The sequence below is a fragment of the Mustela putorius genome, unplaced genomic scaffold (genome assembly GCF_011764305.1).
Source record: "Mustela putorius furo isolate JIRA1106 unplaced genomic scaffold, ASM1176430v1.1 tig00003983_pilon_pilon_pilon, whole genome shotgun sequence".
In the NCBI taxonomy this organism is placed as follows: Eukaryota; Metazoa; Chordata; class Mammalia; order Carnivora; family Mustelidae; genus Mustela; species Mustela putorius.
The window spans coordinates 19,779,102-20,287,797 of NW_025422123.1; the positions used below are offsets into that span (position 1 = coordinate 19,779,102).

General features: G+C 38.9%; 2 protein-coding genes, 1 long non-coding RNA gene and 2 pseudogenes across 8 annotated transcripts; 2 read left to right on the forward strand and 3 right to left on the reverse strand.

Annotated features, from left to right (window-relative positions):
• Positions 1-1,060: 1,060 nt before the first annotated feature.
• On the forward strand, positions 1,061-132,317 carry LRRC1 (leucine rich repeat containing 1). Of its 4 annotated transcripts, XM_013045517.2 has the most exons (15): positions 1,061-1,512; positions 26,337-26,379; positions 50,783-50,900; positions 84,829-84,907; positions 88,494-88,583; positions 103,739-103,795; positions 104,072-104,135; positions 104,505-104,579; positions 106,443-106,587; positions 108,974-109,092; positions 110,642-110,725; positions 120,582-120,697; positions 127,177-127,349; positions 128,627-128,763; positions 130,609-132,317. In XM_013045517.2, the coding sequence occupies exons 1-15, from the start codon at positions 1,391-1,393 to the stop codon at positions 130,765-130,767; spliced, it is 1,581 nt and encodes a 526-aa protein (XP_012900971.1). In that variant the 5' UTR covers positions 1,061-1,390; the 3' UTR covers positions 130,768-132,317. The 4 variants fall into 4 exon arrangements, with proteins under 4 accessions (XP_012900971.1, XP_004771909.1, XP_012900973.1 ...); XM_004771852.3 differs by lacking the exon at positions 26,337-26,379 and having other exon boundaries at positions 1,062-1,512; XM_013045519.2 differs by lacking the exons at positions 1,061-1,512; positions 26,337-26,379 and adding an exon at positions 26,424-26,528.
• On the reverse strand, positions 40,467-40,575 carry LOC123389536 (annotated as a pseudogene).
• LOC106003701 lies at positions 111,632-130,647 on the reverse strand. The gene is made up of 7 exons (XR_006604109.1): positions 130,591-130,647; positions 129,846-129,991; positions 118,679-118,754; positions 117,379-117,673; positions 114,444-115,510; positions 112,172-112,472; positions 111,632-111,878 (listed from the first exon to the last, which is right to left on the reverse strand). It is a non-coding gene; the product is annotated as an uncharacterized LOC106003701 (long non-coding RNA).
• An 18,454-nt stretch (positions 132,318-150,771) lies between the features above and the next one.
• Positions 150,772-151,569, reverse strand: LOC123389507 (annotated as a pseudogene).
• A 79,658-nt stretch (positions 151,570-231,227) lies between these two features.
• On the forward strand, positions 231,228-482,262 carry LOC101687967 (muscular LMNA interacting protein). 3 transcript variants are annotated; one of them, XM_004771848.3, is made up of 14 exons: positions 231,228-231,416; positions 344,758-344,913; positions 347,903-348,295; positions 367,054-368,622; positions 380,432-380,503; positions 395,618-395,683; positions 395,767-395,850; positions 395,970-396,026; positions 408,400-408,444; positions 418,960-419,004; positions 430,610-430,738; positions 446,547-446,753; positions 472,159-472,212; positions 482,095-482,262. In XM_004771848.3, exons 1-14 carry the CDS (start codon positions 231,354-231,356, stop codon positions 482,098-482,100), a joined length of 2,946 nt encoding a protein of 981 aa, XP_004771905.1. In that variant the 5' UTR covers positions 231,228-231,353; the 3' UTR covers positions 482,101-482,262. The 3 variants fall into 3 exon arrangements, with proteins under 3 accessions (XP_004771905.1, XP_004771906.1, XP_004771907.1); XM_004771849.3 differs by lacking the exon at positions 344,758-344,913; XM_004771850.3 differs by lacking the exons at positions 344,758-344,913; positions 347,903-348,295.
• The last annotated feature ends 26,434 nt before the right edge of the window (positions 482,263-508,696 follow it).

Below are 508,696 nucleotides of genomic sequence, written 5' to 3' on the forward strand. Positions count from 1 at the left end.
GTCAGAGTAGGACCCAAAAGACAATCCATCGATGTGATTGACTTTGATCTGGTCGACAGTCCTTTGTAAAGGAGCCAGTTGGTTTTCTGGAAATAGGGAGAAGAGGTGTTCTGGGTTCTGGTCCTAGTCCGTGGGAATGAATCAGGGGCGACGGAATAAATGGTCGCTTATTATCCAGTAGTGAGCCTCCTGAGTCCTCCCCAGCTACTCCTCCTTGGGCTACCATCTCTCTTGGCAAGACACTGGGTGTTGGTGCAGAAACGCAAGATCTGGTTGGAGGAGGCTCCCTGCCCCCAGCCAATCTGCCCCACCTCCCCTCACTCCTCCCACCTCACTAGCCCAAAATAGTTGCCAGGGGCCAGTCAACATCTGGCCAGGTTAGAACCGGCTCAGGAACTCACCTTTGCGACCTCGTTTTTGCATTTGGACTCCTGATGGGGTGCACCCACGCCAATGAGAATCTTACAGATTCTAACTCCTATGCTTTTGGTGGTATGGGGAGAGGGACTTCCTCTGACTCAGTGTATAAACAATGATTCCTGAAGAGGTGCGCCCAGGTTACACAGCCTGCAGGCGGTGCCCGCGGACCAGAGGGCACGGTCGCGGCCCCGACGCGGAGCGGGGCTGAGGGCAGCCGGCTCACTTCTGAGGCTGCTGGTGGCCAGGGTACCTCAAAACCACACCGAATCTCGTAGCTTTGGGCGCCCAGGACGCGCAAGGTACGCTTCGGGGGCGGTCCTGCCTGACCCCGGAAGAGAAAGTTGTTTTGGGGAAGGGGAGCGAGGAGCCGAGAGCGAGTTAAGTAACTAAAAATCAAAGTTGTTCTGCTCCCCTCACGCCATCTCTCCTCTGCTTCATCTTTATCTCAAGCTCCATTGGAGTCAGCCTTCCTCGGAGGGCTGAGCGCTCCTCGAGTCCCAGCCTGAGTAGGGGTATATACCGTGCACCCGGCCCACAGGTTTCGACCCTCTCGGGCTCTGGGTCTCCAGGAAAACCCGGAGCGGAGCATCCCCCGGGCCGGGAAACGCCCTCGCGCGCGCCCACTGGCGCGCATGCTCAGTCGCGCGGCAGCCGCGAGTAGGAAGCTCCGCGAGGCAGTAGCGGCCGCGGCGGCGCGACTGGAGGGTGGGAGGAGACGCGCCCGCTGGCGGGCGGGGGCGCTGGGACGCGGCTGGGGCTCCCGCCCGAGGTTCCTGGGAGTGTTTGGGACCGCGAACCCCGGCGCGAGGAGCTAGCGAGCACGGGAGCCAACGAGTGCGGAGTGGACAGCGGGCGGAGCGGAGCCGCGGGACGGAGCGGGCTCAGAGCCCGAGTCTCCGCGACTCGGCTCGGGACCCGGCGGCGGGGGCGGCGATGTTCCACTGCATCCCCCTGTGGCGGTGCAACCGTCATGTGGAGACCATCGACAGGCGCCACTGCTCGCTGGTCTATGTCCCCGAGGAGATCTACCGCTACGCCCGCAGCCTGGAGGAGCTGCTGCTGGACGCCAACCAGCTCCGCGAGCTGCCAGAGGTGAGTGTCCGGCCTCACCTGCGCGCAGTCTTCGGGAGAACACCGACGAGCCTGGCCAGCCCTCTCCCCCTCTTTCCCTCTCCTCCCCACTCTACCCTCCTCCCACCTCCAGATCCGGGCCGCAGGTCCCACAGAACCACCACTACCTATATTCACCTGCTTCTTCCTCCCTTACTTCTCCCCAGCCCCACCGTTTGCATTAAAAGTTCCTTGTCGTTTTGTACAAAGTGAGCGACTTGCTGTTTTCCCAGTAGTCACTGGAGCTTGTGCGACTAGGGAAACGTTCTGGTCTGGTAAGTAGTTTAGATATACGTCAAAGTACTAACCGCTGGTCCCGATACCCGGGCAGGTGAGGAGCCAGGTGGCTCCTGCTGTTCCCGGGTGAAAGGACAGAGCGTGGCATCCACTCCCTGGGCAGTTTTCCCTGCGCTGCATTCCCCGATCACTGGATCACTGGCCAGGGAGCGCTTACCCGTTGGCTCCGACAGGTCCGGTGGAGGTGGGCAGCCCTCAGGAGAGTCGCACTATCTCGGCATTTTCCGAGGAATGTGCCCTGGGCCTTATCGCTGGTGGGCAGTGCTTGAAAGTGCTGTAGTTTGGCTGGCCGGTCTTGGCTCCGGGACCGGTCGAGAATTGGGGGTGGGTAGGAGGAGATCGGGTAGGAGGAGAGCTATGCCTTGGGAGCTGTGGGCAGGTGCCCGCTGCTGGGCCCCTGCCTGCGTAGACCTGTTGCGTGGAAGGGAGCCGCTGTGAATGTCAGCAGAGGCTGTGCCTGACGGGCCAGTCTTGCAGCCGCCTCTCCCGAAGCGGGTACCTTCAGCCTGCTGACTTACGTCCTTGCAGTGATGCGTTACCTCTTCGGAGTTGTTTACGTAAATCAGTCAGTCGGCTGAGGCCGAACTTGTTAAGGGACAGATGCTGATTGAGCTTTAATGGAGGGTCTGCGACTGCGAACTTTTAACCTTCGAACTTGCGCCGGGAATTTAACTTGAGTAAAGCTCCGAAGAGGAAGATATCGCAAATCCAAGGGTGTGCAGGAAGTCGGCGTGCAGTAATCCAAAGGTGTGCAGGAAGTAGGGAGACTAGACTGCTGGGAGTCAGGGGGAGGACCCGAGGCCTGGAGTTGGAACACAGATATCTTTCTTGTCCTTTAGTGATCATGAGGCCGAGGCACTGTCACAGAAACACTCGCTAGTCAAATGATCTGGCTTGTTAAAATGACCTGATACCTTCTTCGGCCCTGCCAGAGTGTTTTAAAAAGGAGAACAATGTGCTTTTTCTTAATATTTCAAGTATTATTCTTGGATTAACTTTTCCTTGGTTCATGTGGAATTGGATGGTTTGCTCTGTGTAATCATGCAGATTATCCTCACTAGGATCTTTTGCCCCCCCCCCCCCCCCCCCCCCCCCCCCCCCCCCCCCCCCCCCCCCCCCCCCCCCCCCCGCTTTATTTAGCTTAGAAGCTGAAAAGCCATCCAGTTCCCTCGGGCATTTATTATTTTGCAGGCATTTCCAAAAACATGGCTTTGTCTGGCCTTTAACTTCCTTAAATTTGACTTGAAAGTCATAAGCTCACTTGCTGCCTTAAGTTGTAAATAAGTTTTAGGCATTCCTATTGCCAGAGATACAGACTATATTATTTAATGCTTTTCAGTGTGTCAGAATGAAGTTATTAAAAGATTGAGTGAAAAGCTATTTAACTAGAAATGTTTTGGTGTTCCTTGTGGTATTTTTGTTTGTTTGTTTGTTTTAGTAGAATTGGAAGATTTCCTTTGACTGGGTTGGCTTTTCACTCTCTTCTGCAAAGTTTGTGGGTTTTCCTGTAATGTTGGGGAATTCAGCTTTGTAAGGGGAAATTATGGGTTTTGAAAGTGTTAGGTATCCTTACTGATCCTAACTGGAAACTTCTCAGAAGCTCAAAATAGTCTTATAGCACTCTATAGATACAGCAAATAAACATGCTTTTCAGAGACTAAAGGTGGTCTTGCTTATGGGTAATTACTGCTCTTAGAGCTCTGAAATTAGTTTTATGGTTTCTAGGTTGTTGAAAACCTGTTTCTTCATGACTTATTGTGTCTGGGTGCCTGGATTTGTATAAACCAGACAGGAACAACCACCTTGAAAGCTCAGATATTTCATTCAAAGGTACAGTCTGTCCTTGGGCTGTTATTTCACCTCTGAGATCTGTAGTGCTCATTAGCACTGCTTGCTGCTGTCCCTGCCCTCTCCTCCAACCCCTTTCTCTTTACCTGCCCCTTCACCAGGGGGCCTCTTTTTGCTGACAGACCCACAAGGTCCTTGTGGTGGTCATGCTGGCTATCTGTTCTTTTCCCTGTAATTTATTTGGAAGCACAGACAAGGGAGAAGACTGCACCCCCTACTCCAACAGCAAAGATACCCACACTATCCAGGCTTCAGAATGATGAAAAGGTTTGTAACCTCTGACTTGATCCGACTTCCTTGTTTTGCAAATTGAAACTCAGACCTGAAGTGACTTTTTCAAGGCTGTCCAGCTGGATAGTTGTCGTTCCCCTCTCCACGCCCCCCCCCCCCCCCCCCCGTTTTACACCTTTGGATACCTAGGAGGAACCTGGCGTATTCAGTTTCTCACATCCATTAAAACCTCAGTTATTTGACCCCTCCTGTTTTTCTTACATCATTAAGCCTGGCCTCTGCCAAACAGTTATTGACCTTTCATCATTTGTCGTTGGTGGGAATATAGAGATTAAAGAAGGTATGATTCTTAGGAGTTAGTCACAGCTTTGTGGGGAGACAGATGTGGTGAGTGTGGAGTGGAGGGGGCATCGCAGTTCGCTTGATGGTTACTTACCTAACCTAACCTTTTGCTGAATCTGCATCCCCATCCTCAACAGACTGACTACCTTGTGATAGCCTCTCAGTGCTGCTCTTCTGCAGGGAGGGCTTGGGAGATTAGCCTGACCCCAGATAGGTGATGGTCAGGATGGATGTTCCCATCCATCATCTCCTTCCCACTTCCTCCCAGCTAGATATCTGTGGCATGTGTGTTAACAGAGACAGTCTCTAAACTCCTTGAGATGCTAGTGTGTTTTTGCTCATCCTTAGGAGTGAGCACAGAGCCTGCCTGGCACCCAGTACGTCCTGCTCAGTAAACAGCTTTTATCTGTTGAATGAATTTAGACAAGTCAGATACAAATCTTCCTCCTTTGGTTCTTTCTTTTCCCTTGAGCATATCACTGCTCTGACATCTATCCTTTTCTAATATAGTCTGAGAACATTCAAGTTGGGAGTGATTTTTTTCCAGGGCTGTCTAGCTGGTTAAACACACAATCTCTGGCTGCTTCAAGCTGGAAAGCACTCCAGAAGTTAAAGGTCATGGATGTGGCGGAGCTGATTTGTCTTCTACAAGGTCCTCCGCCCCACTGTGTACCTCCTCAGTGTTTCTGACACCATCAGTTTTCCTTTCAAGGTGCATGGATTGTTGAATACCTTGGCATATGTGTGTTTTACTGTGCTCTCTCTGACTCCAATACAGAGCCTTGTCTAATGGGCAGCAAATATTTTGAATGAATGCTGTTGAGCCCAGGCAGCTTATAAAACTGAGCTTCATCTTGTTACCTGCTCTTTTTTTTTTTTTTAAAGATTTTATTTATTTATTTGACAGAGAGAGATCACAAGTAGGCGCAGAGACAGGCAGAGAGGGAGGAAGCAGGCTCCCCGCTGAGCAGAGAGCCCACTGTGGGGCTCGATCCCAGGACCCTGAGATCATGACCTGAGCCAAAGGCAGAGGCTTAACCCACTGAGCCACCCAGGTGCCTCTGTTACCTGCTCTTAATTAGAGTTCAGTTGGTCTTTTGATGATGGCCAGATGACATTATCTCAAATATCTACTCCCTCCCATTATTCTTTCTCATATCCTGCTTAATTTTTTCCCCAGCCCTTAGAGCACTATTACTACCTAACTCTAGACTATATGCTTGCTTAGTTGTTCTTTGTCTCCCCAACGAGAACGTCAGCTCCATGAGGACAGGGATGTTTTTGTTCATGGCTGAACCTTGGACAGAATCGGGTATATAGTGGGCACTCACATGCTTGTTGCATGGATGAGTCTTCCCATGTGATGTCATGGGTAGTCTCCCCCTATTTCTCAGCCATTGTGTTCCCTTCCCTAGAGTCTCACAGCTCCTGTACACGCATCTATTGAAAATAGTCATGGCATAAAGTCATTCTGAATTCAGTAGTCTTGTCTTACCAGTCTTCTCCATTTCTTCTATGCCAGGCACATTTGTCTTCTGTTTTTGAAATAATTTTTATACATTGTAAACATAATTTCTCACTATGACTTCAACATCTCCAACTGTGATCTCCAAGTGGAATAAGTCCCCTTTGTCTTAAATTTACCATGTTTCAATTTAGGTCTGTCTCCTGCAGTTCAATTTCTGATGGGTGGGACAGCCATTCTTCCTAGCCAACAAGTCTGTGGACCAAGGCTCTTTGGGCTTGTCTTGAAGGAGCAGAGACCAGGGGTGCTAGAATAAGATAGCTTAAATGCTGCTCCATCACTTGGACTCTTTCTTCAGGACTAGGTTTCCTCACTTACCATTTTAGTACCTGCTTTTTTAGGGTTATTTTGGGGACTAAAGAGAATGCATTCAGAGCACTTAACAGTCAAATATAAGATGTCTGTCTTTGTAGATACTATGGCAAGACCCTTTTTTAAAAAATAAAACAATGTGGGGCGCCTGGGTGGCTCAGTGGGTTAAAGCCTCTGCCTTCAGCTCGGGTCATGATCTTAGGGTCCTGGGATGGAGCCCCGCATCGGGCTCTCTGCTCAGCAGGGAGCTTGCTTCCTCCTCTCTCTCTGCCTGCCTCTCTGCCTACTTGTGATCTCTCTCTCTGTCAAATAAATAAATAAAAAATATTTTAAGAAAAACACACAAAAAAACAATGTTTCTTAACCTGGAATTGGAAAACATTTTCCTGGGAGTTTGTAAAGGATTTTTTTTTTTTAAAACCAGAATTAAAACTTTAATGTTCTCTTCAAAGATAATTTTAAAAAAATCATAGATTCCATATGTCTAGATTAAGTCACAAATGAGTAGAGCCATAAGGTCTTTAGTAGTGTCATAATCTGTGCTTGATTGAGCACTCCCTTAATTGTTTCTAGCCATAGGGGGAAAAGAACAGACGTGGGCTTATTGTAGAAATCATGTGCTTGTGTCAGGTGATCGCTGGAAGTTCCATGAACAAAGGTTTCATGGCTGTTTGTTAGAGAGGAGTGATGGGTAGCTGAAGGGGTCACAGAGCCCATGGTGGTGCAGGCTGACATGAACCTTCTCTGAGGTATTGCTGTACTGTTGTACGCAGCCATGTGAGGACTGCAGAATTGCATCATTGTCATCTGTCATGTTAGATTAATGTTGAGCTCTTTCTGGTTGGTTTTTGTCAGATTTTTACCTTGATTCACCTTCTAGTTTTGTTAGAGCTAAAGCATAGGGAGGACATACCTAGTTTTAAGTTTAGACATACTTAAATAACATTATCATAAACATAACTTAAGTCAAAGCTTAAGAAGAAGGGAGCCCAAGAGAGGGCTTCCCCCTAAAAGTGATGATCCACACATTTGTCAAGATAAGAAAGCTGTTTTCATTTCTCAGACACCTTGTTATACAGTTTAGTTCTTAATTGTTTGTGATTCTCTCTCTCTTTTTGTAAATAAAAGATTTTATTTGTTTGACAGAACGAGCACGCAGGCAGGAGAGCACAAGCAGGGGGTAGGGCAGAGGGAGTGGGAGAGGGAGAAGTGGACTCCCTGCTGAGCAGGAAGCCTTGGGTGGGGGGGTGCTCTATCCCAGGATCCTGCGATTATAACCTGAACTGAAGGCAGACCCTTAAGCGCTTAACAGACTTGAGCCATCCAGGAGCCCAATTGTTTGTGATTCTCTTCTGTGTTTGTTTAACTCCTTTAACTCCCCTTCTACCTCTCGCCTGCCTGCCCTCAATTCAACCCCGCCCCCTTTTGTAGGTAAGGACACTGAGACCTAGAGAAGTTGTAATTTGCCTTGGGTAAGTGGAGGGTAGACTTTTTCTGATTAAGAGACATTGAGTGAGTACCTGGTACCTATTAAGTAGAATAACATCAGTTACTGAGATTTCACTGAGCTCCAGACATTAGCTACGTAAGTTATTTCTCTTAAATTGAGTAACAACACACTTTAGCCATTATAATTTCAGGTTTTTTGCAAAGTTTTTTTTTTTTTTCCAGTTTTTTTTGCAAAGGCAGGAATTGAGACTTATTTAAGAAAATTATTTAAGAATCTTGTTTGGGGAAGTTGGTCAAGGTCAGGTCTGGAGCTGACATTGGACTCCCAACTCTGTGAGCATTTACCATCTGGGAGCCCACCTGGGAGCAAGGAGGCCTGGCACTGTGTGTCGAAGCTTAGGAGTGAGCCTGTACGGAAAGCTCTTGGCAACCTCGAGGAGTCTCACACTCTCTGAGGAGCTGAACGAAGGCTTTAGAGGTGGTGACATCCACGCTAGACTGGAAGGAAGAAAAAAGCCCGTCAGCTGTTGAGAAACCCCAGTCCTTTCCAGATGGCTAGAATGGGTGACACCTGAGTGGAAAGGAGTGGCTGGAGAGGAGCCTGGGGCCAGATCATGACAGGCTTTTGACAGTTTTGCGAAGGAGGTGTACCCTATCCTGTAGGTAGAGGAGGCCCATGGTCAGTGTGTAAGCAGAGATGCTGTACAGTTAGAGCTTTGTTTAGATAATTCCAGGGCAGAGTACAGAGTCAGGGAGACTAGTCAGGAGCCTGTTGTGCCAGAAAAATGATACGGCACCTGTGGGGATGAACAGGGGAGATGGCTTTGTTCACGATATTCACACTGGGCATTTCCTGCTCTTGTGTCCAATGTTCTTCCCACGGTGCTGCCTTCTAACAGTGTACTGAGTGGGGTACTTCATACTTTGTGAAACGCTAAGTAAGAAACATTTACCTCCACGTTTTTCTCAATTGTAGTGTGTGTCTGCATTCAGTTTGCAAATTACTTGCTAAGACATGGCAAGCATTGTATGTAGGCATTGGCTCAGGGGAAAGAAGAACAGCCAGATGTGCTCTGAATGGCAAGAGATTGTTATTTTTGGGTTTCAGATAAATGTGGTCATCGAGTTTATAAAAATGAACCCGCAGTAATGCTGGCAAGCCTGTGGGTTCCATTTTTCTGAGTAATATGAAGGCGTACAATGTGTGTTCTGTACCATGAATGTTAGTTTCATCATCTTCTGATGCTCTGAAAGACTAATACTTAGAGAATTATTATTATTTTTGAGTTACTTGGAAGTTACATGTCTTTTTTTTTTTTAATGGCTCAAATCTTTGAGGAGAAGTAAAACTATTTAATAAAACTTTTCTGGAATTGACAAAGTTGAGGCACACGGGTAAAATAGCAAAACAAGCTTGTTTCCACAGTTCCTCCTCCCCTCTTTCAGTGAAAAAGGGGGAACCTTGAACCTTCCTCCCAGCTTCCTAGTGTAGAATTTGTAATTTCTATACCATAATAAATAGGGTACTTGGGATTTTCTTAAAAAGGACTCTGTACCACCGACTTGACATTCAGGGGATAAAGCATAGTTGATATTTATACAGGAGGTTCAGAAATAGTAAGGTAAACATTTTTTAGCAATGATGACAAAAATCTCAACCATGATCTTGCTGTGCCATGGAACAAACAGGCATTAGATTCTTTTAGGTGAGGATCTAGTGACTGCTACAGGCTTTTGTCTTTGTTCACAGACGTCTTGGGAAAGTTTGCTTATTTTAGGACTCTACCCAGAACATAGGGCTAGAAATGTTTTCCTCTACTTCATCTGATAGTTATGAGGGATGATGAGATCATGGGCCAGATCTTCGTAAATGCATAGGAGAAACCTCTGGTTGTCCATTTACTTTCTCTTAGGTATTATTTAGTGGACAGGAATGGTAATTTACTATTGCATGTGGTATTTTGGAAGATCTAATGGTGTGTATGTGCGGCTAGTGTAAAATACTTTGAACTCTTAGAAGATGAAATGTTTAAAAAAAAAGAAAAAATATTTTTTTGCTCATTATTATTTTGAAGAGTTTTCTTATCTAGGCTGTAACTCTAGAGTCTAGAGAATTTGACACAGTTGGAAGAAATTTGGTATTTCAGTTTCCAAGAACCACAACGAATGGATTTGTCATGTAGTGGGTGGAAGGAGGTGTTACACCTAATTACAGCATGTTCCAGACTGATTCCTGGGTAGCGTGGCCAGATGAAGAGGACTGTGTCTGCCCTGGCCACTCTAGTCACCTTTCTTTCCACAATCTACACCCGCTTCTTGGGAAATCATCAGGAGGGGCTGTCGGCTGACTTGTGGTAGAAACTAGGAGCTCAAATCGGATGAGCATGTGCAAAGGCCAGAAAGTGGCTTCTAAACTGCTTAGTATGTGACGTGGGCACCAACTGCTTCACTTGATTTGGCAGATGCTGAGACCTCAGAGCTCATGCTGTTAGTGCAACTGGCCTGACTTTGGACCATGACGTGGCTTTGTTTTTATCTCATTAAAGGAGTAATATGGGTTGGATGCTTAAAAGAATTCAAAGAGAAAAAAGTGTATTTCCCTTGCTTTCTTTGAAGTGATGCCAGCCATTAGCAATTTTAGAATGTATTCTTACAGATCTTTTCTCTTCATATACCACCATATGTTTATTATTGTTATAATGAAGAACTCTTACTATATAAGTTGCTTTGCTGCCTGCTTTTTTACTTAAAGCTGTCTTGGACATATTCTCTATCAGTATGCTAGATGTATTTTAGCATTGATACTGGTGCTGTAGTATATTGGATATACCACAGTATATCACTGTTGGATATACCACAGTTGACTGGTTTAACTTTTCTCCTATTGCTGGACATTTAAATTGTTTCTAATTTTTTGCAGTGATGAACCATGCTGGATTAAATACTCTGGTATATATTACTTTGTACTGCTGTAAATGTTTCTTTAATAGTGGATTTTCTAGGAGCCTGGAGACTGGTTCTGTCATCTCTGCTTCCTTTATTTTTCGCTGTGACTCTTTACCTATAGGCTGGAAAAGCTCTCAGATGGGCTTTAGACAGTTAATCAGATATGTGTTCCAGGGATTTGAAAGACTGGCAGCTAAGTCTTTCCTTCAGATAGTTAACACTCTTTAGTTGGGGAGAAAAGTTTGGGATCATGGAATTCCTAATGTGGCTCAGAGTCACATGGATCAGTAAACCAAGAGTTGCTGTGGCCCCTTGCAGAAGGCTCACTGGGGCCCCTTGCAGAAGGCTCACTGGGGCATCAGGAAAGCAAGACTCTGGTTTTCACTGAAGGTAGGTTCAGATGGGCTGGGAAAGCTGGGCAGGTATTGCAGACAGGGAGCTTTTGTGAGGCGACACCAAATTGTGCCGTGGAGCAGAGACCCTCACTCTGGGTTGCCTTTGTTCTGTTTCTGGAGCAGGGGCCAAGATGATACAAAGCATGTTGGGGGACAGGAAGCATGGGTGCTGACTTGATGTGCTGACTGTGTGGATCAGCCTCTCCCAGAGGCTCAAAATTTTTCAGCCATTTCTCCTTCAAATCCTTTCTCAGTACTTAGCTGAGGGAGTGATCTTTCTAAAACAAAAATGTGACAAATGACTTCCTGCTGCAGTGGCTTCTCACACCTTCGGGATACAACCTGGCAATGTTTTGTTCTCTTATCTCCCATGTCTTTCCAGCATGAGCTCTCCAGCTTGTGTTTCAGCAAGAGTTAGCTGCCCTTGGTTACCAACATATCATGTCATGCTTCTGAGTCTTCATTTTTTATTACTCTGTGTACCGGGAGTTACTCTTTCTCTACTTCTTTTGCGTGGCTCATTGCTCTTCATCCTGTGGGATACAGTTAGGGAGGTAACATTCCTCTAGGAAGCCTTCCCTTCCCTCCTCTCTGGTCTCTGGGGACACCTGTGTCATTATTCATACCTCTTTGTAATTATTTCTGCCTCCCATCAAAGTGAGTTTCTTAAAGCTACACACTTTTTCTTCTTTGCACTCCTGCTACCTAACTGGGTGGTTGGCACAGAGCAGACATTTAATACATATTTGATTAGCATTCTTGGGGAAGTTTTCAGCCCTGTTGGGGAGTGGAATTAGAAGTGGCTTTGGATGAGACCTGTAGGTGAAAGCTTAATGATTATTACAAAAAGAGCTGGGCTTTCTGTAGTCTTTGCGTGGATGTTAGCATCATGATGGAGTGAGATCCGCATGGTCCTGATAGACCTGATTTTTTTCCCTTGTTCAATGGCCCTAGCATTGTGACCTTGGGCAAATCATCTAATCTTCTGAGCCTGGGTTTCCTTATCTGAGTGATGAAGGGATGGTGTCAGTGATGTTTAGGGTCCCTTTGAGGTCTAAGTTTGTGAAATTGTATGACTTGATGCTAATTTTATGAAATTTTATGACTTCATGCCATAGTGCTAACCTTAGGAGAGTGATCCCACAGTTGCGCACATACTCTGTGAGGTTGCCTAATGGGGTTTAGTAGAACCACAAGTCTAAGCTTAATAATTATAATCAAGGATTTGATGATAAGGAGAAGCTGTTCCAAATACCCGCCTGTGGTCCGCTGTTGATTTCCAGAACCAGTTAAGGGAAAAAGATCAGCAGACTTTTCTCTGGTTAAAACACAGCCCTAAAAAACAAAAACAACAACAACAAAAACCAACACAGCTTTCGATAGCCATACCCCCTTCAACATTACCCCACCCCTGACATGCCCACACTCTCCCCCATACTCACAGCCCCCCCCAGACCCACACCCTCTCCACAGACTCACCCCCCCACAGACTAACACCCCCTCACACCTTCTCCACAGACCCATGCTCTCCCACATACCCACACCCTCCCACATACTCACATGCCCTCACAGGTACCCCGCCCCCGCAGACCCACAGCCCCTGCACATAGGTACATGCCCATCCTATAGACCCATACTCCCCCCAACTTCCCCCACATGCTCTCACCTCCCTATCCCCACACACCAACAACTTTTGAACACTGAGATGTTCCTCCATGTCAGTTGCATTTCCCCAGCTTTTAGAAGTGAAGTAAAATGGGCAAAAGGCTGGGACTTTTTTGTCTATTTTTTATTATTATAATTATTTTTTTGATGTGGTTAGATACTTAATTTATCAGATATTTACTTAATATTTATTTTATTTTATTTTTTCAGTGTTCCAAGATTCATTGTTTATGCACCACACCCAGTGCTCCATGCAATACCTGCCCTCCTTAATACCCACCACCAGGCTCACCCATCCCCCACCCCACCCCCTCCGAAACCCTCAGTTTGTTTCTCAGAGTCCACAGTCTCTCACACTTCATCTCCCCTTCCAATTTACCCCAATTCACTTTTCCTTTCCTTCTCCTAATGTCCTCCGTGTTACTCCTTATGCTCCACAAATAAGTGAAACCATATGACAATTGACTTTCTCTGCTTATTTCACTCAGCATAATCTCCTCCAGTCCCATCCGTGTTGATACAAAAGTTGGCTATTCATCCTTTCTGATAGCTGTGTAATATTCCATTGTATATATGGACTATATCTTCTTTATCCATTCATCTGTTGAAGGGCATCTTTGGCTTCCTAGGCAGCTCCATTCAGGAATGGGCACTGGGGTGCATCTCTGCTGAATTCTGACACAGCCTCCCTTCTTCCGCTATCCATGGCCCAGATTTACTGAGTGTTGGTTGTGCTTTGGGCAGTGTTCTATCTAGAAAAATAGGTATCTTGCCTTATTCTTATAAGCTTCCATTCCCGGTAAGGGAGACAGCCAGTAAGTGGAAAAGTAAATAAGAATTTCAGATAAGGATAAAAACTGTAAAGAAAACCGAATAGGGAGCTGGAGGTAGGTAGGGAGCAATAGGAGGGAGGAGGTCTTTCTAAAGAGGTGATGTTTGTGTCGCTCAGTGAGGCAGCTGTGAATTTGCCAGAGGTCCTTGCATAGACTTGTGGAGGAGCTTGGCCATTTTATGGGCAGCAAGAGGGCCAGTGAGGCTGCAACACAGTATGACAAGTAGTAGGAAATCAAGGTGAACATGTTAGTGGGGTTCATGTATGTCAGGGCTCTGAGACCCTGTTGAGGAGTTCAGATGATGATGATGATGATGATGATGATTTTTGTCAGTTGAAGTATGGCACATCATAAAGCCATAGGATAGCTGACTTAGGCTATAGAAATATCCTTCTGTCTGCTGGTTAGAGACTGCAGGGAGGAAGAGTTCAGAGAAGTGGGGACACTGGGAGAGGAGGCTTTTTAATGAAAGGTTCTAGAGGACAGCTGACGGTGACTTGGATCAGGGTGGTAGCATGAGTAATGAGCTATATCTTGGGGGTCAAGTCAAGAAGATCTGCTGCTGTATTGGACTCAGGGTTTGGTTTTGTCACCTGGGGGGTGGCAGAGCCATTTACTGAGTTAGAGAGGACTGGGAATGGGAATATAGCAGCATGGGAACTAGGAACTGGTAAGTACTTCAGTTGGGACACGTCAGGAGTTTTTATGAGACCTAGAACTTAGGAGAGGAAGTCTGGGTAATGATAATTATAATAGAGATAGCAAACTTTTTTTTTTTTTTTTTTTTTTTTGAGCAGTGTGCCTTGAATTGTTCTAAATAACTTCCTCTGATTAACTCATTTAATTCTCATAACAAACATTACTTCATTTTACATAAATAGCATTATTTTGCTGTTGAGGACACTGGGACACAGATGAATTAGCTTGTTGAGGTCACACAGCCAGTAAGCAGCAGAGCGTGGGGTTAAGCAGATGCAGTCTGGTTCAAGAGCCATTACTCCTAACCACTATGTCTTCCTTCCTTAAGGTTAAGTATGGGTGACCATGTCATCTGCATGAAGAGCCACCTGATGGGCCAGGAGTTGTGTCTGTTCTGTGAAAGGGAACAGAGAGATACCCCTGATGCCTGAGTTATTTTTGCCTCGTTAAGAAAAAGAGAGCTGAGCTGAAATATCATTTTAAGAATCAGGTCACCAAAAATTAATATGCTCACTCAAGCATAATCTTTAAAAGAAGATCAGTGGCCCTCATTCTTTGGTGCTGGATTTCTCTCCTTCAGCAAGTAACTTATAGCTGCAGCCTTACAAACTCCTGAAGGAAAAGCACATCCATTTGGAAAACCTGTGGGTCTCACTGAACATAATGAACACTGGTTGTATCACATGGCAGCACCCTCACTAATTCTGGTCCTAATTATTCAGCTGTTATGCACTTGGTCTCTGTTTTCAAAGCATGATCTCAAATATTTGATTCGCTTATGAGGCAGTTCTTGGCCTTGACTCTAAAGGTTATTATCATCAAGAGGTTCTAATGTGCCTTTTGGCACTGCATATATTCCAGTACTGTTGGAAATGGATGCCGTTGAGATGAAGTTAACAGAAAATATGTGCTTTACAATAGACCTGCCTTGGTGCATGGCATGTTACAATTATTTACATACCTTGTTCTTGGTAACTTCATTCTAGAATGGCAAGAAGAGGTTTTTACGTATGCCTTGCATCTCTGCTGAGTGATTCACTGAGTTCTGTTGAGGCCAGGAGAAGAAAGAAGCTAATCCTATACCAAGTCTTCACCCTAACCCATCCCTGCCTCTCCTTAGTATCTAACCACTGAAAAAGAAAATCTGTATAATCTATATTATATAGAAAGATTATAGATCAAATTATATATTTAATCTATAACCTATATATGTAAAATCTGTAGTCTCTATATAAATATATAATCTGTGATATATATTTGAAATCTATAATATATATGTATAAAATTATATATGTATTTTTTGTAGGGTAAATGAAGTCGAGGGTTATTGCTGCTGAGGTGTAGTTTCTATAGCCTTTTTAAAATGTATGTATCTTAGTGTTTTATTGCAAGGTTCAGATGTAGATCCCAAGTAAATCTGGCTCAAGAGGAGCATCAGGGATCTTCTGTGGTTTCAGTTCCCTGGTGGTTTTTCCTGACAGAGGGTCTGTCCTGGAGAAATAGAGGAGTGTATCTGGAATACTCTTGGCTGCAAATAAGAAGCTTTGCAACCTAAAATGCCTTCAGTAGGCCTGTCGCCACCTCACCTATAAGCAAGCTCGGAGGAAGGTGCTGGTGGGGTTGCTTTAGCGGGGTGGTGGCATGGGGCACTGGTGTGCCTTCGGTGGGACCAACTGAGCCTCTATCCTGCCACAGCCCCTCATAGAGTGGCATCTCCAGGAGGGTCATCCATGGAGTCATGGGGCCTCCCCTTGTCTGTTGTTGTTTGTTTTTCCGCTCTAAGTGGGACTTAGGTAGGCAAGGATGGGCATAAGAGGTTTGGGGCTGGATGTGGGGTGTAGTGCCTGCCGCTGGAGGAAGGCAGGCGAGACAGACTGTATGAGCCTGGCTGACTGTTGCAGATACCCTCGTTTCCCGCCAGTGAGTAGTGGATCGTTGTTATGTCTCTCTCTGGTTTAACCCATGTCTTCTGCCAAAAACACAAGGACCATCTGTTCAGGAAAGGTCTCTAGTAGGAGAGATTTCTGTTTCAAAGTATTCTTGAAAAAAAGAAAAAAAAAAGCTCATACTTGTAGACATTTTTTCCCTAGATTTTATTCTCACTATGTGTGAAATTTCATGAGAGGAAAACAGAAGTAAATAGGATATTATAAAGGTTAAATTACCAAATACAAAGATTAAATTACCAAATTATTTTCTAAATTGTTAAATTCTAATGTATGTTTTAAGTACTTTCTGGTACTTTCTCTTATACATTTTAAGTGTTAAATTTCTGTGACTGCACGGTCTCAGGTTTTCCCGATCTCTGTGCCTTTGTCAGTGCTCTGCTCGGAATGCTCTTCTTCAGTGCTGATGCCACCACCTCCATGAAGTCTACCCAGCTCTACAGTCACATCTGCGTCTCCATGCTCCCCTGACCCTTTCTCAGTTCACTTCTCTCAGACTGTTTGTCAGGACTGGGCTTTGTTGTGCAACTGTATATTCCCCTCACCTTGTCATCAGGGACTGATTTTATGTGTCTCTGTCCCAGACATTTGGGAATTCAGTGCCTTATTCAAAAGAAATGCTCCAAAAATGTCTGTTGCATTGAAAAAAAAATGTTGTATTTTTTGTTGTTGTTGTTTTTATGGTGTAGTTTAGGTACATAAATCCTCAGGCATTTCTTATGTGTCTGACTGCTTCCTTCTAGTGCCTCTGTGTAGTGAGTTCTGAGGGGCTGACGGTGCCAGCGCCACAGCCTCGTCTGGGTTGGTCCGAGCTCAGCGTCTCCTGAGGATGTCTGGGCAGCCCCAGACTGCCTCTCGGGCCAGCGAGCCCATCCTCTGGCTGTCCACCTGAGAGTGAGGTGGTGGTGTGGGCTGAGTCAGCACGTCCTGTTGGCAGAGGGTCAACAGTAGCACAGAGAGATAACACATCATTAGTCATGTTGACAGAAGGAAGGTCCTCTCCCCCTTGCCTCTGAGTGGAGGTGTTAATGAGGAGCAAAATGGCCAAGAGGCAGGAAGTGTTTCTGAAGCTGTGGGCTGGGCTGCCCACACCCTGCACACACGGGATAACCTGCCCTCGCCTTGGGAGAGTGGAATGAAGCCTCAGCTGCAGTTTTGGGAAAGTGAGAGTAGCAGCTCTACACTGACTGCCCACAGTTTTCCAGCTGCACTTGCAGGCACTTACACAGAATTTGTTCCATCTTTAGGTTCAGCCTTATGTGGGGGACTTTTATTTTTTATTTTTTATTTTTAAAGATTTCATTTATTTATCAGAGAGGGGCGGGGGAGAGAGAGAGCACAGGCAGACAGAATGGCAGGCAGAGGCAGAGGGAGAAGCAGGCTCCCTGCTGAGCAAGGAGCCCGATGTGGGATTCGATCCCAAGACGCTGGGATCATGACCTGAGCCGAAGGCAGCCGCTTAACCAACTGAGCCACCCAGGCGTCCCTGTGGGGGACTTTTAAAAGGTCCATTTTACAGGTGAGAAAACCGAGTCAATGCCCAGGCCTAATGTCACTCATGTGGGAAATAACCTGATTGGGGTTAAACCCAGGTCTGCGAGACTCCAAAGGCTGATGTTCTTTGTGAGGTGTTACTTTGGCAGATCTGGTCAGGTAGTGGCCTTGAGATCTTCATGCAGCCGGCGTGGCACTGCCCACTGCGTTGTTAGGCTCCGGGGAGGCAAAAGTGAATGCCAGTCTCTGTTTGGTGTTGGGTTTTAGTGATGGCATCCAAGCAGATGGTGATGAAGGCCCAGTTTTAGAGCTGGTGGCTAAAGGTTCCTGGTGGTGGAGGGCTGGAGAGACAACACAGCCAAGTGCTGTGGGAAGTGCATGAGAAAGAGTGTCAGAGGGCAGGCAGCAGCCCCATCATGGCTGGCTCTGAATGCCAGGTGAGGGAGCTTGGCTGTTGTTTTGTTGTCACCAGAGTTTAAGCCCAGGGGTGTCTTGTCAGACTTGAAGCAGATTGTGGATGGCTTTGAGGGGAACAAGACTGGAGATTGGGAGAATACTTTGGAGGCAAATAGGCGACTTGGTGACTGACCACATTGGAAATGGAGAGTCTGGTGGTTGCAGGGGTCAAGTATAATAGGGTAACAGTTGAGTTTTCAGCTTCAGTGACTGTGTACCTCTTACTGGATTTGAGGAATGAGGGAAAGGAAGCATGTTGATAAATGAGAGAGTGAGTCTGGTGGTTTTTTTCCTCAGGGAAAGATGAGATAGGGCAGTGGCTAGGTGAGAGGTGGGGATTAAGCAGGGGGTGCCTGTGGGTGCTGGAAAGGGAGCTAATGAGCATTCCCTGGATTGGTGAGAATTTCTGGTGGTGCCAGCAGCCTTCATGATTTGTGTGTTTTTTGTTTTTTGTTTTCCTTCTAGCGTGCTCAACCATACCATTCCAGGATCAGAAAGGTAGATTGTTAGGTGGCAGGATAGGAGGGAATGAGGCCACTGATGTTTCTGATGGAAAAGATATTTGTGATGCTGCATAAGCAGAGAAAGAAGGGAATTTTTAAGCAAGAGGCTGATGGTCAGGAGAAAATAATGGAAATGAAGCCATGGGAGAGGTCATGGCCAGATCCGAAATACTGGAGTTGAATGTAGGGGAAAGGAAGCACCTCTGGGTGAGGTCAGGATTCCAGGGCGGGGACCCAGGAGAGGATGGTAATGTGCAGTGGGTGTGGAAGTCAGCGGGAGCTGCTAGGCTTGCTTGTTGGATGGGTCACCTCCATTAGGAGCCATGAGGCCAGACACCTGTGGCAGGCTCCTTTGGACAGTGTAGTCTCAGGAGGTCTAGCTGCAGACAGAGCTGTAGCAGAAGAGAGAACGTGCGGCATATGAGGACAGCCATTATCACTGTGGCCCAGGCTCAGCCTCAGCCCAGCCCTGTCACATGGGGATGCAGGCCTGTTGCGTATATGTGTGCGTGTGTGTGTGTGTGTGTGTGTGCAAGTGCACGCACATGCGCTGCTTCACTCAGTGCTTGCTTGCTATTTGTTTTTTGTTTTTGCCCTGAAAATCGGAATTTTTATGTGAGGTCTCCCAGTTTTTAGGTGGTGACATCTTATTCAACAGTTTTAAACATTCACTGTTTATCAGATGTACAGACTGGACTTGGGCTGTTTGTGCCCTCTGCTGTACAAACCCCTTGACATTCCTAGGACTGTGGCGGGAAGGAGGTGGGTGGGAGGTGTTTGTGAACTGAATCCCAGAGTCTAGGTAAATGCCTTACCTTCCTTTTTTCATTCCGTTTGTAGGATGGAGGTCTGAAAGATAAAGAACTAACTAGCTAATTAGTTTTTCAGTAGGAGCTAATAGGCGGTGATGGTAATCTGAAGCCTATGGCTCAAGTGAACTACAGATCCTGATAAAAAATCAGCTAGCTTCTTCCAAAAGTCCTGCATCCTTTATTCTGTTCACTATTCTTGAACTCCTTTCTTTCTTTTTAAAGATTCTTTCTTTTTTTAAAGATTTTATTTATTTATTTGACAGAGATCACAAGTAGGCAGAGAGGCAGGTGCTGGCGGGGTTGTTGGGGGGGGGGGAGCCGGCTCCCTGCTGAGCAGAGAGCCCAATGCCAGGGGTTTAATCCCAGCATCCTGAGATCATGACCAGAGCCATAGGCAGAGGCTTTAAACCACTGAGCCACCCAGGTGCCCTGAACTCCTTTCTTTCTTGATTCATACCTTCTCTTTTGCTTGTTCATGGCATTTTCTTTCCTGCCCTTTTTTTTTTTTTTTAAGATTTTATTTATTCATTTGACACAGAGAGAGAGATCACAAGCAGGCAGAGAGGCAGGCAGAGAGAGAAGGTGAAACAGGCTCCCCGCTGAGCAGAGAGCCTGATGTGGGGCTCGATCCCAGGACCCTGAGATCATGACCCGAGCTGAATGAAGGCAGAGGCTTTACCCACTGAGCCACCCAGGTGTCCTTCTTTCCTGCCCTTTTTTCTCTCATTTCTTCTTTCTGTATTTACTTCTCTATCTCCTCTTCAGTTTTTTACAGGGTTCAGGCCGAGTTAGTTGTTTAAAGTAATGGGTAGTTTTTGTTTTGTTTTATTTTGCTATTGATTCAGTAAAATTTTATATTTTCTTAATTTTTAAAATTTGTGAATTAATGAGTTGTGACTATAGACAGTGAAACTTAGGTATTTCACATCCAAATGCATGTTTTGCCCTTCAAATTAATCACTTCGTGGGTTTTACTCAAATTTCAAAGCACTGTTTGTCTGCAGACCACCTACATGTAACTTCAGCCATCACCTGTGTTTGCGGATCTTTGTCCCTTTGATGGTGCGGTTAGTGTTGGGACAGGGTAAGAACTGGGTTCTTGAATAAGAATAAGGTTATGGATTGGCCTGGGCAAGATCATAGCTCTGTGTGAAAGGGAAGTGTGACCGTGAAGTAAGGCTACTGTGTTGGCTGTGCTGCTCAGCTGTGTGTCCCTGGGGGTGGGGGTGAGAGGTGCACAGATGTGCCTTTCAGCCCAGCTTTAAAGACTTTGCTTCTAGATACATTGTATCTGTTAAATGGCTTAACAGTTAAAATTTCCCATTTCCAAAGACATTTAGTTAGTCTTTTGGAGATGAATGTACAATTTCTCTTGGCCTTCGAAATACTAAAATAGCCCTTGGGACCTGCATTATTGTCACTGTGGACCTGCTGAACTCTGGAAACTCTAGGTTAAGAACCACTGGGGAATGGGTTTCCTAAGTGATGATTTTTTTTTAAAAATTTTATTTTTAAGTAATTTTTAAGATTTTAGTTTTTATTTTTTTTAAAGATTTTATTTATTTATTTGTCAGAGAGAGTGAGCGAGAGCAAGCACAGGCAGACAGAGTGGCAGGCAGAGTCAGAGGGAGAAGCAGGCTCTCTGCGGAGCAAGGAGCCCGATGTGGGACTCGATCCCATGACGCTGGGATGATGACCTGAGCCGAAGGCAGCTGCTTAACCAACTGAGCCACCCAGGCGTCCCTTAAGATTTTATTTTTAAGTAATCTTTATACCCAATGTGGGGCTCGAATTTGCAACCTTGAAGTCAGGAGTTGCATGCCCTACTGACTGAGCCAGCCTAAGTGATGATTTTAAAGAGTGCAAACACACACATACACACAGCCTCTTGCTAAACTTCACTATCTGTTAAAGAACCAGGTTGCTTCTCACTGGCAAATCGCTTGCGGGGGCCCCACAGTGGCTCATTTAGAGTTGGTTCTTTATCAGAAGCAGCTAGGAGTTGTTTTTTTATTTTATTTTTAAAATATTTTATTTATTTATATGACAGAGAGAGAGAGACACAACAAGAAGGAACTTCTGTTGGTGGGTGGGAGCTGGAGAAGCAGGCTTCCCGCTGAGCAGAAAGCCCCATTTGGGGCTTGATCCCAGCACCCTGGGATCATGACCTGAGCCGAAGGCAGAGGCTTAACAACTGAGCCATCCAGCTGCCCCCAGGAGTTGTTTTAAAACATGGATGCTAGGGCTCTATCTCCAGAGATTTGGATTTATTACATCAGTGTGGGACCCCAGGAATCTGTAATGTTTGCAGGTGACCCAGGTGAATGATGTTGGGTGATCCTGTGTCCACAGAATGAGAAACGCTGGTGTAGTGGGCTTTGAGACTCAAGAGACTTAGTGTTACGTGATTTTGGAAAGATGGCAAAGTTACTTAACATCCGTGAGCCTCGGTTTTGTCATTGTTTGAGAATGAGAATGGTGATAGTACGAAGGGAGGGCATTATGAGGAGTGCACTTACAATACACAAAGCGCCCAGCTCTGTTGGGTATAAACCGTGTTAATTACCTGTTGTTGGAAATAAAGGATCCCTATCCCTACTCTGAAGTTGGCATATTTGTCAGTGGGAGTATATAACTAACCGCTGAGGATAAGGATCGCATTTTGTGCTTTCTCCTGTGTTCTAGAGTCCAGTATTCTGTGGGGCACATGGGTGATGGCAGCCCCTTTGTTCTGCTTCATGCTGCTGTTTTTGGCACAGCCTGTAATTCCAAGTTCATAACCTGAGATTTGCCTGTCTCTTGTTTTACACTGTACCTTAGGGCTTCTTCCTCCTATGTACTTGCGTGTACACACATATACCACCCCCTCCCCCAACATACACACACAGCTGAGAGTGTCCTCAGGAGCTGTTTCTGAGGCCTTGCTCAAGTCTCATCCTCTCCCCTCAGGTCACTGAAACATGGTGACGGTTGTCTGTAGACCTGCCCTGCCAAGGCACAGGGACTCTCCAGAAGATACATTTGGCCTGTGCTTGTTCCACATACAGGGAAATGAATGTGTCAGTTTTCAATGGACAAATCTAGGTTAAATTCCCTTTCTCCTGTGACCACAGGAACGTGAAGACGGGGTGCCCTGTGCACAGTCAGTGGTCCCCATGAAATGTTTCCTCTTGGCCAACATGATCTTGATCTTCCGGAAAGACAGGCAGGCCACTTTTTACAACATGTTTTATTTTTATTTGTTTTTAATGCTAGCACTGAAAAATAATGCCTTGGTTTTGGCCCATGGTGCTGTCAAAACAAAACACTTCCTGTATCCCGATCTAAGCAGGTTTAACAAGTACCTAAGCATGTTGCTGCTTTTCGTTTTCATCTCCCCTTTGTAACTTTTGAAGTGGAACAACTCTGCATTCTTTTCTTGCTAATCATTTAAAATTTTAATTGAAAGTTCTGCTTTTATAACGTGAGTTCTTTTGGCAAATGCATGAAGGTGTGTCTAATGTAATTCAAGTTTCGAAGCAGTTTTAAAGTAAAAGAGGCTTTAGTCTTCATTGCCTTTGACGCTGGGCTATTAGATATTTTTAGCATGCAAATTATGGTGAGCATGGTACCAAAGGGCACTTTTTTTTCTTGTTTGGTATGTTTCCTCATTCTTGGGATGGTAATTATATTCAGGATAATTTAGCCTTGGACTACAAAATAGATGTTAGGTCTGTGTTCTTATTATATGGTAATGCTTCTGTTTGATACCTAACCGAAGATATAGACTTGTTTTAGGAATTGATCCCCATGATATCTCTCCCTGCAGGTCCTTGAATCTTAAGAAAGGAAACATGTGGGGAAGGAGAAATCAGAGATGGAAATTCTAAGTTCCTTGTGACTATAGAAATCTGTGAAAAGCCTTTTTATGTTCGTTTTGAATTACCAAAATCAAAGTAATGCTAAACTTGTTAATGCTTTTGAATATAGCTTTACTACAGTAGGATATATAAATAGCATATTACAGTTCCTTATTCCCAAGGATAAGATTTTTAAATGCTTTCAAGATTTTAAATATTTTCCAGGATACTTTGTAAACTAAATCTTTTCTTTGTAAATAACCTCATGCAGACTAGAGGGAAGGAGAAGGGACACAATGACACCTCTTCTTTCCTATTCCTGCACTACTTCTTGTGAATGCTTTCTCATGTGCCGGGCAATCTGACACAGCCTGAGTGTCCTCTAAAAATCCAGCTGTCTTCCTTTTTAAAAACGTGGTAGCACATTAGTTAAGACAAAAAGAGATAGCCAGGATTTTAATTAATGCTTTAACTTTAAAGCTAAAAAAATTTCATTTGGGTTAACATTTTTGATACTGGCAATTGAATTTGGGGCGGGAGTGCCTTTTTTTTTCTGGCCCTGACTGTGGGAGTGATATTGATGCCCATTTTGAAACTGACAAATACAGAAACATTTAAAGAGGCAGAAGAAAAAAGTCTCTTGTAAACCAGAGGTGGTGATTGTCTAACACCTCAGTTGCATGCCAGTTCCTGGCTCCCGAGCAAACCTAAAGTCGTCTTTCACCCTGAGCATCTAAGCTGCCACCTGGGCATTGCAGATGCCGCTCACGGGTCTTTATCTTTCCTGGACTCGGAGCTCCTTGAGGGAAGGGGCTGTAATTTTTATGTCCCTAAAATGTAGAGTAACGTAGGTATTCCAAAAGGATCATTTAAACCAAATTCCATTTATTTTAACTTAACAACATTTAGTTGCATGGAGTCAATACTGTAAGGATAATGCTTATTTTCTTTGAAATGTCTACTAATATTTTAAAGAGCATTTTATATCTTGAACCTGTAATACAGGCACATGGTAAAATATTAAGCCAATGAAGAAAGTGTGTGTAGTGGATAGTGGGTATCCCTTCCCTTTTCCCTAGGCCTGTACTTCTCTTCAGACCAGAAAGCTGCTTTTCTATTATTTTGTATCTTTCCAGAGATAGTCGTGGATATACAAGCATTAATACAAGTGATCTTTTAAAAGGCTGCTTCTGGGATGTAGGGCAATGGTAGATATATGAGTGAAATAGCCCTTTTGGAAGCCATTTCAGCAATATCTTTTAAAATTGAAAAATCAAGCCCAGCAATTCCATGGCATTCTGTTTTAAAAATAGAAATACCAGTGTGTCAAGATATATATGGAAGGATTTTTATTAATGCATTCCTGTGGTGGCGAAAGAACAAACAAACAAAAAATGAACAGGGGGGTTGGGGAGGAAGGAAAAGCAAATAAAATGAATGCTGTCAGGGAAATGGTGGAATAAATCATGATGCAAATGTGCCATGAGTCTTGTACAATCCTTACAAAGATGAGGTAGAGCTTTATTCCTTAGTTGTCATGGAGGATCTTTCTCGATACATTGTTTTGTAAGAAAAGAAAGGTGTAGGTTGCTTTGCACAGTAACTCTTTTTAACAGAACAGTGATAAACTCTAAGTGACCATGTGTCTGCATGTTTATGTGTGATGTGATGAGCATGGAGAAAGAGAAGGGAGGAATCAGAAATACTTCCTAAATTGTTTCTTCCTTTTTGAACATGCCTTTGAATCTTTCCTGGTGGAGTCAGCATCGTGGTCATACAAGTGATTTGCCAGATTTACTTCCTTTCACTTCTAGGAAGTGGCAGTGGGTACTTTAGTCCTCACTTAATCCTATTTCATCAGTGTTCTTATGTTCTGAGGTCTGAGTCATCTGAGGCAGAGCATCAGAACTCACCTAGGGCAGCTAAAGGCTCTGTGCAGCACATGTGGGGTCTGAAGCCATCTGGGAGGACACAGACCCCTCCAGGGGCAGTGAGCAGCACCAGGGAGGACTCGCCAGCCAGCTGCACTGCTGGGCGGAGAGACTGGGGAAGAGGCAGCGGTGACCAGCTTGGGGAATGATCAGAGGCCAGGTTAAAGCCCTGGAAGATCAAAGGAAAGAATTGCTGAGAGCCATAGAAGACGGAGGCAGTTAAGAGTCAGATGGTGACTGGGGTGTTGTGCTGGAAAAATGAGTTAGGTGGAAGTGCTGAGATGATGAGGGTTAATAAGGCAAAAGCAGTTTGCAGAACCGATGTTCAGATAGCTTTTCCGGGTTTACGTCTCAGCACGCCCCTTTGTTGCCAGTCACGTTTATCTTCTTATCCTTCCCTGGATTTATGCTTCTGGCAGGAAGGAGTGGGAGGTGGATGTCATTCAGCAGGGCCTTGAAAAGTACTTGAAGAAATGGCGTCCCTGCCTTTTCTTCACAGAAGTGCCTGAATGATGACTGGAGTGGATATGAAGTAAGCTGTGGGGGAGAAGTCTAAATTGCTGTTAGCAGAATCGTCAATATTTTAGGCCTGGATTGGGAAGGTACTTTATCTGTTCATGTATCTGTAAAGGAGTGCAAACCCTCCACTGCGTGGGCCAAAGAAATGTCAAGTCAGATGGAAGGGTGAGGTCAGTGGGGGCTCTGTGTGTTTGAAGGAATGTAAGCCACTGTCCTCTCTGTCCTTGAGTCAGCCCTACCCACACTTCCATCTAGTCTCATACTCAAAAAAAAAAAAAAAAAATTTCCAGTCCATTTAATTTACCTGGTTATGCTTTTGTAGAGATGTTATTTTTTGCCAAAACTTTGTAGAATGTGATCCCCAGAGAAGATACACCAGCCCAGGGCAAAAAACTGTCACTTCTTTCAGTCTGGGCATAATATTTTTATGAATGTAGTCCTAAAGCATATAGATATGCATATGTAGCTATTGGATTCATAGTGAGCTTATAGTTTAGTTAGTGTGTATACCTTTGGTTATGCAACTCTTAGAATCAACGCTGAGCTTTCTAGGTAAAGCCATCCCCAAGTTTTGTTCATGCATGCTGATTTGGGGTCAGGTCTCCATCATTCTGTACAGAATTTTAGTCTCCTTGGATCCAGTTGTAAGACTGCTTTTCTCAGGGCTCAATTTAATCTTGTTAGATTAGCACATTGGCTCTATAACTGCCTTTAAAGAGATCCTCTTCCATCTGATTTTTATACAACTTACTGACTCGTTTCAGGAACCCTGAAAGTGGAATAAAAGTGCCATCAAATGGAAAGAAGGTAGGAGCTGGAGACGGAACTGAGATGTCTCTTCTGCTGTGTGCTAGTTTTGACCTTCAGCAGATCGTCAGCTTCCTTGAACTTCCATCCCTATCCTCTTCCCTTGGTATAAAATGGGAAAATCTTTGTCTCACAAGCTTTTTATGAGGGTAAGGTGAGTCCATGTGTATAAAGCATGTAGTGCAGTTTTGCACATAGTAGGCACTCTGCTGATGAGTATCAGTGTCTTAAATTCATTAGTTAAAACCTGGGTCATAGCCCTGTAGTCGGTCCAACAGGTAGCTAATGAGCCCATTAGTCAGCATGCTTTGGGTTGACTTTGATTGTTGAACCAGCCTTGAGTCCCTCCATTTTATCCTTTGGCATTTTGTCTAGGAAACCGTAAGAGGTGCATACGCAGACATTGGTGCATTCCAGATGTTCTGTTGAGGGACTTAGGAAATTATTCTGATATAATATGCAAAAAAAAAAAAAGGGCAAGACATTGAATTGTACATAGAGTACAATCACAGTTTGGTAAGAAGACAGTTTTAAAGTGAAACAGAAGTGAGTAGGGGAAAAGAACAAGGCAACGCACTAGAAGGTCAATGCTATTATTACATAGAAGGATCTCCTTCAGGCTCTGTTAACTTACTTGATCTTCCGGTGTCAGAGCTTATCTTCTGTCATTTAGAGAACACTTAAGAATCTGTCACTTGCACCACGCTTTCTTTGAACAATTGAAAGCAAGTTATTTTTTTTCTTTACTTTGTAATAGAGTTCACTGTTGAGCTTTCACTATGGAAAATCATTTGTGTTAATGCTGTGCCTCACTTGAATGCCCTGTAGATTCTCACATGCCTGCCTCAGACCCAAGAAACTCTCTAGCATTTGCTTTTTCTCTACAGGCAGAGGTGGATACAGCTCTCCTGGGCTCTAGCATGGGCACTTTGCTTTTGTGGGCCCCTTCCCCCATAAAATTATTATTGGTCATATTTTGTGTTTGTGATAGACAAATAAAATTCAGGCTGGATTCATTGTTACTTTATCCATTTTTTCCCTTTTCACCTTCAAAGACAATAAAGCGTTTTTGAGCACCCCTCCAAGTATCCTGGACTCTCAGCCCTATGCCTTCCCTGCCTAAAGGCTGAGTCACCCGACTCGCCTTTGTACCTGTCACTCGCAGACTCCATTGTACCTGTCACTGAGAGCTCCCACTGCTTTTTGAGGGGCACACAATTTATGATGGTGGTACTGTTCTGTTTTGTATCTCCTCTACTCTGAGAATATGGGATGGTCTTGGTAACTATCTGAGAAATAATCTCTTGCTTTTTCCTTTTTAATACATTCTCTTTACTCCTTCTCAGGTTATTGTGCCTTGGTAACCTTTCCCAGATTCTATGCAGATTCATGCCCTACTAAAGATGGCTGGAAAGGAGGTTTTTTTTCAGTTAACTGCTCTGGCCCATGTTATTAACACTGCATTGCAAGATTGACTTTGGAAACACGTCAAGGTTAATGCTCTGCTTTCTAATGCTAGGCTTTTTAAAAAATTTTAAAATATATATGGTATATATGATTGTTTCCTTCCCTCCTCTTTTGAATGGGGCCAATCAAAAGTGCTTAGGCTTTGTCAGTGATTATTTTGAAATAAATTTATTACAGGAAATATAATTACCGCACTTGTCATGAATTGAAATACCACTTTCTCTTTGTTCCTACCCCAGCTGTATATTTCTAGGTCCTGTAAGAATAGCTCATCCACTGTTAAAATGTCAGGTGGCCAGTAAAGAGTACAGATCCTTGACAAGAAGAACATAGCAATCGAGGGAAGAAAATTGCAGAGGAGTTGGGGAGGATACAGCAATAGCAAAGGCTCCGATGCCAGAGAGAGACCAAAGAATGTGGTTAAAACTTGCCTCTTGAGTGTTCAAACAGATGGGCAACACTAAAATAAAGGCCCATGAAAAGCTAGTGAAAGCTCACTCATTCAAGTACACCCTTGGAATGGAAGAGGTCAAGGCAAAATCAGGTGAGGCTTATTCTATCAGTCTTTCTGTAGTCCGGAATGTTGTTGGTATTTCCATTATTCTCCTAAGTAATGACTTTGAGCAGTGAAAGCATGTCTTCCTCGAGGTTGCCAGGGAGGGCAAGTTTTCAGTGCTTGTAGGGTGGCCAGGCTGATAGCCAGGTCCTACTAGATGCATGGACAGTGAAGCAGTTGGTTCACATTTTGATTGTGGTTCGCTCAGGATTACCAGACAAATGGCCTCCTCCCTGTGGCTGGCAAAGTATTGAGATCTCCTTGACTGTAACTGAATTCTCCTTCCATTTTTTCCATTCTGGGTCCTGGTACTATATGGTTCTTCATAATGCAACGGAACAATGGCTTCATGGGGAATACACTTCTCTGTGGTGTCTTGTTCTTGTAGACATTTAACCCACATGTATATTCCAGGGAGGTATGAACTCATTCCTATCTGTAGGGAAGGCTGAGCCCAGTTAGAGGGTGAGCCTTTTAGGTGCTAGAAGCGGTGTTTGAGCAAACCCTATTATATGATGTGTCCTTTGGCTCTTCCAGCTCAGCCATCACAAAGACACGAAAATAGATTGGATGCTAGAATGCATCTCCCAAGTTCAGACTTTTAAGGTTTCCTGAACTCTCCATCTTCCCTGATCCTCATTACGATCAGAGTTAAAGCAATGGTCATTTGTTCTCTGTCTGAGACATTTCGGCACTTCACTCAGAAATGTCTCTCCCACTCTCAATGTTCTCATCTAGGAGGCTTATTTTTAAAATTTAAAAATGGGGGGGGGGTGCGCCGGGGTGGCTCAGTGGGTTAAAGCCTCTGCCTTTCGACTCGGGTCATGATCCCAGGGTTCTGGGATCTAGCCCCGCATCTGGCTCTCTGCTCAGCAGGGAGCCTGCTTCCCTTACTCGCTCTCTGTCTGCCTCTCTGCCTACTTGTGATCTCTGTCTGTCAAATAAATAAAATCTTAAAAAAAAAATTTAAAAATAGGACAAGGGGCTTCTGTTAGCATAGAAAATATTATTAATAAGAATCAATTAAAATTCCATATTTAAAAATTCTTTATAACTCATAAGGAAGGATGCGAATCCTTCCATAAAGAATGTATCGCAGCATTTGTCCTCATGAAAAAGCCAAGTCAATGATGCTGTCTTGCCACACTCTTTTCTCCCTCCGTCCAGTATTCAAGGAAAGTAGTGCTGTTTTTTTGCTACCTGACTTCGTCAGTGTTTCCTCTTTTTCTCCAAGGGATGTGACATCATGTTCTGACATGAATTTTGGATGCTGTCTTCTGACCCCAGATAACCTGTAGATTGCTTTGCTGCTTCTTGCAAATACTGGACTTGGTACTAGGTAATTGTAGGCCAGAGTGCATATCACAAACTGTTATCTAAGAACCTTGGTGGATTTTGAGTGGGAGGAGGAGATTATGGTAGGGAAATAGTGATTGTAGAATCTTAGGGTCAGAAAGACACTTTCTAGATCAATTGTCCATCGGATTTATCAGTTTGCTTCATAAAACCATACAAAGTAGTCCTCTGGGCTGTGCCTACACTGAGGGTTCACTGTATTCTCAGGACCCTGTCACATTTTAGCTCAGTTTATAGAGGGACATTTTTCTGACTTAAGTTTCCTGCCCCTGGGCCATACCAAACAAGTCTCATCCTTTGATGATCGTGTGACAAGCCTTCGAATATTTAGAGGCCATTTGACATTCCCTGCAAATCTTCTCTCCTGACCCACTTTCAGCTCTTCACAGGTTGTGACCAACTCTTATCACTAGCTTTGCTGTTCTGGTGACTCTGTACTGAGCATGGTCTGGTATCCTGGCAAGTACTCACTTTTGCCTGGCAACCATACATGGAGAAGATGTGTGAAGTTTTCCTTACACTTTTGATTTGTGTGGTTTTTAGGAATGCTTCATGATAGTAGTAGCTTCCAAATCTTGAATATGTAATGGGGGAGGAATACACTTTGGTTGTAAAGTTTCATGGGTCTACACGGAGGAAGAAATGTTTGAAAAGTGACCAGGTTCTAAAATTTGGCTGCCTTGCCTTAAAAATATACTTATATAGGAGCCTGCTACTTTGGGCAGCTGGTTGGTCCTCTTAGGCCGTGGAATCTGGATGCCATGTTAGGCTCAACCTCTCTTATTCAGCGAACTCTCTCTACTGCTGCTGTTTTAAAAATTAACACTGGGAATTGGCAGACAAGTCTTTGGTGTGGAAAATAGGGAGTCTTATAAACATTATAGGTATGCTTTCTGTCCCTGGAGGTATAGAAACAGGGTAAGTTCATAGTGGCTTTAGAAACAAAGAATTTTTTTGCCAAATAGCATTAAAAGTTGTACTGAGTCAGCATTCAGAAATAGAGCAGCAGTGGGTGGGGAGATGGAAGACCTTTATGAAGAGGAAGGGAGCTGTGTTATTTGTTTATAAAAGCAGGTCTAGAATCGTGTTTCCAGAACTTGGCTGCTCAGTAGAATCACCTGGGGAACTTTATAAATGAAAGTGCATCAGCCCCAGTGCAGGCTCAGACTCTCTGAGGATGGAGTCTTGGAACCTGAGGCTTATGCTAAGAACTGGTTTGCTGGGGCAAGTGGGGGACAGGAGATAGCCCAGCTTTTAGGACCATAAACTGAATTGTCTTTAAGCTATTCTAAAAGTAGGACTTTTTATACTTTGTTGTTCTACTTTCTGGTTTCTTATGGTATATACTTTTTTATTGCCTATGTTTTTCCATTCTCCTTCTCTGGTTATTGCTGGCTTCTACCCCTTGGATTAACTTCCTGGCTAACATCCTGAAGGATGTTTCAGGCAGAGGAAGGGCATGATCACAGTTGCCTTTCTTCTCCTGGCTCATCTGTATGACTATTCTTTTTCATCTGGGGCTGCCTCTGCCGCCTGGTGACACTCTGCTGCATGTGCACACGTGTGCGTGTTCGGGTATAACCCCCACCCTCTCCCCCACAGGAGCTTCTTTGGCTAATTGCACCTTCCATCATGAAATTTTAATACCACAGATGTACTGTGAACCCAGACCATTGTCATAGGTAAGACTTTTAAAATTACCCCACCATTAATTGTCATCCTCTTGGGGACTCTATCATCCCTGTAATGAATGCATGGTTTAACCCTGACTCTACCTCAGGGAAGGCATACTTCGGTGATTCTAACCTGTAGCCAGGTTGGAGACCCAGTAGTCAAAGCTAGTGTTCCCAAAATTTACTTGATCAAAAGAGTTAACTGGGAGTGCTTGTTAAACTCTCAGATCCCCAAGCCCTTTATTCTGAAGATGGTGAATGACTAGGTCTGAGGTGGGACCTAGGAATCCATGCTTAATAAATGCCCCAGTAATTATTAAAATTTGGATGGTTTGGTTCTCTCCATTCTGACACAAAAGCCGCTCCTCCCTTCCCCCCTGTTTTCCTGACTCGAGGTTGTGGGTGTGGGGCTAGTGTTGCTTACAGAGCATAGATAGGCTCTAAGTATCCTGAATTAAGATGTAGCATTCATTTTCTAGTAAGTATTTTAATAAAAAAACAGCCAAAATAGTGTTAGGCCACTTCACGGACAACCTCAGGTCGAGTATTTATTGTGTAGCCGAGCTGTGGTAGGTGTTCCGAGGGGCATGGTGGTGTGTAATACCCCAAAGGCTTATTCACCTAGTGGAAGAGCACGGACAAAATGTTCTGAGGAATGGTTTGAATTTTGCCCGGGTGATAGGGTAGAAAAGCTTCCGAGAGGGTGTAGCATTTTAAGGCTGAGTAAGATGTTGATAGCCGGAAAAGGGTGTTTGGAACAGGGAAGGCTGATGCATAGCAGGTGAGTCACTGGGGCTAGAAGTGGGGTGCACGGGTCTGTGGGTGTGGCAGCTGACCTTAGAACGACCATGAGGGCAGTTGTGGGGCAGAAGGTAGATCGGACAGGACACTGGACTGGCAGCCAGAGAGGCTGCATGCAGGTGTGGCCTGAAGGGCCATGTTGCCTTTCTAAAGTTCAGTTCGTAATGACTGATTGCTCACTGGCTGGTTCTTTGGTGGCATGACACAGAAGAAGGCAGTTTATAAGTTGTCAAAACCTACAAAAACCTTGATGGTGGGTAATATAGAATATGCCCAGGTTAAGGGTTCTCTGAATAGAGATTAAGAAGGAGTTTGTACTCTGTTCTGGGACTAGTGGACAGCCCTTGGAAACTTTTGAGAAGACACATTTATACTGCTATGGGTCGAGTAGACTTCCAGGCTCACTTGAAAGCTTAATCATGGCAAGTAATGTTGTTTCTATGCATATGGGTGTGTGTTCCTAGCTTCCGTCTGTGACCTACAAATGAGTGTTTGGAACATAACCCAATTGAGAGTTGGAAGCTCTCGTTTAAAGGCCAACGAAAAGCAACATGGATAATTGGTGTCACCTGCTTTCCTTCCTTCCTTTTTCATAGTTAAAATCAAAGGCTGTTGGCACTGGAAAGGAAGCCCAGGGATCTAGTTGCAGGACCAGGACTGAAGGAATCCTGCCTCAGCGCAGCCCCCTGCAGTGCCGAACCAGGCAGGCTACCCCCCAGGAGAGCTGGTGAGCTGAGCTGTGGGCTGCCCAGAAGTCTCCGATGCACACAGCATCTTCCTCGTGATAGGGCGTCCCAGCCCTCCCTTCCCACCCTGTGTTCTGTTTGTGCCCAGGTCAGATCCACCTTGAGTCTTGACTTGCTTTGCACACTCTGAGCTTCCCCGAAATCCATACAGCCCTTTCTTGTTTCAGTTTACTTTTCTGCTTTATTTTGTTTTTAATGATTTGATTATGATGAATGATTTGATGAAACAGTTGTTTTGAATTTACTTGCTGTATTTGCATAGTAGCTTGAGTACTTGGTTGCATGTGGGTTACTGGACTTGCTGGCTAGTACTTACGGTCTCTTCTTGAGGCGCTTTAAGCTTTGGGCTCCAGCCACCTAGCCATCTCTTGATTTATTTGTATAATGACTTTTTGTTTGTGGTCCTTCTCTCCTTTCGAAAATGAAAGAAGTCTAAAAAGAAAGAAGTCTAAAAAAAGTCTTGTATTGGCATGATTCTTGTTCAGCATTGAGCTCCATCCTAACCATACACTCCAAAGGCAGCAGGACGTCTAATTGGATCTGAGTGTCTTAGATTTGAAGAGTCTCACTAACTTGGATATAGAGGAGGGTGTGTGAATGTGGTGGCCTAAGAGTAGTGGTAGCTTACATTTATTAAACATTTCTTGCATGCCAGGCACTGTTCTAAACGCTTAACCTGCATTCACTCATGTAATTATCCCTACAGTTCTGTGAGAGAGAGATTATAGCTTTTATTACCCCCTTTTACTGTTGAGGAAGCCGAGGCATGGATAGGCAAAGCAACTCATTTGAACTCACACAACCAACCAGTAAATCAGGGAATTGGGATTACAGACCTTGGATTCCACCGTGCTTCTTGGCCCTACTGTTTACAGTAGACAGGTGGACACACCTCTGTAAACTGAGTCCAGGGATGTAAACTCTCTGTGGTCCAGGTTCATTATTTGTGAAATTAAAGTGGTCGCCTGGCTCAGAGTTAAAGGAGTAAGTGACATTATGTATGTAGACTAGTACCTACCACTTTGGAAGCGTTTCTCATTATTTGAGAGCTGCTTTTGTAAAAAGTTGTGTTGGAAAGTTTTTGAAATTAGACTTGTCGAAGTCGGCTCTCATAATGTAGCATTTTAATTTTAAATTGCTTTAATCCATGCATAGGAGATATTCTTTCTTCAAAGAAGTCCTTGATGAGTCATTCCTCAGGATTGCCAGACTGTGGAAGGTGCTTTCCAGGGAGAAAAGGGGGCAGTGGTACCAGGTCAGGGCCAACCCCCATTGGTGCTGATGATATGGGATAGTGAGCCACAACACAGAAAAATGAATTATAGGTATCTGGATAGAAAGCTCGACTCAGCTGGGAACAGGAGGCGGGGCCAGTAGCACAGAAGTCTGGGAACCCAGAACTCCTCACGACATTGTATGGAGCCGGGTTCATGGAATTTTGTCTGGATGCTTGGAGCTGTTGGTTATTTCCTGGAGGTCTAGGAATGGAAGGAAAGCTGTTGTCCCTCATACTTTATTTTGGGATTCTTCATTTCCTTTAGGATTCCTACCTTTCCTTTTTTCTTGAATGTTTCTAAGCTGTTCTTGCTGATTTCATGTCACAAAGAGATTTCTGATTCTTGAGAACTCCTGAGGGGGTGATGTTCTGAATGAATAAGTGCTTGGTTTGTGGCCTTCATCCCAGGGAGCCAGCTGGTCATCCATACAAGCCCACTGACAGAAAGTTTTTAAAGAGCTTCGTCACAATGAAAGAACCGTGTCCTTAGATGGATGCTGTGGTTAGCAAATGGAGTGGTTCCTTGTGTGGCCTATAGGCCACCATGTAGCACTGTGGTACATTCCTTTGTGTGTGTGTGTGTGTGTGTGTGTGTGTGTGTTGAGGTGTATATCCTTACATTAAATGAGCACCAGGAATGTCAGGTTGGCCTCTTACTAAGTTTGCTGGTAAACAGTAAAAATAAAATTTAAAGAATCTCAGAAAGAGCAGCTTAAAGATGCAGCTCTGAGAGAGCTTTTCCTTTCCTCGCCACAAAGAAAGCAGACTTGTTAGGCTTTAGCATTTGATGAGGGGTAACTGCAGACCATGGGAGTTGAGCAGAATCAGTTGGACACTAATGGTTTCTCTTGTTCCTTAAACAGTAGGGCGATTCAGAAAGTTTTCAAAATTAGGCCTTGTGTTTGTGGTTCTTCATCTGGATTAATATTAGAATTTAATATTTAGTTCAGTTTGTGGGGTGAAAATGTAGCGATCAGCATGAGCTCTGTTTTGTTTTTGCATAACTGTTTGTGAGTTGCTAGGGAGTCTACTCTCAGTTTTTTCCATCTTGCTTTTCACAACTGTTTTGGTCAGCCAGTAGGAAACTGTGTGAATTTAGTGTGTGTGAGAAATTTAAATCAGAGAGGACTATTTTAACGATGCAAGGCTGCTCTTAGAAGAGCTATAAACACTTTGGAAGGCAAACGTGTCTAGGTAGAGGGACAGTCTTCGACTAAAATTACTTCATTACACAATTTTAATCTTAAAATATGATTCTAGAAACGCCAAAATGTATGTGGTAGCTCATATGTATCTAGAATATGTAGAAAATGTTTTAGGGCAATTAAAACCCTTCTCCACTATTAAATTGATCATCATGTTTCTAAATGCCCGAATCTGGTTAGGGCCTAACAGTGACCTCTTAGCCTATGCAGAGATCAAGTCACACATTTAAATTATTTGGAGTCCCATGAGACTTCAGTAGGTCTGCGTCTGGATGCTTGGGTTATTTGTTCTTTTAATGTTTGCTATATTTTATGGCTTGGTGATACACTCCCGCCTCTTTTGGAAAAGGACCCTGGCAATTCCTTGAAACTCACTCTCCCAAATAAATATAGTAACATCCTGATGGCTGCTGCAGGGCTCCCTCGTAAGCCATGCTGCAGTTGGTTGGAGATGGGTGCATGGCTGCAGGATGCCCAAATGCCGTATGTGCTAAGTGGTTAGTGAGACCCTTCCCCCAGCCCTTTAAGATCTCTCGATAAATAAGTACACACTAAAGTGCTGTTAAATGTTGCCTTAGAAGATTACGGTCCATTCTTGAATGATCACACTTTGGTAACTCAGATTAATTTTTGAAATACCATGTCAGTGACTGAATCCCTCCATTTCTTTCTTGCTGTCTGGAAAGATCAAATGTTCGCTGGGGAGGGTGTCCATTTAATGTTCAGGAGACAAGAAACAGTAAGTCACGGGCAGTTCAAGATCATCTCTGCTTCCAAGGTAAGGACGCATCGGTGTTGCCCATCTTTTTTCTTAGCTGAGCCTGGTACTTCAGAAGAACTGCTTGCCGATCCACATGTTGATGTATTTCCTGGGAAAATTCAGAAACAGTCTTCTCAACATTTCCCTGAATAATCCATAATCCATTCTTTTTTTTTTTTTTTTAAGATTTTATTTATTTACTTGACAGAGATCACAAGTAGGCAGAGAGGCAGGCAGAGAGAGAGGAGAAAGCAGGCTCCCTGCTGAGCATAGAGCACGATGTGGGGCTCGATCCCAGGACCCTGAGATCATGACCTGAGCCGAAGGCAGAGGCTTAACCCACTGAGCCACCCAGGCGCCCCTGAATAATCCATTCTTATGAATGGATTCATAGGAACCTTTCAAAGGAATCTGATTCATAGGAATTTTTGATTTTTTTTTTCATTTTTAAATTAATTTTTTATTTTTTATAAACATATATTTTTATCCCCAGGGGTACAGGTCTGTGAATCGCCAGGTTTACACACTTCACAGCACTCACCAAAGCACATACCCTCCCCAATGTCCATAATCCCACCCCCTTCTCCCAAACCCCCTCCCCCCAGCAACCCTCAGTTTGTTTTGTGAGATTAAGAGTCACTTATGGTTTGTCTCCCTCCCAATCCCATCTTGTTTCATTGATTCTTCTCCTACCCACTTAAGCCCCCATGTTGATTTTCTTATTGGTGTGGCGTGACTGACCATAAAACACCCTAGTTGACTTTTAAAAATTTAACCTGAAAGAACATAACATGTAGTTTATGACAAGAGGCATTTATCCTTTTGTAGCATTTTGTGCCTCATTTATTATGATTTTCATTTTTTCTCCCTTGTAGTTTAAGCCATTGGTTTTATGTCAGCTCCTTGATGTCCGTTGAGAGTAAGGACTACATCTTATTCGAACATCTTTTTCTGCATTTCAAAACTCTGTATCAGCTAGGCCCATTACGTATATATGTGGTGCTTATTAATGCTACTAGTGTGCATAAATTGTCTTGAATCCAAGATAGAACGTCCACTAAACACATTTTATTCCATTTGAGTCATGTAATGCTTTCCTGAGTACAATATATGAAAAATTCAACTTTATCGAATATCCTGTGCCAAAATATAAGGCCCATTTTAATAAAACTTAATTTAATATTTCTTTGACTTCTCTTGGAAGAACTGTTTTGGTATGTAAACTGATTTCAAGTTTTGCTTGAAGATACAGTTGGCTCAAGTTTGAAGGAAAAGCAACTCTTCAGATAAATAGAATCTTTGGCTTTCTCTGATACAAAACATCAAGACATAAGAATGATCATAAATCATGGAGTTTAAGTTCTTTTTTTCCCCAGAAGATATACCTTTTTAAAGTAATTTTTGCCCAGAAACCAATATTGCACTGTATGTTAAGTACCTAGAGTTTAAACTAAAAGAAAGAAGGGTTTTCCCTGAAATTCCTATTACATATAACCAAAATAGGAACTATACCATATATACAATTTTAAATTCTTTTTGATAACCCTAGAACACATGTATTTGTGTTATTCAATATTCCTCAGACACATGACTTACACATTTTTTATTGAAGTGTAATTAACATACAGTATTATAGTTTCAGGTATATAATGTACTGATTTGAGAGTTCTGTGCAATAGTTGGTGCTCACCATAGTTAGTGTAGTCACAATCTGTAACTGTACAACATTATTACTATATTATTGACTATTCCCTGTGCTGTACTTTTCATCCCTGTGACTTATTTAGTTTATAACTGGAAGTTTGTACCTCTTAATTCCATTTATCTCTTTTGCCCTGCCCCTGCCTACCTCCCGTCTGGCAACCACCAGCTTGTTCTCTGTATTTAGAAGTCTGGTGTTTTGTTGTTATTGTTTGGTTAGTTTTTTCGATTCCGCATATAAGTGAAGTCATATGGTGTTTGTCTTTCTCTGACTTACTTCACTTAGTACAATACCCTTTAGATCCACCCATGTTGTTGTAATGACAGAATCTTCCTTGTGGCTGAGAAATATTCCCATGTGTGTGTGTGTGTGTGTACCATGTCGTCTTTATCCACTCATCTACCAGTAGACGATCATGTTGCTTCCATACCTTGGCAATTGTAAATAATACTGTAATAAACAAACGTAGGGATACGTATATTTTTTCAAATTAATGTTCTCATTTTCTTTGGGTAAATACCCAGTAGTAGGATTGCTGCATCATATGGTATTTATATTTTTAATTTATTGAGGAACCTCCGTGCAGTGGCTGCAGCAATTTACAATCCAGTAGCAGTGCACATCCTTGCCAACACTTGTTGCTTCTTGTCTTCTTGATACTAGCCATCCTGACTGGTGTGGGGTGATATCTCATTGTGGTTTGGTGATCATTGATGTTGAGCATCTTGCCATGTGACTGTTGGCCACCTGGATGTCTTTTTTGGGAAAATTTGTCTATATGCAGGTCCTCTGTCCATTTTTCAATCATATTTTTTAGTGTTGAGTTGTATAAGTTCTTTATATGTTTTGGATATCAACCCTTTATCAGATACATTTTTGCAAACATCTTTTTCCATTCAATAGGTTGCCTTTTTGTTTTGTTGGTGATTTCCTTTGCTGTGCAGCAGCTTTTTATTTTGGTATAGTTCCAGTAGAGAAACAAGATTTTTAATGGTCATATAATAGTTTATTGCTTGAATCTACCATCCTATGTTTAATCCTTCCCCTGTAGCATTTCACGTTGATCCTTTTCCCCCACATTGTTATATTTGACCCTTCTCTGTGCTGTGCTGGTCCTGCTCAATCCAAGTCTTGTCAAGTCTCCATCTGTGCCATTGGCGTGTCCTTCCATGTCCTTGGCTTGTCCCCTCACTCACGTTCTCAGTAAAGTAGTGCTGCTCTAATTTATGCTACTTATAGTATATGTGCTGCTGAAGCACGCACCTAATTCATCTTCATCCCCCAGTATTTTCTCTTTAAACCCTTGCAAATACCTCTGCCAGCCTTATCTACTCTTCTGGTCATAGCATAATAAATAAGACATTCCTGGCTTCATGATTTTCAAGGTGATTCACACCTGAGCTATTTTAATTGTTGGGGGTGGGTATTTTGGTATTATGAATATCCTTAGGGCACTCATAACCTTTGTTAGGGTTCATTAATGGTTATAGCTTGATGATATATGAAAGCAGCTCAAAAACATGCAAACATGTTAACAAATGGGAGAACAAAAAATTATTGGTGGAGCCCAGAAGACAGAAAAATTGGAAAGAGAAATATTTTAAGCAAAGTAAATGTAAGCATCTTTATTGTAAATGCTCAAGTATACATCCTAGCACTCAGTGGGAAACTGATTTCCTTCTCTGAAATTTGATTTACCTGTGACCTTTAAGGGCCACGTAAGTATAACAGCCCACATTCTTCTCTTTGTTGTACAAAGAAAGGGTATCTGTGCTGCTGAATTGTGAACCAGTTAAAAAAAATTGTATTTTAAAACAGGAGACTTTTCTCCTGTGATATGTTTCATTTATTTGGACAAATAAGTGGGCAAGGAAATAGATTTCTTCCTGCTTTAGATTATAGAGGAAGTGGTTAGTTTTATTGAGGAGTTAAACCTTTATCTCATTTCATATTTAGTATCTGTGACCTGACCCATGTAATAGTGCTTGGATAGAAGCTTTCAATTTTGTGAATCGGTGTTTCAAATTCTTAAGTATTTGTGACTTTCTTTTGAATACCCTTGTAAGTTTATCTGAAAATGGTTAAAAAAAAAAGTTGCCGGTTGAATAGACAGTGTTGTTAGTCTTTTTGAATTTTACCAGGACTGTCCTGGAGCCCTGTGCCCCGAAACTGGACCAAGCCTTTTTTTCTTTCTATGCTCTTTTGCTATATCATATTATAAACTTGTTTCAGATTTCTGTCTCCTGCTTTCCATGTCTTTGTCAGTCTTTATCTGCAGTTACTTGCCCTGCCCATGATCCAAGAAGTGGATTCATTTTCTCATCTGTCCAGATTACTTTCTTTTTATGTCTCCTCTTTTGGCCCAGATCTCGTGGGCAGCAACACCACTTATGTGCTCTTACATGCTGCTTTCATTAGCGTGCTCTTTCCTTTCCCTTTCAGCTCATTCATCAAGATGAAATACAGCATTGGCGCAGTTTAACTCCTTACCCTTTTCCAAGCCTGAAAGCCCCTTTCCCCTGGCTTTGTTTTATTTAGCTAATGAAAATATAGTTTCCCCAAATGTTTTTTGTCAGTTACCTGCACATTTTAATTAGCAGTAATTGGGCCTCAGATGAACCTCATTGGCTGTGATACTGCCACTGCGCAAAGCTATGTGAGCATTTTATTTGCTCTATGTGAGCCTCCAATGTAATCGTGCTTTAGGATTTTCCTTAAAGAACGTTATTGACTAACAGTAGCAGCAGTGCTAGGGAAGCCGCTGAACAGGGTGGAAACCTCAGTTTTCTTATTTGTTAAGTGGAGATAAAAAACTTAGCTTCCTTGGTCCCTGTAGGGATTTGACTACATGAGGTATCCTGGTGCCCCTTGCTTAGTCTTTTATCACCAAAAGGGATTCCTTCTTCATTGATGTCTGCCAGTCCTGTGCATGGTAAAGATGTCCCATTTACAGTGCATGATACTGTGGTTTTTACTATATGCAGAGTTGTGCGGCCGTTACCACAATTAATTTTATAATGTCCTCATCACCCCATACTCATTAGTAGTCATTCTCTGTTTGGTAGGCAACCACTAATCTACTTTTTGTAATTTTATGCATTTTTAACCTCATGCTTGTTGTATTGTGTGCTAATAGGATTTTCATTTTTCTTAAGGTGCACTGAAGGTATTTTGAAATGCAATCTTATAATTTTTAGAACTAAAAAAAGCCCTTTAATCATTCTATGCTCCCCCCGCTTTTTTTAAACAAGGGAACAAAGTGATTCATCTGGGGACATTCCCATTCCATAGCTCTTTACCAAAACACAGACACACACCCACACACAGACACACAGACACACACACACAGTCTTGTTAATGCTTCTTTCATCAGTAGTTCTCCTTTTTGAGTGTCTGCTAGAACTCTTTCAAATTCAGATCCAAGATGTAAAATATGATTATTTGAACTCTCTGCTTCAGACAGCCAATCCTGTCACTATTCTGTGAATATCTCTTGGGTTTCTTCCTTTACCTATAACTTTCTCATGACTCAAAAATCTTGGCCAAAGTTTGTACAATATATTGTTCTATTTTCTGTTTAAATTTTCTTTAAACAGTTGTTACTCTGTGATCCAGCATAGAAGTTTCTAGGATAATCTATCCAGTTTTTATGTTTTTCTTTGACATCCCTGAGGCTCCTACTCATTTTATGGTAGACCATTTCATCTACCAGGTCTCCCATCATGCCTCTTTTCAGTGTGATTTTTACTGCTTCTTTCATCTGCCAGGACAGACTAATTCTCCAGCCCCCTGAATGTGGCTGAAATGACAGCATGCATATTTCAAGGCCCCAAGAGTCCTTGCAGTCTCTTCTTTTGCCACTTTTGAGTTCTGCTTGGAGAGCTTCATGTAGAGAAGCCACTGTATCATAAGGGAGAGGGCAGAGGCCATGTGGACAACAGAGGTGCTCTGGCTAACAATTGGTTCTAATTGCCAGACCATAAGAGTCAGGCCAGGGTGGATCTTCCAGCCTTTCTGACCTTCCAGCTGATGGTAACGGTTGCATGAGTGAGCTCAGATGAAAGCAGCAGAGGAACTGCCCAGCCAACCCACAGAATGTGAGAAATTTAAAAAAAAAAAAAAATGTCGTTTTAGAATTTGTGATGGTTTGTTATACAGCAGTAGTTAACTGGTACATGTAGGTACCAGCTTGGTGGCAAAATTGAGATGATTAAAGAATGTAATCCCTGTAAAGTCCTTAGCTTATGGCCAAGCACAGAGAGGCCCTTAACAGAGGCCAGTCGCTATATCATTTTGGCTGTAGCATGATGATTACTCCTGTTGCTTTTGGTCACTATGGTCATTTTCTTTCTCCTCTTCTCCAGGTATAATGTCACTCCTTTTCATTATCATTCACTGTGATGAACTAAAGAATTGGATGTCCTTGGTGCTAATTGTCTAGTATTTTCCTTCGTGATTAGTAAATAGTTTAAAGCTTTCAGAACTGTTCCTACTATGAAATAAAACAAATATATAGCAAAGTGCACAAGGTGTAAATGTAACTTAAAACAAATTATGGAATGAATTCTTGTAACTATCACTCAGGATGAGACATTTAACATTGCTTGGACTCCAAAAGTCCATTACGTGTTCTTCCTGGTCAGTCTTCTCCCTTATACCTACAGGTATACCACTACCACTACCCCAATTTCACAGAAATCACTTCTTGACTTTTCTTTATAGTTTTTACCACCTCTGTGTGCATTTCCGAACAAAGTAGTTTAGTTTTCAACTTTATATATATTGTGTATGTGTGTGTACACACACATACATGCTTTTTTTTTTTTGGTGAAAATTTCATTTGCTGAATATTATTTCTAAGACTCTTTCCTATAATGACTAACAGTAAAAAAGCTTTCATTTTGATTGCTATGTAGAATTTCATTTTAAGAATATACCTCTCTGGGGGCACCTGGGTTGCTCAGTGGGTTAAAGCCTCTGCTTTTGGCTCAGGTCATGAACCCAGCATCTTCAAGCCCCACATTGGGCTCTCCACTCTGTGGAGAGCCTGCTTCCCTCCCTTCTCTGCCTGCCTCCCTGCCTCTGTGATCTCTGTCTGTCAAAAAAAAAAAAAAAAAAAAAGAATATACTTTTCTGTTAAATCTAGTATTGATGAGTATTTGAGTTATTTATAGTTTTGGGCAGTTACAAATAATTCTGTCAAGCACATTCTTTGAGGTATTCTGAAATAACATATGTGAGAATTTTTTTTAAAAAAAGGTATATACCTAGGAATAGAATTTCTGGGTAATGAAGTTATAGTCACTTTTTTTTTATAAATTTCACAGAAAAGAACAAATGATATACAGTGGACCTTTGAACAACATGGTAATGGATTAGGGCTGCCGCCCCTCACCCCTGAGGACAGTCAGAAATCTGCATATAACTTTGGCTCCTCCAGAACTTAACTACTAATAGCCTACTGTTGACAGGAAGACTTACCTATAATATAAATAATATAATATAAATAACGTAAACTAGAGAAGATGTTAGGAAAATCATAAGAGAAAATACATTTATAGTACTATACCATATTTATTGAAAAATGCAGTTCACACCTGTGTTGTTTAAGGGTTACCTCTGTCCTGTAACAGGTGTTAATCTCTCTCAAGATTAGAACCTTTGGTTTACCATAGCTTTGCCAAAGTTGTCGTCCAAAAAGGTAGTTCAGGTCAAAGGGTACAAGAGTAAGAATGTGATGAGAGTTACGTAGAATGAAAAGGGGTGACCATTTAGTTGAAGCATTCGAATGCATCCAGAAGGGAAATCTGTGAGTCATTTTGGTGTCATTATAGCTGGAGTCAAACAATTTTTCAGGAGTTTAATAATATTCTTTATGCTATGGGTGAATCTGTAACAATGATTTGTGTTTTCTTTACTCTGAGGATAAGTTTGGGCAATAAGGGGATAATTGACTCATCCTTGACCATATATAGTAATTAAAAAGGACATAGCTCTTTTAGGACTGAGATCTCCTATGTCCCTTTCTTTTTTAAATTTCTATTTAAATTCAGTATAGTTAACATATAGTGTATTATACGTCACAGGGGTAGAATTTAGTGATTCATCAGTTGCATATAAACCCAGTACTCAGTACGTCAAGTACCCTCCTTAGTGCCCATCACCCAATTACCCTGTTCTCCCACCCGCCTCCCTTCTCATATGTTTCTAGAGTTAAGAGTCTCTCTCTGTTTTTATCTTATTTTATTTTTCCTTCCCTTCCCTGTTTTGTTTTGTTTCTGTTTTGTTTCTTAAATTCCACATACTAGTGAAATCATATGGTATTTGTCTTTCTCTGACTGATTTTGCTTAGCATAATACCCTCTAGTTCCATCCATGTCATTGCAAATGGCAAGATTTCATTCTTGATGGCTCATATTCCACTGTATTTCTCACACACACACACACACACACACACATCAACAGATGAATGGATAAAGAAATATATATGTATATATGTATCCATTTATCCATTCATCTTTATCCATTCATCTGTTGACAGACAGATCGGGCCTCTTTCCATATTTTGGCTCTTGCGAACATTGCTACTATAAACATTGGGGATGCAGGTGTCTCTTCGAATCACTGTGTTTGTATCCTCTGAGTAAATACCTGGTAGTGAAATTACTGGGCCATATGGTAATTCTATTTTTAACTTTTTGAGGAACCTCTATACTGTTTTCCAAAGTGACTGCACTAGCTTGCATTCCCACCAACAGTGTAGGGGGGTTCCCCTTTCTCCACATCTTTGCCAGCATCAGTTTTTTTCTGAGTTGTTAATTTTAGCCATTCTGACTGGTGTGAGATGGTGTCTCATTGTGGTTTTGATTTGTATTTCCCTGATGCCAAGGAATATGGAGCATTTTTTCATATGTCAGGTGGCTATTTGGAAATCTGTGGAGAAATGTCTGTTCATGTCTTCTGCCCATTTTTTGACTGGATTTTTGTTCTTTGGGCGTTGAGTTTGATAAGTTCTTTATGGATTTTGGATACTAACCCTTTATCTGGTATGTCATTTGCAAATATCCTTCTCCCATTCCATAGGTTGCATTTTAGTTTTATTAATTATTTCCTTTGTTGTGCAGAAACTTTATCTTGATGAATCCCAGTAGTTCATTTTTGCTTTTGTTTCCCTTGCCTTTGGAGACAGTGTCTAAGAAGAAGTTGCTGTGACCAAGGACATAGAGGTTGCTGCCTGTGTTCTCCTTGAAGATTTTGTTAGATTCATGTCTCACAATTAGAACTTTCATCCATTTTGAGTCTGTTTTTGTGTATGATGTAAGAAAGTGGTCCAGTTTCATTCTTCTTCATGTGGCTATCCAGTTTTCCCAGTACCATTTGTTGAAGAGACTATCTTTTTTTCTAGTGGATATCCTTTCCTGCATTTTCAAAGATTAGTTGATCATAGAGTTGAGGGTCCATTTCTGGGCTCTCTGTTTGGTTTCCATTGATCTATGTGTCTGTTTTTGTGCCAGCACCATACTGTCTTGATGACAGCTTTGTAATAGAGCTTAAAGTCTGGAATTGTGATGCCACCAGCTTTGGTTTTCTTTTATGACATTTCTTTGGCTATTCAGAATCTTTTCTGGTTTAATACACATTTCAGGATTATTTGTTCCAGCTCTAAAATAGCTGATGGTATTTTGATAGGGATTGCATTGATTGTATAGATTGTTTTGGGTAGCATAGACATTTTAACAGTATTTATTCTTCCAGTCATGAGCATGGAATGTTTTTCTGCTTCTTTATGTCTTCCTCAATTTCTTTCATGAATGTTTCTATACTTTTCTGAGTATAGATCCTTTACTAACCTCTTTGGTTAGATTTATTCCTAGGCATCTTGTGGTTTTTGGTGCAGCTGTAAATGGAATTGATTCTTAGATTTCTCTTTCTTCAGCTTCATTGTTAGTGTATAGAAATGCAGCTGACTTCTGTGCATTGATTTTATATCCTGCCATACTGCTGAATTCCTATATCAGTTCTAGCAATTTTTTTGGTGAGTCTTGGGTTTTCTACATACATTATCATGTCGCCTGTGAAGAGTAAAATTTTGACTTCTTTGCCAGTTTGGGTGCCTTTTATTTCTTTCTGTTGTCTGATTGCTGAGGCTAGAACTTCTTGTACTGTGTGGAACAACAATGGTGAGAGTGGACATCCTTTGTGTTCCTGACTTAGAAAAAGCTCTCTGTTTTTCACCATTGAGAATGATACTAGCTTTCATGTATTGCCTTTAGGATGTTGAGCTGTGTTCCCTCTAAACCTACTTTGTTGAGGGTTTTTATCAAGAATGGATGCTGTACCTTGTCACATACTTTTTCTGCATGTATTGAGAGGGTTTCTTATCCTTTCTTTTATTAATGTGATGTATGACATTGATTGATTTGTGAATGTTGAACCACCTCCGTAGCCCAGGAATACTCCTATGTCCCTTTGTAAGAAGAAGGAGGTCACCAACAGTCTACCAAAAGAGAGGGAAAAAGAATCTTGTCAGAAATGTGTACTGGGAAAAGGAAACGAGCTGTACAGCCAAATTAAAGACTCTGCATCTACTAAAAGCAAGGGTGGCTATAAGAAGGCTGTGGTGTGGCCTAACGAGCCAAGGCCGTTTGGGTTCCTTTGCTTGTAATTGTACTCAGTGTCCTCTAAAGTGGGCCAGTGTGCTGTAATCAAACATGGTATAGTTGAAGAATGGTGTCTGTGTATTGCGTCACATGATCGCTCTGCGCTGTGGCGCCCTGCCAAGACAGCTACGTGAATTGTTCTTCCTGTGCCCTGGCTAATGTCAAAGAGGAGGCAGAAGGGCTTAGATCTTGTTGGATTTTTTTTTTTTCACCCTATCTGAGGACATTGAAAACCTGAGGATTTCATAAAGTCTCAGAGGCATTGTGTCCGTCTTGTAAGAAAGTAGTTATAAAACATTTGGATGATGAATTAAGATCCCATCAGGGCAGTGAGGGAAAGACTTAGGAATTACTGTTTTCATTTTGGGAACCTGTCAGATAGGGTGTTTTATGTCTGGTATGTGCTTCCCAAGTTGAAGAAGGTAGTGTTTGTGACAGTCTCTTTGAGGGTGCTTTTAACATGCAGAACAAAACTTTAATTTGCCTGCTGTTATGATTTCTACTGGCTATGAGGATTTGTATGTTGTTGCCACAGTCGTAAAACGTACTTATTATTCCCTGCAGATCGAAGTACCTTAGTGACTTGATTTCTTGGATTATTTCTGAATGGTCCCTGAATGTATGGAATTGGTGATGGTTTTGTCCTGTTGCTATTATATCTTTCCTGGAAAATAAAGTGAGGTTTTCATGCTTGAGTAAACACATTGATGCATTATGAAACTGTCAGCTCTTTGAACAATTGGCATAAGCTCAATTATTCAAATATGTGACTCTTTTGAATGGCTTTTGTGTCAGCTAATGCTTTCATACAACCAGCATCAAGAAACTTCAATACCTTTCTTAAGAAATTAAATCTCAACTGTATGATTAAAGAAATCCAAGGGATTAGTCCTTTCATGGAGCACTTTCATTATCATATACAGCTAATTGGTAGCATTCGTTTTCTGAGATTCATCATTTTATTTAAAAATATCTTTCTTTTTTGTTAAAAAAGAATTTAAAGCTGTTTATGCATTTTCCTTATCACCTGAAATCACTTTTTTTCTTGTGTTTCCTTCCTGTCAATGTGCACACATGCTTTTTTACATAATGTACCTGCATTTTTGTCTTTTTAAAATCATATTTGCATTCTAAGTCTTTTTCAAGTTATGTGGTCTTCATAGTAATCCTTTTGTCACTTAGTCAGTATTGAATTATTTAATAACATGTTAATCATTTCCCTTCTTTGATATGTATGTTTTCAAGTTTTTCATTTTTGTTGATAATGCAAAGACATCTTGTGCATTATAGCTTGTTTTTCTTATTTTCAATTATATTACAAGAACAGATGTTTAAAGTATCATTAAAATGTCAGTGAACTTGAAAACTTATGTTCCATGTATTGTCTTACTGCTTCCCAACTGTTAGTGTCTTCTTTTTGATTATAGAAGTAAAAAGTCTCTTTTACCCCCAAAACTGACATTTATTAATTGTTAGCATTATTATTATTGTCAGAATTATTCATTTGGAGCAGCCTATAATCTTACAGAGACTTTTAACTTTGTAAATTCAATTTCTGTTTTTAGTGAAGTAATATATGCAAATCACTTTTTTTTTTTTTTAAATCCAATAAGCCTAGTGTGACAGGGAAGAAGAGTAGCCTCTTGTCTTCCCTGTCCCCACTCCAGTTTCTGGCTCTTGAGAACCCCCAGCTCTAAGCTGTTTCTACTGTTGTATGCCCCCACATTGCTAAGCTTGCTAATTTTAGTTTGATTTTTTTTCACTTTATAGTTATCTTTTAATTTCTTTCTATAGAAAATGAAACTTTAACACTTATGATTTCTTCTCCATCCTATCAATATTGATGTAACACCAATTTTGTTTTTATCAATATGTAGCTATTAAAACATTACAACTAAATATTTTTCATAATCGGGTCTTAAATTTATATTGTGATTATGTCTTCTCATACTTTATATTTTTCCTGAAATTAGTAACTCCTACCCTTTTTGCTTACTTTGCTTTTAATTTATCAATAAACAAATCTTGATACTTTCAAACACATCAGATAATCCCAAAGATGTGTGTTTTGCCCCCAATAATCTTTTCTCTGGGAGCCTCCCTGTTTGCAGTGTGGACTGGTCCCTCCCAGGGCCTGCTACTCAGCCAATATCTTGGAAGTCCCTTCACTGTTCTATCCTGGGAATTTCTTTTGTCTCTGTTTTGTTGATTCTCTGATTGCTGGGTATCAGATCCTCCTCCTTTGAGATTTATGCTCACATTTTATGGATTCCTGAGGGTGCAAGGAAGATACATAGTTTTAAAACCATGCATGTCTAAAAATGTCTTTATTTTGTCGTCGTTCTTGATTGATGGTTTTGTTGGGTATGTAATTTTAGGTTGGAAATAATGTTTTCTTGGAATTTTGAAGGCATTGCTCCAAGGCCTTCTAACTTTCAAGGCTGCTGTGGAGTCCAGCACCTTTCTGATTCTAGTTCTTCATTATGACTCCCCACCCGACTCCCTTGGTCTCTGGAAGCTTTTGGAATCTTCTTATTTCTGGTATTCTGAATTGTTATATTTCTTGGTATTCTTACATGTCTCTATCATTAATTTTATTGGCCATGTGGTGGACTTTTCCAAACCAGAAAATACATGTTTTGAAGTCCCCTGTGCTCTCTTTTTGGAATACCTGTTAGTTGGATGTCATACCTTGTGGACCGATCTCCTGTCTTTTTCTCTCCCATATCTCTGTCTTGTAGTCTTTTTATCCTACTTTCTGAGGTATTTTGTTAATTATGTTTTTCACCTCTTTTATTGGATTCTTTAGTACACTTTTAATGCTACAGTTGTTTTTTTTTTTTTTTTATTTCCAAAAGCTTATTACTTTGAAGCTTCCTTTGTATGGTATCATGTTGCTTCATTTTCTCTTATTTCTCTGACGGTGTTACTTACATTTTTTAGTTGATGAAGTCTTTTTTTTTTTTTTTTTTGCCTCCCACATCCTATTTCTTTCATATTTGAAGGGATATGGATACTCTCGTGCATGTTAGGGGCTTTCTTCAAGTGTCTAGAGAACCTTGGCTTTGATTAAATGAAATATCCAGACACTTGAAAGGGGCGGTGGGGGCGTGGAGATGGTTGGAAGCTCTGTGTGCATGCGTGAGGCTTACAACCTGGGACTTCTCTCTACTATAATTCACATCTACAGGGTCTGTTCTCATGCCTGGGAACGTGGCTGTGGGAAGAGGGTGGGATCTCACTGATCGGCTTTGATCAGTCCCCCTATTTTTAGTAGGAGGCCTCATCCCTGCCCTCAGCTGTCCTTCAGAGTCAAGTCTCCTAGAGAGGAAATTGCCACTCTCCTGCTTGGCTATGCAGGGTAGAGAAGAAGATGTGGGGACCCAACTGTTCTTTATATAAATTTTCAACCAGTTCTTCCTTCTTGGAGGTCACCTGGACCTAATTTCCTATTGACTTCTCACTTCACAGGCTTGAATTTCAGCTTTGTTTGGATTCTTTTTAGTTCCCATTTGTTCATCTGTTTTCTGGCTTCGAGGATTTTGAGGCATGTCTGGTGTACTTCTTGTCCCCTCTCATTTTTAATTGTCTTCATGCATTTATTTCATACTTTTATATTTTATTCATTTCTGTATTCTTTTAGTGTCATTTTAGTACACTTTTAAAAGGTATGGGGGAAAAGGCGTGTGCTCAGTGTGCCACGGTTAATGGAAGTGTACAGTGCAGGCTCTGCTTTAGATTGGTCAAAAACAAATTTTTTCCCTTTACATTTGTGGGATATTTATATATTTTCTGATTTACAGTAATTCCTATTAAAATGTCTTCTAAAAATATTTTCTAATTTTTACATTTGTTTATTTAATACTGCAGATTTATTATCTGTTTCTAGAAGTAGAAAATGTGACCACCCACTGGATAGTTTAAAGGAGTAATTACCATTCTCATTGAGGTACTTACTCATTTTTTAAAACTTATAATTGTCGATTGATAGGAAGTTGCAAAAATAGCACAGAGATGTCCTTTGTGCCCAGTTTATCCCAGTGATAGTATCTTTACATGACTTACAATATCAAAATCAGGAAATTGATATTGGTACAATCCTCACTAGTTTTTAAAAGACATTCTTTTACATTTCGTATTGGGCAGAAAGTTTACATTGCAAATATATATGAGACCCATGTGAAATTATTTTCTCTTTCAGCAATTTTTCCAGCTAGTCAAATTACGAAAGCTTGGACTTAGTGATAATGAAATTCAGCGGCTCCCTCCAGAAATAGCAAACTTCATGCAGCTGGTGGAACTTGATGTGTCTCGAAATGGTAAGGAAAAGATTTCACTTGAATTGTCCATTTGTCTCTCTTGGTGCTGGTCATGATTTTGAGTAAATATAGCCGGTAGAATGCTGTTAGACATGCTTTTTCTGATAGATATGGGAAAGCTATGTATAAATTTGGGGATGAAATTAATGGCATTATTGAATGGTTTAGTCAGCTTGTGGGGATTTACCAGAGGTATTTCATAACACAGTTTTTAGGTGATGATTTTCTCAAAGTAGGTTCAGTCTGATTCAGAGAGTTGGAGAGGGGACTGGTAGATAATATAACCCAACCACCTTGTTTTACTGAACATGACATTGAGAGCTGTTGGTGTGGTCGTTTGTCCAGTGCTCAGAGGCTGCTGCTGTGACGGGCAGCCATCATGGGGGAGTTCGGTTCCTCTGGCTGTGGCTCAGTGGCCTGGTACATGCCTGTGAGAATCTGTCTCCCTATAGTGAACAGAGCAGCTTGTTGTCCGGGCCTCTCTGTCAGTTTAATTATTTCTAATTGGGCCACTGTTGGTTCTGCCCACTTGAGTTTGTGTGGTGTATTTGTGAGTTTATTTTGATTTCCAGATTTCACGAGAATGAAGTGCTTCCTTTTATACTTGAACATTCTACTGGGTTTTTAGTTTGTTTAGCCTTTCACTTTTGAATAGGTACCCTGGTTTAACCTTGTGTATTATAGCCCCAACTGCACTCCTGAAGTAGACTGGTACCCCTGCCTGTCACGATAATTACACGATTAATTACTTTAAGTTAAAATGGAAGTTCCCAGTGGTCCTGTCTTTAGTGATGGAGTTCAGTTCTCACAAAGACTAGTATAATTTCCTCGGGATAGGCCCCACTGTGCTGTGAATTATTTATAGAAATGATGATCTTTTTCCTTCTCTCATATTACATACCTGTTTCATGTTTTGTTTTGCTTCCCTACAAAAATCTACAAGTTTCTTCTCAGTGAATCTCAGGTCTCGATCTTTCATACTTATGTCTTCCACAGAAACTGCAAGGCTTAGATGGGGATTTTTTTTTTTTTTTGGTGGGTCACTGTTCTAAGACAGCAGTGATAATCAATACTTGATAGAAAACGTGCTGAAGGAAAAATTATTTTACCTTCTACTTTTTTTTTAAGATTTTATTTATTTATTTGACAGACAGAGATCAAAAGTAGGCAGAGAGAGAGAGGAGAAAGCAGGCTCCCTTCTGAGCAGAGAGCCCAATGCGGGGCTCAATCCCAGGACCCTGGGATCATGACCTGAGCCAAAGGCAGAGGCTTTAACCCACTGAGCCACCCAGGTGCCCCACCTTCTACTTTTTTTTTTTTTTTGAAAGATTTTTATTTTATTTGAGAGAGAGAGAGCATGAAAGGAGAGAAGTCAGTGGGAGAAGGAGACTCCCTGCTGAGCAGGGAGCCTGATGTGGCACTTGATCCCGGGACTCCAGGATCATGACCTGAGCTGAAGGTAGTCGTCCAACCAACTGAGCCACCTAGGCACCCCCCCCCCACCTTCTACTTCTAAATTTCAGATGAAATTTCTGTCATCTACCAGATCCCGTTGGAATTGGAATTAGAAACGGTCTGTAGGCCAGGCTATATGTTCTTGACATAGGGTCTACTTTTATTTTTCTTGAGAATTATTTCTTAGTTTGAAGGTAATGGTAAAAGTAAAAAAAAAAATTTTTTTCAATGAAAAATAAATTCACTTATTTAGTGCATTTTGGAGTGGCTTATTTGGTTGCAGAGGGAGTGGCTTATTTGGTTGCAGAGGACCCAGATCTGCTTAGATAGAGGGTATTGATTTTAAGGATGAGGGTGGAGCTAACATTCCAGAAGCATTGGCCTGGAGCCAACATCTGACCACCTTTGGAGTTTCATGGCCTCTCTCTGTCTTGCAGTGTGTCTGCTTCTGCTTGTCTGTGCTCTGTTCTTCCTTCCTGGGTGATCTGCTCTCTTGAAACAGCCTCTCCAGGCCTAAATGGTTGTGGTCTCTTCCATGCACTTTTTGGCTTCTGCCCCTGCTGTGGCATCTCTTTGCCAGTGACATATTTCTAAGTGAGAAGTGGTTGACCCAGCTCATCTTTTTAAAAAAGTCAAATATAAACCATAAACTCCAGGTCCCTGGACAGCCTAAGAATCAACTGCAGCAGGACAGGGGAGACGAGTCCTGCAAAGCTTGGCCCCACCCCTCAGCACAGATGCGGCTTCCCTTACACCCAGAGTGTGGCATGGGACAGGCATCTGAGGCCAGAGTTGCCACTAAGGCTATCTTGTATCACATTTATCTAATGTATATATCATTGAAACTGCTCTCCCTTGTCTCAGCAATTATTTCCATCATAAAGAGTAGCTGGCTATTAATTTTGCAAGGAAGCAGTGATTTAGGAAAATGGTCACTGAAATCACACGATCTGAAGAAATAGAAGAGGATTTTGAAATTGGCATTAGAAGGGAAAATAAGCAGGGGTCCAGAAATCCTTGAGAAGGGGGAGAAGTACTGGCTTTAATTATTTGGGAGAGGAGACACGTAGAACATGAAGATGCCTAGTCTGACGTGACCGGGCCACTCCGTGGGAAGTCGGCATTGGCAGCTGCCCTGTTTACCAGTTCTCATATCAGCTGTTTCTTGCCGAACATTCTTAGTTACAAAGAAGACTTACATGCTTCTTCGCATGTGTCCCTTTATACATTCCTGCATGTTGATGAAAGAAATTAAATTTTCTCTGAAGTCAGTGTCAGGACACAAAATGTTTCCTTTCCTTCTGCAGGTGTTGAGAGTTTTGTGAAGAATCCTACAGGTCCTGTCACCTTCTTATCAGGTCCCTATTGGTTAGAGCTTTACTCTGGCTCAGAAGCATGGATGTGTGGTGTGTGGGTGATGTGTGTGATGTGTGTGGTGTGTGAGTTGTGTATATGGTGTGTGATGTGTTTTATGTGTGTGGTGTGTGAGTTGTGTATATGGTGTGTGATGTGTTTTATGTGTGTGGTGTGTGAGTTGTGTATATGGTGTGTATGTGGTGTATTGTGTTTATTGTATGCGTGGTGGGTGTGGTGTGTTTTGTGTATGTGTGGTGTGTGTGGACAGAGCAGAACAAGGTCATCATTTAGCTTAACCAACAGGAACATGGGTCTTGAGCTGTTTCCAGGTCAGACAAATCTCACTGTTCTATCTCATTATTATTTTTTTTTTGATAGATAAAATCACATTAATGTGAATTTCCTAGGCAACTGAGTGGGTAAATAAGAGTTGCAATGTCTGTAGCCTGTGAGGCATTGTGAAAACCCCTCGTTTGTGTGGATACAGGCATTTGTGAGGGTTTGGCTTTAATTCTAGAGGCCTGTGGGAGCCTCTCATTTTCTGTTGCTTGTGCTGAGGCTGCTCCTCCACGATCGAGAGGCTGTTCTATAGCCAGGGCTGTCTCTGTCATGGTAGGACCTTCACTGGCTTCCTCAATTCCTGATTTTCCAGAGAACAGTGCTTGGCTGTGGAGGTGGGAGGCAGGATATTAATACCAGACCACTCAAGTCATTGGATTAATGCTCATCAAACCTGAGCATGTGATGAATTACCATAGGATTTTGTTAAAATAATGGATTCTGATGCAGTAGGTCTGGAGAGGGGCTTGAGATTTTGCATTGCTAAGAAGTCCCCAGTGGCTGCCAACCCTGTTGATCCCTCTGAACATGCTAAGTAGCAAGATGTGAGCCATCACTACCCAAATTCATTACTAATGTTCCTTCAGCTGCTTCGTGTAGTTATGAGCATGACTTTGCTCAGCTTCCGGCAGCCCTGTACCTTCTCATGTGGAATCAGGATATTACTGGTTAATGGGTAAAATGCTGTTACCAACCCAAGCTCCAGTTGGCTTTCATTCCAGGAGAAATATTAGACCTGTCCTGGTGTTCCCTACCTCAAGTGAGGGAGAAAAGACAAGTTTTGTGTTTGTCTCCAGAAAAGTCTATAAATGAGGAGGAAAGAAGTTTTTATAGGCTCAAGTCCTATGCTAAGAAGAACTGCCAAGACTGCCAAACTCTGACTTTTGTGGCTTTGTTTTCTGCTATTTCAGGCACAAAGTCAAGGGGATTGTGTGTTGTATTAGAAAAGAGAACAGTGAGCTTAGGAAGAAAGAGAGCAGGGCTTGGAGCTTATATATGGGCTGTGGAGACTTGTTCTGGGGTAAAAGGAGAGAGGCTTGGGATGAGCATGGTTTTGCCTCCAAAATGGCTGTACATGCTTGGCAGGCAGGACTCTGGGTTGGAGCCCTGGCTTTGCTGCTCAGCACTGGGCCAACTATGGACAGGCCTCTCCTGCCAGGGTTGGGCCATATCCTGAGAAGGACTGGGGTAAGGCACCACTTCACATAAACCCTGGGGGAGGCGAGGAAAGTGACAGGTTTCTCCTGTTCTGACAGTGGATTACTTTTTTAATCAGGCAAATAGCTAAAATAAACTTGGAATAAAAGAAATGAGACATTTCCTATAAATACAGATTAAAAGCTGACTGGAGTGTAAAAAATTAATATCTGAATATGGTGTTAAAATGCCTAAAGAAACCTTACAGCCCCGAATTAAGGTCTGAAGCAGTTTTCTGTGGTAAAATGCAAACATTTTAATGCCTGGACTCTATGTATATATTCTCTGCTAACTGATTTTTAGCGGTTTGAGGGAAACGACCTCTGGATATGTAAGAAAAGGTATTACCCCATAGTATTATCTTGCTATCCAAGAATCTCAGGCAGACTTTGTTAATGTGTCATGCATCCTGCCTGAAGGGCTGGTAATTTGAATTTTATAGCCTATGCTGTAATTTGACTTACATCACAATACTGTATCATTATCCATTTAGTTCAGTTTTTCCCAAAGAACGAGGCATACACCACCGGTACTGCTAGAGCTGATTTTAAGTGGAGCCATAAAACCGCCATTTTTAATCTTGAGTCATGCTGAGAACGTTACCATTAAAATATATATATATATTCCTTTTGGTTTGCCTTTGGTGGAACTTAATGACACTATATTTATTGTTACTTTTATCTTCTATATTTGGGGGCAGCCATTTTTATTCATGTTAGTGACTTAAAGCAATTTGCTTCTTTAAAAATGAATCTCACTCAGATTTGAAGAGGACATTTAAAGAATGAGGTAACTGCTGAAGAACACAGGTGCTATACTGCTAGGGCCAGCATTGCGAAGGACAGGGCTTGCTGGTGTGGACAAACCCCACTGCTTACTTATGAGCATCTTATGCCAGAAAGCCCATGAATTTATTTCATGTATGGGGCAGATAGTACTGCATACAGGAAAACACAGTCAGAGACCGCATACCCTGGCTAAGTACTATGCAGACTTGAAGAAACTAAAGGATAGTTTTAGTTCAAGTCATCACAAGCATCAGGACGACACTTTAGAGTAAGTGGATGGACTGCCTGTCTACCAGCAGGGTCATTGTCCCCCAAAGTCTAAAGGTTAGACATTGATTAAATGCATGGGTTAGCGGTCCTCTGTCCAGCCACAAGATGCTGACCACTGTCTGTGGTCTGCGGCTGTGGGTTTGTTTAATGAAATCCAAAGCCAGTTTTTGAAGCCTACTGAAATGACCTTGTATAACATCAAGTCTTGGTGCTTCTGAGTATGTCCTGAAAAAAGCTCTTCCTGGCAAGCAGTAAGTCCAGTGTGCCTAAAAGTCTTCCTACTTAATTATGAACAGTTAGCCTTTTCTTTCTTTTTTTTTTTTTTTTTTTTTTTTTGTAGTAACTACATGTACCCACACCCCAAGTGTGGCAGAAGCCAGCTTGTACCCATGCAGACTTCAGACTTGCCACAGTCAAGCCATTGTTTTCTCGTTTCTCACAGCCTGATTCTGGCCCAAGTTTATCACTCTGTTTAGCACCCTGCTCTGGTGCCTGGGCTTAATATTACAGTAGGCGAGTTTTCTTGTCACCAGCACTGTTGAAGTCTTCCCATAAAGGAAAGCCCCATAGGCCACTCTGCCTTGTGTCTGGAGAGCAGGACACTTTCCAACCCAGAGCCTGCTGTCTCAGCTTTGCAAGACCTGCCACTTTTTATCATGAGAGCTTTCTCTGTCTTAGCTTGTACCTTCACTTTGGTTAAGAAGGGTTAATGGAGGAAAAAAAATTCCCTTTTCCTCATGTTTTAATTTCAGATAATAATAATAGCTATTATTTTTAAAGTAGAGATAGAAAGAAATTAGGCTTATGTGATATTTCTAATCATCTTAGCATGGTTCAAATAGGTTCCCCCCCACCCCCCACAACCAGGGAGCATTGTTGAAATGTGAGTATGTACAGAAACCATTTCAAATACTGAAAAAGTTGAAATAAGCTTTACATATAGGTCCCTCCCTGCTGGATGGTAAAGGAACATCCATGGTATTTTAGCAAATACAACTGAAAATCCATCCCAATTTAATTTACAAATTACTAAATCAGAAGGGAAATTCTTAGAACATTGTCTTTTGCTCAAAATGTTTTTGGAACTCTTTCAGAATTTGTAATGTATGATTTTGCATATCCTCAGACTAGTAGTTTTACTTTTTAGAGTGGATTAGTTTTTAAAAACAGCCAAACATTTTTTAATGCCAACTTAGGCAATCAGTGCCAACTTAGGCAATAAAGCAGGGCACTGATTATCATGGTACTCCACATCTGCTTCAGATAGCAATTTCAAAAGGGTTCCATAAAACTTTGATCAATGGAAACAGGTCTGAAAATCATGTATTAACTACCAAAGGGCAGGTACACCTTTAAATATGTTTTCTGTTATATCTGTTTTCAGAATACAAAGACACAGTTTAGAAGTTCATGACCGCTTATCTTCTAAGAATCCAGTATAGCTACACATTTTTTATTATTTCTCTTTTAGTATTAGCTGCCTTAAAAAAACAAAAGCAAAGCTAAGCTTGCTTTATATATTATATATATACCATTATGGAGATATGCTACACAGTGATTCCACAAGTGAAATAAAGTCTGAATATTATGTATTTTTATTTTCAGGTAATCTATAGAAGTTAAACCCTTGATACTATAGTTCCCTTTTGATGGCCATATTTGACACTTTTTGCATTTTTTTCTTAGCCATTCTCCCAAATATCTGAATCCTTTTTTCTGGCATCTAGAAGGGTCTCCCTAGGTTGCCTGTCTTGTACGTGCTTTGTCAGAATGTATAGAAGAGTAAACTGTGGTTATTTATTATGGCAATATAGCTTAATTCCCTATTACCAGAAAAGCTGCGACTTTTGTGAATAAGTTGTAGGTTTATATAACTTTCTCTCTTGCTTTTTTTTTTTTTTTTATTAGGTTTGCAGTAGAGATGGTAACCTTTGAATTTGAGAATAACACCTCTGAATATATTTTTTAGGTCAACAAGCTCTTCAGTTAGTTTGAGGATCTCTAAATTCTTTGTTCCTCCTTTGTTCCTGCTCACTTCGTTCATTCACTTGGTCTCTAAATGCTGTGCTCTGTGTTAGATGCCAAAATTTCCAAAACAATGGTGGATTTACATAGTGCCTAAATTAGGCAGAGTTAAAGAAGCAAAAATAATTGTTTAAAAAAAAATGGTTTCTCCTGAAATAAAACAAAACTCCAACATGTAGGATAACAGTTTCTGTTCATTTTTTAATTAGACAATTTATGTAGACATCACTTTGACAGTTTCCAGCTCTCAAAGTGATTGCAAGTGATCAGCCATATTGCTTCATTTTGATTTTGAGGTCACCTACTTTGTCATGTGAATCTGCCTTGAGCCAAGTGATGCTGAGCCTCTAGGCAGCTAAAGGCTGGATGGCATCTCTTTGTCAGGATGGTGACAGAGACATGCTGCCATGAATGCAAATGGTGCTCTGAGCTTATTAAGCTGGGAAAGGCACAAATTAGAAAGGGATGAAGGATCCAAGAAGGAGAAAGTGATTGAAGAGCAGTACCGAGAACTGCAGCTTGAGGATTATATATAGAAATGATTTGGTTTTTAAATTAGCCTTATAAGTGTTGAATAGATCTTTAACCTAACATATCTGCTCAAAGTTAATAATGAATTATGATTCTGAATTATTTTTCAGTTTGAAAAAGTCTTGGATGCTGGTCTCTTGTTTTTTTATACTTACAGTTATCAACTATAACCCAGAATAATAATAATTATCTTTTTATTTTAAGTAAAATTTATTGAGCACCTACTATATTTCCTACTATATTTGTGTAAGGCCCTTTGTCTTACTCTTCCATCCCTTAAGGAGGTAAATCTACAGGCCCAATAGACTTATATGAGGAATTGCACATAACAGCTATTATACTGTTACATAAATAAAGTGCTGGGGCTGTCAGAGCCTTGTCAGTAACTGTAACTGATTTGAAAGAAGCTTGAAGGGAGAATGGGGCTCTTGTGGTTTCAAGTTGAAATCAGATAGTCTTTTAAAATTCTTATATTTTAGTTGTAAATTTGGAGGGAGGTAATAATGAATTGATTCCTTAGCCTTGTGTCATTGTTGGAGACTTCTTCCAAATGTTTGTTATAAATTTACAGAGTCACCAGTATCATTAAAAATGCAAATATCTCAGTGCTTGCCTTTTAGATATTCACTGAAAATTATAAGATTTATCAAAAAATCAAAGAAGTGTACCCAGTGCTTAAGAACTGAAATTATATGAGTTGTCATGGGATTCTTTCTCTTCTTATTATATAGCTGACTATTACTGTGTTGTGAAGGATTTGTTCTGTCAGATGAAATGCCAAGCTCTGTGCAGTTATCAAGATAGACTGACTATTGATTTAAAGGGGGAAAAAAAAAAGGCAAAATCTCAAGTGCTCAACTTTATTACTGCTCAACTTATAGTCCAGTGGAGAGAGGGGTGGGCAGAGACTTAGGGAGGTCGGTAGTGAGAAGCTCTATACAATCAAGGATTTAGGCTGCTGCTTGTAATGCTACATCTTCACTCAACTAGTAGCCTCCAAGGTCCTCGTGGGAGGGGGAAAAGTTGGGGGATTGTACATGGGTAATTTTATGTTAAGGGTTTATGTAAAAACCTTTATTTGAAAGAGAGAGCACAAGTGCAGGTTGGGAGGGGCAGAGGGAAAGGGAGGGAGAATCCCCAGCGGAATCCCTGCCCAGTCTCAGGACCCTGAGATCGTAACCTGAGCCGAAACCAAGATCTGACTCTTAACCAACTGAGCCACCAGGTGCCCCTTCATGGGTAGTTTTTATGGGTCATGTCGAGAAGTGCTCTACGTCATTTCTGTCCATGTTCTCTTGGTCGATTTATGTCCCCAGCTTAACTGAAAGGAGCTGGGGAATGAAGTTAGATACCTGTATAGGAAGAGAAACCTCACATAAGCACTAGCATCATCTGCCACAACTGGCAAATAATTGAATGCTGGAATTGTATGATTTTTTATGTCACTGATCACATGCTGCCCTAGTAAACACATGCACACATACACAGGATCCTGTTGCACTATCCCAACCTCCCAGTGAGTGATCCATTTATAGGAAGTTTAGGTACATGCCCGTAGGAGGAAGAGGTAGCCTTTCTTCCCATATCTGCACCAAAATTTTTAAACTGAGGCATAGATGAAGATGATTGATAGCCACTGATCCTAATAATTAGCATAAAACCTATGCAAGCATGGAAGTATGTTTTTTAATTTAAATTTTTAGAAACAAATATAATTTGGAAATTAGAATTTTATATTTGAGGAATGTTTGAAGCATTTGCTCTAGGCAAAATTAAAGATTTTCAAGCCAGGAATCACCATCTCCAGTGAATTACTTAATATCTCTATGCCTCAGTTTCTTCATCTGTGAGATGGGAGACTGTAGTAGCCCTGACTTCATAGAGGTGCTGTCACGCTTAAAAGAGGCTGTGTATGTAAAGTGCTTGGAACCATGCCTTGTGCACGAGGAGCACTCAGTGTTAGATGCTGTAATTAATCCCATCATTGCCTTCATGTTGGGCCATGGGGATCTGAACTAGCACTGTGAGATTAAGAATGCAGGGCAGGGGTGAGGACACAGCAAGTTTGAAGGCTGGAGTGGTACAGGTGAGGGAGGTTCCTGCCCAGGGTGCCGTTTAGATGCTGGCTCCCATGGCCAGGCACTGTGCTACCTCTTCACACCTGTGTTTTGTCTCACGCATATGCTATCCTGTAAGATGCATAGAGGCACCTCAGGGTGAATGATGAGCAAACTGAGGCTTGAATAAAATGAGCTGTGCGCCAAATCAGACTCCTGCTTATGGTTGGGCTGAAGTAAGAAACCCAGAAGAGCGGCCCTGCTAATTATTTTGGGGGCATATTGAAGATGATCAAGGTAGGGCTATTCGTTTCATTCGATGTTACAGAAAGGATGTAGACAGTATTATGACTTGGTGCTCCCCAGATTTGGAGATTAAAATGGAAAAATGATTCGAAGACATTTAAACTCCTAGAAATGTACATAGTAAATGAATTCAGTACCTGTAGAAGTGGCCCACCTTAAGAGGTGCTTTGTAAATCTTCTTTGGCCAGAAATGGAACATCATCTACTGAAGCACGTGGGGCTTTTTCTCAATAAGATGCAATGTCACACTTCTAAGGTAATTGTGCCATTTTGGCAAAAGCTTGCAATCACAGAAGATTGGTGCCTTGCTAGAAGTGTAGAACAAGGAGAGCCAAAAACTAAGACTGGATAGGATTTTTACCTTTGAAAGGAAAGAGATTAGACAACAGGAATGTCCCTTGGAAGCAGCCCTCCATTATTAAGAGTTAATAATAGTGAATCACAAAGACACATTATTGGAAAACCAAGAGAACGGTGTGAATCTCTATTATCAGAATATATACTGGGTGCTAGTTCTATGCCAGCTAAGAGGCTGAACACTTCCTGTGCATCATGTAGTATCTCATTTAATCCTCAGATCAGCTCCAAGAAATATACTTGTATCTTCTCTTTACAGATGAGAAAATGGAGTCTCATTAGTAAGCCATAGGAATGTAATATTTGGCACAATTACTATTAGTAGTAACCTTGTACTACATATTTGAAAGTTGTTTAGAGTAGTAGATCCTAAAAATTCTCAAGACAAAAACAAAACAACTTGTGACTACATTTTCACCATGAGAGTTCTCATTGCGAGAAAAAAGACTTGTGATGGATGTTAACTAGACTTATTGTGGTGGTCATTTCACAATATGTACAAATACTGAATCATCACACTGCATACCTGAAACTTAGGTAAGGTTATACCTCAATTATACCTCGATCAAAACAAAGTGAGTCTTAGATAAAAACATTTTTTCTTGGGCACATGGCTAATGAATAGGGGAGCTGGTATTTGATCCCGGGCTTGTTGGACTCCAAAATCACAGTTCTGTCTCCTCAATATAAAAATTTTATATCCTACTACTGAGAAATAATCATCAATAATGTTTTTTAATGTATTTTATTTATCTTCTTTTTCCTTTCTTTTTTTTTTACCGGTTTTATAAAATTGAGATTATGCAGCATATGTATCTTACTTTTGTTCACTTATTCTCATTGTTGTTAAAGTGTAAAAGGCAGATAAAGTGTTTGAAAGGGCAGATTAATTAACTCCTACTTTCTTATATTTCTGGAGAAAAATATGAACAGATCTATAACTTTAACACAACAGGAAGCTATAGGTTTCAAAGGTAAGATTGGTGTTAGGTAAATAACTGATAGGACAGGGGAATTTCCAGACAGATGTGGTAAGTTCAGAGCCAAACAGAGTGAAGGAGGAGGTGAATAAGCAGTTTAGAAATTTCTACCTGATTTGGGATTTTTGTGTTGAAAGAAGTCAGGGAGGCACAGCTAGCCCCTACGGCCATACAGTTACAGAGGTACAGATGGAAGGAATGTGGGCAGAAGCAGACCAAGTCTACAGTGCTCACCTGCTTTTAAGGTATCGTGAAGCAATTAGTTCTCTATTTACCTAACTTATGCTTTGTTCATTAGGGTTTCTGGTGAGAAACCCTAAGAGAAACTCTTACACAGTAAGAGTTGCTATCTTGAAGTATTTAACTTATGTCGTTTCACTTTTGTTTGATGGTGTTGCGAGGTATTAAAGAATAGGCCTTCTTCCTTTCAGTGGGGCTGATGAATGGGGGGTCAGGATGAACAAGGGGGTCTGAGCAAATTAGTGGGAGGACTGAGCACCGATAACTTGACACATGTCCAAAGCAAAAGCAGTCTAGTTCTGGGAGGGAATCCTGAGTTGATGCCAGAGGGGCCAAGGAGACTGAGCCCTCGCAGCAGAGGCCTAAGCGAAGAGGGGGAGGCATCACACCGCTGGAGGGGACTGGGCAGGTCCCTGGCATCTGTCCTTTCCTTAGCTGGCTATTTGCATAGTGGCCTCTCTGTTTAAGACCGAGGAGCCACAGCATAGCAAGGGCCTGGGCCAGCTTGAAGTTGGCTGTAAGTTGAGTCAAATGCCATGGGCGTGTGCTTTAGCACAATTACAGGGAGCACCTTTGCATCCGGAAGTCATGACTTGCCCTGTACCTCCTCACACGCCTTTCAAAGCATCACTCTATTCAGGGCTTTGCACACTGGCAAATAGAACAAGTAGCTGTTGCTCTTCCTGTATATCGGGGTCCTTGCCTTTGACTGAACTGGTCCGCCTTCAGCTTTGATCCACTGGAGCATGGCAGAGAGACCTGCTCCCTATAGTTGCGTGGCATTTTCTGAGCAGATGCTTTGGTCTACAGCCCTTTCCTGCTGCCAATTGAATTTAATCTTATCTCCAAAATCCCTCTTTTCTGTGTTACCAACTCTTGTGACCTTTCTAAGAGATCCATATGGGAAGAGATAAGCTCAAAGAAATGTTCTAAATGAAGGCATCAGATTTCATTATGAAAAGCACAACAAAGCACTCTGAAGTCCTGGCTAGAATGTATGTTTCACTGAGATAAGGTAGGTGGGAGCAAGAACAAAGTTTTAGAATAAGTTTTAGTCACTTCCTGAATTTTTAACCAGCACCAGGTATGTAAGTTATGTGCCGGGAGCTAGAGATAGAAAGTCTGTTTAGTGATGGCTCTCAGGGGATTGAGGCCACAAGGGAGGAGGGACCAAGTCCATCTGTGATACCAGGACTATGTGGAGAATCTCAGAGGCTGCCTGAAGGAGTCTAGGGAGGGAGAGTCTTGATCATTCTGATCATTCCTGGGGAAGGGGATATTAAGGAGTCTTCTCCCTGGAATGGATGACTCTCAGGCTTTGAGGAACAAGTAACAGGTAGAGATAAATGACAGGAAGGATATTTCTGGGCAGATGAAATGGCACGAGTGTGTGTTTAAAGGTGTGAAATAGCCTGATGAATTTGGGAAATGCATGGCATTTGTGCATGGCAGTGAGATCTTGAAGATTCTGTGGAATGGCTGAGGAATGTTTCCTTGAGAGCAGTGGAGAACTGTGAAACTGTTTCTAGGAGGGGGGTGGTTCGCATCTCATCCTGTTACTAGCAGGGACATGAAGTTGGCGGAGGGCAGCCTGGATGCTGAAGGCCATGTTGGGGGTGGAAAGACCAGAGAGAGGAACAGGAGAAGAGGAGACGTCCGGTCAGGCGTATGGGTGACAAGTGGGAAGATTGCTTGATGTGGAGCAGTAGGGTGAGGGAGAGGTTAAGTCCTCGTTTCCCAGTGCAAAAGAAATGGGAAACATTGAAGAAAGCTCAGGCGTGGAGGGGAAAGATGAGTATGTCTGTGGGCATGTGGAAGGTGAAATGCTTTGGGATATCTAATTGGAGGTGTTCAGTAGGCAGCTGAGTATAAGAGTCTCACGCTCAGGGGAGAAATTTGAGCAGGAGGTAAAGGTTTGGGGGTCATTCATGTGTAGGTGATGGTTGAAGCTATAGGCATAAATGAGGTCATTCACGGAGAGGAGGAGAATACAGTGTTGCGGGGGAGATGAGCCTGCAGAATATTACTGTTACAGGGAAAGCAGAGGAAGAGGCCCCCTGCAAGATCCAGAGAAGGAACAGCAGAAGGGTTTGTCAGCACTGTTGACTGCTCTTGCAGAAAAGGCCCAGCAGGAGAATGGCGAGCTGAGTCATCACATTAAGTATCACAGAGGGCATTGAGCTTGTGGGATGGGGCTCAGGCTTGCAGGTTAATGGATGCAGTTGTTGTCGTAACTGAAGCACGGGCTGTAGAAAGACAGCCCCTTCGCAGGCCCCGTCATGAAAGGACTGAGGAGAAATGGGAGAGCTACAGGAGTCTCAAGGTGGAACCAAAGGCAGGGAAGCACATCCAGAAAGGCTACAGCATAAAATGGGGTGGAATAGTTTGGTAAACGTGGACTGAAAAGTTTCCATTGGTTTTGGCATCTGGGAGGTCATCTGTGACAACAAAAGCGATGTCAAAAGTGGTTTACAGCCCCTTTTGTTTGTTGTTTTATACTTTTCCCCAGACTCTGAGAGATCAGAGGAAGGCTTGAGAAACACCAACAATGACCATTTCCAGGAGGAAACAGCAGCAGTCACTGTTTCCTGCTGGATCTGCCAGTTCGAGGGGATGTGAGCCATCATGATGGTGCTATATGTCTTGGACAGCGAACCGTGATATAATTAAGGGAGGAATTTCATAACTCTCCAGAATGTGTACATGTTTGGGAATGAACTATGCAGGCTTTGCTGCTGCTGGAGAAGCAGACCCCAAGGGGAAAAGGTGGGGGTCACCAGCCACTGATTTTCTTCTTCTGGAGTTGGGTCCTTAGCTGGAGCTAGGACCAGAGTGGACTTTGGACATTTTAAGCGTGGTTATTCCCCATTGAGTATTAAAGACCACAGACAGAGTTCTCTCTGTCCAAGACCCTTTAATAATTGCATGTACCCCTGGTATTTCCAAGTTTACTTGTCCTTGCAATTAAAAAAAAAATTATAAAACTAGTATACGGTCATTATAAAAACTCAGTGGAGGCAAGTGAAGGAAAAGGCAGCAACCTGCCTGAAATTTCTACTTCCAGTCTCTTCCAGCCCTGGCTGAGACGCTGGTCATGGGCATCACACGATACTGGGCTGTGTTTCTGATACCTCTCTCAGTCGCTGGATGGTGGATCACAATGGGTCAAGACTGTGTCTCTCTCATTCACCGTCCTTTCTGCCACATAGGCAGCTTCTTAAATAAATGGGTAAAGGAACAAATGAATGAATAAATGAACAAATCAATGTTTCTAGCCGTTCGTAGTATTGCTTCCATGCCTTCTACTGTAATTTTCAGAGAGAAACTGGCTGAGAGGAAAGCACCTATTTTTGTCACCTTTTGATTTGTAGGAGCGCTTATTATAGGGATGGCCCTGTTTAACAAGGGACAGGGTTTGTAGTCCCTTCATCCAGCCTGGAGGGGCAGATTTCTACAATTATGTGCATAAAGTTAATCTATTCAGAACCTGGTAGATGACTGTCAGGGGTGACAAGCTTAGCACTTCCATGGAATTAGAAGGTGAGATATTTATAATGTGTTTTAGGTTCTTAAAAAGAAGTATGTCTGAACTTCTACACTGAGTTCAAACAGTTTGGAAGCCTTTACTGTGCCTCCCGTCTGTGTCAGGCAGTGGGGAACTATCACGTATACAGCAGTAGGAGGAATAATTCTGTCCAAGTGATGACAGGCCACAGTGTACCCCCAGAGATGTTCCGACAACATGGGCAAAACCATGTTTATAGGTTTAAAAGGGAAAATGAGAATGCCCTGCTGATCATCAGACCATAGAAGAAGGGGCTTATAGGAATGGTGAGAACAAGTATTCCTTCTGTCTAGAAATGTAGACTTCAGAGTACGTTCCTCATTCACTTGGAGCAGTGCTTCTCCAGGTGGACTTGACACTGCCTCTGTTAGAATCCTTGTTAAAATGGCATATTTCCACCCTACATAAGGACTGCACAATCAGAATTTCTGAGCAGGGTCCCTGGAGTTTGCATTTTAATCCCCAGGAAAACTCATGTAAATTTAAATTGGAGCTAGGAGACTAACAGAACTTAAACAGTTGCTGGTGGGGTCAAGATCCCAAACAGCATTTAGGTTAAATTGATGTCTTCACAATCTGACCTTTCTTACCTTCAATTAAATCCATAGAAAATGGCTTAAGTACAGGAAATGATTTTTGCCTAGTCCAAAAATCTAGTGTCTATTATAACAACTGGAATTACCCTTCAGTGAAAAAGCAAACATTTCCCCTTCTTTCTAACCCTTTTCATCCTAAACTTGGTTGGCGGCTGGGGGCCTGTGAGGCTTGCTTTGGGATATGAGAATAGAACCACACTTGCCATAATAGATCATATTCAGAGTGATGTTCCCCTGAAACACAGAGTATATTTTATACTGGGCCCTAGGACTGAATTTTCTATAATTCATGGAAACAGCATTGATTCTGCAAGGTTTTCTCAAAACACTGAGTTACGAGAAACCACTCACTGTAACTCTAAGAAAGAGCTCCAGAACATTTAGCAAGTGTTGGTGCCAGAAGAATTTGTATGCATTTCTCATGTGATGACTACTTTCAGGGGATAATACTAATTTTAATGTATACATTTTGATTCTTTTTAAGAAGTTAAATACATTATAAATAGCATATGTTTTCTTCTGTCAGTTGGCAATTAGTAATTTTTAAGCCATTAAGCTTTTTCTACAATATTTCTATGAATCATGTAAACATGTTTTTGAGCCCTTTTTAGAATACCTTTTGCACTCTGTTTTCTAGTTTAACCTCTTTTTTTAAAGGGCTACTTTTGGAAAGGTATGCTTGTAGTATAGGTAAAGAGATTTCTTAAAAATTCATTCTACTTAAATATAGGAAGGAGGCAATTCAAGTAGATTCAAGCAGTTCCCCTTTCCATCCACTCCCCATCTTCAACTGAACAACAAACCACTTTCCCTTGTTACGTGTTGTTTTATGTCCCATTTGAGGCAACCTAACACAGCCTTCGGCACACACAGCCTTTACATGTTGGCTCTGCTTCAGTCTAAGAGCAGAAATAGCTTTATTACAGAGGTAAATTATGGATGGGAGCCACAAGTAATTGTCAGATACACACTAAAATGACCAGGGCCTCATGGGTAGTGGTTCCTAACATGGCTGCATATTAGATTCAGCCCTTTTTAAAGTACTGCCCTAATCCCACCCCAGGTGGATTTATTGGAATCGCAAGTGATGATTGGCCCCAGGTGGTTCTGATACGCAGTCAGGACTGAGAACCAATTAAGTTAAATGCGTCCGTGTTTCTCAGGAGCAGCTTTAAGACTTTCTTTATCTGAATCTCCAGGAGTGTTGCATTAAAAAGGCAGATTCCTTCCCTGGACCCTGGACCTGGTGAAACAGTTGCTGGGAGGGGGGCCAGCCCTATCATTAAGTAAGTGCTCTCAGTGATTGCAGTGTACTCTGAAATTGAGGATCCCTAGGCTCTGGAGCACGCAGTGGTTTCAGTAGACCTAGGTTAGGGATGCACCTCGGAAAGAGCTGGTGACAGCCATTGAGAATCCGTGTTTTGGCTAGTTTATTTGGGCCACATGGCTTCTTGTCTTTCTGGAGAACTGCATTCACTCCTGGCCCTGCACCCTCTCTTCTATTCTGTTACCCAGAGTGATTTTAGGGTCTAAATGACTCATTGTAGCCTGTGGTTGAGTCTGTCAATTCACAAACACTGTACTTGGTGTGGGGGTGTGAGAAGAGAACACATTTAGTAGGATGCTTAATTTCGGTTGACAAGAGTCACAGATCCTCATGCAAAGATTAAGTATACTCAAAAAGGTAACATGAGACAGGGAAACAAGCTTATAGAATTCATGCAAAGGAAGGGTCTAACCACAGGCCCTGATTTGCACTTCAGGCGAGGGACTCTTGTCTGGGGAAGATGGAGGAGACTTGGGGCAAAGTTGAAGACTTAATTTTTTGGATCGAGAGCATTCATCTATTGGAAGACTTAGAATTTTCCTAGGGAATTTTGATGCATAAACACCAGTCATTTTAATTTTTTCCCTATTAAATGGGAATAATTAAATTAAACTGCAGTTTTGAATGAATGTGGAAGTAGGAGATGAATACAAATCCTGTTTTTTAGGTTTTGGTATTTAGTTGCTGTTACCAAGAGGTTTAAGTAGGCGCTATTCAGAATTTTGTTCTGGGAACAGGGTTACTCACCCAAATGCCAAACTGTCCACATGGTTTTTTTTTTTTTTTTTTTTTTTGCCCCTTTCCATTATTCTATATGAAACTTAACATTTACAATTCTGTAATTCTTCTTTGCCTTTTGGTTAATTTATTTTTATATTTGCAAATCGCAGTCTTGTGTCTCAAGACATATTTGTGTTTGCTTAGCCAGAACTCTGCAGGGGAGGAAAAGCTGAGGCGTAAAGGTTATTTCGGTAATTGTGGCTGGAATTAGGCAAAAACCTTTTGGGCTGGGAAAGTTTTTTGGCAGCAGAAGTTACCAAGACTCTAAAATAAAACTTTGACAAAGTTTTCCTCTGTGGGCCTTCCATGGCGCTCTCTGCACAGAGAGACCCGCGTCAGGCTTTCTGCTCCACGTTGTGCCTTTACAGGCATGGGGAAGGCTGCTCAGGCAGGAATTAGGCCTTGGTTTACAAGGCTGGCTGCCTCCTGGGCGAGTCTGTGGTGGTTGGAATAGTATGATAAATGGGATGATGCCTTTGAAAAAAATTTCCATTTAGCATTTTCTTCTCCCCCTGCACACCCAGAGGAACAGCTGTGGCAGCAAATGCAGACTTGATTCATGGATTCATATTTAGTCTTGTTTGACAATCCCAGATATTTTAGGCAGGATCGAGTCAGGCAAGCAGCGTTACAGCATTCAGAGTGTCTTAATCAGCCAGACTGTTTGGCACACAAGGACCTTGTTTTACCCAAGTAGTAAATAATTCTCAATGAAGCAATATGATGTACCAAGTGTGCCCAGAGTCACAGCATTCAGTATTTCACTACAGCTTGTCCGCATCCCTATCTGCACGCTTGTTCTGTTCTCCACTAGTTGTTTATAAGTTGCAGTGTTTGAATTTTGTGTCTGGCCAGATCTCCATTGATGGTTTTTTATACATAATAAGGATTCCATGGTAATAGGACCCTCCCATTTTTCTTTTTCTTTTTTTTTTTTTTTTAAAGATTTTATTTATATGACACAGAGAGATCACAAGTAGAGAGAGAGGAGGAAGCAGGCTCCCCGCCTAGCAGAGAGCCCGATACAGGACTCGATCCCAGGACCCTGAGATCGTGACCCCAGCTGAAGGCAGAGGCTTAACCCACTGAGCCACCCAGTAGCCCTTTCTTGTTTTTTCTTTTTTTGTTTTTTTCTAAGAATCGTTCATAGTATGATGACTTGTTTCTTCTTAAGACCATGGATCATGGGATTTTGTCATTTGCCTCTGCTATGGATAAGTGGCTCTCATCCATGTGTCGGCTCTCCATTTTGGAGCCTGCCTTCTCCCAGGCTCCTCCCTTCTCCTTTTCTCATAACCAGAGCTCTGAAATCCATACTCTCCAGGTCTCCTCTCCCTCCCTGTGCCGCCCTTCTTGTTGCCTTCTGGGCAAAGATGGGAATGTGCTTTCACAGCTTTCTCCCATTCTGTCTGCCTCCCTGTTCACCAATTTTCCAAACAACAAAAAAAATCGAACCCAAAAACATTAACTTGAACTTTTCCCTTGACCTTGGTATCTCCCTCAAGCTACAAAACCCTTTCCTCTCCTCCAGGCTTTTTGAAGGCATACTTTCCCAGGTTCTCAGTCTTATAGATTTTTAATGGGGCCTTACAATTTTTTTAAATGGGATTATGACACCAGGGTTGTTCTTTATTTTGATAAGGAAAATTATCAATGCCATTTTGTAAAAGACAGAGATTTCAGCCTTCCAGGCAGGATATAATTTCTGAAACAGAAGACAGCTGTCCTTTTAGATAAATTTGGCTTCATGATCAGAAAATCTTGTCACCTTCCACCCAATTGCCTTGTCTACTGATTAGGAATCCTGTGTCTCTTACTAGACTTGAGCCCCTACTGCTTTATACTCCCTTTCTCTTTTTCCACAGAAGCCAGTGGATAAAACTGGCCTCTCGGCCTCCGTTTTTTGACTTCCCCTCAAACCATGTTTCCTCTTGAAGGTCACAGCAAATTCCCAGTAGCCAAGTCCACCTCTTCTTTACCTGTTGATTGTCGCTTGGTGACACTCTTTGCTCTCTGACTTCTTGGCTGTGCCCCCATAGTTCTCTTCCCTCTGCCTGTTGGGTGGCCCCTGCCCCATAACAGGAGGTTCACATTTGCTTGCTTTCTCAGACTGTGCATCCACCCCTACCTGCATGTGAAATGCCTGTCAAATGGTATAGCTCAGAGTTGCAGGCTTGTGTTTCTACCTCCTCTTTCTCTCCATAGTCATTTCCCCAGGCATCTCTTATTTGGCCTGTTTGGAGTTGATCAGATCTGACTGATCTGACTGTCCCGCTCCTCAGTAGCTACCTCTCTGGCTTCCTCAGCCCCGAGGCAGATGAACTAGAATTTCAAAGCTCTGCTCTTCTACAATGGACAATCTAGTTAATGTTCCCAAGCCTGCTTCTGCATCTGTTAATCTCAGAATTAGTTGTCGGGGTTAGAGATGCTTCATGCAAAATGCCCTTTGCAGAACCTGATAAGTCATAGGCCCTAAGGATGGCGGCTCTTCCTCTTTGTCTAGCCCCATGGTACAGCCAGAATGGAACAGCCGGGATTGGAGGGGAGGAGTTCTTTTTCAGAGCTGTAACTGTCGCTTGTCCTTATCTTGAGTCTATCCTCAGCTTTTTCTCTGAGTGCCTGACTTTCCACTTGTGGCTGAGGTGGCAGTGATAATAACTGTTAGGTGATTAACTTCAAAAGAGGCTCCTCTGAGTACCAGGCCATTGGGTAGCAATTTTTGATCTTCATTGGAAGCAGCAGTATTGTGCTAGAAACTGTAAAGTGTCTGTATAACTGAAGGAGGGCTGCATGTATGTGTGTAAGTGTGCACACAGGCACCACCATGATGGCCAGCTGAGTTTGTCCGCTCAGCACTGACCAGGGTGAGCCATGGCCCTCATTTTCTTTCTTTCTTTCTTTCTTTTTTTTTTTTTTTAAGATTTATTTATTTGACAGAGAGAGATCACAAGTAGACAGAGAGACAGGCAGAGAGAGAGAGGGGGGTGGGAAGCAGGCTCCCTGCTGAGCAGAGAGCCCGATGCGGGGCTCGATCCCAGGACCCTGAGATCATGACCTGAGCCGAAGGCAGAGGCTTAACCCACTGAGCCACCCAGGCGCCCCCCTCGTTTTCTTTTTTAAAAATTTTTATTTTATTTAAATCCAGTTAATACCTTTAGGTCACGTCTTACATACTTTCCCTTTATAGACTAGAAATATAAATGTAATTAAACTCTGATGGGCAGTTGTTCATCCTTGAACAAGTCTTGAAGTGGATTATTGAATGTCGGTGCAGCGTTTAGGCAAGGTTAGCTGTCTCTGGTGTCCATGCGCACGCTGTGAATTGCTGTGTTCCTGTTAGGGTTGCCTCTGCCCAGTTTTTCTTTGCAGGGCAGTTCACAGGGTGACTTTCTTTGTGATGGCTCCGTCTGTTTATGCTGCATTATTTTTCCTTCGTCTCTGACTTGGTTTAACATCAGTGATGTGGTAATGAGGTACTGTCTTCAAATTTGTTAACAGTTCATGTAGTTACACCAATCTTTTTCTAAGATCGGTTACTAATAGGGGCACCTAGGTAGCTCAGTTGGTTTAAGTATCTGCCTTCAGCTCAGATCATAATCCCAGGGTCCTGGGATGGAGCCCTGTGTCTGGCTCCCTACTCAGTGGGCAGGCTCCTTCTCCCTCTGCCTCTGCCCCCCACTTGTGTTTGTTCTCTCTCTTTCAAATAAGTAAATAAAATCTTTAAAAAAAAGAAAAGAAAAAAAAACTTAAAAAAAAAGAAATTTAAAAAAAAGATTGGATACTAACAACCAAGACTTATTTAAACACCTATTTTTTGTCTTTTGATAGAAGTTCTTGACGACATTTTCCCCTTTAGTTTGAGTGTTGTGTTGGGTGTAAGAGGAAGGCAAGAAAACATTCGCCCCAGATCCCAGAAGTTGATATAAAAAGTGACCCACACTCAAAACCAGTCAGTGCTGTTTAAGGAGAATTGCCTTTTTCTCCCCTCTTTTAGTCTTTTCCATCTTTGTACTTTACCAAGTTATCCTGTATCTTACCTCATTGTACCTCTCAGTAGCCCTGGTTGTTGGATGAGGCAGATAATCTGAACACGCCCTTTGTGAGGGACCCAAGGCTCAAAGCAGTGGATGTTTACCTATGCTAAGTGAGGGTGCTGGCCCTGAGATCTCTCTTCTGATCCAGGCCCAGTGCAGTGAGTGAGGAAGTATTGTTGGACGCCCGCCTGTTAGACCTACACTGTGGTAAAGACGGGGGAGCCCCTGAGAGACCTTGTAGATCTGATCCCTGTGTTAGTGGAGGACACATCTAGGGGGAAGCACGGTATTGAGTAAATGTTTATCACTAATCACCTTTGAACAGAGTGCTTACAGAGAGAAGTATTGGGCGCTGTGGGAGGCCCAGTCTATCTGAGGGGATTCAAAGGTTTAATAGAAATTTCATGACACTGTATTGCACTCTTGTCAGTGGTATTGGTTAAATTCTTTCTCTTGCCTGGTGGGAGTTACATTAAGCAAGAAATAAAGAGGAGACATTTTACTGTTATCTTATTAATCAGATACTAGACTCAGCTTCAATACTGCGTCATAACCGAAAGTTAAGATTAACCATGCCACAGGATTAAATTTAAAGCTTCCTTGTTACTTCGATATTTTTTATTACATTATCTTGAAAATGGATTATTTGGTTTTGTTTAATTAATTTGTTTAATTCGGGAGAAGCAAAATGTTTGAAACTGTCCTAAACTGTCAGATGGGATGGTGCTCCCCATCCCCTCCTAACCCCCCCCCCGCCCCCTCCCCAGGCTCCCTTCAGTTGAGTGTCTGGAGATTCAGAGGCAGCACTCCCCTAGGCTTTCCGCAAGTAGCTCACGCCGGCAGCTATTGGCAGCAGGGCCCTTGGGTTGGATTTTGCGGTTTCTCCTGACCTCACACATTCTTTCTAGAGACAAGACAAGTTTATAGTGAGGAGCACAGGCTCTTGCAGGGAGAAGGCACACGTTCAAAGCCTGGCCCTCCTGCCTACTGGCCAGGCCCGTACCCCTGCCGTGCCTCTGTTCCTCATCCAGAAAATGGAGGCCATCTCTGTAGCCTTCCTAGTTATGGTGAAGACTTCCGGTAGTTAATTTGTGCAGAGTGGTGAGAAGCATGCATGATACTTTTTTAAGGGCTCAGTACAGGCTCCACAGCCGTGGCTGTTTTTTCAGTCACAAGTTTCACAAAGTGTCCTCAGAGTGTAGCACGGTTGGGTCCAGGGAAAGAGGCTGCCCCACACTTGGACCAAATCCAGGCCCCCAACCTTGCTAGCTAGCACCTTGTACTAATGAAGCTAACACAGCCACCTTGCTGATGCAACGAGTGGAGATGATTGCTTACAGAGCTCTTGCCCCACTTTCAAAAATAACTTTTTTCAACTTACCAACTTGCCACATAATAGGCCCAGAAGTTTAAAATGTTATTCTTTGCAATTTTTTAAAAAGAATTAAGGAGCGCCTGGGTGGTTCAGTGAGGTAAAGCCTCTGCCTTCAGCTCGGGTCATGGTCCCAGGGTCCTGGGATCCAGCCCCGCATCCAGCGCTCAGCGTCTAGCTCTTTGCTCAGTGGGGAGCCTACTTCCTCCTCTCTCTCTGCCTGCCTCTCTGCCTACTTGTGATCTTTGTCTGTCAAGTAAATAAATAAAATCTTAAAAAAAAAAGACGAATTAATCGGGGGGGGATGTCAGCATTTGATTTCTTTAAGCATTTCTAGGCTTCTTAAACTTCCTATGTCTAAATGCTGTCAACATGAATTAGATAACCCTAGAGAGTAGCCATAAAATACCTAAGACTTTTGTTTTGTGTAGTGTTTTTATGATGTTCTCCGTGGAGAGAACCTAGTATTCTCACTTACTAAAGTCACATAAGTTTTGAGCCCAGGAGGAAAAGAGATGCTATTTATATAAAATGAGAAATGCCAGTGAGTAATTGATTTATCCAGAAAGAACTTGTGCAATGTATGGGGGCTACCATCTATCGCCCTCGCCCCGCAAGGACGACAAGAACCCTGGTTCGGATGCATCTTCTCTCTCTTCTCTCTCTTTATTTCCGCAAGTCTACACACTTATATACGCTTACATGACCAATCAGCGAGCAGGGTACAGGAGGGAGCGAATTAGGCTGTGCACCTAAACCAACAGCTTCGCTAGCAACCAATGCTGTTTACTTCCTCTTTGAGCGTTCTGCTTAGTCTCACGAGGCAATCCTAACCTGGCAACTAGCCAGGCGCCATCTTTTTTTTTTTTTTTTTTTTGAAGATTTTATTTATTCATTTGACAGAGAGAAATCACAAGTAGTCGGAGAGGCAGGCAGAGAGAGAGAGAGGAGGAAGCAGGCTCCCCACTGAGCAGAGAGCCCCATGCGGGACTTGATCCCAGGACCCTGAGATCATGACCCGAGCCAAAGGCAGCGGCTTAACCCACTGAGCCACCCAGGCGCCATCTTTTAATGGCGGAGGCCGCCCTGGCCAGGGGCCTGCCTCCGACATCTCCCCCTTTTTTCTTTTATGGCAGGGATCGTGCCTGTCTTAGGTTGTCAGTGGCGGGGAATATCCTTACCCGTCATCAGACGGCAGATATCAATGATCTGCGTCCTGTCTTAGGTTGGTATATTTCCCCCACAAATCTTACCCGTCGTTGACTACCGATCCAGCATACTTAGCCACACTTGGGGGGAATGTCCCAGCCTCGATGGCTAACAAGGCCTGCACCATGGCTTGCTGTTGCCTATGTTGCTGTCGCCTCCAAATTTCCAGTTTCCTTACTAGCAGAATCAAGCCCACTACGAGGATTATCATCAGACCAATTACGCTAGCCCATTGTTTCGTAAAGGTTAGCACATCTTGCAATGTTTTGATTATCTCTGGGAGGGTTGCAAGCTCACCTCTGGTGTTATTTATTCTTGTTATGCCTAGTAGCAGGTTGCTGAGTGTAGTTTTGGAATTCTGCGGACTAATTCCCCCGCAAGTATTGGGAGCTGTCGGGACACATTCTGTAAGTCACTCATATTAGTATAGGCTATGGGAGTTACACAAATTGCCAGGAAGGGTACTATACATCCCAGTCCCAATAGGGCCCCCCATATGTCCACTTGTTCTTGAACCAAATCCACTCTCTGGTTGACTATCAGGATTCCTGCTTGCAGATGTGCACTGATCTGAGTCTATGTTTGAAGGGCAGCCGCCGTTCCTTCTGCAAGGTGTTCACAGCTTCCGCAGTGGGTATAGTTGTAGCAAGCGAGACTGCTGCTGCCATGGCAGCTGCTGTAGATATAGACAATGCTGTCACAACGGCGGCTGTGATACCAAAATCTCTCTTCTTTCTGGATAGCACCACCGGTAACTTGTCCTCTGGAATGGAAACTGGGATAGGAACATGGGTAGGGATACACATAATCACAGCCAGCTTGAAGGCCGTGACATTCCAGCACTGGGAAAGGTAGCAATTCTTAGTGCAATTCAACGTACCATTCAGCTCACTAGTATTTGTTACGAGGAAAAGGAATGGTGGCGAGACCCATATGGGAGTGGGCTGATAAGTAATATTATTGGGTCAAGACACATTAACTGTTGTCTCAAAGGTACTAGAGTCATTTTGTTTATAAGAACAGTTGAGGAATTTGCCACCATTTAACATGGACACTGCTGAGATTTCAGTACATGCTCCTAGCAAGTTACAGACCTGCCATGCATCAAAGGGAGAGGAGGGAATATGAGAGAAGAGTTAGTCAGTGGTAAAGGATATAGCCATGCTTTAACCACTGCTCACAGCTCTCTGGCTTGAGTCTGCCACAGGAGGTGTAGCATCCCCAGAGTTATCATCAGCATCTTCAGCATCATGACTGGTGTTTGGAGGCAAGGCTGCATGCACCAGCCACTCTGGGATCCAAATTGGAGCCTCCTTTTCCTGTGGAAAAACACATACAGACCCCCTACTCCATACTAACACTGGATCTGGTCCATTCCACTTTCCTGTGAGGATGTCCCTCCAAAGTACTAAAGGCTTAGGGGAAGCAGCAGCATCACTTGCATGTCTGTCTGCAGCTGATTTACCCGTTTTGTCCAACGTTAAAAAATTCAAAATAAAGAGAATGGTGTTGAGCTTATCTTTAGGGGACCTGAAGGTGTCCCCTATTCCCCCTTTTTGTTTATAAGGCTCATTTTTTATTGTAAGATGCGCACGCTCCACAACACCCTGTCCTTGTGGATTATAGGGTATTCCATGTATTAAGTGAATGTCAAGTTGTTGTAGGAAGGCTTTAAAGGGTTGTGAGGTGTAGCCTGGACCATTATCTGTCTTTAATTGGCATGGCTTTCCCCATGCGGTGAAAGTCTGTAGGCAATGGGTGATAACATCTCTGGATTTTTCCCCCCCCGTATGCACTGAGGCGAAAATTATTCCAGAGCAGGTACCTACAGAGCAGGTATCTTAACTTTCCAAATTCTGAAACATGTGTGACATCCCTATGCCATATATGATTAGGTAACAAACCCTTAGGATTAACCCTCAAGGACGGTGCAGGTAGTAAGATCACGCAATTTCTGCAGGCGACTACTCTGTCCTGTGCCTGTGCTTTTGTTATGTTAAATTTGAGGCGAAGAGTTAAAGCATCCTGTTTCTTCAAATCCTCCCCTAAGTGGTCCCATTGAGGTATGTTTAGCAAGCCTTCATCTAGGAACCATGGAGCCACCTTTTCCACTGTATTCAAAAAGGCCCGAGCAGTTTTTGCTTTTAGTGGAGTTCCATTGGCTTTCAGCAGGTCTTCTAAAGACCCTTCCAACTGCACTTTAGATACTTCAGATCCCACTATGAACACACAGACAACAGATGCGGACGTTAAAGACTCACCGCTAAATTCCGGCTCTAAGGCCGCCCCGCTTCTTATTGCAGACTTGTACAAGTTAATCCCGGCTCTAAGGCCGCCCCGCTTCTTATTGCAGACTTGTACAAGTTAATCCCGGCTCTAAGGCCGCCCCGCTTCTTATTGCGGTCTTGTACAAGTTTCCCACCACCTTTGTCGTGGTTTTACCCCGCTTACCTGCGGAATTCTCCCTTGCAAGGTTTTTCTATTTTTACTCCCCGCTTTACCGCAGAATTCCCACTTTTGAACGTGGCCTTTATTCCCCGCTTTACCGCGGAATTCCCACTTTTGAACGTGGCTAATGTCCCCGCTTACCTGCGGACCTTTACTCCCCGCTTTCCTGCGGATTACCTTGCAAGATTCCTTTATTTAGTTCCCGGGTGACAGCGCCATTTATCGCCCTCGCCCCGCAAGGACGACAAGAACCCTGGTTCGGATGCATCTTCTCTCTCTTCTCTCTCTTTATTTCCGCAAGTCTACACACTTATATACGCTTACATGACCAATCAGCAAGCAGGGTACAGGAGGTAGCGAATCAGGCTGTGCACCTAAACCAACAGCTTCGCTAGCAACCAATGCTGTTTACTTCCTCTTTGGGCGTTCTGCTTAGTCTCACGAGGCAATCCTAACCTGGCAACTAGCCAGGCGCCATCTTTTAATGGCGGAGGCCGCCCTGGCCAGGGGCCTGCCTACGACAACCATCAAAACAGACTGTCTGTGCACAGTCCTCCATGAAAGGAAATGCCCTGGACGTTTGTAAACTCAAGTGTGCTTAGCAGAAACCTGAGACATCCATCAGTCCAGTCTATCTCCATCACTAGAGGGGTCCCAAAATGGCAATAGCTTTTCAGGAAGGGTGTGGTCTACCATGAGGATTCTGGGCATGTAGGAAGAGAGCCCTCATTCCCCACTGAAGAATGTGGGCTAAGCCTCTGTATTTTGGGGGGCAGGAAAGTGAGGAAGGTAGAATCTCAGCTTGGTGTGTTACAAATGGATGTCCAGGAAAGAGTATGTCTTTTTAAATTACTATTTAACTGATTGTATCTGTGGTGAAAGCTGTAGTCTGTCTCGGAAGCCCTGGGGCTAATGGTGCCAGGATTGTTTTATGGTGGCGGTGAAGATATTTTGCACTGACAGAGGTTAGGGGTAATTTTCCATTTCCCGTATACAGACTGTAGTAACGGTCACATTGGTAAACTACAGATTCGCTATTTTTATTTTTTAAGTACGATTATATCTCACTAATTTGAGGCAATTCTGATTCAGAAATAATCATGGCTTAGAGTGGGTCCAAATTAAAGGTTATCTTAAGAAAGTTGTAGGGAAAAGGTTACTTAATTTTATAATCATTCATAGACATTTTGTAAATATCAAATTTTATGCTGTTATTCTTAGATTAGATGAGACAAAGCCAGTTTGAAATAATGAAAAATATGATTAAAATTTGTTTGTTTCACCTTATACAGAAGCTTGAACTATGGTGGTTGTTTGGAGGTAGAAGTTTTGGGGGTACATTCCTTAATGAGTAGATGAAAATCTCATTATTTTTAATATTTTTATGTAAATAGGTGTTCAGAAATTAATCATTACTGCTTCTCAGATAGTTAAAACAATGGCAAAAGCCCTCTAAATAGTCTCATCTCTATTAATAATGCTAATGTTATTCCTCAGATTATTTGGCATTGAATGGAAACCAGTGGTCCTCTCTACTGGTTTCCCTCAAATATTAATGAAAGAGATCAGACAGAGTGCCATGTGCTTTTATTCGTGCTACTCTGCTTTATCCTTGGGACATCCCTAAGCCAGAGGTGATTTCCCCTTTTTATAGAAGAGGAAACTCCTTGTCTAGCAAATTAATTGTAAATAGCTCAACCTGGCATTTGGTAGTCTGTTATCAAGAGCTTGCTTCAGCCTTCTCTTCACATACTCCATTATTGATATCCTGAAGTTTATACTGTACCTTCTGTCCCCAGGACTTACCCTCTCCTCACTGTATTCACTGTCCCATTCATGCCTGGGTTTCTCCTCCACTCTTATTTATTTGGTTCAAAATGTAAGTTTCCTTTGTCTAATTTTCTCTTTTCTCTGAACTTGTGTTGCACCAAAGGTATGATGTGCTGACATTAAAAAAAAAAAAAAGTCTGTTGATGACTCATTTTACAGTTAAGGAAACCAAGGCACAGGTAGGTTAAGTAGTTTGCACTTGGGCATGAAACTAGCAAATGCAGAAGACTGGTGCAGATTGCTTTTGTGGCTCTTTGGATTTGATGGAGGACAAATTGGATACAGGGCGAGACCGTTAAAGAGGATATTCCAGTCATCTAGATGATTGAGGTCTGAACTAACTTGATAACAGTAGGAGTGGACAGAAAAAGATGGCCAGGAACAATAATTAGAGAATATGAGAAGGATTTGGAAATTGAATGTAAGAATTGCATGGGGAAAGGATTCAAATTAGTTTTTTTTTTTTAAAAGATTTTATTTATTTATTTGACAGAGAGAAATCACAAGTAGATGGAGAGGCAGGCAGAGAGAGAGGGAAGCAGGCTCCCTGCTGAGCAGAGAGCCCGATGCGGGGCTCGATCCCAGGACCCTGAGATCATGACCTGAGCCGAAGGCAGCGGCTTAACCCACTGAATCACCCAGGCGCCCCTCAAATTAGTTTTTTAATGAGGTTAGTGCTCAGCCTAGGTTTCATTGAGAAGGTGGCATTTATGCATATTTTTTCATATTTTTGCTCTCAAACCTCCTGTTTGTCCTGAGCAAAACATTTAAGGATCAAAGGGGATTTCAGCTGAGAATAACCTAAAAGCTTTATATTCCATCTTGTCAAAGATCTGGGACTAAGCAGTGTTCCTACCAGTAGTAAAATGAATATAATACTAACCTTATGGGGAGAGTTCATGACTCAAATGAGAGAGCAACTGTTATAGGGGCTTAGTAACGTCAGCCTATTATTCATTTGGCACTTGTGTACTGCTTAAGCTCACTACTGTGTCAGCTTTAGGGAAGCAGCAACAGACAATACCCACAAGGTCTTTCTTTCCAATGAACACAGAATTTAATAAAGGTGATTGACTGCAAACAAAATCATTAAAACTGTCACAGCTCTCACAAAGGTGAAGCCTGAGAGTGGGTGAATCCAGTCTCATCTTGGGACCCATGGAAGGTGTCTATGAGTATATGACATTTTAGCTGGGTATTTAAGGACGAGAAGATGTTTTCTTCCTTGGTTTTTTTTTTTTTTAAGATTTTATTCATTTATCAGAGAGAGAGAGGGGGAGAGAGCAAGCACAGGCAGGCAGAATGGCAGGCAGAAGCAGAGGGAGAAGCAGGCTCCCTGTCGAGCAAGGAGCCCGATGTGGGACTCGATCCCAGGACGCTGGGATCATGACCTGAGCCGAAGGCAGCTCCCCAACCAACTGAGCCACCCAGGCATCCCACTTCCTTGGTTTTTTTATTCCAATACTTTTAGCAACCTAAAGCAAACCTGTACTCAGGACTCTTCAAACCACACCTTTGCTATCCTTATCTAAAGCTTCTATTTGCACAAGCAAATACATTCTCTTTCTTTAAGTTCAGAACGTGCATATGATAGAAGGAAATGGTCTTGAGAGTCAGGAGACCTGTGTTCTCTTTGCTGATCTGCTACTTCTCCTGTGTGTATGAGCAGGTTACCCTAAGGAGGGAATGCCTTCCTATGAAGTAGACCTCTTTGTCAGCTCTGCGTGGACTGAGTCCAGCTGTGCTGTTCTCTGGCACTTGCTTTTGTTACCCTCAGATCTCTAGATTCCAGACCAGCCCTGATGAGAGTTTCTCAGAGCCACTTTTCATGTGTTCCCCTGACAAACCCATCTTCCCAAGCCTCAGTGATGTTTCCAGTGCTCTGAAGAATATTAAAGATGATACCTAATGGACATACCTTTCCTCTTTCTGTTTCCTTGCCTTTTTTTTTTTTTTCCCCCTGTCTAGGATAGAGCAGCAAGTTGATGTAAAATGTGTACTTCTGTGTCCCACTTGACCTTCTTTGGCACTTGTGACATTCCTGGTATGATGCATACACCTCTTTCCTCAGTCTTATAAAGACCACTCACCAGGCCTGAAGCAGTGGCAGAAGAGGGACTGTCATGGAGTGCACAGGCCAGCCAGCACCTTTCAGACCAAAGCAGGCCACAGCATGTCACTGCCTCACTTCCTAGATAGCTGTGCTTGTTCTGTGATGGATTTGTGTGTGGTCATTCATGCTTAAGCACGATGGTGCTGTGATCTCAGCATGGAAGGCTCAGGCACTCAGTGGAATAGGCCTGTGATGATGAGGAAGTCATTTCATTTCTCTGAGCCTTACTGTCCCCTTTGTACAATGGAAGTTAAAATAATTTATATTGAGGTGAAATAAAGTAATACATCTAATAGACCCGCCTAGTATATTTGTACCTCAGGACCCCCAAATGTTTGGGTGTTTTAAAAATCCATTCCAGGGGCACCTGGGTGGGTCAGTGGGTTAAGCCTCTGCCTTTGGCTCCGGTCATGATCTCAGGGTCCTGGGATCAAGCCCCGCATCGGGCTCTCTGCTCAGCAGGGAGCCTTCTTCCCCCCCACCCTCTGCCTGCCTCTCTGCCCACTTGTGATCTCTGTCTGTCAACTAAATAAAGAAAATCTTTAAAAAAAAAAAAATCCATTCCAGACTTAAGTGTGTGTGGATGTGTGTGTATAGCTGTGATGTTTATGAAACTAGGGTCATGTTGTTTGTTCTTTACTACCTTATATGACCATGTAAGGCAGAGAGGAGTGTAACAAGAATGTTACCACAAACTTAAATGATTTTGGCTTTGAAGTTTGAACTAAAGGCGTTTATATAGCTTCTGATTACTTTGCGGTTGCTGGACCAGGGCATCCATTTCCCCCTTTATTTCTCTCTTCTCCGTGCCACTCCCACCTGAGAAATATTAGGTATGTTTTGACTCGGCTTGTACTTGTATAATTAGTAGAAGAAACAGCATGGGACCAGGAGAACCTTTTCTATTTAAGGTCTTCTTAATGTTAATATGTCCAAAATAAATGTTTCCTTGAAATTAAATGCTATAAAATAAATCTTTAAATTCCTAAAAGCTGTAACCCCAGGTTTTGTACCAAGAGAAAGAGAAATTTAACAATTTTGGTCATTTCAAAATCAAAATACTTAGTGATCAGCAAACATAGGGAAAAATATTCAGCCTCATTGGTAATAAAAGGAATATAAAACAAAATGTTGCCAGGCTATTTTTACCAATAATATTAGCAGGGTTTTTTGTTTGTTTGTTTTAAGAGTGAGAGCGGGGTAGGGAGAGGGCTAGAGAGAGGATGAGAGAGAATCTTAAGCAGGCTCCACGTCCAATGTGGAGCCCAATGCGGGACTTGATCTCACCACCCTGAGATCATGGCCTGAGCTGAACTCAAGAGTCAGACGCTTAACTGACTGAGCCACCCAGGTGCCCCAGTATTGGCAGTTTTTAAAAGTAAGAAAAAGAAAGGAGGAAGAGAAGTGTTGAATTAGGCACCTTGTACAGGCTGATGGAAGTATAAACAGTAAACTTGCCTTCCTCTAAGGCAGTTTAATAGTATTTACCAAAGACTGTAGACTTGCTAATGCCTTTGACACAGTAATTAAAATTCTGGGAGCTAGCCTAAGGAAATAATCAGAAATGGATATAAATATAATTATAACATCAGGAACTTGGAAACAACCTAAATGTCTAACAATGAGGGATTGATTAAATAAAATTTGAAAATATATGCAGTGGGTTTTCTGCCATTAAAAATGGCAAACTGGACAAATAAAGATGGAGAAAAGTTTGTAAAATGATGTACAGTTAAAAAAGCCCAAATCAGCATGAATCTGGTATTTTGAAATATAATCTTTTTATATACACTGTGTGTGTGTGCATGTGTGTGATGGCAGTGAAAAAAATACATCAAAGTAAATCATTATCTCCAGGCAATGGAAATGCTGTTGGTTTTTATTTTCTTCTTTGGACTTTTGTGTATTTTCCAAATTGTTGTGTTTATACCCAGAAGAAGAAAGCCCATAATTTAAAGATGCATACTCTGGAATACTGTGTACTGATATAACTATGTGAAAATATAAGAAAAACTAGCTTACTGGGAATTACGACAGAATGCCATCTGTGACTTCTGATAGGGTGATGGGACTTGGTGGTCCCATCCGCTTTTCTTGAGAACTAATTGACATTCATCACTATATAAGTTGAAGGTAGAGAGTATGACGGTCTGATTTACATATATCGTGAAATGATTACCACTCAGCTAACATCCATCATTTTATATAGATAAAAGGAAAAGAAAGAAAGGAAAAGAAATTTTCTCCCTTTGATGAGAACCCATAGCACTTCTCCTCTACCAATTTTCAAATATACTATAGAGCAGTGTTAGCTATTGTCATCATGTTGTATATTACATCCCTAGTACTTACCTGTCCTCTAACTGGAAGTTTGTACCATTGACCACCTTCATCCAATTTTCCCCCCTCTGGTAACCACAAATCTGATCTCTCCATGGGTTGTTTTTGGGTTTGTTTATAAGATTTCACATATAATTTGAGTCTATGTTATTTGTCTTTTTCTGACTTATTTCACTTGGTATAAGGTCCATTCATTGGCTCTTGCATAGTTTTTCTTTAATGTGCTTCTACTAAGAATATATCTTCTATTAGGAAAGCAAATATAAAATAAAGATAGAAAAATAGAAATCCATGCCTCATTTAGGTAGAGGTAGTACTTACTAGATATTCTCTTGTGACTTTTGTCCATCTTGAGGATGATGAAAAGTGGTAATGATGGTGGTAAATGATAGATGTTTTCTTTGCTCCTACAGATATTCCTGAAATTCCAGAAAGCATCTCATTCTGTAAAGCACTGCAGATAGCTGACTTCAGCGGAAACCCACTGACTAGGTAACCTTTCTGCTTGCTTTGCTGTCTGTAGTACTGAGGATACCCTTTTTGAGAACCAAACCATGAACACAACCTGGTCACCCATCGTGGGGGTACCTAGATGGATGGCTATCTTTATCAAAGATGATTGACCTTCCGGGAGCCTGGTTGGCTCAGTGGGTTAGGCCTCTGCCTTTGGCTCAGGTCATGATCTCAGGGTCTTGGGATCGAGTCCCGCATTGGGCTCTCTGCTCTGTGGGGAGCCTGCTTCCTCCTCTCTCTCTCTCTGCCTGCCTCTTTGCCTACTTGTGATCTCTCTCTGTCAAATAAATAAATAAAATCTTTAAAAAAAGGTTAATTGACTTTCACAGATACTTGTTTATAAATCACACTGCGCAGTGAAAGACACACATGTGCTATTGATGGAACATTGAACAGATAGATATTGGGTGAGGGGAGGCACCATGGAGTAGTATACAAAACAGGAGTGAGGACTACATTTCTGAAGCCATGTGAAGCACCGAAGTAGTTAATAAATACTCTATTGCTTATCTTGTGGGGGTAAGGCTGAGTTCTAAACTCCCAGAGAGCTTACCCTCTACTTATCCAAGAAGTCCTAATAAGGGATGTTTTTTCCACTCCAGTAATGAAGCATATTTACTGTCTCAACTTTCCTCCAACTCTCCCTCTAAAACAGACAAACAAAAACTCTGCTCATATCACTCATCACTGTTTCCTTACTTTAGCAATAACTGTGAGGATTTCTTGGGGTTATTCCTCCACATAGAGCCACCTGTCGCTGTTCTACTACTGCTTCTGATCTTGCTTCTTCTGGTATGACACAGCACCCTGCCTGGGCATAGCTGAGTGGCACTGTTATGAGCCCCTCCTCATGGCTGCTGGCTGAGTCATGAGGCCACTGATCACTGGCTTCCAGGTGCCTGTGTTGCCAGATTACCTGAATTGTTGTACACCTGGCAATGCAGAGGCAGTCCTCAGGAGAAGTTCTAGAGGTACCTCTAAGCCGGGTGGGTCCATGTCTATGATTTCTAGACTCTGTAAGAGCCTCAGAATAAATGTATTCTTCCCACTTCCCTCTGTTCTTCTTCTTCTTCTTCTTCTTTTTTTTTTTAATAGGAAAATTGAAATGAGGTTAAAATTTGAGCTACATATCATCCATTGCTTGGGTCTTTCTGGGTATGGAATACCAGGGAATGTCTATTTGGTGTTGTTTTCCCCATATCTGGTATTTTTAAGAAGTAAATATGTTTTTAAAAATATTTTTGATTTTCCTCTTTTGGATTTCAGTGACTATGTTACTAATAATATCTATTTTTATGAAAAGCAGTAAATTTAGTGAGCTCTAACTCATCACTGCCCTCAAGTCTTGTCTTTTTTCTTAACCATCCTCTATACAGTTGTCCCTGTTCTTCAGTCCTTTCTGTAGTCCCTGTCCCCGAGGAAAAGTCCTTGTTTCTCCAGGTGTTGGGCCGCCTCCCCTTTCCTGTGTCTGAACTTGGCCTGTGTTTCCACGTTCATTGCCCTTGGTTGCCTGTGTCAGACGTCACACTCGCTGTTATAAAGTGCTCATAGGTCATTTGTTTCACTCTCTGCTCTTTCTGCACTCCTGTAAGGTGTATATTCCGCATGACATTTCTTTGGGAAGCCTTTACTTACTCCCCAGAATCCCCTCTGGGGCTTCTGAGATGTTCAATGTGTACTTTTTTCATTAACACTTGGAACTTATATTTAAGTTTTTACCTTGACCAAGACTTCCCAATTAAACTGAGAAAGTTAACTTATATTCCTCTGTTGTTTATCATTTTACCTCCAGCTCTCCCTTAATTTCTGGAATGGAGTAAACTGAACTAAGCTATTTATCCTTAAGGCAGCGTGTAGGTTTAGGCAGCTGGGAAATACTCATTATGCTACCCTGGAGGTTTTTTTCCTTTTTTTTTTTTTAAGCCATTCAATTGCTTAATCCCCTTTTCTCCCTCTTTAGTTTTCCTTTTCTAATGCCTGCTGACACATGACTTTAGCATTATCTCAAAACTCCCTGGACCAGAACACACCCACATTGTAGGAGGCTTTACTCAGTTTTTATCCTGGCTTCACATTTGGGAGGTTTCTTAAAGCCTTTTTGATTTGGCAGGTGCACTCCTTTAAGAATTATGGCGACTTATCTGTGAGTGGAAAGGACCTGAAACATTATTGAGTTTGACCTACTTATTTTATGGCTGAAGAAACGAGGCTGAGAGGCTAAATGACCTTCTGAGATGATGTGGCCTCTGAGTGGTAGCTCAGTCTAGAATTCCCTTCTTTGAGCCCGATGTCTGTGCTTCCGCCTCACACTTACAGGTTCAGCCCTTAATGCTGACAGCCAGTTAAAAAAGGAAATTGGCCATTTAAAAAGACATTTTCTTTATATTGAAAATCATTTTAGCTAGTTTTATAAAATGATATGTACTTTAAGTAGAAACTCAGGTAAGCAGATGTAGTTGCATCTTCTTAAGTATAAATAAAAAATCTTACCTCTGTTATGCTATGGAAGAGGTTTCAACACCATTCCTGAGAATGTATCTCACTCATAATAATAAAATCCTAGAACTCTCATCTTACAGGGCTTGGATTTGCTTTTGAAGCTTAGAATTACCTATATTTTATGTTAAACAGTAACCTAGAATTTGCTTTTTAAAAAAAGGAACCTAGGAAAAGAAAAAAAAAATGAAAGATTTTAATGCAGAGGCTATCGCTAAAGCAAGAAGTTCTTCCTACCCCTCCTTCTCCCCCTCCAAAAAAAATGGGTCATGTGTTCTGTTGTCTATATCAGCAGATTTATGTATAAAGACCTTTGGCATTTTAGATTCAACAAGATCTTTTTAACTTTAGTTTTTTTTTCCTCCATAACTGGAGGTAACCATAGAAATATTAAAAGTGAGCTTTCTTTGCAAGTTTTTGAATATTTTTATTTTGAAACCTAACTCTTCAGTAGAATTTAAGGGAAGTATAAAAATTTCCTTTTGTGTAGAACATAGTGAAACATATAATAATCTCAAGTGACTGGCATCTTAAATCGAGTTAAAAGAAAAATATTAAGAAAGCAGCAATTGCTGTCAATTGATCACTTCTGAGTAATTCATAGCTTTGCCTTGGGTATTATAATCTACAGAACAAAAATTATTAAGCTGCTATGCTATGTTTTATTATAATCTTCTGGGCTAAACTTTCTCTTTATTTTCTGCTAATCAATCAAGTGTTTTCACTCATAGTCACTTTCCGCTTCAGCAGCTATTTACCTGTTTCTTTCTGCCACAGCATTTGTTCTCCTTTATTCTGAGAGCTTGCATATCTTTTCTAATTATTTCTGGATCCCCCCACCAAGCATTTATCATGCCTCTGTACTTCTAGGTAAATCAAGCCGTGGGTTTTTTTCCTTATCAGTGTCTTCTGTCTAGAAAGACAAGGCAAACATGCCTTTTATACTTTAGTTTATAGGAGGTTATTTCAGTTAACATATGGCAAAACTCATTGTATTTATGTCTAGTTTACACTGTACATGCACTTTTCTTTTTCAGTTAACAACATTTTGTTGTCATTGCTGTTTCAGATTGCCAGAAAGCTTTCCTGAATTACAGAATTTGACGTGTCTTTCTGTAAATGACATCTCACTGCAGTCCCTGCCTGAAAATATTGGCAAGTAAGTTTTTTGTGAGGTTTGTGTATGTCAGGGTGGAAGGGTGTTTATAGCATCCACTTCAGCCTCCTCTTTTACAGCTCTGATTTTTCTACTCAGAAAGCCTCTTATCCAGTCTCAAATCTCACCCTAAAGAAGGATTATAACCGGACTCCAGTGTTTTTTGCTTTCAGTTGCCCCTACATTTTAAGGGCCAAAAATGATAATGCTGCTTGTTACTACTGAAAAACCTAATTTGTTTGGACATGCTCTTCAAACTGTTGGATTCCAAAGTAGTTAACTTAAGCAAACAAGGTCACGCCGGTCGTATAGGCAGCTAATAAATTAGGTAGTGGTAGTGTTAGGAACTATGACTCTTGGCGATTTTATTGAAAACTTGGAGTGGGTACCACTGAACAGCGGCTGTGTCCACCAGTGTTTGTCCATACAGACCAGAGAATAGTGGGGGAGGGGGGACAGTGTGTTTGGAGAGCAGGTGTGGAACTGGGAGACTGATGGGTTGGGATGAGTACATTTCCATGTTCCTGGCTTAGAGGTCAGGGAGGACGGCTATGTCAAGAAATAAAAATGTTCTCTTACTCATTCCCTCAGATGAATTAATTATCTCAGCAGATCTTTTCTGTACCTCCAGGACATGCAGTGGGTTAAGTCAGGCTCATGATTCATGCCTTACCACTTAAACTAAAAGCCCAACCTGGCCGACCAAAGCTGGTGGACCAGTGTTCCCCAGGGTCATAAAAGATTTCCTTTGTGCTCACCTGTCCTGCCTGAGTCCTAAGGCAAAACAGAAATTTCGTTTTTGAGAACTGCAGTGTGTCTGACAGATGTCTGTTCTGCAAAGGGTCTCTCTCCAGAGGTCTGTGGAAGTAGCCTGTTTTTCACAGACAAGTTTGCCCTCCTCTCCCTCCTATGCAGGCAGAAGACAGCCGGCTGACCCCTGTTTCAGCCTGCAAGTTCATGCTTTTCTGAGATGCAAGCTGTTTAAACATTTGTCAGTAGACTTGCTGATGCAGATTTGTGTCCTTAATGTCTCAGGAGGGGAAGGAGACAGGAAGCCCCCAGTACACTCTGAGTTTATGGGATCTGTTGCAGAGGAAACAATAATGTCATACTGTGGATTTCATGACTTACCGCTTTTGCTGTGTCAAGATTGATGTATTTCTAATGAATATAGTAGTAGCCATTTAAATACCTAAACTGACTCCCCTTCCTCCTCAGGAATCTCTGGAATCTAATTCCCTTGATACTCTCCTTCCTTTTCCTTCTCAGCCTGCCACTGCCTGCTTGTTCACCCCTTCTGTCTCCCAGTTCATATCCTTTTTAATAAGCCTGAATGCTTTGAGAGAAAATATATTCTTATAGACAAAAGTACCCCTGTCACTCCCCACTGTATTGTTTTACTGGAAAGTGTTAATAATCATTTTAGAATAAATTACATATCCTTTGTTCCATCTTTTCTGTTAGTATATGTACTCTGTCAGTGTTTTTAGGATTTCTTGTTTATCTCCATTTTCTGTCAATAGTAAGGGTACTGTTGTGTTTTGTTTTGATTTTAGACTTAATCATCTTGTGTTACTATTATGGCCTTATGTATACTGATTGCATCTAAAACAAACTCTCACTTTGAATTTGTACCCTGTGGTGAATCATCACCCAGGAAATAAGAATACGAGGCAGATAAGTGAATCAACTATTTCCTATTAGGTCAATTTGTGAACATGAGAAAAGGGAAGTTTTCTGTTCCTGATTGTTATTATTTTTAATCAAAGAAGAGACTCCGTGATTTCTACCTGTTGGATTTAAGATTTATGCACGCTAAAGTAACAGCAAGTTTTCACTTAGTAGAAAAGAACAAAGAACAGACTCCTTAGAAAAGATTGGGCACTTCTGGCGTCCTAGACTGTGCTGAAAAGGACCTTGAAACAGTTGAAATGGCAAACTGTTGTGGAAATGCATAAGTATACTACATTTTTAAGCAAGTCAGTATTTGAAACTTATGGACTTACCTCATAAAAACAATTGTTCAGTTTCCCAGGGGATTCCCAAATGGTTTCTTGAGGAAATGGTTCTAGAGCACCGAACCAAATACTTAGTAACCAAACAACTACTCAGAGATAGTATGGTTTTATAATTCAGGCACAAACATTTGATATTCCAAAAAAATTTGGAAAGGACGACATCTGAATGAAGTGGACATCTGAATGATCAGAGTCACTGTTATCTTTGTAGATTCTGAAATGATAGTTTTTGTGTAAATTAATTTGGCTTATGGGTCAAATGCCCCAGCCCCCTCAGTGTTTGTCTTTTGAGCATCACTGAAAATGGGACCTCAGTTTCTCTTTTCAGCAACTAGCAAGTACTGGGCATGAACTGGGAAAGCTATGGATGTGTCAAGGACATAGGCCATCTCACGAGAGGCAGGAGCGTCCAGCCTGGAGAAGAGTGCGAGGCCTTTAGGGCAAGCCAACTGCCGTGCCTCAAAGCTGGGGCCACCAGTGAGCATCTGTCCCATAGTGTGTTTGGTTTGCCAATGGTCGGGCAACTGGAGGAGTGTTTGGGGGTTGATGGCAAATTTGGAACAGGAGCACACTCTTATGGTCTCTGCCCCGTGTTTCCCACTACTCCTAGCGCATAGCAACCTTTTCTTAGTGGCCCTGGTGATATCTAACTGGGGCAGTTATTAAATAGGTAACTCTAACCAACTTAAGTACTTCTGCCCTAACAACCTGGTAGCTATTTGAAAAAGCAATACCTATAAATGGAAAGAATAAATATTTTTATTTCATTTTTAAACATTGCCAAATATTTCTGCAGGATGTAGGTCCCTGCTGGGCACTGCCCAGCCTCTCACACCACCACCTCTTTTCCCGTTCTACACTGATTTTTCACCCGGTAGTTGCCTTTTGTCACTGAAAACCCAGCTTTGCGAAGATACAATGTCTTAGAAGGAATGTCACGCTGTCTAGTGTGGAAACCGAACGATCTGAGCTCGTGGTTCACGTAGCGGCTAAAAGATGTGGAGTCTTGCCGTGTCCCTCTCAAGTGTCAAGTATTCTGTGGTGTGCCTGTGAGCTGGCTGCTATTTCCCTGGGCACCCCAGTGCATGAGAGCCGAAATTGTTGCTCCACTGAATCCTGGAGTGCCCTTTTAGGAACACTGGGGAGCACAGAGCCCTGGCCTTCAGGGTGTGGGAGGGAACTGGCATCACACGGCGGTCGTGCTTTCCAGGGGTGCAGAGCACTACAGCTCACATCCTACACTCCATGGCCAGGTGCCAGCACTGTGGTTACTTTAATAACGCAAGTCTCTGGAAGAGTAGAGTCCTTCTAATACATCTCAATGAGACGAGGAATAATCACGAAAATCTTTTGAACCACACTGGAGCACACTGGTTCCCTCATGCAAAGTCACACATTTTTTCTTTTACTAAAAAGTTGTAATGTCCCCAATTTGCTGACCCTTTTCTGTGATGGCACATTAGTGTGGTACCTTGTCCTTCAAAGTAAAGGTGATGTTTAACAGTGAGTGAGATGCTAACTCGTCTTCAAAAGATTTTGTTTTTAAAATTCTTTTTTGTTAAAGATACAAAAACACAGCAACTTCTGATAAGTCTTCCTAAACAAGTGACTGATATCGGGGGGCGGGGACGATTTATCAGCAGAATTTCAATAAAGATCTTACCATAAGCAGAGGATACTTTTAAAAATTAGTATGACGATTTAATAAATGAAGGTGAGAATATGGTTCTTCTTGAAAGAGTCAGTGTAACTTGTGAAGAATTTTTTTCACCTAGCATAGCCATTACACCAAGCATTAAAATAATTTAGAACCAATAGTTTTGTCCCCAGACATAAAACAAAAAAATTGGCTACATAATACAGGGCTCTCACACTGACAGCACAAAAGATTTTTTATTCAAATTTTTAATAAAATATTTTTAAATGCTTTCTTTTTTACTTAAAGAACATTAAGTGAAAAGTACATCTGTGTACTTAAGTGTGTGAGGACCCCCATTCTGGAAGAGACTAGGAGTCAGTTAAGATGGATGGCGGTTCTTCAGTTCTTTTTCAGGTCCCTAGGGGTCGCAGTGAACTCTGCCACTGTGGAGAGTACGAAAGGTGCTCTGGTGGGTGGGCTTTGCTGATCCTTGTTTGTGCCAGGGCAGGCACAAATTTATTGATTATATTGATGTTGCATTTAATATTTGCCTGAAAAAAGTCTGCAGCAAATAATTTTCAAGTGAAGTGTGGAGACCACTGTTGCTGCTGCCCAGTACTACTTGTCTACTGCACCATGGAGCCTTTACCGTGATGTAGACCCAGCACGCTTTGCTCAAAGCCAGTGCAAGGCTTCAGAGCCTGTCATGACAATGAGCTTTAAAATTGTTTCCCTGTTTCCTGTCTTTACCAACTGGCCGAGGTTTGTCCTCACTAAATGATTGAAATTCTACCTCTTTTGTCAAGCCTTCTCCAACGATGGGAAGAGGTGATGTAGATCCTCAACGCACAGGTTCCCTGACCGATGCTTTACTACCCACACAGTGAGCGCATTAGTCTTTTATCTGTACATAGAGGTTTAGTGGTTCAGTGTTCAAGTGTTTGCACCTGGATCATATTGTACGCTGTAAGTGGGGGAGTCTTTGGTTGTTAAACTTTCTTTGTGTCTAGACCAACCCTGGTGTTGCTCTGACATAACGAATGAGTACCCGGGATCAGACGCACAGTGTTACCTCCTTCACTCTGCTATCTTCCAACCTGATGAGGCAACCCAGTTGGGTTCTTAAAGCTTTCTGAGGACCACATTGGCATGTTCCTATGCAGTCACTTTTCTGGCTTAATGCCATAGTGTTGATGAAAGAAGAAACTATGGAAAAAAAGAAACCTATCTCCATTGCTCTTAAAACCTTCTAATGAAGAATAATTGTTGTCCATTAATAATTGCTTAGTTTCCCTGATAAAAGGAGCCATTAGGGACAGATTTTAGTATATATTTTCAGGGTGGAAAAAAATCTCGCCAGAAGAACTGGTAAGCTTCTTTGCTTTAGGATTTTTTAGAGCAAGTAAGAGTAGGGGAAGGAGTGGAGGGGGAGAGTGGGTCTTGATCTCGGGACCCCGTTCGGAATCAAGAGTCGTACGTTTAACTGACCGAGCCACCCAGGCATCCCAAGCTTCTTCCTCTTAATATCAGTTCTGACATTTATCACATTTCCTTTTCTGCTTTTGTTACGAGACAAAAATGAGAAAGCTCATAGCTAATTTTGATGATCAGTGAGAGCAGCTATACCATGAGTTGCAGGAAACTGAGGAGTTGGAGGAGCTGTATTGCTGACATTTACAAGGGGGGGATGCTCTGTTAGGCACATATACAGCATCAGTACAGCAATACTACTCGTGGTTAGTGTTAACCATCCTGAGTTTCGTAAGCTTTGCCTGTGAAATGGGGATAGATAGTTCACCCAGATTTGTGTTGTTGGTGGCTGGAAGAGCTGGGGTTTTGAACTTACTTTGTTCCATGAAGAACCTGCACTTTCTATGTCATGAAGTTTTTTACATGTTTGCATTTTATAAAGACCTCTTTATATCCCTTTTAGAAAACCCTGGGGGTAAAATTAAGTAAATGACTACATATCACTGAAATTGCCAGTTATCATGGGAAGGCAACAGCCAAGAAGGGAAGCATTCCTTATGGTCTTCATAGAGTTCCCAGGCTTGGGTAGGCTTTAAGGACACTGGCTGAATAATACTGACTTTTCAGATAGGCCCTTGAAAAAAATGTTTGGTGAACAATGACTTTTTTGCTTTACTCTCACTAAAATGTCTTGGAGGATTCTACCGGTAAAGCCAGGAAGGATACTTTTGCTTTAAGGAGTTTTCAAATGTTGGTACAAAGTGTAAGTGAATTTGTCTTTCAAAAAACATGCTAATGAAATATTTTTCTTGAGATCAGTTTTATCAATTTCTACTCAAATCCCACACTGATTTTTTTTTTTTACTTTTCAAAAATGGGTTAGCCTGCAGATGAACATGATCTTATATAGAAAGTATCCACAAAAAGCTATTGGAGTTAGTTAATGAATTCAGCAAGATTACAGGATACAAGATTAAAATGTAAAAATCCGTTTTATTTCTATATGCTAGCACTGAGCAAACCAAAAATGAAATTAAGAAAACAGTTCCCTTTATGAAGCACCAAAAAGAATGAAATAGTTAGGAATAAATATAACAGAAGAAATGAAAGACACGTATATAGCAAAGTACAAAACATTGTTGAAAGAAGGTAAAAATGACCTAAATAAATGGAAAGACATTCAGTGTTTATGGATTAGGAGACTTAGTATGGTTATGATGGCAATACTACCCAAATAAATCTACTTATTCAACTCAATCCCCATCAGAATTCTAGTTGGCATTTTTTTTTGTTTTGCACTAATTGACATGTTGAGCCCCAAATTCAAATGGAGATATAAGAGACCCAGAATAGCCAAAACAGTCTTAAAGAAGATGTGCAATATTGGAGGATTGACACTTCCAGATTTCAAAACGTAACTAGCAAGGTTCAGTGATCAATATGTGTGGTACTGACAAAAAGATAGACACAGAGTTCACTGGAATAGAATTGGGAATTCAGAAATAAACCTTTGCCATTTATAGTTAACTGATTTTGACAGGAGTGCCAAACCAGTTCAGTGAGGAAGGATAGTTTTTTCAACAGATGCTGTTGGGACAACTGACTATCCATCCATATGCAAAAGAATGAAGTCCCACCCCCTACTTCACACCACATACAAAAATTAATTCTAAATGGAGCAAAGACTTAATTGTAAGAGCTAAAACTCTTATAAGAATATGGGTAAATCTTCATGACTTTGGATTAGACAGTGGTTTCTTAGATGTGACACCAAAAGCCCACACAACAAAAGAAAAAAATGGATAAATCTGGACTTTATCATAATTAAAGACTTTATGCATCAAAGTCCACTATGAAGAAAGTGAAAAGAAAATGTACAGGTGGCAGAAAATATTTGCAAATTATGTATCCGATAAGAGCCTTGTATCCATAATATATTGAGAATTCTTAAAACTCAACAGTGAAAGATAAATAACCCAATTAAAAAAAATAAAGATGGAGATTTGTCCAAAGAAGATAAATGACCAATAGTCACATAAAAAGATGCTCAACATCATTTTAGTTATCAGATAAAAGCAAATCAAAACCACAGTGAGATACCACTTTAGACCCACTAATTCTAATAAAAACCAATAATAACAAATGTTGGTGAAGATGTGTAGAGACTGAAACCCTCATCCACTGTTGGTGGGAATGTAAAGAGATGCATGCCCCACACTTGAAGGAGCAGGTCCCACTTCAAAAAGCTGGACATAGCTACCATATAACCCAGCAATTCCACTACCAAAGAGAATTTAAAGCATGCCTCACAAAAACTTGTACATGGATGTTCATAGCTGCTTTTATTCATAATAGCCAAAGGGTAGAAACAACTCACATTTCTATCAGTGATTAACTGATAACCAAAATGTGATATATTCATCTAATGAAATATTTAGCCAAAAAGGTATTGTTGGGATACCAATACATGCTACAACAGGATGAACATTAAAAACATGTTAAGTAAAAGAAGCCGATAGAAAAGGCCACATAGTATCTGATTCCATTCAAATGACATATACAGTATAGGCAAATGCATAGAGACAGAAATTAGATGAGTGGTTGCCAGTGCCTGGGGTAGGGAGTGAGGGAGGGTAAGTGTTGGGAGGGCAGAGCCGGGATAAGGAACAACCTCTGATGGATATGAAGTTTCTTTTTTTTTAATTAATTAATTTATCTGTATTAACATGTAATGTATTATTTGTTTCAGGGGTACAGGGCTGTGATTCATCAGTCTTACACAATTCATAGTGCTCACCATAGCACATACCCTCCCCTATGTCCATCACCCAGCCATCCCATCCCTCCCACCCCCCTCCAATCCAGCAACGCTCAGTTTGTTGCCTGAAATTAAGAATCTCTTATGGTTTGTCTCCCTCTCTGGTTTTGTCTTATTTCATTTTTTCCTCTCTTCCTCAATGATCTTTGCCTTGTTTCTCAAATTCCACATATCAGTGAGATCACATGATAATTGTCTTTCTTTGACTGACTTATTTTGCTCAGCAAAATACCCTCTAGTTCCATCCATGTCGTTGCAAATGGCTAGGTTTCATTTTTTTGGCTGCATAGTATCCCATTGTATATATATACACACCACATCTTTTTTATCCATTCATCTGTTGACGGCCATCTAGGTTCTTTCCATAGTTTGGCTTCTGTGGACATTGCTGCTATAAACATTCGGGTGCACATGCCCCTTCAGATTTCTACGTTTGTGTCTTTGGGGTAAATCCTACTAGTACAACTGTGTGGTGGTAAGCTAGCTCTATTTTCAACTTTATGAGGAATGTCCATGCTGTTTTCCAGAGTGGCTACACCAGCTTTCATTCCCACCAACAGTGTAGGAGGGTTCCTCTTTCTCCATATCCTCACCAGCATCTGTCATTTCCCTACTTGTTTATTTTAGCCATTCTGACTGGTGTGAGGTAGTGTCTTATCCAAATGGCCAACAGAAACCCGAAGTTTCTTTGTGGGTGATGACAGTTTTCTAGAATTAGGTAGTGGTGATGGATCTTTAGGCCAACTTTAAGCCTGGTGTCGCTGAAGGATGAGGTTGTATCTGGGAGGCTGACCTCTTTATTCTTGCAGGAAATGCTCTCTAACGTAGCCTCATGAGTAACACACTAAAGTCATTTCACATCAGTTACTCACCTGGTGACAAGGCGGTACACATAGCCAGAGCCTCCAAGACCTTCGGGCCACGAGGAGTGGGAGCAAGGTTGAGAGGTTGTAAGACTCCATTGGGAACTTGTAGAGAATTTTGAGAATCTTGGGAGCCTCTGTTTCCATCTGGGGGCATTTGTCTTTACTTTATGTATCTGTCTCCATGAAATTCCTTATCCTTGGCCTTTAAAGAAACATACCCTCAAAAAAAAAGAACAAAAAATAAGTTAGTCTAAATATATCCAAATATCTCTACTCTGTTTAGATTTGCTCCTCAAAAAATAGCATTCTTATAGGAGAAGGAATATATAACGGACTGGCATGGTGCCCAGAACGTAGCTATCAGTCACGAAATGGTTATTATCAGTAAACATTTAATTATGCCATTTGCTAATAAAAGTAGAGCAAGTACATAGGCCCTGGGTTTCCTGGCAGATGGAAATAGAGGGTGCAGGTCTGATTTTGTGTCTGCTACCCTTGGGAATGATGACCTTAATTTTAGTGGGCCTTACTAATAAGGCCTAGGGCCAAGCTGCTTACCTATATTATATTAGTGCATACTGCCTGAAAGGAATAAATCTTACTCCCCTACCCTCACCCCCCCCCTTTTTTTTAAAGTTTTTGAGAGAGACAGAGAACAAGAGAGGAAGAAGGTCAGAGGGAGACGGAGAAGCAGGATCCCCACTGAGCAGAGAGCCCGATGCAGGGCTCAATCCCAGGACCCTGAGATTATGACCTGAGCCAAAGGCAGAGGCTTAACCCACTGAGCCACCCAGGCATCCCCTACTCTTTTTTGAGGCCTAGGAATTTCTATAAAATGTTTGTTTCAAAAACAAAAATAAATATTTTTAGAAGTTTCTAGAGCAAAACCACCATAAAGAAATTTGTTACCATAGCTTTCTTAAATACTAATTTGGTATTTAAAAAGCAGAAATTTTATGTAAATTCTCCCTGTCCCTAATAATTGTGGTGTTTTCTCCCGTCAAATAATATTACCATGAATATTTATAGATTGTATATTTTAATGGTTTTATAGTGTACTACCATTTGTTTTCTTGTTCTATCTCAATTTATTTTATTCTTTAGTTTCTTAATGATTTTGGCTACCAAAATGGAAAAAAAAATCCAAGTGGATTAAAAGGGGATTTTTCAAGTATAGTGGAGAACAGATGTAAATTCTTTAAAGTAACCACTCATCCAGTCCCTGAAATAGAATCCTAAAAATACAGATGGCCTACATTCTGACTTACATTATAACTTTTGTCCCTGCTCTCATGAACTGTATAAAACATTAAGCATTAATGTGTTCAGAAGAAATGCTTTAATGTACTCTTTTTCTGTAAGAGCTCATTAAGTTGTTTGTGGTGGTTATTGTTGTTTTACCCCATTTGCTGGTAGAAATAGTGGAAAGGAGTTAGAGGAAGAAGAGAAAATCATGTTTTTGTAGGATGGGGATGAAATCACTCCAGCAGTATTGCATAGAAGTTTAATTCACCAAATATTAAAATTAAGGAGTAAAATAACTGTTAATGAGGGAATAGTTTAAAAAATTAAGGTGTATATAGAAGTGAGATACTATGCAGTTATTTAAAAAAAAAAGTACAGATATTTATAAATAAGAAATGAGACAAAAATCTGTGTGAGCAGGGATGCCTGGGAGGCTCAGTTAGTTAAGCGTCTGCCTTTGGCTCAGGATTCTGGGATTGAGTCCTGCATCAGGCTCCCTGCTCAGCTTCTCCCTCTGTCTGCCTCTCACTCCCCCTGGTTGTGTGCTCTCTCTCTCTCTGTCTCTCTCTCTCAGACAGATAAATAAATAAAATCTTTTAAAAAAATCAGAGCAAAGCAAAGTTCTAGATGTGTGTGGGATAAATTGCATGTGAAGACTGGGAAGATACTTGATTGTCTTTGCATGAAAGAGAACTCTGTATGAATACACAAGTAACTAACAAAAGAACGGGTGATTTTCAGTGAGAAGGGTCTCCGTGGTGGGAAACTGGGTAGATGAGGGAGGAAGGTGGAAGGAAACCTTACTACTGATTCTTATAAAGGGCTTACAACAATATCTATCATATAATAAGCTGCTGGTATCATTGCTAGTCGTCGAAGTGTTAAAAACCAGAAAACTTACTACTGATTCTTATAAAGGCTTACAACTATATCTATCATATAATAAGCTGCTGGTATCATTGCTAGTAGTCGAAGTGTTAAAAACCAGTAATTCTTATATTGCATCTCCAGTGTCTCATTTTCTCACATGTAAAATATTAGAAACACCTGGCATATTCTTTGGTCTCTATACTCTGATGTTTTAACTGAAGTGGCTGATAAAGACGTGTGGAGGCTGAGTCTCCTTGTTTCTCTTGGCCTAGGGATTAAGAGCCTGGTCTCAGAAGTGGACAGAACTGAGTCTGACTCCCCCAGTGCCGCATTTGCTGGAGCATATTTTTCTTCATTAGGTGCTATAAGGGAGGCAGAGGTGTTTGTGCTACATTGAATGTTCCCTTGATGGGAAGGCACTATCTTGATATCTGGATTGACGATGCATGCTGTATTCTGAAAGACTAAGGGAGATCATTTGTTCATTCATTTAGTTATTCCATTTTATATTAATTTCTCTGGTCTAAATCTGCATTCAGGCAGATCTCCTTTTATGTAAGCTGTTAGTAGAATATTTGGAGAGGGCTGGCAGGATTCTGTACTTGCTCTGGGACTGTGCAACTTGTATCTTTCTACAAGTTGGCCAGGGCCAGCAGCTCACTGTCTCTGGGAGCTGCACTTCAGGGAGTCTTCCGTAGCGGGGATGACTCCTATGATGTAGAGTGTCATGTAGCAGGACAGGCCCACTTAGAAGGTACCTGACTGCACAGGGCTGTGGTCTGTCTCAAGGAAATAAGGGGCAACACTGTCTTGACTTAATGGGAAAATGGAAAATGTAGTTTGCCCTAATTGCCATAGTAGATATGATTATCTTTATTTTAGGGTAGGTTGGGGTAGCACCTGAGCTGGGCAGTCCAGCAGCTACTTAGTGAGGGACAAGCCAGGAGTGGAGCCAGGGCCGGGCCCTACTCCCTGCGCCCTGCCCGACCCCATGTACTCTTCTCAGAGTAACATTTGGCCACTGGGTCCACACAGCCTGATGGAATGCTTGAGTTCCTTCATTTTAAATAGTTTAAAGTTAGGGGAAGTATTGCCTCAGAAAAGCTCTTATTTTAAATACTTTGTTTTAAATTAATTGTTGAATTTTGAAAAGTTACAAAAATCAGCTGTTTTTTTGTTGTTGTAACACCCATACATTCTCATTCCCCCAAGGCCTCCAAACAGTAGAAACTAAGAAGTTTTGGAATCAGAACTTTTTTGCTTAACAGGATATTCTGCTTACTTGGGTGTTAGCATGGTGGTGGTGGGAACCATGCGTTGACTGTAACAGGTCATTAGCAAGTTCTGCTAACTTGCAGAATGTTGGAAGTCTGCGGGCATTTTTGCAGTGTTTTTGCTCAAGCATTATTGCTTTTAGTAACTGTGGCCTGTGCCTTTTACCCTCAAGAGAAAATGTAAAGATAATTTAAAAATGTGTACCCTGTTTTTAAAATGACATAAACCTGTGTTTATGCTAGTGCTTGTGTCCTTGGTGCGGTTAAGAAGGTAAGACTGACATATTTGCCCCAGATTGATAGCTGCTTTTAAAATCGAAATTATTAAGAGAGTCCAGAGAATAGAGGGCCCCTGAGATGCCTCAAGGCGGTGTGGGGTGAGGGCAGGAGTTTTGGCTTCCCACCAGACTTGGATTGTGCTTTTGGCCCTTCCTAATGGAATTTACACAAAGCACCCCGTTCCTAATTGTGTCCTTGGCCTGTCATCACCCAGCTGGGTCGTTACTAATCAATAGTATGAGAGAGTGTGATGTGTGTGAGGAGCTGTATGCCATGCCAGAGAGAGTGGTCAGGTGGTCCAGGTCAGGCGGGAGGCCTCAGGACGATGCTCCGCATCAAGGCCTGCAGAAAGCTGCTTTTATTGTTATTTTATTTTATTTTATTTTTTAAGATTTTATTTATTTATTTGACAGAGAGATCACAAGTAGGCAGAGAGGCAGGCAGAGAGAGAGGAGGAAGCAGGCTTCCCGCTGAGCAGAGAGCCCGATGCGGGGCTCGATCCCAGAACCCTGGGATCATGACCTGAGCCGAAGGCAGAGGCTTAACCCACTGAGCCACCCTGGTGCCCCTATTTTATTTTATTTTTTAAAGATTTTGTTTATTTGTTAGAGAGAGAGAGCATGAGCAGGGAAGGGGAAGAGGCAGAGGGAGAAGCAGGCTCCTCTTTAAGCAGGGAACCCCATGCAGGACTCCTTTCCAGCACCCTGGGATCATGAATGACTGAGCCACCTAGGCACCCCAGGAAGACCACTTTTAAAGAGGGCATTCAGTGATGCCTGCCAGTAAGGTTTGTGAAGCAAGGACTTTTTCCTTCTTTTATTAGTGTGTGCCTTTCATGTGTCAAAATTGATGTGAAAGCAATGAATGTTGAACAGATAAAATTACAATTTCATCAGTGATTGTTAAAATACGAATGTGAAAATAGCTAAAGGTTACTACCTCCCCAGTGAAACTGGCCAGGGTTTACACCAAAGCTGAAAGCAAAGCAGTGCAGTGTTTACTTGTCACCCTCGTGTACAGGTTGCTTTTTGAAATAGACGCCAGGTAATTCCTTCTCACCTCCCTCTCCTTCCCATTCTTCTGTCTTCTGTATGAATGCATGACACACCCAAGGTAGAGCTACATTGCTGCAACTTTGGCCTTCCTTTTTTCTTAAGAATGTCAGCATTAAATTCATAATTGTTAGCAGGGATTTTGTTTTTTTAAAAAAATATGTTCTGAAGAGTTTTGTTTGCTTCTGCCTTAATTGTGAGAAGTATTGTTTTCTAAAATTGGAGGAGATGCAGAATTTGTACATTTCATCAAGTTAAGATACATTTTCCAGGAAACAGTCTTCACATGTGTATATATATTGTTTGTGCAAATCAGATTTACATTTTCTGATGTTATGAAACCAGCTTTGGTTCTGGCTTTTATGTTGGAAGGAGAATGGAAGATTAAGGCAGATTAGAGTGTTGGGATAATGTTTGACTCCTTGTGTTCTGTGTGCTTACATGGTAAAAATCCTCCAAATTTGAACATTACTGTGGTGATACAAGCAAAACCTTGAGTTTGGGATTGGTGCAGAGCTTAGTACAGCACCTGGTGGAGTAATAGATGAATCTGTTACCTTCCGAATCAGTAATGCGTGCCCGTGCTGACGTCCCCTGGGCATATGAGGTTTCTGGTGAGGCAGAGCCGCCACTGCATATGAAGCTTCCACCCAGATCATTAGTGTCCTGGGAAAACATCTGTCTCCTTTCATCGTGCTCCTGGTAGGCATGGATTACACCTGAGAGACAACAGAATCTGCAGAAAAGCATGCTACTGTAGTGTTCCATAGGAATGAAACAAACATTACCGCTCCCATTTATTGAATCGGTCTTGTGTTCTGGGCACCACGTGAGGTGTCCTTAATGCATTTAAATGGCCATTATTTCCATACTGTTGCTTCCAGGTACTCTGCGAATTTGTGGTCTTTTTTTTTTTTTTTTTTTAAGATTTTATGTGTTTTTGGGAGAGAGAGAGAGCGAGAGAGAGCCAGGGAACATGAGCAAGGAACAGGGGGGGACAGAGGCAGAGGGAGAAACAGAAGCCCCACTGAGCAGGGAGTCTGATGCAGGACTCCATCCCAGGACTCTGGGATCATGACCTGAGCCGAAGGCAGACACTTAACAACTGAGCCACCCAGGCATCCCTAGAATTTGTGATCTTAGGTATAGCATGTGGACCCTCTGGACTGAGATGCCTACTATCAAACATGGTTGGTCTCTCACTGGTGTTTGGAAGAAGAGCTGTGATCTTTGTGAGATTAAAGGCATTACTGTTTTTTATGGTACCTGCACATATTTGACATTCTAAAGTCTGGAAGCATACAGTTGGCTTCTATCTTGGTTCCAAGCAGTAGTTTGTCTTTAAGGACTACTGACTTATTTTCACATATCAACTGTACAAGTATTTAAATAAGGGTGCTTTACATTGATGATGCTTCTCTTTTTATTTTAATATTAAAACTGAGGAGGTAGATAGTATGTTGTTTTTAATGAGGATAGGGGTAGTGGTTATACATATTTTTCTCCTGGGAGGAAGTGATGAGGTTTTATTAAGAATTGCTATTTGTGGAGTATATTATGAAGGGGAGAATGGGAAGAAGAATCTCAGGAATTTTCCTTATATTTTTTTCCTCTTGTTCATTTCTAGTCTTTATAACCTGGCTTCCCTGGAACTGAGAGAGAATCTTCTTACATATCTTCCTGAGTGAGTCTCTGGGCAAAACAAGAGGGGATTTTGTACTACATGAATTTCTTCAAGTATTAAAAAAAAAATAAGTACTACAGTACTTTGTCAAAAAGAGATTCTGTGTCTTTTGGAAAGTTTGGGAGATGCCAGCCTTCCCTTAATAGTTTTTACTTGGTAATTCTTAGAACCATGCAGTTTGAATGTTTTTGGAAATGAATCCAAGTGAGGAATACCATGTTGCTCAGCATTTCTAAGTACTCTCTAAGAGTTCCTTCTTCTTCTTTATTTTAATAGTTCTCTTACCCAGCTGCGGAGACTAGAAGAACTTGATTTAGGAAACAATGAAATATATAATTTGGTAAGTCTGTATCGAAGAGATTTAGATTTAATTTTGTCCCTATGTGGTATTTTAGGGGAAATCTGTAGGGGTGTATTTTCACAGATATAGCTTGGCAACATGAGAGAATATGCTTCAGTTCATACATGTTAAGAATTATGATGTAGGGGTGGGGGGTGGTCAGGACTAGAGATGACGGGCATAAATGGAAATCACCAGCATTCTTGGAGAGCACTGGGAGTGCTTTTAGGATGGGGGACTTGTATTGGAAAAGTCCCAACAGACATCCTCTATAGTACCCATTTATTAACTGTTGAATTGGGATTCTTTCTTAGTGGAAGACTCAACATTGGAACTTTGTTACCATAGCATTGTTTTTTGTTGTTTTAGCCAGAATCAATTGGAGCTCTCTTACATCTAAAGGATCTCTGGTTGGATGGAAATCAGCTATCAGAATTACCTCAGGTAAGTGGTGATTTTACATTGTTTCCCCCAAATTATAAAACAACCACAGGCACCACTCATGTATTCCCTGCTACTATGTGAAATTTTCTATAATGGGGATCTTGAAACCAAAAACATTGGTTGAAAAAGCACATTTGGTAACATATATTAAGCATTCATCATGCTACATTGCCACAGAAAAATTGAAAGCCTCAACCCACAATTTCTAAAGATAGAAAATACATCCTTTAGTTGGTGAAGTCTGTATTTTATTTCATCCTTGCTCCCCATGTGGCTTACTTCAAGCCCAGCAACTTTGTAAATTGTGAGGACTCCTGAGTCTTAGATGGTGTCCATTTCTGACAGTCTGTGATGTGCCAAGTGCTTTGGGATGATTGTGACCACATTCTGTTCTGTAATAGTTGATGTAAAAGAAATGTTAAAAGCTTTTATGTCACGATTTTTGCAAATACTGCTTATGTTTTAGCTGTTTTGTCATAGTGTTAAGGTTTTTCCAACTCCTATCAAATGTGAGAACCGTGTTCCAAATGAATTAGAGTCTGCACAGACTTCTAGGTACATAGTCATCTCGTGGAGTCCTTTTGTAAGCAGACTTGCCTTCTGGTAAAGAAAGAAACATAAGCCAACAAACCCAGCAATTAAAAAAACAAGCGTTTTCCTCTTACTCAATTTTTCTCTAACTATTCCTGAATTTCATTCTTTGATATACCTTATAGCCAGTCTTTAAAGTCCGGGTGTATTTTCTGATGGCCTAGGTGCCCCTAGTTTAAAGCAGATCAGATGGTCAGGTGTCTGCTCAGTGGGCTGAAGCAGGTGTGATGGTGCCGTGTGCTGTAGGTGAGGAAGGCCGTGTTGATGCAGGAGGTCGAACTCCAGGACGAAGCACTCGTAGCATGTTTTGGATGTAGTTAAAGCTCTGAAAGTATGAGGACCTCACTCACAGCCAAGGGAAGGAAGGAGATAATTGCAGTCTCTTTCTGAGGTCTTGGCTGCATTTGGAGAAAGGAGACAGATTAGCAACTGATGTGGTGAAGGTCTGATTAATATCTAGGTTTCTCTAGGAAATTAGGAGAAATCCTGGTTGGGAGAATTCTCATTATTTTCGGAGTCACAGGATGGGGAATAAAATACCACGGGGTTATTAGGAAAGTAATACACCAGCTCTGGGGCATGATGGGAGAAGAGAGAGAGAGAGAGAAAGAGAGAGAGAGTGTATGTGTGTGTGTGTACAGATGGTTTCTTTCTTTTTTTTTTTTTAAAGATTTTATTTATTTATTTGACAGACAGAGATCACAAGTAGGCAGAGAGGCAGGCAGAGAGAGAGAGGAGGAAGCAGCCTCCCTGCCGAGCAGAGAGCCCGATGCAGGACTCAATCCCAGGACTCTGAGATCATGACCTGAGCCGAAGGCAGAGGATTAACCCACTGAGCCACCCAGGCGCCCTACAGATTGTTTCTTAACAGAAAATCTCAGGGTCACCCTGAAGTATGAGTTGCTTATTGAAGTGATTGATTCCAAAACCTGAGGAACTGGATTCGAGACTCCCTTTTTTAAAATTATGTAACCATAGAGTCATTTGTTCTCTTGGTGCCAGTCTCTTCATCTGTTACGTGAGAATGATTCCTTGCCTGCCTGAAGTTGGAGGGCTTGGCATCCCTCCCAGAGCCGTGTCTGTGATTTTTACAGCTTCCCGTTTTCATTGGAAAGGGGTCTGGAAATTTACTCCAGCCTTCTCATATAGATAAACTCTAAAGAAACATCCTCGGGACAACTTTGGGATTTGACTGTGAAAAATCACTGTAAGAAATTCCTCTGTACTGTGGCAGGTTGAAGCATGAATCTCTTTTTTGTGTCACTGATGTAGGAAATAGGAAATCTGAAGAACCTACTGTGCTTAGATGTCTCTGAAAATAGGTTGGAAAGACTTCCTGAAGAAATCAGTGGCCTGACTTCATTAACGGATTTAGTCATTTCCCAGAACTTACTAGAAGTGATTCCAGATGGCATCGGTAAGTACGGAAAGTAATTCCCTACTAAAGGTGCTGGCTGTTGTTTCAGGCCTTTGGAGATCACTCTGATCCTTTGGTCACCACCCTCAGAGGCTGGCGATGTGGCTCCTTTAGTCTCATTTATTTGTTCTTAAAGAAGGAATGCAGAGAACATTTAATGCACTTGAAGTTTCTTGATAGGCAAGTATTTCTGTCATCATGGTTCCGGTAGCAGTTATAGGTATGATTACTTCTAAGTGTTGACTCCTCTGTCTCTTCCGTATCTTGTCTCCATTGTTTTCAGTAGAGATTAGTCTGAATAATAGATAAGTTTCAGGCATGGGAACAGTCTCAAAAATAAAACTCTGAAATTTTTATGTGAGCATCCTAAGTAGTTAATGAGAAAGTGACTCTGACCTCACCACATGACCTAGGGAGGAATGGTGTGTTTGAGTTGATCCTTTTCTCATACGTCGAGAATAGTCTTTTCCTTTAGCCATTGTCTGTCATTTCCTTTAAAATCAGTTAGTTCAGACATTTCCTTTATCCTAAAGGCATTCAGTCCTGTGTGAGAAAATAAACTCCGAAGGTATAAACAGACGTGGACCGAGAGCTCCACCATTGCAAAGCCACTTAGAGGTTGTAAGATACTATGTTTAACCACATAGTTAACAAAGTGTTGCTGTCTTTGACCTTTGTTTAGCTTTTATTCAAAATATCAAAGCAGGTTTCTGAAGGATTTTCAGTAGCTGAAGAAGCTCTAGGACAGAGAACCACTTCCTTTCTGGTGTTTGGTCAAGATGAAAGCAGTATCTGATCATAACAACTGGGGAGGAACACAGACGTTGTCTTTTGGTTCGGCCTGGGTGGAAAATTGATGGGGATTTTGAGTCCAGGTAGAGATGGTCGGTGAGAATGATACTTGGTATCCAAAAACAGTTGTAGCAACTGGGGACATTTTGTTGCTAGGCATAGGAAGTAGGAAGTGTGAAATGGCTGACCTCAAGCATTTGAGAGGCCGTCCTATAGAAGAGAAGTCGATTTGTTACTGCATCTTCTAGTTCAGACAGCTATAGGGGAAGGATATAAATGAAATATTGGTTACAAATTAGTCTGGGCTGCTTAGTGAAGGGATGAGCTCCCTGTAAATTGAAGTGTTCAGGGAGAGGCGGCAACACCACTTGCCAGTAATACCATTTTGTTTTTGTTTTGTTTTGTTTTTAAGATTTTATTTATTCATTTGACAGGGAGAGATCACAAGTAGGCAGAGCAGCAGACAGAGAGAGAGGGGGAAGCAGGCTCCCCGCTGAGCAGAGAGCCCCCATGCGGGCTCAGTCCCAGGACCCTGAGATCATGACCTGAGCCGAAGGCAGAGGCTTAACCCACTGAGCCACCCGGGTGCCCTGCCAGTAATATTGTTAAGGAGACTCCTCGGTGGCACGGAGATCTTTCGATTCAATTCAGTGTGCCCTGCCCTGTGGAGAAGGCCTCTCCTGCCGGTGAGGACAGGTGGAAGCTCTCTGGAAACAGTGTTAGTAGGTTATTGACTATGCTAAACAAAGAACTTATGACTCTGTTAGTTCTCCTGCCCTGCTGTGTGAAAACACACAAAGCAAGTTAATTTTTTCAACATTTTTTCTTCAGCTTTACATTTCTTTTAAGATAGAAGCCATTTTCTGATTTTCCTGGGGACAGTGTCCCCATGCCAGCCTCTCTCAGTAGATATTGAAGGCTATCTGTTTTGTAGGATTATTCCTTGAATTATGGTTGAAAATGAGAATCCAAATGACTGGAGATTTTCTTCACTCAGTGGGGACATTGAGGAAGCTGTGCTCACCCCATTCCTGTTTTCCATGGCCTGCAGGCACCACCAGAAAATCTACCCTTTCTGCCCTGAGTGAAATACACTCAGTACTTCATGTGGCATTTCAAAGGTTTCGATTTTATTCTGTATCTCTAGAGCCATTCATTTCAGAAGTCTTCACCAAGCCACTTTCACTCCAGGTGATAAAATAAACCACACTTTATTTTTTGTTTTCAGTGAGGATGCTTCTTGGAGTAAGATGAAAGTCTCTCTCCTTTGTACATGAAACATTTCCTGTCCTTAAAGATCTGTCAAGAGCTAGTTATTTGTTTTTCTATAAAGTTTCTGGCTTTGATACAATTTTTTATGTAGTGACTTTTAAAATGATTTTTTTTCTGATTGCTAGCTGTTTTTGATGTTCCAATAAAACTAACTCTCCACCTTTAGTGATCTAAATGAGAAAGATGTGGTTTCATAATGTGAAAAGCTGGGTGAGGGGAAAAAAAAGTAACTATTTAAAACAAAAAGAACAGCAGATAAGAGATACCAAATAATGATTAGGAAGACAGTTGTAACTAATGAGCTGAAATAATGCTTTTACAGGAAAACTAAAGAAATTGTCGATCTTAAAGGTGGATCAGAACAGACTCACACAGCTGCCTGAAGCAGTTGGGGACTGTGAAAGCCTCACTGAATTAGTTCTTACAGAAAACCGGCTCCTGGTGAGTGTGGGGTGCACATTCAAATGGATATGTGTTGTGTGGTTTCTCTATCAGAAAGACTTATCAGGGTAGGTTCTACTTACTCATAATTGGGGTGGACTGTGTGGAAATTTTCTTATTTCTTATATCTAAAAAGGGACTTCAAAGCAAATGCAGGGCATAAAGACAACTGGCTTTTAACCTGCTTCAGTGAAGAGAATGGTAGTTAGGCTCCACTGACAGAGGTGTCCAGTGAGGGGTAGGGGTAAGCCCATCAGTGGTTGTGCTGATGCCTCCACCCTGATGTCCGAGGTCCACCGGGGGCAACCTTCCTAGGGTTCTTCGAGCAGATGGAAAGAGAGAGAAGGGGAGAAAGTGGTGTTTGGCTGAGAAAAGCCTTGGTGGGAATAGGGGCAGGGGAATGAGTACTCTTTGGGGGCTGAGCGTGGAACTGAGATCTTACCCCACCCTGGAAATTGGGGGTGGCAGTGGCTGCAAGTGTCCACTCTTGGGCTGGACTTCCCCATCCTCCCAAGGGCAAAGCTTTGGTGTCAGCCACCTGGTCGTGGTGCTGGGGGATCTGGATGAGCAGGATGACAGTGGATCTCTGTTGCTCCTCCCTTCCTGCTGCTTTCTCTGCTTTCCTCAGGCCCTCACTGATCACTGTATCCTCTCTTCCTCCTCTCTTCCTTGTCTTGTAGCAGCTATGTTTGCTTCAGCTTACATTCCTACCTTGCTCTTTCATTTTGTCACTCTGTTTCCTACCTTACTCTCCCTACTCCTTTTCCTCTTCTCTTTTCTTCTTTCTTTATAAAAACAATAAGCAAGGCTCTTTAGGTGGAAAGAGCAGAAAAATAGCACGAGTGGGTAGGACACAGAGCTGGTGCAGGAGCCAAGCCACATCTCTCCTCGGGCAGTGTGGGCATCCTCCTCTGGTCGGTATTGTGGAAGTACCCAAATCTTCTGATGCTAGTTTATGGTTTTAGGCTTACAGATATTTATCATTACAGAGGTAAACTAACATTCACGCCTGGCTTCTAGCAGAGTGTTGAAACTCTCCCCGCCACCAGAGTCCGACCTGGTTCCTAGAGTGCTTTGCGTACCCGACCCCCCCAGCCCTGCTTGCCTTGCTCCTGTTTCCATGCCACCTACCCTTCTGCCGGCTTCACAGCACCCCACTTTGGATTCCGGTTCTCCCAGCCCTTTGGCTTTTAGGTCATCCAAGCCATTCTCCCAGTGTGGTTCTCAAAAGTGCAGGCAATGAATGATGAATTTTGAGGTGCAAATTCTTACTTAGGTTGTACCTCTTTACTAGGTGTTTCTCTGTTTCCAGGCCCATGCCTTTGACTCCATTTCAGTGAAACATACTCTAGTTTTAACAAAAATATAGAATATTTAATTTTACATCTTCCAAGTGAGCTTTGACCTATCCGATATTCAGAAAGAACAATTATGTCTCTTAGTGGATGAGAGTATATTCTTTAAATCCCTGAAAGGATTTAATATCTGTTTTACTGTGAGTCATGTTAAAAAATGTATTAAATTAATAATTAAAATATTGTTTTAACAGACTTTACCTAAGAGCATTGGAAAACTTAAGAAGTTGAGCAACTTGAATGCAGACAGAAATAAATTAGTGTCTTTACCAAAAGAGGTATGTGCTTTAAAAAAACAATAATGATTATACAGAAATAATAGCACACAGGGGATCAAAGTGTCACACGTTTTAAAAGACTTAATGTGGTGCTTTTTAAATGTTTTGTACTCTCATTAGTGAGCATATAGATGGTTGGAGGAATTATATCAAAGAACCATCAGCAGTGACTTTAAAAAGGGTAGACGAGTCCAGATGACTATGAGCATTTGAGAAAGGTGAGTTGATAGGATTTGAAGTGGGAGATGGGAGATATTTGACATTTCTGGCTTTGCCATACAGAGAACCATCGAAAGCAATAGGTAACTTGGGGGTTTAGCAGACGAAGCGGATAACGTTGGGTCTAACTGAGTTTAATGTGAAATTAAACTGCTTCCTAAGCCAATGGAATTATAAAAGTGGGTCTTGATGCAACCCTTTTCTTGGACAGAGATTGATACCGAGCAGTGTTCATTTCCGGGAGAGAGCGAACGAACTCTTCACAAAGGCATTCACGTGGAGGGAGATGAATGGGAAGCTATAGCCAGATTCTTAGGATTTTTTTTTCTCTGTCAACGATCCAACCAAGAGAAGAGCCCGTCACCAGGCTTTGTGGGGACTAGTTGTACAGATGTAGAGGCACTTCAGTCCTGGCAAGGGAATTGCTGAAAACAAGGGGACCCAGAGCAGATGAAACAAAGACTCATGTGTGATATTTAACAAAAGGCTTACCTTCTATTTATAACTAGGGGAACCAGGAGATAGGTAGTTGATTTTTTTGTTAACCATTAGCCTGAAACTCAGTTCAGCTGCCTTTCTTATCCCCATCGAATGTCAGTGAGCCCCATCCCCTTTGTTAGGCCTCACATGAAAAGGTATGATATCGTGTGATGGGATCCCTGGCCAGGCTCAGTGTCCTTCCTTTCTCTGTTTTGACCCTTTCCAATGTTTCTCTTGGGATAATTTTATTTGTTTATTTTTTTATTATTTTGTTTTATTTTTCTTGGGATAATTTCAAATCTACCATCCCACCAGCCAGAACTTGCGGGTTCTTGTTTTCCTAGGGCCCTTCCCAGGGTGTCTGAGCTTTGCTTGGCTTCTCTTTCTCTCCCCTCATCATGACACTACACCCACCGTCTTCCAGTCTTCTGCCCGGGCAAGACAGCCAACATTCCTGAAAGGAAGCAAGGGAGGGTATTTATCATAAATGTGACCATATTCTGACCCACCCTTACTCTGAGCACTGGCACTTAAATAAAACTGTTCCCCACAGAAAGACTTCAGTACACCTCTGCTAAACTGGGACACAAGTAAGAGATTCTGCGAATCAGAACATTGTGGTTCTGGTCTCACAGTGATAAACCAAAACACAGGGCTGATATTCTGAATATTGATTTTATTCTTGTTGAATGGGTAGCAGACTGGACAGGTAGACACATGCACAGAGAAGTAGAAAAGATTTCTTACTTTTTTTCTAGACGCCACGTCCCGTACTCGGTGCTGTCGTGTTTGTTAACTCCATGAATCCTCACAACAGCTTTTGAGGTTGTAAGTGAGAGTTCCTCATTTTCCAGATGAAAAAGCAAAGGCTGGTGGAAAGCCTTCCTTAGCAGGCCTCACATAGCTAGCAGTTGGTAGAATGGGCTGCAGAGATGTGTCCCCCGACAGCCTGCTCACTATTGTTCCACAGGCCAAGGAAAGCATGTCCACTCAGGGCATACGGACACAGTCCAGCCTTTCCACATGTGGCCCTGAGGTAAGATAGGACCTTTAGATGGTAAAGAGAGGTCAGACAGTCTTTCGTTTGGACATGTTAGAAAATTAATACATTTCAGGAACATTTTCAAGGTTAGTGCTGAAGAGAGCACTTGGGAGTTGAATGTCCATCTCCCAGGAAGTTTCCCCACACAGTTGCCCATACCCCTCTTTCGATTCTCTTGCAAAGGAATACATCCTAAGCACAACGTTAACATTTTGTGTAAAATTACTGCCATCATGTTAGCATCTGTCCTCATGTGAGCATCTGCCCTCTTCACATTTTAAGAGAATGAAACTTGTATTCAGGCTTTGGAGGGATATACCCACCATGTGTTGTGTGTCTGTGTAAATTTATTAGAATGGCATTTCATGATGTGGGAAGTGGACATGGTATGAAAGTAGTTCTAGCTTTAATGCATTTTAGTTCGCTGTCACGTATTATCTGCTCTCCTTGAAATTGTGATTAGTTTTCTGGCATGTAGAGTCTGATAACTGAATAAAGTCTGTGCCCTTTCCTGTAGCTGGGAGAGGAAGCAGAGAGAGTTGAGGTTTTTAGGAACTGGCTCTCTTCTAGCATACCTTCATTGCTACTCATGCACATTCACCTCCCAGGTGTAGGAAAATGCACTGAGCCCATGCCCCTAATTCTGCTGTGGGTTACAGTGGTGAACCCGTAGAAACAGCTGCTGAGTGCTTGCCGTTGACCATCAGGGCTGAGCAGCTGGACCACTGCAGGCCACCTGACAGTGAAGTGTGTCATGTTGACAGCTGTGCCATGAGTCTCTGTGCAGTGCGTGAGTGTGGTAGGCCCCGTAACCACGTGCACGCGTGCATGTGTGTGCGTGTGTGTGGAATCGGGGAGCAGGGCTGGGCCTAGGGACTATGTGTGTGTGCACTTGCTCTGCCTCCAAGCTTGATACCATTTGATCATATCCTGTACTTTCCGTGATTAGATTCTGCACTTGCAAAACTCTACTACTCTCTCTTGAACAAGTGGCATGCATGACATATCTAAACCAAAGTGCTGACCGATTCAATATATATGCCCCCAAACCACAGTTGTATTAGTTGCGATTGGTCCTGTATGCCATGTAGTTCTACTTTTTGTCTTTCTTTAATTTGATACTAGTGTATATCATGTTTTAGAGCACGGCCCCTTAATCTCTGGCAACATTTATTTGTTTTTTTTGTTTGTTTCTCCCAAATGAGGGAAAATGTACTGTGTGGGTCACAATTATAGATTCTGTTTGTGTTTTGTGGTGTTATTTGTAGTAAACATTTGCAAATCAATGAATGTCTCTTGTTTTCTTAATTGTTAGCTGCTTGGAAATTTAGGAAAGTCGGGTAAACTTGTTATCTTGTAAGTATTGTTCAGACCATAGTTGCATCTCTAACTTCCATTTTGCTTCTTAAATGCATGAAGATTTCAAATCAACTGACTGCTTTGTGTGCTCCTCATTGTAAAATATTGGACATTTTTCTTTAAACACAGTTTTGTTTTTGTTTTCTTTTAAATGACCGCATGGCCTGGAACCTTATTTTGTTATGTGTTTGTCAGTTGTCAGATTTGTTCAGATTGTTCTCTCCCAAAAGAATGCTTTTCTGTGAATTACATTTTAAGTTATTCAGAAATTCCAAAAGGCATAACGTGGCAGCTCATCTGTCTTCACTGAACTCCAGTTTGTCAGCATAATTCTCTCTCTAATGGAAAGGCTAGATTTGCTTTATTTGCTACATGTGGCATGCTTCTGATTTTTCAAGCAACTTAATTGTGTCTTTTATTTCTCATCCTGTCGTGTAAGTGTGTATGCTTCTGGGGGAAAGAAGGCTCCCTAAAAAACACATGTTTTTGGTGGAGGGAAGAATTAAAAAGAGATCGTGTTGTGTGATGCGTGGACAGACAGGGAGTTGGTTTATATGTGATTGTGGGTATGAGGAAGGAGAGCCAGCAACTTCATAACATTCCCCAGCCAAATCTTACCTTTGAACAGTCTGCATCATTTAAAGAGTTTCTGGTTGGAAGAAATTGAGCATGTGTCCAAGTTTAGAGTCTAGTCTTTTGTCTCCATTAAGTCAAAATGAAAGTGATCTTGACTTCATCACACTTACGCAGTCAAAAGATAGGATTTACAGATCATTCATCAAATCCTGTTTTTGTTTTTAAACAGGCACTCTGTAAATGTTAATTACCCATAAGTATTTTGATTTTCAGAGAGAGAATTCGTTTTATGGATAGCTTTCTGTCTTATTACAGTTTAGTGTAAACTTCCATCATATTCTAAAATGGATTATTGCTAAAAGGGGTAAGGTAAAACCTAAAAATACAAGAATAAAACGTAGTTGGCCATCGGATTTCAAAATGGAGAAGGCATTTCCAAACTTGAAAGTGGAAAGAAGTCTTAAAAAAAATAAATAAATAAAAATTTAAAAAAAAACAGTTGATAGGTTTGTCTACGTGAAAATTAGATTTCTGATCTTCAAGAAGGTAGAGACACCCTGAGGGCCAGAGGACACTTAGAACATTACAGATTAAGGAGGTCTCGCTTCATTCTACTTGAAATACTTCCCAATGATGAAGAAAAAGAGGTTTCCACTGGAGAAAAGTACAAAAATTGAAGCAAAGAACCCATCACAATAAGCAATAAGTGATTCAGAGAAGAAAAAATAGAAATGATTATTGATGTGAAAAAATTTTAGCATCATCAGCATTCACAGAAATGTTAATGGAAACTTTTTGACCTATGAACTTGTCAAGATTAAAAAAAAATGATGCCAAATGTTGGCGAGGGTATGGGAAAATGCATAAATGATAGGGAAGTATAAATTATTACATCTTCTCTGCAAGGGAACACAGTAATATTGAAACCTTTGAAAGTATTCATACCCTTTGATTCTGTAATGCCACTTCTAGGGCTTTGTCCTAGGAACACAGTTGTGGTACACAGGAAAACCAGGCAAAAGGCTATTTCTCAAGTAGATGTAGGGGCAACTCACATGTGGCCGGCACTGTGCTTTCCTGCATATCCGTGTCTAATCTTCACAACAGTCCTGTGAGGTATAGGTAAGTCGTTATCAACATCCAAAAGACCCAGAAACCCAGACTCAGCTACAGTAACTCGACCAAGATTACACAAAATGGCAGAACTAGCAGCGTCTTATGTGGGAGATTTGTGATTTGTAAGACATCTGTAGAATGAAATAGTTATGTAGTCATTAATAGTCCTTTTAGAAACAGACTGATGTGGGAGGACACTCCTGATGTCATATCTAAACAGAAGTGCTGAAGATCATAGTGTTGCTCCTAATTTCATCAAAGTGTGTGTGTGTGTGTGTGTGCACATGTATAAAATTTATATGTAAAATATATATATCTATATATATGAAATCACAATATATATGAAATCACTATATATATATATATATATATATATATATATATATATGAAATCACAAATGCGTGGCAATAATACTGAAAGATTGTACTTTAGAATGTTAATACGATTATCCCTTTGGGGTAGGATTTGGTCTTGGTTTTTTTCCTTGTGCCTTTACATGTGCGTATTTATGGTTTTTATTTTCCAATCAACGTAACTTACTGTTTTATAATTAGAAATAAAAAATGCTGTAACTATTAGTGGATATTTTGATGTCAGTGGCCCAACAATTCAGGAATTCCCAAACCCACATGGTTTCCAAAATATTTATGAAATAGGAACATTTGAATAATATGCCACAGATGATGATGGGAAAAGCAAAAAAACAGTCTTTGGTTTCTAAAATTACTCACCATATTATTACAGCTCAAATTGTATTTTCACCAGATTTCGCTTATTGTTCATTTCCCTTTCTGCCAGTGAAATAAGGGTTTCATTCTGTTATACAGAATATTAAAAGGCCAATACTGAAGGAAAAATGAAAGTTTCTTCACACTTGGGGCAGGTGTTCAGAAAATGGAATATAGGTAGGCTATGATGACTAGTACAGGCTTTCTCTTTGGATCACTGACTGATTATTTCCTCTTGAATAATGTCACCTCCAGGCAATTAACATGTGGTACAGCTGACCCGACTAGGGGTTTGCTCAATGACCGGCAGGTCCCATCTCCTTCGGATGGGTTAAATCAGGTCCAAACAGTGAAGGAAGGTATCCTCTGGAATTAAGATACACAAACCAGCAAAACAAAGATTCTCAGCTACATTCTGTAGTTCTCCAAGTCCAACCCCTTGTATTCTGGGAAGGTACTATTATGTGGTTTTAGGAAGTATAAAAATATCAGCTTCCTACATAGATGGTAATAAGTTATTTAAATAGTGACTCCGCTTCCTAGAATTTCTAAATGATATAGGCATTTTATTCTGACGATCACTAAGGACCTGGTAAACTACCTCCTGGACCTGAGAGAGAAAGCAGAAACACACATGAGCCATATGTATCCTACAGTACTGTGATCAAACCGGTGCTTCACTAGCAGTAAAGTCACAGTGTATTTATCCCTGGTATTTAACACAGTGACATTTTGTCATTTTGTCACTGTGATGCCTTGCAAGGGAGAGATTTTTAAGAAGGTCAGGGATGTTCTGGGAGGAACTCATCAACCTCAGCACATTTCCAACAACACAGCAGACACACAAGTGTTGACTGATCCAGTCCTTTGGATCCAGGACTTTGACTTATTGAAAAGAGAATAACCATCATATTGGTTTGCCAGCCACATTTACTAGACCAGGTTCTATGATAGGTGCTAAATTGTGTTTGTGGTTTCATTTAATTGAATCCTATTGTTACTTTTGGTTAAAGTAACATAGTCAAACACACAAAACACAGGATTGAGCCTCAGGTCCAGCCCAGGTCTGTGTGATCCCAGAGTATCCATTCCAGGGCTCCATGTTCCCCTCTGATGTCTATGAAAACTGTACCTTTTGAATTATGGTTTTTACTGCTTAATAGTCTTTTCTCAAAGCCAAAGGCTTGTGCCATCCCTTCCTGGATGATTTGGAAAAAGGTCTCTGTTTGTGCAATGTTTTGCCTGGGACAGCGCGTGCATCTGAGGTGATGAAGGCGTCCCGGCACACTGGCAATAACACTCTCTCTTTGTGGGCATTGTTTCATTGTTTTCCGAAACCCTTCGACAATGGAGATCAGGAGGTCACTCTGCCTGCTGTGACAACCCAGAGTGCCTAGCAGGATCTTGAATACAATTGTTTTCCACTCCTTGAGGTCTCAAATGGATTTGAGATTACAATGGGAAAAGAAAAAGAAAAAATAAATAAATGAGATGTAAACACAGTAGATAGCTCACACACCCCATTGGGAACTCACATTATCCCCCTCCCAGAGTCTTAAGAGGTATTTACTTGTTCAGAACTTTTATTGCTTCAACAGCTATTAGAGCCCTCTCTAACCCATTTTAATGAGTTAATTTTTTAATAGGTAGTATATGTACATGATACAAATTGAAAATATTTACATGCTATAGTATTAGGGCCCCAAACAGATATCCAACAGGTGGCTGGAGCAGTGGACAGCTTCATGACAAAGTGCCCACAATTATGATGCAATCTCAGTTCTGTACACGCTCCAGTAGTTTATTTTGCCATTGTGAGGGTTGTCTATGTGCATAACTGCTTTGCCTCCCTGGAGTACAGATAAATCTTAGTGTGTTAAAGCCAGGCCAGGATGTTAAGGTTAAGGTGAGGTCCAGCCTCAGCCCCATGCTGACCTGGAAGACTCCCACATGGCACACAGACCCACCTCTGAACCCAGAGCCAGTGCATGGGGAGCAGGGTCACAGGGGATTCCCTCCATGAGGAACTTGGGGATTTCTTCCCATGAATAGATCTTTGTTGGGATCATCTCAGTTTATCAGAGAAAATCTAATCATATCTATCCTCTATCTTCATTCAGAGCTTAGATTCCTTCCCTAATATTCCTGGGCATCTGAGTAAAACTAATGATTCCCTTCCTCAAGAGGGAAGAATGCCAAGCCCCTTAAAGATCTTATTGTTCTTTTTCAGGGCACGATATTGGGGCCCTGCATTTATAAAACCTAAGAGAGCCCTTTCTAATGATTCTTAAAAGAGTTTTGTGGTTTTCATTTCTACACATAAAGGAGATATTCAAGTAGCAGCCCTTCACTAGTAAGTAAATAAACATAAGCATATAAACATACCTAAATGAGAAAAGTTGATGGGTGGGTAGGATGGGTACTGTACTTACCAAGCACTGTGGTTATATGGACATGTGCAAGTTAACTCAGTGAAACAATCTGTCAGAGGGTTTGTATAGACCATAACTGCAAATGAAACACAGAGCAGTATATCAGTGTGGACTGTGGGGTTTGGGGAAGACTTGATGGTGTAGAGGATGTTTAGCTACTTCTGGACAGTTGATAAGATTTAGAAGGACAGAAAAAGCATTTCTATAAGACACAGTGGAATCAAAATGTTATGTTTTAGAGGGTAGTGAATGCACCAGTTGGTGGGATGGGAAATGTGAACACTGAGAGATCATGGAGACAATCTAAAAGCCTTTCTACATATCTGGGTGTAACCCATTTTAGACAAATGTTAGTTCGTGTTTTCTTCCATGTTATTTTTCTTTTACATCCATTATGGTTAAATACTGTGTTTAAATACATGATCTCAAGTCTTTATATTAACTCTTAGGGGAAGACATAGTAAGATTGTTCATGAAGGTAATTATGTAGCAATTTCATAAGTATGCATTCTGCTTTTTTAAGGTATATACATGTATTAAACATATATATACATAGAAAAGGGTATAAGATGTACTCAGATATAATTGAAGATGCAATTCTTCTGCCTCTCCTCAAGTGGGAAGCTGTGGAGTATTTTTCCATGTGTCAGAGAGACATCAATAGGTTCCTTCATGAGCCTTTGCTTGCAATTGCTCTGGGTCAGGATAGTGAGTACAGGAAGAATGTAGTACTGTATGGAGTCCTGCAGAATGTTGTGTCTGAGATTGAGTTATTTTTCCACCCCTTTGGGTCAGCTTTCCTGACCGTAGAAACACTAGCCAGTTTGCTCAAGAGACTGATTCAGTTCTTTTGTGCTTATGTTCTTTTTTTGAAAACCAGGCTCATACAAAGCTCAATTATCTTTGAATCATTGACTTTAAAAATAAATAAAAAAATAGTAATCAAATTTGTTGTGGATGTAGATATTGATGTTTCTACAATATTAAGTTTACCAGATTAATATGTGTATTTACCACATTCAGGTTTTGCTAAAATATTGTTGATTTTGTGAAAGGGAAATGAATGACGTATTTACTAAATTAAGCTGTGAGTGACCAAAAGTAGTTAAAAGATGTATAATAGAAAATTAATGTACTGTATTGTCTATCCAGTATACTTTTATTCCTCCTTTTTTTTTTGTTTTGTTTTGTTTTTTGAAATGAACTGGGACATGGGGAACACTGGATTTAATATAATGGGCAGGTCTTCGAAGGGGTGTGTATGTATCATTGTTGGCCTTATTTTTGAAACTTAGAATTCTTAATATACCAAATAATATTTACTGAATATTACCTATATTGCCAAATAATATTTGTCTGGACCTGGGTAACTTAGTTAACATATTTAAAAAATACAGTTGCATTAGATAGCAACAGAAAATGACTTGCTTTTCAGAATGAGATTTTTTTGAACTGTACTATTTTCTTGATTTAATTTAGAACATATACATTTAATGCATTGCCAAGATTTTTATGAACTTACTGGACTACTTAGTGTTTTGTATGATTTAAATTAATCATAGTTGGTCTCAGTAAAACTTAAAATCATGTGTTATCATTTTTTGTGTCCTTTTCATGCCATTTGACAAACAAGATACTCCAGTCCCACCACCGTCTTTCACAAAAAACCTGGAAAAGGGGCGCCTGGGTGGCTCAGTGGGTTAAAGCCTCTGCCTTCGGCTCGGGTCAGATCCCAGGGTCCTGGGATCGAGCCCCACATCGGGCTCTCTGCTCCTCGAGGAGCCTGCTTCCTCCTCGGTCTCTCTCTGCCTGCCACTTGTGATTTCTCTCTCTCTGTCAAATAAATAAAACCTTTAAAAAAAAAAAACCTGGAAAAAAAGATGTATTTTCTTTCTCATTGTAGATTGGAGGGTGCTGCAGCCTCACTGTATTCTGTGTGCGTGACAACAGACTAACTCGGATACCTTCAGAGGTGTCGCAGGCCACAGAGCTTCATGTCCTGGATGTGGCAGGGAACAGGTAAGCATGTTCTGGTTTGCTTTTTTTGAGAAAAAGAACCAAATGTTCATTCTCCCCAACCTTTGTCATGTGTCTTTGCCATCTTGCCTTTGCTCCATCTTATAGAATATGTACCAATTAGTTGAATGACCAGGACCCAGAAAATTATTAATCTGAGAGCAGAAGTGATGGAGCTGGATGGAGTGGAAGAGGTCAGGGATGACCTGAGTGGGAGACACTTTGACATTTAAGTAGACTCTTCTGTAGAAATGCTTCCCAGAACAGCAGTACAGTGATGTAAGGGAAACAGTGCTGCCTGAGAACTGGAATACTTAGGTTTTACCTTAACTTTATAGTTTTTGTAAGTCATCGTGTGCCTCTGGGTTTCCTTATCTGAAGAATGAGCTTGAATGAGTTTGAACTGTATTTTAACCAGGGATCTTGATACACTCTGCTGGTGATTCTGAACCCCCTGAAATTGTAAACAAAATTGTATTCGGGGACACATTTCTGGCCAAAGGATCCCTGGCTAATGTCAGAATCACCAAGTAGTCATAATCAAAGTGAAGAGCTACCCAACTTGTATTCCCCAAGGTCACAGCAGTACCATTTTTCAAATTCTGCTTGAGAGGTCATGGTAGACCACTTCCTGGTTTTGGAATATGCCTTCTGTTCACCTGTGTAGAATATAGATTTGTTTCAGCCAGTCTGAACTAACTTTGTCACCTCAGATTGCATGTGCCCTTTCTTTGCCCCGAGCCTAGCCCAGCTGCTCCTTCTGCCTGAGACCCCCTTCTCTGATTCCCACTTCTGTTTTCATTTTCTCCAGGGAGCCTTCTTTGTATGGAGCCTGCTTCTTTGAATTACCCCTAGCATAGGACTCAGCACCATATGATAATTGCCAGCCTATGCGTGTGTGAATGTCTAAACCTAAAGTTGTATGATGTCAGATGTGGTATCTGTGCCACTGTGCCTTTTATCCCTGCACAGTGCCTGGTACATGATAGAACCTGGTAAATATTTGTCACCCAAATGAAAAGGTTAAAAATGTTAGTTTTGTAGAGTGAATAGGTGGCCACTGCAAAATGCCTGTATCACAGGCTGCATCACCAAAGGAATTTAAAAAAATGCTTTCGAGTGTTACATAGTTAGATAGGAGAAAAAGTGCCCAGCCAGGGGAAAATGATCAATGATTTTAAATGAGAGATAGCAACAGCAGTCGGAAGAGTGTTTGGGGGATGGTGTGCTAAGTGCTGATTAACTGGTCACTTAGGTCAGGCACAAGCCACCATTTCTCATTCTGGCCAATGGATTGTAGGTTGTGGTACTAATAAATAGCAGGACTCAGTGAACCTTGGGGGGGGCACCATTTTCAAGTGAAGGCTTTTAGGATATCTTGATAGATTCTTAAACCACTGACTGGTTACTAGAAACTCCGAATTAATTTGAGTTGAGTGTTGACTTTCTGCTGAATGGAGTCTTGCATGCAACATAAAGCTTGGGAAGGATTGTTCTTTCCTAATCTCCAGCAGTAGAAACTCAGTAACTCCCAACCTTCCCAGACTCTTGCCACACCTATGAGCATGAAATTGTATCCTTAATTCCTGAGCAGAAGATGGCTCTGATGCCTGAAAACTGTTTTTCACATGAGTGAAGGCTCTAATCTCTAGTTCTCAGAAGGGAAAGTTAAATTTTCATTATGCTTGGGCTAGGGTGGAGAAAACCCCATTAAAAAGTAGAGTTACATAGCTGTCATCTGAGTCAGTTTAATGTGTCACATGTATATACAGATTCATAACCAAATTTTAACCTATTAAAATATTTAATTACTACTTACTTAAAGTATTAGTATAGAAACTAATAAAAAAAGGCTACAATGTCAGCTTTTTAGCTTACAGAAATGTTACACCATGGGAGATCATACCACATACAGCAGAAGTTTTGCCTCTTCTCTCAAGCATATAAAAATAGCAAAGAACACAGACAGACTATATGTTAGTTTCCACAAATTTTCTTTGACAAATTTGATAGGGTAACTATAAAATGCCACTTGGAAACCAAATATCAAATCTTTTGGTACAGTAACAGAGAAAATGTCTTTTGTCATCAGCTACCCATGGACATGGAATCCATTTCCTTAATTCTTACTCTTTCCCATAGAACTATCCCCTTACACAATCTCTAGTATTTGAGAATCTTTGAGGAAGAGTAATACCAAATACTAGAAACGGTGGCTGTCAATGGGGAAATCGTTTGTACCTTTGCATTCTATAATCCCAAAAATTAAATTTAAAAATATTAAAGCATATTACTTCACAGCTGTTAGAGTGGATGTTATTAAAAAAAAACAACAACAACAACAACAACAACAAAAAAAAAAACAAAATAACAGCGTTAGCAAGGATGTGGAGACAAGGGAACCTTTGTTCCCTGCTGCTGGTGGGCATGTAAATTGGTATAGCCATTAGAGAAAACAGTATGGAGGTTCCTCAAAAAATTAAAAATTTAACTATCACATGCTGTAGCAATCCCACTTCTGGCATATAGCAAAATGAAAAGAAAACAGGATATTGAAAAGAGATCTGTGCTCCCTTGTTCACAGTAGCCAAGATATGGAAACAACCTAAACAACATCAGCTGATGAACAGATAAAGAAGATGTGGTATGATACATATAATGGAATATTATTTGGCCATAAGAAAGAAGAAAATCATTATTTATGACAATATAGATAGACCTTGAGGGCATTATGGTAAGTGAAATAAGTCACACAAAAAAAGACAATCATGTATGATCTTACATATGAAATCTAAAAAAGCCAAACTCCTAGAAATAGAGAGTAGAATGATGGTCACCATGGGCTAAGAGTAGGGGAGGTAGGGAGGTATTGATCAATGGGTACAAATTGCCAGTTACAAGATGAATAAGTTCTGGGGACCTAATGTATAGCATGGTGACTATACTTAATACTGCCTTATATCCTTGAAATTTGCTGAGAGAATAGATCTTTGAATGGGCTTGACACACATACATACGCACACACACACACATGCACGCACATGCATGAAAAGTGGTGATTATGTGACTGGTTGAAGATGTTAACTAACTCCACTGGGGTAGTCACTTGGAAATATATAAATGTATCAAATCATCTCGGGTGCACCTTAAAATTACACAATGTTACATGGCAATTATAACTCAGTAAAATGGAGAAAAACTATTAAAAGGCAAAATGCAACATAGCAGTGTACTTGTACTGTGGAATAGTAAGTAGTTAGAAGAGTGAGATAATTTCTCTGTGTAGTAACACAGGATGTCCATGGTACCAAGTAAGAATAGCTATTGGACATAACACAGCATTCTCATTTTTGTTTTTGCTTTTAAAACAACCTATCTATGTATTATAACAAAACATTAATAATAGTTCCCCTAGTGGCAGAGTGGAGGCCTGAGGTTACAGGGGGCTTTCCCTTTAGATATTTTGGTACTAGTTAAATTTTCCCACTGATATGTTTTCTCTACATATCTTTAAGCAGTTTTGAAAACTTACTGAGAACTAAAAATTCTGGTAGGAGGTAAAAGATGAAACATTCAGTTGTAAGAAGCATGCAACTATAGGTCAAGTCAGTAGGCCATGTGTAGTTGTTAAGTATATTTGACAGCACAATTGCTACAGTAGGAGGTGGAGATTAGTTGGTCAGGTTAGTTGGTCAGGGATTTAACTGGAAATGGGAGACATAGCTCATGGTATGATTATTCGTTTGCTTTAGTCCTTGTACCATTGATGTAAATAGTAACCACAGGCTTTTTATTTTGAGGGGATGTGGTCCTTAATAAAACAGGGAGATATGAGATGTGTACAAATAGGGCTGTGGTTTCTTGTGTTGAGTCTGCAGTATACAGAAGGTACCAGAGGTGTGTGCTCAGTTGGCAGCAGCCATGTTCAATCTGGCACTCTGATTCTTAACGGGGAAAATGGTGTTCCAGACAAGTCACTAATCTTATATGGCTTGGTTGAATATGATTATAAGATCTGTTGTTGTAAAGACTAGTAGTTTATTTTAACTTTTATCATATGATTTGCTATCCTTAGAAGCTGTTACTTATTATTGTTGCTCTGTTTAGCATTTTATTTAGTCCTTTGCTTTAGCACTTAGCTGCAAAGCCAGTTATTCTGAGAAGGTACAATGACCATATTTGAGTATTTGTGTTTTGTGCCAGTTTTCAAATCTCAAATCTCTATTTTTTCTTTATGCTCTTATGATTAAGAAATCTAGAGATATTGACTGTAAATTTCTTGTGTAAGACCCTGAAACTTCCAAAAGAATCATCCTTTTATTCAATAAATGAAAAAGAGTTTTAAGTACTTAAAGCTTTCACAGTGTGCTAGGATATTATTTTTAAAAAATCCCTGTCATCAGATCTGGCAAATACACGTCTATCTTTAACTTCCTTGCATTTGAGTAAATGTGTGATAGCCTTTGGGCAGAGGCAGGAATAATTTGTTGTATAAGCATGAGATTTCACTTTCTATCTCACTCAAAAACCCAACATCTCAGAATAGGAAGTGGAGCTGTAAAGGCCTGCTTCCTCAGATCCCTTGGGCATCCTTCATGGTATGAGCCGGTCACTGAACTCGGTAGATTCTGGGATTTAAAAATATGTATTTCTCACTGTTTGACCCTTATTAGCAAAGTACTAGAGTATACGATACACAGAGACTTCTCAAGGGCACTTTAGCTTATGCAGGTCTCATGGATGCATTAACTCTAGAACCTAACTCCCATGTAAGGTACAATTCCACTGACTCAGTACTGCACCCAATACATATGCGTGGGATGGGCCAACCTTTGCTGGACTAATTGTTAGGAAAAGAAAATATTGTGTCATCTCTATAACTAATATATTGGAAGTATGTTGTAAATGATATTAATTTGTTCTTTGGAAGTTTGTTAATAGTGCATTTGTTGTTAACACTCTCCATGTACTCTTTGATATAATTTTTACTTCATTTGTTAAAGTAACAACATTCTGTGCTTACATTTTATTTAGATTAGTTTAATAATATTGGAGTACAACTTCTCTTCATATCCCTACATAGAGTTCAAATTAATTTTCCTTAAGCCTGCCCATTCAGGGTGGCATCTATGTCTGATAATGCAGTATTGATTGATCTCTCGGTAAGTAAGATGTATATGTAGACCTCCCACATGTGTTAAACTGGAGACAGATGTCCAAGTTCATAAAAGAGCTCTAGCAATACCTGCTGCCATATGATTTCTTTACGGAGTTCATGGGCCAAGGATTTCTTAAAGAAAATGTGCCTTATCTTGTGGCTCACAGAATGCAGTCAGCTCATTCCTGTCCAGCTTGTAAAGTCACTGCTGAGATTATAATTTAATGCACATGGAGCCATCTTTAGAGTAAAAATACTTGATCAAATACAACCTTAGATTCATTAAACCTTAAATTCCTGGTATCTGCAGAGGTTTGGTTGTTTTCATAGTACATTAGTAGACTTGTATAAGGCATTGGTTTTTACTAAAGCAGTCTTTTCACCCCCAGCCGTTGTTAGCATTTTGAGCCAGATAATTCTTTGATGTGGCGGCTGTCCTAAGCATTATAGGATATTTAGCAATATCCCTGCCCTCTACCTACTAGATGCCAAGAGTACCACCCAGAAATGTCTACAGACATTGCCAGATGTCCCTGAGGCAGAAGCGTTCCTAGTTAAGAACCACCTCACTAAAGTAGTCTTTTGGTGAATGCAAATGTATGTGATTCCTGGTGCTGGTTTTTGCTAAATAGAGTTAACTGGGTACAGTCACTTTGTCAGACATGGGTGCAAACATTAATAAAGAATTAATCTTTAGATGTCACATTACAGTTTTTAAAGTGCTTTAATACATAGGATCTCACTTGAAACTGAAACAATGTGAAGTGGACATTATCCCATAGGAGTCTAGGGAAGTGGAAGTTTCTAGAAACTAGAAGATACAAGATTAAGATGGATACCTAAAATAATCTCCTTAGGCAAAGAAAATGCAGTGTAGGAAGAAAATGTTTTCATCTTTATTATAACTGCCACTTAAACTCTTCAGCACCCCAGGAATCTCCTTCCACTCTTCCTCATTTTTGCCAGGTGCTACTGAAAACAGGTCTTCGTCAGGGAGGCTGTTGCCATTGACTTAGTAAGAACTCCTGCTACTGCGTCCTTCCATGGTCACACTGGCTTTTTTTCTCTTTAAATCGAAACCTCCTAATGTTTTGCCCTGTGGCCAGAGGTGCTTATGAGAGAGAGGACAGCAGAAGCACTGTGACAAACTGAGTGTGCTCACAAAGAGTACACCGAGGGTTTTATTATAAACACAGTATCTTGTTCCATGTTGAATCCAATCCCAGGAGGTTCTTTGTAATGTTTTTATTTTCTTTCTGTATTGATAGGAATTGATGTAATTATAAAATCTGAGACCTTGATGTCTTCTTTTGCTTTAAATTAGGCTGTTACATCTGCCTTTATCCCTGACTGCCTTGAAGCTGAAGGCTTTGTGGTTGTCTGACAACCAGTCGCAGCCCCTACTCACGTTCCAGACGGACACAGACCACACCACAGGAGAGAAGATTTTGACCTGTGTCTTGCTTCCTCAGCTGCCTTCTGAACCTACTTGCCAAGGTGAAATTAAGAACAATACTCACATGGCTATGAGAATAAGTAGCAGCTAATACCTATCCATAAGACCTCTTACTCCCATGTGCGTCTGTAATTTGTCTAATGTGCCCCTAGAGCCAGCCTGGGTGAGGTCACTGTGGATGTCCTCTGGGAAGGTTCTTTCCTCAGTACCTTCAAAGAAAAAGTATCCCTCACACCTGCTTATCATATCTGAAATTTCTTAAACAGCCTTTTGTATTTGAATTATCGTTAAGACTGAAAACACAAGTACTCTTAAAAAAGTTGATAGAGTCCCTTAAAATCCAAACTGATGGTTTAGAGGATTAGTATTGAACACCACTGACAAACAGGTTTGTTTTTTTTTTTTTTTTAAAGATTTATTTATTTATTTATTTTACAGAGCTAGAGCAGGAGTGGGAGGGGCAAAGGGAGAAGGAGTGGGATCTCAAGCTAACTTCACACTGAGTGCGGAACCTGACTGGCACTTGATCTTACTACCCTGAAATCATGACCTGAAATGAAATGAGGAGTCAGTGTTTAACCGAATGAGCCACCCAGGTGCCCCCAATGACAAATAGTTTTTAAGCCAGTCTGTTATTTTAAGTCATTGCATCTTTGTTTTGGAAATTATGTGTGGTTTTAAAAAATATTCACACTAACATCAAATTGCCATTATTGGTTTTGATAAAAGAGAACTAGAGTGCACTGGGAAAATAGGAAGCCCCTAGGTGGAAAAGCCCCAAAGCAATTTTGCCAATCTCAACCTTGTTAGAGGAGCTTTTAAGACCCCAAGGGGAAGACAGCAGAAGTGTTACTAAGGAAAGTACTGTAGTCCAACAAGTACAACTATATCAGTGTCATGAGAAAGGTTTTTTGTTTTTTTGTTTTTTCTTTTTAAGTAGGCTCCATACTCAACATGGAGCCCAACGGGGGGCTTGAACTCAAAACCCTGAGATCAAAACCTGAGCTGAGATCGTGAGTTGGATGTTTAACTGACTGAGCCACCCAGGCACCCCCCTCACCACAATAAAGTTTTTAAAGTTAGCATATAGAAAAGAACTGTGAAAAAGGATTCTATAAATTATCATGATATTCTGTGATGAAATACTAAACATGAGTTTGGCAGATATTTTATATGATCTCAAATAGAATTATGCAACATTGAAAAAAAAGGGTAACCCTGTCCTAGATTCTTTTCTTTTTAATTTTTGAAATACTACATAGCAGTTACCAGTCACACAAACTCAAGTTCCCAGCTGATGTGGTGTTTGTCATGACAGAGAACCTGCCTCGCTGTGGGGCACTGGAGAGCTTGGTGAATGATGTCCCGGATGACGCCTGGAATGAGCGTGCAGTGAACAGAGTCAGTGCAATCCGATTTTTGGAAGATGAGAGAGATGAAGAAGACAATGAAACGGTATGGAAATGGAGATTGTTGGCCTCCCTGAAAATGCAAAATTTAAAAGCCTTCCAAGACCAATAGTGGCACCTAATAATGATTTATTTTAATTCCAAATTGTCTGTTCTCTGCTTAGCCTTCAGCATGTAAGAATTTTTTAGAAGACAAAATTAGGTATTTCTATGTACTGATTTACCAAATGTATATAAAGCAAATGGACCTTTTGGGATTTTTTTCTTGGAATAGCTTATACTCTTGTTCCTTATTTTTGATAGCATCCTTTCTCGCCTCCGGTGAACTGGGAATTTGCTCTGGGTTTTTTTCCCCCTTTATTATTATTATTATTATTATTTTAAGATTTTAATTATTTTTGCAAGAGAGAGAGACAGTGTATAAACACTAGGAGGGGCAGAGGGAGAAGCAGACTCCTCACTGAACAGGGAGCCCCAGGTGGGACTCAGTGCTGGGACCCTGGGATCATGACCTGAGCCCAAGGCAGATGCTTAACTAATTGAGCCACCCACGTGCCAGGAATCTGTTTTCTGTTTTTGTTGTTCTTGGTGAATGAAGTCTCCTCCCCACCACCATTTAGAAGTGTACAGCAATGACTCCATTCCCACTTCAGAGTGTTACTTGGCTTGCCTTCTATGGAGCTGTGCTTCTCTCTGTCCTTTATGTAATTAATCATTCTTCTCTTCACCCTCAGGCGAAGTGCTTGCGATCTTAGTTGGGTTTATTTACAAGTTTTCATTAAAAAAATCAGGAATAGATTTGAAGGTATTACTTAGCCTTACTCTATCCACACTTTAAAAATGTCTGTCGGCCAGCTGACATCTTCAGGAGTCTGTGACAACTCTTGAAATATTACTACAGGTTGACTTTGGCTTCTTAAACTCCTTGTGCTAATTGAGATTTTCATAAGCAGAGCTAAGAGGGAGTACCTACAGCCCCCAAAGCAAAGGGTGGCTTTTAAATGACTGCTGTGGTGTCTGTTATTCCGGCTGTCACCAAATGGGATTTTATGTTTACAGTAATGGAGCACAGAATGGGAATTAGGCACAACAAAGTGACTTCAGCAGAAAGGAGCCCTCAGTGCTTACCTGGTGGTTTGCTGGAGGATGAGGAATTCACCGGTTCCTTCGCTGTCTCAGTAGTGCTCTTGACTGTTGTGTCACCACACTTTAGGCTCCTCCTCCTGAAACTCCTTGGACAGGCCAGAAATGCTGTCTTAGGAGCCAGAGAGCACCTGATAGGTCAAATAAGAGGTTTTTTTAAAGATTGTCCCTTCCCGAACACTTCACTCCCAGCACTGTGGCCTTTACTAGAAAAATGTGAACTCTCTTTAGTAAATAAAAATAACACACACAGCGGCCAAGGAAAGAAGCTCTTCTCTCTCTCGCTTCCCTTTTCCTTCCACTCCCATGCCTCCATGTTGAAGGAAGCCAGATCCACTTCAGATAGTGATAGACCAGGCAATGACTGTAAGTTAGAATTTGTTTACCCCTTTATCTTCTTCTTTCTTCACACCCCACACCAACATCTTAAAAATCTTTGTTTCCTTGCCCTTCATGGAACTTAATTTTTATCTTACGCTAATCTTACATTTTACAGAGTATTCTTTTATTCTGAAGGTAACCCTTCTAGGTGGACCAGATAAGGTGCCCGTGGCACCTTCATCTCCCTGAACTGCCAGTGAGCAGCTGATAAGCAGCACGCGGGGCTCCCGAGGAGGCGCTTCCGCCCCCTCCGAGCGCCTGCATCCCGAGAAGGGAGGCTTTGTCCCCGAGTGCCCCCACCTTGAAGCTGCCTGTTGAAAGAGTAATGACATAAAACCCACACACTCACTCCCCTGCTTGTTTTCAGAGAACACTTCTGCGGCGAGCCACTCCACACCCAGGGGAGCTAAAGAACATGAAAAAGACAGTGGAGAATTTACGGAATGACATGAATGCTGCTAAAGGACTGGATTCAAACAAAAACGAGGTCAATCACGCCATTGACCGAGTGACCACTTCTGTATAGAACTTCACCTCCGAGTTTTACCTCCCGTGTCTTCCCCTGCTGTTGAGATCCTGTCTCCTCCTCAGGAGCCGCGCTTTGCCCTGGGGCTTCACCGGAACGTTGTGCGTGCCCGTCACAGCCCCGGAACGCGTGTGCGTGCACGTCACCGCGCCGGAACGTGGGCGCGTGCGCATCACGGCCCAGGCCGCACGGGGGGCTGCTGCTCTCCCCATGGAAGTGCCTTACTCCGGCTCCTCAGCCAGCCAGGGCACCGGTGCGCCCCCGATATGCCGCCTCTCCCCTGACTTCCAGTCATTTGTCATAAGTAGAATACACTACTGTAAACACCTGACCTTTGTTTCTGTCTTATGTTGGGGTAAGGGAGCGCAGGAAGGGAAATTTTGTTGATCCTCCTCCCTCCCATAAAGTGCTGGGACATTTTGAGCCCAAGTTCTCTTGGACCTACTGATGAGAGATAGTTTTATGTACGGCGCATAATTGATCCTTTTTTAAAAAACTTTTTGGCAGCTCAGATGGTGTAAATTTAAAATTTTTGTATAGGTATTTCGTAACAAAAAAATGTGTATTTCTTTTTTGTTCTTTTATCTTGGAAACGGTACATATTTTAGCATTTGTGCAGGAAAAAACAACAAAAAAAAAACCCAGTCCTAAAGTATTTGTTTTCATTTGTACCACCCACTTGTGCCTTACTGTATCCCGAATCATGTCAAACCAATTGTACATAGTGGCATCGTTGAGCAGTGAGATGAGACTAGGAGTGTGGTACTTTTAAAGCAGTGTTGGATTTTAATCAGTAATCTACCTGGTGGATTTGTTTTTAACCAAAAAGAAGAGTTACCACCAATTTGTAAATTTTATCAGTAGATTTTTTTAAAAAAGAGGAACCAAAGGATTAGGCTGCTAATATTTCATGTCTTACACTTTAACTTTTTATGAATGAGTCTCTTGTAATGAGTGCAGCATCTGATTGTACCTGTTGGGAAGGTATATGCCATTTGTAAAATAAAATAGAGCAGAAAAGCACAAAAGGAGAAAACTGGTTCAGAAATTCAGTGGATAAATTAACTATGTACTGCAAAAGAAAGTATGATTTTTATGGAAGAAAGCTTTAAAAGTTTTATATTGAGATATAAAACCACAATAAAGCAAAATAACCATATTAGAAATGTTGCTATCTTTGTAAGTGCAATTTAATTTGTAAATAGAGTTTGAATCAAAGTATAACAAATACTTGCTTCCAGTTTTAATTTTAAATCTGCTAATTTAAGGGGCATGGAGGTATGCTTTGGTATGTTTCTATTGATTTCTTTCCCTTTTTTTTTTTTTTTTTGTTTTGTATAATGTCATAAAAAGGAATGAAAGTACTAGTCACTATGTGGTATCTAGGAAAATCATGATACTGTTGGTTTTTTGTTTTCTCTCCATGAAATAAAATCACCCTGGAATTAACCATACAACTTTTTAAAAGTAATTATCACCTTCTGTGTTCAGATGTAGCTGAGTTTTTTGACGATGTGCTCCCACCCATTAAATATCTAAACTACTGGTGAGTTTTGAGTTAATTGCTTGCTGTTGTGCCGCATAGCACAGACCCCAGAACTGCCTTCCTCTTGCTAATAACTTTGGATCCTGGCTTTCTGGCCAGTTGGACTCTGTAGAAACCTGTTTTCAACCAGCCAAATACACATTTCTATTACTGTTATGCATTAATTTACTGCATTCACTTTGCTTTTTAAGTTATTTGTATATATGTATATATTTTAAAATCTGTTTATTGAGTTGGAAGTACCATGGCATGGAATTGGTTTTTGGCTAGTCAGTTTTATACCTTGCTCCCCAATTTGTGAGTACCGGTTTAGTTTTTTTCCATTTTAACATTTTGGCATACTTTATTTAGGCTTTAGGCCTATGAAGATGATACCACTAAACTCATGAACTGACGGATAAGCAAATTGGCTTTATTTAAGAAGAGTAATCTTGATGCTAAAGAACAATAGAACTCGAATGGTATTTTTTGTTCGTTTTCATATAAAGCCCACCCTTTACCACTCAGTTCATCCTAGCTTTGGGGGAATGTGGTAGACAGAATAGAATAGAGGGTGTGCTTAAATTTTTCTAGGATATGTTATGTAAGTAATTATCTGTTTCCTTTGGCTTATTTTCTTTACTATGCATTCACCCGTTTTGTTTGTTGCTTTATTTTCAGCTTTTAGTATTTTGTTTCCCCCTTACTTGTGAAGGGAAAAATTACTTTCATTTTACTTGTTCGTGCTGGGTGACACTGCTGTGCCCTTTACCTTCAGGGTTCCGGGACCAGGCTTAGACCTCACAATGGAAACATTAACCAAGGAGACCCAACTCAGGAACATGCCAGCCTTTTCCAGTGAAGCCTCTCTTGTCATAAGAAGGAAAACTTAATTATGCAAAAGGATACCTGTCCAATTGTGAAGCTAGTGCCAAAATTTCCTGACCTTTTCCTAGCGGAGCAGGGGTGGCCCCCATCCCGCAGTCTGGCCCTTCCTTCAGGAAAGGGAGGAGTTCGACGTGCTGCCTGCCTGTTTGTCTTGTGGGAGTGACAGGTAAAAGCAGGAAGGATTATTGTGACCTGTTCACCTACTTTTTTTTTTTTCCTTTGGCCCCTTATTTCCTGTTTTTAGCCAGGGAATTATGCCTATGTGGATAACATCATAAAAAAAATAATAGAGGGGTTGAAATAATGAAAGTCATTGATGGAAAAGGGGTACAGGTAAGAAAACTAGAACTATTTGCCTGGATGTTGTGGGTTTTTTGTTTTTTTGTTTTTTTGTTTTTAATCTGGCAAGTTCAGAGGTGTGGTCCTGACCAACTCAATCTTTCTATCTAAAAACTTATTAGGTAGCTGTCACAGGTAAGGAAGCCCAGTGGAGGTGCCAGGCACCGCCTTCCACAGCAGCCTGCCGCCTCTTGAGAAATCTACCACACCCGAGTGCACATGCTTCATGGGTGGGGTGGAGGCTGGGAAAAATTCTGCCTTCATCTGAAAGTCACTCTGAATAGCCAGGTCTGGCCTGGGGACCAACACCCCCGCCGTGGGCGCACCGGCAGCAGTGTGACAAGGCCGGGCAAACACTGAGGAGGGACAGTCCTGGAGTTGCTTGTTCGTAGAAGGTGGTCAGGGTTATTGTAGCTCAGTGAGATCGAGGAGAGTTGAAATCTCACTCCAGCAATTCGTATTGACTCCCCCAAATTTCCAAAGAGTGAATTCAAAAACTACAAACAAAACAAAAACCACCCAAACTTTTTATTAGAGATAGTCAAAAACATAACAAAAGTAGAATTATATAATGAACCTCTGTATAACTATCACTCAGCTTCAACAGTTATCAACCCAAGACCAACACTAAGCTGTTTTGAAGGAACCAAATTATGTTTTAAAGTACATCCATGAGGGATGCCTGGGTGGCTCCATCAGTTAAGCATCTGCCTTCAGCTCAGGTCATGATCTCAGGGTCCTGGGGTCAAACCCTGCATCAGGAGTCTGCTTCTCCCTCCTCCTCGGTTGTTCCCCCTCCTTGTGCTCTCTCACTCTCAAATCAAATCTTTAAAAAAAAAAAAAAAAAAAATACATCCGTAAGAAGACTGCGCAGTGAAATAATTTAAAAACAAAAGGCAGGGCACAGATATGCCCTTTAAAGGAGCACTTTGGAGTTCAAGGTTTTGAGAGCATAGTCCAGTACTGGCATCGTAAAGATTACATCATAAAGATTTGAATCCCAGCCCTACCACGTGGATTTGGATGAGCTACTTAACGTCAGGGGGCCTCAGGTCCTTCATCTCTAAAATGGGGCAGCAAGACCTCTCGCAGTCTTATAGTGAGGATTAAGTGGGAGACATGAAACATCAGCTCTCAGGAAGTTTGTGGCTGCCACTATTACGGTTCTTGCTGCTGTTAGCAAGTTATGAGCTGCTCCGCAGTCCCTACCATGGGGCCAGAGTATGTGGTCAGGAAGCAGTGTTCCTCAGAAATGAGGACACCATGCTGGTTCTCTGGCCAAGAACACTTTCTCAACTGTTATGTTGCATAGAGACCCCTGAGTTACATAATTGGGGAGGGAAATCTTAAATTGTCCTGTCTGCTCACTTAATGGTGAGCTTAGCCATGGTCTCACAGCAGCCCCCTCATTGTAACTGGACTTACTAGCTAGCTAGCTTCGAGATGAAGCTAGTTTCTACAAGAAAGCATTCAACCTCTGCCTGAGAAAAGGGTCTCTAAGGTCCTTGGGTTTCTAAGGTCCGGGTCTCTTGTGCTCATTTACTATCTTAGGTCTACTTTATTTCACTTTGATTTTCATTACTTCCTCCTTTTCTGTCTCCTCTCAAAGGGAGACCGATGAGACTTTTATGTATCAGGAGCAGCAGGCCGAATTAAGAAACAGGTCATCCATGGAGAAAACCCAGGATACAATAAATAAATGCAGCCTGATTTGGGGAGTGTAGAGGACACCTCCACCTTGCTGGAGCTTTTTCTTTTGAAAAGCTGACAGCTGGCGGGAAAGGGAAACCGACCAGAAGAACCTGATTGGGTTACTTTTGTTCAGCAGGTTGTGTGGAGGGTTGGAGAAGGATGTTTGTGCCTCACAGTCCGCCAGAAGGACGGTGTCACTTTAAACTGTGAGAGTGGGCAGTCAGTCTGACAGGACAGGGCTCTTGAGTTCTGACTGGGTACGAATTTGATTGGGCTGATCTTCCAATGACCTTTTGAAGCATCAACATCTAATTTCTAAAACCAATAATGAGCTGTCTCCTTCGGGGAGTGACATGGTAGTGACAGTTGCTGTGCTCACTGAGCACTCACTGTGTGCCACACACCAAGCTAACCGAACAGTTTTTCAGAACAATCCCCTGAAGTCAGTCATGGCGTCCTCATTTCACAAAGGGGGGAATTAATATTCAGATAGTTTTAATAACTTTTCCATGATCAAATAGCACACAACAGAGTTGGAATTAAAATTCACATTTCTGTTGACTGGAGTCTGTGGTCACGACTTATTGCTTTATTTTGCTTTGTCCCCCTCAGTGAAAATTACAGTGAACCTGTAATTGTATTTGGAGTTGTATTTATGATTGCCCTGATGGTTCTGTTTTAATTTGAGATTATTTAAGCCTAGGTTATCATCAAAGCCTGGCACAGAACTGAATGAAATTTAGCTACCATTTATATAGACTGGGGCCTTCATTTGTTTCTAGTTGTGGTAGCCAAAGCTGTGACTTTACATCCTCTAGCCCTCCCACTACCCCGTCCCCCGCCCCCTGCCCTTGTCCCCTCCCCCCTGCCCCCCCCCCGCCCACTCCATATTATGTTGTTCCTTGGTAAGTGCCATGAAAATGTTCAGGGGATATTTGTTCTAGCGTCACAAACTGTGTGCAAATCTCAAGAGACAGGAGATAAATTATTTGGTTAGTGGGAGGCCAGAAAAAAAAAATTGGTATGTTTTCTAACAGTGACTGAAGTGACAGTTTGGTAACCAGCTCTCTGAGAGAGCTTTAACATGTTCCAAAAATTGGCAGTTAGCTCTAGAATGAGCTAATTAGTTAGGAATGGTTTTTATCCTCACTACCTTTAATAGCCTACCCTTGGAGAAAAGACAGATAATGAACACTTGGAAATCAATAGCTGCAACTTGACCTTAATGCCCTTTGGGGGAAATAAGGGGGGTGTGACTCATTTATTATTTCAGATCCTTCTTTTAAAAAGCGTTGTGAAAGATTGGACAAATAACGATTGCTCCCAGTTAGGAACTCTCATCTAATCAAAGAGGCAGAAAACAGGAAGAATAGAAAACTTGTGTGATTCAGCAGTGTTTCATTTTATTTGAAACAGGCTCTACCACCCTGGTTGTAGAAAGACCTTCCAGTCTCCACCCTGCAGGAAGGTCTGCTAGCACCGGGGGATAATGAGTGACAACCCATACCCGATGCCGTGCAAATAGAATCCGCAAATGCTTCTCTTGAGGTCCTTTTCCCGAGTCACCTCTCTCATTGCTTGTACCAAGTTGCCCAAGAACCCTGTGGGAAAGCACTGGCTGAGCACGTAAAGGACATGGGTCTTCCAGGGGCCTGGTCGTCGGTTCCTGTCTGGAACCTGAGCGTCCTGTGTTCATCAGGTCCACACACTTGACTGCCCCCTCCCGCCCTTCCTTGGCTGGAGGTATGAGTGCTTGTTTGTTTAAACCTTCGTCACTACTGCTTGGAAAAACAAAACAACACACTTACTTGTCTGGGCATTGGGTGTTCTTCCTGAATTTTCGTCCTGCCCATTGGCCTGGAGGCATAATGGGTGGGGCGGGTTTCGGCGTTGGTTTGGGAAGTTTCGAGAACGAGGCTATGGGTTGGGTTGTTAGGTTGGGGTTGCTCCTGGTTTTAATCATTTGGGAACGTCTGAGGGTCAGAGAGCATTGCCATAGATGGCTCTGGGAGTTATGTTCTGGCTGTGCCTCTTTCTCACAGCAGGGCAAATTCACCTGGGGCGGCACTTCGCACAGTCCTGACAGATGCTGTGTCCTCCGTCCACCTTGTTTTCTCACCTGGACACCTGGAAGGTGTGCTGTGTAAAAACATCACTAGTTCGATGACACCTGCTTCATGTCGACTCCCTCCACATGAGTGACTGCCGGTCTTCTTTCCCCTCACCTCCCCGGCCCCTCTTTCTGCTGTCCACCAGCGGGCAGAGGTGTTATGCCCCCAGGACTGGGTCAGAGCTGCCCTTTGGAAGCCCAGGATTTGTCACTGGTGATAGCTTGGCCTTGGGTCCTTTACCTAGCTTGTTCCCCATCTCTGGTAAGTGATGCTTTGTAGCACGTAGGTTGTTAGAAGAGACGGTATCAGCAAAGTAAGACCAAGCTCTTGTATGTTTCTTTCTTTTTATTCACAGCAATGTGTGGTAGGAGTGCTTTGCTCTTTAAAGAGCTGGACATCAGGTGGCCAGAAGAATCAGCAGTCCGGCTGCCTGGCCTCCTCCCTTAGCACCTTAGTATTTTGTTCAGGGCTCCTCAGTGTACCCAAGCCTAGTCTTGCTCACCATCCTGTAATCTACTGCAGTCCCCCTCTTTCCCAGAGGCTGTGTGTGCAGTGGTTTCAAACTTCAGCATCTGTCAGAGCCCCTTGGGGTCATGCTAAAGTGGATGGCTGGTCTCAACCCCCGCAGCTCTGATTTGGTAGGTCTGTGTTCAGATGAGAGAATTTGCCTTTCGAATAAGCTCTCAGGTGCTGCTGTTGCTGGCTCCGGGACTATACACAGAGAACCACTGCTCTAGGGTATGGGAAGGAGCAAAAGCCTATAGTAAAGCAGAGCTGGATTTAAATCTAACTATGCCGCTTACTTTTTGTGAAAAGTTTTTTCTTTTTTCATTTCCTCAAGTCTCAGTCAATCTATCTCGACAATGGGAATAATAACTACTTCAAGATGTTTTAGAGAATCAGATGATTCCAGACTTACCAGCTCTTTCTGCTGTCTAGAAATATGCATGCCGTGTTCCCTATGGAAGCAGAAGAGCACTTTGGCTTCTGGAGCCAAGCTCTGGACGTCAGGGATCCTCTTGTTAACATACACAAGCTACTGGGAGTAGAGGAAATGGGAACAGAAGTAGAAACTATGCTTACCTGTGGGTGAGTGCCCTAGGGGAATCCTGGAAATGCTGATGGTTAGATGAGGTTAGAAATTACTTAACACTTCCTGACTTGCCCGATGGAGGAACCGTGCCTTACTCATTTGTGTCTGTGCCTGATATAGATCCAAAAATCCCCAACCCACAATCTGCTGATACACGTGGGTCCAGAAGAAATCTCCCAATCTCGACATCTCTGAAAATTTCAGAATCCTAGACCTCAGTTGTATTCTTCATGCAGTGCTACAGTCATTGTAGTGTCCTTAGGAAATGGAAATCAAAATGCTTTATTTCAATTGTTCCAGGTTTTCATTACTGTCCCCAAACCCATTATCACCCTCCTCGTCATCTCAAGGATGATCCTCAAAATAAGTAATCAGTATGGAAACATGCAGTAATATACAAGTCAATGCCTCAACTTTATATGACATCGATTTTCATTGACTAAAGCAAAGTTATCTATACCAGAAAATTATTTTCCTAAAGATCTGGGTGGTAGTGCCAATAATTAGCACATAATTTCCAAATAAGTTGTGTATTTTTTAAGCCTTGTTTAATGTATGATCGCTATCTAAATGATAGCCTTCTCTGAGCCATGATTTCATTTGGGAACAATATCAGGCTGTTTTGATAATATTCCTATTAAAATATTCAAGTGCAGAGGTCCTTAAATTTTGTCCTATTAAAATATTCAAGTCCTTAAATTTTGTCCTATTAAAATATTCAAGTGCAGAGGTCCTTAATTTTTGTTGGCACACGACCATGCTCATTTCTTTATGTGCAACGATCAAATGGCCCTCAAAGCCGAAAATACCAAGTATTTGGCCTGTGTACAAAAAATGTTACAGGAGTTTCTGGTTCTAGTCAATAAGAACCACATGGTACCTTTTGCCACTAGGGAGCGTTAGATGCACCACTAGTTTATCATACCCAGGCATCTGCCCGGACACCCTGGCTTCCCACCTGAGCTGAACTCAGTCTGTACCTTGGTCGCTGCCACCAACAGCATAACCTGTCCCATCTCGTGCTCTGCCAACATGGAGATGCTGTGCAACACATGCCTGGGCACACCTCTTCTTGGCTGCTCAGGGACTGAAGCCCATCCTCAGCACCCATCCTGGGGCCCTTACCGTCCTAGGCTTAGCTGGGCAACATCATGTGACTGGTAACTTCCAAAGTTGAAATTGAAATTCCTTAGTATCTTGTAGGTAGAGCTACAATATTATAAAAATTGTTAAGATAGTGCTTTTTTTTTTTTTTAAGATTATTTATGAGAGAGAGAGTGGCTGGAGGGTAGGGGTAGAAGGAGAGGGAGAATCCCAAGCAGGCTTCACACCCAGCGTGGAGCCTGATGCAAGGCTTGGTCTCATGACCCTGAGATCATAACCTGAGCTGAAATCGAGAGTCAGACACTCAATTGACTGAGTCACTGGCTGCCCCATGAAATAGCACATTGAGCTACTGTCTGAATGTCAGCTTTATTTTATGGAGGAAATTCAGGCTTTCACATGTGAACTGCCACAGTTTCCACTCCCCACTAATGTGCATCCACAAGTCATCCACATTAGACTGTCTGCTTTCCCCCGACCACAACTAGCTCTTGCAGCCTTTCTCTCCAAGAGCTCACCTCATCAATGATCCACTTGGCCCCATGTCTCAGGCATTTCTATAGATTTAAGTTCTGTCCTACACTTGATCTTAGCCAAAAGGCCGAGAAGCGATTAAGTTCTGTCCTTAGTAAGCAACACACCTTGGTCTTCACCCGCCCCCCATAGCTGCCCGATTCTTCCTTTCTCTGCCAAGATTTTTGACAAGGAGACCTATTCTTGTTCTCACCCTAAGTTCCCACACACATCTCCATCCAGTGCTATGGGCACTCCTTCTCCAGTGCACCATGGAAACTACTATGACCAGGTCACCTGGCCTCCAGGTTACCATATCTGATGGACGTGTTCCCCCTAGCTTTATTGAGATATAATTGACATAGCATAAGTTTATGGTGTGCAAAGTGTTGATTTGATACTTTATATATTGTGAAATCATTACCCCTGTAGCATGAGCTCACTTCCCGTGGATATTTTGATGCAGCTCTTGCCTTTCTAGACCTGTCTACTGCATTTGGGTCTGTAGACAGCTCCTCCCCCTTGGAACTCCTACCTCAGTGCTTTTCCAATTTCTTTGACTGCAACTCAATTTGAGAAAGAACTTTTTACATAGCAACCCAGTAAACACATACAGATACACAGGTGAACTAAAGTTTCCCAATCGAGTGCTCAAGAAACTCTGATATTTCCAGTTCCATTCTTTTTCTGTGCTAGTTACAACTAAGTAAATTGATTTCATGACTCACAAATGGCTTGAAAACTTATGTTTTTGGTTTCCCTGACACTCTACTCTGCTTCTCCTTCTACATCTCTTACCACCCTCCTTGGTCCCTAGAATTTTTTATATTCCCCAGTGTTCTGCCTCCAGCCTCCAGCTTTCTGTTCCTAATTATGTTTTCCATAGGGGATCCCATCCTTCCTCTTCATGGTGCAGATTCCATAATCTGTCTCCATTCTGGAACCTCAACACTGTGCTCCTACAGCAAAAGATCTTGGTCCCAAGTTCAATTCCTAGGCACCTCTGCTGGGTCAAAATCAGGGGAGATGGGTCATCAGGTTGAAACACATGTACCTGCAGTGGATTTAGGACAAACCTAAGAGCAAAACCAAAGTTAAAAGCCAGGTGAGTTTTCTGCAAGGATCTAAGACAGAACCAGTCTTTTGCACTGTAAAGTTGCAATGTGCTTTTTCCAGTGTTCTCTTTCTGTACTCTATGGTTAGAAATGAGTCACTAGACGCAATCCACACTCAAGGGAAATCATCCGGCTTTATCATCAGTATGAGAGGAAGAGATACTAGCTCTCCTTTGCCAGGTGACTGCTGGCATGGGTCAGGCACTGTCCAGGCTGCAGAACAGACACAAGTCCCATTCAGTCTGAATTCTCACACTATGAGCTTGGTGGCATTATCCATATATGAACGATGAGGAAACTGAGGCAAAAGTCAGATAATTTACTTGCTCACAGTGGTAGGTCTTGTGCTTGAACCAGGCTGGTTTAATTCTTTCAGTGGTCACTTCCAAAAGCAATCTCAGCTCTAATATTTGTGAAACTTTTCAGGTCAAATCCCAAATGGGGCGGTGATGCAGAGAGACTGAGAGACACAGAAGTACAAGTTGCTCTGGTCCAGTCCAGCCTCCCGATGGGTTCTACCAAGTTAGTCTCCCTGGGCCCAGTTAGCTGTGGCAGGGACTACAGAGGGAGAAGTCAAATCAAATGAAAATGGGGGAGGGGCAACAAAGCCTCTGGGAAGCCTCTTATAGGTTTATTAGCATCTAGAGTATAGTCAACTGGTGGGAAGTTGTGTTTGGGCGGGGGGAGGAAGGGAGGGCAAAGTGAGATGTAAGGAGTGTTTGTGAGTGTTGACTGGCTGAGAAAGGCATGGTGACCAGAGGAGACTGGGTTTGGAAGTAGGACATGTAGGGAGGTAAAGAGGATGATTACAAAAGAGGAAGGGAATCTGCATAACTGACAGGACTTTATGAACTTTTGGAGTGGATACAGGGTTTCATAGTACCTAGTGTACTTTCGGAGGAAAGATAATCTACCATCATGGGATAAGAATCACATGTGGGTTTTCTCTTCCCTATTAAAGAGTCAGGGGAAAAGCCTCACCCAAACTGGGCCATTCTCAGTGGAGAGCTCTATTTTTCCTGCCATGTGACAACCTGTTGGACCAAGTTTCTCTTTTATATTTACATGTTGTGTCAAGTTAATCGCTGGAGACTTCTGCCTGCTTCTCAGGTCGACAGCACGTCAGGCAGAACAGAGTTGGTCTGGGGCCCCTGGGGGCTCAGTTGTTAAGCGTGTGCCTTTGACTCAGGACATGATCCCAGGGTCCTGTGATCAAGCCCAGCATTGGGCTCCCTGCTCAGCAGAAAGCCTGCTTCTCCCTCTCCCTTTCCCTCTGCCCCTGCTTGTGTTCGTCTCTCTCTGACAAATAAATAAATAAAATCTTAAAAAAAAGAAAAGGACAGAGTTGGGCTAAGAAATTGAGGATTTTCCAGAACTATGGCTAAGATCAACTCATCTGTTAACATTCGAGAGTCTCAGCTCAGCCCCTTTTCTGAAAACTGGAGGTTAGAGGCACTGTTTCTATTCTTGTGGCTGCTTGTTGCTCTGCCTTCTGCTGTCTGAAATATTGTCTCTACAATCTTTGAATGGGAAATAGGAAAATGATAGTTTCCTGATTTCTATATGAAGGCATACTAAAAAAAAAAAAACCACTTTCCCTCTTTTGTTTATTTTATTGTTGCGAGTCCCCTGGAAATTGACCCTGAGCTGGAGATGAGCTTGTAAGGGGTTTGCTGGGGAGTGCTCTCAGAAGCAACAGTGCTAAGGGAGTGAAGGAGGCAGGACAGGGCCTTGGGAGGAGCTGAGCAGCAATGCAGTGGCAACAGAGGCTTCAGCAACCCCCCTCAAATGAATATTTGGGAGCCTAGATGAAGCACAAGGTAGGCTTCTGTAGGATGCATAAGCTTGAGCAAGGCAGTTCCCTTCAGTGAAAATCAGCTCAGGGTGAGGAGGGGGGTGGCAGCACGGGATTCTAGGGTGAGCATTCAGCAGACACTCGCTTGCTTCAATGGTCTGGGTGGGTATTTTCTGAGAATTTGTACAATATTAAATTATTTCTCCTCTGGGACTCAATTTTGTTTTTTTAAAGATTTTATTTATTTATTTATTTGACAGAGAGAGATTACAAGTAGGCAGAAAGGCAGGCAGAGAGAGAGAGGAGGAAGCAGGCTCCCTGCTGAGCAGAGAGCCCGATGCGGGACTCGATCCCAGGACCCTGAGATCATGACCTGAGCCGAAGGCAGTGGCTTAACCCACTGAGCCACCCAGGTGCCCCTGGGACTCAATTTTTTAACTCACTTTTTTTTTTTTTTATATTTATTGTATCTCATAAGGAGACATTTGAATCATTGACTTATTGAGTACCATCCTGATTCCAGAAGACAACTTAAGGCAGATCTCTATGGAAATACATATATATACATACATACATATATATGTGTGTATCATACATACATATATATGTATGTATGTATATATATGTATTTCCATAGAGATTTATGTATGTATGTGTGTATATATATATATTTCCATAGAGATTTGCCTTAAATATATATGCATGTATGTATCTACATATATATATGTTTGTATGTATATACATATATATTTCCATAGAGATTTGCCAAATATATATATATGTGTGTATACACACACACACACACACACACACACGTATGTATATATATATATATTCTCCCCCTTCCCTCCTTCTGGTTGTTACATAGTCTAATTTCTAGTCCAGTGAAAGCCTTCCCCATCTTCCACCTCTTAAATCAGGACTCAACCACTGGTGATACATTTTGTTATTAGTGGCTTAGTCAATCAAAGGGCTGGTGAGGTTGGGTTCTTTTACTTTTTCTTCGAGAATATTTAAAAAGTAAATTTACAAAATGGCAAGTTGTTGCACCATCTCATATTTCCTTGATTTCCTGCCGTCTCTGTTTCTCCATCATCAACTTAAAAAATACCAAATCAGTGTATAGGTTCAGCATGCAGCTAGAGAAACAGCAGGAGAAATAAAGCAGTGATTGTTTTTTCCTCGGCTAAAAGGTTTTAAAAGGCATGGCCCCTGTTATTTTCATCAAATATATATGGTTACATTTTGTGTGCATTTCAAACAATACCATATGAAATTAAGTCTCATTTTCTGCACACAAAAAAGGGAACAATTCTAATCACCCCCTAGCCCCATCCAAAAAAGCTTGCTAGCAGAGTAAATTGTAGACTAAATTTGTGCTCTTTTCATTTCATGGCAAAAGTTATCTCGTAAACAGAAATAGCTACTCTGCTCATCGCAATCATGTGAACCACACTGCTGTTTTTGAGCATCAGGACTTCTCCAAGGACTTTCCCTGTAAGGAAAGTTCGCATGTTTTTTAAACATCCTAGAACAACGTTATGCAAGCGTTTATTACATACTGCTGCTGGTGTTGGAAGACAGACCTCCTAATCAAAATTCAGAACAGAAGATATAATAAGACATTGTGAAGTAATTGAGGAGGAAATTCTCTGCAAAATATTAGCACTGATGCTTAGAAAATAGGAGGCAATAGTAAAAATAGGTCCACTTTTAAAGCATCAAAAAAAGTCTTAATAACTAGAAAGGATAAGGGAAAATGTTGGAGACATGGCTGAAATATGACTCCCATCGTAATGAGGCCCTGAGTTTACAGTGCTTGTGTGTGTACACTCTCTGGGAACACGTCTCCTTAATTTATATTTATGTCTATGGAAAAACTAAAGTGGAATTATGTGAGCTTTGAAGTGTATGACTCTTTGGGAATACATCTCTCAGACTTAAGCAATAGTCTATTTTGAACGGTTTGGGTCTTTCATTTTATTCTATTTTGATGGTCCTCCCTTCCCTCCCCCTTCTCTCTCTCTCTCTCTCTCTTCCTTCCTTTCTTTCCCTGCCTTTCTCTTCCTTCCTTCCTCCCTCCCTCCTTCTCTCCCCACCTACTTCCTTCCTCTCTCTCTTTTTCTTTTTCCTTCTTTCCTTCCTTCCTTCTTGCTTTCTTCCTTTCTTGCTGTCTTTCTTTCCCCGGGACCTATACCTGACTTTGGGCTATTCGTAAGGGGAGATGAAGCAGTGTATGAAGAAAAGGCTACAGACTACAGACGCGAGGAAGAATGATGGGGGGTGGAGGAAGAAATGTGAAGGAAAGGACAGAAGAACTTGAGAGGGTCTCAGTGATGAGGGGCTACAAGAGGGGGAGAAATAGTGGTAACAGAGCAACAGCCATCCGCTAGGTGAGCTAGTTGGGCCAGTTTCAGTCTGACCAGTCTGCCTGCTTTCAAACTAGGACTTAGCTCCTCATGACACTGCTGGAGTTCGCCGGCCACTCAGCCGCTGTTTCCTGGGTTCCTGTCACACGTTGGGCACTGCCGCACACTGTAGCTGATGGCGACCGTGCAGGAGCCCTGCCGACATGGAATCTGCCGACATGGAATCTGGGCATCACATTGTTAGAATGTAACTGCAGAAGAGCTGCGAGGGAGATATAGAGGGTGTTATGGGAGGATCTAGAAAAGGTTTTATTGGTTAGGGTGACAATTAACACAAGACCTGAAGAATTTCCTCAGCTACCTCAAGACTGTGAGTCTGGATTCTGCAACTGCGTTGTGAACATCACGGAGCTTATGACACAGGGTTCTTGTAAGGGTTGGGAATGATGCTGGTAATGATTTGGTATAATTTTGCTTGGGCCCCCAGACAGTAGTCTGCTGACGCTTGCCCTAGATCATCCTTACTTGTTCCTTGTGCTATGGGAGAGACAGGAGCACCTGCAGGATCGAAGCCACCGTATCAGAGGATGAGGCAGCTGTGCCCTGCCCACCTCTCAGCTTCTGCTGTGGGCACTGTTGACCTTCTGAGAAGTCTCTGTTGGTGCAGCTCCTCTGGCTGAGTGACCTTTCTGTCACAGTTCCCCGTTGTGGTGCAATCACCCATCACAGCTTAGGCCCATGAGCTCCTGTCTAGCCCTCTTTGCTAGGGTCCCCCAACTAAGAAATGATCTGCCTGTGAGCAGAGACTGTACGTCATTGTTTCCTTTCCTCAGAATCTAGCACAGCAGAGCCTCTGTGCCTGCTTGGCTGAGTGAGTAACTCTCCTCTTGGTCACTGCTCACAACTAAACTGATCACTTTACCTGTGAAACAGATAACATTTATAAAACCAGAAACCAGAGCAGACCCCTTCATTGAGAAATAATAGAGGGATGGTCACAAACTAAGTATTCTGCTCCAGGTTTATTTATATTTTATTTATTCATTTTCTTGTTCTGCCGGTTGTGAAATCCGAGTCCTTTGAATCAACCTACTCCTCCCACCTGTGTCTACAGTTAAAATTTCCTAGGTATTGACTCAGTTTTGCACTGACACCTGCAATGCTCTTCCTTGAAACACCACTGCCCAGACCACATCCTGCTTGGATCCTCTTATTCTGTCATTTCTGTTCTTGTATTTTCCCAATTACTCCAAACACCTGTCTAGTTTCCTTGCTTTTGACCTGGTGACACAGGACAGTAATCTTTGTCTGAGAGCACAAGAAGATTAACATGGAAGGAAGTTGGGAGAGAAAGTATCCTCCTTTGGAGAACCTGCGAAGAGGTAGTGCTTGGAGCTGGATGATGAATTCCAAACCTTGTTCCCACACCAAGGGTGGAAAGTGCTGGAAGAGCAGAGGATGGGGACTTGCCACCAGCACCTGCCAAGGAGGAGGGTTGAGGGTGCTTGCCCTCTCTTCAAGGCCTGAAGGAGGGACTTTAACAATATCATTCCAGAGAGCTAGATATGTGATTCCTAGAATCACAGCGTCAGAGCCAACTGAAGAGGAACACTGTCCTGAGAAATCCAATGGCCCAGAGACCAGCTGGGTGGCTGTTGAATGAGATACTCTGGGCTCCAGATGAGCCCGACCTTCTAGAGTTTGTCCTGACTTTTCTCCTGGATGAGATCCAGGTGCAAGCAAGAGGCAGATGCAGCATGGGCTTGCCTCAGGTCTTGTCTCAGACCGCCTGGAAGAGCCATTTCAGCTCAGCACAGAGAAACTGAAGATGGCCCTCGAGTCCTAGGAGCTTCAAGCAGCCAGCAGATAGAGATGCATATGCCCAGGCCCAAAGAATGTCAGGGAAGGTCCACAGTGATGGGGTACACTGCCAAAACACCTACAAAAGCACCAGTGACAAAAACTGTCACCCAGTCATCAGGACAAAATGCATGAAGCCAGCATGGCTGAACAGGCTGGCAAAGGAGGAGGAAATGGGTTGGGGGGGAGTGAGGGAAGAGGAGGGCCGTTGACCTGCCCTTTCTTCTGTAGGATGGCCTCACTTGAGAAAGGTGGGGAACCACAACTTCATATCTAGTGCTCATTTGGACTCCTATTTCTGGACTGGGGATATTTGCATTAGCTGTGAGTGACCAGAAGGATCACAGGGAGAAATGGGGAAAAAAACTGTTGGATGCCCATGTTTTTCCCACATCAGGCTTGTTTAATAAACCAATTAATTTTCCCACCTGTATTTTTATCTTGTAAAGGTGGTACAATATTTATTATTTCTAGTGATTTTTTTTTTTGGCCAAAATTAAAGAAAAGCAACCAGAGCAAAATGATATGCTTTTGAAACTGGGGAATGAGGATATATTTGCTAAATGTGAAGAAACATCACACAAGGACATTCAAGACTGAGCTTATTCTGTCATTAACTACATCACCACACATTGAAATAATATTCCATAAAAGTACCTTTCACAGTTGAGCTATCTCTGGGATTCAAAATCTGTGTTATTTTCCACTTTTGCTCTGTAGCCTTTTGGAGAGGAAAGCAAACAAAATCACTGGAGTCTATTCAGTTGGGGGAATCCTGTGGAAATACCGAAGACATTCTGCTTCAGATTGAAACCTCCTGTAAAGGTTGGTTTTAAATTTCAGGTTCTCCTTAGGGAAGTATCTTAATTTGAAATTCTTGCTAAGCCAAAATACCACAGAGGATAAAATATCTTCAGAGTTTCCCTTAGCTGGGCTGCTAACAGGAGCCAAGTGGGAGAAAACCAGCATCTGGAAGAGTACAGCTGAGGTCTATGGGCTCCACAGGTGTGGGAGGGAAAGGGACGGTGGTGGCTGTGACATCACCTTCCTTTCGCCACAAGTCATTTGCAGAATGGCTTTCTTTCATAACCAGGCATGTGTGGCATAAATGCTTCTGTTGCTGTAGAATTTGAAATGGACAAGCCTTGGTTTCAGGGACCGAGGTCTTGATTTTAAAGGAGAGGCTCCATTGGCAAGGGCTACTCACTTGTGCCATGAGTGTGACCACTCCCACCCACTAGCCTCTGAGAATGCGTGAGAGGACTCTCCTCTCCCCAGGATGTTGCCCTGGCACTGGCCAATATCCACCCTTTATAAGGCAAACTCTTTACATCGAAAATTATTTTTTATGTTAATGTATAATACACAAAAAGTTTATATGTGTATATATTCAAAACAATTATAATAGAAATTAAACAAGGACTCCCAAACAAATATACAAGTAGCTCAATGGAACTAACAGAGAGCTCAGAAATAAACCTGCACTTAGATGGTCTGTTAATCCATGACAAAGGAGAAAAGAATATACAATAAGGAAAAGACAGTCTTCAATAGACGGTGTTGGGAAAACTGGACAGCAACATGCAAAAGAATGAAACGAGACCACTTTCTCATGTCATACACAAAAATAAACTAAAAATGAGGAAACTTGGTGGCTCATTTGATTAAAAATCTGACTCTAGATTTCAGCTCAGTTCATGATCTCAGGGCCATGAGACTGAGCCTCAGGTTGGGCTCTGCGCTCAGCAGGGAGTCTCCTTGAGATTCCCTCCCTCTCCCTCTGCTGTACCCCCTTTCTCTGTCACTCAAAAATAAACTCAAAATGGATTAACGAACTGCATGTGAGACCTGAAATCATAAACCTCCTATAAGAGAACACAGGCAGTAGTCTCTTTGACTTCGGCCATAGCAATATATTTTTTTAGATATGTCTTCTGAGGCAAGGGAAACAAAAGCAGAAATAAACTATTGGAGCTACATCAAAATAAAAAGCTGTTGTGCAATGCATGAAACCATCAACAAAACAAAAAGGCAATCTATTGAATGGGAGAAGATATTTGAAAGTGATATGTCCTATGAGGGGTTAATATCCAAAATTTAGGACTTACACAACTGAACACCAAAACCCCACAAATAATCCAATTAAAAAATGGGCAGAGGATCTGAATAGACATTTTTCCAAAGAAGACATACAAATGACCAACAGACACATGTAAAGATCCTCGTCAGTCATCATCAGGAAAATGTAAATCAAAACCACAATGAGCTATCATCTCACACCTGTCAGAATGACTAAAATCAAAAACACAATAAAGTGTTGGCGAGGATGTGGAAAAAATGCAACTGCCACGTACTGTTGATGGGAACGTAAATTGGTGCAGCCACTGTGGAAAACGGTTAAAAATATAATTACTGTATGATCCAATAGTTCGACTACTGCATATTTACTTATAAAAAATGAAAACATTAATTCAAAAAGATATAGTGTATCCCTATGTTTATTAGAGCATTATTTACAATAGCCAAGATATGGAAGCAACCCAGGTGTCCTTTAATGATGAATGGATAGAAAAGTGCTACACACACACACACACACACACACACAGAGGAATATTATTCAGCCACGAAAAAGAATGGGATTTTGCCATTTGCCAAAACACGGATGGATCTAGAGGGTAGTATGCTAAATTAATCAGACTGAAAAAGATAAATGTATGATTTCATTCATACATGGAATCTAAAAAAATGAATAAACAAGCAAAAAGCAGAATGACACTATAAATACAGAGAACAAACTGATGGTTGCCAGAGGTAAAGGTGGTGGGGGGATGGGCAGAATGGGTAAAGGAGAGTGGGACATACAGGCATCCGGTTATGGAATGAATAAATCATGGCATTAAAAGATACAGCGTAGGGGATACAGTCAATGGTATGATGACAGTGGTGTCTGGGTACGGAGATGGTATCTATGCTTGTGATGAGCACAGCATGTAGTACAGAGATGTGTTCAATCACAATGTTGTACACCAGAAACTAATGTAACATTGTGTGTCAACTACACTCAAAAAACATTAATAAAAATGACAACTCTTACATATCAACCAGCTCATAAACAGAATATTGCCAACATTTTTTAACTCCTCTCTATGCCCTAACTGATGGTGGCCTTTCCTTCCCCACTCTCCAGAAGGAACCTCTCTCCAGAAGTTTTGTTTCTCCATCCCTTGCTTCTTTTTTATTTAGCTTTATCTATTTTTGAGTTTATATAGATATGGAACTATGTATGGTCTATAGTCTTTTGTATCTTGTTCTTTCATACAATTATATTTTTTAGATTCATCCTTATCAATTCACATAGTTGTTCCTTTTTTTCTTTTTTAAAAGTCTCTGAAGTTATTTAACTATTGAGACTATATGATAATTGGTACACATTTTGGTACTGAAGTCATGAACTGTTGAGAACAAGAAGCAGTGTGTAATAGTAATAGGGTTTGTATCTGACAATTACAGAGTTGAGTGAATCTTTTCTGTGAACTCTGTGGTTGGTTTTGCAATTGGCCCCTCTGCAGTAGATCCTGGTCTCCATGCTTTCTTTAGCAGCTATCTCTGACAGTCCTCATTTTCCTCCTCCTCATGTAGTCCTTGAAAATTATTTGTCCAGCGAATTTAATAGTCAGTCCTTCATTGAAGTGACACTCCCTTTTCATTTCAAATTGTTGCTTTTCTCCTTGTTCTTCAGGTGAGAGGTCTCTCTTGTCTGCACTGCTTTCTTATTCGTGAACCCCATACTTTGGCTGAGAGTGTTCAGCAGCAGCTGATTTCTTAGGGAAGGAATCCGGGGTCAGGGCAGCAGTGGTTTCCAAACCACTGCACCCATCTTCACCATCACACCATACTATGGTGAGGAGGGCCGGGTTCTTCTATTCTCGTCAAATCATTGTCTTTGTCGTCTGGGTGATAGGTGGCCAGAATGTTCACTTCATCCCACTTCTGGGATTTTTTCCCCAGTTCTTTGTGGACTCTCTTGCTGAGCTGCTTGGCCAAGGCCTCTCGAGAAGAAGTTGCAGAGCTCATGCTCCTCAGGACCCCCTCGATGGGCCGATGTGAGGCCTACCAGGGCTTTTGAGGTCCAGAGTCGGTGGTCAGCTTAGCCCCGCTGCCCAGCACCGGGACCAGGAAGGAAAGGGCTGGGCGCCAGCATGCACTCACCAGGCTACCGCTGGGGCCAGAGTGACCGCACCTGCTATGGGGTCGGCTTCCTGAATCACAACCCGAGGACCACGATGCCAGGGTGGAATCAATTGTCACCACACACCCTTCACCATCCGCAATTATCTCCCACTGATGCTCTCCTTCTTTTTCAATGCTCTGTAATATTCTGTGGTCTGTGATTCCCATCAATTTTATGTTATCTTTTTTTGGTTGACATCAAGACATTGACTTTTTTTTTTTCCTCTTAGGAATACTGCTACTATGACCACTCTTGAACATGGATTCTGCAGTGCATCTGCAACAGTTTCTATTTGGTTACAATCCTTGGAAAAGGTAACTAACTGGTAAAGTGTAAGCAAATACAATTTTACTGGGTGACAAAAAGTTATTTTTCCGAAGTAGTTGTTGGGATTTGCAATCATACCGACAATGTATGAGAGTTCCCACTGTGGCACATCCCTGATTATCATTGGTACCATCAGACTTTACGTCTCTATCAGTCTGGTGCATGTGAAATGATAACTAATGATATTAATTTGCATCTCCCTGGTTAATGCAATGTCTAACTTAATGAGATTGGGCATCTTTTCAGGAATTATAAATGTTATTCTTTCCTCTTTTATGAAATTCCTTTTCCTTCCTTTTCCCTGCTTTATAGTTTTTTTTTTTAAATTATTATTATGTCATAGATGTTCTTTATTTGCAGTCTTTTAAGTGTCTTGCAAATACAGCTTCCCATTGGTGCCTCATCTCTTCCCTCACGTCATGATGGCTCTGTTGAATTGCATGAACGAAAGTTTTAAAGTTTTGATGTAGTCAAACATAACAATGCTTTTTTCGTGATGTGTATTGAGAAATCCTTCCTCTGAGGTCATAAATAGAGTATCTTCTAAGTGTTCAAAAATTTGGACTTCACATTTCAATCTTAATCGGTGTGGAGTCTGTATGGGTACTTTATGCTTGACCAGTTACATATTTCATGCCTGCCTAGATCTGCTGGCACCAGAATATAGGCTGGAAAACACAGCACAGCCATGCATGTCTTCAGTGAGGACCCACGGAACACTCCAGTGGCCCTCCTTTATCCTCACAGCAACAGTGCAGACACGGAGAAGGACATAACACTAGCTTAGAACCTCCAGGCTCCGTACAAACCAATAACTCTTCTAGCTAGGACAGAGCTTTCAGGTGCTGGCAAGGAAAATGCCTAGTTAGAACTTATATGGAGTCAGGGAAGCTTCCCACAAGATATTTATGGTTCATTTACAGTCATCCAGAACAAATATATTCAATCAGGGGTAATTTGTTATCATAAGCATTGCTGCTTCGACACACAGCTGAAATTCTACCTCTATCAGGTTTCAAGGGAAACAGGAGAAAAGGTAACACAAGGTCAATTTCCCATATATTGTGTATACGTGTGTGTACGCATGCTTGTGTGTCACTTTGTGACGGCATTTTTGACCTGACAATTTTGTGTTGGCATTTGTGATCTGTCCCCTTAGCTAGGCTCTTGTCCCTGTGAGGCAGTCTAGCTGTTGTTGTGAAGTAGTGTTGCACATGTAATTAAAGCCCTTAAACAGTCGACTCTAAGAAGATTATTCTGGATTATCTGGGTGGGCCTCATTGAATCTGTTTGAAGGTCTTAAACATTGGACGAGGATTTCCCCAGGAGAGAGAGTAATTCCACCTGGGGTTGATAGGCTTGGCCAGTTCCAGTCGAGTTCCATCGTGCTTATGATGGCCTTCTCTATGGATTCTGAATTTGCTCACCCAGTCCCAACAATCACATAAGCCAAATCCTTATAATAAATCTATCTCTTGCACTCTCTCTTTGTCTCTCTCTTGTGCTCTCTCTCTCTCTCTATATATATATATATACTATTTATTCATTTAATCCAGCTTTATTATTTATTTATTCATTTATTTATTTATTCTGGTTCTGCTTCTCTAAACCTTAACTTATATACTATTCTTTTCTTTTTTATTTTATACAAATTTGGATGTCCTTTGTTGTTGTTATTGTTGTCTGATTGCTGAGGCTAGGACTTCTAGTACTATGTTGAATAGTACTGGTGATAGTGGACAGCCCTTGTTGTGTTCCTAACCTTAGGGGAAAGGCTCTCAATTTTTCCTCATTGAGAATGATATTCAGTGTGGGTTGTTCATAAATAGCTTTTATGATATTGAAGTATGTTCCCTCAGTCCCTACACTGTGAAGTGTTTTGATCAAGAAAGGTTGCTGTACTTTGTCAAATGCTTTTTCAGCATCTATTGAGAATATAATAGGATTCTTGCTTTCTTTTGTTAATGTATTGATTGATTTGCAGATGTTGAACCAAACTTGCAGTCCAGGATTAAATCCCACTTGATCATGATGAATAATCCTCTTTTTTTTTTTAAGATTTTATTTATTTATTTGACAGACAGAGATCACAAGAAAGCAGAGAGGAGGTGGGGGGTGGGGCGGGGAGCAGGCTCCCTGCTGAACAGAGAGCTTGATCCTAGCCCTGGGATCATGACCGGAGTTGAAGGCAGAGGCTTTAACCCACTGAGCCACCCAGGTGCCTTGTGAATAATCCTCTTAATGTACTGTTGGATCCTACTGGCTAGTATTTTGGTTAGAATTTTTGCATCAGTGTTCCTCAGGGATACTGGTCTCTAATTCTCCTTTTTGATGGGGTGTTTGTCTGGTTTTGGGATCAAGTAATGTTGGCCTCATGAAATGAGTTTGGAAATTTTCCTCCCATTTGTATTTTTTGGAACAGTTTCAGGGGAATAAGTATTAATTCTTCTTTAAATGTTTGGTAGAATTCCCCTGGGAAGCCGTCTGGCCTTGGGCTCTTGTTTTTTGGGAGATTTTTAATGACTGCTTTAATCTCTTTACTCGTTATGGATCTGCTCAGGTTTTCTATTTCTTCTGGTTTAGTTTTGGTAGTTTATATGTCTCTAGGAATGCATCCATTTCTTCCAGATAATCAAATTTGCTGGTGTATAGTTGCTCATAATATGTTCTTATAATTGTTTATATTTCTTTGGTATTGGTTTTGATCTCTCCTCTTTCATTCATGATTTTATTAATTTGGGTCTTTTTTCTTTTTGGTAAGTCTGGCCAGGGGTTTATTAATTTTATTAATTTTTTTAAAGAATTCTGGTTTAGGCTTTATTTGCTGTTCTTTCTCTAGCTCCTTTAGGTATAGGGTTAGGTTATGTATTTGAGATCTTTTTTGTTTCTTGAGAAAGGCTTGTATTGCTACTTACTTTCCTCTCAGGACCACCTTTGCTATATCTCAAAGATTTTGAAAAGTTGTGTTTTCATTTTAATTTGTTTCCATGAATTTTTTTCAATTCTTCTTTAATTTACTGGTTGACCCATTCATTCTTTTGTAGGATGCTCTTTAGCCTCCATGTATCTGAGTTCTTTCCAACTTTCCTCTGGTGATTCAGTTCTAGTTTCAAAGCATTGTCCCTGATAATATGCAGGGAATGATCTCAGTCTTTTGTTACCTGTTGAGACCTTATTTGTGATCCAGGATGTGATCTATTCTGGAGAATGTTCCATGTGCACTAGAGAAGAATGTGTAATCTGTTGCTTTGGGATAGAATGTTCTGAATATATCTGTGTTGTCCATCTGGTCCCGTGTGTCATTTAAAGCCTTTATTTCCTTGCTGATCTTTTGCTGAGATGATCTCTCCATTTCAGAGAGGGGGTGGTGTTAATGTCTTCTACTATTATTGTATTATTGTCAATATGTTTCTTTGATTTTATCATTAATTGGTTTATATAATTGGCTGCTCCCATATTAGGGGAATAGATATTTAAAATTGTTAGATCTTCTTGTTGGACAGACCCTTTAAGTATGATATAGTGTCTTTCCTCATCTCTTATTATGGTCTTTGGCTTAAAATCTAATTTATCCTGCATCAGGCTCTCTGTTCAGCAGGGAGCCTGCTCCCTGCCCCACCCCCCACCTCCTCTCTGCTTTCTTGTGATCTCTGTCTGTCAAATAAATAAATAAAATCTTAATCATATAAGGATTGCCAGCTCAGCTTTCTTTTGGTGTCCATTAGCATGGTAAATTGTTTTCCACCCCCTCACTTTAAATCTGGAGGTGTCTTTGGGTTTAAAATGATTTTTTGCAGATAGCATATTGATGTTTTTTAAAAATTCATTCTGATACCCTGTGTCTTTTGATTGAGACATTTAGCCCATTTATATTCAGGGAAACTATTGAATGATATGAATTTAGTGACATTGTATTGCCTGAAAGGTGACTGTTACTGTGTATTGTCTCTGTTCCTTTCTGGTCTGTTACTTTAAGCGTCTCTCTTTGCTTAGAGGATCCTTTCAATATTTCTTGTAGGGCTGGTTGAGTGTTTGCAAATTCTTTTAGTTTTTGTTTGTCCTGGAAGATATTTTTTTAAAAAGATTTTATTTATTTATTTGACAGAGAGAGATCACAAGTAGGCAGAGAGGCAGGCAGAGAGAGAGAGAGGAGGAAGCAGGCTCCCTGCTGAGCAGAGAACCTGGTGCGGGACTCGATCCCAGGACCCTGAGATCATGACCTGAGCCGAAGGCAGCGGCTCAACCCACTGAGCCACCCAGGTGCCCCTGTCCTGGAAGATTTTTATCTCTCTTTCTATTTTCCATGACAGCCTAGCTCAATATAGTATTCTTGGCTGCATATTTTTCTCATTTAGTGCTCTGAATATATCATGTCAGTCCTTTTGGCCTGCCAGGTCTCTGTGGATAGGTTTGCTGCAGTCTAATATTTCTACCAATGTATGTTACAGACCTCTTGTCCTGAGCTGCTTTCAGGATTTTCTCTTTGTCTCTGAGACTTTTAAGTTTTAGTATTAGATGTTGTATTAGATAAAAATAGGTGTTGACCTATTTTTATTGATTTTAAGGGGGGGGAGTTTCTCTGTGCCTCCTGAATTTTGATGCTGTTCCCTTCCCCAAATTAGGGAAATTCTTTGCTATAATTTGTTCCAATATACCTTCTGCCTCTCTCTCTCTCTCTCTCTCTTCTTCTTCTTCTGGGATCCCAATTATTCTAATATTGTTTCATTTTATCCTATCACTTATCTCTTGAATTCTCCCCTCATGGTCCAGTAGTTGTTTGTCTCTCTTTTGCTCAGCTTCTTTATTCTCCATTATTTGGTCTTCTATATCACTAATTCTCTCTTCTTCCTCATTTATCCTAGCAGTATGAGCGTCCATTTTTTATTGCACCTCATTAATAGCTTTTTTTATTTCATCTTTGCTAGATTTTAGTTATTTTATTTTTCCAGAAAGGGATATTATTTCTCCAGGAAGGGATTCTCTAGTATTTTCTATGCTTTTTTTAAAGCCCAGGTTGCATCTTGATAATCGTCCTTCTAAACTCGAGATCTGACATCTTACTAATGTCCATATTCATTGGTCCCTACCTGTTGGTACTGCCTCTTAATTTTTTTTTTTTGAGGTGAGTTTTTTTGTCCTTGTCATTTTATCTAGATAAGAATAGATCAATGGGAGAACAAAATACAAAAAGTGTAGCAACGACCCCCCAAAATATACAGTAAACCATCAGAAGTGACCTGAAATTGGGGCAGAGAAGAAAGGAGAGGGGGGAAAAAAAGAAAAAAAAAAGAAAAATATAAAAAATTTACATATATATTTTATATATATGTATATAATATTATATACATATATATATCACTAATTATATAATATATAATATTATATATTATATACATATATATATTTATATATATATAGACTAAGGAATAGAACAGAACTGCAGACTTGATTTGGGGTATATTTTGGTCTGTTAGAAGAAACTGCCTCCCCAAATTTTAAAGAAAGAAAAACATACATGTATATATACAAAAATAAGGGTAAACAAGATGAAGGGATAGAATATGACTGTATAGATGAAAATTTAAAAAGAGTCTAAAAAAGGAATTGATAAGAAGTTGGTTAAAAAAATTTTAAAAAGGAGAGAATGTGACTAGGCTGGAGACAAGAACAAAGCCATATGCTAGATTTAGGGTATATTTTCATCTATTAGAAGAAACTGTATCCCAAGATTTTAAAGAAAGAAAAAGTTATATTGTACAAAAAATAAGGTTAAATACAATGAAGGAATAGAATATGACTATAACAATGAAAAGATTTTTAAAAAAGATATTTATAAGATTAAATAGTTTAAAAAGGTTAAAATATGAAAGAGGAAAAATTAAAAAAGAATAAGAAGCAAAATTTTAAAAATTTAACTTTGAAAGACTAAAGAATCATGAGAAAAAAAAAGCCATGAATTCTATGAGCTGTATTTCCCTAGCTCTGGAGTTCTGTAACTTAGTGATTGATGAACTTGGTCTTGGCTGGATGTTCTTGCTGATCTTCTGGGTGAAGGGCCTGTTGCAGTGATTCTCAAATGTCTTTGCCTGAGGTGGAATTGCACTGCCCTTGCCAGGGGCCAGGCTAAGTAATCTGTGCCCTTTTTGTCTCAGGGACTTTTGTTCCCTGAATGCTTTTCCTACAGCTTTGGAGGACGGGAATGAAGATGGTGGCCTCCCAATCTCTGGCCCAGAGGAGCCGAGAGCTCAGGGCCCTCACTCCTTAGTGCACCCTCAGAGAAAAGCAGTCAATCCCTCCCATCTCCCTGGTCTCCAGCCACACTCTGTGCTCATCTAGCCTGTGACCAAACATTTCTGTCTCTGGTGCATGCCCCCGTTTGGAGTCTCCAAACCCAGCAGATTCTTGCCATTCACTCCTGTACCACTTCTCCTGGAGGAGGAAGGAGGGGGTTTCCCTGGATCTGCCACTTGTGGGGTCCCTGCTTAAAGAGAAGTGGTCTGACTGTGCCTTGAATCACAGTTTAAGGTAACTCCAAGCTGAGAGTCCACCCCTCAGCTCCATCTCTGTGGCTGGCTTCCCCACTCCAATGCCTGGGAGCCCTGCCACATTCAGACACCCCTGGTCTTTTTGTGGGATCATGAGACCACACTGTCCCCATGAGAGCTCCACCCCCCACTTAGCTTCTGGACTGACGTCCCTCAGTGGAGCAGACCTCTAAAAGTTCTGATTTTGTGCTCCACTGCTCTACTGCTTGCTGGGAGCCGGCCCCTCCTCCCACAATCTATCTTCCCATCATCTTGGATTCATTTCTCCCCATATCCTACCTTCCAGAAGGTGGTTGCTTTCCTGTTCCTGGAATTGCTGCTCTTCTTCTCTTTGATCTCCTGCTGAGTTTGTAGGTGTTCAGAATGGTTTAATAACTATAGCTGAATTCCTGGGACCCAATGATATTTAGGTCTCCTTCTTCTCCACCATCTTGCTCCTCCTTCCATTCTAGTCTTCATAATCATTTCCTTCTGCCCTTCCTCCCCTCCCTCCCTGCTGTCCTTTCTTTCTTCCCTAGTAATTTTGGTGCTCCTGTGAGAATTTGTCAGTAGTCTGGTTTAGAGCCTTAAATAAATGGAATCATGCAGCAGGTACACTTTTGTGTAGATACTTGATTTATAATCAGTGTGAGACCACATTATTATTGAATCTTCACTCTTCCTGGTGAAATAAACATCACAAAGATTCCCTTTTATCTCTTAAAGTCTGCATTGCATGAACTTCATATGCCACCCTAGATTTCTTTTTTTTAAAAGATTTTTAAAAATTTATTTAGTTTTGTGAGAGAGAGAAAGAGAGAGAGAGTGAGCATAAGCAGGGGGAGGGGCAAAGGGAGAAGCAAACTCCCTGCTAAGCAAGGAGCCCAATGTAGGACTGGATCCCAGGACTTTAGGATCATGACCTGAGCTGAATGCTTAACTGACTGAGCTACCCAGGCACCCCCACAGTAGCTTTCTCCCATCATTTTATTTTCAACTTTTCTGAATTCCTATGGCTGCTGACTTATTTGGTTTGCCATCTCTTTGTATATGGTTTACCCAGAATCCTTTACTCTTTAATGTCATGCAAGCTACAAAATATATACTTTGTGTCAATTTTCAGTTAGCCTAACTGGGAGGGCTTAATGCAAGTGAACCTCAATGGCCATTGTCAGAAGTAGTGTCATTTCCTCATGGCTGGCTTGCAAAATTAAATAGTTTTTATGTACTGATCTTCTTACATTCTGCATACTTCCTAAACTCTCCTACTTTGAGCATTTTATGTATACATTCTTTTAGATTTCTGCATAGATAATCATGTTATCTGCAAATCCTTTCCAAACTTTACAACATGAATTTCTTTTTCTTCTCTTGCACTGGCAGGTACCTGTAATATATTGAAAAGAAATAGTTATAGTGGAAATCTTTGCTGTTTTCTGATTTAGGAATTATTTAATGTTTTACTCATAAACAAGATATTTGCCACAAGTTCTTTATGGATTGGCTTTTATCAGATTAAGTAGTCTCATTTTATTTCTAGTTTGGCACAAGTTATTTTTTTTGTTTTTAAATCATAAGTGGTTATTGAATTTGGAGATGATTCTGAAGCTATTAAGATGATCATATGGTTTCTGTCTTTGAATCTGTTATTGTAGTGAATTGCATTACCAGATTTTTCTAACATGGGGCCAATTTTGTATTCTTGAATAAATCTAACATGATTGTGATGCATTATTATTATTTTTTATATTTTAAAGATTTTATTTGCTTATTTATGAGAGACAGAGAGAGAGAAAGAGGCAGAAGGAGAAACAGGCTCCCTGTGGAGCAGGGAGCCCAACACAGGGCTTGATCTTAGGACCCTGGGATCATGACCTGCACTGAAGGAAGATGCTTAACTGACTGAGCCACCCAGGTGCCCCTGATGCATTGTTATTTTTATATATTTCTTGTATTGGTGTGCTAATGTTTTATTTAGGATTTTTGCATTTATGCTCCTAAGAGAACTGGAATTTAACTTTTTTATACTATTCATGTCTGGTTTGCATATCAAGTTTATGTAAGTCTCATAAAATGAGTTTGGAATGTTCTCGGTTGACCTTTTTTTAAAGGAACTAGGATAAACTGAGAATTATCTGTTCCTTGAACACTCAAGAGAGCTTACTTCTCAGGCATCTGGGTTTTGTGTGTTCTTTGTAGGAATACTGTAACTATTGATTTAATTTATAAGCTGGATCTACATTTATTAAAGACTCCTGCCAGGGGAAGTGCTGACTGTGGCATCTGGCTGCTGGCAGGCCCCCATCACCTGGCTGTCCTCTGTGTCTCTCATCAGCATTCTCAGAGGTAAACTCCACATGGGCTGCATCTCCCTCCAGTGGCCACAGATGTGTGACTCTGAAGGAGAGCTGGTTAGTGGGGGATGGACAGTCATAGCTGGGACAAACCAGCTAGGTGCTGGCCAATTGCTTGCGGGCCAGCATTCTTGCAAGGGAGTGATTGTCCACAAAGGGGTATAGGCCTGGTTTGGTCAGGGGGAAAGAAGAGGACAAGTTGGAGCCATGGAGGGCTGGCTGATGGGTGAAAGGGCAGACGGGATCCCTGGGACATGTGGGGGCTTGGGGAGAGCCAATGGTGCTGAATTGGTCCTAGAAGCTCATGGTATGCCACACTCTGACACTTTAATCAGGACATGTCCCTGGGTCAGTAGTGGCAGGTCCCTGGAGGTGTGCCTGGACAGGGGATGGTGTTCCTTGCAGAAGTTCTTTACCAACAAGGGAGAAAGTTTATACAAATTTTAATGTCTGTTGGGTCACCTGGGTAGCTCAGTTGGTTAAGCATCTGACTCTTGATTTTGGTTCAGGTCAAGATCACTTTTTCATGTGTCTGTTGGCCAGGGTCTGTGAGATTGAATTCCATGCCCATCTCTGTGCTTGATACTCAGCAGGGAGTCTGCTTGAGATTCTCTCCTTCTGCCTCTCCGTCCATTCATGCTGTCTTTCCCTCTCTCTAAAGTAAATTAATAAATCTTAAAAAATTTTTTTTAAATTTATTTTTTTATAAACATGTAATATATTTTTATCCCCAGGGGTACAGGTCTGTGAATCACCAGGTTTACACACTTCACAGCACTCACCAAAGCACATACCCTCCCCAATGTCCATAACCCCACCCCCCTTCTCCCAACCCCCCTCCCCCCAGCAACCCTCAGTTTATTTTGTGAGATTAAGAGTCACTTATGGTTTGTCTCCCTACCAATCCCATCTTGTTTCATTTATTCTTCTCCTACCCCCTTAACCCCCCATGTTGCATCTCCACTTCCTCATATCAGGGAGATCATATGATAGTAGTCTTTCTCCGATTGACTTATTTCGCTAAGCATGATACCCTCTAGCTCCATCCACGTCATCGCAAATGGCAAGATTTCATTTCTTTTGATGGCTGCATAGTATTCCATTGTGTATATATACATCTTCTTGATCCATTCATCTGTTGATGGACATCTAGGTTCTTTCCATAGTTTGGCTCTTGTAGACATTGTAGACATTGCTGCTATAAACATTCAGGTGCAGGTGCCCCTTCGGATCACTATGTTTGTATCTTTAGGGTAAATACCCAGTAGTGCAATTGCTGGGTCATAGGGTAGTTCTATTTTCAACATTTTGAGGAACCTCCATGCTGTTTTCCAGAGTGGCTGCACCAGCTTACATTCCCACCAACAGTGTAGGAGGGTTCCCCTTTCTCCTCATCCTTGCCAGCATCTGTCATTTCCTGACTTGTTAATTTTAGCCATTCTGACTGGTGTGAGGTGATGTCTCATTGTGGTTTTGATTTGTATTTCCCTGATGCCGAGTGATATGGAGCACTTTTTCATGTGTCTGTTGGCCATCTGGATGTCTTCTTTGCAGAAATGTCTGTTCATGCCCTCTGCCCATTTCTTGATTGGATTGCTTGTTCTTTGGGTGTTGAGTAAATTTAAAAAATTTTTAAGCATGAGCTCTGATCACAGGATATATGTTTTGGGATTTTTTTTTCTAGCTCTTTGAGGATTATAAATCACATGCTTCTGGTTTTGTTATTCTGTGAGAGAGATCAACTATTAGTCAAACTGTCAATTTTGTATCAATAATTTGTCTCTGTTCTCTGAAAGTGTTTAAGATCTTTTTCCTCTTCTTGTGTTTTGCAGTTAATGATGATGTATCTAAGTGTTCTTTCTTTTTTTAAATTTCTTTTCTTTTCTTTTATTTCCAGAATTCATTGTTTATGCACCATACCCATTGCTCCATGCAATACATACCCACCACCAGGCTCACCCAACTGCCACCCCTGTCCCCTCCTAAACCCTCAGTTAGTTCCTCAGAGTCCACATTCTCTCATGGTTCATCTCAGTGTTATTTCTTTTATTTATTCTGCTTGGGTTTCCTGATGTGAGGATAAGAATCTTTCATCAGTATGAGAAAGTTTTCAGCCATCATCTCTCGAATACTGTCTTCCTCTACTCTCTCAATTACCTCCTCTGGACTGTATATTGTGCCTTCTCACTTTTCCCCCATTTTTAAAAGAGTTTATTTCTATATTTTTGCGAGAGAAAGAGAGAGATTGAGAGCACAGAAGAGCAAGGGGGAGGGGCAGATGAAGAAGCAGACTCCTTGCTGAGTGGGGAGACTGACTCAGGACTCCATCCCAGGACCCCGGGATCATGACCTGAGCTGAAGGCAGACACTTAGACGACTGAGCCACCCAGGTGCCTCTCCCCATTTTTTTTTTTTTATCACTTCATTTCACTCTGATGGGTAATTTTATCATGTCTAAATTCTACCTCATTGATTCTTTCATCAACCATATGTAAGGTCATATTTAAACGTCATATTAAGTGTCTTTTTTTTTGTGGTCCTTTCCCAAAATTGTCTGGTAACCTTTGATAGCCTCTTATTTCTTCATTATATTTTAAGGATCCTTTATTTATCTTAATCATGCTTCTCTTAAATGTTATTAGCTAATTTCCATGTTTGAAGTGTTTGTGGGTCTGCTGTGATTTGTCATTTTGTTGTTTCTCACCCAAGTTGGCTAATTGCCTCTGATTTACTGATTTTTCTCTAATTTATTAATTTACATTTTTTTCCTGTAAAGTCTGATTCCTTACAACTTTACCTAAGGGAAATCATTGAGATTCTGAGCTTGGAGTGCTTGGATCAAAAACTTCACCCCTTTAAGCAAACTTTTTATATTGGGAGTTTGGAGGTATCACACAAGCACAGTTGACTTTTGAACAACATGGATTTGAACTGTACAGGTTCACTTATATGTAGATTTATCCCCCCCCCAAATATAATGTAGTACTGTAATATATTTGTCTCCCTTATGAATTTCTTGATAGCATTTCTTTTCTCTAGCTTACTTTACTATGAGAAATAGTATATAATACATAAAAAATATGTGTTAATTGACTATTTTTGTTACCTGTAAGGCTTCTGGTCAACATTAGGCTATTAGTAGTTAAGTTTTGGGAGAGTCAAAAGTCATAAACAAACTTTCAACTGCATGGGAGGTCAGCACCCCTAACCCCCATGCTGTTTAAGGGCCAACTGTTGTGTGAATTCCAGATCCAAATCCATTTGACTTTGAACTTGTAGTTACCAACTTCATAAAAAGATTACAGAGGCTCCTACCCAAGAGTCTCCCCAGAGGCAAGGCAAAAATAGCTAAGTAGAATACTACTACCTTATTTCTCTGTGGAAAAGCATGCCCGGAGAAGTTGTATTTTACTTACTCTGGCTGTTACCTTTTGAGAATCTCAGCACTGAGAGTCCTGGTTTTCCTATCAAACCTCCTAGACTTCCCACCTAACTTGGTGTTGACATTCTCTGGGCACTGGTTCTTTGCCAGATTAACCAGATTTTTCTTCCTCTTCCTCCTCCCTTCCTTTCCCCCTCTTCCTCCTCCCCCTTTCCTTCTTCCTCTGCCTCCTTCTTCTTCAAGATTCATTTATTTATTTTTGGGAGACAGAGAGCAATTGAGAGGCAAAGCATGAGGGGAAGGGCAGAGAGAAAGGGTGAATGAGAATCTCCAGCAGACTCTTGATGAGCAAGGGGCCCAATGAGGGGATTAAACTGAGCCAAAATCAAGAGTTGGTTGCTCAACCGACTGAGCCACCCAGGTGCCCCAATCAGATTTTTCTATGTGCTGTACCAGGTAAGGTTTCACCTCCAGTATGGCTCTCATATTGTTAAAGATTGGTATAGATTTTATTTTGAAAAAACAACCTTTCTTTATTCTTTCCTCTCTTCATCCTTCCTTTGCCCTATCTTTATCTGCTGGTTATAGGGTTTCGGCTAGAGGAATGACTCTTCTTCCATGCTACCAATCTCTTAAAAAGAGTTCAAGTACTGAAAACAAAGGAGCAACTAATCACTTACACGATTATTTAAATTTCTAACAGAGTCCAGAGATCCTGCTCAATGAAATTTACTATAAAACACACACACACACACACACACACAGCCTCTGCTATATATTAGACATTGTTCTAAGTAATTTATAAACATTAACTCCTCTGGTGCTTGTTTAAGCCCTCTGAGTTAAGTACAATTACCTTTCCCATTTATAGTAAGGACAGTTAGGCTGGGAGAGATTAAATAGCTTGCCCAGGATCATAGAACGAGTAAGTGGGGAAGCTAGGATTGAAATCCAGGCAGGCTGACTCTAGTGACCTGTTGCTGGAGGAGATCATCAAAAGGCCATCTACATGTTGGTCCTCAACCTGGATGTTGGCAATCAGAGGCTCTTCAACCTCTCCACTGTCCTTGGAGCATATGTGCTGCCTACCATTCCGACAGTGGGAGGGAGCCATTTTCAAGGATTCAGTCTCTTGAGAGCACAATTTGTTGAGATTGTCTGGAATGAATACATGACTGAAACCAGTTAAGGCTTCTGCCTAAACTTTTGAGATTCTAGTGGACAGATGTGGAGATCTCATCTTATGACCACCTCAGCAAGGCTCATATGTAAATTCCTTTGCTTATTAAACCTGCCCCTTACCAATTTGGTGTGCTCCATCTCTTTATTTGGTTTCTCCTTGTCTGCTGAGTATGGGGACCAGTTTATGAACCAACACCAACTGCATAAGCCACACACAATGCGGTGCTGTGGTAATTCTTCATTCATTCTTCTTGATCTGTCCCCAGCATTGTTATGTTAGGTTTCCTAAACATTTCTTCCTAGGTATTACACATTTTTGGAGATAATCCCAGAAAACTCATTATTCTGAAAACACTCCTGATGTATTAGGCAGGTTTAGGTTACCTCATAGGAAATGGGAAAAGAGTGAGACTGGGGAGAAGGGAATTGGAGTTCTGGTGCTAATAAGTTGAAAAGGACAACACTTAACGAATGCTAGTTAGTGGGGAATCTCAGAGGAACCAAAGGCTTCAGGGTTCTTGATCAACTCTCAAGAGTCTCCTCCCACCCATGTTCCTTAAAATCTTTTCTTAGTTTTTGCAATTGCCTGAGTGTAATGCTGTGGAGGTATGGAGAATGTTTTGAATGTGTATTTAAAAGACCAGCGGTCTCATTTCCACTTTTCACTAGCTACGTAGGTTGGTAATTTTAACTGCTTTGAACCTCAGTATCCTCAGCTATAAAAAGAAAATGCTAATAGCTGTCCTGCTTACCTGCAAGATCTGTGCTTATGCTATATAATTATTGTTGATAATAGTAATAATATTTTATGGCAATACACCTGTAGCCAATCATAAGTGAAGTAAAGGAAAGAAGTAAAATTCAAGTCTGTATGTTTTGCTGTTTATCAAAAGATTGGATGAAACTTTTGGATTCAGTGGTTTCCTTTTCTTTTTAATGTTTTCTGCCATTGAGCCAACATCAGCAAAATAACCAAGTTTGCTTTTAGGGTAAAGGCTTTTAATTTTTATAGTAATTCACTCATTAAGAAGTTCTCCAGATAAATGTACATTTGGTCCTGTAGAGTTTCAGAGTGTTACAGAGTTTCAGAGTATTACAGAGTATTACAGACCTCTTTAACATTGTCCATCTCCTAAGGGACATGGACCTTTGGTTATAACCCATTTTTAAGGTTTCCGTAGTTGCATCTGTAATAGACCACTGGGAATAGGAATCTTCACTGAATTTGTCAGTGAATAAACTAGAGAATTGTGGGTAGCTTTTGGGTATCCAGCAGCCTGGAGCTCCACAAATTGTAGGGGAATGTGTTTTTGATCATTTAGATAAAAAATCTTGAACTGTATGATCTTTGTCTTTATTTGCCATGCATACTTTCATTAGCTTTAGAATATTATCCAAAGAATTTCTCTCTGGACTGGAGAAGGTTCATGAGTTGATATCAGATGCCTATAGGTTTATAGAAGTTTCAGGGTTTGACGTAGACCTTTAAGTATTCCATATTCTTTGAAACTGCAAGAATGTAATCAATGTTGGCCAACCTCTAGTATGACATAGAGCAACTTAATTCCTTTTTTTTTTTTTTAAAGGAATTCTTGGCCTCGAAAGAAGCTGAGATGCAAGTTATATGAACAGTAACTTGTTCATTTATTGCACAATGTACATGTAGAAACAAGTTTTTTGGTCAGATTGTCAACTTTTTAACTTTAATTCCAGCTAGTTAGCATACAGTGTTACATTAGTTTCAGGTATACAATATAGAAGTTCAGCACCTCCATACTCATCATCAGTGTACTGCTTCACCCCCAACTATTTCATGCACCCCCCACCTACCTTCCCTCTGGTACCCATCGGTTTGTTCTCTATAGTTAAGAGTATGTTTCTTGGTTTGCCTCTCTCTCTCTCTCTCTCTCTCTTTTAAACTTTGCTCATCTACTTTGTTTCTTACATTCTGTATATGAGTGAAGTCATATGGTATTTGTCTTCCTTTTCTGGGCTTAATTCACTTAACATTATACCCTATAACTCCATACATGTTGCAGCAAATGGCAAGATTTCATTCTTTCTTATTTCATTGTATAAATATACCACTTATCCACTTATCAGTTGATGGAAACTTGGGCTGCTTCCATAGTTTGGCTATTGTAAATAATGCTGCTATAAACATAGGGGTGCATGTATTCCTTTGAATTAATGTTTTTGTATTCTTTTGATAATACCAAGTAGTACAATTTCTAGATCATAGAGTAGTTCTACTTTTAACTTTTTGAGGAAACTCCATACTGTTTTCCAAAGCGGCTGTATTAGTTTGCATTCCCACCAACAGTGCATGAGTTTTCCTTTTTTCCACATCTTAACCAACACCTGTTGTTTTTTGTGTTGCTGATTTTAGCCATTTTGTCAGGTGTGAATCATATCTCATTATAGTTTTGATTTGCATTTTCCTGATGTATGTGATGATGAACATCTTTTCATGTGTATTGGCCATCTGGTTGTTTTCTTCTTTTTTTTTTTTTTTAAGATTTTATTTATTTATCTGACAGAGAGAGAGATCACAAGTAGGCAGAGAGGCAGGGACAGAGAGAGGAGGGAAGCAGGCTCCACACTGAGCAGAGAGCCTGATGCAGGGCTCAATCTCAGGACCCTGAGATTATGACCTGAACTGAAGGCAGAGGCTTAACCCACTGAGCCATCCAGGCACCCCAATCTGGATGTTTTCTTTGGAGAAGTGCTGTTCATGTGTTCTGCTCATTTTTAATTAGATTATTTGTTTCTTTGGTGTTGAGTTATATAAGTTCTTCATAACTTTTGGACATAAGTCTTTATTGGATATGTCATTTGCAAATATCTTCTCCCATTCCATAGATTGCCTTTTAGTTTTGTTGATCATTTCTTACACTGTGCAGAAGTTTTTAATTTTATGGAGTCCCAAAAGTTTATTTTTGCTCTTTTTCCCCCCTGTGTCAAGAGATATATCTAGAAAAGCATCATGACTGCTGAGATGAATGAAGTTACTGCCTGGGTTCTCTTCTAGGATTTTCATGGTTTCAGGTCTCACATTTAGGTTTTTAACCCATTTTCGATATATTTTTGTGTATGGTGTAAGAAAGTGGTCTGTTATCATACTTTTAATGTTGCTTTCCAGTTTTCCCAAAACCATTTGTTGAAGAGTATCTTTTTCCATCACATATTCTTTCCTGCTTTGTCAAAGATTGATCTACCATATAGTTGTGGGTTTATTTCTGAGTTTTCTATACTGTTCTATTGGCCTATGTGTCTATTTTTGTGCCAGTATCACACTATCTTGATTATCTTTAGTTTTGTAATATAACTTGAAGTCTGGATTGTGATGCCTCTAGATTTCCTTTTCTTTTTGAAGATTGCATTGTCTACTTGAGATCTTTTGGGGTCCATAAAATTTTGGAATTGTGGGGGAAGTGAGGGAAAAATGAAACAAGATCGTACTGAGAGAGGGAGACAAACCATAAGAGACTCTTAATCTCAGGACACAAACTGAGGGTTACTGGAGGGGAACATGGGTGGTGGGACAGGGTGGCTGAATGATGGACACTGGGGAGGGTATGTCCTATGATGAGTGCTATGAATTGGGTAAGATTGATGATTCACAGACCTGTACTCTAGAAACAAATAATACATTATATGTTAATTAAAAAAAAAGTGTTGTTGGGATTTTGATAGGGATTGCATTAAATATGTAGACTGCTTTGGGTAGTATAGACATTTTAACAATATCTTTTCTTCCAATCCATGAGCATTGGAATATCTTTCTATATCTTTGTGTCATCTTCAATTTCTTTCATTGGTGTTTATTAGTTTTCAGAGTATAGGTTTTTCTTTTCTTTGGTTAGGTTTATCTATCTTATTATTTTTGGTGCAATTGTAAATGGGATTGTTTTTCTTAATTGCTCTTTCTGCTGCTTCATTATTGGTGTATAGAAATGCAAAGGTTTCTATACATTGATTTTTGTATTCTATGGCTTTATTGAATTTGTTTATCAATTCTATCAGGTTTTTTTTTTTTTTTAGTGGAATCTTTGTGTTTTCTATATATAGTATCATGTCATCTGCAAAGAGTGGAAGTTTTACTTCTTCCTTACTGATTGGATGCCTTTTCTTTCCTTTTGTTGTCTGATTGCTGTGGCTAGGAATTCCAGTACTATGTTGAATGAAAGTGGTTAGAGTGGACATCCTTGTCTCGTTCCTGATCTTAGGGGGGAAAAGTCCCATTTTTTCCCCACTGAAGATGATGTTAGCTGTGGGTTTTTCATATATGGTCCTTATTATGTTGAGGTGTGTTCCCTCTAAACCTACTTTGTTGAGGGTTTTTATCATAAATGGGTGTTGTACTATGTCAAGTGCTTTTTCTGCATCTTTGGGAATGATCATATGATTCTTATCCTTTCTCTTATTGATGTAATGTATCATGTTGATTTATTTGTGAATATTGAATTACCCTTGTAACCCAGGAGTAAATACTATTTGATTGCAGTGAATGATTTTTTTTTTAATGTATTGTTGAATTCTGTTTGCTAATGTTTTACTGAGGATTTTTTGCTTCTGTGTTCATCAGGGATATTGGCTTGTAGTTCTTTCTTAGTGGTGTCTTTATGCTGTTTTGGTATCAAGATAATATTGGTCTTGGAGAATGAATTTGGACGTTTTCCTAACTTGTATTTTTTTTTTTTGTATAATTTGGTAGAATTTCCCTGTGAAGCCATCTGGCCATGTACTTCCGGTTTTGCTGAGTTTTAAAAATTTTTCTCACTTGTGGTTTTACTTATTTGAGTTCTTTTTCTTATTTTCCTGTAAGTCCAGCTAGAAGTTTATCAGTTTTTTTATTTTTTCAAAGAATTAGCTCTTGGTTTTATTGATCTATTGTTTTTTGGTTTCTATGTCATTTCTTTCTTTTTTTTTTCTTTTTTTTTTATAAATTTCTGCCCAAATCTTTATTATTTCTTTCTGTCTGCTGGCTTTAGTTTTTTTTTTTTTCCATTCTTTTTCTAGCTCCTGTAAGTGTAAGATTAGCTAGTTTATTTGAAATTTGTCTTGCTTCTTGAGGTAGGCCTGTATTGCTATAAACTTCACTCTTAGAACTGCTTTTGCTGCAGCGCAAAAGTTTTGGACCTGTATTTTTGTTTTCATTTGTTTCTATGATTTTTAAATTTTTCTTTCATTTACTGGTTGACTCATTCATTGTTTAGTAGGATGTTATTTAGCCTCCATCTATCTGTGGTCTTTTCAGATTTTTTTCTTGTAATTGACTTCAAGTTTCACAGTGTTATAGTCAGAAAAGATGCATGGTATGACTTCGATCTTAGATCTTCGATCTTCTTTAATTTGTTGAGGCTGGTTTTTTGGGCACATATGTGATATTTCCTGGAGAATGTACTTTGTGTACTTGAAAAGAATGTGTATTCTGCTGTTTTAGGATGGAATGTTCTGAATATACCTGTTAAATCCACCTGTTTGGTGTGTCATTCAAAGCCACTGTTTCCTTGTTGATTTTCTATTTATATCTGTCCTTTGTTGTAAGTGGGGTGTTAAAGTTTCCTATTATTATTGTATTATTAATTCCTTTATGTTTGTTATTAACTATTTGTGTATTTGGGTGCTCCTGTGTTGGGTGCATAAATATTTATAATTGTTATATCTTTTTGTTAGATTATCCCCTTTATTACTATATACTGTCCTTTGTCTCTTATATTCTTTGTTTTAATGTCTATTTTGTCCAAGGTAAGTATTATGACTCCAGCTTTCTTTTGACATCAATTTGTGGGGTAGATGTTTTTCCATACTCTCACTTTCAGTCTGCAGGTGTCTTTTGGTCCAAAATGAGTCTCTTGTAGGTAGTATATAGATGGGCTTTGTTTTTTTATCCATTCTGTGACCCTATGCCTTTTGACTGGAGTGTTTAGTCCATTTACGTTCAAAGTAGTTATTGGTAGATATGTTTTATTGATATTTTATTGCTTGTTATGGTTATTCTGAAGATTTTTCTCTAATCCTTTCTTTTCTTTCTCTCTTTCATAGTTTGCCGATTTTCTTTAATGATGTATTTGGCATTCTTTTTGTTCTTTGCATACTTGTTAGTGGTTTTGATATATAGTTACTATTAGATTCTAGTAACCACTTTTGTATATAGCAATCTATATTGTTGATCATTGTTAAAAAAAAAGTTGATTGTCATTTAATTTGAACTATTCTTTTCTCCTCTCTTCCCCACATTTTAGGTATATATTTTATATCCTTTTCTTGGTGAATTTCCTGAGTTTTTAACAAAAATATTAATTTTAATACTTTTGTGTCCTACCTTTATACTGTCACTTTTGATCTCTCCTTTCCAGGGCTAGTTTAGTGGTCATGAACTCCTTTCGTTTTTATTTGTCTGGGAACACTTTATCTTCTTTTCTATTCTGAATGATAGCCTTGCCAGATAGATTATTCTTGCCTGCACATTTTCCCGATTCAACACTTCGAATATATCATGCCACTTTTTTTTCTGGCTTGCAAAGTTTCTGTTGGAAAAACAAAACAAAACGAAAAAAAACACCTCTTGTATCCTTATGAGTTTTCCCTTTTAAGTTACTGAATTCTTTTTGTCTTACTGCTTTAAAATTTTTTTACACTATATTTGCAAGTTTAATTACAATATTTCTTGGTGTGGGTCTGCTTTTGTTGATTTTGATGGCAGTGTGTATGCCTCCTGGACCTGGACATCTGCTTTTTTCCCTAGATTAGGGAAGTTTTCAGCTCATATTTTTTCAAATAAATTTCTTTTGCCCTTTTTCTCTATTCTTCTTCTGAGGCTCCTATGATAGGAATGTTATTACTTTTGATGGAATCACTGAGTTCCCTAAATCTGTTCTCACTTTATGTAATTCTTTTTTCTTCCTTTTGTTCACTTAGATTACTTTCTATAACTCTGTCTTCTAGGTCACTAATTCATTCCTCTGCTTCTTTAATTCTCCTCTTTATTCCATCAAGTGTGTTGCTCATATCATTTACTGAGCCCTTTATCTCTGCTTTGTTATCCCTGTGTCTATGTTGAGTCTCACTCATGTCTTCCACTTTTCTTAAATCCAGTTTATGTTCTTGTGATGATTGCTTTAAATTCTCTATCAGATATGTTACTTATAATGCTTTGCTTACATCTCTGGTGGTAGCCTTGTCCTGTTCTTTCATTTGGGATACATTTCTCTGTCTCCTCATTTTACCTGCCTTGTGTTAAGAAAGTCAGCTATGAAAAAAAAAAAAAAGAAAGAAAAAGAAAGTCAGCTATGTCTTCTGCTCTTGGACTTAATGACTTTATGAAGAAGAGGACCTGGAGTGTCTTACAAGGTATGTCCTCCACTTATCAGAAGCTGGCATTTCAAAAGAGTGTCCTATGTGCATTGCTTATGCCCTGTTCTTGTGTCCGAGTCACTTTTCCTTTCAGTTCAGTTGTCTGTACTGACTCTTTGCCAGTTGTGGTCTGTGCTTGCTCTCTGTGCTGTTAGTGTGATCCAAGCATGCTAATTCTAAGGGGGCATGTCTGCCAGGGAACTTGGGAACAGAGCAGAAGTATTAGCAAAATTTGTGCTGGGCCACTAGTCCTATTTTGGGTCCTTCCCAAGCCCTGTGGCAGGTGGGGCTGCATGCCATGGTGATGGTGGCTGGGGACCTAAAGCTGGGTCTAGCATGGAATTGGAGCTAGGGTCATGTGAGTAGGCCTGGTGTCTGGTGGCATCTGTGCACATGAGGCTGAAAGCAGCTTTTAAAAATGTAGCAAGAATTTTACATGGGTGTTTATGGTAAAACTGATCCAATGGTAAGCTTAAAATTTGTGGATATCACTCTATATGAATGATACAAAAATATTATAAAAAAACATTGAATTCTAGGGGCACCTGGGTGGCTCAGTAGATTAAGCCTCTGCCTTTGGCTCAGGTCATGGTCTCAGGGTCTTGGGATTGAGCCCCACATCAGGCTCTCTGCTCAGTGGGGAGCCTGCTTCCCCCTCTCTCTGCCTTTCTCTCTGCCTACTTGTGATCTCTCTCTCTCTCTGTTAAATAAATAAATAAATAAAATATTAAAAAAAAAACATTGAATTCTAGTAGATGGTATATATGTGAAAATATTTAAGGAGGAGTATACTGTTTTTTATAACCTACTTTGAAATTTATTTAAAAAATCACCTGGATTGACAAAAGACTAGATGGGTAGGTCCATGATAAAGCAAACAAAGAAAAACATGAACAGTTGGAGAATCTAGGTGGTGGGTATTTGATGACTATTTTATAATTATTCAGCTTTTTAATGTGTTTTAACATTTCCATAATTACATGTAGCCAAGAGGGGGAGGAAAGTAGCCAAGGGTATGTCCCTACATTGCTAGAAATTCTTTTTGAGTGCCTTACTTCTTCTTTGTCAGCGAATATAGATATATATATTCTGTACACACAGCCAGCCCATGAAAGAGAGAAAACTAACATACATGCAGGAAACAGGAGCTCCCTAAATCCCCAGAAATGGCATTTGAGGTTATGAGCCTGGAATGCCCTAATGAAAGGTATAGCTATTCATTTGGCTCTTGCATGTGTCAAGCTTTGCCCTAAGCTCTTTTGAATGTCACTCATTTTAATCCTCCCAGCAATCCTCTAAGCTGGGGCGGGGATGAGGGGAGGTAGAAAGCATTATTTTCACATTACAGATAAAGAAACTGAATCTGGAGGAAGGCATTTCTTTGGATTTTAGGAGGTCAGAATGATGAGAGAAAACTTAACCAGATGATAGGGAACAACAAAAGGCCAAGTTTCATTAACATTGAAATGTGCTTTAATATCTAGCTTGTGCTTATCTGTCAAGGAAATCAAAAGGCAAGCGAGAAGGGTCATGACTCTTGGGAACCTGGATCTTGGAGCTTTCTAGGATGGTCAAAGGAAGCAGGCATTGATTCATTAACTTGGTAAATATTTACTGAGCATCTAGTATGTTTCAAGTACTATTCTAGTTGCAGGGGATATGACAGTAATTAAGACAGATAATGTCCATTATCTTGTGGACTTACATTGCAGCAGGCATCTGAAAAGTTAGTGATGGACAGCTTCAATCCCAGGAGAGATCTCTATGTGAGGTCATGTAGGAAAGAACTCTCTCTCTGGCAGGATATCTTTGTACCCCAGGACCTAGCACTGAGCCCACATATAGTGGCTTATAGAATGGAATAAAGGTCTTTGAAGTCTCAAGCATCTGAAAGTTTATAGTGTTTCCCATCCTCATCTCTCATATATAATTCAAAATAAAACTATATGAAATTGAAAAATATGGGTGAAAAGTCAATCCAAGTTTAGATTTTTCCAATAATGATTACATTCCTATGAAGTACTAAATCCTTCCTTACCACAGCCTGACAAACGTATTTTCTCTATGTATCCTTGGTTTGCCCTAACCATGGGCTTATTCTGCCAACTAGGGAATCCAGCATTGGTATACACTCATATGCAGTTGCTAATTACAGAAAACCTAGTTTTAGAAGGGACCGAAGTTTCTCCAGTCCTGGCAGTGTATCTACTTAATTTCCTGTCAAGCTAAAACATGTTTTATCATTATTTTGACAAATTCAGCATCATATCTCATAAAAGCCCATCTTTGCTTAAAACGCTGGCTACCTTCTGTGTATGCAATCATTTTAATACTTTGTATTTTTATTGCTTTATTCTGTTTACCTTAGTCACCTAATAAAATTGCTCTTGCAAAAACTCAAGTGGCTTTTTGGTTTCCCAGGGGAGGAAGGAAGTCTTCCATAACATACATAGAGGGAGGCACCTCTATTTCTTCTTTCTCTGCCTTGTATCTGGTTTTATGATCACTTTAAGCTGTCAGCTGTGTTCTAAATGGCCGTATTTTTAGTTTGGAGGTTTTACTTTTCTTATTAGTTTTTGGCATTCCTATTTTATTGTTGTGCACCTTCAATATGTGATTAATATTGCTTCAGTGTGGTTTTGGTAAGTATGAGGGATTGTGTGAGCGCTCTCTTCCCCACCCCTCTCCTCCCCCAACAGCTGCCTCCCATCCTCTCAATAAAGAGGTTTATAAATGGAGGAACCTTTTTTTTTTTTTTTTCTCCCACATGGTTTTAGTCTTCTGGTTGGAACTAAGCTAGGTCAACCAGAAAAGGAAGAAAAAGATGTAGAGATCAGCAAGTCCATTTTTTTTTTTTTTGAATGACTAAGATATAAACTTGGAGTGCTGGCCATGACTTTTTCCCCCCAGAGAGCTGGGAAGCAGAAGTCTGACTGCTCATCTTCATTAGAAACTTTACTGTTTCTAAGCTTATGTGGATCCTTTCAGTGAATCTTACTTCAAAACCACAGTGGGATTGCAGGCTGGTCTATGTTGGTTTAATTTGGGAACTGTCCAGGTTGAACCTGGCTGAAGTTACCAACTTCATTCCTAGCTCTCTTCCATCAGTGTTGTCTTTGATGGGAAATCATATCATTTTCCCCAGAAACTGGAATATGCCATCCTCATGATATAACATGGCATGTAGAATAAGCTATAGTTAGGAAAACATTTTTTCAAACTTGAGTAGTACATGCAACTCTTTAAAAAATTGTCATTCACCCTGTCGACTAACCACTATTTTGATTTAATGGAATATAAATAAAACTTGCTGTATACTTCTTATGTTTATAAATGTTACATGCCTATAAACTATAAATCAAGCCTCTAAATTAAATAAATAATGTTATGTAAAAAGGATAAAAATCATACAAGCAAAGCTTTTCCTATGTGCAAGGTCCAGGCTAGGTGCTTTGTATCTACTTAGCTCACTAATTAGCACAGAGGCAGGTACCGCTCAGATCTCATCTCATGTCCTGATGAGAAACTGAGGCACACAGTGCACTCAGCTATCAAGTGTTGGAGTTTTACTTTGAACCCAGGAAGTTTGGCTTCAGAGAATGGGTACTTCGCAGTTTAAGCAATGTTGCCTCTTTGAAAAGCAGTGAACAACATTAAAGTGACAGATGGTGTTGATCAGCTAACATTAATCTGCAGATAGCTGGTTTAATGTGGGAGAGATACATGTGTGTGTTGACTTGATTCTTTTGATTTAGAGCATGATGGATTATCACCCCAGTCACCATCATGACTCCTGTCCTTATTTTCTTTCTTTAATAGTGAGTGTTTTAAAAAGAATTTTGTAAAAATATTTTATTTATTTCTTTATTTGAGAGAAAGAGTATGAGAGAGAGAGAGAGAGAGCATGAGCAGGGATGGGGACAGAGAGAGGGAGAAACAGACTCCCTTCTGAGTGGAGAATCTGATGTGGAGCTTGGTCCTAGAACCCTGGGATCATGACCTGGGCTGAAGGCAGATGCTTAATCGACTGAGCCACCCAGGCAACCTTCAATAATGAATATTTTAATCATATATCTGTTATTTGGATGAGCCAATGTAATAATGTGTTACAAAACACAATTCAATAAAACTAAAAAAATAAATAAAAGAGAGAGAGAAAAGAAAAATGACTCCATTGCATATTTATTAAACTGACTGTTAATGAACTTTTTTGCAAGTGCGGCATGAAAAATATATGATCTGTGGAACATGTTCTGGACCCCTACTACGGGTTCTTTTGACTTTAGAGGCTTAGACTAACCTGTCATGTGATGTTGCAACTCTCCTACCATTGATTCCCTCATGGCACTGCAAGAGAAACCTTCATTTGTGTTGTTGTGTGGTCTTCTCTGAGCATCCACATGATCACAAACAATGGCAAGGGTAGGACAGCCTGGGACATGTGGGGTTATTATGCCACTCTGCAGATTCTCCAGAATTTACTTACGTTAAAATATTTGAATTACCTTTGAGATAAAAACTCAACTTTAAATTTCTTACAAAGTTGTGATGTCTCAGAGACGTGTTCCGTTGGGGGCTGTGAAAAGCACCAGGTTTAAAAAGCACTGGGCCGGGGGTTTGTCTCACAGATGGGGCTTCCCTCAGAGGCTGAAAGGAACCTGGACAAGCAGAGCTGGGAGCGGGGGAGACTCTGTCTGGGGTGTGGGACATGGGAGTGTGAGTGTAGGTCAGGCTTCACCCGTGGGAGGTTAACTTCAGGAATCTGTGGGCAGGACTCCACCTGAGCACTGACTGTGGGAGTGTCCTGTAAAAAGTGTCCTGTAAAAAGAGGGAAGTCTCTGGAAAAGAATGCCCTGACCACAGTGTTGGGGGAGACACGGGCCCGCACCATTTTCCTGATTTGTTCTTGCCAGAACTTGGCACACGTTTAGAGCTCTGTTGCTCTAGGTTGAGAGAAGAAATGTGTTTGGACCCCTTCTGAGGTCTCTGAAGACATCTGTAGCCCCTCTATGGCACCCTAGAGTTCCAGGTGTTCTATAAATATGATCCAGTGATTCATGGCCTTGAAGGAGATTTTCTAAAAGACGGCGTCTGAGAAAATGGCAGGATGCATTTCTTTTGTCCCCTTCTCAGAGTAAGGGACCCTGGACATCTGTTCTTCCGTTTTAATAGGCACTTCCTTGTGAATGTTCTAAACTCTTCCTGGCACAGTCTCAGCTGGGGCTGGTGTCAGTACGCTCCATGTAGGATGAGATTAGTGAGGAAGTCAATCAGCAGGGCTGTCTTTCCTCCTGGGATGTGGGTAAGACGCTTTTGCGATCTCCTAAGAGCTAATTTGCCAGGTTCCCACTGGGGCTCATTACAGCGAAAGGAAAATTTCCGTGGTCATTTTTTGGACAAGCTCAGCTCAGCTAATGAAAAACGGAAGGAAGTCTCAGACCAGAGCAAGAAGCTGAGGAAATAGAGCTCCCACATGAGAACATCAGAGAATATTTTCTTCAAAATAGAATATACTAGGTTTTTTAAAAAAAGTTAGTTTTAGACTTTTCCCTTTGTAGCTATAAAATTAAATATTAATGAAAGAGATGTGCTTTTAATTCTGGTCCACAAAAGGGTGCTGCGAAGATGGTAATACTGCCTAGCTGTCACTCTGTGTTCCTTTTCCCCTGGCTAATGGTGGGCTGCACTGATTCTCTCCATTTTCTCTGGGCTGGTGTCCTTTGCATCTGATAGACTGTTGACATGGTATCATCCGGAGGGCTTCTCTGCCAAGGGTTTGTTAATGGTTTCTATTCTCAGTCTCAAGGAGGGAGTGGAGAGGGGAAACAACATCGTTTAACTATTCAGATTCATTGAGTAGGTCCCAGGAACGTCAGTGAAATAATAGCGAAAACATTCATGTGCAGGGGAGTTAGATATAATCCCTTGACAAAATACTCTTCAGACACACTGTGCATGTCTAAATAAATAAATAAATAAATAATAAATAAAGTTTGGTTTGTTTCCAATCCTTGATCTACTACTGGAATTTAGAGGATTTAGGCAGAACATTATCTTCTTATGAGAGCAGTTGACATAATATTGTTTCTGATAGGATAGCACTTTTGCAAATGAAAGTGCTGTCTTTATGGTAATTAAAAAATGTTTCTATTTATCCTGTGAAAGTTTTTTTTTGCTATGGCTATTGATTATTGTCAACATTGCCTACCTTTTAAGATTGCTGATTGTTTTAGTAGATTGTCTCTCATTTTGGTAACTTAAGTTTTATAACTTCTACAGAGTCAGCAAAATCCCTACAAATCATTATCTGAATGGCTTAATGAAATAATTAGTTCTGTTTCTAAGCAGTTTGCTTGTTTGTTTGTATGTTTGCCTCTATAGTCTACATGTTTAAAGTGACCCAGTTAAGCCTTTAAGTTTGAATGTACTAAAGACATAGCTTCGCCCACGTATCTCTCTTCAAGACAGGGTGAAGTTATGGGAGAGAGCACCATTTGTGAGGTTATAGTTTTGGCAACTTTAGAATATCTGAAGAAGGGAAAGAATAAAATATGGCAGAGTGAAAGTAACCTACTAAAGATGTTCTCTATGTCTTAGAATATTGTTCACCCGTAGGATGAATACCATATTTGTAGATGAGTGTTATCACTCTGCTTTATAAATGTTTTGGAGGCTATACACCAATCATTTCTCTCCCTGTCCCCTGCCCCAAAATTCTAAGCAAGAGCCAGTCCTTGGCAATATCTTGGATGTTGGAATCTATAGCAGCAATCAAAGAAATCCCTAGAAAGTTTTTCATGAGAAATTGAAGAAGCTACGTGCAAGGGAATATTTGGGTTGTGACCAACAGGAAGAACAGAGGTCTCTGACTTTTGCTTTTAGCAGCTTTGCATTAGGTTCTAGACACATCTCTGGAGACACTCAAGGTTACTTACATTCCACAAGTGATAAGTAATCATGGCAATCCTTACAGACAAAACAATCCATTCAGAAATATGTTGCTGTCTTGCCACTTAGAAGCATCCTCGTAGATGGAAATGGTTTATTGGGTATTGATGACTACGTGCACACACATGCATATTTATATTTAGAAACTAGTAGTTACATTTAGTCTTTAAAAATGAAAGTTTTGTAGTCTGATAGTATAATATAGAGGTTTATTTTGCACTCTTAACATCTGTAGCGAGGTTAGTATTCACTTCTACGTGCAGAAGCGTATTTATTTGTTACTTTGTATGCATCTAATACGAAGATATCAAGGGCAGAATTGGCTCAAGAGATGGTGGTTGTGTCTTTGAGATCTATTACTCTCTGACTGTGTGTCCTGGGGTAGGGAGCTTCCTGCTCTGGACTTCTGTCTCTAAACCTTTAAGAGATTTAGATCCATATGATATCTAAGTCCTCTTGTCATTCCAGATTTCATAGATGATTACAGAATCTGCAGGAAACAAGGATCTTTTTCTCAAGTTTCTCAAGCTCCATAATGGCCAGTCATTAAGAGGAGCAACATAAAAACGTAGGAAGTCATGATCTTAATGAGCCTTACAAAATCATTTCAGAAATCTGCGCTTGGGCTGACTTACACGGTTGCTTCATTTCTATCGGGTTTCTTTTCTTTCTTAGGAATAAGTGGTGGGCACAAGTACTTCTGCAAAAGTTTTTAGCTCATTTAGAAAACTGGTGACTTAAATCAACTTCGAATGAGAGAAGAAAAGAGAGCAAAACTTTTTGTTACTTACCTATCAAGCTCTTAGGGATCAGAGATGAGCGAGAAGAAGGGAGAGGAAGGAGAACGGGGAAGACAGGAGGGGAGGAGAGAAAGAGGAGAGGGATCTTTTTTGCTGCTAGAATGAAACTATTTTTTTTTTTTTTTGCTGATCACAATTTTTTAAAAAAAATTCTGCTCAAATTTTCTTTTGAGTGACTTATTTACAGTTACTTTAATGATTTTACTTTAAGATTTAATTACTCGTGAAAAAGATGAATTTATACTGAACGAAAACCAAAGAAATCATAAAAGAAAAGAAGGACTGGATGGGAGATTAAAGGCAGGGTGGGAGCTGTTTGCTGGGTTTTAGAGATGATGGTACTTTTACCATCCATCAATGCTTCTTGTGTGTCATTCTGAAAGTAGCTGGAGTTTCTTGAGACATGCAGTGTTAGACTTTGCTGATCAATTTAAGATGGCATAAGCTTTTTGGAAAGCAGTTTGGCAACATGCATCAGCAACTAAAATTTCATACTATTTTGGGGCACCCAAGGGGCTCCGTGGGTTAAAGCCTCTGACTCTTGGCTTCGGCTCAGACCATGATCTCGGTGTTGTGGCACTGAGCTTCTTTTCGGGCTCCGTGCTCGGTGTGGAGTCTGCTTGTCTCTCTCCCTCTGCTCCTCCTCTCGCTCATGCACACACTCTCTTTCTCTCTCAAATAAACAAGTAAAATCTTTAAGAAAAATCATACCACTTGACCTGATAATTCTAGTTGTAGAAATCTAAGGAAAAACTATTAAAAACATGAGGAAAGATTTATGTCCAAAGATTTTTGTCCTTAGCTTATATTGAATATCAGTTAGTCTCCTCTCCCCAACGCCGTGTTTTGACTTTGTTCCTTTCCATCGTCTCCTGTTGACAATCCTTCTCTTGCAAACACCTTCATTCCTCTTTTCTGCCCCTCTTTTGTCTCATTCATCTGGCAAATACAGACACTGAACGAACCCAAGGATGTCTGCTGTTTCTCTGTACCTAACCTTGTTGGAGAGAATCGCAGTCAGGCAAAATACTAGCAGTGTAAGTTGATGACTACTAACCCTCGATGTTCTTTGTTCATGCTCTTTACACATATCCCAAACTTAGTGACAGTTTCTGCTCCTCCTCTTGCTGAATCCAAGGACCAATATTCCTTTCCTGGCAAAGCAGCCTGAACCCTCCTTTGTCTTTCCGGGTGTCACAGTTTCTTTGTTTCCTTCTGATTCTCTGGTGTTAGCATCTTCTCTTTACCTGACATTCAAGTTTCTCATTTTTTTAGACCTCAGTCTTTGGGCTTTTCTTTCTTCACTGTGTTCTCCCACTCGCAATGACTGTGTGTATTCCCTGGGCTTTAAATGCACCCTCTATAATGCTGACATCCAAGATGTAGCTTCAGCCCTCACTTCTCCCCAGACTTGCAGATGCACATATTCCAGTGTGCAGCACTGGACAGAGCCACTTGGCCATTCAGTGACATTTCAGCCTCTTGACATCCCCTTCCTGTCTGATCTTTATTTAAAAAATATTATTCTGCACAAAGAAAACAACTTCCTTAATATTTTGGTGAATGTCCTCCTAGGTAAATTACAGCTATTTCTGAAGAACAATACAAGAGTTAGAAAATAAAACAATTTAGAGCCAAAAGAATGGGAGAACTTTCTTATCCAAATTTGTGACTTGAATTGTTCTCAGAATTTATTAGTCTTCTTGTTTAATGAATGCAAATGTTAGAGAATTCAAAACATGGAACACCATTAATAGCTAATAGTGCACTTAATAATAATTTGAAAATATTTTTTAAACAAAAATAAACTCTGGCCAGTTGCCTTGGTTTTTATGTCTACAACTCAGACAAACAGAAAAGCACACAGGATGTGAAAATGGTTATTTCTCAGAGGAATAGATTCACAGGTATTCCCCTTAGGAGTTCACCCAGGATCCATAGCATTAACACAGACATGCCACTTATGCACATATATTTTAAAAACACCTTCAGGCTTACAGGAGAAATGACTGCCTCTATTTTGTGTGGTTGTCCTTAGAGAGAAGCAGAGCTGATATGTGAATGTTAATGACATAGATTCACTTTTGTAAAGTAGATCAACTCAAAATTATGAGTCAGAAGCAATTTTTGAGCTTCGTGGTTCTCAGCTTTTTCAAGGTTGGGAACTTCTTTTTAACATCTAAAAAGAATTACAGACATCTCTTTTTTGCAAAACAAAGCAAAATTAAAAATTTAGTAATGTAGTAAAAATTTAGTAATTTTTTATTGACTATGCTATATTTTAAAAAATTATGACTAGCTTATATTTAAACCATTTAAGACTCAAATACATATAATTTAAGAAGTTAGACAATTCTGCAGGGCTTGCAATAAAAAACAAAAGTCCCCTGGGCACCTCTGTCCACCCTCCCAAATTTCCATCTCCAATAATTAGTTTCAACCAATTGAGCTGTTTCTTCTGATATTGATTTTCGTATTTCTAAATAGTAGTTTTTGTTGTGCTTCTTTTGCCATGACTTTATTACTACTTTTGCAGTTTTCTTCATAATGTATTGAATGATGCCACTGCTTAATACTTTTTGCTTTGACCTGCTGAACATGTTTATTTCCTGTCTCCTCCTAATACAGCTATAGGATAAGTTTGGTTAGATCAATATCCAATGTTACCATTTTGACAATAAAAGTGCTATTTTACAGACAAGGTAAGTGGCATACTCTGGCTACTTTTTCTTTCTTCATTTATAAAAAGATAAAATGCTTTTTCCCCCTCAGAGTTCATAATTATTGCTTTGGTAGTTTGTATGTGTGTCCCCGTTCAATCCCAAACTCTTGTCAGCTATCCAAATTTAATCAGCCACATTAAGCTCTCTCTAGTCATGTTCTTGAAGATACACCTCTTGGTGCTTTCCAGGTTGCTCTAAACTCTACTAGTTGCCCTTAAGCCCTGTCTCAGAGCAAACTGTACCATCTTCCTCGTGATTTTTTCCCCCAGTCTTATTTTGGATTACCTTTGTTTTGATTTCCTTGTCTTCCTGTCTGTTGGTTTACTTCCTTGTTTCAGTGGAATGTATCCATTGATAGTTTTCTCAGAAAGGTATATCTGAGAAAAGACTTTTTTTTTTAGACTTACCTTAACAGAAATTATTTTTATTTCATTCTAACTTTGGATCAGTACTTTGGATGTATAACTCTAAGTTGAAACTCTTTTTCCCCTCATAATTTTGACTCCTGGTTTCCAAACTTTCTGTTGGGTATTCCAATGCCATTCTGATTCTGATTGCTGATTTTCTAAAAAAATGATTTTTTAAATTAATTAATTAATTAATTTATTTATTTTAGAGAGGAAGAGAGCAGGGGGTGGGTAGAGGGAGAGAATCTCAAGTAGACTCCTCAGTGAGCCTGAAGTGGGGTTCCATATCATGACCTTGAGCTGAAATCAAGAGTTGGATGCTTTACCAACTGAGCCACGTGGGTGCCCCTAATTCTTGACCTTTTGTAAGAAGAAAACATTATTGAAGATTTTAGGATCTTCTTTACTTTCCTGTGATTCTGAAATTTCACAAGGATATGGCTTCAAGTAGGCCTATTCATCTATTACATTAGGACTTTGTGCACCTTTTAGTGTGAAAACCAATTTCCTTTAATTATGAGGAATTTTATTATTGTTATTATCTTGGTTATCTACTCTCATGTCCTTATGTTCTCTCTGGATTTTTTATTTTTGGATATTTAACCTACTGGACTTTTCTAATTTTCTATATTTTTATTTCTATTTTCCTTCTTTTTATTTTACTTTCTGGAAGATTTCTTCTACTAGTTTTCATTTCTGTTTCATATTTTTTTATTTCTTATAGCTCTTTTTTGTTCTCTGTATATTATTATCATTATTAATTATTATTATTTTACAGTCTCTTGTTCTTGCTTTATAGATACAATATGTTACCTTATTGAGGATATTAATGATATTTTTTGTTGATTTTTTTTTCTTTCTGCATCATACCTATTTCTTGTAAGATATTTTCTTCTTTTTATTTGCTCTGGTCTCTGTCCTTCATATGAGATATCTTCATATGAGATACTTTCCTCAAATGTCTGGTGATTCTTATCTGTGTTCTCATTTTTAAGCGGGGCATTAAAAAGCCTAGTGGAGGCTCTGTGCCTGTGAAGGGGTCTGGTTGCCATGACCTGTTCTGTAAGGCAATCTGGTCATGTCAGTATCTTTAGAACTTTTCTCTAGAACTGGTATGAATTTCCAGACTAGTTATCTCCAGTTTTCTTCCTGGAATGTCTGTACTCAGTTTCCAGCAGCCTGGGGGTTGGGGAGTGGTATCTCAAAATTCACATGTTAACTTTTACTTAAGTCTGCCTATTTGGTTGCATAGGATTTTTCTTAGTTTCTTTAAATGTGAAGAAAAAAAGAAAAAAAACCTCCAAGCTCCAAGCTCTGGAGTAATTGTTATGATCACTGTGCAAAAAGAGGGAGAACTTCCACTCAACGTTTGACTGATGCTGAGACTGATGTCATATGCACACTGAAAGAGTGTGGGAAGGTTTACGCCTACCTATTGTTGTTAGGAAAATTTATTTAACACACCTATTGGGTGTTTTGAGGGGAGAGAAGCACAGGTCTCTCAAACAGGTCTGAAATGACTTGAGACAGCAAAGAAAGGAGACTGACCTGGCTTTTATTATAGTTGGGGGTGGGCTAGCTGAGGGCTTGCCTGGGAAGAGGATGACATGGTTTGAATCTCCCAGTTACTCCAAAGCAAGGAACGCTCAGGCTTTCTTACTAACGTGCTCAGAGGCTACACAAGGGGAAGAGGGAGGTGTGAGTTTGGAGTTTGGGAGCTGCCAGTAGTCAAACATCAAAAGATAGAATCATAACCCTTATTACAGGAGTGCTCTGAATAGAGAGCAGAATGAATGTCTGAAGGACAGCTTTCCATTTACAGAAAGTGTTACTAGGGGAGGTAGTCTTCCCTGGGTCCAAGATATAGAAATTCTAATTTACAAGTTCATTTCTCCCTTTGTGTGACTAATGATGAAACTATGGGTTTGGAGGTGATTCTGTTGTTAGGAAAATTTATTTAAAAGCCTTCAAAACAGTGGTTTACATAGTGTGGGATCACCAGCAGCGTTAGCATCTCCTGGGAATTAGGTACGAATGCAAATTCTCAGGCCCCACTTCAGATCTACTGAATCGAAACTCTGGGGGTGGGATACTGTGGTCTCTGTTTTAACAAGCCTCCAGGTGATGCTAACACATACTTAAATTTGAGAACCACAGATGGAGAGCATGCAAGTTAAGACAAGTCTGGGAGGGAGCTGGAGAACTGAATGGCACAGTGTAATAAAGAAATAGGACTTTTAAAATGCACTGGAAGGGGAAAACACAGGGCCCTGTCCTTGGAAGGGCAGGCAGGGGTGGGGGGCAGGATGGATGGAGAGTTTTGTAGAGAGGAGAGGAGCTCAGACACCTGGCCTAGAGCCTGAGGGGGAGCAGAGTTGGTGACAATTTCCAAGACGTAGGGAGGACCACAGACTTCTTAAGAATTATGTGTTATTTTCTGTTGTAAGTTTTCTGCGTTGTAATATCCCTCACTTAGTCACAAGTCATCATCAGGAGACAGTTATACACAGCCTACTAGTGTGGTGAAGCAGGGAAGGGGGGAGAAGATGCCAAAGGGGGAAAAAAAACCACCATTAATCTGTGTAAAGAGGGTACATATTTTTTATTTTTCCTTACTGGTGTATTCCCCAATGCATTAAGTATTTGCTGGCTGACTGACTAAATAAATGAAGTGTCTGAATATTTTTTGGATTTATGGAAAGGATCTAGGCTTTTTTTTTTTTTTTAAGAAGTTATTTGTTGTCTTAAGCATGTTAAGTATTGAAAATAAAAATGAAAAATTGGCATGCATATGATTTTTTTTTTCTTAAAATGGTGGGCAGTTGGGGTGCCTGGTGGCTCAGTGGGTTAAAGCTTCTGCCTTCTGCTCAGGTCATGATCCCAGGGTCCTGGGATCCAGCCCCACATCAGCTCTCTGCTCAGCAGGGACGCTGCTTCCCTCTCTCTCTCTCTGCCTGCCTCTCTGCCTGCTTGTGATCTCTGTCTGTCAAATAAATAAATAAAATCTTTAGAAAAATGGTGGGCAAATAAGATATACCTATATCTATAGATATCTATATACATTACCTATAGTATCTACATTTCTCTTGAAAATTGTTCTTATCTCCGGAGACAGATAACTTATAGACTTCTCTAGAATACGTTTTTACCTACATTTATAAAGTTCAGCATTCTTAGGAGGGAATGCCAGAAAATAAAAATAATGCAAAAAGAATCATAACAGTTCTCCACAATAATATACCTGGAGACGAGCAAAATCATGTGGAATTTTCAAACTGGCTGGGACCCTCTGTTGTTCGTCACTCATGCTGTCAACCAATGCCTTCTCTCATTTCTCATCTCTCATCTGTAATTAAGGCCAGTTGGCAGTTCTTCTATGAAAGCTTCTGTGCTGACTCTTGACCTTGTCTTATTTCTCATCTTCTTGCACCTAGACTGTTACAGTAGTCCCACCAGTGGCTCTCCTGTCTTGAGCATCTCTTCCCCTCTATGCCTTACTTTGAAGTGCTGCAGAATGAACCTTGATAAAGACACTACTCTTACTCTGTTGGTCTCTTCAGGGGTTTAGTATTGTCCAGAGGATGAAAATCCACAATTCTGGTCCTGGTGCCTCAGGTCTCAGTAGGCCATCCATCCTTAAACCTCCTTTGTCTCCATTTTCCAATGAAAAAAATATCACTCTAACTAGGTTGTCCTCTGACTGGTGCTCTGGATTTTCTTACTTCAGATGTTAGTATTTCCTCTATATGAGCTTTTCTGATCAAAGAACTCTGTGATTTTTTTCCCTTGTTTTTGAACTTTGAAAGCACTTTCCATCCCTTGTATTGATTCCTAGTGACATAAGTGTTACTCTTTATTGAGCTAAGGCCCTACTAAATGCCCAGTACTGTTCTAAACTATTTAAAATCATTTATTTATCACATAATCAGATGAAGTAAGTCCAGTTATAACCTTTATTTTACAGGTGAGAAAACAGGCATAAGCACATTAGGTAACTGAGCTAAGGCCACAGGACTGTAGAACCAGAATCTGAATTCAAACTGTCTGACTCAGAAGCTGCTCTCTTACTTACCCATTACTGCCTCTCGGTGGGTACTATCTTAGATTGCTGGTTCATTCTCCGTGTTTTTGTGTGTGCATTTTGAGAAAAGATTTATTTATTTATTTGAGAGGAAAAAGGAGGGGCATAGAGAGAGGGAACGAGAGAATCCTCAAGCAAACTCCCCATTGAGCAAAGATCCTGACCTGGGCTTGATCCCAGCACCCTGATATCATGACCTGAGCTGAAATCAAGAGTTGGACACTCATCTGACTGAACCACCCAGATGCCCCGTGTGTGCATTTTTGTCTGTGTTGCCTTCCCAGTTAAATTGTGTGCCCCTTGAAGGCAGGAACCATAACTTGGATGCATGCTTCAAAAGAACTATCAGAAAACTATGTGCTTAAATGAATTTTTTTTTTAGATTTTTATTTATTTATTTGACAGACAGAGATCACAAGTAGGCAGAGAGGCAGGCAGAGAGGGAGGAGGAGGCAGGCTCCCTGATGAGCAGAGAGCCCGATGCGGGGGCTCAATCCCAGGACCCTGGGACCATGACCTGAGCCGAAGGCAGAGACTTTAACCCACTGAGCCACCCCGGCGCCCCTTAAATGAATTTTGAATGGTTCAGTTGAACAGCTTATGGAGCTTTTATCCTTCCTGAGATGATACAGCTAATTTTCATTAATTAAAGAGACAGTCTGAAAATCAGATTTGACTAAGTCATGACCGAATGAAAGGTACAAATCAAGGGGTAAACCAGTGTCCTGACCTCGCTGCTTGGGTTCAGTGGAGTCTGATCATTTCACAAATTATGCCATGTCAAAGTCTGAAAAGTAATGAGGGCTTAATGAGCTTGCACGCCTCTCCTTGTTCTTTGGAGTGGGTGGAAAGAGAGCTTGGGTAAGGCCTGCATGTCAGCAAATAAGAATTAACCAGCCTTGACTCTAGAAGTTGCAGCTGAGTGACCATCACTGAAAATGCAATTACTCTTTTCCATTTTTTTTTTTTTTTAAAGCCAAGAGTGAGTTGTGGGAGGAAAGGTTTAATAAAATTTCTCTGTGTGCTCACGGGGCCCCATGGACAAGCTGCTCAAGGAAAATTCCACAAAAATGCCTGGCATAGCAGGAAGAGGCAGACATCCAGACACATGACAGAGAAGACATGTCTTTTAATCCACTGAATTTATGCATGTGTCCCAAGTTGTGGCTTTTGATTTTTTTTCTTCCTGGAACAAAACATCTTCAGAAGCTTTTCTAAATAATTTTAAATTATTTACAAGGCTATGTAAAATGAGTAACGCTTGCTATCTTAAGACCCATTCACTTTAAAAAAGTAGATATGGGGGCGCCTGGGTGGCTCAGTGGGTTAAAGCCTCTGCCTTCAACTCAGGTCATGATCCCAGGGTCCTGGGATCAAGCCCCGCATCGGTCTCCCTGCTCATTGGGGAGCCTGCTTCCTCCTCTCTCTCTCTGCCTGTCTCTCGGCCTACTTGTAATCTCTGTCTGTCAAATAAAATAAATAAAATATTTAAAAAAATAAAATAAAAAAGTAGATATGGGTCCCAAATTACATGCCAAAACGAATGTTTTAATAGCATTTGCTGGTGTTTTTCAAATGGTTTATAAGTGAAAAGAATGACTTGTACTTATTTTGTGATTATTATTAACCCTATAAAGTTTGCTTTTTGCACTCTTTAGAGATATGCACACCCTTTTAAAGAAATAGATTTATTTTGGGTCGTGAACTAGACCTACTGGGCAGTGTTGGGTGTACAAAGAACCTAGTTTGTTCTTGCTCAGGAGGCATTTATCTCTGGCAGCAAAGGTCAGTGAGGCTGAGGCTCCTCCTTCAGCCACACAATCTTTCAGACACTTTTAGCACGCTTGATAATATTCAGACTTTATATTTATGTTTATACTCCATCAGAGCTAGATTTGATTTCCAGGATTATTTTCCCTGTCTTGACCTGGGAGGCAATCACCCCCGAAGGCTGCTAGTTGTGGCTTGCAAAGTTGTGCACCTAACTGGCACTTTGTAGAGTTGCACAGTACCCAGGTTGCACATCAGCATGTGACATCCATGATCACTGTGTCTGGATGATTTTTGTAGACTTCTAGTCTTCCTTATTCTGTGTCATATCCCTGGCTTACTATAGTTCTGAAAGAGATTGTCTTACTTTTATCTATATGTGCTAATCATATAAGATACAAATTAAAGCTAAACAAAAACCAGAAGTTAATTTTAAGTACAAGACAATAATAAACCAAAGATGAGATGGCTGGGGAGATGCATTCTCAAACTTCAGAGGTAAAACCATAATCATGGAAATATATTCTGTGAATCACATTTTCCTTCTACTACTGGTTCAGTTACTTCTTAATATTTTGACCATCCTCAGTCAACTGGTAGACACCTATAGGAAGGGGAAACCATATCAGGCCTGCCCACTTCCCTGGGTGGTTAGGAAGCTCATAAGACTGCATGAGAGAAAGTGTGACAGCTAGAACTGCTATATGCATTCGTAAGGCCCAGTCTTCATGAGGAACACAGGCTGTTGGCATGGTCTAGAAAGAACTGGAGTCAATTTTGAATTTTCTTGTGCATTAGGCTAAAGGGAGGATCCACATTGTGTAATCTTCTGTGCCTCAAACACTTAGCACGTAGGCCTGAACTCTGAGATTTTGAAATGAATGAAAAGAAATAGATGAAATTCACGAATCCAGAGAAAAACACTGATACAAGCCCTCAAACTGATATGTTGACACATTGGTCCAAATTCTCAAATTTTCCAAATCAACAAATATATTTTTAGAATGCTCGCTGTGTGACAGAAAAGATAGGCCCTGGGTACACAGCAGTGAAAAAGGCTGACTGGTTTTTGCTTTTAAAAGGTGTACAGTGCTGGCAGGTTGGGAAGACATTTAAAAAGTGATAAAAAAATGTCTTGAGTATTATAAAGAGATATGTAGGTGATAATTAGGAATCTGGAAATTGCTAGTTTTGAGACTATTTAAACACATTGAAATACATGTGCATAAAACTTACCTCTAAAAGGAGTTTTTAGAACAAAAATTGGCAAGTGATTTTCCAGACTCACTTTTTTCTACAGGAGAGAGCTCTAGATTCTCTGTGGTATCTATTTTATGGAGGTCTAATGCATGATAGACATAGGTCAAGTTATTCCAGAGAACATTTATTGGCATTATTAGCTTCAAGGTATTTTTGGAGCTTTTACTGAACATTTACTAAGTGCAAGGAGATATCAAGACCCTATCTTTAGAAATGCACCACTCCATATGGTCCACTAGGCTCAGGTAGCCACTATGTATTTAAAAAGTGGCTAGTTCAAATTGGGATGTGCTATAAATGTAAAACATACCCCAGATTTTGAAGGTTTAATATTTAAAAAGTGGAAAATATCTCCCTAGTAATTTTTTATATTGATTATATGTTGATGTGATAATATTTTGTATATGTTGGAGTCAATATATTAAGGTAAAGTATACATTTTTATTTTCTTTAGAGAGGGGAGACTTTCCCCTCTCTAAAACAGAGGCAGAGGGAGAGAAAGACAGAGAATCTTAAGCTGGCTCCACTCCTGGCATGGAACTTGATGTGGGGCTCCATCTCACGACCTTGAGATCATGACCTGAAGGGAAATCAAGAGCCTGACTCTCAACCAACTGAGCAATCCAGGCACCTTACATTTTCTTTTTATTTTTTAAAATGTGGTTACTAGAAAATTTAGAACTATATGTGTAGCTTACCTTTTGGTTCATATTATCTTTCTACCCGGGAGTGCTCCTTTAGAAATCAACACTCTATCTCAGACATGGAAGCAAATCATTAGAAATCAATGAGACAAGTACTTTAAGGGAGGCAGGTAGAAAGCATAGAGGTGGGTGCAGTCATTACACTTGTATGCTCAGGAAACGATTCTAAGGGGAAGGGAAGTCAGGTCAGGAAGAGAGCGAGGAATGCATAAAGCAGAGATGAATGACTGGCAGTTTTATGAAAGCATCTACTTTTTTTTTTTTTAAATTCGGTGAGCATAAAGAATGTTCTAGTGGACATTTCTTTCTTCTTCTTCTTTTAATTAACATATAATGTATTACTTGTTTCAGGGGTACAGGTCTGTGAATCATCAGTCTTACACAATTCACAGTACTCACCAGAGCACATACCCTCCCCAGTGTCCATCCCCCAGCCAGCCCATCCCTCCCACCCCCTCCCCTCCAGCAACCCTCAGTTTGTGTCCTGAGATTAAAAGTCTCTTATGGTTTGTCTCCCTCCCAGGTCCTATCTTAAAAGTAACAGAGGAAAAGGAGCCTATAAGAAGCAGCAGAAACTATATAAATACTATTTTCACAGTTTCCCATGATATAGCTAAAATTTTGTGTCACTTATTTAAGACATTATTATTACTTTGTCTTGCTATCTGAATGATAAGCATATTTTTCTTACAAAAATTGCTCAAATGTCATAAATGTATTATCTTTGGCACCACTAGATGGCACTGTGTTATTGGATTGAAGAGTAGGCTGGCAAGGAAAAGGGCAATTTCTTGGCTTTCAGGGGTCTAAATTTTTCAAAGTACTCCTATCATTTCTGAGCATGCAAACCTAATCTATGCATGTTGATTTATTTATAAATTATATACCTAATGCTGCACTAGTACATTACGTCAATTAGAAGACGAACACATAGAAAAATGGAAATAGAAAAAGCCAGGATGAAAATTGGACTGAAGTTCTAGTGTCTTTCCTGCACACTAATGGATGTGTGCACCCCACTTTGAAGAACACCGGTCTGATTTGTATCTTCATAAAGATGGAAATATACCAAAAATCTAAAACAAAACATTTTGCTACACATAGGTATTAAAATGTACGTTGAGGTTATGGGTCAATCTAAAGTACTGAAATTAAAGACTAAAATGAAAAAAAAGGTCAAGACTTGTTTGCTTGGAGGTCTTTATATATTTTTCCATTTTAAACCAGATTGGGTCTAATAAATCAGAAGCATGAATGAGTCAGAAAAACAGATCTAGTACTATGGAATTTTTTCCCTGGTATATATTTTGTTGTTTAAAAATCAAAGAGATTACCTTTTTTACAAAAAAAGTAACAACAAAACAGAAAGTAGCAGCAAACAACAAAACAAAACAACAAAGCAAAGTAACAAACAAAATAATGGATATACATGATATAAATAGATTAGTGGCAGTGACCCGTATCAGATAAATATGTATAATTGAGATGAAAAAAATCCAATAATTCCTGACTTGCTTAGAGGAATACAATTGCATTTTTGCCCTGATTTTATAGCACTTTTTCTGTAGAAGAAGGGGGCAGGGGCTGGATCACAGGAAGATAAACATGAAACTCACCTCTGTGATTTTGGGGGTGGGGAACAGATTTCAGAGAACAAGGATTACAGGGTAGGCAGAGACACCAAAAGGTATCATCTAGAGAGGGATAATTCATGGTAATTACACTTGTCTAATATTTTCAATCTTTTTTCTGTAAGACATGTAAGCTGTTTTTTTTTTTTTAAAGATTTTATTTATTTATTAGACAGAGATCACAGGTAGGCAGAGAGGCAGGCAGAGAGAGAGGAGGAAGCAGGCTCCTTGCTGAGCAGAAAGCTCAATGCGGGGCTAGATCCCAGGACCCTGAGATCATGACCTGAGCTGAAGACAGAGGCTTTAACCCACTGAGCCACCCAGGCACCCCTAGGTATGATATTGATAAGAGCGGGATTCAGGAGTTGGTGACATCTGGGACCACTGTGATACCCTTCTAACCAGTTGATTCACTGTCCTAACTCACTACTGTATTGCACACCAATACAGTAACATACTTTGTAATAGGAAACAGAGACACTGAGAGATTAAAAGCTTGTGAAGGTCTCAAAGCTAGCAAATGGGACACCTAGGATTTGGAACTGGGCAGTCTGGATTTGGGGTCTCTGCTCTTGGGCAGGAAGCTTTTTGAAGCAGGGAGTGGACGAGGGCAGCCTCGGGATGTGTAATGGTGGTAATGGAACCAGGTGGCTGTTCTCTTAATAAGCTCCCGGGAGTGTCTGGTTACCCAGGTGTTGGCAATTTTCTTGAGACTATATCTACTCAGTTTTGAGTATTTTCTAACTTCTAGGACAAGAGGAGAATAATGTCTATAGAATCCCTAAAGGCACTTGCTCCTTTAAGAGTTTTTAAAAAAATATTCTGCATGTGGCAATATTTTAAAGCAGGTCAGCCATGACTGCATGGCATGAAGAGCCCTTAATTTAAGAGGATGCTGTAGCACATTTGACACTTGGCTCTTCCCAATGCCCATACTGGGATTAGATTTTTTAAAAAATTTTATTTAATTATTTGAGAGAGACAGACAGAGATAATGAGAAGAGAGCATGGGTAGGGTGGGGAGGAGAGGAAGAAGCGGGCTCCCACTGAGCAGGGAACCCAACATGGGGCTCGATCCCAGGGTCCTGGGGTCATGACCTGAGCTGAAGGCAGAGCCACTCAAGTGTCCCGCTGAGATTAGATTTTTGATTGGTTGATGGAGTTGTTACTTTTATGGTGGGAGGCATTTTGAATAGACTTGGCTTTTCAAAGAAAGGAGCGGAATTTAGGGGAAGGAAGTAAGCTAAAGACTTACTATAGCCAATAAAGCCTCTATTTTTCTTTCTCTCTCTCTCTTTTTTTTTAAAGATTTATTTATTTGTTTTAGGGAAAGAGAGCAGGGAGAAGGGGCTGGAGGAAGAGAGAGAGAGAGAGAGAGAGAGAGAGAGAGAAAATCCTCCAGCAGACTCCCTGCTGAGTATGAAGCCAGATGCCTGGCTGGATCCCAGGACCCCGAGATCAGGATCAGAGCCGAGATCAAGAGCTAGATGCTTAAGTTATTGAGCCACACAGGCCCTCCTCTGTTTTTCCTCTTAACCACAAACCTGGATAAATAATAATAGAGTGTTAGGCAATTAAACTGATAAGTAGCAATGATATATTTTTATTTTATTTTAAAGATTTTATTTATTCATTTTGGGGGGGTGCAGAGGGAGAGAGAGAGAGAGAGTCCCAGACAGACTCTGTGTTCAGCACCAAGCACCCCTGGGGCAAGATGTGGGGCCCACCACTGGGCTTGATCCCAGGACCCTGAGATCACTACCTGACCCCAAACCAAGAGCGCGCCACTTAACTGACTGTGCCATACAGATGCCCCAACAATTTTTTGTTTAAAAGTCCAAAATGTTAATTACTTGTCCATCAATTAAAACACAATTTGGAGAACCTTTCGCAATTCATGTTTGGGACCCGTTTTCTGTTTGCTTTGGGCCTTGGAGGTACTGAGGAATTGAATTTATAACCCTCCTCACCAGGACTTTACTGAGTCACACCGAGGGGGTTCAGTCATCCCAGCTCTACTCACAGAATTGGAGGAAGTCAGCATCTCCATGGCTTTGGGGTTGGATTCTGCCATCGTCAAATGGATGAAGGACACGTAGATGATATTTATTTATTTATTTGAGAGAGAGAGATAGTGAGAGAGAGAGCATGAGAGGGGAGAAGGTCAGAGGGAGAAGCAGACTCCTCCTGGAGCTGGGAGCCTGATGCGGTACTCGATGCTGGGATTCCGGGATCATGACCTGAGCTGAAGGCAGTTGTTCAACCAACTGCACCACCCAGGCGCCTGATTTTTATTTATTTAAGGTCCCAAACAAGAAGTAATAAAATAAAAAGGACTTAATGAGTCAATTTTTGCCTCATAGGCTGGCACTATCTCAGAAGCTGGCTCACCTGATTCTGCTAATGACTCAGCTCGGAAGGGTGCTTCATTCGGGAAGGTGAATCATGTTCGAACAGTAAGCTACACATGGGACTGGGAGAGATGGCTCTTTGGTGCTGTATTTAAGCCAATGACCAATTTCTGCCAAATTTTTCTGTCTGTAATTCCTCAGATATGTCAGATTAGTTCAACAAAAGAGCTGTACTTTTCTGATGAGGAAGAGGTTGCCATATTGGCTTTTCTTGCCTTTGTGCCATTTTGAAGATCAAATTCTTAAATTTCTCAGACTGTGGATTGAAGAAAAGCTCAGTTTCTGGTTAGCTTTAAGGGGCTGCCATGCTATGACAGGACTTCTTTGGAGAAATACCAACATAGCACAATATACCTTCACTATTTGTTTGTAGGTTACATGTGTGTTCTAGGTTAATGTAAAACACCACTAGACCAAACTCCATCAGTTCTGCTTTTAGTCATGACTGATTGATATTAATATCTTTTCACTGTCTTACTGGTCTCACTCGGTATAAAGTTTTAGAATTTTAGCATTAGTCTATGACACAGGTGAGTTTGGGACAGAACTGAGCTTTTGGAACCAATCAACCTACGAGACAATGTGTGATTTTCTACATGACAATTAGAATATGCTCTCTAAATATTCGATAAAGAACATTTTGGGGGCTAAGACACGGACAGTAATGGATAATTTTGTTTAAATATGCACATCTGTAGGCTACTTAAATGCATTGTAATTATATTCTTTTATGCACATCTTAAAACATATACAAAATTGTAGAATAAATGAAACAAGATGGGATTGGGAAGGAGACAAACCAAAAGTGACTCTTAATCTCACAAAACAAACTGAGGGTTGCTGGGGGCAGGGGGGTTGGGAGAAGGTGGGTGGGGTTATGGACATTGGGGAGGGTATGTGCTTTGGTGAGTGCTGTGAAGTGTGTAAACCTGGCGATTTACAGACCTGTACCCCTGGGGATAAAAATATATTATATGTTTATAAAAATAAAAAATAAAAAAAAATATACAAAATTATAATTTTTAAAAAGATGAGGTAGACAAATAAATGTAAATTGAAGCCCTGATCTCGCCTTCTCCCCACCCTGGGGCATGTGCTCTCTGTGTCTCTTGGACTCCTCTGCAGAGTTTCTCAAACTTAGATCTACCTTTCACATAGCTATGCATATAAAACCAAAAACCAGTATCATCATCCTAAAAGAAGCTTTTCAGAGTCTTCCTGTCCCACTTCTTGTTTTTTTTAGGTACACTTATAACATTATTTCTAAGGTGAGCATTATTCTATATAGTTCTCAAATTTCTAAATTTTAAAAGAACTTGCTTAATAAGGTGTGGGAGTAGAGTTATCCCAAATAACTGGAAAAATGTGTAAGTGGGTTATGTCACGGTGGGATTCACGCCCCTCTCTGTGTCATTCTCTCCCCATGGAATCACATGTTCATTTGAGAATTGATGGTGCCCAGGACGTGGGTAAAACATATCTCTGTCTGGGATCCCCATTCTGCGGCTTGAGTCACATGCCTATAAAATCTTGGGAAGGCTAGGCAGACATGTAAAACCAAGGTATAATCTACACATAGGAGCAGCGTCATTTGGTTAATCTCTGGCAGCTCTAGATTGAATAGAAGGGCACATTCACTCTCTTCCCATGATAATTTGGAAGCCACCCTGAGAACAGCTTGTTCAAATGAGCAGAGGGTAGGACATTTATTTAAGTCAATGTTGGGAGCCAGAGAGGAAACTTGTATGTGTCTAATATTTCCATTTGCCAACAATGCATCTAGGCCTGGTTATCACAGCTTCTGAGTTTTCATCCTGATGCCAGGCAGGACTGGCTTCCTTTGGGAATGCTTTCTCTGATCGCAAATGGTCTTCCTTAAACATCTTCCCATTCACCAGGGCTGTTCACTCCTACTTGTCCAGGGAGATTTTTTCTTTTTTTTTGATTCCACATTTTTTAGTATTGCTCAGAAGATTTTTTTAGCGTTTTCATAGGTATTATTTCATTTGATTGATCCCCATAATCCTCCAGGCAGAGAGAGTAGATGTTAGTATCTTAATTCTACTTAGAAGTAGAAATACTACCTCCAAGAGGTGAAATGACTTCTAAGAAACAGCAGAGCTAGGAGGACATTGGTCCTTTCACTTCTACCCCAAAGGCTAAGAAAAATTATTTCACAGAAAGTACATTTTGTTATAGCATTAAGCATAGCCAGATTAATTCTAATGTATTTTTATTTCTGCTGAATATTTTGTAATTCATCCATTGTTGTCTGGAGTGCATTTAGGTAGAGCTACCTTTTCCTGATATAAATGCCTTAGCTCGATTCACATCCCCCTCCCCGCAGAACTGATTACCCTCCTGCTAGGAAACTGATGAGAAAATGAAGTGTGTAGTGACATCATGAGCCCCTGTAAAATGAAACTCTTGAAGTAGCGCTGCCTTTCAGAAATGTGTTCTTCACTACAGAAAACGTTGGGTTGCCTTGTAGCCAGACTGTGGAACGGTACACGGTCCCCCTGCTACAGGGTGTCAGGAAGATAAAATGGGCAGCTTCAGAGCCAAGCCCGCTAAGTGAGATGTGTCCGCCAACGACCAGCTTCAACATTCTTGGATCATTTCGCTCTATTTTATTGTGCAGTTTTTGCTTGGGAAAGTGAAGGATTTTCCCTTTTGCTTCCGGACGCAAGATTTCTCGGACTCTGGCTGCTTTGGTATTTGTCTCTTTGCGCCTGGATCTGTCGCTTCACATTTTGCCTCTTTTTCCGCATCCGCCCTCAGACTCCCTCGTCTTCAGCTTTTTTCTCTCGGTTTCTGGGTTTTGTTTGTTGGTTTGTTTCTTTCTCATAGTCTGTCACCTTGATTTTCTATGAGCATGTCCTATTGCCACAGGTTAAAGAGTCTTAAAAAATGTTGAGGGAGGATGTGCGGGCGATCTGGCTGCGACATCTGTCACCCCATTGATCGCCAGGGTTGATTCGGCTGATCTGGCTGGCTAGGCGGGTGTCCCCTTCCTCCCTCACCGCTCCATGTGCGTCCCTCCCGAAGCTGCGCGGTCGAAGAGGACGACCTTCCCCGATAGAGGAGAGGACCGGTCTTCGGTCAAGGGTATACGAGTAGCTGCGCTCCCCTGCTAGAACCTCCAAACAAGCTCTCAAGGTTCATGTGTAGGAGAACGTAGGGTAGTCAAGCTTCCAAGACTCCAGACACATCCAAATGAGGCGCTGCACGTGGCAGTCTGCCTTTAAAAAAGAAAGATGGAAATTTGGAACGGCTTCCTTTCAGAATTTTTGGATCATTCCGTATGCGTGTGTGTCTGTGTTTGAGGAAATGTATTTATTTCTATACGGACATGTTATTTCCTTAACCTAATCTCTAAACGTAAAACTGAAATACACGTGTGTCTTGCTTACAGTACCTGCTCCCAGTCTCCTGCATTAGTGCCCTGATTGCATTCCTTTCCCAATTACTCTGCAATTCCAGATCAGCTATGCGTGCATCTACAGCATTAGAATTTTACACAAACAGGCTTTCTGACGTGTGCCTGCAGAGGGGAAGGAGGCCAGCAGGTGGCAGTCTTCACCCAATAGAAGAGTTGAGAATGGTTTCATTGTGGTTTTTCTTTAAGACAGTTTGCTTATTTTTGAATGAACTATTCAAGAACCAAAGTTAGGTTCTTGTTTGTTTTTAAGTAAAATGTGAGTTGGGTTAAAGAGAAAGTGGATCATCTCAACCCTGTACCACCGCCTCCCCAAAATGGTGTACAGGTGGTTGTTAAAAACACAGCTATCTGATTGAGATACAATCTCACCATTGACTGGGCATCTGAGTATCATTTAAATTTTATTTTCTCTTGCCAGGCAATTGATTCATGATCGAGAACTGAGCTCCAATAGCGTGTTTCTTTGGCTGCATTTGGCAGTATCCTAGCACCTGGAATTTGGGACTTATCACCTTCACCGACCACATACCCTCCCACCCCATTTTCCGATGAGAAAACAGAGATCTAGATAGGATTTGTTCAAAGACGCACAGCTGTGGGCAAGAGGATCAACGTTAGGACTAAACTCAAGAGCCCAAGTAGCTGGGTCTTGAACAAACGTGAATGATAAGCTGTTATCAAGTGTGGAGCTAATGGCAATACTGTTGACCTTGGGATTCTCTGGAGTCCAAGCTCTGCTCTCTGCAGCATTGCCATATTCAGATTGAGGGGGCAAAAGCCACATCAGGCTGGAGAGGGCTGTCGAGAACTACGCTCGCTCACAAGTGATTATGTTCAGTGTAATCCCCATAGCAACGTAGCAAAGTGCCTGCCCGGAGCAGGATGATAAAGATGGTTATGCGAGAGAAGGAAGGAAATCCTAGCGACAGCTTGATTGAGGGGGGGTTGTTCTGCACATCAGCTTGCTTCTCCTCAGGCAGCCGCAGGAGCAGAGCTGTTTGAGATGGGCCTGTGGAGACGGTTGTTTACATAATCAACCAGAAAGCTCTTATCTGTGTGCGTCTGAAGCAGGGGGACTGCCTAGCAAGCTCCGAATCATTCTAGTTCACTTCTGCTAGCTCCCGCAAATGTTTGAAGATGAAGGACATCTGCCGGCCAGCCCCTGCCATTTGCCATGTGGTTCAGTGAACCGGACCCAACTGCACAGCTCTGGGCCCAGGAACAGATGCAAACGGTAGTTTTTCCGAAGGAAGATGCTTGCCAACTTTGGCCAGAGAAACTCAGCCTAACAAATATGGCAACAAGCTAGAGGCAGGCCCCCCTTACGGTCTCCTTGCCAGTGTTTTTAAAAGTGGTTTATGAATGTTAAATAGTTTTCATTTAAACATTTTTGTTAGATGGCATGGCTCTACCAAGCAGAGGCTGCGGGTGGTTTGCTAGAGGCAGCGAGAGTGTGCTCTTCTGGTCTAATACCAGCTTGGCAGACATGGAGGCGCATTGCCCCAATCCTTCTTCAAGGAAGAGCTTGCTGGCTGGCTGTGGGGAGCGGCATGAGCAGACGGCCCGTAGCTGTCGGATTCTTCTGTGTCTGCCTGAGCTGTGGAGAGCAGCTTCGTCTCTCTCTGCTCCAGGCACTGAGACGGGAGGAGGATGAAAGCCCAGCCGGCCATCTCCATCCAACACAAGCCACCTCTGATGGGCTCTACTTGCTGGAACTCCCAGCGGGGTTGGCCAAGGCCTGTTGGGCCTTGTTGAGCATTGAAGTTCCTCTTTTTCCTTTGCCTGATCCAGCTTTATCCTCTACCCTGTACAGGCGTTGATTCCAAATCCATCTAAGCATCTGTTTTGGGGAAACCCCATCTGCAACAACCCACCTATCTTTTCAGCCTGGAACACTTAGGAAGTCCTCCATAAAGCAAATGCTTAAACGTCTTTTGTAATAATTTAAGTTTTTGATAATATTTACATAATAAAAGAAAGCATTACCTTTACAGAGTCTAAGAAAGGAAAGAAAATATCTAATGCTAGTACTATAAAAAGAGTCCATTGCAAATTGACTCAACACAGCCCACTTTAATGGCTTTTTGACAATGGGAGGAGAAGGTTTCTTGGTTCTTGATTTGCAAGCCGCCAAATATCACACTCGGAAGGATTTTACACATAGTTCTTTATTAATAGATTGCCCTAAATGATTTCACATGTTTCTGCTTGTGCGTTGTGGCTCCATCAACCTTCCTAGCTAGTTTTCAAAATACCGAAGCATTGCCTTACTCTTGATGGGGGTGGGGCCAGGGTTCCCCCCCTTCTGACTTCCTACAGAGGGAAGAGGGGGAGCAGGAGAAGGCGGGGAAGGTGTCTCTAGGGCATCAGGCTGGGCTCTATTGCCCTAGCAATTTTGTTTCTAGAGATTGTTAGATTTGTACTTGATCCTTTAATAAACCAATTGGGTAGTTTTGGAATGTAATGGACTGAGTTAGGAAGAGGAAAAATCTGAAGGAATGAGTGACCTCAGTTTGAAGGTGGGGCCAGGTAATGACCAGAGATGGGTTCATGGTGTTGGTAAATTTACTTCTGAGCTGATCGCATGGTGGATGTAATTTAAAAAGTAATACACAAACACAACACGTTGGATTACACGACATCTGAAAAAGTTATCATTTAAAAGGTACGGTGGTAAAAAGCCATGATTCAGCCCGGCAGATTCAGAATTCTTTTTAATATGATATAGGGGGGTGATACCCCAGACATGCAGAGGCTGGATTTTGTGTGCTTGTTAAGGCTAAGATAACATCTCATTCTTATCGATATTCCAGGAAGTGTTCTTATTAGAACCATGTCCTAGAAGAAAGCAAGTTATATTAAAAGAGATTGAAACATGAGTCAGTTTTCAGTATTGCAGAATGATGAAAAATCAAATATATATGGATCTGGGAAAATTTGTGAGAGAAGATAGTTAAAAAAAAAAAAAAGAAGAAGAAGAAGAAGGAGAAAAAAAAGAAAACAGATGACCAGGAAGAGTTGGTTTTCATTTCTGGGATTAAACCATTTCCATAATAATGTATATGGACAGTTCTGTCCCCCAAATGTGGTCTTGTTTCTACACAGTAAGTTGTTAAAGCTATTTGGCTTGCTTTCATTTGGTTCTTTAAAATTTGAACTAATAAGTATAAAGGAAAACAAGTTACATACTTATTACAAAATAAAAAAATCTTTTTTCCTCAGCGATAATTTAAAGCATTCAAAAATATTTTCTCAAGTGCCACTGATGGAATCATCTCAGACCTGTGCATTTTAAATTCTAATACTTTTCCAGTATGTTTAACCCTAAAATGGAAATTGTTGTGTTTAAACTAGGTGGTGTTGCTTTAGGTTTCATCCAATTGGCAATGCCAGTGTTTCTTCTGTTGGACGTTAGGTTCTCATAGCATCCCCTTGACAGTGTTAGTGGCTCCTACCATGTCTTGGCTGGGCTTCTTGGCTAGGTCTGTTCTACAAACATCAGAGAACTTTTAGTCCCCACTGGTCTCTCGAGAACAAATACTTTTCCCCCTTTTTCTCTTTTCATTTTTAGCTCTGCACCCTGTGCTTTCTTCCTTATGTTGTCATTAGTGTTCCTTTCTACTGGTCTTGCCTCTCTTTCTTCCTATTATTTCTAGGGTTTTATTTGCCTTTTTGTGCAAATGCTCCTTTTTTCCCCCTTTTTTGTCTACTGGAAAGACTTCTTATCGTGCTCACTTAAAGTGCCGGTGGCACTTTTTAGAGGTCTTGATTGGGCTTAATCCACATTTCAACTGCCAGTATTTTACTTAAAAAAGTATTAATGTTCAGCATTATGCTCTCTAAAAGATAGCAGGGCAGAGAGAAAAAGGAAAAAAAATTAGCAATTACCAAATGACAGGAAAATGTTCTTACTGGATTACCTGGGAGATATCCAGGGTAGTTTGGAGGTCTTTCCTCTCATTGTTTTTCTCTTTCTTTTTCTCTTCTCTTCTCTTTTCCCTTCCTTTCCCTTCCGTTCCCTCCTCTACGCTTCCTTCCTTCCTTGCTTCCTCTCTTTTAATGCTCCAAGTGTCAATGTTTAAAAGCTTTGAGTTCCCATCAAGGATGTTCTCATTTTGTCAAAAAACTTCAGTTAAATCTCATCATTTTCTTTCTTAGATATAATTACCCTAACATCCAGAAGAGTCATAAACTCTGAAGAGACCTCAGTCCTCGTATTTGCCACCTCCTTTAGAAGGCATTCAGCAGAGATGTTTGTGACTCTCCACAGCAGGGAAACATGGACATTAAGAAAGAGAATAGCACTGCAGGGCCCAAAGGAGCAACATAGCCTAAGGCTTAATTTTCCACCATTTGAAATAAAAGAACAAAACGGAACGTCTGAATGTAATACGTTGGAAAGATGGCCAGTGCTCATGGGTGCGCCGGGTCCTCTGGAGTTTGGATGAAGAGTTTCTGCTCCAGAGACAGGCATTTTCACTTTCCTTCCATCCGAGCCAGTGGGGTGGCTCCTTTCACTGACGGATTTTACTACCTCTGGTCCTTTATCTTCTAATTTGAGCGAACACCCCAATCTCTTTTCCTTCAGTGCATTTTATCTTAGAGCCGACTGAGAGATTAACATTTTTAATACATAAATGTTTCTTACGATATGGGGGTTTTCTCGTTTATCCTTTACATATCCCGAAATCTACTGGGAAGGCATCAAGCATTTCTTGAAGGCATACGTGTGTGTGTGTGTGTGTGTATTTTTTACTTATTTGAAAAGAATTTCCAACTTAGAGAAAAGTTACTTGAATAATAAGATGATGAATAGTTAACCCTTTCCTCACCCTCTTCTATGGATAGCGTTTTATGCAATGTGTTTGATCATTTGTGCTCTCTCTCTTCTCTCTTTCTGTCTGCATGTGTGCACATCCATACATAATGCATATATACACATACATATATATGTATGTACATATACATTTGTATAACAATGTTTATATACGCACATGCTATTTTATTTTACCCAAAGCATTTGAGAATCCGTTTCACACATCATGACTCTTTATCCCTAAATAGGTTAGTATTTTTTAGGATAAAAGTATGCTCAGGTGCCTGGGTGGCTCAGTCAGTTAAGCATCTGCCTTCAGCTTGGGTTATGATCTCAGGGTCCTGGGATCGAGTTCCACATGGGGCTCCCTGATCAGCGGGGAGTCTGCTTCTCATTCTTCCTCTGCCCGTCCCCCGACCCCCACTCCTGCACACTCTCTCTTTCTCTCTCTCTCAAATAAAATTATAGAAGAAGAGTATGCTCTTGTATAACCACAGGGAAGTTGTCAACTTTGGTAATATAACATTAATGCTTTTCTCTAATTTGGATTTTAATTCTCCCGTTGTCCCAGAAATATTCTTTATAGCTTCTTTTCACCCCAATACAAGGTTCTGTCAGGGGCAGGTATTGCATTTAGTTGTTAAGTCTCTTTAATCTCTGAAACACTTCCATAGGCTTTCTTTGTCTTTTAGGACATGGACTGTTTTTTTAAAAATGATTTTTAGTTTTTTTATTAACATATAATGTATTATTAGCCCCAGGGGTACAGGTCTGTGAATCGCCAGGTTTACACACTTCACAGCACTCACCATAGCACATACCCTCCCCAATGTCCATAACTCAACCACCCTCTCCCTACCTGCCTACCCCCAGCCCCCTCAGTTTTTTTTTGTGAGATTAAGAGTCTCTTATGGTTTAGGACATCGGCAATTTTGAAGATAGAGTCCTCCTACCTTTTAAACACAGGTGTCTCTTCATTTTGAGTTTGTGTGATGTTTCCTCTTGAGTAGACTCGGTTATGTCTTCCCGACAAGAGTACGACACACGATTTGCTGTGTGCTTCTCCCAGGCATGTCTGGAGGCATGTGATGTCCACCCGCCCCGCAGCAGGGATGTCCATGTTCCTCATATGGCAAAAGCACCGTCCAGCTGTTGTTTTCTCCCTTGTGGCTAGCAAGCAATTTGTAGATCCTTGAAGATCATGCAGATATCTTGCCTGTCATTAAGTCTCCCTTGAGATTTAGCATCTGTGAATGATTCTTGCCTGGACTTATTATAGTGTTTACATAGTGACGGTGATCCCTTTCGCTACCCTTTGCACGTTTATCAGGCAGCATGTGATATTCTACTGTAGCCAAGAACTCTCCCTTCTCCTATATGTATGTATGTATGGATGCATGGCTTCCTAGTTCCCAAATGGTCTATAATTATTATCCTCATTTAGTTTTGAGCTCAGATTATTTCAGATTTGGCTGGAGTCCCATCAAGCTGGTTCACTGTGCCTCAGTCCTATTTCCATTATTCTTTGAAGCACGGCCTTATCTGCTGATGTAACAAAATGCTCCAAGTTCATCTTGTAGTTCCAGGCTCACTCTTCTGCAGTCCTGCTTTCAGCCATTTGTCAGAGGACCACTGGTTCTTTTTGGTAGGGAATGGTATTAGAAATCAAGATCTGTGCATTTGCTGTGCCCATTGCTGCTGGGATATCTCCACTTCTAAGCCTTTTTAGTGGACAGAGCCAGGAAATATATGCATATACACACGGACATAAGGGCACGTGCACACACACTAACACATGATATACATAGGTGCACATACTCATGCATTTACATATTCAAATATTATATATCATGAGTCTACTATCCATATTCCCCCTTCCATATTTATATGTCCCGTCTTTCACAGTGAGGGTCCTGACTTCCAAAAACATCAACACATTTAATAATTTGCCCAATCTCACAATGCATCTGAAATAGTCTCAGAATACGTTCGCCCATATCTACTATAAACACAAGCTACTATATCTAGTATAGTAGTATCTCGTCCTAGTACTATAGATATATAGTACTATAGATAGTAGCTATATCTAGTATATCTACTATAAACACAAGCTACTATATCTAGTATAGTAGTATCTTGTCCTAGTACTATAGATATATAGTACTATAGATAGTAGCTATATCTAGTATATCTACTATAAACACAAGCTACTATATCTAGTATAGTAGTATCTCGTCCTAGTACTATAGATATATAGTACTATAGATAGTAGCTATATCTAGTATATCTACTATAAACACAAGCTACAAGTTCAGAATCTCCAGTCTCCAGTTCTCCTATCTCCCCACCCTGCCCAGGATGGAGGATGTACAGGGCTTGTAGTCAGAACTGTTGATTTGGTAAGTCATTCAGATCAGTTTTGTTTCCTCTGCATTGTGGGAAACAATTCATTTGAAATATACTTGGGTTCATTTGCTTCAGATTCCTTCAGTTTCAGTTTTTCCCTCCTCCTTTCCTAGTTGATTTAATTCTTATGAATGTCAAATATTAACATGCTTCCAGAAGTCAAAGCTTATGAAAACGTATACTCAAAGAAGGGCTCCTCTCTTCCACATCTCTTGCATTCCCTTCTCCTTCATTCCTTGTAAGTAACCAACTAAATTGTTTCTGTTTTGTTCTCTCCAGTGATTTCAAAGATAAGCAAATGTATGTGTTTTCTTTTCTTTTTTTTTTTTTTGGGAAACCAACACCAAAACCTCAATTTTATTTATTTATTTTTAATTTTTTATTTTTTATAAACATATATTTTTATCCCCAGGGGTACAGGTCTGTGAATCACCAGGTTTACACACTTCACAGCACTCACCAAAGCACATACCCTCCCCAATGCCCATAATCCCACCCCCTTCTCCCAACCCCCCCCCCAGCAACCCTCAGTTTGTTTTGTGAGATTAAGAGTCACTTATGGTTTGTCTCCCTCCCAATCCCATCTTCTTTCATTTATTCTTCTCCTACCCACTTAAGCCCCCATGTTGCATCACCACTTCCTCATATCAGGGAGATCATATGATAGTTGTCTTTCTCTGCTTGACTTATTTCGCTAAGCATGATACACTCTAGTTCCATCCATGTTGTCGCAAATGGCAAGATTTCATTTATTTTGATGGCTGCATAGTATTCCACTGTGTATATATACCACATCTTCTTGAATGTGTTTTCTTATTTCCTCTGTTTTCTTAAACGAAGGTAATGGTACTGGATGTGATTTTTTGTGCTTTGTTTATTTATTTATTTTTCCACTTCACAAGATCTCTTGGACATCATTCCTCATCATTTTGTAGAGCACTTTCTCATTGTTTTTCTGCAAAGAGGTAGTATTTATTGTATGTTTGTGCTAGAATTTATTCAATGATTTCTTATGCTTGGACGTTTAGGTAGTTTCCAGTATTTTGCAGTTACAGATAATGCTACAATGAATTGGTGGTGGGATTGCTGGTTTCAAGGGCAAATGTGGATACAGTTTTGTTAGATAATGTCAAGTTCTCTTCCACAGTATTTGTACCACTTTGTGTTTCCAATAACAGTGCATGAAAGTGCCAATTTCCTCATGGTGTTAGCAGCAATCATATTGTTTAGCTTTTGAATTTTTCCCAGTCTGATGGGTAAGAAGTGATACCATTGTAGTTTTAATATGTTATGAATAAAGTTATGAATAAAGTTGAACATCTTTCTGTACTTTTGAACTTAGGAATCATTTTGATCTCTTTTTGTAAGTTGCCTGTTCATATTTTTTGCTCACTTATTTATACTACCGGTATCCCCCCTCAATTTTTGAAAGTATTTTTTAAAAAATTTTAAGGTTATTAGTCCATCATCTCTAATATATTGCAAATATTTTCTCCTAGTTGATACTTGCTTATTGGACTTTATTATTTTAGGGAGTATTGCATAATTTTTGTTAATTTTTATTTCATTAACTTTATCACTCTTCAATTGCATCTGAATTTTTAGTCGTGGTTATAAAGTCTTTCTCTATACCTAGGTTATAAAAGAATTTACATTTTTAATCCCCTGATACTTGCATAGTTTTATTATTTACATTTCAATCTCTGATTATGAAATAATATCTATTTATATCTATATTTATACCTATATCTATAATCTTTTCTGGTTCCTGCTAATATTTGATCTTTGACTCTTGTTCCTGACACAGAGCTTCTAAATCCTCGTAATTTCCTGAGTGCTCAGAGCATTTCTGTTCTAATGAGGTGACTCTTGGTGGGCTCCTAAATTGGGGCTGGTCACTAGAAAGACCAAACTATGATTAGGAGCCTGGCACTTTCAGCCTCATCCTTCCCTCCCCCTCCAGTTTCCACAGAGGGCTGGAAAATGAATTAATAAGTGATCATGCCTCTGAGATGAATCCTCCAGAAGAATCTCTAAAGTATGGGGTTTGGAGAGTTTCTGGGTTGGGAAAACATGTCACTACTGAGGGTGGCATCTATTCCACAGGGACAAAATCTCCTGTGTTCAGGACTCTCCCACACCTTGCTCTATGTATCTCTTTATCTGGCTGCTCTTCTGTATCTTTTAAAATATCCTTTGTGATGAATCAACAGGAGTAAGTAAGCTTTCTCTGAGTTCTGTGATCCGTCCTAACACATTACTGAACCTTGAGGTTGTGGGAACCTCTTATTTGTAGTCAAGTCGGACAGAGGTTGTGGGTAACCTGACAACCCACTGCTTGTAGCTGTATCTGAAATGGTCAGGGGCAGTCCTGTGGGACTAAGCCCTTAACCTCTGGAGTCTGCCCTAACTCCAGGCAGTTAGTGTCAGAATTGCTTGGTGACACCTCTGGTGTCAGAAGTGTTGGGAGAGTGGTAGTTGTGTGAGAGTGGACGGCAGCAAGTAAGGGGCATTTTTTTTTCCTATTCATGGATTCATTTGGGATTTATTCTTGTATACGGTGTGAGAAATGGCTGTAGTTTTCTCTTTTTTAACAAATGGCCAATCAGTTGTCCAGCATCATTTATAAAAAGGCCATGTCTTCTCCAATAATTTACAACACTGCCTATATCACGTACTAGCCTCTACATGGAGTTAAACCTTATCCTTTTTTTAGACACTGTATATCTATGGCAATAAAAATTTAGGCTAAGTAAGCCCTCTGAATTAAGTCAGTAATTGTAGGGAAGAGTTTTAAAAATTAAAAGAGCAACTTGAAGATTTTGATATTATCCTTAGGAGAGTGAATTAGGGGTCACCATTAAAGCAGTGAAGTGGTACTTTGCTCCTGCCATCAGTTCTCAAACTTTGTTAAAATGCAGATTTCTGAGCTTTTTCATTAATATTCTTATATACAAATTGAGGTTAAGGTCTTGAAGGTAACTGATTAATATATGGGTGGATAGGGTAGGGGGGTCATTGGATCACTTTCATTTAAAAGCACAGGCTTTGAGGACAGGGATAGCCTACAGGTGACATCTACCCTGTGCAGTGACATGAGTAGCAGGTGACAGTGAAATTATTCTGATAATGACAAAAGGAAATTCAGGCTTTCCACTACATACAAAACAGGAGAGCTGTTCAAAAAGCTAGAAGCTTACCGCTGAGGTCATAAAGGTGGTCAATGTGAAGGCGATCCACATTTCATAATCTTTCCATCCTTTAGATTTTATTCCCACTTGCCTGGCTGTGAGCTTTGGGTCTGTGATTCTCAGACATTTTCAGTTGTACATATTATTCAGAAAGATCAGAACTCTCTGCATGACTCGTTTTTGTGTGAAAGCTTTATTTGGGCCACAGTGATAGGAAGGTGCTCTGATTTTGTGAGGTTAGAAATGAGATTAAACAAATGAGTAACCTTGTTATAGTGTAATATTATGTATTTTATGATGGAAACATTAGCATTGCTTTAGACACTGCCTCCTACCAGCTGGAAAATTAGTAATTCTGAAATGTTCTGTCAAGGGACCTAAATGGTTGAGGTTGGAAACGATAATTGATACAACTCTCTACTAAGCTTTGGTTTTGTGCATTTGTCCATGTGTGTGTTAGAAAGTATAAGAAATACTTGCTTCCGTTTTCTGTGGCTGGTTCATTGAATCTCCTCATCCAGATTTGTTTTCTTCTGTCCATTCCTTTGTGTCACAGAATAGAGTCCATTGTGGTTCTAATCTCTGTTATGCATGCTTTTTATGAACAAAATTTCAGGCACACAGAGTGTACATGTGCACATTTTACTGCGAGATAGTGAAATCTCATTGTGTGGGGACCTCATTCCCAGTATGATGTTATGTTTCCCACTCTTTTGCTGTTTTAAAATTTTATGTTAACCTGGCATTCTGGATGAGAGGTTTTCTTCTTTATTGTGAGTCATAGTGGTATATAGCAGACATAAGACAACAAAGTTAGACAGGCTTGTTGGCAAAGATGTGAATATCTGCCCTCTGCCCTTTCCAAGTTCTCGTCTGTATTTTATAACAAAAAACTAATGAGGATTTCACTTTGGTGAAATATGCCTTCTACGTGATGCGTGTGGATAACACATTTATCAATTAGCATTTGGGATTTTGATTAAACCATTTTGCAAGTGATTCCACTTTAGTGGCTGTTAAAAAATGTATTTTGAAAGGGAAAATATATTTTGGTATTGAGTACTTTGAGGTCCCTCTTAAATTTATTAAATCCATGCAAATTGTAATGTGGCCTTTTAGTGCACAAATGAACCCTTTTGATCTCAGCACTTACTACCATAAGATACACAAAATAAGGCACATGTAGAACATTGTCAATCAAATCTCAATGTTAGGCTGACCCTTTTGAAGTCTACTCTTTTTTTTGACTTATTTATCTTAATTGGATACATTGTCTTCTTTTTTCCATTCCATTGCTTAAAACATTTGCCCCATTGTTTTATTTATGCTTTAATCACATCTCTTTCGATAACCACATTTATTTGATTACTCATCTTCTATGAGGATTCCTGACATTTGGCTCATTGTGCTTCATTTAGCCTCCTTATTTTTGAAATCTTGAGATCTCATTTGTCAACAACCTCTGATTATCCCCAGAGTGCCTTAGATTATCCTGACTCATCCTTTGACTTCAGATGAGGACCCTGTTATTTCAAGATGCAGGTGACTTCAAGACTGAAGATAGACCAGTAGTGATGTCCTCCCCTATTCTGACTGTTTGGATCATGCTTTTTACTCATCTTACTACTCTCCTAGAAAAACTATTTAATACTTTTACCACTTATATTTTTCTAATATTGTACTTGAGTCATACTGCCTTAGTCATAGTTTAACAAGTCGTTGAGAATTGTTTTAAACAGAACAAAGAAAATCCAACTCCATTTGGGTTAGCTTTCATTTGAAAATATTATTTGAAATTTGATTTAAAAATTGTATAACTTAGAATGAAAGTCTTGATAAAATAAGAAAGTTGGCATATTAAGAACTTCTCATTTTTCAAGTGTATTTTATTCAAGTATGTTTTATAAAAACTCCATGTTCAGTGACTCTAGAATAACCATGGTGGCATTTTTATTCATTATATTCCACAGGGGAAAAGCTGATTAAATTTATTGTAAGGATTTTTACCTTACTTTTTTCTCCATTGTTTTATTCATTTATCATTTATTCATTTTTAAGCCCCGTGTAGCTAATTCTTTGCTTTATATACAAATGCCCGGTTTCTTAAAGTCTGTTCATTTTCTGCTAGAATAAAATACCTTTTCAATTTAATGACTAGCATTGGGTGAACTTGCATTTGTTAGGAGAACAAGTAGTAATAATTTAATTCATTATGTCAAGTTTTTCCCTCTAAGATTCTTTATTAATTTATATATGGAATTGTATCATTTATATACCTTGACCAGAACAGATCTTTTCTCTTAGAATAATGTTCTTTCCTTCAGTAAATGCTGCCGTTCTTTTAAGTACTTAGGTTAGAATTAAACAAAGCAAAACAAAACAGTGCCAGTTTTTTAAACAAGAAGTCCAGACATTATTGGATGGAAGAGTTGGATCAAGGACTCAATGATGTCAGGTCTGACACCTCTGCAATTCTTAGCCTTATCCTAATAGTCATAAGATGGCTACCATCAACCCAGCCATCATATCTACTTTTAGAGCAGGAAGAAAGGGAAAGTACCTGCCTTTAGCTTATAATTTAAGGAATAGATGTGAAACTATTCTCAGAAGGATCTGTAAGCTTAAAATAGAAATGTTGTAACTTTTATATTTGGAATAATATTTTACCTTTCAAATTGGTTATCCGAAAGTCTATAAAATATATCTTTATTACATTATTATTTAGCATAAATTTATTTATGAAATACTCTATACCAACTACATTCCTGGTAGTATTTTTAAAGTTGAGACCACAAACTCTAATAAAACAGATTTTTTTTGCCTTCGAGTGCTTTCTGGGCCCATCAGGAAGACATGCAAGAGAACAGCCACACAGTCCTATGTGACTAACCGTAGAGCATAGCCCTGCGAAGGGTCAGGTTGGTATGGAGTGGCTAACTGATACCTGGAACAGGTGGACTTGCCCTGAGATCTGGAACATGGAGATAAGAAAATCAAATAAGTAAGGGGAGCATATGGAGGGTATCCGGGAATCAGGACTGGCACACGCAAAGACCTGGCAGTGACAGAGCACATCTGTTTTTCAAGAACAACAAGTCATTCTCTTGTGAGTCAGAGGTGCGAGGGATGGAAATTTAGGCAAACACTTCCTTCAGGATATTGGTCTTCATCCTATGCTTGGTAATTATGTGATAGTCCTTTACTTTGACAAGGTTCTGATTCCTTAGGACTCGGTTTTGGATCCACCATCCTGAAACCTATGGGCTAGCAAGTCAAATATTTTTTATATTAACATTACTGTTTAATAGAAGCTACATATCAGTGATCTGATGCCCTAATCTGATCTGTAGATACAGCTGATGCTATGTTCGTATTTTTTTTCTTTTCCCGTACAGCATAAAAAAAAAAAAATTAAATTAGTTTCCAACAGTTGAAAATCGGGAGATTCCACAGAAGAATCCAGTTTGTCTGGAAAGCTCAGAAAGTCTGGAAATAGTAGGCCTGTGTTCTCAGGGAGCAGCCGTAGGTTGCATGGGAGTCAGGGCTGGTGGCATCCAGTTCACCACAGTCCTCATTCCTCATTGATTTACAACAATTCCACTTGAGTAATTTAAAGTCGGTTGGTTACTGAAGGCATTTATATTTGCTCCCTCTCATATGGTACATATATCATGTATCAGTAAACTTGTATGCTAGCAATTCTTATTTAGGTACAATGACATAATTCTGTTTCCAGTGACACGAACTGACCTCTTAGTCAATGAGTTTACATTGGCCATCAGCCTGCTTGAGTGAACAACAGTGGTACAATACCTTGGTATTATGAATCTTGTTTTTAATTATCCTATGCAATTTTTTTTCTTGCAAAATTATTGCTATCTGATAGACATTAAATTCTAAAAAATATCTCAACAAGTTACGACAAAGGAACATCATAAAGCCCTGAGTCTTGAAGTGTAATGTCTAGTTGGCTTTTGCTAAATTATTTAATCTCCTTGGCCTGTAGTATCTTCTTTTAGGAAATATCTATAATGTCACCAGCTCTATCCAAAATTGCATTCAGGTTACCACTGATGTTGAAGTGAAACAGTCCGTGTCAGTGTCATGAACACCGTAGGTAACCACTGAGGACCTGCAGATGAAAGGGTCTATAGTTTAGTATTGTTAGTAGTCTTGGGGTCTTGAGGAAATGTCTTATCAGAAACCAACTCTAAACATCTATGACTTCTAAAAAGAAAAGGAGGATGGCAAAGTGTGAGGCTGTATATGTATGGAGACTCCAGGGGCTGTGGCCATAGACAGACAGGCAGTAGACAAAAGTTTGGAGACTTTCTGCATTACGTTTGCTCAGAGGGTGGATGGAATTTATTGAACCTGTTATCTATGGGCAGTATTAGACTTCCCAATGAAAAGAAAAGATGGAGATTATCTGGTCTAGTTCCCTCATTTGATTGGTGAACAAGTAGGTTTTCAGAGGGATGAAGTGATTAATAAGTATCAAAGACAAGACAAGAAGCATTGGACACTTAGACTCTCAATCCAAAGACACTTCCTTTATGCCTGAGGTATCACTTACAAGAAAGTGTTTGATGCTTACATGGGTTCACATTTAAAGCTGTTGGTTTTGCTAGTTTTAGATGAGGCTAGGAAGATCTTTTTCTCCTGTGCCTTTTATGGCTCATTTTTCTTCTGAGTCAAATAGAGAAACTTCAATAAGTTGTTGGCATCTTGGATGCATTAGGGGATCAGCAAGAATTCTGATAAAACTTGACTTGCATAAACATTGGGGTTTAGATGGCCCCAATGTTTATGCAAGGCCATCTGTACCCCAATGTTTATAGCAGCAATGGCCATGGTCGCCAAACTGTGGAAAGAACCAAGATGCCCTTCAACGGATGAATGGATAAGGAAGATGTGGTCCATATACACCATGGAGTGTTATGCCTCCATCAGAAAGGAAGAATACCCAATTTTTTAGCAACATGGACAGGACTGGAAGAGATTACGCTGGGTAAGATAAGTCAAGCAGAGAGAGTCAATTATCATATATTTTCAGTTATTTGTGGAGCATAACAAATATCATGGAGGACAAGGGGAGATGGAGAGGAGAAGGGAGTTGAGGGAAATTGGACGGGGAGCTGAACCATGAGAGACTATGGACTCTGAAAAACAATCTGAGGGGTTTAAAGGGGCGGGGGGGGTGGGAGGTTGGGGGAACCAGGTGGTGGGTATTAGAGAGGGCACGTATTGCATGGAGCACTGGGTGTGGTGCAAAAAACAATGAATACTGTTACACTGTAAAGAAACAAAAAATTAAAAAAAAAACCCTGAAATGGTAATTATGTGAGAAAATAAAAGTGCTAATGAAACCTAAAATAAAAAAAAAAAAAAAAAAGATTTGACTTGCAGTGGTTGGAGGAAAGAGGTGCAGGATTTCTCAATGGCCTCAAATTTTCTGGAAAGCAAACATCACAAAAAGGTCTTACTTTTGGCTGCTGACATCCTAGGACTTCCAGCCTCCAAATACAAGAAGAATCCTTATACGTGAAAATCTGGCATAATTTTTCACACTGACAAGGAAACCTATTATAAGTGGCTCAGGTTGTGTATCAGCCCTAAGAACTGTTCTCCTTCTAAAAAGTTGTGGTAGCATTTCAAATGAAAAATATTTTCATATTTGAAAATTTTAAAATAATAACTCCAAGTGACGTCAGTTGAATGTGTTCTTGTTAGAAACAATAAGCTTTTCTGATATGTAGGTTTTGATAAGGCTAGTTTGAACTGTTATTTTCACTTTCGAACATTGAACTATTGAACCATTGACTATTCAACTATTATTAGTTTGAACTATATTCTTTTATAAATTATTGTTATAAATTATGACATGTGTGATTATATTTTAATATTAGCTAATATTAACTCTAAAAAATGAATTCTTTATATTTGTTTAGTGAATTTTCTGTCTTTCTAATCATTTTTTTCTGCCTCCACTGGTCATAGCTTCCACAGACTTCTATAATAGTTTCCTACCTGATTTTCCTGCATTTATTCTTTGTGTTGAATTCTGCTTATTGACAACCTGGTTAAGCTTGGGACTATTTCCTGATTTTCCTTCTGGTTGCGTTTCCCTTAGGGTTGGTCAAGAGAGAAACTTGGAAGGAAATAGAGAAATGGAGGTCTGAACAGATAAAGAAGTGCCTGGCTGTCCTAGTTTGTCCTCACTGTCCTTTCCTTGGTGGCCCTCTTATCTTCCTGATTAGCTGTGGCCTCAGGTCCACCATCAGATGCCTGACTCTGGACCCACAAGGGCCATGATTCCTAAGGACACTGCTCTCCTGAGACCTCCAGGAGGTCTTTCCAGAACCCTGCTTGAGAAGCTAACTTTGCTTGGCTTCTCAGATCTTCTTGCAAGCTCTGTCTTGTCCACTGGGGTCAGTGCTGTCTGAGAGATGGTTAATGACTCTTCTGTCCTCAAACTCTCTCTTTTAGACCGTTTCTTCTACTCCTCCCACAGTTGTATATGCTCTACTTCCTATAGGAATGTCCTTGTTCCCATGACACTCAGAGTGGCTCTGGTTTCTCAAGTAAAGCCTCAACTAAAGCAAAGATACACTGTGGGCTCATCTGTTGTCTTTCCCAGAGCAGAATCTTTATAGTGAAAATGATCATGAACTGACCCAGCCCGCCCTTTCCCCATTAATCCTTGATTCTCCTCCACTCTCTTTCAAACTTCTACTTCACAGATTTCAGAACTTCATCTCCCTGGAGTCCATCCTCCCTGGTCATACTTCATGCAGACCTGCCTTCTTCACAGTGTGAGGCCTCTGCCCTGACCCACTCTAACACAGCACGCTGGCATGGGGGTGGAACAGATCTTGATTCAAAATCTTGTTCTGCCCCTTTCTAGCTGGGGCCCTTGCAAGTTGTTGACATTTATTAGGCACAGGTTTCTAACTTGTAAAAGGGAGAAGATCCTCATAGCTACTTTATAGTATTGGTATGAGGTGTCAATACTAAACTGTCCACAAACATTGACTTTCTTTTTCTTTATTCTGCCACCAGTCATCTACCGCCCTCCAGCGAGAAGAAAGACACAACCTCCTTGTCCAGATATTTCACTGTCTCTAGTACTGTAGCATGAGCTGGAAAGTCCAGTGTGTAGACAGACCATGGACTCAAGCACTGAGCACTAGGGTGGGGATGATGTGATTCAAAGATAAGGGAATACTCTGTCTTTTGTTGTTGTTGTTGAGGTGGGTGGGGGTTTGCAGAGAGAGAGGAAGAGAGAATCGTAAGCAGGCTCCACACCCTGCACAGGAGCCTGATGTGGGACTTGATCTCACAACCCTGAGATCATGACCTGAGGCTAAATCAAGAGTTGGATGCTCAATGGGACTGAATGCCCCATGCCCCAGGAGCACCCTGGTTGTTTTTGTTGTTGTTGTTGTTTTTTGTTTGTTTGTTTTTAAGATTTTATTTATTTATTTGACAGAGATCACAAGTAGGTAGAGAGGCAGGCAGAGAGAGAGAGGAGGAAGCAGGCTTCCTGCTAAGCAGAGAGTCCATTGTGGGGCTTGATCCCAGGGCCCTGAGATCATGACCTGAGCAGAAGGCAGAGGCTTTAACCCACTGAGCCACCCAGGCACCCTGTGCACCCTGTTTTTTAATGTGGGTGATCATTCTTGTGAGTGACAGTTGGGAAGCTACAGTAAAACAAAGGGTTGCCATTGATTCTGATTTCAAATAGAAGAATGGACAAAATGGGGAGAGAGAAATTTTAAAAAGGGAATTGACTATAAAAGCAATTCTAATTATGCTTCTGTCCATAGCTCATTTCTGCCCAATACTTAATGTGCCGCACGATGGAAATGATGCAGGTCTTTAAATGTATCACATCACTAACTTGTGTTGTCCAATTGCAAGAAATTCTCTCCATGGATGCTCGCTCATTAAAATTCGTTGTCCAGGTATCATGTTCATGTGCCAACCACCTAGAACAATTCAGAGGAAAAGCAGTTTCCACAAAGGTAATACTAATAAGTAGTGATTCCTTTTTTTTTTTTTTTTTTTTTTTTTTTACATTTTATCCCTCAAAAGACTACTATGGTAGAGGGGAGAGTTGTTATTCCCCTGTTTCTGATAAGAAAATGAGGTTTGGGAATATAAATAAATGACTAAAGTTGTAAAGACATAAATTGGACTCAAATAATCCTCTGTTCCAAGCTCTTATGTGGACCTATGTGTCTTCTGTTGGAAGACATTTGGTGACACATAAAAATGTTTCAATTAGTGGCAAGAAAATGTGGAGAGAGACACCTTTGTTCAGGATTTGTGGGTCTAGGCCCGAGTTCTAGATTCTTGAGCAACGTTGTGACCGCTTATTTGCCCCCCAGCATCCAATTCCCTCAGATGACTTTGTTTTTGACATTTGTATCTCCCTGCGCTTTGAAATTTGTAGACGTCTTAAAATCCAAATGTTTTAAAATAATTTCATGGTCTCCCGGTAAGTTCTAGCATCTTTGAACTAGTCAAATGGTCTCCTGCTGCCTTTAATATTTCAGATACCGTAATGTGTCCTGAACAATAGTGATCCCTCTCAGCAGTGTGATTCCCTGCCCAGGCGGACAGGTGGGTCCTTACACTTGGGGCTGTTGAAAGGAGGAGGCTATGATTGATCTGAATTCTTATGCTAGGCAAATAAATACTCCATGGGGGTCTGATGTAATGGTTCTGAAATTCATCTGCAAGGTGTGGAGGAGAATGAGAGTCAATTTATCATGTTTGAAGAAAGAGAAATGGGATAAAAAAGATTTTTACATGATTTGAAATCTTGAGAAAGTGGGATTGCATTATCCTCTTCAAGGGGGTTTGAGTCACCCTTTTTACTTCCTGGTTTGGTAGTTATTTCATGCCCCCTAAAAACAATGTATCAATCATCCCATGAATAGTGTGCCAATTAATTTATGGACACAAAGATTTAACATGCAATCTCCTATTGCTGCGTTAACGAGTTTATGATTTTCATAAAATACATAGACCAATTTTGAGTTTTATCAACCTCAATGGTTGAAATTAAAATGGAAATAGCAACATTTGTTTTTTGTTCTTCCTACAAAGCAACTAATTATTTTCCTCTGGGTAATGATAATTAACAAAATTCCTCTCCTGTTCCTGATCAGTGCACAGCTGGTACTCAGATAATCACAAAGACTGGGTTTTATGTGGCGATATGAACACCCTATCTAACTTGGGAAGTGCATTAACTGTGTGCTGTGGCTTCAGTTTCATAATTCTAAATGATGTCTTCATGAACCTCTCAAAGTGGGAGCAACATTTACATTAATAAATTGTAGTCAGTGGGAGAGAGAGAGAATGCTATCACAAGCGTCTACCGTTGAATGTAGATTTTTGTCTGCTTCAGATGTTATACTTGGGCCACATCACGCCCTCATTTTTGTAGGCATTCTTTCAGTTAAGCCAGAATGTGCTGGATAGACCTAGGTTTTGGAGCTGGAATGTGTTCAGAGCTGCTCACTCCTATTCCTTGGGCTTTCCTGGAGGACAGGTTTTGACCAGGGCTAGCCAGAGGACCTGTTAGGTGTGTTATCACTGAACAAGTTATAGAGCTAAGCAGGGCAGCCCAGAGTAGAATGCGGTGGTACTTGTCTGTGTCTAATACCTTTTCTCTCTATCCTTTGCCTGACAATCCCCTTAGAGAGAGGGACTGTATATTACTATCTTCCTATTTCCAAGTTTTCCCCAGTGCTCAGAAGCTAACAGGTGCTTGGTTAGTGTTTGCTGGATGAATGGGTACAAAGAAAAAATGCATTTTTGATCCTAAAGGAGGCTTAATGCTAGCTAATTGGCCACTGCGTGGTGATTGTGCCTCAAAATTGTATAAAGGAAACCATATTAGCACTCATATTGCTTAAGGATAATGGTAAATGTGGGGCACCCGGGAGGCTCAGTTGGTTAAGCAACCAATTTGGTTTCTGCTCAGGTCCTGATCTCGGGGTCCTGAGATCAAGCCCTGCTCTCAGGCTCCAGGCTCAGTATGGAGTCTGCTTGAGATTCACTCCCTCTCCCTCCCTCCGTCCCCTCCCCCCCCACTAGTAAAGAAAGAAAGAAAGAAAGAAAGAAAGAAAGAAAGAAAAGAATAACAGTAAATGTTATATCTATCTTAAGTGCCCACTACAGCAAATTTTAAACTATACTTTATGCCAGTGAGGAAATGTGAAGAGCACACTTCTATAACCTTTTAGGAAAGAAATTTAATACTAAAGGTCAAGAACTTGTAACGCTTTTGTTTTTGTTTTTTTCTTAGTCTGGGAAAGTCCATCGTCTGAAAGCCAATTTGAATAAAATAATTCAAAACAGAGAGAGAGCTTTCTGCCCTCCAAGATGCTTTTCTCAGATTTGTTAGAAACAGCCCAAGTTTCCACCAACATGCGGATGGTTAGTGAAATGTGACATATTCACTAATTGGAACTGTATTTGCTGATATAGAAGATTTTTCAAAATTTTATAGTAAGATAAAAAATTCTTATATTAAGGTCTAACATTTATATATGTCACTGTCACAACTAAAATATACCGTACATAGAAAAATCCTGAGAGGGAACATTATTAAATTTAAGAATGTGAATAAGACTGGAAGAAAATCCACCAAAATATTAACATTGGCCTTATTTTTTTATTTGTTTTGTTTGCCCAATTTTTAGTAGACCCCTTCAACTATGTCTCTTCTGCTCTTTTGTGTGGAGAATTTGTGACCCTGCTCTGCTTCCCTCCACATTCCATTGTGATGGCAGATTGGATCAGGATGGACACCCGCCTCAAGTTGGGCAAATTGGATTCTCTCTCTTGGGAATTTAAAATTGAAGAATCAGGGCACCTGGGTGGCTGTTGGTTGAGCGACTGCCTTCGGCTCAGGTCATGATCCCGGACTTCCAGCTCCCAGCTCCTTGGGGAGTCTGCTTCTCCCTCTGATCTTCTCTCTCATGCTTTCTCTCACTCATTCTCTCTCAAATAAATAAATAAAATTTTTTAAAATATATAAAAAATAAAATAAAATTGAAGATTCAGATTGTATGCATTCCTTGGATTGAGGGGCATGTGATTTTCGGACTGGAGTTTCAGCCATCTTCTCCCACTTGCACAAAGGAAACCAGTTTTCAGAAAACTAAGAAGAAAGTAGATAGACAAAGAAAGAAAAAGATAAGAGATCATGGGATCCTAGAGGAAACACTGGCTCCTGATGATTTTCTAGGCTTTTAGTTCTAGCCCTCAGAAAACCTGATTGAATGAATGCCATGAGATATTCTTCTGTCCTTATAATTTATTATTATTATTATTATTACCACTTAAATATTTTTTTCTCAAGTAAGTTTCTATTATCTGCAGTCAAGTATAAGTAAATAAGATGACTCTATGTTTTGGATATTTAAAAAAATATACAAAGTGAGTGTGCATTACTACTAAAGTATTATAATAAACACAATAATTTTTATTATTTTTGAAAAAAAAGTAGGTATTTTATCAAGCACTCTTTTTGATACATTGTTTGTGTAAGTGAAGCATAGGTCATTCATGGCCATAGAATTATAGTGCTTCTTCCCGTCTTGTTTTACTGATTTTTGGGAAGTTTGATAATTTCATTTATTTTGACTCTAACACACACTGATTTGTTATTTTAAGAAAACCTAATATGACAAATTTCAATTTTAAGATGATAAAGGAGAGAACCATCCATTAAGGCGGGTTACATCATCCAGAACACCTCACCTATGCCATTGTCTGACCTCTGTCCCTGACTCTTGGCCAGGTGAGATAAAAATTATGCTTGCCACCAGCACACTGCTGGAAACACTCTTGGGTAAAGGCACTGAGGACTGGATACATTGTTCATATTGTGTTATTCAATAAAAAATACAGGTTATAATCCTAATCATACTAAAAATTATAAATATATGAAAAAACTTGGAAAGAAATATACCTTAATGTTAACTGTGGTATATTTGAGTTGTGGCTCCACAGAGAATTAAAAATCACCTTTTTGTATTTTTTAGTATCTTCTAAATTTTCTACAGTGTGTATGAGTTTAGTAATAAGATATTTTTTAAGTTAAATTTTTAATGAAAAAAAATGCACCAAAACGATCTTGTTGGTCTTCTCTCCTGTTTGTCAGGTGCAAGAATTTAAGAAAGCAGGACGAAGGAAGGATAAAGGTTGGGTTGCCTTGGATACTCAGCCCAAGGGATTTGGGCCCTCTGGTTGCTCTCTAAGGGAGCATTAATCAGGAGGAAGTAGACTGAAGTATGTTCCCAGTCCAGAGAATCTCACGTTTTACAGCAGGTAGTGGCTGGGAGCTCTGGCTTGGGAGTAAACCTCGCTCTGTTTTTTTCTTGTGTGTGGACTTGCAAAGGTGCTTAGCCTCTGTCTCAGCTTCCCATTTTGTACAGTGACGCAGCTCCCTCATGGGGTTGTTGAGGGGATAAGATGAGAAAGAGTGTCCTATCAGTCGCTCAGCAGAGTCACTGGTTCATAGAATGTGGTCATGGTGTTTTCTCTTATTACTGCAAAGTGACAGGTGTAAATCATCCATATGTACTCCATAAACCTCCATGTCCACCTGCCATTCCTCAAACACATTGTGCATATTCTGGGTTTCATTGTTGTTGTTTTTTTGTTTGTTTTGTTTTTGTTGTTTTTTAAACATTTTTATGTATTTGAGGGAAAGAGAGAGAGAAAGAGCCTGAGTGGAATGAGGAAGAAGCAAACTCCCCACTGAGCAGGGAGCCAGATGTGGGGCTCGATCCGGGCACCCTGAGATTATGACCTGAGCCGAAGGCAAAAGCTTAACCAATTGAGCCACCCAGCTGTTCTGGCCGCCATTATTTTAGTTTACACTTGACATGTTTTTCTTCCTGTAACTGTCAATTCTAAATTGCACAGGTAAATCAGTGCTTCTCACCTTTCATGCATACAGGAATCATCTGTGAGTCTTGTTAAAATGTAGATTCTGACTAAATAGGTCTAGGTTTGTATCCAAGACTTTGGAATTTCTAATAAACTCCCACATGAAGTCAATGTTGCTGTCCAAAGACTACTTGTAGTAGAAATCCAATGTCTGTGTAAAATCATCCCCAGTGTCTCTAGCTAGAACGTCCTCTCCTTCTTTCACTGTCAAAGCACATTATTTAGACTCTCAATTTAGCACTTACCACGTTCAGCCTGCTTTGGTGCTCTGCTGTATGTGATTCTGTTCATTCCTCACTAAGCTCTCAGCTGAAAGCTGTCAGCACCAGCACGATGGTATGGATATGGGGTTCAACCAATAATAGTCAAATTATCGCACTGAATGAAAAAGAATGAACTAATACCTTAAAATAACATTGTGTTTTACATGAGTATTCACTTAGAGATTGTCGACATAAATCAATTTAATTAGTGGAAATAGTGAAAGAGAGTAGCGTTGTGAATAATTTCAAATGGTGAGTATCTGATTGTGATATTTCCTTTTTCTTAAGAAAACACTATACATTATAGGATTCAGGGTGGGGTGATGTATTGGATAGGATGACAAAGCCAATCTGGGATGATACGGTTTCTACAGATAATCAAATGAATGGGTAAAAGTTTGTTTTTCAAACTCTGAGTTTCTTGGGCCATAGTTTTAAAAAAAGCCTCTAAGTAAACCAGAGGCCAAAGTTGGATAACCCTGCGTACAGGCTGGGCATTAATTGGGGTAACATGGACTCACTCTGTTGAGAGTCATTAGGGAAAAGAATTTGTAGGGAATGAGGAAAGTGCAGTGGAGGTTTCTGTTGGAGGAGGTCATTAAGAGGACGTGACCTCTGCTTGACCCTTGGGCTGAACCTAGGCAACTAGAGGCTCCTCATCTCCTCTCCTGTCCTTGGAATGTGTATTCTGTCTATTGTTCCCACAGTAGGAGCCATTTCAAGGGCACAGCCTTAAGAGTGCAACGTGCTGGGGAGACCAGCAGGATGGTAATGGCACCGAACTCTGTTAAGGCTTCTATAGAAGCTTTGAAGATTCAGGTGCTTGGGTGCAGAGATCATCCTGCAGACACCCAAGACAAGCCTGCATGTAAGTTCCCTTCCTTACTAAGCCGTCTACCTACTGATCTGGAGTAGCCTGCCTCCTCCTTCAGTCTCTTCTTGCCCTCCATGCACGGGAGTCCGTTTGTGAACTAACAATCTCTGGTCTGTGGATATTTGCTGGTGGCTGGATAGCGGGCTCACTGTGGAGTTGGTCCAGCCTTGTGTGGGCACCTCCTGCATAATTCTGACTTTCCTTCCCCGGCATAATTGGCATTTCATTTCGGGAGGACTTTCCATTGTATTTTAAAAATCCCATCAATGTAAGCAGAAAAGAAACTCCATTTTCAGTTAACCTTTTCCTTCCCTACCACTCATGTCCTTAGGGAAGCTTAAAGAATTTTCTTCGGTACACTAAAAAAGTAGATAGTTGGATATACTGCAAAACTTTTCAACACTTGACTCCAAATCCCCACGACTGCCAAGACATTCTTATAAAGAAATCATTTGGGGAAAGTTAGCAACTACTGTTTTTGTGAAATGATCGCTGAGGGGATGAGGTTTTTGCCTAACTTTTTTTTTTTCTTTTAAATTTAGTTTCTGTATCTTGTGCCTGGTATCCGACGTTAGTTACAGAATAAACAGTACTTTGCAAAGACTGACAGGGTCAGCTGCTCTGGGAATGTGACCGGTGACCTCCCGGATGGATTATCGTCCTGCAGGCTGCTTCCAAGTCAGTTGAAAGGTAAGCATTCTTTCTGTATAAGTGCACGCTGCTTTGGAACATGGTTCAATTTCAACTGATAAATCTGAAAGTATATCCCGGGTGCGCTGTCTCAAAGGGCACAGAGCTGTTACTTCGGGGGCAAAGTGATTTGTCATGTCAACACAACCACAACAGCGAAGCTCCTGGGTTTAGGGGAGGAGTGAGCTACAGTGTTGCATCTGGTTGCTTTGATTAAGCCCTGAGGACACAGGAAAACTCCATCCAGAATTCGTTTCTCAAGTTAGAAACACACATTGTAAATCTAATATTCAAAAACTAAAGCCTTCCATTTCTGAGTCCTTTTTTCCTGAAGTCTAAACCAATTTAAGCTGGCTGTTGTCTTCACTTCTTCTTCTTCTTCTTCTTCTTTTTTTTTTTTTTTTAAGATTTTATTTATTTATTTGACAGACAGAGATCGCAAGTAGGCACAGAGGCAGGCAGAGGAGGAAGCAGGGTCCCTGCTGAGCAGAGAGCCCGATGCGGGACTCGATCCCATGACCCTGAGATTATGACCTGAGCAGAAGGCAGAGGCTTTAACCCACTGAGCCACACAGGTGCCCTTGTCTTCACTTCTGAAACAACAGTGGTGAGAGAGTGTGTGTGTGAGTGTGTGTGTGATTGAGAGAGACACAGAGAGAGAGAGTGACAGAGACAGAGACAGACACTACCAGGAAGTATACCTATTGTTCAGAGGATCTGGAAATATAGTGAGTGTTCCAAATGCAAGAGTCAAAACTTGTTCAGTGCACACATCGTGGCTGTCCCCATGAACAAGAGAAAATTTATCTCAAGTCTCTCGAAAATTGTAGATGCTGAGTATAGAATAGCGGAGAAAATGGAACATGCTGGAATTAGATCCCCAAGTGGTTTTAATCAGCTTCTCTGTTATAGACTCTTGAGGTATGGATTTAGTTTTATATCAGAATTGCTGTTATTTCTAAATTATCATCAGTGTTGCTAGTATTAGTTTATTTTTAACCTCACATTTTATTTTTCAATATATTTTGATAAAAGAGTTGCATTTTTCAGATGCACACATTCAAAAAGCTAACACTTTTCAAAGTTCTCACAGCTCTCGCTTGATTGAACTATTTTCTAGTGCTCAAATGAATGCTCTATCATCAAGAAATGATTTTATAAAGAAAATGTCTCTTTCCGGACATTGCCTAAAATGTCTTTTCTACAGTCATTTTTAAAATATGGCCCAGAACCAAAATAAGGGCACAAATAGTATCAGAAGAAGTGAAAAAAAAAAAAACCAAAAAATAAAAAATAAAAAATCATACTCCAGTAGGAAAGGTTTATGTTTCACTGAAGATTGGTAATTACAAAGGTACAAATTTGTTAAGCTGTTATTATCGTAATTATCATATACTGATATTTTAGGGTTTGCTTTTGTGTCCACTTGGCAGATGCAACTTACAAAAATGTTTATTATACAGTGACAAATTCAACTTTAAAAAATTTCTCTGTAGACGTGATTTTTCACAAGCTGTAGGCATGTACCGTAACTCAGCATCCAGTACCTCTGGCTGCAGGAGCTGGAAGGGATGCTTACAAGTGGTGAGGGTGGGACATTAAAAGTCTTCCTGTGTTTGTGTCTTCCAGATGCACAGACAGATGAGAAGATAAGCATCAGAGGAATTTTTCAGAAGAAGAGTCCCCAGCTACTGCTTGAGAGTTTACAGTTGCCAAATCTGATAAACAGACTCAGGTAGGGGAGCTGGGAAAACTAGAAAATTCTGGGGACTGGTCTCTGCATTTTGTTTTTCATTGCCACCCCACTTGCCCATCCCATTACCCATCAAACAGAGACTTTTGGAGACATGGGTATAAATTTTCAACTAGGAGCAACACCAGTAGGTCAGTTCTCAGTGCCAGGTCTACACTAGATTTGCATTTGGCTCTTGGGTACACAAGGAAACACACTTCCAGTGTGGCTTTGGGGACAGGCTCCTGCAGGCATGTGCTGAGTATAATATCCTGGTCTACCAGTAAATGGGTATAGAGCTTCCATGGGCTTCTGACTGGACTGTAGAGAGTATATAGGACCCATGCCTGTCCTGCTGCAGGTGGTATGTGGAGAGATAGACCTGTATTCATTGTCTCAGAAGAGGACCCCATCTTAATAAAAAGGTATTTATCCTTGGAGCACACAGTGAGGAAGATTCTCAGTTGTCTATACCAGGCTTTGCAGATTTATTTTTTCAAAGAAAACAGCATTTGTCGTTCATGCCTTATGGGTATCTGTCTTCCTTGTGAGGTTTCCTGTGCTTTTGCTGTGGAGCCGTAAGTCCCTTAAATGGCAGGTGTGGGGAAATCACCACTGAAAATAAAAGACACTGTATTAACTTGCTGAGTGTAGAGGAACAATCCATTTTAATAGCTGCAAACTCCACTCTCCTCCAGGTTTTGAATAGAGGCACAAAATGACCAACTCTGAGCAGCTGAGATTTCACCCTCTGGAAGAAGCACATGACAAGGGTGCAAAGATGCCAGTATATTGAAGTAAATATCATTTGCTGAGGGTCATTTGTTCCACTTTTGAATGGAATTCTTACTGGCCTACAGTGGCGTAGATTTTAATTTCCTGTTTGGAGTGACCTGTTACTCATATTATGTTTCTGGTAAAAATCATAAATTTCCAGCTTTGAAAGGAATTACCGATATTTCTTTGTATGTTTTTAAGTAATAGCTTTCTGGAGAAATAATTCACATACCATAAAATTTACTCTTTTACAGTATATGTTACTCTTCACTGGTTTTTAGTATATGCCAGAGTTACGGCATCATCATGACTATCCAATTTCGGAATATTTTCATCACCTCAGAAGGAAGCCCCATAACTGTTAGCTGTCATTCCTCATTCTGCTCTCCCTCACCTCCTGGCAACCACCCATTATCTTTCTGTTTCTGCGGAATTGTCAAATACTCTGGATTGTTCATATAAAATCATCAAAGAATATGTGGCTTTTTTTGTGGCCAGCTTCTTTCTCCTATCATATTTTCAAGGTTCACCCATGTGGTGGGAATATCAATGCTTCATTCCTTTCTATGGACTGTTAATAATGTGCTCCTGTGGCATCTTTCACATTGCTTCACCATTACTGTGTTGATAGACATTGGTGTGGTTTCTACTTTCTGACTGTTATGAATAATGCTGTATCATGAATGTGCTTGTGGACACATGTTTTCACTTCTCTTGTGTACATCGCTGGAAGCGGAATTGCTGGGTCGTACAACTCTTTATATAAAATGTTGAGAGACCACCACACTGTTTCCTTTTCTAAAAGATGTATTTATTTGTTTTAGAGATGAGAGAGACTGAGTGAGGGAGTGGGTGTTGGGAAAGGGTAGAGGGAGAGAGGCTGTCAAGCAGACTCCCAGGGGAGCGCAGAGCCCAGCTTGGGGCTGGATCTCCACACCCTGAGATCATGACCTGAGCTGGAATCAAGTTCCCAGTGCGTCACCTACTGAGCCACCCAGGTGCCTGCTACACTGTTTTCTGAAGTGGCTGTTCCACTTCACAGGCCCACCAGCCCAAGGAGGGCTCTGGTTTATCTACTTGTTGCCAATGCTTGCGATTCTGATTTGATTTTAGTCATCCCAGTGGGTGTGAAGTGTTATCTAGTTGTGGTTTTGATTTGCAGTCTCTAAGCACAGCATCTTTTCACATGCTTGTTGGCCATTTGTTTGTCTTCTTCGGGAGAGATGTCTATTCAAATCCTTGGGCCATTTTTAAACCGGGTTGTTTGTACTTTATATTGCTGAGTTGTCAGAATCCTTTACACAGTTTGGATAGAAGTCCTTTATCAGGGGAATGATTTACAAATGTTTTCTCCTACTCTTTATTAATTTTTGTGTCACTTTTGTTCAGACTTTGATACTATCTTTGAACTCATTTTTTTTCTAGATAAACTTCACATAGTCCAGGGAATTAATGGCACATACGTTTAGCGACAGCCTGCTCGATGCCAGACACTGTGTTAAGTTCTTGGCACACATTACCATGTTTAATTTTTGTAAGAACATGAAGAGTCTGGTATCATCCCTTCTTTTAAGGGAATGGGCACTGAAGCTCTGAGAATTGAGTTTGCTCAAAGTGACCCAACGAGAAGGTGGCAGAATCTGCAAATGAGTCCCATTCTTCCTGCTGCTTCAATCTGTTTTCTCCTTTACTCCAGTAGTTAATTGTTTGAACAAGGCAAGTGAACATCAATACTGTGTTCCTCTGCAATATGATTTGTGCTGGATAAATGCATTTCATTCTGATCTCCTACCCAAAGTCGTATGAATAACAGCGAACGACAGGTCTTAAGTCACATCTGTTTGATGCGTGTCCCTCCTCCCCCACCCCACCTCCTCTTCCTCTCTCTTTCCTTATTTGCTTTTTTTTTTTCCTTCCCTTCTTTTCTCTCCTCTCCTCCTTCTGTTACAAGAATTTATTTGTTCCTTACTATGTTCTAAATGTCTGGATGAAATGATGCATAAAAAACCCTCAAATGAATAGATAAGGAACACTCAAAATACCATGCAAAATAATATAACATCAGAGGTGATAAGAGCTGTGAAGAAGAACATAACAAATGAGTGGGCAGAGGCTTCTCTATTTTAGATGGGGTCCTTGGGGAGTCTAGATAAAGTGAGAAGGGAGCCACGTGACTCTGGGGTGAGAGCATTCCCATCAGAGGGAGGAAAATACTTGTGGGACAGACAAGCAGAGAAGAGACCAGGTTGGACCTCTCTCAGCTGTTTGACCAGTAATAGATGAGTGCTAGCTTTGGTTAAGCATAATTTTACCTAAGGAAAAAAAAAAAAAGTCGTGTCCCTAAAATATATCTGAACTATCTTTAAACATAGTTCTGTAAGGGGATGGAGTAGCTAGTATTCACCACAAAGTGCTGGTGCTGTTGACTCACTCTCCTTGTTATGCCTACGATGAACTTATTTGTTCAGAGGTGCTAAGTGCACAGTGGTTAGGAGTTTGGGCCAAGGAACTTGAGTGCCATGAGTTAGTTGTATAACTGTCTTCTTATTATTTTTTAACTCTAAAATGAGTTAAAAAATGTGTTAGTGTGCTAAGGCTATGGTACAAATACCATAGACTGGATGACTTAATAGAAATCTCTTTTCTCCCAGTTTGGAGCTGAACGTCCAAGGTGTTGGCATGTTGGCTTCCTTGGAAGGCCTCTCTCTCTGGCTTGTAGAAGGCTGCCTTCTGTGTCTTCCCATGGTCTTCTCTGATTTTTCTGTTTTTGTCTTAATCTCTTCTAATAAGGACACAAGTCATATTGGATTAGGGCCTCCCCTCATGACCTCATTTTACCTTAATTACTTCTTGACATATCCTATTTTCAAATATAGTCTTATTCTTAAATGCTGGGTATTAGGACTTCGACATGATTTTGTGGGGCAGGGGACATAATTTGGCCCATGATAATGGTGAAAATAATAGTATCTACTGTTTAGAGTTGTTTCGAGAATTAATTGAGATAATATATGTAAAGCCTTAAAGGAGTTCCTGGCACAAAGTGAGTGCTATTAAAGTGTGCTAAGTAAGAGTATTGCTATCATACTTAGATTCAGTCATGCCTACATGGTAAGTTTGTTGAGGGAAGATACATAAAGATTCTATCTTTGAATTTTATTATTTTTATTTATTATTTAAAAAAATCTGCATGTACCTAGAATAATTATCACTATTATAGCTTCTCAGTGCACGTTTGCTGAAGTTAAACTTTTCATCCCTGGTGGGAAGGAGATCGCCAGTGCTCTCATTATCACTCTTCTCTCCTTCCCCACTAGCTCTGCATTCCACTACTCCCCTGCTTCTAACTGGATCCCAGATTTCACCTTCAGGCACTAAACTAGCAGTCATCAAGTTTCCTTTCACAATCATAGCATGCTTTTTTTTTTGTCCCCCCCCCCCAAGAGATTTTGGAAGTTGCATTTACATAAAATTTCAGCTATCGCCTTGCTTTTGACACATACGAAACTTGCATGCCAGGACGCTTGTAAGAAAGACATCAGTTTTCAAACTTGTTAAGGCTACAGGGTATATGATTCCTTATCTGGAATACAGAGTTGAGGCAAAGAGGGAAGTCCCTTTTACCCGTGAGTCAGATACAGTGTTTCTGAATTCATCCTTCTGAAGCAGGGCTGACTAGCTAGGTTTACTTCTTACTAAGTGTTTCACTTATGAGATCCTCCGCCCTTCTGTCTTGTGTAACAATAAGTTCGTTTGTCATGTTTGACAGTAAGTATGGAGTAGGTTCTCTAGCCACTCTGCCTGGTGACAGAGAACTGGCTAACGCCACTCTGAAGGATGGAGCCTCACAATACATTTCCTAAAATGTTTTCTTAAAAAATGAAGGAAAAACTGATGGGAAACTTGTGTTAAGTTCAGAAACGGGTGTTAAAATGTTTCAAACAGACCGCGTGGTTAGACCACCATGGAGATCAGTCTTGGCTTACTCTGAAAGCCACTTTTTTTTTTTATTTCCATCCACATATCTGGTTTCGTGCAAAAGTAGAGGGAGTTAATTACCATTGAGTCCCACAATAATTTTCTTTAAGACATGTAACAGTTTTCAAAGAATTCTGAAAATATTATTCAATTATAAAAAAATATGAATTTCATCTCCTATGGGAACTTTGTGTCCAGTAGAAAAACCAGGATCATGAAGAAAACCAGTTTTATTTTAGGAAGGGAAACACCACTTTTATTTTACGGGGTTTCTAAACATCAGTTGCCAACTTTTCATGGAAGAAAATTGGCAATACCCCTTGAATACATGTGTTGTGTCTTAAGAGTTTTCACTAGTTATCCTTTTGCTCTTTTCCTGTAAGTGGCTTTTTAAACTTTTGAGCTACGAAAGAATGCATAACTGTCTGGACTACCAGGACGCAAATTGGAATTCGAGAGAATGAGGCTGTCTGATTCATATTGGCCATATGATCATTACATTTGTTCTTTGGAAACTGCTTTATTAGGTCTGTATTCTAGAGTATATTTTATTCTGCTCCAGTGGCTCTGAATGAATTCTTTGATGGTGGCTTTTTGTCACATGCATCTTTCATGGTTCAGGGAACCTAACCTGTTGGAATATTCTCCTGTTGAAGAGTTTGCTTTTCTATCTAGTGACATTTATCATTATCTAAGACCAGCTGCCTGACTTCTCTTCAGTGCTCTGTTTATGGGGTTTGAACATCTATAAATGGAAACACTAGCTAACCAGAAACTATCGCCAGGGCTTTCTGATAGTGTCCTGAGCACTCACAACTTGGAATGTCCTGCAATATCTAACATGTAAGCACGTCAAATCATTTTCTAGACAGACTCTGACTCTCTTTTTCTGTTTCTCTCTCTCTCTCCCTCTGTCTCTGTTTCTCTCATTCAGTTTCAACATGGAATTTGAAAAGCATGAAAAAGGAAGCTTATTAAATGAGAAATTAGAGGAGAAACTGACGGTAAGATGTGTGAGATTTAGCATACACAGATTGATAACGCGACTGACATAGTGACAGAGCCACTGTCACAGATTGGAAAAGTTGTACTAACCAACTTGTATTTTGATGTTTTTCTCTGGTCAGCAGCCTGAAAATTAATGAGTTCCTTGGATTTTGATGAACACAGTGTAATAAAATTATTTTAAAAATTTCAATACTAGAATGTGGACAAATTTGATTTTAGTTAAATGATGTGATTTACCTCCAATTTTAAAACTCAAATCCATTTATTTTGAGCCCTTGCTGTATTGCCTCAATACTGGGAGATTATTGCATTTATTGAGCTAACTCTTAGGGAAGTCCAGTTTCTCTGAGATACGAGGAAAATGTGACAAGACGAGTATATAAGTATTATATGCTATTTTAATATTTTATCAAGTAAGTTAATGATCTGGTGTAAGGATAAAGCTTACTCAGCAGAAAGGTTTGATTATTTTGCTATCAAAGTTGTAAAAGTTAAGTTGACCTTGATGCTGAGAAATTACATGTCAATGCTCTGTAGAGGTTACCTGTGTTTGCTCAAACATAAAATACACAATAGACTGGAGTAGTAGAATGTGTTGTTCCTGGTTCACCTGATAGGTATAGGGGGCTAATTATGTTTGGAATGTGCTGTGGCTACAGAGTTAAGGATAGAACAGGCATGGCTAATTTTAACAACAGTACAAGTAGCAAAAAGTAAAACTACATCAACTCTAAGACTATGATTTCTTAAAATTGTGAGACTGCATTGTTCTGGATGTTTGAAATAGGGATTTATGTCCTCTTAATGATATTAAAACCTGTGAGATGAAAAAAGATATCCAGAGGGTTGAAAATTCATGAAGTGTATTAGAATTTCAGTCTTGAAGAAATATATTGAATAAAATGTAACTTTTTCTTAAAGGATTCAGGTCATCCTTTTGAATATAGCTGTGGATCTCTGTTCCAGGTGGTTGTCTAAACATGTATTGGTCAGAGACTTATTTGGCCTTTGACTATCTTGAAAAGCTATGAATTGTTGGAGTCCTAACTAGGGGTCTTGAGTCACAAAGATCTGAGTGACAGTTCTCATTCCACTACTTCAGAATGCAGGAATATAGGATTTTGTTTAAGCTTTCTGGGTTACAGTTAACTCACTTGTAAGATGGGGAGTAGTAATACTAATTTGAAGGATGTCATGAAGATTAAAAACTATAATGTTTGAGGATTCCCTGAGCTGAACCTATTCTTTTCAAACTGTTTTTGGCGTGACTTATAAGATACATACCCAAATTTATTAATATAAAAAGAGAAATCTGAAGTGTATTTCAAAATAAAAGGAAACCTTAGATATGCCCACTTCAAAGTCTTAGTAGTTATAAAACTTTCATGGAACCGGATAGAGAGTAAGTAAACACATGAATAGAGAGTTGCTATGAGTTGTGTGAAATTTGACCCAGAGCTTTCTGGCAATCTTTTACAGGGAGTTTTGCAAATAAATACAGTGAATATGGGACAAGAAAACAGAAGTTAATGTGGTCTCTTATTATGTGGGGTGATTTGATGTAGACTTATTTCCCTCTCTGAAGGGTCAGACATTCTGCATGCTGGACTCTACCTTGAACACAGATGTAAATCTAGAAGTAAGCAAAAACCTCTCCTTAGAGGACGCCACTGTCACAAAATACATGAGCATTACTCTGGAGGAGAGATCTAGGGCTAGCCTCGGATTAAATTCCAGAGGAGTGGAGGGAAGTGTGGGACAGCTCGGAAGTCCTGGGAACATCTAATCTGCACTGAGAAGAAATGATTCTCGGGGGGAAGGGAACACATTAAAGTTCAGTAGTGTGGGCAGTTGTCTCTATGGGCAATCAGAGCTATGTATGTAACCCAGATATCTTTCAGATAAAGGAATTTTGGTGACACTGTTATCAAGAAAAGGTTAACATATTCAGTGTCTCTAAGAGATCTGGAAAATATATAATATATCTCTGGAAGTTTACAGTAGAAATTATTTTGGTTAACCCTTTGACTATTTATGTGAACAAACATCTAAAATAGACATCTAAAAACATCAACTTGTGGAGCCTTGTGTTCCTTGCTAATACCGACGTAATACAGTATGCCTGGCTAGGTTGCTGTATACAGTTAAAAAATGTATTTTTGTAGAGTTCACTAGGTTCTGAAAATTATTAAATTTATTATAGTCAAATTTGCAAAAAAATGGTTTTTAGAAGGAGAAAATATTTTTTCCATGAAAATAAATATGTATACATTATAATATTGCTGTGTTATAATATGTATCTTCTTTAAAATTAAAGGTGTACACATAAAGATTTTTATTATGAACAATGTGATGAACTATATCACACAATTAAGGAATTTATATGATTGGCTTTATTTGAAAAAAACTCCAAGGTGAGATCTACAGCAAAGAAGAAAATCAATAGTCTTCAGATTTTTAGAACTTGTTTATTCTATCCAAAGAAAGAGACAATAATAAATTCAGATTTTTTATGTTTCCTTCAAGATTTTACTTAGATTCACATCAGTTCACACATAGTGTGGTGTACGTTTCAGGGGTAGAATTTAGTGATTGATCAGTTGCATACAGTACCCAGTGCTCATATCCAGTGCCCATCTTAATGCCCATCACCATTTACGCCAGTCCCCCACCCTCTCCCCTCCAGCAACCCTGTTTGCTCCCCATAGTTAAGAGTTTCTTATGGTTTGCCTCCCTCTCTGTTTTCACCTTATTTTATTTTTTGTTCCCTCCCCTTGTGTTCATCTGTTTTCTTAAATTCCACATATGAGTGAAATCATATGGTATTTTTCTTTCTCTGGCTGATTTATTTTGTTTGGCACAATACCCTCTAATTCCATCCATGTTGTTGCAAATGGCAAAATTTCATTCATTTTGATGGCTGAATAATAGTATATATATAGATATAGATCTAGATATAGACATATAGACATAGATATATGCATACACACACACACACACACATACGCGCACACACACACACACACACACACACACACCACATCTTCCTTATCCATTCATCATTTGATGGACGTTTGGGTTCTTTCTGAGTTTTGGCTATTGTGGACATTGCTGCTACGAATACTGGCATGCGTGTGCCCCTTCAGAGCACTATTTTTGTATCCTTAGGATAAATACCTAGTAGTATAGTTGCTGCATCACAGGTTAGTTCTATTTTCAACTTTCTGAGGAACCTCCATATTGTTTTCCAGAGTGGCTGCACCAGCTTGCATTCCCACCAACAGTGTAGGAGGGCTCCCTTTCCTACATCCTCACCAGCATCTGTTTTTTCCTGACTTATTCATTTTAGCCATCATGACTGGTGTGATGTGATATCTCACTGTGGGTTTGATTTGTCTTTCCCTGATGTCGAGAGGTGTTGAGCTTTTCTTCATGTGTCTGCTGGCCATTTATATGTCTTCTCTGTAGAAATGTTCATATCTTCTGCCCATTTCTTAACTGGATTATTTGTTTTTTTGGGTGTTGAGTTTGATAAGTTCTTTATAGACTTTGGATACTAGCCCTTTATCTGATATGTCATTTATAAATCTCTCCTCCCATTCCATAGGCTGCCTTCTAGTTTTGTTGACTGTTTCCTTTGTTGTGCAAAAGCTTTTTGTTTTGATGAAGTCCCAATAGTTCATTTTTGCCTTTGTTTCCCTTGCCTTTGGAGATGTGTCTAGCAAGAAGTTTCTGTATCTGAGCTCAGAGAGGTTGCCGCCTGTGTTCTCCTCTAGGATTTTGATGGTTTTCTGCCTCACATGTAGGCCTTTCAACCATTTTGAGTTTATTCTTGTGTGTGGTATAAAGAACTGGTCCAGTTTCATTCTTTTGCATGTTGCTGTTCAGTTTTCCCAACACCCGTTTGTTGAAGGGACTGTCTTTTTTTCCACTGGGTATTCTTTCCTGCTTTGTTGAAGATTAGTTGACCATAGAGTTGAGGGTCCAAGTCTGGGCTCTCTGTTGATTCCATTGATCTATGTGTCTGTTTTTGTGCCAGTTCCATACTGCCTTGATGATGACAGCTTTGTAATAGAGCTTGAAGTCTGGAACTGTGAAGCCACCAGCTGCTTTTCTTTTTCAGGGTTACTGTGGCTATTCAGTGTCTTTTTCTGTTGCCACACAAATTTTAGAGTTGTTTGTTTTAGCTCTGTGAAAATGATGGTGTTATTTTGATGGAGATTGCATTGACTGTGTAGATTGCTGTGGGAAGCATAGACATTTTAAATTATACTTGTTCTTCAAATCTGTGAGTATGGGATGTTTTTCCTTTTCTTAGAGTCTTCCTCAATTTCTTTCATGAGTGTTCTATAGTTTTCAGAGTACCGATCCTTTTCCTGTTTGGTTAGGTTTATTCTGAGGTATCTTACGGTTTTTGTTAAAATTGTAGATGGGATTGATTCCTTGATTTCTTTTTCTGCTGCTTCATTAGTGGTGTATAGAAACGCAACAGACTTCTGTGCATTGATTTTATAGCCAGCAACTTTGCTGAATTCCGGGATCAGTTCTAGCAACATTTTGATTGAGTCTACTTAGAGTATCATATCATTTGCAAAGTTTGAAAGTTTGACCTCTTCTTTGCCCATTTGGATACCTTAATAGGATTCTTTATTACATATCCAATATAGACTCCACCTTATAGGGATAAGAGAATTGCTACCATTAGCTATTGACACTTTTTTTTGCCCTGAATTTGTTACTCTTTGGAAATTAGGAGTCAAGATTCCTGGGAGCTTGACAATTGTAGGTGGATCAATAGATAATCAGATAAGAAATATGATAACTCTAATCTTTCAATATGTCCTAAGCTTATCAATCCCATCTAAATTTTTCACATCAGTTGATATTATCCCAGTTTTTTAAAAAAGAAAAATAAAACTCAAATAGCATGGACTTAAAGGGACATTTCCAACCTTTGAAAAGCCAACACATTATGCTGTGCTGGATATTTTAGTCCTCCCTGATTCTGCAAAATCAGATTACACTAAAGGTGATTTTTATGGGGATGCAGGGAGGGAGGGAGCTATTTTGTAACAATACAGTTCTGTTTGGTTGGTTCTACAGTAATTGGTGTTGGAGTTGAATGGATCTTTTGTTTTTTCTTGATGAAATTTGAGTAACCATTGTATCATGTGTTCCCCAAAGTACATTCCTTAGAATTCTGATTTTTTAAACTGCTCTGCAAAAAGAGGTTCTGATCTATGCTCATGAATATTCATGAAACGTTGTATAGGATGAACTACACAATCTTACTTCTTTTTGGAGACTCTTACTGTATTTTAACACACTGAAGGCCTTGAGACACTTTGGAGGTTCCTTGTATTTCTTCAACTTCCTACCAATGTAATGTATTTTACTGTATGTATGTAATGACAGTGAATATTTGGGCTACTGTTCTCTGGAATACATTTTAGGAAGTGATGTGTCAGTACATTAGTTGTCTGATTTTATTTATGAGTTTCATTTTCAGAATAATGATACAAAGAACAGTAAATTTAAGCTGAATATCATTTGTTATCTATAAAGTGATGCTATTTCTGGAATAGAGTTGAGAGTAAGTACACCACTATTTAGTATGTTTTAATAAATAAGTAAAATTAAGACAGGATATCCTGACTATTTTCCAAAATCTTTTTAGGTCATTAAATGCATCAACAGAGAATTTCACTTACATTTATCTTCAACTAAAATTTCTTAATGAAAAGGAACAATTCATGTATTAACATAGTAAAAATGGCCATGCACCTCAGGATATTCTGAAATAATAATGTTTTCTTTCTTTAAGATATGATAAGAACAAACATATTTCATGCATAAACCTAATAATTTATATTACATTAATATAATATGTCTCAAGAGATAATTCAGTCTTCCCAAGTAATAAATGTTCAATAAATATCACAAAAATAATGATAGTGAGAAGGGTAAGTCAACCAATTCACTTCATATGAACCTTGGTAGAAGCAAATTAATGCAGTAGTCAATTTGAATGTCATAAATATTGCTTTTTTGAGTAAAAGAAATTTTTGAGATTGATCTGTTATCTCATCTGGCAGATTTTTAATAGGATGTATCTCATATAAGGAGATGAAAACTAAAATTTTAGATAACTAAAATTTTACTTTTTAATGTTTAAAATTTTTTAACTTGTTTTGACCTTGGGGATAAAAGTTTTATCCAATGATTTGCAAATTTACCTATAATCTCAAAATTTTTTTTTTTGGTTTCAAAAAGAAAGAGATCATGCCACTTCTTTTTGCTACAATGAAAGAGAAAATAAATTGAAGAAAAACTGTGGTAAAGATGCAGAAACACAGAAAATTATGCATTTTTAAAAATTCTGTGATAATTCAGTGAAGCACACTTTTTAAATAAGGTTTAATTTAGCTTTTCATATCTTCATTAATACAAATAACCCTAATTATTTTCTGAGAAGAAATTTGTTAGCAAACAAAAAACATAGGACTAACACTTGGCTATAGTTCCCAATGTTATTATCTGATGACAAATCTGACTTCTGTTGGGGACACCTTTGCAGATGCAATCTAGTGTCTGTTAGGTAAAAAAAGTCGAAAGAGCCTTTCAAATCAATGGACATTTTTGAATGTCTGTTTTGAACAAGATAGGGTCCTATGGACTGTAGTAGAAGTTCACATGAGAGAGAAAGTCTTGATCACCAAGAAGATTATTAGATTTTATTATTTTTTAGTAGGTTATGAAATAATCATGATAAATTTAGTAGCTGGGAAATATTCTAAGTGTAGAAAACATAAACATCCCCAATTCTTTTTTCTCACATAGAAGTGAGAAAGCAAGTCTGTAATTATTCATTAGAACATCTTAACAGTGGGACAGCTGTAAGGTATTCTATATTGTAATATATTTTATTCTGTTATAATATCGACTGTTGGAGGTCACTGAAAGTACATGGCCACTGGCTGACCCACAATGAGCTGGACCTGGTAGTTGGAAGTTGCTCCCTGCCTTGCCACCCCCTTCCTTGGATTATACATTCTGCCTAATTTTCCCATGGGAGCTGTTTTCGAGGAAGTAGCCTTGAGAGAGTAAGGTGTTTTTGATACCATTTGGATGGTATAGTGTCTGAACGCAGTTAAGTTCTCTATACAGACTTTTAAGATTCTGGCGATTGGGCGTGGAGATCTACTCATCTTGTGACACTTAAGACAAGCTCATCAGTAAGTTCCTGGCTTGGTAGGCCTGTTATCTACCAGTCTGGAGCAGTCTGCCTATTTGATCTCTCCTGCCCCTCCATGTGTGGGGACCAATTTCGAATTTCACCTGGGAAGCTCCCAAGGTTTTGAATGAACAACTACATAACCTATTTTTCTAGTGTCTAACTAGAGTCATTGGTAATATGTACTAAGGAGCTGCTGACATGCTTGAAAGAAAAGTTTAGACTGCTAATGTTTCTGATGGGTCATCTAGAGATAATTTTTAGCATGGCTTGAATGTTGATTCTGCTCCATACATAATTCCTCTCAAGACAACGTTGTATAATAAAATAGGTGATAAACTGAGGTTCATAAATCTCTGGTGGTCAGGTGCTAGATATATGTGTCTTTATCATAATTGATTGCCCTGGATCCTTCTCTACTAAGTTTGATGATAACCACAAGGGAGGAAAGATGAAAACAAACAAATGAACAATGACATTTCCTTTTCTTTGGCATTTGATTATTTATTTTAGAAAACTCCTTCCATTTCTCTGCCATTTCTAAGACTGGGTCAATGACTCTTGCTATGTTATGGATTTTAGGTTGGCCTTTGGTGTTCATTTTGATGGTAGAGGATGTGAATTTGTCCCCAAACCTTAATTCCTCTGTGATGCTGGCTCATGTTTGTATTTATGTGTGACACCGTCATGGAGAATGGTAGGCATTTGGGCATCTTTAAGGTGGCTGCTGGTCTTAACATGTTTGTGGTGCCTACAGTGCCTTCCGTGTTTCTATTTGGCATATCTCCCAGGATGGCCTATTCCTTACCAGTAAATTTTGAATTTATTAATTCTTTTCTCCAGGGAGGACTAGAGTTCTGTAATAAGTTGACATACAAAATACTCTGTGGAAATAATTATTTAAAAAAAAAAAACCCAGATGGGCAATAATAAGCCAGATTTTATGGTAAGTGCCTCAATAAGGATCCCTCAAATTCAAAATTAGGACTCTGTGAATTTCTGAAATTTTAGTAAGATTGATTTATTCGCATTTCTTAGAGAGAGAAGAACTCTCTGAGGAGTCAGTAAAGGGGTTGTAGGATTGATCAGTCAGCACCAGTATTTCAGATTTTGCTGGTTAAGGTAATGTTCTCCAAAGAGCTGACACATCCCTCCAGCATTGGTATGAAGATTCTGGTTTTACTGCAGATGAAGTATAGTTGCAAAGTCTAACCATGAAATGGAATCATTTGGCAGATCAAAGTGAAAAACTAAATAATTACTCCTAAGTCTTTTTTGCATAAGAAATAATTCCACCCTAACTTCTCTCTAGCCTCTTTTTCATAGAGAGCCAGTAACACAATTCTTAAATAACCAAAGAATCTGTAGCTTGAAAAAAAAAAAAAAAAAGAGAGGAGACAAGATGCCATAGACCATTGGGATTGATAGGAAATTACTAAGCAATGGGAACTGAAGTCTTAATGGACATAATGGCAGAATGAAGTAAGACCACAAAAATGATGAGTTAGGGTAGGTGAGTACATGCAGGAGTTCTGAGTACTATCTTAACATCTATGAAAGCCGAAACAAAGAACCTGTGCCTTTGGGGTGTGTGTGTGTGTGTGTGTGTGTGTACCTCTGATTCCAAAGAGGTCTTCCATCTCTTTGTAAGTGCCATTTTGTGTGGTAAAAAGCATGTTATATCTGAGTCTAGGAGACCATTTTTGGTGTTAAAGTCGTGTTTATGTGACCTTAGACAAATCACATAACCTTAGGTCTCCTTCCTTACAGACTGAGAGGTTGGGTTGGATTTGTAAAGATTGCTGTGGATCTCTAGCATTTTATAAGTCTATGAAAGTGTCCTTGAGCGGTGTGGTCATTAAATCCTTTCCATACCAAACAATGCCTATTTATACAAACATTAGAAACCTTGAAATAGATTATTATATTTTTATGTCATCACTGGCCAAGTGTAAAGTCAAAGTCCTTGTTACTAGATTCTTAGATTTTTTGCAGTACAAAGTTTCACAGTTCAGTACTCATAAATTGAATTACACATATTCTTTATGTTTTCACTGAGAAGCAGCAAAGATTTGAGAATGGGATCACGGGAGAACACTATGGAATAGATAAAGAAAATAGTGTGTAAGTGCCTTAATATTAACGTCAAAATATAGTAAAAATAAGGTATTCTATTTTCTCATAGTACTACATAAAATAAAGTTGCTGCTGTGTTTTCATCAGGAACAAAAATTTAGAACACATATGTCTGCATTTTAAATGTTATTTCTAAGATGGTTTCATAAGCTGTTACTCATTCCGCTTTGTAGTTCTTACCACTCCCGGCAACGTGCCTGACACAGATATCTTGGTCCCTGTGCAATTCTAATTTTAGTCCCTTTGCACTGCTGAAGGTGGAGGAAAAAGTGGACTGCACCCGAATGGCAAAAATCCAGCCACCATTTCCATTTTTCTTTTACCTTTAAGAAAAATGAGGACTGTGTCTGTTAGCACCCAGGGACGGGAGGGGAGAGTAAAGTGAAACTGATAAGGATCCAGATTTCTACTTTATGGTTCAAATGAAGTTCTTGAAGCCATCCAGTCCTTTGAAAACCACTGCTAATTAAAGCAGTATCTGCTGATAATGTAAGTCTGAGATGCACTGTTTGAATGGATCTTTTGATGCAGCTCTGTGTGTTGGTGAATGGCAGAAAGGAGACGGATCGCAGGCTTTAAGCGAACGGTGCTTTCACACTGACATTTATAACACACTGTACGTGCGGCGAAATATTTTCTGGGTTCTCATTGTGGGAAGTACAATTACTTACATATCTACTTGTTCTGCCCAACTCTGGTTCCCCTCAGGTAATGACAAATAAACTGTTGTATTAGTGATGTAATTACATTACCGAGGCATGGGCTTTATTTTGCTACATGATCTTCATAAAAATAAGGAGGTGATTTTTTAAAATGGTGAGAGGATGTCTGTGGTTTAATTGCCAGTTTTCTCCTTTATCTATGTCCTAAAAATTTCTCCAGGGTACGTTCATCAATTTTCTTCTCAGTTAATGGGCATTTCCTTGCATACGTGGCTTCTGGAGAAGACGTCACCCCCAGTTTGTTCTTTAAAATAGGCCTCCTGCCCTTGTGGGTGTCAGAATGTAGCAATTCAGAGACCACCTCATGCTTTTAAATACTAACTCTGTGACATTTGTCTCAGGAGCAGATGAGAGAGCCCATAAGATTGCATTCCTAAACCTGTAATAATTTCTCTGGGATATCATGTCATAGTGGGAGACTGAAGGAAGAAAATGTCAGCATGAATTAATAAGCTTATCACAGAGAGTGGGGAGTTCTTTTAGAATGTGTGAAGGAAACATGGGGAATGAAATATTTTTGTTCCTATTTTTTTTTCCAGTCAAGCTCAGCTTACAATCTGGAGATTCCTACATGTTTTGTTGTTTTATCTGCTTCTGCTCATCCATCCATCCGTCCATCCATCCATCTGTCCATCCATTCGTCCGTCCATCCAGGCAGGGAGTCCTCTCCTTACAGCTTCTGACCTTCTGGCTGCCTGGATCCCTTTGCATGTGGTATGGAAGGAGATGAAGGAGCTAGTCATAGAGATTTGCAATGAATTCTCTTCTTTGAAACCCTATTACAGTCATAACCCCTGTGGAATTTGCCTGCCTCGAGTCTGGTGCACCCTCCAGGGTTTGCCAAGATACTTATTAGTGTTCCTTCCTGACTACAGTTCTGCCTCATAGCATAGCCAAACACCTTCATCTCCTTTTCATCTTCCAGAAATTTACAGTGTGCTTTTTCATGCTGATTGCTGTCTCCTTCCGAATCTCTAATTGTTGGGGGTTTATTCTTTTACATTCCTTTATTCTCTTATTAATGGGGTCAAGAAAAGGATTTGAGAGAAACTTAATGTATTCCATCAGCCATCTTGATTTATTCTTAAATTTTATCCTAAATGCTTTGTGCTTTCAGTAGGTGGTGTGTCATGGATAGTCTTTCTTTCTTCTTCAGTGAGGGAAAAATGAATTTGTGTGGAACTATTGCATAGGCTATGTTAAATGGCATGCCAGATAATATTCTGAGTCTATAACTCAGAAAATATTTTAATGCCATTTTTAAAAGCTTGAATGTGGAAGATTAAGAAATTTATAGTTTTTACCCTTCTTATTTGTGCCAGAGTGATTTTGGTAGTTAAGTACAAGGAGTCTGGGTTCAGGGTTCAGAACTGGGCGCTTGTGTGCTCAACCTCTATGAGCTACAGTTTCCTCATCTGTTAAATGGGATATGACTTAACCTCCTGGGGCTTTAATAGGGATGGAGAATGAAGATATATTTGAAAAGTGCCATTCATAGTAAGTACTCACAAACCAGTAGTCATTAGAGATTTGAGAATCACAGTGGTGTACAAGTTACTTCTCGTGTCTGAGGAATCCTTAGGCTGTGACTGCAGTTTGGTTCCTTCAGTCAGACCATGGGTGATTTCACTCTGATTGTTAGGCCGGTGGCCATGCTTATTTTTTCACTAGGAAGGGTGCCATCATCCAACCTTTAAGTATCTTTTTTTTTTAAGATTTTATTTATTTATTTAAGAGAAAGAGAGCAAGTACACAGGAGTGGGGTGGGGAGGGACAGAGGGAGAGGCAGAAGCAGACTGTGCACTGAGCAGGGAACCCCATGTGGGACTTGATTCCAGGAACCTGAGATCATGGCTCGAGCTGAAGGCAGACACTTACCTGACTGAGCCACCCAGGTGCCCCTAACCTTTAAGTTTTAATTTTGTGTCAGTTCTGTGAAGACTGACAAAAATTCAAAAGCAAGAGGTTTTAAAACATAAAGCCTATTCTGAAAGACATTATGGCCCAGTCTCTGTGGCGAATAATTATGTTATATGAATGCAAGTACTATATACATATGGGATAAATGGATACATTGTGAGGTGTGAATAAATAGGGCCATACCTATTATGTAGCTCTTAAAGTTAATAAAAATTATACCAGTAACTGGTAGGCTAACCAAGGCAGGATATTTGTAGGAGGCAAAGAACACAGGTAAATAGAAGTAGAGTTAAGGAAGACATTGTTGTGCTTGTGTGTGTGTGTAAAATGTTCAAAAGAAGAACATAAATATGGTTGACAACAGTCTGATTCAAAAAAGTTTTAAATCTGGAAACTATTTTGTTCAGGATATCATAATTTATATCTCTTACCTTCATCTGGCATTTTTTCTTTCCTGCACAGAAGATATTTTCCCAGGAAAGCAATACTTCCAACAGTTCATTAATATTTTTTACTTAAGAATTTTTCTATAAAACAGTTTCATGCACTACAAGTAGTGCTGTAAATTGGTACTGCTTTTTTGGAGCATAATTCTAATGTGTTAAGTGTTTACATACACACTGGCCAGACAATTTTTCTCTAGAAATCTGTTTAAAGTGAAGAAATAAATATTTAGTTATAATGATGTTTATTACAACAGTATTTACAGAAGTAAACATAATGGAATTAAATGCTAATCTCTTACAAAATGCAAGGAAATTTAAGGATAGTAGGATAGTGCAATATGTATCACCTTTTTTTCCTGTAAAGATATAGATATTATGAACTATTCTGTTGTGGACCCTACAGTTCCCAGACCACTAAGATGCAATCAGTGTGTATGTTTGTGTAGCTTTTCTCTTTGAGCTCAACCATATAATCTTAATCATCCCAATAAAGGCAACAGTGGCAGGGGTTGAATTATATTTTTCAGTTTTACTGAAATTTCAAATAGCTCAGTGATGTTTTTCAAAACAAGCTCACATGTTTATGACTCTGCTGTCCTGATGAGATTGTATCAGGGAAGAAGTCAAGGACAGTCGTCTTCGTGTGAGAGCAGACTTACAGAAACCCTGAGTGCTTTCATCTATTTGCCTTAACAGCATCGCCCCCAAGAGACTGCAAACACCTCTAGGCCAGCAGCTCTATTTTCCTAGTACCCAGGGCTGTGTCTGGGCCATGGCAGCTGGCACTCCTGGATGGGCTGCTGAGGTATGATGTTGGCATGTCTGTGTGTGCGTGCAGCATGCCCTTCATCTGACGTGATAAGTGACAGGGATGCCAAACTGATCAATCAAGTCAGTCACTTCTGTTGGACTCGTAACTCAACCTCATCAGTGTTGCCTGGGAGTAGGAAGGGGAAGCATTCTGTGAAATCTCTGTGCAGTGCGAAGAACACTAAATACCAGCGTGTTTGGTGTTGGCAGTTGGGCAGAGGCACCAGCACCCTCCACTCAGTACCCTGGAACTTCATGTGGCCACAGGCAGGAAGCCTTGACCTTGGTGGCAGAATTGCAGATTTGGACACTGGCCATAGCATGGCTGCAGGGTGATGGCCAGAATGTGAGAGGAGGAAAATGTCAGAATCTGTATGTTAACCAAAGCTCCAGTTCATGGAGCAATTACAGAGATTGGGGAACTTTCTCTGTGGGAAGAAGTGCAGCCAGATACTGTTTTTGTTTTTTGTTTTTTAAAGATCGTATTTATTTATTTGAGAGAGAATGAGAGAGCATGAGTGGGGGGTGGGGAGCAGCAGAGGCAGAGGGAGAAGCAGACTCCCCACTGAGCAAGGAGCCCTGTGCAGGACTCTATCCCAAGGACCCTGGGATCATGACCTGAGCCAAAGGCAGACACTTAACTGATTGAACCACCCAGGTATCCCAAGATACTATTTTTAATACTGTTTTTAATGATTAGCTTGACCTCATTTTAGCTCTAAGAACTGGTTATACTTACAATTCCCTTGTGAACATTAACTACTACCAAAAAAATGGTGTATAATATTAGGTATTCTCAGATATCTGGAAATTCTTTATCACTGACAGTTAGGAGTAACAAGATATACTTAGGAAATTAATAAAATCTGCATTATCCTTTGGGGATTTTCATGTTTATTTCTAACGAGTTTATGTTTTGCTTAGACTCTTTTTTCTTATCCCACCAAATTCCGGTGCTGAGAGGTAGATTTTCCTCAATCATATTCTGCAACAGCAGCTGCAGAGTGTGGATGAGAGTGGAGTATTTCTAGATCTGAAATTTTTGAGCATTTGGTTTTGGTTGGTTTTTATAATAGTTGAGAGGTAAAGGGAATTATGTTTTGGTTCCCCATGTATTTAAATTCCCCAGGTACAATTTTAGGTTGATACTTAACAAAAATTGTAAGAAAGAATCAGCTTATTGTCATTCTAAAGGCACCAAGCAAGCTGACATTTTTTCTGATTACTCTGTTTTTTGTTGACATTTTACCATTAATAATGAGACAGCTATTGCTGTTTTAATCCAGTAGTCTAAATATTTAAAGACGTTATTCTTACAAAGTATGTTTAATTGAATTTTTAATGTAATACCAAGCTTGAAAACCAAATATCTTTTGAATAATAGTTTAAGATAAACTGAATAATTCTGCCTATGTGATGATTTTGATAATAGCTGGAGCATGTTTTACATTCCAAGAAGTAGACTAAGCACTTACCTTGCTATCATCACTGCAATTCCACAGGGTAAATGATATTATTTCCATTTAATCGTTGAAATAGCTAAGTCATAAGTCAGTTGCCTAGGACACAGAGCAAGCCAGTGGAAGACTTTGACCTCCGGACAAGTTGGGTCCAGAAACTGCTCTTCCAACCACACCTGTACCTGTCTCATTGACAGATCCAAAACCTCAGCTCTAGCCCTATGGTGATTTCCTGTTTTCCTTCGAGCAAACACATAGTTGGTGTTTATGCCAACACACAATGATAAAATAACCCAAACTGGTATTTACATCATGGAAACTTTATTATTCTTTGTTGAAAGATTAGACTAATGTTTAGTCAGTGTGGAAAGGAGTAAAATGTTACTACAACAGACTGTACATGTGTAACAGTACTTCAGCACTCTTCTCCTGAATTCACTTAACATCTATTAAAACAATTTTCTTTTAAATACGGCAATACTTTTGATAACATTGAATTTTCACTAGAAATATAGTTAGATAGATGATCACTTTTACATAATATCAAAAGTAGTCTTTCAGCATCTTGATTATTATTTCAGGATCTAACTTCTCAGTCAACTATACTGTTGAGTCTGAGATGCTAAAATTCTGATTCCAATTGCAATGAATGTGGGATGTTTCCCCACATGACCAAGCAATTCTTAGATACCAGATATTTATCCTACAATCTAACTGAATTCTCTGTGTGTGTGTGTGTGTGTGTGTATTTCTTCAAATTTTTGTTTATATTCTAGTTAGTAAACATACAGTGCAATATTGGTTTTAGGAGTAGAATTCAGTGGTTCATCACTTACCTATAATACGCAGTCCTCATCATAACAAGTACCCTGCATAAGGCATCATCCGTCTAGCCCATCCCACCTACCCATCTCTGTCAATCCTCAGTTTGTTCTCTATCATTAAGAATCTCTTATGGTTTGTCCCCCTGACTTTTTTCCCTCTTCCCATAAGTTCATCTGTTTTGTTTCTTGAATTCCATATATGAGTGAAATTATTTGGTATTAATCTTTCTCTGACTGACTTACTTCACTTAGCATAATACACTGTAGCTCCATCCATGTCATTGCAAATGGCAAGATTTCATTCTTTTTGATGACTGAGTAGTATTCCATTATATATATATATATATATATGTATATATATATATATATATATCTCACACCCTCTTTATCCATTCATAGGTTGATGGACTCTTGGGCTCTTTCTGTAGTTTGGTTATTGTTGATTATGCTGCTATAAACATTGGGGTGCACGTACACCTTCCAATCTGTATTTGTGTTTCCTTTGGGTAAACACCTACTAGTACAATTGCTCTATCATAGGGTAGTTCTATTTTTAACTGTTTGAGGAATTCAATACTGTTTTCCAGAGTGGTTCACCAGTTTGCATTCCCACCAACAGTGTAAGAGGGTTCCCTTTCTCTGCATCCTTGCCAACACTTGTTGTTTCTTGTGTAGCTAATTTTAGCCATTCTGACAGGTGTGAGGTAGTATATCATCATAGTTTTGTTCTGTATTCTCTGATGAGGAATGATGTTGAGTATCTTTTCATGTGTCCATTGGCTGTCTGGATGTCTTCTTTGGAAAAAACGTCTGTTCATGTCTTCTGCTCATTTCTTAACTGGACTATTTTTTTTTTAGGTGTTGAGTTTGACCAGTTCTTTATGGATTTTGGATACTAGTATCTCCCATTCCATATGTTGCCTTTTAGTTTAGTTTAGTTCTTTATGGATTTTGGATACTAGTATCTCCCATTCCATAGGTTGCCTTTTAGTTTTGTTGATTGTTTCCTTCACTCTGTAGAAGGTTTTTATCTTGATGAAGTCCCAATTATTCATTTTTGCTTTTGTTTCCCTTGCCTCCAGTGATGTGTCTAGTAAGATATTCCTGTGGTGGATGTCAAAGAGGTTGATGCCTGTGTTTTTCTCTCGGATTTTGATGGTTTCCTGTCTCACTTTTAGGCTTTTCATCCATTTTGAATTTATTTTTGTGTATGGTGTAAGAAAGTGTTCAAGTTTCATTCTTCTGCACATGGATGTCCAGTTTTCCCAATATCATTTGCTGAAGAGAATGTATTTTTTCTGCTTTGGTGTGGATTAGTTGACCATACAGTTGAGGGTCAATTTCTGGATTTTCTAGTCTGTTCCAATGATCTATGTGTCTTTTTTTGTGCCAGTACCATACTATCTTGAAGCTTTGTAATAGTTTGAAGTCTGGAATCCCTATGCCTCCCATTTTGCTTTGGTTTTTCAGAGTCATTTTGATTATTTGGGGTATTTTGGCTCAATGTGAATTTTACAATTATTTGTTCTAGCTATGTGAAAAGTACTGGTGGTATTTTGATAGGGGTTGCATTGAATGTGTATAATGGTTTGGCACTATAGACATTTTAACAAGGTTTATTCTTTGAATCCAAGAGCATGGGATGTTTTTCCTTTTCTTTGTGTGCTCTTCAATTTCTTTCTTAAGTGTTCTATAGTTTTCAGGGTATAGATCTTTTACTTCCTTGGTTAGGTTTATTCCTAGATATTTTTTGGTTTTTGATGAAATTGTTATCGGGATCAATTCCTTGATTTCTTTTTCTGTGGCTTCATTACATGTCTATAGAAATGTAACAGATTTCTGCACATTGATTATCTATCCTGCAACTTTGCTGAATTCATGTATTAGTTCTAGCAATTTTTGGTAGCATCCTCCAGGTTTTCTACGTAGAATATCATGTTGTTTGCAAATAGTGGAAGTTTGACCTCTTCCTTGTTGATTTGGTTGTCTTTCAACAAAGCTAAGAGCTGGTTCTTTGAAAGAATTAATAAAATAGATAACCCTCTAGCCAGATTATAAAAAAGAAGAAAGGACCCAAATAAATAAAATCATAAATGAAAGAGGAGAGATCACAACCAATACCACAGAAAAGTAAATAATTATAATAGAATATTATGAAAAATTATATGCCAACAACCTGGGCAATCTGGAAGAAATGGACAAATTCCTTGAAACATACAAACTACTGAAGCTGAAACAGGAAGAAATAGAAAACTTGAACAGATCGATAACCAGCAAAGAAATTGAGTGATTAATCGAAATCTCCCAACAAACAAAAAGTCCAGGGTCAGATGGCTTCCCAGATGAATTTAACAAGGATTTAAAGAAGAATTCATAACTTTTCTTCTCAAATTGTTCCACAAAAATAGAAATGGATGGAAAACTTCCAAACTCCTTTTACAAGGCTAGTCTTACTTTAATTTGAAAACCAGACAAAGACCCCACTAAAAAGAAGAATTGCAGGCCAGTATCCCTGATGAACACATCTGGTTGTAAAAATTCTCAACAAGATAACCAGCAAAATGAATCGAACAGTGCATTAAAAGAATGATTCACCATGATGAAGTGGGATTTATTTCCGGGCTGCAGGGCTGGCTCGAAAGTCACAAATCAATCAGCATGATACACCACATTAATGAAAGGATAAGAACCATATGAGCCTCTCGATAGATGTAGAAAAAAACACTGGACAAAATACAGCATTCATTCTTGACAAAAACCTTCAGCAAAGTAGGTATAGATGGAATGTACCTCACCGTCATAAAAACCATGTACGAAAGACCTATAGCTAATATCATCCTCACTGGGGAAAAAACTGAGAGCTTTTCCTCCATCATCAGGAACAAGACTGGCATGTCCACTCTCACTATTACTATTTAATAATTTCTATTATTAGATATTTAGTTGGATTTCTTTTGTTTTTGTTTTTTAGTTTAAGTTTTAGACTCAGCGACAAGACAACAAAAAGTATAGAGAGCAAAATGGAATCCCTAATGTCAAGCAGGAGCCTGTGTCAAACAGCAATGCAAATAGTTAAAAGTATGCATCTCTGGGACCAGCATCAGCTGATACCCCAGAATTGATAGCAGGCAGAAATAGTGGAGGTCTGTAGGGGCCCAAGACTGATTCGATCCCTTTCAAAGGGGAAGACTTCGGCAGCAAACTGTCAGACTCTTCAGACATGGCCTCCTCTCTCTCTGACCATTTTAAAAAGGCAACTGTCACCAAAGGCTCTGCCCAGTTGATCTCTGAACTGAACTGAGATCCTTCACAGCTTGAACATAATAAGCAGTAAGTGCCAAGAGCTGACCCAGACTGGACAGAGGCCTTATTTCAACTGTGTGCCCACAGACTGACTTGAGTTTGGTTCATTAACTTCCTACACCCTTCTGTTATTTTGTTATTTTGTTGTGTGGTTTGTTTTCTGTCCTGCCCTGAGTGTTGTATAAGAAGCCAAGTGTAATCACACGGTGAAATGTCGTTGAGTTTGGAACCCTAACCTGCTTTATAATTGTGATTAATTTTGCTTTATGATTGAATAAAGCTGACATTGTGAATGCTACTGTGGGCACAACTCGTGTTTGTGCCTTCATAGCATGTTCATAACAAAAAGAAATCCAACTAAATTCTGACACTATCTACAGAGACAGCATCGGATTTCTAAGGTTAAGTGCTCAATCGTACATGAATGCCCTCTACTTCAGATGTTAATTGCAAACTCAAGTTGTTACCATTTTGACCAACTGGCTAAAAATCAGAGGTTTCTACAACCCCCTCCTTGGGTTCACTTAATTTGCTAGAGTGGGTTAGAGAACCCAAGAACCCCATTTACTAACTAGAAAAAGTTAACATGCATTTTATATGTTACATGTATTATATACTGTATTTTTACAATGAAGTAAGCTAGAGAAAAGAGCAGTTCAAACTGTGAGAAGTTCAAACACCTCTTGTTCAAAGGTTAACAGTAATTTATGAAATTTACTGTTAAGTAAATGGAATTTTGCAGTCTAACCTCCTGAGGTTCCCCCCCCCTTTAGTCAGCATAACTTCCTTGAGTTTCCTTCAAGTTGCATATCCACAATTTGTTCTTTTGTTGCTTAGTAGTATTTCATGGTATGAATATACCACATTTTGTTTAACCATTCACATAGTAAGGGACATTTGGGTGATTTCCAGTTTTTGGCTATTGTAGGTAAAGTTGCTGTGAACATTTGTGTACACATTTCTGATGAAAATAGGTATTAATTTCTCTGGGATAAGTCCCTCAGATGCAATTCCTGGGTCATATGGAAAGTCAATTTTTTTGTTTTAAAAGGAACTGCCAAACTATTTTCCAAAGTAGCTATGTCATTTTACCTTCTCATCAGTAATGTATGATAGTTCCATTTTCACCACATCTTTGCCAGCATTTGGTGTTGTCATTATTTTTTATTTTATTTCTTCTAAATGCATATAGTGGTACCCCACTGTGTTCTTATTTTGCATTTTCTTGATATCTAGTATGTGCTTATTGGCCATATGTATCTCTTTTCTGGTGAAGTGTCTGTTCAGATATTTTTTACTCATGTTATTATTTTTTTAATTTTTTATTTTTTATAAACATATATTTTTATCCCCAGGGGTACAGGTCTGTGTATCACCAGGTTTTTACTTATGTTTTAATTAGGTTGTTTGTGTTCTTATTGCTTTTTTATACAGTGTAGATACATGTCCTTTTTTGGCTATGTGGCTTACAGATATTTTCTGACAGTTTGTAGCTTTTCTCCTCCTTCTCCTCCTATTTCTTCTTCCTCTTCCCTTTCTTCTTCTTCCTTTTCCTAACATCATAATTCTTGTCCTGAGGTTAGGGAACATTAAATGCTGCTCTTATCTTTGGTCTCTCATTGTCATTCTTGGAGGGGAGCAGCACGGTACAGCGGAATATAATGAAGATAGCTTGGTCTTCAGCTTAAGCACAGCTGAGACAAGATACTTACCTCCTTGGGTCTCAATATCCTCTTTTATTCCCTGTAAAAAAAGAAAATATTAAACCAGATAATCTGGGGATTCTTACAGTTTTAATTTATGTAATCCTATAATCTCCTAGAAGGTAGGACATAGATTTTTGAAAGTTCTGGCAGGAGGCATCATGCCTACATTTCATGCTTCACTGATGGAGAAAGGCAAATCTGGAACACTTCTAGAATTTTTATCATGGGGAATTACCCTTGTATAAATTTACTTAATTATTGGAGTTGTACCTTTAAAAGCATAGATTTGTATATACTAAGACAACCATTTTATGGGGACCCCAAAAATGAAGTTTATTAAAATGGACAATATAGATAAGTATTGAGCAAATATAAAATCATTTTAAAAAGAACAGTTTGTTGATTTAAAAAATGCCAGTATCTCTCAAAATATATCACTTGGTTTAGCCCAGTGTACTTAGGGACAAAGGAATTACATAGTGGTGGAAAACAATAACTTGAAAATGATGCTGTGCCCAATTCCTGGCTCCCACCACTCGCCAGCTATGTAATCTTCGCAAGTGGACTCACTTCTCTAAATATCAGAATTTTTTTACTATAAAATGAAGACAACAACAGTGCCCGTATCAAAGAGTTACTGTGAGAAATAACATGTAATAATTTTGACCATTTATTTCCTTATAATTCCAGCCAGTCACCAAACTTTTAATTGGAAAATTGTTAGCCTAATTCACTTGGATTTGTAGAGCTATTACAAATAAACCCAAATGTACTGACGTAACACACTAAGAATTATTTTCTTCTCCTGCAACAGCTCTGAAAGGTTCTAGGCCAGCCCTGGATGGAGGCAAGAGGGAAGAAGGGGCTCACAATGTTTTGCTCAGTAACTGTAGAGTAGAAATCTGTATTTTGTCACTGGAGTGTAAGGAGTTGGGGGCGAACACACAGACATTCTTGAGAACTTTTGGGCAATACTAAGACTTAAACAAAACAATGTTCTTTCAACAGAGTAGAAAACTGCCTCCCAAGGGGTTGGGAAGGGAGGAGAGCAGAAGTAGGAAAAGGTTGGTAAAGAGTTCAAACTTTCAGTTATAGAATGAGTAAGTTCTGGGGACTAATGTATAAAATGGGGGCTGTCGTTAACACTGTATTGTATTATTAACATCTGCTAAAAAGTAGAACTTAAATGTTCTCATGTACACCAAGAAGAAAGGTAAATATGAGAGGTGATAAACGTGCTAATTAACATCATGGGGGGGATCCTTTTAGAATGTGTACGTGTATCAAATCATAAACTTGATGTGTAGACTCTAAACATCATATGGTTTTACTGGCCAGTTATGCCACAAGATAGGAAAAAATGTTCTTTAATAATACCCTTTGAGAGCCAGGGGGGCATAGTAAGTGCTTGTAATATTTATTGATCTTGCCTTTCTTTGGTTGACACATGGGACTATGATTAATGAAAGGATTAAGGCAGTCAAAGGAGGGCGGGTTTCTCCTAGGTTGCATTATTTTTTCCCACATTATGTTCTGCTTTTGTTTCTATTGGATTGATAATTCAGTGTGTACTCTACAAAGGGTTGGTGATGATATTCACAATGTTTCTATGATCCTCAGAGCCAGGGGCACGTCATACAGCTGTAGTTCCAGCAGCTCAGTTGCATGTGTGTGGTATCTGGAATGTTGCCAGTCTTCCATGTCTTTCCTGGATTAACCCTGTAACCCAACATGATTAAATGGGTTCATACAGAGGATTTCTTCTCAAAGGACATTTGTAAGCCACTAGAATGGAGTAGTTGCTTTTACGTGTATGTGCGTGTGTGTGCATGTGTGTGTGTGAGAGAGAGAGAGAGAGAGAAGTAGAGACAGTGAGGGGGGCTGGAGATAATTGGTGCTTCCAAACAATAGTATTGTTCTCCATCATGATTTTGGCTGAAGATGATGTTGTAAAGTGGAAATGCTTGACAAAAGGGGAGGATAGTCTGTTAGTCCTTGGGAAGCTTTGCAGAAGTTTATCAGATTTGTTGAGAAAGCAAAGGTTGGCAGCCCAGGGATACATTTTGAAAGGGGAAAGATCATTCTGAAAAAAGAGATTGATGACTATCATCGGGGAGACTTGTGGGCAATGGTCAAAACAAAGCTGCCAGTGTGATGTTTAAAATGTCATGTTAGATTCCGAGATAGAATCACAATTCTGATGCCTTCCAGCTGTGGAGCTGTCCTTGGCTACTTCTCATCAGTGAATCTTTGTTCTTTCTAAATATTGTTACTAATATCTAATAATATTTTTATGATTTAATGTGATGTTAAATAATGACACCACCTAGATCAATGCATGTGGTGTTCAGAAAATGCTTCTTCACATCTCCCCTCACTCCGTGAATCCCTCAGAATTCTGCCACGGGTCAGCTGTGGTCCTAGCACGTGGCCCGAGTACCCATAAAATGAGGCAGGATAAAAGAACATACTAGACAATTGAATATGCCCTCTGAAAACTCATCAGTACACATTTGTTCTCTGATATGGTTCTAGTCTGAGTTAAGGCTTCCCAGTGCAGTTTTCTCTTACACATGGTCAGAAAAATTGAGGATCCTTAAGAAGATCCGATCCGTTGAGTCAAGGAATGCCTGCCTCTGCAGTGCCTCCTTCATTCATGATGCTCTAGAAGACTGAAGGCCAGAAATGGTTTGTGGATTACTGCTTCTCTGTGACAAGGTTTTACTTAAACTAGAGTAAATGAGAAGAAAAAGAACAATGTCATCTCCATAAAATAATTTGTTTATTAAGTATATTTAAGGGATTATCCTTTTTGGAGATTACGTTCTTCCTCACTGTTTTGCTTTTAAGGTTTTTATGTTTATGAATGATGATGAATCCTTTTCTTTTTTAAGATTTTATTTATTTATTTGTTGGAGGGAGAGAGAGACAGCACAAGCAGGGGGAGCAGCAGTCAGAGGGAGATGTAGGATCCCCACTGAGTAGGGAGCCCGACGTGGGACTCGATCCTTCAGGATCACAACCTGAGCTGAAGGCAGATGCTTAACCAACTGAGCTACCCACGTATCCCAAATGACGATGAATCCTTAAAAAACAACTACTTATCAATGAATTCCAAAAGTCTGGGAAACCACTTTTTCTGACATCATGATCTCTGCTTTCAGATGTCTTTAGAAAGGTCTATTGGATTTTTTTTTTTTTGTCATTACCAAACTGTAATTTCTTTTTTTCTTTCTTTTCTTTTTAAAGATTTACTTATTTATAAGAGAGAAAGAGCATAATGCAGGGAGGGGCAGAGGGAAAGGGAGTCTGAAACAGACTCCATGCTGAGGGCAGAGCCGGACACCGGGCTCAATCTCATGACTCCAAGACCACAACCTGAACCAAAACTAAGAGTCAGATATTTACCTCACTGTGCCACCCAGTCACCTCTCAAACTGTAACTTCTTGGCATCTATCGTATCCCATTTTCTTTTGCTTCTTTCAGAATCCTAATTTTCCCATCTAGTAAACAAATTGATATTTGTTATATACAAACACTAAAGTTGATTTTTTTTTTCTATTTTATAATTCTTGTCACATGTGTAAGTAGGCCACATTTACTTTTCACATTAGGAAATTAGACAAAACTAACAAATGTTATTTGTTATAAATATAAAAAAACTAACAAAGGCTTGAGGACATATTATGCAGATAGGCAGAGTCCTTGGTGCTGTGAATTGTGTAAGACTTGGTGTATGCATTGTTTCATTTTTACCTCATTATAGCCTTACTTCATGTTCCCTTAGAATCTGAAATTTCTTTTTCTCTTAGGGAACTAGATGTATTTTAAGTGGGAGCAGAAATTGTAATGTATCAGATGTTCAGAATGTTCTTTTGGAGGGATTCTTATTAATGAAATTTCTGGTTGGAGGTAACTTGTGTGTTTTATCAGAACTCGACTCAGAGAGAGTCTCAAAACAAAAACAAAAACAAAAACAACAAACAACAAACAAACAAAACTATAGTCCCATCATGTAAGTTAATAAAAGTAGAGTTACTTTTGGAAATTTACATCTGGTTGGAATAGAAGATGTATAATAATCACAAAAGTCTATGAAACCAATTTGAATAGTTTTTTAAGATTGACATGCTTTTCATCTTTGAACAATAAAAATTTCACTAATAAAGGATGTGAGCAAAATTGTATGAGATCTTTGGAAATTTGATGTTTCTAGTAATTTTAGATCATGTTACATAAAAAAAGTTTAAGTGGTTTATGTTTGACTTTCATCTTTGTTTCCTGGGTAATTTGTTAGAGAAAGTGGTACTGTGTGATGACATTTTATGAACTTTAAATCATTCTCCTCTGAAAATCATGCTGGGAGCTGCCATTTAAAAACAAACAAACACAAATAAAATAGCTCAAGAAGAATAAACATGTTGGATTTAAAATGAGTGAAATGTTATTGAATTGTGTTAATGGCCCAGACTGATCTTAAAACCAGAGCTCGCCCGTCTTTCCAAACAAAAAGTACTCTGGTATGGTGTGAGTGGAGACAATCGTGTCTCTCAGGTTCAAAGATGGAATGAAATAAATATCAGTAACAAAAACACAAATTAGAAAATTTTTTTTGGCATGATGCTGAACTATGAATTTGGTTTCATATGAGGGAATGGATGCTAGCCCCATATATGAAACTGAGTGACGCTGGTTTACTCAGTGACCTAAACAAGCAGGAGATGGTCATTAGGACCACTAATATTTTAATTCTGCCCTTAAATCTCCCAGGCTCTTTGATTTATTTTATAATTGCTGCACGATACATCCAGAGATCTTATTAATCTTATTACTGGAAGTTCGTAGGGTATTTGAACACTGAAGGTATTTCCTCCAGCTCACACCCTATAAATGAACTATTAAATGCAGTTGAAAAGAATAGACATAATGTACATACAGCATGTGTTCTGCATGGTAGTGAGTTATATGTTGAACTGGTCAGCCATGCTAAAATGTTGACCGCCTCTAGACCAAAACTGAACAATAACTACCACTTCTTCACTTTATGATAGCTAGAACATTGTAAAATAAGAAAGGATTTGCTCAGCAGAGAATGACTATGATAATGCCAGCACAATACATTTGACCTGGAAGAAGACTTGACAGCACAGACACTGGTTAGCAAGCTACTCTGTCTCTAAGGCACAGAATATAGTGTCTTGAAAGATCAACTGAGGCATATTAAAATGTTGAGGATGAGCAAAAATTGATTCGAAGTGGGCAGTGCCAAATTGGAAGTGGTTAGTGGGGTTCTGCCCACAGGAGCTAGGGAGAGACTTTTATAGGATGAGGCAGAAGCAAAGCCAGAACATTATTTATCTGCTTAAAGCTTAAACAGTTGCTTTGTATGGGAAACTCTAGTTGGCGCTACATGATTGGTTGTCCTTAGCTTTCCATTTCTTTTCTTTTTTAAATTAACATGTAGTGTATTATTTGTTTCAGTAGTACAGGTCTGTGATTCATCAGTCTTACACAATTCACAGCACCTAGCATAGCAATACCCTCCCCAATGTCCATCACTCTACCACCTGAGCCCTCCCACCCCGCTCCCCTCCAGCAACCCTCAGTTTGTTTCCTGAGATTAAGAGTCTCTTATGATTTGTCTCCCTCTCTGCCTTTTCATTTTCTCCTCTCTTCCCCAGTAATCCTCTACCTTGTTTCTCAAATTCCTCATATCAGTGAGATCATATGATAATTGTCTTCTCTGATTGACTTATTTCCCTTAGCATAATACCCTCTAGTTCCATCTATGTCATTGCAAATGGCAAGATTTTGTTCTTTTTGATGGCTTTCCATTTCTTAACCTTGAGGCATTACAGGTTTAGGTTTTGGTTGGCTTACAGAGGCTGTTAATGCACTGAAACAACCTTGGTCTAATGGGCCTCTTAATTAATTGAATAAGCAGAGTCATAGAGATTTAGATATTGATTCTTATTATCATTTTTGAACACTTGTTATGTATAAGGCTACTTCCTTTCACTTATTAATAATTCATTCATCTGCTTAAAAAGATCTTTTGAACATATACTGTATATCAGGAAAGTCTTGAGAATGTAGAGTGGATGTGACCAACTAAGTCACAGCCTTCATGGGACTAGCATCACAGGGGAGGGTGACAAGAGGGCTGACTACAATCCATTAAATAAATAGACAAGGTAATTTCAGGTAACAATAATGGGAAAAGAAAGTAAAACAGGATGAGGAAATAGAGATTATTAGAGGTGAGAGAGCAGATGGTGGTTACTCAAAGTATTTAGGAAATCCTCTCTTGGTTCTGACACTTGATGGGGAAGAGACAAGAGAGAGCATTCTCTACTGAAAAATATGTGCAAAGGGTTTTCAGTATTTTATTTTTATATATTTCTTATTTTGCAAATGAGGAAACAAACTGTGCAAGGTCAACTTGTCCCAGGAACACAGTGTGGAACCGGCACAGTCTTGTCTTGAAAGCATATTTGACTCAGAGCCTGTGATTTTAGCTATTATGTTATATAGCTTAGTGGAGAGGGGCCACTGCTTAGAGTGGTCCTTGATATGAACAATAAAACCAACTAAATAACCAACAAACCAACCTTAGTTCTGGTGACCAAACTTTCTACAGTGGGAAGCCATAGCTCCCTTACCCAAATTCCAGATCTGAATTGTTCATACCCAGAGCCCCCAGAAGGGAGGAAAGGTCAACATTCAAAATCTTCACTTGTTTTTCTTGCATATATCCAAGTCTTATTATTCAAGAGCAATTATAAATCAATGAATAAAAGTGAGTAAAATGAAATTTAAAACACACACACACACACACACACACACACACACACACTAAAGAAATAAATAAAGGGTGTGAGCCAGAAGAAATAGAAAATGCCAATGAGGATGCAAAAAGGTGTTTATTCTCATTAATTATCAAAGAACTACAAATTAAAACAAGGCACCATTTTAACCATTTTTATCACAAACATGAAAGAAACCAATAATATCCAGAGTTGGTGAAGAATCTATCACATTTTGAAGTTAAGTACTTTATAGTGTAGTTGGGCCACTTCCAACAAAATCTTACAGGCTCCTTGCTCCTGTTCTAAAGTCTAGTGAGTTAAATGGTGCCTTGTGCTCCCAAAAGATATGGCCAGCCAGAACCTGTGAATTTGATCTTATGTGAAGGTCTTTGTGGGTATAATTAAATTAGGGAATTTAAGATGAGATCATCCTTGATTAGGGTCTGAACCCAAGGACAAGCGTCCTCAGGAAAGTGGAGAAAACAGACATGGGAGAAAACCATCTTAAGATGGAGGCAGAGCATTCTGTTCCCACAAACTGAGCACTATCTGGACCCATCAGGGGTTGGAAGAAGCAAGGCTTGCTCCTAGAGCCTTCAGAGACAGTGTGGCCCTGCCAATGGCTTCATTTTGGACTTTGGGCTTCCAGAACTATGAGGGAATACATATACTTTTTGTTTTAAGACACTATTTGCACTAATTTTTATGGCAGCCCTAGGAAACTAATACACAAAGTATCTAAACCTTCCCTGTAACAATATTTTATAATGGCAAAAGCTAGAAACAATCTAAATGCTTATTATTGTGTGTCAGGTAAACCATAGGTCATTAAAAAAAAAGATTGAGTTACAGTGACAACTCATTAATAGCGTATTGTTAAGTAAGGAAAAAGAAATATGAAAATAACATCTTCTGTATATTCCATTTTTGTTAAAAAATAAAACAGAAGCATTATGCTTGTATATACATTTGATATAAAGTAGCCCTGAATGTAAGGTTATTAACCATTTTTCTGATAGGAACACCATAAACTTTTGGGATGACTATGTAAATCTTATGGGATATAGATTAAAAAAAATCAAAAGTCTATGCATACATTATTAATTTAGCTAAACAAGCATATTTGACATCATATACATCATATTAACCTAGACAGATTTGTTTTTTTCTACTCTTGCATTTTTTGCAATTTTTATTTTGTTTTTAAAATTTTAATTATTTTTTATTCAACTATTATTAACATACAATGTTACATTAGTTTCAAGTATATATATATATAGAATATATATAAAATCTTTAAATATATATATATATTTAAAGATTTTATTTATTTATTTGACAGAGAGAAATCACAAGTAGACGAAGAGGTAGGCAGAGAGAGAGAGAGGGAAGCAGGCTCCCTGATGAGCAGAGAGCCCGATGCGGAACTCGATCCCAGGACCCTGAGATCATGACCTGAGCCGAAGTCAGCGGCTTAACCCACTGATCCACCCAGGCGCCCCACAAGTATATATTATTTTTGATGTGTTCAGAATTACATGAGATCATTTCGGGTTTCCCTCTAAAAGCTGCTGCTCCAAATAAACTTAGTGAGTTAGTTATAGTGGCTGAAAGGCACCCAAAATTATGGAATCTTCTGAAGCTGGTTTTTAAGGATGATAAAAATCTGAGGGAGTATGGTTATAGGCATTGGAGAAAAATACAATCATTTCATGGCCGTAAAATAAAATCATTTTTACTGAGTTCAGTCTGGCCAATAAACTATTATTCTTCATATATATATATATATATTATATATATATATATAATATATATATAAATGTTTGGGAGGATATAAACCAAGCTATGTCCAAGTTAACAATGGTTACCATGGGGGGTGGGATTAGCAGTGATAGGGTTGTATTTGTGTATATGTGTGTGTTTGTGTGGCTTTCACCATTTAGTTACATACTTAAGTAATCTTGGACTGTGTTACATGGCAGATATTACTTCTGTTGTACTAATAATGTTATAAAAATGAAAGAAAATAAAAAAATCTACTAATTGTCCAAGATCCAGACTACCTTTTAACTGTGTCCTCATTTTATCCAGAAATGATTTCTCCCCACTCAAATCTCCCAGTGGATTTTTCTTTTATGCTATTCCTTTCTAACAAATGCTAAATAACCTGAATTTGTTTCTGAGAATCCTCCTGCAGAGTGAAATGTTATTGAATAAATATGTCTGGTAATCATTTTTCTTATTATTTTATTTTATTTTATTGAGAGAGAGTGAGCACGTCAGTGCAATAAGGAGGAACGGAGGGCACCAAACAGAGAGAGAGAGAGAGAGAATCTCTCATGAGATCATCACCTGAGCCAAAATCAAGAGTTGGATGCTTCACCAACTGAGCCACCCAGGCGCCCCACTCTTATTTTAAACTAGTATATAGTATAATGGACTTTTTAAGATACAGTTCTATAAATTGTAACACATCTATAGTTTGTACACACTGCTATTGCGGTACAGAACGGCTCAATCACTTTCAAAAATTCCCTTGTGGGGATACAGTATGCGGTTTCAGAATTGCCCTTTTGTAGTTACATCTTCCTTTCCTCTAAACCCCTGGCAGCAGAGTAGATCAGTGGATATGTTCTCTGAAACTACAGTTACATCTTTATAAGAATGTCATACGTAGGGATGCCTGGGTGGCTCAGTTGGTTGGACGACTGCCTTCGGCTCAGGTCATGATCCTGGAGTCCCGGGATCGAGTCCCGCATCGGGCTCCCAGCTCCATGGGGAGTCTGCTTCTCTCTCTGACCTTCTCCTCGTTCATGCTCTCTCTCACTGTCTCTCTCTCAGGTAAATAAATAAAATCTTAAAAAAAAAAAAAAAGAATGTCATACGTAGAATGGTATAGCATCTAACCTTTTGAGACTGGCTTCTTTCACTCAGCATAAAGCCTTGAAAATCCATCCAGGGGGTTGCATGCCTCAAATAGACCAATACTCTGTTCCTTTACTGTTACATAAGATTGCACTGTGCAGATGTTTCAGGGTTTTTTTTTTTTTTTTTAAGATTTTATTCATTTATTTTGGGGGGGGGGCGTGTACAAGCAGCAGAGAGAGGCTTAGGGAGAGGAGGAAGCATACTCCTTGCTAAGCAGGGTTCCTGATGGGGGACTCAATGTGGGGCTCCATCCCAGGGCCCTGGGATCATGACCTGAGCTGAGGGCAGATGCTTAACCTACTGAGCCACCCAGGTGCCCCTAGTTGTTTCAGTTTTTTTAACCATTCACCTACTGAAAGGCATTTGGGTTGTCTCTAGTTTAGGGCTATTAGGAATAGAGCTGTTACAAACAACAGTGCACAGACTTGTGTGTGAATGTAAGCCCCTCTTTCTCTAGAGTTAATAACCAGGAGAGGACTTTCTGGGTCAGAGAAGTGTATATTTACTTCTATAAGAAATTGCCAAACTGTTTTCTCATGGTGGAAGGACCATTTGGCATTCCCATCCGCCATGTGTGAAAATTCTAGTGGCTCTTTATCCTTACCTGCACTTGATATTGTCAGAATTTTTTGTTATAGCCGTTCCAGTAGGTGTGTGCTGGAATCTTATCACAGCTCTAACTTGCATTGCTAATAGCGAATGATGTTGACTATCTTTTCATGTGCAGATTTGACATTTGTGTATCATTGGTTAAGTGCTTACTCAAGAAGTTTTGACATTGCCAAAGAATTTGGCCATTGATTAGACTAGTATTTTTCAAAGGCCCGCTATCATCATCTTGAGTGGCTAATTCCTGGTTTTATAGGAGGTCCTATTCATTGCAGCTCATTTAGATTCTATGGATTTGGGGTACCAAATGCTCAAAGCACATGCTATTGTGATGACCAGAAAATGCTCTCACACATTTCCAAAACTCCATTAGGAAAATGATAACATCTGGTGAAAACCACTAGCTTAGAAATTAGGATTTTTTTCTCTGTGCCTGGAATCCGGTCAATTTTTTCCAAATCACATGAGATTCGTGGGGGGGGGGGGCAGCAGGTACTGATGGTGCTTTGGTACATAGGTGAGGGTTGGTGGGGTGAAGTCCAGAGACAAGGACCAAGAAATAATTCTTGAGGTCTTTGGTGCAAAATGGTGGTTAATTAAAGCCCAGGAACTGGACCCAGGGGCAGAAAGAGGGCTATGTAGGGGTCTTGAGGTGTGGCTGATTATATAATAGGGAGTTGGGGGAAGTAAGGAAAAGGGAGCTTTCCAAAGAACTTTCATAGGCTAAAGAGGACCTACAAGATGAGGGCCTTGCCATTGTCAAGTTAAGGTTGTTTTCCCCTCTAGCAGTATATTAACATCAAGATAGTTGGGAGATCCCTGGAAGAATGTCACACGGGGGTGGGGGGGTGGGGGGGCGTTCCAAGGTGTCTGCTTATGCTTTCTCTTCAGCCCGCCTGCGGTTCGTTCCCTCATAGGTATCTTAACACTGTCAGGGTTCTTCCAGGGAAGAAAGGGAATGAATGCTGATCCGACAATCCGTACTGTCATTCGACTTCTAGCTGAAAGTGCTCTGTGTCTGTGGTTTTCACTCACAGCTTTCTGTGAGTAAACAACTGACAACCACCTCCCTAATTGGTCTAAACGTTGTCTGGACCAAGTTCTTCCCATTCCCTAAGGCACTGGCATTGTGTGTGTGTGTGTGTGTGAGATTTTCTAGCTAGGGAGAGGTCTGGGAAGGGTGGAACAGTCTCCGTCCTCTTTCCTCCTCCTTATCCTCTTTCTTCCTTCTGTTTCTTCTTCTTTGTCCTCATCTTTGTCTTTCTTCTAATCCTTGTTCTTGTTCTTCTCCTTCTTCTTTTGCTTTCAATAAATATATTGACTTATTTATGGCTGCATTTTCAGCTTATTTCCTTAGTAATCAATTTTAGGAACTCAAGCAGTTTTTTTTTTTTTTTTTTTTTTTAAAGTCATGACTCTTAACAACAACAGTAGGCAGAAAATTGAACGGGATAATAACAGGTTATCATCAGAAAGCTGTAGTCTAGTTTGGGATAAAACATGGGAACATTTACAAAATGTCTGCACACCAGTATTCTGTGATAAAAGCTAAACATGTTGAGAAAACAAAAAATAGCAGAGTTGTAGACAAATGACAAGGGCAGCATACCTTTAGTCATGGACTCTGTCCTACCTAGGGACAGCTTACCCAACCTCTCTCCCTTCATTTCCTCATTTCTAGGTTAGGAATGAAGTCCCTCCACCATAAATAAGCCTGACATCATAACTGCTAAGACAGCATGGTAATATCTACATATAATATACAGAGAGGTATGAATATAGGTTCTCTCTATGTAAAGGTATATTTGTATATAGGTATGTGTATGCATATATACATATATACACCTGTGAATAAATTGGTAATATTTATCATAATGTCTTGAAAATTGGAAAGGGCGGAATCTATCCATTACCAGCATTATTACCATCATCTTAATTTTATTACTGCTCTCCAGAGAAACAGAACCAATAATATATCTATTAATCTATTGATCTATCAGTCTACCAGGTACTCACTACCTCTCTAGTCTGTTTAGTCTATCTGTCTATCTGCCTTTCTTCATAAGCAGAGATGTGTTGCAGAGATTGGCTTACATGATTGTGGGGGCTGAGATCTGCCACAATATGCTGTCTGCAGGCTGGAGAACCAGAAAGGCCAATGGTAGATTTCAATCCAAGTCCAAAGGCCAAAGAATGAGGAGCTCTCTGCTCTGAGGGCAGAAGATACACATCCTAGCCCAAGAAGAGAGAGAAAATTCTTCCTTTCTCAGCTTGTAGGTATTATTCAAAGGATTATATGATGGCCACCCGCACACCCCCAACACCTTTGGGCAGGGTGGATCTTCTTTCCTCAGTCTACTGATTCCAGTGCTGATTTCCTGCAAAAACAGCCTCACAGGCAAATCAAGAAGTAATGTTTTGCCTGCTACGTGGATAGTGCTTAGTCCAATTAGGCTGCCATAAATTAATCACCACAACCGTCCTCATCCTCATCAACCCTTAGTAATGAATTTTTAATTAGTTGGGACATAGAAAAGAGGTAATGAATGCAAAGGAGACATGAAATATAACAGGGGGTAAGGTATCATCTGGAAAGATTTAGAGCTGGTTATGTAAGTTTGGTATAAACAGTAGGCAGAAGTCTCAAGATAACCGAGAGATTTTCTACCTAAGTGCTCTGAGGTTTCTGCCAGTATAGCGCCTCCTCCACACCCCTTTTCTGACAATACTCCTAAACCTTCTTTAGACTCCCAGGCTGCTGCTTTTGAGGTATCAATTGGAAGAGTGGGAACATGTACCCTCAAATGCTTTGTACATCCCAGTGCTGTCTTCTCCAGGCTGGACCTTTTTTAGAAAATATCTTTTGTCTTTAAAAAGGAGCGCACATTTTTCATTTTACTACATGACATGTTTATATTAGTTTTAAAAAGTAAAAGTCATGTTTTAAGTTAATAAAAAGAATTTTTATCTCTCTCCTTTTGGTTCGTTAAACTGTAATGAATCAAAAAGATCAATTTTGAAAAGTTGAGTTGAACGAAAGCAGCTCAACATAGCATGCCAGGTCCAGTGTCTATAGAATTTTTCCTCCTGGTGTCTGGGTTTATTCAGGTGTTTTTATTCTTGCTCACCCTCAACCTTCTCCAAGGAAATCTGCTCTCCTCAGAGCCCTATGATTGTTTCCTCTATGTAAAGCAAACTAAGCTGGGATCTGGGGGGACCTAGATGGCACAGAAGAGTGTATCTGGCACAGAGATGGGCTTGATTCACTCTTAGTATTAGGGAAAATGGTGCCACTTGATGATTAGCTACCATGAATAAAGAAGTGCGGGAATTATATGGGAGAACACACCTTGGGTAAGCAGTGCAAATCCAGTCTTAACTAACCTAAGGGAAAGTCAAATGACTAGAATGCAAAAGATAGTGTTCTAGAAAACTTAGTATGGAAGCAGTGTGTGGAATGGAAGAGAATTAAGAGAAACTGGAAGCAGGGACTGAGCTAAAGCCTCACTTAGCCCCAAATTGTAAGGTCAAGGTAGACTGGAATGGGGTATTGGCTGGGGGAACTAAGGAGATTGAGATCCCTGAGAAGTTATGCATCTTGCTACTCGCTCTTCAAGAATGACCAAAGAAATGATGACTTTAGTGCTTCTTTCTTCCTTTGCAAGTAGAACACAAGCCATATTTCTTGGAATTTTAAAAAGGAGCACTTACATTATCATTGTGTTGCTAGGGCAGACCTAGCAATTCACAGCAAACGCAGGAAACAGCCTGGTTCTTTTAAGCATTTAGTCCTTAAATTTGACAAACATGCCAATTACCATGGTGGTTCCAGGCTGAAGAATCAAAAGCCGCAATGAATTTTAAAAGCTGCCACAGTTTTTTAGGCGTGAGTGAAAGCAGAATGCCAAGCAGCTGTTCTTCACCACCTTGCCTTGGTTTTCTGTAAACATGATGTGTGTTAGTGGTGTGATGTGGAACTCTCTCTCTTTCCAATTGAGTGTGATCGCTCTGGCCCAAATGGGACACTGTGTGCCCTAGGATCTCTCAGTATTGTTTAAAGTATACTCTTCAGGTTTTTTTGGTTTTTTGTTTTTTGGAAACATGGCACCATTTAGGAAGTATTTCAAGCAAGTGGCTCCTTGCTGGTTATTGTTCAGATATGTAGGTCAAATGTATGGCTGCTTTTGCCAATGAATTTTTGGGTATTTGAGAGCAATCTTTTCCATGGTTGTAGGCTTTATTTATTTATTTTTCAAATATAACATCATTCAAAAGAAGACTAAGTTTCATTCTAAAACCATTACTTAATTTATACTTCCTTTAGAGGGTACAGTAAAATTAATGCCATGTGTATTAGAAAAAAATGATGAGAGCTGACCAGTGGGAAGGACGAAGGGAGCCAAGCATTTCTATTTGAAAAATTCCTTTAAAAGTTTTTCTTTGGAGCTACTTAGGTGCATCAGTTTTCTTCCGAGCCTTGATGGGCAAGAGTAGGATAAAATTGCATGTTGAGGTAGTATAACAGGAAATAGTTTGCGGGATTATACACGAAGTTTGACAGGTAGGAAATTCTTGATTTTTCCTTAAAAATGTTATATTTATTTTAAACAGTTATTTTAAACTTGGCTTCAAATTGTTGAATTATATTTCCCTCATTAGAAATTCATGAGGCATGGTAGCACAGAACCCATGACCAAATTTTGAGAGCTTTAAATTTCTCCAGGAATATGTTAGTGGCAAAAATATAAATTTGATTTCCCTGTGAATCATCATGACCTATTTTATTATGCAGGTAGAGTTGTCATGGATGTTGAGAGAATAACAGCCTATTTGGCAGAGACCTCTAATTTTGCATTTTTTTTTTTTTTTAAGGTCAGCTGTGAGTGGGTGATAGACTCTAGGCAAGATTACTAAGTGGGAAAGCTGGCATTTTTATCCTTTCTTTGAGCAGTCCAGTCATTCATTGGTGGCTTTACTTCCCTTATTTCCAGTGTCTTCAGAAAATCATATCTTCTTTTACCCAGGAGTCCATCAAACTATGCTGAATTTTCACAAATGTTGGATAGACTTATTTATATTAATTTTAAACATGGACCAATAGAAATCTATTCTTAAGGCCTAGGCATTACTTTTTTGAGAGGGGGGATAGTATTTCTAAGATGAAAATTCTTTTTTTTCCTTTGCTATAATTTAATAATTTTCATTGTAGAACTTATGGAAAATACGTTCAAACAAAAAGAAAAATTCCCATGATTTCATTTCTTAGACTACCTCTGCTAATCTTGACATATATTCTTCATATTAAAAAAATGGAATCATCTTGTGTATAAGTTTTAAAATGTAGTTTTCTCTTAAACTGTAGTATTTTCTATATTTTAAAACATGTCAAATGCTCAATTTAGTATTTTTGTGGTTTTGTATTATATGATGATATCATGTTATTTAAACAATCTACTATTATTTGACATTAAGATTGTAGCCATTATTTCACTATGACATGTTGTCAAAATTAATATTCTTTTGCCTATTTTTTCACATAATCATATGAGGGAGGACCTTGAATATAATATCTCATTACCAGTGAGCCAGGGAGAGAGAAATTTCTTGACCCATGAAACCATATCTGCTTGTTGCAGAAGATAGCTTTTGTCTGTCTTGAGAATTAACTAAAATTGAGCTAACTTGGCACTTACTGAGGGAGAAGAGAAATAGCAAGTAGTTGAATGTGTGGAAGTGTTTTATGTAGGAGGAAAACAAACAAGAAAAAAATCAATTATCTAACCCTTATTCATCCCAAATAGCTATGGGTTTTAGAAATAAGGCAATAAAAATGAGTTTACTTCACAGGAAAGTTACTCCTGGCTGAAATAGTCATGTTTCTAGAATAGTTTCTTTGAAGCTATAATTCATGGTCAGTATCAAAGTTACACAGAAGATGGATCAGAAGCTTTGCTTGAGACAGGTGCCGGGGAACTGAGCAGTAGAAATGGTCTGTGAATGGAAAGGAGATGAGTGTGAATGGAAAGGCAAAAGTTGTGGGATTGGACACATCATTGGCCACTAAGAGGGGGCAACAGAGGTTGGATACTATGGGCCTGGAGGCAGGAGGACGGTTCTCTCATTCATTGAGGAAGAGCAAGTTGTGTGGGTATGAGACAAAGTCTGTTGTAGGCATTTAGCCTGAGCTCTTGTGAAATTAGCCATATGAAGATATCCCAGCAGGGAGTTGGAAATGCAAAGTGCCTGTGAATAATAATTTTAACCAATAGAGGGAATGAGTACTTTTATAGAGAACAAATGCCTGTATTTGAAGGTGAAGTAAAATATTTGATGGCAGACAATTAGCATGAAGGAAATAAGAGAGGAGCCCAAGAAGGTCAGAGTCCTGGAGACAGGTGAGGCTTAAAACCTTCTGGTGCATTGACTGCACAGTGACAGTGACACTGCTGAACTCCAACAGAGGCATTCCAAGGGAGTGTGGGTACAGAAAGAGAATAATGGAAAAATAACACCAACAACAAGAGGAAAATATAGCATGTGTTGAGTTTACTGTGTGAGAGCTATTGTGTTAAACATGTCAGTTGCTTTAGATCATCAGTGCTTTCAGCAACAGTCACGAAGTTGAGATTTTCATTGTTCCCCTTTTATTGAGGGAAAACAGTCTATAGAGATAAAATATTTTTCCCAAGATCACACCACGTGCCACACATAGGACACAAAATCAGGGCTGTGTTTCTCTGGTGACTATATTAGTTGGCTCTCCAGCCTCCAAGGGCTATATAATAAATGGTTGGAGAGAAAGTGGGGCAGATGATCAGACTAGTTTTGCAGAAGCTTAGCTCATTAGTGAAGAAAACCATGAAAATTCCGTAGGAAGAATTCTGGAAAAGATAATTCCAGAGTTAGACAGTGAAAGTCGAGTTGTTCCCAGTGAGGGCCCAAGATGTGGTGATACTTGTCCACGGGTGGTTGAAGTACAGTGGAAATTAAAGTGATCTTGACTGAAAAGGTCAGGTTCTACCTGGAGGTTAGGGCTCTGAAAAGGTTTTATGATCTGTGCCCCCTTTAGGACATAGAAGAGACTATATTAAAGATGCTAAAATCATCAAGGATGGTGGGGGTTGGTCCTGCTGCGGAAGATGACAGATCCATACCATCTGCATGGCTGGGAAGAGGTGATGGTTGTGGTGAATGTAAAGTTTGAGAAAACAGACGTTTTTAAGAGATGGCAGAGAACAATGATCGCAAATCAGGAATTGGGGTGTGTCTCAACATACTTCCAGTTTGCAGTAGGTGTGTGCTCATGAAAGAGGGTGAGGGCTAAGTGTAAGAGCTACTGCATTCCATCACTCTGTCAGAGAGGTGTTTAAGGAGAGAGGGGCCTCAGGGAAGAAGAGACAGGTTTTAGTTATTGCAGAGGAGGTAAAAGGATTGTTCAAGGCACAAGATAAATACACATATCCCCTCAGGAGAAAAGGGTTTCCACAGGGCACAGATGACGGTGTCAGACTGAGCCTCCAGCCTCACGGGGAGGTGTCCAGTGGAGACTGATAATACGGTAGATCCCCTCATCCACAGTTTCGCTTTCCACAGTGGCAGTTACTTGAGTTCAGCTGTGGTCGAGAAGCAGGTGATCCGCCTTCTGATGTTTTGTCAGGAAGTCCGTAACAACTTAATCCTTCGTCACAGGGAAGGCCTGCGTCATTCACTTCACTTCGTCTGGTCACATAAGCATTGTATCATCTCACGTCAGAACAAGAGAAAGCGTAAGTACAGCACAATATTTTGAGAGGGAGAGAGAGAGAGAGACCCCATTCAAATGACTTTTATTACAGTGTTACTATAATTGGTCCATTGTATTATCAGTTCTTGTTGATCTCTTACTGTGTGTAATTTATAAATTACACTTTATCATAGGTATGCATGTACAGGAGGACAGAAACTGTATATGCAGGGTTGGGTACTATCTGTGGTGTCAGGCATCCACTGGGGTCTTGGACTGTGTCCTCTGTGGGGTAGGAGGAACTGCTGTACCTGTTAGTTACAGGAGAAGAGCAGAATGGGGGAGGAGTCCTGAATTGTCTGAGTTTTAGATAAATTCTCTCCCTCTGAAATCTCCAACTAGAGTTGAATTTTTGGTGTTGGCCACGTGCTCTTCAACAGACAAGACTCCGTATTCAGAGCTGCTCCTAGAGAAAGTCAGGGTCAGTGAGGAAGGCTAGAGTGTCATGCTTGAAATGCTGGTGTTGCCCTGGGTTGTCTGGATAATTTTAGACTTTCCTTGAAGATCTGTGGAATCAAACTACAAATTTGCTTAAAAAGAATTAGACATTAATGGCTGAGATATGAAGAGATGTAGTCTTAGCACTGAATCAGGATTCTCAGCCTTGCCTACAAGTTATAGTCCTCTGGGACTCTTAGAAAATACCGGCACCGCCAAACACCAATGGAAAGGTAATCTCTGTCGATGGGGCTCTGGCATCAGTATTTTAACAATCTTCCTCAAGTGGTTCTAATGTACTGTGCCTCACAGAAAGAGTAGCAAGCCAGGAACAGGACTGAATACACCTTTTGTAAATGTAAACCCATGTGTGTTCTCCCAGCTCTGCTGGGTCAGAGGTCTACTAGCATCAGGTCCTGGTATTATCTGTTGACTGGTATCATTGGTTCATGATTACATTGCAGAAATGTGGACACACATTTCCGCCAGGTTAGGGCTGATGGTATTTGTTTTTACAATCACTATTACCCTTCCCTTCACTTCCCACAAAGATAAATGTTAGGTGAAGGAAACAAATTGGGCCACACTCTATTTACTTGTGGGGAGAGGGTAAAGCAAGATTAATTTACAGGCTTAGCATGAAGAGGCGCATCCTTACCCAGTGAGACAGGTTCCATGGTGCTCAGTTACATACCACTATCCATGCCCAACCTTACCTCCTGGCCGTCTTTAAGGCATTATTCAAAATTGTATGAAGTTTGCTCTCTTATCAGTTACATCTTAAATATAACTCATAACCTGAGGTCAATTAGTTGTGGCTTCAGTGAAGTAATTATTTGTTTTGAAGTGTCCTTGTGAGGGGCTCCTGGGTGGCTGTCATTAAGCATCTGCCTTTGGCTCAGGTCATGATCCCAGGGTCTTGGGATCAAGCCCAGCATCGGGCTCCCTGATCAGCAGGAAGCCTGCTTCTCTGCCTCCCCACACCTGCTTGTGTTCCCTCTCTCTCTCTCTCTCTCTCTCTGTCAAATAAATAAATAAAATCTTTGAAGTGTCCTTGTGAACTAATGTCGAATAGAAATTAAAAATTTTATTCTTTTCTCCAGTTACTTAAAATATATATATATTATATGAAATTTTATTGTGCTAAAGTTCAACATTGCATGTATTTTCACTGAAATGTTGAAGATAGCAGAAGAATGGTCTCAGAATGAAATGAATTTACATTTTGATGATTGATTTCAGGAGGCTTTGAGTGAATTGTCTAGTAGACAGGGTTTTCGACAATGGGAACTTTTGTTTCAGAACAAGGGGGCATTTATTCATTCATTTACTCATTTTTGTTCTGAGTAAACATCTGAATCTTGGTGTCTCCTTTACATTCACTTTCTCCAGGTAAAGATTTCAGAATTTAGGCTTGTACATACATTAAGTACATAGATATATGTTTACTTTACAAAAGCAATACATGTTCTCTGTACTAAAGGTTTAAAGCACAAACAAGCAAAAGAAAGAAATGAACTTGTAAATTTTTTTTTTGTTAACCTATCTGGCAATAACTGCCACTAATGCCTTGAGTATAATCTTGTTTTATGTACACATACACACATGCATATACACACATATTAATTCTGTATGTAGTGTTTGATAAAATATTTTTTCCCCACTTAACATATCTGAACAGTCTTGTTGCATTAAGTATTCTATAATGTGAACTGTTGGAACAGTATTCCATGGTTTGGATATTATAATTATTTGACAGTCTGCTGTTTGGCATTGCGATTGCTTATAATGTTGTGTTTTTTAAATTTTTATTTTGCTCATTGTAATGGTGCTGGATTGAATATCTTTATGGTCCAATTCAAAGTTTTTGATGCCAGAACACAAAATGGTGGAAGAAGAAATTTGTCTTCTGCCCCTAATGGTTACAGTAGGCAACAGACTACATTTCTTCCATTCTGACTGGTCGCATGAACATTGTGGTATCGTCCCCTTACACCCTGAGATTTTGAGAATTCTGAAAGCCTATTGAAGACAGTAAGATCTCTGGTATTCTTTTTTTTTTTTTAATTTTTTTTTAAAGATTTTATTTATTTATTTGACAGAGAGAGATCACAAGTAGGCAGAGAGGCAGGCAGAGAGAAGGAGGAAGCAGGCTCCCTGCTGAGCAGAAAGCCCGATGCGGGACTCGATCCCAGGGCTCTGAGATCATGACCTGAGCCGAAGGCAGCAGCTTAACCCACTGAGCCACCCAGGCGACCTGATCTCTGGTATTCTTGACCTCATACTATTTTTATACACTTCTCTTTCACATGAATGCTTATGGATCCGTGACTGCTGTGTTTACAAACATAACCTGAACTTTAGTTGTTTCTGTACTCATGCTGTTGACTCCACCTGGAAGCTTTTGTTCCACCATGTTTCCAACTCAGGCTTTTGAAATTCAACCTGTCAGTAAAGCCAGCTCAAAGGTCACTTTCTCAGGAAGGTCTCCCCAAATCCCACAGGAGGAATTTCTTCCTCTCCTTTGTGCTGCCAACTCCACCCCGCCGTCCCCCCTTTCCCACACCCAGCTCCTTCTGGGACCTAGCACAGTTCAGCATTGATATGTAGTATTAGCAATTGAAGTTTTAACTGGTTAACATTTGAGGTTATTTAATATTAATATGTAGTATTAACATTTGAAGAGATACATCTTACAGTAAGTATGTTTTAGTCATTTTTGTTTTGTTCACTGTACATTGTGTAGTGCTTTTCCAGTGCTTGAGATCAATGCATGTTCTTTGTATTGAGTTGTTAAATAATCTAATTTAAAAATAAGTCCCTCAAATATTATTTTTTTCTTCTTTCTTCATTGTGGCACAAAAGAAGGGAATAGGTGATAATAACAGAAATGGAAAGATCCTACTTGTCCGAAAAAAGTACAAAACCCAAAACATACAAAGCCCTCAAACTCACTTAGAAAAAAGGTTGTTCATTTTTATTTCTCTTTATCTATCCCTGAGGACTTCTAAAGCTCCTCTTAAGCCTTAATTTTTCCTGATTGTGTCACCTATATTGTAGACAATTTGGAGGGAAATATAACATGTAGGAGAAAGAAAAATCTGAATTCTGATCTCAGATACACACATGAAGAACAGTTCAATTGTGAGAGACACTTTAACTGCCCTAGATCTCAGTTTCTCTAGAAAGTGAGGGAACAAGAATAGATGGTCTGATCTAACTGTGAAAGTATAATTTTTAATGTGATTGTTGATATCTATATCTGTATTTCTCAATGTATCCATATGTAGTTAAAATTTAATGAGCACTTACTATGCTTACTATGGACTAGACTTTATGCCAAACATTTTACAATTTTTTCATTGTTGGTAACAGAAACCCAACTGAGATCAGTTTTTAATAAAAAGGAATTAATTGGTGAGTGTAACCAGGATGACCACCTATCATCCTGTGACATCACACTGTGGACACAGGCCAGGCTTCCAGCTAAATTTAAGAGTTCACATGACGAATTCAGTGTTCTTTCTCCATCTCGTTGCTGTTTTTTTTCTCTTTCTTCATCTTCCAGCTTCTCCGAGTTGACTTAGGCTCGGGGAATATGGTGGGAAAGATGCAAGGTAACAGTCTTGAGCTAGAAAATTAAGAGTGAGCATTCTAAATTACCAACTTTAGATCATAGACATAACCTTCTGCCCAATCACTGGATCCTAGGGAAAGAGATATAGGATCGTCCTAGGCTGTGATGCATGTCAGACTGGGTGGTCATAGGACAACTGTGATAAATAGCCTTACCAGAGCCAACGAGGCGGAATGAGGGGTAAAGGAACGCAAGTGTCAGGAGAGTGTATTAATCTCCTATCAAAATCACGACATTCCTAGGGCAGAAGAAAACTGCAAGGGCATCTATCTAGTATTTAACCATCCACTGAGAACATTTATACTCTTTCTGCAGATCTGGCAAAAAAAATTAGGTTCTATTTAATAGCATTGATTTTAGAACATTAACAAGCATTTTTGCTTTTCAAAGACACAGATATTTATTTTACACAAAATAACTGAAGCACTAAGTAATTAACATTGTCAGGAATGTTTGTATAATCTGTTAAAAGCCCCTTGAGGTGTAATCACTAGTCTTATCGCACATTCAAGAATGCTCTTCTCCTGCTACTTCTTTATAAAGAAATTAAAAGAAAAAAATTATTCTTCTTGAAAAGGAGAGAATGATGGTTTGAGATAGAAATAAGAAAAAACATTGTGACAAATTTTAAGTATATAATTCTAGAATGAGAGATTAGAGTACAGGGCTGAATTTTTATTGGGTTCTAAAATGAATTTGACATGTATTTCACAGGAAAAGGGAAACAGTTGTAAAGGAGGGCCCATTAACAGGCCAGCTTATTTTAATCCAAGAGGTATTGTAAGAGGAAAGTCCACGGATTGGGGGCTTGTAGTCTTGGGTAGAAAGTAGATGAATGCCATATGCAATGAATGGTCACTCCAGAACATCATTGACTCTTAGCTATTGGATGCGTGCTCTGGTAAGTGCTTGGTACACATCAACTTCTTGCACAGGTGAGCACTTTGGCCCCATTTTCCAATGAAAGCACCTATAATTCAGAGCAATAATAATGTGTCACAGAGCTAGAAAGTGCCAGTACCAGGGCTTGAACCTAGGTCTGCCTGGATCTGAGCCCATATCCTTAAGCATCAGCATGTTATCTAGTGGGTTGAACCACGTAGAATTTCTAATTTTTGTGGTTCAAAATAGTTATGTATTAATTATTACATAAGACAAAAAAATGTGCATGGCACTGGAACTTTCGAATGTTAAAGAGATGATCTTTAGATTTTTTCCCTTTAAAACCTCATGTGAGAATGCTAAACATTCATGATGGCTCTTTTACAATTCAGAGGAAAAAAATCTTCCTTTTCTCCGAATTCTCATTCTAGGTGAAATGCAATATAAAGTTTGAATTAATAGCATTACTTACCGTAAGCAGGGAATTGTGTGCAAAAATCTCATTATAAAGTTCAAGTGACATGATATTAATTTCTTGATTTACCATAGCAGGTGGTTGTGAAATTAAAATGGAAGAAAGTAATGGCAAATTGTAGAATGCTACCATGATTACTCGTTTTGTGACTGTGGGCAAGTAACTGTCATAGCAATTCAATATACTTTATAGAGTTATTGTGAAAATTAAAAAATCAAAGTACGGCGTAGCACAGTAGCTGCAAAATTTTCCCTATTATTGTTATTATTTTCATTTTATTTCCTGATTTTTAAGTGCGTATTTGGGAATTGTATCCATTTGAGGTATTCGGAGTTGGTTTGCTGATCTAGGGAGCTAGTTCTTAATATGATAAACAAAGTAGGAATGAGGAAATGCAGACTACGGAAGCACTCCCAGGCTGCCGAAGCTTGGCTCTGCTACCTAACTGAGCCTGTGGTGCTGTTTATGACCAAGGATTATTTCAGAGTTTAAATTTTATTTAATGGAAAGCATCCAACTTTGCTACCTGAGCTGCATGCGAGAAATCCAGCCCATGTGCCATTAACTGACGCTTGAGTGTTGCCTGACCGTGAGTTTGCCCTTTCTCACAAAAAGACCACAGACGTGCAAGTTCATAGCAGGCATAGCAACTTTAAAAGTTAAAAGGCTCTCTCTCCTTCCCTTACTGAAAGGTTCCTTCTTTATCAGCACTCTCACAAGAATTTACATCCACAGTGAGTCACCCTCTTAGTTCAGTGCTTCCCAGCAAAGAGAAGAGTCAAGTTCTGCCGGCTATTCTTAGCGGCTCCCCGCCCTGTAATGGAAGATACTGGATGAACTTGCGAATGACACATTGTACTGAAGACAAACAGGGTGGATTGGGTCAGATTGAGTTACCAAGTCACTGTTTTCCTTGGTGTTATTAAGGAAGGTAGGAGGGGAGAAAGCAAAAAAAAACAAAACAACAACAACAACAAAAAACAAATAAAACCTTTTTGCAATTCTGGTACTGTAGCAGACACAGAGCCCTGTAGTGGAATGTTCACTCGAAGCAAAAGTGTGCTTCTTTGCAATCCACTGGATTTCCACCCTGTTCCCCATCTATAATCAGCACTAAGTTAAAGATATCAAAACAGTTATAATCTATATGTCGTTGCAAGATCTCATTGTGGTCAGGAATAATTCAGATAGAAATAGTGGCTGTGCTTTTGAATGATAAGTAGAAGACTGCCTCATCACATACATCAACAAGATAACATTTCTCCTGGCAGCTTTGCCATTAAAGTCAACGTGCACGTATAAACTGCCTTTTCTCTAATGAGATATCTGTTCCCTACCCATTTTCCCAAGAAGCCAGAATTCTCCTGAAGCAGGAGGAATGCACATGTATTTGTCACAGTGTTTATCAAATTATACCATCGTTACCTTTCTATATGTCTGTTTCTTGAGCACACTTTTTTCATCTATGTGACCCTAGCACATATGGCTGACATATAGCAGGTACTATGTACCAGTATGAATATTCAAATAGATTGAAAATGGGATCGTATTATGTATGTTCTCTTACAATCTGACTTTCAAAAACCTAATGACATCATGGAAATTTTACATGCTGTTAATTGTAGAGATGCATAATTTTAGTATATTCCACTTCATAGAAGAATCATAATTTATTTACCCAGTTGTTTCTTATTAGACAGGGAGTTTGTAATTATTAGAAAAGAGATACATTGCAGTCTTTCTTTACTCTTTAATTCAATTAGAAAACATTTCTTCGTTGCTTTCTCTGTGCCAGGCACTGTTTAAATTCTGGGAATATAATAACAAACCAACATCTTAGTGAGAATAGCAAGATAATAAAGAACACAAATAAGAAAAAGATATAATATGGAATCAAATGAATCGTTTATGATCTGCTAGTTTTCTTAGTATGACACATGAATAAATACAGTTATTAAACATCCATAAATGTTCAAACATAACCAGTACTATGGAGAAAGTTAAACAGGAGTGTTAGTGAGAAATTTAAAATAGAGTTTAGAGACTGCCTGGGAAGGTGACCTTTGACGTAGAAGAGCACCTGCTAAACTCCTTGAGGGCAGTTGCTAATCTTTACATGGAGATCCCTGCCTTCATGAAGCTTCAAATCTAAGGTTTCATAATATCCAGCTTAATTCCAAGCTGTGAGACTGAAGACGATTTTTTTTGTATAGTGTGTGTGTATGTGTATTCATATAAATATTTAAAAAATATTCTACAATAACCATATGCCACTTTTATAAGAAGAAAAATGACATCTTAAAAAAACCCACTTGCTTAAATTATTTTGTTAGCATATCAAACCGTGGACACATGCCAGGACTGTAAGCCACCTACTCTCCGAGCCTTACTCACTTGAACTGCCGTTGGACTAAAACTCATTGATCATGCACAGAAGTGATCCTTTCTTTGCTCTAAGTGGAAGACTTTGCATTTGTATCTTTAAGGGTTGGCCGTTGGTTGACCAAGTTTGGGAAATCATACGATTTCATTAAAAAACAGAAATAGGACTCACTATACAGTAGCTTGAACGTGAAAGGTCAAGCAGACCTTTGGGAGTAGTTCATAGAGGCTTTTGCTCATCTTTTCTGTCTTCCCTCCGCACCTTGGGAAGATGTTGCTCTCTCCCATTGTTGGAGGTCATTCTGTTCCCTACTTCCTGGACAGACTGCTCTAGGAATTGACGCACTAGGGATACTTGTAGAAGTAAACAGTAGGAGACCCAGGAGTGAGAGACCTCTTCTGCTTCTGAGAGAATGCTTTTATGTTTCTGTTTAGTGTGTTTTTAGTTTACTCTGTGATACTGAAAAAGCCCAAATCTTCCACATGTTAAAAAAAAAAAATGCTAAAACCCATCTCTGGAAGCTTCCCAGCAAAAATGCCTTTATGTCTGTAGCTATTGTCTACTCTGATATATAATTCCTAGTTCTTTTTAGTGAAATGTTTCTCCTACAGAGTGGAGAAGAAAGTTTAAAAAGTACTTTTAAGAAACGAAGAAAGGAAAGAATTTCTTAGCTGCTCGTAATATGTATTAGTTTTATTCACTCCTGGCATTTGCATAGAAGATGATAGATCCCAAAGCAATTTTGCATCATGGCTGTGATTTTTTCAGTGGTCTAAGGTAGGAATGTTATTTTTGTATCTGCTTTATAAATGAGAAAACTGAGACAAAGAAAAGATAAGAAAATTGCCCAAGGGTATAAGGTTAACATTTATTAAGTACTTCTAGTCAGCTAGAATTCTGAGTACTTTATGTGTATTTACTCCTTACTCCTCACAGTAACCCAGATGATTTTGGTATTTTCTTTTTTTTTTTTTAATGTTGGTATTATTTTTATGCTCATTTTACAGATCAGGAAATGAGGCATCGAGAAATTAAATGTCTTGGTCCAGGACCTGCACAGATAGTTGGTTTAGATGGTGTTGCTGTCTGCAGGATCCTGGTTCTAACCCAGGAGACTGAAAACTATTCAGTATGGCTGCTCCATGGGGGTTGACGGGAGAGAACCTGGGGCTGTGATCATGAGCCCTGGAAGGTCTCTAAGTTCTGGAGTTCTTACCCTGGTATGAGTACTGACTTGGGACGCAGAAGGAAGCCAACCTAATTTTGACATTTTTATAACTATTCCAGTAAACTCACCACAAAATGTATTTCTAGCAATTCTATTACATTCTGTTATCCATAAAGGATAATGAATTAATAAAATACCTATATATTTGCATTTGTAGGGATAGTAGTTGTTTTTTTGACAGCAAGACCTATATTCATAGGAAATGCTGAGGTGCAGATTTCCTCAAAATTTTTTCTTTCCTTCATGAGTTGCTTTATGACAGCCATGACAGATAGTAACCTATTTTTCCTTGATCAGTCATGACAAGTCGTTTACTTTTTTGAGGCAGTTTGTTCTATTTAGGGATAACTAATTGTTGGGAATTTCATATATATATTTATGTGTGTATCTCTCAACATATATATATGTGTGTGTGTGTTCATATATATCTTCATATATATATATAGGATCAAAATTTATGTCCTGAGTGTAGTAAAATGTTTTGCTTTAAGGACTCCAAGATACAGTATAAAATCTCTGCAATTAAATAGAGCTTCAGGAGGTCTTTACAAAAGAGGCCTTAGGAGGTCTTCAAAAAAGAGGCTTCAGGAGGTCTGTAGAAACTGAGACAGAGAGGTGAGAATAGAGACTAAATGATCAACAAATATATTAATAGTTTTTAACAAGAGAGAAAAATTTGACCGTAATAATACACTGTGTTAACTTCCATAGCTACTTGCATTTTATCTCTGAAACTTTTACTGGAAAGCTCAGATATAGGAGTTAGACTAATATAGGCAATAATTTTGGCTGACAGGCTTGAAACCAAAAGAAATTTGCACTGTGTAAAAATGTGTGTGTGTGTGTGTGTGTGTGTGTTAAGGGGAATGGAAAGAGAAAGATGTAGGAACATTAATTGGGCAAATTAATTGAAAGGCTATACTTATAACTAGGTCTTTCCTTTCAAAAGTCAAAACTCCAGGTATTAAGATTCAGTCTGAGAAGTCAATATCAGGCATCTTCCGAGTGTCAGACTTGGTGTTGGAAATACAGTGGTAAAAACATAGGTTCTTTGCCTGTAGGGCCTCGCGTGCTTGAGCTTGTTCCTGCCAAGGGCATTAGTGGGACTGAAGGGCAGACAACATTCCATAAGCCTGTGCTTTGGTGCGGGGCTGCATCTGCTTAGGGAAAAGGGGACCTTTATCTAACCAGCCTGAACGTGCTTTGCTGGCTTAACCGCCATCTGCCTGCCTTTATAGGGCTTACATTCTAACAAGACAGGCAGTCTTTAAATGAGTAAATGGTGGTTAGTTACAAAAGAAGCAGAAGACACAGAGCTATTTAACTTAGCTCAAAAGGCCAGGAGAAGCCTCCTTCAGAAAGTGGCATTTAAGGTGAACAGCAAGGAATGTGACGGGAACAGGAGCCGCCTTTGTGTAGGTGAAAAGAGCCAGCTCCCTTCTCCATACTTCAGACAAAAGGTTGTTGGTGTGACATTGGCCCCTCAAACAACTATCAAATAGTGGCTTAAAGACAATTGTTGTCATCTGCAGTGAGTTGGAGTAGGAGCCCGGTATCGAGGGGAAGACAAAGAGAGATAGAAGGACAAAAGGAGGGGATACAGAGAATATTAGCGGATGTTGACTTCCCGATTTCTTTCACTGCAGTACGTTGGAGCTTAAAGCTCCGTAGTTGAACCTGCTTGTTCTGACAACAGCAAATGAGGAAAGTCTTACCAGTCTATAGTAATAATGGTACTTATAATTTAGAAACTGATGTATTGGTTGGGTATACTTAAGACAGGGAGGAAAGTCAGAGAGATAGGCAAAGAGAATATGTTGATTATGGCCGAGATCTGAAGCACTAAACTCAAACATCTTTCCTAGGGACCTAACTTGCTTTCTTGTATTCCCTGCCTCTCTTCCTTTCAGCTTGAATGTGCTGCTTTTTACTTTTTTGGATGGAGCGAAAGATTGTGCTTAGGCCCCAAATCAATTCAGACTTTTAATCGAAACCTTTCACTGGGGAGTCTGGCCTTTGGACAGTTATTAATAAAATGTTCTTTTGATTTATCTTTGTGTATGAGGTTCTCTTGGAATTCCTTGGTGTTGAGATGATTGGCAAAACTCAGGCATTTCTATGTGTCCTGGCATAGTACTATTAAAATGCTGCTACTAATTCCTGTTACTACCTCCCCTTTATTCTCAAAATTGAAAGGAGACTAATATATGAGGAGGAAAAATACTTGAGTAAATAGGATATGGATTAAAATCTGATGGCAATTATTAAAATTTTGGAATGTGACTGTCAGAAGAGAAATCATAATCTGCAAACTTTATATTATCTGGAAATGATAACTATATGAAGGTGCAAAGTTATACAATTTGCGAGTAAATGACCGTGGGTCCACTAGTGAATATTGTTTTAAATATCCTGCTTACCATAAATAACTATGGTCATACTTATTTTTAGTATTATTGGCATGCTTCAAGGCTAGTATTTATTTATAGTGATTGGTTATTTGGTTAATGGCTGTTTAGACAATGGTAACATGTGCCTAACTTTGTTATCTATTAGTTTGCTATATGAATGAAGTGATCATTCCATTAAACTGGTCAAATTTACTATCTTTTCCCCAATATGCGTTTCCTTGTTTAGTTCTCAAAATATTTGGAAACTTGATTGAGATCTATTTCATTCATAATGGTACGTATTGATTTCCCCAAAAGTTCTGTCGAAAAAGTAGACTTTTGTTGAAAGGTTTTCAGATGGTGTTCTTAATGGTCTTTTCTAATACTGTTATACTCACTTTATAAATGTAGGGAATTAGAGTAGTGGGAAAATTTAAATGACATACTAAATTACTATGTGTCTGGAGAAATGTTGTATAGTTTCAAGTATTGTCCCAGAAATGCCTAGATACCTCCAGAGACACTGAAAGCTATAGTTATCTATTCTACTTTTTAAAGATGACAATATTATATCTTAAATATATGACATTGTTACCAAAATTATAAAGTGCTTCAAGCTTAACTGACGTTTTCCTGAATCACTGTTATTCTAGCAGTTCTCACTACTTAACAAGTTCACCTGAGATGTAAGAAATCTTAGGAGAGAATCTATTTACCTGATTGTAATTTGACCTTTCATTGTTAAAAGCAATATTCATAAATGTCTCTAAAGGGTCAGGTCAGAGAAAACACCAAGCAAATCTTAGCTGAATGAGAATGTTCATTGGCTACATAATTTGCGATTCTGTGTGGAGGTCAAAGTTGTTGGATTTGATTTCCACTTTGAATTTGGAACTGAGCTCTGCTACCTCATTTACTCTGCCTCCAGCCATTCAGCTAATATGTATTTTAATACTATGTAAAGAACTTTAGATGAAAATGCCATCTATGGGAAAGAGGTAGGAGCCATTTTAACTATCAAGGGCAATACATTAGTCAAGGGCTATATGAGTAACAATTGTTCTAGTGTCTTATTTTTGGAACTAGGTAGCTGCCAAAGAGAATAGAGAAAAAAAAATTATTTAGCAAAGGCAGTAAATTAACTGGAAGGGAGTTAGGAAAGAGGAGAGGAAAAAAGCAAAAGGAAGAGGATCAGTCATGATATAAAACAGACACAGAGGAAGAAAAAATATATACATGTGTTTGATGGAGAAAGAAGACACAAGCCAGTGCATATCTGGCGATGATGGTCTGGGGAGGGAAGCAGATGGGCAAAGAGGAGAGAGATCTAGAGATGTTCACTAGGGACATGGACTGAGGTTTGCACTTTTATTAATTCTTTGGGTAAAGAATTTGAAGTCTGTGTTGTGTTTCACAATTGTAGCCATAGTAGTGTCACAATGGTGATAGTGGTGGAAAGTTTACAAAAGAATCCAGTGGAGTTGAGATCTCTGGGAGAAGCATCTGGGCCACAAGAAGCAGTCACCTTCAGTTTGTTAATTTCACTCATCTAAGCAGCTTTCTCAACTTGGTTTTGTTTTGCAAATATCTTACCATGTTAGTAGAGAAATGGCTGACTCACTAAGAAGATGGAGCCAAGACGATGGAGATGTTTTCAGTTAACTGAATGATCTACTCAAGGACAAGGACCAGATAAGCGGTAGATAAAACTGTATCAGCAAGGCTGAGTTCTAGACTCTACCTGCCAGCTGTGTAGTCCTGAGCTGATTACTTAAAAGATGAGTTTATTCCCTTATCCATAAATGGGAGTAAAACCTTGCTTTACTGAATTGCCTTGAAAATCAAATGTAGCAGTGTATTTTTTTCCCCTAAGTGTAAGATGGACAACATAAGAAATTAACCACTGTCACTGTTATTCCATGGGGTTGAGGGCTTTATTTTGGGTACCAGGTTCCAACTTTTGGAGAATTTATGTAATTCCAGAGATAAAACCTACAAATTAGATTTAAATGGCATTAAGTAACTGAGACCTTTAAGTATTAAACATTGTGTTAGTATTAGGAAACAAATAAAGAAGACATCCTCCCTGCCCTCAGAGGACTTATGCTCGGGAATAAGTGTAAAAAATAAATGCAAGTTCTATTATGATGATATTAACATGGATGTAAAAGATGAAGAGAAGTGATCAGAGTGTTACAGGGTTAAACAGGAAAATCTTAGAAGTGGAAGATAAGGGAAAGTCAGTGTAGAAGCTCTAGTTAGATTATTTATTTATTTATTTATTTATTTTTATTTTAATTCTTTTTTTAGAAGCTCTAGTTAGGTTTTAGCACAAGGATTGCCTATAGATTTGTGAAAATCCCTTTACTTCCTCAAGTGGTTCTGCTTTTTAAACCATTGCCTTTTAAAAATCTTTCCTTTGAAATGTCCTTATTTTTGCTCTACACATTTTAAACATTTCATTTTAGGAGATTTCTGAAATCTTTTCCAGCTGACCTGATTTTATATTAGACACCTTTGTGATCAAAACAGTAATAGCACATGAGCACATAAATTCTATTCCTTCCCTATCCGAGTAACCGGGGCAAATGAACCAAAGCAGAGAGCAAATTGCTTTCAATATTAGAACCGTGTGGACTTTTCTGTAATAGTTCCTTACTTCCAACCCAAGAGCTATCCTAATGTATTAATTCTCCTCCAACAAGCTGTTTTTCCTGGTTCTCTTTTTCTATTAATGTTACTCTCACTATTCCAATCACAATTTTCACTTTCTTTTTTCCAACCCTTACTCCCTTCTGTTGTCAAGTTCTGACAAAGTTTTGATTAAAATGTTGTTTGAATTCAACCCATCTATTCTTCACAGCTCCTATTTTGGGGATATTTTAAGGGACTTCTGCAAATCTCTCTCTCTGTTCCATCATGCATATCACAGCCAGGTCAATAAATCAGGCTATTTCCTTATTTAAAAACTTTATAGTTCTCCTCTATAAGTCAAAACACCTCTAGACTTTAAGATGGTCTGTGGTCTAGGCTAGTTACCAGTGGCTTACCCTTTTGAAGCCTCTACCACAATCTGATAAAAACTTTTCCTGAGGGGGGAGGGGAAACAACCAAACCAAAACAAACAAACAAACAACAACCAAAAAAGTTTTCCTGAGAGGCAAACAGAGGTCTTTTCTTATTCTGTTCCCAAGGGTGTCCTAGGATGAGGGAGAAAGTCACAGAGAGGCAAGGACAGAAGAAGTGAATGGTGCTTACTATCCCTTTGTAGAATTCTGCCCTAAACCATTGTTATTCCTGGCTTAACTTGCATATCTATTTCTCAGGTTTTTATTTTTTCTTTTTAAAGATTTTATTTATTTATTTGACAGAGAGAGATCACAAGTAGGCAGAGAGATAGGCAGAGAGAGAGAGAGAGAAGCAGGCTCTGCACTGAGCAGAGAGCCCGATGCGGGGCTCTATCCCAGGACCCTGAGATCACGACCTGAGCCGAAGGCAGCGGCTTAACCCACTGAGCCACCCAGGCACCCTATTTTTTTTTTTTAACAGTGGGAAAAAATTGTGAAGGAAATTATCCATGGTTATTAGAAAATAATTGAAAGTAGAGAAAAAATCATGTTTAAAGTAGCCTTTTCATATATTTTTGAACAGGGATCAGATCTTGCACCTGCAACATAGTGAGCACTGAATAACTATTTGTGGAATAAACAAATGAATGTTCAGGGCCAGAATTAAAATGGGTGAAATTATGAGGCTCTTCCTTTCTTCTCCTGATCGCTTAGCTCCTCTACCTTTCCCCCATCATTTTGTTTCTCTTCAAACAGGAGAACTTCCAGTGCTCTCTGCATCAGTGTGTACACCTTGTGGGGGGGGGGTGTGCACTTTAAAATAATAATTGGGGGAAAAGTTACATTTGAAGCATACTTATCTGGTAGTATTTATGGGAGATATTTTGCATATGATATTATGACTTTGGCGTATTTAACAACGGTGTGCTCTCTCTGTATATATGGTTAATTTTTTTATCATTTAAGTATAAATGTACTACAAGTAGGTATTAAGCAATTTAAACCATTTGGATTCATGGAGTCAGGTATCATTATAGTAAAAAAAATTAATATAGATTCACCCTAAAAATCAAAACTTTTTAAAAATAATGACTAGATGGGTGGGGGAGGCAGTGCTAGGGCAGTGATGTGTGTGTGTGTGTGTGTGTGTGTGTGACAGAGAGTGATTTCTTAGTACAGAGAATGAAAATCTTGGTTCAAATTTTATTTTCCAAGGCAGAAATTTGTACTTAGAGAATCCACTTTTAGAATTCCACACTGAACTTAGTACAAAGAATTAGAAAAGACATTCATAGGTTTAAATTAAATAATTTGTTTTATCAGAACTTCTAATTAGTGTTTCACTGGAAACAAGTTAAGCCTACTTTAGAAATTGTTCCTTTTTTGGACGTCACCCGATTTTCTACAGACTAAAAACTGTAGGCTTTAGATTGAAAATAACTCAGATGTGTGGGGATAATTTTGACTTCGGAGACTAGAAAATCATAAAAATGAGAGCCTGCGAAATGATGGCAGATGCTGCCTAGTTTTTACTCATCTGTTTTTGTACTTTGGCTCCAATCAATTTCTAGGTCCATCCTTAATAATGTACACATTTATATGGAGCCCAGGGCATGTGATTAATTTATTTAATTCTGTGGAAAGGAACATTCAAGGTTTGAAGATTTTCATAGTGTCAGGCCCCTGGCTGCTGATTGCTAAAATATATAGTAGCCTACAGTTTTGTCCCGTTTCCACATGCTCCCTGCATCCCCCAACTCTGTCCAATAGGATATGGGTATTTAGTTTATCTGGATGGTAAGGAAGGGCGTGTGCTACAAGAATCTTGAGACTGAGATTTCTTTAAAAGCCTCTCCAGCTTTGGCAACTGCAAGGGGTACATTTGTCTCTTTGTTGACTCAAGGTCAGCTTGTAGTCAATATTCATTGTGTGTGTGCTGGTGTTATTAGGACTAAATTATAAAAAATCATTTCTTCTTACATCAAAGCTGCCTCTAGTTAAAAAGAATCAAAGATAGAGTTCTACTCTTTTAAAGGGAACTACTGAATATTTAAAGGTAATTGCACCAACAGTGAATGCTAAGTCATTATTTCTTCCCAGAGAAATGCAACCACAAAATTCCTAAACTGTAACATAAAGGCATGCTCCAGCCAGGTCATTCTTAGACAGCATTTGAAACAGCTGGGTTGGATCTGGGTGTCCCTCCCCATTCTCTTGGGTTTCCAGCTGTTCTTCTGAAGGGTCAACCAAACCCCTTCTGGAACATCCAGTCCAGACCACCTCTGATTTACCTAGTCAATATAATTTTTTCACCTCTCTTTGTCCTCACATCAGACTTTTGGAAGATTTAATATTTGTGCCTACTTAAGTCATATTTTCAATAGTAGCAAAATTGATTTCTGATAACTTTGTAGGTAATCATTTTTGATGATCTTTTCATTTCCATTTCTAGATACAAAATCATATATAGTTATAATCAAAAGATATGTGTAATTTTGTATTTTATTTTGTCCATTCAATATCATTTTCTATATCCTTTCTACCTTTAACTGTAGTATGTCATCAAATTTCTATACACATCTCAAAAATGTTCCTATTATTGATTATTTGAGTTGTATTTATATTTTCCTCTTAAAATGCTGTCATAAATGTCTTTACTAATTTTTTTATTTTCAAATTATTTTCTTAGAACAAATTCCAAAAACTGGATTGTTAGATCAAAGACATAAACATTTTTATGCATCAGATCAAAGGGATAAACTCTGTTATGTTTCACTGGGCATGGGCACACACATAGCCAGGCATCCGTCTAAAAGTAATAAGGAAGTTTCTATTTATTAGCATTGAATGTGTGTGACATATTTGTCTCATAAACTGCCATTATCCTAATATCTGTGGTTTCAGAAAATAAATAATTTGATTAACTCAAATTAATGTATGAATGACTAATAGTCTCTTCTTTCCTTATTTTGGAAAAAAATTCTAAGCAGTATGTATATGCACATATACACAACCCTCTGAATATTTGGAAGCAAGAGAACTTTCGTTGGTATTTAGATGACACCATGTAACAGAGTGTCAAATTTGCTTACTTAGGGAGGCCACTTTTTTTTTTTTTTTTAAGATTTAATTTATTTATTTGACAGACAGAGGTCACAAGTAGGCAGAGAGGCAGGCAGAGAGAGAGAGGAGAAAGCAGGCTCCCTGGACTCTTGGACTATGACCTGAGCCCAAGGCAGAGGCTTTAACCCATTGAGCCACCCGGGTGCCCCTTAAGCAGAGTTTGGAAGATCCTTACCAAAGGAAGACAACAGATGTTTCTTCCAGGCTTATCTTATAACTTAATGAGAAATAGACTGTTTTGCGGGTGATATGTTACTTGCAAACATTTATGGAGACTCTTCTAACTCTCTAAGCCTGAGTCAGGTGTTGTGACAGCTACAAAGATGTAAAAACCATACTGGCTGCCCTTGATGACCCTCTAGTCAAATAAAGGAGGTAACACATGACCACAGATCAGTATAGTACAAATTATAAAATGACATCTCATCCAAAAATTAATGGAATTAAGTGGAGAAACAGATTATTTTGATGAAGTGATAATTTATCCTAAACCTTAAATATTCAATGTGGGTGATATCCAGAGAAACAAAATCAATTTCATTTCCATTTTAAGGCCAATGAGATGTATTTTTCAAAACTAATTATGTGAAGTTTTCTGCCTTTGTCACTGGCATTGACACATGAAAATATTTGGGAAACCTTATGAAATTCCAACATTCTTGTGGAAAGCGAACACACTACAATTTACCAAACACTTTTATTTATTAAGCCCTAATCTCTCTGGGGAAGAGGAAGGCTGATATTAATGGGAGAACCACTCATGAATTTTAAAACTCATTTGATTTTTAGTGTGACACTAAGATTAATTCAATATATAGTATGTATTTGTAGGTGAATTAGTCAAATACACTGAAATTGGTAAAAAGAAGAAAGAAATTAACTTTGACATCCTGGTTGATAGCTGTCATTACATTAGAAGCAGAGCAAATCCAGTTGGTTTCAGGAATAAAACAAAGGGAAAAGTGTGATATTGACACTTTAATTCTTTCTCTTAGAACCATACTTAATTAACCTTCAGTAACTACTGTGGACTCCTTACAGTAGGAGATCATTTAGAAACAGACGTAGATATTTTCCTTCTTTAAAATCACTGGCTTGGGGCGCCTAAGTGGCTCAGTGGGTTAGGCCTCTGCCTTCAGCTCCAGTCATGATCTCAGGATCCTGCGATAAAGCCCCGCATCCGGCTCTCTGCTCAGTGGGGAACCTGCTTCCTCCTCTCTCTCTCTGCCTGTCTCTCTGCTTACTTATGATCTCTCTCTCTGTGTCAAATAAATACATAAAATATTTAAAAAATAAATAAATAAAATCACTGGCTCATTCCAGTTCATGCCCTAGAGTTCGATCACGTTCTCCAAGTTCCAGGCTAACTTTTTAGGTTCTAAACATGTAATCAGCATTTTGGTATTCTCTTGGGTTGAAGGGCTAATTGCCTTAAGTGAATTCTGTATTTTAATACTCAAGTCACAGAGTTAGAAGCTGCCTGCACATAGCATCTACCTTAAAACTGAGCAGAGACTGAGCGATTCCAAGGGGCCACCAGCCCTCCAGTATCTTCCCTCTACTAAGCAGGACTGGTAAGTGCTAGGAGGAAAACCTTCATACAGTTTTGATCAAAACAGTGCTTGTTAACTCACGCATCCAAGACAATGTTGAAAACCCAGATCTCTGCTAAGATTGGGATGCACAGGCACTCCTAGGGCCATTTGAAGCCAGGATTTATGGGAGACAGGTTATTCCCTGGGCACCCATCTCTGGTTCTTTCTTCCTGTCAGCCTCTTTCTTTCTCACCACAGACTGCCGTTACCCTGTGGCTCGCAACAGGTCACCAGCGGCTCCTGAATTTTATGTCTGAAAACTCTGCCATCCAAGGTGGGGATGGGATTATTGAAACCCAAATTAAAAAATCCAGTGAAAAGTTCTTGTTGTGGTCTAGCTTAGGCTATATGTTAACACTGAACACGCTCCAGTGAAATAATTAATGGAGCACCGTCTGTCAGAAGCAATCTCAAGCACTTTGAATGATTTTCAACTTTGTTTCTCACAACAACTCTGTGAGTTGGGAATTATTATAATTTGCATTTGATACATGATATAATCGAAGTAGAAAGAGTTAAATGACATACCTTAATCTACAGCCAGGAGATTTGCATTCACGATTTGCTTCTGGGTCTTTTTCCAGACCCCACATTTGCATAATATTTCTAACTTCAGAAACATCCTTGGGAAAAATTCTTCCTTCATTTTCTTTGTAGACAGAACCCCGATCTTTTGATTCCATGATAAATTATTCTCTCAGCAGTTGGATTTCATTTTTAGGAAGAGTCGAAGTCATGATGAGGCAACCTGTTTAGGATTTAAAAAAAAAAAAAAAAAGAAGGTGTAACTTTAAGGCTGTGAAATCAGTTTTCTGTTTAATGAATTAATTTTAAAGTTAATTCTAAAAGGGATTTCAAAAATATTTTGAAGACTGGCAGAAACATTGCATAAGTATACGGATTCCCCAAGGTGACTTCTTTGTGGATAAGATTCATCTGACCTCATGAGCCATATGTTATAATTTGGGAGCAGAGAAAACCTCCCACTGAATTAAAATCCAATGATTTAGGCACCTGTCTTTTCTGTGTAAGCATTAAACTAGTTCTGGTTACCTAAATTCTGCCAAATTCCAAATGAAAAGAGTCACGGTGTATGGTTGGGTCCATTAGTTTGTAATTGTGTTTCAGTTTTCTAGGATTTTGCTGCTGGAAGCATACTGCGATTTACACGGAGATGCCACTGTGATATTCTTTGAGAAGTCTTAGAGCGGAAACAAAGTCTTGTCTAAATCGGTCACCGGAAGTAATAATCATGCTCTCTATTCCTCTGTGAATATTTCGTGTACATGTACAGAGTGATGGATTTCATTCCTCTCTGCTTACAACTGCCTGAATAACAAATAACTCATAGATACAAACAGATGCTTTCTGAACTTTCTCTTTCCTTCTGCCTCAGGGGCTGCTGCTGATTTGTCAGCTTCTGGTAGACACCAGTAGCCTTGAAATCTCAGGAGATTTCTCTCCCTTAAGATTGCTGCACATTCTCGGTGGTCCAATGACAGTGGGGTCATCATCCCCTCCCTTTCTCTGTCAGGGGAAACCCAGTCTCTGCAACCACTCCCCTGCAACCTTGCCTAATTTCTGATCTGTCTTCCTCTTCCACTGTGTTTGGCTCAGGAGTAGGGGTAGGAGGGCTCTGGGAGGGGACTTTGAGTGCCTTTTGTAGTAGCAAATTGCTCCTTCCTCATGTGTCAGCTTTCTGCTTTGCATTGTTACTTCTGGAAGGACATTCCATTACAAATACTTATTAAATTGAGTTTTCAGTATGATAGCTCTAATTTTAGGAGTTAAATTGGCTTAGTGGATTTGACTGAGAATTTTAGTCCATTTTTATGGAAAAGTGACAACAAAGTAGTTTGCAGGGAAATTTAGTTTCTATAAGTTGAGAATCGCTATAGTTTACTTCTTCTCTAGTTAGTTCTAAAAGCACGTAATCTAACCAATTCACCAAGTTCGTGGGCCCTAAAATAGTGATCCTCAAATTAAAAAATTTCCTAAATACTTGTTAAAACTTTGATTGCTAGGCTGCGCACCTAGGGTTTCTGATGTAGCAAGTCTGTGGTGAGACTGCGAATTTGCTTTGTTCCTGGTCCAGAGTAGACTTCTTCGAGAACGACGGGCCTAGAGGACAGGCTATACAGATCTAAAATTACTGTGAATCTTTGTTATTCTTTACATAATTTGACTCTCAAATTTTCACGAGAGTGTGAAATTTAAATTCTTCTAGCAGAGACACAATGAAATGTAGATGCGTCTGGGTTCACCTACAACTTATACTTAATTACTTGTTTTCAGGCTTGCTGTCAGATATTAATTAACTCCACAGTTTACAATGAAAAATTTTTACAAGCTGGCAGTAAGTGGGCTAGTATTCATGAATTCACATTTTAATTCTGTGATAAACCAATCAAATTTACTTCCTCACAGACATTCCTTTTGCTTTTGTGCCAGACTTTTCTCAGCAGTTTTAAAAAACCTAAATTTTCACAAGAGTTTGTTATCTTGTTGGTTTGAAGTTGATAAGTATTTTTATTTATTTATTTATTTATTTAGGAAGCGCTATTGATAAGTGGCTCCCAGGATGCCCCTGCTGTGATGGGTGGAAAACATAATTGATTTTAGAGTTGTGCTGAGTGTTCAGCTCTGGGATCTGCTTACACTTTGCAGATGTGTGAATTGAATCAGAATGGGAGAATTGGATTGCTAATCACCACAAGCCTCCCAGACTTGGTTTGGGAGGTGAATGGGCATGGGATTGCTTTCCTTTCTTGAGGAAAAATGAAATCAAAATGAAATCAAAGCCATAACATTTTTTTTTTTCTGTTGGCTTTCATGTTCTCACTTTAAAAAACACATTCCTTTTGATCACCGTGCAGCTATTTTAGTTCAGTTGTCTTCCTGAAAGATGAATACTTTTGATATTTTAGGATGAGGAAGTTTGTATGTAAGTGAAAGTAGGCTGGGTTAGGCCTAATTCATGCCGATTAATGAGTATGTCTCTTTGTTCCAGTGTTCATACTGGAAACTTCTGCATGCTCTAAAGCATTCACAGGGCTGGGGAAGTAGAGTCACATCAATGAATGAGCCCAACCTTGGGGTCATCAGTCCTAAGTTCAAAGGCCAACTGTGTCATTTGGTAGTAATGCTACTTTGGGCAAGTATTCTGTTTCCTTGTCTGTCAAATACTGTAGAGCCTGCAGGGTTGGGAGGGATTAGAAACTCTTCATGTAAAACACCTGGTGCACAGTAAAACAGACAATAAGTGGAACTTAGTATTAGAGAGAGAAATTCTTTTTAGAAACTTTTAAATTTATTTTTATTAACATATAATGTATTATTTGCCCCAGGGGTACAGGTCTGTAAATTGTCAGGCTTACACACTTCACAGCACTCACCATAGCACATACCCTCCCCAGTGTCCATAACCCAACGACCCTCTCCATAACCCCCCACCCCCAGCAACCCTCAGTTTGTTTTGTGAGATTAAAAGTCTCTTATGCTTTGTCTCCTTCCCCATCCCATCTTGTTTCATTTTTTCCTTCCCTACCTCCCAAACCCCCCACTCAGCCTCTCAAATTCCTCATATCAGGGCAATCATATAATAATCGTAAAGACAGAAATTCTCAAATTTGCTCATCAATTTCAAATTTTCTGGCTTCTTCATTTGCAAAAACACAGCTGCTATATTAACTTGAGAAAAAAAAATTTCCTAAGCTCCTGAATAATAATCAGAGAAATACCTATGTGCCTCTTCCTGATTTTTTTTTTCAAGGTGATTTATGCCTATTTGTCCTTACTTTTTTGTCTATTATGTGCAGATGGATTTGTGATTGGCCTATGGAATTTTAATAAGCACATCAGAACTTTTACCAGTGTGGTTGAATTCTTTAAAGCAACTTCTAATTACCTGACAGTTATAAATAGAATCGCTATTAGGAGTCTGGTAAATGTTGAAAATCCTTACCATGTTGCTTAGCCTAAATATTAGTGGTTATTATTAGTAACTGTCATACTTAGAGGGTCCATCATATGGGCTTCTAGACTATAAATGTTTGAAAAAAGTAAGACCCCTATTTTCCCTGACCACTTCTCAGATGGGTCCACAGTCAGGATGCAAGTGAAGCTATTGCTTCAGAGAGATCTCACAAAGAGTGGTTTCCTTTTTTATTTCTTATGGCTTCCTGGTCTCCCCTGCTATGAAGGCAGTTTTCCCAGTGATTCTGAGACTCCGACCCCCAATCTGATGCCTCACAGGTACTTCTCTAGAGTTTTCTGGCTAATTCCCCTAGAGGTCAGACCACAGAGCCTACCCAAGACTTGCGTTGGTCCCTCAAGTTTCACTACACTTCAAAGGGGAAGTTTGAATGTGTATATTTTATCATACAGAACCATTTTATTATTTATTATGCCTGACCAAGGGTAGAAAGAGCAGGAAGAAATTAATAGTTAAGAATGTTGCTCATGGGGCACCTCGTGGTCAGTCAGTTGAGCGTCTGACTCTTGATCTCAGCGCAGGTCTTGATCTCAGGATTGTAAGTTCAAGCCTGGCACGGGGTTCCAATTATGCATGTGGAACTTACTTAAAAAATACATGTAAATAGATAAAAAAATGTTGTTCAACAATAAGGTAAATTATTTCACTGATTTTTAGCCTACTAAAGCCTCTTGCTCTGGTGAGAGTCAGAATGACATTTCTGACCTCTCCAAAGAAGCACGTACCTCCCAGCAACCATGCACCCCCTCCTTCCTCCATGAGCTTAGAATGAATGGATGATTTAGGGTGGAGAAACCCACGGTCCATCACTATAATCTCCATTAGTCTTCCCCAAACCACTCCCAAATCATCATAAATTTCACCGAAAATCAGGTTCCGAATGTGAAGCCATCTGCAGTGTGTGGACAGTGTGTGTTTCTGTTCAGTTTAAGTCAGGTTGATGTCTCTGGGCTTTGCCTAAACAGAGCAGCATTTGGTACCTTTGCTGCTCCTCCTTCTACAGCTGCAGTGGGGGGATTTTGGGTCTATAATTTGGAAAGGCTACCAGACCAGGTTTTTGAAGGAAAGCATCTCCAGGGCACTGTGAGTGGGATTTAATTAATAGGCAATGTTACACACACATTTTCTGAAATAAGGCATGTCTATAGCTGATGTTTGCAAGATTTCCTGCTGGAAATGAAGAACAGCCCAGTAGATTGTCTTTAGGTGGTCTTTTCTAAGCTTCAAAGACTACATTTTGCATAGCGTCCTGGAGGTATTGCGGAGATTGAAGCCTGAATACCATTTCATGTAATATAGCCCTGCATGAAAAATGTGCATCTTCTGTATTCCCCACATGAGGTCTAACTACTCAGCATTGGGACTGGTGGGTATTGTTTCTAGGCTTGATTTAGCCTCCAATTTTCTGGGGCCGAGGGTGGATTTGTTGGAGGTTAGAACTTTAGTGGATTTTTAGTTTTTAAAAAAAAGATAAGAGGAGAAAAAAATCAAACTGAATCACTAACCTGAATTCTTGTAGCAACCGGATAACTATTGCCTAGCTCTTATATCTACCAGAAGCAAAGGCCTGCAGTTTAGGATCCACTGAGAATGCCTTTTGCATTAGCCTGAGCAGAGAGAGAACCCCTTTCGTCAGACTTCCACTTCCTCCTTTGCCAGGCTCTTTAACGCACATCATTTTTCAGACTTTGTCTCTCTCTGCTATACTAAGCCTGAATTATCCAGGCTGCGATACTCCTGACCATATCCAAATCAGCCCCTGGAGAATGATCAGTCCTCGTGACTGTTTGTAATTGTCCATTTAGACCAGAGGTTGGCAGATCTTTTGTGGAAAGAGCCAGGTAGTCAGTAGTTCAGGCTTTGGAGGCTAAAACCACTCCTACCTGTGCTTACAGGGAAAGACAATATGTAAATGAATCCGTGCAGCTGGGTTCCAATAAAACTTCATTTTCCAAAATCAGTGGCAGGCCACAATTGGTCTGTGGACCTTCGTTGTGGATCCCTGATTTAGACCATTCCTGGTGAAATCTATACAAAGTGGAGTATGTTAGGAGCTTCAGTCTTCAAAATAATTCTTGAAAAACATAGTCAGCTCAAGGTTTCCTTAAAAAAATTAAAAAGAGCAAGAGGCTTTTAGAACCACGCCATATAGAGCAGTCCGAGTCCTATGAATGTCGGGGAAAGGCAAATCACATACATCAATGCAGACGGACGAGGAAACGAGCCCACGGCTGCCTCGACTTGGAACATCGGCAGATCTCAGCGGCATTTATACGGTTTGCAAGCAAACGAATGCTTTAAGGCACAGACGGATAAAGCTCAATCAAGAGCATTTGTCTTTGAAATACACGGCTCGGGACATATGTTTTTCTGCCAGACATATAGTTGGATTATGTAAGCTATTATTGAAGGTTAGGGAAACTTTTTTTTCACTAACGAGAACACAGCCTTCCATGCGGGTCAAAACGAACAGGTTTTTCTATCCACAATCCACGGGGCTGGGGTCTCCGGTCGCTCTCATTTTCGCTCGGCAGCTACCGGAATACATGCAATCATGACCTCTAAGGTTGTATGCCCGCATGACCTACTGGCATTTTGGCAGAAATGTTTCAGCCGGCTCCACTGATGGCTGCTGACAGGCGGGGGGGGGGGGGGGGGGGGGGGGGGGCTCTTTGCTGCATCAAAGCTGTGACCCTGACACACCCACGCCTGGTGACTTTCACAGATTCGGTGAACAGTGCTTGAAAATGGACTTGTAATCAAGTCATGTTCTCTATTTTCTTCTTAGAAATTTGGGCTCCTAAAATACCACACAGGTGGTAAGTAGTGGAAGTAGTGCCCAAGCACTTGTTAATGGTCTTGGCACAAGGCATAGAAATAGCGTGGCCGGATTTAGCAACGAGAGCTACCAGAGGCCCAGTCAGATTTGAGTTTCAGGTAAATGACGAATAATTTTGTTAGTATATATAAATGTGGCAAATGAAATAGTTGGACCATACTTACGCTAAAAATATTCATACTAAATGCTTGTTGGGATGTAATTATACTAGGGACTTAATTGGTATTTATCTGAAATTCAAATTTAAATAGTCAGGCTAACATACTCCAGTGTACTCTAGTAAATGGAGTTTTAGCTCATACTATGTTTTAAACAGGATACCGCTAAAATGTAAAAATGCAAATGCTTCCAGAAGACAATTTTCAGTACCTTCTTAGTGAATCTGTCTTAGTTGAATGTCTAGTCCTAACCCCCCCCCCCCTTTTTGGTATTAATCTGCTTTAATTTAAAAATATATTAATACCATACATATACATATATAAGCATTTATGCATGCAATAGGTTTTGTATCCATTCTCCATTTTTTTCTCCATTTCATTCTTAATCTCCGTTCCCCCAGAAAACTTTGTTAATCAATGATCTCAATATAATTTTTTTTTACATTTTCTACAAAATGTGATACATAACCATATACTTATGGCACTACTTTGTATGATTATTGAATTTTCAAAAATTATGCCGTAGTAGACATGTCACTGGGCAATATTTTTTTCTTTTTATTTTTTTCTTTTAATTGGGTTCTAAAAATCTTTTGGTCTGATATTTTTATTACAATGGAATTAAGTTTATAATCATTATAGTATCTCCTGCTTGAAACATTTTAATAGTCTTGCAAGGACCAGTAGAAATAGGAATATCTCAGGTGCCTGGGTGGCTCAGTTCGTTAAGCAACTGTCTTCGGCTCAGGTTAAAACCCCCTTTTTAATGAGAGCATGGGAAGCACGCTTTTATTGTGGGGGTATGTTTTCTTCAATTCATGATGGGCAGGAAAAGTTTAAAATAATTGGGTTTGCTCTCTATTTTAATGATAGGCTTTCTTTTTGTTGTTTCATTCTAAGGTTTATGGTATATTTTTTGGCAACTAGATATAAGAAAAAGAAGAAGGAATAAACCAATGAAAGGAAGAAAGAAGATACTTACACTTACCCATGCTGTTATTATCCAGAGAAAACCACTGTATACCACTGCGAATGTTTTGGGGTTTATCAAGATAGCCTTTTGCATATACATGCATATAAAAAGTAGAGCAGTTGAGATATCTTGGATATTCAAAAGTACTCCAGCTCTGAAATATCACTTTTACCTTTAATTTCCAAATAAGTAGACTTGAGTCACCTTCCACCATATTGTAGGACATCTGGAGCACCCGGGATCTTTGAAAAGATTCACCAAAAGCATGTAACCTGTTTCATAGAACGTCTTGCTCCCCATTCCTCCTTTCATGGACCCTCAACCATCCCTCTAGTTGTCACATGTCCTCTTTTCACATTGTTTAATCTCATTAGAAATGGTCCCTTTGACTGCATTCCTCCAATAATGCTAACACACAGCTGTTGTATGCAGTTGACTTTTACATAAGGTTAGAAAGTTCGTGGAGGTGATTATATAGCACAGAACAGCATGGCAGGCAACTTAATACTGAGTACTAGACATGCTGTTCTTAGAAGTTTCCCTGCCAACACCAGCTCTGGGGCTTTTTTGCTTGGGGTCTGGCCACCTGCCTTGTTGTAATTCCTGACTCCTGTAATTCCAGTGCCCTTTCCCACAGCCTTCTTCTGCTTGGTCCTTCTCATTCTAGAGCCCTGGTAAACCCTTCTCCAGATTGTCTGCTTCTTTTACCTTCTTTGCACTGGAAGCCTGAAAATTCTCTTTACTTCACTATGAAGACTACTGAGGACGTTCTTTGTTTAAACTTCTCCCTGCCCTGGCCTTTCTCAGGGCTTAGACTCGCAGGAAAAAATTTATAATTTTTATATTTACATTTTAAATTTATATTTTTCATGTGTTTCTATTCTGACTTTACAGTCAAGTCAGATTAAGTCCCTTTTATTAACCATTAAATATCTACCTATCTATCTCTATAGATAGAGATATAAATTTTGGGCTAAGGAAAAATTTATACATACACACACACACACACACACACACACACACTACCCAAAGAGCCAGAAAATCTTTGGAAGTATACTTTTTCTTCAACTTGAGCCAGACCAATTATTCTTGAAGGCTTCCTTCACACCAGTCATCCCTGTGGGTGACAGGACATTTATTCTTCTCCTTTCCTGCCCTGCTTTCCCTGATCCTCCTTACCCTGATCTCACAAAATCGGTTGCAAATGAGCTGTAAGAGCAAATGAGCTGCAAATCCAACTGTAAGCGTCATGATTTTATGATTCTGTCTGAAGTGCCCTCTAAGATTTAAGTGAAGGGCTGTTTTATCTTATTTTATTTTTGGAATCTGCCTCACCACCACCCTGGTCCCCTCGGGCACTGACGTGTAACTCTGTGGTGGCTCCTTTGTTCACTAGTCTCTCTGGGAGCTTCCTGTAAGCCAGGATTATGTCTCATTCATCTCTCTCCATTTGCCCACCACAGGGCCTAGAATAATAACTGTTGGTTGACTGCATTGATGAACCACTGCATGGAGGAGTCAATGGACAGATAATATCTCTTCCTCTAAGCCCCTCTCCTTGACTACCCACTGGTATGATCAAGCATTGCATAGTATCACAGGAAAGATCTGTCCTGAAAGCTGAGTTGCTATCCAGTGGTTTAATTTTGAGGAGGAGAATCCTGGGGGAGAGGCTATCTTCATAATCCTAAAACACTCCAGATCTTCAGGAGTAGCAGTGAAATGGAGACACTTCCATGCTTGTGAAAACTACATAGAGCACTTGATACTAGCATCTGTGTTCAGAGTTTTAGTTGTAAATAATTGACTACAAAGCAGTGGAAACTCTGCCTCAGTGTTTGGGTCTATATATATATATATATATATATATATATATTAAGATTTTTATTTATTTATTTGACAGACAGAGATCACAAGTAGACAGAGAGGCAGGCAGAGAGAGAAGAAGAGAAGCAGGCTCCCCACTGAGCAGAGAGCCTGACGTGGAGCTCGATCCTAGAACCCTGGGATCATGACCTGAGCTGAAGGCAGAGGCTTTAACCCACTGAGCCACCCAGGTGCCCCTCAAAATATTTTTATAAGAAATTTTAAGACACTCTACTTCTCCATGACAGCTTTTTTGATAATCATAATGATCCACAACAAGTTTATTCATTTTGATTTCAGTGTTATTTATCTTATTATGTTATTATCTTATTTACTTATTTGACAGACAGAGATCACAAGTAAGTAGAAGGGCAGGCAGAGAGAGAGAGAGAGGGAAGCAGACTCCCTGCTGAGCAGAGAACCCAATGCGGGGCTCAATCCCAGGACCCTGAGACCATGACCGGAGCCAAAGGTGGAGGCTTAACCCGCTGAGCCGCCCAGGCGCCCGTCATTTGGGTTTTTGAGCATCATTAGTATGTTATTATACTTCAGACATGTGGCAAAGAGAAATAATGAACTGTCAGCATTAATGGAAACTGCTTTCCCTCTCCATTCTACCTTATTCTTCTCATTCTTGCCCAGAGTTTACTTTCCTGGATTTAGTGTTTATAATTCTCATAAGAATGTTATAATAATACTGCCTATAATCTATACAATTATATATAACTGGTTCTACATTAAAATATTACATGAATTATATAATGGTAGTAATTTCTTTATAGTTTGTTTATGTTTACAATATTATGTTTCCAAGCTATAGTTATGTTGACAGGTATAGTTTGGGTAACTTATTCCTTTGTACTATTTCACTGGAGAGATGTCTCACTTTTATTCTCAAGTGGATGGGCATTTGGATTATATTCTTCTTTTCCTCTCATGGAAAGCATCAGGTAAATATTTATGTTTATGATTTCTTGGGCCAGGTGCAGGAGTTTCTCTAGGGTACATACCTAGGGACGGGATTGCTAGGTTATGGAGTATATTTATGTTCTCCTTTTCCAGGACATTGCCAGATTGATCTCCAAACTGGATTTACCAGTTTACTCTTCTTTTAACTACATGTAACATTACCTGTTACTCTACATGTTGCCAGAAATTAGTATTGCTAATTCAGTTGGTAGGAAATGATATTTCATTAATGTGAATTAATTTTAATTTGTTTTTAATTAATCTTAGTTTGCTTTTTCCTGATTACTAGTAAGAATGAATGTCTTTTTATGTTTTGTTTTTTGGCGTTTATATTTCTTGTTCTGTGAATTTCCTGCTTCTATAATTTGCTAATTATTCCATTTTTAAAAGTTGATTTGCAGAGCACTTAAAATATATTTTTGATTTACAAAACCTTTTTTTGATTTTATGTTTTGCAAATATCTGCCTCCCATCTATGGGTTGGCATAGCATTTTTCCCATCTGATTAACATAGCAGTTAACTCATTGTGTAATATTTTGTGTTTGCCTATCTCTTTCTCTCATAATGCTATGAATTCAAGTGAGAGCAGGAACAGACGTTTTTATTTTTATTTCCTTAGTCCCCAGCATAGATAACACCCAGTAAAATTGCTTGAATTGACTTGTGAGTGCTACTTAATTTAATGTAGAGGCTATGGTAAATTTGAGTTTTTCCTGAAGGCTTTCAATCCGAGGGCATTTCGGACAATCGTGGTTTGTGGTACATACATATACACATTCATATACATATGCACAGAAACATACATACACACATACATTCACATCACTTGCAAGACTGGCATTTTGACATTTTTAGAACTGTCAGATTAGACCCATCCATTAACCTTACAAAAAGGGCTTCCCTCAATTTCCCGGTAAATATATTCAGATGGGTTTGAAATAACAGATGCACTGCTATTTCTAGTCCAGTGTTGTTGGGGAAGCAGGGAGTAAGGAGGGCCTAATTGCACAATGCCTTGTCATCTTTGCAACTCATCAATATCAGCAGCTGACACAGGCAAGTGTTTGTCAATGAGTTCTATTGGCTGACACTGACCTTGCCGTTACAACCACTGCTTTCTTGACATCTGCTAGTTTGACACGTGGCACCAGATTCTGTGTGCAGCTGGTATCTTGGACTTGAATGTACTGTGAGTTCTCTGGCATTGTTAGTGGAATTCCTTGTTTTTGTCACCATGTCATACCTTTGACATTAACAATAGCTATGTATTACCTTTGTGTTTCTTGTTTTGTATCGCAGTAGCTATGTTTTAGTTGATGGGATTGTTTTTAATGGTAGCAGACAGCAGATGTTAAATTAGCTGTGGACTGATGCATGCTCAAATTTGGATTTGCTCCAGCAAAAGTTGATTTTACTCCGACTTTATATAATAAAAAATAATTTATGTAAATTGTAGGTTGGGGTGAGCATCATGAATTTGGAGAATTGTTTTGCATCTAAGCCGAGGCTATTTCTTAAGATTAAATTTGAGATTACAAACTTTAAAAATGTGCAATAATTTTAAGTAGGAAGAACTTGGGAATGTAAAAATGTATCATGATTTGAATGATTTCATCATGAAATACATCTGAAAATGCAATTCTAACTTCTTAACATGTTCTTAGTTATGCACTAGGATTACAAAATATAGAAGTTACTATTCTCACTTTCACCCCTTTGTCCTTCCTTGAGCTTTCTCTCTCTCTCTCTCTGTCTCTGTCCCCCTCCCTTCCCTTCTCTCTGTCTTAACCAGGCATCTAAACACTCATACATTCTTCAGGTGAACTTTGCACTCCAATTATAAAGTTTCATTACCACCCCCCCCAACCCCCAATAGTGTCTTTTGCACTAACTGGAAATAACATTGTTGTTTATGGTGCTGTACATAATTACATTTACTGTTGGGTGTGTCAAGCCTATGATGATGGAGTAATAAATGGGTACTGAATGTTCCTGTGGCTTTTATTTGTGAGGCATTGCTCATGCAATCAGGGTCACATTACCTAGATGTGAGTAAAATAAGACAGGGAGAAGAGGATTTATCTAATCTACCATGAATGCGTTCCTGAGTGATGTATGATTGTTTTTTTCTATACCTTCTAGCAGATGGATATTTGTACACATACAATAGCTGAAAACCTTTTTTATTTGGCTAAGAAGGAGAGAAAAATACTCTTTGCCTTGCAAATTCAGGCATTTTTTTCCCTTTTAGAATTTCTCAAATTGGGATTAGTCCATTTTCATTGCTTTTTCAGTTTATTCCCCCAGGGTAGCACAGCTGTAACTGTTCCCAATATATCCTGGTTATTGAAAAAGCCTTTTTTATCTCAGAGCCAAGGGGGGCAGTTGAATAGTGAAATTTTGTTCTAGAAGTTCAGCCATTGTGAATTTCTGTTAAATTTTTCTGTTAAATTTCTGTTAAATTTTTCTTTCCTTATTTTCTGTATAAATGTTATATGTTAAGACTTGAAGCTTCTTTAAGATGATGCCACAAGTTATGCTCGAAATGTGCTCAGACTCTGTAGTAAACACTTAATTCTTTTTTAAAATTAACATACAATATATTATTTGCTTCTGGGGTACAGGTCTGTGATTCATCATCTTAAACAATTTACAGCACTCACCATAGCACATACCCTCCCCAATGTCTATCCCCCAGCCATCCCACCCCTCCAACTCCCACCCCCTTCCAGGAACCCTCAGTTTGTTTCCTAAGATTAAGAGTCTCTTATGGTTTGTCTCCCTCTCTGGTTTTATTTTTTTTCATTTTTCCCTCCCTTCCCCTATGAGCCTCTGTCTGGTTACTCAAATTCCTCATATCACCGAGATCATATGGTAATTGTCTTTCTTTGATTGACTTATTTTGCTCAGCATAATACCCTCTAGTTCCATCCACATCATTGCAAATAACGAGATTTCGGGTTTTTGATGGATGTATAATATTTCATTTTGTTATATATATATATATATATATATATATATATATACACACACACACTCACACACACATACACACACATGTATACACACTCACACACACACATTTATATATATCAATCACACCTTCTTTTTTCATTCATCTATTGATGGACCTCTAGGCTCTTTCCATAGTTTGGCTATTATGGACATTGCTGCTATAAACATTGGGATGCACATGCTCCTTTGGATCAGTACATTTGTATCTTTATGGTAAATACCCAGTAGTGCAATTGCTGGGTCATAGGGTAGCTCTATTTCCAACTTTTTGAGGAGCCTCAATGCAGTTTTCCAGAGTGGCTGCACCAGTTTGCATTCCCACCAACAGTGTAGGAGGGTTCCCCTTTCTCCACATCTTCTCCAACATCTGTTGTTTTCTGACATGTTAATTTTAGCCATTCTGACTGGTGTGAGGTGGTATCTCCTTGTGGTTTTGATTTGTCTTTCCCTGATGTCAAGTGATGTTGAACACTTTTTCATGTAAACACTTAATTCTTGAAGATGCAATAGCCTGGTTAGATCTGATTTTAAATCCACTGTACTTCTCCTGTAGATAACTATTGACTAGGAGTTGCATCCATGTGAGACTTTTCATTGTTACTGTATCCTGAGCTCTGAATATGGGTTCCTTAAATGGGTAGCTGAACGACATGGCCAGGTTAACTGAGGATTTCATCTCCATTCCTTTCTCTCTCACAGATTCTACTGGCTACTATCCCAAGTGGCATCTCTGAGAGGCATAACCCTGAGAAGCATTGTAGGATAATGGTCAAGATCACAGAAAGGCCTAGATTTGAGTTCTCGATCTGTCCTTTACTGGGTGTATGACCTTGTGAGAGGTTATTCAACCATTTCTCAAAATTATGAAGATTTTATTTTTTTTTAGAGCAATTTAAGGCTCACAGCAAAATTGCGAGGAAGATATAGAGATCTCCCACATACCCACTGCCCTCACATATCCATAGCCTCTCCCAGTATTAACATCACACACCAGAGTGGTCCATTTGATAAATCTAATGGACAAATTATAATCATCCAAAGTGCATAAGGTTACCTGAGGGTTCACTTTTGGTGTGGTACATTCTAGAGGTTTGGACAAATATATGATGAAAGTATCAATCATTACCGTGTCATACACAGTATTTTTACTGCCCTTAAAATCCTCTTTGTTCTTTCATCTTCTCCTCCTCCTCTTCTTCTTCTTCTTTTTTTTTTTTTAAGGTTTTATTTGTTTATTTGACAGAGAGAGATACAGAGAGAGACGGAACACAAGCAGGGGGAGCAGGGGAGGGAGAAGCAGGCTTCCCGCTAAGCAGGGAGCCCGATGCAGGGCTCAATCCCAGGACCCTGGGATCATGACCTGAGCTGAAGGCAGAGGCTTATTGACTGAGCCACCCAGGCGCCCCATCTCCTCCTCTTCCATCAACCTTTGGGAACCACAGATCTTTCTACTCTCTCAATAATTTTATATTTTCCAGAATGTCATATAGTTGAAATCACACAGTATATGGCCTTTTCAGATGGCTTCTTTCACTTTGTAAAATACATTTAAGTTTCCTCTCTGTTTCTTTATGGCTTGATAGTTAAGTCCTTTTTAGCATTGAATCTATTCCATTTTCTGGGTGTACCATAGTTTATTCCCTTACTGAAGGACATCTTTGTTGCTTCCAAGTTTTGGCAATAATGAATAAAGCTGTCATAAACATCGGTATATAGTTTTTTGTATAGACTTTTGGCTCACAATGTTCCATTAGTTTCAGGTGTACAACCTAATGATTCAACAAGTTTATATGCTATGTTATGTTGTATGCTCACCACAAGTGTGGCTACCATCTGTTACCATACAATGCTACTATAATACCATTGATTATATTCCTTATGCTGTACCTTTTCTCCCTGTAACTTATTCGTTCCTTAACTGGAAGCCTGTTTCTCCCACTCACCTTCACCCATTTTGCCCATCCCCCTGACCAACCTCCCCTCTGGTAACCATCAGTTTGTTCTCTGTGTTTGTGGATCTGTTTCTCCTTTTTGTTTGTTCATTTGTTTTGTTTTTTTAGATTCCATAGACGAGAAATCATTTAGTATTTGTCTTTGTCTGATTTCACAAATGCAACTCAAAACCACAGTGAGGTATTACCTTACACTTGTCAGAATGGCTAGAATCAAAAAGACAAGAAATAACAAGTGTTGGTGAAGATCTGGAGGGAAAAGAACATTTGTGCACTGTTGGGAATGTAAATTGGTGCAGCCACTGTAGAAAATAGTATGCGGGTTCTCAAAATATTAAAAACAGAAATACCATATTATCCATTAATTCCACTCTACTGGGTATTTACCTAAAGAAAACGAAAACAAAAACTCTAATTCAAAAAATATATATGCACTCCTATGTGTATTGCAGCATTATTTTCAATAGCCAAAATATGGAAGCAAACCCAGTTTCCATCACTGAATGAATGGATAAAGAAGAGGTGGCATATATATACAATGGAATATGGAATATTGCTCAACCATTAAAAGGAATGAGATCTTGCCATCAACCATAGGTTTTTAATTCCTTTGAATAAAGGAATTACTTTTGTAAGAAACCACCAGACTGCCTTCTAAAGCGGGTATACAAGTTTGCATTCACACCAGCGATAAATGAGAGTACCTGTTGCTATACATCTTTGCCGGCATTTATTTGGTGTTGTCAGTGATGGTTTTTTGTTTTGTTTTGTTTTGTTTTGTTGGGTTTTTTTTGGCCATTGTAGTAAGTATGTGGGGGAATTTATTGTCTTTCTCTGATGAAATATGATGTGGAGTATCTTTTCATATGCTTATTTGTCATCTCTATCTTTTTTACTGAGGTATCTCTTAAGGTATTTGGCCCACTTTAAAAATCAGGTTCTTTGTTTTCTTATTGTTGAGTTTTAAGTGTTCTTTGTATATTTTGAATAATGGTACTTTATTGGATGTGTCTTTTGGAAATACTTTCTCTCAGTCTGTGGCCTGTCATCTCATCTTCTTGGCACTATATTTTGCAGATCAGAAGTTTTATTTTTAATTTTCAGGCTTTGCAATTATTTCTTTCATGGATCATGTCTTTGGTGTTGTATCTAAAAAGTCACTGCCATACTTGAAGTCTTATAGATTTTCTTCTATGTTATATTCTAGGAGTTTTGTATATTTGAATTCTACATTTAGGTCTATGAATCATTTTGAGTTCGTTTTTGTGATGGGTGCAAGGTGTATGTTGATTTATTTTTGCTTGTTTGCATGTGGATGTTCAGTTGTTCTAACACCATTTGTTGAAAAGACTATCTTCGCTCTATTATCTTTGCTCCTTTGTTAAAGATCAGTTAGCTGTATTTATATGGGTCTATTTCTGGGCTCTTTATTCTGTTATATTGAGCTACTTGTCTAGTCTTTCAACAATATCATACAGATTGGTTACTATAACTTTATAGTCAGTCTTGAAGTCAGGTAATGTCAGTCTTCTAACTTGCTTCTTCTTCTTCAATATTGTGTTGGCTATTCTGGGTCTTTGCTTCTCCATATGAACTTTGGAATTTGTCAATGTCTACAAAATCACTTTCTTGGATTTTGATTGAGATTACATTGGATCTAGAGATCGAGTTTGTAAGAAGGGACCTCTTGACAATATTGAGTCTTCCTTCTATGAACATAGACTACATTTCCACTTATTTAGTTCCTTGATTTTTTTAAATCAGAATTTGTAATTTTTCTCATATAGATCTTATGCATATTTTGTTAGATTTATACATATAAAACTCATTTGTGGGGGTGCTAATGTAAATAGTATTGTGTTTTTAATTTCAAATTCTACTTGTTCATTGTTGGTATATAAAAAGGCAATTGACTTTTATATATTAATTTTATATCCTGCCATCTGACTATAATTACTTATTAGAGCCAGAATTTTTTTTTGGTTGATTATTTCTGATTTTCTGCATAGACAATCATGATGCCTATGAACAAAGTTTATTTTTTCCTTCCCAATCTGCATACCTTTTATTTCCTTTTCTTTTCTAATTGCATTAGCTAGAATTTCCAGTACAATGTTGAAAAGGCATGGTTAGAAAGGATATCCTTACCTCATACCTTGTACTAAGTGGGAAAACTGAGTTTCTCACCATTAAGTATGATGGGAGCTGTAGGGTTTTTGTTTTGTTTGTTTCTTAGATATTCTTTATCAGGTTGAAGGAATTATCCTCTATGCCTAGATTATTGAGAGTTTTTATCATGAATGGAGGTTGGATTTTGTCCAGTGCTTTTTCTGTATCTATTGATCCTGTGATTTTTCTTTTTAAGTCTATTGATATGATGGTTTACATTAATTGATTTTTTAATGTTAAGCAAGTCTTGCATACCTAGGATAAATTCCACTTGGTCGTGGTGGATAATTCTTTTTACACATGTTAGAGTTATTTTGCTAATATTTCATTGAGGTTTCTTTCATCTGTATTCAAAATAGATACTAGTCTGTGGTTCTTTTCTTTCCTTTCTCTCTCTGCTCTCTCTCTCCCTCCTTTCCTTTTTTCTTTCTTTTGATAATTTTTTAAAATATAGTTTTGGTATTAGCATAATTTTGGCTTCATAAACTGAGTTAAGAAATACTCCTTTTTCTTCTATCTTCAGAAAGAGATTGTAAAGAACTGGTGTAATTTCTTCTTTACATGTTTCATAGAATTCATTAGTGAACATACCTGGGCCTGGTAATTTCTGTTTTGGAAAGTTATTAATGACTAAATTCCTTTAATAGTTATAGACCTATTCAGATTGTCTATTTTTTATGTAAATTTTGGAAAATTGTCTTTCTAGGAATTAGTCCATTTAATCTAGACTATCAAACTTATGGAAATATAGTTACTCACAATATTCCTTTACTGTTCTTTTAGGGTCCATAGGATCTGTAGTGATGTTGCTATGGATATTAGCTATAGAGGAAGTGAGAATTGGGCAGACAGCATATATTCTGAGACTAGAGCCATGATGAGGTTAATAAACTGGATGTGGAGTATGAAAAATAGATACTGTACTAAAATTTTTATATTATTTTCATATTTTTATTAAGAAAATAAAAGCTGAAGAAGAGTTCCAAGAAAAGTACAATGAACAGCAAATACCTTTCATCTAGATTCACCAATTATTTAACATTTTGTAGCATTTTACCTCATTTGATTTATATCTTTATTCTTCTCTCTTTCTCTCACTCTACCTACCTACCTGCTATCATCTTCTTGTTCATTTTTTTTTTTTTAAGCAATTGAGAATAAGGTGTGGATATGACAATATTTGATCTTTGAATACTTCAACATGGATCTTCTAAGTATAAGAGTATTTTCTTATATAACCCCATTAAGTTATCAAAGTTAGGAAATTTAACATAAATGCAATACTGTTTTCCAATATATATTCTATACTGAATTCCTCCACAGCTAGTATCCTGAATCCCAAACTCATTCTTTCTTTCCTGGATTAGTGAAAATTAGTGCACTGTCCTTTATTATGTTGACTTTTATAGCATTGTTTCTTTTCAATCCAGAATGCAATCCAGATTGTTGCGTGATACTTAGATACCTATTTTGTTTCCTTTATATAGGACATTTTCTCAGGTTTTCTTGTCTTTTCTGACATTGATATTTTGAAGAGCACAGAGTATTTTTTTTTTTTTGTAGTCCTTTGAGTTGAGTGTTTTTTGGATTATTTCCTCATGATTAGATTCAGGTTATTATTTTTGGCCAGAAAGAAATAGAAGTTATATATTCTTATCATATCACACTGGAAGGCACGTGATTTTAGTTTGTTCATTTATTGTTAATATTAACATTGATCACTTGGGTTAAGGTGGTGTCTACCATATTTATCTATTGGAAAGGTATTTTTTTTTGCAATTAATAAATGATTTATGCAGAAATATTTTGAGGCTACATATATCCTGTTTCTAAACAAACTTTTACCTAATGGCTTTGACATTCACGGAGGATTCTTTCTTGAATCATTCATTATAGTGAGGGTTCCAAAGTTGTGATTTTTCTAACTCTAATACTGCTTCTATTTTTAGTTGGCACTCTGCTGTCAGGGAGTATGAAAGTACTCCCTACCCAATCTAGTTATATGTGTACACGTAATTTTTAGTATCATCTTGCATTTCTTGTGACTCAACTTTGCATCAGTCATTTCCCCATTCGCAGTTTGTTTTAGGGGTAAATGGCACAGGAATCAAGATTTGGGTGCTGTATGTGTTTTTTTGCTTCAGGGGTATCATTGCTTCTAGGTGTTTTCAGCAGACAAAGCTATGAAAAATAAATGTTTTTATTGTTTTCCCTAATATTCAACAGATCAGTGTTCTTCCTTATCATCCCTCTTCATATTTTTATCTCCTTTCTCCCACAGTGAAGGATTTACAACTACACACAAAACTATGGATTAATTTTGTGAATGTAAAAAAGTTTGTACTGCCTGAGTCCATTTATAGTTAAGAAAAAACACATGTGACTATGTTGTGAGAAGTCAGAATAGCAATTAGCCTTGGTAGGGGTATGGTGACTGAAAGGGAGGATGAGGGTTCTGGGGCACAAGTAAGGTTCTGTCTCTTGAGCTGGGAGATGATTATAAGGGTATATTCAATTTTATAAATTCTTTGAGTTGTACACTGATATTTCTTACCTTTTTTGATATCTAAATGAAACCTCAAGCATTACTTGGATTAATTTCTTTTCCTTTCCTTTGTGTGATTATATTGTCAATTCTATATCTGATTAGGTTAAGTTTGTGGTTTTTGTTGTGTGTATTCACTTTTAGGATCCCTTCCCATTGTTGTTTATTTAATTTTCAAATATGTAAAACATTAGCATGATTTCATGCTACAAAACTACACAAAAAAATGTACTTGCAGAATTACATTTCCTCTAGCATCCCTCCTGCTTTTCCTTCCTCTCCCCACTGTAAATAATCAATTTATTGATTTGTGTTTCATCATTTCCTGTTTTCTGTTCCTAATATAGCAGCCAGAATGATCCTTTCAAGGCATAGTGAGATCATGTTATTGCTTTGATTCACATATTCCAATAGTTTTCCATATAACTAAGAATAAAAGCTAAAGTCTTTATAAATTTTTTATTTTTTATAAACATATATTTTTAGTCCCTAGGGGTACAGGTCTGTGAATCACCAGGTTTACACACTTCACAGCACTCACCAAAGCACATACCCTCCCCAGTGTCCATAATCCCACCCCCTTCTCCCAAACCCCCTCCCCCCAGCAACCCTAAGTTTATTTTGTGAGATTAAGAGTCACTTATGGTTTGTCTCCCTCCCAATCCCATCTTGTTTCATTTATTCTTCTCCTACCCACTTAAGCCCCCATGTTGCATCACCACTTCCTCATATCAGGGAGATCATATGATAGTTGTCTTTCTCTGCTTGACTTAATTCGCTAAGCATGATACACTCTAGTTCCATCCATGCTGTCGCAAATGGCAAGATTTCATTTCTTTTGATGGCTGCATAGTATTCCATTGTGTATATATACCACATCTTCTTGATCCATTCATCTGTTGATGGACATCTAGGTTCTTTCCATTGTTTGGCTATTGTGGACATTGCTGCTATAAACATTCGGGTGCACGTGCCCCTTTGGATCACTACGTTTGTATCTTTAGCGTAAATACCCAGTAGTGCAATTGCTGGGTCATAGGGCAGTTCTATTTTCAACATTTTGAGGAACCTCCATGCTGTTTTCCAGAGTGGCTGCACCAGCTTGCATTCCCACCAACAGTGTAGGAGGGTTCCCCTTTCTCCGCATCCTCGCCAGCATCTGTCATTTCATGACTTGTTGATTTTAGCAAAAAGCTAAAGTCTTTATAGTGGCTAAAATGGACCTAGCAGTCTAGCTCCTGTTCTCAAACAGGCTTGTCTCATCTCCCTATGGCTCTTCCCCAGGGTCACTCATTCTCAGCCACACAAAAGTCTCCTTCAAACAGATATTCTCCCAACCTTGAGTCTTGGCTTTTGCTATCCTCTCTTCTTGGAGTATATATCCTTAGATACCTGCATTGCTTATTTCTTCACTTCCTTCAAGTCTTTTCTTTAAAGTCGTCTGGATGGCTTTCCTGTCCAATTTATTTAAATCTGTTTTGCCTTCACCTCTACCTTTGACACACTCGTTATGCATCTTCATGCTTATTTTTTTTCTCAGCATGATCACATTTTAATACATAACCTATTTGTTTTATTTATTATTTCAAGAAAATGAAGTGTTGGGGTACATGGGTGGCGCAGTGGGTCTTAACCCATCTGCCTCTTGGTTTCAACTCAGATCATGATCTCAGTGTCACAAAATTAAGCCCCATGTTGTGCTCCATGCTCACTGTGGAGTCTGCTTGAGATTCTCTCTCTCTCTATCCCTTCTTGCTTGTGCTCACTTTCTCTGTCTCTTTCAAATAAATAACAAAAAGAAGTGTTATTTGAAGAAGAAAAAGAAATAGAAAAGAAACTAAGGTGGAAAAATAAGGGCAAAAAGGAGTAAATGCAATGAAAGGAGCCAAGGAGTTTCAGATAAGTATGGACACCCTTGGGGGCTCCTGGGTAGCTCAGTCTGCCTTTGGCTCAGATCATAATCTCAGGATCCTGGGATCAAACCCTATATTGGGCTCTCCACTCAGCATCAAGTCTGCTTCTCCCACTACCTCTGTGATCTCTTTCACATTTGCTCTCTCAAATAAATAAATAAAATCTTCCAAAAAAAAAAAAAAAAGATTTATGGACTCTCTTGAAAGCTCTTGGTGGCTTCCCCTGAGTGCACCTACTTTTTCAACATGGGGCAACTGCTCTCAGGAATGCGTGAGAAAGAGAAGGAAGAAAATCCAAGCGTTCAACCTACATGGGCACATTTGTTGGAAGAATGTTATTTTGCTTAAATAAAAGAAAGCAGATTTGGCCTGGGTGATGCTGTTATTTACTGAACTGATCAAGAAAAATTTAAAAAGCACAAGATATATTCAGATGCTTATGACGGAAATTCCTTTTTTGGACTCCTCTGCAGTGTGAGATCCTTGCCCTTTGCCAGAAGGCCCATCTGCCAGAAGGCAACCAGACTTTCCGTAGAGCCTAAAACTCTACTTGGGGAATGTGTCTATGGGGAAGACACCTGGGTGAGTTGAACTTACTCCTTACTGAATTCAACTTCTTAAGCTGAGCAGTTCTCTTTGGGAGTCCTCAGAAAGGACCAGGGTATTATTTCACTTTAGCTCTTGTTCCAAAGGGAAAACGTTCATATGCTTATGCTAATGTGTTTCCCAAACTTCACTCATTTAGTTTAAGCCGGGTTGTTTCAGAATGGTGATAAAATAGTTTATTTTTTCTGATGAAAATCCAGGAAAAATTTTTGTGAGGTCTTTGAGCCAGCAAACTTGTTGAATAAGTCAAAGGTCACATGTTGGAGGTTCAGGGAAGTAAGAGGTAAGAATCTGACCTAAGTGGGAGATCTGAGGGACAGGGCAAGGCACATACACATAGGACTAGCGAAGTATTGATTTGTCTGAACCTTCTTTGCTTTCCCTGGGGTTTTGTGGCAGATGAGACAATCTTGAAGCCAGAATTGAAAGAGGCCAAAGAGCGTGACCAACCATAAAGACTGCACCATTATTTAACCTTGCACATGGAGATAAATACCAGTCATCCATCCTCACTTCCTCTCTAGCCAATTTTTTTTTTTTTTTTTTTTATAAATTACAGGGGCATCAAAGAACATCTTCAGAAGCACATTTGTCTCTCTGATTTTAGGGCAAGCTGGCTTTTCAATTTGGGTATTGTTTACTATTCCCTGTTAAGTTTAAAAAATGCTGTATCGAAAAGTCAGCTACCAAGCTTGAACAGCTGAAATTATATCTATTGCAGAGGTTTCAAAATGGGTAAGCACAGCTCAGTGGTTGTGTCTGGTTAACCATTAGAGCATCAGAAGAAATTATTAATCTGTAATAATTTTTATTTTCACCACTTCAGTGTCCATTTAGGTGCATATTTTACGTGATACATTTGTGCAGAAATACTTGCAGAAGATAATCAACAAACAAAAAAATAAATATGTATATAGTGGAAGTATGTGCCCAAATCATATTTTTAATGGGTGCATACTCCAGAAATCTTGGAGACCACTGTCCCAATATGCCCTATGCTAGTGTGTCACAATTTAAATGACTTTATGTACTAACACCTTAAGACTGAGTCTTTCCCTTCAGTAAGTGTTTAAGAAACACTTGCATGCTTTTTGCTCAACATGGTAGAAGATGCAGACTCACTAGGAGAGATTTTCTTCTTCTTTTTTTGTTTTTTAATGGGCATGCTCATTCTTAAGGTATGGGTGGTAACTCAGTGCACTTCCTTAAAATAATTTAATTAAGAGTTCCCCTTTCCCAAATTAGACGTTTATTTTGAGGCCCATAACAAAGAATTTGAACTATTTCTAATGGAACCAAAAAATTAAAAAAAAAGGAAATAAAATATTTAGACAAAACTGGTTTTGAAGAAAACAATTATGTTCCCATAACAGAAGTATATTCAAAAGTGTAACATGGGTACCTTTCTTTTCAGAGATGCTCAAGTTTCTTTAATGGTTTTAGTTGAATTAATAATAAATTGACTAGGACTTAAGAGGTATGTATGAAATTGCACAGATTCTCTATACCTTTAGAGATGCTGAGATACAGAACTTCAGTTATTAAACAGAGAAGTCCTTTCACAGTAATATTTCAACACAGCAAAAGTACCTATTTTTAGGATATAAACACTATGGGGAATTACCTTAGCTGAGCTTGAATTTTATATTACCTGATTAGTTTTGTAGCTCAGGTCCCCAAGATAATTTTGCTTTTAAGATTCAAAGCCTTACTTTTTCTCCTTTTTAAAAATTTTATTTTATTTATTTATTTGAAAGAGAGAGAGTGAGATCATGAGTTGGGGGAGGAGCAGAAGGAGAGGGAAAAGCAGACTCCCTGCTGAGCAGGGAGCCCGGCATAGGGCTCCATCCCAGGACCCTGAGATCATGACCTGAGCTGAAAGCAGACGCTTCACCGACTGAGCCACCCAGGTGCCCCATTACTTTTTCTCTTACTGGCGTACAGAATGTGACTGAATATACATTTCATTTTCAAGTAATTACAGGTTAGCTCAAGCGCATGCTCTGATGGACAGCGCATGCAACACAGCTCTAATCTGTCCCTTCTACAGAATGTTCACCCCTGACCATCTGCATCTTTCAGGAACTAGAATCAGAATCTCCTTGAAACAGCATCTCAAAAAATAAAACGAAACAAAACAAAACATCATGTCTTACAATACCAAATATACTTGAAGAATTTACTAAAAGCCTAAATGAAACCCTTGTATTGGGTTTATCTTTTAAACTCAAATTTCTGTTGAGCAAAACTATTTTTAAAATGCAGTTAGTTTGTAATCCTGACAAACTGAAACATTTTTAAAAAACAATGGGAACACAATAAAATGAGAACTTTCATATAGAAAACAAAACAAAACAAAACAAAAAAAACAAAACAAGGGACGCCTGGGTGGCTCAGTGGGTTAAGCCTCTGCCTTCGGCTCAGGTCATGATCTCGGGGTCCTGGGATTGAGCCCCGCATCCAGCTCTCTGCTTGGCAGGGAGCCTGCTTCCCCTCCTTTCTCTCTGCCTGCCTCTCTGCCTACTTGTGATCTCTGTCTGTCAAATAAATAAATAAAATCTTTAAAACAAAACAAAACAAAAACCCAAAAAGCCCAAACCCACCTATCATCCTGTAACAGAGCAAGGCTATCAGTATATTCTCTGAATGCAAGTGGACTTGACTCTATGCATTTGCTTTAAGTCTCTGAACTGAACAGCAGGAGGGTCCTCATGGAGCCCATACCCCCACATTCAATTTTCTCCTTAATCTTTACTGATATTACCTCTCCCCACTTTAAATAACCATTTTAAATAACATCTTAAGTAACCTCTTAAAATAGGGATTTTAGAAGCATCATTTGTAGAGAGGTGCAAGTGAATGGACTAATCTCTCAGCTCTTTGTTTCCTGATTCTTCCTTCCTTGTACTCTTGCATAATGAACGTGTGAAGAAACAGGAAGGCAGGGCTCGCGTTGCACCTTCCCATCATTGGAGGGAATCTGATCCTTGAGGGATCTCAGTTTTCTTCTCAACTCTTCCATCAGTAATGAGCCCTCTGGCATGTCTCTTCTGGCAGGAAGTGCTCAGACAGCTGTCTAAAGTGTACCAACCAGCTCAGAAAGACATCTTGGGATACAAAAGTTATGCACAGCGGTTACATTCAAGATGTCTATTCTCTGCTGGAATCAACTAGACTTAAAAAAATTACTCAGTCCCTTCCAGGAAGATACTCCTGCCTCTATTCTCAGCATGTTTGACAGCCTTATTCTGTATTTCACTTTCATCTGTTTTTTTTTTTTTTAATTAACATATAATGTATTATTTGCTTCAGGGGTACAGGTCTGTGAACACTTTCATCTGTTTTTATATACACGTTCTCTTCAGAGCAACTCTCTTTGGCCATTAAAATACTAATACTTTAGACCCTGAATCAGTCATTTTAGCCTTCTGTATCCAGGCAACTGGCTGGAATGGGAATCAGTCTTTAAAATATAATAAGCACCAGTTGTATACAGGGTACTCTTATCTGTGTTAAGTGTTTTGTGTTTGTGTACGTGAGAGAGAGGGAGAGAGAGAGAGAGAGAAAGGATCACAGGTACAACACATGCGCAGGTGGCAATACAGCAGACTAAAATTCTCACGTAATCCCGGAGCACCCAGTCATGGAGTCCTGAAGTGATCTCAGCTTTGCTAAGCATGAATTTGAATCCCATCTGTTTGAGGTCAATGTAGGGGAGCCAGTCACTTGGATAATGAGTAAGTCAATGATACAGACCAAAACACAGCATTATTTCAATTATTTATTTCTTGCTTTTTATCTGGGAAATACTATAGAACAGGTTTCTCAACCTCAGCACTGTTGGCATTTTGGGTCAAATTGATCTTTGTTGTGGGGGCTGCTGAATGTATTGTAAGATATTTGGAAATATTTCTAACCTCTACCCATTAGACACTAGGAGCATGCCTTTCCCTCTTTTTTTGACAACTAGAAAATATCTCCAGACATGCTCCATGGAGGGACAAAATAGCCCTGTGTTGAGAACCACTTCTGGGTCGATGAGTGGAAGTTGAGCCATTGGAGTTTAAATCCTGAGGACACATTCTATTCATAAAATTTCAAAATTGATTTACATTTTTTTCTTAAAGACACTAATATTAAATATAGAAAACTAAGTACTATAAAATCTATATTCTCTTTAAGGAAGATGTCTGATAGCTGAGACCTCTTAAAATCTTATTCAGTGAAGTTTGAACTAAATACCTTCTTTTTCTATTGACTATCACTATTTCTAATATAGGCATTCTTCTTTGAAAGTGTTTGGGAAAGATCATTTATCAACTGAGCAGAGGATAAAATGGAGAGCGGGGAAAGATTTAATTCAAGGAATCTGGCCAGGACACTGGATTAGCATTGTCTATAAGATCAGAGTAAGGTGTGTTTTCAAGATCTTGGCAGAAAAATCGATGAGTTTCACATAAATGGTAATTTTTATTACTGTCAATGAAATCTAACCATCCTCCCATTGAGGCAGGGGGCAAGCGGTGATTTGGTCTTTAGTGTCTGGGAACAGCCCATCATGAACTCATTCTCTCCTCCTAGGATCAATCCTGTTGATCCTTCTAGACCCAAGGCCTCCGGTTATGGATCTCTTTTACTTACACTCACATGTGTTATTTGAGAACTTGTAAACATTCAGCATACTTGAAAATTCTTATTTATTCTCTCACTTCTTCATACTTAACTAATTTCATGACTTCTACTTTTAAATCTTGTTTTCAGAGTCATTTCTCTATTCATCAAAATCGGCACTCAACACAAATTATGTTTCTGAATACTAATCCATGAAGATAGCTTTCAGAAGGGAAATTGCAGCTAACTGAAGCACTGATAATTTGTCAACCGGGATACTTTTTACAACATGACTTGACTAGGATCCAGATTTAAATACCTGAGAGAGAGAATTAAAAATAGAATGGGTTTCAGTTTCAGAAAGTGAATTCTTGAAGTGTCTTTCCTGTCCTTTTCATTCAATTTATCACATACCCTGGCGCTACTATTTCTGCAAATGGAAGAGTGTTTCCTCTGGGGCTTCCAGATTGCAATGGAACCGAAAGCGCTGAATTCTTTTGGCTGGATTTTTTTCTACAGGCTGGTGAGTTGCCATTTCAATGCCGATCATAACATATTGGCCTAGCAGTAGCATATACTGTACCCTGCAAATAGAAACAAGAACTGGAAAGTTTTACCCTTTTCATATCTTGGTACATGTTTGATTCATTTCAAAATGGTCTCATCTTTGACATGCTCTGGAACAGCTTTTTGGCCTTGTTTTGTATAATATGTAGGCAAGTAATACCATGGAAATCGGTCAGGTTTTTCAGAAATTATTTCCTTACTGACCATATTTTCCCAATCAAAATATTTAGTGTCTCGTGAGATTAAGAGTCACTTATGGTTTGTCTCCCTCCCAATCCCATCTTGTTTCAAAAAAAAAAAAATTTAGTGTCTCATTACTATTAATTGATAAACTAATAGAGTTATAATGATGATATAAATAGCATTATAGTGAATTTATAATATTGTAGAACTGAATATGTGATATAATGATCGAATGGTTATAAACAGTTTCTTAACAATTACAAAACTTTAAGATGCTGAGAGGGTTTGTAAGGATTACAATTCTATTGACTTTACAGTGCTTCAGTGTATGGTTTGAGCAGTTTTATTAAAGAACAAGCTATAGAATTATTGAATCTTAAAGCTGTGCAAAGCTCTTAGATCATCTGGTCTAAAGGCTTTTGAATTTATGAACCACAAAACCACTGTGTGTGTGTGTGTATGTGTGGTTGTGTGTGTGTTCATTTAAATCTGTAGCAGTCTCCAAATCGTACTTACAGGGATATTTTCTATTAAATTTGATTCTGTCCCATTCTCTTCTTCTCTTTTCTGCTTAATTTAAAAAAAGCTGAAGAGAATTCATTCAGAGTCATGACCTGTGGTTTGAAAAACCCTGATCTAGTCCAGCAGCTGTGGTTTACAGATAAGGAATCTGGGGTCCTCAAACACGAAGTGACTTGTTTAAGGTCACACAGCTCATTAGCAACCCAAGTAAGTGTTCTTTTAAAAACACATATACGGAATTTTAGATTCAAATCATTCAGCATTTGGTGCTTACACCATGACCTATGGCTAATCCAGAAAGTATTTTCAAACTACTGTGCTAGGAATCAGGAGATGGGCATTACCCAGAACCACTGTGCACATACTCACACACTTCCTAATCTCTGTTACTGCCCTGTGGCATCCCAGGCCCAAGAAATCAAGACTTACACTGTTGGCTTTTGGTTCCCTTATCCCTTTGATATGGTTGTGGGAAAAATGAGAAATTTCTGCAATTGGCTCTTTATAGCTTTGAAGACTTTGGGAACCTGTGTGGACTCCATAGCTGGAGAAAGTTCAAGAGCAACTGCCGGTGTTCTGTCACAGGGTGCAACTTTGGCCAAGTCAGTTAACTTCTCGTGCCTTAGTTTTTCTCATCTGCACTATGGGGATGATAACATCACAACATCCTTCTTCCCCAACTTTTATTTTGAGGATCGAATGAGAGAAAAAATGAAAACTTTTTGAAAGATGAAAATACTACATACAAAAAGAGTAAAATAATTTTCTTCCTTGTCAAAAACCAGATATAATTTTTCCTTGATTAAAAAAAAAAAAGGAGATCCATAAGTGACTCTTAATCTCACAAAACAAACTGAAGGTTGCTGGGGGGAGGGGGTTGGGAGAAGGGGGGTGGGGTTATGGACATTGGGGAGGGTATGTGCTTTGGTGAGTGCTGTGAAGTGTGTAAACCTGGTGATTCACAGACCTGTACCCCTGGGGATAAAAATATATTATATGTGTATAAAAAATAAAAAATTTAAAAAAAAGGAATATGATTGTTCTTGTAGTGCAGCTGAAGACATAACATTAGTAAAATCCAAGCTTGGATACACATTATAATAAATGGAGCTATTAACATGTTTATATGTGTATCTCCTAAAATCATTTTGAATAACAGCCAGAGGGCACATGTATCACACTCAGGTTCATGGTGGTGAAGACCAGAAGGGTAGACCTAGGATCTAACGCTGCCCTCTACTCTGTGTGACCATGGACAGATGACCCAACTTCAGACAGGCTTCTTCTTTGGAGAAATGAGGATGCTGCTGGCAACCCCACAGGGTTGTAAGGATATTTATGAGGTGACGAGGGCGTGACAGACCTGTGCAGATAGGCCACCCCTAGTCCACCATCTGGTTTTGTGAATCAAGTTGAATGAAAATACCAGCAAGTTCATTGATTTGCATATATATATATATATATATATATATATATATATATATTTATTTATTTTATGGATGCTTTTACCCAACAATGGCAGAAGTGAGTAATTCTAACAGAGATAGCATGATCCTAAAAGCCTAAAATATTTGCTATCTCGCCCCTTACAGAGAAAGTTCACTGACTCCCGAGGGTTATCTGATCATGAATCTAAGGCACTTAGCATTTCTGCCACCTAGAAAATGTGCCAGTCTTAAAAAAATTTCTTTTTCTTTTCTTCTGATATCAAGATTAATTTTTAGGAAAGTATCTGAAACTTGCTGTAAAGTGAAAGAATGAGGTTCTAGATGGTTTTAGGCTTAATCCACAGGTGTGGGGAGGTATTTGCTAGGGGAAATCAGATTTGCTCTTTGTCCCATTTCTGCCAAAGTGACCACTAATCTCTTCAGACTTCATTTTTTTCATTCCTGACAACTCCTTTGAAAATATTTATGGAGTGTTCATAAGAGATTTTGTATTTTTTTTCCCCCCTAAGAACACACTGTCATCATGTGCCAGACATCTTCACTGGGGTGAGTCTCTGTGATGAGTCCTGGTCATTTTCCTTTTCCTGTGGATTTCTTAGAAAAATATGTTGGCCTTGTCTGAACTTGTTTTTTGGAGGGAGGATTTACAAAGGTAAGGAAAAGGAGAAGAAATAATTTCATATTTTTATTTATAACTCCTGGGTTCCAGTGAGGTTTCCTCTCAAGTGGATAATTTTGCTATCTCTTTTGCCTAAAAATTGTAACCCATTCTTACCACCCATGGATCCCAGCTATGTCTCAAAGGAAATTAGACTCACTCAGGAACTCAACATCTGTTTCTTCTCCCAGTTATAAATTCAGAAATAGGATCTGTTTCTCCCTTTAAAGCAGTTTCCTTAGCAACTAAACCACCCTTATATGATCAGAGCCGTTTGTCACTTTTGAAGTCTGACTTTCTGTCAAGGCCTTCTGGCTCAGGGCGATGAAGAAAACAACATCCAAACACAAACATTTCAAAAACTCTCACGTGGCGAATTACAGATGGCAACTGCATTTAGGTGACTTTTCTGTAGATTGTGTGACAGTCCCCATCACCCCCACCTTCCCTTCGCCACCAACGAAGATAGAGATCTCCTGAAGCAGCTATCTTTGTAACAGAGAAACAGATGGGAGTGATTCTTAAAGTGGCTAAATTACCATAAAGATATATTCTGGGAAGCAGCGGGTGGACGAAGATAGGGGCAGATTTGCAGCAGGCGGCCCCGCAACGTGAACGCACCTTGTGATTGTTCAGTCATGCTCGTGTGTAGGCCAAAATAAGAGCCGCGGTCACAACTCAGCTACGTGGTTGGAACCCAGACTTTTGCGACCTCTGCTCACAAAGGGGCAGGATGGAGTGAGGGGCTGGTGGGTCTTGGCTAAGCCTCAACTGGCTTTTCATTTATTAGTGTTAATATTGAGCCCTCAGGTGCCTTTTCCCCTCTGTCCTGTTTGCTGCTGATTCCGGAGTCAGACCCTCACGCGATTCCGCATTTCCTTCTCTTCCATCTGCTTCAAAGATCCTCTTTGAGTTCCTGCATCTGATGTAATTAGAGTGTACGGGGGCGTGGACAGGATTTGGGGCAGGAAGGAAGACGGGGGTAAACAAAAATGTGGCCTGCTTTCTTATGTCATTTTCTATGGATCCCTTTTCAAAAGGGAGAGAGAAACTTAGGAGACATTTAGCAATGTCCGAGACTCTTTGAGACCCCCCCAGAAGGGCTTGGAGTGAAAGAGAATTGGAATGTATGAGAGGCGTGCTGAATTTGCTTTCCTGATCTCAAGGTATTTGACGGTGTTCTTCTTGGAAGTTTCTTCCTGTGATCACTGTGTGCCTTCTATGAAGCAAGTTCATGGGAAGCTCTCTCCTGCTGGCTGGTGCTTCTGGTGGAGTGTGTCTGAGGCCCCGGTACATCTAGCATGGAGGGAGGTGTTATATGGCGCTCAGTGAAAAAGGCATGTTCCGCACAACAGGGGGCTTAAACCTTTTGCCAAGTCAGTGCTGACTCCAGGAAGCGGTAGGCAAATGTTTTGAAAAGATTTTTTTCTTACAAAAGAACTTTTAAATACCTTCCTTAGGGCACGAGTGGATTCATCTTAGGAACTTCAGAGCGATTATATTGTTTAGGTTATGCAAAGACTATGTTTTTATAAAGCATCCTATAAATATTTATCACATACCTATTCTAAGTTGAGTATTAAAGTAGGTGTTGTGGGAAGAGAAGCATACAATCCAGACCCAGGGCAGTGGACACAGAGATGTGGTGTCTAGCAGCCCCTTCAGGACAGGTTTGCTGCTGAGCAGTGGGAAGTGTGGCTGGCAGACAGCCAGTGGCCATGACCTCCTCCTGAGTCTGCCACTTCCCAGAGAGATGCTTCACTGAGGTCTTCCCTTTCCAAGGCAGCATTCGTGGGGTGAAGGCCTGCCTTCTTTGGCTGCATACAGGATGGTCTCATGGTGATAATCATTCCCCAGGTCCCCGAGCAAGTAGCCCAGACTCTGTCAGGTTTGTATCATGGTTCAACTTCTTCCTCTGTCCGCTCCTGCTTCTGTCCTGCTCCTCTCACAGGTGTTCATCCGTCTTAAGTAATTGGCACCCTGAACTTTGTCTTGGGATCCATTTCTGGAGAACCCAGCCCAAAACACCTGGTTTTTAGTGATCTTACAAATAATTAAAACCACAGGATTCTCTAATAGGCTTAAATGATAATGTGGAAGAGAATATAAATGCTACAAACTTTAGGTGAGAGTGAGAGGGTTGAGTGCTTTAAAAATTAGATATGGGTTTGTGGTAGGTTGGAACCTTTTTGGTTTGGAAACCCAAGATGCTTGAAGGTGAGAAGAGAACCAGGCAAATGGTTTGAGCCAAAGCAGCTCGGGACCCTGTGAGGGAACCGGCCTCCTTGGAATGAAGGATGCCCATTAAGTAAGATACATTGAAATGTTGATTCACTTAAGGTTAGCCCTGGCTGTGGACAAGAGAGAATTTTCATGATAGGTATTTACTTTCCACATTAGTAAAAAAAAAAAAGAAAAAGAAAAAGTTGAGCTTATCAGTCCTGACCTCACTTTAGGGCTCCTTCTGCTAATTCATGTATCATTCTGTCATGTCCAGAGTGAGACTTTTATCATGAGGGTCTAATATGGCTGCTAGAGATCCAGCCATCACATGCAAATTATAGACAGCAAGATGGAGGATGAAATTAAGAAGGGCATGCCACACCTTTTTAAGGAGATTTACTTCTAATTGCATCTCATTGGCCACAGCTTAATCACTGGACCACACCTACCAGTAAAGGAGGGTGCAGAATATAATATTTAAACTGGGCAGCAAAATACGTGGCTAATTTTTTTTTAATTGCAATTGAAGAAGACATTACTAGATTTTATTTCAGATGATGGAAACAAGTGAGACAGAATAATAAGAAGGCTAAAGTATGGTATCTGGGAAGTGATAGTGGCAGTAAAGCATTTCTAGAACTTACAGAGGAGTTATTATATAAGTATATGGAATGTCAAAATATTTCGGACATATTCAATTGGACGTCAATAGAAATAATCATCTAACATACGTTGAGTGCTTTCCATGCACCAGGAACTATAGCAAATGCTTTACACCTGTTGTATTACTCAATGGAACCTAGGTTTTCTACCTCATCTATTACAAATGAGGAAATGAAAATTTCGAGAAATTAAGAAGATGGACCAAGGTCATGCAGCTTGTAAATGGCAGAGCCAGGCCATGTTTGTCAGACTCCCCAGTCCAACCACCTGCACTGTGGTGTTTGTATTAGAGCCAGCAAGTGAAACATAGAAGTGGGGAAGCTGGAGTTGTGGGGAGAGGGAGCAGTGGGAACTTGGAGAGCCAGCTAGCCTTCCAAAGTGTTGAAATGACAGAGTACAGGACAACCATCAGGGAGGAGGAAACTCAAGCCAAAGAGAAGAGGCATTAGGTACTGGGTCTTTGGGCTCAGGAGGAGAACCCAAGGAGAAGAAGCAGAGGACTGACTGGGGCAGAACCTGGGCAAGGAGCATTCAGAGAGGGCCAAGAAGAAAGCTCTCTTGATGATGAAAAGAGCCAACAATATCTACGACACAGATGTTTAGAAACAAGTCAGTGATTTGAGCAGCATGAGGTCATTCATTTATTATCTTTAGGAGTGTTGGAAGGGGGATGTGAGAATGGATGAAGGAAGGCTGGAAATAATGAATGAATTACTTAAACATATATCATTGTTCTATTGTAAATAATAGCTGATAATAACAGTTAATATTTATTGAACATATACTCTATGCCAGCTCTTGTTCCCAGGACTTATGTATGCTAATTCATGTAAGCACAGCCCTGTGATGTAGCTACTCTCATTACTCCTATTTTATAGATGAGAAAATTGAGGCAGCAAGAAGTCAAGTAATCTTTCTGGCTGCTAAGCTCATAGTTAGTACTCTAGAAAAGCCAAAGATTTCTTTTAAAAAGTAATGAATTGGCACAAGGCCATGGATTATTTATTTTCTGAGATAAAAATCTCATGTATATTTTCAAAGGAAATATTAAATGTACTTAGGGATTATTCATTTTTCTTTCCTACAAAAACCGTTTCAAAGAGGAAATAGTTTTATTTTTTGTGTCAATTTTTAAAGAAAAATATTAAAAAAAATAATCTGACTGAAATTTGAAATCCTGAGGGAAAGTATATTGTATTTTTACTAGTAAGCTTATTGAGAGAATTTAAGTGATACATTATGGACCTTGGTAAATGTCTTCAGAAAGAAAGGGGACATTCTATCTTTACAGGAAAACATTTTAGTAACTGTGCACTGGGACAATGATTTTTTTGTGTCTCAAATTCCTTTATGCCTACAGACTGCTCAGCTGAATGTCATTAGAACCTCTAGAACTTATTTGTGCATAGTTTGAACCCTTCCCCATCTCCTACACAGTCACATGTTGATTTGAAAAAAAAAAGTATATATACATAGCTGTACACGATACAGTATGGGCAACATATTGGAATCTAAGACTTACAGATTGCCTGCCTGCTCAGCATCCCTAACTCTTTTCAGGTAAACAGACTTATTAGCAGCAATACGTGTTTTCAAAATACTGAGAAGTGATTCTGAAAATGTTTCTGTAGAAACACTAAAGTTAGATTTTGAATAAAATAGCACTGTGATATTAAAAAACAAAGACTCTTGGAAAAGGATTCTGTGTAGACTGTGTTGATAATTGGAACAGGCAGATTTGAAGGGAATAGGTTTGTCTTTGCATGTGGACTTACCAATTAACAAAATCACAGGTGAAAATAGTTACATAGTTATGATAATGTCTGTAATGCATTATATACAGAGATGTGAATTATGAGGGCAAAAACAATAAAATTGATCAGAATAAACAAAATACTGATTTTTAAAGAAAAATACTTTGGAGTATATATTCAGCAATAATATTTCTGTGAAATTTTAAAATGATTATTATGTAACTGGCATTTATTGGTTTAAATATTTAATTAATGTAAGATTGCTAGTTGCTTTGGGCAACTCAGTATTATGTCATACAACTACAGCAATAGCTAATCATTACTGAGGCTTTGTCAGATGGTAGGCACCATGCTGGGAACGTCTCATGTACAATTTTATTTAATTATCACAAAATCCCTGTGGGTGAGATGATCTAGTTTCTTTATGAAAATGTGGGAGCTATTTTTCACTGCAAATTTTTTAATAGTCTCTTTGTTTTAATCTGTTGGCAAATTTGATAAATAGGTCAAGTGCTTTTTCTCAAGTAAGACGGTTGCTATTTCAGTGTCCCTTTTGTGATGTACAGCATATCTTTAAATGATCTATTGTATTGACTTGAAATGTTTGCTTCATTTATCCTGCATATGACTTCATCACACACTGTGAGAAGTAAACAAAGAAAAATGTTTTCTTCATATTATCTTTTCTACTGCTTCCTAATATCTCACCTGTGAAACAGTAGTCATTTCTGACCTAGGAAGCCTTCTATCATCTAATGTAATGTAGTCAGAGAAGTGCCAGTAAAGGTTGACTTACAGTTGCATTACCATTAGGTAAGGTGAATTATGCAGAGAAAAGCTTTGTGTTTTGTTTTCTATTTCTTGACACTTGACCCATGGCACCTTTATTTCTTACCTCTTATTTTCTCAAGGGTAGGTGTATACGATTAATTCTTTCAACAATATTCGTATCGACCAAATGTTAAGCGCCAGGAATGCAGTGGTGAGCCAAAGTATCGTTAATTCTTGTCTTCACGGAAAACTTCACAGGAGCATGGGTTCCCAGGACATCTCTCATCTTGTGGGAATATATTGTTGTCGCCATCAACTGGGTTTCCCTTGGGTGACAATTCTAAGTATCAAACCAAAAATCGAAAGGAAAGACCCTCTCAATATAATGTGGTTCATATACAACTCTCCACCCACTCAGTTTATCTTTTACAATGCATATAAACCTTCACTGAAATAACCCTTCAGGGGTGTCTGGGTGGCTTGGTCTGTTAAGCATTGGAGACTCTTAGTTTCAATCCCAGGCTCATGAGATTGAGCCCTGCCTGGGGCGGGGGGTGGGGGGGTGGTGCATGCTCAGTGGAGAGTCTGCTTGAGGAATCTCTCTCTCCTCCTCTTCTTCTGCCCACACCACCCTCAAATAAATAGATAAATCTTAAAACAAAACAAAACCAAAAAACAAGTCCAAAACCAAGATAGCCCTTCAGTTTAAGTAGTGATTGCTTTGGGCGGATATGGAGCAAAAGTTGGATCTATTAACTTGCTGCCTGATTGTTGTGTAACTTCTGATGAAGCTGGTTTTGAGCATTTGTGGGTAAGCCACAGAGTTGTAAAATATCTTTAGTGTGATAGTGGATGAGAGTTAAGTTGGTTAAAATTCAACTTTATGTTTTGTTTTGGAGTTAAGGGGAGGAAGAGGAGGAAATCCTGCAAGTAAATGAGATTGTATTCTGACACTTGTATCACTTAGAAGTTTCTGGTAAACCTCTTCCATTTTATCTATCCTAAAAAGAAAGAGATATATATATATATTGTGTGCCTACTATGTGTTGAGCCATATGCTAAGGTCTTATATGTCATTTAATTTTCACATTGCCCTATGAGATTTGGATGCTTTTATCATGTTTATTTTATAGATGAAAAAAACTGAAGCTCATGGAATTTAAGTAACTTACATAATACCATCAATAATTATAGGTAGATTTATTATTTGAATCTGATTCTGACTCCGAATTTTTTTGTTTCCATTAGTGGAATTACTCAATTGATGGTGTAAAACATAAGTTAGAGCTCACACATTGCTTTTTTTTTTTTTTTTTTAAAGATTTTATTTATTTATTTGATTTTTTTTTTTTTAGATTTTATTTATTTATTTGACAGAGAGAAATTACAAGTACACTGAGAGGCAGGCAGAGAGAGAGAGGGAAGCAGGCTCCCTGCTGAGCAGAGAGCCCGATGCGGGACTCGATCCCAGGACCCTGAGATCATGACCTGAGCCGAAGGCAGCGCTTAACCCACTGAGCCACCCAGGCGCCCCCTCACACATTGCTTTTGAAGATAAATATTATCTACTAAATATATTGAGATACTTATCATAAACATATTTAGTTATATTTAAATATTTTACACTTTTTCTGTATCTGTATTGTACTATCCATATTGAAATTTATGTAGCTTTAGCACTTATACCAGTGACAATATAATTGTATTTTCTGGTGATAATCTCATTTCACTTATAAAGTTATGTGCAAAATAAGTATGCATTGCTTTTATAGTTGAACTGACATAGAGACACTAAGAGAGTAACAGGCAGAAGAGTCGGAGTATGTGGCTACATTTTGAGAATGAATAGGGTGGCTTGGGAAAAACATGTTCATCATTGCCCAGTTCTTCTGGATAGAAACAATGTTAATAACACAATCCTTGCTGGCTCCTACATTGTAATGTCCTGTCCTACCACCTTTCTGTCTTTCTTTTTTTTTTTAAGATTTTATTTATTTATTTGACAGAGATCACAAGTAGGTAGAGAGGCAGGCAGAGAGAGAAGAGGAAGCAGGCTTCCAGCCAAGCAGTGAGCCCAATGAGGGGCTCGATCCCGGAACCCTGAGATCATGACATGAGAGGAGGGCAGAGGCTTAACCCACTGAGCCACCCAGGCGCCCCTCCTACCACCTTTCTTACCACTTTTCTGTGTATCTGTAAGGTAATGGGGGCAGAAGCGGTCAGCAAATAAGAGTCAACGCTACTCTGGGTTCGGGGTAGGCAGACCCAATTTCAAATCCAACTGCATTATGCACTAGTTGAGCAAGGGATTTAATTTCCCTGAGTCTCATTTTTCTTGTCTAACAGACATCATAATTCTCTTGATGGCTTGTTGTAGGAAATCAAGGAAATAATATATGTTAAGTATCAAGAGTAGCATCACATCAGATGGGTTCAGTGGTATTAATGTGTATTGTATGTAGGACAAGTTCTTTTCTCAGGATGAGTAGGTGAAGTGTGTGAAGTAGCCAGGGTGAGAGTCTGTGGCTGCCAGGAGTGGGAGGGGAGATCTCAACCAGAGATGCTTTTCCCATTTTTCTTCATTCACTTTTGCCCCTGACACACCCCTTTATGCGTGATTCCTTCCATATACTCCTAAAGGTCACAGCTTTGACATCCAGTGTGGGTTGGTTTTTTGTTTGTGCTCTATCTTCAAAGAAACAAAATTATACAATGATTAAATGATTCATTTCTCTATGGGTCCTGATACTGTATGTTCCTTGAAGATAGAAATCTCTCTTGCCATCCCCAAATCTTCCATACTACTGTCATGAATGTGCACAATCGTTCATTTATTGAATGGACATTTACTGATCCCACATTATGTGATAGGCACTGTCTTAGGTACTTTGGGTACGGCAAGGAACAAATTAGAAATTTCCCATTGTCCTGGTGCTTATGTTTCCGACTGGGGAGTCAGATACTAAAGTAATTCACTTTGTAATCATGTAATTTTGATAGCAGCAAAGGCTATGAAAAAGTACCAGGTGCTAAGAGAGTGGACAATAGGAGGTTGTGTCTAACCCATGGACTCAGGGAAGGAGTTGTTAGGTAGTGATTTTATGAAGTTTATTGTCTTTCAGAAATCGTATTCCCCTCATGATACAAATTAAAATGATTCACCATAGGATCTGAGTTTCCTGGGACTCAGTCCCATGAAACAGGTTAACAGGGAAGAGGCAGCTAGAGAATGTTCCAAGCAGAGTCCGGAGTGCCACTCATCCACCTTGCTCCATTTTTTTTTTTTTTTTTTTTTAAAGATAACACAGTAAGCCCCTCATATCATCCCTACCCTCAACCAATACCCAATTTCTATTTAGGACCAGGGAGAAATAACTCACTGAACACATGAACTGGTAAATTTCCTATATTTCATTTCATACCATTTTACCCTCCTGACAGTATTGAGATATTCTATTTCTGTGTTGCAAATAAATAGGCTGATTATGTCTTGCTCCAAATAGTATCATTTATGCTTATGTCCTAAAGTAGTTCCTAATCATGCTCTCCCCAACCCCTACCCTTCAGATTTAAGAGAGTCTCAGTTTGTGTGATAAGTGCTATGGTCAAAATAAATGAAGGTCAGGGAGATCAAGGATCGGCTTTGGGTCACATAGCTAATAAGCGGTGGGGGATACCACACCAGTACTCTCTGACCTATAGCCCACGTTCTCATTACTATATTGCAAACACAAGTTGTTAGTTACTTCTACTCTTAGATTGTTCCCTGTTTTATTCTTCCAATCAAGGTTAGATAGTCCATGACAAAAATAATAAAAACTGGCTTTCTGAAATCTTTGTTCAGTTATTCTGCTAAGGGTTGTGTATTTCTATAGATTATATAGGAAAGAAAAATGATGGGTTAAGATAAAATATATATGTAGTAAGTTATAGTTATTTTCTTGATATGCCTATCTTTATACTTATATTAAATCTGTTCTTTATGTTGCCCAAGTATGAGGAAGCTGATTTAAAATACAATTGCTGGGGTTCCTGGGTGGCTCAGTAGGTTAAGCATCTATCTGCCTTCAGCTCAGGTTATGCTCAGCGGGAAGCCCGCTCCTCCCTCTCCCTCTGCCTGCCATCCCCCCTGCTTGAGCACTCTCTTTCTCTTTCTCTCTCAAATAAATAAATAAAAATTGAATTGAAAAAATATTTAAAATGCAGTTGCTTTGAAAAGTCAAGGTGTGACTCTAATGACAAAACATTGGTAATTGATCTTTTCTTTAACAAGATCCCCTGTGGGTGGGGGCAGTCCATGATTTTCCCTGGTGGGCAGAGCCCAAGTGTAAAGAGTTTAGAGTCTGAAAACTAATCAATTAAATCCTTTAATGTTTGAGCCATTTTGGACAGTTTTCATCATTTTCTAAACTGAGTAATACAGTTAAAATTTTTATCTGTGGCATATCATGATGACTTTTGAGGGCATTCTTCATACATAAATATACCTGAAACATAAAATAGAATGCTATTGCTTTATTTTCAATAAAAGTGCATATAAAATCATATTATACTAACAGTCATATTGACAATAAATATGACTTTGTCATGTTTATGAAATTATAATGTAAACTCTAAAGATGATAGTGTCACTCTATGCACTTAGAAATAAGATTTTATGAATTATATTTTGGGTCAGCATTTAAGTTGCTCTTATGATGTATACAGAAACAACTCACTGTGGAATCTCTGAGTATTTCTATTAAATAATATGTTTCATCTCCAGGTATTTGCCTCATACTTTATTATTACCTCTTTGGATATTTTTGAGATCTTCTAGTCAATTCATCGTCTACTTACTTAATTCCTGTTCCTATGCCACTGAATATTTTGTTAGTCAGCTGTTTGCCCAAATGGTTATGTAGTTGGTAGACCTGGCATGTGCAACACCTCTTGTTTCTTTCTTTGTAACACAGAGAACATCTGCCATCTATCTCATTATGCTCTCTCCCAGATCATGAATAGCGCTTCATATAGTAACTTTGTGGAAACTTTCTGTTTTTTTGCTTGACCAAACTACTTTTTTATATATATTTATTGGACATCACAGCAGAAAGAAGTCTTTATGGTTTGTCCAATTTAGCAGTTCCCATTGTGAGTGGGATATTGGTATACATTAGGCAAGCAGTGGGTTCTGTGGCCGAATAAATGTGAAAATCTGTGGGCTAAACCAAGCTTCAAAGACCTCTTGGCTATGAGATGCTTAACAGAAGATATGTAATATACCAGTTCCTAAATTTATTTGACCACAGAGTCTCTTCATCACCATTCCTCTTGCAAGACTAGTATTCTAAAGAAGGGGCATTAGGCAACACTAATCCAGAATTTTATTTTATAAACAAATTGTCCCTGAGAAGTTAAGTGACTTACCCAAGACTCACAGCTCTCTGGTGGAAAATCTGGAATCTGGAGCTATTTTGTCTGCTTCTGACCAAGACAACTGGGAATTCCATTGCTTTGAACATCCCGCTGTTCTTGCTACAAGTATTTATATGGAAGAGTCATGGGGAGGGAGCTGACTGAAATTACCTCCATCTTGCTTCTTCCTTTAGCCCTTACACCTTCGGTTTTTGGTAAGGATCTGTGCATACCAGCAATAACTGTTCCATTAGGAACTGAGAATCTTGAGGAAATTGGGCTGATTCTGTTTTCTTCTGGACAATTAATTCCAAGTTTAACCAAAATTATTATCCTTTTCATCAGAAGAAAAGAAATATAAGAAATATCCGCAAATAAAGAGATCACTGTCAGTCAATAAGTTTATTGAACAAATATTTATTGAGTGCTTATATGTGCCACATAGTGTTCTGGTGGTTAGGGAAATAATAATGATCAAAACAAAATCCTTGCTCTAGGTAGGGGAGTTTAAAATCCAGTGATGACATCAGATAATAAACAAGCATTAGGAGCTGGTTACTGCTCTGGAGAAAAATAACATGGGCTGAGGGGGCCAGAGAGTGCTAGCAAGAGCTTAGAATTGGGGTGGCAATTTTATGTAGAGTAGTGAGGAATTTTTTTTTTAGTTGGAGTGACATTTGAGCAGAGACATGAGGAAGTGAAGGAACTCATGAGCTTGGGAAAAACACTCTGGGGAGTGGGATTAGCATGCTCTAGGAATGCAGGAAAATCACTTAGATAGAGCTGAGGGGAGCAAGGGGGGAGAGTAGTAGGGGCCAAATCATGTTTGTTGTTGGCTATCAAAAGGATGTTGGCTTATCCTCTGGGTAACAAAGGAAGCCATTGAAGGGTATGGCATAGAAAAGTGGCATTTTCTGACTTCTGTTTTAAAGGCTCAATCTTGCTACTGTGTGGCAAATAACTATAGGGAGAGGAGATGACAGACCATGTTCCCAGGAAGTGGACTCTGAGGTAGAGTTAGCTTACAGGAAGTTTACCCCCATGGAAGTGCTCTAAGGAACACCACCTGTGGAAATAGGAAAGCAGCAACATAATGGAGAGAGAGAATTGGGTTGCAATGCACACCCAACAAAAACTTAACTGACCTCATGAGGAACTCTGAATTTGGGATCGCTCTTTAGAGTTGCCCTAAATTGGAAGGAGAGTGCCAGGCCTTTATATATGGGTGTATCAAGTAGCCATTGGATGCAGGCAACCCCTGAGAAGGGGGAGAGGCTTTGGGCAAGGAGCTTCATTCAGCTGAAAGCAACTCATGAAGAAGACAGACAGCTGAGCACTGTTACAGTACATCCAGCAGCTGGGGAATAGTCCTTGGCCTGAAGGGAGGTATGGATTGTTTATCAGACCATTCACTATAGAAGGCTACGAGGAAGCAGGGGATTAGTTAGGAGGAAGTGATTTGGAAAAGAAATGATGGTAGGTTCTGCTACTAGGAGGTTAGAAGTAGAGGTGGCAAGGTATAAACATTTTCTGGATTTATTTTGAAGGGAGGTAATACTGATAAATTGGTGAGGGGGATAGATAAATCAAGATTATTGGTATATTCACTAATACTGATATATTGATGGGGGATTATGGGAAACCAATAAAAATTGATGTGACCCCATAATATTTAGCCTAAGCAATGAGAAATAGTTGCACAACTATATGCTGAGGTGGGGAAAATTGGGGGTTCTGGTAGGGAACAGTTTTAGGAGAAAGACAAATAATTCAGTTTCAGGTATCAATGAAGTATCCAAGTGAAGATGTTAGTTGGATACATGAGTATTACTCAGGGAGGACATTCAGGTTGGGGAAATAAATTTGGATCTCACTGGCTTATTATTTGCAGCTATAGAATGGGATGAGATTATCTAAGGAGTGACTTCTGGGCTATTTCAAGGCTTAAGGGTAGGACGGTGTAAAGCAGCCAGAGAAGGAGTGTCTAGGGAATAGGAACAGGAGTGATAAGAAATGGTGCCAGAAGCCAAATGGAGAAAGTGAATTCAACAGGGGAGAGTGACCACCAAATGCTTATTCCTGATGGATGAATATTTCTTATCACTGTCTCTTTTCCCATCAAATTCTACCAGGTACAAGGCCTATTATTTTTTCTGAATATCTTACTATGTCATGTTCTTACTTAGGTGCTATGTTTTCCTCAATACTTTGAAGCTTCTAGTGTATTTGAACTAAGGAGGGGTACCAGTATCCTATTAGCTAGGAGTATAAACCTCAATGAGGAGAGAATCTATGAGTGCAGAAGCAACAGAAGTAGAAGCAATACAGATGCGCCCAATACAGATGCCTGGTAAAGATGGAGCCAAACAGGCGGTGATGGAATCTCACATATTTTTGATGAGAGGTCAGAATTCACTTTAAATAAAATATACTCAGTTCTGAGTCTGTGAATTGAAATGGCCCTGACTGGATCCCTGGAATCACCTATTGCCCTAGAGACAGGGATCCAAACTCTGGGTGAGTCCCATTTTCAGAGGGAACACACCAACCAGAAACTAAATCAGAATGAGAAGTATCCCAATGTTGGTCACCAGGAACTAAGAATGCAGAAGCGAAGAGTGCAGTCTCCTCAGGAATGGGCCGAGACCATTTTCCCATGGGGTCTATATTCCACACATCACCTCGCACTGTCCTCTGACTTCACTCACCACCCATGTGACTTGTGTCTCTTTCGTGAGACTGTCACGCATGTTGGGAATAGAGTCCAAATCTTCTTTGTCTTTGTGTCTCTCAGAGCTTAGAGTAGAGCCTGGTACTCAACAGATGTTTATGAAGATAAATAAATTGGATTTCTAGTACGTTATGTTATCAAGCACAAGGTATAGGAACAGACAAATGGATAATTGAATAGTCTTGGCAGCTGGATCTGTTTAATCACATGTTTCTTGGCAAACTTTTGTGTGCTAATCTATTTTTTTTCTCAAATTTGTTTCCCCTGTCAAGAAGAGAGACTATTTGTTCTTTATTGTTTATTTTAAAAGCAGTATCTGAAGAGTCTTTTGGCTAGAAGTTACTGCAGTAATATCTATTTAGAAAGAAGGTGAAAAACGTCCTACTTTAGCCATCAATAATGCCAAAATTTAAAGAGAATTTGGATTGTATTTGTCCATTGCAAAGTTTGACAAATTTTATTTGCTCTTGGCAAAAGATTATTCAATAGAGCATTTTGTGCTATTTGATGGGAGAGAGAGCATTAACAAGTTTGTGTTTATATAAAAAGATGCAGAACTAAACAAGTATGTTTACATGATGGCTTAGCCTAACTGATTAAATGCCTATATCGAGCTGTGGAAGAAATGGTTTGTGTTTCTAAATGCTTCAGGGTCTTGGGCAGACTCTAGGTGATGTTCTTACTCTTTGTAATTGGAGGACAGACACTCTTCCTCCCCACTTCTCCATCCTGTGTAAGTAACTTCCTTGCTCTTCATCACTCAGGACTGGGGCCCGTTTTTGAACAGGTGCCATCATTTTCTATTTAAATGAGGATGGTTTCTATAGAAATTGTCCTAAATACATGCGTTCTTTGAGGCTATATGTAGTTACTAACCAGATGGCTGAAGCATGCTGTTATAATGCATGACCATTATGTTTTTTTTTTTTAACTAACAATTATTACTTCTATCAATATAACAAATAGTCTGCAACACCAACAATTATTAATAAAGCCAGGGAAAGAAAATGATTCGAGAAAAGTTGCCAGTAAGATACAGAGCCAAATAACAAAATAATGGATTAATTCAATTGGTTCTCATGCTGTAAAATGACTCAAGGAAGAGTTCAAATAGGGCAGAAGACAGGGGCTAAAGTATTTCCCCTTCCAAAGTTGACTTGCCAACATGCATAAATATTGCTTTGGTTGGGGAAGGAAATGAGAGAGAAAAGACCAGAGGGAGGACAGAACGAGGTATGGGAGAAGAGCTTCATAGAGTCTACTTGGAGCGAACGGATCAAACTATTGACAGCTAACCAGACTGCTGCTTCCTCGTAGGGAGCCACTCACTAGGACTGTGTAAGATGAATGTGACCTCTAGGGGTTACATGATTTCACAGTAATCCTTGCAAGAATCCTGTGAGATAAGTACTATTCATATCTACATTTCACAAGTGAAAGGATTGTCTTTGGGAGGTCCTCTTGTGTCCCCAGTGAATGATCATCTCTAGGTTTTCGCCTTTTATGACTCTTCTTAGGGCATACTGCTGTTAGGACAGGTGCATTCACTCTGCTTGAAAGGAGTGTTATTCTGTCCCACTTTCCTAAGCCCCCAGTCCCCGATCCTTTGAAGTGCAGCACCAGTGCAGTTTTCTCCTTGAATTTCTCCATGTAGCTGTGATCTCATGTCCCTCCAAGAACCCCCCAGGTCTTTGCTACTCAAAGTGCTATGGGCAAGCAGCCAGGCACCAGCAGGGAGCTTGCTGGATGTGCAGAATCTGAGGGCAGGGACGTCTTGGTGGCTCAGTCAGTTAAGTATCTGCCTTCAGCTCAGGTCATGATCCCAGCATCCTGGGATGGAGACCTGTGTCAGGCTCATTGCTCAGTGGGGAGCCTGCTTCTCCCTCTGCCTGCCACTCCACCTGCTTTGGCCCTCTCTCTCTCTGACAAGGGAGTAAATAACATCTTAAAAAAAAAAAAAAAGAATCTAAGGGCAGATTTCCTCAAGCTCTCCAGGTAGTTTATAGTTTATATATAAAGTTTGAGAACTTCAATGTCTCTCTCTCTCTCTCTCTTTTTTTTTTTTTTTGCTTTTCATTTCTGTTATTTGTAGTCTGTTTTCTATTCTCAATTACACTTTAAGCTCACTGAGGGCAGGAAGATTATTATATTTTCTTTTCTTTTGAGTATGCATAAATATGCATAGCCTAGAGGAAGGCATATGATTTACCTAGGGGTGTAACTGCACTTCTATTCAGAAATTTAGAGAATATTCTAGGTCAAAAAGTGCTGCGTTGTTTGGGAGAATTTCTGCCAGTATGCTAGTAGAATCACTTTGAGCATTATTTTACTTTTAATGTTTCCACAAATTCTGGCTTTTGATAAAGTTGAAAATGTTAAGAGGTATAACAGGTCCCCAAAGTAAAATCTTCATTCCTTCCCATAGTCTTTGGTCTATAACCAACCCTGGGGCCACAACATCTTTCTTTGCCAAAGCACAAATCTAGATATTACAGATTTGGAGAAAAATCAATACTTAAAAAAAGTAGAAATCCCAAAAGCTTGAATACGCCAGTCAGTTTCACATGTGAGGTTTTGAGTTTGGTTCGTCTGCAGTCAGGACACTCACTGTCTTCCAGGAAACCTCAGAAGGGAATTTTGTTTCAACAAATATTTGACTCCAAGCTTCATTCTAGAGCTACAGTGATTAATAGCGAAACTTCAGTCACTACAGACATTCCTGCTGCATTTACATGCCAAAGACCGATAATGCTATTGATCTTTTGAAATGATCGCTGTGTGTTTTCTAGGGCTTTATTTAGGCACAGTGTTTGCATGTGTTTGTACCTCTCAGTGTTCTCAGTGAGTGTGACCAACTGGTTGCTGAGATTGGCAGATGCTCGGGCCTTTCAATCAGCTTCTCATCACTGCACAATCTGGCTTCTCTCTTTGCATAGAATATGTAATTGGAATATATGCGTGACAAGAAAAGAGGGCAAACACGTATAGGTGGGTTTTTTTTTTTTCTAGGTTTTCTTTCTTTTTTTTTTTTTTTCTTTTTCTTTTACTTCTCCTGGCTTCATTTCAGCAGTCAACATGACCTCTCATGAAGTTCCAAATCTAGAAATTATCTACACATAAACCTACTCCTGGGAGCTGACAGGATTCTTCAAATCAGGGAGGATGCCACTTTACCTCTTTTTAGAATTCCTTTTTTCTGTGTGAGTGTGTGTTGTTTTAGTGAGAGGCTCCCTTCCCACCTCAGTCATCGGTTTGCTCACTCCCTTATGTGATGAATCAATGCTTCCAGAACAGGGGTTTCCGAGGGACTGCGGGAACAATGACTTCCAAATGAACTCGGGCGTCCTAGCAGGGAGCATTCAGACCACACCCCAGGTAAAGGGAAGTCTTTCCTTAATGCTTTCAAGAACTTTTAAAGGCTGTGCACTTCGGTGTTTGCTGCAAGAGGGCTTGAGGGAGAGCTGCCTGTGGAGAGATAAATTTGCCTCTATATCAAAATGAAATGTTATTATCTGCAGTTAGTGGCAGGGCGAGCAGATAAAAGCAAACTGCTTGGCTGGCCAACCCCACAAAAGGCTCGGGACTGCCCTTGGCATAGTGTGGAAGCGGACGCCCTGCCATGCCTCTTCTTAACAAGAGGCTAGTGGCCATCTGTGAGTGTGGGTGTCACCACAGGAAGGAAGAGAACTTTTAGGGGAATAGAAGACAGGAAGGCATTGCAGCCCAGAAACTGAGCAACAGAGCAGTGAACTTGCATGGCACGGGGAAATGCCATTTCTCCAGTTATTATTCGGCTGTCCGGTGAGAGGGGGACAGTCTCAGACAGTTCTGAGTGCTTGAAACTGTAGTGAGGGCGAGATGTTCATCCTCTCAGGTCTAATTTCAGTTATTAAACTAGTTTCCCAAGGATAGGAACTAAGATGTGTTTTTAAATGGCATTGACAACTTGAAAGTGTTAAACCGGCATTTAACAAGTGCAATGATATTAACATGCATCTGTTTCTGCTTTGTGTGGAAAATGATTTTTCATCACCATAGCGATTCATTTCTGGGCTCCACTGGAACTTGGCTACCGTATGCAGTAAAGAGAGAGAAAAAAAAAATTTCTTTTTTCCTCTTTTCTGAACAGGGGATTCAGCAGTCTACCCTGGCTAACACATGGCTCTTCATCTAAATGTTGCATCGTGTAGCTAGTATAATTTTAAATCCTTTTCCAACCTGAATTCTGTACCAAAAAAAAAAAAAGAAAGAAAGAAAGAAATCAGTACCTCCTTGGTTAGATAAGAGGATGCTAGGTAACGATGAAAAAAGCCCTGTGCTAACACTGTACTCCCAGCTTAAAAGTGGATACCACTTTTGTGGTGGTGCTTCTGAGGATGTGTGCTCAGAGAGGAATTTATCCCTGATCTTTTTCTCCAACGGTAACCCAGGAAGATGAATACGTCTTTAGTCCTATTAGATTTTCCCTTTTATGTTATTCTTGAATGACATCATATGTGGGTTCAACTAAAATTAAAAAAAAAAAATTGTTCTCCTCCACCGGGGAAGACATTTTTTGTCAGATATGGATGTGTCTGTAGGAAAATATGACAATAATGTAGAAAGAAATAATTTTACTTTTCTGTTGCGTTCATTGTCCGCATGTGGTTATGCTTTGAAAATTCCTTTGAGGGCATTGGGTGGAAAGTGCACCTTATGCACTGAATCATCACTTTTCATTTATATTTTGTTTCCCTTTTAGTCACTGAAATTATAGCTATTACCCTTTAAAAAGTCTGTAGTTTATTGGGTGTCAGTGATGGGCGATCTATTTGTTTTTTAGAGATTTAGGTAGCATTGCATATTGCACAAGTTCATAGCAGAAGTAAATTTTCGGTATTGTGTGTGTTTTAGAAGGCAAAGCCATGTCCTATTAATAATGATTATATGTATTTCAGACCCCTGGGGCACTTATACTGAAGCCTTTCATGTATCAGTATTTAAATTTCATTGGGATAGAACCCAAGATAGACTTGTAATTATCATGGGGAAAGATGGAGCAGGCCTATAGAACCTGGGAATAAGGTCACTATTTCACCTTTTGACTCCTAAAGGACTGTCTTTATCTCCTGCCCACAGGAAATTCTGTGATGAATTATCTGAACTACCTCTAGTGCTTTTGTTGCTAAAACCACTCTCTATCTATCTTGATATTGATGAGATTAGTCATGTAAAAAGGTCTTCCTAGGAAATAATCTATCCAATAAGTGTGTTATTGCTGATAAGACTAATGGGCTTTCCAAATCTAAAAAGGGATCTAATGTTTCTTACCACAAAGGAGAGCATTGATTTATTATTTTCCCATGATTAGCAGCAACCTGGGAATTTTGACATGACTGCAATGAACAAATAAGGACAACTGTGTTTAAAGACATTAAAGAATATTAGGGGCACCTGGGTGGTGCAGTCAGTTAAATGTCCGACGGTTGGTTTGTGCTTAGGTCATGATCTCAGGCTCCTGAGATGGAGTCCTGCATTGGGCTCAGCACGGGGTCTGTTTGTCCCTTTCCTTCTGCTCCTCCCCTGCTCTTTCTCTCACTCTCTTTCTCATAAATAAATAAAATCTTACCAAAAAGAGAATATTAAAAAATGACAGTTAGCTCAGAAGGGTTTGCCTGTATGTTTGATATTTCTTAAGGAATATGCATCATTTCTAGAAGGCATAGCTGTTTTCATTTTTTTAGTTACCAAAAACTTTTACTATATAGTAAGTGGCCTACATTTAGTTCATTGGACCTATAACTTGGGTGAAATCTTCTGTATGGATATCCAGTCCTTTTTGTTTGATTACATGCTCACAAAGAAAATATCCCATTACTAATCTAGTATCCCAGGCAGCTTGCTCCAGGTACCTCCTGACCCCAGACTCACATTGTGCCCCTATGCTATGCGTCTCTCTCTCTCCAGGCCAGTCTTACTATCACCCAGCATGACTTTTGTTTTCTCCGGGCTGACCTTGTCAACCTTCTTGTCTCATAGTTGCTTGAGCTTCATCAGCTTGGTGTCTTTTCTGTTTTGTTTTGTTTTTTTTCGTCCCAGATAGTCAGTCTCAAGGCCAAAGCCTAGACCACATAGAATTACCATACCTCTAGGTATATATACACAATGGAATACTATGCAGCCATCAAAAGAAATGAAATCTTGCCATTTGCGACAACATGGATGGAACTAGAGCGTATCATGCTTAGCGAAATAAGTCAAGCAGAGAAAGACAACTATCATATGATCTCCCTGATATGAGGAAGTGGTGATGCAACATGGGGGCTTAAGTGGGTAGGAGAAGAATCAATGAAACAAGATGGGATTGGGAGGGAGACAAACCATAAGTGACTCTTAATCTCACAAAACAAACTGAGGGTTGCTGGGGGGAGGGGGTTTGGGAGAACGGGGTGGGATTATGGACATTGGAGAGGGTATGTGCTTTGGTGAGTGCTGTGAAGTGTGTAAACCTGGTAATTCACAGACCTGTACCCCTGGGGATAAAAATATATGTTTATAAAAAATAAAATAAATAAATAAATAAATAAATTAATTAATTAAAAAAAAAAAAAGAATTACCATACCTCTAAATCTTACATTTTCACATACTATACTGTAAACCAAGCCATTCTTCCAGACACTCAACATGCTATTAGATCTGTTATCTGAGTGTCAGATACCGCTGGTCCCTGGAATCTGCGGGTCCCTGTCTTGGATCTGTCCAAACTCCACTCCATTTTGGTCATTTGCTCTACTCTCACAAGGGCCCTCAATTTCCTCAACTTTCTTCCCAGCTTCCAAACACCAGCTCTGTAAGTGCTATAGCTGACTTTCTCTGTTCCTGTGAGAGGCTGTTTGAATATCCCTGGAAGGAATATCAAAAGGCCAAGTAAATTGGCTTCACTGCAACAAATTCCTGGCTCAGCAGAGCCTGGTAATCCTTTGGTTGATAGTCAGGCATCTTTTCTATTGATGTCAGTGACATTCTAGTCTTTTCTATTTTCCTTAAAATCCCATGTCATCGCTACAAGTTCTTCCTTTGCTACTGGATCGCTTGTGTCACAAGTCGGGAGGGTTCAGCCTTGGACCCCTTCTGTATGTGCTTGCTCCCTTGGTGAGCTCATCTGGTCTTGTTTCAAATACAATGTATAAGTTAACAACCCTAATAATTTCATCTTTAGCACAGACTCTCCTCTAAATTTGACTCCCTTCCCACATTTCCATTTGGATCTATATTTAGCATATCAAATTTGATCTTTATTCTCAGACTAGCTTCACCTGTTGATTTCCCCATTTTAGTAAATAAAAGCTCATTTTTTACAGTTATTTAGGTCAATAATTTTGTACTCATCTTGATTCCTATCTATCTCTTATATCCCACATTTAGTTTTTAAGCATATTCTGTTTTCCTTTAAAATAGAGCCAGAATCTTGGGTGCCTGTGTGGCTCGGTCAGTTAAGCATCTGCCTTTGGCTCAGGTCATGATTGAGTCCTGCATCAGGTTCCCAGCTCAGAGGGGAGTCTGCTTCTCCCTCTGCCCACCTCCCCCATCATGTTCTTTATCTCTTGCAAAAATAAATAAATAAAACCTTAAAAAAATAAATAACTAAAATACAGCCAGAATCTTAACACTTCTTATCATGGTTACCATAGCAACCCAAGTTCAACCTACCATTTCTCTACCATGGGTCATCGCAATAGCCTTAAAGCTAGGCTTCATAGCTTATAACTATATAAGTACTAAATACTTTACATATTTATTTTGTTTACTACTTCCTCCTCTGTGATATAAATTCCATTAGTGTAAAGATTTTTGCTCACCATCATATAGCCAACACTTAAAGTGGTGCCTTAGCATTTAGTAGGCATTTAATGACACCTTGTTGAATAAATAAAAGTTAGTAGAAAGCAAAATATTCAAGTGAGAGTTGATTTTACTAGGGACATAATGGCAGGACTTCAGGCCACATGAGAGAACAAAGATGTGGGTGAGTGAGTAGATGTGGTGATGGGAACCTTGGTAATTCTTTTCTGATCGCTTCAGTGATCTCAGTGAAATGAGAAACAAACTTATCAACTCAGAGTAAGACTATGGAAGAAGATGTTGGAGAGGTTGTGAGTTTTCTAGGCAAGTGGGAGAGTAAATGGGCCAAGTAGCTAGTGTATGTTTATAGAGCAGCATTGAAGGGCCTGCTTGGGCTGAGTCATAAATTTGAAGTGAAACCAGTAAACATAGTTTGTGTGATTTCCTCCAATCACATATTGTTGTGGTGCAGGAATAGAGTAGGAGGTTAGATTTAGTGAGAATGGTGATTTACCCAGTTGCAAGGGGATGATGTGAGAGAGGGGAAAGCATTTGAGGAGTGTGCATGGGGGGGAACTGTGGTGAATGCAATCACTGAGGTTGGTTAAAAAGAAGAAATATGGGACAATATAATGTTGGAGGGATCCATAGATTTTTATTCTGGTGAGATCTGAGAAATGTTGGAGCATGAGAAGGAGGTATGGAAAGAAAAGAAGTGGCAGCCAGAGAATGAAAAATGTGACATTATAGAGGGGTTGTAGGTACTGGTTGAGGCTAGGGATTTGAGAATCAGGAAGGAGTAGAGGCCAGGGCAACACAAGATGAGGAAAATTACCTATGAGCTATGATGTTGAGTATTGCACAAAGCATAGTGTTAAAAAGAGTGGAACTGAGCCAGGAATTAAATCTTCAAAGAAAGAAGGGCTTCCCTTGGTTGTGGGGAGATAGCAGTGAGGAGTATAGACTACTGACAGGAGATTCAAATCTGGAAGTTTCTAGGTAGAGGAAAGAGGAATGGTCTGGAAGCAGTACAGGGAAGTGAGGAGGACACGCTTGTAGTTCTAGGCCCAGTGTGAGAGAAAACAGTTTCCACTGAGGTAGCTTCTTAGAGACAAAGCCCTTTAGAAAAAGCGTTGGTTTGGTTAGAGCTAGTTAGAGAAGTTAGAGAAGAGGTTTGGGACATGGAGGATTTTGTGGCGGCCGACTGGATACCAGAAAGTGTGTGGTGGAAAGGCTTCAAGAGTTGGAGCAGGCCTCAGATGGGAAAAGAGCAACGGGTATGTATAGCACAAGGGATTGTGCGATGACTTAGGTCTGGGTTTTTTCACAGGGGCTGACATAGCTGGGTTTAAAAGGAATGCCAAGGTGAAATCTGAGGGTGTCACGGCATAGAGGGGTTCATGGCTTAAAGGGAGAGGGCAGTGAGGGTCTTGCCAAGGTGTATCATATTTCTTGAGTCTGTGGCATGCAGGTGGTAGAGGGGCAGTGTTACTTTGACGAGATGGAGCTGATTTTATCATCAATGTTGATTATACCACCTTTCTGCTCCCGGGTACACCACATTCATGAGCTTTCCTGTATCTTAGTTCATTTTCTCTGGACTCAAATGTGACCATATGTTCCCTTAACTTATTTTGCCTGCTTCTCTCCTGATCCCTATCCCCATACTACCTACATGTTCAAGTCTATCCGATTACATGCCAACACAGGCAGCTCTTTTTGACTCTCCTTCCCTCACTAATTACTCCCGACAACCTTCCTTATTCCTCATTCAAAATTTTGTGAAAGAGAGATTATGGCACCATCTTCTCTTTTTCCCTTTCAGGTAGTCCTCAACCTATTGCTCTTGACTTTCTTTGCCTGTCACTAGCCATGTGTCTTTTTTTTTATTTTATTTTAATTTTTTTAAATTATTATTTTTTAAAAGATTTTATTTATTTATTTGACAGGCAGAGATTACAAGTAGGCAGAGAGGCAGGCAGAGAGAGAGAGGAGGAAGCAGGCTCCCTGCCGAGTGGAGAGCCTGATGTGGGGCTCGATCCCAGGACCCTGGGATCATGACCCGGGCTAAAGGCAGAGGCTTTAACACTGAGCCACCCAGGTGTTCCACTATGTGTCTTTTAAAACCAGAATTACCCATCTAAAATTCTAATGTGACTTCATCATTTCCCAATCTATGGTGCTCTAATGGTTCCTTGTTGTCCATAGGACAGGATCTAAGCTTGATGCACATCCCACTGCTGCTGCCCTTCCATGCTTTCATTCATCTGGTTTTCTCAGCCTGGGATATCTTTATCTTTCTCTTCACTGGGACCTACATTTCAGGTGTTGCCTTTTACAGAGCTTCCCATGGTGGGTATGCAGGTATCCCTCATCACTTTTCCTTTCATATTCTGTGCATACTCTTTCTTCTCGTGCATGGTCTGTTGACCATTTCCTATTCATGGTGGCATCCCTAGCTCCTGAGTACCCGCCCTGCCACAAATACTAAACACGGTTATTCTTGAATGAACAAAGCATGAATGAAAGAGAAAGGATATCCTTGAAGACAGGCATTTGTATTCTAATAGCAAAAAAAAAAAAAAAAAAAAAAGAAAAAGAAAAAAAAACTTCCTATTTTAAATCTTTTTTAGTATCCTCATTAATGATATATGTTGGAAGTTTCTTGCATGCTTGGTGAGTATGAGTCAGATAGAACATGCTAACCAAGGGTTAAATGAATAAAAGTTGATTTTGAAACAGAATAGATGCTATGTTTGTGATGACCCTATAGGGAGGTACAGGTGCCCTGTAATGTTCCAAGAGATCAACTAGCCAATCCACTGTTTTGCTGCCATCCCCTACAATAGGCTCTTTGTGGGTTGTATTGCTTTCTCTGATAAATAGAATAATTTAAAAAAGGAGTCTGGTCCACGCTCACTATTTTTATAGCTGTTTTCTTTGGCAACCATACACATGATCACAGGATAAGAGTCAACTTTACAAAATAAATGAAGTAAATATCATGGTAATTAGAAAATAAAGTCAAGATAAACCTCTAACAAGACTGAGAGTCTAATTTATTACATGTCTCTTAGGTCTCTTCTGGTGATTCTGAAGCCAAACCTCTGATCTTCACATTTGTCCCTACTGTCAGAAGACTACCAACCCACTCTAAGTTGGCTGACACCTCTAAATTCCTTGTTAAAATTCCCGAGGAACCAAGTGATAAGAATCCAGAAACTGTAAATAGGGTAGGATTTATTTTTGTTCTTTCTTTATATTAAGCAATTTTATATTAAACATTAACTTGTCCATAAGAATGACTTGGAAATTTGTATGAATGTTTATTTCCCTTGCATAAAGTGAGATGACTGTGAAATCCAAGGTTGACTAAAAATATAACCGTGTAATAGAAACCCAAATATTATCATACTCTCCTTCTCTCCATGGCACTATTCTCAACTCTCCTGAGTTGACATCCTATTCTTTGCTATTCACGTGACACATTCTGCCTCTGGGCACTTGCTCTTCTGCCAAATATATCCTAAAATAATAAAAATGAAATATTTGGACAAGTTTGAATTTCTGTCAGTTTCTTGACAGAAAATAAAGATAAAACAATGAGGCATTATTGTTTTACATGCAATAACTTAGCAACATTTAAAAAGTACAATATCCAGTGCTAGGGCAGTTGTGAAGCTACTGACGTGCTCACACTTTGCTGCTAGCATTGTGAATTTGTACAATTTTGGTGGAAAATCCTTATGCATAATCATAAAACTGTTTGTAATCTTTCAATAATCTAACTCTTGAAAATGTATTCCAAGAACGGTACAAAAGCAAAAATGTTCTTTAGGAAAACAGGGAAAAATAAAAATAGCTCAATAGCTAATAATCAGAAAAAAGTTGAGAGTATAATACACCATTTTCACAAAGTTATAATTATAATGATTATGTAATTCCATGGAAAATGTTAACTTTATAACAGTAAGAGACAAGATTGGTTGCAAAATTATATTTGTATGCTGACTATGCTTATCTAAAATGAGACCAAGACTGGCAATAAAATTAAAACGAACTTTAAAAAACCCTGAATATGACTTGTGTTAGAATAATGGAATTTTAGGGAAAAAAACCTTTCTCTTTAGAATGTCTTTTAATATTGTCTTATTATGAGTAAAAGATGTCTGGGGGATTTTGTGGTATTCTGGAACCACGAAAAGGGGGTAAAATAATCTGATTCACCTTATCTGTATGAAAATATATTATCCAGAAAATTGTAATATATCTGTGATCTGAGATTTTCAATGCTACCACCTTATTTCAAAGACTATGAAGGTTGAATTATTTCAGGAAGATCTTAAATGCTACTATAGGAATTTCTGGGAAACTTGTCTGATAGTACTCAACTCTATGTGAGGTATTTATGGGATCCTTTGTATGGGTGCTACGAGTATGAATGAGATTGTGCATGTATGAATTCCTCTTGGTTGCAAACCTCCAGAGCTTCCTAAGATGTTGATATTTATTTGCTGATTGCAATGATCACATACAACCATATATTTAAAATAGTCAAGATTTTTCTTCCTATTTTTTCAATAGTTCAATGTTATAATAGAACAGGGTAAATTCTCCCTTGATCATTTATGTATTCAGCCACTACTGACTGAATATACTATGTGCTTGGTGCTGTATTCTGAATGAATAAAATCAACTCATATGTCATTCTTAGGAAGGTATGCAATAAAGAAAGTGAAAAGTATATAATAAAATTTCAGTGATAAAGCTACAAAAATACATTAGAGTAAAAGAATAGAGAGTGATGGACTATGGGGGAAGGGAGTCATTTAATTTTATATTTTTCTGATATAAACCATTGATTTAATAAGCAAACTGGAGAGAATGGACAAATCTGTGCAGAAAATTTTTTTCAAAGTCAAGCAGAGAAAGACAATTATTATAAGGTTTCACTCATATGTGGAATATAAGGAATAGCACAGGGGAAGTTGTTTTAGATAATTAATAATGTTTTCAAAAACTAGGTCAATTTTTGCCATCTTTTAATTATAGTTATTTTTTATAATAAGCAATCTGTCTTTGAATGCTGTTTTTAATTTCAACTTCTTTCCAGTTTGGGTTTTTGTTACTGTATAGTATTGTAATTTAAATGTGAAATGACCATTGTCCAAGAAATCCTAATGAGAGGCCATTTGTGTTTTATCTCAACTAAATCATCATCAGCTGAAAAATGTGCAATGGGCATATAAAATAATGGCCTTAGGTTAGTTATATATAATCAATGGTTTGACTTCTATTTTCATACACATGGCATGCATGCCCATAAGAGCACATGTTAAATTGATCATCATGGTTGAAATTCAGTTTATTTTAGTTAGTGTCTTTTTAAAATTTTTTATTCGGAAGTAATTTTAGGCCTAAAGAAATGTTGCAAAGAAAAATATAGTAACCTCAGCATGGTTATCAAAACCAGAAAAATAAACACTGAGTCCTTTAAACACAATCTTAGTGTACACTGCTGCTCTCATTTTAGAAAAAGATGTTTGATAGCTTGATAAAGCTGTCTTACTCTCGTCTTGTAAACCCTCTATGTACTCATAGAAAATTGAGTGGGAAAAGATTAAGAATTACAAAATAAAATAGCAGTGAAAAATTCCTTGTACTAAAAATATCTGCTTATTTTCCTGGCATCTTATTCTTGAGTTCTTTTCAATTAGTTTGGATGGTTTTGTCTGAATATCTATATTTTTGGTCACAATTTTATTTTTCCTCTCAGACTTTTAGAGAGATTTGTTTTATTTTAGAAACTTTCAATAAGGTTTCCTTTCTCTCCTGGCATATATAGGATATGTAGGTTTTGCTTGACCAATAATTAAACCCTTGGTCAACCCCGGTTTGTCTCACGAATGTCTTCATGGGAAACATTGCTGTCTCTATCTCTTTTTAAGAAATTGTGTCATGATTTATTTGAAAGCAGGTTTACTTGATGTTGATTCTGAGCCCTAAATTGTTTGGGCTTGAACCAGGACAAATAAGTGGGCTGGTAAAAGTAAACCATTAACCTCAACCCAATCTCTCCTAAACCAACCTGATTTTTAAATATATTTTAAATAATTCTTGTCCTTGGAGATTAAAAGCAGGTTAAACTTTTAAGTGTACATGCAAAAAGGAAGCCATTGTCAAAGCAACGTCAATGCTTTTATGTCTCTACATTAATTGCAGTCTGAGTCCAATGAGTACTTGACCTTGAATGCTGGGAGCCAACAGGAGAGAAACCAAGGGACATTGATTTATCCTTCAGAGGGCAGTGAAAAGGTTTTGCAAGCAAGGGGAATTAAAGCAAACGAACTTCAAGGAATGCAGCAAAGTGACCTCTTCAAAGCTGAATATGTCTTTATCGTGGACTCAGAAGGGGAAGATGAAGCTCCAAGTGGAAAAGGTGAACAAGGCCCCCCTGGGGGGATGAGCACTACAGCTTCTCGGCCCAAATCTCTAGCAATTTCTTCCAGTCTGGTTTCTGATGTGGTACGTCCCAAAACACGAGGGACAGACCTCCAGGCCCCATCATACCCTGAAATGTCTCACGGGATTGCCTCTCAGCAAAAGCACGGACAGGTAGGTTTTTCTTCTTGTCATAAGAAAAAAGAAAATGTTTACTACTCTTTATCCTAGGCTGTCCGCAAAGGCCTTCCTGTTTGAGGCATGCAAAGCTCTCAAAGAAAAAGGTATTAAAAAAGCCCAAATCCCAAGATCATAAATCATCACAGAGTAAATATAGATAATAAATTCATAAGACAAAAAAGATTATATAATTGTACTGCGAACTGGCTGAAGAGAAAATGTAAGATGTTCAGCTGGGGTGAATCTGGGAGAATGTTATCGCTTACTTTGGAACAATTCTTGGAAGATTGATAACTGGGAGTTTCTTAGGAGAGAGTGCTTGGTTGGCTGGCTCCACCAAGAAGCATACTGCACATACGAGAAAGATCCTGTGGGAAGACATTGGTTGGATGTTAGACGCAGGCACATTACTTTTAAACTATTGAAAAAGTAGTCAAAGGATATGCTAGGAAATAAGAGTGTTTAGAAAAAAAATTCTCGCCTGCGTGTCCTTCGGAAAATATGTGTTGTGGTCCTGGAAGCCACTAGTGCAGGTCTTGCCTCAGTGAAATGGGTAGAATATCCTACCCCAAAACTTAGCGGCAAAATTAAATAGTTCCTTTAGGTTGGAGAGCCTATTTAAGACCCATTTCTGTGATGGCAGGAAAGAAAGGGAGTGGAGAGGGAGAGATTTTGAAGGGAAAAATAGGAAGGATTTCCCATTGGTTGGCTATTTGTTGTGATGAAATCATACAATGATTTGACAAGGCATAGGTAGAATGTCAGGAATGCAGAGGCTGGCTTTGGGAGTAGACCGCGGATGCAAAGTGCTCCTTGAGAAAGCATATGTCAGTATCAAGATGTCCTGTTTAGGATCTGTTAGGACCAGGTACTTGTAAGCATTCCAAAGTAGTTGGGAGAACATTTTTGTTGGTGAGTTGGCCTTTTGGTGCTGCTAGGACCTATGCATAATTGTAGAGGACGTGTCTTATTTTGGGTGCCACTCTATTTTCATTTCTGCTGCCTTCACTGACTTCCTGATGCAGAATTTCTATCACCTATAAGCCTAGGGTCCTTAGGCTACTTAGAAGACTCTCCCTGGGTTACTCTTACCTCAGTCTACTGACCTAAAACATTTATTTCTTCTCAAAATTTATTCTCAGACAGTTGTTGGAAATGTTCTAATCATGTAATTAAACATATTCTCAGTAAGCAGTGATAGGCTTGAGCGTTTCTTTCTTGTCTCAGGAAAGATGATGGAATAACCAAGTTTGAGATATGGGGATTTCTAAAGTTAAGGGAGGGTAATTTGATGGAGCCCCTTTGAAGAACTTATAGGTGTGATAATAATAAATGTAAGTAAACAAGGCAAACCTTCTTAATGAAGCAACTTTTGGATTTTTGTTTTACTTTTCCCCCCAGTTGTTAGATTTCTTTCCCTAAGTTGGTCATTTAATTTGTTTTTATGTGACCAAATACACAGAAGTAAACTAGAGCCTGAACACACACTTTGGAATCTTTTGTCCAAAAACAGTTATATGGCAGTACGTTATAGTATGTTATCAAGGCTGCAAGTGAAAAGGCAAAGATCAATCTAATTCATTAGCAGTGGCCAAAAATGATGGTTACCACTAATGGGGGAATACTGGATCTTGAAATGTTTGGGAGTCGCCATTGTTCCTGTTTGCATTTCCCTTAACAATCCATTTGAGTAATGAATAATAGACTATCATCAAATAAAAATAAGAGTAAATAAGAATAAGGCAATTGTTAACCACAAATGTCAACCCCAGAATAATGACCGAACCAAAGAAGGTACTCTGAGAATTTTAATATAGTGAGTAATAGAAACAACAAGTCTAAAGAATAATCCTGATTGGATTACTTGATGCTAACAACATCTACTTTTCTCTCAGAAATATAGTCATTAGGTGAATTTCTGGTCTGCCTGGTAAAAATAAATCCATGTACAGAACTGTCCATAAATTAACACTATTAGTCAGCACTAATTTATTAAGCTATTCTAAAAGATGCCTTCAGTTCCTGCTCTGGCTTTTAACTTTTCCATAAACTAGCCTAGATGTCATTTTCTATCCACATCTTCTACCTCTCTTCTTCAGTTCTTCTCAACTACAACAAAGGTGCATACTTTATACTTTTCCATCCCCGAGCCTTTGATTCCTCTGTGTATAAATCTCCTTCCCCAGACTCATCTCCATAGGCTGCTCAATACTCTAAACCCAGTTTAAGCAGTGCCTCTTTCTAGAGACATTCCCTTTGAAGAGGAAGAGGAGTTAGGTCTTCTCCATCTGTACCATTTTCCACATCGTTTTTTAGCTTTTTTAGAAAATTTCCATAACTCCTTTTCACCCTGTTGTAATAATGGATTGCCTTTTTCCCTCACTAGAGAGCAATTTAAGTCAAGATGTGTCCCATTTATTTCTGTGTCTCCAGCACTTAGTAGAGTGTCTTGCATATAGGTGAGGTTCAATAAGGTGTATAAAAGGAATAAATATTTAAGAGTTCACATCTTTGAAGTCTTTGCACTGACACTGACTCCTTTATGAAGTCAGGTTTTGTTCTCTGAGTCAAAATAAACTATTTCTCAATGTACTTCTGATAGCTTTTTTTCTGTCCATCTTTTATAACAATTCTCCTATTTCAGCATGTAGTATAACTATTAACGTACATGCCTTATCTCCCCTAGCAGATTGTAAAGTCTTTAGAGATGAAGTCTATGGTAAATCTATTTCTATTAATCATTTTGTTCTCTGTAGTAGTTACTATATTATCATGAATGTAGTCAATATAAATATTGGGTTGAATATGGTTATGTTCCAAATACTTTCGTTGAAGTAGCATGTTTCAATAAAAGTGCATTATGTTAAAAAAAGCCACTAAACAATTAAAAATTTTGAAGTGTAGGTTAAAAGTTAAAATGCTATATATAAAATAAGCAGTTGAATCAAAATCCTCTCAATAAAAATTCAGAAAGAAAGAGTAATGTTTTTGAGTATAGGCATCTTGAATGTTGATGTAAAGGTCTAATATTGTCTCTCTTAGGGATAACATTAGAGTTAAAATTTTGAGAGGTGAATATACACATACGAACACAGAGTGATTTGGCTGGAAGACCTATGGTAAAGCCTGTAGCTCAGGCAATGAGAGTGGGGATAAAAAGAAGAACTTACAAGATTTAGATTTAGCTGGATTTATTCATTGACATATATGGGAAAAGTCAAGGATGGATGAAATTTCTCATAGGGAAATTGATATCATTAATTGAGGGAAGATAATAGGTTTCAGGTATTGGTAGGAAGAGAGAAGACATCTGATCTAAAGTTTGAGATGCCTTGATGACATAGCATGATGTTCTTTAGAAAGGAGCTGGAAATATGAGTCTAGAACACAGGGTAGGGCTGGGATACTGGAAATATTTCTACATAAGCTGATGAAAGTAGAGGTATTTATTCATGGAAAGAATGTAGAACAAGAAGACAGGAGGTACAGGCCAGGAAATAGCAAAATATAAAGGGCCTGTGAAAGAATAGAACCCATGACAGAGACTGAGAGGGGTCCAAGGAAGTTGGAGGGAGGGGTTTCATGCAATGAAAGCTGGAGGGGCATTCAACAAAAAGAATAGTCTACAAACAAGGGAAAGTAAATAAAAATACTATAAAATCTTATAAATATAAGGAAAAATAAAACATAAAACAAGATCAAATAAAGTAGGACCTTCAGAGCCCATTAAATTTCAGAATTAGAAGGTCATTTGATGACCTGAAGGGAAACAGTGTGAGTGCAGTAATAGGGACAAAAATGAGGTTGAGAAGTGGATGGGTGGTAAGGAAGGGAGCCCATGCACCAGAGAGATGCTTTGGGAAAGCAGGAATGACACAGGTAACATACTGGCCATGCTCCTCTGGGTAGTTACTTGAAATTATAAACCTTGGTTTCCTCATTTGTAAAATAGGGTAATGATATCAACCTTCTTTGTGAAGATTAAATGAGATAGTAATATACAGAATGTGCCTAGAAGACTGCCTGGATCATGGTAGGTTCTCAACAGATGATTTACTGTATTTAAGAAGTTTGAGATGATAGCATATTTTGGGGTACAAGGGGAAGGAACTTGTGATGAGGGAGAGGTTTTATATAAAACAAATTTTTTTAAAAGATTTTCTTTATCTCAGAGAGAGAGATAAAGAAGCAGGGGTTGGGGCAGAGGGACCAGCAAATTCCCCACTGAGTGGGGAGCCCAACATTGGGCTCAATCCCAGGACCCTGAGATCATGACCCAAGCCAAAGGTGGAGGCTTAGCCAACTAAGCCACCCAGTGAAATGTAGCTTAGGTGTAAGAACAGAGAAGACATGGAAAATGAGGTCAGAAAAACTGGCTGGAGTTAAATAGAGGGTGTTATTACATGAAAGTCTGGGAAATTAGGACACTGGCATGCATATTTATTAAGTACCTAGATTTTATGGATCCATGGAAAATAAATTACAACAAATTATTTGGATAGGATGTTAGATGTAGAAATCTTCCTTATACCTCCAGCCTTCAATCTTCTCTGATGCTGGCAGTATCCCTGAGATCTCTCAGTGGTGGCATGTTGTTTCCTCTGGGTGAGGAATCAATTTTGCCATTAGCCCATGGGGCAGAGGAAGTACATTTGTGGAAAATCCAGCTGCTTTGACAATTCCCGCAGAATGCTGATGGAACCTTTTAACAGGAGGGTCTCCTGATTTGTTGATGTCAGAACTCAATTTTGTTGTTGGTGGTGAGGTAAAGACTCAATGGATATCAGTATCACTGTCCCCTTCCCCTGCTTATCTTCACTATCCAGAGTCTAGAGCAGAACAAGAGGGCACAGTCACTGAGGAAGATGATGATGCTGGCTTTAAGGAGACACTGTGTCCCTGAACTCTGTCCTTTTGTCCCTATATCCACTAGACACCGTTTCTTCATTCTTGCATGACAGTAATATTACTCTCCATACTGGAAAGTAAGGGGATTAACTATAAAAAACATTCTACCTGCCTTTAAGGAACTCAAAAAAGATGCACCTGAAGACATTGACCATGAAAGGGAACATGTTCTAAGAACAAGGGGAAGTTTAGGGGGAGGATGCCTAGATCAGCCCAGACCATCAGGAAGGGTCACACTGTAATTAGCTGAACTGTGAGCAAAGAGTACAAGTTTTCTTGATGGGTAACTAGGGCCTGGGGATTTCAGACAGTGTGAATGGCCAGGGAAGTACCAAGATGTAAGAGGAGGGTGGAAAAGACACGAATGTGAAAAGGACTCGTCAGAAGATAGGAAATAAAGTAGGAGATAGTGATAAATCAGAACCCACAGATAAAACTGTTTTAAAAAGGAGGGAGAGATTGGAAGTCGGATTCTATGGAGAAATCAGAAAAGATAAAGCATTCAAGTGCCTGTTGGGCTTAGGAAAATATAAATCACTGTAGACATTGGTGATAACAGTTACTGTGGAAGACTAAGTAGGGAGTAAGAGCTGTTAAGAGGTCAGTAGGAAGTATATTAGTTTTCTATTGCTGCACAACAGATGATCATAAATTCAGTGGCTTTAAATGCCTATTTATTTTTTCTAGGTTTCTGTAGATCAGAGGTCTATGTCCCCCTAAACTGGTGCTTCACTCAGAACCTCCTGAGTTTGAAGTTAAGGTGTCAGGTTGCATCCTCATCTGGAGGTCCTACACCAGAAAGGATCTGCTCCTAAGCTCCCTCCTGTTACTGACAGAATTCACTTCCCCTCCTTGAGGCTATAGAATTCATGGCAGCTTATTTCTTAAAGTTGGCAGCAGAGAAAGAAAATCTCTGCTACTGAAACCTCTAACCTTTTGACCCTCTTTTAAAGAGCTCCATGAATTAGGTCATGCCTACCACAGGATGGTCTGTTGATTAACTTAAAGTCATCTGACCAAGGACTTAAGTTACATCTGCAAAATGCCTTCAGCTTTGCCAGGTTCTATTAGAAGCCAGTTAGGAATTCCACCCATACTTGAGAGGAGGGGATCATGAAAGGATGGGATTTGGGGGGCAGTCTCTTTAAGTTTGTTGGCTCTCAGAAGTACGGAGATCAATACCGTGATGGTATGGTACAGATGTCATTAAGATGACGATGACATGGGTCAGAAGTTAAGGAACACAGAGGATCCACAAAAATCTTGGTGCGTGTGTGTGTGTGTGTGTGTGTGTTTATCAGTCAGCTTTTGCTGCATAACAAGCCATACCAAAGAGCAGTGCTTTCAAACAGCGAGCATTTATTTAGCTTAAGTATCTGCAGATCGGCAATTTGGCTCTGTTCAAGTGGGTGGTTCTGCTTATCTGGGGCAGGGTCAGCTAATCTTTGCTGTGATTCACCTACTTGTCTGTCATTGGCTGCTGGGCCAGCTGGTAGCTTGTTAGCTGAGATGTGGTCTTGTAACCTCCAGTGGACGAACCTGGGCTTTTTCACATTTTGATGCTCTTATGTGCTGTGCAAGCTGGTAAGTTCCAAGGCACTTGGGCCTTTCAAGCCACTGCTTCTTGGATCATATTTGCTAGTGTCCTCCTGGTCCAACCAAGTCAGAAGGCCAGTTGAGAAGGAGTGGTGAGGAAAAGGACTTTTTTTTTTGTGAAAAGAGAATTTGAGGCATTTTTATAACCTACTACATGACATTTATTACTATGTTTTTAACGATTGGAAGGATTTTGTTTTATATTTATGAGACAAATGAGACAGCTAATAAAAAGGAAAAAGGATGAATACATAGCCCACGGGGGATAACTGATGAAATAAGATTTCCTAAGAAAGCGAAAGCTTCTGTGATTCAGAGTATATAGGGAAAATTTACCTTTTCAAAAATGAAAAGTCATCATTTTTTCTTAGAAGAGAGGAAAAGGAATAAGAGTAGATCTAGAAAATAATAGATTTTCCTGGTAATCACCATTTTTCCTTGGAGAAAGTGAAACTAGGTCATCTATTGAGTACAATGGAGGAAGTGGTAAAAGCAGGGTTTGTGGAGAGTGTTAACTTTTTAGAAGAGCTATTGTTCAGAACAGGATGGGAAACTGATTTCAAAACCAAAGTGGGGGGAACAACTAACAACCAGCTAACAGAAAAATGAGAGGTACAGGATCCAGCTGAGACTATGACATTAACTTCATGATGACATTAATCTATGGTACCTTCCCAGCCCAGCCCATATGTGAGTTAGAGAAAGATGGTCACTCTGCACAGGTGCAGGAAGTTCAGCTCCACTCTCAGCTGGCGCCCATATACAGAACAAGTTCGTGGGTCAAGTGCAGTGGTCCTGCCAACCAAAAGGGCTGTATTATTTTGTATTTACTTTTCTCTTCATTCTTTTTTTTAAAATCCAGTACAGTTAATGTGCAGTGTTGTATTAGTTTTGGGTGAACAATATAGTGATTTTATAATTCTATGCATTACTCAGCGGTCATATGACAAGTGTACTCTTAATCCCCATCACCTATTTCCCTCCACTCAACTCTCCTCTGGCAGCCAGCAGTTTGTTCACTATATTTAAGTCTGTTTATTGGATTGTCTCTTTTTTTATTCTTTGTTTTGTTTCTTAAATTTCACGTGAGTGAAATCATGTGGTGTTTTGTTTTTCCCTGACTGACTTATTTCACTTACCATTTTACCCTCTAGATCCATCCATGCTGTTGAAAATGGCAAGATTCCATTCTTTTTTATGGCTGAGTACTATTTTGGGGTGTGTGTGTGTGTGTGTGTGTGAGAGAGAGAGAGAGAGAGAGAGAGAGAGTTTCACCTCTTTTTTTTTTTTTAAGATTTTATTTATTTGGGCGCCTGGGTGGCTCAGTGGGTTAAGCCGCTGCCTTCGGCTCAGGTCATGATCTCAGGGTCCTGGGATTGAGTCCCGCATCGGGCTCTCTGCTCGGCAGGGAGCCTGCTTCCTCCTCTCTCTCTCTGCCTGCCTCTCTGCCTACTTGTAATCTCTCTCTGTCAAATAAATAAATAAAATCTTAAAAAAAAAAAGATTTTATTTATTTGACAGAGATCACAAGTAGGCAGAGAGGCAGGCAGAGAGAGGCGGGGGGGGGGGAAGCAGACCCCCTGCTGAGCAGAGAGCCCGATGAGGGGCTCAATCCCAGGACCCTGAGATATGACCAGAGCCGAAGGCAGAGACTTAACCCACTGAGCCACCCAGGTGCCCCGTATCACCTCTTCTTTATCGTCTATCAGTGGACTTTGGGGTTGCTTCCATAATTCGGCTATTGTAAATAATGCTGCAATGCAAACATAGGGGTGCATTTATCTTTTCCACTTAGTGTTTTCATTTTCTCTGGGTAAACACCCAGTAGTGAAGTTACTGGATCATATGGTAATTTTATTTTTAATTTTTTGAGGAACCTCCACACTCTTTTCCACAGTGGTTGTACCACTTTGTCTTCCCCCTGACAGTGCATGAAGGTTCCTTTTTCTTCACGTCCTGGCTAATGCTTGTTTCTTGTGGTCTTGATTGTAGTCATTCTGACAGGTGTGAGGTAGTACCTCATTATGGTTTTGATTTGCATTTACCTGATGATGAGTGAAGTTGAGCATCTTTTCTTGTGGATGTTGGCCAACTGGATGTCTTCTTCAGAAAAATGTCTGTGTATGTCTTCTGCCAATTTTTAATTGGATTTCTTTTTGATGGTGGTGTTGAGTTGTATAAGTTTGTAATGTATTTTGGATCCTAAAGCCTATCAGATATATCATTTTCAAATATCTTCTCCTATTCCATAGGTTGTCTTTCAGTTTTATTGATTGTTTCTTTTGCTGTGCAGAAGCTTTTTTTTTCTTTTCTTTTTTTTTTTTTTTTTTTTTTTGCTGTAGTCCCAATAGTTCATTTTTGCTTTTATTTCCCTTGTCTTAGGAAACATTTCTAGAAAAACGTTGCTGTGGTTGATGTCAGAGTAATGACTGCCTGTGCTCTCACCTAGAATTTTTAATGGCGTCAGGTCTCCTACTTCAGTCACTAATACATTTTGAGTTAATTTTTTGTTGGTATGAAAAAGTGTCCAGTTTCATTCTTTTGCATGTAGCTGTCCTGTTTTACAAACACAATTTGTTGAAAAGACTGTCTTTTTTTCCATTGCATATTCTTGCCTCCTTTGTTGAAGATTGATTATATAATTGTGGGTTTATTTCTGGGCTCTTTATCTTGTTCTGTTGATCTATGTGTCTATTTTTGCATCAGTGCCACACTATTTTTGATTACTACAGCTTTGTATTGTATCTTGATATCTGAGATTGTGATACTTCCAGTTTTATTTTCTTTTTCAATGTTGCTTTGGCAATTCAGTATCTTTTGTGGTTCCACAAAATTTTAAGATTCTTTGTTCTAATTCTATGAAAAATGCTCTTGATATTTCAATAGGGATAGCATTAAATCTATAGATTGCTTGGGGTAGTGTGAACATTTTAACAATATTTGTTCTTCCAACACGAGCATGGAGTATGTTTCCATTTCTTTGGGTTGTCTCAATTTCTTACATCAGTGTTTTATAGTTTTCAGAGTATAGGATTTTCACTTCCTTGGTTAAGTTTATTCCTTGGTATTTTATTATTTTTGTTATAATTGTAAATGAAACTTTTTTCTTTTTTTCTTTTTCTGCTACTTCATTATTAGTGTATAGAAATGGAACTTATGGAGGTAACTGTGTGGCTCAGTGGGTTAAGCCTCTGCCTTCAGCTTTGGTCATGATCTTAGGGTTCTGGGATCGAGTCCCAGAGCCCTGCATCAGGCTGTCTCCTCAGCAGGGAGAGTCCCCCTGCCCCCAGCCTGCCTACTTGTGATCTCTTTCTCTGTCTGTCAAATAAATAAATAAAATTGAAAAAAAAAAGAAAGAAATGCAACTTATTTCTGATTATCAATTTTATAACTTGCAATTTTCCTGAATTCATTTATGAGTTTTAGTAGTTTTTTTGCTGGAGTCTTTAGGGTTTTTTACATAGAGTATCATGTGATCTGCAAATAGTGAAAGTTTTTACTTCTTCCTTACCAATTTGGATGTTTTTCTTTTTGTTGTCTGATTGCTAAGACTTCCAGTACTATGTTGAATAAAAGTGCTATGGGTGGACATCCTTGCCTTGTTCCTGACATTAGGGGAAAAGCTCTCAAGTTTTCACGATCAAGTATGATGTTGGCTGTAGGTTTTTCATATAAGGCCTTTAGTATGTGGAGATATGTTGCCTCTAAACCTACTTTGTTGAGGATTTTTATCATGAATGGATGATACAGTATGGCAAATGCTTTTTTTCCATCTATTGAAATGATCATATGGTTTTTATCCTTTTCTTATTGATGTGATATACTATGTTGATCAATTTGTGAATATTGAACCACTCTTGCATCCCAGAAATATATTCCATTTGATTATAGTGAATGATTTTTAATGTATTGTTGGATTTGGTTTGCTAATATTTTTTTGAAGATTTTTGCATCCATGTTCATCAGAGATATTGACCAATGGTTCTCTTTTCTTGTAGTGTCTTTGAGTTTGGTATCAGGGTAATGATGGTCTCATAGAATGAATTTGGAAGCTTTTCTTTCATATATATATATATATATATATATATGTGTATATATATATATATACACACATATATATATATATATTTTACTAGTTTGAGAAAAAAGTTTTTTTGTTGTTGTTGTTGTTTTGTTTTGTTTTTTAAGTAGGCTCCACATCCAACATGGAGCTTGAACTGACAGCCTAAGATCAAGAGTTGCACACTCAATGGATTGAGCCAGCCAGGTGCCCTGAGAAGAATAGGTGTTAACTCTATTTTGAAAGTTTAGTAAAATTCACCTGTGAAGCCATCTGATCCTGGACTTTTGGTTGTGGGTGTTTTTAAGTTATTGATTCAATTTCATTGCCAGTGATCAGTCAGTTCAAATTTTCTATTTTTTCCTGATTTAGTTATGGAATTTTATCCATTTCTAGGAGTTTTATCCATTGCTTATAGGTTGTCCAATTTGTTGGCAAACAATTTCTCATAATATTCTCTTAAAATTGTTTGTATTTCCTGTTGTGTTTCCTATTTGTTCTCTTTGTGATTTTGTTTGTGTTCTCATTCACTTTTTAAAAATTTTATTTTTTTTCAGTGCTCCAAGAGTCATTGTTTATGTACCACACCCAGTGCTCCATGCAATACTCACTTTTTTATGTTTGTGTCCACCTAAAGGTTTGTCAATTTTGTTGATCCTTTAAAAGAACTCCTAATCTCATTCTATTTCATTTATTAGTTTCTCTTTCATTTATTTCTGTTCTAATCTTTATTATCTCCTTTATTATCTCTCTATTATCCCCTTTATTATCTCCTACTTCTTCCTTACCAGTTTGGATGTCTTTCTTTTTGTTGTCTGATTGCTAAGACTTCCAGTATTATGTTGAGTAAAAGTGCTATGGATGGACATCCTATGAAGGACATCCTTCAACTATTTTGGGGTTTTTGCTCTTATTTTTCTAGTTCTTATGTGTAAGGTTAGGTTTTTTGAGATTTTTCTTGCTTCTTGAGGTCAGCTTGTATTGCTATAAAGTTCCCTCTTAGAATAGCTTTTGCTGCAGCTCAGATTTTGAACCATTGTTTTTTAAATTTTCATTTGTTTCCACATATATTTTTTTATTTTCTCCTTAATTTCTTGGTTGACTTATTCATTGTTTAGTAACATGTTATTTAACCTTCATGTATTTGTTGTTTTTCCAGACTTTTTCTTATGGTTGATTTCTCATTTCATAGTGTTGTGGTCAGAAAAGATGCATGGTATGACTTATATGTTTTTGAATTTGTGGAGACTGGTTTTGTGGCCTATTAGTGGTTTATTCTGGAGCATGTTCCATGTGCACTTGTAAAGAATACATATTCTGCTGTTCTAGGATGGAGTGTTCTGAATTTATCTGTTAAATACATCTGGTTCAATGTATCATTTGAAGCCACTATTTCTTTGTTGTTTTTCTGTTTGGATGATCCATCCATTGATGTAAGTGGATGTAAAAGTCTGCTAGTATTATTGTATTGCTATTGTTACTTCCTTTACATTTGCTATTAGCTGCTTTATGTATTTGGGTGCTCCTAGGTTGAGTGTATAAATATTTACAATTGTTATATCTTCTTGTTTATTCCTTTTATAACTCTATAGTATCTTCTGTAAATGTCTATTTTGTCTGATATAAGTATTGCTACTCCAGCATTCTTCACTTTCATTTGCATGATATATGCTTTTCCATCCCTTCACTTTCAGTCCCCATATATCTTTAGGTATAAAATGAGTATCTTGCAGGAAGCATACTGATGGATCTTACTTTTTTATCCATTCCATCATCCTGTGTCTTTTGATTAGAGTGTTTAGCACATTTACATTCAAAATGATTATTGATAGGTATGTACTCATTGTCATTTGTTAACTGTTTTTTGGTTGTTTTTATAGTTCTTCTCTGTTCCTTTCTTCCCTTCTTCTCTTGTGTCATAGTTTGCTGGTTTTCTTTATTTTTTGCATCTCTATTACCTGTTTTTGATTTGTGGTTACAATTGGGTTCTATATAACATCTTATTTATATAGCAGTCTATATTAATTTAACTATGGCTTAAGCTTGAACCCATTCTAAAAACACTAAATTTCTATTCCTCTCCTCCCCAAGACATCCATTTTAGGTATATGGCATCACACTTTATATCCTTTTATTCTGTGACTCCTTGACTGATTTTCATAAATATACTTCATTTTACTGATTTTGCACTTCCAAGTTTTCTTACTCCTGCTGATGATCTTTCCTTTCCACTCAGATTCCCCTTTGTCATTTCTTCTAAGTCTGGTTTAGTCGTGATAAATTCCTTTAACTTTTGTATGTCTGGGAAACTCTATCTCTGTCTATTCTGAATGATAGCTTTGCTGAATAGACAATTCTTGGTTGTAGATTTTATTTATTTGTTTGTTTGTTTGCTTTTCCCCTTTCAGCACTTGGAATATATCATGCCACTCTCTTTTGGCCTACAGAGTTTCTGCTGAAAAATCAACTGATATCCCCATAGGGTTTCCTTCATATGTAACAGTTTTCTTTCCTCTTGCTAATTTTTAAATGTTTTGTCTTTTTTTTTTAATATTTTATTTATTCATTTGACAGAGAGAGAGAGAGATCACAAGTAGGCAGAGAGACAGGCAGAGAGAGACGGGGGGGGGGGGGGAGCAGGCTCCCTGCTGAGCAGAGAGCCCCATGTGGGGCTTAATCCCAGGACCCTGAGATCATGACCTGAGCCAAGGCGGAGGCTTAACCCACTGAGCCACCCAGGCGCCCCAATTTTCTGTCTTTATCACTACTTTTCTTTCCATTTTAATTACTATGTATCTTGGTGTAGATTTCCTTGGGTTGATTTTTTAGGGGGCTCTCTGTGTCTCCTGGATCTGGACTTTTGTTCTTCCCCAGATTCAGGAAGTCTTCAGCTATTATTTCTTCAAATTAATTTTCTTTCCCCCTTTCCTTCTCTTCTTCTTGGATCCCTATAATGTGAATGTCATTATGCTTGATGGTATTGCTGAGTTCCCTTAATCTATTTTCATTTATTATTATTATTTTTTCTCTCTCATGACCATCTTGATTGCTTTCCATTACTCTCTCCTCCAGGTTGCTGATCTGTTTTTCTGCTTCTTCCTACCTACACTTATTCCCTCTAGAGTATTTTCAATCACAGTTATTGAGTTCTTTATCTCTGATTATTGTTAATATTTTCTGTTTCTTTGTTGAGGATCTCACTGAGATCTTCCATTTTTTTCCCAAGCCAGGTGAATATTTTTAAAACCATTATTTTAAGTTCTCAATTGGGTAAGTTTCTTATCTGTTTTGTTTAGCTCTCTTGCTGTGATTTTGTCCTGTTCTTTCATTTGGAACATATTCCTCTGTCTCCTCATTTTATCCAACTTTCTGTGTCTGTTTATATGTGTTAAGAAAGTCAGCTATTTCTCCTGCTCTTGAAAGTTGTAGCCTTAAGAAAAGGAGGTCCTATAATGCTCTATAGTGCAATGTTCCCTGTTCACCAGAAACTGGCTCTTTAGGGGCATCTCTTATATTTGTTGCATGTGCTATATTTTTGTGGTTGAGTCAGGTCATCTGCAATGTCTCTCTTTGCCTGTTGTGGGCAGCATTTGGTCCCTGTGTTGTTAGTAGGTCAATCTGGGGCTGCCTTGGGCTGCAGTTAAGTCAGTCTCACATTTGTGAGAGCTGTGGTAACACAGAACTGCAGCATGCTATTCCTCTGTTGTCCCCTGTGAAACTTTTGTTGGTGGGTGGGGCCTGAACTCAAAGAAGTTATCTGCTCCCAGCCCACAGCTATAGCCATAGTTGAACTGGTGAGTGTGATTTTCTTTCCCTGTCCCTTGGGCAGGAGACATTTTGAGGTGGCACTGGCCCCTTAAAAGGCTGCTTGGGCACTGGAACACTTGTGGCATGACTTTGGGTGAACTCCTGACAAGGGCATATTGGATGGGGTGAGTCTACAGAAGAGCTTGAGGGTGAGGTATAATGTTAGTGAGCTAGGTGGATAGTGTTGATGTTATGTTTATTCCCACAGATGTCCATGTACGTAGACTGGGGGAGGGGGAATGGTACCCACTAACTCTTGTTCTTGGAGACGTCACATAAAGATCCCTGCCCCTCTAGAAAACCCTCTGAAATTAGTAATCAAATCCTGTATTCCCCAGGCATTTTTCAAACTGCTGGTTCTCTGCTGTATCTCAGTAGGGCTATTTATTGTGCTCCCTCTTTAAGAGTAGGAACTCAGTTTCCTATTGTTCTCCAGCTCTCCCAGAGCTGAGCCTGCTTATTTTTAAAGTTCCAGATGTCAAGCTGCCCTGATTGTAAGAACTCCCAAAGTTAGATTCCTCTTGTTTTCAAAGCCAGATGTAATGGGGATTTGCCTTCCCAGGGCAAATGCCCTATGCCTGGAGTACCTGATATGGGGTCTGCTACTCTTCCCTCTCAGCATTTGGGATGTCCTTCCCTCCTAAGAAGAGTCCCCTGGGTCAGTTTGGCTCCTGACTGTGTCTCCACCCTTCCTACTCTCTTTGGTGTGGCATCTTCTCTATATTTAGCTGTGAAGAGTTTGTTCTGCTTGTCTTTGGGTCTTTTTCTGGGTTACTTACACTAGTGTGAGTGTTATCTAGATGTATCCATGGGATGAGGTGGGCCTAGGATTCTCTTACTCTACCACCTTCCCAGGAAGTCCTCTGTCATTAATTTTTTTTTTTTTTAATAGCGGCTTGAAGTAGACTGGGTCTCAGAGCAAAATGACAGTTAGTGAGATTGATTTAAAGAATGAAGATTTGGCAAGTAGATTGGAAAAAGAATAACATAGGTAGAATGTTGACAATGCTGGCAAAAAGGCTGAGATTGAACAAAGTACTTCTAAAACCTAAAGTGCAAAATAGCAGGAGATGTGGGAGTTGGGACAGGACAGCAAGAGAGGGGATCTGTCATGAAGGAAAGATTTTTAGTTCACATTATATGGAAAAAGGATTGATGATAATCTTACGCATGGGTATACTTTGATTAGATTTTAAAAAGTTACTCCAATAATAGGTTAAAGGGGGTGCTAGAGGCAGGAATACCAGAAATATTATTTATATTGTTCATCTTTGAAAGGCTGAGAATATATCTGTCCAGTGACATTACAAGGGTTCTTCAGTGAGAAAACCCATGAATAGGTAAGTTTAGGAGGCCAAGCTATTGTGTTGTAATGATTGCATATGAGGACAAAAAAGAATCTAGAGTTTCTGCCTTGCATGGCTTTACAGATTCAGGAGGAATGGTTCAACTATATGAATCAATATCTTGTGCCATCCATATCTTGGGAACTATTCAGAAATCAGATCAATCACTTTGGTTTTTATTCAGATGCTTTGGAATCTGATACTAATTAGGAAAAACTGGGTATGTATAGAAAGTGTTCATTTTAGGTTGATTAAAACTACAAGGAAGTTCCACAACAGATATTGGTTGTTAGAATAACTGATGTCCTCTATTATATAGGATCCAAGAGTGGATTTAGGGTCAAGATTGTCCACTTGATGACAGCAGAACACTGCAAGCATCCTCTCTTACTGATATTACTGTGAATGTATTCCAGAGCTTAGGGTAGTTTTTCTGGGAGAAGAGAGTTTTGAAAATAACTTTGGAGGAGGTATATAGTAAGGGGACTCAAGAATCAGAAGAAGGCTGGTGATTGGAGAGCATAAGCAAGGGTAGCTCTAGAGAGGTGTTTAAAGCAAAGGAATCAACAAAGATCATGCTAGAAATAAATGATGGAGAAAACAGAGAACAGCTTTGAGGAGAAGGAATAAAAGTATCATTGACAAACCTAGAGAACAGACAAGAGGTTATTAATGGGAGAGGCTGAAGGGGTGCAAATATGTAGATGTCAATAGAGAAGTTTATTATCACTGGTAAGGGAATTATAGTGTAGAAGTGAAAGAAGGCTCTCTTCTGAGATAACTGAGCATTTGACAGGTATCCATTCTTTCTTTCTGCACAAAGTCATTCATGTCTGTACCTCCTCTCTGCTACTTTTTTTAAACCTATTGAGAGGAATTTAGGAAAATGAATCTTTTTCATTAAAAAGAAATTCTTCATATCTGGGAATTTTATAAAAGTGTAGTACCACATTTTTTATTAGAATAAATCAGGATAATATCCAGATGTATTTGCAAATTAGAAACAAATAAATTGCAAATACTTGTTAATATACTGAATGGGAAAAGATAATAAACATATGTAGGCTAATACAAACATAATAAACAATCAGACTTTTCAGAGTCTTTCTCTTGAAGTTCTTTAATAGTCAACTACTCAAAAGCACAATAAATTGAATTACTTAAATTAGGTAAAATATGACTCAGTGTAGTAGAATTATAGCCCTATGATTTCAACATGATAATTTCATGGATAATCTGAATGAATCAATAAATTTATTGTAGAAATGAAGTTATCTGTAAATATGACTTAAAAGGTGATGGATTTTTGGGGCCATTATCATTAGTTTACAAAATTCTTTACCAAAAGCTATAACATAATATGCAAAGACACTCTACACAGCCTTGAAATTGCTTCATTCTTTTTGCAAGAAGAGACCAGTCATTGTAAACAATCAGAGAAGACTGTTCATTTATGTCTAATCACATGAATCAATTATATGAGCACTGGCTAAGCAGAATTGTTTCTAAGTAAAGCTTATGTAAGGGAGTTGTTAAGCATTCTTTCTCAATTTGATTGAATTCTGCTTGATTTTCAATTACCCCTGATATTTTGATATTCTGGGTAATGCCATGTATTCAAATATTAATTGTGTAGGAAGAATTCTATGTTGGGAGTACACATATGAATTTATACATAAAAAGAAAGGGCTATTTTGCGTATATTTACTTGAAACTTAAAAGTTTAGGATGAGTTGTTTGCATTTATCAGTTTTAAATTTTTCAGAACTCGAAATTACATGATATGAAAATCTTTGCAATAGGTCTGATGGATACCTTGTTAACATGTTACAAAGCAAAATCAAGTAATATCATTTACTGAATTTGTAAACCAAGCTTTTGTCAAATTTAATAGTTATGGTCATACATTTTCCTGCTATGTAAGGCCATAAATAAAATAAATAAATAAACACACAAACATATATATATAATAACAGGTAATATAATATCACCTAATAAATATTAACATTTTGATTAACTGATATTCCCTAAATTCTCTTATGAGTTGATAGAATCAAATCAATAATTTTGCAGGAGGCCTGTGTTTAAAGATCTGGCTTTTGAATCATATATAATTTTAGCATTTGTCTTAAAGTACTGGATGATTTTTAAAATAGCACAAAATACACATACCCAGACATTTTTTCTTTCTTTTTGTTTTTTTTTTGTTTAAATTTGTTGAGGGGTTTGTGGGTTGCATTGTTTCAGGCAGGTGACATTTGTAAAGTATTCTTTTCTTTTGATTTGAAAGCATATCTACCCTTCTCAACATAATCCAAATCATTTATTAAATGTTCATTCTGGCAACTAATTAGTGACAAGTTTTTCATAAGTTAAAACTTGATTTGTATTTCAAACTTGCTTTCACTGTCTTAATTTATCATTGTTGATATCAATCATGTTGATGGGTGCTGTGTCTTTCGAATTCTGGTCATTTTTTGCAGTTGCACAATATGTAGGAGTACTTTAAGTTTTTAGAATTTTAAACACTTGAAGTGTGTTAGATTTTTTAAGGATTATAGTAATTACACTGTAGTCATTATATTGTTGTAGTCATTATATTATTATGTTAGTTATACTGTTATATTTTTACAATGGAAGTAAATCTATCTTGTTTTCCAATGTGAACTTTGAAACCTATTGGTGGTGATTTAAATCTTTTCAAGTCACACAACTCCAAATTAAGATAACTGTTTAAGATTTTGTCAGTGAATTCTTTTCCAAATGGAAATATGTGTCTATAATTCTATATCGATGTTCTTCCAGGGAATAAATGAGGCATAATATATAATTTTTCACAGTTTGTTTATATTTTATTTCAAATTTAAAGCAATGCCTCATTAGCACAACAGAACTCCTAAAATTTTTATGGAGGTTTAAGGTGCCTGTTTTGTGTAAACTAATAGACTGTTTGCAGAAACACACAAGTAACGAGAATATTGTGATCATTTCACAATAATGTCCTATTACAATCTGTCTATTTCTCTTTCCTCTAGTTAACTTCTTCTCCCACTACCTCTGAGCAGCTTGCCTGTAAACCACCTGCTTTCTCCTTTGTTTCTCCAACTAATCAGAAAACGCCACCTGACCCAGTTAACCTCGACGGAGCCTCTGTGCTAGAGGAGTTCCACACTAGGAGGCTGGATGTCAGTGGGGCCTTGGTGGAAGAAACAACTACGTATTTTCAAACTTCTGCTCACTCTTCACCCTTTTTTGCACGGAAGGGCACCTCCTCGACGTCACAGTTTCCCCATTTCACTCAGTTATCAGGTTCTAATTTATCCAGTCCAAGACCTGCAGATAAGAAACCTGGACTGGCATCTGAAGTTCCGAAGAAAACAGCTTTCACCTCACATGTCCTTAGCCCCAGAGAAAGCCCGAGAACCACTTCTCCTTCACCATCCTCCAGTGCTTCTCTGAAGTCAAATTCGGGGTCATATATACCAGTCCGTATTGTCACACATTCACTCTCTCCAAGTCCCAAACAGTTTACCTCCTCGTTCCATGGCTCTTCTTCCACTATCTGTAGCCAAGTGTCATCTAGTGGAAATCTCTCAAAGTCAGGGGTGAAATCCCCAGTGCCTTCCCGGCTTTCCCTGCTCACTGCCATGCTCAAGTCAAACCCTTCTCACCAAAGACCCTTTTCCCCTGCATCCTGTCCCACTTTCTCTCTCAACTCCTTGGCTTCTTCCACACTCACCCTCGATCAAAAAGCAAAAGAAACCCCGTCCACACCTAAGAAATCTCTCTCTAGTTGCTCCCTGAGAACGGGGTCTCCAGAACAAAGGGAACACCAAGTTTCCGAACTCAGCCAGCAATCCTTTCACTTACCTTTTTTTGCCAAATCTGCTTCCCTTTCTCAGGCAGGCTCCCTCTCTCCCACAACACATGTTGATAGTAGCCTTGTTTCTTTGAATGTAGAGAAAACATCACCCACTTCTTTGAAGGGGAACCCAACATTCTCACTGCTACAGACTAGTACATTGAGTTCTGTGGGTCTTCCTCCCGTTCCACCAAGTGTTCCTTCTCTTTCTTTGAAGGGCAAACAGGATGTTGACCTCAGGGGTCCAGAAAAGCCCAGGAATATTCACATACACCCTACATCAGCCTCATCTGCATTATCTACTCTATCTCCTCCCGCTAACCAAAGGGCCACACTCTCCTTTCCAGAGAAATGTTTCCATCCTTCCCCAGCTCTTTCAGACCTGATAAACAGATCTAAGAGAACAGCCCCGAAGCTAGCTGACCAGGGACAGAATCCTTCAATTCCTCCTTCACCCCCTGTCTCCAGTGCTAGCTCTGCCTCACTTTCCACATTGGGGTCCTTCCCACTCCCTCGTGCTACTCTGCCCACCCAGGCACTCCAGCTCCATCCCTCAACACCGGACCCAAAATTTGGCAGTGGTACCTTGCCTTCAAGACTTGGAAAATCTGAAAGCTCAATGTCCAACCACAGGTCATCTGTTTCAACCCCATCACCTCCCATTTCTCTAACAAGAACCAAGGAACTGATTTCACCTTGTGCATTGTCCATGCCAACAGGCCTTGAAAATAAGAAACCCAAGGTATTTTTCTTTTTTTTTTTTGCATGTTGCATGGTGCATGATACTTTTAAAATATGGGAGAATCTTTTTCTCAGGGGAAAAATAATTATGGTCTTCATTCTGCTCCTACATGGAGTTACAGAAAATATAAGTGGGGCGAGGATTTGGTATATTTGAATGTGGAAATGAATTATAATCTATCTAAAAATGTGCATGTTTTGGTAAAACTCTTTGATTTTGCAAATCCTCTTGTTATGTCAACTTCTTATATCTATGAATCCAAGGGCATTTTTTTTCTCAGGCAAAAAATAGGTTATATCATTGATCACAAAGATGGGATTTAAAACAGATAGCTCAGGTTTGAGAATATGATACACTTCTGATTATTTAATTGCATGGACCCTATTGTCTAACAAAATATCCTATAACGATAGAATAGTAGGAGCAGTGTAAAATGAAATAGTGTCCTTGATCTAGGTCCGTATTATTGCCAAGACAAGTTGAAAACTTTCTATTTCCTTTGCTGACATACATTTATTATTATTAATTTTTCCCCTTTTACCAAGTTGATTTCTTTACTGCTCCTCATATCCCCTCAAATTCATACCAATATGTATTTAGCTATATACATGTAGGGCAAAAGGGAATTGAAGTTTCTTTTATATGTGAATATTATATTTGATTTATTTTGAACACTATATACTTAGGAATTATGACAAACAGAAAGGATGGGTAGGCTGGGTGGAGGAAATAGAATTGAGAGAGGAGAAATACTGACTTCTAAATGCTCTGAAGCAACCCACTGAGCAAGAATGTGACAATGGCATTTATTTATTTTTTACTTATTTTTAAAATTTTATTTTATTCTTATTGAAGTGTAATCAATGAATAATGTTGTAGTGGCTTCAGCTGTACAACAAATTGATTCAACAATTTTATGCATTGCTCAGTGCTCACTGTGATAAGTGCCATACAGTACTGTTTAAATATTTTCTGTGCTGTACTTTCGTCTTCATGGCTTACATATTTTATAGCTAGAAGTTTATTCTTCTCCTCTGAAAACCACCAGTTTCTTCTCTGTATTTAAGAATATGGTTTTTTGTTTGTCTTTTCTTTTGCTTTGTTTTGAGATTCCAAAATAAGTGAAACAATAGGGTACTATGCACTGTTGGTGGGATTATAATTGGTACAGGCACTGTGGAAAATAGTATGGAGGTTCCTCAAAAAATTAAAAATAGAATTACCATATAATCCAATAATTTCTCTACTGGATATTTACCCAAGGGAAAAAAAAATCTTAATTCAGAAAGATAGAGGCACTTTTAGTTTATTGCAACATTATTTATAGTAGCCCAAATCTGGAAGCAACCTAAGTGTCCATTGACAGATGAAGGTATAAAGATGTAATACACACACACACACACACACACACACACACACAGAGGAATATTATGCAGCCACAAGAAAGCATGAGATCTTGCCATTTGCAACAGTGTAGATGGACCTATAAGGTATTAGGCTAAGTGCAATAAGTCAGATTGAGAGAGATACCATATGGTTTCATTGATATGTGGAATCTAAAATGCAAAAGCAATGAAGAGAGAAATAAACAAAAAGAAGAATCAGACCTGCAAACACAGAGAACAAACTGATGGTTGCCAGAGGGAAGTGGGGAGGAAGATGGGCAAAATGGGTGAAAAGGAGTGGAAGATACAGCTTTCCAGTTATGGAATGATTAAATCATGAGAATAGAGGATACAGATTAGGGAATATAGTCAATAATATTGTACTAGTGTTTTTTGGTAACAGATGGTAGCTACACTTGCAGTAGGCATAGCATAACAGAGGTGTTGAAGCACCATGTTATACACCTGAAACTAAGGTTAGCACGGTGGGTCAACTATATTCAAATGAAAACACTTAAAAAATAAAAACCCTGTACTCTGGGTTTTTATCTTAATGTGAGAAGGGGAGTATTTGAAGGTGTGATCCATAGAGTTCATTTTTCCTGGTCGAAGAGCATGTCTGCTCTAGAGCATACCAGCTTCCTAGCTATTCTCAAATAATTAGGATGTAGATGCTATAGAACCAGAGATTGGTTATTGTTGTATAAATAAAATAAAATCATGAAAGTGCCTGCATTAGGAGGGGGCTGTGATTTTAAGTTCATTGCATTGAAATAACACAGTTTAAGAGCTTCTGAATTCCATGGAGATTGTGTTCAACTCTGCTACTGTTTGAATGACGAAGTTAAGATGGAAAAGATAAACAACACACAGGATCTTGTTAAGTTAAACTGTATTACAACATCATTAACAAGCATGCAGAAAACACCTGCTGTATGCCCCCCACTATACCAGCTTTTCTGGGGGATGTATGTTTATGCATATGTATTTTTTAAGGAAAGTAAGCAGCAGTCCTTTGTCTATAAAAAAATAATTTTTTTTTCAGCAGGAGGAAATACATATATACATAATATGGAGGAGCTATATAGGATTATTAAATCTACAATAAAACTAGAGAACAAGTTTAAGGCAATATTAACAATAAAATACAGATGATATATAGTTATTCACTGAATTCAATATAATAGAAGTATTATTATGGGGGTTGGCTAGTGAGGGAAGTTATAATAAATGTCAGGCCTGTTGGAAATGTTTAGGATTTAGCTTAATGAAGAGGAAAGGAGCTAGCATTTCAAAAACAGTAAATAACCTGACCAAATTTACAGAAGATAAAACCAGTAGAGTATATATGGAGACATAAAAAGATTGGCCGTATCATCAACTAGTGATAACTGTAATAATAGTTATTTTAACAGATATCACACCCTTTCTGTGAGGTAAGAACTATCCTAAACAAAATATACAAAGTAGTTAAAAATTAATTAAAAGAGACTACATCAGTTACTTTTTATGACCATATAAACTTGGTAATATTTTCTCCATATTATTTACCAAAATGCAAAAGCAATGACTACATATTAGTTATCATTTTAGCCTATTTAGTAATTCTCATGAAGGAAACCATCATAATGGAATAGTCAGAATTATCAATTTCTATAATGTTTGGGTCATTTAAAAATGTATTTTTAGAGATTATTCAGTCCTTGTATTTTAAACTTTCAAAGCAAATGGGACAGAGAAAATCTAGCATTTTCTATAATTCTAAATTTAAAAATCATATCTGAGGTAAAATGACCTGGTAATTATCTTTTCAATACATATGTGTGATTATGGAATTCATTTGTGGTATATTAAAAACAACCTGGTGATGTCAACATTACTGTCTCCTGAATTTATTAACAATTATTTCTTAAACCATAATGCCATATGCTTAAATTATTCATTATCTTTATGAAAAGTGATTTTACTCCAGAGGCTTCTTTGAAGTGTTTCTGTTTATGGTTCACTCCGCTTTGTTCACATTTTGTCCTATTTTTGGAGAGTTCGAAGAGGGTGAGCTCAGAGAACTTTTGATCAAGTCAAGGTCTTTTTTGTCCTAAAATCAAGTTTGTTGAAGATCTGTTCTCCCCAGCTCACTTACTGCTCCAATATTGAAGAATTTTCAGCATTTGCTTTATTATTGGTTTTATTTTTTTCAATTTCCAAGTTAAAAAAATGCAGCTGGTAGAAGTGCATGATAAATCTGATGGACATAAAAACATGAAGAGTAATTATAACATATCCCTTTGCCCGCTTTTTGAATAAAAAATGTTTCTTATAACAGGAAAAATTTATGATAACTTCTACAGAAATAGTTGCTCTCTGAGACATGCTGTTCTTAGTTATATTTATTTCTTCCTTGCTTCTTGCTATTATCTCTCCAGGTAAAAATCAGCCTACTTTTTTTTTTTTTCATTGCAAACTATTATTTGTAGAAGTTGTTACAAGCATAAAAATGTATTAAAATGGACACTGAAATAGATAAATCTTATCCCAGTTTCCTTTGATGTTTGACTAGGTTATGTTTGAATTGCTAAGATTATTTCATAGATTGATAAGAGGAAATAGACAAAAGCTTTGGGATATCAAAGAATTCATATGTGTCTATGGATTGTTTCTTGTCTTGCTCCTTCCACTGTGGTGCTAATCCAAGCACAAGGCTCTCTTTGAAGTCAAAGAGCTTCAGATTTAGATCAGCTTCACTCAGTGCCAGATCCCAAAAGAAAAGAGGTCCTAGAATACAAATGGCCATCAAATTAAAACCTGAATGTTTCAGGGGTATTAGTTCAAAGTGTGGGCCCTACTGTCCTTTGATATTGAAATAAAATGGAACAGCTAGAGTATACTGAACTAAATTTAGATATGAAGCATATTTGATATTTCTTTTTCATAGATAGAATCTTAAGATTCTGAATCTGTTTGCATTAGTATAACTGGTATACTTTAATTTCACATAATGGTTTTAAAATATTATTTCACATTATAAACATGGCCCTAGTTAGGATGAGCATCTGCCTGAAGGTTGCTCAGCTTACTCTTTGATTGACATTTATATTGTTGAGATGTTTCTGTCCCTTGGGAAAGCCTGGATATCATAAAGCTAATTCCTGGAGTTGTATTTGAGTTTCCAACATATTTGGTCTTCATTTATAAAATAGTTTAAAATGTTCTTCTAGTGAATTATCATGGTATTCCATATAGGGATTTGAGGACATTACTTCAAAACTGCAAACATTTTGCTACTTACTGAAGGTGGCTTGAAGTTTTTTTCTAACTCTGAGGGCTCCAGTGGTATGCTTGCCCTGGCCTGGAATAGTTTGGGAATCAATTGAGAGCATTTTAATATTTCATGACCTTTTATAGTTGGTGTTTTATTTATAGACTCTCATTCCTTGAAGGCATCAACGCATTTCCAAATATGTCACACCAAAAACTTGGGGACCAACAGTCTCTCTCTGATTTTCTCCATTTCTGCTGACCGCTTATAATTAGGGAAATGAGTAATAATGGAATGTACCTCCATGAGCTAAAATAGTCGATGTGGTTCAAGAAAATCATTCATTCATTCAATAGACATTCACTGAGTGCTTATTATATGCAAGGCATGTTTCAAAGCCGTGAGGAGGTTGTAACAAAATAAAATTGCAAAATGCTTGCTCATAGAAAGTTTACATTCTTGGGTGGAACAAAAGAAACCACCAATTACCTTCACCACCTCCCCATTGCTGCAAGTAAATTTTCTTGTGCCTTAGAAGGTCATACATCGTATGGAGAAAAGTATAGTGGGGTAAGGCATAGTGTCACAAATTAATATTGGGTGGTCAGGATAGGTTTCTTTAGGAAGGTGACATTCACAGACCTGATGCACCTTAAGAGAGTATAGTTGGAAAAAATACCTGATGTCAGATAGTGCTTGGCAAAGATAGGCGAGCCAGCGTGGCAAGAGTGGAGTTAGTCTGAGGAATTTGAAGTTGTCAGAGACTGTAACTGCAAGCTGGGGCCTGTGAGGTCTTGTAGGCCATGTCTTAGTCTTTGCTTTTTAATTTAAGAAGCTGGTAGATAGTTTCAAATAGATAATTGGCACAATCATGTCTATCTGGCTGCTATGTTAAGAATAGACTAAGAGGGTGAGAGCGGAATTAAGGAAACCTTAAGAGTCTTGTTGGAACAATCCAGGCAAGTGATGATGATGGCTCTGGTGAGGTTCTAGTGGTGAAGGTGAAGGTCATAAATCTATACATATTTTGTAGGTAGGGTTAACAAACGTTCACAATCATATGTGAGATGATAAAATCATTGCATATAGATATATGTATCCTATTGTTCTCTTTTTTTCTTTTTGTCCCATTGTTTTGTACTCTACATCCTCCACAGAATTTTTGGTGCCGTTGTGGAAATCCTAGATTTTCTAAGATTCTCCCACTCCTGCTATCTGTTGCTTACATCTATGTACTAACCAATTCAGGGTCTCATTCCCTTTGTTTTTCTCCAGCTAACTTTTCTGAAATGAGCTTAGTAGTGATTCACACACAAGGGTCAATGTTTGACAAAACCACCTTGTTTTACCCCTTGAGGAATATTTTCATTGTGATTCAAGGAGGGGCTTTTGCAGTTTACTTCAAAAGAGGGATTTAAAAAAAAAAATAGGGATTTAAGGTCATGAGTTCAAATCATAGAAGTTCACATCACAGATGTGAACTTTGGAAGTTTCACATCCAAAACTAATATTAGAAAAATTAGAAATGCCTTTAGGGCATACTTGGAAAGAGAAAGAGGATCTCCAATCAGTCAAGTGTGTCTAAGACATAAACAGTAGTGAGGAACTAAAATTTTGGTTTTCCATGCCCTATAAATCTTACTGTAATTTTCAATAAAATACTTTGGTTTAAATCAACAAATATTTGCCAAATATCTATTCTTTACTAAGTTAGTATAAGATACTGGAAATATTAGAAAATATCTTCTCCAAAAGACCTATCAGGCTAATAGGGATGTCAAAATATTGTAATACAATAATGTTTAGAGTACTAGAAACATACAAAAGATCAATCAACCATGGAGAGGGATCCTATGAAGAGAGTTGTGCAGGGAAATTTCCCCCCTTCTCTTCCCCACTGCTTCTGTTCTCAGGATCATTATAGAGATGATATTCTGCCAATAATTCAGATGTAAGGAAGGTATCAGGGCAATTTCCTTCTGTGAGTTGAATTAGGGCTTGAGTTGAGCTTTTGCCTCAGGGAGATTCTGACTCAGGCACTACAGGCATGGTCACTGATGAGCAGAAAGTGTACATTTGGAGCAGTGCTCTCATTGCTACTCAAGGGTGCACCAGAAAGGAGAAGTTGGCCATAGTGGTAGGGAGGCTCTTTGCCAGGGTTCCTTCTTGTTGTTCATGTCATCTGAGATTCTGCCCTTCACCAATACTTAAGGTGTAACCATGAGTTCAAATTTCTAATTCTCAAGGCAACTAATATAGTTCGCTTTGAGATCTCATGGGCTTTTATTACTGAAGACGGTGGTAAAATTTAAGGCATTAGAAATATTGAATAGGATAGTGGTGAGAGTATTTCCTAAAGGGGAAAGATGTGTGGCTCTCCCTACCTTCATACCCAGGATTTATGTTACAGTTATCTAGGATAAATAGTATTTATAAATAGGGTTAGATCTGATAAACTAATGTAATAAAATAGCATTTCCTTTTCTAAACCTAAAATTTTACCCTCCACCTGTCATGTAGTGGATATTTAGGAAATATTTATTGGGGGTGCCAGGGTGACTCAGTCACTGAAGCATCTGACTTATTTTTTTTTAAGATTTTATTTATATATTTGACTGAAAGAAAGAGATCGCAAGTAGGCAGAGAGGCAGGCAGAGAGAGAGGGGAAAGTAGGATCCCCGCTGAGCCGAGAGCCCGATTCAAGGCTTGACTGCAGGACCCTGAGATCATGACCTAAGCCAATGGTAAAGGCTTAACCCACTGAGCCACCCAGGTACCCCAAGCATCTGGCTCTTGATTTTGGCTTGTGTCATGATCTTAGGCTCATGAGATTGAATTTCATACTGAGCGTGAAGCCTGCTTAAGATTTTCCATCTCCCTCTCCTTCTGTCCCTACCTCCACATGGGCTTTCTCTTTCTTAAAAAAAGAAAAGAAAGAAAAAATATTTTTTGAATGTTGAGCAAAAGCATAGAGTACAAATTGGAGAGATACATAATATCATTGAATTTTTTGCTGGATTCAGGGTAGGCTGGTCAGTTCTACCTTCTATGATCAGCTGATGGTGATTCCAGCCTATAACACTAAAACCTACTATTTAAATTATACTTACATTGACTAGAGTGATTTGTAATTTTAAACCAAGCAAAGGAAACCAATGAATTTAACACCTCAGAAACTTGGAATGCTAAAGAAGAAATATGTTTCAAATTAGAATATTGTTAAAAGAAACCTAAAGAAATATAGTGAACCCAAAAAGTATCTCTAAGGTCAACAAGAATGATTTTCACACTGAAAAGAAAGACTACATATGTCTTAAACACACATAAAGGAACTAGAAGGAAACATCTATATGTTCTAAATTCATATCTCCTGGTCTAGATAAATTGTGCCTCAAACAGATGAAATTTGTACTTCTATTGTAAATGATAGGAAATAGAGGAGATTTGCTGGAAAAGAAGCGAGCCATATGTTTTATTTTTCACAAAAAAAGGGAAGGTAAATTCTGAAGATGATTATCTATATTCTTGTGATTGTTATCAAAATCAGTTATAACTAGAAGACAGACATTCTCTTTAAGCAAGTAATGTTTATTGAATGGCTTTCCAAGTTCCAGCTTTTGTGATGTTTTTCATGATATCATGAATAAGGAAAGGTATGTGAGGTGTAAGGGCATATTTCTGTGAACTCACATTTGTTCTGAGCGCCCATTCTAACACATCCTTGAGGTCACTTTCTATTCCAACACACTATTTGAATTTTCTGCGAATTATTTATCTCTCCATGACTTTTCTTTTGATTTCTTATTTCTTTGCTTTTAGTTTGTCTCTGCTTATTAGGGCATAAGCTCTAGAGAGTAAGGCTTTGGATGTTTTGTTTACTGCTGAATTTCTAATGCTTAGAACAATGTAGGTCACAAAGTAGGTGTTCCATAATATTTTGTTGAATGAATCAATTAGTTGAACTTTCATAAATAAATAGAGTTACAGGAAGATTGATATCCACCAGGTTGGTAGGACCCAGGAGGTAAGAGTTCTCCATCCTTGGTCTATGACTTGAATGATGATAAAAAAGACTTGCCTAACAAGATGGTTCATGAAATAATATAAAAATTATTGTCTTCATAGTTTGTAATAAGAAACCAAAACTAATCAGATGAAGCTGGATAGAGATAATGCGTGAAGTACAGTTTGGCATCTAGAGAAAAAAAGCATAACTCCATGATGGAATTTAATTTCAGTGTATGTAAAAGAAAAAAAGATGAAAGCATTAGGGAATTAGCATACTCGGTGTGATCCAACAATAGGAAATGACTCCAACTTCCCTCTCTTGTATATTCTAAACTGACCGCAAAAGCCAAGGAGACCATTCCAGTTAGTATCATCTTCATTGTATTAATTGATTTTATTGTCAATATCTTCAAGGTGATGATTATATTCTACTTTGTGTTAAAAATACATCTAGTTTAACACACACCTTTTAAAAAAAGATTTTATTATGTATTTATTTAGGGAGTGAGTGCGTGAGTGAGGAAAAGGGGAGAGGGAGAGAGGGTCCCAAGCAGGCTCCATGCTTAGTGTGGAGCCTGACATGGCCCGATTTCATGACCCTGAGATCATGACCCAAACCAAAATCAAGAGCTGGACGCTTAATTAACTGAGCCAAGCACCCCAACACACCACTTTTCAACATTTGTAAAGGAATATTGACAGAAGAAGGTGATGAGGATAGTGAAATTCTTCAACTGAGGATCAGTAAGGAGAGGTGAGGTAGAAACAGCTGTACAACAATTGTGCTGACTTGAGCTCTTCACAGGTGTCCTCATTCCAAGATGGGTAGAAAGGACCAATGGAGTAAGTTATCAGGAAGCATATCTTGGCTCAGTATAAGGGAGATTTTTTTTTGTTTTTTTAAAGCCACTTCTTACAATTAAGCCTGAGCATGCTGACTTGGGAGGTAGGTAAGAGTTCATGTGGTAGCTGAACAGAGGATCAATCAGAGAGATTCATGTCTTGGATGAGAGGGTTGAACCAGATGGCCTTAATATCACATCTAATTCTAAGACTGTATGGCATTATGTGTGCAGTAACAGTATATCTATCTGTATAGGTTTGTCCAAGTATATACTCCAGGGCAGTTGGGGATAGGAGAACTGAAAATGTAAGTGACTGTATGTCCTGAAATGAGAGGCAAAGGTCTATCATAGATAAGTGCATAGCTGTTGACTGGCATGTCTGCATCCAAATCCCAGTTATGACTTACTACTACTTAGTGGCCTTGGATAAGTTACTTAACATCTGTATACTTTAGTTTCTATATATAAACTGAATGTGATTAGAATCTATCCAATAGGGGTGCCTGGGTGGCTCAGAGGGCTAAGCCCCTGCCTGCAGCTCTGGTCATGATCCCAGAGTCCTGGGATCGAGCCCTGCATCAGGCTCTCTGCTCAGCAGGGAGCCTGCTTTCTCCAATCTCTGCTTGGCTCTCTGCCTACTTGTGGTCTCTGTCTGTCAAATAAATAAATAAAAATAAAATCTTTAGAATCTATCCAATAATTTGGTTGTGACAATTAAATGAGATAATGTACATAAAGCTTCTAGAATGGTACCTGGCTCATAGTGAGTGTTAGCTATTATTATTATTATTAAAACTATTATTATAATTAAGTATCTATGAAACCATCATGGAATAGTAATGATATATTCTATTATATATTCTTTGTCTGCCTAGGTATTCTTTGAGAGAAAATATTATCTCATAGAGAAAGCATGGATATTGGTTCCAAGCAGGCCTGGGTTCCAAACCTGTTTCTATTCTTTACGGGCTGTGTATCTTAGACAAGTCACTTGACCGTACTGTGCCTCCCTTCCCTAATGGTTCCTTAACCATAGGGCTTCTGTAAAATTAAATGAGGCAGTGTATATAACTTGCCTGGTCCTAAGTGCCAGCTATTACTCTCCACAAAGAGATTTTTCTCTTTCGTTTTCAGTCCTTATCCAGAATATGTCATATGGGGACTATAGCAGTGCTGGCTCAATATAAAGACAAGGGCTTGAAGGCATCCGAGACTTTTCCCCCAGGCCTGACATTTTTATTTTTCTCTACCTCACCTCCTTTGTAAGGAAAATGAATGTATTACTTCCCCTTCCTCATATCATTTTAATGGAAGATTATATCAATTATATCCATAAAACTCAAGGCTTTATTTTATTTGACTATTATGTCTTCTATGATCCTGTGGTCTGCCCAGGGGACTAAGATGGCTTGGAGTCCTCTGCCAACTGCTAGCTGGCTCTGGACCCCTGGGGAAGCTGTCTGAGACAGAGGCTTTTGAAGCGATAAGAGCCTTGACCTTGGTTAAGCAGCATGGGACCCAGAGAAATATCAAAACCGGGCTTTTGATTATGCATAGTATCCTGATTTATACAGCTTCCTCATGCTCCACCCTCTCTTTCAAATACTGCATGAAACTGATCTATATTACTCTGCGTTTTATTTAAAACTCAGGATGTTTCGTCATTGGATTCATCAATATCATTTCATTAGAAAGAGCAGGAGATGATGAAGTTTAAAATAGTGGATTGAAGATCAAAAGTTTGGCCTTTGAATCTTTTCATTATGGAGTTAAATTGCTGATATTGCTTCTATTCAAAATATGCTACTTATTAAACATTACAGCTAAATTTTATGTATTCTGACCCTTGTTTTTACAAAAGATGCAAGAGAATATATCAAGAGTTCAATTAGATTTGTTGGCATAACATTTGTAAATTATGGCACTATAAAAAAGAACCCCTTTTCCTTTGAGAATTAAGCAAAACAAAAAAAACCCACCCACATTTATAGGCTAGTAGTACTCCTATGGGGGGACACACTGCTTATGAGAAATTTATAAGTAACTTTGTAGAAATGGATGTTTTTAAGTTCTGAAACTGCATAGCACATAATTGCCTATAATCCCTAGGCTGATATTTTACTGTGATATTCCTTTGTTTCTCATTCTAATAAAATATTAACATGGTAAGCTAATTTTTTCTGTTAAAAACAAGTTGCAATAACTGTTTTCTTCATTTGATAACGTGTCATTTAACTTGGCAGACCTAGTCTAAAATTATGTTCTATTCTTCCCCCTTTTCATCTCCGCTCTTGCTTTCTGGTTACTCATTCTAGCAATACAAGACCAAGTCAAGCTACAAGGCTTTTGCAGCAATCCCTACAAACACATTGCTTTTGGAACAGAAGGTCAGTGTTGGCTCAAAAGCAGAGGGAATTTTATGTTTCTAGTATCGTTCTGTTATGTGTTCTAAAATGGTTGTTTTGAAGTTCTGCTTTCACTAAAACGTTGCTCTTAGGGTCTCATGATGAAAGCATCTCGGTGAATAGAATTTGAGACATCATCGATTTATCATCAGAGGCTCAATATGGGCTTAGAATTGTCCAGTCCACTGTAAAGCAGGCCTAGGAAACTTGATTTGGATTTGGAGAGATCCCCGTCCTCTGGAATTTAAGAGCTTCCCCCTCTTTTCACATTGATCAAAAAGGGGTTACATGAGGGCAACTGGCCAGACAATACTTGGTGACTAGTATTGGTTTCTACAGGGTAGAAACATGTTAGCTGAGTATCCAACTTAGCTCCTTAGATCCCAGCATGGGCTAAACCTCTTTGGCCGTTCTCACCAGCCACTGATGCTATGTCCATGAATGGAAGGGAGGACCGAAATCACTTCCAGTGACCCAGCTGCTTTCACATGCCTCTAGGGCATTTTTGCTTTGCTATTAAGAGTCATTAATTATAAAATTACAGGATTCTGCTTCAGTAGGTATATTAAATTAAAGCCTCTTGTTTAATAAGCACATTACATATGTTCAAATGAAGGCCAAATGCAGGATTATATCAGAATCGAAGTGAAATCAATTCCCAAGTCGAAGAAATTACTCAGTGCATGTTATTTTTATATTTATTTAGGCAATCTATCTCAGTGTATTAAGCCTATTTTTTTTTCTGTGTAATTAGAGTGTTTCAAATGTTGTTGTTATCATTTGTCAAAATGTTAGTTGGCCAACCAGGTGTATCTTGAACATTGGTTTATGAATTTACTTTCTTGTTTTAGTATGATCTGGGTAAGGAAATCTTTGCATGATCTCTTATCTAAACCGTAGGAATCATTAGTGGGAGATACTCAGTAGCCTGCAGATGGGTTTTGGTGGGCAGCCTCTCTTTTATTCTAATCTCTGGTAACTAACTCTGATTTATCTATGTGTGGACCAGAGTCCATGTTTTGTATTTGTGAACACTTCCAGCTGGGGAGCTGAGGAGTCGCCGGACTGCAGAGAGCTCTGCCACTTCTCTTCTGAATTTCTACCTTTTATAGCCCACAAAAAGATGAGATGGGCCTAATCACTGATTTCAGGAGGCTCAGGAGGATTCAGGAAGTGACCATTTTACCAGTGGTCCCTTATCCTATTATCTGGGGCTTTTATGTTGAGTCATAGTGCAGTGTTTTCTCACGGCAGACTCTTGGCCCATTTCAGATGGATTTTTGTGAAATATGGGCACAGTGTCTGACCCTACAGAAGTGGGAGAAACTCTCCTCCTCAGCAGCCAGGAGAAGTAAATAGGAGCCTGGTGGTTTTTCCCTCCATCATACTTGTCTCACCTAACCTAGTACATTGTCATGTACCTGTGGGCTACCACTCTATTAGTTTTCTATTTAGAAAAATTAGAGTTAATTCTCCTTCAACAATGTTTGAAAGGAAAGGCTGGATGTCATTATTGGTTCCAGAATCTCTGTCTACTAGCTCTCTTCTCTTCCGAGTAAATGGATTTTAGAGATTATCATCTATTAGTCATTCAAAATGAAGAATCATTAATTTCCAGTTCATCATAAAACTATTTCATAAATGTATATGGTAATATCACTGTGTATTGAACTTAATGTGAGTCCATATAGGAGGGTTTTTTGTTTTGTTTTGTTTTTGTTTTAAATTTTGAATAAGACAGACTCTATGGGAAAATTATTTTCTTTAGTACAACAAAATATAAATATCATGACGTCAAACTTACAATAGTTTTTTCTAGGGAGGACTGACTACTGTATAAACACTAGGACTGACTATTGTATAAGCACTAGTCTCTTGGCTAAGGGAAATTGGTTTTGGGCCACAAATATATGAATTGTTTGAAGATCACAAGATATGACATATGTTTGTTTTTTCTTTAGAGCCTTTGTATAATCTATTTTTTGGGGGGGCTGACTTTTCTATATTGTATGTTGCTCCATGAGAAACTTTAATTTGTAAGGATTTTTAAATAACAAAGGTCTAATCTTGAGATTTTATCAGCATTTATTTCTATATTCACTAAAACTAAAATTAAATATTTCCACGTTCCTTTCATGGTGGTAGTTTTAAAAAAATCTGGTAATTTAGGTATTTTTATCCATCTGTTTATATAATAGAACTCAACCTATGCCATTAAAATCAAAGGGACTTATTTCTGAATTGAGTGAGAAAATTAAGACTCTAATTGTCAGAAATTCTGTTTTGGGAAGAATTAACACTTTGGAATATTTTCTGAGACCCTTTAATATCACACAGAACATCACAATTAAAAAGAATGGGGATGCTGCAGTGCCATTATAATATTTGGTTAGGGTCTCTGCTGTGGATTGCCTTAAAAATAGAACTAACGAATTTAATTTAGACAGTTTAACAATTATCCCCTCCCAAACACATTAAACTCACGGTTGATGTTTTATACCACATTTTATTTTATAGTATATGGTATAATGAGGAACTGGAATCACTTTAAGAAATAATACTATTTTTAAAAGCAAGATTTTCTCCAAATTGAAGTACAGGCATCCCTTTCAATCACATATTAAGCTGTCATTGAATCACTGGATTGGTTTCAGCTTTAATCACCCCTAGATGAAACCCATCATTTTCAAAAGAGTACATTTTGTTGGCAGGAGACATGAAGTTTCTGGTAGTTCTGTTCTGTAATTTATTGTCTGCATCAAAACTTAAATTTATAGCTTATTCTGTATTCTGTAATTTTTTCCCCCCATGAACATTTAGGAGGAAAGCATTTTTAGCTTAAGCCTTAACTAAGGCTTTATAGGAAGAGATAAATGCGAGGCGTATTTTAATGTGTTAGTTTCAGAGTCTTTGGCTTCATCTCCTACCAATAATCATCTTCTCCAAGATTGAGATGAGGATGAAATGCAAGTGATTATAAAGCAGGAACAAAGTAATCAGATCAGCTTGTGTTTGTGACTGCCCACAAACTTTATTATGACATGTTCAACAATATTGTAGAGGAAATAATTGTGAAATGGACATTACCTTTTAGGTTTGTTTTGTATGCTTCTGTTCTTTTCAGAGAATGTTAAAGATCTTACTCTCTCTTACTGACTAATTTTTCTTCTTATCATATGAGTCTGATAGCAATAGGTACAAAGTGAAAATTAAACTGAAAGACTCATAGTAACATGCTGAATAAATGGCTTTTTATTTTTATTATGAAATTATATTAAGGAAAGGAAACATAGAGAAAGGAATATTTCCATGATATAAAACAGTATGCATCCTTATTGTTTCACAAGTGATTCATATTTTTCCATGAAAGCATATTTTTTAAAGCAGTTTTAGTTCTCCGTTCTTTTCTTCACAAGTATTTCTCAGGATAAAATCAAGGCTAGAGTTAGGTTCCATTTTCTAACAAATGGCATTGTTATCTGCCATTTTCAAGACATTTTTAATTTATAAGCTATGTGAGTTTGAAAGAAGGATAATAGAGTAGCTCAATTCTATAAATAGCACATTTAAATTATAGGGTTAATTATTTAAGTAAAAGTTAGTATAAAAATTATTTTATTTTCTCCCAGTGGAGGGAAGTTAAAGAATAGCCGTTCTGAAGACAATTGTAAAAATCGTGCTATAGAAATGGAAAGGTGAAGATTCAAGATGTCTTGTCGGGTTTTAAATCAATTTATTCTAAATTGTCAGCTTAAAATTTTAAAGCATGAGTTGGTAAACTTTAATCTGATTAAACATATGTCTTTGGGTGAGATATTTTAAGATCTCTGCATGTCTCAAAAATCTAACAAAATCTGGTTGCTAGCTTAGCATATGGCCTATACTAGAGAGGCATCTCTTAATTGATTAGTACAAGGAAATGTGTTCCCATTTCTCTAGCAATGGAAAAATGCCCAGGACCCAAATCTATTCCAGTTGGTTCTCCTTAGGCAGTTGTATACCATGCACGTGTCTCTTTTAAAGCCCTTACCAAGCCATATGTAATTATACATGTTGGTAGCTTTTTTTTCCCCCTACTATTTGAGGGAATATAGTAGTTTTTTGTTAGGCGTTCATTGAATGAATTACTTTGGTTTGCAGATGAGTAGGTCACTAAAATGTCCAATTTTATTTCATAGGATTTTAAGACCAATTTTTGCTCATAAAATTATAAAAATTAAGGACCCTAATGTATGATAATTTGGGCAATGATAATTAAGAATCTTTCTTTAAGGTAGAATAAACTTCATCAATTCTATTTAACATGTAAAAGCTATGAAAGACCTTCTACTACGAGGGTAGTAAATTGATTTTAGACCTGGTACCTTTTAACAACTCGAAAATACAATCACAATGGCTGCCATATTGAACATTCTGGTGAATCAGACACTGAGCTAAATGTTTTGCTATACTCACAATTCTGTGAAGATTTTGATGTTCAAAGATGCCAAGTAAATCCCCCAAAGTAGCAGAGCTATTATGTTGCTGAATTGGACCTTATATGATTATCTCCCAGAATTTTCCTGTTTACCATGCAAGTGACATCAACTAGCTGAAGTGAAATACTGAGCAAGAAATGATGATTTTGGATTTCTATCTATAATACTTTTTTTCATTACGTGCTAAAATATATTAAAATCCTCATCAAATTAGAGCAACAGAAGTTTTTGTTTTTGTTTTTTAGTGAAAAACAATGAAAGAGAATGGGAAATGATTTAGCCCCCTGAGACTTGAAAGTTTACCAACCAGCTCTGACTCCTTGGGTTGCTGAGATGAGTCACATTACAATGAAAGAGGTTTGAACCGGAAACAAGGCGCACCTTTCTGATGTCCTTGATTAAATGAAGGAAAAATATGAATTCTCCTGTTATTGAACCTTAATGAATGGTTTTGAAATAGGCTGTAATGGTCTGCACAAATTCCCTTCCTTCTGTGTGGTAGGAAGAGATGCTCAACCCTTCAGTGTTTTTGGGATTATAAACACTGTGTAGATTTCCTCAATTGTTAAATATTTTAAACCCATCATGAAAATAATGTAAGGATAAATACATCTGTATCTTTAAAGAAGCTGTACCTTTAAGTATCTGGAAGCCCTTTTGGCTTTCAGTGTACATTTCCCCCTTTTCTTCAGATCTGAATGCTATTCAGACCCGAATCTTCAACTATATAATCAAAGTGAGATTTATTTTGCTGAAGATATCTCTAATCCTACAAATGCTTTTGTGTTAATGACTGAAAATCAAACAAGGCTTTTGTAGTCTTCAGAGGATTTATTCTACCAGATACATAGCTGGTCAGATTAACAAAGTATAGGAGCACTTGGGTTTAGCATGGGAGGGGGGTTAATTTGATCATGACTGAAACAGAGTAACTGGCCCATAACATTTTTTTTTTTTAAAGGGAACCAACTCTTTTTTTTTTAAATTTAATTAATTTATTTGATAGACAGAGATCACAAGTAGGCAGAGAGGCAGGCAGAGAGGAAGGGAAGCAGGCTCCCTGCTGAGCAGAGAGCCCGATGCGGGGCTAGATCCCAGGACCCTGAGATCATGACCTGAGCAGAGGCTTAACCCACTGAGCCACCCAGGCGCCCGCCCATAACATTTTTGAAGCCCAATCTAATTAGATAGTCTAGGCATCACAAAAAGTTTACAAGCCCTTTTAGGTTAGTCTTCCTTTGAAAGTAGTTTGCTTTCTGGCTCTGTTTAAAGTGCAATTGATTCATGCTGTCTTTAGATTTTTAGAAGTTAATCCTATTTCCAGAAAGCAGGTTAGACTGATGTAATATATCTGACTTAAAAGTGCCTGCAGTTCCATCAAGGTTCTCTTTTCAGGTGAGAAGCACCTGTTACAGTTTACTGGCGTAAACTGTATTCCCATAAGAACTTTGATTTACAGTGCTTGTTCAGAGTCCTTGCCTCTTAATTATAATGTAGTGCTGATCTCAGAAACTATTTTCTACTAGAAATCGGATTTACTATGTCTCTTCTTAAAAACTGGACCCCACAGTCAGCTGTTCTGAGCAAAAGAAAACTACTTTTTTTATTTTTTAAAAGATTTTATTTATTTACTTATTTTTGAGAGAGAAAGAGAGTGGCAGAGTGGCAGGCAGAGGCAGAGACAGAAGCAGGCTCCCCACTGAGCAAGGAGGCCAAAGCAGGACTTGATCCCAGGTCCCTGGGATCATGACCTTAACCGACTGAGCCACCCAGGCGTCGCAAGATAACTACTTTTAATGAAAATATTCCTCATAACTTATATTAGTTAAGAATCTTTAAAAAATAAGATTCAAAGCATTCACCATTTATGTCTCACTTGGCTAGAAAATTGATGTCCAATTTGGTAGAAAATATATGTTTCTAATAAAACTCTTTTATTGGAGAATATTTTGAGACAACTTCATTCAAAATTAATAAATCTAAAAGAACATCAATACATTGCTGCTGGCTAAGGTTTCAAAAAGCAATCTATGGTTAAAGTTCTTTTAATGGAGATTTAATAAATTTTCATTTATATATATTTTTGTACCACAGGGGGGAAAAAAAACTCTTTAAGGCTGGCAGAAAGAATGAATCAAGATGATACATTTGACAAATAACTCCTCATTAATTAAAAAAATCTATTCTAATACTTTTCCAAGCTGTTGAAACTCAAAATAACCTTTTCTCCAAATTTTAATGCACTCTGAGAATTACCCTATTTCAAAGTTTCAGCATTATTCACCTAATTCCAGTTATCTTCCTTAATTTTCCAAGGGTTCTGAGTAGATAGTGTTTTCATTCATTGAGTAAATTCAATATTTTAAATGGCCTCCTGAAAGTTGTGTTTGCCTAGAGTAAGTTCCTACAGAGTAACCAAGATACTAGCTGAAAAAACACCACCTCATTACATTAGCATCAATCATATGCTCAGCTCTTTGATGGTAAACAAATTTAATTGAAGTGTAGGAAAAAAAATAAAGTATTTGTTATTTAAAATATTCAAAGGGTTTAAACTACTTCTCTAGAACATTTTACAGAGGAGGATTAAAATCATATTATTTGTATGATTCACTTATTCATTTAACTCCATTTAGTTGTTACTTTACCCTTTCGATTCATCCTAAGAATCTTTATCGATCACTGGCTCTATCCTGGGGCTATAAAGATAAATAACATATTTTTCCGACTGTGATAGGGACAAATGGTCCAGTTGGGTAGAGATACTGTTGAAAAGTAATTATGATATCATATGTTTAAAGCATGTACAAAGTGATATGGTGCCCAAGGAAGGAATGACAGACTTTTCCTAGTATGAGGACCAAAAATAATTCATGAAGGAATTTGATTAACATCTTTAGGGCGAAACGGAATTCTTGAAGTGAGCTGAGAGTGAAGGACCATCCAGGCAGAGTTAATAACATGTAGTTACAAGGTCAAAGAACTCAAGCGGTTCTTCGTGGTTGTAGAGCAGCTTGCAAAGGAAGAGAAAATAGAAGATACTATTGAAAAGGTAAAGAAGGGCTGGATCAAACTGTTCCCCCAAGAAGTTTGTTCTTAGTCCTTCTCATTAATTTCTGACTTTTTTCTTCTCCATTATTATCACTGTAGTTAGAAGTATGGCATCAAGTCTAAAATTAAGTCCCCATATTATGTGTCACCTTGACATAATAGTGAAATTAGAGGGGTCTCAAGTAGCCTAACTTCACATTCCCCTCCTCACTGTCCACCCCCAGAGAAGGTCCCCTAACCCTCCTTATCAAACTGACCATGTACAGTTTCTACTGAATCAAACAAGCCAATCACAACTTTCTACAAACCAGGGGACATGTACGTCACCCTCTTGATACTACAAAGCCTGTCTTCCACCACCCCTGGTTGTTTACTTTGTGCCTGAACACAGCCCTTGTGTGGCCCAGTGTGGTGTGCAGCATTCTCTTCCTCTAGGCTGTGAATATATCTGACTAATAAATTGTTGGTTCCATCTGCCCAGTGGTCGAGGAAAAAGAAGGAAGGCAAAAGAGAAATTTTTCATGGTTAGAAAGAGGCAATCTCACATATATTTTTAAAAAGATTTTATTTATTTATTTTACAGAGAGAGAGAGATCACAAGTAGGCAGAGAGGCAGGCAGAGGGGGAGGGGGAAGCAGGCTCCCTGCTGAGCAGAGAGCCCGATGAGAGGCTTGATCCCAGGACCCTGAGATCATGACTTGAGCCGAAGGCAGTTGCTCAACCCACTGAGACATCCAGGTGTCGCCAATCTCATGCATTTCTATTAGGTTATCATAGATAATGTTTTATATTTTTTAAATTACTGCAGAAGAGTAGATTTTGCAAAAAAAAAATTTCAGACAATATTTTCTTTGTGACTTATTGAAATATTTTCCTTTGTGACTAATTGAAATGAGAAGATGGTAAATTCTTATTTTTAGATGCAACTTTTCTGAATTCTGAGGTGTGTATCTTAGGCCAAAATGACAACCAGCATCTGCCCATGGTTCCTGTTGGTGAAGATTAACAGTTCTGGATCTGTTTCTGTTACTGGGTCTGTTAGAAGGGGAAAAATTGATCCCGTTGAGTCTTAGATTGCATGGTTTCACAGCTTGTGTTACACTTTCTGGTCAGAACATGCGTATATCAGACTGATAATGAGGAAACGCAGAATCAAAGGTAAATCTAAATAACAGGACAGGAGAGCCTGTAATTTCCAGTTGAATACAGCAACTGGTTCACCCCAAATATGCAGCTGAGCTCATAAAAAAGTCAGGGAAATCCCCAAGGGTCAAATACCAAAAGCAAGTTGAAGTTCAGAATGCTTAGTTATTCGGAAGATACTATGCTCGCTAATCTTAGAGATTGGGATTTACTATCAAACTGGTGAAGGGAGAGAAAGATTTGGGGCTGAGTGAGATGAGGACTGGAATTGCCTCCCTGTCATAAAGCCAGGGATTCTGAAGGGTTACATTCTCAATTACAAGATGAATAAGAGGGGTGCCTGGGTGGCTCAGTGGGTGGCTTAGTGGGTTCAAGCCTCTGCCTTTGGCTCAGGTCATGATCCCAGGGTCCTGGGATTGAGCACATCCCGCTCTCTGCTCTGCAGGGAGCCTGCTCCCCCACCCTCCGCCCTGCCCCTGCCTGCCTCTCTGCCTACTTGTGATCTCTGTCAAAAAAAAAAAAAAAAAGGATAAGAAAAAAGAAATTTGCAAAGGGAAATGACAAGCAAACTTTCTTATGTCAGCCTGGGCTCAGGGTAGGAAAAAAGAGAATCTTTAACTGTAAGCCTACCCTGAAGTGGGTTTGAGATTTGAATTTACATGGTCTCTCTGATAAGGAAAGTTTATGCTAATGAATTGAAATGAGTTTGACTCATTATATTTGTAGGAAATGAACAGTAACTGGTATTGGACCAATTCTTTTGTAGATAACTCTGATAAACTAGGCAAAATACAAAAAAATAATTGTCTGAAAGTACTGAACCAAGTGACCAAGAGCAGGTTGAACGTCAGTAGAGTCAATGTTTGTAAAGAGATAAAGGAATTGAGTGATTTTCCAAATTTTCTGAGTTTTTCATCTATGGGAGGCTCTTTGTCTCTTCACCATCGAGCAAATGAAAACTCAGCAAGAAACCAGCAGGCTTACTGGATGAGGAATCAGAGACGAGAACGGAGGGTTACACAGGATCTGGAAAGTGAGGGGAGAATCTGGGAAAAGAGTGAGTCACAGAAAGGAAGCCCTAAATGTTGCATATAAACTCTGTCCAAACCCCTGGATGACCACTGAATTACACATGTGCCTGTTAAGCCCAGCTAACCTCAGCTAAGGATAAAATAACTAAACAGAGATTCCAGCTGCTGCCCACCATCAAAGAGACAGAGTTTGGAGCTGAATTAAGTGCCTGCTAAAACTAAACAACAACAACAAAATAGGATACAAAATTACTAATTTCTAGACATACAAAGAAGCAGGATAATTTAAACCATCCTCAAAGAGAAAATATAATACCCAGGGAGTGACCCAGAGATGTTCCAGGTGTTGTTCTTGTAACTATCCTCAAGGGTATAAAGGAAAATATGCTGATCATGAGTTATTTAGGACTTCACAAAATTAGAAACTAAACCAGACTCAGATGGAAATTCTTAGGACTTCACAAAATTAGAAAATAAACCAGACTCAGATGGAAATTCTAGAGTTGAAAACTAAAATATTGGAAATTAGAAAATGCACAGTATTTCAAGGAAAAAATGAAGACAGAGATGTGTCAGTGAACTTGAAGATAAATTGCTAGAAATGACCTGATCTGAATAAAAGGGGAACACAAATAGATGAACCGAGTTCCAGTGACATGGGGGATGATATCAAAATGTAATTAGAGTCACAGAGGGTGAGGAGAGAATGGGGTAGAAAAAATATTTGAATAACTACTAGATAAAATTTTTCCATATTTGGTATAATATGTAATACTTTTTAGAAGCTCAGATAGTCCCCAAAATGTTTAATTCAAAGAAAATCATGACTGAGCATATTACAATCAAACTTCTAAAAATCAAATATAAGGAGAAAATTTTGGAAGCAGTCAGGGAAAAATAATGCATTACATACCGAGGAACAACAATAAAATAATTGCTAACTTCTCATTAGAAACAGTGGAGGCCAGATGACAATGAACGGAATGACATATTTAAATGCTGAGAGAGAGAGAGGAAAAAACTCTCTCTTATGAGAGCTGTTATTATTTGGCTGGGGAAAACCCCTTCAAGAATGAAGGCAAAATGAAGATGTTTTCAGCTGAAAGAAGACAGAGAATTCGTTGATTACGGATTTGTACAACAAAATATGCTAAAGGAATTTCGTCAAGCTGAAGATAAATAATGGTGAATAGAAACTCAGAACTTCAGGAAGGAAAGCAGAACATGGAAAATAATAAATATGTGGATAACTATAAAATACTATTTTGTAAAAATTCCTTTAACATACATATAACTAAGGCAAAAATTAAAACATGAGGGGCACCTGAGTGGCTCAGTGGGTTAAAGCCTCTGCCTTCAGCTCAGGTCATGATCCCAGGGTCCTGGGATCCAGCCCCACGTGGGGCTCTCTGCTCAGCAGGGAGCCTGCTTCTTCCCCACCCCCCCCTGCCTGCTTCTCTGCCTACTTGTGATCTCTTTTTCTCTCTCTGTCAAATAAATAAAATCTTTAAAAAGAAAAAAATGTAGTTAAAAAAATTAAAACATGATAATAGGTTGGTAGCATATTCAAATACATTTATAAGGCAATTAGAACATAAAAACAAGAGTAGGGGTTGAAGAGAGCTATACAATTGCTAGATTATTGAATAGTATGTGAATTGAATCTAGATTTTGTACTGCTTGGTTTAGACCTTGGTATAAAAAGAAAAATTTTCAAGGTTAATTTGTTAAAAAAAATAGTCTATAACATTCATATTCGTTTTAATGTAAGCCATACTCACTGCCACAGTGGACAAACCCTGATATTTCAGTGGCTTAACACAATCATTGTTTATTTCCTTTCCATATCCATGTTTGTAGTGTTTATTTTTTCTCTCCCACATGAGTTCTTAGTAATTCAGTGACTTAGGAAGGTAGTCGGCTTCCATCTTGTGTCTTAGTTATCTGAAGAAGATGGAAGAGAGAATTATGGAAAGTCATATCCACTCTTAGCTGCCTTGCACCAGAGGTTATGTATGGCTTCTACTCACATTTATTTCATAAGAATAAATCACAAGATCATACTTAAATTCTTGAGACCAAAGAAATGTTTATCTGTGTCCAAGAAAATGAAAATCTCTGATGAACATCTAGCATTTTCTTTGCCATGATATCCAAATGAGTGGAGGGCAAATGAGTTAGAAAAAATCAAATTTAATCAATTAAAATATTCAAAAACTGAATAAAAATGAAGTAGGAAAAGTAAAACAAAAATAAAACAAATGTTTTGGAAACATTTAAACATATAAATAATTGTAATAAAATAAATGTTAACCTCTCCAGCTAAAAGACAGTGGAAATTAGACTGGAGCAAAAAATGAATTCTAGACATCTGCTATTTATAAACCACTGATTTTTAATGTTTGAATGTAGGAAGTTGAAAAAGAAAGAGGCATAAAATGATATACTAGTAAAATGCTAATCAAAGCATTTGGTTATATGAGGCAAAGTACATATTAAGACATAAAGCATTACTGGTGAGACAGAGGGTCACTTTATAATGATAAACATTTAAGTCATGAGGGAGGAATACTTCTAATTATGAATGTAGCTAATAAAATGACTTCAAACTAGGCTAAGCAAAAATTGCTGGTATCACAGGGAGAGATTTACAAACCCACTATTATTCCCTGAGATTTTATGATACCTCTTTCAATTACTGATAGAGCACTTATGCAGGAAATCCAGTAAAACTAGGATAAATTGAATAAAACTATAATTTTGATCAGATAGACACACACTTACATGCAGAAGCCTGCAGACCACAGAAGATAGATATTTTCTTAAGCATAAATGGAATATTTATAAAACCGTGTCTTATGTCATAAATCTCAAACTTCATAAAAAGTCACTTATGAAGAAAAAATTCTCTGGCTATAGCATAACTAAAATAGATAATTTTAAAATTGGAAAAAATCCTCATTTTGAAAAATTAATAGAGAAAACCTCTTTTAAATAGCCCATGAGTCTAAGTAATCTTAACAGAAGTATTTAAAGATGTATTGAAGACGGAATGGCAGCGATCATACTGTCTTATAATGTAATGACTTGTGAAATGCAACAAAAGGAATACATTCAGAAAGGTTAGGATAAATCCAAAAAAAGGTAGAGGGAAGGAATTAGTTACAGATAGTAACATATATTCCTGAAATGGAATATGAATATGTCAAAGAAGGTCAATGCCAATATGTAGTTCAATTAAGAGATGAGAAATTGATCATTCTCTGGAGAAACTGATTGTTTAAAAAAGTAGGTAGACACAAATAAATATTAGAGATGATAAAGGAGTGGGACCAAGATGGCAGTATGAGACTTCTGAAATTTCCTCTTCCCATAGACACACCAAATGTACAGCTGTATGTTGAACAATTCCCTCTGAGAAAAATCCAGAAACTATGTGAGTGACTCTTACACACTGGATGAATGAGAATATCAAAACAGGTTAAAAAAAAGAAAAGGCTAAGATACCCTGTCCTTATAAACTCCAATGCTGGCACAGCTCCACGTGGTTGGGGAAGAATCCCCAACTCCCAGCTTCGTTGTGAGGCACGAAGGATTTAGACCACATATGAAGCAACCCAAATTTTAAGAATTCCACCCAAGGGCGTGACTTACTAGGTTAGAAAAGGGTTCCTTAAATCACAAAGGAAAATGATGAAAACTTTGACTGTATTGGAATGAAAAGTTGTGTGTGTTATCATAAGACATATCGGCAATCATGAAAAGGGAAGGCAAGACTGGGAGAAGACATGTGTGCCACATCTAACTGACAAATACTTTGCATCAAAATTATATAAAATTTTCCAACAAATGAATAAAAAACAGACTACCCAATAGAACAATGAATACATATATAAAAGGAAACATGAATAACCAGTAAATACATAAAAGAGGCCCAACCTCAAAAATTATCAGGCAAATTCAACCTAAAACCATAGGGAGATATTTTATGTATGTCAGGATGTTAAGATTCTTCAAAGTCTGAAAAACAGGAACTCTCATTTATTGCAGTTACGAGTGTAAAACTATACAATTGTTTTAAAGAAAAATTTCACAGTATCTGAAAAAGCTATCTTTTTCTTTAGTCTTCAACTACAAATATGTTATAAAGAAAAGTGTACATGGGAGATAGTTGTTAACAGTTTCTAATAGGGAAAATATGGGGCACCCTAAATATTCTGCACTCGAAGAAGTATCCATTTTGTTGTGGAATATGCATAAAATGGGATATAATGTGGAGGTCCAACAACTAAATGAATAGCTATATGGAAAACAATAATAAGGGCTAGAGGAAATTTTCAGAGGTGATGGACGTGTTTATGGCAATAGACTATTGACATGGTTTCATGGATATATACTTGTTTCCAAACACATCAGTTGCATATGTTAAATAGGTACAGATTTTTCTATTTCAACCGTATCTCAATAAAGTGGTTTAAAGCAAGCAAACAAGCACAAAAACGTTCCAGAATCATATTTTGTTTTTATATGAAATTAGAAGATTTGCACAACATAACCTTATATATTGTTTAGTGATGTATAAATATATTGCTACATTTTAAAAATTAAAGGCGTACACGTAATGATAAACACAAAATTAATGAGTGATGAATTCTCAGGTTCATGTAGAAGATGAAAAAGCAAGCAGGGAGGAATGCATACTGGTTTCCATTATTATGTGAAACTAATTATTCTCAATGGCGTACGAACACGGTACGGAGTGCCATCTTTCTCCATATCTAATCTATATGTCTAAAATAGGTATCTGAACTATATCACAATAAATAAAAAGTAGATACCTGACCTATATCACAATAAACAAAAAGTATTTTTCAAAAGAGTTGGATGTCATCCGAGGCCAAGTCTAATGAATCAGGTAACCCAAATTTTTTATACCTAAATGATTAAAAATTAGGCAAGTTTCTTTCTTGTGTGTGCATGTTTCTTATTAAACTGACCCTGAAACATTTTCTCAAAAATAGTTTTTGTGGTATTTTGAGAAAGGGCTACATCATTGTTTCTGTATGTCACTTCCCAACGTGATTTCTTTGAAGGGGACAAGCGTCATCTGGATGTATAACGTGTCCAAGTTCCAGTGTGTATGTTAAAAAGTTTGGCTTCCTTTCTTTATTTCAATACGTTATGTTGGAGATACTCATTACATTGGAGAAACTAGGCAGATGTGAGCAATGCTTCTATGCCAGATAATAGATCATCATCAATGATTCAAAGTCTTTTTTTTTTTTTTTTTTCCTTTTTGAAATCTTGAGATACAGGGCTTTTTGAAGAGACTTTTATACTACAGGTATATTTGACTAAAAGCCTCACAAGAGAACTATTTCGTTTATCACTAGGCGCTTGACGAACCAGCCAAGACTGAAAGTGTCTTCAAGGACAACACTTTAGACCCACCTCTGGAGGTAATGACTTCAGATTACCCATGCTTTTGAAACAAAAGACCAAAACTCATTGCTAACTCAGTACCTGGTTTCAATTCTTCCAGTTTTGTTTCCCTGCACAGCTCAGGCAGCAAACTGAAGAGCTCTGTGCTACCATTGATAAGGTCTTACAGGATTCCTTGTCTATGGTAATGCCTTAGACTAGAATGTGCAATTCAAACATTTGCTTCGCTTCTCTTCATTTTCCTCTGTTTGCGTATGATGCGTCTTAGGTTTGTCCTTCTTGTTTTTTTTTTTTCTTTTCCAGCATTCTGACTCTCCTTCGAGTTCCTCACAGACATTGTTGGGTTCTGACACAATGAAAGTATGTATATATTTGATATAATTTGCTGAACCATAAGAGTGACTAGACAATGGTTTTAAACTGCAGGTTAAGACCCTGTCGTGAATTGGAAAGTTAATTAGTTGAATAGCAACCAGTCTCTTAAAAACAGAATAATAGGAATGTAAAATATCAGACTTGATTACAACTAGTGGGTAGTATTGTTGAAGTATGTTTCAATTTGTTTACATGTATGTATGTAAGTATACGTGTTCAGGGTTACAAAGTAAAATTTATTACTAACTATGGGTTAAGTTCAAACAGTTTGAAAGCCAAAGTGTTAGACTTTGTCCTTATAGTTGGCATTTCAAGAAGCATTTTAAGAACCACATATAGAATTTGTGGCTTATCTTTATCTCATACCATAGCTTCAGTACTTATGTAATTCTCAGTCACTTAGAATTGCAGAAGTGGGAAAGGAAGTAGACCGAAGTTACATTAGGCTAAGAGCTTTCACACAGGTATTTCTGGAACTTTTTCTTTTTGGTCGACTAAGCTTATTTTGTTATTTTTTGACTCACAGGGACAGAAACCTGGATATTTTAGATTGTTAGGATACTACTAAGTCATTAATTGTTTTAACCGAGTATTTAATTATTTCCTTCTTATAATAGTCATTTTCGTTTATTGGAATAAAATGCTACATTTTTTTTTTTGAATGCTTAATACAGATCTCATCAAATTTTCAAAATGGTTGTGGCTTTTTCTTTATAATTGTTAAGGTTTTTTGGTCAGCTTTATTTTCACTCTTTGAGTGAGTGTAAATGTTTTTTTTCAGGTTCCCTTTAAAAATTGTACATTGTGGGGGCACCTCGGTGGCTCAGTCATTAAGCATCTGCCTTCGGCTCAGGTCATGAGCCCAGGGTCCTGGGACTGAGCCCTGCATTGCCAGGGTCCCTGCTCAGCAGGAAGCCTGCTTTTCCTTCTCCCACTCCCCCTGCTTGTGTTGCCTCCCTTGCTGTCTCTCTCTCTCTCTGTCAAATAAATAAATAAAATTAAAAAAAAATAAAATAAAAGTTGTACATTGTATATACAAAGCAGGTTTTAAATGTACAGAATTGCTTATGACTAGAAGAGTATCCTAATTTTTGATTGGATTATCAAAACTATAATTATCCATGAATAATGACATAGGAACTCAGTAACTAATAATCATCAGTATTAACAAATGATATTTTAGCAGAGAGGACCTACAAATAGAAAATTGTAAATTTTATATTTGCCTATTCATTGTATATTCTTTAAGTCTTTTAATCTAAAAATAGGAAATGTTGATTTCTTTGAAGCTACATAAATTTTAAAGTATATTTTCATTCTGTTTGTTGAACATATAAAAAGTACTTTATATTTTATAATAGGAATAGAACTTAAGTAATACTATGTGAATAATATATATTATTGATTTATTTAACAAATATTAATGCTTATAGTATTAAAATACATTATTCTCGGTCACTAAATTTAAGACAATTGTTTCATTCAGCAAGTATTTATTAAGGGCCTACTATGGGCCTGATGGTGTGAGGCATTAAGGAGATAATGGCGAGCAAGGTAACGTAAGCAAGGTAATATTTTGGATGTAGTGATCAGAAAGAGGAATTCAAGCTGAGAGCAAAGATGGGAAGAGTCCAAAGTATAGAGAGATCAGGGAAATGAGCTTTTAGGTGTAAGCACATGCACATTTCCTGAGGCAGGAAGGAACTTAGTGTGTATGAAGATGAAGGCGAGTATGGGTGCAGTATAAGGAACCAGGGGCCGAGCATGTGAAATGGGACGGTGGGCTAGGGATAGTGACTTAGATACTTACAGCATACCCTGGAGGTATGGAAGGCTCAGTTCCAGCCCATAGCAATACGGTAAATATTGCAATAAAGTGAATCAAGTGCTTTTTTTCCATTTCCCAATACATATAAAATTTATGTTCACGATATATCGTTGTCTGTTAAGTGTGTAATAACATGTCTAGAAAACAATGGACATATCTTAATTAAAAATACTTTATTGTTAAATAATGCTAACTGTCCTCTGAACTTTCAGAGAGTAATAACCTTTTTGCTGGTGGAGGGTCTTGCCTTCATGTTCATAGCTCCTGACTGATCAGGGTGGGGATTGCTGAAGGCCGGGGTGAATGTGGCAATTTCTTCAAACAAGACAACGATGAAGTTTGCCTCATCAATGGACTCTTCCTTCCATGATTTCTCTGTAGTGTGTGATGCTGTCTGATGGCATTTTACCCGCAGAACTTCTTTCACAATTAGTTAGTCCTCTCAAATCCTGCCACAACTTTAACAACTAAGTTTATGTCATGTTCTAAATACTTTGTTATCATTTCAACAATCTTCCCACTATCTTTATCAAGAGTACATTCCATCTCAAGAAACCGTGTTCTTTGTTCCTCCACCAGAAACAACTCCTCATCCATTCGAGTTTGATCACGAGATTGCAGCAACTCAGGCACATCTTCAGGCTCCACTTCCAATTTTAGGTCTTGCTATTTCCACCCCATCTGCACTTACTTCCCCTAGTGAAATCTTGAACTCCTTCAAGTCCTCCATGAGGGTTGAAATCAAGTTCTTCCAAACTCATGTCAGTATTGATATTCTGACCTCTTCCCATGAGTCACAGATGTGCTTAATGGCATCAAGAATGGTGAATCCTATCCAGAAAGTTTTCTTTTCATTTTTTCTTTTTTAAAAAAATTGAGGTATAGGGATTCTCTCTCTTCCTCAGCCCGCCCCCCTTTGGCTTATGCTTGGTCTCCTCCTCTTTGAAAAAAATACAAATAAATAAAATCAATACAATTGGAGTATGTTGATACATAATATTATATTAGCTTCAGGTGTGCAACATCGTGATATGACAATTCTGTATATTATCCTATGTCACCACAATTGTAGCTACTGTCTGTCAGCATACAATGCTATTATCATACCACTGACTATATTCCCTATGCTATATCTTTTATTCCTGTAAATTATTCATTCCATAACTGGAAGCCTATACCTCCCACTTTCCTTCATTCATTTGACCATTCCCTTGCCTCCTCCCTTCTGGTCACCATCAGTTTGTTCTCTGTATTTATGAGTATTTTTCTGGTTTTGTTTATTTGTTGGCTCATTTGTTTTTTTGTTTGTTTGTTTGTTTTGTTTTTATGCTCCACATATAAGTGAAATCATATGGTATTTGTCTTTCTCTGTCTGACTTATTTCACTTAGCATAATATCCTCAAGATCTTTCCATGTTGCTGCAAATGACATAGTAAGACTTAAAAGTCAATATTACTCATTGATCCATGAGCTGCAGAATAAATGTTGGAATAGCAGTCATGGCAACAACATTCGTCTTGCTGTACATTTCCATCAGAGTTCGTGGGTGACCAGTTCTTTTGTCAATGAACAGTAATATTTTGAAAGGAATCTTTCTTTCTGAGCAGTAGGTCTCAACAGTGGGCTTCAGATATCCAGTAAACCATGTTATAAACAGATGTGCTGTCATCTACACTTTGTTCCATTTATAGAGCACAGAGTAGATTTAGCATAATTCTCAAGGATTATTCCTAGGATTTTCAGAATTGTCAATGAACACTGGCTTCAACTTAAAGTCACCAGCTACATTAGTCCCTAACAAGAGAGTTGGCCCCTATCCTTGGAAGCTTTGAAGCCAGGCACTGATTTCTCCTCTCTAGCTATGTAAGTCCTAGATGGCACCTTCTTCCAATATGAGGCTGTCTCATCTACATTGAATCCTTCATGAATTCTCCCTAAATCTTCTGGATAACCTGCAGCTCCCAAATCAGCATTTGCTGGTTCACCTTGCACTTGAGTTGTATAGAGATGGTTTCTTTCCTTAAACCTCATGAACCCACCTCTGCAGGCTTCAAGCTTTTCTTCTGCAGCTTCCTTATCTCTCCCAGCCTTCCTTATCTCTCCCAGAGATTTGAAGAGAGTCAGGGTCTTGCTCTGGTTTAGGCTTTGGCTTAAGGGCATGTTACTGGCTACTTTGATCTTTTACCCAGATGGCAAAATCTTTCTCCACATCAGCAATAAGTCTGTTTCTTTCTTATCACTTGTATGCTTGCTGGAGTAGCACTTTTAATTTCCTGAAACAACTTCTGTGCATTCACAACTTGGCTGTTTGGCAGGAGAAGCTTAGCTCTGGGTTTCTCCTGGCTTTCAACATGCCTTCCTCACTAAGCTGAATCATTTCCAGCTTTTGATTTAAAGGGAGGGATGTGCAACTCTTCCTTTCACATGAACACTAAGAGGCCATTATAGGTTCTTAACTAACCTAATTTCAATTTTTCAATTTTGTTATTTTTCAGGGAATAGGGAGACCAAGGTAAGGAAGAGAGATTGCAGAATGGCTTTTGGGGAAGTCAGAACACATCTTTGCCATCTGACATGGGCATGGCTCATGGCACCCCAAAATAATTACAATTATAACATCAAAGATTACTGATCACAGATCACCATAAGAAATAGAACAATAATGAAAAAGTTTGAAATAGTGCAAGAATTGCCAATAAGTGGCACAGAAACACAAAGTAGCAAATGTTGGAAAACGTGCTGATAAACTTTTGTCACAGGTTGCCACAAAATTTCAATTTGTGAAAAACACATTATCTACAAAGCACAACAAAGTGAAGCACAATAAAACAAGGTATTCTTATATTTAATAGTGTGAAATTTGGAAACCATGGCAGATGGAGGGATATAAAAATATGGGGGAATAATATAAACTGATTGACAATGATCAAGATGGCTGCTGTGGGGGGGCTTTGCTGTGGAGGACCAGTCAGTGATGATGGCCTAAGTGGGGTGGGTTCAGGGGGCTAGAGGAGAGCATGTGGGTTTGAGAGATATTTTAGGCCTGCTGCGGGGTTGGATGGAAGTAGTCTAGGAGAGTAAAATCATGGATGAACTCCAGGTTTCTGCCTTGAGCACAGACATTTATGTAGAAGGCAAAATGTGGAAGAGGGGAGAGGGGTATGTTCACTTTGGACAGGATGAGTTTGAAGTGTGTACCAGGGGGTCTTAAACTGGTATGTCTGGAACTTGTAGGAGAGATCTGGAGATGATGGGCACATTAATGTTGGGAGTGCCCTACAGAGAGCTCCAAGGAACAAAATATTGTAGGTCCAATAAAAGAGGTAGAGGAGAAGCCAGTAGAGGAGAAGAAATGTCCATTGTTGTGAGAGGAAAATTAGAACTATGTGGTAAGCTACGAGAGTAAGAGAATGTAATCGTGGTAATTGCTGCCTAGAGGAAGACAAAGATAAAGCTAGAGTAGTGTTTATTAGGTTTGACTTGTATATTATGAACTTGTGTTGCTTTTGCTTATTTGTGGTGTTCATTCTCATCTTTTTTATTTTTATATCCTTATTAGCATATATAGGGGCGCCTGGGTGGCTCAGTGGGTTAAAGCCTCTGCCTTTGGCTCAGGTCATGATCCCAGGGTCCTGGGATCGAGCCCCACATCGGGCTCTCTGCTCAGCAGGGAGCCTGCTTCCTCCTCTCTCTCTGCCTGCCTCTTTGCCTACTTGTGATCTCTGTCTGTCAAATAAATAAATAAAATCTTAAAAAAAATAGCATATATAATCCTTTTGATCCTGAGGCTGTTCTTAATCTAGTATGAAAACAGTGACCTCCATGTAGGTAATATATGTATGCAATTTTAAATTCATGTTTTCCTAGCTATATCTTTTGTTACTATTTTCTATTACTTTCATACCTCATTACTTTTTTACTATTTTCTCTATTACTTGTTTTTTTTTTAATGTTTTACCCTCTGGTCTAATTACTTTTAGGACAATATATTTCTGGATATCACTTTTATATTCAGTCCGGAGAATCTGTTTATCTGGGATCCTAAATCTTTTTTTTTTTTTTCCCCCTGCTTTCCTTCCACTATTTTGACATTGACTGACTTGAAAATTAAAAAAAAAAATGACTATTTTACTTTACCTTTTCTTTGCTTAGTTGCACATAATTTGTTAAAGATAATAATTATGTTTACCTTCCTATACACTTTGCAATATCTGTGTTATATCTTTCTTGATATCTTCTTTATTTAGATCCTGATTTCTCACACACTGATAGCTTTCTCCTGGATTTATTTATTTTTTCTTGGTGGAATCTTGCTGAAAATTATATACAACAAGGTGTTTTTGTGTTGGCTTTGTGGTCTATGTTTTTGAGAATATCTTTATTTTGCCCTTTAATTTAAATTACAGTTTTGTTGAACAGAAAATTATAGGTCCTATCTCTTCAACACTTTTTTCCCTACGTTCTTTTTCTTCAAGAACATACTTGTGAAGTATTTTGCCAGCATGATATTTAATCTTCTGCTACAGAATGATCATTTACCAAGTGGCTCTGTATTCTTTCTAAGTTTTTTTTTTTTTTTTTTTTTTTTTGGTGCAGTACTTACTTCTTTATTTAATTCTGGTATAGTTAACATATATTAGTGTTATATTAGTTTTTGGTGTACAATATAATTCTATACAACACCTGGTGCCCATCACAAGTAGACTCCTTAATCCCTACCACTTATTTAACCCATCCCCTCACCCACCTTTTCTCTGGTAACCATCAGTGTGTTCTCTAGAATTAAGAGTCTGTTTCTTCCTTAATACTGTGTTGTGATGAGCACTGAGTGTTATAGGGCTAATGAATCATTGAACACTACATCCAAAATGAATGATGTTCTGTAGGTCAGCTAACAAGATAACAATAAAAAATTTTAAAAAAGAGTTTGTTTCTTGGTTTGTAGAATTTTATCTCTAATGTGACTGATTTTTCTTATAACATAAGGTGCATTTTTTTCTCTTACATGTCTGGATTAGTACTCTCTGTGACCTCTCCTTTGAAGTCTTCAATCTTTTCTGCCTCTTACATTCAGGATAATTTTTAGTCATAGTTTTCAAATGTTTCTTCCTCCTGGGGCTCTTATAAAGTGATTTTGTCCCTTTTATTTTCTGTTTTCCATAAGCCTTAATATTTATACATTTTTTTTCTATTTACTGCTTCCTAATTTCTTCAAGGGGATTCCTTGATTTGATATCAAGAATTTGTTCAGTATCTATTCTGTCCTTTAATTTCTATGTTATTTGTTATGTCGGATATAGTTTTCTTTTTTAAAGTCCTATTTGTTGAGGTATAGTTTACCCATTGTTAAATTTACCCTTTCAGTGTACAGTTCTATGGGTTTTCACAAAGCATAATACAGTTGTGTGACCACTACCATGTCTGAAGTACAAAACATTCCATCAAATAAATAAGTTCCCTTGTATTCCTTTGTAGTATGTCCCTCCCTCCAACCGAAGTACCAGACAGCTACTGATCTCTTCTCTGTTTCTATACTTTTACCTTTTCAAGAATGTCATATAAATAGAATTAAACAGTATGTGGTCTTCTGAGTCTCATTATTTATACTTAGTAAAAAGCAGATGAGATTCATCCATGTTTTTGCATGTATCAATAGTTCATTTGTTTTCACTGCTGAGTAGTATTCCGTCATATGGTCGTACCATAGGCTAAGTCTTCACCACTTGATGGACAATTGGGTTATTTCTGCTTAGGTGTTATTACCAATAAAGCTTCTAAGAACACTTATAAACAAGATTTTGTATAAACATGTTTCTCTTGTGTAAAAATCTAGGAGAGGAATAACAGCACCATTGTTTTTTCCTACAGCGTTCACATTTTTCAGATTCTTACTATTTTTCCATGGAAACTCAAAGTTCTTGGAGCTTATCGGCTTGCTTAGCTCTATGTGTGCCTGCTGCCTAGGTGGAAGATGCAAAAGCCTAGGGCCTAGGATTGGCCAATTCTGCTGAGTTTTATCTTTTGTTTTTGTTTTATGAAGAACAGAAAGAACATGTGTTTCAGGCTGTAGAAAGCTGTAATGTCAACCACTCTCCCCGTGCCATTCTCTTCCCACCCTGGAGATGGCGTTCCTCTTTGCCTCTCTGTACCTTTGTTTATGGCTCTCCACGCTCCTCTTCAAAGAGCCGTTTCCATTGTCATCTCCGAGGATGGCCTCAAGAACTGTCCAGTTGTCCAAACCTGTGTTCCACTGTCCCCTTTTCCCCCAGCCAGGCTGAAGGGACATCTTGAAATTATCCTCAGAGATACTTCTTTTCACCACCCTTAAATTGTTCTCCCTCATATTACCCCTCTGCTGCCCTTATCACTGATGTTGAAAAGTGGTATGTGATGAGAAAGCAGAGACAGAATATGTAAAACAAACAGACAGAAACAACTACTTGGAAATGTTGGGCTGTGAAAGGGAGAAGGAAATTGGGTCTGGAGTAGGGTCAAGGGATTTCTGGGTTGCTTTTTTTCTTTTTAAAGATTTTATTTATTTATTTGACAGAGAGAGATCACAAGTAGGCAGAGAGGCAAGTAGAGAGAGAAGAGGGAGGAAGCAGGCTCCCCACCGAGCAGAGAGCCCAACGTGGGGCTCGATCTCAGGACCCTGAGATCATGACCCGAGCCAAAGACAGAGGCTTTAACCCACTGAGCCACCCAGGCGCCCCTCTGGGTTGCTTTTTAAAGCTGAAAATGATAAGAGCAAGTTGGCATGCGGTAGATTCACTAGAGGGGAGGTACTAATTATACAAAGAAAGGGAGATCCTGAAGGATGAAAATCCCTCAGAAGGACATAGAACCTACAGCCTAATTCAAATAAATATAATTTGGTTAAAACCTGGAAACCTGCCCTTGTAACAGAACAGAAAACAGAGGAAATGTCAGGTGTGGGTGCAAGCATGTTTGTAGGTGGATGGAGGGAAAATGAAGGATTTTGTAAACCCATATTTTTAGTTATGCAATTACTAACACTTTTCAGTGAAGAAAGGTTTAAGATTTTTTTTTTAAAAGATCTTATTTATTTATTTGACAGAGAGAGATCACAAGTAGGCAGAGAGGCAGGCAGAGAGAGAGGAGGAAGCAGTCTCCCTGCTGAGCAGAGAGCCCGATGCAGGACTCGATCCCAGGACCCGGAGATCATGACCTGAGCGGAAGGCAGTGGCTTAACCCACTGAGCCACCTAGGCGCCCCAAGGTTTAAGATTATTAACTGAGATTGAAAGCAACCATACAATGGGGAAGAAATTAGAAAAAAAGTTGAAAACCATTAGGTGTTCTGATTTCAATTCCTCCTTCCCCATAAATCCCCTCCAGGTCTGTGCCCTCACTGTGCTGCCCAGACCACGTTCCCCAGTTTCCCATTGCTATAAACTCAGCTCTGGTCAGAGCTGCCATAGTTGCAAAATTGGAGATAGTAGACACACCCTCCTCTTTTGCACACATTCCTCTAGTGCCTTCCAGGACACTGCTCTCTCAGCTTTTGTCCCACATCACTTGCCATTATTATTTCTTAGGATCATATGCTGGCTTATCCTCCTCTTCCTGAACTATGAAGGCTAAAGGGACACTGGACTCCATCCTCGGACTTGTCATTCCTCTCTGTATTCATTCCTTTGGTGTTTTGAAAGACAAGTCTATGCTAACAACTCTCAAATTTCTATCTCTAGTCTGGGATTATCCCCAAATTCTGTTCTCCCAGATATCTGTTCTCTGTTTCCATTTAGATTTTTAATAAATATCTGAAAACTTAAAATCTAGATTTCTTCCCATAAAAACTATTTCATATCCTCCCTTCCCATCTCCACCTATAGAATTCTAATCTTTGTTTGCACAAGGCTAGAAACTTTGGTGTCAAGTTTTCTTCTCCCTCTCTCATATTCCACGTTGCTATAAGAATCCCTATTGCTGTAGATTTAAAATGTATGTAGAATATGATTATTTCATGCTTTTTGTACTGCTGAGCCATCCTCATGTTTTGCTGGATAGTGCAATACTTTTTTTTTTTTTTTTACCTCTATCCTTGTTTCACTATGATTCATTTTTAACACATCAAAGAGACCCTTTTCAAGCATAAGTCAGATTATGGCCCCCCACGGCTGAAAACCAGCAGTGCCTACACATTTCCTTTAGATATAAACAGAATCCTTACAAGCTCCTGGAAGGGCCTCTATGATCTGGTGTCCCAGCCCTTCCATCACTGCTCCCCTGCTCTCCTTCCCTGCTCCCAGCATGACCGCTCTGTCTGCTTCCTTCCTGTGCCTCGAATGTGCCAAGCATGCTCTTGTCTTAGCACGTTTTGTCCTGTTTTCAAATCAGTTATATCGCTTCTTATAGTCTCTAGTGCCTTGTAAAAATCTGCAAGCTTAACTTTTATCTCAGAAAAAGCATGTTGGTAACTATGGTTGTTTTCAGTCTGGTTCTTAGAAAACGGATTTCTGGATTCTCTGTGCCTGTTTTTTGGTTGTTCATTATTTCTGCTTATTTTCACTCACATTGACTTACCTCGTTGTGTGTTTGAATCTGATTGTGTGTTGGATATTCTACTCAAAATTTAATTTATAGAAATTATTTGAGGGTTCAGATGATATTATCTTACTACAGAGAGCTTTTTCTTTGCTTCTGTCAGACACCAGGAGCATTAGCAAGGAAGGATTTCTTCATTTAATCTACGGTTTGGGGATGATTTTTTTCTAAACAGTTGTTTTCATGATTCGAGGCAAGCCTGAAGACTGTGGGAGAACTTCTAGATCATTCTTAGTTCTGAGGCTCATTCTATTCTTGGGGATCATGGATTGTGACTTTTATCTCTCTACATCTCTGAGACAGTCAAAAGTTTGGATCAGTTTCTCAAGCAACTCATTATTGTTTGCAAACATCTTTAGGATAAAAGCCAGTCTCAGATGCTTGACTCATCATCTATTTGGATTCCCATCTTTTCCTGATCTTACGCCCGAGTTCTTTTCTTTTCTTTTTTATTAGCTCATTGATGTTTTATAAATAAATGTTTATAAATAACATGTCAATATTCTTTTGAATATTTTAATTATTGTTGTCTATTTTGAAAGGATTGCTTTGAGTTCTTGAGCCACCATTCTGAGGTGGGAATTCATTTTGAGAACTTTACATTTGTTCCATCTTGTTGAAATGCCCTTTTTTTAGATTGTACATAGCCAGCTCCCTCACTTCCTTCAAATCTTAATCCAAATGACACCTTCTCTAGATTGGCCATCCTATTTAAAAGCCCTCAGCACTCTTGACCTTCTTAATACCTGGGTTTTCTGAAAGAAATAAGGTCTTTGGCAGAAGAAAAGATTTTCTCTGGAAGATTACATTACGCTAGGTTTCAAATTATTTCTTTTTTTTTTTTTTTTGCATAACATATAGTGAAATATATGATTTACCTGCAACATACAGTATAATTTACTTATTCATTATTTTATTGTTTACCTTCTATCTTGCTAGAGTGTAAGCTCCTCAAGGACAGGGTATCTTTGTCTGTTTTGTTTAGTTATAAACTGAAGGGTATAGGAAAGTTCCTGGCACATAGTAGATATATAATAAATATTTGCTGAGGAGATAAATGACTCAAATAACATATCTCATTTCAGAAAGTAGGAAAGTGGGCCTACAAGAGAAAAATTAGAGGCTTACTGGGCAGTACTGAATGCTCATTTGAAGTTGGTAACTGTTAATTTGTAATGAAATCAATTAGCTTGGGTGAGAGAGTTTCTTCACAATGTTTTGCTTTTCAATTTTAGAGAAAATAGATGATAAGGTCCACCAGGGTTATGGTTTTCTTTTCTTCTCCCCCCCCCCCTCTTTTTTTTTTTTTAGGGTGAGTTTACCATAAAGAGGCCAGAGAAATTAAGGTATTAAAATAACTGATAATTTGAAATATATATAAACTAAGGGGTAATAACACCACAATGGAACTGGTAAAACTCATTGATTTTGGAGTCTCAGTGGGGTTAAAGAAATGTTGTATTGGGGACATTTGAGAAGTGAATGGGAGATAGAATTCTCAGAGTAGGATGCTCAAATTAAAATTTTACAGATTTCCCATTTTATTTGTGAAGGCAAAGTCTAGGAATGATCCTGAGAGTGGATGAGTGAAATGGAATGGATGAGAACACCTTTGGAGTTCAGTGGCTTGAAGAAGTGAGAGGTTAGAGACTTCTGTATGAATTTTGGAAATGGCAGAAATCCCATAAGGGGCCATTATGATTCATGAATGGATGTCATCAGTAAATATGGGAAAACTTGTCAGAAAACTGATAGATAATGACAATGAAAAGAATAATGAAGCGATGTAGTTTAATGAAATAGTTTTCAGAAGAACAGGGTTTTGTACAGAAAAGAGAGCAGAATGGTTAGAAATTCATAATGACACACACACACACAAAAGTGAACACTTATCCCAGAAGTCGAATCTTTCAGTATTTTTGTGGTTACTTCAGTAGTATAATTATTTTTCTTTCCATACAGATGCCTACAACTCTTCCAAGAGCAGCTGGTCGAGAAACCAAATATGTAAGTCCCTTCATAGTGATACATACTGCTTTTTTAATGGGTGGATGTGTATGCTTTAGAGGGAACTCAATTATACAGTCATTAATATTGAATTAGTTGGTATTTTTCATAAGTGGAAAGGGGTAGGATGGTGTGATTCACCCAGATGTGGAAGATCAGGTTAGGTCAGATAAGTTTATTGATTAAATTCCTTCTTAAGTGAGGTCTAGTTTGATTAGTTTGGCTGAATAAAATGGAACTCCAACACCTCTTTTCTGTCTTTCTAAATATCAGAGCTTCAATGACACTTTCATTTTTGTAAAAGTTTATTGTGCTTATCATAAAGGATTCAGTTCATATACTTGAACCATTAAGATTTGTCAATTTCCAATGGGATGGCCAGTTTAGCTGGTTTTGACTAGTTTTTTGCTTTCTTTTTGATTTAAATTATTGTCAAATAAACTAATTTTCACTTAGGAGCAAAAATAGATTAATAGATGTGTATATAGAGACTCACACACTTGATTCAATTAATGATGGCTCTGGCTGTGAATGCCTTAGGCACACACATATAGCCCCATCACGTTTCCATTCTTTACTCAACTCATAATCCACCCTGTGGCCAGCTTCAACAGAAACAAGATCTTCTCCTAAGCAAGTGTTCAGTTTTTAGTTTAAAGCAAAACAGTAAATTATTTCTTTTAAGTTATACCTTATATTTTCTAATATGCTATTTCCATCACTATCATCATCATCATCATCATCATCAAGAATGCATAGTCATTAATTGCATACTTTGTGACATATTCTCTTTCCAATTTTTGTATTTCTGCCTTCATTCGGATCTCCCTAAGCAAATAATAAACTGAATTTTATCACATTTAGGAAATGATGTTTAGAGGGTATGGATAGGAACACTTCTTAGAGTATTTACCCAGAAGATTTCACTCTCGTTTTTATTGAAAGCCATTTGGAGTAATACTTAAAAGACTAGAGACATTTGGTAGACTATACCCAAGTTTAAATCATAACATAGCTATTTGCTGTCTGATCCTGGTAAAATAACTTAACCTCTCTATGCCTTAATTTTTTCATCTATAAAATTGGGAAACGAATAATTGCCTTATGTATGATTCATATTAGTTAATGTATGAAAGGCCCTTGATGTAGTCCTGACAGACAGGAATAAATAATAGTTCTTCACTTTCTTCCTCTTATTTGCCTTTGCTTTTCCCTTCATCTATGCCTCCCCTTTCTCTTCCTCCTTTTTATCTTGGGAAGAGTAGAAGTGCCATGACTTAATGGAGTTCCTTGCTTCTGAAGTTGAATACAAGAAATGAAAGTTCCCTAAAGCGGTTTCAATACTTTTTGTGACTAATACATGCTACAAGAGCCAGACCCAGGAGAAAATAACTGCAAATTTTTGATTTCTCATGTCTTTCTCACCTACTCCTACCTGTCACCAAAGTGCCTTTGATGGAGACTCATTCACAAGAAGATGGGGAGGGCTGATAAACATCCTCTTGTCCCTCCCTGTGGGTAGTTAACTTGGTAGCAATTGGAATAATTCTGGAGGGGCTGCTTCAAGCTCCATAGTTAGAATTTACTTCAAATTATTCTTCAATAAGTTATCAGACTTAATTAAAGTAGGTTAATATTTGCCCCAAACTTTCTGAGAGCATTTGAGTCATTCAATGTTAGCAATGAATCATCAAATAGATTAGTATAGACTAGACCAAATATGAACTCTGATTCAGATGACATTCTTCACTTTGATTACATTTGGTTTCTTGAGTGAGAAGCTTTATTTTTTTACTTTCTCTTACAATATGACATTTAAATTGTTCTTTGTGAGACCTCAAATATGTCCATGTCTTTTAGAAGACTATCAAGGATAATTTTATGGTGGAATGTAAAACCCAGTTCTTTGGTGCCAAATCATAGGGAAATCACACTTCTAAATATTTGGCTATAGTTGTTATATTTACCAAGTGATGTCTGATACATTTATTTTGAGAAGAAAAAAATGAAATTTTAGAGCAGAAGTCCACTTCAGCTGTAAGTGTTGGTCTCATGTGAACAATCTATTTTAAATACAGTATGTTCTGATTTTAAAAGAATGACATAGTTGTATTTTCTTCTAGAAATTCCAATATTCATATTGCCTGAACTATAAGATACCTTACCTTAAGGATGACTTGGATAGCTTTCACTCAATTAATTAATCTTTTGCTATATTTTTTTTTCTCTTCCACTTTCATGGAAACTCAAAAGCAAATCTGAGCAGTCTTTTCAGTCTTTCACCACCTCTCAGCAGACTTTGAGGGAAGTAGACATCTTTGCAGTATATAGTTGCTGGGACTTGATGTGTCATTGACCATAGAAATTCTGATTCTATTAGAAAACAGGGACCCCCTGTTTACCAACTCCTGCACCACAGAGGAAAAAGGAGAAGACTTAGATGAGAACCAGAGAAAAAGTATTGTGATATTTGAGGGTATCCTCAACAGATTAGCATAGACCACTTAAAATCCCTATATCTGGGGTCTCTCTGAAAGTGCAGTATATGACCCATGAATCATAACTAGTGGAAAACTTAGAATTTTCTAGCGAGTTCTGTTACTCAATTTCCTGCTTTTATGCACTGACTGAACAAATATTTACTGAGTGTCTACCATGTCTACTCACTGAGGAGTCACTGGGGTGAGGGATGAGCCTAATAAGGTCCCCATTTCTAGAACTTATAATGGGGGAGACAGTAAACAAATAGAGGATAGGCAAGACGCTTCCTTTTAGACATTAGAGAAGAGCTGGCTGTAGAATTGGTTGAACTGTAAACAGACTTACCAAGTTGCTAATTTTTGATGAAGCTGTATTATCTATTGGATTTCCAGTGTTCCTGGGATGATTATAATGGTTTTATTAAATAACGAGAAATTGTATGACTAATTCCTCTTTCTGGGAACTTTGGTAAAATGCTGCTTTTCTTTTTCATGAAAAAAAGAAAAGAAAAGAAAAGAAAATGCAAAAACAATTAGTTTCCTATTCTTATTCTTTATTGCACATATTGTTACATTTCACATACTCTGTGTTTTTTTTTTTTTTTTTTTAGGATAAGCCAGATGCTTGAAAAGTACCATCAATTCAGTCTAAATAAAGTCAAAGTTTTCTTCAATTCATGGTGTACTTGAATTGCAAGTGATTTTAAAGTAAATTGAGGTCTTCTTAAGTATAGTAGAATTTAAGTGAGGCTAACAACATGTTGAGTAATGGTGATCTCCACAGGTCACTTGCAAGATTGACTCTATTAATTTATCGACAATATTCCATTCAATTGTTTTGAGTTCTTACCTTGCAAATGAGACTGAAGTATTTCACTTAACCTTACACCAGTCTTATGAAGTGGGTATTATTATTTCAAGATCTTCATATGACAAAGGAGGGAACCAAGTCTTGGAAGACAGAGTAGGCAAAATCCAACCAGATTTGTCTCATATCAAAGCCCTTGCCATTAACAGTTGTGTGAGAACTATAAAAGATATGGACATGGTTTGTTTTCCTTAAATATTTTATCCATTAGTATTTGTATTCTGGGTCTAAATTATTTCTTCATGTTCAATAACCTTCAGGCTAAACTTTGAATAATTTCATATTTGATGGCAATATCTAAAATGATACCTATTATATTTCTAACATTTTATATCACTCTGATAATTTAACTCATAATTTATCAGATAATGTGGAAGAGTGATTGTTTCTCATGACACTTACTTTTAGAGAATTTCTTTCCTCCTATGTAAAGAAATATATTTTATTCTGTTTTCAGTCTATCATATTTGGAGGGAAATGTCATTTTTTCCTTTGCATTACACTTGTTTTGTAAATATTTATTTTTCATTAACTACAACCGGTATAAATTATTTCATTCATATAATTCAAAACCACAGTGGGCTTTCTTAACAAAGAGCAACCTCAGAAAATAAGAAAAGTATCAGATCCATTACTAATTTATCAAAAAACCCTTAGTTGGAATCACAGCCTATAGATAACAACTTCTTTTATAAACTCTCTACATTGCATGAATTACTTTTAAGTGCCAGAGAAATAACAGAGACAGGCCTATTGAAGGTTATATAGTAAACAGGTAAGATCCCATCTTAATGAGCTTGAGGGACAGAAAAATGTCATAACAATGGATGCATATTGCTTTCAAAATATCACAATATATTAAAAAATATGTCAAGCTTTATTAAGAATATTCCCCACTATATATATACACACACACACATAAATATATATTCATACAAATATATATATACACATATATACACATACATATATATACATACAAAAAATACATACACACACACACACACATGCACATACACACAGTTATTCAAGTAAAGGTCACTGTCTCCAATTTAGGCAACTCCCCTGTTGCTATGTTTGGCACTGTCTCTATGCTTGGGTGTTTTCAGAGGTACTGTGTGCTTATGTAGTCCTAGGTCTGAAGGTAAGAGGAAACTTCAATGCAGTTCACTTCAGTCCAGACCTTGATCCTGATCTGCTTTCCATAGTTTGTGACCAGAGATTTGACGAATTACAGAAAGAGTTGTGAACACTTTAAACAACAATTCTGCTTATTCTCATTTATTTCTTTTACGATTTTATTTATTATTTATTTATTGTATTTAAATATTTCTGAGGCATGCTTATATGAAATGGAATGAGGAAGGAACTAAAGGTAATTATCTGGGTTCCACTAAATGAAGAGGAAAAGATGTAATGAGAGACTCCTTATGCCTTGTATCCTTCAGATCATTATTTTAGACTTTACCAAACGTGAAGCCTTCGTATTTCAGCCAAACTTCCCCTTGATCTGATCTTTAATCTCCTCATTAGCACATATAAACAATGGCTGTCCCTGGTCCCTAAACCCTCTTATTTTGCCTCCTGGTTATGTTCATGACACGATGGAATCATCATTCCTTAGTACAAAGACTCAAACTTTCAAATCTATTTTTTGTATTTAGGCCTTTTGGGGATGATAAGTTACTAATTTATAAAATGTTTTTCAATGAGATAGATAGGGTAATGTCTATAGAGAGAGTAAAGAACGTGAAGCAAAAAAGATATGTTGCCTCATAATATATCGCTATGGGCTTAACATTCTTACTATTGGATTCATTCTTTTGCGTACATAGTGACTTATGTACAAATAACAGGAGCACTTGGGGTGCTTGGGTGGTTCAGCTGTTAAGTGTCTGCCTTCAGCTCGGGTCATGGTCCCAGCGTCCTGGGATCGAGCCCCACATCAGGCTGCTTGCTCTGTAGGAGGCCTGCTTCTCTCTCTCTTACTCCCCCTGCTTGTGTTCCCTCTCTTGCTGTGCCTGTCTCTCTGACAAATAAATACTTAAAATCTTAAAAAAAAATCTGTTCTTCTTCTACTCACTTAAGTTGCTGGGGGCAGGGGGGTTGGGAGAAGGGGGGTGGGGTTATGGACATTGGGGAGGGTATGTGCTTTGGTGAGTGCTGTGAAGTGTGTAAACCTGGCGATTCACAGACCTGTACCCCTGGGGATAAAAATATATGTTTATAAAAAATAAAAAATTTAAAAAAAAATAAAAAATTTTTAAAAATTAAAAAAAACTTAAAACAAAACAAAACAAAAAAATAAAACAAAACAGGAGCACTTGCTAGGTTAAGGGAAAGACAGTGTTTTATCATTTTATCATTTTATGTCTCAGCACTCAATGATTACCAGGGGCTCAGTTAATATTTTAAACTTTGTCTTTCTGCCTGGGAGAAGTAGCATAATTCATTTAACACATTATCACTAATTAGACTTCTTTGAGCCATGAGAAAAGGAAACTCAGGACAATGAGTCAACAGAGAACGGGTGGAAGAAAAACAACCTAATGATATTGAACTGACTGTTTTATTCAGGTGGGAGAGATGTGACTGCTGAAAGGGAGAAAAACAAGCTGAAAGTGGAAGTGTAGAGTACAGAAGGCAAAGACAAGTGGAACAACTGGGTTCTGTTCCAGTTCCCCAAGAGGGTGTCTGCTAGTGTGATGCCAGCCAAAAAGACATGTGTCAAGAATGGGGAAAAGCTGCACATGGCAAGGAAAAACAATGTAGACAATGACTAGAGCTTCATTGTACTTCTTAGGCCTCTAACAGCAAGTCTTTGGAAAAGGAACATGGTTTCTCCAAAGCTGGCTTGGGACAGTGGTGGCCCTGTAGAGCAATTCATTTTTCAGTGGATTTCAAATTCTCCTTTCTTGCCTTTGTCTTTAGCTCTTTGTTTTTCCATATACTCTAGCTCATTAATAGATTTTCTCTGAAGTAAGAAATTTTGCCTTTTCACTTTTTTTTTTTTTTTTTTTTTTTTTTTTTTGGTTTTCTTTGTTGGTGTCTAAGCTTTTCAAATGATGTTATGTTAGTTAACATGGATCCTCCTCCTTTCTTATACATTGCTTTTCTTTCTTTGATGATTAAAATGATGTTAAAGGCCTTAGAATAGATTGTAGGATTTTGTTTCACACAATAGCCATCCTTACACTCCTCTGTATTGTTGTTCCTCAGTTACTATTAATGTGGATAGACACGAATAACTAAAGTCTTTGTTGTTATTCAAATCCAATTTCAAGTTTAGTCTTAGGAACATCAAGTTGCTTCTCTACCTTTCTTCACTAACTAAGGAGCAGTGGTTCAGACCAAGTAACTTTCTCCCACCTCTCACTGCTCTGATCTCAGCTCACCCAACAGGCTTTTCTCCCTTTTTGGAAAATAATTGCTACAAAATTAATAACATATTTATACCTACAGCATTTAATAAACCCTGCTAACCTGTATTAGGCAAACAAAGTGAGGCTTCTCAAAGAGCTTGACATGATTGGCTTGGTTGAAAAAATCTGGTTATATTCATAACACCCAGAAGCCAATATTCTTTTTCTTTGGTGAAGGATCTGCAGTGGTTTTATAAATATTTATATCACCCTGAGGGAAACATTTAATTCTATCCTTCTCTGGGAAGAGTTTCTCACATAAATGATATGAAATCCATTGTAAAAGATAAAATAAAAATGGAATTGGGATGTTTAGAGTATCTTATTATAATGTTATAATTCCCAGTAAAGGAATTTTGGTTCAAAGATATTTGGGGTTTTCCTTAATTTAATCACAACTTTTCTTGAACATTTAATCTTTTTTTCCATCTAATAGTTTGGTATTATTTAGCACTACACACTGATAAATGTCAGTAACGTGGTTAAATTGCACAAATACTTAAAAAGATGTTTTTAATTATGTTATCTTAGTAGCCATACAGTCTATCATCAGTTTTTGGTGTAGTGTTCATGATTTATTGTTTGTGTATAACACCCAGTGCTCCATGCAATACGTGCCTCCTTACTACCCACTACCAGGCTCACCCGTCACTCCACCTCGCCTCCCCTCGAAAACCCTCAGTTTGTTTCCTGGAGTCCATAGTCTCTCATGGTTCAACTTCCCCTCTGATTACCCCCCTTCATTTCTCCCTTTCTTCTCCTAATGTCTTTCATGTTATTCCTTATGCTGCACAAATAAGTGAAACCCTGTGATAATTCTCTTTCTCTGCTTGACTTAGTTCACTCAGCATAATCTCCTCCAGTCCCATCCATGATGATACAAATGTTGGATATTCATCCTTTCTGATGGCGGAGTAATATTCCATTGTGTATATAGACCACATCCTCTTTATACACAGATGAATCAGTACTTTGTTTTTAATGTGTAATCCCTTCTTTCCTATAATTATTGAGATGAAAACTTAACTATGATAGATTTCAGTCAAAGTACTCACATTTGTTTCAGCATATGTCATAGAAGCTATTAACTTAACTTATGGGACTCATAGAAAATTCTTTCACTACTGCAATAATGAGAAATTAACTTAAGAGAAAAAAAAATGAAGACTTTAGAGGAAATAATTATTACTTATATTACATTATGAGGTTAAAAACAAAACCCTAGGTGGACTGGATGTGATGAACATTTTGAAAGGCAATTTCCTGCAGCACAGCATAACCATAAACCTTGGTGCATGTTAACCACTAACCTGGTCCCAGCAATTAGAGATGGGGAGCATTTAGCCAAGACACCCTGCTGCCAGAGAGCAACCATGAATGGCAGCAAGCAGCGACAGACCTTGTGAAGAAAGGCATGAGTCAAAAAGCAGAAAACAAACAATATTGGGCACAGTGTGAGAAGGAACACAGGTGCCTTGTCCTTATGTTTGGTGATTCATACTTCTATATACTTGGCAATACCAAAAGAACCACTAAACTCTCAGTTCCCAGTTATCATTCATAGCTCAGAAAGTAAAAAAAAAAAGTATTGACACATTTATAATACACCTTGAAAACATTTGCAGTTTCAAGAATAAGAATATTTTAGGAAGACCACTTTATCATATTTCAGGCAAGTCTATTATTTATAATTAAGCATTTGTATGTTGACCGCTTCCCATCACAGTTAAGGGTGGAGTTGATGTGGAGCTCAGCCTCCCACTTAAATGCAGAAAGCTTGATGAAACATAATTATTAAAAATATTTAGGTGACCCAATCTGAAGTAAAGAAGGAGAAACTTCTGAATGCCAGAAATGAAATGGGAGTTCCAAGTGGAGAAGGTAAAGCTTTGGTGGAACGCATGTACATCAGAACCTGTGTGCCAGGAGCCAGGAGCTCAGATTTTAACTTTCACTATTTAGTAAGTCTAAAACAATTAAATGTTAAACAATGAATCTTGGAAGGCACCTGGGTGGCTCAGTGGGTTAAAGCCTCTGCCTTCGGCTCAGGTCATGATCCCAGGATCCTGGGATCGAGCCCAGGATCGGGCTCTCTGCTCCGCAGTGAACCTGCTTTCTCCCCTCTCTCTGCCTGCCTCTCTGCCTACTTGTGATTTCTCTCTCTCTGTCAAATAAATAAAATATTAAAAAAAAAACAATGAATCTTGGAACACTGAAAAAATAAAATTAGATTTAAAAAAATAAAAATGTTAAAGTAGTTAAAAGGAGTTATAGATAAGAAAGATTTGAAAAAGAACCAAGTAGAACTTCCAGAAGATAAAAGTAAGTCTTTAAAACATAAAATTCAATTGTCATGTTGAATGTATTAATATAAAATTGAAGAAAAATTAGTTAACTGTAAAGTGTATATGTGGAAACCATGCAGAATGCAGCATAAAGGGATAAAAATATGAAAGGAAATTGAGGAAAATTAGATGGATTAAAAAACTAAATATATATTTAATAGAATCTTCTTAAGAAGAGATGAGACATAATGTGAGAAAGGCAATATTTGAAGAGTTATTCATGGAAGATTTTCCAGAACTGAAGAAAGATATGCATACTCAGAATGATGGACCATACCAAATCTCAAAAAAGAAGCATTAAAAGAAATCTACCCTCACATGGTGAAGTTACAGAATGTCATGGAAAAACGTTTTTTTTTTTTTTTTAAGACTTTATTTATTTCAGAGATAGAGTGAGTGCATGAGTTGGGGGAGGAGCAGAGGGAGAGGGACAAGGAGAATCCATGCTGAGTGCAAAGCCTAACACGGGGGGCTCAATCTCACAACCTTGAGATCATGACCCTGAGATCATGACCTGAGCTGAAATCAAGAGTCAGTTCCTTAACCAGCTGAGCTACCCAGGTGCCCCATGAAGGAAAGTATTAAACGCTAACCAAGTGTGAAGACAAACAATCCACCAAGGTAGGACATTTAGACTGACAACACTGACAGAAGCCAGAGCCAGTGGGACAGTGACTGAGAAATGCTGAGAGAAAATAACTCTGAACCTAGAATTCTATGTCCAGTTGAACTCTCATTCAAGAATGAGCACAAAAATAAAAATGTTGGCAGGCATAGTCCACGACAGTAGGGTGTGGCAGAACTACCGCAACATTTACTTCAGTAAGAAGGAAACTAAATCCAGATGGAGGGAGTGAAGATCAGGAGCCAAGAAGGAAGAAATGATATTAGCCTCCCCTTTGATTGAAACAGTTTTTTTTTAAAACTAAATTGTTTCTTTCCAAAATCATGAAAATTTTGTTATGCTTTCCTTCATATATAAAGATATTTTAAGAAAAAAAATCTGTTGTGTGAATTTGCTGTAAACAAATTTAAGCATCCACCAATGCTAGTATGTTTAGGTAAAATGTGCAGTATATACAGAGACTGAACTATTATGTCATCTTGAAGAATTTTTGATGTTTTATGATAGTACTTATATTAAGATGTTAAGGAAAAGTAACACATAAAACATCTTATTCCTTGTTAGGTGAGGGAAAATATTGTAAGGCAATGTACCAAGCATGTTCACATCATTTTTTGGTGACATAATGATGTTTTTCCTTTTACCTTATACTTTTCAAAATCCTATAGTGGACATGTATTCTTTAATAATAAAAGAACTTCAAAAAACTTAAAAATATAGATATTTGTTAAATTATGAATTTCACTAAATGAACACCATGTTTCAAATTTTGCAGGCAAACCTATCCTCGCCATCCTCTACAGTATCTGACAATCAGCTGGTATGTATCCTCTTATTCAGTCATGAACCTATTTTAGAAAATTCTGACCTCTCAAGACAGCTTTGAGAGAAAGTGAACTGAGAATATATGTACTACATATATTTGCTTACTTGTCTAACAAAAATTTACTTATTCTTTACTGAAGCAGCTTACGAACATACCTAAAACAGTACATAGACTCTATTTGTTAGGAACTTGACTCTTAGTAGTGGGACTGGAATAATATGGGTGGGGTCAGAAGCAAGATGCTTTTGCAATTTATAGAAGGAGAGTGCTCGATTCCTGATGGGACAGATGCTTTTTGAAAAGCATTCAAGGGCAGGTCGCATTTGATAGTGTAGGGCATATTCTGGATTTTAAAAAATGAGCAATGGGGTATTTCAGACAGGAAGGTTAGCATGTGAATGGCTTAGATCAGAATGGTTAGTAGAAACAGAATGTGAACCATAAATGCAAGTCACATATGTAATTTAAAATTTTCTAATAGCCACATTAAAAAGTAACAAAACAAAACAAAACCAAACCCCAAAACAAAAAAACAACAAGACAAACATAGGGAACGTTAATTTCAAAGATATATTTTATGTAATGATATGTAAATCCTCTTTCAAACATATAATTAGTATAAACTTGAGATATTCTACATTCCTTGTTTGGGGCCAAGTCTTTGAACTATGCTGTGTATTTTCTATTTATAGCACAGCTTGGTTCTGAATAACCATATTTCAAAAAAAGAAAAGTAACCACATTTCATCAGCCTGACAAGGGACTACTGACTACTGTGTTAGCACAGATGTAGACTTAGAATCTGTTATTTATGGATGAAATTTGATTACGTAGAATTATTTTTTCTTATAGTGTTTTGCATTTTCTATTCTTATAGTGGCTGTCAAATTGAAACCATGAAATAAGTTGCAAAGATATTACTAAAGATTTTCTTTGTATCTTTTAACTTTTATTATTTATAATTGTAAGTTCCTGAACAATAGTCACCTTCAGTATAATTAGAAAAATTTGTAGTAAAGCAGTTTGAGATGTTAAGAAGACAAAAATCACTGTTTAGTACTGATTTTTTCCCTTTTTAAGCAATTGTCTTGGGGTCCATAGCCAGCAAGTCATCTTGTCGTTATCATGCCAAAATATTTTCATTTGTAATACAAAAAAAAACATAAAAAAGCATAGTCTGACTCACAAAGTAGCCTGATTTAAGCAAACTACTTGAGTTTGTTGATGTTTATACATGTGGTATATATATGGGATGTGTTTGCATGTGCGTGTGTGTGCTAATTTTAGTGTTAGTTTAGAATAGTACCTGGCAGTGTGGTGTAGGTGAAAGAATGCTAGAATGGGGCCAGAAGAACCATTTTTTATTTCTGCTCTGACACTAGCCACGGGACTGGCAGTGAGGAAGCCACAAATCCGAAGGTTTGATCCTCAATTTCCTAAATGAGCAATGAGAACATTCTATTACATACTTCCGAAGCCCCTTTAGCACCTGTGAGTCCATGATTACCAACAGAGTGATGTGAAAAAGTTGCCATAGAAACAAGCACTGCATTAACAATAAAGTTGAATGGCTTCCCAGTTTAGATATGGAAATATTACTACAACAATTTTAATATTTAAAGTAATGATATACTTGTTTCTTGAGAGCAAAATATAAAACCAAGAACTGACTTGTATGTGTGTGTGTGTGTGTACACACACACACACACACACACATACAAGTCAGTTCTTGGCTTAATATTTTAAGAAACTATTTTAAAGAGGCAAATATATATATAATGATTTCATTAAAAGAGACATATTAAAATCAACTCATTGTAAATGTAATAATTAAGCCTTTTCTTGACTAATAAAATAATTCTGTGAATTCTAAGTTTGTGTTCTTTAGGGAGAAAAAATGCAAAGCATTGCTTTGACTGACTTTAATGATAATTTCTTTGCATTTGCTTTAGAATTTTTCTCTAAAGAGTTCAAGGAATATCTTAACCAAGTTTTAAATTAAGTTTTAATCCTCAAATTCCCTTGAGATATAGGTCAGTTTGTGAAAGGATTACTATCAAGCAAGTTTATCACACAAAAAAAGAACATCTGGATTGATATAATTATTCAGTTTAATCACTTTGACTTCTATTTCATGGCATTAACCCTGTTTTTCATTACGGGGGAATGGAATAGAATAGAAATAATTGTAAGTAAGGACAGCTGTATGACATTTGCTTCTTTAAGGATTTATGATGTTTTTGCTCTTAAGTAATATAAAAATGAATGAAATTATCTTTTCCTTTCTATGAATGAATTTCCAATATTTGTCATCTCAAACTCTCTTCAAGGTTAAGTTCTGAATAATTTGGGTGAGAATAACTATGAAAAATGAAACTAGGTATACATATGTGTATGTGTATGCACATGTTTATGACATACAGATAGATGCCATATAATAGGTAATTCTGATATAATACGTTGCTTTTTGTTGAATAGTGTGTTTGTGTGTGTGTGTGTGTGTAGCACATAAAAATTACTGGGAACATATGATAGATTATAGTTAAATTACATAAGTAAATACTCTGTTCTGTGTAAAATAAGCAGTTAGTTAAAATTATTTTAGTCCTGTTTTTGGGGAGAAATATAATAAATTGGTTGAAGTGAAAATCCAAGATAGATCACTGTAGTAGCACAAGCTTAAAATAGAAACCATTTTGCCTTTGACATTTGGCTTTTTAAGGGTATATAATATTTTCATACTTTCTTCTTTTCAACTTGGCTAAACCATTCGCTTGTTAACTTTGCAACTGTTCCAGTTCAACATTTGAAAGAACAAAAGAAATATGACCATGCACCTTATTCTTAAGAAATCTCCATCATTTACTCTGGAAACCAAACTATTTAGTATCGAGCTCAGGATAATAGAATAATCTGGGCCTCCATGTGATACCAGTTCACCAATCTGTGCTTCAGCTTCTCTTCTTCTGTTAGACACCACCACAGGATGTGAAAACTAGAAAGGAACTTAAGAGACGAGGGTATTGGAAATACTCATCCATAAAATGGGAGGTTGGTATAATTACTCAGTCAACCTGTAGGGGTATTGCAAGGCTCATGTATCATAGGATCTGAAGTTGCCAGTATAGCCTTGTGCATATGGGAGGTGTTATTATTGCACACATGATTTCTGAAATATTATCTCAGAGATAATTATCTCCATTTTAAATGACTTGAGTTTGTTGGTCTTTGTCTCAGAAATAATGATCTCTGAGGTAATATTTTTTCAGATAAAGAAATAGAGGTTCATAGTTTAAATAGATTGCCTAACACCACAGCAGTAGTGGTTACTTTTGTGTGACTTTCAAAAAAAAAAAATCTATATATAGACTTGAGATCATTAAAAAAGAATGAGAAAATGTTGATGAAGGAGTTAGGAAATTTGGCCTCTTCAGAAGTACGACTTTCTCTGGGTACCTCCCATGGGGGCCCGGTGCTAGCATTTTCCCATAGCCTATAAAGATGCACTTATGAAAGAGGAGGAGAATAGGTAGGGTGAATTTGGGTACAGAGATTTCTCCACTGTGAGTAGTACTATACTTAACATAACAAGGGGAGCAAAAGGAAAGGAAGGATCTAGGATCTAGGTGTGGTACCTTCACAGAGCTTTTCTAATTCCTGAACTGAATCATCCCACTGTTAACAGAGGCTGGTGGGGCCTCTTCTTTGGATGAGAAAATAGATGAGGTTCAACAAAATGGGTAAGCACTGGTCTTCCTTGGGGGTAGATGGGGGAACCTTGTTTAGAAGACATTCGCTTTTGCGTTTGGTATTTAATGCCATTACGAAATGTTCATTGTTGCGGGAGATGGAATACTGAATCTGGAGAGGAAAAACAATAGGTTAAAAAAACAAGCCACATGGCTACATACAGGTAAAAGCAAAATGCAGCTTACTGGAACACTATAAAGAAGAGTGGGTAAGCTTTCAGATACTTTGTTCCCAGTTCTGAATGCCAACTGATGTGTCCTGCTTTAGTGGGGCATGAGTCATCTTTCTAAGGGCCCTTGAGGTCACTGTTGTTCAGAAAATGCAGCCCTGAAAGCTTTTGTGTAGAATTGATGTCTTCTTCAGGTTTAAGGGTGGTTTGTCCTTGACCAGTTTTCTTTGACACAACATACTTAAGTTCTACAGCATTCATCATATATATCTCCTGAGGTTTGAATCACACTATTGTCTTTTAACCATAGAAATATTTCAATTCAACCAACCTGTGTTGTACATGTTCCACCAAATATTTTTTGAGCTATGGGATATGGTTTATAAGAATTGAAATACTACATATATATTTTTTAAGATTTTATTTATTTAATTGACAGAAAGATAGAGCACAAGTAGGCAGAGCAGCAGGCAGAGGGAGAGGGAGAGATAGGCTCTCCACTGAGCAGGGAGCCTGATGAGGGACTTGATCCCAGGACCCTGGGATCATGACCTGAGCTGAAGGCAATGGCTTAACTGACTGAACCACCCAGGGGGCTCCCATATATTTGTTTTTATACAGCTATCATAGTAACTGTAATTTTTTCTAAAGCATATCAGGTAGGTACTTTCCTGGATGGTGCAGATCATTTAGTATCAATATTCTATATTATAAATGCAAAAATAGGAAAAAGGCAAGTTTTTTTTCCCCTTTCATATTCATGTTGTTTTTCCTTTACAAAGTTCTGTCATGCATATTACAGCAGTCCCATAGCTAATGGGTGGTATAAAAATCTGTTTTTTTCCTCCTCAATCTTGGTAACTTTGCTCTGCACTAGAGTGTTTTGAAGTCTGAGATATTTATTGGAGGGGAAAAATACTTACATATTTGCTTCAAGTATATAATATTGTTTGTTGAGAAAGAAAGAAATCTAATAAAGGCTTATAAATTGAAGGAGTAAGTAAGCTAAATAATTTAGAGCATACTGCTTTTGTCAACTTTAGTCTTGACTAGTAGAATGTTTTTGAGTTTCTATGAGCTTGTTGCTACAGCAATTCTAAAATATATATGTATATACATAAAACACGGGGGACTAAAGACCAAACTGAAGCAAATGGGTAAAAGAAACATGGGGTATTTTCATAAGCTCTTGGATCACAAGATTAGTAGAACTCCTAGCCGCTCACCAAGGTTTCTATATCCAGTGTTTTATTACTTTCTTGCTTTTCTATTTTACATTTTATTTCGTTAAAAAGATAAAAATAAATCCATGAATACTGACACCTTGTTCTTTATTTCTTTTCTTCCCTCATCCCAACCACTGTGGAGCTTATGACTGTCATTAAAGGCAATTAAAAACAGTCCACTAGTTGCAGTTACTAATTTGAGAATGGGGTTGCTCTCAGCAGCTATTATTTTAAGATATTGATAATGGATTCTCTAGGTCAGTGCTGGCAGTTAATTTTCAACTTTGGTCTCCAGCCAGAGGCAGTACCAACTTGTCTTAGAATTATGATTGTAAGTTCCAAAGGACAGAAACAATATTTATTTTTATGGTGCCCCTGAGTAGTACTGTTGAAGCATAAGTGTATACTCATTGAGTTAAACACAAATTAATAGCAGCCTCAGACCAGTGCCCTGTGTGGGCCATTGAAACCTGCCACCAGCCTCTAGGGACTCCATATGTTCTTGGACATTTTCTCCCTCAAGATTAGCAGTAGGTATAAATGTGATATCTTTAGTCCCACCCCACTCTTAAATTCTACAAAAGAAGATGATATCATTGTCTTTTGGTATTAAAAATTGTATTGCTTATCACCATAAGCAAAGAAGGGGAGCAGCAACAACTTTTTTTTTTTTTTTTTTTTTTTTAATGGAGAAGTTTAAAATCTTGTAAGTCCCTAAAGAACTGATCCCTGGCTTTGAATTCTTATATCCATCAGAGATGGGAATTTCAGCCTCTACTCTTAAGAGTAGAGTGACCAGTTTTCTGGTCACTAACCCACTTTCCGTCTTCTGGTCCTCTCTTGGGGAAAGATAGTATGGATCTTCTATCCTGAAGAGTTCTCTCTTCTTGGGTTATACCCAAATAAAAATATTAATCCAGAAAAAGTAATGGGGGACACCAAGCTGTCAAGCAACACTTCTTCAGGTCTCCATATTGGATAATAGCCAGCATCCTGGGCTGCTTCTGCCTGTCAATTAATTTATTCATTCTTCAGTTATTTTTTTAGCACCTTCTAGGATCCAGATACAGTTCTGTGTGTTGGAAATACAACAGTGAACAAAGTCATCATCTCCGGCCTCACAAAGCTTATATTCTAGTGGAGAAAACAACAACAACAACAACAACAACAACAATAAACACATAAACAAATGTCAGATTGTGATAAGTTCTATGGAAAAAAAAAAAAATAAGGGAGGTAAGGGGATATCAGCATTCCAGGGAGAAATGACTTCTGGAAAAAGTAAAGAGCCCAAGTGCAAACTCTCAGGGCACAGGGCATCATGGTGTCTGTGCTAGGATGGAGAGCATGAGAGGGTGAGAGGGATAGTAGCAGCAGTTAAGATGGAGAGGGGAGAGCCTCGTTGGGCATCAGAAAGATTAGGCATTACCTCACAGGCATGACAAAGGTTTTGGCTTTCACTCTAAGTGAGAAAGTGAAGCATTAGAGAGCTCTGAGAGGATTCAAGTGACATGACTTGACTCCTAGTGTAGGTTACTCTGTGGTATACTAAACTGAATGGCCAGCTGTCTGAGAACAAGGGTTATAGACACTATAGTTCCTGACATAGACGAGGTCCGACTGGCAAAATGGCTCCAGAGAGTGTCTGATAGACGTGTTTCCGAGACCCAAAACAATGGTTATTTTGTCTTTGGGGCACTTCAAAGATTGCTTACATCCTGTGTAGGTCCGTTCTCAGTAGGTTCATCATGATGAATTGAAATTTGGCATTTAGAGAAACTTTTTGTCATTCTTTCTGTGCTTTTTTTGTGTTAACTGTGGGAGTCATTGCCTGTTTTTATTTCCCCATTTAGGCTGGTAAGAAAATTAGGGAGTTGCTTTTCCTGGCCTCATAAGAATAACATTTGTGTGTATTAGTCATGGGTCTAGCTGGATCTATGGATTCCATAGCAGATAAAAATGAAAGAAGAGCCAGTTGGGGCTAGTTTTGTTGCTGCAATGACAGTCTTAACAGGAGCTCTCTTTAACAGACTCTTCTAACTTGATTCATCTAATTTCCTTTATTTTTGTTTGTACACAAACCTAGCCAATGAGTTTTACCAGAATGAGAGAACAAAGGTCTACTTCAAGTTTGAAAATATCAGTGGGTGTGCGCAAGGATACAATGTAGATTAGAAACCAATAATAGACAATCTCTTCTAAAGCCTCTCTTTTAGTCTGGAGGCAGAATCTCAGGGTTGAACAGATGTCTCTAAAATGGCAGACCAAGGAAGATCTATCTTTAGGCAGGCGGCACAGTGTTTAAATGGAAAGAGTTCTAGTGGAGTGCTCATGAATCACCTAGGGATTTTGTGAAAACTCAGATTATGATTCAGTAGGTCTGGGGTAGGGCCTGAGATCTGGCACTTCTAACAGGTTCTCAAGTGACACTGATGGTACTGGTTTACATAGCCCATTCTGAGTGGCAAGGTGCTAAAAGACATCTTATTTGGATATCCATTAGTTTACTCTGTGTTGCAATTTAGTCTTCAACAAGTGTAGATTACATAACTGTTTGACATTAGTAACGGGAATTAGGAAGAGCAGAGAGCAAGTTAACTAATATTCCAGGGAAGCCTTGCTTGCATGTACCAGCAACAGCACCAGTTGCTTTACTTAGGCTATTTTATAGATGTTCTATAAAATAGAACCCTTGTTTGGGGGATGGATTTGAATATGCAGAAACAAGACTTATGTAAAAACTCTTTGTGGTATGATACCTGAGAGGAAAGGAATATAAATAATAAAATGTGCCATTATTCATTATTAAAGGACCTAATCATGGACAATTATAATCCTTTAACAGAACGTCCAGGCCGGTTGAACAGCTCTTTCAAGGTCATACAGTCTTTTAACACTAGTGCAAAAATTAAAATCTGTATCCTGTTTGCTCTCCTCCCAGCAACATCATGCTGTTTTTTGTGAGTGTATTTTTAACCAAGTCTGGAGAGAGACATCAGTACAAATTTTGATGTCTTGGCCATGCAAACCACAGAGCCCTTTATGATGTAGGATATGGTGTAGGGTGCATATGTGTAAGTATAGAGGTGAAGGGAAGATTTATGGATGTGTATATCGAATAGGAAAACTTCATATCCTACAGTGTTTTAGGAGTGCTCTTTTGCAGGAACATTTATGCCATGCTAAAGTAAAGAAAAACTGTATTGAGTAAGACTAATGAAAAAAAAGGTAAATTGATACTGAATGAAATAACATTGGCCAACATCAAGGATGTGGCAATGGACATTAGAAATAAAACAGAACACAGAGGACACTGAGAATTGGAGAGGAGAAGTGAGTTGGGGGAAATCGGAAAGGGAGATGAGCCATGAGAGACTGTGGGCTCTTAGAAATAACTGAGGGTTTTGGAAGGGAGGTGGTAGAGGTTGGGTGAGCCTGGTGGTAGGTATTAAGGAGGGCACATATTGCATAAAGCACTGGGTGTGGTGCATTAAAAAAAAATGAATCTTGGAAAACTGAAAAAAAATTACGAAAAAGGAAAGAAAGAAAGCAGAAGCAGTGAATTTAAAAAGAATCACAAATATAAAAATACTAGGGCTTTGCAATTGATTGGACAGAGGAAATTATAGAGGTGGGTATTTAAAAATTATTTTAAATTTCTGTCTTTTGTTTGTCTGTGTCTGCAGTAGGCATAGGAGTAGTTAAAATCATGGGCTCCATTAATGGATCTGCACTGGATTTCAACGTTGACTTCTTCCTATATTAACTGTTTGGCTTTGGCATGTGACTTATTCTCTCTAAGCCTCTCACAGGGTTGTTTATAGGGAATTGATGAGATAATCTACCTACAATAGAGACTATAGAGCTTGATCGCATATAGATAAGATATAGAATCTGGATCTACAGGAGAATGATGGTGTTATCTGCAATGAATCTTCAAGGATTTTGAGGTTGATTTCAAAGCATGTGGAATGGAGCATGTGTGAGGTTCAGAATGGGACCACTAGTGTTTAACTTCCAACTTGACCATCCTGACTACTGAGAAATAGTTAGGTGTGGAGGTTATGGTTCAAGTTCATAGGATGCGAAATAGGAACATGTCAAAGACAAACTATGCCTAGTCTTCTTGTGTGTAATTTGGCTTCCATGTCTGTAAAATACTACTGAGTAACAACAAGTGAAGGTGTGGGAGAAAAAAATAGGACTGGAGGAAGAGGAGATAAATACAGTGTAAGAATCAGGGCAACTATACCAAGGCCAACCGGGCAAACTAGAATGAGGGAGACTCAGAGACTTCAGGTAGACCAAGCCTAGGAACAAAATCAAAGAAAAGAGCATGTGGAACATCCAGTAGAGTAGAGGAAATTGGGAAAGAATTATTGTCAAATTAATAGACAACCACCAAATTTGGGAAATTCATAGGAACTAAGGAGCATAAAGGCTAGAACAAAAACAATTATGAAACATTAGTAACTGATTCTGATACTGAATATCCAGAAGAGTCTCTTTGCTGGGTCTCTCACCCAGGAGAGAAGATCTGAGTGAAAGTCTCCAGGTGAGGATAACCCAAATCATCAGTCTGCTGGCAATACAATCAGTCAGGTAGCCATGTTGCTCTGGCAGAGGGATTCTCAGCATATCAAGTGCTCTGAGTTAGACTTCTCCTCTCTGCTTTCATCTTTTTGCATACTGCCACCAAACTTAGCTCCGAAAGCTCCATGTTGGTTTTAAAACCTGGTAGGCCCAGGGTACTAGAGCTGTATTGATTTCCTACCACACAAAGGAGTTGGAAAGAACGAGAAGGTAGGGGAGTAGGGGATGAAAAGGGAAATGAAACAGGAAGTTGAGTGGAAGAGAGACAGGAAATCTGGACAACTTAAGATCATGACCCAAATATCAGGCATCTCCCTTAGTATAGATGGTTATAGAAATCAGTAGCTGCCTACACTTTGTTCTTGTGTTGAGTTTACTGGAGGGTACTGCTCTCATATGTATACTCAACTCTGCGACTTAATACATAATTGGATGTTACTTGCACATTTTTTTCCTCTTGAGAGAAATAAGAGTTTCTTAAGTAGGAGATATTTCTTAGCCTGGGGACAATAAAGACTTCTCTCACTCTTTCCTTCCCCAGTTGGCATAAATATGAAAGACAACTGGGAAAATAGCGATTGAAGAAAGTATTGCAGAGTAGCATTTATTCAAGCCTCAAAATATATCAGGTGGTTTATAGAGCAGAGAGATAGATGTAGTCCCTTAAGGCTTAAGTTGTGAGTATCAGCATTTACTGAGGAGAACTAATTTACTATTTTCTGAAAGGAAATGGGGTTGAGAAGAATGATTGCAGCAAAATGCTTAACCAGGACAAGTGTCACAACTTTTTATTGAATTCTAGTTTGGGGTATTTTTGTAAACTTATCAATCATTTTGTGACATTTTACAGTGTAATGAGATTTTGGTGTTTGTGAAACATCACTGTGAAATTGCCCCCAAGTAGATTTCTCTCTCTCTCTTTCTCATCAAACTGACATTGGGTACAAGCTTATGAGTCTTGAATGACTAGTCCGTTAGGTAAAACTCTTTTGGTTGCAAGTTAAAGAAGTTGTAAGTTTTAAAAATAAGGAGATCTTGTGTGAAAGAAAAGGAAATTCTTAGGGAGCCTCAGGAAACGAAAAATCAGCGGGGCCCCAGGAATGTTTTAGAATTCCATTCTGGAAAGCCCCTGAGTGTCTCTCCTCCTTAGGCTCCCCATGCACTTTGCTCTCTTTCTTGATCTCTTCTGATCTGCTTTGTATGGCAAATTGAGGCTTTCCCATAGCTCGCAAATTGACATATTATAATTTCAATCTTCCCAAGTAATTGCAGAGTGGTCTGAATTCCTATTCCACATTCTTGGAAGAGAAAGTCTTACTCTAACCACCCCTCTTAGGTCAGAAGGCCATCGCTGGTTTCATCAGACTTAGTATGAACCTGGTTTCTGGGGGCCAGCTCTGTGGATGTTGGGACATGCGAGTTGGTTTCCAGAAAAATAAAACCTTAAAGGCATGGTGGCTTGTGCCAAATTCATCTCTCCTACCATGCCCAGAATAAGAAAGCTGCCTGCCATTAAGGCCACTCTCCATAAATATCTGTTAAATGAAGTATTTGTTGACTGAATGACCAGTGAGGATATAGGAACACATTTGGCTAGATAAATGAGGAAGGTTTTTGCATTTTGAACATTGGGATAGTAGATATCTATTAGTTAATTGCTGTAACAGTTAATTTTAAAGTCATCTTAGTGAAAATCATTTGATTTCTAGGCTGCTTTTATGTATTGGTAAAATCATTTTAAAATTTAAAAAAATTAAAAATTTTTGTGAGAACATTTGAATGACTTAACAGTGCACATATTCATTCATTTTAATGCCATTTATTTCTTTATTTTTCAAAATTTTATTTAACATTCATGAAGACTAAGCCTGGAGTAATTCGCCCAGTACCTGTAAAATCCAAAATATTACTGAGAAAAGAGGAGGAAGTCTATGAACCCAACCCTTTCAGTAAATACCTGGAAGATAACAGTGACTTCTTTTCTGATCAGGTGAGCATACAGAAGAAAAAATTTTGATACTTTGATAAATAACTGTACAAAATAGGAAGATGCTTCTATGAATATGGTATGTACAAGAAAATGTTTATTTGATTAGAGTGTCCTTAGTAATAAGAAAAGGTCCATTATTTTCATAATAAAAAGAAATTAATATATTCCCAGGATGATATTTTGTTTGAAGTGTTTCAAGTTAAAAAAATTTTTTTTTCTACCTTGTGCTGCTAATGTTTTGGGAACAAAGACACCACTCTCCATAAAGAAAGACATCATGAAGTCATTGGTTGGATGGGTCATATAGGTGTCACATTATTATTTGTAAATTCCTGTTTCATTTTGAAGAGATGAACTATTTGGGTTTGGTATATTAGTACATTTAGCGAAATATCTATTGTATGGATGCATAGTAACATACTAGAGATGATACAAACCCCTAGATTGAGCAGTAATAGTAGATTGGGGCTTAAGATATTTTAAGGCTTTTTTTGTCATTTGGATTACATGTAAAAAGGAGTACCCTATATGTTGGAGGGAGAATAATGGGAGGTTGTTGGTGTTGCTTTATAAGCTATTTGGGAAACATATGAAAATACACATTTATGCAATATAAAAGTCCATAAATTATTTCAGAGTGAAACTTTGCATCTTTTTTGTCCTATTAAGATGCAGCAAATAGGCATAGGTTGTATATTTTATATCTCAAATACTATGACATGGATAAACAATGTGAGCAATCCAGAAACCTTTCTGAATGCAGCCAAGGCAAGTAAAATCACCACCCTTGGTGATCTATAATAAAATATACTTATGAAGGAATACAAGGGGATATACTCCATGTAAGTTTTACTTTGAAAATAACTAAGACTATTCTTGAAACAATAAATTATACTTGCATTTGTGAATCATAAGGACTATCTTATCTGGCACTTATTTGCTCTATAACATCTCTCTTCATTTTCCTCATGTATAAAATGAGGCATTCAGATTGGGTACTTTTTAAGGATCCTTCCAGTTCAAAAATCTGTGTTCCTTAAAAATCTAAGATTAACCCTCATTAGGTCAGAAGTCACTGTGTAGCCTTGAAGATGTTCATCATAAATACTTTCTCAGGATTTGTTATAGTTTTTTCTATAAAATGGAAACAATATGATTTTGATAAGGTAAACATTTTTAGAAGACACTAATAGCATTGAATATGATAATTAGAGGCAATTACTTTCATTTTATAGAATAAAATGTTATCCTCACTTTAAATTAAATAGAGAAATCTCACTGATTTATAGGATTGTCTTTACTAATTCCACACATAACAGAAATGAAAATTCCTCTTAAAGCATATTTTAATCATCAACAAAAAACACTTATTAAATATCTACTGCTTGTGTGATACAAATACTTTAGAGGCTTACTATGACATTTTAGACCTCATGGGATCATTATAAAAATAATGCAGTCAAATGACAAAAACGTTAACAGCTAAGATAAACTTCACATACTATCTATGCAATTTACGTTCTTCAAAATACAACCTAAAGCTGTAAAATAATGATTTTGTTCTTTTATATTAGTATAATTTCAAATGTATGTATTTTGTTTTAAATAAGATTCATGTGTAGAATAGCAAGGTACAGATTTATCACCATTAACTCTCCATGAAAATGATAAATTCCATTTTCAAGTTTAGGAAATTCTTGTCATTAAAAGGAGTTGCCATTTCTTTGCCCTGCTTTTTTTTGACAAGACTGCAAGTTTAAAGCTCTGTTTATGTTCAGCATAAACCTATGAATTTCCAGATAATTTGTGGAAAATTGGAACTCTTTTGCAAATATGGAGGTGCCACAAACACAACTGTACTCGTATTGTTTTTTTCAACCAATTTTTTCTTGCTTTTATCTCACCTTTTATGTGCAACATGGGTAGTAAAAGGAGTCTCCAGACTGTCAGATTGAACAAGGTAGAGCGTACTATTTAAAAGTGAATTCCAGACATTCCCTGGTCATCCTCATTAACCTTGCATGAGAGGGATAATTTAATAGAAACTTGGGGTCCCTGCACATGGGCCAACTACATATACTATGAACTAGTCTCTCTATGTGGAGTTCTAACTACCATCTCCGTGTCCAGAATCTGCCAGGGAGAAAGACATCAGACAGTGCAGATGCTTAGCTCTACTTAAAATATAAATTGAGTAATAACAGTTTATAATCTCAGTGTTGCTACTTCATCAAAACTTGAATAGAAGAGCATGTACTCAAATTCGCTAGTCACTCTTGTAGTCTCCTTTGCTGCTGCCACAGAATAAATTGAATGGTTCCAAACTCAGTTGATCTCACCCACCCATGTAATGGAAAATTCTTTAGCCAGACACTTGGGCCAAATTGAAGCAGCTCACATTCACTAATCTGCCTTGTACTGGGGACAGTTCCACATGACAGGAGATGCTGGATGGGATTGTTAAGTCAATAAATTTCCCCTAACAGCTTCGCTGCCATAAAATATGATTTCAAAACTCTCTGTTACAAAATGTCAGACACTAGAGATGATGAGACCAGACGGAAATGTATTTACTGTAGCTTAAGATACAAGCAGGCAGCCTTTTAAACTGATAATGAACTGAACACTTGCCTGGAGACCGTCTCTGGGTACTAAAAGCAAAGTTTGAATCTAAACGCATAATCAGGTAAATGAGACTTATTAATCAACAGCTTTTACATCAAAATGGCATAGGCCAAGAAGCATCCGTCTATATTCGATGGATTTTGTGACAAAGACTCTTTGGAATGAAGCTTATGCTTTTTTGAAATTACCTTTAAATCCATTATTGTATCAATTTGTGGTCCTGTTGACTTATTGCAAAATATCCTCACACTTGCATTTGGATTTGAAAGTATGGTGATATACATTGAAGCATACCCTATAGACAGCCAAGGTCAGAGCTGAAAAGTAATTAACAGAATTGATTGGACAAACAGGCATCCAGAAGACATTGAGGCTTAGAAAATCAATTCACTAATGAGAATGAAGATACTTAAAGAGCCCACTGATTTTTAGTTTGTCTGACTACTTGTGAGTTGGCAAAATACATTGATTGTTTTCTGGTCAGTTAGTATGTCTAATTGGATAAAGGTGATCTCTTCACTTAAGATCGTCAACTTAATAAAAAAGCAATTGCTAAACTCAGTTATATAAAATATTACATAAAATATTCTTTCCCTCTTTATAAATAAGTAATAGAACCCAAAGTATTAATATGTCATTTTCTTCTGAAAGCCTTAGAGAAATATATGAAAAGAAAGGATTTGGACAGAATTAAAGAGGAAATACTGTTATTTCATCTGATTACCCTGGTGTTTTTTTTTTTTTTTAGTGAGAAATAACACTTCCTAGCACGTGTGCCTCTTGAATTTTATTTTCTTTCTAATTTACTTCAATAAGAAAAGGAAGATGTTTTGTGTGAAAATGATCATTTTATGAATTTCCTCCACACCACTTCACAGAGAATATAAAGGGACAATTATGGGGGATTTTTTTTTTTTTTGGTAATATTTTCAGTCTTTCTTTTCTCTGATTTTTCTGAGATACCTGAATTCACTACCAAATATTGTTTGACATTCAACTTTGATGATTACGTGGGTGACTTTCAGATTTCTGTCTCATTATTCATCAAGTTAGATTTCTTCTGCCACCTTCACCTTCACTTCCTTGTGTCACGGGCATGTTACTATTACAGAGCAAGTATTCATGTTTGTCATAGGTGAAACTGACAATACTGCCTTTTATTCTGAATGACTTCTGGCTTTGCTATAAATTGCTACTGTTTCAACAATTGTTTCTCAATCAAAAGAGTCATAAAAAGATCTCTTATCAGTGCTGATCTTTCATTGAGAAGTAGTTTTCAGCTTAAAATGTTTAACCTTTCTAGGTCTAGAAGTGATTAAGTGGTTTTCCCTAACTGTCTTAAGGAGGGAGAACCGAAATGTCTTGTGTTACATTTCTTATGGAAGGGTTAAGACCAGAGATTTAGTTTCTCCATGTTTTGCCAGGTTATTTTTGTTTATTCGAGTAATGAAATCTTTGTGAGTTTTTTTTTTCCCTTTTTCCTTTTGTCTTCCTCTCTCCTTCCCCACCTTTCTTAATTTCCTTCCTTCCTTCTACCTTCCCACCCCCCTTCCTCCCTCTAAGTGTAATAGGTAATAGTTTATTATAAACAGGTATGATATCACATGTAATAGTTTATCATCATAAACTGTTTTTTTTTCTTTTTTCTTTTTTTTTTGAAATTGTCCTGTAGAGACAATATTTGCTTTTTCTCTAGAATATAATCAAATAGGATCACCTTTTCAGACTTAAGATTTCATCTCACTCTTTTTATTTGGGGTTGGGGTTAAGCTTTCTTATGACCTTGTGTAATTATTGAGGTTGGAAGATTAGAACTGGGACTACAGAGTTTCAATCTTCTGTTGCAGTTGTCTTCAAGCTATGGGAAACTTAGTTTCTTGTCCCCCTTCCTTTGCCTTACATAGCATTAAAATATTGAAGAGATTCTTACTTGCTTTAAAACAAGCAAACAAACACACAAAGAAGACACATTGTCACTTGGATCATAATAGATAGCATTATTCTATTTCTAATAATTCTAATAATTACTTAAGCAACTGAATTCTAATAATTAATTCCAATAATTAGTCAAGCTCTGAAGCATTAGTTGCCTAAGAAATATTGGGAAATATGCAGTATCTTACCATATCCTAATTTATAGGGAAAAAATGATAATCTGAAAGTTTTATACAAATGTGTTCTTTGATTTTTTGTTAGCTCATGATGTCCCTATCTATCTCTATTTAAGAGGAATGGTACTGTCATATTTAGAGGCTCTCATGTAAATTATCCTACAGTTTTAAGATAAGGTCTTATTAAAATTAAATATCATATATTAGTTTCTTTGGAAGAGTATTGAATAACAGTTAGAATGTCAAAAGAAAGAAGGTAGCTGTGTAAAAATATTTTAAGTAATATCCAGAGTAAATGTTATTTAGAGATTAGAAAGTTTTGTTTTGGCAAGGAAAATGATACATTCTTATGTTTTACTTCACCGATTTCTACCCCAAATTTGAACTCTGAGTCAAGGTCAGCCTGTAGATAGAACTATAGATGGTACCAATATGGCATTTAAGACAGTTTTGGTAAAACTAGTCCTGTTCTTCCAGGACACTGTCTACAATACTCCCCTTCCTCCTTCCTTACACAGTTTCAATTCTACAACTACCTTAAAATGACTTATGGTTATTAATGATATTTAAAAAAAACCCAAAACCATGGGCCCCAGATGGTATCATTTAGAGTTCTTGAACCTGTGCTTAGTTACATAATTGATTTGCAGTTTCTACCTCCCCTGGAAATATAGTCTTTGCTTGTCAGTCAAGAGTTTTTCTATCATTCCCTGCCCACCAAAGAAATAGGAGGTAATAATCTGCATGATAAGACACCTGCCCCCACCCTTCCCAAAGCTACCTCCCCTGGAACAATCCTTTTCTTTTGCTAATAATGGTCTTGCCCCAGCCTTCTACTAACCCTTCCAATTTTCCTAATTCCTCAGAGCTCTCTTCTACTTCCTGGAGGTTCATGAATCCTTTAATAAAGCCAAGTAAATTTTTAAAATTTACTTGATTAAACTTTGTTATTTAACAATAAAGATCCTTAGGAAATGCGATCCTAGTGAGAGGCTTGTGATTTTCTCTTCTCTAACGATAATTTTCTTTGACCCATAAGAAGAGGACTCAAGGTAGAAAGCAGAGAGGATGACACAGTGAAAGTCGGATGTACTATTTGAATATAAATGCTAAGATTGATGTGTTTGAAACACATTATACTCTCTAAGCAGCAGGGAGATTGTTACTTATTTTAAAGTGTGGGTGAGATTAGACAGACTTTGTTGACAAATGTAAAGGTCACAGCAAAATATATAAGTCTGAAGATGAGTTATGTGGAAAGATTTAGAAACCTTTTTTCTGTGATCCAAGATAAAGAAAAAAAAAAAAGGTGGGTAATTTGGGCAAGAAGAACAACAAATTCAAATGATAGGAGCAACCAAAAGAATGCATAGGAGAGAATGAAGCAGAGAGAAAAAGGGGGTAAATAAACTGGTTTTTGAATTCCATTAAAGAGCCACAGACAGCCTGAGAAGTCCAGCACGTGGGAAAACTCAAGAGCTGGTGAAGCAGGTCCTTTATGGTAAATATATGGAAAAAGAAAATGTATGGAATACATTACACAAGTGCAAAAATGTAGTTCTATTTATTTCGAAGGCTGCATGGAAAGGAAGATCTGTAAAATCTATAAATTCAAAATTGATGATTCCTTAAGGACCGCAGAGCTGGCAGGTTTTCAGACTTTTTCAAGCTAATGTTCTAATCTCCAAATATGGACATCTGAAGAGAAATTTAATCTCTTGCAGTCAGATCATCCAAATACCAATTTGTCTTATGGACCTTTAGGTATGAGATAGATAGATAGATAGATATACATATATATATACACACACACATACATACATACATATACATATTTTAACCTTTACTTTATGTGTGTGTGTGTGCGCGCGCGCGCGCGTGTGTGTATATATATATATATATATTTTTTTAACCTTTATTTTTCCTTGAAAATAGAAAATTGCATTTGGCACGGTAATAAACAACTCACCGGGACTGGATTGTCACTTATATTTATCTGGTAGAGTTGAGAGGCTTAACGTATTTTACCGGTTCGAATAAAGCAAGCCTGTATGACATTCATTCCTTTGGGTAAGTTCGGAAATAGAGGTGTTTTCTTCAGTCTTTGGCTAATCTATTTCCAGGAAATGTTAGGCTCTCCTGAACTGCATTTTGGAAGGACTGGCCTTTTGCAGAATATTGTAGGGTCAGGCTAGTCTCACCTCCCAATTTTAGAACCTCTATCCAGGGAGGATCTGATGAGCTCATTCATTCTGAGGTATATTTGAACCAAAAGAAAACTAGAGCAGCTTGGTTTTTCAGAAAGAACTCTGAAGTCTGGAACATAGTCACGGAAGCTTGATTAGTTAGCTCTACCCTTGATTAATCAGCTCTACCCTGTGCATTTGTGAGCCATGAACCTCATCAACGAAGTGAGAGAATTGGGCTGGCCTGGTGGGTTTTCAACTGGGGTGATGTTGGCCCAAACATTATTGGTTGTCATAACTGAGGATGCCACTGGCATCTAGTGGGTAGAGGCCAGGAATGCTGGCCTCTAAGCAATGTATGGGGCAGTCTTGCATAATGCTGAATTATACAGCCTGAAATGTCAGTAGTGCTGGAGTTGAGAAATCCTGGACTACAGCATTTCTTGGCTCCCTTCCAGCTCCAACAACATTAAACTAATGAAGCTCAATGCTACCACTGCACAACAGCATTTCAGTTCAACCGACACTGACTAGGTATCTTCTTTTTGTGCCTTAACTAAGAACTTTTCCCTTTTTGATTTGTATAAAGGAGGTAAGAAAGCCTCCATTGATGGGATTTCCCCACATTCCAAATAGCTTCTAGCCATACCCCCATTTATTAAAGGGCATGCATTTTCATTGGCACTAGATATTTCAGCAAAGTTATGGCTTCCCCAATTTCCTATACATTTTACCTTCATTCTTGTATTTCCCCAATAGTCAGGTTTCAGGAGAATCAACTAAAAAAGAATTTTTTTTTAAGAGAAATATTTGAATGTCAGGCAGCGGTATGAAAAATGCCTGTTGTTTGATGAAGTCCTTCCTGATCCGGAACCTTATTACATAGCTGCAAAAAGAGGGCATTGTACAAAATACTTTTCATGGTGCCCTCTTACCCTACAATTCTGTATTTATGTTTGTAAATACTATTGGAATATAATAATAAATGTTATTAAATATTTAAATATTATTGGTTGATAGTTCTCATCCTTAGATGATTCAAAAAAGGAAAGGAGCAAGTGTTGCTCAGGACATAATGTTTGGGGAGATGGAAAGTCTTGTAATCTACTGTGTAGGTCAAAATCGAAACAAATAGTCCCTATTCCCTGGTAAGTGGTCTCCTCAGTGCTATGGTTTCCTGATGTTCGTGATGAGTGGCATTGCTGCTTCCCTCCATGCTCATTCCTTTCTCTCTACTCCTAGCATTCAACCCTTTAACGATTGTGTGCCAAGCCCTGCAACATATATGGGTGACTCTGCTGGAAATTGAGCAGACAGTATCCCTGCCCTCATAAAGCTTAGGTTCTAGTGATTTCTACTTATTTTGGACCTTGGTCTCTTTCTGTCAATCTTAACTTTCCCTGTAATCTTCTCTACTTCCTCGTGTGAAACTGTCCACTACACACTTGAGCTACACACACCATGGCCCAGTTCTCTGGTCCTCTGATCCTTTAAGGGACTCTCTGTGACTGCTGTTTACTGGAGTCTTTGATTCTTCTGCTTCCTGCAAAGGAGAGAAACCTTGCGATAGAATGCGGTGGAAAGAACATGGATTCTGTGTGAGCCTGGGAACTCTGAACTTAATTTTTATCCTAGAAAAAGATGGGACTACTCATCCCATTTCTAATGGTACCCATACTGATACCCATTTGTGATTATACAAAATAGTCACCGCAAAAGGGCTTTGGACACTTGAAAGGGAATACACATTTGAAATGTTTATTGTTATCATTTCCTTTAAAATCACTGTAATTTTGGAAGAAAGGGTTTGATCCCTTGCTAAGATGATATCAAATATGTTCTCTCCTCCCCACTGTTATGAGAAATCACAGAAGTCTCTTTTCTATGTTGTTTTTTGACTTCTTCAATGCATGTCTGGTGACACCTCTTTACCAAATACATGTCTGGTGGCACCCTAAGATAATTAAACTCTATGCATAGAAAAACAAAATTGGGCATTTTAACCTTCTAGCACCCACTGTGGTTGATTATGACATATTTTCTCTTTCTTTCCCTTGAGCATGTTGCCATCACACTACCTTCCCAGGGGCATCTGCTCTTTAAGGTTTGCTGTTAGACAACCACAAACGCTAACCCCTAACTAATCCAAAGCCTATCTTGCAAATTGTATTTGAATCATTTAAAAACTTTTTGGGGTGAAGGGGATTTGGAAAAGCTAAGCATATGCTATTTCTTTTCATACTTCACATGTTTGCATTTTTTGGTTCAAATAAGAATTTGAAATAGGTAAGTGTGGCATAAACTATGTCTATCTGTTTTTAAAATGCATATAGATCCTCCAGAATAAGGGCTGATAAACAAGAAGCTATTCCAGGGGCGCCTGGGTGGCTCAGTCATTAAGCGTCTGCCTTCCCCTCAGGTCACGATCCCAGGGTCCGGGGATCTAGTTCGGCATCTAGTCCCACATCGGGCTCCCTGCTTGGCAGGAAGCCTACTTCTCCCTCTCCCACTGCCCCTGCTTGTGTTCCTTCTCTTGCTGTGTATCTCTCTGTTAAATAAATAAATAAAATCTTAAAAAATAAAAAAGGGCTCCAGTAATTTCACCTGGTGATGCTCTGCATTTCCAGAGGCACAAATCACTGCATGGTGTGAAGTGGGGACAGCAGGAGCGAAGAGAAAGTGGATTTTCACCCTTCACTTCCAAACCACAGGAAAGGGGGTAACTTTAAAATGCCAGGATGGAACAAAAGAGTCTCAGATGTGAAGGCTTTAATGAAAAGAGCCCATAGTGTCTTAAAATGCCCTTTGGTATTGCAGTGAAAACAGCTTTTGAAGTTAAATAGTTCCACTTGATGGCTGAAGGGAAAGTAGGCTTTTTTTAGAATGGTAAATGTAGCGGATATGGCTATAGCATTAATTTTCTGAAGTCTCTGTCAATACTTAATTCTGCAGTTTCTCCAGCTCTCTTAATAAACAGAACTAAATTAATTTATTCACCACATATTGTCTGCAAAATTTTCTATAATGAACAAAGGTATTACTCACTTCATAAATTCTTGTGTTCCTTATTTTTCAGGATATGATCTTATAATCAAATAAAAGATCCCTTTTTAAAAATCAAGCTCCTAAGTCAAGCTTATTTTCTTTTGAAAAATTTGTCCTAAGTATTTTTTGTACTGAAAAAGACAATTCTCAAGCAAGTGAAAAGCAGTTTAAAGCATTTTATTAGAGATTGCTTTGATAACATAGCTCACTGATAGAAACGGGGTATGAAACAATTGTATGATTCCCTATCCTTCCCTCAAAAACTAGAACATTAGAAGATTCATCTATTAGATGTGAAAGCAGGGTAGATGATGTTCATTTCCAGGAATCATTTAGAATAGTGATCTCCAAAGTAGTACCTACTTACCTCAAGATAGTTCTTTGGGGTGGTGGGGGGGTACAGGTCAGATATGATGAAGATTTTATTGATGTACGATAGGGTTCACACTACTACCTGTTGGCCATATCTGGTCGACCACCTGTTCCTATAAATAATATTTTATTGGTACATGACTATATGTATTCATTAAGGTATTGTCTGAGGGAGGCTGTTTTCATGCTACCATGGTAATAGTGACAGAACATAGGGTTTGTAAAGCCTACTGTATATCCTCAGTGGACCCTCACAGGAAAAGCAGGCCACCTCCTGACTTAAAATTCTAAGAAATATTTTAAGCTTTGCTGATTAATATGGATTTACACTGGTGTCCTTTGTAAGTCTGAGTGCTAGACAGTCACAACTCATGTATATTTTAAGTGAGATTTCCTGGGAAAGTGCCAGCCCTTCAGTTTGGTGCAGTGAACAGAGAGCCCTCAGCTGGCTACTCCTTAAGCCTTTTCTCCTTGGTTGAAGATCATGTGCCCAGTCGGATGTATGATTTATCACATAACTATTTTTAATTAAAATAATCCACATAAAATGAACAAGGGGCTTTATTTTAAAACATCTGCAAAATAGTCTGGATTGAGCGTGCCACTACTAATATAGGAATAAATAACAAGAAATGACAGTGATGATGTAAGACCTATATCTAGTATAAGCTTGTTAACAGCCATATTGTTAATTCATCATTCATATTAGTATACCTAGCCCTATATTTATAGTTTTACCTTGAGTTTTAACTAATAATTGCATTGTGGCATCATAAGATATTTACAAAGTAGGCATCCAGGACCTGGTGATGCTTTGCAACTTTAGTAATGTTTAAAGACGTGAGGTACTCAATATTATAATGTTTAACATTTTGCTGAAGTCAATGATAAATATCTTTTTTGAAGAATATTCATAAAGGAAAAATTAAAAACCCAATTTAATTGGAAACACACATGTTCTTCCTGCTGCAGAAAACACTATAAAGTAATACATAGAAAACAATAGAATAATGAACTGAAATTCATTCCTTTGTATCAGACACCATTATGAAGTACATTGAAAACATATCTGAATATTTAAAACAGGACATAGTGAGCAATCACACCGTATTGCAGTTTTATAATGCAGTTAAATTAAAACACAGATTTAAAATAGTTTCAGTGTATGGCATTTGTGTTTTACACATGAAATCTACAATGAGTGACATTTTGGGGATTTAGAAGAGAAATAAGTTAGGGAAAATTTATTCCTTAAAATAAGGGACTTCTTGGGGCGCCTGAGTGGCTCAGTGGGTTAAGCCGCTGCCTTCGGCTCGGGTCATGATCTCAGGGTCCTGGGATCAAGCCCCGCATCGGGCTCTCTGCTCAGCGGGGAGTCTGCTTCTCACTCTCTCTCTGTCTGCCTCTCTGCCTGCTTGTGATCTCTCTGTCAAATAAATAAAATCTTTAAAAAAAAATAAAATAAAATAAGGGACTTCTTTATATCAAATTACAATTTTGTGAGAAAATTGTGAAGGTATAATCGGCAGTAAAATATGTAAAATAATTGTGGGTGTGAGGCTGAAGGTACATCGACATCCATAGATAAGCTCTGATGACAAAGTCATTGTAGATGCGTATACATACACACACACACACACACACACACACACACACAGTATATAGAAAGGGCCCGTTATGTATATTACATTTGTATATGGTCAAGATTCCTAGATGTAGTAATAAAAACATAGGAATAAAGATGGGTGTGTGCGTGCGTGTGTATTTTTATAATAATGAGATAGAGAAGGACCAAGAATATCTTTTGATTCACTTGGAGCTTCTCAAGTTATCTTCTGGCAAAATATTTTGAAAAGTAACAAACTTCCATATGCATTGGGACTATTTGGCCTTCCTTGCTACCTGCATATTGAAAAATGTGCTTTTCAACAAATTTTTGATTAAAGAGGAAATTCAAAATAAAATTTCTACTTGGAAGAAAAAAAATAATGAAACTATTATCTATTAGAAATTATGGAATACAGTCAAAATAGTATCTGGAAGAAAACTCATGACTCTAAATATGGTTAATGAATGAATATGAGAATACAAACAAGTGAATTAAATATTTGATTTTGAAAATTTAAGAACAATAACATATCCTGTGCATAAGGAAAGCAAGGGAAATGAATTTATAAGAATTGACAAAAGAAAACTGGAACAATTAAATGTAAGGGCAGAACAAAATTTTCAACATGCAAAGGTCAAAATTTTTCTTCTAATACTCCATTTCCCCCCAGGAAACTTCTCTAGGGCCCAATAGATACAAAAGAGAACCACGGAAGACATGGCATACGGGAGGCGGGAGATGGAACATAAGAGACAGGCAAAGAAAATTTCCAAGATGATGGTAAAGAGAGTCACAGCCTAATGGCTTATAGGAAGCATAGAAGAAAACTAGCACAGATCAGAACAGGTGCCTCAGGTGACATTTATGTCAAGGCGGTCACCACCAAGAAGTCTTTCAACTTTGTACCATATTATTAAGCAAAGTGATCCTAGCTGGAACCCTATCTCTCTATAGCCTGTCCAAATGCTGATAGGATTCTGCGATTCTGCTCTTCCCTCCCTGCTGAGCTCCCTGGAATAGCCGGGGAACCTCTCTGATCCACAGAAGTGTCCAGGGTTGACCAGCTCCTGAGATAGGAAAGTTGGCTACAGAGAGCACAGAAATATGAAACATTTTCTGTCTGATTGGTTAGACCTTAGCCCTGCCCGAGTCCCCCATCTAGGGAATCTTCTGTTGCCCCTGGATCACTACAGTCTTGGCTTCTGAAGTCCTCAGAATGGGTTCTTGAACCCTCCCAGAAAAGCTGAAGCCAAACATCAACCAGAAACTGTTCCGCTCACCTTTTCCTAATCGCTGTCAACTGTCAGTAACAAAGCTACCTTTTCCTTACACACCTAGTCTTTGTGTTTGCTACTCAGTTCTCAAATCAATCAGTTTCCACACTGATTAAGAATTGTAATGAGCTGTTGATAAAATAATGAAATCATTGATTGAGAAATAAAACAAAATTAGAATATATTTCAATCTAAAAGCCATCTTTAATGGGAAAACACTAAAAGTGTTCCCTTCAAGGTGCACGATAATGTGACCATTATTTAATAATGTTAGTGGCAGGGGCCAATGGAATGGAAGGAATTAAAAGTATGAAAACTGGCAAAGAGGAGGTAAATTTATCATGCCATTAAATATTTGATATTTTGGGTGATATACCTAGAGTTTCCAAAAGAATCAATTGAATGACAATTATATCCGTGAGATAACTCGGTAATGTGTCTTGCTAGGAAATCCACATCTTTCATGTTCTGACATAGAAATATTCCAAAGATATTGTTAAATGGGTGAAAAATACAAACAAATGAGATGCAGAATATTGCAAATTGGATGCTTTTTATAATAATAATGTGTGCTTATCGTGTGCATGTGTAAAATTATTTGTATTTGCTTGATATGTAAAATTAACACTTGCAGCACAAACAAGAAACCAGTTAGTTACCATTTCAAGATACAGAGGCTTATAATAATCTCTCATTTCTACAAACTTAAAAGGTCTAGAATTATAATTTTCTAACCTGCTTAAATTTTCTGAGTTTTGAATCTAATGCTTAAAAAAAAGAGAAAAGGGGTGCGTGGGTGGCTCAGTGGGTTAAAGCCTCTACCTTTGGCTCAGGTCATGATTCCAGGGCCCTGGGATGGAGCCCCACATGGGGCTCTCTGATCAGCAGGGAGCCTGCTTCCCTTCCTCTTTTTGCCTGCCTCTCTGCCTACTTGTGATCTCTGTCTGTCAAATAAATAAATAAAATCTTAAAAAAAAAAGACATCTACCAATAGAGCAAACTTGTTCAGTGTACACTTTAGAAAGACAATCAGTGGCTGAAAAATACATAGTATTGGTAAAATGAATTAAATTTACTTTAAAAATATTAAAGATTTATTTATTTATTTATTTGACAGACAGAGATCACAAGTAAGCAGAGAGGCAGGCAGACAGAGAGAGAGGAGGAAACAGGCTCCCTGCTGAGCAGAGAGCCCCATGTGGGGCTCCATCCCAGGGCCCTGGAATCATGACCTGAGCCAAAGGCAGAGGCTTTAACCCACTGAGCCACCCAGGTGCCCCCCCAAATTTGCATTAACACAGACCTGTACCCCTGGGGATAAAAATATATGTTTATAAAAAATAAAAAATTAAAAGTAAAAAAAAAAAACCAAAAAAAAACCAACAAAAAAAATATATTAAATGTGCAGTTTTAAAGTGGAATTTACTTGCTTGCTAAATACAATTTTGATCAATGTGTATTATTTCGTACTAAATTTCCATTTTGCACAAAACCAAGTATATTATTAGTCCATTGCTTATGGAGCAAAGAAATAATAGAATACAGTATTGAACTCACAGAAAATATAATATTCCTCTGAAATTTCAGTCATTAATGCATTAAGCGTCTACTATATTACATGTTGCACTTGACTCTGAGGCCACAGAGGTGAATAAAGGTTTCATTTTATAAGATTCATGTCCTAAGGGGTTTTATTACAGGATAATCACTGTTGATTTATTTCGCTACATTAAAAGTTTCAGAAATAGAAGAGATGATATATCTGAAAAAGTAGCCCTGTCTTTCATAGATATTTATGTAGACAGGCCCTTTTTGGAGCTTTTCTTTATATGCTCAAGACTTCCCACTCTCGTGGCTTTCTTGCCCCCATTCCTGGCTTCATACTGTGGGTCCTCCTTCCTCAAAGTCTTTGGCATTCACCCGTTTTTCCAGGTTCAAGACCCACCCTAGGGAAGGCCTCCTTCCCTCTCCTCTCTACACTGTAACTCCTCTGTGTGCTCTCTCCAGTTTCTCTCCAAAGGAACACACTGCCTGGATTGAAAACCTCATGTGTCTCTCCAGACCTACCTCTCCTTGATCCCTTGCCCTCACTCAGCCCAGCTTCACAACTTAACGGTGCCACGAATTAAACCGATGCTTTGGCCCTGCTGCTTGCACGCTGATATCCTCTGTGATGACCTCCCATCGCCCCCATTTCTTCCACCCCAAATCACAAGCACTCTTTGATTCATTTCCATTGTTACTGTCCTCTTCCACAAAGCCTTTTCTGATCTCATCCTATCACCTTTGGAATGGATGCTCACCTTCCTTAAACATTTCTCCTCTCAACACTTTGAAAAATAACAATCTTGACACCCTTCAGGTGGTGGTTTCTGCGGAGGAGGCTGGAGAAGGGAGACTGACAGGAATTTCTGAAAGAGACAATACACCATGAAAGGGGTGTGTTGTGAGGGGCCCAAGTGCGAGCAGAGGCTTCCTTCTTACTAGTAAGAGATTCTGACGTAAAGTCTATAATGTTTAGACTTAATTCCAGGTGAGCTTGACTTTCGTCCACTAACATGCTCTCTATGCTTTTCTTCTTCCCAGGATGTGACAGTTCCTCCCAAGCCTGTTTCTCTCCACCCTTTATATCAGACTAGACTCTATCCTCCTGCTCAGTCCCTGCTGCCTCCACAGACCCTCTCCCATGCTGACTGCCTTACCCCAGGACCTTTCAGTCATTTGTCCTCCTTCTCACTGAGTGATGAACAGGGGGATTCTCACACCTTGTTTAGCGGCAACACATATAATAAGGTGAGAATTCCCTGCTGAGGTGGGAATTGTTCTGCGCTGGGAAGCTTCTTTATGCTTAACTTTTAAAACTTAAGCATAGAGGAAACATATATATTAAGAATATTAAATATTTGTGTTAGAACCCATGTCCTTACAAAAAGATAGTAATTAACCTTGAGAACTTATTCAATATCTATATTTGCTTTCAAAATCATTTCCTGATTTGCATTCCTTACTGTTTCCTGTTCTAACCCCCAAGTGGAAATCCCAAGAAATTTTCCAAAACCTTACAAGATAGCATTATTAATTTATCTTCAAGTTTCAGTTCAATGTTCTTTAAAAAGCGTCTCTAAATTATAGTGCCTTAATGAGGAGGCATTTCCTGTTGAAGTCAATGAGCAAAGAAATTCTTAGAATGTCTACAAATATCTGTAAAATAATATTAACATCTCATTTTATTTCATTTTATTTTTTGAGTATAGTTGGCACAATGTTACAGTAGCTTCAGGTGTACTACATAGTGATTCAACAGTTTTATACCTTATGCTATTAATATTTTATTTTAAAATGTGTCTATCTGCCTCATTATGTATAGTGAAGGGATATGTAAAATGAGGTGTTCGTTACCCCAAAGAAAACGTATATATTATAGATATCTTATATATAATATAGTTATACATATTAAATATTTACTATATCAATATTTTATTATAGTATTATATTTATGATACAATTTATATATAATTATTTAAATGTTTTAATATACATTATATATTTATACAAATTATATCTTTTTAGATATCTTAAATGCATATTTTAAGTGAAAAAAGTATTTATAGTTGGCTTTGGAATGCAATCATAAATATTCTACTAGAAGCAAGAGGCTAATACTACCACATAAAGCTTATGTGCAAGTGCCCTTTGTTCTTCTGAGCATTACCATAAGGTCATCCTATTACAGACTTTCAGTTTCTGAAAATTTCACAACAGAATTAATTAGTTAAACTCAACCTGGAGTTATTATTTTTTAACTCAAAAGTTTAAAAACATTTATTTTGAAAATTCTCTATATCAATGGAATATACCTCTGTACTTGGAAACGAATAAAGGCCAGAATCAGAATGTTCCAGCATGTAGTTGTACAATATCCCTTGGTCCCTCCAATTTTTTTTTTTTTGAGAAAATGCTCATAAACTCAATCTAAAGACAGTCATCTAAGAAGTGAATATTATTATATGAAGAATATTTTATTTTTCATATGTAATAGCATCTATCATATTGGGGATCAGCCCTGAGTTAAACCTTTAAAATATCCATTTTCTGCAAACAGAATATTTTTGGGCAAAGTTCAGGATGACATTTTTATATGACTTTTGTTTCTTATTTTTGGTTTAGAGAAAAAGCAGCATTTCAAACAAAGTGTTAACATTTTAAATGATTTTAGGTTCTTTGAAATTTTTCCTGATTTAATCCTTGCCAACATATATGAAATCCATTTAGCTATTTAATAAAGTCAGTGATTCTGAAAATAACATAACCAGATTCTTACGAATCGTCATCTATGAGAAGATTATAATTGTATTTTCTATATATCAATTGCATTAAGTAGCTTGTTTTTTGATATTTTGGTAATGTTTCCTAGAAACAGAAATTTCTTCACAGATGTTCAAGGGTAGAGTCAGTATTTCATTGACATTTTCATCTGAATTTGATCAGGCTGTGGAGAACAATATATAAAAGTGATGTGAGGTTGGACAACTATTTTCAGTTAACACAATCCTCATAATATATTTTGTCTTTCAGAGTCTGTGATTTATGGTTACTGAAAAAAGAAACGTTCATATCAGAAATAATAATAATAATTATAGTAATGTAAGACAATATTTCTTAATGAAAGATTCAGAACACTCAATAGTCTTGTACTTAAACTGCTCCCATTAAAACATACAGATGACCCAAGTTGATATCTATGTCTATAAACCTTGTGTTATGAATACAGAACCAGTAGCATACTGGGTTTCAGGACTTGGCTTTTTTTATTTGAAATAGCTTCTTGTTTGGAACTGTAAAACATAATCTAAATTCTCTCCATTACTCTAACATCAATGCCAGACATAGTTTACAGCTTTCCCTACTAGGCTCATCTCCCAATTCAAATTGTCCCATAATTACCCCTAGAGAGCCACACTGAACTTGAGTTAACTGTCTTTGATAGTCCCTCACCAACCAGAACTATAGTAGGTGTTTAACAGGTTTTATTATCCTTCTGTTGAATCTGTAGTGTGTGCTCTTTTTTTCTAAATCTTTATCAGACTCTGTGTGTCCTCTATCTTCACCTTAATCCCTACCCTCTTCTCTTACTTGCAAGATAGAGCTCTGTCATATGATGTCATATCATACGTGATGATGCTCAGGGACTTCCCTTTCCATCTTGTAATAAATCAGGAGATCCTTTTTTTTTTCTCCAGGTCTCAAGAAGGGAGTTATTACTGTTACTTATTTCTTTAATCCTTCAAAGTAATAGAGACATATGGTTAAGAGCATGAGGTCTCTTGACAGCTGGGTCTAGGTTCATTACTTGACCCTACTCCTTCCAGAGGGTGATTTTGGGTAAGTCATTTAGGTTCTGCATGCCTCCATTGATTCACCTATCAGGGGGCATGACAATACTACCCACCTTAGTAGAGTATTATGAGATTAGGATGTATTAATATGTAAAAAGCACTTAGAATAGTGCCTTGAACGTTACAGGAACCATGTAAGAGTTAGATCTTATGATTAATAAGTCTTTCTGAAGTGTCATTCCCAGCGTTCTCTGGAATCATTTGTCCTTTTTTGTGTTGGATCCCTCCTCCTCGCAGAAACCTCAAAAAGAAAGTTAAAAAAAAGACAAAATGAGCTGTCTCTCTCCTTTTCCTTGATAGTGCTGCAAGCCTAGTAATTTCAAGACTTTCTCTCTCTCAAAGTGATCAATAGTCATTATCTTTATCCTCCCTCTATAAACTCACGCTTTAGCCCATTCTTGAAAGCATTCTGTCTTTTTGCCTCAACCACTCTCCTGAGATTGCTCTCTCGAGGTTAGCTGCCTGTCAGCAAACTCAGCTGAATTTCCCGAGTCCTCTCTTTTATCCCTTGCAGGAACTGACACGGTTGATCATGTGCTCTTGAATCTCCCTCCCCACCCTGCTCTTGGGATCAAAGGCACATTCCGACTCCCTGACTGCTCTTTCTTTGTTTTCTTTCTGGACACTTCTTCCTCTTTTCCCTCTTTGCCTCCCTTCAGATACTCACCCACTCAGAGACTTCTATGATTACCTTAGGACTGATAATTCTCAAATCCACATTTCCGATTCTGTTTCTCCTCCATCATCTAGTTTTATATCTTCAGTTGCTCACTTGTCACTTCCCCTAGGATGTCATGTTGTCACCTCAAACTCATCATTCATTTTGCCTCAAACTAGTTCTGTTCTGGCGTTCCTTCTTCTGTCATTAATACCACAGTTCTCAGACCTCAGACCCAGACTTGATTCAGCTGTAAAACTTTTTAGGCTTTGTCCTCATGGCTAGTCCTTCATCAGGTTGAATGGATTCTTCCTTTGTGACACCTGTCCTATAGTTATCTCTCAGTACTCTTTATTATTATTCTACGTCACTTAAACCAATCAATTTACTTTCCTCCAGGCATGCCTGGGGGTATTTCTTACCATTTAACTCACTACTGCATTCCCCTCCCCTAAAATACCCTCCTGCTTTTCACCTTCCTTCCGCAAAGCAAACCATTCTCATCCTTTATCATCTAGTCAAATTATCCTGGCTCCTCTGTGAAGTTTTCCCACTCATCAGCGTTCAAAGTGATGTTTTTCTCCTTAGTTTTTATAATCCTTGCCTGTGCCAACCTATCTCATGCACATTACAGGTTATCTTGTATGTGCTTGTTGTGATTGTTCTAGTGTCCATGTAGGGTGTGACGTGCTGGATAGGGTGTCTTTCACATTGTAGGTAGAGCGGTAAATACGTGTTCATGATGAACAAATCCTAAAATGACCCAGGTTATTCACTAGGAGCCCCAAAGGCTTGAATATTTAGGATTATTTCCATCTTAAGTAGAAACAAAATAGAATCAATCTATGGATTTATCAGCACACTGAATACAATTTCAGTCAGTTGAGAATGTCCCCATTTGGGGGGTTCCATGCACTTTCCGTTGAGCTGATGGAGCGCTTCAGTATAGGAGCGTAAGTGGGGTGGGGGTGGGTTGGCAGTAGACATCTGATCTTTCTTTGCCAGATGTGGTCTTTGGTGGCCACCAGGGTATCCTCAATCCTATCTGGTATATGACCATCAGTCACAGAATACACTTGCTGCATCCTTCTTTCTCCCGCTTCATGGCCTGCCCTGATTGGCTCTAGTGTGGCTCCTTGTGAACCCCTTGAGCCTATATGGGAAAACAGTTACCTGCATGCTGCGAGCGGGTCAGTTTTTGTGAAGCTCCCTCAGAACCATCCACTTAGACCTTCTACATATCTTTCATCACTCTTCTTTTCCCACCCCTTCATCTGTGGAAAACTCTTCCATTCAGAAGGATGGACTTCTGAATTTTCCTACACACGAAAATGTATCTGTAACCCCGAAATCAATCCTCACTGTACTTCTTTGGTCATTTGCGGACATGTGAGGAACAGCGAAAAATGTGATTGGCCTGTGCTCGTGTTCCCAGCTGAGGTGAACAAGGTGACTTTCTGCCTTCTTGCTTGAGCTCTCATGCTGTAAGCAATCATTCTTGTCATGGTCCATTGAGTACCACATGTTTTGAATTTCTGTGCTTTTTCTTGTGGTTTTCACTGTTTAAAATGATCTCTTGGGCACAGTCCTAAAGTTCTGTCTGGTGCGCGAAACTCAAGAGGGCTACCATGTACCTCACAGAGAAAGTAAACGTCAGGTAAGCTTCCGTTAGGCATGAGTTACGGTGCTGTCGGCTATAGGTTCAATGTTAATGAACCAATGATATATATTAAATAAGGTGTTTTTAAACAGAAAGATACATTAAACAAGACTATGATTAACTGATAAAAATTAACTGGGCTCTCAGGAACTTAATCTTCTATTTCATCCTGGAGCAATGGTTCAGGACTTGCTAATTCCACATTTGCGGTAACTTTATAGAACGTAACTACTGTAAATATGGAGAATCAATAGTACCTTTGTTTTGGCGTCGCTAAGAAGAGGATTCATATATAAGTAGTTAATTTGGGAGCTGGTTCCAGGAAACACCAGTGAAGGAAGTGGGGAACTGGGAAAGGGTATATCATCCAGCAAGTTACCAGGTAGGAAATTAGAGGTTGAGTTTACTGGGGAATTCTAGGAGCCAGCACGGACGATTGAGAGGTAGGCAATTTGAGGTGGGGGCAGGGAATCCTCCTAGTCTTCATATGAGGGCTGTGCTTGGGGGAGAGGAGCATTTATCTGCAGAAGGAGCCCTCACGCAAAGAGAAACCTTGTGAACACTGTGCACAGGCTGATAGTAAAATGTCAAGGCCTGAGATGGCAAAGCAAGGACCATAGTTTATATCATATATATTTGTAACTTTTTTTTTTAAAGATTTTATTTATTTATTTGACAGAGAAAGAGAGAGAGCACAAGTAGGGGGAGCAGCAGGCAGAGGGAGAAGGAGAAGCAGGTTCTCCACCATCGGGGAGCCTGATAGCAGGATCCTGGGATCATGACCTGAGCTGAAGACAGATGCTTAACCAACTGAGCCACCCACCACCCTATATTTGCAACTTTCATGTTCATGATCTCAATTTGAGGTTCAGGATCCTGAAAACCCAAACTTGGGCTAGCAGAATGCAAGAGAATTTTCTTTATTTTGGACATATTTTACCCTGGGCCATGCATAATGGCTGAAATGATAAAGAATACAAAGGAATTATAGGTCTAATGTGTGCGTGTGTTGGTGGGGGGGTTACAATCTTAAAGTTGTATCTCATCTGGGGTCATTGATGTAAGAAATATGTTAGGATTTGATGGTGATGGCCAAAAAAGAATTCTTGAGATGTCTTTGGTGCAAAAAGGTGGTTTTATTGAAGCGTGGGGATAGGACCTATGTGCAGAAAGAACTGCGCTGGGGTCATGAGGAGTGGCCCATTATATACTTTTAAGTTGGGAGGGGGCTACGGATAGCATAAGTCTCTAAGGACTTTTGAAAGCAAGGGTTCCAGGACCTTGAGGGGGCTAGCTGTTGTTGGGAAAAGGCCATTTATTACCATCTAATAAAATGTTAGTCATGAGACCTTTCAGATGTATATTAGTGGGTCATATGTTTGGGGGATGATTGTGGGTAATAAAGGAAGTCTCCAAAGGAATTTTTATACATTAAAGTAGACTCCCAGGATCCGGGGGCAGGGGTCAGGCGTTTAGCAAAGTATTAATGTGGAGACAGCTGAGTTCCTAGAAAAACATCACCCTGCCTGTTTCAAAGACTTGTGAATGGACTGTAAGTAGTAAGGAAATTTAATAATTTTTCTTCTGCCTTTGTTTCCCATATCAATTTTACCAATCCCCCCCCCCATTTTGAAATTCACATAGAAATATTTATCTTCAAAGTTAATGTGCTGTACCATGCACAGCATACCCATCAGTGTGTAGGTCAGAGACTAGTGGATGTCCCCTCTGTTTTTGAGAATTCAGTTCATTTGGAATGATTCCTTTCTTACACACCACTCAGATGTTGCCACAGGGGTCTCAACTACTTACTGTCCTGGCCATAGGTAAGGATACTTCATGACCGTTTTTTCTTTTCTGTATCCTCTGCCTCATTTCTTCTGTCTCTCGTACTCCCATCATCTCTGAGGCACAGCTGCCTTTTTAAGTCAAACCCAAATTCCAGTTCTTCTGGCTTACTTTCACTTTCCCACCAAAGCACTCACCTACCTTTCTTTTCCTCTTTTCTCATCCCAGCAACCTTTTCTACCTTGTGTTTGGCAGAAACACGAGGCCAGGTGGACAGGATGTTCTCTCTCCTGCTGTCTCCCCTGAGTCTCTATTCTGCCTGATTTGCACCAGCAACAAACAAGAAAGCCCACAGCAGGCCCATGAATAGGAAGGAGAGGAGGGGGAACTAAGCCTGCACAGTCTGGGCTGACTTCTGGTGTGCTGGGGAGCAAGGCTGGGATTTCCTACTCAGGAAGACTCTATTTACAGTGAAAGCTTGCAAGGTTTTATGCATAAGAATAGCATCTTTATAGACAGAGAGACAGTTTTAAATCCCCAGGAGAACACTGACAGCCGTTCTAAGGACATTTCTCTTTTGGTTTTCAAAAAATTACATTCTTCAGAGGCCTTGTTTGTGACTGTGTGGCCATTTTTATTTCACTTTCAGTTTCTAAAATGCATTATCCTTGTGCCTTGTTTGCAGCCATTTACTATTACCATTGCTGCTCTCTTTCTCATCCAAGAGATAAGTGTGGCTGGTTTCTTCGCATAAGAATCCTCCCATTGGCTCCACTGCTATTAAATTCTATTGTCTATTTTCTATGCAAGCATTGGGGCTAGCTAGCTTTTTCTAACATGTTCAATTTAAGTACTATCTCTGGAGTAGACCCTTGAAAAATAGCTTTCACTCAGGAGCAGGAGAGAGTTATTTATTAATCTCCCACCTCCAGTCTTCCTGCCCAGTACCCCCCTGGTCCTGATCACATACCCATTTGCAGACCCCAGGCTGTGATCAGGACCCCTGGAAGTCAGGGAAAGACCTAAAGGTCTTTCATGGAGAGAGAAAAACCTATGTCCTTGTGTAAGACAACCTGTGTTCTAATCTGTCCTGGACATTTTTGTAAAACTATATCAATATGTGTTTTTCCACTATTTTAGGGGAAAAATTTACTTTTTAAAAAGAGTGTTTTGTTTTGTTTTTTTAAGGTTTTATTTATTTATTTGACACAGAGAGAAGGAACATAAGTAGGGGGAGTGGGAGGGGGAGAAGCAGGTTCCCCGCTGAGCAGAGAGCCCAATGCAGGGCTCAATCCCACAACCCTGGGATCATGACCTGAGCCGAAGGCAGATGCTTCACGACTGAGCCACCCAGAGGCCCCTTAAAAATAGTTTTTTGAAAACAAATATTTTATAGATCTACCAGTATAAAAATCATTTGTTAATATGTATTTTTAATATTATATGATTTCAATTATTCCTGTGTCCCTTGTCATTATTAAAGTGTCCAGTTTGATCAGTCAAGTAGACTTAACAGTTACTTTACCCATAGTGAAATGAAACAAAAGTTCATCCATCGCCCCTACTGCTGAATTAATTTTGTTGAATAAATAAATTGTTTTATGTCCATGTTTAGAAAAGTAATCCAAACTCTTGCTTTAGTTTCCTTATTTATAAAATAACAATAAAAATAGAATCTTTAAGTGTGCCTGGCTTGCTCAGTGGGTAGAGCATAAAGCCATTGATCGCTGGGTCTTGGGTCCAAGCCCCACTTGGGTGTGGAGATTACTTAAGGAAATTAAAAAAAAAAAAAAAGTTAAAAAATGTAGAATCTCTATCATAGGATTTTTACCAAGATCAAGTGGTACATGTAAGTGAAACTTTCATGTTCCAACTTAAATATGCATTTTAATATATTTTTCAACATGCTATCTGTTTATAGAATTTTGGTACTAGAGTGAAGGAGCAGTCCGTTGATGTAACTAGGAGAACCTTACTTTCATCTAAAATGCAGTTTTTCCTTTTATTACAACCTATTGATTCTTTTCATGCTTTCAAATTTATTCACATATGTATTTGCTTTACAAGTGATTTCTTACTCCCCTTTCTTTTCTCCGCATGGTCAACTATACTGTTTTTTTTTCATCTGTTTGAATATTTTCTTCCAAATGTTGCATTATTTGGTGTACGTATAATTTAATTTACAGAAATGATATTGTGAACACATACTTCACTCTTTTCAGTGGATTTCTTTTTCCTCTGGAATAGTAGGATATTGTACTTGTTTGTTAAGCTTTTACTTTAGGATCAAAACTGGGCTCATTTCATGAGAATTATGTGGGAGAACTTTAGAAATATGCAGATTCCTGAGACTCACTTAGAACTCCTAAACTCATAACTTCATTGGACTGGATGATCTTTAAAGTTTTAACCTCCTTGGGGCCCCTGGGTGGCTCAGTCCTTTGAGCATCTGCCTTTGGCTTGGATCATGATCCCAGGGTCCTGGAATCCAATCCTGAGTTCCTGGGATAAAGCCCCTTCCCGCCCCAGTTGGCTTAGTCTCCCTGCTCAGTGGCGGCAGGGGGTGGGGGCAGGGTGTCTGTTTCTCCTTTTCCCTCTGCCCTTTTGCCCACTTGTACACTCTCTCCCTCTCTCTCATAAATACATAAAATCTTAAAAAAAAATAAGTTTTTACCTCTTGGAAGCTTTCTCATTGATAGCAAATGTTTCCTCTTGTCTTTCAAAATCTGTAATGATTCAGGGACGCTGGGGTCACTCACTTGGTTAAGCATGTGCCTTCAGCTCAGGATAGGATCTGGGGTCCTGGGATCCAGGCTGCATTAGGAACCCTGCTCAGCAGGAAGCCTGCTTCTCCTTCTCACACTCCACTTGTTTGTGTTCCCTCTCTCACTGTCTGTCTCTCTCTCTATCAAATAAATAAAATCTTTAAAAATCATAAAATAGATTTTTGTAATGATTCAGCAAGAAAATAAACTTCATGATGAAAAATAAATGGTATATATACCAACTTAGGTCACAGGTTGGTTTTTATTTTTATTTTTTCCCCTTAATTAAAAAAAAAATGTTAGGTTGAGTTCTTAATCAAAATTACTCCCATGTGCTTGTAACATTTACAGTTGGGCTGAGTGTTAATATATCCAGTATTCATGGACTTATTGAATCAGAAAGTACATTTTTTCCCAGTACACTACTCTGATTATTAAAAGTCATTTCTCTTTGAAAAAGTACTGAAGCTGCCAACATGTACTTTTTTATGATTTACTTTTTAAGAAATTAAAGTGCCTTTTTCATAAAATGAGATTTTAGAATATACCAATCCTTTATATTAGAATATGTTTTTGCTAAGAAAGCTGAAACATTTAATTTGAAATGTATCTTTACGATACATCAACAGAGTATTTACTGATGGGTTTTTATTAGCCTCTTTTCCAAGCAGCTGCTCTTGGGATTATAGATTAAGATTAAAGAGGAAATATAACTTGTCTACAATGACAAAGTGAGAGGAAGATGAGCACAATGGAGATATTTTCAGGCCATTATTTGTCTTTTCTAGGTAAAGGATCACTCCACTTATAATAAGCCAAGGTCAAGATGTCTGTTAGAATACAGAGGGAACCCTTTTTAGCCATATGTATGACGAATAAGAAACACACAGTTATGGGAGTAGAGGGGGAAGCACCTGAATGTACTAGGCCATGAACTCACTGGGAGATTTGAGCTCTACTGTCTTTTGTTTTCACATCATGGAGTACTGAGGGTTGGCAATGGACTCTGGAACCTCTGATGAAGTCTCCTGGTGGTAAGGTACTGTGTGATGAGCTAGGAAGACAGAAGAAAGGAAGGAAACGTATATCCAGGATCAATAAGTAGGAAAATTTCCACCATAAACTGGCTTTAGCCTATTCCTGGGTCATGAGCATGTTTTCTTTAAACCTTTTGGTTTATAGTTTACCCTATAAATGTTGGCTTTTCTCACTTTGTTTTTTCTCCATTTGTTCCCCTACCTATTTATTTTCAAATACAGTTGTAAAGTTTATATTGTTTCCATTATTGAGAATATCTTAACTGGTAGTACTATTGTATGGCTACTCAGAAAATTGACTCTCTGAATCTACAGAAATGCAGCAAATGAATTAAATTTTTAATATTATCAGTGTGTTTCCAACATCCGTTAAACTTTTTAGTACCTCATCTGAAAGGAGAATTGTTTTTGAGGTTTCTTCAAATATTTTAACAGTGATTAATCAACAGACGTTATGGCAGATTGTGATTTTGCTGGAGAAGGGAAAATCTAAAGTATTCTAACCTTTACCAACCGGTTCAAAGGCTGAGGGGGCTTTGAAATTAAAAAAACAAACCAGAAACCATTTTTCTAATGTAAGCTGTAAATATTTAGATCTAAAGATGTGAAAAAATCTTTTATAGATGTATTTCAAGAATAAAGCAACTCTCCTTTGAGATAAGCAGTTTACAATTGCACATAGCTTCCAAATGAGAAAATGAACACTAAATTAAGTGGTTTGGCTCAAGGTCACAAAAACCTTGTCTAACTAATATCCCAATTCCCTACCAGTACCAAGGAGCGTACACTTTGCAACTTTTTATTCCAGTCTGATGTCTTGGAACCCTGGAGCCTGGAAGGTGATACATTACCCCCTTATTTCACAAAGACTTACTAAGTATCCCTTAGGAGTCTCTGCTGGCCTTACTCTGAAATCAAGTATACAGAAATGTAAGGGCACTTGGTCAAGTATTTTCTCTACTTGGGAAAAGCAGAAATTAAATATGCAAAAAAATCCATTACTGAATTATAAATGTGGCAACTGCCACTTAGAAGACCACTGAGTGGTTATGAGTATCTGTTGTAGAAGTCCCGATCTAGTCTGATGAATCAGGAAGGACTTCATGAGGTCATGATGTCTGAATGCAGGTCTGAACAGAAGCAGTTTGGGGGCCTGCTGGTCACTCCAGTGAGAGGGAACTGCAGCAGGAATGTTGCCAGGCAGGAAAGAAAAGAGACAGGACAAGCATGAAAAAAAGGAAAGCAGGCCAGAGTATTGAAGAAGCATGTGGGACCAGGAGCTACCATTTGAAGTTAGCAAGAAGTAAAGTTACCAGACAGCTTTGTATCCCTGGGAGCCCTGGGTTAGCAGAATTTGTGAGAAGAAAGCAGTGTTAAGAGTTGAGGGAGTCATGGAAATTTTGTAAGAAAGAAATTTATATTTGGAAAAATAGGCAAATGTTCCACTTTATTTTTATTTAATTATTTTTTAATTTAATTAAAATTTTTTTTAAAATTCTGGCATAATTAACATACAGTGTTATATTAGTCTCAGGTGTACGATATAGTGATTCAACAATTCTATACACTATTCAGGGCTCATCATGATAAGTGGACTCTTAATCCCCTTCACCTATTTTATCCATTCCCTACCCACCTCCCCTTGGGTGATCACCAGACCAGTTCTCTAATTTTTTGAGTCTGGGTTTTTTTGTTTGTTTGTCTCTTTTTTCTTTGTTTTGTGTCTTAAATTCTACCTTTGAGTGAAATCATGTGGTATTTGTTTTTCTCTAATTTCACTTAGAAGTATGCCCTCTAGATCCAACCATGTGGTCCCAAGTAACATGCCACTTACTTTACAGGCAGCATTTTATTTACATTTCAAAACATTCAGAAAGTAGGTTTTATTTTATTTATTTATTTTTTAAAAAGATTTTATTTATTCATTTGACAGAGAGCACAAGTAGGCAGAGAGGCAGCCGAGTGGGGGTGAAGGGGGGTGGCTCCCTGCCAAAGCAGAGAGCCCAATGCAGGACTTGATCCCAGAATCCTGGGATCACGACCTGAGCCGAAGGCAGTGGCTTAACCCACTGAGCCACCCAGGCGCCCCAGAAAGTATATTTTAATCCCTTTATTTCACATACAAAGAAACTGAGGCTCATAGAGTGTAAACAGTTTGTCCATGATTTCATCAAACTAGCTTCAAAGCTGGTGCCTAACATCAAAGAAATAGCATCATCACCTTCACCAGCCACCACCATCCTGGAATCACAGAATGTGTCTGGTTTACCAATAGCACTTTATTGCTCAGGACTGGAACTAACCACTGAGATCAATCAACTTCCTTCAGTTGACAGATGAGGAAACTGGAGACTAGTGATGCAGTGACACACCCCGGGGTGGTGTGCGTTGTGGGAAGAGCCTGGGTTTATCCCAAAGTCCACAGCCCTCCTCACTTTGCATGCCCAGGTTGCAACCATTTTCTGCAGTCACAGTTCCAAAGGTTAGTGGCCAAGAGAACCACTGTACCTCTAACACTTCGACATACTGTGGGCAGCTACGTGTACGGAAAGAAGTCATCTGGAATTTTGAACTCAAAACTTTCTTTTCTCCTCTTCATTAATCCTATCTGTTTTTGTTTCATTGACATAGTTAGAAATCCTTCTGTGTGAATAAACCAAGGTAATTTATTTTCTATCACCACAGAGATAATACACAGAGAGCCACCTGGCTTTCAATTCCAAAACTTTTCTGACAACTTTGGGAGTTCATGGGAATTGGATAGCTGTTTAGGTAATGTAGAAGAGAAAACCTTTGAGGTGGGTGGAGTAGGAGAAAAAGCCAACTAAAAATTGGTTTTTAATGTTTTTAGATTTTTCAAGAAACTGAAACAGGGGCACTGTTTGCCTATGCCAAATTGTTTTCAGAATGGATGAATTTGTATAAAAGGTTCATAAAGAACATTCTGTTCAAAATGGGCAAATGCAAATTAATTGGGCTTTTAACATTAAAAAGATGAATGCTGGTGTGTAGATATTTTAAGAGAATCAGTTCTGAAAACTCAAGTATCAATCATATTTAGTTAGGTTCTCCACTAGAGGGCAAAAAGAACATTTCAACACAATTGATGCCTGAATGACAGGCTAGCATTTGAAACCAGGCATGTTTCAGGTTATCTAATTGCCAGTCATCATTCTTAAAATGTACTTAATGTAATCACAAACAGTTGACTTCTAAATTTCTTTCAGGAAATTGAGAACAATCAATTTTTATATCCCTGTCCCTGAGCTCATTTGTTGTCATCTAGCTGAAATTTTTCATTATAACACTTTTTTTTTTTAAAAGATTGTATTTTTTTTTTTTTTTTTGACAGAGAGAGTGAGACAGTAGAGAGGTAACACAAGCAGGGGGAGTGTGAGAGGAACAGGCGTCCTGCTGAGCAGGGATCCCAATGCAGGGCTCTATCCCAGGATCCTGGGATCATGACCAGAGTTGAAGGCAGATGTTAATGATTGAACCACCCAGGTGTCCCCATTATAACACTTTTAATAAAATCATCTTAAAAATTATGGATTTGCCAATTGGAAAGAGATATGCAATAGGAAGCAGGTTGGATGACATTTGTAGTGAAGAAAAGCATACTTGGAGAAAGATGATTTTTAAAGCTCTTAAAAATAACATGCTGTCCCCTTAGAATCAATTGCCCATGCTTGTCTTTCTATAGGCATAAAGAAAATAAACTGTCATCAGCTTACACCCTGTTCAAATGGAGGCACAAAAGAAAAATGAGCTTGTATTTCACAGCACTCAGCTGCCACCTGTCCCTTTCCTAGTGCATAGTATCTAGATCAGGTTCTTTGGAAGCAGAGCTTGAGACAAGGGTTCAGGTATTTGTGATTTATTGAGGTGTGCTCTTCAGAAAAACTTTCTGTAAGAGAGAGAGTGAACACTAATTGAGGAGGGCAAAGAGCAGAGCAAATGTGTTCCTAGGTAGCAATCAGCCTTGTCCTAATTCACAGGGAGAGAAGAGCATAAGAGGCAAAGTTATCCATCCTTGAGGAAAAAGTGCTGACCTTTGATACCCCCTGTCAGTCAGTCTTTGGTTGTGGGCCATGATGTGGGAAATGGTCAAGAAACTCAGCTTCAGGATACTCAACTGAGGGTGATGGTCTATCGAGGGAGGTAGCTGTTGGCCCAGAAATATAATAAAAATCCTGATGGAGGCATTCATCTCTATAAATTGAGTCTCTATACACACACACACACACACACACACACACACACACATTTATATACATATATATGTATATGTGTTTATAAACATATACATATTTACCTTTGAGCACAGCTGTTTGTCTAAATCTCCTTTAACACTATGACTGAGTTTTTTTTTAAATGTCTCATATGAGATTGATCCACATGAAGTCACCATTATTCAAGTTATTATTTAAGTTATTCAGTGGTTCTTGACTTATAAAAACATCAATTTTATCAGTTTTATATAGTTCCACCTACTTGCATGTCTCATTGCTTTATTTTGTTATCCTTTTACTTATTCAGTGTAACAAAAGCCATATATACCATGTGGTATTTACATAGTGAAGGAGTCTCTTATTTTGAAACTTCAGAGCAGAATGTTCTTGTTTGGTTTCATCTTGCTTAATATAACCACTGTTTTATTCCTTTCACTAAAATGAGCATAAGATTTTTTTTTCAGATTTTTAAATTTGTTGAAGTTTACCCATGTGTGACTGATTTGATACAACTCAGGCATTTTATTTACAGCCATGAAATAATAATATCCATTTGCCCTCAATAAGCCATATGTTCCATATGTTCTGTGAATCAAATAGAAATATTTTGCAGAAGAAATGACTGTGGGGTTGGACCCTTCCTCAGGTTGTTTAAAAATATTTACTTAGCTCCCATTGGGCACTGAAACACTATCATAGTTCTATTAAGGCATTAAGATGAAGTACAAGGTCTTTCTTTTGCTCTCAAGGAATTAAAGGTTAACTACTAATCTCAGTCTTTGTATTACTAGGAATATATGTTTGGGGTGCCTGGATCGCTCAGCCACTGAAGTGTCTGGCTTTTGATTTTGGCTCAGGTCAGGTCAAGTTGTGGAATCAAGCCTGTGTCAGGCTCTGCACTCAGTGGGAAGTCTGTTTGAGATTCTTACTCTCCTTCCCCCTTTCGTCTTGCCCCCACCCCAATAAATAAATAAATAAATCTTTTTAAAAAAAGAATATATGTTTATGATGGTTATATCTTCTTGTTCATTGACTTTTTTAAACTAGTATTTAATGTCTTTTCTCATCCCTTACAATTTTTTTTTCTTAAGGTCTATTTTTAAAGACAATAACATTGCTATTCCAGTTTTATATTGGCTCAGATTGGATAGGTAAATTTTTTCATCCTTCTATTTTCAATTTTTATGTCTTCTTGTGTGTGTCACTTTTCTCGACTGAATATTATCTGATCTTGATTTTTAATGGTACCTAAGGGACTTCTCTTAACGTGTAAGATTATCTCATTACATGACCTTAATACTGTCATGTTAGTTCACATTTTCTATTTCTCTACTTATCTCTTATTTCTAGTTTTCGACCCAAGAGATATGGTTTTCACAACTTTAAAAATGATTCATTCTTTTTTGTCTGTGTGTGTGTGTGTTTTTAACATTTTATTTATTTACTTGAGACAGAGAGAGCATGAGCAGGGGGAGCAGCAGAGGGAGAGGGAGAACCAGATGCCCCACTGAGTGGGCAGCGGGACTCCAGGCTTTATCTTAGGGCCCTGAGATCATCACCTGAGCCAAAGGCAGTTGCTTAACCAAGTGAGCCACCTAGGTGCCCTTACAAGTGATTCATTCTATTTTGTTATGATTGCCCTTAACTTGGGGTCCACATTCATGTTAATTTACCCCTACTGGTATCTATATTTTCTAGAAGACTCTTCCACTTGGCCCCTTCCATGACCTCTCATCATGCTGATGTATCCTAAGTTTTTATATCTGGCATTTTATCGATATAGTTTCTTTTTTTTTTTCCCTGTGGTCTTTCATGGCAACACCATACTTACTCAAAATGTTTTATTAACCTGCTTTCCTCCATTTCTTGCCATATCTTCTTGCATTTGTTTCTTTTCTTATTTGAGTTCTTGAATCAAGAAGGTTTTTTTTAAGGCAGTCATTATTTGGCAAGTACTCTGAGGCCTATATGCCCGAGAATATATTTTATGCTTCAATGTTTCAGTGACCTTTTAACACTTTATTAAATTCCAGGTGATAAAAATCTTGGACGAATCTGGTAGCATTATAAGCATTTTTATCCTAATTTTCAAAAGATCTCACTCTTTAGAATGGCTGAAATCTATTGACATGACAATGACATGACATGACATGACATGACATAACATGGCATAACATGACATCACCTAGGGGCTTTCTATGGGTTTCTATACTTAATAAATACCACACCTATATGGTTTGAAGTTTAAATAAAAACTACCAAGCTTGTTAGGTTGTGGCCTTGTCAGGAGCTTGGCAAGGTGTAAAAGAAGACGGATTCACCAGAAAGGAGATTTTGGGTAAGTGGGGGACTGCCTCCTATATGCAGCCTGTCTGCCCCACTTCCTTGTGGTTGAATCCCATTCCTCCATTTTCTGTACATTGTTTCACACTAGTTTGTGAACGATGTGAGTCCTTCCCAACACTCTCACCATGTCTGGCATACACCTTTAACTGTCAGCCTACCTACTGCCTACCTGCCATCTTGCCCTAGCTCTGATCCTGCATTGCTTCCTACAGCTTGATCTTAGATCCCAGCCATTCCTGAAGAATTCTTTTTTTTTTTTTTTTTAAGATTTTATTTATTCATTTGACAGAGAGAGACACAGCAAGAGAAGGAACACAAGCAGGGGAAGTAGAAGAGGGAGAAGAAGCAGGATCCCCGCTGAGCAGGGAGCTCGATGTGGGGATTGATACCGGGACTCTGGAATCATGACCTGAGCTGAAGGCAAATGCTGAATGACTGAGCCATCCAAGCATCCCTCCTGAGGGATTCTGACAGGAATTTTTGCTTTCCTGATTCTTAAAGTCAGATGGTCCTCAGCTCATATGCCTACTTCTCTTTCACAGAACTTCTCCCTTTTCAATCCCCCTCCTTACATACTCAAAGATGCTGCTGGGAGTGTAGTGTTAGGGGAGAGCGGGTTGGGGTCTGGTAGGAGGTCTCTGGGGGTCCAGGGGAGCACAGATTGGCTCCATCACATTTGTGCCTGTTCTTCCTCTTAAGAAACACTTTTCCAAATTTTTATAATACATCGACTGACATCTGTTGACACGCTCCTGAGTTCTGGGATAGGTTTCTTGCAACTTGGGATAACTGGTTGCAAATTAGGAACAGCTGGGATGAGATTAAAGCAGGACAGGAACTGCAAAAAATTTATGAGGCTGAGTCTTAATACAGAGCTGTTTATTTTTTATGATATATCCCATTGGGATAAAATAGCTAATAGCCCTTAGAGTCTATAGAAAAGAAGGAACAGGGGGAAAAAGATACTCCACCAACACTGTCTTTTGTGAAGAAAGAGACATTTGTTTATGACTGTATTAGTGTTAGTATGGTATTGACAATTGAAGCGATGTTTTGCCTGTAGTAGCAAGCAACTAATTGTGTCCTTGAAGGCTAGAGGAAAGGCAGAGAACAAATATGTTTCCTTGTCAATTCCAATTTCAGTTTCTGGAATTTGAGTCCAAAAGAATGCTGTTGGAATATAGATCTTGTTCCATTTTCATTACAACCTGGGAGCTGTGCAATGCAAAAAGTGAATTGCGTAGTTAATCCCCTCAAGGAAGTGGTTTTCTAGTTGAGAAAGAAGCAACTCTAGATGAAAAATGTGGATAAACACAGGGATGTGGTACTTGTTTTCAAAACAGGCTGAACACAGAGTAGATGAGAGAAAAAAAATAATCCATTAAGCTGCCCTTTAGAAAGTGGTCTTTAGAGGGAGGAATTCTAACTATCCCAAGTCTGTACCTCCTGGGATGAAAGAGAAAAGGCCAAGAATAAAAATAGTACAATTTGGAAATGTTCAACCCGATCTCAAAAGACTCATTACAAAGATCAGAGCAGAAAATTTCTGTTTTCTTACTGGTATTAGAGTGGTTTCAGACTTACTGGTATTTAGTCTTCAATATAAGGATATTAATGATCAACACTTAATAGCGAGTTTTCTCTGGGTTTATGAAACAAGGAGCATGTACCAAATTCCAACTGAGCTTATGATAATACTGAAGGAACACAAAGGGATATTGTGAAACTTAATAGTATTTATAAAAGCTCATACTATGAGCAAGTGTCATGGTAATACTGATATTAAGGATTCCAGGGTCAGTCAATGGAGAGTTCATTTTTACCATTGCTAGAGGCGCAACTTCTACCTCAGCTATGGCTTGGGAGATTCCAAAAATGAAGGAGATTCCAAAACAAAGAACTTTTTGTCTGAGACAGCATCATTTATCAATCAACAGAGTTGTGGCTACACAGATTCACCAAGTTATCCAATTAGAAGGAGGTACTGAAGCTCATCTACTTAGGGTCCAGATTTTAAAGATGAAGAAACCAAGACCCAGAGACAAAGTGACATTCCCTAAGTCACATAGGAAGTTAATGGCATAAGATAAAAAAACAAATTATAAGACTTTTAAGTAATCTCTACACTGAATAGAGGCTTGAGCTCAGGGCTCAAATTATTACCCTGAGATCAAGAGTCACACATTCTACTGACTGAGCCTGCCAGGCACCCCTGGCATGGGCAATTTTTTTTTTTTTTTTTTAAGATTTGATTTATTTCAGAGACAGAGGGTGCAAGTGTGCACAGGAGAGTGTGGGGAGGGGGAGGAACAGAGGGAAAGGGAGGGAGAGGAGGAAAGAATCTCTAGCAGACTGTGAGCTGAGTGTGTGGAGCCTCATGCAGGGCTCCGTCCCAAGACCCTGAGATCATGGCCTGAGCCAAAACCAAGAGTCTGACTGATGCAGCACCCCTGGCATGGGCAATTTTTAAAACTTTTGGGCATCACCAAAAATAGATGCCACATCCTTAAATTCTAATAATATATATTTAAACTACTGATGGTCTGGAATTTTAAAAAATATTTTAGGCTAGGGCAAATGAGCTCTTCAAGACATATGGGTAGGAGGTTTCTACCGTCACTGAGAGCAGGATTTTCCTCAGAGCGCAACAGCGCTCAGTAAGGGAAGACTTGGAGCATCGCTCGTTTTGTACAAGGCATAGACTCTTGAGCACTGAAGTTGATCAACTAGGATTTGATGCACAACTGCTAGGGTACGATGGGCTCTAGCCTCCAGCAGCTCAAAGTCTTTATAGGAAATGAGACAAACCCATATCAAGTAATCTTCACTCACTTAAGCATTTGGAAGGGCTTCCTCTTTTCCATCGTAAGTGAAGTTGGGGTATGCAAAATCCCTGTGTGGCCTCAGTTTCTGACGTCCTCCCACTCACTGGGCCCGTGCACTCTGAATTTTCTTCCTCTCTTCCCTTCAGCCTGTGAGTAATTTCTTCTCAGTGATGAACCCCTATTCACTCTCTATACCCCTTCTCCCTTAGGACCCTTCTTTAGATTCAGTCTCTTGGAAAGAGAGTCCTTCATCCTTCTAGACCAGATCAGATTTCTGTTTTGAAACTTTTATTTCCTAACACATTATTTTGTGTTTGTTTCTCTATATTCCTGATTAAATAATTAAGATCTGTCTCTTCTACTAGTCTGTGGTCTCTAAGGGCAGGGACGATGGCTTTTTGATCACCTTTAAATCCCTAACACCTAGCAACATGTCGGGCACACTAGCAGGTAACTAATTAAAAAGATCTGTGGTAAATTATGTAATTATATGACTACATTACAGCTCAATTGATTAGTACATTTCAAATATAGTTAATTTCAGTTGTTGAGTAGATAAAAATTTGAAAACTATCAGTGCCCTCAGTTCACACAAAAATGTTGGCTGTGGCCTTCTTACTCAACCTGTGGTAGCGTTGCCATCAGCTGAGAGCCAGTTAGAAATGCAGGGTCTCCGGACGACTGTGTCAGAATGTAGAGATGATAAGACTTCCCAGGTGTTTTCTGTGTCCTGGGTTATGTTGTAAGTGAGGGATTAAGAACTCAAATGTTTTCTTTGCCCAGGCAGATCCCCCAAATGAGTGAAGCAAGCCAGAAACACGATAGCAGGTGACTTCTGACCCTGAGTCTCCTCTTAGCAGGATGGAGGGGACTGTGTTGACGTGAAGACCTTCAGCTTCATCAAATATAGCCAGGCTGCTCTACAGATCTAGATGTTTGCAGGGCTTGTGCTATAAGACCTTTAAGCGGTTTAAGAGAAACCAGAAACACAGACCTGCATGGTGAGTTGATAGGCTTCAACACTGACAGCTAAATTCAATTCCTTTTCAGGCAAAAGGATTGTGAGGGTCAAACAGAAGATATGTGTATGATAGTTCTAGTTCCAAGGTCCCTGGTTTGCAAAATCTCCTATAAATGAGGAGTTTTATAGGAATGCAGTAACATGTTCTAATTCCTTACTAATTTAGAATTTTTTAATTTTGCCAGTCAGAAAATCCTCTTTTCTCTAGCCATTTCATTCATTCTTTCTTTCATTCATCTATTTACCTGGTAGTCATTTAGTTGTACTTGCTATTGAGTGGGTCCTGTGTCAGGTGCAGAGGACCTAAAAATGAATAACCCATAATCCACATGACTTCTAAAGGCTCATGCTCTCCTAATGGCAATGTCATACTTAGGAAATACATTTTATGTCAGTAGTGCTACAACAGTTCGTTACATCTATTTTTGAGAGATGTTCTTAGGAAGCTTGCACTATAGCTGGAGTGGTTCACAGTCTAGATGGGGCAACAGGAGTAGATGATACGGCTTTCCCAAGACAAAGGCATGAAGGAGATTTACTGGAAGATGTGGTTCAGCAGAAAAACAATCCCAAAGGACTGAATTCTTTTTTTTTTTTTAGATTTTATTTTTTTAAGAGAGAGAAAGAGAGAGAGAGGAGGGCCAGGTGGAGAGGGACAAGCAGACTCCCTGCTCAATAGGGACCCTGGGATCATGATGAGAGCCAAAGACAGATGCTTAAACAACTGAGCCATCCACGTGCCTTCCAAAGCGCTGAATTCTGAATAGCATTTGTAGCACCCTTGGCAATTTTAAAATGTTAGCATTCCTGAAGCACTTTCTCAGCTTTGTAATTTCTGGCAAACAAGAAAACCTACTTCATCTTTGTGCAGGAGGGAGAGCTCTGACACCAAAGCAAGAGCTTTGAATTCCATTTCTCAGGTAGAGTCAAGACTTAATGAAGTGATTTAACCACATTTGGCATATTTCCTTTTTTTTTTTTTCCCTAGTTGTCCAGGTTCTCATTTCTCCTGTTGGTTTGAGGGCATTTATCTGTCTTTGTAAGAGAAGTTCACGTTAGCGTGGGAGAAGCAGTGACATTTCTGAGAAAGCCACGCTGGTAACAAACACTTCACGAGGCTTTATATCAGGTTGGTGGCAGCTGTGATCAAGAGCGTAATAAAAATCAACTGAACATTTTATTCAAATACCACTTGTTCATTATCCCACAGTAGTGAGTGAGTGAAGGTCCAGTTAATCTGTTATACAATATCTGAAACATGAGTTTCCATCCAGGATAAAATATGTTTTGTCTCATTTCACCTGAGCTTTTTATTTCACAGTTCCTCCTGTGTTGAATAGTGTTCTGATGATAAAATTAGTAACTTTTTTTTTTTTTTTTGAGGCATAATGGTAATTTGCTTTCCAGAACACTTATAACCAAGTAAACAGGCTTGGATAACTATGGCCTTCAGTATACTCCTACTCTCTAGATAGCACACAACTCACTTACTCAGAATTTATTTCATTAAAAAAAATTTTTTTTTTAAGCAAGCTCTATGCCCAACATGGGGTTCGAACTTATGCCCCTGAGATCAAGAGTTGCTTGCTCTATTGACTGAGCCAACCAGATACCCCTGTAGAATTTATTTTAATGTTTTAGTTTCACTGTCTCCCTTCTTATTGTGAGAAGATTTTCACAGCACATTTTATTGACCCCCTCCTCCCCCGCACTTAGCCTCTCTAGCCCTCGAGCACTACAAAATGTCTCCATTCAGCAGACGTATCACCATTCAGCATTATTTCTCTCTAGTGCTTCAGTGTGTCTTCCCGAATCAGCAACATCAACATGTCTACCTGATGCTGCTTTACTCATCCTGGAGAGTAGGAGTCTAGAGTCACCCAGAAAAATCTTGAGTCTATTCCATACTCGAAGGCAATGCTTTAATCTAAGCTTCTTCTTGATTCTCTCCCTCAGATTACTTAAATCTTCCAAGTGCCTCCCCGCTCACCAGCCTTCCATATTTTGCACATCAGCCATATAGGCTTTTTCTGACATGAAAATCTGATCACATGTGCCCCTTTTCTTCCTTAAAGTACTTCCGTGGTTTCTCACTGCCCGGAGAATGAGCCAGACTCCTCATCTCACATATAAACTCCCTTGGATTACGTCTGCAGTGCGGCCCTTCATAGCCACTCGGGGCACTCCTGACTGCTTCCGACCTTTGAATGGGGCACTCACGCCTTTCATATGTGGCTCTTCCTTCTGTGGAATGGCACACAGCCCTGCCTTCCTCTGGTTCCCCATCCCGTCTCCTGAGTACCTTCCTGGCGTACTACCCCTTCATCCTTGCTTTGAAAGCATAGCATGTGGAACTTTCATCCAGATCCCAGTCATGGCTCTGCCATTTACTGGTTCTGGACCTGGAATAAGTGTCATTCTGCCTCTCCGTGCATTGGTGTCCTCATCTGTGAAACAGGGTAATACTAGTGCTCACCTCACCAAATTGTTGTGAAAACAAAACAAATACATGTGGTGAATTTGTCACATGAGTACATAATTATGATGGCTAAATCTACTAATCTTCAAATATCACATTTTGTTTTACATTTGCAGTCAGTTTGAGGATAATACAAAGGCAAACCCTCTATGATAAGCAATCATAGATAGAAGAAAGCATCCCAAAGCCAAACATAAATGATTTGGGGATTACCAATTAATTCGGATTAGTCATTTTCTGTTCTCTTTTGTTGATTAGGGTAATTAACATATAGTTTTTGAAATTCAAGATTAAAATGAAGTGAATTTAAATGACCAGTACCTATATTGGAAAGAAGGAATGGAATGTAAAAATAGGTATTACATAATTGCTCAATTACCTTTCTAGTCTTAGCCAAACATTTTATTGGAAGAGTTCCAACATTTTTAAATTTTAGGATATTTATCCTATTCTATTTTAGGAGACCAGGAGACTGAAAATTTGACATTGTGAAAACTCTGATGATTTATATAATTACCCTACTGCATAGCCCAGGTATGCTAAAGGGTCTGTTTCCTCCAGGACCAATTACTTGGGTCTAGGGTTTGAAATGGTAGTAGGGTCCAGTCCTGAGCCATGCTGAGGATCTCAGGAGACCCTGATGAACAAGAGAAAGTAAGCACTTCCAGCTCATTTCTGGAATGCTGTTTAGATCTCTCGTTGGCTCTGGGGATAGATCATGCTTCTATTTAAAGCAATGGCCTCGGGCAGCCAGGAGTCCTGATGTTATGATACCCAGAAGTATCTATTTCATAGTTGGGAACAGAGTGTAATGTTTGGGATTTAGTGAAACTAGAACTTTGGATAAAAACAGTCTCCATTCTTGAAAATCTGCTGGCACAGAGGGAAGGAAGCCTGAAGAAATGTGAAGCAGGATCTCCTTGGTCTTCCCAGCCACCGGGGATGGCATGGTCCTGGGCCCAAGGCCATCTTGCCAAGTTTCACTGGAGGATTAGGAAGTAGGAGCTCTTCTACTGAGTTACTGATTGTATCAGGACCCTCCTGAGAGTGAAAGCCGGGGCAATTATTTTCCTACTCCCATTTTGCCCAGAACAATAACAGAAACAAGGAATGTTCTTGGCACACTGGGTGCTGTGGTTATCCTGAAGCTGGAATGAGGAGAAATGGTGAAAGAAAGGGGGCAAACAGATTTATTACAAATGATAGCTCTCCCCTGCTCTTCTTGTGTGTGGGTCCCTCATTCTGCCTCTCTCTTTTTCTTGCATTATCTATGTCTTCTTCTGCCTTCTTAGGTTTAAGTGTATGTCTAATGCTCAGATGACCCATGCAACAATCAGATTTCTCTTACAGAAGCACAAAACCTCTTTTCTGTGAAAATGTTACTGTGTTGTAAACTGCATTATAACAACATATCCTAGAAGATGACAATGTTTGTGAAGTCCCTGTACATTGACATTATTACTGTTTGCAATAATGCCCATTGCTTTATGTTTCAACGAAGCATTTACTATCTCTGGAACATCTGCATTTACTGCAGGTCTAAGCACGATTTGTTTCTTTTGTTGGAGCTTTTCAATTTGAAGCCTATTATGAGAGCGGAGACATAAATATAGCTTCATTTCCTCTATGTGAAATCTGTCAGTGTGCTTTAACAATTCATTCATTCAATAAGAAATTAATAAGTGTCTATACTATACGCCAGACACTGTTGGAGTTTATGAGGGACACAAAGATACCTAAGATGTGGTCTTGTGCTCAAAGTATTCACTGCTGCCACTGTGTGTGTGTGTGTGTGTGTGTGTGAAGACTATCTGCCCTGTTTTTAATTACAAATCAGTTCAAATCAAATGTTTACACTTGGAAGACTCTACTATGATCGGCAATAATATACATATGTCATTGTAATATTTAAATGAAATGTAAACATTTATTTTCCTCACTTCTACCCCCCCCCCCGCCCCCATCACATCCTGGGCGTCGTTTCTGTGAAGCTGAGTCATCCAATGGTGGCTATTCCTGAACACGAAACTCTTGATTCCAAAGAGGTAAATGTAAGATACAATTAGAGATGTAGTTATCCATTTCCATGTGATACTAGATTGTAGAAATAAATCTTATTTAAAAATATTAATAAGATCATGCTTTTTAATTCCCTCTTTAAATTTAAATTTTAAATTTTTTATAGATTTTATTTATTTATTTGACAGAGAGAGATGCAGCAAGAGAAGGAACACAAACAGGGGGAGTGGGAGAGGGAGAAGCAGGCTTCCTGTGGAGCAGGAAACCGGATGCGGGGCTTGATCTTAAGACCCTGGGATCAGGACCAGAGCCAAAGGCAGATACTTAATGCCTGAGCCACCCAGGCACCCCATAGTCCCCCTTTTACTTTAAAAATAAAACTAACTGGCCCACTTTGTGGTGTTCAGAAACAACTGATACTTGGGTAAGTAAATTTTTGCTTCTTGACATGGAAGGTGGTTCTAGAGGTTCCCATATGTGTAGCATCTTGATCACAAACCAGCTATTTCTATCCCCATGTCTGCCTTGGAGATTACCACTTTGGATTCATATGCGAAACCCTGTTGCCATCTTTTGATGGTCAAAGGGTGTCCGCCATACTTATGGTGGGTCTTATGAAGAGTATCACCAGTATCTCCTGGTGTCTCAGTTTCAGCTCATTGGAGAATGTCTGCTGTCACTGAGCCCTGCCCCTGATCCCTTGGTAAATTCTGCTTGCGTCAGGTAGCATGTAGGCAAAAACATGCCAGCTGAAATAGAGTCTCTGATTTTCAGACAAATGTGTAGTCACTTTCACATTTTGAGCTGACGAAAAATAAATTAAAAAAAAAAAAAAGCACAAAAACCCCTCCGTATTTCTAGAAATACTATACCAAACAGGCAAAGAAAAAAATCTGTATAGGAATTTTGATTTTCTGTTGATCAAGAGCAAGAATAATTGAACAATGCTTTCTTCTTCTACATCCTTTCAGACAAAGTGATAAATGTGAGGGGGGGGGGAAGTGATTTTTAAAGGACTTTTCTTTTACAAGGGAGTAAGAGAGCCCATGCTTCATTTCAAATATCCTTGCAAATGAGACATGGTCAAAAAAAGAAACATAATACAAAAGAGAAGTAGGAATAATAGAGTTCTAAATAAAATGTAACTTTTCCCCAAGCAAATTTTCTATAATTTCAGGCATCTTATCTATTTTTCATAAACTGATGTTCCTATTGTTGCAAATTTTAAAACCTTTGTTATATGGGACCATGTGGCTTTCTGCTATAACATTAGGCATTAAACTAGAAAATTGTGTTATGAATAGATGTGAGTTTTTATCCTTGAGCACATCTTTGATTATTTTTAAATTGGATTATTGGTTCCATGAGTATGGACATATGGGAAAATTTTAATAGATATAGCCAAATTACATTCCTGAAAAATTATAACAACTCACCCTAGAAGGAGGCTGTTTTTATAACTCCTTTCCTGTACTCTTGCCAGCACTGAGAATTATCATAATTGTCAATTTACTGAGAATTTGCTATATGTTAGAATATATTATGCACTCTATATGCTTTATTTTACTTATCTTCACAAAATGAAGTTAAGTACTCTTATTTCCATTTTACAGATGAGGAAACTGAGACTGAGGGAAATCAGTATATTGCCTAAAGTGAAATAGCTGGGAAGTATCTGCTTCATCAGGAATTGAATCCAGATCTGACTGCCCAGAGTCAATACTCTTAAGAACTCTACCATACTCTGTCCAGCTCTCTATCCAAATCTCTAGCTATGCTATCTAAATATTTCTCCCCCTCCTTTTTTTTTTCTTTTTAAGATTATTTATTTGAGAGAGAGAGAGAGAGAGAGAGCAAGAGATCACAAGCAGGGGACTAGCAGAGGGAGAGGGAGAAGCAGGCTCCCCACTGAGCAGGGAGCCTGATGAGGGGCTCTATCCCAGGACCCTGGGATCATGACCTGAGCCAAAGGCAGACACTTAACTGACTGAGCCACCCAGGCATGATTTTAAAAGGAAGAAAGATTTAGAATGCCTGGGTGGCTCAGTCAGTTAAGTGTCTGCCTTTGGCTCAGGTCATTGTCCCAGGTTCCTGGATGGAGCCCCAAGGTACGCTGCTCGCTGCTCAGTGGGGTGCTTCTGCCTCTCCCTCTGCCTGCTGCTCCCCCTACTTGTGCTCTCTCTCTCTCTCTCAAAAAATAAAATCTTAAATAAATAAATAAAATAATATTTTAAAATATTGATTATTTAAAAGGAAATATTTTTCACATTTCTTTGCATTTAAAGAATTCTGTATTTTTCTACTCCTTTTGTCTATTTTGTCTATGCATTGTGATATACATTTATCTACTGGTACGGTAATATCTTTCTTACTGAGTTGTAAACTCCCATTATATATTAAGGATATTAATTCTTTGTCAAATGTACTAGCCCTTTCAGTGTGACAGTGGCAGATTATGTAATAGTAAAAAGTTGGACAATTATGTCCAAAAATAGAATGAATAAATTTTACACATTTCAGTGAGTGTTTTCCAAACTTTCCCATTCAGGCATTGACTTAACTTGCTCTGTGTTTCTTGTCACTGATTAATTAGGTTCTTGACTTCGTAACCTGCAGAGGCTTATCTTCTCTCCACTCTTAAGCCATTCCTTCTGCCATCTGAGCCTTTTCTTCCTTTCATCTTTTTTTCCAAGTAATCTCTGCACTCAACACAGGGCTCAACTCATAACCCCAAGATCAAGAGTCCTATGCTCTACCCACTGAGCCAGCCAGATGCCCCCAAATTTTACAAATCTTATGCATTTCAGATGAATGTAAAAAGAAATAATCAAATGTTCTTTCTTTCAAACATAATAATTTTGGCTCAAACTCACATAGGCTGTTTCTACACAATAAGAGTGTTTCTACACAGTAATAGAAAATCAATTGGTTATTTAAATAACAAAGACATCCAGTTCAGATAATAAGTGCTGAATTAAGGATTTTGGAATGTGTTGCAAAAAAGAATAGCTTGGGTGCCATATTTGCATTTTTTGCATCAATTATCATAATTTGAGAGACAAAACTTAAAATTAAGCTAGTGGGTAAGATTAACAAAAGATGATTTCAATCTCAGGTTTGGAATATATGAGAGTAAAGAAACTAAAGTTTGAAGTTTAATATTTATGAGAGATAGTACATTACTGTTGGTATTAAAAGAAACGTAAACAATTAAGCAAAAGGCCATTTTATTTTTCCAGTGTGCTGTATTTTACTTGTTAGTGATATTGGCACATCTTAGAGCAATTTCACAACTTCTTACAACTCCTTCTGGTATGTGGCAGGCTGCAATACGGACTCGTACATTTTCCACAAACCCTCTTATTTTTTATTTATTTACCTACATGGCACCAACTGAGAACATGATCTGTTTTAAATACAACAATTCTATTCTTACGACTCTGTGGCTTAAGGAGTAACCCATTCCAGTTAAATACCCAGTGAAAGTAAAGAATTTTAGAGGAAACTTTACTGGATCTCAGAAATTCCCCCTTGGCTTTTCTTTCATTTCCTAAAGCAAAGTTTGCCTTTCTTACTACCAGAGTCCCACCTCTTATTTTCAGTCCTGCTATTTGTAGATAACTAGTTTTTTAAAAATTTGCTTTGTAATTCCTTTAAAAACTAACAGATGTCAGATTTATCTGGTTGGATTTGCCCCTTGTTTGTTTGTTTGTTTGTTTATTAACATATAATGTATTATTGCTTCAGGGGTACAGGTCTGTGAATCATCAGGCTTACACAATTCACCGCACTCAACAGGCCACATACCCTCCCCACTGTCCACCACCCAACTACCCCACCCCTCTCACACTTCTCCCCTCCAGCAACCCTCAGTTTGTTTCCAGAGATTGAGAGTCTCTTACGGTTTATTTCCCTCCCGATCCCATTTTGTTTCATTTTTCCCCTTGTTTTTATAAATCATATGATTTTAAAAATACACTTTAAAACAACTAACTCAAAACAACATTTCCAGTTATAATCTAGTTCAGGGGTTCTCAACTCTGGTGGAATATTAGATAGACTCCCCTGGGACTTTTTAAAAGCCCCAGTAGCAGGGTTTCAAAGATCTCTGAAGGGAGCAAAGGTGGTGGTGGTTTGAAAATCTCTCCAGGTTGCACAAATGGGTGACAAGAATGGAGATTTTCAAATTCTAGCTCCTTTCTGGATAATCTAGGAAAGCAAGTAAGTTATTAGATCTCGGAAACAAAAATTTGAAAATCAAAGCAGGAGAATCCTCGAGAAGTTTGTTTCAGGAAATGCTTTGAATTCATAGAAAAAATGAGGTCACATATTTCTGCCTACCATGATAAAGGTTTAACATGTGCTTTCTTTCACCTGGTAGGTTAATTTTGAGAATTAACCTATAGTAAAACCTAAGATTTCTTCGTGTTTTCTTTGATATTCCACACGAGCATGGAAAATCTTCAGGCTGGGCCAAGCTGAGTGTGGGGAGTTTCGTGGGGGATAGTACATTCCAAAGGATTTTTTTATTTAGCATTTTATACGGTACTTTAAAAAATCCTTGGCCAGTGACAAACCTTCATACAAAAAGATGAAATCTCTAAATAATTGATTGTACCTGATCAATTTTCAAAGAAGCTCACTTTCATACTTGTCATTTGTTCACTCACAGCAAGGCAGTAATTTCTAAAGTAGGTGCATCTATAACACCACCTCATTTATAGAAAACTCCCTGCCTGAAGTAAATGATTTCTGCATAAAGTTACTTAGAAGAAATTAAATTCTAGTTGCAATAATTGTTTCTGATTGTGTTTATCATGTCTTGTGAATTCAGCAACTCTTTGATCCACAGCTACTCTGTAGTCCTCTTCTCTTTTCCCAGGCTTAATTGTAAACGTTGTAGTGAGGGAAGAGATAGAATCAGACCTGCTGCTCTTCACATCGCCTGCTACACGCAGCCCTGGGTCCATTTTATTTTTCACTTGAGGGTCAATTGATTTCCAAAAACATGATTAGATGCAGTTGACTCTGACCTTTTGGATCCACTTGCCCTTAACACAACTTGAGAGCTAATCATTCACCAGCTGCCCATAAACACATACTAGGCAAATTCTTCTGTTTTCTCATTCCTTCTCTGTGCAGAGTTTTGATAAACATTTAAGAGTTGGCAAGATAGCAATAGTGCTAGCAAGGTGACTACAACTGATTTGCTGCTGTGGTGCACATAAGCATTTTGTGTCTATTTTATTTCAAATTCCAGAACCTCCATTGACGTTTCAAGTTCTAATCTTAGGGGACAGCACGTCTCGTTCCTTTTATCTCCAGTCTCCAGATGAGAACATAGGGAAGAGAAAATGAGCGTCTTGTCCTTGGAAGCCACTCTCATTTTCTGGTTTGATTCAAGGGTAAAAACGAAATTATCAAGAGAAATGGGCCCACTCTGTTCCCTTGAGGCAATTTCCCATAAATGTTATTTCTCAAAATCAGGCTTCGATAAATCTTGGATTGCTGAGTTCAAAGTTGTAATCTCGGGCAAGAACTCAGGATCTGGATATTATTAACTGCTGATTAAAAGAAAATTCATATGCTTTGATAGACAACTGCCTAGAGAGCCAGAGTAAATTTATCTAATAAACACAAATAATATGAACACCGGAATGGTTAGCCACCCTGCTTAGGTATCCAGGTAGACAAGGCAATCAGAAAAAGAAGGACATTCCTAGTGCAGGTTTGGCACCCCACTGAAATGACTTTCTTGGGTTATAAGCCCCCTGCCTGTTTTGGGGAAATATAATTTTAAAAAAATTCTGCTGGCCCAGAAATCATTTTCTTAAAGATAGTAGAGAAAGGAAACACTTTTGTTATTAAATAAGCATTAAATTAGAATGTTATATGCATCACAATCACACAGAGATGGCAAAGACAGGAAGAAATCTCACGCTTCACATAGTCAAGGGGATAAAACCCATTATATGCACATTTGTCAAGATAAACAATAATTCAATGCATCCTCAAGTAATAAGACTTGGCAGTAGTATTTATTATACATAGTTCACCCTAAACTGCCTGGCAATTGGGGTAACCATGTTAGTTAATTGGCTTTACGCCAAGCAAAAGTACAGTTTTCATATCTTTTTTTTTTTTAAGATTTTATTTATTTATTTGACAGACAGAGATCACAAGTAGGCAGAGAGGCAGGCAGAGAGAGAGAGGGAAGCAGGCTCCCTGCTGAGCAGAGAGCCCGATGCGGGACTCGATACCAGGACCCTGCGATCATGACCTGAGCCGAAGGCAGCGGCTTAACCCACTGAGCCACCCAGGCGCCCACAGTTTTCATATCTTTATGATGAGTTACTTTTACCACTTGGAGCCAGGTGTCAGCTAAACTTGGCCAAAGTTAGGCTCTTACCCTCTCTCAGAGACTAGGAGACAGGGATACTGTCTCATCTGGACATTTACATACAAAGGAATGGTTCTCAAAGGCCTTGAGAAAGACATTGCTGGGTCTTAAAGGTGACAAAATGCCTTTTGACTTTTTAGAGGAATGTGTATGTATTTCCAAGGGAGGAGAATATATTTACAGTGACAAGTTCTTTTTTAAAGTAGATGCTCTATGAAGGAGGGAGGGAAATTGCTTCCCATATTTTCTTTTTTGAAAGATTTATTTATTTTATTTACTTACTTATTTATTTTAGTGTGGTGGGGGAAGGAGCTGAGGGAGAGACTACAGACTACAGACTCCCTGCTGAGCAAGGAGCCAGTGAAGGGCTGTCTTACCACCCATGAGCAGAAACCTGAGCTGGATGCTTAACTGACTGAGCCACCCAGATGCCCAGCTTCCTTTATTTTCAACAAAGAGAATGAAGTCTCTTCTTTCTAATTTCCCTTTGTTCTTTCAACTGGTAGACAAGGGGCAGATCTGCAATCTGAAAGTCTTACTCTGAAGTAGTCAATAAAAAGACGCAAGTGTCATTTATTTTTCTTTTCTAGGGACACAGCTGAATCAAATGTAAGAGAGGTGGGGGTTTGGTAAAATTGAGGTCCCTCCTTCAAAGTCATCTCAATAGATTATTGTTGGTTTTGGCATTGTCGTGAGTCATGGTAAAGCTGAGCAAAAGTCAGGGAACTAAGTGGACTTCCAATCCTCTGTGTGCTAATTTTTCAAGAAAAACAAAATAAGATCAGGGCTTATAATTATTTGGAGCTCAGGTTATCCAGATATTAAATGTTTTGACCCCAGATTCAATGTGATGCTCTCTAGTATCCGTTATATGTATATTCTTTATCTATCAGGCTACTTTTATAGCACCCTTAATTACTGCATGTTTTATAACTCTGGCTTCTGGACAATAAATTCTGATCTGGATCTTGTGTTTTCACACTGAAGTTAGTAGTTACGTAAATGTCCAAAATACATTTAAAATCCTTTGGAAAACAATGAGTATATAGTAATAAGATTATATACATTTCCTGTAAATAACATTTTTGGGGGAAGTCTGGTTTCATAGTTACAAGGGCACATACGTAGATCATTTGGCTTTCTTTTGGCAAAGAAAAGTATACATGAATGGTTTTGTATAAGAAGGGGAAAAAAATTCACACAGCACATTCTTTTAAGAAATGCTTTCTGTAACATTGGTTTAAAGTTTTACACCCTACATTACTTATTATCCAAAGTTCACTAAAAAAATTGGGATTTGAGTCCCTTCAAAATTATGATGTTTAAAAATGCCTTAAGTTCTTATTTATATTTTCTTATATCCAAAATAAGTGTGTTGTTCAACTGGCAGCGTAAGACAGTCCCGAGCCTCAACTACCGGGAGGCTCGTCTGAAACATAAGGATTTATTTATTTATCTTATTAGTGAACTTCATCTTTCTGAAATGTCAGACCTTTGTTTTTCCCAAGTTATTGAATGCTGTATGCGCTGAGATTGGCAAAGGTAACTAAAGACTTGACAAAATGTTGAAAATCCCAACTCTACCTGTCATAGCATAATGCATCCCTTCAAACCAACTGCGGAACTGTGATTCCAGACATGACTTTGATCTGCCCATGGGTTCAGAAAGAACTGAGAAATAGTGCTGGGTTTGCCAACAGGGCCACAGTGGATGAGCTACCTCGTCCTCTTCAATCTGATTTAATTACTTACATAATTAAAAATCTTAAATGAAAAGAATTCAGAGGACATCGAGTCTAGTATTTGACTGAATGTTACTATCCTGTCTGTACTTATATCCTTGCATATCATCTGTTTAAGTACTTTCAATGATGCAGTTGATCATTTATAAGCCAGACACAATATGGGCTTTCGTATATGGCCAAGACAGTCTAATGACTACAGCACCAACAAAAACAAATAGGAAACACTGGACAGACCAGGGTTTAATTTCAAATGCTGTGGCCTTGGGCACTATATTTAATTTTTTTTGAGCCTCAATTTCATTCTCTGTAAAATGAGATCAAGGGATAATGGTGAAGATTTGCATTTATGCATGCCAAGTGCTGAGTGTATAAAATACATAACACTTCATAAGCATTAGCTAAAGGATGATGATTCCTTTAAATCTCTTGCAGTATTAGCTACCAAATGTTGGTACTTTCAGGAAAATCAAATAGACAGTAGTCTTTATTTGTTAGAAAAGGAGGAGATGTGATTTAGTCATTTTCTCCTTCTATTTTAAAGCTTTGGAGAACCCCAAATGATGAAAACTACAACTTAGATATTTCATGACTACTGATTTTCTGTGGCCAAAAAAAATTAGTGCAGTGTGGAGCTACCCCCTTGTTTTAGTAGCTTTTTCCTTACCTCCTCCTTCTCATTTAACAAATGTAGTTTCTCCTAAATGATACAGAATGTGTCCACGTTTCACATTTCTGCTTCACTGCTCGGCCATGCAATACTCAGGTTTCTGGTCTGCTTTACTTAGCCCTTGTACATAGCTAGTGCTTCTTTTGGAGTCATGTCTCCCAGACCATGGCTTCATCATCCTGTGATCCAGCCCAGGGCAAAACAGGGAGACTTGCTTACAGAAGAGCGGTGGGCCTCTTTCTTCTCTTCTCCACCTGCCATTTGGAATGCTCCATTGGCACCCGGAAGTATAAAGTTATGGATATCTCCTTCCATTAGTGCCCTTTCATCATTGTTCAATCAGAGTGCTGTTTTAGAACTAAATTTCTCTTCTGCCCTTATCTTTGATACTTTCTTTGAAACTTCCTTCTTTGATTTGTATAATCTACTTAATCCCTCCATTAAATTTATATCTTCTGTGCTGGAGAGTCCAACCTTGTCAAATAGGAACACATGGAGATGGATGGATAAAGAAATTATGAAAATCACTCCTGGGTCACACAGTAGCATTATAAATCCAGTTGAATCAGTATATGGAACAAAAACAAAAACAACAATAGGAGCCCCACTTGCTGTCTGTCTTTTGTAATGGTCCATTTTGCAAAAGCTGGGATTTGTTCCAGTCCCACTACTCGTTCCCTCCTTGTCTGAGAGAATACATTCTAGGGAATGGTGGAGGCATCAGCGCTAAAGGACAGGGGTGGGACAGCAGTCAAGTGATGAGTGGGTGAGGGCTTATGGGTGGGATGTGGAAATGCTGTACCTTAAGGCTGCACCAGACCCCCAAAGCCATCATAACCCTTTGCATGAGACCAGAGCTGCTTGCTGAACTCTCAAGAGATCAGAGTTTGATGTGAAGGTACAGCTGTAGGTTTTTATTATGCCATTAATTGTGTAACAAGAAAATAGCTCCTAAGGGGAAAAATTAAAATTCCCCACTATAAATAATTTTTTATATGAGACTCTATGTCCAAATGCTAATGTATACATTTTCAGGTGTAGTTTTGACGTTTTATTTATCTCATCAACCTAACTACTATTTCCTCTTGTTTTGTAGCAATGAAGTTTGAGCAGAAGCTGGAAGCAGGCTGCGCTGAAGTTTTCTGGAATGCTGGTGCTAATTACTTGCTAGATTTGATGTTTAATTATTTTTTTTCCTATGAGTGTTTCCTTTATGAACTGCAGTAGAAGTAAAAAAAAAAAAAAAAAGTGTCCTGCAGGCATATAACATCACAGTACCCTACTAACACCCAGCGTAGAAAAGATTTATCTATAGCTTCTTGCACCACTGTTAGAGCCTTTAATGCCTTCTATTAAGCTGACAACAATATTAGCATGCCCCTATATTTAGCTGCCAAATAAAGAAGAACCATGGGTAAATAGAAGAATGGTTGTGACTATTTTTCAACACCACTATTATTTAATGCATACATTACTTACTGAATTAGGTTTTATTTCCCTTTAGATTGATTGGTTGATTTTTTTATGTGTTAAAAAAATGAGCAACTTTTAAAAAATGAGCCCCTGCCTGCTTTCAGGGGATGCTAATATTCAGAGGTTCATTGTGGTAATCTTGAACATGAGAAAGCTGGCATTTCACATAACTCACACAGTTTTCCTGTTCTGTTCGGGTTCCACGTTACCGGGACAGGCCCCGTACTAGGGGCAGCCCAGTGATGTTGAGCTTTGTGTTGTTGGGATGTTCTTCACATTGTGGTTTCTCTGTTGTCACATGATTCTTGTAAAGGCTACTTCCGAGTCAGTTCATTCTTATAATCTTGGGAGCAGTAAAGACCACAGAGCAAAACCATACTTTGATGAGAATCCTGGGAGCCCACTGTCCAGCATATCTATGCAGCATATCTTGTTGACCATCAGTCCCAATCTTGTCTACCTGGTTTCCTTCTTATAACCTTCTGTCTATCTGGAAAGCCTAGAGCAATACACACTTATCAGGAAACCATGGCAATTCCAGACAGGGAGCTCCTGGTAGCAGGTGAGCCTTGGTAACGGCTCCTCTACTTACTTCTTGCATGTAATCCTTGTTCCCTTGGAGCTGGCTCTGTTTGAACCATAGTGGTGTTAGACCACTGCTACATTACCCCACAATCCTGCCCGAGGCAAAGTAGGCAAAGTTGTCTACCAAAGAACAACTGGTCTTTCTCATTCTCTACCTGCAATTTTTGGAATGATCTACTGTCAGTCATAGATTGGTACCTGGAATTACAAAGCTTTCCTATAGTCTCCTTTAGCATATGTAGAGCAGCAGAGCTTTGGTAAAGCTCTCTGTTCATCTGTCTCTCCCAAAAAACACTACTTCTCTATCAACCTGCTACACAGTATAAGGCATCACTTTAGAGAATTAGTAACAATTTCATATTCACTGTGTTCTTATCATGTGCCAGGCCTCACACCAAGTGCTTCATTTGAATTTAACCTAACCTTCACAATGAGACTGCAACATAGGTAATATTATTACTTATATTTTATGTTTGTGAGATCAGATTCTAAAAGATTAAATTGAGCTCATAAGTGGTAGAGGCAGAATTCAAATCCAGATACTCTGACTCAAAGACCACCCATTTATTAAACCTTTCTTTCATTCATTCATTCTTTTTTTTTTGACCATGGGTATGAAAAGTTGAGTTTATCACACTTTTCAGTTGATGGCAGACTGTTGTTATAAGTTTGGGCAAGTCCTTCCCCGAAGTATTTATTGGTTAGATGATTGATTAACTTTATAAATAATATCTGTCTTTCCTTCCCATGCTATAGGCATACATTCTTATGTGTTTAATGTATAGTCCCTACTTACATGTTTTGAAGATATGCATTGCTTTTGTCTGAATATATAAGAATCATAAATGATATTGTTTCTATTCTGTTTCTTTTTTTTCCTCCTAGCACTATGGCTTTTAAGTTCTTGGGTTTTTTTTTTTTTTTTAAGATTTATTTATTTATTTGAGAGAGAGTGAGCAGGGAGGGGGCAGAGGAACTCTGAGAGGGAGAGGGAGAGAAACTCAAGCAAACACCTAGTTGAGCAGAGAGCTGGATGTGGGGCTTGATCCCATGACCCTGAGATCATGACTAGAGCCAAAATCAAGAGTCAGAAGCTTAATCTACTGAGCCACCCAGTCACCCTGGTTTTAAGTTCTATTCACAATGCTCTGTAAATGTCAAATGGATTATTTCTGCACAGCTGTGTGATGTGTTTTCATCTCTTATCACTTAGCTACCTGTCCATTGGTGGTCTTCCAAGTTGTTTTCCTCTATCAGGTATGGTTGTGATGCACCACTTTACATGTACTCCCTTGTGGATTTTTTTTTTTTTAAGATTTTATTTATTTATCTGAGAGAGAGAGAATGAGAGGAGGAAGGTCAATGGGAGAAGCAGACTCCCTACGGAGCAGGGAGCCTGAAGTGGGACTTGATCCCAGGACTCTAGGATCATGACCTGAGCTGAAGGCAGTGGCTTAACCAACAGCCACCCAGGTGCCTTCCCTTGGATATTTATGAGAATTTCTCTGAAGTATATACCTAGGATTTGAATTGTTTAATCATAAGTACTCATGTATTTGATTTGACTAAATCCTCTCAGAATGCTGCTCTTTAGAGTGGAAATACCCATTTTTCCCCCCACAAACAATGCTTTAGGGCTCTTCTATCTTCTCTACTTTTGAAGGTCTGAACTTTGAAACAGGCTATACCATTATTAAAGGCAACTTCTAAGTTGGGGGTTTTCTTTGAAATGCTGTCCTATTTATCTTAAGTTTTCCAATTCTCAGAGTCTTTTGTACTCCAACTCATGACAGATGTCAGATATTGGCTTCATTTCATTGATGGAAAATGTGAACCACAAGAGTAATTTGACTGAGGTCACCAAAGTAGTGAATGACAGACCAAAAACAAAGTCTTTTGATTTTCCTACTGTGTTATTTCTAGCCAAACAAGCTGTATCTGAACATCACAGTCTAACCTATTTCTTCAGTTTCTCAACAAAAATCTTGATTCTTGAGTCTTAAGAGCATGAGTACAGGAAGGGCAAATGTTGGTTGTGGAGAAAACATGGAGAATTGGGTACTGTTTAGTTTGGTTGGTATCAGCTTTCAGTGCTCTGAGTCGCTTAGGAGCACAATGGCTATCTGTAAGGAGGAAGAGGGTGAGAACAGTGATATGGAATGGACAGATATTGAGGTTGTCTATTTGGGTCCCCCAGGAAGCAGATTCTGAGAAAGATTTAGTGTAAATAGTTTCTCTGGAAGATGACCACAGAGGGAGTGAAGAGGCTAGCTAGGGAAGAGAAGGAAACAGAATCTACTACAAAGCCAACTACTGCATGGGTAACTGGAGCTCATTCACATGGGGAGTTCAAGGATACAGGTTGAACATGTCTCACAGTTAATTCAACTCAGAGGAAAGGAAAATGGTAATCATTCTAAAGCTTGACTATCAACCTTTACAGAGCTATGATCTCTTTCTCCGTAAAGATTTTTTTTCTTCTTCTTTTTTTTTTTTTTAATTTTTCATTGTGCAAACCTAACAGGACTTATTATTTTCTTGTGGTATTTCAATTTGGAAAATATGGAAAGTCTAGTGAATATTGTTCTGTATGATCTTTGAAATAAAGTGCAAGAAGGAAGAGTTAGTTGAAAGCTTAATAATAAAGGAATACTTTCAGAAATGTATTTATTGGACAAAGAGAAAATTTTGCAATTAGGCTTGGGAACAAAATTCCTTCTGGACTGCCATGGATTTCCACATTTGAAAGAACCTTTATCATCTAGAAATTAAATCAACTGTGCAAGAAGATAACTTCATTTGCAAGAGGAAGAGATTGTTTTGCTTAGAGCAAGTCTAGAGTCCATGGAATAATTGAATAGTAATTAGGAAATATTACTGAATTTGTTTAAAATATATATTACATGTTGGGGACTTTATGTTTCTATGGTATGTTGTGAAATTCAACATTATTTCCCCTCATGTTTTAGAATGTTCTTCTTAAGTAATTAATTAATTTAAAGATTTTATTTACTTATTCAACAGATTGAGAGAGCATCAGGCAGAGAGAAAGGAAGAAGCAGATGCCCTGCTGAGCAAGCAGCCTGTTGTGGGACTCGATCCCAGGACCCTGGGATCATGCCCTGAGCTGAAGGCAGCCTCTTAGCCAACTGAGCCACCCCAGTGCCCCAATAATTTATTTGACCAGAAACTGATTTTTCTTCTTTAATTTATACTTAAATGAATATACCTTAATTTCTTATAAACATTTTTCCTCATGGATTTATTTGGAATTGTTCAGCCTCACTTAAGCGCCTAAGTCCAGATTTTCTTAAGTGTGATAAAATTAAAATATGTATGTATGTTTTCCTCCAAGTTTTCAGTCCCACCACTAAGCACAGATTTTACTTGTAGAAAAACAGCTAAATTTCTAAACAGAAATGTATTGAACTGCTATGGTAATTTTTATTGAAGGACCAACCCTAACCTGCAATAAACAGGAGTCTGGATGTATGACATCTTTAGGGTTTCTAAAAATACAAGTTGAAAATTATAGTTCCATTTGGTTTTATCTTTTCCTCAAGAAGGTAAAGAAAATAAAATGAACAGTTTATCATGTTGATAAAACAATGAAAAGCCATGTGAAATAAATTATTTGGAAGCAACATTTAGCTCAGAGCAGCCAATATTAATAGTATAATAGTATTAGGGTGCATTTTAAATTGATAATATTTAATTATTTTGTTTTAAGCTTGTCTAGAGAAGATTTCACCTTACACACACACACACACACACACACACACACACACAGTTATTTCTAACGTTATATTTATTGCAAGAGTGGGTGTTGAGGTGCTGTGCTCACATAGGCAAGAAAATGGAGCAGTCTTAGGTAACAACTTTCCAGACAAACTAGCTGTGACTTCTTAGGTACCCATCAGTCTACCTTTATGAGGCTCAGTTTTTTCATCTGCAAAATATGTGCCAGACTAGATTTTTCTTCACTTGGTTTCCTTCCAACCAAAATAATTATGTGAATTTATTACTTGGTTTTAGGAAATTCTCCTCTACATTCTGAACCTGAGGAACAAAATAAGTTGGGAAATACGGCATATTTTAGTTCTCTGGGTCTCTTACAATCTTGGCGGGATCTTTCACAGTGACCAAGACCACTTGTATCAGAATGAGTGAGGCTGTTTTTTTCAAAGATCATTTTCTGTTCCTTTCCCATACCTATTGAATTAGAATATATGAAGTGAGGCTCAGAAATCTGCTTTTTAAATAAAATCTATGGGTTATTACTATGCAGATGAACTTTTGATAAGTGTAGATTCTCAGATCAGTATAATAGGTAAGCAGGAAGAATAAGGATATACTCCATGGCTAAGATAAGCATGTGAGGCATTGTTTGTTTTACTCATGGTGGGAGGGAAAAAGAGAGAACCTATATTAAGTGTTTTTACATCAATCGAGTAAGGGCGAATAATATAGTTAAACTGAATACAGTTAGGCTAAGTATATGATAGAACTAGTAAATGATCCAGAACTGGCAATATACTACTGAGTTTTGAAGAAGAGAAAAGGACTCACCATTGTTTCAGTTGTAAATAGTAATAATTTAGAATAGATCTTAAGTCAAATATGCAGAAGGGAAAATTGGGATGATTAAAGGAACAGTTTATATTCTTTCTTTTCCTTCCATGTGTCAACTGACACCAAGGAATGAAAGAACTAGAAACTGATATGAGCCCCTAAAAGGCCCAAGATCAGAGACAGATTCCTTTATATATTTTACCTCATTTTAATTTAATTATTCCCAAAGTCAAGCAAGGTGAACATTATTGGCACAGTAATGCTGAGAAGTAAGCTGAGGCTGAGAGATATTAAATCTCAAAGCTAGACAGGATGTGACAGGATTGGACTTCAATTTTGGTCTCTTCTTCGTTCCAACTTTCTTTACATTATGTAAGAGCTTTTCCATTTTTCTCCTGCTACATGCCAGAGAACTCTCCCATGAAAAACACATTCCCTTCTTTAAGGGCACAACACCAGGACCTACTAACTAGAGATCATATGAGGTGGGAACCTCTCCACCAGCTTGAGCAGCAAATAGTTTCAAGTCCTTTATTTTTGAAACTGATAATTTACGTCTGCCCTTGCCTTATGCATAGGCAATCTGAATGTCCTTATCTTGACATTGTTCTCTGCTGTCCTTTGCCCAAAGACTCCTTCATGTAGGATGATCCCCCTTTGGGAACCTAGCTTCCACTTCCCTCAGCCAACCTTTCTGGACAACATATTGTTCAAGCAATTCTTCCCCAGTTAACAAAATCTGCCTTGAGGTGACTTGTTTCTTAAACTATAAAGAACTAATGTATTCTTTAATTTCAAAGAAATTCTGCCTCACTTAGCACTCTATAATGATAGAAGAGGCTTTCGAGATTATGTGTGTTTCAGTGGTGTGCCAGCTGTCTTTCACTCCTTTTTCTTAGAACGCTTTACCACTCTGATTTCAAAAACTGCTGTTATGTGTGCCATCCTGTTCCCTGAAGAGTCAAGGAAGCCTAGCATGATTCATTCACCATTTCAGATGACAGTTGTGAAATCAATCTCAATATTATATATAGAATGCCACCTCTAGTTAAGATTGGCTTGGACACATACACTTGCAAAAAGAAATCCAATGCCCTCTCCAAGATTCCTGGGAATTTGCAAGGATTTCTTTCCTAACCTCCTCTACAACAAGCTCCCAGGTCCTGTGGAATATTCATACCCTGCTCTTTATCCTGCTGCTGTACTCTCACAGTGTCTTCAGTGTGGGTTACCATCAGTTTATGATGATATCCTTCTAAAAGTCCCCTCCAACAAGGTATGCAAGGACATTTATTGGAGATTTGTGGGCAATATTGAAGGATGGGGGAGACAAGGTCATTTAGCATGGTATCAGATGGTAGGCTATTTAATTTGGATTTTTGACTTCCCTGTTCTTAAAAGGGAATAAGCCATTTAATGCCAAATCCGTGTCTTCAGTTTCTACCTTGGAGCTTGGGGTTCTTCTCCCATTTTTTGACTCCTTAGTTCCATTCCATGCTTAGATTGCTTCTTCATTTTTATGCATCTCTGTTAATATCTCTTTTTCAGATCTTCTCCCTACCCAGCCAAGTAGTTTATTGATTTTCCTAAATAAAAATGTTTTCTTTCCTCAGAGCCCTTCCCAAGAGTTAAATAATAATATTAATAATAAAGATGATGATGATGATGATGAGATACCATGAATGTACAGGGAGTAGCATCAAACTTTCAGCTAAAAATCTACCATAACTTTTTTCTCTTTTTCTTCCTTTAAAGAAAGCAAAAATATGACAAAATATAAGTAAAGTGGAATCATCACAGTAAAAAATAATAATAAAACCAAAAACTATTGTGCTTCGTCTGCTCTGGAGTTGTTTGTTCCGGCATCCTCTGTCCAAGGGAGCCGTAACTGGATACAGGGCTTCCATGCCAAGCTGTTTTCAGCCCCTTTTACCTTCAAACCTATCAGCTTCTTCTTCTTCTTCTTCTTCTTCTTTTTTTTTTTTCAAAAGATTGTATTTATTTACTTGCAGAGAGACACAGTGAGAGGGAACATAGGCAGGGGGAGTGGGAGAAGCAGGCCTCCCTCTGGGCAGGGAGCCTGATGTGGGGCTCGATCCCGGGACTCTGGGATCATGACCTGAGCTGAAGGCAGACACTTAATGACTGAGCCACCCAGGGGCCGCAAAACTTCCACATTCTTAATTGTCTTAGTCACTGACATGTCCAGGCTCTCACTGTCGGGCCCCCTTCAGATTAGCAGTTTGGGTGTGCGTCACATCCTGGGCTCTAATCTGATACTTCCCTCAGGTGCTCATCCCTTAACGCTGTGGACCTATAATCTAGAAAATTTTCCATATTCTGTCTCTGGTGCAGCTATGGCGATTGCAGGCCCCAGCACCAACCCATACTGATAATAGGTGGGAGGTTATTAGATTGAACCATTTGGGAGTCTTAACTGTGTACAACAATATGTAACTCTGCTTACATATTGAATAATAAGCTATGTTGAAGGTGACCTGTGCTTTCCACTCTATCTTAGAAGTAGGTAGCAATATTGGGAAAAACAGTGAAAAGTGCCGTTGATGGAAAATACACTTGACTTTCTGGAAAAATGCCCAGAAAACTTTTCAGTTTCTATTGACTGGCTATGTGAGAGTTGTACTTACTTCAGAGGATTTAAATGGAACAGAGTACATGAGGCTAAGGTTTGCACATCAACCCTGAAACCCAAAGCCATTTTTGTTTCATAAGACACCTTTTTAGGCTTTTTAAAAAATATTCCATGTCAGACCATTTCCTTGGTAAATGCTTTATCACTACAATTAATAAAAATTATAAATGGAAACCTGCAGCTGACTGAATGGTTCTTTCAGGTTGCATTCCACTTCCATTTATGCTTATAGCCAGAACTTTGCAAAGAAAATGTGCTTTGTTCACTTGATAAGCTTCTGCTTTGTTGAACTGCCCCTGGGGAATGAGTTTCAGATGTTTCCTATGAGGACAACTTTTCTCCTCTTGAGGGCCATCCAGACACAAGCTTGGTGAAGGTTTTCCTGGCAAACACTTCCCAGCTACCTCTTAGGGCATGGGAGCTGTCAAGATGGGCTGTCAAATGAGTTCTTCATTTTTAATCCATCACATTCCCCTAGTCTCTAAGTGCTTCCAAACTTATTTACCAGTATACACACATGCGTGCACACACACACACACACACACACACTTTTTTTTTCCTCACATACTCTGGCTCTCTTAATGTGCTACATACACACACAAATAGACATACTCCTATACTTTATCATTAGCAGCTGAATTATAGGCATTTTAAAAATTTTGATGGCTATAGAATAATCTAAGTTTCTCTCAAATATTTCAGAGCAGACCAATGAACACATGTGATGGTATATGGTATTTGTGTCGATCCAAAGTATAAAGCTTTCAGACAGCCCTTTCCTACAAGAATGGTAAACCTCTGACATGGTCTCCCCATCTCCCTTCCTATACTCATGGAAGAATCTTTTTCCAGATCATGGCCTTGAGCTATGGACTTTAGGTTTGGTTTTAGAATCCTCCATTTAGAGCTCCAGGTATTCATAACTAAATGGTAGCTTACATTCAGAATGAAATCTGTGATGGCCTCTGCACTGAACTGTTGCAAGTTAGCCATTAGACAATTCTTTCCTCTGTAGTCTTCTTTTTCTTCAAGAAGCGTTCTCTCTGGCTGTCTGAACCAACTCAGGTCCCCCAAACTCCCCTTATCCCTGAGCAAGTGAGGTCTATGCCTTGGACTCCGCACTGTCGGAAACTCTGAGCTTTGGAGTGTGTTCCTCAAAAATATCCAAACTCCTCTTTCATTGCTCAAGTGAGTCAGAGTTGACAGTACCACTCAAACCAGGCCTCCTAAGTTGTAGAAGGAACTTCATCCCTTTCGTCCTTATCCTTTCTTTCTTCTGTTCAGGCTATCTTGACCCTACCAGGGTCAACCAGGTACTCTGGGTTGTTCCAAGGTTCTATGGTCCAGCCCCAGTTCTCGGAAAGTGATCTGGTAAGAAGATCACTCTGGCTTTCTTAATGTGCTATTTCTTTCACAGAATCATGCAAGATCAGACTTCTACATGGAGCTGACATATTGTTTTTGCTGACTCCAATTGCTCTTTTAGACAGAGGGGTTCCCAAACACGGTCTTCCTGCAATGTTAACACCATTTGTGTTCTACCACATCTTTCCTTCCTACTAATTACCCCCCAACACCTTATTTATTTATTTATTATTTTACACCCCCAAAAAAATACTCTCCTCCCAGTATTTTGCTTCCAAAATTGAAAACTTACTTGTTCTGCTTCCTAATGTTACTGGAACCTACTACCATTGGTTTCTTAAGAAGGGGCATAGAACTAATTCAGGTCAATGGTATTTAAGAGGAAGTCCATTTGGGGTCTTCTAGTAAGGATTTCTTAATTTTCAAAAATGGAAACAGCTTAGAACTTCCATTGTTAGTTGAAAATATCCTAAATAAAAATTGTATTTAATACATCTAATCTAGCAAACATCAAAGCTTAGCCTAACCTATCTTAACTGTGCTTAGAACACTTACATTTAGCCTACTATTGGGAAAAAAATAATCTAACACAAAGTTATAATTTATTGACTACTATATTACTAAAAGTGAAAAACAGAACAGTTTATGGTTATAGGCATACCTCATTTTATTGTGCTTTACTTTGTTGTACTTCATGGATATTGTGTTTTTTTTACAAATTATAGGCTTGTGGCCTCCCTTCATTGAGCAAGTTTATTATTGTACCATTTTCCCAACACTATTTGTGTACTTTGTGTATCTGGGTAACATTTTGGTAATTCTCACAGTATTTCAAACTTTTCGTTATTATTATATTTAACATGGTTATCTATGATCAGTGATCTTTGATATTATTTTATAATTGTTTTGGGGCACCATGAACCATGCCCAAATAAGATGGTGAACTTGATAGATAAATGGCTTGTATGTTCTGACTGCTCCACTGACCTCTACGTGTTCAAGTGAAAGGAAGAGCTGCACATCTCTCACTTTAAATCAAAGCCAGAAATAATTAAACCTAGTAAGGAAGGCATGTCAAAAACCCAGGTAGGTTTAAAGTTAGGTCTCTTGCACCAAATAGCTAGCCAGGTTGCGAATGAAGGCAAGGAAAATTAAAAGCGCTACTTCAGTGAATATACTTAGGATAAGAAAGCAAAGTGGCTTTATTTCCAATATAGAGAAAGATGTTGTGGCTTGGATAGAAAATCGAACTAATCACAACTTTCCCTGAAGCCAAAGCCCAATCCAGAGCAAGGCCTTAACTCTCTTAAGTTCTCTGAAGGCCAAGAGAGGTGAGGAAGCTGCAGAACAGTATGAAGCCAACAGAGGTTTATGAGATTCATGAGGTTCATGAGGTTTAAGGAAAGAAGCCAATTCCACAACATCCAAGTACAAGGTGAAGCAGCAAGTGCTGAATGTAGATGCTGCTGCAAATTTTTCAGAATATCTAGCTAATTAATGAAGGTGCTATACTAAACAAGATTTTCAATGTAGATGAAACATTGTTTCATCTTCTTTCATCTTCTTATATTGGAAGAAGGTGTCATCTAGGACTTTCATAGTGAGAGAGGAAAAATCAATGCCTGGTTTCAAAGCTTCCTAGGACAGGCTGACTCCTTTGTTAGAGGCTAATGCAGTTGGTGACTTTTGGTTGAGGCCAGTGCTCATGCACCATTTGCAAAAATTCTAGGGCCCTTAGGAATTATGCTAGATCTACTTTGCCTGTGTTGTATAAATGTAACAACAAAGCCTGGATGACAGCACATCTGTTTATGACATGGTTTACTGCATATTGTAAGTATACTATTGAAACCTACTATGTAGGGAAAAAGATTCCTTTCAAAATATCACTGCTCATTGACAATACACCTGGTCATCCAAGAGCTCTTCTGAAAATGTACAATGAGACTAATATTATTTTCATGTCTGCCAACACAACATTCTACAGCCCATGGGTCAAGGAACAATTTCAACTTTCAAGTCTTATTATTTCAGAAATACATCTTGTAAAAATGTAGCTGTCCTAGATAGTGGTTTCTCTTAGGTTCTGGGCAAACTAAATTGAAAATATCCTGTAAAAGATTCACCATTCTTGGTGTCATTACGAACATTTGTGATTCATGGGCAGCTGTCAAAACATCCATACTAATGAGCATTCGGAAGAAGTAGATTCCAACCCTCCAATGGAGGACACTGAGGGGTTCAAGACTTCCACGGAGGATGTAATTGCAGACAGAGTGGAAATAGCAAGAGAACTGGAATTAAGAGTAGACTGAAGATGTGCTTGAGCTGCTACAAGCTAATGATAGAACTTGTATGGTTAAGAAGTTGTTCTTTATGAATGAGCAAAAAAGTGGTTGCTTGAGATGGAATGTACTCCTAGTGAAGATGTTGTGAAAACTGTTAACATGACAACGAAGAATTTAGAATATTAAATAAACTTAGATGATAAAGAAGCAGCAGCATTTGCAGGATGGGAGTCCAATTTTAAAAAGATTCTACTGTGGGTAAAATGCTATCAAATACCATCACATGATAGAGAGAAATTGTTTGTGAAAACTAGAGTGAATTGAAGAAGCAAACTTTACTGTTGTCTTATTTTAAGAAATTGCCATGGCCACCCCCACCTTCAGCAACCACCTCCTTGATCAGTCATCAGCCATCAACATGGAGGCAAGACCCTCAACCAGAAAAAAGATTATGATTCACTGAAAACTCAGATGATGGTTAGCATTATTTAAGCAATAAAGTATATTTAATTTAATTTAATTTAATTCATTTTTTCAGTGTTCCAAGATTCATTGTTTAGGCACCACACCCAGTGGTCCACGCAGTATGTGCCCTCCTTAATACCCACCGCCAGGCTCACCCAAACCCCCACCCTCTCCCCTCTAAAACCCAGTTTGTTTCTCAAAGTCCACAGTCTTTCATGGTCGTCTCCCCTTCCAATTTCCCTTAATTCACTTTTCCTTTTCTTCTTTTAAAGTCTTCCATGTTATTCCTTATGTTCCATGAGTAAGTGAAACCACATGATAATTGACTTTCTCTGCTTGGCTTATTTCACTCAGCATAATCTCCTCCAGTCCCATCCATGTTGATACAAAAATTGGGTATCCATCCTTTCTGATGGCTGTGTAATATTTAAGAGTAGAGCAGAGATCAATGAGTTAGAAACTAGAGATACAGTAGAACACACCAATGAAACTAGAAGCTGGTTCTTTGAAAGAATTAATAAGGTCAAAAAACCATTGGCCAAACTAATCCAAAAGAAAAGAGAGAGGACCCAAATTAATACAACTATGAACTAAAAAGGAGAGGTTATGACTAACACCAAGGAAATAGAAACGACCATCAGAAATTATTATCAACAGCTATATGCCAATAAGTTAAGCAACCTAGAAGAAATTGATGCATTCCTGGAAACCTATAAACTTCCAAGACTGAAATAGGAAGAAACTGACAACCTGAATAGACCAATAATTCGTAACAAGTTTGAAGCAGTGACCAAAAACCTCCCAAAAAACAAGAGCCTAGGACCTGATGGATTCCTTGGGAAATTCTACCAAATATTCAGAGTCCAGAGTGCTAACCATTACACTATGGAACCTCTACCAAATATTCAAAGAAGCAATAATACCTATTCTCCTGAAGCTGTTTCAAAAAAATAGAAACAGAAGAAAACTTCCAGACTCTATATAGCCAGCATTTCCTTGATTCCCAAACCAGGCAAAGACACCATCACAAAGGAGAATTTCAGACCAATACCCCTGATGAATATGGATGCCAAGATTCTTAACAAGATCCTAGCTAATAGGATCCAACAGTATCATCCACCATGTCATCCACCATGACAAGGTGGAATTTAGCCCTGGGATGCAAGCGTGGTTCAACATTCACAAATCAATCAATGTGATCGAACAAATCAATAATAAAAGAGAGAAGAACCACATGGTCCTCTTAATTGATGCAGAAAAAGCATTTGACAAAATACAGCATCAGTTCCTGATTAAAAATATAGGGATAAAGAGAACATTCCTCAACTTCATAAAATCCATCTGTGAAAAACCCACAGTGAATATCATTCTCATTGCAAAAGCTGACAGCCTTCCTACTGAGATCAGGAACACGAAAAGGATGCCCACTCTCACCACATTGTTCAACATAGTACTAGAAGTCCTAGCAACATCAATCAGACAACAAAAACAAATAAAAGGTATTCGAATTGGCAAAGAAGAAATCAAACTCTTCTCTCTTCGCCGATGACACGATACTTTATATGGAAAACCCAACAGAATCCACCCCCAAATTACTAGCATTATTGCAGCAATAAAGATTTTTAAATAAAGGTATGTATATTTCTTTTTCATATATAATGCTATTGCATACTTGATAGACTACAGTGTGCTGCACATATAACTTTTATACGCACTGGGAAATAAAAAAAATTCATTTGACTTGCTTTGTTGTGATATGACATTCACTTTATTATGGTGGTCTGGGACCGAATGTGCAGTATCTCTGAGGTGCGCCTAAATATCTAGACTTGTTCAGTGTGGAACAAGAGTAGTTGGATTAGTGTCAGAGTGAGGAAGTTCGTGGAGTCATGTTTCATTGTATTATTAAAGTTTCGGATGAGAGAGGGTAACAAGTTCCTACCAAGGCAAGGTGTTGAGAGAAAAGATCAGCATATGGCAACAGTCTGTGTTGAGGAAGAGATTGGCCTTGGTAAATTGGAAGCTTCTATCCAATCGTTTTTCCCAATATAAGAACACTAAACTACTCTCAGAACTGAACAAAAGTTGAACATGACTATTTCAGAAGGTCCGAGTACATCTAGAGGTTCTGAGTTGTATTTTAATGACTTGTTAAAGTTGTAATAGCTACTTTGAGGAAGTCCCCTCAGACCACAGGAGAACCCACAGGTGTGGGGCCCCTCCCCCACCACCTAGGCTTGTCCTCTAGTTACGGACACTCTCACCTTGCCTTAGGCTTGGCCCTGACTGTGACTGGGGCTCATCTCCCAACACTGGACAGCTTGTCTCTGTTCTTTCACAGAGATCTCTTCTCAGTGGACTGAGTGGAAATTAGGACACTGACTCTAACTGATTCTCAGTGTGAGTGTGGCCAACTCACTACTCAGTTTGGGCTTCAGTTTCCTTATCTGTGAAGTGAGTGTTCCACTGCCTCCCTTATCAAGTGACATCTCAGAACCTTCCTGGAATTTATACTCTGAGATTCTCTGATTAATAGGTACCAACCCATGTTTCACCAAATATAAATGATTGTATGAAGTCATTAACCCTGTCCAGTTGGCCCAGGGAACTGTAGTCAGAGCTTCAAAGTTCATGAGAAACTAGTCATTAACCAAGGTATCCAAGTCTTGAGTTATATGACATTATTTTCTGAGCAAACGTTCAATGGGATTTCTGGACAAGTATGTCTTACAGATTCCATCACTGCACACATGAGCCTTATTTCCCAGGGCTTCCCCCTCCCTTGCACTGGTGCTGATATTTTATTTCCCTTTATGATTTATTGTATTTTTTTTATTTTATATTTTCTCACCAAAATTCTTCAGAGCTTGAGTTTTTTTTTTTTTTTTCCTTTTATATTCCAAAATGCGTTGCTGTGGTAAAAACAGACAAACCAAAAATGACAGTCTTTGGGCTAAGTTTGGACTGGGTTTAAATTCTCCTTTTGTACTTATTAGATTGGAGAAAGTTATTTCTCTGAGTCCCTGTTTTCACATCCACTGAATGGGGATACTATAGAACACTTCAGAGTTTTGTTTGAGGATTAAGGAAAGATTAGTTTTCTGTGACTTTTGTCATATTACTAAGAACATCACTAAGAACAAACCCCGTGAGGGAGCTTTATTCTTTGTTTTTCATTTAGCCTTATTCATACTCAGTCAAACTCTGCATCTAGCGTAGCACCAGAGGGAGGAAGGGGAACACTATGTGTATGCTCATTCATGCTCAGAAAGATTATGTTTGAGACTGTGATTTAGAGTACCATTCCTCTTTTATGCCTTCAATATGTACGACATACCTAGGCATATCTAAATATCTAGACTAGGCATGTTTGAGAATTATAGATATGCTTTCCTTCCTCCTTGTTTAAGCTGAACACCTATAAATTTATTTATCTCATACCCTCTTTTCTAGGACTCCCCAGCCCTTCTCTTGATACACTGGCCAACTACACAGTCATTGTGGGAGCTGTCATGTTGGTATCTCCAGGTCACCATTCAATTGTACAAAAATGAAACCCCCACTTAAGAACCTAACTCAGTCTGTAATTGGTCTTAATGGGTACATGTCTCAGGCTAGACCAACTGACCAAATCCAGAGATTTGGAGTTTGACTAGAGAGAATTCATTCTATCTTGTATATAGGTGGGAAGATATTGGACCATCTCAGAAACTTTCAGAGCTATTTTCCACAGTGGATATAGGCAAGTAAAAAAAAAAAAATGTTTTTCACTGAGTGATAAGAAAAGGAAATGCATAGGGGCGCCTGGGTGGCTCAGTGGGTTAAGCCGCTGCCTTCAGCTCAGGTCATGATCTCGGGGTCCTGGGATCGAGTCCCGCATCGGGCTCTCTGCTCAGCGGGGAGCCTGCTTCCTCCTCTCTCTCTCTCTCTGCCTGCCTCTCTGCCTGCCTCTCTGCCTGCCTCTCTGCCTACTTGTGATCTCTCTCTGTCAAATAAAATAAAATAAAATAAAAAATCTAAAAAAAAAAAAAAAAAAGAAAAGGAAAGGAAATGCATGGAAGGAAATAGAGATGAAAGTGGTTAATCTGAATTTCTTCTGGCCTTGTAGCCACTGGTTCCGTCGATTTCCAAAGGGCTACCTAGCTCCCTGCCTGCATAAGCTCTCTATGCACCCTTTTAATGAATGTCCTTGTTTTTGCTTCAAGTTGAAATCTGTTACTGGTTAACTAAAAGAAGTGTAACTGACTGATATGAAATTAAAACACAACCTGTTAGTCTGGGTGGCCACTGCTGTGTTTAGAGACAAATGACCCCTTTTTGTAGATTTCATCATGTATTGTTTTCAGCAGCATTCTTTACTCCTAGTGAGCATGTGTTCTAATGATGTTCAGATCAGGTTTTCCAGTGCCTTTTAGCTTAGCTTAGATTTATTAAACAGTGTGGTTCATTAGAGTCAATTGGAACTTTTTCTGGGAAGTTCTGTTAAAGTGTACCCTAAGAAGAGTTTGGTTTAAAGCAGAAGACTCTAAATGGAGGTCAAGTACAATTTGCTTTGGATCCATTTAAGCAGATAGAGTGTGTGAGAACCATAACCCTTCCGTCACATTAGAAAACTAGTCAGCATAGAAGAAAGCGTTTCATAGTAATAACGGGTCACTCAGATATGCAGAAAATAGCTAGTGTTGTACTGCTGTAAAAGTATGAATTCTGAACTACCCTGTCTTAGTTTGAATTTTGATTTTGACACTTAGCCACTATGTGTCTTTGGACAAGTTATTTAAACTCACCTGTAAAATGAGAATATCTACAGTAGGAACATTTTAAGGTTTATTTTATTTTATTTTTTTATTTTTTATATTTTTTAGAGAGAGGGAGAAGGAGAGGTGGGGAGGGGCAGAAGGAGAGAGAGGGATCTTAAGTAGGCTCCACGGCCATTGTGGAGATTTGATCTCACAACCTAGAGATCATGACCTGAACCGAAATCAAGTGGTGATTAGTCAACCCACAGAGCCACCCAGGTACCACAAAGTAGTGTTCTTTTTTTTTTTTTTAAGATTTTATTTATTTATTTGACACAGAGAGAGAGACAGCAAGAAAGGGAACACAAGCAGGGTGAGTAGAAGAGGGAGAGACAGGCATCCCGCTGAGCAGGGAGCCTGATGTGGAGGAGCCTTGACCCCAGAACCCTAAAATCATGACCTGAGCCAAAGGCAGTCGCTTAATGACTGAGCCACCCAGGTACCCCCTGAAGTAGTATTCTTTTTAAGTAGACTGGCTCATAGTAGTTGTAGCTCAATAAATGTGAGTTATTACTATTGTTTAAAGATTTTATTATTTATGTGAGAGAGACAGGGAAAGAGAGAGAAGCAAGTTCCCCACTGAGCAGGGAGCCCATTGTGGAGCTCAGTCCCAGGACCCTGAGATCAAGACCTGAGCTGAAGGCAGTCGCTTAACTGAGTGAGCCACCCAGGAGCCCACTATTATTTTTATGATCACTGCTCTGTAGCCTAAGTCAGGTTTAGAAATTCTTGTGTACCTCAGTACCTAAGTAGAACAAATATCTACTAGAATATCTGGAAGTTATTTATAAGCCTGAAGTCTAATTCCCCTACTTAGCTATTTGTGTGCTGGTTAACATTAGTTTTTAAACTGTATGTGGCAAAAAATTATACCAAAGACAGATGATACAAAAGAGAGAGAGAAAAAAAAGTTTTCTATCCTTAGCAGTTTAGACTCTAATGAAAGGTTTGAGGGCAATCATTGAAGAAGATTAAAAAAATAATAATAAACATCAAAAATAAGTATATAAAATATATACCACAAGTGCAAACCAGTGCTAAAAATAACAGTATGTTTACTGTATGTACAAAGATCTAGCCTATTTTTGTTTTACTACATACTCAAATGCATGGATTACTGGTGAAAATGGAGGAGATTGGTATCTCAGAGGATGAATTTTACTTAAAGGGGAATTGAGACAAGAGGTTAAAGAGATAAACCAATGGAGCTTTTTGGGATAGGAGAAGCATCAAAAAGCATCAAAAAGCATCAAAAAGACCTGAACTTGGAGGTAGAGATACTCTGAATGTCTTTCAACAAATAATGTTTGGGCACCTGCCATGTGCTATGTACTATATTAGTCACTGAATTTTCAAAGACAATCAAAATACTTACAGCTGACAGGAAACACTCCGGAGTGTCAGACACATGAATAAATGTAATGGGGGATAATTCTTGGCAAACATCAAACCCACACGTTTTCATATTCTTCCTAAATGTGTTTTTTCCTGCAGCTTTCACCCACCTCACGCTGAGCTGCCAGGCTTCCTGCTCCGGGGAAGGGAAAGGAGGGTATTGCTTAGAAAAGAGGCCACTGATTAGTCTTAAATTTTGAAGCTGACTTTCTTGACCCTTTTAGGAAGGTAGTAACTCTGAAACAGAATGTAAGAAAGGATATAATTTTCTAAATTGCTTTATCCTCTCTTTGGATACCGAAAGATAAGTGAAAAATCAGATCAAAGAGGTAGACTCGCTATGGCATGGGTAGAGAGGTCTCAGGATGTTGGGGGACCATACAGAGAGTCAGCCCCTGACCTAGAGGTTGGTGAGAGAAGCGAAAGGGAAGATGCAACACAGAAGAAGCTGAAGATCCCTGAAAGAATCCTAGTCTTCATCTGATGTCACATCCAAACGGTCTGTAATTGACTGGGTAGAGGGGGCAGTGGAAGGAATCCCGAGAGCACTCTGTCTCCCCAAGGCCCTGCTGCAGAGTTCAGGGAAATTAGAGATTCCCAGATTAAGAGAAGGTTCTAATGAGCCCAGAGAGCTAGTAAGGGTTATGTTTGGAATAAAATAAATAAATAAACAACCTATGTTTTCTGGACTTCAATCCCAGAGTTAAATAAGTGGAATCACAGATTTTTATGGTAAGTTCCTCATGTCACCTAAAATTAATTGTCATTGCATATCTGAGAGGAGGGTTTTGAGGAAGGGGAGATGTATACGCAGTCCTTAACAGGGACTCCATGAGAGGGCTTCTTTTTAAGTATAATGTTCTTTGTTGACATGATGTGACATTCAAGTCCTTAAGAATAAGTAGGGATGGCTCTGGCAAAATGAGGGAGTTGGCATTGGCATTCCAGGTCTCAGATACCACATGAGCAAGGGGCCAGAAGGAAGAACATATTCTGGGTGTTGTATTTCAAATGCTTGAAGCACAGAATTTGAGGCACATTTTAAGTTCCCCAGGAAACAGACTCCGAGGCAAAGATGTCAGTGTAGGAGGTTATTGGAGGAATGCTCTCCATTGATGACACCTGTTAGGGAGTCAGGGGGCATAGACCTGAGAAGAAGTGGGAGAAGCTGAGTCCTGAGGAGTGATGATAGAGATCTGAGGCTGTCCCTTAGAGATTTCTGGAACCCGGATGGCTCCTTAAATTTGTCACAGATTGAAGTAACGAGAGGGCCTTTGTATCCTCCATTGACCGCAGATAAAGGCTGCCACAAGGGTAATGGGGTAAATTTGGGTGAGGCAACTTCCTCTGGTTGAAGGCAATTTCTGGAAAACAATTTCAGCTGTGAGCTATCAGTTGGCAATGTTTCAGTGGCTGGAGAAATGAGTACGTCAGAGTTGAAGGGGAAACTGGGCAGCTCATCACTGCAGCCATGGCAAGGTATATGCTTGCAAAAGATGGATTTAGAGAAGTAAGCACTGACCAGGTAATGCAGGGCTTTATGAATCATGTTTACAGATTTGGGCTTTTTTTTTTTTTTTAAAGAAACAGCTATGGAAAGGTTTTAAGCAGGAGCTTAAGTCAATACAATCATGTTTGCATTTTATAAAGATCATTATGGCTGTTGTATAGAGAAATGATTTGAGAGAGAATCCTTAAGACAGGGAGATCTGTGAGGAAGTTGTGACCATCAGAGAGAGGTGTGATGAGAGTTTGGATTTATAAAGTGGGGAGGTGGGAAAACAGATAGTGTGTGTGTGTGTGTATACTGATTCAAGAGATACAGAGCAAGTAGAATTAATGGTATCCACTTATGGACTGATGGCATGTGAGGGTGATGGAAAAAGATGGAGGAAGCCCTTTTCCAGGGTTTTCTCGCCTGGGAATCCGAACTAGGAAATTGAGCCAAAGACAATGCCATGTGGTGTGCATTTCTTATGCCTTCTTTCTGACGCACTAACAACTATACTTGGCAACACCCTTGCAGTTAGGAGGGACCATGGAACTATCTCTGGCTAGTGGAATGCAGATAGAAGCAATGTATGTTTTTGGGGGGGGGGACAAAGCCATAGGTACCCTCAGGCCATTCTCTAGTCTTTTAATTCCTCTTTGGTAAGAAGCAGGAGGGCCATTTCTTGACATAGTTGAATCACAAAATCAAAGCAGCTGAGACTTCCGAGTCACACCATGGAGGACAGCTGCTTTGGATTGTTACCCAGTCAAGAGAGTAGGACCTTGAGTGAACTGGAGATAACTTTAGAATAATTATGCTTTTGAGATTTGGGGGCTGTTTGTGGTCACAGAATGAGACTAGCCTGTCATGACAAATACTGGAACACAGAGATCGTCGGTGTCATGAGGGGTTGGGGGTTGTATGTGCATGTGTGTGTGTGTGTGTGTCTAAGGACACACAGGGGAGCGGAGAATGGAAGAATGTGAATTGAGTTTTAGAAATGTTGAGTTTGGGACACCCGGGTGGTTAAGTGTCTGCCCTAGGCTCAGATCATGACCTCAGAGTCCTGGGATCGAGTCCCACGTTGGGTTCCCTGCTCAGCGAGAAGTCTGCTTCTCCTTCTAACGCACCCCCACCTGCTCGTGCTCTCTCTCTCTCTCTCTCTCTCACACACAAAAGTAAATAAAATCTTTAAAAAAAAGCTGAGTTCAAGGTAACTGAGAAACATTTAAGTGGATGTGTCCAATATGCAGTTAAAACGTGGGCAAGGCTTTTGAAGCAAAATCTAGGCTGGAGATTCAGATTTTGAAAGGCATAATAGCCAGCAAATGAAGTCCTGTGAAGGATGAGATTATTAAACCCTCCAATCTAAAGTTATCTGAACACATTATTTTCTTGCTCATGGTCTTTTCTAATCCCTTTTAGAAAGCAACGGAAGTAGAGAAAACTTTATCCTTTAGTTTTAAAATTGCATTTACTGTATAAGTCAATCTCAATATCATCAGACATTACAAAGCTATTTTCTTTTTTCCTACTTCATAATCCTGTAGACATCAGGGTGCCTTGCTGGAATGCAAGGAAGGAGAAGAGCCACCTGTAACTTCATAGCAGAGCAGGGCAAGCCAAACAATTATCATTAAAAACCTGCAATCAGTTTCCAGCTTCCTTGAAGTGATGTCTCCAACTCAAATTAGAAGTTGTTTGAAAAGTTGTCAAAAGGGATCCTTTGGTTACACAAATGTAAAATAAGGACCAATACATTGCTGTTGACAACTATAAAATAATCTGCATGTTGCTATTTTAGACACAGAAGCTATGAGAGCTATTTGGTAATATATGTTTTATATGATTGAAATAGGCTTCAAAATGCTACCGATTTTGTTGCTTTGGGGGGATAAAAATGTAAGACAGGATCTGCTATAAATGCAGCCTTCACTGTAATCGAACTCTCGCCTACTCGTGTTCAGAGGCATGTTTTCGTTCCTGCTTAACATTAGCTATTAGATGTCTAACCGAGCTCTGTTCAGCAGCAATAATGTCTGGGCATGGGCTTGAGATTTGTACCATGTTGCAAGTGGGGAAGAAACAAAGTCGTGTTTCTGCTTGGCTCACCCTAACTGTGGACTAAATTGTTGCTGTCCTTTTCACACAGATAACCAGCATTTTTTATATTAATATTTTATACTTATTATCATTTCACTCCTAAACAGAGTCACTGAAAGATTAAGTGACCTCTAAAAGGAATTCAGCAAAATATAGGGGCCAAAGCTCGAACCTAAGCTTGGTTCTCTTTGATTCCAAATCCCATACTCTCCTTTCTTGACCACACTGTTTTATGTGAAGGCATTTCTGATGTGTTATTTATATGCCTCTGTATTGTTACTGATATGCTTCTGTATTTCTATCCCTCCCTCCCTTCTTTCATTCCTTCTTCCTTCCTTCTTCTTCCTCTCTCCCGCCCTCCCCGTCCTTGGAGCTTTGAAACATTTTAGGAAGAGATGTTAGTTTCCATGCTCCCTTTTGTTTGTTTGTGATCGTAGAAATTCTTCCCTTCTCTCTCTCTCTCTCCTTGTGTTCACGAGGGCAGCTGCTCAGAATGAGTCAGCTTTTCCAGTCAGCTGTGGTGTGTGCCTCATGGTGCGGAGGGAAGGGCCCATCCCTGTAATAATGCACCAAGAGTCGCCTGTTTGTGACGAGAGAAAAGGAGCTCTGTCCTTGTCTGGGACCATCATCCCTTTCTCAACCCCCATACCCCTCTCTCTCCCAGTGTTTCATCTCTTTTTCCTCATTCTGTTTTGATTAAACATCATCCTTTTTGAATGGGTCATTATCACTGTCTCTGTGAGTAATTGGGGTGGGAATACCCTGAGGAGTCCCACTCAGGAACGCAAACTCTCTTCCATTCTACGAAGGGAAGCAGCACAATCACTGAATATTAATAGCTCACCAGAGATTAGAATTCAGGATTAGACAAGATCTGCCTAATGCATTTATTATCCAAAGGTGGATGATGATGATGGGTTAAGGAGGGGCAGAACAAGCATGTAATTTAGAGAGGAAACTAATATATATTGAGTGCCTATTTATATCCAGTACAGAAGATTTTCTACTTACAAATTTTCCATCTGTTGGCTTTCACTATGTGAAAATGGCTTGCTTTTATTCTTTGTAGTTTTTACTTCCCAGGTGATACTAATTAACCCAGTGTGCCCATTACTGCGTTAGGAGTTCAGGAGGGAGGCTGTGGGTTTGTAAATGGAGGGACTTGTAAGCACTGAATGTGCTCTGTCCTAAAGTTAGGATGATGGCCCCGAGCTGGTGGAGCTTCCACGGGCTCCGAGCTCCTTCAGATTTCACACATTAAAACCAGTGATGAGGCAGTAAATACTATTGCCACACGCTAACAAGTTTCCCTTCACCGTATTCACATATTTTCATATAAATGCAACAGTCATATTTTGAAAAAGATTCTTAATTGAAAAAATATATATATATTTTCAATATCTATCTATCTATCTATCTATCTATATCTATATATATCTATCTATAGAGATATATATATATTGACATCTCTATATATCTTTCTATATCTATATCTCTCTATATATATTTTCAATATACATATAGATATCTATCTATCTATCTATATATATCAGTGGAAGATAAGACTACGTTTAGTTTAAAGTTATTTTAGAGAAATGTGTCTAGGACCACAAGCTGAAACCTGGCTGTTTCTTTGGATTTAAACACATTGACTTAAGTTTGGCCTTATGCAATCTAAGTCTTTGCAAGTAAAGGAGCTTCTGCATAGTTCCAGTACTCTCTTAAAGATCATTTTATTTAATCTTCAAAGTGACTCTGTAGGATTCCTATTTTGATATCTGAGTCAACCAAATTTATAGAAAGATAATGGACTTGACCAATGGCTGGTAAGGAATTTCAGTTAGATTTTTAAAAATTTTTATTTTTTTTTAATTTCTTTTGATTTGAATACAAAACTAAGAATCATTCTGATATACTATGATGTTTCATAAAAATACACCAGGAATTTCTTATAGTTCATGAAAAAAGTGATTAAAAAAACTTTTAATAGTGTCCATGAGGTTCTAAAATAAAATTCTTTACAACCACATTTAGACTATTCAGATATCTTACAGAGTCATGCTTTACCTTGTCTGATGATGGGTAATGTCATTCACTTTCATGCTTTTACTATCAATTGTATATTGATGACTTCCAAATCTATGCTTAACAGAGATGGAAGCCAGTTTCTCCTTAGGCATCTGCATATGGATAATCCACCAGTAAATCAAACAATGAGTTGCAAACTGAGCTAAACTTTGCCCTAAACTGCTTCTTCTATAGCTAATACTGCTATCTAGTCATTTACACCAGAAATCAGGGAACTCATGCTAAGCAACCTCTATTACTTTATCCTCACATCCAACTAGATAATTTACAAGCTAATACTTGTATTAACCTGTAAACATATAACTTACAAGATATAAGTCCTTTCTATGTGTCATATTTACCTTCTATTTCAGAACCACTTCTCAAGGGGTAGTTCCTATCTTCTACATGAACTACTATAGTAGTTTCCAGACTGATCTCCTGGCCTTCAATCCCACCCTCATCCAATCCATCCTCTATTCTAACATAATTAGCTACTGAAAATGCTATCCTGGCCATAAACTTGTCTTGTCATGAAGCTGAAATAACTTCCTGTCTCAACTATTCTTTAGTTACAAATGACAAACACTGACATGGTTTAGTTGAAAGTCCTCCAAAAAGGGTTTTTTTTAAAGATTTTATTTATTTATTTGACAGAGAGAGGTCACAAGTAGGCAGAGAGGCAGGCAGAGATGGGGGAAGCAGGCTCCCAAGCAGGGAGCCTGATATGGGCCTCGATCCCAGGACCCTGAGATCATGACCTGAATGGAAGGCAGAGGCTTAACCCACTGAGCCACCCAGGCACCCCCAAAAAGAATTTTTGAAGGATATTGATATTTATAGAAATAAGGAAAAACTGATCAGAGATCTTGGTTAGTACCTCGTGGGCAGTTTGGGGGGAGTATCTCAATGACTCAGTTCCATCTGGACTGTATATCAGGCACTCCACTCAAGAGTCACATTCTTTGGAGAGAGTACTGGCTCAGGTTAAGTCATAGGAGGCCTCAGGGAGGTGGTGAAGGTGAAGACCTGTGACTGATTTTTTTTCACCAGGACTACCTGGCGGAGTGGGGTAGGGTGGGGGAAAGCAGATCACCAAAAGAAAATTCATGCTGTTACTTAAAGAATTTTGGATGAGCAAAAACAACGAGTGACTCTTATTCCTTTTCATTTTTAAAGAAAGTCTACACTTAGTATATCATTGTCATTCAAGGTCTAAAATGATCTGGCCCTACCACTTTTTCAAATACATCATGCATTTTCTGTTTCTGGTTCTAGAATTTCTATTTACTTTACATGAAAAATATGCCTGTTGGGGCGCCTGCGTGGCTTATTTGGTTAAGTTCTCTTTGATTCCAAATCCCTTTGCCTTTGGCTCAGGTCATGATCTCAGGGTCCTGGGATCAAGCCCCACATTGGGCTCTCTGCTCAGCGGGGAGCCTGCTTCCCCCCCTCTCTCTGCCTGCCTCTCTGCCTGCTTGTGATCTCTTTCTCTGTTAAATAAATAAATAAATAAATTTTAAAAAAATATGCCTGTTTACTCTTTAAGACTCACATGAAATGTCATTTTCTTAGTATCGTCTTTCTTAATTCTAGCAGGAAGGATTGACCACTGCCTCTTTTGTGCTCTCATTAAATCCTCTCTCTGTAATAACACTTATCAAGGTTCATTATAATACTGTGTGTGTGTGTGTGTGTGTGTGTGTGTGTTGTTGTTGTTGTTGTTGTTTTAACAAGTTAGCTTCCCTGGCTATCCTGGGTTGTTCTTTAAGTATTAGGGTTAGATTTTTTTCGTATATGTATCTACAGAATTTAGCTCCCCCCAGAATACATCTGGAGTACAACTTTTTTTTTTTTTTTCGAGTAAGAGAATGAATGACTACAACTGCCTTTCCTCAAAGCTATACTGCTAGAAGTATAGTAAGACAATGAGATAGCAGGTCTGTTTCTTACTTTTAAGAAGAAATAAAACAATGTTTTATTTATTGTGAAATAAAACAATTTTTTATTAGCTCTAGAGGTGACTTTTTGTGTTCCCCATTGTTTCCTGTTTAAATACATTGAAATGAGAATTTTGATGTGAAAGAAAATTTTGTTTTTAAACATTTGCACAATTCTTCATCTAATAACTTGTTTTTTCTATTAGTTTTTTCTCCCTTGTAGTCTTTTACTATCCCCTTTGCCTTCATGCATTTCTGTTTATTTTTTTTCTTTTTTCTAGTTTATTTTTGAGTTTGGTCATTCTAAAATTTTAATGGCTCCTCCCTTGTTCACATCAAGGCAAAGAATTGGCAACATGAGCTCTGTAGGAAGCCCTTAAACCAGAGTGGAGACCTGGTGGATGGAGACCTTTGCCAGTGCCTGTCTCTGCCTTGCTCCAGACCCAAATGGACATATCCTCTTGGCTGTAAGAGGTTTTCTTTGGTGCCTAATGATCTAAG

Bases quoted from the DNA above. Each gene is read 5' to 3' on its own strand.
- LRRC1 (XM_013045517.2), top strand. From the start codon at position 1,391: ATGTGGAGACCATCGACAGGCGCCACTGCTCGCTGGTCTATGTCCCCG. The intron at 84,908-88,493 runs GTAACCTTTCTG...TTGCTGTTTCAG, and splicing joins AGCGGAAACCCACTGACTAG to ATTGCCAGAAAGCTTTCCTG. The intron at 110,726-120,581 runs GTATGTGCTTTA...TTCTCATTGTAG, and splicing joins TAGTGTCTTTACCAAAAGAG to ATTGGAGGGTGCTGCAGCCT.
- LOC101687967 (XM_004771848.3), top strand. From the start codon at position 231,354: ATGGAATTTGAAAAGCATGAAAAAGGAAGCTTATTAAATGAGAAATTA. The intron at 380,504-395,617 runs GTCAGTGTTGGC...GTTTATCACTAG, and splicing joins CATTGCTTTTGGAACAGAAG to GCGCTTGACGAACCAGCCAA. The intron at 430,739-446,546 runs GTGAGCATACAG...TCTTCTTCCCAG, and splicing joins GTGACTTCTTTTCTGATCAG to GATGTGACAGTTCCTCCCAA.